General features: G+C 43.1%; 1 protein-coding gene and 2 long non-coding RNA genes across 5 annotated transcripts; all 3 read left to right on the top strand.

The window, feature by feature from the left end:
* The first annotated feature begins 4,874 nt into the window (after window positions 1-4,874).
* On the top strand, window positions 4,875-24,161 carry LOC149126321 (uncharacterized). The gene is made up of 3 exons (XR_016235903.1): window positions 4,875-5,215; window positions 8,946-9,020; window positions 23,976-24,161. It is a non-coding gene; the product is annotated as an uncharacterized LOC149126321 (long non-coding RNA).
* Window positions 24,162-27,971: 3,810 nt separating this feature from the next.
* EXT1 (exostosin glycosyltransferase 1) lies at window positions 27,972-337,058 on the top strand. Of its 3 annotated transcripts, none has more exons than XM_089335608.1 (11): window positions 27,972-28,093; window positions 298,564-298,657; window positions 300,121-300,228; window positions 305,204-305,323; window positions 313,297-313,429; window positions 316,376-316,494; window positions 318,125-318,220; window positions 322,781-322,870; window positions 329,838-329,998; window positions 331,991-332,162; window positions 336,530-337,058. In XM_089335608.1, the coding sequence occupies exons 1-11, from the start codon at window positions 27,987-27,989 to the stop codon at window positions 336,713-336,715; spliced, it is 1,386 nt and encodes a 461-aa protein (XP_089191734.1). In that variant the 5' UTR covers window positions 27,972-27,986; the 3' UTR covers window positions 336,716-337,058. The 3 variants fall into 3 exon arrangements, with proteins under 3 accessions (XP_089191734.1, XP_002710791.1, XP_089191733.1); XM_002710745.6 differs by lacking the exon at window positions 27,972-28,093 and adding an exon at window positions 28,939-29,900; XM_089335607.1 differs by lacking the exon at window positions 27,972-28,093 and adding an exon at window positions 37,695-37,804.
* A 75,317-nt stretch (window positions 337,059-412,375) lies between these two features.
* On the top strand, window positions 412,376-416,873 carry LOC149126320 (uncharacterized). Its single transcript, XR_016235896.1, has 2 exons — window positions 412,376-412,474; window positions 415,108-416,873. It is a non-coding gene; the product is annotated as an uncharacterized LOC149126320 (long non-coding RNA).
* Window positions 416,874-491,262: the final 74,389 nt, after the last annotated feature.

The following is a 491,262-nucleotide window of genomic DNA, read 5'->3' as shown; positions in this document are numbered from 1 at the left end:
ATACTTCTTCCATTGTCCATTTCCCAGAGTGTCAATGTTATTTGATAGAATGGGTTTGAGACCATCGTAGTAGCTCTGTGCTCCTCCCTGGGAGGCGAGATTTGCTTCTCTTGCTTCAGCTTTGTCTGCTGGTCATGAGGCTCAAAAGCCGCTGTGGTTTCAGCTGGGAGGAGGGCAAAAGGGGAGGAAGTTCAGTGCCTTCCAGCTGGACTTGTTTGGATTGGCCCTGTGTCTGTAAGCAATCGTGACTCCAGAGCTGCTGGTAAATGTGTTTATCACCCCAGGGGACTGAGTGGGAAGGAGAAGGTCCCAGCTGATAGTCTGAACGAGAATTCAAGGAACGTGGGCCTCTGGCTTTTGGCTGGTGAGCAGGAGGAAGATAGGGGTCCAGCTTCATAATGTGAACAAGCTATGATATTGTTTTCACTATCCTAGCCATATATAAGAGAAGCTCTGGTTAGTTTTCATTGGACAAATGGGAAAAATATGTAGTTATATGTTTTCTCCCTTGCCAGTTTCTAAGGACAATCCTTTCCCTCCACCATCAGGTCTTCCTTAAGTTTAAAGGAGGCCGCACCACAGCTCACTAGGCTAATCCTCCGCCTTGCAGCACCGGCACACCAGGTTCTAGTCCCGGTCGGGGCACCGAATTCTGTCCCGGTTGCCCCTCTTCCAGGCCAGCTCTCTGCTGTGGCCCGGGAAGGCAGTGGAGGATGGCCCAAGTGCTTGGGCCCTGCACCCACATGGGAGACCAGGAGAAGCACCTGGCTCCTGCCATCGGATCAGTGCGGTGCGCCGGCCGCAGCACGCCGGCCGCGCCAGCCATTGGAGGGTGAACCAACGGCAAAAGGAAGACCTTTCTCTCTGTCTCTCTCTCTCACTTTCCACTCTGCCTGTCAAAAAAAAAAAAAAAAAAAGTTTAAAGGAAAGATTTTTTTTTTCAGTGTTGCCAAAATGCTGACACCAAACTCTGGGCTGACTTCACCTAATGACTTGGTCTTCCAGTGAAAACTATCAATACTGGATTCTCTACACTACATTTATACTAGGTATTTTTAATATCCATTTCCACCACCTCTGTCTCTACTTTGCCTTTTTTTTTTTTTTGACAGGCAGAGTGGACAGTGGGAGAGAGAGACAGAGAGAAAGGTCTTCCTTTGCCGTTGGTTCACTCTCCAGTGGCCCCCGTGGCCGGCGCACTGCACTGATCAAATGGCAGGAGCCAGTACTTATCCTGGTCTCCCATGGGGTGCAGGGCCCAAGTACTTGAGCCATCCTCCACTGTACTCCCTGGCCACAGCAGAGAGCTGGCCTGGAAGAGGGGCAACCGGGACAGAATCCAGCGCCCCGACCGGGACTAGAACCCGGTGTGCCGGCGCCGAAAGGCGGAGGATTAGCCTAGTGAGCCATGGCACCGGCTTCTACTTTGCCTTTAAAAATCACATACCCAGGTCTCCCTTGCTGTTAAGCTGGGTATAACACAGGGTCCAACCCATGGAGCTGTACTCTCATGAGATTGAAAAGAGGAAGCGAGAAGGGCCATTCTTCCTGTGTTACTGTCTGCTGATGCACACTCCCATCAAACGTGAGCATTTGCAGTCATCAGAAAGCTGATCTGGGAACAAGGTCTGAGGCTGGAGGGGAGCTGTGATACTGCACATGGCTTCCTGAACCTGAGTAGCAGCTGCTAGAGAAGATTTGAAGCCTATTGGGTGCCCTGTGTCACCAGTTGCTGACAACTGACCTGCAAGTCCACAACCACTTACTTCCCATTTCAAACTCTTTTCTGTTTCAAATTCCATCTTAGTCTCTTTCAGCTGCCATAATAAAATAACGTAAACTGGATAACTTATAAACAACACAGTTACTTCTCAGTGTCCGGAGACTAAGAAGTTCAACATCAGGCACCAACAGATTCAGTGTCTGGTGAGGGCCTTTTTTGTTCATTGATTGCACCTTCTAGAAGTGTTCTCACGTGGTAGAAGGGCAGGGGTCTTTCTTGGGCCTCCTTGACAGTTGCATTTATCCCAACTCAGAAGAGCTCTGCTCTCACGAACACATCACCTTGCAAAGGTACGGCCACCTAATACTATCACCTTGAGGATGAGAATTTAAACATATGAACTAATGCAAATATTCAGACCACAGCAAATACCTAGAGCAATTGTTTTCTGCACGTATTTCTTAACTTACACTGTGCTTCTACATACAATCTCACTCAGTCATTGATTATACAGCCTGCTCAAAATCACCCACTAAGGATGGAATTAGGATGCATGTTCTAAGATCCATGTTCTTTTTTTTCAATACTTTTTATTTAAGGTATACAAACTTCATGCATTTCATATACGCAAATTTAGGAACATAGTGATTCTTCACACCCTACCCTCCCTCCCATCTGCACTCTGACTCTTCTTCCTCCATCTTCTCCTGTTCCCATTCTTATTTTTTTTACAGAGATCTATTTTCAATTAGCTTTATACATATAAGATTAACCCTACACTAAGTAAAGAGTTCAGTAAATAGTATGAAAAAAATCCGTTCCTCAACAGTCGAGATAAGGGTTGTTCAAAGGCATCACATCTCAAAGTGTCAATTTCACTTTTATAGATTACCTTTTAAGTACTCCATTAGTTACCACAGATCAGTGAGAACATATGGTATTTTTCTTTTTGGGACTGGATTATTCCATTAAGTATAATGGTTTTGAGTTGCATCCATTTTGTTGCAAACAGGATTCAGTTTTGTTTTTACAGCTGTGTAATATTCTATCTTGCACATATCCCATAATTTCTTCAGCCAGTCTCTTCTGTTGATGGACATTTGAGTTGATTCCATATCTTAGCTATTGTGAATTGAGCTGCAATAAACATGAGTACAGATTACTCTTTCATATTCTGATTTCATTTCCTCTGGGTAAATTCCCAGGAGTGGGATGGCTGGGTCATACAGTAGGTCTATATTCATATTTCTGGGCTAAGAACCATATTCTTGAAACTATTCCAGGGGAATGGAACTATGGTGTAGTAGGTTAATCCTCTGCCTGATCCACTGGCATCCCACATGGGCACTGGTTCTAGTCCCAGCTGTTCCTCTTCCTATCCAGCTCTCTGTTATGGCCTGGGAAAGTAGTAGAAAATGGCCCAAGTACTTGGGTCCCTGCACCTGTGTGGGAGACCTGGAAAAAGCTCCTGGCTCCTGGCTTTGGAAAGGCACAGCTCCGGCCATTGTAGCCATTTGGGTAGTGAACAGGGGATAGAAGACCTTTCTCTCTGTCCCTCCCTCTCACTGTCTGTAACTCCACCTCTCAGATAAATAAATATATATTTAAAAAAAACTATTCCATGATGCTTCCTTCATTATCCTTTAATACCCAAATCAAGTTTTTCCCTCCATTCTCATCTGACTCTGGTTCCTCTATTCCAAAGAGATGTCTGTTCCACACTTTGTATTGTCTCATTCTACCTACTATTGATATCTAATCCCTCCCCTCCAACCATAGTGCCACACACAAAAGAAAATGGGAAAGAAAAAGAGCTAGCTTTTATAAGCAAAAAATACCTCTTCTTCACATTTGTTGAATTGCAGTGTGCTAACCAGTAAAGCTTTAAGAAAGAGTCTAGAAGGAAAACAACTGATACTCCTCCTCCAAAACACATAATTCAATGACTACAGGGCAATTTCCAGCACCCTGGGTATATTGGGGATGCACATTCTTGTGGAAGAAGAACCTCTATTGTCAAAGAAATGGGGGAAGATGAGGAGGCAGAAAGAAGCTGTCCAGGAATTTGCCCACACAAAAAAACCCTAAGTTTTCTTCCCTGCTGACTGATCACAGTTCTGCCTTATTTTCCACATCTCCTCCAATCTCCTTCTGCCATTATTCCACGGCAGACATCACAGTGGCTCCCCCTCTGCAACGTACAGGTCTGCATCTGGGCTAGGGGAGCCAAATCCATAAGCAAACGCTGTGCATACAACTAGTTTTCCTCAAACGGAAACTGAGAAGCAATTTTCAAAGGTTAATGGAAACTTGCCAGCCCGGAAGCTGCTGGAAAAACCAGACACACACTTGACTTCTTTCCATTCTAAAGAAGCAAGGTTGGGTTGGCGCTGTGGCATAGCAGGTAAAACCACTGCCTGCAGTGCTGGCATCCCAGTCCCGTCTGCTTCACTTCCAATCCAGCTCCCCACTAATGCACCTGGGAAAGCAGTGCAAAATGGCCCAGGTGCTTGGGCCCCTGCACCCATGTAGGTGACCCATAAATTCCTGGGTCCCGGCTTCCAATCAGACTGGCCCAGCCTGGGCATTGCAGCCATTTGGGGAGTGAACCAGCACATGAAAGATTTCTCTCTCTGTGTCTGCCTCTCTCTCTCTCTTTCTCTTTCAAGTCAATCAATCTTAAAAAAAAAAAAAAAAAAAAGGTGGCAGAACTTAAAAAAAAAAAAAAAAAGGCAGCAAGCCCAAGGGTGGAGGTACTGCAGCCCATTGGATGGAGAATATCAGGGAAACCAGAATTCAGCACTGAGTATTTGGTTTGCAACTGCAACAAACTAATTTCAGTGGAAAAGTTAGATCTTAAATTCTATCTTAGGACTCCCATCAAACCCCTCAAAAATTTTGGAACTGTTTTGGCTTTTCATTGCACGGGAACTGATATAAGCACCAACACGATGCCTAACTAAGGCTTCAGGTTACAAGGATCAGGGAGGACGATGTGGGGGACAAAGTGGGACAGAAAGAAAGGGTGAAGGTGTTGTGTAGGAGCAGCTGGAGACAGAAGGGTGGGCAGTCCAAGGAACCGGGCGGCACAGTCTGCAGTGGAGAGACGCTCGTCCAAGCCCATCTTCAGGGCCCAACATCGTACACTCTTAATTTCTTTAAGATCTTTCATTTTGTACCAATCAATTGTTACGTCTCTTAAAATGTGTTGTTTTCTCCAAGGTGCACTTGCTTTCACATGTGCCAGCTCCTTGGTCATTTCTGTGTGGTCTCTGGATCACCAGCTGCAACACCTGTGAGCTTGTTGGAAAAGCAGACCCTCTAGGCCCTCTCTGGCTCTGCGAAGCCTGAAACTGTATTTCTCACCAGATCCCCATTAGATTCATGAGCACAGTAATGACTGGGAGGCCGTGCCCTTCAATCCCGGAAGTGAATGAGCAAATGCGTGATAACGAGCGAGGAGTGCGTCTGCATGAAGAAGCTGACACGAAGGTGAGTGTGTGCTTTGCTACGCGCTCTGTTCCTTGAGAGACTAATGAAGATTAGGTGAAAGACGAGTCAGCAGTAGACTGATGAGTATTGCCTGGCTGCACTCTAAACTCGTGCTTCTCCAAGTTTAGTGACAGCGCAATCGCCCAGAGAGCTCATTAAACCGTAGACTGCTGGACCCTCCTCGTGGTGGTGCTTCTGGTTCCATAGGTCTACTACAGTGGGCCTAAGAATCTGCGTGTCTAACCGTCCGGGGGATGCCGAGGGGGCTGGTGCCGGGAGGGTGCTTTGAAAACAGCTTTCTTCAGCAATAAAGATATCCACACTAAAGAATCTTGCTCCTCCAGATTATTTGGGATAATTACGGGCTCAAATCCCCTACTGAATTTGTCATTGGAGATCAGACCACTTTACAGCGACTTCGAGAAAGAGCGCCTCGTGGGAAAGCCCTGATGCGCTTCAGCCAGCTGCGTTGGGCTGAGAGCTAATTAGGAGGGAAGCTAGCATGGTCGTGCTTCCCCAGGCGTGTTACCTAGCAAATGCAGACAGCGAGCTGCTGACGAAAACGATACAGAGCGGGGCCAGACGCTGCCGTTTCACTGGGGAAGGTTTTACCTTTTCATTGCAAGAGAGAGCTAACATTTCCCATCTTTCCCGCCACCAGGAATAGGCAACCATAAAACCAAAGTCAATTTCTTACAAGTTAGCAACCTCAGTACCAACCAATTATATTCCAGGACATGAGAAACAGCTGTTGTAACATTAGAGCCCCCCCAACAGTTTCATCTCAGCTATTTAAGGGAATAAGAGAGCCAATATTTTCATTCCCCTGTGATATTATCAAGACATGATAAACAACCAAGACTATAGTATTAATTACATTAATTTGGAGAGGAGAGAGACCACTTTAATTGCTCCAAGCTGGAGAATAATTTTTTATGAGCAGACAATCATTCCATAAATTCACATTAGAAAGGGTACTTTGTCTTATTCTATTAGCAGCCAAATTTCTGGGAGGGAAAAAAAAAAAGAAAAACCACCATTTTTTTTTTAAGAGAGGAGGAGAGACAGAGAGAAGGAATATCTTCCATCTGCTGGTTTACTCCCCAAATGGCTGCAATGGTCACAGCTGGGCCAGGATCCAGGCGCTTCCTCTGGGTCTCCCAAGTGGATGCAGAGGCCCAAGTCCTTGGGCCACCCTCTGCTGCTTTCTCAGGGTGTTAGCAGGGATCTGGATCAGAAGTGTAGCAGCCGGGACTCAGAGTGGCCCCCATATGGATGCTAGTGGCACAGGCTGAGCTTCACATGCTGCACCACAATGCTGGCCCCAACCACCATTTTTTAAAGATGGATTTTAATAGAAAAAAAATCATCATTATTGCTGTATACCAGATATTGAATCCTGACATGTTGAATTATTTGGTAAAAAGAAATTTAAAGGAGACATTTGTTCTGAAAGAATTCACAATCTAAAATAGGAAACAGGATCAACACGGCTAAATATAAATATTTTCACATACACAAAATGAATGTAAAGACTGTGTTGGCTCTCTCTCAGGGTTAAGAAGACCAAATGAATGATGGATATCAGAATGCTTTCTAAACCACAGTACAGTACCAAAGCAGAAGAGAAGAGGGAAATGCCATTTATTGAGTGCCTTCGATACTGAGCTCCATGCTTGACTTACAGGATCATATTTCCATACTCATAAGAAACTTTAGAAAGAGAGATTAAAAAAAACATAAAAAGAAGTGAATGTAATAAATAGGTAATGAAATAGGTAATGTAATAAATAGGAAATGAAAATGCCAATTTTGTCAAGGTGGAAATTATTCAGATGTATTGTATGCTTCATCTGAGGAAATACATTGTAGGCTACACACTGTAAGTATCTCCTTTTCTCCCTAGAACACACAATAAATATTTGTTTACCTGATAGAGGGCCACATTGGGAAATCACCCAAGCATATGCTATACTTCTGAGTAATGAAAATATATGTAAGTAAATTTGCACTGCGGAGGCTCCTGGGATTAAAAACCACATTTGACTCCAGAGAGTAGGATGGAATGAGATGTGTGGAACTGCCCTGAGAATTCAGGGGGTTCCAGGAAGCAGTACCTAGGAACAGTTAAATGGAGCAAATTTGGGGCCCAGGAGACTCCATCCAGAAGTCCAGAAGTACTTGTTCAAGATACTCTCCATGAACAGCATCGTGTTTGCCAGGTTGCCCTGCGGACACCTCCAGAGTTACTATGGAGCAGTTGTGGGGAGTGTGTCCCCCGTCTCCTGAATGCTCTAGAAATCTGAGTTGAGGCTAACAGCAGTTCAGCAAAGAAATAATAGCAGGGGAGGAAGAAATTTGAAAATAATAGAACTCTCTAGGCCTGTGTATCCCCCAGTTTCTGGAATTAAAGGCATTGGAATATATGCAGAGCATTCATCAGAAAAACCCTAAGATGTGAAAAGTTCTGAGGCACTGCTTTCCTTTGTAGAAAGATGTTTGTAAATAAACGTCCAATAGGGGAAATGCTTGAGTGAAATGTGGAGCAACTCTATGAATGCCAAAAAAAAAAATCCTGCAGCAGAGGTGGGTACTGTGGCTCAGAGGGGTAACACACTGCTTGGAACACGAGCATTCCTCTTTTAAAGTGTCTGCAGTCAACTTGTATCTCCACTTCTGATCCAGCTTCTTGCTAATGTGCCTGGGAGGCAGCAAATGACTGCCCGAGTCCCTGGGTTCCTGCCATTCACATGGGAGACCCAGGAGATCCTGGTGTTTGGCTTTGGCCTGGCCCGGTCCTGACTGTTGTAGGCATTGAGGATCAGTGGACCAGTTCTCCCTGTTGCTTCCTCTCTCTGTCACTCTGTCTTTAAAAATAAATAAATAAATAAGTAAACTTTTAAAAAAATCATGCTATTGAGCTGTCTGTATGAATATGGAATAATGTATGAAATGTTTTTATGTGGCAGAGAAAGAATTTCAATTACAAAATAGTATTGTTTGATGCCTACTTTTTTCTAAAAAAATGTGTATATATGAAAGGAAAAGGTTTGGAAGTGTGTATGGGGAAATGTTACCATTGGTTATTACTTGATAATGGACACAGGTCATTTTTATCTTCTCTTTTATCTTCTATGTTGTCTGAATTTTCTATAGAACTATATAACTTGCAAAAATAGAATTTTGGAATAAGTGTTATTTTTCTTATAATTGGGATAATAACACATAGCATTACTGACAGTTTGTATTGCACAGAATGCTTTGATTTTGTGAGTTCACTGGACCTTCAATGACATTGTAAGTTGTTCTTTCATGGGAGGAGGTGTTATTCCAAGGTAGCAAACTAATAAACATAAATTGTAGGAGTCCACATGTTCTTTCTATTATTCATCATTTATCTGGAAATTCAGCTCTCTTGACTTCTGCTCATGGACTTCATTTTGGGAGCAGACAATAAACTTAGGAAGAATGTGTTGGGGAGGATTCTGGCATACAGAAGTCGGTAACTCTTCCTCTCAAATTATTTGAGATACAGAGTTACAGAGAGGGAGAGAGAGAGAGAGAGAGAGAGAGAGGGAAAGAGCGCTTCCATCAGCTGGTTCACTCCCCAAGTGGCCACCATGGCCAGGGTGAAGCCAGGGTGAAGCCAGGGTGAAGCCAGGAGCTTCATCTGGATCTCCCACATGGGTGTAGGCCCAAGCACTCAGGCCATCTTCTGCTGCCTTCCTAGGTGCATTAGCAGGGAACTGGATCGGAAATGGAGCAACTGGCATGCATCGGCTACGTCACAGCACCAACCCTGGTGGTATGATTGTCATTCAAATTTGTTAGCAGTTTGTTATTAACCCATTTTTTTAGCTTAATTGTCATAAATACTGAAATCAGTACAGAAGAAACACTCCATTGCCTATCCACTTTCCCAACTTTCTTCCTTGCTAACCCAATCCAAATTCTATGTGGGAAATGAGCAGCAGCATACTGGGGGAAGTAGATTCAGCTCTGACAGATGATTCTTAGTCTAAGCTAATAATGGTCATAGTATTCTCTTTTGCTGATGTTTCTATCCGTATAATCCACTTCTAGCCTATGAAATTTTAGGAGAATGCTGTAGGGGACAGGGATTGTGGGACAATTTTCCTTTAGAATAAGAAAGATTGCAGGGACAAGTGATGATCTTAACCTAGACTGGTGGTGAGGTTGCAACGCTCACATTCTGTATCTGAGCTCCCGGGTTTCATAGCCAGCTCTGATTCTGGCTGCTGACCCCAGCTCCCTGATAATACAGCTCCTGCAAGACAGCAGGTGATGGCACAAGTAGTTGGGTTCCTGTTACCCACATGGGAAACCTGGACTGAGTTCACAGCTCCTTATTTCAGCACCAGCTGGAGGCTGTTGTGGGTATTTGGGGAGTGAACCAGCAGATGGAATCTCCCTCTCCTTCCACCTACCTCCCCCTCTTCTCCTCCCTCTCCTCCCCCATCTCTGGATTCTTGATAGCGCTGGCCTGCTTCTCCAACAAATGCCAATCTCTAGGCCATGTGCTAGGTGAGAAGACCTTTTGTTGAAGCCACTAGTTTGACTATGCTGTCACTTGCATCAGAAATGAGCTACAGAAAGAAAAAATATACCTCCCCTTTATTATCATATTTTGTTAGTTAACCTGTTTCTTTTTTCAATTTGCTCATTTTAATAATTTCATTCACCAAATTAGCAACTTCAAAAAGTACATCACTTAGAGTGGACATTTTGGTGCTGCAGTTAAGCCATTGCTTTGGATACCCACATCCTATACCGGGGTGCCTGGGTATGAGTCCTGGCGCTGCTCTCCATTCCAGCTTCCTGCTAATGTGCACTGTGGAAGAAAGCAAATGGGGCTCAAGTTCTTGTGTCCCTGTCACCTGCCTGGTTGGCCTGGATTGAGTTCCTAGCTCTCAGCTTCGGCATAGCCCAGCCCCAGCTATTGCAGGGATTTGGGGAGTGAAACAATGGATGGGAGATCTCTATCTTTCTGTATCTCTCTCCCACTGTGTCTCTTACTTTCAATAATGTTTTTACTCAAGTTATAAAAACTGTATCATTTACTGTTAGCCCACAGGCTATGAAAGTCATCCCTGAAGGAGGCCAAGGCATCTGTCAACGTAGGTAGTTGTATTCATATTGTGCTTGGCTAGAAACCCACCAGGCTCTGGCAGAAGAAGAGGGAGGAGACTGCCTTTTTGCTGTTGGCCACAGGGGATACCAATGCAGCTGAATCACTAGGCTTTAAAGGTATTGGAGGATAAAATTCATTCCAGCTTCTATATGATAAACCTGGTTCTCTTCAAAGTATAGTTTTATAACAAATTCCATCTTATCATGTCTTCAAGAGAAACCTTTATTTTTGAAGGTTTAAAGTGGGAAACAATATATTGATGATATTGGCCATGAAGCCAGAGATGTGTGCACACGCAGCCTTGGGCATTGGCAGCTTGCCTCCAAGACTTGTCACTGCAGGAGGCCTGGCATGGGGCCAGGGAGGTGGCTGCGACGCAGGTCTTGAGCTTGGCTTCTTGGCCACAGGGCCATTTTGTTACCTCTGAGACACTCACCCTGGAAAAGTTAATGATCTCCCCCTAGAGTCAAATAAATCGTATACTGGGGTGAAGGATTTAGCCTGGAACCTGGAGCCCCAGCCAGTAGTAAACCTATTGAGAATAAGGCAAATTGGCATACAGAAATAATATAGCAATTCCAAATATGTGCCTCCCTTTAGTGATCACAAGCAGCACTGCAATGTAAATGAAAATCAATTTATTGTAAAGAAAATTCCATTTTCCTGTAGCCTGTGTATTTTGAAGATGATTTATCAGGATGATTAATTTTCCGGTGATATTTCTAAGCCTTTAACTTTAAAAATTGTCTTCTCCTCCAGAATGTCCCTTCACAAATTCACATATTATATTATATTATATTATATTATTAGAGGGGTTAACTCACTCCTTCCTTCATTCATTCAACACACACGTGACCAGCACTTACAGTGTGTCAGGTACTGTGCTAAGTGTCCAGGAAACAAAGATGAAAAATAGATCAGCCTAGTTCTCATGAAGTTAATAGTCCTTCTGAGACTTCTATTATGTTACCATTATTATATTATCTCACAATCACCATTTGAAGTGGGAAGGGAGAAGCATTATTACGGAGGCATGGATAAGGTACAGGGCTGAGCCACACCAGATGCACTGGTCAAGTTTACATGGCAACAAGTCAATAAAAGAAAGCCTTTCATTCAACACTGGTTCCTTCATAGCATCAATAACCATTGCCAACATCATCCAATTTTAGCCCGATTCCAGTAAGTCTTCTTGGGTTAGACATACACTGATCCTGTTTTATGTTAGTTAGTTGTTCTTCAGAACATGGCTTCATTCATTTAGCCATTCATTCAAAAAAAAAAAAAAATTGCATGCCATTAGTGTGGCAGATAGGAAGGGTGATTCTAGCTCTCAATGTGAGTACACAAAAGAGGAATCGAGGATGAGCTTGGAGGGAAGAGAGGGAGGCAACAGAGGTGGATCTAAATCAGTTCCATAGAGAGGGCTAAAAGAATACCTAGGAGCCTGGGCCTCATGAATTTGGAAATGATATACCATCCCAGGTGAAGAGATTACGTGGTGCTAGCCACTGTATTCTCAACCAAGGGACGAATGTCTGCTACATTCAAGTCAACGACTCAGTTTCTTGATGTACACATCCCAATCAACGTTTTACTGATCTGATTTAAGGCTGTACATTTGCACACATACACACTTAAGCTGCATGCACTCTCATAATAATGGGAGATTTCTGACCACTGATTTATAGTTAAAACAGAATCATCAGAAAGAACTAATGCTGGGATAATTTGTGCTCATTTCAGAGAGACACTTTTCTCTGGCCATCTCAAGCAAGCTATACCATGCACCACACAGGGAAAGGTTGGGCATGAAAATAAGCCTGGGAGGCTAACAGACTCAGAGACTCAAGGGTTATGTGCAGTGGGAGTGGTAGAATGTACTAGAAGCTGTCAGAATGTGACAAGAGGACATTTATTTTAAGGATATGAGAAGAAAAATAAATTGGGCTGCGATTGGATTCTTTAGTTAGGGGCCAGGAGTTGTGAGGTGCATTGAGGTTGAGCAGAGATTTTTTTTAAAACAACATCCAAGTGGAGAACAAGGAGATCTAATTTTTGCTGACACACCAATGCACAATAAGAACGTGTGTTAAGTAACATTTGTCTCCCTGTACTCTGAGCAGCTGCTCAGCTCCAGCAAACACTCCTTCCAGGCAGGGTAGGGGATGGGTAGGAGATGGGCTTGATTATCCCAATGCCTCACCTCCATCTGCTGTTGAGTCTCTTAAGTTGGCAGTGAGAGCTGGGACCAGAGTCCCAGTGTCTTCTCTCTACCAGGTAGCAGGGGTCAACTACAGCAGTGGTTAGGAAGCAAGGTCAGAGAAATTGTCCAGGGCCAGACCCACCAGCCAGTCCTGCTTATGTTAGGCAGGAAGAGCAAATCCACTTTCATTTAGCAGTCCCTCATTGGGTGGGACTCCTGTGAAAAATGAATCATCATTACACCTTCTTGAAAGACAAGGCAAGGAAAAGGAGTCCCTTGAAATTACTCCTGCCTGCTCTGAGCCTGTAACTCACTGGACAAAGTGTTCGGCTCTCATGAAAGGCTCTAAAGCTCCTAAGAGTGAGACTTGTGAGAAGTGGAAGACAGGATGTGTTCACTTCAGATCAGCCCAGTGTTTTCCAAGGAGTGACACAATGATCACCTGGTTTCCTAGGTACACAGTCTCCTTCTTGACCACTTTGACAGGAGGTTTTGGGGTGCAAGTGGTAGTAATGGCAGCCACAGTAGAAAAATGCCTTATATAAATGTCATGTATGATCCAGTCAAGAATAGGTGGTAGTTGGTGTGCTGGTTTATTTGTTCATTCATTCAGTCAGTCACCCACTCATTGATTTATTCAGTATGGTATGCTGGTGCTACTCAAAAATGTACTCTTTGGGCATTTCTGAGAGATTGCCAGAAATACAAATTCTTGGGCCCACCCCACATCAACTGTGGTAGGCAGTCTTTGAGCCTAGGCAAATGTGAAGGCAGTCCCCCTTGAGATGAAGTTCGCCTTGGCTGTACTGTCTCCTTTGCCTCCAGGGAAGCTGGCTGCTGTATTGTGAACAGCCCTTTGGGGAGGCCCATGTGGCAAGGACCTGATGTCTCCTGTGAGTGAGCGAGGAACTGGTCCTCCCCCAGTCAAGCCTCAAGAGGACTGCGGCCTCTGGCATCTAGTTTGGAGCCTTGTGAAGGGCTCTCAGCCAGAGAAGCAGGGCCAGGATTCGTGTCCCACAGAAACAGTGATACATGTCTGCTGTGGTAAATGTTTCAAGCCTCTAATTTGGGGTTAAGTTTTTAATACAGTGACATACAGCTACTCAATCAGAAACACTGCAAATAGGGCCCTGAAATGTATTGTAACATGGGCTCCAGGTGCCTCTCATGCACAGTTGTTTGAGAAGCACTACTGTAAGTCCAGAGCAAGGGCCTTCGAGCCAGACCACCTGGGTTCAAATCCTAGTTCAACTACTTCCCAACTGTAAGAGCCTCGGTGGTTACTAACCTCTCTGGGCCTTAATTTCGTCTGTAAAATATCACTGATAATAGTGCATGCCAGCGTGGGCATTTGGCACAATCTTAACGATGATTAAGATGCCACTTGTGATGCCTGCATCCCGCATTGGAGTACCTGAGTTGAGATTCTGGCTCACTCCTGATTCCAGCTTCCTGCTAACGCAGACCCAGGGAGGCTGCAGGTGATGGCCCAAGTAGTCGGGTCCCTGACACCCGTGCAGGAAACACAGACTGAGTTCCCAGTTCCTAGCTTCTGTCTGATTCAGTCCTGGTCATTGCAGGCATTTGGGAAATGAACCAGTGGAACCAGTAGAGATTCCCTTCTCTCTCGTCTCTCCTCTCTCTCTCTGTGTGTGTGTGTGTGTGTGTGTGATTCTCTGTATTTCAAATAAATAATAAAAAGAGACACTATATATTAATATAAAAAACAGTACATACTTCTAGCATTGTAGAAAGGATTAATCGGGTTAATATATTTAAAGCAGTTAGCATATTTCCTGGCAACAGTGAGCATAAGAAATGTAGTGGTGATTCTTTCATTCAACTAACATTTCTACAGCACCAGCTAAGGGTGGATATTGTGCTAAATGCTGGAGTTACAAAGATTCATTAGATATAATCTGCTTCTCCCAGCACTATTGTCCTATAGGGGTGATGGATGCATAAAAGAATAAACACAATAATGGATTAAAGCCGCTAGGACTGACTTCTGCACCAAGTGCAGTGGAATCCAGACGATGCCAGTTCTATCCTGGATGGAGCTGTTAAAGAAAGGCTTCATTGATGCAGTAGTTGGAGGTTTGAAAGGGATTAGAGGAGATGGGCTTGATTATCCCAATGCCTCACCTCCATATTTCAGAGTCTCCATAGTTTCCTTCTCATATGGGTGACAGATGGACATTGTCACAAACAGCCTCTTCAGACAGGAGCTGCTGGCCGGCAGGGCCAAGGCGCCTTGTTCAGTGAAGGCTCTAGTCACTTGCTTCTGTCTTCTGCCCCTAGGTCAGGCAGCCTGGCTTGTCCGGCCTCAGGTTGTTGGCATCTGCTCTTCCTTCCCTCTGATTCTTCCTCTGCTTCTCACAAGGTTGGCTCCTTTTTTCCCTTTGTGTCTGTGCTTAAATGCCTCCTCAGGGACTTCTTCCTGATCATGCTCTTTAAGAGCAGTTTTCTTTCCTGAGCAGTGCTAGCATTTATCAGTTCCTTAAGGTGTTAACTTGGTTGTTCCCCATGGTCTTCCTAAGCAGACTTCACAGTCTATAGGCTAACACGTGGCCAGGGTTGCTCACCAGGATATACACCATGGAACATAGTAGACATTCAGTAAGTATTTGGTATTGAGTGGATAAATGGATGAATGAGCATGTCCTTTCATAGTCATTGCAACACTTCTACATGATTTGCTGAAATGTCAATCTTTATTATGAAGGGCATTAATTCAAATTCTGGAAGACATAACTGCTGAAAAAACAGAATGTGAAACCAATGAGTTACTTTAAGGGGCTGCTAGAGAGACTGGGAAGGGGTGGGAGGCAATTACAGTATTTAACATTACTAGGTGCCTCCTCTTAAACACTGCTGTTGAGTGAGCCTTACATGAATAATCCCAAATGCATCTGAAGTAGTTAGCATCATTCTTTTTAGGGAGGAGCATTTGGGGAAACTGAGGGTTAGAACCCTTAGGTAACTTGCCTGAACCTGAGTCCATGGGGTGCAAAATGATGACTGAACTCCAGAGATCAGCTTCTGAAGCTCCTGCATTTAGCCACTATACTCTCCCTTGCTGCCAACATCATGCAACTCATGAAGTAAATATGCTGAACAAGTAGAAGTGTGCACAGCTGAGTGGTGACATGATGCTCCCACACCAGACCAGACAGAAAAATGGGAGAGAATGTAATGAACACAGGAACTGGGCTGTGGCCACTGGCAGCTTTTTCATGGTGGCCCCCACCTCCACTCATTGGTCCCATATGATTTGGGAGAAAGGTAATCCTAGTGTACCGTAGTGTCTTATCAGTTCCAGTTGATGAGCATGGCTGTCTCTTCCTAAACCCCCGGAGGATTCACAGTCTCCTTGTCAAGGCAACATGTGATTTACAGTAGTCAGCAGTTTCCATTGCAAGGAATTCCAAGATCAGACGAGCAAGGGGGTCAGTAGGTCAGAATAGAGCCTAGATGGAGAGGTTGTTGGGACAGGGGCTGAGGAAAGGGTCGAGAAATGTTTGTAGGGGAAGCTTCACAAAGCAGTAGGGCCTGTCTATCTTGTGCCTGGAGCATGCTTTGATTGAAGGTTCCTCTTACAAGTCTCCACAGGCCAAAAAAAAAAAAAAAAAAAAAGAAGAAGAAGAAGAAGAAAGAAAGAAAGAAAAAGAAAGGGACCAGGCTTATCTAGATCTAGTCGTAGTCTGCATTTTTCCCATGTCATGAGGAATTACTGCACCAGCAGGTTGGGTAGATTATTGTTGGCTACAGCCCTCAGTTGGACAGAACAATTAGGAAAGCCATGAGTTCTGCTCCTATCGACAGTGATCTTAAGGCTTACTTAAAGCCAGAATATATGTTTTCAGCTTGCTTGGCTGTGATTTAAATATTCAGATTCTCAGGGAAAGAAGCCCTATGCTGAAATTTACACGTAACCATATCAAGATAGATTTAAATATTGGAATCTTCATATCCTTTTACTCATAGCTCCTGTGTGGTCTGAACTTCCATCATGGGACTGATCTCTGGGAAACTAAGAAAATCTGTGTGTGAAGAGACAGGAGTTGAGGTAGAACAGCTAGGGAGTTGATAACTGAGATGGACCTCAAGTTATGTAGAATTTATAATCTGAGGAATGGTTTCATTGACGATTTCCAGAATTACGGCTTTCCTAGGCCAGAGAGGAGTCCCCAACCATGTGGGCTTTCGTAGCTATATGTGTGTATTTGTACCGATTTTAGAAGGCAACTGACATCAAGAAATGACCCAGAGACATGCCCTCCAGAACTCAAGAATACAGGACTCAGAGAAATAGAATAAAATCAATCAAAGAAACAATCTAGGAGCATCCAGGGATTGTTCTGATAGCTAGCTCTATGGTCCATCTTAACCAGCGTGCTAATCACAAGTCCATGGATCACCAACTATGAATGAATTGGACAATCATGAAACACACTTAGCTCACTCAAGTAGGGCTAAATGTCATTTAACTTCACTTGAGTGAGTTGGCAGGTACTTTAAGATCTCCCAGGGTCTCGTGGTTATCATCGTGAACACCAATAATTATTGGACCATAGTAATACAGAAGTGCAGATTATAAAACTTTCAGTCGACGGACTGTAAGATAAACTTGATTCCACTGAGTACCAGAAGTTAAAAAAGACAGAAGTAAAGTCAAGGCAGTGTTGACAGACTGTTGTATAATAAAGTGTTGGAGCTGCTGCTGTGGCATAGTAGGTTAAGCCTCTGCCAGCAGTGCCGACATCCCACATGGGCACCAGCTCTATTCCTGGCTGCCCCTCTTCCGATCCTGCTCTCTGCTTATGATTGAGAAAGCAATACAAGATGGCCCAAGTGCTTGGCCCCTGCACCCCTGTGGGAGGCCTGGAAGAAGCTCCTGGCTTCATCACTTTCAACACATGACATTTCCATTTCTCATTTTCTCTCATTTATCCATTAACAAATAGATCTACAAATGTTAATGGGACCCACACAAACGCAGCCACTTCCTCCCCTTGTAGAGTGTAACTCAGAGCCTGTTTCATCATGATTATTGATGATTATCAATTGATTGATATTTGATTATCATTGATTTTTATCATGATTATCAATTATCATTGATAATTGATTTCATTGATTTCCTTGATTTCAGTATCTGTTTCTCTTTCTGGAGGTAGGTCCCTAGAAATCAGGAATCAAGTGGCACATACATTTTTAAAAGAATGTGAGCCTTTAGAGAAAACAGAAGGTACCAAGACAAGCAAGCGGTGTAGAACTTTCGTACCTTCTGTCAGGGGTCAGTAAAACTTGCGTGGGACTCCTAGGATGGACGGCACGCTAACTTAGATAAGGCAACCTTCTTGTCACCGTTTCTTCTCAGAAAACACTTAGCAGCAAGAGGCTGTCCTATCGTGTGAAATAAGAGGCAATTCCAAGTTGTTAAACACAAGCAAAAGGCTCAACTAAATATGACTTAGACTAGTGAGGTGTCAGTATACCAAGCACAGAGTTAATACCACAGAATCTCAGCTTCAGTGTGCAGTTTTGACAAAGAGAAGGCAAGTTACCTTGCCCATTCAGCAATTGCTGGCTGATTGTCCAGTGACCAGGGCTGATTGTCTTGACTTTGCTTCTGTTTCCCTTCTTTTCTTGCCTTGCCATCTTTGTTTACAACAGTCCTTACGGAAAGGAAGATAGACTTTCTAATGTATCTACTGAATATATAAACTTGACTTCCTGCCTTACCAATAGCTAGAGTGAGTTGCTAAAAATGGAAATCAGATAATATCACTCTCCTGCTTAAAACTTTTTAAGCCTTCCCACTTGTAAAATAAAGTCTCAATAATTTGCCCCAGCAGCACCAGCAGGGGAGACAAAGGCTCCTGAAACAAAAGCCCTGTACTTACTCATTTCCTGCTCCTTGTTCCTGCACTGGCCACCCTTAGGCCACAGTAGCCCTCTGCTGATGCTCTCCACCTTAGTGATTCTCCAAGTGTGGTCCCAGGATCTGAAGCAACAGCCCTGCCTGGGAAGTTGTTGCAAATTCTAAGATCCCACCCCATATCTACTAGATCAGAAAATCTCGCGGTTGGACCCATAAGACTAGGTGGTTCTGATATCTGCTGAAGTTTGAAAACCACTGAGCTAATTCTTAGAGCTCATATCTACCCCAGGACCTTTGTTTGCACTGTCTAGACCCTTGGCCTGCTGCATTCTTTCCAAGTCTCTTTCCTCATCTCCTGTACATCTCTCATCCCAAATGTGAGCTCCTGAGAGATGCTTTTAATGTCCACCCTACTTGAAGTGAGCTTTCCTGCTCTTCCTCATCCCAGTCTGTCCTTTAAGTCAGGGGTAGGAGACATCTAGCCCACAGGCCACAAAATCATTTGGTCTGGCCCTTCAAAGCAACTGCAGGCAGGACTCGAATTCAATAAATCTGTAACAGGCTAATTTTTAAGTTGATAATTTTGTATGGCCCACAAAAGATGTATCCATATCCAAACAGACCTTGGCAAAAAAAGTTTCCCTGCCCTTGCAAATCGTCCTTTTAATTTCTTCAGAGACCTACATGAAATTAGCTTGCTTGTACAGTTACTTGTTATTGTGTTACCTAATCCCCCATTTGAATGAGGGCAGATTCATCTTACATATCTTTGATAGCACAGACTCCAGAGAAACTAAAATAGTGCTTTGCACATAGTAGGTTCTTCATACATTTCTTAAGTTAATGTCTTGAGAGTTTTTCATCATCTACCTGCCTTGAAGAAAGAAGATGAATTAGATTCTCTAAAGGAAGCTGCAGTCTTGTGGCAGAGCCCTGGCATAGAGCCAGAAGGCAAGGGTCAAGTTCTGAATTTTCCATTTGAAAATCAGCTGACCTGGGCATGTCACCTAACTGGATTAGTGGTCTCAGTGGGAAATGATTGTGCCCCCGGCGAGCATTTGGCAGCGTCTGGAGATCTTTTCTGGAGTCACAACTGTGGGGTACAGGTGGGAGTCGGGTGTGCTGTCGGAACTTGTGCATAGAGGCCAGGGCTGTGGCTAAACACCCTACAATGCACAGCCCTGTATGTGAAGCAGAGTGCCAATGCAGCCCAAGCTAAGAAACCCTGAACTGAAGCCGCTTGCTTCTCTCACAGGCAAAATCGGGGTAATGTTCTCGTCCTACTTCACAGGGTTCTAGGGACACTCAAGCAGCGTTCTCAGGCAAGCATTTGTGAGTGACAACAGGCTACAGGCAGATACCCCCGAGTCTGGCACCATGCCTGGTGCAGGGTAGCTGTTCAGTAAATCTGCACTCAAGGAACATGTGAACGGATGGCCTGGAGCCCTCTTCAGGATTAGGTTTCGCCTTCCTCATTTGTTACTGTGGATAAGGAAAATACCTGTGTCCTAGGAACCTTGCGAGGATCCAGAATGCCTGTTAAGTCCCTGGGTCAGGATTTGCACATCCAAGGTCAAATTTCCATCCTTTTGCCCTTGGTTGGCTTTCTTTGCTTGGCCAACCGGGAATGACCTGCTGGGGTCCCTCCTCTTCCCTTCTCAACAGAGCCCCTGCTTCCCCTCTCCTCTCCTCTACCTACGTGGTCTACACAGGGCATCCCTGGCTGTTTCAGCTCGAGAGGCCACAGAGCCCCACTTGCACTGTGGAGAGGATGCCCACCAGGCTGCATATGCAGAAACAATGCCCGGGCTTCCCCAAGTTCCAGGCAAAGAAGGAACAGGAAATCCGGGATGGGTTGAAGAGGGGTCTTGTTTCCTGCCTGGGAATCTCTCTACTTCTCCCTGATGCCTCATTGGTCTTCAACTTGCTTGCCTTTTTCTATCTCCTACAGCCGACTGTAGGGTATACCCTGCAGAGTTTCTAGTTTCTGTAGGAGCTGGGAGTGCTTTCAGAAACCTCAGCACATTGCACCAAAATATTAAACATGCCTACGTCAAATAAAATTGTCCATAACTTTATGAAGAACAATCACCTTACCAGTCAAAGTATGGTTACATTTTTAAAAATAAATTCGTCGGGGCCGGCGCCGCGGCTCACTTGGCTAATCCTCCGCCTTGCGGCACCAGCACACCGGGTTCTAGTCCCGGTCGGGGCACCGGATTCTGTCACGGCTGCCCCTCTTCCAGGCCAGCTCTCTGCTGTGGCCAGGGAGTGCAGTGGAGGATGGCCCAAGTGCTTGGGCCCTGCACCCCATGGGAGACCAGGAGAAGTACCTGGCTCCTGGCTTTGGATCAGCGTGCTGTGCCGGCCACAGCGCACCAGCCTCCGCGGCCATTGGAGGGTGAACCAACGGCAAAGGAAGACCTTTCTCTCTGTCTCTCTCTCTCACTGTCTATAACTCTCTCTCTCTGTCTCTCTCTCTCTCTTCCTGGCAAAAAAAAAAAAAAAAAATTGTTGGGACCAGAGTTGTGGGGCAGTGGGTAAAGCCACTGCCTGCAGCGCCAGTATCCCATATGGGCACTGGTTCTAGTCTTAGCTGCTCCTCTTCTGATCCAGCTCTCAGCTATGGCCTGGGAAAGCAGTACAAGACAGCCCAAGTCCTCGGGCCCCTGCACCCATGTGGGAGACCTGGAGGAAGCTCCTGACTCCTGGCTTCGGATTGGCACAGCTCCGGCCGTTGTGGCCAATTGGGGAGAGAACCAGTGGATGGAAGACTTCTCTCTCTCTCTCTGCCTCTGCCTCTCCTTCTCTCTCTCTCTGTAAATCTGACTTTCAAATAAATAAGTAAATCTTTAAAAAAAATTTTGTTTATTTGGGATACAGGGAGAGAGAGCGAGAGAGTGAGCTCTCATGAGCCAGTTCACTCCCCAGATACCTGCAGCATCTTGGGCTGGGCACTGCAGTCGCTTGAACCACCATCACTGCCTCCCAGGGCGCGCAGTACCCTGCAACAAGTTGCTAGAACCGGGGAGCAGGCACGCTGATGTGGAATGTAGGCACCTTGAGGGACTTCTTAACCACAAGGCCAAATACCCACATTTTAGAGAATTTGAACACATCACTTTCAATATGCAATGAATAATTTTTTTCTTATAGCTGCTAAAATTAGTAGTAGTAGCTATAGACCCTTGAAAAATAGACTTTTGAAAAGCATTTGTGCCTATGGCGCTTTATACAAAGGTCTCCTTTGTTTTTCTTCTATTATGAGTTTTCCTTCTTCCTGTTTCCTATTTATAATAGCCAATGACCATTCTAGAGTTCACAGAACATCTGGAAACGGTTGTATGTTTGCTGGGCAACACTCCCTAGATTTAATGCTGTTGACTTGCAAACATGATCCCATGTCCTTGTGTCGATATTTGTCCAAAAGTGTGCTGGTCAAATCTCATAGTCACCATGCGCACTGTGGACTGCACAGGACTTTCTCATATGCTATTCCTTTGCCCTCCATTGGTTCTCACGGTGATCCAGTGAGCTACGCATGATAGATATTATAACTGTTCCTGACTTTACCAGTGAGAAACTGAAGCTTAAGGAGGAGAAGTGACTCCCTCAAGGTTAGAGAGTGGCAGAAGTAAGACGAGAATTCACATCTTTTGGGTTCTCGTATGTCATACATTTTTTCCCCATGTATTTAGTCAGTCCTGAGGAAGAATTACTTCTGAAAGAGGAAATTAAACAGGGCTTGAATGAATGTTAGTGCTTAGGGATATAGACAAGAACCAAAACAAACAAATCAAAAAAGCCAGACCCCTGGAGTTCATGTCTTGATGCAATAGATAAATAATAAAGTAACAAGTCAATATATAGTATGGGAGGCATTGATTAATGATAAGGAGAAAAATAAAGCAAGGTGAGGGAATAGGAAAATGACCATCCTATTTTATTAAGGGGGCCAAAGAATGTCTTTTTTTTTTTTTCCAGTTTGAAAGGTAAAGTGACAGAGAAATACAGAGATAGACCTTCTATCCATTGGTTTTTTTTTTTTTTTTTTTTTTTTTTTTTTTTTTTTTTGACAGGCAGAGTGGACAGTGAGAGAGAGAGACAGAGAGAAAGGTCTTCCTTTGTCGTTGGTTCACCCTCCAATGGCCGCCGCGGCCGGCGCGCTGCGGCCGGCGCACCGCGCTGATCCGATGGCAGGAGCCAGGAGCCGGGTGCTTCTCCTGGTCTCCCATGGGGTGCAGGGCCCAAGCACCTGGGCCATCTCCACTGCACTCCCTGGTCACAGCAAAGAGCTGGCCTGGAAGAGGGGCAACCGGGACAGAATCCGGCACCCCGACCAGGACTAGAACCCAGTGTGCCGGCGCCGCTAGGCGGAGGATTAGCCCAGTGAGCCGCGGCGCCGGCCCAGAATGTCTTAATAGTAAGAAAGTATCTGAGGAGATTTGAAGGAAATGAGAGTGTGCCATGCAGATACTGAGAGCAGATTGGCAGAGAAAAGGATATGCAAAGGCCCTGAGGCGAGGACATGTTTGGCATTTATGAGAAAGACAAAAGTAATAAACCTGGGTGGAGAGAGGAAGTACATTGGGTTGCTGAGAGAGAGTTCCAGGTAGGACATGGTTTGATTAGTGTGGGGAGCAACTCGGACTATACTGTTACTGGAATTAAGACTTATTCTATGCATCTGCTCTCCCACTGTGGGGAGCAACTCGGACTATATTGTTACTGGAATTAAGACTTATTCTATGCCTCTGCTCTCCCACAATATGGCGCTGGGAGAGGAGAAAACAGCTTCTACGCAGCTGCCTCCAGTTCAACCAATAAACTGTAGGACCTGCTCCTGATTGGAGGAGAGCAGCGTACTCGGCGTGTGGGCAGCCGAGTTAGGATTGGCGGAGGAGGACTATAAAGGAGGAGAGAGACGGCATTCACCAGGAACATCTAAGAGGAACATCTAGCTGAAGGAACACCTGTGCAGCCCCCGAGAGAGCCGGCCGGTGGTGTGCCGCTCCCCTGCGGAAGTGGGGAATGTGGCCAGGGGGAACTGCCCTTCCACGGAGGTGGAAGGGATAGTAGCAAACCTGGGGAGGGCCGAGCAGATGAAAGAACAGCGCAGGGTCCTGTGTCATTCCTCCACGAAGAGGGGGAGCGACATAATGGTGCCGTGACTCGGATATGAAGCCTAGGCAGGGCTTAGTGTCGTTCCCCCATGAAGACGGGGAGCGACAGATTAGGTGGCCAGTTAGATAAGATCGTGTAGGACATTGAAGGGCATTGTAAAGAGTTTGGCTCTCAGTCTGAGAAATACTGAAATCCCCTGAGGAGTTTGACCAGAAGAGTTATACAATTTGACATTATGCTGTTAAAGGATTTTAATAGCTGAACTTGAACTCTGTTAAGATATCACTGGTTGGGGGGCTGGCGCTGTGGTGCAGAGGGTTAACGCCCTGGCCTGAAGCGCTGGCATCCCATACGGGCACTGGTTCGAGACCCGGCTGCTCCATTTCCTATCCAGCTCTCTGCTCTGGCCTGGGACAGCAGTAGAAGATGGCCCAAGTCCTTGGGTCCCTGCACCTGCATGGGAAATCCGGAAGACGCTCCTGGCTTTGGATCGGCGCAGCTCTCGCTGTTGCGGCCAGTTGGGGAGTGAACCATCAGATGGAAGACCTCTCTCTCTCTGCCTCTCCTCTCTCTGTGTAACTCTGACTCTCAAATAAATAAATATTAAAAAAAAAGATATTCCTGGTTAATGTCTCAAATGAGAGACTCAGTCCTGGTTTGAGGGACTACCCTGAGGTCTTTTTTTTTTTTTTTACTTTTACATCCCAGCCTTATTGGGGGTATAACTGACAAAAATTGTATACATTTAAAAATAGGTGTATAAAAATAAATAAATAAAAATAGATGTATAACATGATCATTCAATATATATGCACACCATGGGAAGATTACCATAATGAAGCTAATGAACACACCTGTCACCCAGTTACATTTTTTGGTTATGAGAAGACTTAAAGATCTACCTTCTTAGCAAATTCCAAGTCTGTGGCACAGCATCACCGGCTGCAATCACCAACTTACTCATCTCGGAACTGGAGTTTATACTCTTTGAACCGTGATTCCCCATTCCCAAGCCCTAGCCTCTGACAACCACCGCTCCACTCTCTGGCTCTGTTACATAGCTTGACTTTGTGAGAACCCACATAGAAGCGTGAGATTAGGTGGTGGTGTTTGTCTTTCTAAGCCTGGTTTATTTCATGTAACATAATAGTCTCCAGGTTTATCTGTCCGTCTCCAATGGCAGGACTTCATTTTCTGAGTGGCTGAATAACATTCCGTCATTTAAATGCCCCGCCTTTTATTTAGCCATCATCAATTGCCTATTGTACATGATGTTGCAGTGAACATGGGAGTGTGAACATCTCTTCAGCAAACTGATCTTATGAATTTGGGTATGTATGTAGAAGCAGGTTTTGCTGGATTGTATCATTGTTCTAGTTTTGATTGTTTGAGGAACCTCCATTTCCACAGTGGCTATACTAACTTACAGTCCCACCAATAGTGTTCCCTTTTCTCCATACCTCCCCAAGTGTTGTCTCTTGTCTTTTTGATCACAGCTATCCAAACAGCATTGAAGCAGTACCCCATTGTAGTTGTAACTTGCACTTCCCTGATGGTCAGTGATGTTGAGTATCATGTACCCATTGGACTTTGGTATGTCTTCTTTTAAAACATCTTTCTAGATCCTTTGCCCATTTTAAAAAAGACTTTATTTTTATTTATTTGAAAGAGCTACAGAGAGAGAGAGAGAGAGAGAGAGAGCAAGATCTTTCATCTACTGGTTTACTCTCCAAATGGCCACAATGGCTGAGACTAGGCCAAGCCGAAGCCAAGAGTCAGGAGCTTCTTCAGGGTCTCCAACCTGAGTGCACTTGGGTCATCTGCTGCTGCTTTCCCAGGTTCATTAGCAGACAGCTAGATTGGAAGTGGAGCCTCAGGAACAGGACCCAGAGCCCATATGGGATGCCAGCGCTGTGGACAGCAGCTTTACCTGGGCCACAGCACTGCCTTTGCCCATTTAAAAATCATATTATTGTTATTATTATGTGCTATTGAGTTGTATGAATATTTTGGATGTTAATTCCTTAACACATGTAGGGCTCACATCAATCTTCTCCCAGTCCATAGGTCGCCTTCTCATTTTGTTGGTGGTTTCCCTTCCCATGCAGAAGCTTTTTAGTTTGATTCAGTCCACTTGTTTGTTTTGCTTTTGGTGCCTGAACTTAGGGGGATCGTTCTTTTCTAGCCTGTTCAAAGTGCTGGGGTAAAGCTGAAATTTAGTAATTTGTCCATTCATTCAAATCAGCGATTGGACCGCACCCAAGTGCCAGGAACTGCCTGAGGCACTGGGGATCGGGAGGGCAGACTGCTCTCCCTCTCAGAGAGCTCTTCTCAGAGTGAAGAAACACAGGCAGGAAATGAGCAAATGAGAGCGATTTCAGCTAATGAGAAGGGCGAGGAAAAAAATAAAACAGAGGGAGATGCAATGATGATGCCATTGTAGGGGCTACTTTAGATTCCAGTTGGATCTTGAAATGAGGAATTGAGGCTAATGATGCTACACATGTGGAGCGATTTACAGTTTACAAATGCAAAGAGGCTGGCAGCAAAGGTCTTCTACTCTGACTTTTCAGATGAGAAACCAAGGTTCAGTGAGATTAAGACACATACTCAAGGCACCAGGAATGGCAGCTCCCAGTTCTGGCTCCATGCCTGCCTTCATTTCCAGGACCAAAGTTTTTCTCACACTGTGCAGTAATGTGGAATGTGGGGTGGGTGGGTGGGTGGTGGTGGTGGTAACAATGGTGCGTGGGATGGGAGAATCAGCCACAGCTAGGCGGGAAAGGCAAGAAACACGTGCCAACGCAGGAAGAGCCCACAAGGGGGCAAGGAGGGTGCCAGCTCCCCCTAAGGTCATGGGTAGGATCCAGAGGGCTGCAACTTCCCCAGGAACGCATCTGTCCGCACCCTGCTCTGCCTGCACCACTGTTCTCAGCCTCCTCCCCAGGCTCGGGGGAGCTGTGGGTCACATGTGGTTTCCATCACCGCATTTATCTGCCTCGTTGTCATCGCACTTGGAAGATGACCGAATCCTCTTTCCCATCCCAGGCCTCCCCAGACTGTGCAGGGTGCACAAGTCAAATCTGGACAGGCTGCCTCATCTCTCACAGGTTAGAAACAGGGAGAGGTTTCAGGAATGTACAGTGATGTACCACCCACACCCCTTCCCCCTTTATTAAAACAAATCTGAAACAACAGATGCGGAAATGTTTCCACTGTACCATTTCACCCTGCCTGGTTACAACCCTGCCTTCATTCACACCCAGCTGGGTGATCTTTTCTTTCTTTTTTTTTGTGGCCTCAGGCAAGTAGGGTTCTTCCCTCCCAGTCCCTCCCATAATAAACAATCACTAAACAGCTTGCTGCTCTAGGCAACTGTGTGTCCAGCTTGGCCAGGCCCCAGGACTTGAGGGTGGGAGGTGTTCTCAGCCTGTGAGGCCAGAGAGCTGGGCTTGGCCCACAGATTCTGCTAGGCACCTAGCACTTTGCGGGGGGAGGGGGGGGGGGTAGTGGCCTTTTAGAGGGGCTGGGACCTTGGAAGTCAACTTAATGAGGAACCCACCATCTCCTACTGACTGTAATTAGGATCATTCTCTGCTTCGAGTTTCCCGCCACAGCTGGGCTGGTTGGCAGTTCTACTGGTCACCCATCCTTAAGAGACATCTTTTTAAAACTACCATCACACCCATCACAAAGAGAGAAACAGCATCGCTCTTAGGGTAGGACAAGCTGAAGTTAACCAGTTTCCTCAGCTATCAGAAAATGTCTGTGGGCATTGTGACTGAATCTCTCAGCAGCTTTCCTGGGCTGCAGACAGGGGGGTGCTAGGAGTGGGGGGAGGACAGGTGTTCCCCACAGAGGCACGCAGGCAGCAGTGTAATCATTCTTTATTCCTGGGGACTGCGGTGTCGCCTTAGGAAAGAAGAAAAAAGAGAGATGGGCTACGTAGAGGAACAGGGATGCGGATTCCACGCTTTGTAAGAAATACTCAGATACTGGGCCTCGGCGGCTCGCAGGTGGGTTGGCTGTCTCCGAAGTCTTCCCCTCCTTCCCCGCCCCTCGGGCGCTCTCCCACTGCCCCATTTCCAAGGAACCTGCACCTTCTCCGCCTCCCCGCTCTGGGAGGCGTTCCAGGAGGCGCCGGGAGCGCCCGGGGCAGCCGAGCCGAGCGAGGCGAGCCGCGCGGGCCCCGGCCGGTCCCGCCTTCGCCGCGTCTCCGCGGGCACCTTCGGGCGGCGCCACTTCCCGGCTGGGCACCGCCGGGTCTCGGGGCCTGCGCGCGCCGAGGCGCCGCGGGGCGCTCGCCCGGGGCCGCCCCGCGCTCGGGACGCCCGGCTCTCCCCGCGAGGGGCACCCGCGCGGCCCCACGGTCGCCGGCGCCGCGGCCGCGGCCGGGGGGTTATGAATGGGCGCAGCGGAAGCACCGCCCCCCCCGGACGTGACGCTCGGCCAATGGCAGCGCGGTCTGCGTGGATGGATGAGGTCAGCGCTGTCGTGTCGGGAATGGAATGTGTAAGTGTAACATTCAGAACCGGGTAACACTCGGCGACCGAACGCGGCGGTCGGCGGCGATCGCGCGGGGGCCTGCGAAGCGCCGCTCGGGGCCGGCTCTGCCCGCGGGGAGGACGCGCCGCCGCCGTCGCCGCCGCCGTCGCCGCCGCCCAGCGCCGCCCGCAGCCGCCGCCCGCCCGCCCGCCGGGCCGCCGCGAGTGCCGGGGCCGGCCCCGCGAGCGCAGAGTAAACACCGGCGGAGTCGCTGCAGGAGGGAAGACAGAGAGATGCAGGGATTTGTGAGGTTACGGCGCCCCAGCTGCAGGATGCACTAGCCGGCCCGGGAGCCCCGGAGCGGCCGCCTTGTGGGGAGCGGAGCGCTGTGCACACGGGAGTGTGGATGAGTTGAAGTTGCTTTCCCGGGGGCTCGCCTTCCACGCCGCGGAGAGCGATCGGAGGGAGAGGCGAGGCGACCACTTCGGCTTGCCGCGGATCGGGCGCCGGGAGCGTTTGCTTTTTTTTTTTTTTTTTTTTCGCCCCTCGCTTTTCTTTTTTCCTCCGTCTTGTTGCATGCACGAGAATTGCAGTCCGCTGCTCGCCCGCCCTGGGTGCGAGGTATTCCGCCCCGCCGTCTCCCGTGCATTGTGCGACCCGAAGATGAAAGACCGAAGGGGAGAAAGTTAAGGAAATCGCCCACATGCGCTGGATCAGTCCACGGCTTGGGGAAAGGCATCCAGAGAAGGTGGGAGCGGAGAGTTTGAAGTCTTTACAGGCGGGAAGATGGCGGACTGGAGCTGAAAGTGTTGATTGGGAAACTTGGGTGATTCTTGTGTTTATTTACAATCCTCGTGACCCAGGCAGGACACATGCAGGCCAAAAAACGCTATTTCATCCTGCTCTCAGCTGGCTCTTGTCTCGCCCTTTTGTTTTATTTCGGAGGCTTGCAGTTTAGGGCATCGAGGAGCCACAGCCGGAGAGAGGAGCGCAGCGGTCGGAATGGCTTGCACCAGCCCGGTCCGGATCATTTCTGGCCCCGCTTTCCGGACGCGCTGCGCCCCTTCGTTCCCTGGGAGCAGTTGGAGAACGAGGATTCCAGCGTGCACCTCTCCCCCCGGCAGAAGCGAGACGCCAACTCGAGCATCTACAGAGGCAAGAAGTGCCGCATGGAGTCCTGCTTCGATTTCACCCTTTGCAAGAAAAACGGCTTCAAAGTGTACGTCTACCCGCAGCAGAAGGGGGAGAAAATCGCCGAAAGTTACCAAAACATCCTAGCGGCCATCGAGGGCTCCAGGTTCTACACCTCGGATCCCAGCCAGGCGTGCCTCTTTGTCCTGAGTCTGGATACTTTAGACAGAGACCAGTTGTCACCTCAGTATGTGCACAACCTGAGATCCAAAGTGCAGAGTCTCCACTTGTGGAACAATGGTAGGAATCACTTAATTTTTAATTTATATTCCGGCACTTGGCCCGACTACACCGAGGACGTGGGGTTTGACATCGGCCAGGCGATGCTGGCCAAGGCCAGCATCAGCACCGAAAACTTCCGACCCAACTTTGATGTCTCCATTCCCCTGTTTTCCAAGGATCACCCCAGGACAGGAGGGGAGAGGGGGTTTTTGAAGTTTAACACCATCCCTCCTCTCCGGAAGTACATGCTGGTCTTCAAGGGGAAGAGATACCTGACAGGGATAGGTTCAGACACCAGGAATGCCTTATATCACGTCCACAACGGGGAGGACGTCCTGCTCCTCACCACCTGCAAGCATGGCAAAGACTGGCAAAAGCACAAGGATTCTCGCTGTGACAGAGACAACACCGAGTATGAGAAGTAAGTGGCCCTGCCCAGGCTGGGCCAGGTGTGAGGTTGGGGGTGGGAGTGAGGACCCAGAGCCCCTCATGGGTTCTGTGCCTTCCCGCTCGGAGCCCGGGACCAAGCAGCCTGGTTCAGGTGTGGGTAGCTCGGAGATGAGCGCCGGGAGTTTGAGCTCCTGGGGCACGCTGCACAGCCTGGTTCCGGTGCCCAGGAGCTGACAGTTTTCCCCTCTTGTCTAGGAGGCCTGCGAGGCAGGGTCCTGTCTCCTGTGCCGGGTGGGGGTTTGCCCCAAGTTTGGAAACCATGCTTCCCCTGTGGCCCTGGGACGTGGGGTCTGGGGCGATGTCCAGATCCCAGCGAAGGCATGTGTCTACCCCCTGACCAAGACCCTCCCCCAGGTGGATGCTTTGTGTGTGTTTCTCAGGAGCGGGAGTGCCTGCTTCTCCTGGAGTTTCTCAGCCACACACTGTCCTCTTTCCATGAACCTCCAATGCCTGGTAGTGGTGGAAGGTGTTTTAATTTCAGCTCCCAAACTTGTGTGCCCATCTGCTTCCTCCCCCGTGGCCTTGACTTTCATGAAGGGGAACTGTGAGCTTGTTGGGGCCTGTGGCCTTGGATTCCTTGGGTTGTTGGTTCATTCATTCATTCATTCATTCATAGATGAATATCCAATGTCTTTCTTAGGAGAAACTGTTTTTTTAAAAAATTGGGGCTCTGTCCCACAGCTGTAAACTCTGGCTACTAATTTAGATTTCCTTTTCTCCTTTGTCTTTATCTATTTGCATATAAATCGCAGACTGCTACCCTTTGAATGGGTGTGAGATACCTCCTACCCTCTGTAGTGAGGCAAGTTTTGTCTAGTTGCTAAGTAACTGAGTTGGTTACTTTGTAGCCCTTTTGAGTCTTCCTCTTCCTTCCCGGTGACACCAACTGACACACTGGATTTGGGGTCAAAGCCAGAGTCTACAAATCAGCTTTAACCTGAGCTTGGTGGGTTAGTTTCCTGGTGGCTGGGGCTGGCACCCCAGACTCTCACTTAGATCTGGCTGGGAAAGAGTTAGTGAGCTCCTACAGTGCATTTCCACGTTACGCCAGCTAAAAACCAGAGCAGCCTTGTGCTGCCCAGGGAAGGCAGGGGAACCTCTCAGCTGAGCGTAAGAGGAACTGGCAGAGGTTGGCAGATTTTGCAATTGATTCATGAAATGCAGAATAGGGAAATACTCTACAAACCTGATTGGAACAGGAAGGGGCTACGGTGGGAAAGCGGTGCTGAACAGAAGGGTTTGATTGTTGGCTGTGGACTTCCTCAGACACCCTGGCCTCTGTGGGAGTGGCTGGAAGGGAAATTAAAGTCTTTCCATACTTGATTATAGAGAGGGCAGGAGAAAGTCCCCAATCCCCAACACCTTGTGCTTTTCAAGCTCAAGAAGAGCCCGAGGTGAGACTCTATTAGGAATCCATGTTTGACTCCTGTTCCCGGGCAGTTATGTGTGAATGTGGGGCGCAGTTGCAATGAATTTAATTTTCTTAACAAAAGAAACTTCAGCTACGCTTGGAAATGAACTGCTTTGTTTATGCAGCACTTACATTGACCTGTTCCTGTGGGGGCTTGTAAGAAAGAAATGCTAGTAGCCTTTCAGGAATTTCTTTGTCTGGTTTTTGGTGAAGGAACTGGAGAGGAAGTCTAGCCTTACTATGTCTTCCCAAGTGTCTCACTGAATTTTGTAGAAGGCTCCTGGTGTTCTTCTTCCTTGTCTAAAGGAGCTGCAGCCGACATTCCGCTTTAGGAAATTTGAATTTTTTATTTATTTGAGAAAAGCCCTCAGTCCAATCCAACAATTAAATCTTCTTTTCCCTCTTATTCCCAAAGTAAGTATGAAATCACATTTTCTGCTGAATGGAAGCTTTTTTTTTTTCCCCCTGAGATTAGCAATGAAGAAAGGTGGGGTTGATTTCCTTGAAACTTTAGTCACTGCAAATTAAATTTAACTAATTTTTGACTCCTTTGTGATTGGGTCAATAAATTGGGTACCCACACCATTGTTTTGATTTGTGTTTAAAGACCACATGCGGTCGGGACCCTGGGATTGAGTCTCATCTCAAAAGTGGCAGTGAGTAGGAGAGTTAGTTTGCTCTTTTTCCCAAGCTGGGGTTCCTGCAGCAGGGTCACGTCTGGGTTTTCTTTCTCTTCTCCTCCTGCATCCCTTGCAGCCCTACTGTTGCTCAATGAGACAGGATGCACAGTGGGTGTATTTGCTAGCTGGGTGTTCCTGCAGTTGTGACCTGTTACTCTCATTAGGGTGTCAGAGCTCTTTATGTTAGAGAAATGGTGCTTGCAAGCATCATCACCTTTGATTTTTGACTTTGGGACAAACGAAGTGCAGCCGAAACTCTGAAATGCGGAAGAAACACACTAGCAGAACCAGCAATGTGCACTGTGCTCTGGAGTAAGAGCTACAGCTGCACTGCTAATACTGTTGCTTCCTAGAAGATGATCTTACCTGTGGGAGATGCACAGCTTCTCCAATCAAATGCAGGTGTCTCCAAGGCTTATGAGGAAGGTGGCCCTGGGGTCAGGCATATAGAATGGTCTGTGTAGGTTTTCTCCACATACCGACGCATCACGTGACTTTAGCTTCATCAGCTTGGACGTTAGGTTAGGCTTGTGGAGAGGGCGACAGCTTCAGAGGTGTTCCAAGCGCTCGTTTGGTGACAGCTTGTAAAAACACAATCAGTTTTCTTCGACCTCTCTCCTTTATTAGCAAATGCCTATGAAGAGGCTGCAATTTAATTTGCTCCCCTAAGTAACCACATTTAAGTTTGCTTTGAATTTATGGGATCTGATAATTACATTGAAAATGTGTGCTATTATGGCCAAGTGAGGATACCACAGAATATATATATATAGATATAGATGTATCAATTAAGAACTTAGTTATTATTATTATTATTTTTTTTGACAGGCAGAGTGGATAGTGAGAGAGAGAGACAGAGAGAAAGGTCTTCCTTTTGCCATTGGTTCACCCTCCAGTGGCTGCCACGGCTGGCGCACTGCGCTGATCCAAAGGCAGGAGCCAGGTGCTTCTCCTGGTCTCCCATGGGGTGCAGGGCCCAAGCACTTGGGCCATCCTCCACTGCACTCCCTGGCCACAGCAGAGAGCTGGGCTGGAAGAGGGGCAACCAGGACAGAATCCGGCACCCCGACCGGGACTAGAACCCGGTGTGCCGGCGCCACTAGGTGGAGGATTAGCCTATTGAGCCGCGGCGCCGGCCAAGAACTTAGTTATTTTTAGTGACTGTAGCACTATTGCTGATGAAGACTTATTGCTAATTGGTCAACAAGAGCTACATAGAATGAACAGAAATACTTTTCTCTTGGAACAGAGAGAAAATGAATTTCTCTTGCACTTCTTGACCCAGACTTTCAGGATTATATTAAAACATCCATTTTTATGACACCCATAATTAATTTCCATCAGTAACATGTTTTAACAGATGTAGATGACACCAGCTAAAATGTCGCTGCAGTGATTAGATGATTTGTAACGAGGCTTTAGGGAAATTCTTCCTGTTTTTCATCTTCTGAGCTTCTTAGGCATCTTTACAGAATTGCTGTATTTTTGTATGAACTTCACAGTTCAAATCCCTCCAGAGGGCATGATTGCGAAACTTCAAATTTGACTATCTGAAACTAGACGAGAGAGAGGGAAACGAAAGGTGGTTTCTATCTTTGACCCCTCCAAGGAAAGCAGTGGTGAACATTTTAAGTAGCTTTGCTGGGAACAGGCAAGATTCTGTGCGGGTCTTTTTGACTTCTCCCTTTTCCTGTGTGTGCTGCCGCCGTACCTCACAGCCCTGGTATCTTTGAGAGTCTCGAAAGCAAGTGATCATTCAGCTTCCAGCATCCTTGTTTTACGGGAGTACAAACTGGGGGCCAGGATGTGTTTCTGCTGAAGGTCACAAAACTAGTCAGTGGGGCCGGCGCTGTGGCTCAGTGGGTTAATGCCTTGGCCTGAAGTGCCAGCATCTGATACGGGCGCTGGTTCTAGTCCCAGCTGCTCCTCTTCCGATCCCGCTCTCTGCTATGGCCTGGGAAAGCAGTGGAGGGTGGCCCAAGTCCTTGGGCCCCTGCACCCACGTGGGAAACCTGGAGGAAGCTCCTGGCTTTGGATCAGTGCAGCTTCGGCCGCTGCGGCCAATTGGGGAGTGAATCATCGGATGGAAGATCTCTCTCTGCCTCTCCTCTCTCTGTGTAACTCCGACTTTCAAATATATAAATAAATAAATATAAAAAAAAACAAAACTGGTCCGTGACAGGTTGCCCTAGAATACAGACCTCCCGAATTTTTCCTTGACCAACATTCTCCAGTTTCCAGCACTGTGCACCCTTGGAAGCTCTCTACCCTCTAGGCCATCGTCATGGGTGGCTTCTCAGGGGCTTTCTTGTGAAATCCTCTGGGAACCTGATGAAAACCTGGGGGGACTTTGTCAGTACAACACCACCACCAACTCATACACAATTTGCCCTGTGGTTTTGGGGCCTGATAGACATTTCCTGCCAAGGGCATCTTCAGCAGATTCGGGAACTCTTGTTCTGGGGCTTCCACTTTGCCTTGATTGCTGGCTGTGGTGGGTAGGACCCTGGAGCTGTTTAGTCTGAGAGGAGGTTCTGGAACTTTCTGTGTGACCCTAAGGGGTTTAGGGGATGGGCTGGGGTGAATCCACTGAACGGTAACTTGGATTCGGATGCATTCATAGCAGAAAGAAAATGTGCACAAGACAATAGGAATGTTAAGTGACTTTTTTTTTTTTTAACCCCCAGAATCCCAACTATTTTAACAGAAACCTCAGCAAGTCCATCTCCAGCAGTGAACCTTAGGTGCATATTTTCCTTTTCCATAATGACAGGTGGCAATTGAGATTCTTAGATTTTCAGTGTAAAACATTAATGGCTTTCTCCCACAGGTGTGCCACAGCACAAAAGCGTTTCTCAAATAAGCCATATGAGCATAGTCGAAAAATAAACGTTAAGGCCAGCCCTCCGCAAAATGGTGAAGTTGGCAAGTGCGTCTGTGACCCTAAGGTTCGAGTTTTCTCTGCGCTCCTCTTTCTCACCTCTATCTGAACCTGTTTTCTGAAGCACACCTGAGAGCCCCATTCACGAGGACTCCCTGAAGAAAGGCTGAGGTGTTTGTGCTACATCTGGGGACAGTTGTATTTTGACTGAGTCCAGTCTAGCAAATGATGATTTTCATTGGAATCTATGACCTAAGCTAGAGGCCTGCAGGATTTCATCCTACAGATCATGACTTTTTACTGTGGCTTGGCCAGGCCTGCTTGCCTGAGACAGCAGCTTCGGGCTGTACAGAACTGGCAGAAAGAGAGATGCCATACACTCAGGTGGTGATTGCTCTTTTGCCCAGAAAGCTTGAAGATGGGCCTTTCCAGAACACAGTGCTACACCCTGCTGGTAAAGACCTTGTGTATGCCAACCTCACACCACAGGATGTGCCTAGTAGGGCCTGGCTGCTTTGCTCATAACCATCTTCAAAGGCAGAGTTACAGAGAGAGGGAGAGACAGAGAGAGAGAGAGAGATCTTCCATCCTCTGGTTCACTCCCCAACTAGCTGCAATGACCAGGCTGCACTGGGCTGAACCCAGCAGCCAGAAGCTTTCTTTGGATCTCTCACAGGGGTACAGGGACCCAAGGATTTGGGCCATCCTCCACTGCTTTCCCAGGTGCATTAGCAGGAAGCTGGATTATAAGTGGAGCAGCTGGGACTCAAACCAGCAGCCACGTGGGATGCTAGCACTGCAGGTTGTGGCTTTAACCTGTGCCACAGCACCAACCCCAAGTCAGGCTTTTTGACCAGTGACTAAACTTAGGCCAATAGTGAGGTGGTTGGCCTGAGGCTACACAGCTTGTGAGTGGCTGAGCATGGGCCACAACTCAGGTTTCCAGGGTCCTAGTGCCCAGTTGATTCTACTGAGGTCTACTGCTCCTTTACTTAGTAGCCCAGAGAATTCAGAGTGAACCAGGCAAGGCAAAGTGGTCTTCAGATACTGCAGTCTCCTGAATTTGTTTCATATTCAAGTGTAAACTTGAAGTCTCATGTTTCCGAGAGCTACATGGCTTGCTGTATTGACTTTGAAGCTCCTCCACCTTGACCAAGGTCCTGTAATAAACAGGAACTCCCTGCCAACTGGGAGATTTATACAGTGCCTGTTATTTGCATTTACCCTACTAGCTCACCTAAGCCTTTCAACCACAGAATGAGGTGTGTTCATTTTACAGATGAGAATATAGGCCCTGGGAGGATCAGGTAACCAGCTCAACATCTAGTGAGTAAACTGCTCTAGCCAGAGGTCTCACATTCCAAACTCCCTCTTTTTCTTAAAGAATGAAACAAAATTTCGACCTATTTCCAAGACAGTTTTCAACAAGTTGAGGTGAGTCAGATGTTTGTGTATCAGATCTTTTATTTCTTAGTCCTTTCCTTTATCAGCGTGTTCCTACAGGAAAATACACAGCCCAGCAATGTGATAGAGATGACCTCTCATTCTGACATTTCAGCATTGAGCTCCTGAAACTCTTCCATCCTGGACGCCTTGTGACTTTGTCCGTGTGGATTCAACTTTCAACTTTCCCTTCTGTCCTAGAGCTCTTGTGGGTAAACTGAGGAAGCTCATGAGCAATCCTTGGGCGTCCCCTTTGCCCTCACCAATAGCACCCAGCAGGGTTTTCTCTCTGTGGTTGTAAATAAGCCTGTGGGACAGGGCAGAGGTGCTGTTGCCCCAGGACGAAGTGTGATCCCATAGACTGGAAAGGCCAGACCCACTGGAAGATTGTTTCTGGAACATTCATCACTGCTCCCAGGACCTCAGGCCCCTCAGAGAAAAAACAGATCATGGAAAACTCTAAACTTTGTGGGAAATTGGGAAAGTGCACGAGATAATGAAATGCAGTTGGGTTTCTTTTTTTTTTTTTTTTTAATTTTTTTGACAGGCAGAGTGGACAGTGAGAGAGACAGAGAGAAAGGTCTTCCTTTGCCGTTGGTTCACCCTCCAGTGGCCGCCGTGCCTATCCGAAGGCAGGAGCCAGGTGCTTCTCCTGGTCTCCCATGGGGTGCAGGACCCAAGCACTTAGGCCATCCTCCAATGCATTCCCTGGCCACAGCAGAGAATCTGGTGTCCCAACCGGGTCTAGAACCCGGTGTGCCGGCGCCGCAAGGCGGAGGATTAGCCTAATGAGCCGCAGCACCGGCCAGGGATTGTTTTCTGACTCTGCCTCCTGATTCTAATTTCCTGCTAATGCAGACCCTGGGAGGCAGTGCTGATGACTCAAATAGTAGGGATTCTGTCACTCATGTGGCGCCGGCCTTAGGTTTCTTTTCTAATGCTATCATGAGAGCTAACCATTGTTGTGAAACTCAGCACACCTCCCCCAGTGTTTCCATCATTCTGTCTTTACATCTCCTAGTAGCTTGTATGGATATGTTAATAATGATCATTAAATCAATACTACAGAATGAGTTCAACACATTTTTCTTAATTTCCTTGTTTGTGCCAGCTGCGTGTGCACTGGACCTGGAGCCCTTGCTTTGGTTTCATAAAATCCAAGTCAGATGTGTTTTTGGATGTTGTTTTCTTGTTAGCGTTACCTAAGAGCATTTTCCTGTCCTATTCAGTCATCTTTGAAGACAGGATTTTTAAGTGGATGATTTTTTCTAACAGTACTGTAGGTTAGCTAGTTTGTTTTTCTCAGGTATTGTCTTCCTATCTCTTTTTCCCATTAGAAATAAGTCTGAGATGAACTTCACTCAAGTGAGTGTTTTCTTGACTAGGATCCCTGTCTCCAAACCAGGACAATCCTTCCCCTTGCCCCCACCCAGTCCCGCTGGGGCAGTGGCTGTTCTAAGGTGAGGTTGAGTGCCCACTTCACAAAGTAGCCGGCACTAAATAACTGCTTAGATAAACATTGGTAGGTGTTAATTGGTCTTACCGGGGGTCTTTGAAGCTGCACGACTGGGTTTCCTTTGAAGTTTTGTTTTTGCCACAGCCAAAATCCTCCCTGCCTCTTCCTGAGCTGCAGCCCCAGCGTGCTCTCCGGGCGTCCTTCCTGGGCTGTCGGCCGCCCTCCTGTCCTCGCTGGGCGGATGTCGGTTCTTTCAGCTGCTGTTTCAGCTCATCGCCTCTTTGGTGCCTGTTTTCTCTTTGGTTGTTGACTCCTAGTTCACAGAAGGTGCTTCTGAGCATGCAAGTACGGGATTCCTGTGACTGGGGAAGGAAGCAAAGTGGACCCTAAGCTCATGCCTAGTTCTGTTCTTTGCAGTGTGTCTGCTTGTGATAGAAACGACAGATTTGCAGGGTTATTTTTTGTGAGGCCCCTTTTGCCTTTGTAAAAGCCCATTAGTACTCTTGACTCTGGACCAGCAAAGTAATTGACTCCCAAGGATTCCTGGATTTTTTTTTTTTTTTTTAATTTCCCAGCCTCAGTTTCTACAGGTAAAAATGGAGGCCTGAAACTGGACTCATTAAGAAGATCCCAGAAGGTAGGGTGAGTGTGTGAATGAGCCTTGTAAATGCTAATGTGCTCTGCTGGCTCTTGTCATTATGAAAACCCATTTTCTAATCCACCACATAGGTTCACTTAGTTTCCTAACTTGGCTCTTAACTAAGCCACAGAAATAACCCTACTCATTTCTTCCTTGATCCTTAATCCTGGGAAATTATGGTAGGTGCCCAGGAAGTTCAGCCATTGTTTCTTTATTATTATTATTACTTATTTGAAAGGAGGAGTTTCAGAGAGAGAGAGTGAGTGAGTGAGCAAGAGAGAGTGCATGTGAGTTTGCTTCCGTCCTCTGATTCACTCCTCAAATGGCTGCAACAGCCAGGACAGGGCCAGGCGGAAGTCAGGAGCTTCATCCAGGCCTCCCCACCATGGGTATAGAGGGTCTAAACTTGGGCCATCCTCTGTTGCTTTCTCAGGTCCATTAGCAGGGAGCTGGATCAGAAGTGGAGCAGCCAGGAGTTGAACCAGCACCCATATGGGCTGCCCGCGCAGTAGCCATTGTTTCTGTGGGTTGCGGAAGGACCTACATGAGGTCTTCAAGCTGGAATCTGCAGGCAGCCCAGGGTGGGCGTGGGAGCAGGTGGAATGTGGTATCTGGGGGGCCATGCACTTGCTTGATGTCATGTTCTCCTGGTTCCCAGGTTGACGTAAGAACACAGGTTTTCCCTTGGGCAGTTGACTTTTGCACAAGGGTGACATTTGGAGAAATGCCTTGTATGGGTGGAACTCAGCTCCTCAGGGTCTCTCTGAGCTGGTCAGCAAGGCCCCTCCATTGCAAAGAGAAGAAACTCACTCAGGTCACGCTTGGGCACAGGACTTAGAATGAGGGGACATGGTGCACAAATTGAACTGGAACTGCTCCAGTTGTCCCTGCCCTGCTCCTGCAGGTCTCTCTTGGGCAACCCCTCTGTCCCAGGTGTGTCTGCTAACCTCTGGCCATTTGTTCCTGAATTCTTTGATCCAGGCCCCTGCGTTCGACTTCATAGTGATGGTTGTTCCCTCTGGTGACCCGATGATTGAAGGGACTTCCCTGACACATAGCCACTCTTGATTTCATGGGTGGACATCCTTTTTTAACAAAAGCTTAAAGTTGTTTCCTGTGGCGGGGGCTGTGGTTAGGCGTTATGGAAGCCATCTCCTGTGGGTACTCACGTAGTTGAGCCCAGTTGATGTTGGTGATAGCAGCAGCAACCATTAACTTATTGAGAGTGTACTGTGGCTACTATCTTCTGTAATCTTTTGTCTCCTTAGCAGGAAGATCCCATTTTATAAACTGAGTCAGAGAGTCTTTTAAAGTCACTTGCCTGGAAGCACACATGGGATCCTATGGGCTGAGGCTGCCTGACTTCTGGCCCTGCCTTCGCACCTGTGGCACTGCCCTACCTTGGCCCAGCTGAGACGGGTGCCGTGAAAACCACCCTTAGTCACCGGTGCGGTGACTTACACAGCATCACGTGGGCTTCTCACTGCAGTGTGCTTCATCTCACTTTAGAGACATGGTTCTCACCTGTCTGGCTTTCCCACCCTACAGTAGATCAGAAGCAGTAAATGGAAAGCGGAGAACAGCATTCTTGCAGACAGATCTGAGAAGAAAGGACAGGGCCGGCGCCGTGGCTCACTTGGCTAAACCTCCGCCTGTAGCGCCAGCACCCCGGGTTCTAGTCCCGGTTGTGGTGCTGGATTCTGTCCCGGATGCTCCTCTTCCAGCCCAGCTCTCTGTTGTGGCCTGGGAGTGCAGTGGAGGATGGCCCAAGTGCTTGGGCCCGGCACCCGCATGGGAGACCAGGATAAGTACCTGGCTCCTGGCTTTGGATCAGTGCAGCGCACCGGCCGTGGCGGCCATTTGGGGGGTGAACCAAAGGAAAAAGGAAGACCTTTGTCTCTCTCTCTCACTGTCTAACTCTGCCTGTCACACACACACACACACAAAGAAGAAGAAGGGACAGACACTGGCAACCCAGACATAAAGAAGTGGGTCAGGAAGTTACACAGGGAATGCCCAGAATTAAAGCCGCATGCAGTTTAAACACAGCAGGCCCCATTCCCAGGAGTGAGGGTGTCTCCCAGGTCCCGGCACCCAGGATCGTGTGTGCCTGCCACCATCAAGAGCTTCTGTAAATACTTGGTGAACTGCAGTACCATTCAGATGACCTGTGACATCATTTGTGTTCACTGTCCTTTGAGAAAGTGGAAAAGCAAATCATGCATTTTATAACCTTTAAACACACTTGGTTAATACAAAGATACTTAAGAATGAGTTCTCCATCAGAAAACTTGTCTGTGGGCCCTTAGCAACTTCCCAGACGACTCAGGAGAGATGGGCCTCTTAGGGTAGCACTGGCTTTCTGGTATTTATTGCTAACTCTGATTTCATTTACTGATTCACCCAGAGTTCCTAATTATTGTCAAATGTAAAATTTCTTCTAATAAACCTTTTTTTCCCCCAAGTCTGCTCTTTTTTCTTTCTTTTTTTTTGTTTATTTTAGACCGCGAGAAATGGCAAGTGTTCTGATGGTGTGGTGTGGGCCTGTAGTGCCAGCTGCATTTGATCGACTAGCTCCCAGAATGACCTGGGCTCAGGTGGAGAGAGGGACCTTGGGCCAGGGTGGGCCTGCCTGTGGTGCGTGGAGGCTGCGGTTTTAAGGAGGGGGCGCAGGAGGAGATGAGGGGTCCCCCTGGCAGTTTTGCTGGGGCACATGTCATTAGGTTGCTTGGCTTTTTCTGCACTGCTCAGGGCACTGCGCATGGAAGTGATGGTTGGAAGTGTAGGATGGATGTCTTGCTTCCTAAATATGTTCCAGCACTGTGACAGATGGATACAAATTGTCCGTGGTACTGTCGGTAGAAAACATGAGTGAACCACTGCCGATACCACCCTGCATGGGCATGCCTCGGGGCTTCTCCCAGTTACCCTCATGTCATGTAGACGTGCTGACCCAGCGCTGCTCCCTTCCTCCCCGTCCACGTAGCAGAGCCGCATTCTTCCTCCTCCCTTCTCTCTCCACACACTCTCTCCTCTTTCTGGAAAGCTGCCACCCAGTTCCATTTCTCCCAGAGTCACTTCCTCGATGCCTCAAAGTAGGCCAGTTTCTCCTGGCGTGTGCTCTTACAGACGCTTCGTGCTTACCCACTGTGGCTTCCCATTTGTTTAACTTGTTGGCTTTCTGTCTCCCTCAGTAGGTTGTAGAGCCCCTGAGGGAAGGATTCATGCTGTTTTTTGATTGAGCACCTATAGTGTGCAGGTACTAGGTAGGGATTCAGCAGTGAGCAAAGCACCCATATCCTGCCCTCAAGATGCTCAGTCCAGCAGCTGGTGCCGTGCAAATCATGGCTCCTGTTAGAAGGTGGTGCATGCTGGGAGGACCAGCACCATATGGGAAGTGGGTAAGGCAGTGGGTCTCAACCTTGGCTTTACAACAAAATCTGGGGAGCTTCTGAAAGGGGGTCTCAGCCCAGTCCAGGCCAGACTCTCCAGGGCTGAGTCTTCTGGTTTTTGAATAGCTCACCAGGTGGTTTGGATGTACAGTGAAGAGTAGAGGTGAGGTGACGGGGTTGCAGATTTAAATATGGAGCTCGCATTATACCATTTTGCATCACTATAACAAAATACCCGAGGCAGGCTAATTTATGGAGAAAAAGGAGGTTTATTTAGCTCACACTTTTGGAAGTTCAAAGTCCAAGATTGTGTAGGCCCTGTTGGTGTGGCCTGTGCTGTGGGCTTCAGGCCAGATGGTGTCACATTGTGGAGGGAGTGCATGTAGGGGTGAGTGGTCACATCTCAAACCAGGACGTGGAGAGACCGGGCCAGGTTCATGGTTTTGTAGTTCCTCTTGTGGAAACTAGTAAGGGATCTGCCTTAATCCTTTTGGAGATCACACCCCAGTGGCCAGTGGGACTTCCTGGTGGGCTCCACCTCTGCAGCCAGTCCTGCCACCAAGGGAGCCATGCCTCCAACACAGGGAACCTTTGGGGAACAGTTAGATCAGAGGACAAGAAAGGTCTCCCTTGGGAAAATGACATTGAACTTGCTCTCGAGGTGTCTTGGAGTTGCAGCATCATGCCTGACAGACTCATAGTAGGCATTGAGTTTTGTAGCATCAATGAAAAAAAATTACATTTATTTAACCAATGGGTCTTTTACCACTGTTGACTGTAGATTAAAAATCAGTGTCAGTCTCTTTGGTTTATAGCACAAACCTTCTGTCCCCCCTGCAAGATTTGTTCATTTGGTTATGTACCCAGAGTTTGTATTTTCAAATGGGAAATTTCTTCCAATAAATCTGTCTCCCCACACCCTCCCCCAGGACCTTTCTTCTTTTTTTGCGTTGGGTAATGGTCTCGGTGAGGCAAAATTAAAGTGACCCTAGGGGCTTTGGTGGATAATATAAATCCAAAATGTTATTGCTACAGGAAAAGCCATTACAGTATGGTCTTTTAATCATTTAATTTTCATAATCTGTGTTAGTGGAACTCTCTGCCTATATGCTTAGTTGTAATTTTTCTCCCAAAAGATCTGTTGGATACAAAACAACAACAACAACACCAGCAACAGAAACTTTTGACTTTCATTCAGGTTCCATCCAAGTTCTGTGAATCGATAGAGGAGCATTATCGCAGAGCATGTAGTGACGCCAGGCTTTGTTGCGCTCCCACAAGTTCACATGGCGATTTATCGTTTCATTAAAAAACAAAGGGAAAAAGAAAATACAGAGTAAAAGTCTGCACTCATTGCTTCCACAGGCCTCCATTTCTACATTTCACATCTCCTGCTTGTTTGTGTTAGCTGGTGGAATTCTAGGGGACATTGGAAAATGCACTCAAGGTGTAGAGATAAAATGGAGGATGCACGGTCTTACGATCACTTGTATTAGGCCTTAAAAATGGATTCAAATCTTATGATCATCATATGCTACCTGATTAAGTATGAGTTAGGTTTTATGTTTTTATGGAGGTTGGGAAGGCCATTTTCCACAATTATTATTTCTAGGTTTATATATCTAGAGTAATCCAAAAATCCAATCAGAAGAAATCTAATACTGAATTCCTTTGCTTTACTGAGAGGCAGAGAATAAATTCTTCTTGCAAATGCCATTTCTTATATGCTACATGCTCTTTGCAAATTCACACTGCATTAACAAAGATACCTTTAAACCACACTTTTTATGATAACTGCATTTTAAGTATGCAGGTGTGATGTTGCAAACCTGTAAATGTAGGGCAGTCAGTCTTTTGTTGATTCAAAAAGCAGAAATGTATATATTCTGAATTTAGATTGTAGAGCTAACATTACATGTTTTTAGAAATATGGACAGTCTTTTACATTAAGATAAAATTTACCTCAATGTTTAGTACTGTTAAAAGAGTAGTATTTTCATGCACTTATTAGAGACTTAGCAGTGTCCAAGGAGAACCTCAAGTAGGGATAAAAGAGACCAAAAGGGTTAAATGTCAAAATAAATCCTAGATTTCTATAAGAATATACTAAGAAAGGAGTACCCTTAAATTCTAATTATGAAGTGATCGTCTTGAGAGTATTGGAATCTGCGTCTCTTTGGGTCTCAGTTTCTCTCATCTGGTTTTCCTGCATGGGGACCTGTGAGCCCACAGCTGATTGGGGCCATCACCTTGTACATGCGTGTGTATGTCTGCATATGTGTTGGATGTTTGCTCAGGAAGGGGAGTGTGGTGTTGAGCTGGCCCCAAATATTTGGAGACATAGTTTTGTCTGGTGAGAAGAGCACTCAGATTATCGAGGGAGTCTTAAGAAGCAGGCATGGAACTTTGGCACCATGTCGGTAGGGCCATAGAGATCCAGGGAGGTAGGGTGACTTGCCCAAGGTCATGGAGCTCCTATGGAACTCACATCTCTTCCCTTGCAGCTGGAGAGCACCTGGAGGTTGGACATATGGGTTCTGTGTATCAGAGGTTTGAATTCCATAGTGGCTATCATTACCTGGTGAGACTCTAGTGAAATGGGGTAATAGCAATTCCTGCTTCACAAGGTTGTTACTGTGAAGATTGAATGAGTAGTAATCCATGTAATATACTCAGAGCAGTGCTTGGTATATAGTAGACACTCAACGAAGAACCATCGCTGCTGTCACTATTGGTCTATCTAGCCCATTAAACCACCATAGACCTGTGTCATTTCAGCCTTCACATTTGCGTGTGTTTAATCATTGTTTTAATTTCATTTCTTTGATTTGACCTCTCTGTTTACAGCTCATTATAACTGTAGTGTGCAATATGATATTGTAACTTGCCAGTCATTTAGAAGCTCTTGGTGGTTTGGCAAGAGCCCAGAATTCCAACCACCTGTTGGAACTGTTGCCAAAATACGAAAGATTTTCATTTCCCACAAGTTGTTCCACGAAGAGCACAGATCATTAGTATGACTTTGTGTCTTTAAAGACAATTCTTCCTCCTTTTACAAAAGGATTATGTTTCCCATCACTTCTGTGAAGCTGAGTAGTTATGTAGGTCTTGTTCGTGCCTCTTGAAAAAACACTGGACTGCACGGCGGATGTGCCAGTGGCATCGCCTGAAATGACATTTGGAGATAAACCTGTGTGAGACGAAGCAGGTGAAGCCAGTGTTTGTTCTCTAACAATGCAAGTAGCCAAGCGAGCAGTCCCATCATGCAGGGGCACTTAGCAAACCAGGAAACGATAACAGCGAATCACTTTCTGCTCTGAACAATTTACGTGGCTGTTAACAATTGACAACTTTTCTTTTAGGAAGGGATTGTCGGCAGCAGCAGCACCAAGGCTGCTGTACGGCTTCTGCATGTTAACTTTAAGCAGTGTGTGCCTGTCCTTGATGATACACCTGGAAAAGCAGCCCAGGTAGCCACGAGGAAGCATCTTCTACTGTGATTGGAAGAAGACCTAGCAACATTCAGACACACCAGAACCTAGATTTTCATTCTTGACCACAGGAGACACAACTGTACTTATGAGCAAACACAGTAGACTTTTCTAGGATACCATTTTTCCCCCCACCAACCCTAAATGTGATCTGATTCCTGTTGGATTCCATAATGTAGCAGGTTTGCCATCATTGGGTCCACTGTGTCCCTTGGAACTTGACCCTGTCCCCCTATTAGAACGGGGTTATGTTGTCACCTCTCACAGACTCATGTGGCGTGTTCTTCACGTTGGCTTTTTATAAAGGGACTTTGGTGAATGCTTCATTAAGTATAAGTAAAGTGAGACCTTCCTGCTGTCAGCTCGGATTTGATACTGCTTGGCGCGAGATGAGAAGCAGGCTGTGTATTTTGGGCACAATGATGATTACAGGGCTGTATCTGTGTGTGGAGCATGTATTCAGAATCCAAACATTTTTTTCCCCCTTTCTGGCAATATGCAAAGGCAGGTGTTGGGTGTTGATTTTGGCCAAGAATCAAGGGGTTGTTTTAAAAAATACTGTTTTTTGGGGGCTGGTGCTGTGGTGTAGCAGGTAAAGCCACCACCTGCAGTGTCAGAATCTCAAGTGGGTGCTGGTTAGAGTGCTGGCTGCTCCACTTCCGGTCCGTCTCCCAGCTAAAGTGCCTGGGAAAGTAGCAGAGGATGGCCCGAGTGCTTGGGCCGCTGCACCCACACGGGAGACCCAGAAAAACCTCCTGGCTCCTGGCTTTAGACGAGTCCATCTGTGACCATTGCTGCCATTTGGGGAGTGAAACAACTGATGGAAGACCTCTCTGTCTCTCTCTCTCTCTCTGTAACTCTGCCTTTCAAATAAAACAAATCTTAAAAAGAGAAAACTTTTTTTCCCTCCCCTGTGGAGGTAGGGGATCCTTGATTTCCCTGTTCCGAGAAGTTCTCGTCTTCTCCACAAAGTAAAAACTGCCCCTCTTTCTTCCAGTAAACTGACTTGTAGATTCAGGCAACAGCATGCTGAAAAACAGAAACAGAAACAAAGCTGTCGTGTACTTTCAGTGAACTCATTTAATTAGAGGAGATGAATTGACTGGGTCTCTGAGAGCAGGCTTGCTCTTCTGCAGGACATGGTGTAAGAACTGTCATTTGAAACCTGTCATTTTGGTCACCCTCGGGGGTATAAAAATGGTCCAGTGATTTTTCAGATAACAGAGCATAAATCAGCAGGCCATTTGGCCTGCCCTTCAGCCCAGGGCATTACCTGCTTATCAGGCGCCCATCGTTAGAAGCCTCTATTAAGCACTTGGCTGTCCATACGGAGCAGGTGAGATGGTAATCTAAGAGTGTTTTCCACACATGCGCATGTGCTGGTGGAAGCTTCTCCTCCTCCTCTATTCTTTCACTCTGAGTAACTTCAGGGGTCCACACCCAGCAGACTTTGAGGGTCCTCCTTATCTGGTGTCATTCAGGACCCTGGGAGCATTCTGGAATTTGGACTGGGAGCTGTGGTCAAGGGGCTATATCTCTTGACTCTCTTTTGGAGGTTGTAGATTATTCTGTTTTGCACTCTTCTACTTAGTTTTTCTACACCTTCCTCCATATCTCAGAGGCCACCCCTACATGTGTAGTTCGCTTGCCAGGTGACTTGATTATTAATTTATAGCCCTTTCTTTTCTTTTTTCGTTTTTATTTAATGAATGCAGTTTTTCATAGCTACAACTTATAACTTTAGGAATATAGTGGTTCTTTGCCCCATACCCTCCCACCCCCCAGCTCCCATCCTACCTCCCCCTCCCTCTCCCTCTCCCATCTCCTTTTTCATTATGGTTCATTTTTAGTATGATTTCATATACAGAGGACCAACTCCATGCTAAGCATAGACTTCAACAATTTGCACCCACGCACACTCACAACATATACAGTATGGTTTGGGGAGAAAATTTGCAGTCAGTTCTCATAATTCATTAGGGACAGAGGAGCAAGTGCACAGTGACTACTGTTGTCCCTTTAACAATTAACACTCCTTTTTATGACATCAGTGATCATCCGAGGCTCTTGCCATGGGCTGCCAAGGCTATGGAAGCCTTTTGTGACCATAGACTCCATAGGTATTTGGACACGGCCATAAACAAAGTGGATGTTCTCTCCTCCCTTCAGAGAAGAGTGTATCTTATAGTCCTTTCTTTAGTCTAGAAATTCTAAAAAATGGAAGGTAAGCATATGGCATTTTCTGGAAGTTTTCATCTTTTTTTTTTTTCCTTTCTCCAGTATTTGTCCTGTTCTAGAGGGGACCAGATCAAGGGGACCAGACCAGAAAAAAGAAACGTTGGGGCCAAAGTACACAGCACCTCTTTTGGTGCTGGGAAAGTGTGCTTAAGAGACCCTGCTGTTTCCCTCCAGATAACTTTGAATCACAAAGTTATTTGGATGTTTCACACTTCTTGTTCTGCTTGGGCTCAAATTGGTAAGACTTGTATTGGTTGTAATCTTTTGACTGTCATTTGGCTCCATGAGAACAGGGGTTGGTATATGTTTGTCTTCAGTCTGTTTCCCTGGCACAGAGCACAGGCTATGCTTGTACTGGAGCCTCTAGAAATACTTGTTGAGTGAGTGTCTTTGGTCCTGGTGGCCTGCTAGTGCAGACAGGACGACTTTTGGGACTGAACTGTTAGAATTTTTTTTTTCTCCCTTGCCTTTGGAATAAACAACTCAAATGGAATGTTAAGAAAAAGTTTGGAAGAGTTTTTTTTTTTTTTAATTTAATTTTTTTTACCCCAATCCCCTTTAGGATTCAGGATAGTAGGAATGAAATTAAAGATTTACCAAAATGAGATGACAATTTGGAGCTTTGAAATACTTAAGCAAGCTTTTGCCATTTTAACTACTGATAAGTTTGTTTTTTTTTTTTTTTTTTTTTTTTTTGACAGGCAGAGTGGACAGTGAGAGAGAGAGACAGAGAGAAAGGTCTTCCTTTTGCCGTTGGTTCACCCTCCAATGGCCGCCGCGGCCAGCGCGCTGTGGCCAGCGCACCGCGCTAATCCGATGGCAGGAGCCAGGTACTTCTCCTGGTCTCCTATTGGGTACAGGGCCCAAGGACTTGGGCCATCTTCCACTGCACTCCCTGTCCACAGCAGAGAGCTGGCCTGGAAGAGGGGCAACCGGGACAGAATCCGGCACCCCGACCAGGACTAGAACCCGGTGTGCCGGTGCCAAAAGGTGGAGGATTAGCCTAGTGAGCCACGGAGCCGGCCCTGATAGGTTCTTGGTCATAACTCTCATGTTGCTGCCAGCCTGTTTATGGGACTTGAACTGCATTGTATTGTCTTGGCCAGGTACAGTTTATCTTGCTCCAAAAGCTGCTTCCTTTTGAGGGGGAGGCTGATAGATGGTGAACTCATTGCTGAGGCTTGTGGGGGGATTCTCCAGCAGTTCCCCGTGGAAGACTGTGCCCCTGGGGCCACCCTAATCTCAGTCCACACCGTCTGGTGCTGAAGGGGGCACCTGCATACCCTGCTCAGTCGACCACTCGGGAGCTCTCCTCACTTAGTGTATACCGTGCACAAGCGGGAGAGACATGGTATTTCACATGAAGGCCAGCCTCAGCTTCCATGGTTCATCCCTTGGCCAACTGCATTCCTTTTGGCAGGGCTTTGGTTGACACTCTGCAGAAGAGCGCCTGGCAGCTCCTACCTCCTGCGACCAGCATGGATTTTAGCTCCTGTTTCTCTGTAGGGACTCCAGTGGTATCAAGGGACCATCAGAGGCACTTTGCATCTGGTCACAAAGCCCTCCCTCATGTCTGCGTCGTGTCATTCTATTCTCTTTTTGGTCACCCTCCCTCCTTCCGCCGAATGCTGTTTCTGCACGCACACACACATGCATGCGGGTGTCCTTCCTGTCCCCTGGCTCTTCCTTCTTATCTCAGGCTACCCGCTGCACTCAAGACACGCTGTTCTTGCACGTAAGAGTTCTCATCTCTGAAGCGCCAGTTTATGTTTAGCTTTTAAGATAGAGCCACCCACGCGTTACAGCATGAACCACAATCCGGTAATGTTTTGGAAAAAAAAAAACCAACAACAACCCAGATTGCAGAAGTAATGTCTCAGCATTGTTAATAGTTCAAAGATCATGACAAGTGAGCGTTCTCCAAAATACATTTTCTTTGCCCACCTTTCAGAGTTTATATTCTTCGCTTTTCTAAGCATAATTTTTTTTATTTTTCTGAAAATAGGATCATTGCACATGTACTGTTTTGTATTGTTTCTGTTTGTCACTAAATAATGTATGAAACAGTGTGCCATGTCAGTTTATAGCTCTCTCCCTCATTCTAGGTTAATAGCTGTATGATACTCTGTTTTGAAAATAATGCTTTGGAGACGGTATTGTGGCATAGCAGATAAAGCTGCCGTGGCATTCCCGTATGGGCGTCAGTTTGAGTCCTGGCTGCTTCATTTCCTATCCAGCTCCCTGCTATGGCACCTGGGAAAGCAGTGGAGGATGGCCCAAGTGTTTGGACGCATACAACCCGTGTGGGACTCCGGGAAGAAGCTTGTGGCTTTGTCTGGCCCAGCCCTGGTTGTTGTGGCCATTTGGGGAATGAACCAGGTGATGGACAGTCTCTTTCTCTGTCTCTCCCTCTCTCTCTGTAACTGTGTCTTTCAAATAAATCAAATAAATTTTTAATAAATATATAAATTTGCTGGACCGGCAGCAGGAAATATGTTTTTTTTTTTTAAAGATAATGCTTTGATTGGATTATAATTAAGTGTAGCATATGGCATTTGACTCTTGATCAGAATCTTTCTGTATATTCACTCCAAATTCTTTGAATAAAAGGAGCACCTTAAATATTTTTTAGTAAAACGTTTTTTTGGGGGGTGTGTGGTTGGGGGATAATTAACTTTACCGCTTATTATTTCAGTTGCCTACTCCTGTTTAAAAATCTTTTATTTTCTTAAAATTTATTTTAAAGGATATAACAATCTTTTTTCAGTCTTTCCTCAAAACACCCAGTTCCCCTTTTTATTCAATTTATTTTAAAGGTTTATTTATTTAATGTGAAAGGCAGAGATAGAGAGAGAGAGAGAGACAGACAGACAGAGAAGGGTATCGGTCTTCCATCTATCTGCTGGTTCACTGCCCATATACCTGCAACATCCAGGCCAGCCGTCCAGGCTGAAGCCAGGAGACAGATGCTCCAGCCAGGTCTCCCATGTGGGTGGCAGGAACCCAAGTACTTGAGCCATCACCTGCTGTATCCCAGGCACTTTGGCAGGAAACCACATCAGAAGTGTGGAGTAGCCAGGACTCAACTGGCACTCCAATGTGGAATGCGAGTGTCCTAAGCAGTAGCTTAACCCGCTGCACAACAATGCCCGCCTCTAAAAATCTGTTGTAAAGGCTAAAATGCCTGAAGGCATGTTCATTTTCTTAATATAAAATGAAATACAGTTTATGTCTTGATTCATCCTGAAGAGCAAAGTGCACTAGCCAAAAGACCACCAGGCTCATGTAAAGGAACACATAAACGCTTCCCCGGACTCCACTGAGATTGACAGTTGCAAACAGTAGAAGTTGGAGCATGACCCATGAAGCAAGTGTGACTAGTTAGAGAGTTGTAGATATTTGTGGAGAGTGGGCTGCCAGACACTGTTGCAGGCTGTTTCACATTACTTCACACAGTGCTTTCCAAATGCCTCTGTTTTTACCCTGTTCGTGCTGATGGGCACCGATCATAGCCGGCTGGATGATACAAGACTAGGACCAGGGCAGTGAGTGGGTCTTACTATGATCTGAGCAAAAACAAGCAAGAAAATAGCAAAGGAAAAAAGAAACAGCAAGGACTCACAGTTTTCTAATGGAAGGCTTAATGGGGCATGCTGATGTTTCTCTTTCTTACTAGAACCAACAGTTGAACAGAGGTGATTTATTTCCTTGGGGTCAGGAAGAAACTGTCAAATTTGGGTTTCTCTGTTCTTCTGTAGCTCTTTCCCACTTCCTCTCCCTCCACGTGTCTTCTGTTGTAAGTGTCTGCAGCTCTAGGCTGAACCACTTGGTGTTTTTTGGCTGTAGCAGAAATGATCCTGGTTCATTCTGCCTCAGCAGCTGTCCCCAAAAGAGACGTACCGGCTTTCGTCCAGAAGAGCGCATGCCCACACTGCTTACGCAGCTCCCATTGAAACACCCTGCTGTCTTGTTCCCCTTCACCTCCAGGTGTTATGTTTCCATGAACATCGGTCTTCATTTCCCCCAAAGGCGTCTATGAATGACCTTGTTCAAGTATCCCTTGCTGCTTGCAGTTCCCAAAGCAATAAGCTTGGGAATGTTCTTAGTGCCAGCCAGGAGAAGAAGGGGTATCAACAGTTGCTGTTCAATACGTTTACTTTCTACCTGCTGGCTTCCAACTGTATTAATTTTTATGTGCTCATTGTGCATTTTGTTTAATTAAAAGCAGTTCTATTCGCAGAGGCACTTGTAGGATTTTTTTCCCCTGAAATGAATAAAACAAATAGGCATCTGGTATTTGTTTTGTATAACACAATCCCCATAAAATGAGGAGTAATAAAACATAATTATCTGAAAAGGCTTATTTTATAAGCCGGAGAATGGGCTTGTTTCTACCAGGTTTTTAAACTCTACTCACAGGATAAAGAATCTCTTTGTACACTAATAGGTAGCAACAGTATCAACAAATGCTTCCCAATGAGATGCAGGAATCCAACCTTTTATTAAACAGATGATTTGTTTCCTGTTACAGTGTTGATTATAAAAGTGTATCATCACATTCATTCTATATAGACAGGTTGAAGGAGACTATGTCTTGTCCCATATCCCGTTGAATTCATACGGTGTCTTTATGATTTTTTCCCCATCAGTGTAATTAAGAAACAACTTTTTAGTTGGTTGTTGAATTTTTTTAGGTCACAGATCACTGTGGATTCTAAAACCTCCTTTCCGAGAGTTCCACATCAAATTTTGATGTACATTTTTATAGGATTTGTAGACCTTTTGATACTTGGTAAAGACCCTGCCAGTGCCTGATAATGATTCTGAAAACAGTGTTTAGGATCTGAAGCTAACGTCATCACTTTCGTATGTGAATATCTGATGAAAGACAGTCATTCAGTGGTTTTGCAGTGTTAAAGTTGGACTGTTTTCTAGGAGTGGAGGAATACTGTCATCCGAGGCAAACAAATTAGAGTGTGGGATGCATAAAAATTACTAATTCAAAGGTACACTTGCTGTCAGATTGGATGACAGTGCCTGTATCCCTGGGGGCTCCTGTTCCCGAGATGGTTTCCATTGTTCCTGTCCAGCGCTAGGCGTGAGCCTTGAAGGGGTGAATTCATCCTCGGAAGTTGTGCACCCATTGCTGCAAGATGAAAAGAAGCAGTAACAGAATCATGCAGCACCGTATTTCATGGTGACAGCTTTATGTGGTTGTGTGATGTTGCAGGGTCTCGTATGTGATATCGAACCTTTTCTTCTGAATCCAAGCACAGGGTTTTATTGGAGAAGGGAGGCTTCATAAGTGGCTGAGTCTTACATAGCATTAGGGCCCTAAATAGTTATTCCACTCTGCCTGCTACAAAACTAATTGCTTAGAGGAAGTAAAAGTATGTATATCTTATATTTATGTCCTGTTTGAGTTGCATTATCTTTTTTTTTTTTGCACTGAGATTACACTGAAGTATTCATATTATTATGAATGCAAACTGAATTAAATAGACAAAGATACTTGGTTTCTCACTTCGTGTTGTCATCCACTGGAGAATGAGTCGTTTAAAATAGGTGCATGATTTCCTCATCCAAAGGGAAGCTGAACATTCCAGCTCTAGATCAGCAGTCACCCTGCGTGCTAATTTGAAATACCATTTTTGAACATACTTGGCAACTTAAAGTGCCCAATTAAGAAGCTCTGTGGAAACAGGGAGTCTGTGGAGGTGCAATTAGTCCTTAGGATTCACAGCATTTCCTGTATGTGTGCAAGGCCCTAATATGAAGTCACTGGACACTATAGCTTGATGCCAGGTGCTTAGAATAGGGATGTTTTCAGAATGGATTCCTTCTGTACTCTGACTCCAAAGTCGGTTTGCCTACAGAGGCTCCCAGCTCTACACTGGTTGTTGCAATGAAATTTCAGACATGTTCTTTGGTAAAATTCCAGACAGTCTGAAACCAGCCATACAGATGGTGGGTAGCACATATATAACCTTATGTCAGAAGAGGCCTTTGAGTTTATACTTGCTGTTTCATCTAACTGACAGTGTCTCTCCTTCGACTCCCCATTATTTCTTTTTAAGAGTTGAAGATTGGGTGTCAGAAAATTTGCCAGCAATGTGCTGTTCCTTGCTAAAACATGAAGCCTCCTTTCATGAAGCCAGATCACTGGTGTATGCTGAGATTATTTATGGTGTTTACAGTGGAGACACCAAAAACACTAAGTACCTACTAGCTTTCCTCATTTACAGGTCAGATTCATCTAATGGAGATCATTCCTATTCTTTTATTTTTCTGGTGCTTAAAATGTACCTTTAAATTAAATAGATTATCAGGGAGGATGCTCAGGACGCCAAGTTTGTTGCTTGTGAAAATGAAAAATGCAAAATCGTTTTCTCTTTCAGTGCTCTACATAAAAACAATCCCATTTTATTTCAGCAAAAACTTTTTTTTTTCCCGAATACACAATTAATCCAGGATGGGTAGGTGTACATGAACACATGACTTGTGTTTCTCAGTTGTATGGTAGGTAAATCCATTGAAGTTTTCAGTAAAGTAAAATGCCTGTTAAGTGAATTCTTTTTCCCCAGTGATTTCTGTAAAGATGACATTGTCTTCCACTGGGCTCTGAATGTAGTGTATCCCCACATAAGAGCACACACACAAAGCCCCAAACCAACCAACCCCCAAGCAAAACCCTTTTCAGTGCCATAAGCTTTCTGAACTAGCTTTCTGATAAAGCTCCTGATGATACTCAGAATATTGCCTGCCCCCGACCCTTAAGCTGTGGTAGATGACTTCAGTGACAAGTGACAGCACAGAGTGTCACTACACTGAAACCGCGACTCACTCCTCTCATCCGTCTTCCCATGGTCTCTGTAGAAGAGAGAACAGTCACCAAGGTTTTAGCAAATAGTTTAATAACCCCAGCATCCTTGTATCCATACAGTCTAAACCCATTGTCAAAGCATTATGTTTTGGGGCTGGCGTTGTGGTACAGCGGGTTAACGCCCTGGCCTGCAGTGCCTGCATCCCATATGGGCCGCCAGTTCTAGTCCTGGCTGCTCCTCTTCTGATCCAGCTCTCTTCTATGGCCTGGGAAAGCAATAGCACATGGCCCAAGTCCTTGGGCCCCTGCACCCACGTGGGAGACCTGGAAGAAGTTCCTGGCTCCTGGCTTTGGATCAGCGCAGCTCCGGCCAGAGTGGCCATCTGGGGAGTGAACCATTGATTGGAAGACCTTTCTCTCTCTCAGCCTCTCCTCTCTCTGTGTAACTCTGACTTTCAAATAAATAAATAAATAAATAAATCTTAAAAAAAAAAGCATTATGTTTTAAATACAAAAGTTGAATTTCCTCATCTCTTTCTGAAAATTTACCCCGACCCTTTATTGATTTGTTGTAATGTCTTCTGAAGAGTGGAAGCTAATGGTGCTTGCCCATGGGAACATCCACACCTTGTTAGCAACAAAGGCTCATCCCCGTTAACTTTCACTGTACATCTACTGTGCTGTAATATGGATTTTATAAGGCACCGCACTTTGGGTCCAGAGCTCAGATATATGTATACGTGCAATACTTATGTGTGTTGGGAATATATGAAATGTGTTATTTAATCCCTGCAGAAGCTCCAGGTGGTATACATTAGGATAACCTCTGTTTTACTGTTGAGGAAAGTGAGACTTAAGTTTACTCCCTGATTTGCCCAGAGTCACTCAAGGATTAAGAGGCAGAGTTAGGATTTGAACCCAGCTTGGATTGGGCCCTGGAACCAGAACACCTGATGTGGCACCGTGGGTCAGCCTAGGCCTTACTGTCAGAGGCAGCCGGTACTTTTCACACCACTTTCGTTTGTGCACCCAACATCTTGAGAAGCCATGCTGGGCGTCAGGGCTCTGCAGGCTTCTCAAGTGATTCCAGTGCCTGGACAGTGACTGCATTGTACAGTGTGCCCAGCTTAGTTTCTTGCATGGTTGTTGAGCTGCTGAGTGCAGCTGTGGTTGCTGCAGCCTTGGATCCTATGGTCCAGTGGCGGAGATGCGCGAGCAAGCTGCATCATGACTAATGCCCCAGTGGTGCAGACTTGGTGCCCTGTATTAACTCTGGAGAGGGGGCTGATCGTGGATCAGAGGAGGTAGCCCCTGGGACGTGGTCGCTTCAGCTAGTACTGTTCATCGGAGCTCACAAGAGTTTGCATCTCGACTCCGTAAACCCTACAGTTACCAGATAGTCTTGGTCCAGCTTCTGATGAAGGTCCCGACTGGGGATCTTGAGTTTCCCCCATTCACTCCGAGAGAGTGGGTGTGTGATTAGCCCAGTGGTTTGTGTAGTAGGGAGTGTTTATTATTAATTTAGTATTAATAATCCCATGGAGGTAAGCCCTTAGAAACATGTCTGTTCGTTTTAAAGAGCTTGGTGATTAGACCAATACATGACAAAGAACAGGGGTTAAACTTCATGGAGGATGATGAAGGCTGGTTGACGGTGTTCTCTTTCTCTCTTTTTGTATTGAGATCTATGGATCAAAAAGCTAATGCTTGGTTCTGGAATGTAGAAAACCTCTGTGGAGCTTCTGCCTGCATGTTGGGTACTGTGCAGGGCTGTGAGGGCACCAGGAGGAATGTAGCTTACTTCGGAGTCAATTAAACTGGCTCTGGGTCTGGAGAACAGGCAGAGAACCTGTCTGTCTAATCGTACTGGGCTTAGTTCTTGAATTCTTTATATTCAGAATATGGATTAGAGCCAAGCCGGCCTTGACGACCTGGGTCATTAAGCACTTAGAGTGACTGGCGAGCGATTTGACCACCTAACAGGAAGATATTTATAGCTGCTAATCGGAGCAGTGGAGACTAGATGGAGTAGCGTTTTCTATAAATGTTCTCTAATTGTGGAGAGTACTACTCTGTAGATTTGTTCATTCATGTGTTGAATGCACATTTATTAAGTACTATCTGTAGCCAATCTCATTCAAAAGTCTAAATTTCAAACTTGGTGCTCAGATTCCTCACGTTCAGAGTTTAGCTAAAAGCATTGTTATAAATGGAGAAGAAATTTTATCCAATTATATGCCTACATAAGAGGAAATGTCAGTCTCTCCACCCCTAACCCCACCTGTTCTACTATGGATTGGCCTTGTCAATCAGCAATGAGTTATAAAATGTCTTGAGCCATAAGTACGTGGTCGGCAGCAGATACTGATGACGCCCGTCGGGAAGCTGATTGGAAGAGAAGTTTAATCACTGGTGCTAGTCTCACTCTTCTGAAATGTCGATTTTCTTCCCCCTCACCATAAACTTAATTCTTCCTTCTCTATTTTCAATTTCAGAAGAACTTTAGAATGAGTGAGGGATATTAAAGTGAAGTTCTGAAGACCAGGGAAGATGTCATTTGGGCAGGTGGATAGGAGTGGTACAAACTTAGGAGAAAATGGAAGTTGGATTCCTAAAAAAATACGGTCAACTCCATGTGTAATTACAGTTAAGCTGATATGGGGTTTTGGGTTGCATTTTCTGTCAGTTTGAAACTTTTTGTTGTAGAAAAGATTGATACCCACATTTTCTTTCTTTCTTTCTTTCTTTTTTTTTTTTTAAAAGATTTATTTATTTGAAAGGCAGTTATAGAGAAAGAGAGAGAGAGAGACAGAGAGCGAGCGCTGATTCACTCTTTAGATGGCTGCAATGGACAGAGCGGGTCCAGTCCAAAGCCAGGAGCCAGGAACCCCATCCAGGTCTCACACGTAGGTTCAGGGGCCAAGTACTTGGGCCATCCTCCACTGCTTTGCCACGCTATCAGCAGGGAGCTGGATGGGAAGTGGAGCAGCTGGGACTTGACTTGAACTGGCGCCCATCTGGGATGCCAGCATTGCAGGCAGCAGCTTTACGTGCTATGCCACAATGCCAGCTCCAACCACACATTTTCTTAAATTGTCCACCTGCTTTTTGTTAAAAGCTGTAGGCACCTGTTAACGTATCCTTGTTTTAGTGTACTCAGTCGTACTATGACTTCATGGTGGTTTTGTTTCTGAGACGTTTAATTCACATTGGCATTATTGGAGAAGAGCAAACAGATCTTATTGGAAAATAATTTAGAGTTTTCAAATAATAAACTCGGAAGATTTCCAGGGGTCACATTATAATGTCCTTTCATGGTGTCTAGTTTTGGAAACACATTTTTTCCCCCAAATGGGAAGAACAGTGTTCCTTAGGACAGCGGTAAGCCTTAGCACACAAGATTGTCTTTTTTTTCATTGCATTATAACGCATGATGTAAAAGCTTAGAAATAAACACACCCCTGGATGCAACAGACCTCAGTTAAGACATTGACTATTTTTAATGCATTTTGCTATTTTGGGCCCAGCATTTTATCCTAGGGTGAGAAAACCCACCCCTGGACTTAGTTTGAGGTCATTTGTAGCCGTCAGTTCTCTATAATGGACTTGATGATGTTATGGTTTTAAAATAACTGGAAATTAACATTTCTTGTGTCCTTGATTGTGGCCGCAGCACTCTGTCATTTTTGTCCCGTTAATCACACTCCTCCTCTGCAAACAGGGCTCTCTGCAGCCCCTCCTGGAGTTAAAAGCTGTAATTTAATATACCTAAGTAATACCTGGCCAAAATCCTGCAATTTTTTTGTTTTGTTCTCCGCTTTCATGACAGCGTTAAGGGGCAGGCAAGTGGTGGAAGGGCTGGGTTGAAAGAGGAGGAAGTGGTGCAGTGGTGATTCCCCAGGGGCAGGGGCTGGTTAATCCATTAGTGGTAGGAGGGCCTCTGCAGAAGACTCCACAGTACAATTAAATGGGGTTTCTCAAAGCACGCCAGTGTCAATTCATTAAATGACAGTGTCCATTTCTGTGTGAGTCCCTTTCCTCTCTCCTCCTGGGACTTAGTAGAGGCATTGATGAAAGATGCGTGTCCGAAGGCCGGGGAGACTGCCAGGGAAGAGTCACAGTTGTTATTTGGATACCTGCTTGCCCACTGCCTTCCTTGGGGCTCATGCTCTCAGAAGGCTGAATGTGAAGACAGGACCTGGTAGCACACCCATTCTTGTGTGTTGACGTTGGGAATGAAAATGGGGCATCCCAGAAGATGTTTGGTGTGGCATTCCAGAATACTCATTGGACCTAATAAGCAGATATCCTTAATACATTTCTTTTTTAACTTAATTTTTTTTTTTTTTTTTTAAATATGTGAAGGGCAGAGAAAAAGAGGGAGAGACAGATCTTCCATCTGCTGGTGCACTCCCCAGATGGCTGCAACAGCTAGTGCTGGGCCAGGTGGAAGCCTGGAGTTCTGTTTTCATCTGTCATATATTATAACTCTGTTATACAGGCCAAGTGGCACAGCGGGTTAAGCTGCCACCTGCAGCACCGGCACCCTATGTGGGCCTGGGTTCCAGTTCTGGCTATTCCACTTCTGATGCAGCTTCCTGCTAACGGACTGGGGAAACAATGGAAGATGACCTGGTGCTTGCACCCACTTGGGAGTCCGGAAGAGACTCCTGGCTCCTGGCTTCGGCCTGGCCTACCATCAGCCATTGTAGCCATTTGGGGAGTGAACCAGTGGATAGATCTTTCTCTCTGTCTCTTTCTCAGTAATGCTGCTTTTCAAGTAAATGAGTAAAATCTTAAAAAAAAAATAATTTTAAGGGCCAGCTTTGTGGTGTAGTGGGTAAAACCACTGCCTACAATGCCAGCGCCTAGAATGGGCACTCCATCATGTCTAGGCTGCTCCGCTTCTGATCCAGCTCCCTGCTGATGACCTGGGAAGAGCAGTGGAAGATGGCCCAAGTATTTGGGATCCTGCCACCCAGGTGGGAGACCTGGAAGAAGCTCCTGGTTCCTGACTTCATCCTGGCCCAGCCCTGGTCATTGAGGCCATTTGGGGAGTGAACCAGCAAATGGAACATCTCTCTCTTTCTCTCTGTGTCTCTCCCTCTCCCTGTATTCTGACTTCCAAATAAAAACAAATAAATCTTAAAAAACACATTCTATCACAGTGCTTGTTTTTTTGATCTCTCCTAATCACAGCTTGAGCTCTTGGTACAGGGTTCTCTTTTGTCCTTTCTTCCAGTGCCTAGCAGGGTGCCTGGAGGCATTAGGGAATGTTCATTGAATAAATGAATGACTCACTTCCTGCCAAAACCTGGCTTTGGGTCTGTATGTGCTGGTACCTTTTTGTAAAAGAAACCATTTTTAAATGGTAGCCACTTCTGTTATTGCTACTGAACTAATTTTTTTTTTTAACATGCAAATCTTGTTGCGCCTCCTCCCGTCCTCCCCTGCACCCAGTATGTCTACTCGTTTTTTTTTTTTTCCTTTTTAATTTTTGGAGGAGTGTGAAGTACAAGGTAGAACATAATGCAGGGTGAATCCAGGGGCTTTTCAACTTTGATTAGACTCTTTGAGGCTTCCAGAATGTTGGGAAAGTAATTAGTGGGTGGGGTGGAGGGCAGTGTTAGAAGAAATGGCCAGGGTTCTTTGTATCCAAAAGAATGTTTCTCCTTGGTGATGAGGTAGGCATTGTCACCCTTGTGAATACATCCTGAAGCAAAGTACAAAAACACCAGCAGGCTAAACAATGCCTGGCCCGCCTGCGCTTTGGGCTTGCAATGCCTTGTATGGATCAGGTTAGAAATGAGTTTCCTGTTCAGGTTTCCACATGCCATAGTGTGGAGTGGCAGTCTAACCTTTGAACTTTCTGTGTTTTTGACATCAAAAGGAATTCCAAGCTTTATCAAAAATGCTGATTATTCAACTAGTTAATATTCTTAAATCCCAGAGAGAGCTTACTCTGGTGAAAAATGAGTGCTTTCCATTTGCTTGGCTTATTTGGCCTATAATTAATGTATCTCTTGATGTAGTCTCTCTCTATGTATATATAAATGTATATTTTTAAGGTGGAGAAATAAAATTTCTCTATTTTGATATATTATATACACTTTAAATTATTAAATTATCTTTTCCTTTGCAAAACTGATTGAAACTTTGATGACTTAAATATCTCCTAATTCAACAAATACCTAACTGTGTCTGCGTTACTCCTGAAAAATCTTGGCTACAAGGGAATCTTCATAAAGCATCTGACAATTTGTATGGCAAACCTTGAATCATAAGTGTATATATTTTTAGTGTAGCTTCTCTTAATGGAACTTAAGATCTTAACTCCTGTTTTGGCCAAATTGTTTTGCACTTAGTAGGGGCTTAGAATTGAATTGAATCCAGTTTGCTGGTTCTTTGAGTTCTCAATGTGCTTTCAGTTTGTCCTTCACTCAAGAGTTGTTTTTTCCTGTGTATATTTGCATGTACGATTCCTGGTTCTCCATCACTCAGCCTTTCCCAGTTTATAAATGTGAGACATTTAAGTCTTTCCAACATGATGTTATTGATGTATATTGCAAAACCAGGGGTGGCCTTTTGCTCACCCTTACTTTATTCATTTTTAGAAAGATGGCTTATATATTTATTGTGTAAAATGTCTTTATGATGACTTTTGGGTGATTTACTTTTTTATAAAATGACCTTGATGTGGGAAGGCTTATTAATAAAATTTTAAAATAAAAAATCTAGTTAGATACCCTTGTTCTTCAATAAATAAATAATAAGTGATATGAAGAGTGACTGAAAGAAGAACTTGTATATTTAAAGTTTCTTAAAGGATATAACATTTCACTTTAAAAATGAGCAGAACTCAATATAGCAGCTGAGGAAGCACAATTGAGTGATAAAGGTATAAAAGATGCAAAATATGATTACTATTAAAGCAGTCTATAAATATGCTGCCTGTAGTACACACAGTGCATACTGAACTATAACAGAGGCATTCCGGTATTCATAAATGTTCTTTCTGAATTTTTTAAGAAGTCACAAATGACAAGATAATATAGGCTATAAGTATTGATCTTAATTGTAGTTAATGTGAAAGTGATGAGTTGTTGATAAAAATACAAAGAATATTTTCTGAAGTGTGAACCTAGCCAAGAGTACTCTGTTGAGTACTCTTTTTTTAAAATTTAAACTCTGAAGGAAATGTATTATCCCATTGTTTGATATTTATACTAGAGCCCCATGTTAATTCTCATTTTATTGCTTTTCAGAATAATTAAGACCTGAGTCTTCTGCTGAATTCTGCTTGCTTTCGTTATTTCTTTTGACTTGTTCATTTCTTCCACAAATATCGTTAAGCATTTTCACTACCCAGCCTGTGCCAGGGCTTCGAGGATGAATATATGAGGCGATGCTGTCTTGAAGGATCTCTGGGGATGGGGTCTGATACAGCAGTACGGACCTCATTATTCTTGCTATAGAAGTTTATGGAGGGCCGTCTATGGTTCTATGGTGCAGTTACTGGGGAAATAAAGATGGTTCTTCTTTACTGCTTAGGTTCAAATATGCCTTTAGTCTCAAGTGGGAGCTTGCTGGGTGAATCCTGCACCATGTGGATGGCTCAACAAGCTGGCCCCCAGGGGATTGTGGGAAGCCGGGTGGTGTCCCTGAAGGGTCGAGAATGCTTGAAGCTGGAAGCTCATTGCTCACTGGTGACCTTTTCCTTGCACAGAAGAGCTCTTGGCATTCCTGGCATACTACCTTGAAAGGACAGTTTATTGCCTCCTAGGAATTCTGGGCTTTGTAGGGATCGTTTGTTTATGTTATATGTTTTTTTTTCTAATCTAAAATGCACTTTTTGGATGAAAAATGAACCTGTTTATTTAACAGCCATAGCTTGAACTTTTCTGTATGTTACTTTATTTGAAAAATTTGTCTGGAGATGTATTTTAATCCTTCTTTTTCTAATTTTAAAAAGGAGGAGATGGGACATTTGCTTTCCATGTATTTTAAAAAAGGGGAAAGTCTGTGTGGAATTATTATTATTCCTCTATTTTTCTTTTAATAATTCTTGATTTTATGCCTATATAAAATCTGATAGAATGTGTAATTTCCATTTGATTATACAGTCAATTCCATCAATACAAGGTAAAAATAATGGAAACAAATGACTGCTGTTTCTAAAGAAAGGCATCTCCATACTCTACACAGTCCATCAAACATTCCTTCATCAGACACTTGTAGCAGCTCACTTGGCCTGAGCACCTTGTGCCTGGGATTGGGCTTTCTAGGGAATCCACCAGGTGTCAGGGTTATTTTTGGGATGGAAATGAACACACAGCCCTGGGAGCCCTAGAGTTCCAAGTGGAGGGTGTGCCGTGGGCACAGGGACTGAGACCAGCGTAGTCCCGGAAGGAATAATTCCCGAGTGATGACTTTGAGCGTGACAGAGGTGAAGGGCCCACAGAAGACTTTTTTTTAATGTTCGCATTTGTTGTTAAAATCCATCCAGATCAGCCAACTGGATCTGCATTATCAGGACTGCAAGGACAAAATGATGGCAGTGGATGATGTGCAAAACCCTAACACTGACCCTGTGCTGCTAGTGTCCCGGAATGGAAATCTAATGGGGATACTGAAATTCATTGCAGAGAAAGCGAGAGAGAGAAAGAGAGAGAGAGAGAGAGACAGACAGACAGACAGACACACACACACACAAACCCCTTTGATCTGATGATTCGCTTCCCAAATGGCCACGACAACCTGGGCTGAGCCTGACTGAAGCCAGGAGCCTGGAACTCAATCCTAGTCTCCCACAGGAGTGCAGGGGCCCAGGTCCTTGAACTCTCTCTGCCTTCCCAGGCACACTAGCAGAGTGCTGGGTGGGAAGCCGAGCAGCCAGGACTCCATTGTGAGATGCTGGCATTGTGCATGGTGACTTACCCTGCTGTGCCACCACACAGTGCTGGCTCCTGAAATTCATTCTTGAAGGCGGCAGAGATGACAACTTGCATTTACGTTTCACAGCAGCCAAGAGTGTGTTCTGTGACCTCTGTGAACTCCTGTGTTAACTTGCACATTTTCTGTGAAGAGGTTTTGCACTCGCTTGGTGCATGGTTTCAGCCTTAGCCTCCTGTGCCCGAGTTGGAGCGGTGGCGACACACATGTAAATCTGCCCCCGTGTGAAAGGTAACCTTGCAGGCATTTGTTTTCTCTTGTCCCTACACAGTATAAAATGTAAAAACAAACAAAGGAACCCAAAGCAAACAAAAACGACCGCAGGCTCAGAAGGCTTCCTTCTGTTGAACAAACAGCAACTACTACTTCCAAAGGAACTTGCTTGTTTAAGTAAGGGGACATTTGCATTCTTAGTAACACTACTTGTGTGCAGCATTTCTCCATACAAGTATTTCTGTGCCCTGGAGGGCCCCCCTCTTTGTGCAGCTGAGGTGGGAGAGTGGGGACACTACCCAGTCAGGGTAGTGCCAGGCCTCCATGCGAGAATTTCTGGCCTTGTGCCTTGTCCGAGGAAAACACCTGTGCACAGCCTGGGCACAGGCCCCAGCGTTTGGGCTTTTTCTGAAAGATTCCTTTGCAGAGGCCGTTCATCAAAGGTGCTTGGGTCTGCATTTTCTTGGTCAAGATATATGATGTGTTTCACAAGTTCAGGCCTGAGTTTATGCCTGATTGCAAACAGTAGCCTGTCACAGGGAACCGTGGAGCTAGGGGACTTCAAAAAGTACGTGGGGAAATGGAATTAAAAGAAGTATTTTGGTGCACAGTTTTTTTTTTTTTAATAAATATCCTTTTTTTTCCATAATGAGCTTTTTTCCATGAACTTTTTGAAAGCCTTTGTATTTGGGAAGAACTTTTAGGAGCGTGGTACCTCCCTGGAAACACACTTTTTGGGCAATGTTTTTTTGGAGTGATGGGAAACGCATGGTCTTGGGCTGTACACCTCTCAGACTGGATCTAAATAAAATCCACAGCCTCTCCTCTTCCCTAGGCTTCCAGCCTCCTGGGGTCTATATTTTCATATTCCTCCCCACTGGCCCCAGAGCCTGCTGGGACCCTCATCCGTCTTCTTCTTCTTCTTTTTTTTTTAAAGCATTTAACAAAGTCGTAAAGGGGTTTATGCGCTTTCTGTTAGCCTGAGCAAAGCTGCTGTCATGAATATTTAATGGCTTGAACAGTTTGTTTTCTTTTACTTGCTTTCCCAACCTCCCCCCACCTCTGTCTGCCCCAGCCCGCTTGGAGGAATGTAAATATCTCAGCCCCTCACCCCCTGGCCCCCTCCCAAAGCCAGGCGCCCTCAGTTCTCGGAGTCCTAACTGCTCCCTGCCGCTGCAGGGGTGGCCCGCGGTGCGGGGATCCGTGCACGCGTGGGCTCCGCTGCACCGGGGTCCCCTCGCCCTCGGCTTCCTGCCGCAGCTCAGCCGCCACCGCCTGCACCACCGCTGCCTGCGATCCTTTCCTTTGAACTTCACAGGAGCACAATAGCTTCCCTGCAACTTAGCCGGAGCTCCCTTGGATGCATGCCTGAAGCTTCACGGGTCACTGGCCCCTTTCTCTGTGCAGCAGGGAAAAGGACGAATGTCTGGGACAGAAAATGACTTTCGAAGACACTGAAAGATTTACCGTGTCTTAGAGCAACCTCTGGACTTTTGTGGGAGTTAGCTCAGAAAAATGCACGCTTCCTGTTGGTAACTTAGACAATATCCCCTCCTCCCTCCCGGCCTCCCCCCTCTCATCTCAGCATTTATGGAATCTGTCTTTCTGGCTCGCACCTCCCCCCACCCCGCTTGCCCCCTTTCCTTTGTGCTTTGTCTCTTGGACTGTGGGAGTGCAAGGATCCTAAAGGGTGAGATGGCAGAGGGGAGGAGTCCAAGAGCCCCATGGTTCACTGAGAAGGAAGGTTCTGGCCAGAGGTCTGCACCCGCTCCCGCACCCCGCCTCTACCTCTTCCCCCCCACCAACCGCTCCTGCCAGGTGTACCTGCCTGAGAGAACTGGCTGAGAGATGGGAGGAGGCAGGCCATGCACAGTTCTTAGCACAGGATTTGGCCATAGTAAGCGTGCTCCCTACGTGTTTGTTGTTTTTCCTACTGGGCACATTTCCTCGATCTTCTGAAATTCCTCCGTGTGGTCTCCGACACGCATGTGGTCCGAAAGGCTCGCGCCTTTAGCTCACTGTAGAATGGAACCGCGGCCGAGCAGCCGAGCGGGCTTCTGAGTTGACTCACATGTCCAAACACAGCTTTCTCTTCGCAGTGTTGGCACACGGCTCTAAGGGGCATCAGCTCAGGTTTCTGTTTCACATCTTAGCTTTTCACTTTCTCCATGGGTCTCTCCTTTACTTCCTTTTTTCTACCAGTTGAATCAGACCTTATACTTAACTGCTGTTGGTGTCAGTTCTACCCACTTTGCACATTTTATAAAACCGCAGGATGCATCAGGCAGGGAATTCTGTTGACACTGAGGATCTCTCTACTTCTCTGTCGCTGCTTAACAGAGTAAAAACTCATCTGCTACCTTCGCACTGTGACATGGAAGCAAACACCCCCACTGATATCTTACCTCTTAGTCCTCCTGGTGAAGGTTATTCTTGTACGCCTGGCAGTGGTATCAGGCAAGGGTGTTGTCACCTTTCTTTGAAAACTTCAAGAAGTTACTTCTTTTTTTTTTTTTTTTTTGACAGGCAGAGTGGACAGTGAGAGAGAGACAGAGAGAAAGGTCTACCTTTTTGCCATTGGTTCACCCTCCAATGGCCGCCGCAGCCAGCACGCTGATCCGAAGGCAGGAACCAGGTGCTTCTCCTGGTCTCCCATGGGGTGCAGGGCCCAAGCACTTGGGCCATCCTCCACTGCACTCGCTGGCCACAGCAGAGAGCTGGCCTGGGAGAGGGGCAACCGGGACAGAATCCGGCGCCCTGACCGGGACTAGAACCCAGGGTGCAGGCGCCACAAGGTGGAGGATTAGCCTATTGAGCCGCGGCGCTGGCTCAAGAAGTTACTTCTTACTGAGTTAAAATGATTGCAGTTTAGAGAATGTCACCAAGCAAATTTTGTAGGAGCTTATGTTAATCTGAGCCTCTTCATCATTATTTGCCTTGCAGTAAGGAGCCTAGTGATAACTGGTTACCTGGTGAGGTCAGGGCAGTTGCCATAGACATGCACACAGCTGTTGAGGGAACTGAATGGGAACACAAACAGGAGTTTTCCAGAGCTTGCTTACTTGTGAAAGTTATGAAGACATACGCCAGGCCTGGGATGTGAGTGACTTCCTCTCTCCTAAATGAATTCTTTTTCGCTAGATCCTGCATAAGTGCTCATCTCTCTCTGATGAACGCCTACCACAGGAAACCTAATTAGTTGGGGGTGTTATTTCACTTATCTTTGGATAGTGTAACATTGAATTGGTTAACTTTTTTTTAAGATTTATTTATTTATTTGAAAGGTGGAGTTACAAAGAGACAGAGGCAAAGAGAGAGAGATAGGGAGAGAGAAGGAGAGAGAGAGAGAGATAGGGAGAGAGAAGGAGAGAGAGAGAAGAGAGAGAGAGATTTTCCATTCATTGGTTTGGGCAGAGCTGGGCCGACCTGAAGCCAGGAGTCAGGAGCTTTTTCTGGGTCTCCCACGTGGGTTTAGGGGCCGAGGGACATGGGCTATCTTCTGTTTTCCCAGACCATAGCAGAGAGCTGGATGGAAAGTAGAGCAGTCGGGGCTCAAACCGGCACCCACATGGGATGCTGGCACTGCAGGCTGAGGCTTTGCCTGCTACACCACAGTACTGGCCCCGAATTGGTTAACTTTTGTGTAACCTTATCTCACTAATTCACAGCATAGTTATCAGCAACGAAAAAATCTGTCAGATTAAGATTTCTGCATGGGCTATTGATTGAATACATCCTCCTCGCTCCTGTTTGGTGGATTTCACTACAACTTTTACATATTTCTATATTAAAATTCTTAATAGATCTAGTCTCAAATTCTAGCCTGCAGAGGTAACCACTGGATTTTGCCCTGAAATCCAGTAGTAGGTCACTTTGTTCAGCTTCTGGCTTCCCTCCAGTGTGGCGAATGTGCCCCTTGAGTCTCCAGTGGCTGTGTTGACAGAGCAATAGCTGGCCAGAGCCCTTCGTGCCTGGGGCGGTTTCCTTCCTCACTTGGGTTGACCTAGACCCATTGGTACTGTCTCTTTGGGATAAGTTCCAACCAGCATTGCTTCCTGGTCTTTTTTTTTTTTTTAAAGCGTGCCATGAAGCCAACTTGAAAGATGCTTTGCTAAAAACCTAGAACATCTGTGAACAGATGTTGCATGAACAGAAACAAATATACAGCTAGATTCATCCCTAGAATAAACCAATGTGCACATTGCTTTTGAGCTCATTCCATTATGTTTTCGGTGACTAAGACTTTCCCTGCAAATGTTAATTGATGTTAAGTCAACATGTACTGAGGGTCTGGTAAATGGGGTCCCGGGAAGAGGGAGAGAATTGAAAAGGGTCTCTCTCTGAGAATAAGCCCCAGTCTTCCTGGGTCAGACAATTAGGTAACAATGACAGGCCGCATATAATTAAGTGCTAAATGGTGTGGAGCCGATAACGGGTTATGGAATGGGAAAAATGGCTCATACAACACTTTTCATGTCCCTAATTGGATGCAGAACTGTTGTAGGCGATTCTTCGATTCTTCGCCTCTGCAACCCCTTCGCTGTCATTGAGTCTTTCCCGCGTTCTGGAAGCAATGATGATGGTTAACATTTTGTGAGTTCCTCATCTGTGCCCGGGGACAGGTGTCAGAACTTGACCCAGTATTGACTAACTAAACCCTGACTGCACACTTCAGAGATGGGGGTTCTTTTCTCTGTTTCGTGGGTGAGGAAACCAAGTCGGGGTGACTCATACCAGCCCAGAGTGAGCCGTGAGGAACTTCCCCATTTGATCTTGTGGACCTTTGCTGATGGTGCGGCAGTCTGGAAAGAGAACCTTGATTTTCATCCGGGCTTCTTCACACCTACTTACCTATATGCTTAAGACTTTGGGCTATTGCTCCACCTTTCAGAGTTTCTCAATTGTGACGTGGGGCAGAGTGGTTTTATATGCTTCCTCTGTAACAATGTTCAATAAATGAAAGCTGTTGTAGATTAAAAAAAAAAAATACTTCTCTACTCAAAGACAGAAAAGGAACATTTCTGTCTTGGTAAGTTTTTAAGCCTCAATATCAAGTGCAATACAAGTTGAGCATCCCTAATCTGAAAACGTAAAATCTAAAATATTCTGAAATCTGAAGCCTTTTGAGCACCTAATTTCAGAGCATTTTGAGTTTCAGATTTTCTGGTTAGTAATTCTCAGTGGGTAAAAGTCTATGCAGATATTCAAGAATCCAGAAAACTCAGAAGTCTGAAAAACTTCTCAAACCTCAAGTATTTCAGTTGAGGAATACTGTGTTTGTATTAGTGCTTTGTGGAGTATTTGTAGAATAGACGGATGGACAAGTATATGAGGAGAAGGATCAAAAGATTCCTTGTAGCAAATTGGAGAGCTTAAATCTTAAGGTGAGCTCTTCTTTGCCTTACTTATCATTGGTTAGTTTAAAAAATACTTGTTTTTCATTTTATTTCAAAGGTGGAAAAAGAGAGTGACACAGAGATCTTCCATCTGCTGGTTTACTCCCCAGATGCCTGCAACAGTCAGAGCTAGCAAGGCCAGGCCAAAGCCAGGAGTCCAGAACTCCATTCAAGTCTTCCATGGTGCATGACAGGGACTAAAGTCTTTGAGCTGTCACCTGCTGATTCCCATGGTAGGCATTAGTAGTAGCTGGATAAGAAATGGAGGGGCCAGTGCTGTAGTGTAACAGGTGAAGCTGCCGCCTGTAGTGCCGGCATTCCTTATGGGTGCCGGTTCAAGTCCGGCTGATCCACTTCGGTCCAGCTCTCTGCTATGCCCTGGGAAAGCAGTAGAAGATGGCCCAAATCCTTGGGCACCCGTACCTGTATGGTAGACCTAAAAGAAGCTCCTGGCTCCTGGCTTCAGATCGGCACAGTTCCAGCCGTTGTGGCCATCTGGGGAGTGAACCAGTAAATGGGAGACCTTTCTCTCTCTCTCTGCCTTTCAAATAAATAAATAAATCTTAAACAAAAAACAAAAAACATGGAGGAGCCAGGACTTGAACCAGGTGCTCAGGTATGGGATGCTGGCCTCCGAAGAGGTGTCTTAACTTCTGGCCAAATGCATGCCCCCATTTGTTAATTGCAATAATCCTTTTCTTAGCCTTACCCTCCGTTAATTTTGTGAAGTGTTAATGGTCAGTGCCTGACTTATTTTGTTTGGAAAATAGGAACAAAGCTGTCTCTTCCTGTCATGGGGATTTTAACAGTACAAACTCACCACATCATTACCCCTGCCTTGGATTCCAGATAATATGAAAGGAATTGTACCTTCGCAGTGTCAGTGCAAGCAAAGAACTGTGTATTTTCACCCCATATTAATACAGTGTCCCAGAGAAGGTTCTGTCAATAGATGGCAATCTATAAAAATGCCTCCTGAGACCAAGCACTGGCACAATTATTTATTCTTCAATTATTTATTTATTCCTAAGAATGGGAATGCTGACAGACACTGTGAAGTGCACTACCTACCAATTTGCAGAAATTGAATGACAGAATCATTTTCAGACCGAAGTGGCTTTTTATTGACACTATTTTTATTTATTTAAATTCTCACTTTCGCAGCTTAACCATGTTTATTACACCCACTTAGTTGACTGAAATGAGAGACTGTTTTGTTCGTAAAAGCTAGTTCAAAACAAATAAATTAGTATTTATTCTGAAAGGGTCAGATCACAAATGGAGGTTTTGAAACAGCCCCAGGAACATTCAAATTGCATCCTTAATATTTTATATGGCTTTATATTTGATTGGGTATTTTATGTAAAGTCCTTTTTCTCTTTTAGTGCTTGGATGTCTCCTAGATGGGGTGGGGAGAATGGTGTATGTGCAGGTTCCATTTACAGTAAGTAATGTAACTCAGTTTAAATCGGGGCAATTTCAAGACAATTCTTGTCCTTGTCTCTGTTTCTCCAACTTCATTGTATCGATCAATGCTGTTCTTGTGATTTCAGGATATTATTTGTATCTGATAAAACACAGTTCCCATTCATTTGCATTTGGCAGTTATTAAAAAAAATAGTCTGGTCTTAACTCCTGAAGGTTTAGAGATTACATATAGTTGTATTGATACTGGTTCCCCAGAATGGAATCTTTTTCCAGATGCTGTGGCATTCTTGGAGATTAATTTCAATTTCTCTTAAGTCAGTTATTTTCGGTTTTGATGTTTCAAACTTTTGGGTAAATCCCAGTTAATCTTACTTTTTGATATTTCTGAAGACAAATAATCTTAATTTACATTAACTTAAAAATATCCATAGGCCAGAACTTAGTTAAGAGGATTAAAACAAAAGTCATTAATAAAGAAAACTTTTAGTGTTTGGGGATATGATTTTTACAGTAGTTGTAAAGCTTTGTGTGTGTCTACATTCATTTATATGCATGCACACAAACACATGCAGAAATTTATGATCGCTTTTTTTTAAAAAGATTATTTATTTATTTGACAGAATTACAGACAGTGAGATAGAGAGAGAGAGTGAAAGGTCTTCCTTCCGTTGGTTCACTCCCCAAATGACTGCAATGGCCTGAGCTACGCCGATCCGAAGCCAGGAGCCAGGTGCTTCTTCCTGGTCTCCCATGTGGGTGCAGGGACCCAAGCACTTGGGCCATCTTCTGCTGCTTTCCCAGGCCACAGCAGAGAGCTGGATTGGAAGAGGAGCAACTGGGACTAGAACCAGCACTCACATGGGGTGCTGGCGCCGCAAGGCAGAGGATTAACCTAGTGTGCCACCGCGCCGGCCCAGATCGCTTTTAAGAAATGTGGAAGTATCAGTAGAAAAGTAAACAGAAAATTTCAAAAATATGCTGGAGTACATGTGTACCATCAATGTTGAATATTTTAAACTTGGTTATAAGCAGATACATCTACTATTGACAACAGTGACAATATAAGAATGATCATGTTTCTCTTAAAGTCCCATTCTTATGAGTAAAATGGGTATGTAAGAATATTAGCTAATTCACAGAGTTGTTGTGAAAATTATTGCAGTGGCCTGAATCATAGGTCGTTTTATGAAAATATCAGTGTAGTATTACATTATTACTAGAGGTAGGCTCTCATCCTGGTTCTTATCATAATCATTTTGTGTTCCTGTGCATGGTGCAGAGTAGAGATAAAAAGAAAAAAATAACCCACCCTAGCAAATGCCGGTGACATCGCATAAGTGTGTGTGTGTGTGTGTGTGTGTGTTTAAACAGGTAGAGTGGACAGTGAGAGAGAGAGACAGAGAGAAAGGTCTTCCTTTTGCCGTTGGTTCACCCTCCAATGGCTGCCACGGCTGGCGTGCTGCAGCCGGCGCACCATGCTGATCCGAAGGCAGGAGCCAGGTGCTTCTCCTGGTCTCCCATGGGGTGCAGGGCCCAAGCACTTGAGCCATCCTCCACTGCACTCCCTGGCCACAGCAGAGAGCTGGCCTGGAAGAGGGGCAACCGGGACAGAATCCGGCGCCCCGACCGGGACTAGAACCCGGTGTGCTGGCGCCGCTAGGTGGAGGATTAGCCTATTGAGCCGCGGCGCCGGCCACATAAGTGTGTTTTAACTCTTGTTCTGAAGTTATTTCTAGAGGTGAAATTTGCTCCAATATCTTTTCTTGATGCTGTGACATCTCTCTCCTTTCCAGATATGTACCCTATCACTTACACTTTGCTAAAAGTATCATTTTTGCTCCCTTACCTGCTCAATGGGAGAAGTTTATGAATGTTGTGATGTGCAGGTGGGAGGGGAGTTTTCAGATCTCCAGTCTAGGGAGGAGAAACTGGAATCTGAAGTGGAGCACTCAGTGGAGTGGAGCGGTATCGCTTTAGCTGGGTGCTATTAGTGATTTACATGTCAAGGGTAACAGGTATAAGAGTCTGCTTTTGGTTCTCGTGGAAGAAACTTGAAGCTAAAATAACAGGTTGTTGTGCATTTTGTGTAATGTGTGTACATGGTGAGTTAACTGCTATTACATAAGACTGATATGCTGGATTCTGTCCCGGTTGCCCCTCTTCCAGGCCAGCTCTCTGCTGTGGCCCGGGAAGGCAGTGGAGGATGGCCCAAGTGCTTGGGCCCTGCACCCCATGGGAGACCAGGAGAAGCACCTGGCTCCTGGCCGCAGCAGCCATTGGAGGGTGAACCAATGGCAAAGGAAGACCTTTCTCTCTGTTTCTCTCTCTCTCACTGTCCACTCTGCCTGTCCAAGAAAAAAAAAAAAAAAAGACTGATATGCTTAAGTCATGAGCAGGTGCAGAGAGCGAAGTGGTGTTCTTCCATACACTTTGTGTCCTTTCCTAGTCTCTCTTGTTATTTCACACTGCTTGCTGCTTATAATTAGTCCAGACTATGTCTGTCTAATTAAGAACTGCCATTTGTTGAGCACTTGCTGTGAGCCAGACCCTGTACTGGATCAGGGTGTAGTGCCCAGAGGGATAGCCTTTCTAGCAGGTTAGCTGGGACTTGTACACCTGGTGATAGTGTCCCAAAAGGACAGTAATGGAGGTCCCAAAGCTTGGGCTGACTGAACAAATAATGATAGTCACAAAACAACATGGTTCCAATTTTGATATATGTGTTGGCGAAGCGAGCACAAAATAACAATGGTAATAGTAATAGTCAAGAGCTCTTCTAGGTCATTTGAGACATATCCCTGTCCATTGAATGTCAAATATTAAAGATTATTTAAAAAATTGCTTTCAGTGTATTGGAATGTGGTTCTGTGACTTCAAAAGAAGGTGGTATTTAGCTAGATTCAGGTATTATGCAAGTTTATCAGTTCTGGTTTCTGTTTATCTTGGATGTTACTTCAGTGGCTAGACAGCGGCTAAAGAAAACAATGTGATCTTGCGTCAAGGCAAGAATTAAAACGCACATCTACATTTTTGAGCTTGCTTTCAAAATACCAAGAAGAGACTGACCACACTGATCAAAGGTTTGTTAAGAAGTTGGACTTTGGAGTTGGCCAAACCTGAATTCCAGGCCCAGCTCTGGCCCTGTAAGCTCTGTGGCCTCACAGTCTTGTGGAATCAGTCTGCTTATCTGCGTAATGGGAATGCAGTGTCTCCATAGAAAGATGCTGTGGCGATTAAGTGAGAACACATTTCTAAAACTCTGGCTGCACAGTGGGGCCCACCGAGGGCGTCGCAAAGCTGCTGTTGTAGTCATTGCTACGGCAGTCACTCTGAACACACACCTCTGCCGCTACTTCTTGTAGATGGTTTCTCAGGCTCACCTTTCACACTGGAAAAAGGAATGATTTTGTTTCCTTTAATAGTTGTCACTGGGCTGACCCAGCCCTGCAAAGCTTGTGGCACAGGGCGTATGAATCATGGATCCACACAGATGTCATCAAGCTAAATGGGACCGAGCAGAAGTAGCCTGCGTCAAGATAAGGTCTCTGATTTAGTACACAGTTTCTGAAAACCAACCAGCATTTAACTGACCTTATTCTCGCTCAGATAAGAGCTCTGGGTGGTTGCTTTGCAATTTTAGTAATTGGGAGAGGATCATTTCCATTATTTTCAATTAGCACTGGCCTGATGGTCTAGGATGAAACCCCTTTGTCTTGCTCTGATTTCCCTAGCTTGGTGTGTATACCTTGGTTAATGCTAGGCTCTGTTAGGCTGTTTCTTCCCTGGAGACTTCGTTGGGCAGAGAACAGAGAACAGTATTTCTTGCAGGCAAACAGTCAGGCGGTGAGCACGACAGAGCTTCTTCATCCTGCCTTTCTGTCCTTTCCCATTCTTCTTTGTTATTGCACACTGCTAGCTTCTTCCAGCTCGTCCATGCTGTGTCTCTAAATAAGAGCTGCCATTCATTGAATATTTGCTATGAGCAGACACTGTGCTAGAGGGGCGGGGATAGTCCTCAGGGGGAAAGCGCACTCCAGCAGGTTAGCTGGGACTTGGGCAAGTGGCAGTTGTGTCCCAAGAGGGCTTCTTACTATGTTGTTTCCATTACATTAAAAAAATGTGTTTATATGAGAGAGACGGGGGGGGGGGGAGAGAGAGAGAGAGAGAGGGAGGGAGAGATATTCCATCTACTGGCCTACTCCCCAAATGCTGACAATGTCCAGAGCTGAGCTGAGGCCAAAACCAGGAGCTAGGAATGTAATTCAGGTTTCCCACACGACTGGCAGGAACCCAGTTATCTGAGCCTTAACTGCTGTCCCCAGGTTCTTCACCGTAAGGAACCTCGCGTCAGAAGCCAGAGTCAGGAATCGAAGCTAGGCACTGCAGTTTGGGATATGGGTATCTTTTTTTTTTTTTTTTTTTTTTTTTTGACAGGCAGAGTGGACAGTGAGAGAGAGAGAGACAGAGAGAAAGGTCTTCCTTTGCCGTTGGTTCACCCTCCAATGGCCGCCGCGGCTGGTGTGCTGCAGCCGGCGCAGTGCGCTGATCCGAAGGCAGGAGCCAGGTACTTCTCCTGGTCTCCCATGGGGTGCAGGGCCCAAGCACTTAGGCCATCCTCCACTGCACTCCCGGGCCACAGCAGAGAGCTGGCCTGGAAGAGGGGCAACCTGGACAGAATCCGGCGCCCTGACCGGGACTAGAACCCGGTGTGCCGGCGCCGCAAGGCAGAGGATTAGCCTAGTGAGTCGCGGCGCCGGCGGGATATGGGTATCTTAACTGTTAGGCCAAATGACCACTCCCTACGGTACTCTTTTTTTTTTTTTTTTTTTTTTAAAGTCAACGTAAGTAAGTCACTTGGCCAAACCCACCAGACTACTCACTTATGTGCATTTAGGGAGAGAATTGTTCGGACCAGGTGTCAGCTATCTCCCAAGACTTGGAGATAGTAGCTGTTTTCCCCCTTTGTCTCATCATTGAGGAGCAAATATTTGTCAAGCACACATTGGGTGATAAAACATCTATAGCATTAAGTTTTCTTTCTTTGAAAAATGTTTCCTCCCAAACGGTTAGCTTTATCCGCCAAGTAGTTGATTATCAAACCCATACCTGTGAATGTACCTGCTTTTCAGACAGGTGTGATATCTAAGGGAAACAGTTTTTAAAACAGTTCTAGAGGGTCACATTATTAGAAGTAGGACCTTTAAATCCAGGTTCTTGTCACTTGTTTTGCATGAATTCTCTTTCTGTTCATATAGGGCAGCTGTGTCCAGCAGAGATTCCAGTCCACTGTCAAAGGTTAGGCAGATCCTTGGTGATACAGCAAGGACCCCAGCTCATCCCTGTAGCCCTGTTGTTTGGTAGGAAGATCTCTATCGAGTACAGTATTAAAAAAGGCTCCCCTACTACATTTTATCTTCCTAATTTTCTCTCCCTATGGGTATGCTCAGATTCTTAAAAACTTGTTGGTTGTGCTTAGTTTGCAATGCTAGTGGCTAAAACCAGCCTTTTCAGAGACACAAAGAAAAGAGCGCTTCCTGTTGCTGGGTTACCCCTCAAATGCCTGTAACATTGGAGGCTGGTCCAGGGGCCTCCCACTCAACCTGGGTCTTCCACATGGATGATAGGGACCCGAGTACTTGAGCCATCAGCTGCTGCCTCCCAGAGTGGGCATTAGCAAGAAGCTGGGATGCAAGAGGGGCTGGAACTCAAATCCAGACACTCTGACATGGGATGCAGGTGTCCCAAGTAGCATTTTAACTTATTGTGCCAAATCCCATCCCTAAAATGACCCCTTCTTCAGTGGATTTCCTGTCTAAGTTCACACGTAGAGGGATTTTTTCCTTCCTGAATCATGGCAGTACACAGTATGCAATTTTACAATTCATGCCAGATTCTTGGTGAAGCTTCTGAGTTAAAATACTTTACGATTCTCTGGCTTGAATTTAATATTTTCTTATTTGAATTAAGAGAGTGGACACTTTCTTCGGAGTAGGGGACACAACTTTGTGAATTCATGGAGTTCCTAGTTTTTCTGGTCTGCTTCTTGCTGCAATTTAGTTCCTCATGTGATCTGCCCCTGTATCCACTCCGGAGGCTCTGGAATGTGATCTGTTTGCTGGCTCCTGGGGGAACTGAGAGCCTTTTTAAAGACTCCATCTGGAGGCATCAAAGCTTATTTAAACGTGTGTAGCTGTGGACTTACTGAGCGTCTGATGTTTGTCTGTCTGTAACAGCAGTAACGTAAGAGCTGAGAGATGAAGACTTCTGTACAAGCTTCCAGCGGAAGGGGCCGCTGAAGGTGACCGGCGAGGCCAGTTGTAAACTGAAAAACTGGAGCCACAGGGGGAACTGTAGTGTAACTGCAAAGATTTTTCATTTGTCGCTGTTTGACACCCTGTTCCGTAAGGCAGTTCATTTTTCCAGACTACGCAAACTCAGGTGTGCCCAGGAGGCAGGCGCATCAGCCAGTGTCCTGAAGTTGGTGGTCACTTCAGTGGCCAGCCTTCAACTCTGTGCCAACTGTGAGTGTGAGATTAGCAGTTAGCATTTCAGGGAAGTTTAGGAAAATGCCTCATCTGCTTTTGTGGTGGAAGTAGCCAACTGGCTGTATTCAGAGCATATTATGAGCCTTGTTAAGGTGTGTACCTTTCATACGGAAACTCCTAGATGAACCGCAGTGGAAAATACCGGTGTGTGATAACTTTGAATGACGTGTGATTGCCTTGATTAGCACTATAGTAACGAAGCAGATACACACTGCTTTGTTTTCAAAGGGAACTTGAATTTTTTTTTCACTATTACTGCCATTTGCTTAATTTTTACTGCTTTCAGTCTGTTTTTTAAAAGAGCTAATTCCCAGCTAATCTCTGGTTGTCAGTGACAGCAAGTTTGCAAAAGTAACTCAAGTTAAAAAGTTCTACAGAAGCCATCCTGTGTCAAAAAGTTTACACTTAGTTTTTCCTTTCGGGTAAAGATTAGACAATTCCGACTTCATCTTTTAACTGGATTTGCACCCTTCATATTCCGGGAAGCTAGGTGTTAGTATTATTTTGAACTGAAGAATTTGTAGTGACCCAGGAAGAGTTAGGAAATATTTAGGGGGAAAGTAGAGAGGGGTACATAACAGAACAGGTTAAGCAGCATCAATTATGCATTTGTGTTTTTGGCAAATAGTTTAGCATACAGTTTCTCTGCCTCCTTCAAGTCACACAAAGAACTGCAGATCCAATTAGGCCAGTCTCCTGTGTGAAAGCTCTTTGTATCTGCCCCTTTCTTGTGGGCAAAATCCACTTTAAGGTAGGCTTCTTTCTGAATTAGCCCTAATCATTCCTCCAGGTCCTCTTTTTTTTTTTTTTTTTTTTTTAATTATTTCCCCCCCCTAAGAAACCTTTGATTTAAGGACTACAGACTTCATGCATTTCATAAGTACAACTTTAGGAATATAGTGATTCTTCCTACCATACCTGCCCTGCCATCTGCACTCCCACTCCTCCTCCTCCTCCTTCTCCCTGTCCCATTCTCCACTAAGATCCATTTTCGATTAACATTATACACAGAAGACCAACTCTATACTAAGTAAAGAGTTCAACAGTTTGCATGGTAAAAAAGCCCAGAAGTCAAACCAAAACAACAACTAAAATAACTGTTCCTCAATAGTTGAGATTCAGGCCATTCAAAGTCATTGCATCTTGAAGTTAATTTCACTTTTTTTTTTTTTTTTAGAAACTTAATTAACTTTAAGAAACACACATGAATGATACATCTTTTGGGAGCACTTTGACATAGTTGTAATACAACTCTTTGAGGACAGAGGTCCTGCATGGGAAGTTAGTGCACAGTGACTCCTGTAATTAACCATCTTATGTATGATGTCAGTGACCACCCGAGGCTCTTGACTTGAGCTGCCTAGGCTATGGAAGCCTTTTGAATCTACAAACTTTGTCAGTATTTAGACAAGGCCATAAGCAAAGTGGGAGTTCTCTCCTCCTTTCAGAGAAAAGTACCTCCTTCTTTGATGACGACTTCTTTCCACTGGGGTCTCACCCACCGAGATCCTTCATGTAGGACTTTTTTTCCTCAGTGTTTTGGCTTTCCACGGCCAGGTCCTCTTGAGCCCACTGCTAGTGGCGAGGAATGCCTCGCGTCTCTGGGCTGTGAACATGCTCTTACTTCTGCTTTGCATGCCCTGAAATCCCTTCCTTGGCCAGCTGGTAACATTCCGCTTGTTTATGCAGACTTAGAGCACATACACAACTTCTGGAGGCTTGGGGTTGTAACCTGGTTCGTTCCTCTGCCTCTTGAGCGGTTTCTGTGGCAAGAAGAGCCCTGCATGGGCAGTTCGGGGTCTGCAAGCCCATCTGACAGCTTACTCATCATCGCAACTCTAGGGTCTGACACCCAGTACGTCTTTCCCCAAGTCTTTGTTGATTGAGTTCTTGTATGACACCCAGTAGGTCTTTCCCCAAGTCTTTGTCGATTGAGTTCTTGTATGAGCACCCCCGTTTTAGCAGGCACCAGTGATCTTTTCATGAGTCTGTGTCAACTGGGGGAAGGATTTGTTGAGAGGCAGAGACCATGGTGGCCAGGAATCTAAGAAAAAAGTTATTGGACCTGTGTCCCTTCCGTTAATGTCTAGAAATGGAGGAACGTTCCTTGATAATTGGTGTCTTTTTGTTTGTTCTTTTAAATGAAGCTTTGCCATTACAAACCATTTCCTCTCTGAAAGTTCCCTGTGGAATTTCTTTCCTCATTAATAGAATACTGTAATACTGCATTGGTGTTTTTGGATTTTAAAATCCAATCACAGCATCCTGTTTTTTTTTTTTTTTTCCCTATTACTCAGTTTCTTAACCTGTAAAATGGCAATGATATTTTTGCTATAAATTTTGTCAAGAGAAACAGAATGGAAAATGATTTGGTGTACACATCTCTTGTACTGATGAGCCACTCTGTTTATTGGACTTTTGAAACCAGTTTGTGCATTTAAACTCTTGGCATGTCATTTGGCTGACCAGCCAAATATATTTTGCTTAGCGTGCTCCCGTTCAAATGCTTTGCTCCTGAACCTTGAGGGTCAAGTTGAATAGATTAACCCCAGGATCTAGCCATTCTTATTCCTTACCTCAGGGGATAAATTCTCCCATGCTGAGGCAGTCATGGGAGAATTTACTTTTTATGTTTGACATTTGGGTAAAAACCTTGGGATACTGAAAAAAAAATCAACATAATGAAATGGACTCAGGAGATTAACGAGTTACATTGTGATTGCACACAGATAGTTGTATTCATACATTTTTCTTTCAAGATTTACTTATTTATTTGAAAGGTAGTTACAGTGAGAGAAAAGAGAGAGAGGAAGAGAGAGGGAGAGAGAGAGAGAGTCTTTCCTCTACTGGTTCATTGTCCAAATGACTGTACTGGCTGGGGCTGGGCTGAGTGGAATTTAGGAGCCAGGAAGCTAGGAACCAGGAACTCCCTCCAGGTTTCCCACATGGATGGCAGCGGCCCAGGAACTTGGGCCTTCTTCTTCCAGGCTCATTGGCAGGGAGCTGGCATTGGAGTGAAGCTGGAACCTGAACCCACCAACTTTTACACTGGATGTGGGTGTCTTGACTGAAAGTCAAAAGGACCACAAATATTAGCACAGTTTTGATGGGATATATTTGCTGGTTACTTTATTTTTTTAAAAGATTTATTTTATTTTATTTTATTTGTGTTAACAAGAGAGAGACAGAGATATAGAGACAGAGAGAGATTGATATTCCATCCACTGGTTTAGTCCCCAAATGGATGCATTAGCTTGAACTGGGCCACAGACTGAAGTGACGAGTTTCTTCCTGGTCTCCCACATGGGTGCAGGGGCCCAAGGACTTGGGCCATCTTCCACTGCTTTCCCAGGCACATTAGCAAGGAGCTGGATTTGGAAGGGGAGCTGAGACAAGAACCGGTGCTTATATGGGATGCTGGTGCTGCAAGTGGTGGCTTAACCTGCTGTGTCACAGCATTGGCCCCTGCTGCTTTACTCTTGAACTAAACGTTATACAATCTCTAAGTTTTAAACATGCAACCCCCAACTTGGAAAATCTTGATTTACAAATGTCTTTATTTGATTAGAGTGACTATTAAAGGAATCCCCTCTCCTGTTTTAATTAAATGTGTTTTTAATTTGGGCATGAGATGTCTTTTGTTGATAATAATAAAAGAGGGACAATACTTTCAGCCTTTGTTGAAAGTGGGTGCCTGGGGCTGCTGCTGTGGCATAGTGGGTAAAAGCCGTCTCCTGCAGTGCTGGCATCCCATATGGGTGCTGGTTTGAATCCTGGCTGCTCCACTTCTGATCCAGCTCTCTGCTTTGGCCTGGGAACGCAGTAGAAGATGGCCCAAGTCTTTGTGCCCCTACACCCTCATGGAAGACCGGGAAGAAGCTCCTGACTCCTGGCTTTGGATTGGCATAGCTCTGGCCATTGTGGCCATCTGGGGAGTGCACCAGCAGATGGAAGACCTCTCTCTCCCTCTCTCTTTCTCTCTCTCTCTCTCTGCTTCTCTAACTCTCCCTTTCAAATAAATAAATAAATCTTTAAAAAAAGAAGTGATTGCCAGCCAGCCACCAGGCCATGTTTGGGTCTGCAGGGTTTAGCTCACGCTCACCACAGTGCTCTAACAAGGACAAGTTTTAGACGAGAAAACCAGGAAAGTAACTTGCCCAAGTGCCCTAGCCATAGTTTACAGAGGTGGACTTTCTGTGGCGTTTCTCACGTCTCTGGCGCTCCCTCACTTCGGGCTCTGGCACCTTGCTTGCAGATCACTTTCCCTTGAGAACTTCCATTGTGCAGCAACTTCTGTTTTTGCTTTCACTTTCTCACGACGTGAAGAAAGAGAAACTGACACCCCAGGCAGGGTCTTTGTAAGAGGAAAGCCAGGATCCGCTCCTTAAACAGCTGTCTTTGGTTCAGAATGCCCCTTGTGCGCCACAGACTGTGGCGTCGGCATCTTTGTGTTGAGCAGCTGTGCTGGTGGTGCTGTAGCTTGTTCCTGGATGTGTTGCTACAGTGCTTAATTACTGAAGATGCGTGCCTCCTGCTAATTGTCTTCCCATTCGCAGGAGAGCTGTGCTGCAGTATGACCTGGGAAACATAGGCATGGAAAGCTACCTCTAACCCTAGTGGCCCTCAGCGACAGGGACCACTCACAACTGCCAGTCAGCAGCTAAGGAAACTCAGACACTCCACAAAGGCACCCTCACAGGTCCTCCCGGGGCCCCTGAGGACCGGCTGAGAGACGACTTGCTGGTGTATTTTAAATGTTCTCAGGGCCAAGTAGGTTTGTGGGTGGTGTGCAGTGTGGGAACTGAGGTGATGGTTGTACCGGGAAATGCAGTGCTATGGGGGCCTCATATTTATTTAGGGCCTTTGGAAGTTGAGCATGTGGAATGTTAGGGAAGAAAATCTCCCAATTTCCAAAATTTGGACCCGGTTCAAACATGTGAAAAAGTCTGAGGACCAAACTGCATCCCAGTCAGAATCAGCTTCTAAGAGTCCAGTTTGTGACACATTGGTTTAAGAGGTGTTGATAAATGGAGCGCTTGGTGCTTGACTAAGTGGAATCCAGGAACGATTTATTTTATTTTGGGAAATGTGAACATAACTCATAAAAGAAGTCACATATTTATCATTATTGGAGGTGCTTGTTCTTTTTGCAAAAATGGGAACCTTAGCATCAGGCACTGAGTCCTCTGTAGGTGGCAGCCAGCCGTTTGCCATGATGGTGATGTTTCCTGCCAGGGCCTGTAGGGTTTGGTGTGTGCACTTGTCTGTCTCTAGAAACCTGCTTCCCAGAGCCTCCATCCAGTGGCATGAAATCACAGCTGTTTCATACATTGATCAGTGGCATACCTTGGAGCAGTGGATTGAGATCTTTCCTCTGTAGATCCTACTTTTCAACCAAAGGAAGAGAAATGTGGTGAGCATTATCGGATTAAAGGATATGTTATTCATTATAGAAGTTGGTCTTCCCTCAACCAAAAGAGGAGCTGAGAGGGAGAGAATTCAAGCAAGTTCCTCCTGGAGTCTAGTGTAGGGGTAGACACTGGAGCTCAGGAGGCTGCTGCAGGGGGACCACAGTGCAGGGAGGGGGTGCCTGAGAGGTTCCTAGGACCCATTGTATCTGTGTCTGCATGGTTCCCAGTTCTGCACACTGGCCTGTGTGCTGGAGTCACTGCATTCGTTGGGAAGATGTGGGAGTGAGAGCAGAAGGACTCAAGGAGAAGCAGGGACCCACCAGGCACTTCTCTGCGTTATCTTGCACCTTCCACTGTCCAGACCTTGCACAAGGTCTTTGTATGGGCAACTCTAACCTGGGTCCGTGTCTAGGTGGGGAGTGGGGAGGATCTGCTCCGTGGGAGTTCCCCCTGAACCAAGTGGACAGTGCACTTCTGCATCATTGTGAACAAGGAAGCCTACACCCTTAGAACCACGCTACTGAGGACTGCTGGGTTCTCTCCTTCTTTTCCCACCAGGACACATAGTGCTGAAATAAGAGGATTTGGGACTCCTGCCTTGGTCAGAGATCTTTTTTGTTTGTGATCCTTGCAGCATTTTGTCAGCCATTTATGTACTCTTATTAAGATTAATGATATAATGTGATTTTTCTCACTGGAAAATTTGGTCTAGTGAGTTGAAGGAGAGTGGGATACTTGGGACCATTATACAGAAAAGCAGAAAAGGAAAAAGAAACTTTTGAGGTTTCTGAATTCTATTTGCCTGGGGCTCAACACACATAAATCCTTTACCTTGTAATTTTATCTGCTTGCATATCTGATGACCCATCTATTCATCTATCAGTCATATATTGTATATGTATACCTTTTGTATATCCACATGATTATTTGAATTTACAATGTATTTAATCTATAGCATCTAATCATTATCATGCTATATACACATCACAAACTTTCTAGTTGGAAATTGGTGTTTTTTGGATCATCTTAAGTTAAAAACATTTTGTATCAGATAGATTAGTAATCCTCTCTTGAAAGAAATTTTAGGCCTAGAAATTCTCAGTTTTGAAAGTATGAAGTATGCTTTCTGACACAAAATAAAGCCCAAACAGTCTTAGATGTTGTCTTTTCAAAATCAACCATTTAGTGAAGTAATTGGTTTCTCTCCATGTAAGGAGAAACTAGGATAGATAAGAGCTCTTGCTGCTTAATTTGTCTACCATTATCTCACCACCGTGTTATCAGAGAGTTAAGTCTTTACAGAGACGAGAAACATATTTGTAAGCTTATGGTGGGGTTGGTGATTTTTGCCAAAGTATGAGCCTAAAAAGTGATGCTTCAACATTTATTCAAATACTGGCTACTTCTACTTCTGGAATGGTAGATAGTATGGCTGCTGAACAAGATAAGGCAAATCACTTTCAAACCCAAGAGCATTAATTTGGAAATCCTAGACCATAGAAACCAGGTTTTTCCTTCCTTATTTTGTAATACTAAACTCTTACCACCTACTCCCAATTTGGTAGACCCATGTTATCATAAGTTTTCCTTGCCATAAAAATGACTAAGATGTTTTGGGTAGAGTAGCAGTTTGCTAAGGTACAGATCATTTTAGATTTTTAAAAAGCAAACATTTATTGAACTCCTCAATATGATAAGCACTCATGTGGGTGCTGGATAATCCCAGGTGCTCAGAGGTGGAGATTGAGTTTTCAAGACCCTTAGGATACTGGTCCATGACCCAGATGCAGAACGGGAGTTCGGTGTTCATGAATTCAACCATTCACATTCGTTCACTCATTACATAGTTTTTGAGCACTTGTTATATATCTTGGGCATTGTCTGGATGCTGAGGGTATAGTTGAGAGCAAAAAGGCAGTTCTGTTGGAGCTTATAGTAAAGTGGGGAATAGGTAATAATCAAATGATTATACAGATAAACCTGATAATTACTGTGGTATGTGTTCTAAGGGAGTGCGAATTGGGAACCTAGTCCTGGGGGTTAGGAAAGGCTTCCTAGCGCAGGCTGGGATTCAAGGTAGTCATGGACTGGGAGGAGAGCTGTCCCGTGCTCCTCTTCAGCACTGAGCTTCCCTGCAGCCATCCAGGCTCTGTAATCAGCAGGAAAAACAAGCTTGAAGGGGTGTTGCTCTGCATCCCAGGCCTGGTTTTGGGAGACCAGTGGCGCCTCCACGGCGGTTGGATAATAGAGCATGGCTGGGGCCGGCGCCGCGGCTCACTAGGCTAATCCTCCGCCTGCGGCGCCGGCACACCGGGTTCTAGTCCCGGTTGCCCCTCTTCCAGGCCAGCTCTCTGCTGTGGCCAGGGAGTGCAGTGGAGGATGGCCCAAGTGCTTGGGCCCTGCACCCCATGGGAGACCAGGAGAAGCACCTGGCTCCTGCCATTGGATCAGTGCGTTGCGCCGGCTGCAGTGTACCGGCCGCGGCGGCCATTGGAGGGTGAACCAACAGCAAAGGAAGACCTTTCTCTCTCTCTCTCACTGTCCACTCTGCCTGTCAAAAAAAAAAAAAAAAAAAAAAAAAAAAAAAAAAAAGCACGGCTGGCTCTTCCTCTGCGAAGCTGCCCTCCTTGGGCTGACTGTGTCTTCTGTGCTCCCAAACTCTGGCTGCCAAGCCCACCAGGCACCAGCGCAGGCTGCAAGCTCACTAGCTCCCCCATGCAGGCTTGCACTCTAGAAGGGCTTGCCTACAGTCCTCCCTGGCTGTGGGTTCTTCCGATACTTCCGTGTCTAGTCCCCACCCCTGGCATCTCTGGGATGCTTTCTGTCTCCCTGGACCAGACTGCCTCGAGCAGGGACCCTTCATGCTTCTGTACAGCTGTCCCCCGGGCTCAAATGGCACAACCCGTATCTTCTTCACTTAGGGCCAATGACCTCTCTTTCTGGCCAACGTTGCCCACACGTGTGAAAGGACAAGGGACAGATTTAGGGGACTGATAGATGGGGAGGTGCCGCTAGCAAACGGGTATGCAGGAGTCTCTATCAGTCTTCCTGGAAACCAGCTGGTTTCACGGAGTCCTTTCGTTTCCTCCTTTCTGATGAATGAATAACCCAGTGATTCACACTGAACTGCTAGTTAGAGTTTGCAACATGTTCTCACTCGTTCTGTCCTATTAGATCTTGCGAAATGGGTTGTATTTGGTGTGGTTTTAGGCAAAAAAAAAGCCAATTCTTACTATATTTTCACTTATTTTTGGTGATTTTCTTTTATTTCTTGTTTTTCCCCAAAGAAGCATGGTTTAAAAATGGTTTGATAAGCACCACATCTGACCGTCTTATGTTCAGCATATGATTTTAAAGTGGTAGAGGGGGCATATGAGGCATAGTCAGTATACAGGAGTTCGGCAAAAATAATGGGATTTTGGCCGGCGCTGCGGCTCAATAGGCTAATCCTCCGCCTTGCGGCGCGGGCACACAGGGTTCTAGTCCTGGTTGGGGCACCGGATTCTGTCCCAGTTGCTCCTCTTCCAGGCCAGCTCTCTGCTGTGGCCCGGGAAGGCAGTGGAGGATGGCCCAAGTGCTTGGGCCCTGCACCCCATGGGAGACCAGGAGAAGCACCTGGCTCCTGCCTTTGGATCAGTGCGTTGCGCTGGCCACAGTGTGCCAGCCGTGGCAGCCATTGGAGGGTGAACCAATGGCAAAGGAAGACCTCTCTCTCTCTCTCTCTCTCTCACTGTCCACTCTGCCTATCAAAAAAAAAAAAAAGGGATTTTTAAAGTCAAAATGAGGCTTAGTCATTTTTCATAATGGATCTGACTATTAATAGTGAGCACATCCCATATTCATTGAGCACTCACCATATATTAGATGTAGGGTTATGATTTTGTGTAGATAGTCATTTTCATTTAGTCTTTATTCCAGCCTTGTGAAGGAAGTTCTATTATATTGATTTTATCCAAAGGAAAAGTAAAATTAGCTTAAATTATTATGAAAGGAAGGTTCCAAATGATGAGATAGGCCATCTGTCCTGGAAGAACACCCTCCCATGTTTTCAACAAGAGAGCAAGGTTTTCTTTCTCATCTGAATTTCTTTATGCTGGCAAAAGGGCTCAAAATTTAATACAATTTTATGATTTGGCAAATTTTGCTTTGCACAGAGATGAATTTCAAAGAGAATGGTGCCTTATCCACAAATATTCTTAGCTGTACTTGTAAATGGCCTCACAGTGGAAATAACACAAATGTCTATTCACACATGAATGCATGCATAGACTGTGGCGTATCCATATGATGGAATAATTATTACTCAGCAATAAAAGGGAATGAACTGTTGATATACTCTGACATGGATGAATCTTAAAACATGTGAAGAAAGTCAGAGCAAAAGAGTATATACATATATGCATATATATGCATATACCTGCTATATGATACCATTTAGATAAGATTCGAGAAGGTGCAAATGACTTTACAGTAGCAGAAGGCAGATTAGTGGTTGCTTGGTGTCACCTGGGGGTATTGTGGTGGTAGTAAGGATAGGACCATGAAGAAACTGAAAGGTGATGGGTATTTAATTAACTTAATTTTGGAGATATTTGTGTGAGTGGGTAGGTGTGTTAACATCATTAAAATGTACAGGTTAACTATGTGCAGTTTATTGCATGTCAATTATAGCTCTGTAATACTGTTGAAATATCAGTGCAATAAGGGAAAGCAAAGAGAGTATCATGATTATGCATGGGGGTAATAAAAGAGACATTTGTTCAGTGGTAGACTCAATCTTGGAGTGGCCTTTGAACCACAGAGGGGTTGTTTTCTGGTCAATCCATCAGCAGATATTGGTTGGACCCTCTGCCAGGCACTTTGGTAAGATTGGACATGTGAGTAAGACAGCACACCCCTCTCCTTGGCAGTGGATTCATTTGAAGAGAGTGAGATTCTTGGGTTGTTCTGATGTGGGTTTGAATCCTGGCTCTCCTCTTCCTTAGTTTAAAGCTTTTGACTCCTTTACCTTTTCTTAGCTTTAGCTTTGTTGTGGAAATGACAGTGTCCTTATTTCAGGGTTGTGCTAGGGAGTAATACATAGGAAATACTTGCCCAGGGTGAGGGTACATTGTAGGAAGGCACAGATAGCAGTCATCCTTTTTTTTTTTTGGTTGTTTTTTAAAGATTTATTTGAAAGAGTTACAGAGAGGCAGAGGAAAGAGAGAGAGGTCTTCACTCCCCAGATGGCCACAATGGCTGGAGCTGCGCTGATCTGAACCCAGAAGCCAGGAGCTTCTTCCTGGTCTCCTATGTGGATGCAGGGGCCCAAGAACTTGGGCCATCTTCTACTGCTCTCCCAGGTCATAGTAGAGAGCTGGATTGGAAGTGGAGTAGTTGGGACTAGAACCAGCACACACATGGGATGCCGGCACTGCAGGCAGTGGCTTTATCCACTACATACCACAGTGCTGGTCCCAGCAGTCATTCTTTTTTTTTTTTTAAGATCTATTTATTTATTTGAAAGTTGGAGTTACACAGAGAGAGGAGTGGCAGAGACAGAGAGAGAGAGGTCCTCCATCCGATGGTTCACTCCTCAATTGGCCGCAGTGGCTGGAGATGCTCCAGTCCAAAGCCAGGAGCCAGGAGCTTCTTCTGGATCTCCCACACGGGTTCAGGGACCCAAGGACTTGGGCCATCTTCTACTGCTTTCCCAGGCAATAGCAGAGAGCTGGATTGGAAGTGGAGCAGCTGAGTCTCAAACCGGCACCCATGTGGGATGCTGGTGCTTCAGGCCAGGGCATTAACCGTCTGTGCCACAGTGCCTCCCCACCCTGCTTGTTTTTTTTAAAGATTTATTTTATTTATTTGAAAGACAGAGTTAGAGAGAGAGAGGTAGAGACAGAGAGAGAGGTCTTCCATCCACTGGTTCACTCCCCAGATGGCCACAACAGACAGAGCTGCGCCAATCGGAAGCCAGGAGCCAGGAGGCTCCTCCGGGTCTCCCACGTGGGTGCAGGGGCCCAAGGACTTGGGCCATCTTCCACTGCTATCCCAGGCCACAGCAGAGAGCTGGATCGGAAGAGGAGCAGCCAGGACTAGAACTGGTGCCCATATGGGATGCCGGCACTTCAGGCCAGGGCTTTAACCCGCTGCGCCACAGCGCTGGCCCTCTCCCCCCAGCAGTTATTCTTAACCAGCAGTGCGAGGTGGTGGGTTTTTACTGTGAAACTGGACACAGGTATTTCAGGAGGAGGATGGAGTTGCTGTGGGTTGGGATTCTTCTTAGGTGAGACTTTGCTTGTGTATTCACTTTCGAAGACTGCGCAGGAATTAGGAGGACTGGAATGAGCTGAGTCCCAGTGCAGAAATGGGACTACTTAGAACATTTAGCTTTGTTTTGGACCATGGGTATGGGATCAAGTAGAGAAAGGGCAAGAAGCCTAGTGCTATCATTGGGATGTGGTTTGAATGTCCCTAAGGGTTCATGTGTAGACATTTAATCCTCATTGTGAACTGTCGAGAGAGGGCAAATTGAATCCAACAGTGGTGTTTAGGTATGCGACCTTTGAGGAGGATTAGGTACAGTCATCTCGATGGAGCCTCTGTGACTGAATCCTGGTGGCTTTATGAGATTGGGTAATGAGCCCAGTAGACACACATGCACACCCTCTGTCTCTTGCCACCTGATGCCCTGCACTACTTCTGGACTTTGCCGCAGGAAACTCCACCCTAGATGCTAAGCCTTTGAGCCTTCAGCACTGTGAGCTCAGTAAACCTCCTTTCTTCATAAAATTACTCAGCCTCCATTATTCATTATCGCAATGTAAACTGAACACGTGTATCTCTGCCTGCTTACTAAGAAAGACAGTTTCTTAGATAGTTTGGGGTGTGAATAGCCAGCCATCGTCAGTGCTGTGGGGGGAACTGGATGGACATCTGGAAACTACTTCTCTGATTCTTTGGCATTAATGACCTATTGATCTGGGTTATTTGTTGCTGTGGGACCTTCCCTGTATGTAGTCAACATCCCTGGCCTCCACTTGCTGCATGCCAGTAGCATGTCCCACCCCGTGTCCGCATGACAATCAGATGTATCTCCTAAGTGTCATGTGTCCCTGGGTGGTGGTGGTGGGGAGTCGTTGAGGACCGCTGCTCTAGTGATTATACCAAGTATCACTGATGATGAGATTTAAGAGTGGAGTTCATTTACAATAATGGACTGAACTGCTCTAATTGTAGAGGGTAGGCTGAAGTTGCATGGTTCAGAGCACTGACCAGGAGGAGGTCACTTACATGCTGTATGGCCTTTGATAAATTACCTATTTGTACTTCCATTCCCTTATCTGTAAAATGAGGTCAATAATATTATGCACCTAGGCTTGTTGTGAGGAATAAATTAGTTAAATTGTAACGGAACCCACTGATGATTTGCTTAAATAAAACGGCCTAGCATTTCTTTCTTTCTTCAAGAGACTTTGAAAGCAATCTCTTGGAGAAAAGTGAACCTTCCTGTGTCTGGCTCTCTCAAGTTGATTTTTAAAGTGCCCGTCTCTTGAAAAAAGACCTGTTAAAAAATTAGTGTGAAATGAGGGCATTGAAAGATAAATGTGGAAAAGTGGCACTTTGTCCTCGAGCTGATTTCCTCTTTCCTGGGCCCACTGAAAGATCCTCGTGTTATTAAGTCAGGACGGAATCTGCTTGAGCAGAGCAGGAAAATGCTGTTGAGGGCATGAAGTGGCTGTTACCGCCGTGAGTGGTGATGGGTTGCCGGGGAACTTCTGAGGGAGAGTCCCCTTCTGCAAGTGGATGATGGCCCTCCCAGACGCAAAGGGGCTCAGAGCAGGCTTGCATCCCGGCGGCATTTTTCAGGGACGCTGGGGAACCTCTCCTGACCATTTCCCACCCCAAGCCTCCTGCTGCTTCTGTAGCACACTTGTTTTAAAGGCTACTTAGGAGATACCATGAAGGATGTGTCAGGTTCAACAAATTATAAATTTCCTCTCCACTGCCCAGCGAAGGTGGCAGGTGCCCAGCGAAGGTGGCAGGTGATGGGTGGATGCGCTGGCTTGTCCAGGTAGTGAGTGGCAGCCAGCCCCACTGGGTCCCCACTTCAAAGAGGGATCCCCAGGACTGCACCAGGCCAGGGTTGTGTCCGAGATTCCTTGGATTCCAAACACGCAAAGGAGGGACCCTAGTCCTAGAGCCGCTGTGCCCTAGGGAAGGCAGACTATTTTTAAGCTTTTGTGTTGGTTTCACTACCAATGGATGGCTTCTCTGTTTTCAGCAGAGGCTACTTAATCAGATTTGCTTCTTCTGCTTCTTCTTCTTTTTTAAAGATTTATTTTATTTATTTGAAAGAGAGTTACAGGGAGAGGGAGACCAGAGAGAGAGAGAGGTCTTCCATTCCGCTGGTTCACTCCCCAAATGATTGAAATGGCCAGAGCTGAGCTGATGTGAAGCCGGGAACCAGGAGCCTCCCCTGGGTCTCCCACGAGAGTTGGGCCATCTTCTACTGCTTTCCCAGGTCACAGCAGAGAGCTAGATCAGAAGAGGAGCAGCCGGGACTCGAATTGGTGCCCATATGGGATGCTGGTGCTGCAGGCTGGGGCTTTAACCTGCTGTGCCACAGTGCTGCCCCCAGATTTGCTTCTCATTACTAACTTTTTTTCTTTACCTGATGTAATGAATCTGAACCTCTTTGGAGCACCCCTTGAAATACTCTAAAACAAAGTGAGAATCACTTGGCCCAGGACTTCTTTTGAAGAGATGAGTATTAAAGGGGTTTTAGGGTTTATGTTTTGTTTTAACTTCAAAGATTTGGAGCTTGTTCTGTGACTTGCACATGTCATTCTGTGAACATGATGCCAACATTATCCCATGTGTCTTAAAAATATGTACAGTATCCCAGCAATTCACTTTCATTTGACAGTGTTGCTGAATTTACTATGGGTTTGGACTGGAATGAGAAAAATGATAGAAATACAAGCAACCTTCCCCCAAAAACTAAAATGGCAGACAAAGAAATGGAGACAAAATATTTATTCATAGCTTGTTAACCAGACCAATTGATTGGAATAGAAGTTGCCAAAATTTTTAAAATATCCAACTGCATGTATTATGGAGAAATGCTCTGAGAATTTTTGGGGGTATTCTTTCATAAATAATTCTGTTTTTTAAAGATTTATTTATTTATTTGAAAGATTTACACAGAGAGCCAGATCAAAAGAGGGGCAGCCGGGTCTCGAACTGGCATCCATGTGGGCACCGGCCCCATTTCCTAAATAATTCAACCTGATAGATAAGGATAAGAATTTATCATTTTGCCTATTGTTTTTGTGGTACTTTAATGTTGAATTCCAGGAAGTAGTTTTAATTACACTGACTTATGAGTCTGCTTCCCTTTGTTAAAAGGTGGAAAATGGTTGACATGGTTCACATAGGATCTTAATGAAGGGAGACATTCAGGGGGCAAAGACTCCTAGCTTCTAAGTCTAGTTCCTCTGTTAGACCCAAAACTATCTGTGATGCTGGAAATAAGCTCACATCCTGCATACCTTTACTTTTTAGGAAGCCTGCAGTATGGTAACCCCCTTTCCAAAGGCCAAAAGCAAGGCCACGGCTGATTTCAAAATGTGGTTACACTTCTGCTGGGAATCTGTAGCAGAAAATAGTAGGCTGGCCATGTGGAGAAATAAAGCCAGAAGAGACAGTGTATTTTCAGGAGCAATTTAGTGCATGATTGATCTTACTGATACTGTTAGTGTCCTGTTTATAGCTGAGTGGTTTTACCTGCAGCAACTGGCCAGCACTGTGTGTTAGGGAAAAATCAAGGGAGAAAATACATTGATTAGTAGGCAACTCCACACTCTAAAATTAGGAAACCAGCCTCTCATTGCTAACTTGGAAAGACATTGATAATATCCTATATCTCATGATTTCTGGCCAGGGTCACTTTTACTTCACCTTGTGCAATCCTTGTCCAATCAGGTCCTCTCCTATTTTTTGTTTTAAGTTTTATTTATTTCAAAAAGTGCCAGGGTAGGGAGGGAGGAATATTCTCAGTCCATCAGTTATTTTCTCAAATGCCTGGAATAGCCAGGCTGAAGCCAGGAGCCAGGAGCTCAGTCTGAGTCTCCCATGTGGGTGGCAGGTACCCAAGCACCCTGGGAAGGAAGGTAGATGGGAAGCAGAAGTAACACTTGAACCTGGGTGCTTTGATACAGGCTGCAGGTGACCCAGGTGGCGGCTTCACTGCTGCAGAGCAATGTCTGCCCCCTTCCCTGTGTTTGTGATTTTTTTTTTTCAACAGTCTTTATTTGGACTTCGTTACTCTCAAGATGGACTGAGAAGCTATTGGGCCCAGGCTGTAAACTGTGTTTATAGGATGTTTGAGAGATGGGGGGGGAAAAGGTTTCAAAATTGTTTGTTAGTATGTGTCCTGAATTTATGGTAATTTGGATATCACTAGGTTTTTTTTTTTTTTTTTTTTTTTTTGTATTTTTGCCTTATCCTTTCTCTCCAATATTAATGACAGGAATTCTTTTCCCATTCATTCTGGATGGTGCAATGTGGGGAAATGAATATGGGGTTTCAAACAACATTAAAATCACACAGAACGCTGCCCCCACTCTCCCATCTATTTGTTAGGACATTATAATCTCCATTTTTCATTACCCCCTTAGAAAATCCATCAAAATGTTAGTGAGGAGCAGTGTACAGGTGGAGGGGCCAACTGTGACTTGTATTGTTTTATTTAATAAAAAGATTTATTTATTAAGTTGAAAGGCAGATTTACAGAGAGAGGGATGGAGAGAGATCTTCCATCTGCTGGTTGACTCCTCACATGGCTGCAATGTCCAGAGCTGGTTCAGGCTAAAGCCAGGAGCCTGGAACTCCACCTGGGTCTCCCACGTGCTGCCAGGGGCCCAAGGACTTGGGTCATCTTCTACTGCTTTTGCAGGTACATTAGCAAGAAAGTGGGGCAGCCCGGGCTCCTACTGGTGGTCATATGGGATGCCGGCCTCACATGCAGTAGCTTAGCCGGCTATGGTGCAACTCCGGCCCCATACTGTGACATCTCATCCACATGCTGCCCTCTATCAGTTTTTGTCTGGTCTGTGGGCTTAGAATGGCTTTCATATTCTTAAATGGTTAACAATCAAAGGAAGAATAATGATTTTGACATGTGAAAATGATGTGAGATTCAGATGGCCATGTTCGTAAATAAAGCTTTATTGGAATCCAGCCAGGCTTGTTGGTTTCCTTGTCTTCCCTGGCTGGTCTCCCACCTGCTCCAGTGGCAGAGTTGAGTCGTTGCAAACAGAGACCATATGGCAATAAAGCCTAAACTGTTTGCTCTTCGGCTCGTCACAGAAAAGTTTGCCGACCCACCCCTGGTGTGGAGACAAATTGGCGATGGATGGAGAACCGTCAGTCACAGAACGAGGGCAGCCCTTAGAGTAAGGCAGTACAGAGTCCACGTGAGGCCTCCGCTTCCTCGAAGGTGCAATGACTGCGGGTTACTCTACCTGGGTTACTCTACTCTCACTAGTCCTAGTGAGGATGAGCTGAAGCAACGGATGTGGGGCGTTTATCTATATGTGGTGTGCTGCCAGGAAGGCGCAGGCAGAGCTAGTATATTTGCTGTCATTTGCCTTAGCTCTCAGGTCACCTGTTCAAACAGAATTGGAGCAAAATCAGCCTTCCCCAAGTGAGAAAGTCGCCAGAGGGTTAGAAACCCGTCTCCCCCCTCTCTCCACCTTCCTTTACTCAGTGCAAGGTGGTGAAATGTCATTTTCTCTTGAGGTGAATGGTCATGTGGAATTGATCTTGACCTTGAATGAAAGAAGAGCAACAGGGAGTAGAACTTCAGAGAAACTGCTGTGTGAGAGTCGCACCGAGTGGAGCGCTGACTGCAGGTGGAGGGTTTCACATGTGACCTTCTCAGCCCCTTGCAGCTCAAGTCTCCCCGGCAGCCAGCGAGGGAGGCGCCTGCTTCAGAGACACTTCTCATTGCTACACTGTACATCCACAATGGCCAGAGATAAAGAGAAGCTTCCCTGCGTGAGGACGAAGGCTCATTGGCAATGTCATCTTCTGTCTCTTCACGGGGACAGCAAACAGAGACCTCCCTTCTTTCTGACTTAAGTTGCACATATTTTTTTTCTTTCCTAGCTGGCAGCCTCATAACAGTGGCATTCAAATGGTCTTTGCCAGGGATGCGGGTGTCGTGAATGGGGCATTTCTTGTCTTCCTCCTGGCCCTCTTTCCCTTTGTGTTGTCTCTTTTCCATGTATTATTAGCCACCTTGCAAAGTGGGAGTTTTGCCAGCAGCTTGCTTCTGGGTCCTGTAGGTTACTGCCTGAATGTGCCACTTGTCCTGTGGAGTGATTTTGTTTGCAGTGTTGCAGAAAGGATAACTAATCTGACTGTGTCAAACCCACTTAGGTTACTAGTACCAGGGTACTTCAAAATGTTCATGGAAAATGGAAAGAAAAGATTAGGATTTTTGGCACCATACTTTTTTGAAATCTATGCATAGGCTTTTCATAATACCTATGTTATAGTTTGAATAGATTTTGATATGCAGACGTTTGAACCCCAAAGTCTTATGTTCATGATGAGTGGATCAATGCTAATGGTTGATGGATTGGGGTGGAGGCATGCCTCAAGTATGGTGTCAGAACATGGGGCCTTTGGGCTGTGATGGGATTGGATTAGGTTACAAAGAGGAAGCCCCAGGATCAAATGATGAGGGCGTTGTAAGGGAGAGATCACAGGGAAGGTGGAAAAGAGTGTGCTCCCTGTGGCTCTCTGTCCTTTCTGGTCTGCATGTGAGCACCCCTCTGCCATCCTCAGGCCTCACCAAATGCCTGAACCAGTTGGGCCACCTGCTCTTGGACTGTACTCCAACTGTACACTGAAATGAACCCTCTACCCTGTAGTGAAAATAACAGAGTCACTAATACAACACAGCCTTTTGAAGACCCTTGTATGCCTAGATCTTAAAAAGTTTGCACCAAGATAAGCTTATCTTTTTATTCCATGAACTTTTTGCAGTACCATCATATATGCTATCGCTCAGCTCAGTAAACTGAGAGTAATGCTGATGCTATGTGCTCAGTGAATTTTAGGTTTTAATGTCAATTTGGCACAATTTGGCCTTTTACTTTTCTTGCTAACTTCTCCCTTACTGTCTCTTTCATTTTGAAAACATATTTTCATGTGGACTTGTGGTCCGAATTAGATGGCTATAATTGGGTAGGAGTTGTTACTGCAAACCTTTCACAGTAAGTAGTGCTGTGGTGGGGGGAGAAGTACGTAACAGAGCTTTAGTTCTTGTTATTAGCTTATGCTGATAGTCTCGAGTTATTTTATAGATTGTGTGTGGATGCCAGCATGGTGCTTGGGTGTGAATAATTTGTGCAGCTAGCCAGTGGACAAATAATTTTCATCCTTTGGATTCTCTTCAGAGGGATTAGTCAGGTGAACTGGAAGCTTTCTTTCCAGGAGAGCTTTCACTGCTTGTGATAATCAGTGAACAGCCTAGTGGCTGATTTAATTCAACTCTTACAGAACTAGCTGACTCATTGGCTCTTAATTCTTTCTTAACTTCTCTGTAATGTTTTTAATCTTCAGTTTCCTACACATATACCGATGTTATGGTAGATGTAGCTCTGAACTTAACATTTCCCCAGAGATCTTGCTCTGAGAATTCAAAATAAATACCTTGTGAAATGGGTTTCCAGAAAGCTGTTTTTCTGATAAGTTGTTTTCTGCCTTCCTGATAATGGAAAAAAAAGTGCTTTGAAAGGGCAGAATCAACTTTTTTGTGAAAAGGAGGGCTAAAACAAAGAATAAAAGAAAAATGGGACACATTGGAGCCCTACAAGGCATTAGGACTCTCAGTGCCTATGACATAGCTCTGGGTTTTGATATTGCATCATTTATAGGGGGTAAATAATGCATAGCTTTTGCCTTGTGGGATGACTGGAACGTGTTCCACCAAGAGGCGGGAGTTTCTGCTCAGATCTGCCATTTGTTTGATTTATGGATCAGATAAATGACTGTAAAAGGGAAAGGTGGATTTGGGAACGCTTTCTCCCTTCTTGACATGTTGCCTTTAACTTGTTTCCTCCTGGGTTTTGTCCATCGGAACAATTCATTGATTTGTCCCCGAGGGGGGAGCTGGCCAGGTCCTTAGGGACTGTGGTCCTGTGTCTTGTGGCTTCCAGAGAGAGAAGCCAGAGAAGTCCCAATGTGGTGCCTCCATGAACTAGATTCTGCTGCTCCCCTCAATTTTAGTCTAAATTTAAAGAACCTGAGTGTGTAGGGTTGCCAGATTTAGCAAAGAGGATACAGGGCACCCAGTTAAATTCAAGTTTCAGGCAAATATCAGATAATGTTTTAGTGTTAGGGATGCCTGGGGGTCTCATCCTACACCCCAAGGTGGGTGTCGGGGAACTGTGCTGCTCTTTCCTGAGGGCCCTCAGGTTTGGTCGGGTATTCAGAGATAACTGTGAGTGGGAAAGCAATTGCACAAATAGCATAATTGTACGAATGGGAAAAGAGACTGCTCTTTATTATGCACTTTCTGTATCAAGTGCTAGTGCTTTAGTGCTCAGCTTGAGAGGTAGATATTATAAATCCATCATACCTTTGATGATAAAAGTAGCTAACATTTATTGAGTGCTTTTCTCTGTGCTGGGCACTGTTCTAAGAACTCTGATGTGTCCTTATCCTGTGCTTGAAATAACTCTATGAGAGTTAAGTACCATTATGTTTGCCATTGTCCCAGGAAGGAAACTGAGCTGAGGTTAGGTAGCTGGGTTAGGAGTTGTTTTGGGATGAAGGGAAAGAATACCCGAGGTAGGGGTGCGGGGAGGAGAGGGGCATCTCTTGCCCAAGTCATACCATGAGCAGTGGAGCCAGGATTCAAAGACAGATGCCTTTCCTTCAACTCTTCTTAGCTTCCAGGGCTGCACAGTGGCACCACCTGGAGAACTTTACAAAGTACAGAGGTCTGGCACCACCTCAGAGAGATGGATTTAGTTGGTCTGAGGTTGGGCTTGGGCCTGGGAACTTGAAAAACTGCCCTCGGTAGTTCTGATGGGCAGTGGGGGCTGAGGACCCCTGCGTCACTCCACTTTTGGAGTAAGATGAATTTGACTCTCTTTAGGAAATCTGGTCACTTTCTGTGGCTCTTTCTTTGGTTCCTACCCCCTGAAACGCACCATTCCAAATCTGGCAGCTAATTTTTCACGGTCTTTGTTTCTTCATAATTATGTTCAGGAAGTTGTGGTGAATATATGTTGAGGCATAAACAAACCTCAAAGAAAGACCTCTTGGGGGCATTCTGTTGATGGATTTTCTGAGAGATCTTTGCTTTTTCTTTCTCCATTGTACCTCCCGGAGGAGGGGATATCCCTTTGTTTTTCATTTGGCTCCAGCTGGGTACCAGGCTGGGTATTTGAGGAGGTTTGCAGATTAATAAACCTGGGGCACTGCAATCCAGGAGTTTTCGATTTTGGAAGGGAAGTATATAAATGTCATTCGAGGTGTAATTGTCTAGCAGTCACTTCAGAGGAATATAAAATATTAAGGAATTCGAGGTGGCAGGAGCAGAAAGGAAGTGGTGTGGAGTGTGGCTGTAGCAGTGGCAGCTTTGGTTTGAGTTCCTGCCCTGCCATTCACTCCCTTTAGAACTGCGGCCAGTTCTTCTTGGTCTCCATGACCTTGTTGGCAGGCTGGAGGGATCAGTCCTTTGATGGGAGGCATAATGAGCTGTGCTTGTAGCATGCACTCAGCCAAGCTGGGTGAGCCAATGGCAAGCCAGGGAGGTCTGTGAATGGGATGCCAGACCTAATCCTACTAGATGGCTGTGGCTTGGTTGGGACTGGAGTGGGGAGCAGGGGTACTCTAAGACCCTGCTTAGGCTTAAAAAAAAAAAAAAAGTCCTGACCTCTGGGCCTGGACGGATAGGAGCCTTAGTGTAAGGGCAGTGGAAGTAGAAGCAGAAGAGGCATTTGGTGCAAGGCTTCAGAGTCATATGACATATGGTGGTTGGGGGAGGGTGGGTAACTGATTCTTCCAGCCTTAGTGGTGACATTCACAGATGCACGACACAAGAGGGGAGGCTGATTATTAAAGGGAAACAAATGATGAATTAAGTTCTAGGCAAAGTGGTAGCCCAGGCGCCTTTGTAAGCAGTGCAGTGCCCCATAGCGTGTTATTGTGCATATGTGGTGATTGCACACTGGGAGATAATGGGCAGCCTGGCTCCATCGAACTCCACTGAAGAAACCTTCACACCACTGCTGCCATCTCGGCTGCCATTGAGGTTGGACTTGTGCTTTTTTTTGTTTAGATCTAAGTATAATACTTTGCATAGGAAATCGATACATTTTCTATTGCTGTTTGACCAACAGAACTTTTTTTTCCTTACTACAAGATAGTTCTGCAAGCAATAAATACTTTTAATATTTTGAGTATATTTCTTTCTAAATTAGAGTTAGAAAAAATGAGGCGTTTATTAATGTCAGGCTCAACTTAGAATTCAGAAACAAGTGATGACTTATAGGGACTGTTCCCAACCTCAATTATTTTTTTTAAAATTTATTTATTTATATTTGAAAGGCAGAGTTACAGAGAGACAGAGGCAAAGGCAAAGAGAGAGAGAGAGAGAAAGAAAGTCTTCTATCCGCTGGTTCACTCCTCAAATGGCTGTAATGGCAAGAGCTGGGCTGATGAAGCCAGGAGCCAGGAGATTCTTCTGGGTCTCCCACGCAGGTGCAGGGGCCCAAGGACTTGGGCCATCTACTGCTTTCCCGGGCCATAGCAGGGATCGGAAGTGGAGCAGCTGGGGCTTGAACCAGCACCCATATGGGATGCGGATGCTGCAGGTGGTGGCTTTACCCGCTATGCCACAGCTCTGGCCACCTCCAACCTCGATTTTTAAGGTCATTAGAAGGCTTTTGTTTGTGTTGCAAGTTCTCCACTTCGTGTAAGGTCTTATTGAACTGTTTAGAAGGTTTCCAACACATTTCATTTTTGCCAGTATAACATGGCTGGCATACATACATTTTCTGTGAAGTGTCACATGGTAAATTAGATTTTGCACATCTGATCTCATAACTACAAGCAACAGAAAAGCAGCCATTGACAGTTTATATAAAAATGAGCTTTATTTTGTTCCAGTAAAACTGTGTTTAGAAAAACATGTAGTAGACTGGAGTTTGCTCTCAGTCTATGGTTTTCTGACCCCTTTCTTAGTACTTAGGTTACGGGCACAGAAGTTCTTGGTTTGCTCACCATCAGTGTTATGATTCACTCTCACCCTCACCCTCTGTGAGTTTCCGCTTTACCAACTATAAAATGGAATCAATTTGAGAAGTCTTCAAAAAGTTTATGGAAAATTTGTGTACTAAAAAAAGACACTCATGGATTCCAATATTTTTCTATTCGATGAAATAATTTTCAATTTATTATTATAATTTTTTTTCTCTCTCTCTTTCTCTCTCTCTCTCTCTTTAATTTGTGAGACAGGCAGGCAGACAGAGAGAGCTCCCATTCAATGATTTATTCCCCAAATGCCCACAGTGGCTGGGGCTGGCCCAGACCAACACCAAGACCTGATACATCAATCCAGGCCTCCCCTGTCAGTGGTAGGAACCCAGTTAGTTTCTTTAGCCATCACTGTCAGGAACTGAAACCAGGCAGTCCAATGTGTGAGTCTTCACCACTGGGTTAAATATTAAATGAGATCACACAAGTAGTTTTGCATAATGGCTAGAACACAAGAAGGATTCAGACAATGTTAGCTAAAGGGAAAAATAACCCATTTCAGTCTACATTATACAGTAGCTCTGAAGCTTAATTGCAGTCACCTTAAGGTATAATGGAGGCGATATTTTTGAAAGGACATTTTAGATCTTTGCTGTTAACAATGTGCAGTTGTATACAAGAAGAAGTTGATTACAAAAAGGTCTACATCACCAATATTGTTTATTGTTTGGATGATTTTTTTTTTTTTTATTTGACAGGTAGAGTTAGACGGTGAGAGAGAGAGAGACAGAGAGAAAGGTCTTCCTTCTGTTGGTTCACCCCCCAAATGGCTGCCACGGCTGGTGCGCCGCGCTGATCCGAAGCCAGGAGCCAGGTGCCTCTCCTGGTCTCCCATGGGGTGCAGGGCCCAAGCACTTGGGCCATCCTCCACTGCCTTCCCAGGCCAGAGCAGAGAGCTGGACTGGAAGAGGAGCAACCGAGACTAGAACCTGGCACCCACATGGGATTCCGGTGCTGTAGGCGGAGGATTAGCCAAGTGAGCCACGGCGCCAGCCTGGATGATTTCTCTTCTTGGAAATTTATTTCATTTTCTGGAAGTGAGATGGGCTTGTACTTCTTTGTCTTTTTTTTTTTTTTTTCTTTGCATACATTTGGGCTTCTCTCCCCTCATCTGCTAGGGTGTAAGGAGTAAAAACTTTTCTAGAAATGGAATGTAATGAGCACTTACTGAGCGCCTGCTGTGTGCCCACGTTGAGTGAGATGTGCCTGCAGAGGAAGTCTCAGTAATCATGGAACTTACAATGGAATTCAGTAGGAAGTACACACATATGTAAAACAACCACACACTGTGTTATGGCACCCTACAAATAAGCAAGCCCTAGGAGGGGGTGGGAACAATTCATTGTAAGAGTAAAGGGCTGGTGCCATGGCGCAGTAGGTTAATCCTCCGCCTGCAGTGCCTGCATCCCATGTGGGCGCTGGTTCTAGTCCCGGCTGCTCCTCTTCCAGTGCAGCCCTCTGCTGTGGCCTGGGAAAACAGTAGACGATGGCCCAAGTCCTTGGGCCCCTGCACCCACGTGGGAGACCCGGAGGAAACACCTGGCGCCTGGCTTCGGATCGGTGCACCTTTGGCTGTTGTGGCCACCTGGGAAGTGAACCAGTGGATGGAAGACCTTTCTTTCCATCTTTCCCTCTCACTGTCTGTAATTCTCTCTCTCAAATAAATAAATAAGAATCTTACAAAAAAAAGAGTAAAGTCCTATCAAATTGTGTCAGTATGTGGAAGCCTCATGGAGAAAGACCAGGCTAGGGGCTTTGTGAGTGTGAATTTGTCCTGGCCGGGTACTTCCCTTTCCCAAGAGATAATTTTGCTGTGTTCCCTATAGACATGACACTTGAGTTTTGGTCGATATACTGTCTCCCGTGAACAACAGAACACTGAATTGTGAAGGCAATGACAGAAGGTAGAACTGTGTGGTCCCTGTAATGGCTTTCGGCATCTGGTTTTGCTTCATGCTCCAAAGAACTGAAAAGTGAGGGTGATTTATTTATTCATGAGAACATGCCCCATACAACTGCTCTTTGCGACTGGAATCCCTGTTGCGGGTGACTGGGCTGATCTGATGAGAACAGGGATGGGACAGGAGAGGTGGGGAACAGTTCCCTCAGGGCGGAAGTTCCGCAGGGCCTGTAGGTTCATTGCCGTACACCCAGCGTCTTAGAACAGAGTGTGCTGTAGCGTTGGTGCTCAGTAGTTTCTAGGTAAGGGGGTGGGGAATATCGGAGGTGCATCCACTGTCCTAAATTTGGTGTTGAGCTCATCTGCAGGGTAGTCTAGTGACAGAATGGACATACAACAAGTGAGAGCAGTCGATTAGACAGGGTCTGTGTTGAGCATTCAGGTGGGCAGAGGAGAGGGAGCCCAGCTGTCCGTCTTGGAGCTCAGGAAGGATTCAGATGTGGTACCCTATGGACGTGGTCTCTAAGGATGAGTGGAACTAGACCAGGGGTGTGGGCCACGGGACGAGGCGAGGGCATGCCCAGCAAGAAGAGTAGTTAGGCAGAGGCAAGCTAGAATGAAAGAACAAGGCAGATTGAAGGAGAGTTTGTATGGCCTGTGTGATTGAGTTTCTTTGCTGGTGAATTCTTGGTGTTCTTTAGTGGTTGAGCCACGCATTGCTTGGAATCCCTCCCTGGGCTCTGAGTATTAAAATCCCTTCAGCAGGGCAAACAGCAGAGAAAGAGGAAGTAGGAGGATCCTCATCCACACAGCTAGCAGATCTCCCCCAGGCCTGGGGTTACTGAGGTGACAGGATTTTCACCCAATGCGTCTTTCCTTTTTATTTTCTTTTTAAATTCATTGTCATTTATTTGCAAGGAAGAGAGAAAACGCTTCCATCTGCTGTTTTACTTCCCAAATGCCTGCAATTAATCGGGGCTGGGCCAGACTTGAGGCAGGAGCCTTGATCTCAATCTGGATCTCCCATGTGGGTGACAGGGACCCAAGTTACTTGAGCCATCACTTGCTAGCTCCCAGGGTGTGCATTAGCAAAAGGCTGAACTCGGAATTGGAGCTAGAACTCAAGAACCAAGGCACTGCAGTACGAGATAGAGGAGTCCCAATCCAGGTCTTAATTGCTGCACCAAATGTGCACATGTGTCTTCCTTTTTAAACACACACACACACACACACACACACTCAACTTGCAGGAATTGATGTTCCCAGCTTTGAATGATAGCTACTATTAAGTGAGGATCATGAGTCATGTGCCTGACAGCGAATTCTTATATCTCTAAGAGATAGGTACTGCCATTGCTTCAGGACAGATTGTTTCAGAGCAAGGCCTTATCTGCTTTGTTTGCTGCTCTATCTCCCCAGCCTGGAAAGGTGCTTGGCACCTGTTAGGGGCTGGATTTTAAATGGGCAATCAAGTGCAGATATAATTTGAACAAGTCCTAATGGTTATATAAGGACTTAGAGAATTATATATAAGGGAGTTGGAGACCAGGACCGTATGGTATCACAGTAGAATGTCATCTTGCACCATGTCAACTTCCTAATGCCAGCTACAGGAGGAAATCTCAATCTTTTTGCAGACTTGAGGAAACCTTTTTTAGTGGTAAAGTTATAGAAATCCACACACTGACACAGGGCACTACCAAAAGGTCACAGAGAATGGAATTCAAAGATAATGTGCATTTTCCTGTGACTTTGTGAGGATCCCTCACACTGTGTTCATTCTCTAATTTGTTGTGGATAAATATTTTACAAAGACTTGGGTGATGTTTAAGTGGCTTTTATTTCACACATATGCAGAAATATATGCACCTCTCTGGATTCCATCTCCTGGGGAGGCTTGGTTTGTAGGAGGACCAGGTCCCGGAAGATAATCCCACTCTGAAGCTGTGAGATGGGGAGCTTGTGATTTAGAGCCTGAAACTGGGGAGCTTACTGTCTGCTGGAGGAGATCAAGCTCCTGGAACCTGGGGTAGAATGTGTGAAGTGTTTTAACGGGAGCTGTATGCTTTAGAGAAGGTCTCTGAATGGGGGTTGCCCGGAATTAACTGTGGATCAGAAAGGACAGTTCTCTTCTCTTACTCTGGTGGTAGTCTGGGTGTTCTTGAAGGAAGCACAGTGAGACCTAAGTCCATAGACTGGAACATGACCCTAGCCCAGTCAGTAAGTTTGCTCGCTAGATTTTTTTGACATAATCAAGACTCTATAAACAAATATGCTTAGAATCTCCTTCCACTCATCTCCCAAGGTAACCAAAATGGTTATGTGACGATTGTTTCTTACAACCTTCCTTACTTTAAACCTGGGATTCCTATTTCAAGAGAACAGATGTACTTGTAGGAAGAGAAAGCTGCAACGGGGTGAGCATGAAACTATTCTTTGAAGATGAGTAATTAGGGTACCACATTTTGAAGTACAGTGAAAATGAGTTTCTCACCATTATGAGAACAAAACTTCCAGAGGTCACACCTTGCAGCTCTCTACTTTTCATTTGAGATTTTTATAAGCCCAAGAGCTTCTTTGTTAATTTGCAATTTCATCATTGTGAGACTATATATATATATATATATTTAAAATATTTATTTATTTGAAAGTCAGAGTTACAGAGAGAGAGAGAGAGAGAGAGAGATAGGTCCTCCATCCGATGGTTCACTCCTCAATTGGCCGCAATGGCCGGAGCTGCTCCGATCCGAAGCCAGGAGCCAGGAGCTTCTTCTGGGTCTCCCTCGTGGGAGCAGGGGCCCAAGGACTTGGGCCATCTTCCCCTGCTTTCCCAGGCCATAGCAGAGAGCTGGATCAGAAGTGGAGCAGCCAGGTCTCAAACCCGCTGCCCATATGGGATGGGATGCTGGCACCTTCAGGCCGGGGCGTTACCCCACTGCGCCACAGCGCCTGTCCTGAGACTATATATTTTTTAAATTGTTACATGCTTTAAACTTTTGAAATGTAGCCACCCTTCAGAATGAAAATCCAAAATGAAAATGCTTAAATGGACTTAGTAGAAGTGCCGTCTGCCTTTCTACTTTAGTGATTTTTTTTTATTTGTGTGCTTATTTATTTGTTTTTAGAAGAAATCATCTGGCCTGCTCAGTCAGTCATCCATTTCAGCAGATCAAAGGAAAGTGAGTTCTACAGCCTTTCACCTGCACTCATAATTCATGGGAATTATTGGTGCCTGCTTGGGTGTTCAGTGAAAACAATTCATCAGCGTTTTCTTCAGAAATTCTCATTTTTCTGGCATTTTAGCTTGACATTACCAGTTGGTGGTCTTTCCATTGCACATTCTAGTTCTTCCTGTTGAACAGAATATAGGCTAACCTTGGAGAAAAACAGTCTGCAAATAAATTAAGCCTATCTAACTCTGCATACATTTTTCAAAGAATGTACTTTTACTTTTCAGAATTTGATGATGCCACAAAACTTGAGTTCAATTTTGAGTCTACAAATATGTATTGGGCTGAGTGGTCTAGGTGGTAGGATACAGGGGAGTGAACTGGGAATTCACAATCAGGGCCTTGAAGATGCCTCAGTTCTTATGGGGGTGGGGGTGTGTGTGCGCGTGTGAGAGAGAAGACATGTAACTTAAAACACCATCAGGATCCTTTCCAGCTGTAGTTAAGTTCTGTGATGAGATGTCTAGTTCCTATGAGAGTGAGGAGAAGGAAGGAAGCCACGGTATGTGTTCAGAGATTTTGTTTTTCTTGAAGTTGATGGGAGCAGATGTAATGAAGAGTTTGGCTTAAAATGAGACAGACTTAACTTCAAATCTCGGCTTCCTTCTTGGAGTTCCCTCAACAAATGGGGTCATTCATTTCTGCCCTGCCGAGTTTTTGCTAGGAGTAAAGTTAGCCCAGGGTGGGATAGTCCACAGTGGATGCTTGCTAGATAGTAAATGCTGTCATTAGTGGTAGTGTTCTACTCGTGGGTCCTCACCAAGTACAAGGGTAAATCTTTAAAAAGCTCCAGGAAAATGCATGTTATGAAAAACACTATGCTTAGACTTTAAATGTTTTTCCACCAAAATAAATTGACTTACTTCCATTTGCCATGAACTTTTAAAATTGCCCTCTGCAACTTTGGAAGCAGGCGATGTGACTGACCTAGCTGTTTAGAAATTACAGTAGCTCCCCTCCCTGCCATCTGTGTTCTCTTTACAACGTTCAGCTCCCTGAGATGAGCCACAGTATTAAAACATTAATTGGAAAGTTTCAGAAATAAGCGATTTGTAAGTTTTAAATTGCATGCCATTCTGAGTAGTTTGAGGGCATCTCTTGCCATCCACCAGCATATCCATACTGCATTTGCCACCTGTCTGTCACTTAGGGACCGTCTTGCTTACCAGACGGACTGTTGCAGTATCAACATGTTGTCATAATTGTTTTGTTTTATTATTATTGTTCTTAATCTCTTCCTGGATCCAATTTATGAATTACACTTTATCACAGACGTGTGTGTATAGGAGTGACATCGTACATTTAAGATCCATTCCTGTCTGTGGTTTCGGGCATCCACTGCGGACCTCGGAACACATCCTCCGCAGTTAAAGGGAGAAGTAGTGTAAAGTTAAAACCGTCAGGTCCCATAGGCTGCCAGCAGAAATGGTCTAGGGGCTGTGCCGAAACTGACGGGCAAACACCACGAGGTGGTGGGCTGGGTGGCCTCTGCAGTTTTATTCTGCCTGACAGACATGCCGATTCTGCCGCTGGCACCACACTTTGCACAGTCCTGGCACCGAGGAAGCGCTTCACAAATACAGAAATTCTCATTGATGTCAACTGAATTTATATTTTATCCATTAAAGGAGCAAAGAAGCTTTCAGTGTTAGTCCCTTTTATCATTGGCCATTGTACAGCATTTTATCTTTTCATATATTAAATATTTTAAATACCATTAGGATGTCTGCCCCATTCCTGCTTTAAAACAAAATGCTTTTGGGACCCAGAAGTTAAATTCTTTCTTTCTAGATTATTTTTATTTCCCTTTAAATGTCTCCCTGAAACAAGAATTGTTTCAAAGGGGGGAAAATTGAGAGGCTGACAACTAACTCATCCAAGGACATTAAACAAGTTAGTCACAGGGAAGAAAATATATTTTGAGTGTTTCTGCCTTCAGTGGAGAAATCATATTTGATTTTGCCTAATGTGTAAAACTGGAGGGCGCTCACTCAACAATCTGTGTGCGTGTGGCCCGGGAGCAGGCACATCATTAAAGTTAGTGTGGGTGTGCACAAGAAAACACACTCATTTCTCTGTCATAAGAGGGGCGTGCTGAAAGAATTTCGTCTGCGGACTGTTGGGTATTTTAGGCTGACATTGCTGTTTTTAGACAGGAGTGCACATGTGTGTTCATATGTTTATGTCATGTTTATTTCTGTGTAGGTTCATGCTCTGGTGCTTATAACATAATGTGCACCTGTAGATGCTGAGTGCTGACAAGGCCTATTCTGTTTCACAGCGGCATTTTGCTCTGGTTATTCTGATAAAGTAAACTGAAGATGCTCATAGACATTGATCATAACATAAGAGAGTTGACCTCTAAAGTGACACAGATACAGAAATTTAAGTTCCCTTTCCAACTTTCTCCTGAGAGATTTTGAGCTTAGTGTTTCTTTTTTAGAAGACATTTATTATTTTCACTTCTATTTGAAAAGCAGAAAGAGACAGAGAGATTACATCTACTGGTTCACTCCTCAAATGCCTGCTACAGCAGCCGGTGCTAGGCCAGGTCAAAGCTAGGAGCATGGAACCCGGTCTGGGTCTCCCGTATGGGTGCAGAGACCTAAGTATTTGGACCACCTGCTTCCTTCCAGGAACACATCAGCGAGAAGCTGGATTGGAAGTGGAATGGCCAGGGCTCACACTAGGCATTCAGCACAGGATGTAGGAGTCCCAAGCTGCAACTGAATAGCTTCTTACTCTAAATCCCAACAGAATCTTGTGCCTCTGGAATCTGGTGACTGTTATGGGACACATAGGAAGATGAGAAAGAGTAAATAAGATAAAGTGCTCTTGGAAAGATATTCCAGGAATAGGGAACAGAATTTGAAAAACCTTTGAAGTTCAAAGGAGCCTTAAAGAAAGGGCAGTGGTCCCTGGAACTTCAAGGATGTGGTTGGTGAGGGTAGAGAGGAGGAAGCCAGGGAAGTACTTGAGAGACATGATGAAGGACTTCCTCTTCAAAGTTGGAGTTGGAATTTCACTGTGAATAAAGTGCTATGACCTTATTCAATGGGTTTATTTTTTTTGTCTGTTGACGGTCATGGAAATAACATTTCCATTAAAAAATCAAAACATTGCTGGAATTAAATGACCGAAAGAGAGAAATCCTCCCATAATTCTACCTTGTTCAACTTAACTGAAATCACTGTGGTAAAATGTTTGACAGTGATTAAGATGGGATGTAGTGAGAAGAGGCTCAAACTTAGACATTAGATATCATGCAATTCACTGTCCCGTGCAGGAGATGAGGGAGGCTGCACACCAAGGCAGGGCTGAGCCTGGGAAGAGAGGCAGCTGAGAGCCTTTAGACTAGAAAGGATTACGGTGGAGGAAGTGGGTGATGTAGAGGGGAAAAGGAACCCTCTGAGATTTCGGGGTTGGTTAACTGCCTAGGTAATGCTGCCCTTAAGAAAGCTTAGAAATCTGGTGGGAGGAGAATGTGGTTGGGGATATGTCAACTCTGAAGTGCCTACGGGGATGGATATATGAAGATGTTTATTAGACAGTTGAAAATTTCAGAGTTCAAAGTGGAGCTTAGGAATGGGTTGAGATTCAGGCAGATAGACTCGGGAGCCTGGGTTACATGAAAAGAAGCTGCAGAGAAAGAGAGATGAGAGACAATAGGAAATGGCTCATTACCACTTAAGCGTTTTTGTTTGAAAGGCTTAATGAGATAACAGCCCACACTTTGGTTGGGATAGTGGAAGAAGATGAGTAAATTATCCACAGGTCACAGAGGTTACAGAATCTGTTCTCATATGAATTAATCAGATTTATTCTCATACTGAAAAGTATAAAATTCCTAAAGGAGCCATTTTACAACTAAAAAAAAAACTTGGAAGGAGTCCAAATACAGAATATTTACAGATTAAAGAAGTATTTAATTGAGATCTTTTTTTAAAGACATATTTTATTTATTTGAAAGGAAGAGTTGCAGAGAGAGAGAGAGAGAGAGAGAGAGAGAGAGAGAAAGAGATCTTCTACCTTCTGGTTCACTCCCCAAATGGCCCCAAAGGTGGGGCTGGACCATTCCAAAGCCAGGAGGTTCTTCCAAGTCTCCCACTTGGGTACAGGAGCCCAAACACTTGGGCCATCCTCCGCTGGTTTCCCAGGCCATAGCAGAGAGCTGGATTGGAAGTGGATCAGATGGGATTCCAACCTGTGCCCATATGGGATGTCGGCATTGCAGGACGTGGCTTAACCAGCTGTGGCACAATGGGGGCCCCAATTGAGATTGGGGTCATTTTCTTGGTTATTTGGTGAAAGAAATTGGGTTTCTGAAGAGGTTACCATTTTAAAACTATCTTAAACTATTAAGAATTTTTTTTTTAATATGGGTGGTGTGTATGTTTGAATGGTTCTAAAACCATTCACCTGACTTCTGAGAGAAATTTGGTTTTGAAATAAAAATATTATTCCTCTAACTACTCTAGATTAGAAAGACATGATGAGGATGACATCCCAGTTTTAGAATATTGAACTTTGGGAAGCATTGTGGTGCAGTGAGTTAAGCAGCTGCTTTGGGCACCTGTATCCCATATCAGAGTACCAGGTTAAGTCCCAGGCAGTCTACTTCTGATCCAGCTACTGCTGAGGTACCTGGGAGGCAGCAGGCAATGGCCCAAGCACTTGGGTCATTGCCACCCATGTGGAAAACCTGATTGGAGCTCCTGACCCTTGGCTTCAGCCTAGCCAAGCCTTGACCTTTATAGGTGTTTGGGGGAGTGAATCAGTGGATAGAAGATCTCTCTGTCTTTACCTTTCTCTGTCCCTTTGCCATGCTGCCTTTCAAATAAAAATACATCTTTTTCTTTTAATTAGTAGAAGGCAGTTTTTTAAAAAGATTATTTATTTATTTGAAAGTCGGAGTTACACAGAGAGAGAAGGAGAGGTAGAGGCAGAGAGAGAGAAGTCTTGCATCCACTGATTCACTCCCCAGTTGGCCACAATAGCCAGAGCTGCATCTATCCAAAGCCAGGAGCCAAGAGCTTCTAACGGGTCTCCCACATGGGTGCAGGGGCCCAAGGGCTTGGACCATCTCTGCTGCTTTCCCAGGCCACAGCAGAGAGCTGAATCGGAAGTGGAGCAGCCTGGAATTGAACCACCGCCCATGTGGGATGCCAGCACTGCAGGTAGAGGCTCCACCCACTATGCCACAGTGTCGGCCCCAAGAAGGCAATTTTTAAAAAAAGATTTATTTATTTATTTGAATGGCAGAGTCACAGAGAGAGGGAGAGACAGAGAAGTCTTCCATCTGCTGGTTCACTCTCCAGATGGTCACAAAGGCCAGAGCTGAGCTGATCCAAAGCCACGGGCCAGGAGCTTCTTCTGGTCTCCAATGCAGTGCAGGGACCCAAGGATTTGGGCCATCTTCCAGTGCTTTCCCAGGGCATTAACAGGGAGCTGAATCGGAAGTAGAGCAGCTGGGACTCAAACCAGTAGCCATATGGGATGCTGGCACTGCATGGGACGGCTTAACCTGCTACGCCACCGTGCCAGCCCCCAAATTCTTTTTAAGATTTAAGGTTTGGACATTTGACCTAGTTGTTAAGATGCTTGTGTTCCATCTGATTCTGCCCCTGACTCCAACTTCCTGCTAATTCACACCCTGGGAGACAGTGGTGATGGCTTAAGTGATTGGGTTCCTGCCACCCCCATGGGAAATCAGAATTGAGTTTCCAGCACCCAGCCTAGCTCTGGCGATTGCAGGCATCTGGGCAGTGAACCAGTGGATGAGAGTTCTGTTTTTCTGACTCGCAAATAAATAAAAATGTTTAAAAAAAAAAAAAAGCAAAGATTTTAAATAGCTGTGCTGTTTGTAAGTGGATTTGAGGCAGATTCCAGTGGTGTGGTTTTGGAAAGCACATTGGCGTCCAGTGGCTTCAGAACTGGATTTGAATTCCAGCTCTGCCTCTCACCTGCCCTGGAGAGCCACCTAAACCACCCAGGATGGTTTGAGGATTAAGTTACACTGAAGATGAAAAGCTCACTCACAGTTCTGACCGGCTCGGGTTTCCTGTTCAAAAAGTGTCCTTAGCTTCCCATTCTGTCTTTCCTTTCCCAAAACCTTACTGCTCTGTGTCTGCTAAGGTCTTTTTGTCACACTCTGCCTTAACATGAGACTTAATATGTTGTCAGAAACCGTTTCTCCATACATACAGTGCATTTCCGGTTTCTGTTTTAGCTTTTTAATTAAAAACACACCTTTTGCCACTGACACTTGTGAGAGGTTGGTTCCTAGCTCTACTTTTCCAGGCGGCAGCTGACTTCCTGTTCTGTCAGCAATGAGTTAAGCCTCCTATGTGCAAATAGCAACATCATGGCTGTTGTGCTTTGCCCATTGGTGTAATTGTTTTTCCTACCTCTGCAGCCCGGATAGAATCAGAGAGGTCCGTAGCCCCCAGTTGCCCTTTTGAATTACAAGTCACCATACAGGTCATAGCAGCTCAGGATCAGAGACCAGGTCATGAGAACAGCCAGGGAGGACGCTATTATGTGCTGATCCATTCCATTCCAAGATCCCGAGGTCATGAGGAGCTCTGTGGCTTCTGCTGTGTGGGTGAGACCAAGTCCCTGTCACCTTCATACCTGTGTGGCCCCAAAGCCATGGTGCTTTTCCATCATTGTTAGGAATGCTGCTGTTCTTGAGCCTAAAAACGTAGCTTCTAACACCACCCACATTCCTGAACTCTAAGAGGTGTTCTTGGCCTTTGTCAGTTTTCTTCCTGAAGACGATAGACTCTGCCCAGCTCCCAGGAACAGTTGTCTTAAGAGAGCTGGAAGGAAGTGTTTGAAATGGCACATATGCCTGGGATTCTGGTAACCAAGGAAACGTGTCCCCAGTGCAAACCTTCCTCTAAAAAATGATGGTACCTTTCTGGGATTGTCTCAGAATCACCCTCAGCAAGATTCCCAAGGGATGTGGAATTAAACTAGGTCACTTCCAGAAACTGTACCAAGAGTTGACTGCACATGAGAGTTTGCCTCTTTAAAAATGTACCTTGCAGAAGAGGAATCCAATGCATTGTGGATACAGTATGCTGAAGTTGGAATAATCTGAGTCTTGTATATAATGGGTGTTTAATCAGTCTTACCTGAATTTAACTTTCCTTTGCTCTTGCTTATTATTTGTGTTGTTTTTATTCTTAGTCTGCTTCCCATTTTCAATTAGCCTTTAGCTTCTTTGTATTCCCTTTTAACAATAAATTATTAGAATTACGTAATGACGATTTTACTCCTCAGCTACCTGTGTCTTGCATGTGGACTTTGCTAATACATCCATCATGGATAGAATAATAAAAAATGTTGTTGAGTTGAGGTGACTTGAAAGCCAATCCATTCAATAAATGAGAAAGTGAATCTTTAGGAATAGTTACTTAGAGGCAGAAGCCATGGCCTGAATCTGAGTATGTGCTTTTTAGTAACATTCTTGAACAAAGACTTGAGCATTGGTACAAATCGTGTGATATTACCAACACCATGTTATCATTTTCTTATGCTTCCCAAGAATTATGAGCAGTGGGCAACAGAAAAGACATACGGAATTCACAAACAACAGAAGACTAGGATGGCTCTTCTGAATGCAGGGGTCTCAACCTCAAATATAGTAGCCAGACAGACTGTGCAGACCGCAGACCGACCTGATTTAAGAGAACAGGGAGTGGGTGAGTATTTTGTGAGTTTCAGAGGCATAAATACCTAGACCTGCTTAGCCTGTGGAAGTACTTTTGACAGCCAGGTAGGTGGCAACCTCTTTCTTGGACGTTTTTGTGAAGATGCTGTGAGCTGAAGTCATGCTGCATTTTTCTAAGTGATGTATTTCATAATTAATGAGGTTGAAGTGGGGAGAAGTGTACATAGAATTTTTGCTTGAGGGCAGATTTTACACCTGATGCCTTATTATCTATTAATTGAATTATACGCCTGGGGATAAAAATTCAGTTTAGTTTTAAAGTTAAATTCTTTATTTCTGTGAAAGACCCCAGGAAGATTTTGTAGAATTTTATAGTACCAGATTACTAGAGACTCAAAAAATTAGTGCAGACCCTGAAACAGGTCTTTAAGGTCCAGAGGCAGTGATTCTCAAACGCGATCGCGTCTGCGCTCCGTGGAGGGCTTCGTGAACACACATTCCTGGGCCTTCCAATTCACCAGGCCTGGGGTGGGACCTGGGAATTTGCACTGTAGTAAGTTCCTGCTCCCCCTCCTGCTCAGGGACAACACACTTAGTATCAATCATTGCATTAAAGGAAACCCGACTGTTTACTTAATTAGCGAAGCCATACTTCAACCCACTTGCTCAGCCAGGCGGGGTCCCTGGCTCCTTACAGAACACATCATAATCAGTGTGTACCGGTAAACACTAACAAGTGGCTTTAGGGCTGGGGTGTAGGCCTGATTTATAGGCTTGCTTCTGTGGGGTGCACATGCTCCACCAGTTCAGTTTAGACAACTATTATGACAGCAGCCCACTTGTGAAATTCCTGAAGATTTGACAGTCATCTTTGGGACACCACTGAATCCAAGGAAATGTCAAGGGTAGTGCTGAGATTTACCCTTAGCTGAAACAGAGCCTTAGCACCCTGTAAGGGTTAGGTATGGAGGAGGTAAGAAAAGCAAACAACCCCAGCATGGAGATGAGTGCAGTCAGCAGGAAGTAGACACTATTGCTGATCAAAGATGGATTTTATTGGCTCAGAAGCCCTTTAGTTTTGAATGAGTTGCCATCTTGAACTGAGATGTTTCACATGGGAGAAAAATCTATATTTTTATCTTCTATGAATGAAAAATTAGAAGTTGTAGCAACTCCAGCCCTGATCAGATTCTCACTCAGCAGCAATTAGCTGGAGCTGGGTAGCAGCTGTTTCCCTCCCCCCACCTGCACCTCATTCACGCTGGGCTGGCCATTTCTAGTTCATCATTGTCCTGCTTCATTTATTCACACTCTTGACTGCCTTGCAGTTGCTGGCATGCCCTCACTGTCGCTGGAGGACTGGGGTCCAAGAGAATGTGCATCCCCCATCCTTGCATGCCCTTTTGGAGGGGAAGGAAGCGTGTATCCACCCTTAAGAATAAAAATGAGTCAGGGGTCCCTTTGTGTTCCTCTTCCTTGTTTTCATCTCTCCTTTCTTTTGAGAATAGGAGAGGAAGAAAGGCATTGCATTCTAGAAACAGAAACAAAGACCTGAAGAACCTTCTAATTTCTCTTTATAAACACTAGACCTGGTGTCTGGGTTAGGATATTCCTGATAAGAGAATCCATGCACCTAGGTGGTTTAATTATTGTTTATATGACATACTTTTCTTTTCAGAGATTCTGTTTTTGGTCACCCCAAGTCTCTCTCTTCCCATTTTGTCTTCTCTCAGCATCTTGTGTCTGCCCTGCACAGATCAACTTTTATATCCTTAGCTTTTGTTCTGAGTATGGGAAAACACAAAATTCTTGCCTCAACCATGCTGTGGTTACTGTATTTGAGGGTGGAGGAAGAAGGGAGATGTTTGAAGAGTCTCAGAGAGAAAAACTATGGTTTTAAATCTAATCATTATCAGATTGAGAGCTAAATACTTTAGCAACTTTCCTGAGGGAATAGCCCTGGGAATTTTCTGGATAAGTATCATTCTTACATTTTGGCAGGGTGCAGAATTGAGGCCACCCACTTTGGGGCAGAAAACTGTTTAGTACAGTTCAAATAATGTATTTCGAGAGTTTGGGTGAACTTGTAATTTAACCTGGGGGAAGAGCAAATGCTCGTGGGAAAATATTTGTGCTGAAAATGAATAAGGAATGTGCAAGTACTGTGCCCACACTCTGGGAGCTCTGGTTTGCAGTTGAAGCTGCTGCCAAGTGGTGTGGGTCAATAGCAAGTAGAAGAGAGCAAAGCATACAGGAGGTGACTCTTGGTTGGGTAGATTTTGCTTGCTGCTTAAGAACACTGCCATTGGCTACTTGGCTTGTGGCATTCCGATCAGGTTCACCTGCAGATGAATAATCAAATCACTGAGATTTCTTAAGCATGTACTTGGTGCCACATAGTACAACACAGGTGTTCATTCCTATCGATATCCTCACTTGCGAGTTTGGGAAACTGACTCTTGAAGTTTGTGACTTTGTGGTGATCTTGCAGCTGAGACCAGAATTTGGGTTTAGCTCTCCTTGATTCTACATTTTAAATCACACATGGTCTGGTCTGCTCTGTGGCGCAATAGGTTAATCCTCCGCCTGTGGTGCTGGTATCCCATGTGGGTGCCGGTTCTAGTCCCAGCTGCCCCTCTTCCAATCCAGCTCTCTGCTATGGCCTGGGAAAGCAGTAGAAGATGGCCCAAGTGCTCAGTCCCCTGTACCTGCATGGGAGACGAGGAGAAGCACCTGGCTCCTGGCTTCGGATTGGCGTAGCTCTGGCTGTTGCAGCCATCTAGGGAGTGAACCAACGGAAGGAAGACCTTTCTCTCTGTCTCTCCCTCTCACTGTCTGTAACTCTACCTCTCAAATAAATAAATAAAATCTTCTTTTGAAAAAAATTACACATGATCATGGGGCTGGCATTGTGGCATAATGGGTAAAGGTGTTGCCTGTAATGCCAGCATCCCATATGGGTGCCTATTCATGTCCCGGTTGCTCTACTTCTGATCCAGCTCCCTGCTAATGACCTAGGAAAAACAGCAGGATATGGCTCAAGTACTTGGGTCCCTGCTGCCCATGTGGGAGACCTGGAAGAAGTCTCCTGGCTTCTGCCTGACCCAGACCTGGCCATTGCAGCCAACTAGGGAGTGAACCAACAGATAGAAGATCTCTCTTTCCCTCTCTGTCTGTATCTCTGACTTTCAAATAAATAAATCTTTTTAAAACAATCACATGTGATCTTCATTTGCTGTGACTCTTAAAAAAGGATTACTTATACTCTTTACTTGTTAACTTTATAGATGTCCAGCCTACAGATTATCTCCAAAAGTTTCATATTTCAAGCCCCCTAAGATGGGTAACATGTCTTAATTATTGTCTGGTACGTACCCTCTATCCAACTATGCAGTGATCCTTTTTGACTTCTCACAGATATGGATATGTGTTGATGGTGAGTCTGTCCTATTTTATAACACATTGCTTTATGACTTGCCTTTCTTCTTATTTATGTATTTTTCTCTGCGTGTAACTGATTTATCCACCAACTAGCCATATATATATATGTAAACAAGGATAAATACATATATATATCTATATATAATTTCATTTGGACAAATTGGAGGACACCAGATTTTCAGGCACCCGTCTACTAAGGCAGGCAGATTCCTATACTCTGTAAGAAGTACAGCATCTGGTGAATGAAGCATGTTACAATTTCCATTGAGAATTCTCTCATGCATCAATTTTCTGGAGATAGCTGCTGCCCTCTCAATTAACCCGGAAGTAGGCTTTGATAAAGAATTTATTTTTCCTAGAGGCCAGCTGCGTCCCTGTCCTTTCTCTGACATGGCCCTGGGCCACCAGTGGAGTGTGAGTTGCTGTGGAAAGAGAGCGGCTGCTGCTGGGGCCTACGCCTGGGTGCCTTTGCCATCCGTCCAGTATTGCACGGTTTTATTGCTTTAGATGTTACTCTTACCACAAGGGCTTTTGGGGGTTAGGGCTCATGTCAGCCTCCTATACTCCCAGTACACCTGCATGCTTAGTTGGAAAACTTTCACTCATAGGTGAAACTCATTTCGGCAATCATTAATTCCGCTGTAATTCATTTAGAAACTGCACCGTTTCTATTAATGGAAAAGGAAGCTCAGGAATCAAACAGGGAGGCTCACCTGTGCTGATAACTGCATATGGCTGATAACTGTAAACTCTGTGATTGCACCAATAAAAGGTAATAATTCCCAAGACAACCAGGAAGGGGAGTGGGGAGCAGCTGCGTATTCAGCCCTTGCCATCGTGCCGGCGTTTAGTGGCATTTATGTTGGTGGGAACTAACGTGAGTGCTGATAATGCACTGGGAAATTTTCTCCTAGGCTACATAAGAGGGACTGGAGACGGAGCATTTGTGTCAGTGTGGGGACGTGGGATGTGACTGATGATGGAGCAGAGGATTTCTCCAGACAATTGCTAAGAGTGGCGCGTGCTTCCATGAAGGCTGCAGCACAGCACAATCCTTGTGTGGTCAAAAAGGAATCTGCTTGCCTTCCGGATCCACGGGCTGTGGAAACTGATACTCAGAACAGGCAACCACAGAGACGGCTGAGGCTGTTTGGAGGAGCTTGAGGCTGCCTCTATCATATAGAGGAATGCCCTTTAACCTGACCTGTTCAGTTCTTTCCAAGTCCAGTTCTTCGACATTTGCAGAATACAGCTATTCCTGTAAAGCTGTTGGGGGCATTAATGCCTACACAGTAGTCCCTTGGTATCAGTGGGACAGTGGCTCCAGGAACCCCTGAGCATATCAAAGCCTGCAGAGGCTCAAGTCCCTTGTACCGAGTGGTGCAGTATTTGCATAGCACCTGCATACATCCTCCCATGCACACTCAATCATCTCTACATTGCTTGCAATACAATGGACATGGCATGTAAGTAGTTGTTATAGTGCATTATTTACAGAATGATGACAAGAAAACAAGTCTGTACATGTTCCGTGCGGGTGCAGTTTTCTTTCAGTGTAAGGTTGGCTGGATGCAGGGATGGGGAACCTGTAGATATGGAGGGCTGACTGTGTAAGAAACTGCTTAGCAAACCTGAAGCCAAACATGAATAACCCAGGGATCTCCTGCCCTTTTAAAATTTTCATTTGAGACAAATAGGCCCTGGGGGTGCATCATTGTTAAACTCTTCTGTACACTTAGGGTTCTTGCAAAACTGCCAACCCTGAGTGGGTTCTACAGTTTCCCTCTTTAAAAAATTGTCATTAGAAAGCTCCATTTTCTGGTGCTGAAAGTGCTTTTTTTGGTAATCAGGATTCCCGTGGCTGTGCATTGTGTCATTATTTTGGTCTGAGAAGACCTCATTTTCTGTGTTTCCCAGCACACTCTGTAGGGCTTGGAGAAAGCACTGTCCCCATGTAGCTAATGGATGGATTGTGGGCGTGGTCCAAACCATGAGGTGGCTCAGTTACCCACTGTTGTGGATAGTACCTAACACCATATTTCTCCTCAAAAACGAAGGAAGCAAAAACCAATTAATTGGTTTACTCTAACTATAACAGCCTTAATGACTGAGATAGAAATCAAATGCAGATCAACTTGTTACTATTCCTGAAGGATTTTTTCCGCAGTAGTTTAGCATGGGTCATTTTCCTAAAGATGGCGGTGATGATGATGATGAAGGTAATTTCAACAGTTTTGACCTTTTGAAAATTTAAAGCTTATATTAAAAACCTGTCACTAAGGGGCAGGATTATTATGTTTAATAACATTAACAGGAACAAAAAGAATTGAAACGGAGAAATGTCCCAAGATTATTACCTTTTTATCTTTATCAGTCAGCAGCATATGGCAAACTTGGCTTAAATAAAACAACATAGACTTTCATCGTGCAATTCTAACCACATAAATGTGGCTTTGCTGTTTTCTCTCCCAGTCCTCCTCACCCTTGTCAGTGCTGAAGTTGTGGACAGGGAAGAGTGCATTATGTGTGAGCTGGAAGACTGGACTTTTCTCTGCAGGGCCTGTGCGGCTCCTGAGAACCTCTTAGGCCTTGGCGTTGGCCTTTGTGTCTCTATTGTCTTTTATGTTCTCCCCCTGGTGGCTGGGGTGGGTGGGGTCTCTTCTAACTTCTGCATCACTGGACTCGTGTCTCTGGGTCTCGGAGACACTCCTGTCAGTGGAGTGTGCCCCTCCCTTCCAGAGCATGGCACTGCTTCTCTTCCCTGCAGGAGCTTTGCCTTGCCTTTCTGCTGTTAGCAAAGCCTTCTCCAGCGAGAGATTGATGTGCCTGGATGATTTATGGCAGTGGTTGTCAGGGACTTTTGAAGCCCATCCAATTTCAGGATTCGGGTTCTCATTTCTTGTCATTTATGGCACAGTTGATGAATTCTCACTATCAGCCGACATGTTTCATAATTGTCAAAACTTTGATTGAAGTGGTATTTCTGAAAAAAAAAAAAATTATCAAAGAGGAAAAAAATCAAGGCTCCTTCACCACATTTTTACTTTCCTGTGCCCGTGCCCTAAACTGCTGTGACTGGAGTTTGCAGCCCCATCCTGTATCCTCCCGGCAGCTTGCTGACCTGCCAGTGCCATCTCCTTGTGCTGCTTTGCTTATCTGCGCCTTTTCTGGACCAGATGGTAAAAGCTGTTGACAGTGGCGCCTTGGAGAATGCTTCCCAGCTCTGCCTTCAGCAGTCTCTGGGGTGCATCCGAGTAGTGGGGCGGGAACAGATACAATCAAGCTCCTTCCCTTATCTTCACGGTGGTGTGCTTTGTGTGGTTTGTGCGTTCATTCCACAAGCCAACGGTTTTTTGGCTGCAATGTCAGCTCTCCAGGTCTTTGGCTACTTTGGCAACCTCGAAATCTGCTCTTGTGCCTTGAAGCATTCCTCCTGGTCAAGCCCAGGAAAGTCAGCCAGGGATGGATCTGATCTCTGTATTTGCAGGCTTGTTGTGGTTGTTGCCTGTGCCTGTGCTGCACCCCAGTCCTGTGTGTCTATTTCTTGCAGAGGAAATATCTTACCAACTGTCTCCTTTTCTCTCTACTCTGCCCCTCCCCTCCCCCCGGAAGGATGTGTCCTTCCTCACAAGCAGCCTCCACTCATAGTGCCTTTTGTATCTTCTTGAGATTTTGCCTGTGTAGATGAGGGCACTTCAAAAAGGTTGATGGGAAATCACGTTTAATGATCAATTTACTTTGGTGCAAGAAACTTTTGAAATACATACGTTCAAGGAGTCTTGAAAATGTTCATGAAGGATACACATTATGGAAAAAATACCCTTTAATTCCATTTTCCACAAATGTTTTGAAATGCCCTGCTATACTGTTCACTTTCATACATGCAACGAAACACACACAAGTATACACACACACACCCAGAGATATGGTTTGAACTCAGAAATCTTTACGTTACCACCTATTGAAGACTCACTGACATCTGCTGTCTCCGTTCTGCTGCTTGGATGAAGACATCCTCCTTATCACATTCTGCCAGGACCTGCCTTCTGTGATCAGAGTCTCTAACCCTCCAGCCCAGTGTAGCACCACTGTCTCCACTCTCTCGGTGCTCCACGCCTGCCCTTGCTCTTCCTCAATGGGAGTCTTCCCGGTTTCTTTCGCTACATCCAACACTGTGTTCTCTATTGTATGGGTTCCTAGACTGTTCATTTATAGCATTTATCGCAGTTTGTAAGTTCTTTTTTGTGTGGTTATTTGAATAACATCTTCTCCTCTCTACTAAACTGCAGGTTCCACAAAGAAAACTTGCTCCTTTTTATTTTAGAGGGCATTTTGTCCCGAGAGCTTGTGCATTGTTTGGGATATAGTAGAGTCTCCCGTCGATAATAGATAATACTGGAATGAATGAAACGCAAATGAGGGACTGGCTGGGTGAATGCAGTATAGGAGCTTCCTTGGGTAGGGAGGAAACACTACCTTTTGGACCTGGGAATTTTCTCCTTCTTGTTTCTAACCAGTTCTTAAGAAGCCAGCCACCCTGGAGATGTTGATCATGAAGCTTATATAGGAACTTAGCTTGCAGCATTTCCACTTGTTCACCTTTCTTAATTTGTTTTGTTTCTATGATGGCACATGGTTTTGAAAGATGAGTGTTCCCTGTTTTTATTTTAAAGTTTTGACATCTCTCAATGGAACGTTTAGAAGATAAGGATGTGGGGGTGGGCGGTTGAGAGGAGGGGGAGGTGAGCCACTGCCACTGTAGGCTTGCTGTCCGCTGAAGGTGAGATTCGTGTCCCTGATCATGCTCGTGTTCCCAGCATCTGGCACAGGGTGGGTGCTTAATATGCAGTGTGGGCCGAAATGTGGGGATGCGCAGATATGCAGGAAGAAAAGCCACTGCTAATTCTGGAGCTGACATTATCATTAATGAGCAGCCCTGAGTCTATGTTCAAGTCTTGCTCCTAATCAGCTGCCGGAGATCATGTATGTGTTACTTGCTGCGGCAGCCACTGTTCCAAGTTTGCCATCTCCATTCTCCCTTGAGTGTTAATCTTTGACTCCACAAAAGGAATTAAAAATAGAATTTGGAGTCAGGGCATCAAGATTAATTTTGAAGTATAGTTCTGCATTTGGATGTGGTCCTCATTCTCTTTAAAAATTTGTTTAAAAGGCAGAGAAAGAAGTATCTCCCATACCCTGGTTTGTTCCCCCAGTGTTTGTAGTGGGTAAGGCTGAACCAGGCTAAAGCGAGGAGCTGGAAACTCATCTGGATCGCCCATGTGGGTGTCAGGGACCCAACTCTCTGAGCCATCACCCGCTGCCTCTGAGGATTCACGTCAGTTGGAAGCTGAATCAGAAGCAGAGAAGCCAGGACTCAAACCAGGCTTTTCTTTTTCTTTTTAAAGAGAGAGAAAGAGAGAGAGAGGGAGAGAGAAGTCTTCCATCTGCTGGCTCACTCTTCAGATGGCTGCAGTGGTATGAGCTGAGCTGATCTGAAGCCAGCAGCCAGGAGCTTCTTCTGAGTCTCCCCCTGGATGCAGGGGCCCAAGGACTTAGGCCGTCTTCTGCAACTTTCTCAGGATGTAGCAGAGAGTTGGATTAAAAGTGGAGCAGCCGGGGCCAGTGCCGCGGCTCACTAGGCTAATCCTCCGCCTAGCGGCGCTGGCACACCGGGTTCTAGTCCTGGTTGGGGCGCCGGATTCTGTCCCGGCTGCCCCTCTTCCAGGCCAGCTCTCTGCTGTGGCCAGGGAGTGCAGTGGAGGATGGCCCAGGTGCTTGGGCTCTGCACCCCATGGGAGACCAGGAAAAGCACCTGGCTCCTGGCTCCTGCCATCGGATCAGCGCGGTGCGCCGGCCGCAGCGCCCCGGCCGCGGCGGCCATTGGAGGGTGAACCAACGGCAAAGGAAGACCTTTCTCTCTGTCTCTCTCTCTCACTGTCCACTCTGCCTGTCAAAAAAAAAAAAAAAAAAAAAAAAAAAGTGGAGCAGCCGGGACTTGAACCAGTTCCCATATGGGATGCCAATATTGCAGGCGGCAGCTTTCCCCGCTATGTCACAGCCCCGGCCCCCAAACCAGGCTTTCTGAATGGGCTGCTGGCATCCGAAGCGATAATGTCTTAATGGCTACACCAGTGGCCCATCTCATTCATTTCTGAAGACTGAGGGTTTTGGCTGTGTTTACCACATTGTCCCAGTAGCCTTGGAGCTGATTTACGTTGCCATAGGTCCTCTTTCTGCATCCAAAACATCTGAGGGAGACCAACCATTCCTATTGGAAGCTCCCTTTCTGTGCCAGTGCCCAAGACGGCTTATTTTTGGCTCTTACCCTTTGGTTTGAATGTAGTATCCCTGTACTTCATGACCAGTGGTCAGGAACATTGCTTCTTCCTAAGAATCCTTGAGTTATTTATAATTAGCCCATTGTTTGTATACCGGTGATGTTATTGTATTTGAATTGCTTGCAGATAGTTTAATCTCTTTCAAGTAAATGGTTTCTCCTTGTTTACCTTTTTGTCAGCAAACTTCCTTTTTCCTTAAATACTACAAAAGTAAACTTTACCCCATTTCGTCTTATGAAACGAAATGATTTTGCTCATTTGTGAAACATTTTGAATGCTTACATAACAATTGGTTACATTCCAGAAAATAACTGGGACTTGGCCTTGAAATGTTTTGTAGTGCATGAGTCCATTTATGAAACCAGACGGGAGCTACAGACAAGTACTGTAGCCACCTGTTCTTCTCTTACCTCATTTGTTTGACTTCTGATTTTGCATGAAGTTATCACATGTCAGACTATGCCTGGGTGCTAAAGACTATGCCTTGATGCTATGACTGTTCCAGGGTTCCCAATACTTGGCACTCCCTGCCTTTCCCAGGCCTTTTCTTCTATACACGGTAGGATATACTTCTTTGTGTCATGAGAAGCAGTTGGTTGTTTCCTTTACTCTGCCCAGTTGCATTCCTGAAAATAATAAATCACTGAAATTAATTAAAATACTGAGCAACAGTTAGAGACATTATTGGGTTAATCTTGGGAGTACATAGCTAATGAAGGCACATTAAGAATGCATGTTTGGCCGGAGCAGTGGCTCTGTAGGCTAATTCTCCGCCTTGCGGAGCCGGCACACCGGGTTCTAGTCCCGGTCGGGGCGCCAGATTCTGTCCCGGTTGCCCCTCTTCCAGGCCAGCTCTCTGTTATGGCCCGGGAGTGCAGTGGAGGATGGCCCAGGTCCTTGGGCCCTGCACCCGCATGGGAGACCAGGAGAAGCACCTGGCTCCTGGCTTCGGATCAGCGCGATGCGCCGGCTGCGGCGGCCATTGGAGGGTGAACCAACGACAAAAGGAAGACCTTTCTCTCTCTCACTGTCCACTCTGCCTGTAAAATATTAAAAAAAAAAAGGATGCATGCTTATTTTTATATTCCCCCAAACCTTGCATTATTTTTTCTTCTTGCTCTCCCAGTTATATATAGTGTCAACCTCACTTATACTAACTAGGTTGTTGGTCTTATGGAAGATAATTTGTACCCAATACAAAGGCAGTCACTGAGATTTCACTAATGGCTGTTTACTTGGAGTTTTATGCATCTGGAGGCTAACTGAAATTCTTGGTTTTCAGCCAAGTTTCTTTCTTATTTCATGTGGAAAACTTTTAGTTAAGACCTGGCTGTCTTGCTCTTTGCCTTTGCTAACACAGGTTGATCAGTGCAACTAAAATGATTAAGAGGATGCTGTGGATTTGGGTAAAGAGCAAAAGGATTAGGACTTCAGAGTGGAGAGATGAATGGAGACGTGTGAGATATAGTCCGGGGGAACTTGGACTTGCTCACCAAATCCCAGAACGCTGTAACAAAAGGGCACCTCTTTAAGCTCCTTAGTTCAAAGGAAATGGAATGTCTTTGCCCAGAGGAATAACAAGCAAATAGAACTCACTTTTCTCTGCACCTCTACAGTCTGGAGTCCCAGGCCGTGTGTACAGCAGTGATTTAAGCAGAATCTGATGATGGTTTTGCGAGGTTTCCACACATCCAGACACCAGCCCTAACCTTTGGGTGCGTCATCGCACAGTGACATGCCTCTGCTGCATAGAATGTCTTTTGATGCTCTTGTCAGACATAAAGTCTGATGGGAACTGGACTTCTTGTCTGACCTGGGGTGACAATTTTTATGTTTTTAAAATTGGCCATCTTCCAGAGTGTCCATTTTATAGTGCTTCTATCTCAGTACCTGAACTTGTGCAGAGAAGTTTTATTTGAGTCATAAATTTTTAATGTCAAAACCTTCCTGACAATTATTAGCTAAATGTTTAGCCCAGAAGAGAGATTAAATACATAGATCTTATAACTTAGCTACCAAATAACTTGACTCAGAAAAGATTTTCAAGTTGGAAGTAGTTTCATAAGATTTTGGGGCAAGACAGCTGAAGATCTTATATATTAGTAGTCAGAGCAAAACTGTAGTGTAACACATTATCATCTGCCTGCCATATGAAAAATACACTTGTAGGCACTTCTTACCAATTAAAGCCCTCTTCTAATTTTTTTAATAAATGTTCATATTTGCACAATAAATGATTTATAGAGAAATTTTAATGTGTATGTTTTCCACCAACTCTAAAATAACTGAAATTAGAAAGCTTTGAACTTATAAATATTGTTCTAACATATGAAGTGCCCTGGAAGCTCTAAAATGTACAGCAGTTTATCACTGAAAAGTTAAGCTACATTGAAGGATGTAGATTTGGCTTAACTCTGTCATCTCCACGTAGCTCAGTAGTCTGATGTTGAGTAATTTGCTAAATGATTTTTTACATATATCATTTTATTTGATCTGTGCCACTACCCATAAAGTCAGAAGGAGGCAGATATTATCGTCATTTTATAGCCTAGGAAGCTGTGGTTGAGAGAGGTTAAGTGACTTGTTGGAAGGTCGCTGAAATGGGAAAGGGCTGAAGATCACATGGACACGACGCACAAATTCAGATCTCTTCCCACTGAGCCATGGAAACCCTTGTTGTGATATCGTTTGGTCAGGCACCACCTGAAATAACCTTATACAGTGCTTAATGTTGAAGGGCATATGCTGTGTTTTAATCAAAGAAGACAAAGGCAGTGGGGATTAACTGTACTGGTGATCCCTTTGTTGAATGCTGGGAAGCCATATATTTTAAAAAGCTCTTAATATGTGTCTTTGATCAGATAATTCACTAAGCATTGTCTTATAGAGGATTATCATGGGATCTACAATTTTATTTTTGATACCACAACTCAGATAGTTCTGATTCTACTGGATGCTTTTAAAGCCACAATTATTTTGGACACATGTGAAGAGATTCCAAAAAATTTGTAAAATAATGGAACTAAAAGATGCTTATTTTGGTGCAAAAAAAATTTTTTTTAAACCCCTGATTGATTTTTCCATATTATGTGTTTTCCATGAACCTTTTGCAAACTTCTCATAGTAGGATTTGATTAAAATATAGCAAAAAAGCTAAAAGCAAGGGTGTATAGACAAAAGGCCATGAAGTATCTTTTTCCATACTGCTTATGGTTTATGTGAGTGTAGGAACCAGGCCAGATGGGTTTATGGCATCAGCTGATAATCTAGGTAAGAATTTTTAAATAGAGATTACTAGTAAAGTCTCAAATTCAGATACTTAGATTCTCTTATAAAACAAAGCAAGTCACTTCTGAAGCTACTGGAAGACCTTTAAAACAATACCTTTCAGTAAAAGTCAAAGAGATATAAGACTGTGAAGAACCCCAGAGGTGATAACCAGGGTTGCCCGACCTTGTTGGATACCTTTTCCGCACTGGCCTGGTCAGGTGTCTGACACCTGGAACTATAAAGCAGTGTTCTTCATGCACTGGATTTATTGCTTTTGGTTAGTCACTGCCTTCTTTAAGGCAGTGTTGCTGGGGCTGAAAAGGGCAGAGTCTGGATCCTGGGCGCTTGAGTTCTCATCCTGCCCCTGCCAGTTCTCCTGACTATGTGAAGGAGATGCATCCAGTATTTAATACATGGCAAGCATGTGAGATAGTGCCAGGCACACACAACTTCCTTCTGTTCAGATCATCCAGTTAGAATAGTCGGGCATGATGGGAAAAGAAGACACAAGGCCTTGGAGACTTTAAGGCTTGGTGGAAAGGATTCTGATGAAGATCTCGGCTCCTCTTTCTCGGTCCAGGTGGCGCATGATGAATAGTGACAGGAGATGCATCTTTCCCGCAGTAGAACCTGAACCCACCATTTACCTGTGGTTCTTCCCACAGGTTAATGCTGGGTTACTCATGTTAATGATTATTCCTGTTCTGACAAGCTGCTGTCTGAATCATATTCATTCTCTTTCTCATCTCCGCCCTCCTTTTCTCCTCTGCTTCTCTCTCTCTACTCATATACTTTTTGTTTGTTTGTTTGTTTGAGAACAGCCATTCAGGGCACTACTTAGAGAAATATGTGCTCAAGACTAAAGTCTTTCCTTTGAATCAATTTTTCTGATTCTCCCTCTCCCTGTTACTGCTATACCTTCCTACTACCTAAGTGAAAGAAAAAAGGAATCCATGGAAGTTAGGGATATCAAAGATTTCAGAAACAAAAACTGGGTTTCTAAAGCATTCATACTGTACCGAGTTATTTTGTGTCTATTTCTTTAAGACTTTTTCCTTCCTTTCTCTGCCTCTGGAGCCACCAAGAGCACATTGATCACGTTTTACAGCTTTGCCATGATAGGTGCAGTGGTTGCTTTTTTATTGAACCGTAGATTGCAGCATTATAAAACATACTCATTCAGAGGAGTAATGAAGGCCATTTTTAATTGCACTTGGGAAGCAGGGCCCTCTTATTAAATTATACCTGCATGTGTATTAGAAGGAAAAGAGAGAGAACCGGATTGTGTTCTCCTTGGCAGTCGAGGTTTCCTGGAGCTGCAGTGAATTCAGGGCTGCATGACAAAATTTGGGATTTCAGCCTTTTGGGATTGTGAGTCAGAATTGGCCCAAGTCCTGCGATTAGCCTAGTGCACTTCTAACTGTTGCAAATCAGGCAACCTAGGGGTTGGTAATAACCAGGGTTGTCCACTGGCAGGCACCTCTCTATGACTGAATGGTGCCCCAAGCTTTTGAGTTAAAAATTGTGTGGCTCTGTATTGTATTAGTTTGCTAGGGCTGCCATCACGGGGTCTACAAACATGATGGCTTCTACTGCACATATCTATTGGTGCTTAAGGATGGAAGTTCAAGATCAAGGTGTTGGAAGGGTTGCTTCCATCTGCAGGCTGTTAGAGTCTGTTCCTTTCCTCTCCCAAGCTTCTGGTGCTCAGTAGCGATCCTTAGTATTCCTTGGTTTGTAGAAGCATTACCCTCATCTCTGCCTTCATCTCATGTTTCTTTACCTCCTGTCTGTGTGTGTGTGGGTCCGAATTTCTTTGAAAGGGCACTGATCCTAACTTAACGAATTACATCGGCAGTGATCCTAGTTTCTAAAGAAGATCCATTCTGAGGTACTGATGTTTGGGGCTTCACCATATGAAGATGGGGGGCAAGGGACACAGCTCAACTCGTAACATAACCTCTAGATTTGTCCTTATTGTCATATGCACGGATGATAAGGTTCTGCTATACGTTGCTGAGAATTTCTCAGAAGTGTGGAAATTGGTCATAAAGAAAAAAAAATCCTTATGCAGCAAATAGCACTAATTTCCTTTTTGACATTTCAGGGAAGCTTTCCGCAGAGTGAGATGGCTCTGAGCTGGTGGATGCAAATCCTGTGCGAGAGCTCCTTCCTTTTGTTGCATTTTTCCGAAGATTCTTTTGGCAGCACTGGGCTGAGTCCAGATGCCTTCCGCGTCAGGTGGTTTAAGCATGTGTGTACACGATCGGGCACAGGGTTGTGCGAAGCCAATTACAGTTGGAAACAGTTGCTTAGCTGGCAATTAGCTTCCTCACAATCTCGAATTATGCTGCTTTAAATTAAGATTGTGCAGATTTGAGTTGCTTTGATAATTTGCAAAGGCCATTTTGGGGCAATCACTACAAATGTAATCTTCCAGTTAGGAGGTTTTCTACCTCATACCTGCTTTGTTCATCAGATTGCAAGCTCATCTTAAAGATTTATCCTATGCCTTCTAAACCGAAGGCAGAGTGCTTGCATTCCAACCAGGTGAGGGGCAACACAGAGGCAGAAGCCTGGCTCTTTGTCTACTTCTGACTGCAGCTTTCTTGAGGGCCCACTTCTGGCTTGGTTACTGTTTACTTTAGCGACTCAGGTGAAAACATGCAGCAGATAATCTTGCGTTTTGTAGAAAATCTGAGGTTTTGCAAGAGAATGAACCTCTCAAAAGTGAGTCCTGTTGTTTAAACATGAAGTAGTATTCTCTTATTAACCCAGGCCAGCTGAGACAAGCTTTTTAATTAGCCTACAAAACAGAGGAAAATGCATACGGAAAAGGAGGTAGGGTGTACACAGCAGTCTTGGATGTTTAAAAATCACTCTATGGCTATCAAGATTCAGATTCAAGCAGACAAATGGATAGCAGTATTGTCAGTTCCAGGTGATGGACCTCTTACCTTGATACATCATCACACCAGTGCATCTAGGGGAACAATGTTACACGTTCCCTCTTTTATTGGAAATTGCACAAATGTTCCATGCATATTGGGAGGCTCACAGGTGACCAGGATGCAATTGGATGGTTTTCCACAAAGTGAACACATGTATGTCACCAGCATCCAAATCAAGAAACAATAGTTGCAAGTGCTCAAAAGTTTGTGATTTTGTGATCGCAACTAAATCTTGGGCCTCACCGCTGCCTCCCAACCCCCATGCCTCTCTGCTAGCAGTAAACACATTAACATCGTGGTGTTGTTTATGTTGCACATTAACTTTGTGCGGTTTTCATGCTTCTCCTCTGTTCTGCTGGAGGGTGGGTTTAGCTCCCTTGAGCTGAGCCTTCTGGTTGTTGGTGGGACAGAGAGCAGACGTGGCCTTCAGTGCAGCCAAGCAAGGTCCTCCAGCTCCTGTCTACCTTCTCCCTCTTCCCACGGGCCAGAGCTTCTGTGCTACCTTGAGACCACCAGGGGCTGCTCCTTCACCTCCAGGTGTGTGCCTGTTGCTCACCCCTGGCAGACCCCAGCTCCTTTGGCTCATTGCTACTGTGCTGGTTTCCTGCAGCTGCTGTATGGAAGTGTCACAGATTGGGTGGCTTTAAACCACTGAAATCTCTTCTCTCACTGCCCTGCAGGCTGGAAGTCAGGATCTCGGTGGCAGCAGGGCGGAGCTGCCTTCCACGCCTCTTGCAGGTTCTGGCAGCCCTTGGTGTTCCTTGGCTTTGACAGTGGAACTCCGGCCTCCGCTGTGTACACCTTAACAAGGCGGGGCCGTCTACTCTCTCCATCTGTGCCTCTCTGTGTCTTTGCATGGTGTTTTCTTCTTCATAGGACACCATCATACTGGACTAAGGCTCACCCTACTCGAGGGTGGCATTACAGCACCAAAACTGTCTTCTTTTCCAAATAAGGCCCCACGTTGAGACCTTAGGAATTAGAATTCTGGAGAATCTTTTTGGGAGACTCAATCAGCTCATAACATGCATTCCCCCCTTTTTGGTTCAAACATCTCTCTGAAGTCTTCTGGTGATATTCCTACCCCCAGCATCTGGCTCTGGTGTGCCTCTGGACATTAGAACTCCTCCCATTATAACACTCCCCAGCATTTCCTATAACGATTTCTTTGTATTTACTGCTGGTCTCCTGGCAGAGAGATGTCACAGATAGTTCAGTGCATTTTACAGGCCCCCCCCCCCCAATTATCAGAAGCCTAACTTTACAGAAAAGTGGACATCTGTGCATTTTGATGTAACTTAAAATACTGCTACCTGAAGTGTTGTCATCATCATCATTTCTTTGGTGATGGGGGAGGACAAGATGCGATACTTCCTGGGTTATTGAGCTCTACCCCTGTCCAGTTTCTGGCATCATGGACACAGTTTCTGAATCCTTGGCTTGAACACCCATGATTGTTGAGCAGATGTGGCATCAGTGCCTTCCAGGAGCGTAAGGAGCTTACCGATGCAGCAGTTTAAAGACTGTTTACTGGCCGTGGTAACATTACTTCTGGATGCCTGTCTTAATTCATTTTAGATTAATCTGTCTTGTAGTTCGAGGGAAAATGAATTGAGTCAGTAGCTTCAAGACTTATGTAAAATCTGTACAGTGCTAAATAATTGAATGGGGTTTTATGTACGGTCTTGAAATTGGAATGTCAATTTGACACAAATGCTCCAAAACAGAGTGTTAGATGAGTTGATGTGTTCCTCACAGAAAAGCTGTGAAAATTCCAGTCCTAGATCACCATTCCCCTCCTTTGCGGACTGTCTCAGGCCTGTTTGTTTTCCTTGAGGGATGCTTCCTCTGGGGGAGGTGTGTCTGCAGGTGTCACTGTTAGGCTTGGGGCTGCAGTTTAAGGGTGCTGGTGACCAGAGTTGAGGGTATGAAGAAGTACCTGGTGAGTTTCTTGTTGCTTCCTGGGCCCCATTCCAGAGTCTCTGACTTGGGAGTTCTGCTGTGGGATGTCCTGCAGAAAAGTCCTTTGGAACTGACATCCTCAGACTACATTTTAAAGAAATATTGGTTGAGGGGATGCCAGGTTTTGTGTGTGTGTGTGTGTGTGAGAGAGAGAGAGAGAGAGAAAGAGAGAGAGAGAGAGAAAGGGGAAATTCAAGACTATTTCTCATGAAGTGCATTTATTGCAGCCACGAAGCTTGAAAATACTTTTGGGTGAGGGAAAGGGCATTTTGCCAATTCAAAGAAAAGAAATTCTTGAGATTTCCCCTAAGACCTGTTGTGGGCGGAAGGCTCTGATTGCTATCTGAAACTAAATTTGAATCTTATGACTAATTCCTATAAGCCCATTCTACAGATGGGAAATATTTGAGGCTCAAAGAGCTAACATTTGTTGAGCACTTAATACATTAAGTAGCATCAGTATTAATAGTTACTTTTATTGTCATCACTGTGTTTATTTCATTTAACCTGGAGAACAGCCCTGTAAAGTATTATCATTGCCTTTTTAGGTATGTAAAGAAAAGAGGTAATTCAAGCAATTCTCGGGGTGGCACATTCAGTTTGTGACCAGCTTTCAAGCATAGGTCTGTTTGATTCTATATCTATGATCTTTTCTAGGGTTGCCAAATAAAATATAGAATCCTCAGATAATTTTTAATTTCAGATAAACAGTATATTTTTAGGATAAACATATTCTATGAACTATTTGAATATGCCAAATAACTAGGGGATATTACTCATACTAAAACCTTCATTGTTTATCTGACATTCATCTTTTTTTATTTTTTATTTATTTATTATTTATTTTTGACATTCATCTTTAACTGGGTGTCCTGTATTTTCATTTGCTAAATCTAGCAGTCCCATACTGATGTGTGGGTCGTGGGTTTTTGAGTTGTAGGCATGTACCCTTCTCACTTCTGACTCCAAGTCCAGCCCTCTTTTCTTAAGCACCATGTCTTGCTCATACCTAACACCAGGTCTCTGCTGTGTTCTTTGGGGTGAGAGTGAGTGGCTTGTCTAACACACACACACACACACACACACACACCGTAGAGACAACACAGCCTAGGCCAGAATAGTGTCTGTTTCACATCAGTGAACACAGACATGGCACAGACTTTCGTACCTACAACATGGATATTTCCATCTGCTTAAAGAGCAAGAGCCTGGCAGTTTGCTTCTGAGTGATAGAAAGAATGAGAGTTCTGCTCTGCTGTGACAAATTTAGGAAAAGGCTTTCATTTTAGGTAAGACTAGTGTCAGAACAGTTAGAGGAAATTAACAAATGGAGCAGCAGAACACCCCACAGTAAAAGTTTTACAAGAAACACACTACTAATTTTTTTGATTAATTGTAAATTGATCACCCATTAGTGCTGGTACAACATACATCATTCTTTCAGGCTGCCCTGGGAGGGTAGTTAATATCATCCCATTATAAAGATGTAGAAGCTGGTAGAGAAGTGATAGATGCAGCCCGAGATCAAACAGCAGTGGTGTGCAGAGCTAGAATTTCAACCAGGTGTGTCTACACCAGAGCTCTGTTTCTGGCGCTCTGAGCTGCTCTTGAGTTTGGAGCCTTCTGCATATGCAATGCCCCTGCACACTGCCTTGTCAGACGATGTGCAGGCTTCAAGGGACCGCAGCCCAAAGGATGTTGTAAACTCTGACCCAGGGCCAGTGCGGAAATCAGGTCTCTACCACAGGTTCCAACAACTTCCTCTATTGAATTGTAAGAATAGCAGCTTCCTAGGAAAGGGGACACTCCTGCGGAGACTTTTGACACCTGTGGCAAACTAGGAAGCCCCAGTGACTTCCTCAGGTTTAGACCTTGACCCTGCAGGGGAAAAAATAAACAGATGACCATCTGTCGTCTTCTGTGTGCAGCAGAAAGCTGTCAGCAGCCTTCTTAACTCTTGATGGTTACAGAATAGCTTTGGGCTTAAAGTTGACATCTGGCATGCACGTCGCTGAAGATTCCTTACTTTGGGCGAGAGCTTGTCAAGACCTCCATCCATGTGCTCTCCTTATTAGTGAATGCCGGTGAAGCGCTTTAAAGGAAGGAAATGTGAGTGGGTAACTCTTGCTCTGTGAGGGGGAGCCCTGAGCTGGAGCGCAGGTCCTTGGAGGAGCCTCCCCTGGGGCTCCTGGACCACCCTCTGCCCTCGCCTCTCAGACCCTGGCGCCAGGGTCAGTGTGTCTCATAGTCTCCGTATTCTCTGTGGGACTCTTGGCTGCCACCATAGTACTCCCATCTAGAGCCAATATAAAAGCAAACTGTTCCTGTTTCCACGTGCTGAATCGGGTTCCTTGAATACAGTGAGATCCAAGGGCAGTGCGGAATTTGTCTCTGAGTGATTGTTGTTTGATGCCATAGAGCACGTCAGAGGGAACTTGATCTTAGGAAAGCCAAATGAAAGCCCTTAGGGGACAGAGAGTGGGAGGGCAGTGCAGGAAGAGAAAGATGTGTAGGACTTGGGAGTCAGACAAAGCAGTAACAATCACCTTCTACATATGTGGCTTTGGGTGAGTTGTCTTAGCTTCTCGGAACTTTGGTTTCCTTAATCTGACACAGCAGTGGTATTGCTAAGGTCAGAGAGTCCCAGGAATTAAGTCAAATATTGCATAAAAGATGCTAGGCCTGGTGACCCATACCCAGGCTTCATTTACTCAACACGGTTTTCCCTCCACATACTCTATTGCAAGGGATCTTCAAAAAGGTCTGGGGCCTTGGGGTTCTGATGCTTTCATCCCACATTCAAGTGCCTGGGTTTCATTTCTGCTTCTGGCGCCTGACTGTGGCTGCTTATCCATGTGGACCCTGGGAAACTGCAGCTGATGGCTCAAGTAGTTGCATTCTTGCCACTCACATGGAAGACCTGGCTCTGGTCCTGGGCTAGTACTGTCCATTTCAGGCATTTGGAGAGTAAATCAGAAGATAGGAGCTCTTGTCCTTCCCCTAACATCTGCATGGGAGACCTGGTTGGAGCTGTAGGCTCCTGGCTTCAGCCTAGCCTAGCCCTGGCCATTTTGACCATTTAGGATGTGAATCAGCAGATGAAAGATCTTTCCCTCTATGCCACTCTTTCAAATACATACAATTAATCCTTTAAAGAAATTAAAGGTTCTTGGGAAATGCATACTGTGAAAAAAACAATATGACTTTCAAAATATTTTAAAAGTTTTATTTATGGATTATTTCAGAAACAGAGAAATCTTCTATCTGCTGGTTCACTCCCCAAGGGCCCACGACAGCAGGCCTGAGCCTGGTTGAAACCAGCAGCCACTCAATCTATCTCCCATGCGGTGGCAGTTCCCAACTATTTGAACCATCACCTGCTGCTTCAGAGTGTGCGTTAGCAGGAAGCTGGATCTGAAGTGCAGTGAGGACTTGAACCCAGGCACTCCAGTATGGAATTTGGTCTTCCCAAGTACCGTCTTTTAATTAATTTATTTATTTTTTATTTATTATATGAAAGGCAGACTTATGCACAGGCAGGAAGAGACAGAGCAGAAAGAGAGCAAGAGAGAGATCTTTCATCCAGTGGCTCACTCCCCGGATGGCCGAAACAGCCAGGGCTGAGTCAGGCTGAAGCCAGGTCCCAGGAGCTTCATCTGGGTCTCCCATGTGGGTCCAGTGGCCAAAGCACTTGGGCCATCCTCTGCTGCTTTCCCAGGCACAAAATTAGCAGAGAGCTGGATCAGCAGTGGAGCACCCAGGACTTGAACTAGCACCCATATGGAATGCCGGCCCTGCAGGTAGCAGCGTTATTAACCCTGTGAACTACAGTGCCACCACCCCACGCCCCAAGTAGCATCTTAACCCCTGTGCCAAATGCCTGTCCCTCAAAAATTTTTGTAGCAAGATAAACTTATCTTTTAATCCCATTTTCCACAAACTTCTTGAATTACCCTTGTATGCTAGACGGAAATGGATTTTAATTCACAGATATTTGATTTCATAGACACATTGTAAAATTAATGCACAGCTATTGCCTGATTCTTGAAATTCATTCATTATTATTTTTTTTTTTTTTTGACAGGCAGAGTGGACAGTGAGAGAGAGACAGAGAGAAAGGTCTTCCTTTGCCATTGGTTCACCCTCCAATGGCCGCCGCGGCCAGCGCACCGCGCTGATCCGATGGCAGGAACCAGGAAATTCATTCATTATTATTCAGAGCAGAAACATTTAGTTGGCACCTACTATGTTCCAGCCACTGCTCAAGCCGTTGGGCATAGAGTATTAGCAAGACAGGCAGGATTCCTGTCACTGTACAGCATTGGTCCTAGGCAGGCACGTGGGTGACAGATAAGTGAACAGAGGGACTGTGCCTTTGATGTCGGGTGCAGTCCCAAAGCGGGCAAGGATCAGGAGTCCAAGGACACTTGGCTGTGGTAGCTGGTGAGGACCTCACTGAGGAGGTGACGTTTGAGCCCAACACTGTTTGTGTTGCACTGGCTTCCCAGCCATAACTGACAAGTATCCACAGCTGCCCAGAGACAGCCTCGCTTGCATGTGCCTTATTGGCCCTGGCTTTGGCTTACTCTGCTCTTCTCTCGCTCCACGGCTGTCCTCCCAGTGTCATCTTACTGAACGGAGTTGAGTTACCCCACCGAAAGCTGTCATTAATCTTGTCCTCCCGTTGGAGTGTTACTGTAAACCTTGGCACCCAGACAGCCTGTCGCAGACGTAGCTTCCAGCAGAAGGAGAAACCGAAGCCCGAGAGAGCGAGATGGGAGCCGAGAGGCCTTACACATTTCATGAGGTGCCTGGAGTCCCTGGCAGCACCGGGGGCCGCTCTGTTGCTGCTGAGAGGCGACGCCGTGGGCCCACGGTGCTGGAAGTGTCCCAGCCCAGTGTGCTGCACCATGTAGACATGCCCCCTGTGGACCTGAATGCTAACACGCCGTGGCATCGTGTCAACGCTTCTCCATCCAAACAGATGAGATGGATTTGGGGAGGCCAGGCAGACATGGTCAAGTGAAATTTACGTTGGATTACTTTGTAAACAGTCACAGTCGGAATTCTTCCCAGCTGGTGGTCGAACTGCTGCTTTTTTCACTTACTTGCTTTGATGCGATATGGGGAGAGGTGAAACGGAGGTTGGTGGGAGAGGGAGGTAAAAAATCTGAAAACATGCATACTTCCTGCTGGCCCTGCCTCCCAAGATCCATCTCCGATAAGCGTGAAAGACATTGGTAGACATGGATTGCTCGAAGTTTCCATCTGAGCTCGGGGATTTGGCTTCACTTGTTCTTCAGCCCCATCTGCAACTCTTGGCCACTTCCTAGAACACGGTTTCTCACCAGCCTCTTCCCTGCCTTGTTTTGCCCTAAATGTTTTTGCTCCAGGCAGGTGTAGACCCAATGTTGGCGGATGCAAATGTTGCACACCATTTTGGAGCCACGGAGTGCTGGCTGGTATCTGGTCTTTGCTGTGCTCCGATTCTTTTTCTCTGTCCTTTTGTTGGCTTTGTTTCTGTGAACTGGAGTCACCCATCTCCGATGGCCTCATTTTCCAGTAACGAAAATGGGAGTAGGTGACCTAGCAGTTCTATTTCTTTCTTCCAGGACTGAGGTAATCTGGGAAATGCAGTTTGGCTGCCAAGAATTTGGCATTTCCTAGACATTCTGGTGGTTGATGAGAACAAGAGAGGAGTGTGTTCAAATCTGAGAGGTGTGTGTTTTTTATTTATTTATTTATTTATTTATTTATTCCTCAAAGTAGCTCAGGAGGTGCTGTTTCCAGAAAGGACTGGCTTATTTCTGATGTCAGTATTGTGATGTGACCTCTGGGGCATCTCCATGGTGATCCATGGGCCACACTCTCTCACATATGTTGGTTTCCAAACCCACATCTTCTGGGATTTCCACATTAATCCTTGCTTCCTTCCCTATTCCCTTTTAAATGTCCTGGATGTCCCACTACTTGGAATTTTTCCTAATGGTATACTCCTATAGGTAAGAGATGACCTATATCATTAACAAAAATCAGAGGCAACACTTGCTTAGCATGTCTTGATTCTAGAAACTAAGGATTTTTATATATTTTCAACACATAGCATTCTTTTTTTTAAGATTTTATTTATTTATTTGAGAGAGGTTTACAGAGAGAGGGAGACAGAAAGGTCTTCCATCCGCTGGCTTACTCCTCAAATAGCTGGAACAGAAGGAGCTGGGTTGATCTGAAGCCAGGAGCCAGGAGCTTCCTGCAGGTCTCCCATGCAGGTGCAGGAGCCCAAGCACCCAGGCCATAGCAAAGAGCTGGATCAGAAGATGAGCAGCTGGGATATGAACTGCCGCCCATATGAGGTGCTGGTACTGCAGATGGAGGCTAAGACTACTATGCCACAGTGCTGCCCTCCCGCTTATCCCCCCCCCCCCCCATTTCTTCTAAAAAGAACAGTGTGAGATAAGACTAATAGTATCTCTATTTCCAGATAGGACCCTGTAAATAGTACGATGCTGTAAAATTTATGTGAAGTTAACTAAAGACAGTTCTTAAATTGCAGCTTTTTTTTAATTAATAAGAAAACACTGAAAAATAACCTAGTTGATGTGTCTAATTAAATACATAATGTTTTCGCTTCCATATTATGGGATATTGTGTGTAGCTTCAGAAAAACAGTATCAAAATTTTAACTTATTAATAAGAAAATTTCCATGTTATATGAAATGAAAGCAAGTGGATCTGTATACAGAGTATAGGAGGGTATTTCAAAAAGTTCATAGAAAGTGGTATTAAAGCATGTTTATTTTCTTGTAGCAATTTTTATGGTCTTTGCATAATTTTTCATAATGTTCATCGTCCATGAACTTTTTGAAGACCCTTCATACTATGCGACAACTGTGAAAGGGGTTAGAGGGAAGATGATTGTGTTTCATAATTTCTAGACCATTACCCAAGAGATTAATGATAGTGATTATCTGTGGTAGGGAGGAGCCATGCGGTAGATGAGAGAGGCAGGTAGAAGGGAGATTTCCTTTCTTTCCATTAATTTATATGTGCATATTTGTTGTGAATCATGTGAATGTACTGTCTATTCATGACTAACAAGATAAATTTAAAATAATAATAATGAACCTCACTGAAGCACTATTATGTGTGAAACATAAACAAACCGGCCCACATCATAGTTTCAGCAACCAGAAACGACAGCAGGCACACACGTTTGTTGATGCAGACACTTTGCACATATGAACTGATCCCAGCAGCCTTGATGTGATCCATGTTCCTAGCTCTCTTTCAGAGAAAGGAAACTGAGGACTGTTGAGCAACAGCACCAGCCTCGAGGTGAGGATGGCCAGCTCAAAAGCTCTCTGCCACTTTCTGCCTTGTCCCTGGATTCACTGTGCCCGTCATTGGGCAAATTAGATCCAATCAACCTGATCAAATTACAAATTATATTCTTACCTTATAAATTTGCCATGTTTTTTTTAAACAAATGTGTCTCTGTAGTTATGTTTTTCTTTGTTTCTTTGAAACTTTAATTTTAAACTACAACTGAAGGCTGGTGCTGCGGCTCAGTAGGCTAATCCTCTGCCTGTGGCGCCGGCACACTGGTTTCTAGTCCCAGTTGGGGCTCCAGATTCTGTCCCAGTTGCTCCTCTTCCAGTCCAGCTCTCTGCTGTGGCCCAGGAAGGCAGTGGAGGATGGCCCAAGTGCTTGGGCCCTGCACCCGCATGGGAGACCAGGAGAAGCACCTGGCTCTTGGCTTCGGATCAGTGTGGTGCGTCGGCCGCAGTGGCCATTGGGGGGTGAACCAATGGAAAAGGCAGGCCTTTCTCTCTCTCTCACTGTCTAACTCTGCCTGTCAAAAAAAATAAAAAATAAAAAATAAAAAAACAACTACAACTGAGGCACCCTTGGAGTAGATTTGTGCTCTAGACTTTTTGGGCAAGATTCAGAATCTTGGACAAAATTATATCCTAACCTGGGGTTGTACAGTGTCTTTTTTTTTTAAAAAAAAATTATTTATTTATTTTAAAGGCAGAGTTACAGAGAGTCTGAGACAGAGAGAGAGAGAGAGAGAGAGAGAGAGAGAGAGGTCTTCCATCCACTGGTTCACTCCCCAGATGGCCACAATGGCTAGAGCTTGTCAATCTGAAGCCAGGAGTCAGGAGATTCCTCTGGGTCTCCCATATGGGTGCAGGGGCCCAAGGACTTGGGCCATCTTCCACTGCCTCCTCAGGCCACAGTAGAGAGCTGGATTGGAAGTGGAGCAGCCGGGACTCGAACTAGTGCCCATATGGGATGCTGGCACTGCAGGCGGTGGCTTTACCTGCTACGCCACAGTGCCAGCCCCATACATTGGCTTTTCAAAGTTTGTGAAGCTCTAAGGAACTGTTGGCAGGCTTGTGTGTGTATTGATTTGCATGGGGTCATTTTGCTTGGATGGACGCCCCTGGTTTTCACAAAGATACCAGAAACTGAAGACCTCTTTTCTTCCTTAGAAGAGGTCATTGTCATCCTCACAAGGATGCAATAGTTCTTATGATAGACATGTTTTCCTTGACCATTACAATTTTTTTTAAGAAATTGAATTAATTGCCAATAATACAATTGGAAGGTTTCACATAAAAATCTAGATTCTGTAAGTAAGAAAGAAAAATTGAAAGATTTGTCAGCCCTTGGTTGTATTTCTACATGGTAGCTGTGTTTGGGAGAGAAGTGTGGGGCCAAGTCCCTTTAGGGTTTGTCTCAGGCCACTCAGCAGGAGTTGCCACATGCTGTAGTCTAAATGGCATTGGCTTAGGTTCAGAAGTGGGTTCTGGTCTCTTTTCTCCCTACAGCGACTCTGAACATGCATAAGTTTCACAGGTGACGAAAGTGAGACTCACAGGACGGCATCAGCTCAAGTTGTACGTTGAAGCGATTTAGAATAACATGAAAACTGAACTCCTGTTACCTGACTTCATTCTAATACCCTTTCCACTGTACTGCAGTTGTCTTCCACTTCATTTGAATTTCATAACATGACGAATGACAATCCAAGTATTATATCCGTTTTACAGATGAGCAAGCCAAGACTTGGGTTAACTCTGAAAATGGAGGTGACTTTACTAGAATCCCGAAAGGCCAGAGCTAGTAATATCTAGTCTTGGATTTTCTGACTCCAGACACTAAGCCCTTTCAGTTGTACTCAGAAACTTCAGAGACTTCCATGAATTCTGAGACTCTTTGTAGCTGTTAATGATTCTAACATGTTTGATTGCAACAGAAGCAGGAGAGGTGAAGGGGTCCCCGTTGTTGATGAGAATCGGTAGCAAGTTGCCGAGGTCAACCAGACAACTTGTAAAAGGAGACCTGCCTTGTACAGAGCCCTCCTGGTGTGAGCGCTGTGCAGTCTAAGCTACCAAGGAGTAGAGATGTTCTGAGGAATTACAAAAAACTCTCCAGAGTCCTGTAAACCTAGCTGGACATCCCTGAAAGGATTTAACCCCTGTGTACAGGCCACATACCTGTTACTATTACTTTGACTGTTGTTCCCTAGAGTGCGCTGTTGTATGCTGTGACTCACAGGTGGCTGCTTGATGGGACCTTTCGTATTCGGGGCCTACTGATGGGAGCCATATATTAGTGACCTAATTTGTAAGGTTGAATGTTGTCTATAGTGAATGAAGAAACATAAGGTGTGCTGTTTTCTTGGATGGCCTTTTCCTGTTGAAGAATTGGAAGCCATTCTACCATCTTCACTCACACGTGATGTAGGAGGAAATGTGCAGAGAGAGCCTGTGATCTTAAAAGACAGTTGGGTGGTGGTGAGAGCTCTGGGCTGCGAGCTAGTCCATCAGATTTAATTGTTGGCTTTATCCTTTCCAATTTGCATGACCTTAGATTATTTGCAGGTTGCCTCCCTTTCTCCCTCGATTAAAATGGGAAGAATAGAAAAAACTCAGGTTCCAGCGACAGTCAACATATGTCTTAGGACATACAAAACGGTGCCAGTGTGTTAGCTGCTGCTGTACTGCTGTTTTTATCATTGTTAAGATGCCCATTCTGTGTCAAATAGAGCTTGGTCCCGAGAGCTAAGGAACTGGGGACCCAGGCAGCAAAGCTGTAAGTATATATCCTTAGAGGTTAACAGTCATCACTACCAGTATCAGAGCTGCAGACACCCTGGGCTCCCCTTCAGTCACAAGGAGCATTGCTAACACTTGATGGTCTTGAAGTTGGCCCAGCCCCTTCACACAAACCCTCGCTGGCCAGGGTTAGGGGGAGGAACGGGAGCTTTGAGCCTCGAGTCCTGACCTCCGCTGCCAGCCTTCTTGGTCTCTGGGCTCTGTCTTCCCCACACCCATGTAAAAGTGGGTCGACAATATCTTCTCCCAAGATTGCTGGGAGGAGCAAATAGATATTGGCTTGTAAATGTTCTGCAGAATGTGGTGGCCCAGTGAGTGCTCAGTAAGTGTCCATGGCTCTCAGTACGCTTGGGAGTGAAAAAAGTCTAGCTTAAGATCCTGAACATGAATATCTTTCACGCTAGCTCCTTAAACAAAATTGTTGCCCAAGATCCTCAGCCTGTTTGAAGACCCATAATGCCATTTGTGTATTGTTTGAAGAATGTGGGTGAACTAATTGCATCCAGGCAGGGGTTGATTTGCTTGAGATTAAATCCAAAGGAATTTCCTGGGTTTGTGATGTAAGGGAAGCTTTCAAGTGCTGGTTAGAATTCTCAGGACACTAACCCCCAGATGCAGAGCCCAGACCACTGAGATGCAAGTGACAGACGGGGTTGGCAGTGGAAGTGAGCTTCCTCCCTGTTCAGTGTCCCCCTTTAATGACTGGAAGGTGTGGTGTGGCCCTGCTCTTCTCCCCAGCCATAAGGCTTCATTTTTTCCTATCTTCTGCCTACCCTCTCTTGCCTGCATTTGCCCTGTCATTCAGTAAGTATTTACCTGGCTCCTAAACATTTATCTAGGGGCTAAATGTGTCAGGTTCTGGAAATGCAGTGGTAAAACATGCATGCATACACATACACACTTGCACATGCACCCCCCCATGCACACACATACGCACTTGCACATGTTACCCCCCCCCCCCCATGCACACAGACGTGGACACACAAGTACGTGAGTCCCTGTCTTTGCAAAGTATACCTTATAGTTTGAGGAAGACAGGAAATTTACAAAGTAAGAAATAAAGCATGTTTAGTCTCTTTAGCATTGTTGTGGGTTTCCATATATTTTTTTTTTCTGACTGCTATTTGAGACTTGTGTATTCTGTTCCTATTCTTTGAGGGACTCCTAGCTTAATTGCTTAAACTTAAAAACCCCTTCAAATTATATTCAGACTGCCACTTACAAGGCCTTAGTTGTCCCATACTGTCACATTTAGGGATTATGGTTTCATCTGCCATTCACTACAAGTTTTGTAAATAGGAATGGACTTTTAGCCCACATTGTAGTTATCTGGATTTGATTCCCAGCTCTGGCACCTGACTCCAGGTTTTGCTAATGTGGACCATGGGAGGTAGCAGGCGGTGGCTCAGGAAATTGGCTTCTTGCCACCCACGTGGGAGACCTGCATTGAGTTTCTGGCTTTAGGTTTCCTGTCTGTCCCAGTCCTGTCCATTGCAGTCATTTGAAAAGTGAACCAGTAGATGGGATATCGCTCTTGGTCTCTCTCTTTCTCATCCTGTCTCTCAAATAATAATAATAATAATGATAATGATAATAATATATTTGTAAGCATTTTATAATTTGATGGTTATCTGGCTTTCTGTTAATTGTGCTTTTAAAGGGAAGAATATAGTTAATATAAGAAATGTGAAAAGTACCTAACTTAAGGTTTATACAAAATAAAGGGTGCTTTTTACTTCCACCAGTTGTCAAATAAGTCCTGTTATTCTGCAGGATTTTTCTTTAGAAATTAGGATATAGTGGGTTGGCGTGTTTGATATGGAGCAGTATTTATATTGTATCCAAAGTGGGCAAAATTTACATTTTGAACTAGAACATGTAGATCTGATTTTGGGGCAAATCAAATAGGCTGGCAATGAAATTTTAAGAAGTCTATAAAGTATTTTTAAGTTTATTGGAAAAATCTCTGACCTTGCTATACATCTTGCAGGCTTGTAAAGGGTGCTTTTCTTTCTTTTTTTTTTATTTTTCATTTTGAATTTTGACTAAAAGTCTAGATTCTTGTAAACATTGTGTAAGAGTTCTAATGGGACCTAGGAATTCTCAAAATCTTAATTCTTAGTGGCTTCATGCAACTTTAACAAACACTGGGAAACCTACACATTTTTTAAAAAAGATTTTCTTTATTTATTTGAGAGTTAGAGTTACAGACAGTGAGAGGGAGAGACAGAGAGAAAGGTCTTCCTTCTGTTGGTTCACTCCCCAAATGGCTGCAACGGCTGGAGCTGAACCAATCTGAAGCCAGGAGACAGGTGCTTCTCCTGGTCTCCCACGTGGGTGCAGGGGCCCAAGGACTTGGGCCACCTTCTACTGCTCTCCCAGGCCACAGCAGAGAGCTGGATTGGAAGAGGAGCAGCGGGGACTAGAACCAGTGGGCCTTCAGAGGCCAGTACCTGCCCATGCAGATACTGGGAGCCAGGAGCTCAATTCAGATTCCCCACAAGGATGGCAGCCACCCAACTGCTTGAGCCATCGCTGCTGCCTCTCAGGGTCTGCACTGGCAGGAACCTGGAACCTGGAGCTGAGAATGAAGCCCTGGCACACTGACACAGAACCTGGGGGTCTGAGCTGCTTGGCCAAGGACCCTGCCTATAAGCTGAGCTCTAAAATAGTTCAGCATGTCCCATCACTTTGCCTTCATTAAATTTTTCTTCTTTATTACTAACGTGATGAACATTATTTAGAAATATTATTACATCTTAGTTGTATTATTTTTATTTTGTATATATTTATAACGTACATTTTTATCTAGTAGAGTAGTGCATGTATATTACCTAAAACTAAGCCTGTATGTAGGAGCTGCGTGGTCGAACTCCATTTTTGAATGATGGGTGAGTGTACAGTGGAGAATTTAGAAGACCACAGAATGAGATATCTTCCTGTGACAAGGGCCTCCCAGGAACAGGCTCATTGTGTGTTTTATTTATTTATTTTAAGATTTATTTATCTGTTTGAAAGGCAGAGTTACAGAGAGAGCACAAGACACACACACACACACACACACACACACACACACACACATGCAGAGAGAGAGAGATCTCCTACGCACTGGTTCATTCCCCAAGTGGCCTCAATGGCCAGGGCTGAGCCAGGCCAAAGCCAGGAGCCTGGAGCCAGGAGCTTCTTCTAGATCTCCCACATGAGTGCAGGGGCCCTACTTGGGTCATCCTCTGCTGCTTTTCCAGGCCATTAGCAGGGAGCTGGATCGGAAATGGAGCAGCTCGGACTTGAATTGGCACCCTGTGGGATGCTGGTGCCACAGGCAAAGGCTTTACCCACTACACCACAATGCCGGCTCCTATTTTAGAAGTTTAACGAATTAAACACATTTGGATTACTAAATGAAGAAAACATGCAGGACAATGGGGAATTACTTCTCCTTAATCCACCCTTTCACTTCCTTGTCTCCAGGATGTGTTGGACCCCCAGTTTTAATTGTATAGGGACCTTCAAAAGGTCATAGACAGTATATATAATGAAAACACCAGCCGGCGCCATGGCTCACTAGGCTAATCCTCTGCCTGCGGTGCCGGCACCCCGGGTTCTAGTCCCGGTTGGGGTGCCAGATTCTGTCCCAGTTGCTCCTCTTCCAGTCCAGCTCTCTGCTGTGGCCTGGGAGTGCAGTAGAGGATGGCCCAGGTCCTTGGGCCCTGCACCCGCATGGGAGACCAGGAGGAAGCACCTGGCTCCTGGCTTCAGATCGGTGCAGTGTGCTAGCCGCGGCGCGCTGGCCATAGCAGCCACTTGGAGGGTGCACCAATGGAAAAAGAAAGACCTTTCTCTCTCTAACTTTGCCTGTCCAAAAAAAAAAAAAAAAAAAAAAAAAAGGATGGTTTTCAATTTTTTTTTTTTACTGAAATGGACTTATCTTTAGAGATTTTGCTACCTTTATAAGTACAGTCACTTTCTTTGTGTTTGTAGAACTGTGGTCTCTTTCCCTTCCTGTCTCTAAAAAGATAAGCATCTGACGGTGACATCCATGATGTGATGATTTGTCAAGTGTGCTATTTCCAGTTGCAGTTACTAGGAACTGCACGAAGGCATTGGAAAATGGCACTTGGCCTGTGCTCTGCTCTATTCAGATTGGCTGTTTTCCAAGGCCCCGTAAGATCAATGATGCATGGAGTGCTAAAGGGCAGCTGCAGGGTCAGGCATATTTACTGCTTGCTGGGGCATGTTATTGACCAATAAGAAGTTAAACAGTGCCTAGCTCTCCTAGCGAAGCCGGTGCCTCTTCGGCAGGAAGACGCGAGATCACCTCGGGCAACATCCGTTTACACAGACAGACGTGTACAGTGGAACCCAGGCTTGCAAGCTCCAGGCAGCTCGTGTGTCTCCAAGAATTCCACTCTATCTGGGGGCGGTCGCGAAGTTCTGCCGCACCTCCGTGGTGGCGTGTGTGGTTTGCCTCTGCCTTCAAGGCAGACAGGGATCATTTCATTTTGAAACCTCTGACCCAAGGTCACTGCAAGGTTTGTCTAGGTGACATGTACTGGCTCATGTTTCTCATGCTAATTGCCTCCATCTTTCCCTGTGTCCCTTCTCTCCTTCCTTCTTTAGGGCCATTAGGGTCTATCCTAAAGGCCCTTGTGGTTTAAAAACTAGGTCCCCACTCCCTATGAGATAGCCCTTTCATTTTTGTTTCTTGCATTGAGGATTACATTTGTGTGAGCTTCCTAAAAAGCAAGAATCATGTGTTTCTCTAACCTCTGCCTTGTAGTGGAAATTTTTGTCATGTTAGATGGTTTGTGTTTTGGGAAGGCGTAGATCTGAATATCCCTAGCACTTCAAAAGAGTGTCTAACGCTGAAGTGTATTTAGGAGTCCATTATTTCATCACATTTAATACAGCCACAAAGATGATAAATACAGCATGTGCCTGAGGTACAGTCTCCATGAAGCTTTGTACTTTCTGCTATTCCAGTCTCTATAGAATCAAAGTGTAGGAGTTAAATTGTGTGGTATCTCATATAGATTTATCCAGAATCATCTCTCTTTAAAATCTGATTCAAATATTGACTGTTACTTAGGCATTACTTAACTGCTTTTTACTGGTTTAGGCAGTGGGAAATGTTTTGTGCAGAATTTGGCTGTTTTCAGACCTAAGTAAGCTATTGCATTGTTTCTAAATGATTCTATTAAATACTAAATTAAATCAACCAGCATCATAAATGATGGTGCTGTGTAGTTATTGCTGGGTTTTCACATTCTCCTTTGAAACCCAGTTGGCTTTCGATATGCCAAACTCTCCAGAATTTCTGAAAGGAAGAGGAAGAGTGAATTAATGTCTCCCATGGCCTGCTCTGTCCCTGCCGTTGTGTTATACATAACTTATACTCCTTCTTTTCTTGGAACTCCTGTGTGTTCCTGGCATTACCTTCCTTTTATAAGGAGAGAAAGATGAGCTAGCTTGGGCGAGGCCACTCCTCTGTTAGGGAGTCTTTGAGCTAGAATTAGAATGTAGCGCTGACTTCTGTGCCTATAATTTTCCTGCTTCTGTTTCACTAAAGTGGACTCCTTCAGGTTCATTTGGTATTGCGAGTTTGCCTTTGGTAACAAGTACCCAGGAGCACCTGTAATACAGCTCTTGTATATTTGTATGATGGGCACAGAACTCTTTGATATTTACACTTTCTTGTCCTCAAGGTTAGCTTGAATCCACTGACGGAAACAATGTCCTCTTTAAAAATGCAGAGTTTTGGCCGGCGCCGCGGCTCAATAGGCTAATCCTCCGCCTTGCGGTGCCAGCACACTGGGTTCTAGTCCCGGTCGGGGTGCTGGATTCTGTCCCGGTTGCCCCTCTTCCAGGCCAGCTCTCTGCTGTGGCCAGGGAGTGCAGTGGAGGATGGCCCAAGTGCTTGGGCCCTGCACCCCACGGGAGACCAGGAGAAGCACCTGGCTCCTGCCTTCGGATCAGCGCGGTGCACCGGCCGCAGCATGCCTGCTGCGGCGGCCATTGGAGGGTGAACCAACGACAAAGGAAGACCTTTCTCTCAGTCTCTCTCTCTCTCTCTCACTGTCCACTCTGCCTGTCCCCCCCCCCCAAAAAAAAAAGAAAAAAGAAAAAAGAAAAAAGTCAGAGTTTCCCAAATGCAGGAATAGCAGGGGATTCCCTGTCTCACTGAAGACCCTTTGCAGAAGTATGAAACTGGTGATCACATGGGCAAGCATTTGGCGGTAATTGAAAAAGAAAAAAGGGTGCGTGTTCTTCCCTTCAATCATGTGAGGACCCAGCAAGCAGGTGCCATCTGTGAAACAGAGAGCGAGCCCTCACCAGAAACCAAATCTGTTGCTGCCTTGATCTTGACTTCCAAGTTTCCAGAACTGTGAGCTGTACATTTCTGTTGTTTATCAGTTACCTGGTCTGTGATATTTTGTTATAGCAGCCTGAATGGACTAAGACACCATCTAAGCAAATTGATTACCCTTCAATTAAAAAAAAATTTTTACTTTTTTAAAGGAAGATTTTAAAAGATTCTTTTTTATTTTGTTTATTTGAAAAGCAGGGCCGGCGCCTTTGCTCATTAGGCTAATCCTCCACCTGCGGCACCGGCACCCAGGTTCTAGTCCTGGTTGGGGTGCTGGATTCTGTCCCAGTTGCTCCTCTTCCACTCCAGCTCTCTGCTGTGGCCCGGGAAGGCAGTGGAGGATGGCCCAAGTGCTTGGGCCCCTGTACCAGCATGGGAGACCAGGAGGAAGCACCTGGCTCCTGGCTTTGGATCAGCTCGGTGCGCTGGCAGTGGCGGCCATTTGGGGGGTGAACCAACGGAAAAAGGAAGACCTTTCTCTCTGTCTCTCTCTCTCTCACTGTCTAATTCTGCCTGTTTAAAAAAAAAAAAAAAAAAAAAAGCATGTTCACTCTCTCAAATACCTGGAGTCACTGAGACTGTGGGCTGGGCTGAAGCCAGAAGCATGGAGTTCAGCCCAGATCTCCCACCTGGGTCACAGGGATCCAACCACTTGAGCTGTCACTTACTGCCCTCTAGGGTGTGCGTTAGCAAGAACCTGGAATGGAGAGTAGAGGCAGGACTTGAATGCAAACACTGCAGTGTGGTCAGCAGGCTTCCCAAGTGGTAGCTTAATCCCTGAGCCACACACCTGGCCATTTCCCTTTTTACTTAGGAATGGTCTTCAAAAAGTCCATAGAGCGTGTATATTATGGACAAATATGCATGGATTCCCCAAATAGTTTATACCAAAATAAGCTTATGTTTTAATTCTGTCTTCCACCACTTTTGAACTACCTTTATGTAAGTCAGTTTAACAGTTTGTTCATGTTTCTTCTTCCTTGATCTCCTCCCCAAAGCAGTTTCTATTTGACTTTGTGACATTAACTACTTGTTCTTTAGCCTATATTAAGAGCTGCCAAATTATGGCCCATGGGCTATATGTGACCCTTACAAAAAAAAAAAAAGAATTGTTAACTTTGGCCTATATTAATGATTTTGGCTTTATTGTGTGTATGCATTTATTTTAAGCAACTACCAATCCTTCCTGAAAGTAGGTGGGGGTAGAAATCTAAATCTGTATCTATCATTTTATCCCAGTTGGTCATGTTGAAAGTTTGGAATTATGCCCATCCTAGTTTTTATAGCAATTTGTGAAAAACAGACAGACATAGCATGATGACCATACCATACAGCAAAGGGCTAATTATTGCCCAGCTTCTGATGTCACCACTTACATCATACAGACGAGCAGACATGGACTCTCCCTCTCCCCTAATGAGTGAGCTTCATTGCAGTTGAGGATTTGGAGTGCGGTGCCCTTTCCTTCACGTGGCATTTGCTGCTTATTGATTGCCCAGGCACAAGGAGGTGCAAGTGTGACACAGAGGAATGACTGACAAGTTTGTGCAAGGACAGATAAGATCACAGAGAAGTTGTCTAGAATAAAAGTCGTGCTCTGTTGGCCTGCACCTGCAAAGGTACTGGTGGAAATTTTAGCTGCTTCTCCTATAAGATGTTAACTGCTTGGCCCATAATGAGCCAAGAGGCAGTGACATAGATGGAGTGTTCAATTGTGTTGTTATAGGCCTCTTTACCAGGCCTGTTTACCCTTTACCTGTTGCTTTTCTTTTCTTCTCTCCCGTCTTGCTTTAAGAAATACAAGAATAATATAGTTTTGCAAGAGGTCTAAGATATTCTAATATCAAAGATTTTTTTTTCCAGTTGCTGTGGATGCATCACAAATTACTCCAGAATTTACTGGCATAAACAGCAGCTTATTAAGCTGATGGATACTGGTCGGGGGTGTCAAGCTACGGAAAGGGCAGAGCACAAACGATTTGCCTTTGCTTCCTCGTGGATGGGGCCTCAGCTGAGGAGCTCAAAGACTGGGGCTTGAAATTATCTGAAACAGAGCTGTCTAATAGGACTTCCCGTGATGCTGAAAATATTCCAGAGTGGTGCCCCCTTATCCACATGGGGTACATTCCAAGACTCCCAGTGGATATCTGAAACCTAGAACCAAGCCATTTACTCCTATACTTAATAGTATATTATTTATTTATTTTTTAAAATTTTGTTTGGAAATCAGAGTTCCAGGGAGAAAGGAGAGACTGATAGATATTCCAATGGCTGGTTCACTCCCCAGGAGACAGGAGAGACAGAGAGATATTCCATTGGCTCGTTCACTCCCCAGATGGCTGCCTTGGCTGGGGCTGGGTCAGGCCAAAGCCAAGAGCTTCCCACGTGAGCTGCAGGGACCCAAACACTTGGGACATCTTCTGCTGCTTTTTCCAGGCATTAGCAAGGGAGCTGTATCGGAAGTGGACCAGAGGCTGGCGCTGTGGCATAGTGGGTAAAGCCACTGCCTGCAGTGCCAGCAATCCTGTATGGGTGCTGGTTTGAGTCCCGGCTGATCTACTTCCAATTTAGCTCTCTGCTATGGCCTGGGAAAGCAGTGAAAGATGGCCTAAGTCCTTGGGCCCCTGCACCCATGTGGGAGACCTGGAAGAAGCTCCTGACTCTTGGCTTCTGCTTGGCATAGCTTCCTTCAGCCATTGTGGCCAATTGGGGAGCGAACCAGCGGATGGAAGACCTCTCTCTCTCTGCCTCTCCTTCTTTCACTGTGTAACTCTGACTTTCAAATAAATAAATAAATCTTAAAAAAGAAAAAGAAGTGGACCAGCTGGGACTTGAACTGGCTTCCACATGCAATGCTGGTGTCTCAGGTCATGGTTTTACCTGTTGTGCCACAAGTATGCCACAATGCTGGCCCCACTGTGTTTTTTCTTATATGTATACACCTATGATAAAATTTAATATATACTAGGCAAAATAATAATAGATAAACAATAACTGATAACGTAGAACAGGTTACATGGGGAGGTACGGCAATTGGTGGTAAGGGTGGCTGTCTCCAAGACCTATAATATCTATCATGATAATAGGCTGGCAGTAGATAAGGGCCCGTTAGTTTAGACACATAGTCTCTGAAGAAACAACAGGACAACTGGATCTTAACTTTGCACAGGAGTGGCTAAGGTATTTACCAAAGAAAAGTTATTTAGGCAAAAAGTGAACATTTATGAAGGAACTTTAAAAAAGTCACATAAATTGCATATTATGAGAAGAACTGAGTGTGGATTTAAAAGTTTTTTGCATTAAGGTAAACTTGCCTTTTACAACCTTATAGAAGTACCTCCATACAAAGGCAGAAAAGGGGGAATAGCTAGGCTTTCACTGGACACGACTCAGCCCTGCGGTGTCAGGGGAAAAAAGAGTGTACAGCTGCCCCGTCAAAGCATAGCCTTCCTATGATTATATGTCCCACTGGCACCATGCGCCCTGAGAACCAGGCACATACTCGGCAGGTAGCCCATCCAGAAAAATCCATAGCCCAAGGGGGTATCATTGATAAATGACAGACAAGTTGCCTGTCAGCAGGAAGCGTGGATTGGATTAGAGGATCCTGGGACCACGCTGACTTTTCTAAAGAAGATCTGCCTCCAAGAGGACCAAAGATGCCTGAACACAGGATCAGCATTGAAAACAAATATTGATTGGACCCTGCTGGGGAGCTGAGCCAGAGTGGGTTAGAATCTGATATCAGACAGTGCTGGGTGTGGAAAACCATTAACTGTGTTGATTGACCAGAATGAAAGCTCCATTTATTTTTAAGATCTCAAAAATGAGCCTGAAATACTCGAGTGTGTAGAAGGACAGAATTGACGGTGAGAATTCAAGACTGGGCAAAGGCATCTGTCCCAGGTGGCTGCTGCTACTCTGGGCACTGGTCTTGGGAGAGTCTTCCATATCAGCTATTCTGCAAAGCGTTTTCCGGACCCATGACCGATTCTTAATGCTGTGCAAAATCCGCTTAATTGAAAGTGGATGTCCAAACAGCTGATGTTCTGTGGTTTTCAGATTTGGGATTCAGACCGTCTGCTGGGTGTTCTTATTACACTGGTAGAAAAATACTCTGGCTGAGTCTGATTGCATCTGACTGTTGACTGAGCTAGAAATATTTCTGTCACTGCCAGATGTGTAAGATACTGTAAAAGGAGCTTTTTCTCTAGCAAATGAGATTCGCTAGCTCTGTGGATCTAGATTGACTGAAGCAGCTCGCTGCTCCGTGGCTAAGGCTCGATTTGGTTCAGTCATTGCTTTGAAACACAGGCATTCAGGAATCTGATCTAGAGTCCTTTCAGGGAAGATTTTCAAAATCTGCCACTTTTATTTTTAAACCTATGATTTGTTTGTCCTTCGCTATCAGCACTTGGCAATAGAATTTTTTGGGATAATGAAATGCGCTCAATGTGCCTGGTAACCATGAACCAGATAGGAACGTTGAGTCCTTGAAATGTAGCTAGTGCAAATGAGGGCTGCATGTTTAACCTGACTCACACTGACATAGCCCTGTGTGACTGGTGCCTACCCCTTGGATCAGCACCGTTCCAGGAGCTGCTTTAGAGATGGTATTTGCTGAGAAGAGGGTAAGAACTGTGCTAACTCCCTAACTTTTCAGCAGTATCTTAACTTGGGGTTTCTTCGAGAACAAATCTCTGGAAAGAAGTAATGGCTGGAGGTGCAGAATAAGGATTGAGATGGAGCATTGAGAAAGGGTCCAGTTCAGCTATAAAATCTGGCTTTTTTTTTTTTTTTTTTTTTTGCTTTGTTCATTTTCCTAAAACATGTTCCACAAAACAACTAGGGCATTGCTAGTGGTCCCATAACCAGAGAAGTTTGGGGAAGGCCAAGTTACTTTCACTTAAGCAGATTTCCTTTCTGAAGCTTTTCCCAGACTTAAATATATTGCTGCAAGTTGTGAGTGTCCCTTAGGGGCTATTTGTGGTATCGGTGCTAAATATATTTTGTTTGATCAGAGCCCCTTTTCTTTTTCTGGTGTTATGTTATGATACATATGCAATGAGTCTCTCTGCCACGGTAAAAGAGAAACATGAGGTATATTATGGATGCTGTGTCCCTCTTCTGAGCTTATACTTGTGATTTGACTCTGATCATTCCATCACTGTGTTTGCCTTATTGGTTGACTCTTTGAGAAGCACATATCCACGTTGGCCTGGCTACGTTGCACATCCCTCTAGGCCGGGTATCGAAGTGGATTTGAAGAGTTTTAGTAGCCCTTTTAGCCCAGGCTGTAACGTCTGGCACCAAAGCCTGGACATAGCCATTTCTTCTTTCTCTCCTGGGACGAGGGAATACTTTGTACCTATACTACTGCTGTGCCACTGTGGTTGACTTTCTGAGAGGTTCAGTTTAGTTCTTGTAGTTGGAGAAATGCAATCCATCCATGATTGATTCTCTCCATCCTTCTCCCTCCCTTCCTTCTCTCCATCTCTCTCTCTCTCTCTCTCTCTCTCTCTCTCTGGGCCTCATTTAGATGTGAGTATGGATGTATGCCTATTTTTCCATTTTTAAATAACATGGTCAGCCAGCAAGAGACAGAGAGCCTCTCACAGCTCCCTGTCCCTGTAAATGAAGTGAGATGCAGTTAGTTACTAAAGGAAAAGAAAAGAAAGAAATGCAAAAGTGTGCGGAGAAGTGTTTCCTCTTCCTCTCTCTCAAAATTGTTCAAACTGAAACTCTGTCTTCCAAAGAATAAGTGTCATTCGGGTTCTGAACTGGGCCTGTTCTCTTTTTGGTTGGAAGGAAGTTTGTGCCACAGGACAGAAGTGAAACCAGCAAGGTGCTGTTGGTGCTGAGGGGTTGAGCTTTATGAAATGACAGCAAAGCAGAAATTGTTCTGATTGACAGTGTCCTCACTGAGGGGTGGTAGAGAATTCCTGGAACAGGAGGCATAGACAGGCTCTCCAGTTCTCAGCTCCCATGCCAGCCTCACGGTCACGGCCGTCCGACTGCCATGGAGGGAGAGCCATCTCTCCTTCCTCCCCTTAGTGGTGATCTGGCCTGTGCCCATTATCTTGTCGGGAGACAAAGGGTCTGCAGGCTGAGGGGAGCTCAGAGAGCCTGGGGAGAGAGTGCCTGGCTAATGTATGAGGCCTGGAAGCCTCTTATTTGTTAAGAAGATTCTTGAGTCTCTGAGGAATGTAGTAATCAGGGCTAGGGGAAGATTTGGGGCCAACCCTTTGTATCCTAAATCCATCTGCTTTAACTTTTTAAAAAAAATTAAAAAGTTTTTTTCTAGCTAGTGGAAAAGAGGAGGTCCCATAGAGGTTTATTTGAGCAAATATTTGCTCTCCCTAATTATGCACCCTGAGCAGCTCTCCTGAATGTTTAACGCAAACCTTAATATTTACAATAGCATAAGGAAGAGTTTATGATGTGTTTGGGAGGCTTCCGATGTTGGGGTAATAATTCTTCTTTGCGCTTATATAAGACTTTTCTTCCTAAGAGACCTGAGCCGTGTTTACCTTAGCCACTGTTCGCACTGAAATGAAGTAAGGGAGGTGAAAACTCTAGAGAAGGCAGGAGCCCCTGTGGGCAGCTGCAAACATGTTTTATAGGTGAGATGCTTGTCTTTGCCATAAGTTTTGAACTAGCTCCGACCAAAGCATTTAGGATTGCCTCCTGCTGTGCACATGGTGAACGCCCTGGGGGCCGTGCTTGGCTGTTGACCCTAATGGAGCTGTCTTCTGGCTCAGATTTCTCCTCTATGCCAGGCACAGTTTACCCCTTGTTCATTAAAGACCGTGGGGTCTGGAAGAAATGAATTAGAATCATTCTCCATCTTTCATATGGACCTTTGGAAGGTTGTTTGGGTGCTTCCTGTTTCTTACTTGTCCAGCACGTGTAATAAATGTCATTCCCATGTGGTTTTCGTGAAGATTAGACATAGTGCCTGGGTAAACTCTTGTGTTCAGGCAGTGGCTTTTACTCTCTCTGTCCTTGGAGAGCCTCTGGACATGTCAGGGCCACCTTCATTTTGCAGGTTGGGTAGCAATGGACTCCATCATGCTTTCCAAAGTGTTTTTGCCATGCCTGGTATCCAGCATCATACAAAGAGGGCAGTTATTCTGGGGTCCCATCTTGCCACAGAATTGCAGAGGAAGGAGTGATTCTGTCTTACTCAAGCAAGGTGATAAAGCATGTTATGTGCCCAAGACCTTAAGGTGAGCAGTGTAGACACAAGATGCATAGACTCAATGCTAATGTTCAGTAACCTTGTGAGTGGCTGCTTACTGCCAGAATGGGTGCAAATAGCTACAGAGCATTTTGCTGTTGGGAAAAGCATGTATTTAGGTGAATAAGATTAAACATTCCCTTTTTGGGTTGCTGGAATGTGCTATGATGTCTCTTTGGCTCAGGAGTCTGCTGCGTTATCCACTTTTTAGATGGTTTGATGGTTTGATGGAAGCTGTGTCTGGCTTTGGGTGGTCTTGGTTTCTTAGAATTTAACATGAAGTCACTTTCTTCTAGTCTGCAGTCACTAAACAAAATTCCTCTCCTTTCCTTAACTGTTGCTGTCTGCAAGGGTGGAAAACAATACATTTCTCTACAGAGAGAGACCCAATCTAACTTCCAAAGGTGAATTTGCTTTTGTCCATTTTTCACCAAGCAAACGCATTTGATTGGTAGCTTAGATGGTGTCACTTGAGCACAATTGATGGGGAATCTTCTGGTGGGCTGGCACCTGTTGTTCTAGGGCAGGCAGCAAATGCAAACAGATAACATCTCATGCAGATTGGTTCTCCTTAGTATGAATGTTGATGTGGGAAGTGGACTTCCTGTTCTAGACATTTCTTTTTTGAGGGGTTGAGTGAGTGACTGTTCTCAGACCCCAATATGTGACTTGGTAGGTGACAAATGACTACCAACAGGGCTTCCCCCAAGTGGAACTTCCATATGCAAGGAACCCTTACAAACAGAATGGACTTGGGGATTGGCCGAATAAGAAGAGCTATTGAGCCAATACTGCAGGCTCCATCGTGAGTCCTAGGAATGCCCCGAGGAGTCTGCTCTCAAGAAGAGCATGATCTGTTGTGGTACACAGACAACAGCCATGGGGGCAAAATTAAATAGATAAGTGTAGGGGAGTGGCGGTGGAGTAAAAGCAGGGAGATCCTGTAGTAGGGTTTCGATATACTCTGGACCAGAGCAGCATGGCTTAGAGCAGGGGGAAGCCAAGGGAGCTGGGGGAAAGAATTTGCCTTGTATTTTGGAAGTAGAGCCAGTGGGACTTGCCGGGTCTTGCTTCTGCTGTGGCTTGGCTGTGCTATTTCACTTCTCTTTAAAACCTCCATTTATTTTTCTCTGTAAAGGGGAGATACTCGGAAACCTCATGGAGCTGTTGTGGTTAAAACACAATAGGTTTTCAGTTCACAGTTGTTTTCTAAGTCCTCACACTCGTTTTCAGAGGCGAGTCCTCATCCTATCTCTGTGTGGCCACTGGGGGCCCAGAGTTGGTCTGACTCAGCACACAGAGACCACCTTGGCGTTTGGCAGCAGCTGGTTATCCCCCCACAAGCCACCTTCTGCTTGTTGGGGCAGAAGTCACCCAGGGCAGCTTGGGAAGAATCTCGTACAGGGGCTGTTCCTGACTCCGAGGGGCTGGAGGATGCTGGCGGTAGGGTAGCTGCGGGTAAATGGTGGAAGAGCCCACTGCAGGCCTGCCCTGGCTTGCGGCCTGGTTGGTCCTGTCTCCTCTTCCCCTAGCAACTACCATTGTCTGCCCATGCCTCGGTTTCTGTTTAGCACACTGGTTTGAAGACTGGGCTCTGAGCATCCTTTGCAGTCACCTAGACTGCTGTTAAACCTGCAGTCTCTTGGTCCTACCTCAGACCCACTGAATTAGAGTGAGTGACACTTCTCTATGAGTTCCCTAATGTAGTGAGCAGTATACTCCCTAAATTTTGGGCATCTCTCATTTAGGAAATTTGATTTTGCTTTTTAGAATAACAGCTAATATTTATTGATGGATAACTTTGGGATACTGCTTGGTGTCTTACATACAGTAACAGAATTAACCCTGAAAAAAATGACATAATAAATAAATAGATACTAATATTACCCTTGTATCACCGGTCAGGAAACTTAGTCATGGAGTATTTAAATAATTTGCTCCAATACTGATTGAAGAGCTAGTGTTACAACCCAAGTCCCAGGCTTGTTCTTGCCTGTTCTGCCCAGCCTCTGTTGAGGAGTGGGGTTTCATGAATGAGTTTTCCTAGTTTGAAGTGAGTGAGTGCTGGGTGACTTAACATTAAAGGGAGCAAGTCCAGCAACAGGTAATTTTGAATGAAGCCCAGAATTTGACTCGAGTGTCCCTTCTGCCCCCAGCCAGTTATTGTAAGGCACGATTCCCCTTCATTCCATTTGGTGAGTGGGACCCCACTGTACAGCCATGCTTTTCACATAGACCTTGCCCTGCTGGAGGGCTCTCTGTCCTGTGCTCTCCTGCATGATCAGCCCCTGCCTGTACAGGTGATGCCACTGCCTTCCCCACACTTACGCTTGATCTGTGTCTTGGAGGCTATAGAAGGAGACAAATCTGGGGATTTCCCAGTCTGGAGATTGTTGAATGGATTTTTGTTTCTTCTCAGTGCTTCCAGGTTAGTGTCTGAGAAAAGTTGGCTGTGAGAAGGGGACCAGCCCAAGCAGGTCTGAAGATAGAAATCAATCATTCCATTCCTAGTACTTTCCTACCTCTGTGTCTTATTGCTTCTTGCTCCCATGGGGAATTTGCTAAAGAACCAGCCTCACAAATAACCAAAGCTGGAGGAAGATTTTTGAGATATATATATATATATATATATATATATATATATAGATGGTAGGGTCCCTAGGAAATATTATTTAGAACAGAGTGGGTGGGGAGAGGTTTCAACAAGCGTTTTCTCCTTGCATCTCCGCTTCTGAACCTGTCAAAAAGTACTACTTGTACCCGAGACCAGTCCAAATTTGCATTTTTGAAAATAGTTTTGTTTGCCTTAGTTGCACTTGAGCTGTGATCACATGGAAAATCTGAAGTTTGATCTTTAGTGAAAGTAATTTTTAGAAAGATTTATTTCCTTGAAAAGCAGAGTTACAGGGTGAGAGGGCATCTTCCATCCACTGGTTTATACCCTAAACGTCTACAAAGGCCAGGGCTGGGTCAGGGTGAAGGCAGGAGCCTGGCACTCCATCTGGGTCTTCCACATCAGTGGCGGGGGCCCAAGTACTTGGGTCATCTTCCACGGCTTTCCCAGTCATATTAGCAGGTACCTGGATTGGAAGTGGAGCAGTCAGGACTCAGATCTGCACTGATACAGGAAGCCAGCGTTGCAAGTGGTGTCCTAACCTGCTGTGCCGTGACCTCAGCTCCAGTGCTGTTTTTTCTCGGTACTTTCTGCTTATATGGAGGATGCTTTGCTGTTGTTCTGGAGCGGAACAAAATGTCTACGTAGGAGAAAACATCTGTTCTGGTTACACCAGATAGTTTCCTAACTCCTTGTTCTCTACACACTGGATAGGAAAGTGTGGTGACCACATGAGTAGTTTATGGTGTTGCAAACAAGTATCCTCATGTACCTGAGGATATATCCTTATGTCCTGGAGATAGCTTTCCCAGTTACACACTTGAAAGGAATCGGTACAGTTGCTGGCTGGAGCCATCACAGAAGGGACAGACAGCCCGATGTGCAGGTCCGTGTGCCTGTCCCCAGGTGGTCAGCATCCCCGGGAATGCTGTGGGGGGTGGCAGTGACAGAGGAGTGTCATCACATTGTGTAGAGCAGGAGCAGGAGTGGCACAAGAGAAAGCAGGGAGAAGAGGGAACACAGGGAAAGAGAAAGGCCAGTCCTTGATACAAAGCAAGGCAGAAAGAGGGGGCTTTGGGCACAGCGTGTGTGTGCGTGCATGTGTGTGAATCTGTGCACGTATGCAGTTGTGGGGCTCATTTTACACATCACAGAAATAAGTACTTTGTGGGGAGCAACTCGGACTAGACTAAGTTACTGGAATTAAGACTTATTCTATGCATCTGCTCTCCCACAATATGGCGCTGGGAGAGGAGGAAACAGCTTCTACACAGCTGCCTCCAGTTCAGCCAATAAACAGCAGGACCTGCTCCTGATTGGAGGAGAGCAGCGTACTCGGCGTGTGGGCAGCCGAGTTGGGATTGGCGGAGGAGGACTATAAAGGAGGAGAGAGAGAACATGCACCAGGAACATCTAAGGGGAACATCTAAGGGGAACACCTGTGCAGCCGCCGAGAGAGCCGGCCGGCGGTGTGCCGCTCCCCTGCGGAAGTGGGGAAAGTGGCCAGGGGGAACTGCCCTTCCACGGAGGTGGAAGGGACAGCAGCCAACCCGGGAAGGACCAGCAGCAAACCCGGGGAGGGCCGAGCAGACAAAAGAACAGCGCAGGGTTTAGTGTCGTTCCTCCATGAAGAGGGGGAGTGACATAATGGTGCCGTGACTCGGATATGAAGCCTAGGCAGGGTTTAGTGTCGTTCCTCCATGAAGAGGGGGAGCGACATAATGGTGCCGTGACTCGGATAGGAAATCTAGGACGGATAGAAAACTTAGGAGGGAAGAAATGGGAAGAAATGGGAAAATACTGGAGAGAGAGAGACTAGCAAACAGCCTAGGGAAAAGCCGGACGAAAAAGGTGCCAGAAAAAGCTATTGAAAGCCTAGGCATAGACTCAGATACGGACTACAGGGGGAAGCTGGGAGAAATCTCTAAGGTCGAAAGCGAAAGTGAAAGCTAGAACAAACAGACTTGGATACGGACTGTGGGGAGAAGCCAGGAGAAATGAGGGAGGAATATTGTTGGAAGAAAGCTTGGGGAAACATACCGGGTAGAGAAAAATGTTAGGGAAATTGAAGCCGTGGGGGGCAGGCCGAGGCGGAGATGAAAGCCACTTTGGGATTCTCAAGTTAGCCCGGGAATGGGGGGCGAAGAGTTGAAACCAGAAGCGGAAACGTAAGCCAGATTGGGATCCGTCTGATTAGCCCGGGGAGCAGAGGACAGGAAGCCAGATCGTGGGGCGGAAACGTGAGCTGGGTTGAATTCGCCAGGCTAGCCCGGGGAACTTAGATTGAATACTAGTGGCGGAGACGTGAGCTGGGGCTGTGTGACTTGCGGAGGCTGCCGCGCGCAGAGAGAGCGTGCGGGGCACAAGTAGATAGGGAACGCTGGGCTAGTGCGAGACCGCGGAGTGTGCGCGCGAAGCCGAGCCGCGCAGAGCCGCGAAGCCGCGCAGATAAGAGAAGCGGGCTGAAGCGGCTCAGCCGGGAAGCCGCCGAGAAGCAGCCTCGGGGCGGGCACCGGGAAGCCGCAGGGATAAGAGAAACAGAAGTTTAGAAGTAAAATGAGAGAAATAGGAATGCTGGAAGATAGAAGCAAAATGGGAGAAATACGAATGCCCGGAGATAGAGAAGTAGAGAAATAGAAAGGCCTCCCCACAACATGGCAATGAGAGAGCTTGGATTCGGTCTGCCTGATTAGGAAGGCGGTGAGCACCTGCGGGCGCCTAGCAGCTTATGCGCCGCAGGTCACCGAAGACAGGCACGAATTAACATCAGTAAGGCCTCCCCACAACACAGCAATGAGAGAGCTTGGATTCGGTCTGCCTGATTAGTAAGGCGGTAAGCACCAGCAGGCGGCTCGACCAGAGTATGAGCCGCAGGTCACCGAAGATAGGCACGAATCAACACCAATAGGCCTCCCCACAATATGGCAATGAGAAGGCTTGGATTCGGTCTGCCTGATTAGTAAGGCGCTAAGCACCAGCAGGCGGCTCGACCAGAGTATGAGCCGCAGGTCACTGAAGACAGGCACGCATCAGCGCCTAAAAACCTCCTCACAACATGGCGAAGAGAGGACCCGGATTGGGTTTGCCTGATTGATAGGACTTGTAAGAACCTGTGGCAACTCTAGCAAGCAGAGCAGAGTGTGTGCCACGGGACACCGAAGACAGGCGCGTATGAACGCCAAAAAATAAAAAGAAAGGGGGATCTGTGGGGAGCAACTCGGACTAGACTAAGTTACTGGAATTAAGACTTATTCTATGCATCTGCTCTCCCACAATATGGCACTGGGAGAGAAGAAAACAGCTTCTACACAGCTGCCTCCAGTTCAGCCAATAAACAGCAGGACCTGCTCCTGATTGGAGGAGAGCAGCGTACTCGGCGTGTGGGCAGCCGAGTTGGGATTGGCGGAGGAGGACTATAAAGGAGGAGAGAGAGAACATGCACCAGGAACATCTAAGGGGAACATCTAAGGGGAACACCTGTGCAGCCGCTGAGAGAGCCGGCCGGCGGTGTGCCGCTCCCCTGCGGAAGTGGGGAAAGTGGCCAGGGGGAACCGCCCTTCCACGGAGGTGGAAGGGACAGTAGCCAACCCGGGAAGAACCAGCAGCAAACCCGGGGAGGGCCGAGCAGACAAAAGAACAGCGCAGGGTTTAGTGTCGTTCCTCCACGAAGAGGGGGAGCGACATACTTAAATGCCCTTTTGTTCCTGGGGTGGGTGTGGAGTGCTGAATCTCAACTGTTCATTGGTTCTTTTTCATTTTCACTCAGAACGTTAGAGTTACATATAGTAATTACACTTCTAGTACCTCTTCCAAGGGAATAGCCAAGCACTCAAGAGTCACCACTTCCGTTTTGCAAACAGGTGACAGTACAGTAGGTTTATGTCGAATTCTGTGTGCGAGCCGAGGAACTGCGGGCAGGGGAAGCAGTGAATGCTTAATCCAGATTTTTGGAAAAACGATTTGTGAATCAGTTTGTGCATTTTAGACTTGTTTAAATCATGCATATGAGAACTTAGTCAAAGAGACAGCAATTGACTTTGTCATGAGTTAGCATAAATATTGACTTAACTGCAACCAGTATAGCTCCTGTATGCTGCTGTGTCATAGTATCATTTAAAATGTTAGAAAAGCGGCTGAAATGGATAAAAATTATTTTCTCGGGTTTTCAGGTCAAGTCTTTCTAATGTCTTCTTTCTGATGATGTCTTGATTTCCCCCCAGTTCCTCATTTCTCACAGGCATGAATCTCTGTGGCTGTGTTGCCACACCAGGTGCTCTTTCTATTCCCAAGGGCCCGTTCTGGAGGTCTCGTGCCAATGTCGTCCTGTGTCTGTGCCCAGTGCTGCGGAATCTTCCTGTAAGGACTGAGCTACAAGGTGATAACAGGAAAGATCGGAGCTTGCTAGAGGCTTTCTCCCTGATGCTATCAGGGACAAAGAAAAACACTAATGGAAAGGGTGACTGTGTGCATAGCACAAGGGAAGTTGTCAGGAGAGATTGTGGCTTACGTCTGTGAGAGCTACAGTGTGAGTGAGCACGGGCTTGGTTAATATTGCAAGTTTATCAGAACCGACTCTGTCCCCCAGAGATTTGATTTAGTGTGCTTGGGTTCCTTTCACTAAGGGTTTGGAAAAAGCTAACGAAAAAATGTTATCATGAAAAAACCAGGCATACATTTCAAAATTTTTTTTGCACCCAAATAAACTTACCTTTATTTTGAAAATGAAGTTATTTATGTGAGAGGCAGAGAGACAGAGGAAGAGACAGAGAGCGCTCCCGTCTGCGGATTCAGTCCTCAGTTGCACATAATACCCAGGGGGCTGAAGCTGCGAGCTGGGAACTCAGTTCAGGTCTCCCATGTGGGTGACAGGGACCCAAGTACTTGAGCCATCGCCTGCTGCCCCTCGGATGCCGTATCACAGCCAGTTCTCGAATCTGTGCACTCAGATGGGGACCCCCAAGTGTTCTAACTGGTGACGTAAATGTTAGCTCAAATGCCCACTGTTAAGCTTATCTTTTAATTCCATTTTCCCCATGGACCTTTTGAAGTTCCCTCATATTAATTCAACAGCTAGTAGCCAAAAGTTCCAAAGAGCTGCTCAGAGTTTCTGGGTCATTTGTGGGGAGCCTGGCAGGTGGGCAACCCTTTGTCTTTCCCAGGCACCTTGAAGGCCTTTGTGATTGCACACAGAGCTGGAGCCGTGAGAACTGTTCGCGGCTGTCTTGGCTCCTCTGATGTATTCTGTGCTAGGGCTGGACTTTGCTGGCCTGAATCATTTTTGAGGTGGTAGAAGCAGTTAAAACAAACCTTGTTTTCCCATTTTGATTGTAGGAGACACTGGACCAGTCAGCTTCTTATCAGCTCCATGTCTCTTTTAGATTCTTTCCAGAGATGCTTTTAAATCCTGTCCACCTCTCCCCCACCCCCTTCAGCCAGCTGTTCTGCTGAACTGGCAGAAGGTCTTTTTCATGGCTTAAGCCAGACCATCCTGCCATTTGCTCAGAACCCATCCGTGGCTTCCCATCTCCACGGCGTGGCTCCAGCCACTGTGCCGGCCATCTCGCTTCACGACCCTTGCCTGGACCACTCTGCCCAAGGTATCAGCAGGGCTCCTTCTTCAACCCTGGTGCTCTGGCTCCAAGTTAATTGCATCAGAGGCCTCCTGGATTGCCATGCCCAAGGCACTGTCTGCAGTCCGCATTACCCTGTTTGTCGTAACCATTGTCATCGCCACCACCATGCAGGTTTCATAGCTACAGGGTGACTCCCTGTTTTGTTAACTCATCTCTCCAGAGCACTCGGAACAATGCCTGGCACAAGGGAAGGGCCTGGTAAATCTTTTGTTGGTGGTGAATAGCAGGTTGGAGAGTTTTCCATTTCTCGATTACATACTCTGATGATTCTAATAGGAGGGAGATGCTGGGAAGAATGCAAGGCCATAAGCAAATAAGGAATGATGGATACGTACAGAGATTGGAGGACTGGGCAGGATGCATAATCAAGGCTAAGCTTAAGTATTATGGTTAGCTTCGGAAACAATAACACATCGATTTCTGTAGCCCTTTACAACACACACACACACACACATTAACTCATTAGATTCTCTCTTAAAGTTCATATTAAAGCAGTGTCTAACCTTATAATGCATTTAATATTGATCTTATTTATAGTAGGGCTGTCTCCATTTTTTTCAGAGAAGGGATCATGCGTGTGACACATGCATCAATACTGCACTTGTATGTTGACATTTGTATTTTCTCATAAATATGCACTTGTAAAAAAAGATTTACTATTTATTCAAAAGTCAGAGTGACAGAAGAGAGACAGAAGACAAAGAGGTCTTCTATCCTCTGCTTCACACCCCCGTGGCCACAGTCGCTGTGGATGGGACCAGCTCAATGCCAGAAGCCCAGAACTCCATCTGGGTCGTCTGCATAGGTGGCAGAGGCCCAAGCACTTGGGCCGTCTTCTGCCTTCTCAGGTGCGCTAGCAGGGAGCTAGATTTGAAGTGGAGCAACTGGGACTCCAGCTGGCACTCCCATAGAGGATGCTGCTGGCACTGGCGGCAATTTAAGCTGCTGTGCCATGCCAGCAGCCACAGGTTTTCTCAAGTTGGTAATTCTGCTGTTTCAGGATGATGTTCCTGACTCTGGCTTTTCCCCTGCCCTGGCTGGCGTAGCTGCCATGGAGAACAGTGAAGATTTGCCAACCTCATTAGCTATCTTCTAGAAGACAGTGCGTTTATTTGGGGGTGGAAAGGAAATCTTAGAATGAAGCTATATTCTTAGCCTTGATGAAATGTCAAGAATATTTAAGTCAAGAGTAGGAGAATGGTGCTGGGGCGCAAACTTGTATTAGTTTTTCATGTGGAAAATACTAATTTTGAGTATGTGGGAGGATAGACAGAACTCTAAAGGGTCCCAAGGGTAACACCTTATTATATATACCTCCTATCTAGTTATCTAATTAAACATGAACGTTAGGGTGACTCTGAAGAGATCCCAGTAGAGGTAATCGTGGTTCTAAGTGATTGGCCATAAAATGGGGAAATTAAGAGTATCCTGGGCTGGGGCGATGGCTCACTAGGCTAATCCTCTGCCTGTGGCTCCGGCACTCCAGGTTCTAGTCCCAGTTGGGGTGCCGGTTCTGTCCCAGTTGCTCCTCTTCCAGTCCAGCTCTCTGCTGTGGGCCAGGAAGGCAGTGGAGGATGACCCAAGTGCTTGGGCCCTGCATCCGCATGGGAGGCCGGGAGGAAGCACCTGGCTTCGGATTGGCACTGGCTGAATTTGGGGGGTGAACTAACGGAAGGAAGACCGTTCTCTCTGTCTCTCTCTCTCCCTGTCTAACTCTGCCTGTCCAAAAAAAAAAGTATCCTGAATGGACCTGACTTACATGAGCCTTTCAAGGCGCTGGATACTGCCTCAACGTAGATGGGAGCTGTTGGGGAGATTGGGGCACATGGCAAGAAATACAAGTGTCCTCTGGTCACTGAGTGTCCGGCAGCTGATAATGCAGTGAGGAAGCAGAGATGCCAGCAGTGCAGCCACAAGGAGCTGACTTCTGCCACATCACTGTCCCAGGGCACCACATGCAATATAGACCGACTCACCCCCAGAGAGGTCCTGAGCCGACGAATCAGACTCTGCATGACTTACAGAACCGTGAGCTGAAAACTAGATGCTGTTTGAAGCTGCTGTGTCTGTGCTAACTTATTACAGCAGTAATGGAAAACTAATAGAGGAGGGAAATTTCATTTTACAAAAAATCTGGGGAAAACATACCCCTAAGGATTTAAACATGAAATGCAGTGTACTTTCTGGAGAAAAGTCTTTCTTTCAGGTATGTAGAGTCAGCGTAGCATCCGTGGGCAGTGGGATCCAGCTCAGTGCAGCTTGCTTTGCTCCGTAGAGACCTGGTTAAATGAATAGGAGAAATGTTTTTTTAATTAGTAGATCCACTGTTTATAAATTAATGGGTAGCTCCACTGTACTAGAGACCTAAAATAGTTTGTGCCAAGTGCTTTATCTATTCTTGGAACACCCTTATTCACGTATTATAATTTGCTTAGCAGTCCTTTCTTCATAGACAGCTCACGAAGATTAGTTACAGCCCTGCTCCTGTCTGAATAACTGTATTTCCCTTATTAGTAGAGTGAGAATTGATAGCCTTTAAAAAAAATGACAGTAAATAGGCATTTAAAATTCCCAGTGTTGCTGGTTTTATATAAAGAGAGAACCGTTTGTGAATGTTATGATGTCCCTAGAAGGTTTTCTGCAGAGGCATGTTTTCAAATGGGTTTGCGTAAAGAAGATCACTTTATTGGGACTTAGGCAAAGCATCTTTGTAGAAGGTGCACTCAATAAACTCTTGAAAGTGACACTTTGGGAAGGACATCGCAAATGCATCCGAGGGCTGGCTTGTGGATGAATGACAGCGCAGCACTGGGAGTGTAGAAGGCCAGGGGCTCTGCCATTGCAGGGGGGCCCCTGCCCCGCTGTGCAGGCCACTGCATGGGGCTGCCCTCCCAGCAGGAGTGTGTATTTGTCCTGGTGACTGAGGACTGTGGCTTGGCCTTTCTGTTTACAAGAGAGAGGATAGCAGCTTGTGTCCTCCAGCGGCTGTGAAAACAGTGCTGGAGAACCAGACCCGAGTTTCCACTTAAGAGCTCACCCTGGAAAAAAGCACCACCCGAGCAAACAGACCTTCCTAATGAAAGACCATCTGGGTTCAAATACAGACCACTGGGTTAGAACCAGATGACAGGAAAACGTAATGAGAATAGTTGTTCTTTAGCAGACTTTCCAAGTGGGATTTCCATATATTAAGCTGGAAGAGGGCCCAGCCGTGAAAAACAGGAAACTGACTGAAGCCAGTACGTTCAGTTTGTAAGCAAGATTTCAGCAGTGGAATCCACTGTGCATGCTGGGTAAAGCACGCCCATATCAGAAGGTCTCTGCAAAGTGAAATGGGTAGCCAGTATCTGGCTAAGTATGGATGTGGTGAGGTGGCTCTCAGCATCTACACGGGAAAGTGCCTAGAGTGACACTGTCACGTGCCAGGAACTGGACTGTGATGTCACGGAATACTTCTGAAAAACACCAAGAGTTCTCATTTTTCTGTTCCATTGGAGGAGATAGAAAATATCAGTTATTTGTTACTGGAATTGAAGCAATCATTAGAAATATTTCTGTGATACCAAAGAATCAGCCAGAGCAGGGGTGGGCATTGTGACGCAGTGAGTTAAGCTGCCACTCACGACACCCACATTGCATACCAGAATGCTGGTTCAAGTCCTGGATGCTCTGCCTCCAATCCAGCTTCGCTCTGGTGCATCCTGGGAGGCAGCAGATGATGGCCCAGGTTGCTTGGGCCCCTGCTACTCCTGTAGGAGACCTGGAAGAGGTTCTTGTCTTCTTGCCTTGGCCTGGCCCAGTCCTGGCCAGTGGATGGAATATCTTTTGCTCTCACTTCCACCCTGCCTTTTAAGTAGATGAAATAAACACACACACACACACACACACACACACACATAAAGAAACAGCCAACCCAGTGTTTCAGACTGTGCTGTGTGCTGGCAGGAGAAGATGCGCAGGGGCAGGAAGATAAGGCTCAGAGAAGGCCTCTGAGGAACAGTGTAGGCAGAGACAGGAATTGAGGGTGAACCAGCCCTGAGAAGAGCTGGAGAAGGAACATTCCAGACCGAGGAATGCATGTGGGAATACTGGGGTCACTGCAGCAGAGCAGCATGCTGGTGTGCACTGTAAAAATCTCTGCCTGCCGATATAGCGAATAGATTCTAGAGGAGGAGGAGCGAGCCGGGGAGGTGAGTGAGGGAGCTATATCGGCAGTCCAGGTGAGCAGCAGTGGTGACCTGAATTGCAAGGTGACAGTGGCGGTGGCAGATGGCGATGAATCGGAGCAGTGCACTGCAGGATTGCTATCTGGCCATGGGGACTGGGGAGAAGGGTGTGGCAAGGACAAGGGTGACTCCCCAGGCCGTTCTTTCCCTACTTCTCTATTACCCTGTCCTTTCATTTCCGCCATCACTCAGAGAAGGGTTGGAGTTCTGGATCTGAAATTCTGTGCTGAACACCAGGAAGTCTCTGGACACTGCTATGGAGCATGCGCACTCTGAGAATCAACACCCAGCTAAGCATACTGTAGGCAGGAACCACAGTATCCTTCACACCACACATCTCTTCATTACAACGTTACTACCTTGCCTGTAGTGTCTATATGCGTTGCCCTAAAGACTCTCGTCCTAGTTCATCATTGGTAACAATGGCATTCCCCTGTGGGGATGTGGGAGAAATCTTGGGAAGCTGACAGATCACTGAACAGTTTGCTTCAGCAGGAATTTATTTTCTAGACTCTGTAGGTCACCCACTAAGGGTCCAAATCACTGCTGGTTTGTATGTGTGTTTCAGTGTTCTATCACAGAGGTTTAGAAAGATGATTTCAGAGAGATAGATTAGAGGCCTAACTAGGGCATTTGTTGTATAGATTGTGTATCAGGTATAAACAGTGTGTTGCCTGGACTAGATAACTAAGATCTGGAGGGAAGCCCCCCCCCACCACCAAAGATTAATTAATTTAATTTATTTGAAAGTTAGAGTTACACAGAGAGAAGGAGAGGCGGGGGGGGTGGGGGGGAGGTATTCCATCTGCTGGTTCACTCCACAGTTTGCTGCAATGGCCAGAGTTGCACTGATCTGAAGCCAGGATCTTCTTCTTGGGCCATCTTCTACTGCTTTCCCAGACCATAGCAGAGAGCTGGATTTGGAAGCGGAGCAGCTGGGACTTGAACCAGCACCCATCTGGGATGCTGGCACTGCAGGCGGTGGCTTTACCTGCTACGCCACAGTGCCGGCCCTGTGTTTTTGTCATCTTTTCCTTTAGTATCCATCTATCATGATGTGCCAGGTTCTTTTATTTCCTGGAGTGTGTTTTTCTCTTTCCTGATATTTGGGATTACATTAGTCATCAGACACATTTCCAGAACTTTCACTACTTGCCTTTTCATAAACCCTCCTCCCCCCACAAATTATCATAAAAGTACATCCCTGTCATTAGTAATGGGGACAGAGATCATTGAGACCAAATGACCCCATTTGTTTTTTTGCTTAACACAGTAATATTTTCTTCTTGGCCAGGGCCCAGGACCTGCAGCATAGGATCGCAGGAGAGGCATGTCTCTTGGTGTCATTTCCACGGTATCCATGTGGGGCTCTGCTGGTTTCCCAGATGGACCCTGCGGTAGCTCTAGGTCTCTGACTTTGTCTCCTTGTATGTAACATGGTAATGACAATACCTGTTCGACCTCTATCACTGGTTGGAGGGAAAATCAAATTTCAGTGGCTTTGTCAATGGTGGAGCTCCCTGGTACCATCTGTGTTTGTTGGTGTTATTTCTGGACGAGTCATCGATGTGGTTGAGTATGCCCCAAACCAAACTTTGTCTTTCCAGTGTGTCTGTTTGCTGGTGATAATGACTACTTTAAAACAAACACCATTCGGTCAGCACTAAAAGTGTGAGTCATGTCGCTGTGACAAGTTTGTAGATAAACTTATCTGGGCTGTCCTGGGAATGTCTGGTTTATGATTCCTATATATGTCTTTCCACTCCACCCCATCACATCCTTGTACAAAAACGTAAGCCTGGTTTTCTTTCTTTTCTTTCTTTTTGATTTCATTAGTTGAGATAAGTTGTGATTTGTAGGGGAAAAATTTCAGATAAGAAGGACTTTTGCAGTTCGACCTCTGGATTCCTCTGTGTGTCCTAGCATTTGCATTAAAATTCCAAAGGGGTGATGTACTGGCTGAAAGCGACTGATGGAGTGGGGATGCGGAAGAAATCATTAACGCATTACTCAGTTTTTATCTTGCAGCCACTTAGCATAAGTGTATGTGTAAAATATGAGGGTAATAGTACCGCTTCAGTTACAACCAGAATGTGATTGTTCAGAAATAAGTAAGCAAGGGGTTGCCACACGTTCACCTTTGAGCGGGCATCCTGGATTTTTGGTAACCAGCTCTGGCCACCCTGCCCATGAAGCAGAGCATACAGTGGTCTCCCACTTACTGAACAGTGCCTACATGTTCATCAGCAACGAGGCTCCTACACCGTCTCGGGTTAGAGCAGACATGCATTCCATCACCTTCCTCCAACAGATTCTCTTGGCCAGGTCCTAGACACTGAGCCAAGATTACCTCTGTTGACTGTTGGGGTCGGGGGTTCTTTGTGTTGGAGTGAACCTCCTAGTGGCACTGTGCGTTTTCTTGTTTACTCTATTGGTTGATGCCTGGATTATGCATGGGTTCTCTAATTTTGGGGGAGAAGGAAAACCTGGTGGCTGATTTCAGGGCTTGGGGCCTCAAATTTAAATCCTTTGTTATGGAACTGCCAGGCCCCTGTTCTTGTGCAGTGGGTGAGGCGATATTTATCTGGATCTTTCTCACACCCTCTCATCTGAGGTTTAGATCAATAGGAAGACAATGATGGAGAGGCCCCCAAATCCAACTTTGGGATTGACCAATGATTCCTTTTATACAAAAGTTAATCTTCCCCTTCCGCCATCTGTGTTCGTTTCTCCCCTTGTATGTGCTTTTTGTATCTGGTTGACAGATTTAAAACTACTTGTGGTCTACTGTGAGCCCCACATCATCTTCTCAAATTACTGACTCATTCTAACTCTATCCCAGCATCTGGCAGTTTCTTTTCCTACTGACACCTTCTTTACTCTACTACCTGGTAGGTCCCTACATAAGGGGCAGTTTGGATATGTAGTTGATGATATGAAGAACCTTAGGATTTAAAGTCTTCACAAGACTTAACACATTGTCAAACAACTGGTGCATGAGTGATCAGTTCCAAATTCTATTCTCTGCATCTGGGAGTGCAAACATGAGAACCTCAAAGCCCAGGGCCTCTTTCCCTTGAGGGTTCAAACCTGGGGTACTGCTGCTCTTACATCTTTTGGGGGGAGGTATCTTTTGATGGGGATGCGAGAGGCGTGGTCCCTTTTTTTTTCTGACCCTAGTAAGTCTGTTCATCAACTCCCACTTGATCTCTAACTCCTCTTCTCCTGCTACAATGTTTTATGATTAAATCTCCCAGTGGAGATTTATTTCTAAACAAATTTGTGTTAACTTAGGATTTCTTAAAAGTATATTCTTACATGATGTGCCAACCCTTAAATGTGCAACCTGATGAATTTCTCTGTGTGTAGACACCCATGTAATTACCACTAGGTTCAAGATACCAGACATTCCCAGTCCCCTGTAATGCCCCTCATGCATTGTTCCTGCCAGGAATTTCTTCCACATGTTTGTAGATTTCACACTGTATCTATTCGTCTGTGTCTGGCTTCTGAAAGTCAGCATTGTATCTGGGAGGTTACTCCTCGAGATTGTGTTTCCCTGTGGTTCAGTCTTTGCCCGGCTGAGCAGTGTTCCATTGTCTGAATCTACTACAAGTGTGTTTACCCATTCTGTTGTGGGTGAGCATTCCAGTTGGCTCCAGTTTGGAACTGCTAATGAATAAAGCATCTATGAATATTCTTATACATATCTTTTGATGGAATCAAACATTTATTTCTGTTGGCTGGATAGCACCAAATAGAATTGCTGGGTGGTATGCTGTTTGCTTGGGATTTTTAATGGGAGGTAACAAAATATGATCTTGAGAATGACGTGTATCTGTAAGCTTGTTGGGAGTATGTTTTCTGTGCATTGACAAATAGCTCTAATATGGGTGTGGATACATTTTCATTTAGTCTAAGATAAACTGTTTCTCCAAATTGTCAATGTCACTTTGAGGACTAATTCATTTTTTTAAAGTCCCAGACCAGCTGAACTTGGTTTAGCTCATGTTAGTGCAGTCTATGCTAGCCTCCTTACTCTTCCAGCATTCAAATAATTGTTGAAGAAATAATAATATGTGGTCAGAATCTTTCTTATAAAACTACTCCTAGGTTGCCATTGAACTCCAGATGACAAGTTCGTCAAATTGTGAGAGGTAATATTAATATATAAGGAAGTTAATTTTTCAGATGGATTTATTTGGACAACAGGGATTTATGAAGCACCAGGTGACACCATCACTCTGTCAGGTACTGCAAAAATATAGCCATTATTTGCAAGGAACCAACAGTTCGGTATTAGGTGCAGGAAAAAAAAAACAAAAACAAAAAACAGTATTTACTGTGTCATTTAAAACCCTGCCCTGCGTGTTAGGAGGATGGGGTAGGTTGTGGAGGCGTGAAAATATGGATGAAAGCAGCAGCTTCAGGGACTCAGAGCTTCTTGAAGGAGTAGGTTATGAAGGAAAAGTTACTTACTTGGGAAGCTAAAGCGGGGGGATGAGGGCTTTGTACCCTAGGCGAAGGGACCAACTTACGTGTTTAAAGGAATGGAGGCATGAAATAGTATGATCTATCTAGTAGTCCATCTAAGTGAGAAAGCATTTTTTATTCCATTGATGGTATTCATATACATTTCTGGAATACCTCTTTTGGAATGACTTTCAGTCCTAATTTTCAAACCCCACTCGAAAAATCACTTGATACATTTTAGCTTTGAACCAAATGGTATTTCCCAGCTGGATGTTCACCAGATTTGTCTCCTAACACTGTTGGCTCATTCCAAAGAAATATAATCTGTCTTCAGAAGGTTTAAGGCCCACCACTATTGAGAACATTCAGAAGTGTGTGTGTGTGTGTGTGTGTGCGCGCGCGCATGTCCCAGAACTAAGGAATCAATTCTGAAAGATGAGTTGTGAGCAAAAAGCACTTATCATTGGAATAAGTCTATAACCTCTTAATATTAAGGCTTAGTTTCTCAAAGCCTGAACAGCCATCCAAGTTTCTGTTTTAGAGATTTTATGTCAAAATTGTCTCATTTTTGTATCAGAGGATGGGGGAAGTAGATGATGGGGAGAGAGTGGGTATGTTTTATACTAAATCCAAATTATTTTTGTAAAAAAATCCTCAGATTTGGTTAAATTGCATTATACACACAAGATTATCTGAGACAGAGCAATGAAAAGTAAAATCCAGGTAACAATCAATTCTGGTATCCACATGATTTGGACAAGTGAAAATACACATCTGTGTATCCATAGAACAGATGGGAAGAATGGGGAAGGTAAACAGAGTAGGGAAATGGGATTGAGGGGGCTGGCACTGTGGTGTAGTGGGTTAAGCCCCTGCCTGCAGTGCCGACATCTCATATGGATGCTGGTTCATATCCTGGCTACTCCTTTCCCATTCAGCTCTCTGCTATGGCCTGGGAAAGCAGTAGAAGATGGCCCAGTGCTTGGTCTCCTGTACCTGTATGGGAGACCTGGAGGAAGCTACTGGCTCCTGGTTTTGAATTGGCTCAGCTCTGGCCCTTGCAGCCATTTGCAGAATGAACCGGCAGATGCACGACCTTTCTCTCTGTTCCTGTCTCTCTCTATAACTCTGCCTCTCAAATAAATACATAAGTCTTAAAAAAAAAAGGGAAGGAGGGTTAGGGAAGGTAGAATGTGCATTGTGGAGGTCGAGGAAGCTAGCCCAGCTCAGACAACTGTTGGCTTCATCTCTGCTGTACATTTTGAGTTGACCTCTTCGTAGTTCAGTGAGTAGTAAGACTTATAAGCAGAAATACACCAAAAGCTCTCCTACTGTCAATGTGGATTTGTCTATTATTTCCTAGCTGTTTATCAACCTTAGTTATTTTTGAATATGGGGATACTTCTATGACCCAGTGGGATGTGAGGGTAGGGAAGAATTGCAGACTGTGCACTTTGTGTACTAACTTTATTGCTGAGAGATCAAATAGTGAGCTGGTCTACACTTCTCCAAAACTTACTTACACTTCTCTGGGGTCATTTATTTTCACTTTTCCAATAGTTTGTTGAATTACTTTCTTTATCTTGAGTTGAATAAAAAAATACTACACACCAGGTATTTCTGAGTAGTGTCTACACAGTTGTGCTACTGTCTTCTAGCTGTGTTTATAAGCTTTTTTTGCGGTGTAAAGGCCACAAATTAAGTTGCCATAACATTGGTTTACTTGTAAATATCCATCAATACCTTTAGCAGTGGAGATCCTGAAGGTTGCTAGAGTTTTCATCTGTTTGTCCACACAGATTACATAGCCCCATACAGAGCTGGTTAAAGCAATAGCATCAGTCAAAGCCCCCTGAGCCCAGAGAGTTTCCGTAGCTCTTGCAGTAGAAGTGGAGGGACTTACTGCAGTGTCCAGTCTCCTGTCACTCTAGCTAGTACCATGTGCTGCCTTCAGCTCAATGTTTAATGAGGTTGCCCATACTGAATCAAGGTAGGGCGTCCGGAGATGAGATTTCACTCTTACACATATAAGCACCGGCACTTAATTTCTCCCAGTATCGGATATTTTACAGTGGCTTATGCCCTACCACATAGTTTATTTCTGAGAAAGGTGGTTCAGCATTAAGGTAAGGTCAAAAGAGATCTGTTCTTGGTTTTCTGAACCTTCTTTGATGCGAGTGAAGCATAAATTTGCCACCATAAGTTAGATGTGTACGGGTGTGTGTGAATTGTGCAAAACTGTGCATTTTCCCCCTGAGTTGGAAAAAGAGGCACTTAGAAAATAATGAAGTTGCTCTTCTGACACTTATTTACCTCCTTCCAACATCCGAGCAAGAGTGATTCCATATATTGTCATCTGGCAGTTGACCTTTCTGTGTCTACCTATTACTTACTAATTTTCTTGTACCCAGCACCTTTGCTACACATTTGCTTTTCAAGTAGAAAGCAGTAAATATTTCTTGACGATGTTTACTGCTCTGAAAAATACATGGGCAGAGGTTATAAAATATTGAATGTCGCACAACAGATTCTTTAGCTGCTCTATGGAAATCCTGGACCCTCTCCTGGTGCCAGACTCCATTTTGTATTCCTCTTGTTCAAGTTGTCAGATGTTATGAATAGTCCCTCTGCTGATGCTGAACACATTGACCTAGACCTCAAGAATGTCTTTTTGGAAGAAATCAGGAAAGAGGGTACCATTTGCAAAGCGAGTTCACCCAAGTGATGAGTAAGCATCTCTAATTTTCGTGACCACATTCAAATCATGCAGTAGAGAGGCGGATGGCTGACCATTCTTTGTCTCTTTATCACTAATACTAAGTTGAAAAGTTTTTTGCTTCTTTGTGGTTGAATTATTAATGATCATGAAGAGTTTATAAACTGGATTTTATCTTCATTAATATATAAAACTCAAAGAGTAATGGTCTTTTCACTATAAATAGACTACTTCTCTAATTTACCCTCACATCTGCCTTTCTTTGTTCCTTTAGTTTTCATGGTGCTTGTAATTCCCAGAAGAATGATTTTGACTGGGGAACATACATTAGGAACTATTTTGGGAGTTTAGTCCCTGCTATATTTTATGACTTGGACAGAGTTTATTATCATTTTTCACTTGAGGAGTTTGCCATAGTTACTCAGGCCTTGGGAACAGAGCGGGTGGAATAGTGTTACAGGAGAGTTGTAATGGATGCATTTTCTTAGAATTTTTATTATGAGTGCAGTGGTATGGTTTGAAATGAGGCCAGGTGTTTGCAGGCTATTCTGTTTCCAAACACAAGAAAGGAAAATCATTTTGCTCTTTGTAGGAGCTGTGGGCAAGAGGCACTGGGGAGGACCTGAGAGGCAAGCTGGGTGGCCCAGTGCTCCCTTGCAGGCTGGATCCATGCAGTATGGTGCCTCTGTAGGGAAAGAGGCCAGGAGAAGACACAGCAGGGCTAGAGGACTCTCTCGGTTCCAAGAATCCTACAGAAGATTTCTCTGAGGTCCTCCATCCTCCTGAGAATTCTGAAAGATTTTATCATTACTGCCTTAATTTTTCCACCTGGAAAAAGCTGAGATTAACCAGCATTGCTTACACTGCTAGTAAGCAGCAGGAGGTAGCAGAATTGGAATCCTTGTGTCTGTGTTGTGATCCACTGCGTGCCCTCTGTTAGTGCATGTTCTCAGTTCGTTTCAGGGAGATTTGGAGTTCATCTCAGTCAGAGTTGCATTTGTGAATTCACAGTATGAGCATAGAGATCACCAAGAATTTATAGACAGTTTCTTTTTGTTCACTGAACCAAGTACCTTGGGATCAGTTAAGGGTCCTTCTTTTATTTATTTATTTATTTGTTTATTTGACAGGCAGAGTGGACAGTGAGAGAGAGAGAGACAGAGACAGAGAGACAGAGAGAAAGGTCTTCCTTTTCCATTGGTTCACCCCCCCAATGGATGCTGCAGCCGGCGCACCGTGCTGATCCAAAGCCAGGAGCCAGGTGCTTCTCCTGGTCTCCCATGTGGGTGCAGGGCCCAAGGACCTGGGCCACCTTCTACTGCACTCCTGGGCCACAGCAGAGAGCTAGACTGGAAGAGGAGTGACTGGGACAGAATCCAGTGCCCCAACCGGGACTAGAACCCGGTGTGTCGGCGCCGCAGGTGGTGGATTAGCCTATTGAGCCGCGGCGCCAGCCAAGGGTACTTCTTTTAAATACAGATTCCTGGGGCCAGCATTGTGGGGTAGCGAGTAAAGCTGCCACCTACAATGCCCACGTCCCATATGGGTGCCAGATCATGTCCCAGCTGTTCCACTTCTGATTCAGCTCCCTGCTAATGGGCCTGGGAAAGCAGTGGAAGATGGCCCAAATACCTGGGCCCCTGCCACCCATGTGGGAAACCTGGAAGGAGAGCCTGGCTGAGCACTGGGCATAGTGACTTCTTGGCGAGTGAACCAGCAGATGGCTGCCCTCTCTGTCTCTCCCTCTCTCTAACTCTGACATTCAAATACATAAATAAGTAAACAAACAAACAAATCTTTTGAAAGTACGCAGATTCGTGGGCCATTGCTCCCACCAGTTAGGTCAGATGTTCTGGAGGTGGGTCCATGTGGAGGCCTCCCTGGGAGATTCTACTGTGCCCTAAAATTGGAGAGCCAAGCAATAAAACCTCTTTATGGTGCTTCGGTATGAAAATGGTCTTTGGGATAGGGATGGCTCAACAGGGATCGCTGCAAGCTGCCAGTGTCTGAATTTTCCCTGGAAAGCATCAGGTTCAGCCCTCATTTTACGCAGAAGGAGACAATGGTTTAGAAGTTTTAGTCACTCATGAAAATTCTCTCGGCTCATTTGTGGTGGAGCAGAGACCAGAACCGGTCTGCTTCCTTCACACCATAGCTTGCTGCCTCCAGCTAATCAAGGTCACTTGGATCTGTTTCAGTTCTGTCAGTGATCGCTACACTCGACATAAAAAATGACTCCTGTGAGAACGACCTTTCTAATTCACACTCATTTGAATGTTGAAAAAAACAGTGCATTTCTTCAGAGTTCTCTGTAGGAGGTGGAAATATTCAATAAGGTTGCTAAAAAGTTTTCCATCACACACACACACACACACACATACACAAACACACACAACCAGACAGCCCAAGTCTGTCACATGACTGGCAGGCAGACATGCATAATTTATTCAGAATTTTCATTTTTTTTTTCAGTATTTGGAAGTGATTTCTTCAACCATCCGTTAAAACACTTCCATCAGATAAGAGGATTTGAAGCCGGTATTGTGGCGTGGAAGGTTAAGCCTCCGCCTGCAATGCCGACGTCCCATATGGGCACTGGTTTGAGTCCTAGCTGCTCTACTTCTGCTTATAGACTGGGAAGGTGGTGGAAGATGGCCCAAGTGCTTCAGCTCTGCACCCACGTGGGTGACCTGGAAGATGTTCATGGCTCCTGGCTTCAGCCCGTCCCAGCCATGGCCATTGCAGCCATTTGGGGAGTAAACCAGTAGATGGAAGATATCTGTCTGTCTGTCTGTGTCTCTCTCTGCCTTTCAGGTAAATAAATAAAAATCTTTAAAAAAATTGGAGAATTTTTGTTATTGGGATTGGTGTGCATATTTCTTTTTTTTTTTTTAAAGATTATTTATTTGAAAGGCAGAGTATTATAGAGAGAAGGAAAGACACAAAGAGAAAGAGATCTTCCATATACTCGTTAACTCCCTAAATCGCTGCAACAGCTGGGGCTGGACAAGGCTGAAGCCAGTATCCTGGAATTCCATCCAGGTCTTCCATGTGGGTGACAGGGGCCCACATGCCTGGGCCATCCTCCGCTGCTTTCCAAGGCGCATTAGCAGGAAGTGGGATTGGAAGTGGAGAAGTTGGGACTCGAACCTACCTCCTTTTTGATGTTAATTTTCAGTCTGCATGTGTCTTTGTCAATTGAGATGTGTTTCTTGTAGGCAGCAGATAGGTTTTGTTTTTTAATCCATTCAGCCAATCTGGAGAGTTGAGCCATTTACATTCAAGGTAACTATTGATAAGTAAGGACTTGGCCCTGCCATTTTTCCATAAATATTCCTATTGTTTACTTTGGATTTCCTTTGTACTTTCACTGGGAGATTTTCTGCCTTCACTTTCTTTTGTAGTGATAATCATGTTTCTGTGTTTCTGTGTTTTGCAGATACTTAAACATCTTTTATAAGGCTGGACAAGTAGTGACGAATTCTTTCAATTTCTGTTTTTTTGTGGAAGGTCTTTATTTCACCTTCATTCATAAATGAGAGCTTTGCAGGGTACAGTATTCTGGGTTGACAGTTTTTTTCTCTTAATTCTCAGAATGTCTCGCCATTCTTTCCTAGCCTGTAGGGTTTCTGATGAGAAGTATGCTGTGATTCTAATTGGAGATCCCCTGAATATAATCTGGCATTTCATGCACGTTTTAGAATCTGTTCTTTGTATTTTACTGTGGAGAGTTTGATAACAATGTGTCATGGTGAAGATCTTTTCTGTTCATGTCTGTTAGGAATTCTTTGTGCTTCTTGTACTAGTACATCCCTTTCTTTCTACAAATTAGGGACTTTTTCTGTAATTATTTCTCTAAAAGGGCTTCTCACACATTCTTTCCATGCTTTCAGGAATTCCTTGGACCCATATGTTGTGTCGTTTGATAGTATCTCATAAATCTCAGATATCGTTTTAATTTTCTTATTTATTTATCTATCTTTTTATTTATTTATTTTTGTTCTGACTGTAAATTTTCCAGAGATTTGTCTAACTTGGATATTCTTTCTTCTGTATTATTGAGTCTATTTCAAGGCTTTCCTCCATATTTTTTATTTGTTCTATTGAATTCTTCATTTCCAGTGTTTCATTTTGATTTCTTTTTAATATCTCAATGTGTGGGGAAAAATTTTCATTCATGTCATGTACTGATTTGTTTAGTTCATGAATTTGCTTCTGACTACTTCTAAGTAATCCTATTGTCAATTTTTTTAATTCTGTTGCTGGCATTTTGTCAGTCTCCTCAGCTTCACACTAGTGCTGAAGTGTGTTCTTTTGGGGTGTCATGTTGTCTTTCTTATTCTTGTTTCTTTTTTTTTTTTTTTTTTTTTTTGACAGGCAGAGTGGACAGTGAGAAAGAGAGACAGAGAGAGAAAGGCCTTCCCTTGCCGTTGGTTCACCCTCCAATGGCTGCCGCGGCCGGCGCGCTGCGGCCGGCGCACCGCGCCGATCCGATGGCAGGAGCCAGGAGCCAGGTGCTTTTCCTGGTCTCCCATGGGGTGCAGGGCCCAAGCACCTGGGCCATCCTCCACTGCACTCCCTGGCCACAGCAGAGGGCTGGCCTGGAAGAGGGGCAACCGGGACAGAATCCGGCACCCCGACCGGGACTAGAACCCGGTGTGCCGGCGCCGCTAGTCGGAGGATTAGCCTAGTGAGCCGCGGCGCCGGCTATATTCTTGTTTCTTGAATTGTTGTGTTTGTTATTAGGCATTTGTGGTGATACTTGTTGGTTTTTCCCCCCCCTGTGATGGCTTTTATCTTTGAACTGTGCCTTTGTGGCTTAGTGGAGTGTCCACTCCTTCAGTGAAATACCCAGAGGGGTGTGCTGGATATGGTCAGGGAGCTATGTTCAGTGCTCCAGGGTGAGGGGAGTGTCTAAGGTGGCACCAAGCTGGGCGTGGTAAAGCTCTCCTTTTTTTTCTTTTAAATTTCTTAGAAGGAAGGTTTGTTCAGTTCTGTTGGCAGTCTCACGCTCACCTCTTCTTGATGGAGACCAATGCCTGGTCTCTCTTCCCATACCCCTCCCTCTTCCCCCAGCCAAACTCAGGTGTCTCCTTTTGGCTGATTCCTTAGTATATGGGTACCAGCTGGCACAGCTGTTGCGTGTGTTCAAAATGGTGCCCATCCTCTCTGGGTTAATTACAGGATACTGGTGCTGGGTGGTCTGGGAGAGAGAAACGTTCCCACTTTTTTCCTCTAGTTTGGCAGGTACCCTGTCTCTCACAGGGCTCCAAGCTGTACTTATACCAGGCTCTTTTGGTAGCTTTATCGCCAGTGGCTTTGGCTGCTGCAGCCTCACTCCAAAGCTGGTGCTGAAGCTCTTGTCTGCCAGGGTCCTGAGTTGTGTGTGTTCACACCCTCCATATAGGTCCACTGTGTCCCGCTAATTTGTGTGGAGTTTCTTGTGCCATTTTATCCCTAACCCTTCCCTGAGACTGTGCTTTCTCTACTGTGTGTTTTTTCCCCCCCTTAACTGTCTTCCCCTAGTCTAGAACAGTAAACTCCTCCCTTATTCTACCCCCTTGGCTGCACTGTGTTATTTTATTTTTTTCGATTGGATGATAGCTTCTTTTGGTCTGAGGCATGGTTGGCATTTCCTTGGTCGTTGGCCAAAGCAGAAGCCTCACACAGGAATGGGAGCTGAACAGAAATACAGTTTGTCAGTGAAGGGATGGTCATAAACACAAACCTCCCTCCTGGGACATTCAGGTGTATTCTGGGAAAGCCAACTGATTCAAAACACTCACCTTGGCAGGGTCACCTTTAAGAGCTAGACACAAAACGATAATGAGCTTCCATTCTCATAATTCTTCTTTTCATGATTTTCTCAGCTGGATTCTTCAAAGGATTGTTTGTAAAGACCTTTATGGTGTGTTATGATTTAATCAGATGTAGCTCGAATTCTCCAAGATGTGTTAATTATCATCGCCACACAAGTGCAACAGAGGAAGCAAAATGTTTTTCATTTGGACAGGTTGAGGGTTTGTTTAAGATGTACTTAGGGCCATTAGGATCAAATCAAAATACAGTGCATGGTAATTATGCATGAAATAAAAGATTACCTACTGTTTAAGTGGCCAGTTTCCTGATAATATTGCAATAAAGTCTTGAGATAAAATTGGTTTCCTAATAAAAGTAGAATACCTTATTTAAGGGACAAAGTGAACTGTATTAGGTTGAAAAATAGATTTCATCATCAAAATTATCAATGATTTTATCCCCGGTCTTAAAATTCTTTTAATCTTTCCCTTGGTCAAAATAGAGAATGGTTTCTTGGCATTTCAATAATAATGGAGTGGTATGTTTCAGATGTCATGAAATTAAGACAAGAACAAATTCGCCATGCAAGAAAGGACGCACGTGTATAAGCCTGAATAAATGACAGGAGTCAGAAACCTGGCTTCAAAAGTCAAAGAAACTCCAGGTTGAAAGTCAGTCCCTCGGCTTAGCTGTTTAACCTCCTCCATTTTACATAACCTCTCTGACCCTCAATTTATTTTACTGCAGAATGGGATGTTAATAGAACAGACCCTGTTGTGCAGTTTAAGTGAGATAATGGGTTTAAAGTATTTAAGAAGACGTGTCTGTTGCATAGCAGTGCTAAATTAGTGTTAGATGTTGATATTATCCATTCAATAGGGACTATGTCTGGTTAAAAATGGTCCAGAAAGCAGGAAATAAAAGTTTTAAGCTTTGAAATCCTAAAGCCATAATATACTTTGCGGGGGGGGGGGGGGGCTCATCAAAATTCCAGATTCCTCCTTCTGGAACTGGGTGCTCCATGTGGAATGCAGTCATAGCAGGGAGCGGAAGTTACAGCTATGCAGGTGGTCTTTTTGAAGAATACAGGGATGATTTTCTGTGTTGTCCATTGGGTACTTTTGTTTTTGTTTCTGAAAAAAAAAATATTAGGACATACCTATTTTGATGATTTGGCCTATTTCAAAACAAAGTAAGTGATGTCTGTAAAGATTTTCCTGCTGAAGGTCTGCTCTTGATGAAAAAGACATCATTGCCTTGGTCACTGCTCCAGCAGCAGATTTGGACATTGCCCTTTGTTCAGGGTGGGGGAAGATTGAGTTACTGCATGTATCTGAAATATCGTGTAAATAGTTAACACATACTTAAGGTTAAAGATTAACTGGTTAAAGGAAACTCAATTTACCTCTAATTCTAGGGAAGCAGATTCATTTTGGGTATTAGAGAAAAAGCTCAAGAGATTGGCTGATGAATACATTTCAAGCCTATTGTGGGCGTGCTTTCACAACTTTTAACTTCATAAAAAGTAACTGGAAGATGGAGCCTGCATCTCCCATGGGCGCTGGTTTGTGCCCCTGCTACTCCACATTCCGATCAGCTCCCTGCTCATCTAGCTGGGCATATCAGCGGAGGACAGTCCAAGTGCTTGGGCCCCTGCCACCTTTGTGGGGACCCAGAAGAAGCTCTTGACTCCTGGAGCCTGCCTGGCCCAGCCCCGGCCATTGTGGTCATCTGGAGAGTGAACCAGAGGATGGAAAATCTTTTCTCTCTGTCTCTCCCCTTCTCTCTATAATTCTGACTTTCAAATAAATAAATCTTTTTAAAAAAATTGGAAGAGGAAGAGAAAAGTATTTTTATTCCCTATGTACTACGAAACTGCCCTTCAGGTTCTAAAGTCTGGGTATGATCTTCTGAATTTCACACTGTGTATCAGCAGGACCTAGAACCCTTTAACCAGAGAGGCCTCTGATCCCTCAAATGCTAGCATCATCTTTTTGGTGGTTTTTGGAGTTCGTTTTCCTTGTTGTTCATGTGTCCATCGAAGAACTAAGTTGAGACAGTTGGTATTCTGCCACTGAGAAGTCCTCCAATGGGTAGCACGGATTGCACTCCAAGTTGTTAACTGAGCGGTAACAGTCAGCCTGCCTGGTCTCTAATATCCTAATGCTGCTGACTGATGCCCAGACACCAGTTTGGTAGTTTAATACTGAATTGTTCTGTGGTCAAGAAAAAATCACATTGTTTATACCATGTTTTTTCATTCTCCTCAAATTCTAGTGGATATGTTGTTTGTATCTTTCCATGGTCAAGTTAACTTAAAAAAACTACAAAGAAAAACCGCTCCATATCTCAAGCCTAACATGAAAGGTTTTAAGAATAAATTACAGAGAAATTATTTATTGCTGACTAATCCATTTTCCTTGATTGATTCAACAATATTTATGAATGCTAGGATACATTACCTAGGTGCCTGGACTGTAATACTAAAGCAGATTTCTGTTTGTGTGAAATTTAGATTCCTCCCACATGGAGGTGGTTGGGAATAGTTTGAGGTGCCCTTTGTCTTCTGTGGTTGTGTGTGGAAAGAATTGAGCCAGAAGGTGAAATAGGACACAAAACGTATTTCAGATATTTAATTAAATTCTGTTCCCTACTCCTCCACATCACAATGAGTAAATACCATGTGCGCTCTCTCTTCTCTCTCTCTCTCTCTCTCTCTCTCTCTCTCTCACACACACACGCACACACACACATACACACACACACATTGGGGTGTGGAAAAAGAAAGACAAATAAAATGTTCAGTATTCCAGCCAATATGGTAGTTGACCTCAGGGGATCCTTATAAAACTTAGCAGACAAGAATTATAAGCACTTCCTTGGAATTCTACTAATTCTGGATTTTGGATCGGCTGAGAGGGTTGTCTAGACCTAAGCTTATCTTTGCTTTACATTGCTATCTTCAAAGATAATGTAAATTAAAATGTTGGAGGGGGAACTATTTAAAGTATATAAGTAAACAAATGATAAAAAGCAGGGTAATTCCCCAAAGCAGGTTCTTTGAGACTGCACAGTGGTTTGCACTTAAAATTAATATTTCATATTTTAGCCCTTTTACCAACTTTAATCAGCATAACCATTTAGTCAAAATTATTGAGACTTCCATGAAATGAACCTGACTCCAAAGAGCCTGGGAGGGGAGGTGGGTTGCATGTAATAAAGTCAATTTATGTTTGGGATAAATAGCCAGACACCTCACATTCTTGGGAATAAAGTGAACAGTAGCCAAATGTGATTTGGCACACTTTACAGCAGCATTATAAGCAGTTTCCACTTTTCATAGCATGCATTCCTGGATAGAAGAGTTTCCAGATGGAGGGTGGTTGACCATAGCCTCTGTGTAGCCTGCGGTTCATTCTTGTACCAAGAGACAGTGGTCCTGAGAGATCACCTGGCAACAGAAGGTGAAAGAAATTGGCAGCTCAAGCCGACAAATGAGCAGGTTGAATCGCATTATGTAAATGTACAGAATTTGAGCAGTAACAAAAAGGGAATTGATTGTCTTGCTAGGTTTTTTTTTTCCTTGCTCCGATCATTCTTTCCACTTTTTTTTGAAGATGTATTTCTTTATTTATTATTAGAAAGGTAGAGTTACAGAGAGGTAGAGGCGGGGCGGGGTGGGGGGACTTCTATCCACTGGTTCACTCCCCAAATGAACACAATGTCTGGAGCTGCACGGATCCGAAGCCAGGAGGCCAGGAGCCAGGAGCCAGGAGCTTCTTCTGGGTCTCCCATGTGGGTGTAGGGCCCCAAGGACGTGGGCCATCCTCCACCACCTTCCCGGGCCATAGCAGAGAGCTGGATTGGAAGTGGAGTGGCTGGGACTCAAACCGGCATCCATATGGAATGCCAGCACTGCAGGCAATGGCTTTATCCACAACACCAGGTGCCGGCCCCTGCTCATTCTTAATTAATATTTGCCCTCACCTTTACCAAAACAGATTATACATCAGCAGCTGATGGAGGATGCTGCTTGTATAGTTCAGCCCAAGAGTTGCACAATCTCTAAGACCCCCTTCAAGTATCAGATCTGTAGTTTTATGCAAGGCAATTGAGAAAGAAAAAGTAGTTAATGCTGTGTCCCCCCCCCCCGATATATTTTTTAAAGTTTTATTTGTTAACAATTTATGAAATTTAGCCATATTTACTTCATATGTAAGTATCACACACAAAACTTTTTTGTAAAAGCAGGTGTTGGGTATATTAATATCATATAATGTGAGATTTATGACAAAAGTCTTAAAATGAGCTAGGAAGGGTAAATTATTATGTAAGGAGAGTAATTCAGAGAAGATTATCTTTCTAAGTATCTGTATAGCAAATAATATAGCCTCCACACTTTTCTTTTTTGACACTGTGTTTTAAGATAGCAGCAGTGCAGCCTGCCAGGCAGGGGTTCTGTTCCGTGTGCTTCTTGTTGCAGATGCCTCCAGCTTTTCCTGAGGAAGTGCAGTCTTTGCAGGGGGCTAGAGCAATGTTTATTTGTTGCAAGAGAATTTGTCCTCAGTAGAATACAGCTGAATCTTACATCATGTTAACTCTTGAAATAAGTACATGCACTTTCCTTGTTTGAAAATAGCATCCAATTTGAAAAGCTTTTTTAGTGAACCCACAGGTATAGACTCTTAGAGTGGCAAGTCCCTAACGCATCTAGATTTCTGTGTGCTGAATTTTCATAAGGTCATTGTGAATCTTAATTGTAGAGTGTGGTCAATTGGTGATCAATGGCAAAGGAGACTTTCTTTAGACCCGTTTGTTCTGATTTCTTCCCCTTTCCATTCCATGTGGTCTTAGCATTTGCTTTAAAATCAGGCAAGGCTTTAGACAAGTGAGTGCTCTGAGCCTTGGTTGAAGTTGGCATCTCCTCAGTGCCAAAGTAAATGACTATTTGCTCGTTAAAAAAAAAAAAAAAGATGACTGGTGCAGGAATTGCACCTCCTTAGGTTTCCTTTGTTGCTGCTAGAACCATCAGGGTAGGGGAGTAGGCAGAACATTTTAGGCCTATTTCACTGCTGTGGAATTCTTCCCCGTTATTTGAAAAACAAAGGATTCCTTGTAGCTCTTTAGTGCACTAACACTCACAAAATTTGCCCCGGGCGGACTTCTTCTAGGTAGCAGTCTCAAATTAAATGTCTAATTTCACTGCTTAAACATCCTTTGCTGGCACATGTCCAGAATGTTCTTATCACTCTCCCAAGATGGCCGCCCTAGGCAGTTGATTCAGTCAAAACCAAATCATAATTAAGATTTTTTTAGTTTTACACACCTGCTGTCACATTTTTTTCTCCATTTTTTGGTACATGATGAGAGTTCCTTACTATGCAGATCCAGGTGGTTAGAATAACAAAAGAAGTGAAACTGTCTACTCTCTTAAGATTTATTTGTTTTTCTGATTTTCTCCTCTAATTTCAGCTGGTGACCTCTAAGAGGGAATGGTGCGGGTGGCAAATAATTTGTGTTTGGTTTATGTGGATAACAACTGGAAGAATCCATTAGGTTTGGGGGTTTTTGTAAGTTTCTGAAGCAAGTAAAGGTACACTGAAAGTAAAATGCTGGGAAATGTGCTTTTCTGATTACTTACAAAAATATGTTTTATTATGAAAATTGCAAATTATGTTACACTTCAGATAAATATGTAACTTTTCATATTTTACTGGGTATTTATGATGTGTACTCAGCGCTAGTTCTAATCTTCTGTTTGATACCATAACAACCTTGTAAGGTCACGTTGGAGCTCTGAGACGTTGAGAACTTCACTGTCTCTTGGAAAAAGAAAGTGGCTGCACTGGGCTTCTAGGAAAGAAATGAGATGTGAACTTGGGACATCAGCCTCCGCAGCCTGGGTTCCTTTAACAGCAGGCTCCAGTTTAGTTTGCACTTGTTACTGTGACCTACAGTGTCCTCTGTGAAATGGGAGGTCACATAAGATAATGGAGAGGGCTTGTCCAGCACCAGCATGAAGGAGGGGGTGGTGGTGAGTTAACCGCCTGGGTTACATTTCTCTCTCCCTAGGTGGTATGCCTCCCATAGTTATGCCTCCAGGGCGCTGTTAACAAAGACCTGTGCCCTGGCCAAGACCCAGAAGAATGAAGCAGCTCTGTTTGTGGGGAAGTTGAAGCTAAATGAAACTTGCACAGGGACTAGCCATTCTTTAGCGATCTTCCTTCCCTCACTGCATGCAGGACCTGTTGTGATTTCCCAGGTGCTTACTGGGAGAGGTGTCTAACATTAGACCTTCTCAGAGCTTAAACATGGGGCTGTTTAGTTGATGTGCCCCAGGCAGTTGTAGTTCGAACAAGACTGGTACAGGACAGAAATGAGGAAGCAGTTTAGATAATCCCATGCTGTAGCTTGTTCTCACTGGGTTCAGAAGAGAGCCTTGAACATGGGATGACAGGGAATGTTTATTAGAGATGGTAAGTGCAAGCCTTTGGGGGAACATTGTGTATATGGGGGAAGAAGATCATTGAATCTATTTTTAACTGAATAATTTAAACTTTACTAAATTACATTCTATAATACTTCTGTTTAAGTTAGTTGAAAAAAAAAAAAAACCAGCCCAATTCTAGTTGCAGGGACTATAACTGCTGCCCATGGATTATATAATAAATGTTCAATAAATATTTGTTAATGGATTTGAAACCGTGTTTCTCTAATAGGATAGTTTTGGAGTCTAGTTCATTTTTAGTATTATTACTGCTTTACTTAGGAAAGCAGGTCCATCACTTATTAGAGCAGTTTAAATAAAAGGAAAAATGAAGTCCATATTTGATTCTGACGGTATGCTGCTGACTTAGTTTCGTGGGGATCTATACGTGTACTCTGGCTGTAAGTTGTACCATTTCCTAATCGTTTTTGGAGTTAGGGTCAGGAAGTGATTCAAATGTGAGATAAGACAGTTTTGGTTATTTTTGGAAGTCAGCTTTTTGGGGGGAGGTTTAGGGTCATACATGGAACTGTGGTGACAGATCTGGAGATGTGATTTTTCTGGGCCCTCTCTATACATTCTGTTTTTTTCTCTCTCAACTCCAGCTCTCTTGAGTGTTTTCAATATCTGGATGCCATCCTATGGGATTGCAGTATTGCTCACAAAGAACTTTCTGCTTAGAAAGTCCTTGCGGGCATTCCTCTTTAGTCCTCGTTTATATAAACCTCCAAGGCTTTGAAAATAAAGTGCACTTTATTAAAGCAAAGATGTAACAGGTGCTCCTGAGGCAGCTCAGTTTGTGAAAGGCAGGAGTCTTTCCTTCCCTCCTTTTCCAAAGTAGTCATGGGGTTCCACAGTAACCAGAAGTCCTGTTAACCCCATTTTTATTGTGGGCCCATGGTAATAGCTAAGTAATGGTTAAATTAAGTAATGGCAAAGATAAGATCACTTTAATGTCTGCTGGTGATAACTTTATCTGACAGATCAAGTGTGCATTCTAAGGAAGTCCATTTCAACAGAAACAGAGTTAAGGATCTTGAGCTGTACAGATAGGCTTTCAACTTTAGCTGGAAATTAGCATTTTTATCTAATTTAGGGGCTGAGCAAAGAGAGAAGAAAATGTCCTTTTTTTCACTACCACAAATCCTCCTATTAAAGTTTTTTTTTTTTAATACAGAAATTCTCATATCCTTCAAAACTCCTCATGGGCCATTAAAATGTCTCAAAACATTTGTTTTGGGTGTGGAAGCAGGGCAGAGTTTTGGTGTTTGAAAAATGTGCTTGGGGGTACCTTGATGAATTTCCATCTTTATTGACTTGTTTGGAGTGTGCGCTCACACACGTGCACACACACCTGTCCCAGTCAAGCCCCTAATCCTCCTCAGAGAAGATTAGGAGTCTATTTGCAGGCACAATTTTACAGTAATGCCCAGTCCTGATTAAAACATTGCATGGTACCTATTAAGAATTCGCACCTTTCACCATTTCAGTAAGATGTTTCATTTTCTAGCTAATGTGGTCACTGATAATGGAGGGGTGAACAGAATTGCATGGCTTCTCGAATCTTCTAGGCCAGGACACAGAGGGAGTAGCCACGTCAGGCAGAGCTAGGCCTGTGTCCAGAGTTTCTGGTTTCCTGTGTCAGTATCGTTCCTGGTGCCCACGGTGCTAGACCTGACGAAGTTCAGTGCTTGTGTTGTGGGCAGGAGGCATTCCAAACTCATTACCACTCATGGGCATATTGGTTGTTTATTAGCTGCCCTGGCATAGACAATTCGATTCAGTGGCACTGTTTTGCTGGCTGAATAGTTTGCTGTTTATAGTCACAAGTATGCTTTTATCTGGAAGTTTAAAGTGTCTCTAAAAATGTTAGCAGTAACAAGATTAACAAGATGATGTAGAAAACCCTTAAAACTCACCCATGGGCTGTTCTGCTTTTAATATCTGCTGTGGTTTCTCTGCACTTCTGAGGCCCTTCCCCTGGAGTGTATATAATTCCCAGTGACTGCTAGCAACACAGTGTTGTCACCAAGACACAAAGCCGGGAGCGATTGTGCATGGACCGCCTCTCTGGAGCTCTGGGGTGGTTCCTGTTAAGAAGGAAATCGTGGCCTGTGTAGCTACAGCATAGTAAAGGTGAAACATGTTTCAGACTTGCCGCTTCATTTACCAGGGTGGAAGCTGCCTCAGTCATGGTCGTGGGATTGAATTCCTCGGCCCATTTTCCAGTTCCCAGCCTTCTGGAGGTGACAGGTATCGTGGGCCCACTCCAGTGTATTTCCACTCCCGCCCCCCCCCCCACCACCTGTGCGTGCACCCTCCTCTGACCCCCTTTGTGAGTATTTACCCAGGGAAGGAAACCCAGCTGGGGATGCCCCTTTGCTGCTTCACAGTCTTAAGGTAAGAAAGCAAGGAAGCCTGTTTCTCTGTTTGCAGGTGCTGCCCGAGACTCATTTTTGCATGCTCATAGGGTGACGTTTGGGGGGTCTTCCTATACTAGTCAGGAAATTCCATTTTTACTTCCCATTTTGCCTTAAAAAATCCATGGTTATAGCATTGTGACTTTTTTGTTGTATGATCACTCATTGATAATCATGCGCAGGAGTGGACATATTTATTTATCTGAAAGCAGAGAGAGGGAGAGGGGAAGGGAGAGAAAGAATATCTTCCACCTGCTGGTTTACTCCCCAGACGGCTGCAGTGGCTGAGGCTGGGTCAGGCTGATGTCAGGAGCCCAGAACTGTATCTGAGTCTTCCACATGTGTGGCTGAGACCCAAGTACTTGGACCATCTTCAGCAGCTTTCCCAGGTGGATTAGCAGGGCGCTGGATTGGAAGTGGAGCCCCCAGGACTCTGATACGGGATGCCTGCATTCCACATGGCAGTTTAACCTGCTGTGCCCCAGGGGCAGCCATTTGGTGCCATGGTTAAGATACCTATTAAGATGCCCACACCCCATATCACAGTGCCTGGGTTTGTTTTTTGGCTTCAGCATCTAATTGTAGTCTCTTGTCAATATGGCCCCTGGGAAGGCACAAGGTGATAATTGCAGTAGCTGGGTCCCTGCTATCCACATGAGAGACCTGTCTGTTGTGGGCATTTGGGGAGTGCACAGATTGGGAGCTCTCTCCGTCAGTTCGTCTCTATCTGTGTCTCTGTTTATTTCTCTGTGTCTCTTGAATAAGTTTTGAAGAATAACTACACTTCAAATGGATGCTGAAGTTTTAGGTTACCTATGAACAGTAGATACTCAGAAGTCATTACGATGTATCTTTAAACGACTGCTTTTTTTTTTTTTTTTTTAAGGAAAGCAGAACTCTTTGCGCCTAGGGTGCACTTGGGTGGGTCTCCTGTTCTAGGCAGAGGCTGAGCGGTTGGTGGCATGCTGTTGGTCGGTGTCCTGTGAAAAAGACTTTCTTTTTGGTCTCTTCTCCTGGTTTCTGACAAAGAGCCCCTGAAACCCTTGTAATCCCTGAGTGGTTGGAGGTTCCAAGAGTGTCTTAGCCGGCTCTCGTCAATCTTGTGGAATTTCCTGGGGAAAGTGTCTTTCCCTCTAATAGAGGAAGTGACTCCTTGGGGGATGCCTGGATAGCTTCAGGATGGGGAACTGCTGCTGTCCAGAAAGATCAAGCTGAGATTAGAGGCTGGGATTTTACCCACATTCCTCCACGGTGTTCTAGACAGGAGGGAGCGACAGGAAGTTGACTTGATAATTATCAGGTATGCCTCTCTGATGAGCCCCCTTTGAAAACCCCTCAGCTTCCAGACTGGTGGACTCATCCCCACACCAGGAGTATGGAGCTCCCAGCTCTACGGGGACAGAAGCTCCGGTGCCTGGGACCCTTCTGGCCTCACCCTATGGACTTCTTTATCCTTTATAATAAAATAGAAACAGAAAGGAATCTGTTCACCTGAGCTCTGTGACCTCTTCTGGTAAATTATTGAACACAGGGAAGGGGTTGTTGGGACCTTCAACTTAAATCTGGTGGGTCAGAAGTACAGGGCCTGGGCTTATCAATGATGTTTGAGGTGGGGGGCAGTCTTGGGAGATGGAGTCCCAATCTGTGGCATCCGTGCTAACCTTGGGTATCTGGTATCAGACCTGGACTGGCTCATTGTGGCAGTTGGTAGCCAGAGAGGTGGCGAATTGTTGGTGTGGGGGCATCCACACATGTGGTGTCAACAGTGCTCTGAGTGAAGAAGCAGTTCTTTGCTTTGCAGGTTGGATGGTGCTGTGCCATTAGGGCATTTGTTTTAAATAATTCACAGTTGCCTCGAGTGCGCAGAGACGGTAATGGAGTTGTGAATTATGACCCGGTTGAGCACTGGTGGGCTTAAAAATAAGGCTCCAAATTTAGCCTGGTTTGAACCTCAGTTGCGTTCACTGTTTGCATCATTTAGCAAGGACATATACTTGTGGACTGGCATAGTTAACAAGCGTCAGGGTTGGGTTGTGCCATGGCTCAGCCATATCCTAGGTCTTTAGCACTTTACACCTGTCTACATGGCCATCTTGGTCAGCAAGCCCATGTTGGTCACAGATGATTTCTTCTCACTGGGGCAGAACAGCTGTAGACAATACCATCAAGAAATGCCTGGTGGCCCTAGAGGCAGCCTCCTCTTTGGTCCTCCTTTGGAGCAAGGAGACCTTCATGGAACCCCTTGGTAGACTTTCTGTCCTGCATCTCTGCTTAGTTCATTCACTGGAGAGCAGAAGAGCAGCTCTGAGCTGCTCTACCAGCATGAGCCATTTCCTGTGGGCTGGTGGCTGGAGGAGTAGATACACAGTGGAGACCCATCTACAAAGGAGAAAGGAAGCCAGACTGGACATTGGAGTGGTAGTCAGATGCTCACCACAGCCTGTTTCCTCGGGTGTAAAATGGGGTGATAATAATAGCATTTAGGAGATTAATATGAGAACCGGATGAGTTCATGCATATAAAGCCCTTAAGATAGTGCCAGTCACATAGTAAGCATTCAGGAAATGAGAGTTATTACTATGATATCAAAAGCATTAAATCCATCAGTTTTATAATAAATGTTCAATGAAAAATCGAGATGATGAAAGAGTTGCAGGGGTGGCTCATTATACAGTGTAGTCTAAACTGAGAGCAAAGGTCCAGTCTTGATAATTTGGGGCTGGCCGTTGAGTACCTTGAAGCTTCCAGGATGGCACTGTCGCCAGAAGTGTGGGCCAGCAGACAGAGCGGAGGTAGTTGTAGAGAGCAGAGCAGTGCAGAGGAAGCTGGCAGAGTTGGTTGTACTGTGTGCTTTCTTGGGGTTCCCGGTAATCGGAGAGACCGTTTATAGAACTGTCGGAGCGAATAACCTTTTCTCCCATGGACTGGGGTCCCAGACCAGTTTCTATGCAGTGAAAGGCAACCTAGCACAGTTATGTTGGCTGAATAGTTTCTTGGGAAAGATGAAAGCGTGTGTGTGTGTGTGTGTGTGTGTGTGTATGTACGTGTGTTGTGGGTGGATGGATGGGTAGATACAGAGATGACAGCTGAGGAGCCAACTAGGTTAGAGCTCAAAATAAAAGACTAGTCTTCAAATCCCCAGGGGATTGCTATTTGGGGCAGAATAGGTAAAGTGGGTAAAAAGAAGGGAAATTAATTATTTCAATTAAAATACGTACCTCCTTGCCAATGTTAAGTGCTATTAAATATTTGGCTTTCTGACTCTTTTTCAATCATTTACCCCATATGCTTGTAATGTGTCAGACAATGAATAACCTTTACCTATTAAATTGATGAGCTGCTTTGGGACACACAAATCTATTTTCTCCTCTTCTCTGCTTAGCTCATTTAAGACAAGGTGGGAAAGAATATTGAAGCTTTGTTATGAAATGCCTTTTCACTCATATCTTTTGAAAGTTGATTTGTTTTCCTGCTAAATTATAGATTCCTTAGCGAATTATGTCATCCTCATCTGTCTGCACTGTTTAGCAGAGTAGCTGGAAGGCAGTACTTACTCTATAAATATTTGCTGAGTGAGTGTTGGACAAGTGAACCAATTGTATATTAAAAGTGATGTGACACTAATTTTGTGCTCAAATAACATTTTAATATTTCATAATTTATTACTTGTACAACTAATGTGTCTGTTATTTAATAAAAACAGAATGTAGTGATGTGTGTTTCTAGGTTATTGCCCTAGAAATCACCTAGAATAGTTACTGAATAAGCTCCACTGGAAGCTACTATGACCAGTGTTTTTATGTGTTCTGATACTAATGATTTTGGACATTGATTTAATTACTGTTATGTTGGATAAGGTCCAAACCATCTAGACCAGGGGTCAGTAAACTGCTTTCTTTAATATGCCACACATTGAATAGTTTTTGCTTTGTGAGCCGTATGATCTGTCACAACTGTGCATTTCTGCCATGGTGACTTAAACATAGCCGTGGATATCACACAAATGAACAAACATGACCATGTTCCAATGAAACCATTTATGATCATTGAAATTTGAGTTTCATATATTATTATTTTGATTTTGTTTCCCCAACAATTTAGAAATGTAAAAATTATTCTTAGCTTGCATGTCATACCAAGATAGGCGGAAGTCCAGATCTGGCCTTGGTCTGTGGTTTGTGGAGCTAATGTAGATCAAGTCATCTACTCAGGGGTGTTCAAGGGGTCTTCAAAAAGTTATTGGAAAATGTATATTATGAAAACAGCGTACACAGATTTCAAAATTTTTCACTAAAATATACTCATATTTCAATTCATTTTCTATAATTTTTTGAATCTCATATTCAAAGAGAGTATTAAACACTAAGGAGGAGTAGGCAGAAGAATGGCTTGTTGCATTTGCATTGGTTCTTGTTGGTATTTCCCATGAGCAGGAGGTAATCACCATGAAGGCAGAGTCGTGGCTTATTCTTCACTGTATTCCAAGGTTCTAATTCATCTGAATGAGTGAAAATGAATGAATCAATCAAACAATCAGATTTACATGCCACAATTGGTGTTTATAGTTACTGAATCACAAAGGATCAGAAACAAGCAAAACCAGGAATTCTCTGTGCTGTTTTCAGTTTTCTGTGACACCATGAACCTATTTCTTTACCTCCACTAATAAGCTGTGAGTAAGATCTGAAAGAGCAAGGAGTGAAGGAAGGCTGTTTATGTAGGGAAATGTTCAAGTCACATAAGAAAGTCTTCCATTCCTGCTGACTCCCAGTGGGCAAAGGGTTTTGATTCTTTCCTTAAAATAATCAGTCACAGGGCAGGTGCTGGTTGTCATGGTTAGGATGCACCACTTGGAATGCCTGCATTCGAGTCCTGGCAACACTCTTGATTTTAGTTTCCTGCTGCTGTGCACCCTGGAACACAGTAGTGATGGCTCAAACGATTGGGTCCCTGCCAGCCATGTGTGAGACCTGGGTTGAGTTCCTGGCTTCTGGCTTCTGCCTGTCCCAGCGCTAGCTGGGATTTGGGATATTTGCAGGCATGTGGGGGAGTGATTCAGCTGATGAGCACTCTTTCTGTCATTCTGTCTCTTTACCTTTCAAATACATTTAAAAAATGGTTCTCATAATATTCTAAAATGTTACCTCTTCTCCCACTTTCTGCTTTTACAGAGGTGCTGATTAATGCTCAGAAAAGATTTCCATAAGAAAATGATATCAAATAGAATTAGATTGAACCGGGAACCATCTTTTATGTGTTTTGATACTATTATTTTTGACATTCATTAAATTTATTCTGGTATTAAGGTCCAGAATTCAAGTTGCTCTTTTGTTTAAATGTATGGAAACCCCCATTTTCTTTTCTTTTATATTTTTGTATTTTCATGGATATAATGTAGCATGGTAAGCAGCTATGCTCAGAATATATAATGAAAGCTCTTGTGTGGATACCACTAAAGCAATCAAGTTGAACTTGGATAATTTCTTTGTACACAATTCAGTCATTTCTGTTTAATGTTCCAATGTGCCAGATTTCAGCCTCTTTCTCTGTCTTTTCAACTCACTTCTTCTCCCAATGTGTTCATCTCTAGTTCTATCAGGTTAAGCTGATATAAACCCCAAAGGGACAATTTGGACTTGATTGTGATACTGGCACAAGACAGCTTTTCTCCTCTCGGGGCCACTTTTCATTTAACTGTTGTATTCTCCTGTTTTGACAGAGTAAGGGTTTATTGTGCCAGGAGCTTAAATAAACAAGAATTGGACTCATACCTCATTTCTAGGAAAAAGGGGAACAGCAGGCTTTATCTGCTATGATTAAAGTGTGTTGAACCCTGAACAAAGTTCTACGTGTCATTCCCCATTTGGCCTTGACAGTCATTCTGGTTAGAATCGGTTGTGTGAAATACCCGCTGAGAGGAAGGTCTGCAGCCTCACTATGGACATGGAGATTTTTTTTATGGCAAGCCTACAAAAAATGCCCTCGTTAGTAATTTTAGAAGGAACCTTAGACGCCATCTAATCCTTGCTCTCTGAGCCCCAGTTACCTTGTCTTCAAAATGGGGGCATAATTTTATTTCCCATATGGGATTCATGTTGGACTTAAAAAATTGTACTTTAAGTAAAATACTTAGCACAGTTTCTCAGAGTTCCAGATCCTTAAAAATGAATGAATGATTCTTTTTTTTCCATCTCTAAATATTCCTAAAATTAGTGAAAAATCTCTTTATTACCAGGGTTTATATTCATATTGTTGGGAACTTGTTATCACGTCATTACTTATGAATCAAATAGGTGCAATTTAATTTCCATTTAGTTATTTTGTAATTGTTGCTACAAAAGATTGATAATTGGTCTGGTATTGAAGTGTAGTGGGTAAAGCTGCTGCCTGGGATACCGGCATCTCATATGGGCGCCAGTTTGAGTCCTGGCTGTCTATTTCCTATCCCACTCCCTGGTAATGGCCTGGGAAAGCAACGGATGATGGCCCAATTACCTGGGACCCTGCCACCCACATGGGAGATCTGGAAAAAGCTCCTGGCTCCTGGCTTTGGCCTGGCCAAATGTCTGGCCATTGCAGTAATCTGGGGAGTAAAACAGGATCTATCTCTCTCCCTCTCTCTCTCTCTTTCTCTCTCTCTGTAATTCTGACTTTTAAGATAAATAGATAAATCTTATAAGGCTGATAATAAAGCCTAAATGAATAACTTCCAAATGTTGTCGCTTTCTCTACCTTGATACTTGTGATATATATTTAATATATAGCAACATATATTTAATTTATAATTTAATATATGTAAACATATACATATATTTATAGTAAGAACTGACATCAGTTCCTTACATCAGCTTTCTCTTCAGTCCACTATGGTTTTTCTAATTCTCACAAATATTTCTAAAGCTGTAAGTTTTATATTAGACTCATAGACTTCAAAATGATTTTTGTTATTCAACCTAAATGCTATTCAATTCATTTTGACTGCCTTTTCTGTGTCCAGTTTAACATTTACAAATTATTTATTTAGGGAATAAAGATTAGAAAACTCATTGGGAATTTGTGGAATCATCTGGTTTTGAGGATGAGAATGAGATTCTGGAATATTTGTCTTCCAAGGATACATTGATCTTTTTCATAAGTATATTCAACAAAGAATATTAAAGTCATTAGACAACATTTAAAATTCAGGCCTATCCACCCTTCCAGTTCCAAGTTGGAATAGAACTGTCTTCCACTGGGGAATAATTTGTCACTATTAATTGAGAACAAATGTGCATGGGTGTTTTAATTACACAGTGAATTAAGAGAATTGAAGATGCAGAATATGTGAAAGCCAAGAATTCAAAACCGACAACACAAAAGCATAAGAAGATAAACAGGGAAAATATCTCAGCATAAGAATGAAAGCAGGTCCCAAGATAGAGAGGGGAAAAACAAGATTGAGAGAAATTACTCGGGTTTTGCTAAAGTTCCTTTCAAGCGGAATGATTCTGATTTATGGCTCTATGCCATTGTTGGCTGCACATGCAGAGGAAGGAACCAAATTCATGGGGTTTAACTAGTGGCCTTTAATGTATTCAGTAAAGAGCAAATATCAAGGGTTTCGTCTTTGAATATGAACTTTTTGGAAACTCCCATGGCAAATATTCAGTCTAGGTCTATGGAACCCTGATGGTATGTACAAAAGAGTTTATGTGGGAAATGGTCTAGAATCTTCCTTGGATTCTCATGGAATCCATGATCTTAAAATGCAAGTAGCTCAATGCTACTGCTTGAGCAATGTTGCAATTTTTTTGACTTTGTTCTTATCTGTTAATATTAACTCAAGCTGCCTTCTCATAAACTGCTGTTGTGTCTTTTATTAGGTGAAGAGGGTCAGAATGACTTTTTTTCCCTCCTCTCATCCCACTATGTGGTGCCAGAAGCTTTCAATCAGACTTGGCGCTTCCTGGGAAGATCAACCTGTTACTAGCTCGAAACATCCTTCTCTTTTCTCTTATCATCCATGTAGGCAGCTTTTTTATTCCTTTTTGTTAAATTGTCCTGGGCATTTGAATGTTTATTGTAAATTACCCTAAATCTTTTTAGAAGCAAGAAAGATACAAATAAAACACATGATTCTCCACGCACCCTGAGTGCTGATTTATGGATTACGGAGAGGGTGTGCAGGCATTCTCTCAGCTGTCACTTTGGACATAAAAATGACCTCCAAATCTTTGTTCTGCCTGTGGTGGTTGGGACAAGTCCCCTTCAAATGAGAGGTCCAGGAAGGGAAGAACAGGGACTCTGGCTGACCTCTTAAGTGAAACTAAGATAATTTCTGCCTTAAGCTAATTACACAGATACAATTACTTGTACTCTGGTTTTATGCTTCCAATAGGGTTGTGTCCTTGCTTTTGTTTGTCTTGTATCTCTTGTTAGACTTTAAACTCCTTAGGAATGAAGGCCATGCCTCCCTTTTTATTTCTCCTTTGTTCTCTGGGCCATGCTTTCCAGAGTAGGCAGGCATGTGATTTAAGTTAATGATCAAGACAGTAATCTGCCATTGTTGCAAGTCAGGCAACTTTTCGCTTTCCTGCCTGGAACCTGCCATAGTCCTCATTGTGTGGGATCCTGAAGTGATCCTCCTGATGGTGTTTGTGATCATAGTGTCATCAGTTTGGAACGTTTCAGAATTTGGGGGATGATTGGAGCTTTTCCAGAACAATTTGCTGTGCCAGCACTTAAGAGATAAACATCTCCTTTTAAATAGATGTGATAGAGTTTAATTCATAGTAGCTAATCCTTGAAAATTATAGGATGCAGTTGTATATTTTTTAATATAAACATCTCAACAGAAATTAAAGGAAGACAAGGATGATTTTGGATCCATGTCAAAGGTAATTTACATGTTTGAGCACTGAGTGCTAGGTCTCCAGCCCACAACTGGATATCCAGACAGTTTCACCCCGCTTTAAATGGGACGCAAATGCATTTACCCACAAGAGTGGTTTATGGGATTTCACACATCTGTGTATGATCATGTCTGCCTTCCCTCTCCTTCTACTACCCAGTGGAATTAATACCTTACTGTGGTCCCTTTTAACAAGACAGAACAGAACTCTGCCTCAGGCCTAGGAATTTCCTTTATAACAGTCTTCAGCTCAGGTAGCCCACGTGGATCTCAAGGGTACTCCTAGTAAATATCTTGAAATTGGTCTCGAGGTCATCCATGTTTTCTTCTGAGATGTTGGTGAAGCAGCCGGGGAGGAAGGAGGCCTATCAGGGAGCCAGATGCCAATTCTTTCCCGTTTCTGATTCTAAGTTTCACTTTCCCCAAAGAGGATGGTCAGAAATGGCTCGGAAGTGTGCCAGGTGGCAGCCAGCACTGATGGCGAATCCACACGGGAACAGGAGATGTTAATAATTAAGAAGCCATGGCCCTCCCCTGGATTGGCGCCTGTTGTTGTCTGAAAGCAGCTCTGAGCCCGTACGTGGTCCTCAGGCCAAGAACCAACCGCAGTTGATGATGCCTGTTGTCTGCTGTTCTTGCTACCCCCAGCTCTGCACCGGCCGTTGTTCAGCTTCCTGGTTGTGTCTCAGCAGGCTGTGGCTTGCCTGTACCTTCCATCTCTGTGGCCACCTCCAGGAACAGGCCCCCGATCATGCTGGGATTAAGCAGCACAGAGTATTTATGTGGGACTTCGGTGTGTACTGAGTGCTCCGTTGTCCCTTTCATTGGTTCTCCTTCAGAACATTGACATAAAGTAAAAGTCATTACTGAGGTGTTCCTGGCAAATGGGAAACGGACGTAGACACAGTAAAATTTGCCTCTCCAACAAATGCAGATTAAAATGGATGCCTTTGAAACTCCACTCATAGTTTTTTTCTTTAAAAGGCAAAAAGTAAGATTAGGGGAGAGAGACAGACAGCTCCCATCTGTTGATTCATTACCCACACATCTGCAGTGGTGCTGGGTCAGGCCAGACTGTAACCAGCAGCCAGGAACTCAATTTAGGTCCCAAGTGGGTGACAGGAATCCAATTACTTGAACTTTGACTCTGCCTCCCGGTGTCTGTATCAGCAGGGAGCTGGAATTGGAAGCTGGAGGCCAGAGCTCACCCCGGGTACTCCAGTGTAGATTGTGGGCTTCTTCCCTGGTATCTTAACTACTAGACTAAATGCCCATTTTCCTCCAATCATACCTTTGATATTAGATTATAGTTTACAAATCTATAATGTAGGAATTTGGAGAATGAATACTTTTCAAATGTTCTGTACATGTAGAATCTAATGGGAAAGTCCAACAGTAAAATAAATAGCCACAAAGCACCTCAATGAGAAGAGGACGGTGGGAACCCCCCCAAATGGTCCCCTCTGTCCAAATGGCCATTGAGAGGGCTCTATTTAAGCCAGCGTGAGAAAAGTTAGGCTGGAAAATTGTTGGACTCTCTTTTGCTAAAACAGAGCCTCAGGGAGCACAGCCTGGTGATTTAATTGAGGAAAGGTACAGTACAGGGACTAGGACCACTGGTGTCAACACCCAGCTGTGTGAACTTGGTTCTTAACCTCTCTGAGCTTCAGTAAAGTGGGCGTGGTCAATGTGGGCATCTGTTTCCTAGCTCTGTGCATTGGCCTATTCCATAGCATTCCCAGAACGTTATGACAGTATTATTGTTATTTCTATTGTTGGTAGGAAAGGAAGGTCAACTATAAATGTTTGTCGCTCCCCCTCTTCACGGAGGAACGACACAGGACCCTGCGCTGTTCTTTTGTCTGCTCGGCCCTTCCCGGGTTTGCTGCTGGTTCTTCCCGGGTTGGCTACTGACCCTTCCACCTCCGTGGAAGGGCGGTTCCCCCTGCCACTTTCCCCACTTCTGCGGGGGAGCAGCACACTGCCGGCCGGCTCTCTCGGGGGCTGCTCAGATGTTCCTCAGGTGTTCCTTCAGATAGATGTTCCTGGTGCATGTTGTCTCTCTCCTCCTTTATAGTCCTCTTCCACCAATCCCAACTCTGCTACCCACACGCTGAGTATGCTGCTCTCCTCCAATCAGGATCAGCTCCTGCAAGTTATTGGTTGAACTGGAGGCAGCTGTGTAGAAGCTGTTTCCTCCTCTCCCAGCGCCATATTGTGGGAGAGCAGATGCATAGAATAAGTCTTAATTCCAGTAACAGTCTAGTCCGAGTTGCTCCCCACATATGTTGAATTCAGGGGATTCATCTAAAGACAGCAGCATTATCAGTAATAGAAATTGTCTTTCCTTTTTTTTTTTAATAGATGTATTCTTCCTTAGAAAGCGTTTCAACTATCATCGGAATTTTCGCAATTTAAAAGTCATATAGTTGTTTTGTCTTAAACTCCATCCTTTCTGTTATTTATAAGCAGTTTTGTATATGCACAGGATGGCCATAGCAAGCAAAGCTATTAGTGAATTTTCATTTCTTCCAATACCAATCAACAGCTTTACAGGGTAGCAAGGGAATGATTAAAAGTAACTGAATGTTAGGACAACTGCTGCTGGGACATTAGATTCCCTGCTCCTGCTTCTTCATGGTAAACTGGGGGAGGAACAACAGATAAAAACCCCCACACCCTCTGAAATCTCTTTTATATTCATTATACACAAGTGCAGAGTTTCTGAGAAAGGCAGTTGGAGCTGAACCCTTAGTAGATAGCAGAGTAGTCACTCTGGGAGCTGGCAGTCAGGGTGAAGCCAAAAATCTTGGCAAGGTTTGCAGTGGTACTGCTTGGGGCCCTGCCATGAGTTACCCTGCATCCATAGTAGGGACAACCCGAGGTGTGTGAGCCGTGAAGAACTACCTCATTATCAAAGGAGGTGGCAGCGTCACATCCTAACTACCTGCTTCCTGGCCCGAGTAGGAGGTCATTTCACATGGCAAATTAGAAACAAATTGTATGTGTTATTGCACATGGAATAAAGAAAGTGATGAAAATAATAATCGTTGAAAATCCACCTCTCATATATTCCTGTTGATTGATCTGTGTTCTCTGCTAAAACACATACCACTTACACTCAGGCACAAATGCCCGGGTACCTGTAGGTATTTTCTTTACCCTCATCATGGCTTCCCAATGAGTTTCTTTGACCCAACAGTGTATCATTAGCAGTTTTGTATTCTAGTAAATACACTGTGTAAACAGTGTATTTGGTATGTGGCTATGCAATACTCCTTTGCATAGATGTGCTATAATTTATTACTTATTGTTGCCGTGTGGTTGTTTGTGATATGTTGTTATAATCGATGTTGTTATTAGGATGATCATAGCTATTTTTCTGCATGCCTGTAGGTGTTTCTATAGGGTAAATTGTCAAATTGCCCTCCACAGAAGACCTCCTAATTCACTTTATTCCCAGTAGTTTATAAAAATGTTTGTTTATCTGTACCTTACTAGTATTAGACAATATTTACACTAAACTTTTAAACAAAATCAGTTTTTAAAAATTGCCTAAATAAATGCTTCCTTAAAATATACTCCATGAAGGAGAAAGTCGTCAAGCTGTCTAGTTAAACTGCTTAGGTTTTCCACATGAAGATTTTCACAAATGTGCATTTAAAAGCACATTTAAAAGCTGCTAGAAAATTGTTTTAGCATAAATATGTATATTGACCAGATTCTTTGTGTATGTTGAGCTTCCAAAATGCTCCAGAATCTGAAAATTTTTAAATATGAATATGATAGTATATGTGGAAAATTCCAAACCTGACCTCATGTGATGGGTTGCAGTTGAAAAATAGGGTACACTAAAAATGCTGCGTAAAATCACCCTCAGTCTTTGTGTATAAGGTATATATGAACCATAAATGAATTTCATGTTTAGAATTGAGACATAGCTCCAAGATAGCTCATTGTATACAGGTTCTAAAATGTGAGACCCTGTTGAAAATCTGAAGCACTGTTGTACTTAGGCATTTCAGCTAAGGGAAACCGAACCAGAGCATACTACAACACATCCTTGGGAATTTCTAGGCCAACGCCCTCATGTACCAATAACCCATGAAAAGGGTCAGAGAAAAGAAATTCTGTGTTTTGCCAGGATCCCTTGACTCTTCCAGGGCTGGGAGTAGAACCCAGCCATCTGACCTTTTATGATTTAAGAATGCTGTGTAGGACAGGGTGGATTTTGGGTATAGGAATTTTCTTGTCACCTACACATAGCAGCCACTGTGCTGGGCTCTGGGGATATCAGAGACATGGGCCAGGTCTGCCTTTGTCCTGTGCCGTTCTAGTCTAAGAGCATCTTGAGAATTAGGATGCATACGTACCTCAAGTGTACGGGTGATCTATGGTATGTGCCAATGGGGTACAGAGAGAAGACAGAAAGGTGTGGTTCCTTGGGAACACAGACTTTTTTTTTTTTTTTTTTTTGACAGGCAGAGTGGACAGTGAGAGAGAGAGAGACAGAGAGAAAGGTCTTCCTTTTACCATTGGTTCACCCTCCAATGGCCGCCGCGGCCAGCGCACTGCGGCCAGCGCACCGCACTGATCCGATGGCAGGAGCCAGGTGCTTTTCCTGGTCTCCCATGGGGTGCAGGGCCCAAGCACTTGGGCCATCCTCAACTGCACTCCCTGGCCACAGCAGAGAGCTGGCCTGGAAGGGGGCAACCGGGACAGAATCTGGTGCCCCGACCGGGACTAGAACCCGGTGTGCCGGTGCCACAAGGCGGAGGATTAGCCTAGTGAGCCGCGGCGCCGGCTGGGAACACAGACTTAATAGGAAGGAACTTGCAGCTGAGTTCAGAGGTGAGATGTTGGGGTTTTATATGTCAGTGTGTCCTCCATGTTAAAATTAGTAAAATTGGACATAAGTGAGGCTAAGAAATCAGGATGAGGTGATGGAAAGATGATGGACTTTGGGGCCAGGTAGACCTATCTTTATGTCCCAGGCCTTTGAGTTGTTACTCTTTAAACCTCAGTTGTTCTGTCTGAAAATGGGATGAAATGTGTATTGAATATATGGAATTAGAACTGCAGGATTAGCGTGATGCCTGGCAGGGTAAACAGCAGGCAGAGCTAGTGGGTGATGGCAGTGGTGGCATTAGCAGTGTGCAGTGACACAGGGAGAGAGGTGAGTGCTGCTCATGCTTACGGTTGCCCAGATGTCATTAATTGGATGGCGTGAGGTTTGAAGTTGTGTTTTCTGCCTTGTGTTTTCATTATACAGTGAGTGGTCACTTGAAGGAGAGTGACAGGGGGTTTGTGTTTGAAGCTGTTTGAGGGATTCTTTTTGGAGTAACAGGTTTTGTAGGAGGGTTTGCAATGTATATGAACAGAGCCCCTCTGTGCCAGGTCCTTTTAGGAGGCCTTTATGGGTTTGGTGCTGAAAAAAGTTTTCCTTCAGAGCTATCCTTTTTGCACTGTCTCTGGAAGGACCTTGATGTGTTCCCTAATGACAAGTTTGCAAGGTGCGTTGCTGTTCCTGTCCCTTTGGAATCCAGGCGCTTGTCATATCTCATTGCCTCTACCCTGGTTGCACCCTGAATAGACTTTGCCCAGATCACCAACTTTCTAAATGGTGGGCCCAGCCAAAGGTCTTTGCACCCTTCCATAGGCAACAACTAAGCCTGCTTTACAATCTTGCAACTTGGAAACTCTTAATTTCCCATTGCTATCCTAAAACTGCCCAGTGGTTTTCATTGCCTATGTAATAAAATCCAAACTTCTTAGCCAGACATTTGGCAGACTGCCTGCATTCACGAGGTGTCCACGCCTGGATCCTCTGCACGTGACAGCCCCTTTACCTTGGTTGCTGTTCCCCCTCTTGCGTGCTGTCTTAGGTAAGGATTTCTAGAGGCAGGGCCTGAGATGCAGAGTCTTGGGCAGGTGGTTCAGAGAAACCAGTCAAGGAGTGAGGGAAGCAGGAAAAGGCTGAGCAAGAGTGTTACCAAGATGTGGGTTTAGTTGAAGTCTAAGCTCAGTCTGATGCTATGGGGAATTGCCACAGGAGTGGACCCATAGAGCAGTGCCACCCTGAGCCTAGAAAGCTGGCCTTTAGACCCTCAAAGAAATCAGTGTTGGCTCTAGGATGCTTCTGGGTTTGGGGAGCCAGTTCCCCTGGAAATGACAGCTTCAAGGGCATGAATACAAAGTCAGTTTTCTAGAGCTATTATTGGCAGCCAGCACAATAGCTTAGGGATGGTTGCACTGGCCTAGCAAAAGGGATGGGGCAACACAGTAGCAGCTTCCACTATCCCCAGTGATCAAACTCCTCTTGGTCCTTCAAGACCCAGGCAGATTCCAGTTTTGGGACATTTTCCCCAGACCAGAACTCCTCAGTCAGAATTAGTGATGTTGTCTTGGCTGGCTGCTTCTTTATGCTTCATTGTAGCATAAATCAAGCTCTACCTGGTGTCACTGGGGATTGGCTTAGTGTCTGGCTCCCTGCTAGACTAATGAGTTTCTTGAGGGCACAATATGCTTGCATTCACCTTTAAACAGCTACTCCCCAGACCCTCAGTACGTAGCTGTAGTAAAGGCTGTGTGGATTGAGATGAGCCATAACCTCCATCCTTGTAGGCTGGCTTAGTCCTTTGGTCCTCTGGGGAGTATTCCTGGGGACTCTCCCAGAAGTGCTTGCTCAGCTTGTTCCTCTTTTCACCTCCAGAATTCCATAGCCTTCGAGATTTTACAGTGGATTCTCGGGCTGGTTTTCTGGGCTAGCCCTTTCTTCCACTGCCTGTCTGAATGCTGCTTCTTACCTCTGAGCCAGGCAGGTATCCTGCGGTTATCCGCTGCCTGCATGGGCTGGGCCCTAGGAGAGATGGTGGAAACCAGTGTCAGTTCCCGGATGACACTCTGGCTGCCACTCAGGTGGCCAAACTTGGCTTGTGCCCCTGAAAGCCATGACGTGGTGTGACAGTGAAAATTGGTCAAAGGGAAACTGAGGCATTGTTGGAAGACCTAGGACTGATGTCTGGGGGTTGAAAAAGGCCATCACTTCCTAGTGTGTTGTAGAACTAAATTTTACAAGCCGTAGGCACATCCAGTAGCTAAATGGAATTCGTTTGGTTCATTCACTTGCCTTACAGTTTTTTTTTTCCTTTTCTATTTATTGTGTGCTGGGTGAGAGCAAAAATAAGTAAGATGTGATCTTTGTATTCAAGGAGTTTACAGTTAAGGAAAGGAAATGGGGTTGAGACAGTTGCATATGCAAGTTTCAATCATCAAGAGGAGTAATGGGATGTGAACCACAAGCAAGGACGTGTACAGACATAGGTGGAGAATTTAGTATCTGGTCTTAGAGGGCCTTAAGGTCATATTCCAGCTTTATTATGTACCAGTTGTGGGACTTTGGGCAAGGAGTTTAATTTTCTCACTTCACCTTTTTCATTTGTCAAATGGAAATAGCAATAGCTCCTACCTCACAGGGATATGAGGATTAAATAAATTATCTGTGTAAAATACAGATGGCCACAGATTGATAAATGAGAGCTATTATTATGAAGATTCCTATTGATGGCCTAGTGCTTTTGGGAGTTGAAAGCAGTCTCTACAATGGGTAGCAATTGAGTGTGGCCTTGAACTTCCAGGGGCCAGGGAGGCCTCCAATGGGAGGAAGCTGCTGGATGAGCTGGGAGGGGCATGAGATTGTATAACTTACCTGGGAAATAGCAGAGGACCTGGACTCCCTGGGGGGCCTGATGAGTTTCTTCTGGAGCTGAAACTGCAAAGACATCTTAGGGTAGACTTCCTCGTAGATGGCAAGTATTCAGTGCATATTTCCAGAATTTCTGTGGACTTGGGTGCCCTGGATTACTTTTTGACCTTGAGAGTTAACATTTATTTATGTTAAAGAGTGCCCAAATTTATCATATTGCAAGGTAAAACTAATCATGAATATTTAGTTATGTGTCATTTACAGATGGGGATATTTTCTGAGACCTGTGTCATTAGGTGATTTGGTCATGCCACACGTCATAGACTGAAGCTACACAAACCGAGATGTTTTAGGAAATCACTAGGTCATCTAATCTCTGGAACCTTGGTCATTCACGTGGTTTGTCCTTGATGGTTTTGTCATTATGCTGGGCATGGCTCTACTTCCTTTAGAGACTGACACATTCCTTTTGACCATTGTAAAGAAAAATGACTCCTATTTTTCTGATATTTTTGATTCTTCATTTCAAGACAGCACTATACTCTGGAGCTTTCTGTGATTCTGAAAATATCCTATAACAGTATTCTCCACACCAGTCATAAGCAATGTACATCACTTTAGTTTGACTAAGAAACTGACCTTTTCATTTTGTTTAGTTTCAGTTCATTTAAATGGAAGCAGGCCCGTATGGCTAAGGGCTGCCGTACTGGATAACACGGTGTTGTTGGCACTCTCTGTCCAGTCATAGAAGGAGTGTTCGCATGGGAAGCAGAGTTTGGACTGGTGTGGGTTGAGGGAGATGTTTCCTATTGAGGCTTCTGTTACAGAAGTGAAGGATTCCAGAACTCACTGTTTATCTTGATCAGTATTGCTTTGGAGGATATTAGGCGGTAGATAACCGGAGTTGAGCAGTGCTGCATTGGAGAAATAGCACACTGATTACAGAGCCAGAGGAAGCAACTGTCCTAAGCAGGCCCTGTTAGGAAACTATAGCTGGCAAGTCACTGTCTTCCTGCTCGCTCTTTCTTGCTGTCTCTCTCTTTTCCCTGTTTTTCTCACACTGATGCCAGCATTCTCTTTGGCACATAATGCAGAAGAGATATCTTCCTCCCCAGCTTCAGATTTTAAGCACACAGGCAAACTCTCTGGAGCACATTGGCTACAGGGGAAAGCCTTATAGCCTTTGCTATGCCTGAACAGCTCACGAGGAAACCCCTTGACAAGGCCTGGCTTCTGGCCTCCAGCCAATGTGTTTGCTTGCGGGGGCTGACCCATTCAGGCGGGCAGCATTGTGCAACAGGGAAGGGGCCCTGTGAAGAAACACAGACTTCATCAATCAGAGCGATTCAGCAAGATTCCATTTGAGTTGAATCTCGGCCAGGAGCAGGCACGTCATGGAGTGTCTGTGTAGAGGCTGACATTTTAATGATTTGATTAGTTTGGGAAGAATATTTTTATGGGTCGGACGGTCGATTAGGTGAAGTACTGAGTGGAGTTGTTACATGGTGATGAACTTCCATTACCTACCTTGGCCAGAAACAAGTACAGCGATTTCAGCCCAAGACCCTAAGGGTAATCTCGTGCAATCCTCTTAAAGAAATGCTGTTTAATGACTAAAGCTGTTAATCATATTATATACACACAGCTACTCTAGGAAAAAAAAAATGCCAAACAAGCAGGAATCTAACACAAGGCTCTTGAATGAGCTAAACAGGGTGTTTTGGGGGATGCTGGGCAGAGGAAGTTGTAGCGGGGGGAGGGAGTGGATGACGAGATGGACGAGGAGGGCACTGTCACTGATCCAGTGGCCTGCGCTGGGTGGAGGGCGTGTAGCAGGAAGCTCCAGGCCGCACATAGAAGACAGTCAACTGCGGTGGTTTAAAGACTAGGGGGATGTATCATCTCCACTTCAGAACTGAGCAGGCAGATGTGTCTACGGTGGTGCTTGGTGGTGCTTAAGGAAGTTGGGTTTTATTTGCAAATCCGCGGTCTGATGATTTCGGGGTTCCGAGCTGATTTCTCACTGATTCTCTCCCTGGTTGTCTCTAATGTGATCTTCTTTTAGTGGCAAATAAATTGTAAGATAAAAACGGCACTCTACCGACGCTTCTTGCTCAACGGGGGTTTATTTGATTTGTGAGATGCCTGTGATGGGTGAAACCCCAAGTAGGTTCCGGTGGTGTCAGTGACGGGGATTTGGGAGTTCCGGTTCTAAGAGCAGGGTCAGTCCCTCTCCTATTCAGAAACGTGGCAGGGAATCCTGGCCCTCAGAGTTTGTATTTATGAGGCGAGCGTGGATATGGAGGTACCCCCCTCTCCTACACGTGACCCATTTCCTTCACTCAAGTGTCAGTGGAGTCGTGTTGCCTAGTCAGACGAGTGTCCCTCTCGAGTAAATACCGGATGTCTCCCTTTTTCCAAGGACAGAGGTTTTGTGGGGAGATGGACCGAACTGAAGGATGACACCCTCATCTTCTTCCGTTCATTTCTCTCTGCCCAGTGTTCCTGCCAGGTCAGTCAGGAACAGGGAGCTTTAAACATGGATTCAACCGTAGAGTTTGGTTTTCATTAAATATTACACCTGCCCTTCACGTTTATAATCCATTGTATTGCCCACCCTGGCTCTTGCCGTACCTCTGAGTGTCTGTGTTAAGGGAGTGTTGCAGGGTCCCACTTCCCTAGCCCTGTAGAAATAAATATAAAGCTGTAACTGACAAATACATTTTCATGGGAACATTCTGGAACATCAAATTTGGATGACACAAGACCATAGTGTTATTCGGCAACTAAATAGGGTTTTCTGGAGAAAAAAGATTTGAATTTGGGGAATGAAGGAATGTGTGTGCTTGCATGTGGGTGTAGGAATGGGAAGTCTAGCCATGGAAATGACAGTAGGAGCTCCTGCCCCTCCAACTGCTCTGTTGTTTCAGGAGTGCTCACCCTGGGAGGTAGGGCTCCTAACCCCCACTGTTGTTCAGTTCTCACTGTAATCCTAGCGTGAGTGCAGCTCTTCATACAGAGATAAGGAAATCGAGGCGGAGAGTTGAGTAAGCAGAAGAGTGGATCTTAAAGGCCAGGTCTGTTTCGATAATGAAGCTCACATGCTTTCTCCCTTATGAGCCTCTCTGAGCCTGAGCCGTGTTCTGCTGATCCTGAAAACTATAGCCTGGGTGCACCTCTGGGATCAATTCGGGGAGAAAGGGCTGGCGCAGCAATCAGACGCCCAACCCTTGCTCTCAGCCAGTTTACGTCCTGAGTTTCTGCCTGCCATTTTTCTTGAGAGAGAAGGTTCTGTGCTTTAGGAAATTAGCAGATAAAGGAAGTATGCGTATTGCTGTCTGTGCCACAGGTACCCATTTGCATCACGGAGGGTGCCAGGAATGGGCAGCTGTTTGGGATTCTTCCGGCACACAGATGGCTGGCTCTCCGTGAACTCACTCCATGCCAGCCTTCATTCAGGAGCTAGAACTGAAACGCAGGTGCCTCGTGAAGAGATAGAGGGGAGACAAGGAGGGTCATACAGATGAGGAGGGAGGGAGTGGGATGCGACAGTTCCGTGGGGCTCATTTCCCCAGCGGGCACTGCCTCTAGAACTTCCATGCTATAACTTAATAGGAGCTCACGATCTGGTCTCTGCTGAAGTACTGGGCAGGCTCCCCAGACGCACCTGTCTCTGCCTAGTGTCTCACAGCCAGCCATGTTCCACTCTGTCCCTCTGCAGTCATATATCCCCCTTCCAGGCCATGCCTCAAGGCCAGCAGTGGTCGTCCCTTCCTTTCATTGAACATATTTGCTGCTGAGTGCAGTTGTACAACGGAAGGGGGAGGAGAAAACCCAACTAGCGCTCCCTGCTGCTGCCCTTCTTGTGCAGGGGCTTGGAGATGAGGAGGAGGGGGAAGTTCTGAGGATTTTCACGTGTGTCCCAGCCTGGAGCGTTGCCAGTCATGGTGCCCAAGCGGTGCCTGTTGAAGTAGAAATCGCAGAGAGCTCAGCTGGGGAACCTAACTTGTATCCAGAATTCGAGGTAGGAGATCGAGGTTTTGCTGGTGCGATGACGGTAGTAGTGCCCAGAGCTGGAGCTGGGAGTTCGAGTCCACGGCGAGAAGGGGCCACTGAGGTGTGAAGGAGGCAGCTGCAGATGGAGCAGGCCAGGCGACAGGGCCCTGTCTGGCCCATGAGCACGGGTCTTCACTCGATTGGTTGGAAAATAGCGAGAAGAGAAGCATCTGTGAGCCGTTCAGGATGGGGTAGTGAACAGAGGGGCAGGTGTATCGCGTTTCTATTCCCTGCGCCTCACCTTTCTTCCTTCTTTCATTTGTTCATTTAATAAATGTTTACTGATTATTTATAGTGGCCAGACTTTGCTTAGGCATACGAGACACCAGTAAATAGGATTTAGAAGATCTTGACGCCCATGGGGTTTATAGTGCAGTAGATAGAGAATAAAAATATTAGCCAACATACAGATTAAATTATTCAAGAGAGATGCTTGCCGAGGCAGAGAGTTTGAATAGCTTTTCTGTAGGTTAGAAAATGTCTGCGTCTGTGAAGACCAGGAGGCCTCTATAAGGGGTATTTTTGAGGCGAAAAATGGTTATAGAATGGAGCCATCTGATGAAGATTGAGAAAGAACTTACCATTTAGAAAGAACGGTCAGTACAAAGGCCCTGAGGCAGGCAACAGTTTGGGATGTTCAAGGGATAGCACTAGGGCAATATGACTGGATTTGAATGAGTATGGGGAAAGGTGTTAGTCACATGGATTTGCATCCCGATCCGTGTTCTTGACTAAGTTCTGTAGCCTCTCTGTACCCTTAAGGTGAAGCTTGGCCATCTATGGATGTGAATCCAACTTCTCTTTGATTTTATGCTTTCGTTTTTTTCAACTATCTATTTTTTTATTGTTTTTCAGATAACTTTTTAAAAATTTTATTTATTTATTTGAAAGAGTTACAGAGAGGCAGAGGCAGACAGAGACAGAGAGAGAGAGAGACAGAGAGACAAAGAGAGACAGAGAGAGAAATCTTCCATCCACTGGTTTACTCTCTAAATGGCCACAACTGCCAGAGCTGAGCTGATCCAAAGCCAGGAGCCAAGAGTTTCTTCCAGGTGCGCTATGTGGGTGCAGGGACTGAAGCACGTGGGCCATCCTCTACTGCTTTCCAGGTCATAGCAGAGAGCTGGATTAGAAGTGGAGGGCCAGGACTTGAACCGGTGCCCATATGGGATGCTGGCACTGCAAATAGTGACTTTACCCTCTATGCCACAGTGCCGGTCCCCAGATAAAAGTTTTAATTTGCATTGTAGTCAAAGGCTTAATGATCCACTAAATGAAGAGTTGAACAAATAAAAAGTAAGAAGACCATAGTTCCAAAGTAGGCTTTATTAGTTTTTGAAGATTTATTTATTCACTTGAAAATCAGAGTTACAGAGAGGTAGAGGCAGAGAGAAAGAGAGGTCTTCAATCCACTGGTTCACTTTCCAAATGGCTGCAATGGCCAGAGCTGGCCAATCCAAAGCCAGGAGCCAGGAGCTTCTTCTGGGTCTCATATGTGGGTGTGCAGGGGCCCAAGGACCTGGGCCATCTTCTGCTGCTTTCCCAGGCCATAGCAGAGAGCTGGATTGGAAGTGGAGCATCTGGGACTCGAACCCGTGCGCACATGGGATGCCTGCATTGCAGGTGGCGGCTTTACCCCCTATGCCACAGTGCTGGCCCCCCAGGCTTTCATTTTCACTGATACTAAGAACACTTCATAAAAGCATTTTCTGCATCACGTTGGTGATCCTAGGACCGAGCAAAGCTGTGGACTTCTTCACTTTGTGTGTGTGTTTACAAAGGGCATGTGCCCAAAAGAGAATTAGCAAGTCAGGGAGGTGTGAACCATCCCTGAAGAGTGAAGTGTGGGCTGCCAGACTCAAGAACCAACCGGTCCAGGCACTCAGTGCTGTGCCAGGCTTGTGTGGCACGTGGGATCCCATCTTTACCTGTCGGCTGGCCACACTTGTCAGAAGTAGACTTAGCAGTTATCTGCTGTCACTTTTCTCCCACTCCCAGATTCCATGCTTCAATTAGATACCATTTGATGTGACTTTCAGTGCCTCAAAACGAGTCTTGTCTTTTAGTGAATAAAACACCATACTAGACTTTCAGGTAAATGTAAAAAATCAGTAAAATCATCACGAGGAGATTTCCCGGCCAACGTTTGGTTACGTTGCAGTGTGTTTACCCTGAAATTGCAAATAATGCTTTGAATTTCCAAATAGCTTTTCTTTTCAGCATGCTTATATTATCAAACTCTGTCATGTTCTGAAGTTAAAATGTTAAATACAGAACTTGACCAGAGACTCTATTTGTCTACTGTCAACTTTATAGGAACTTATTGAGGCTTTTTTTAAAGGTTTATTTTATTTGAAAGGCAGAGTTACACACACACACACATACACACACAGAGAGAGAGAAGGAGAGAAAGAGAGAGAGAGAGAGAGAGAGAGAGAGAGAGAGAGGAAGGGAGGGACAGATTTTCTATACACTGGTTTACTCCCCAAATGGTTGTATCAGCTGAGGCTGGACCAGGCCAAAGTTGGGAATGTGGAACTCCATCAGGGTCTCTCATGTGGTTGGCAGGGGCCGAAGCACTTGGGCTATCTCCCTGCATTCTCAGGCACATTAGCAGAGAGCCAGATCAGAAGTAGAGGAGCTGGGACTCCAGCTGCCACTCATAAGGGATGCCTGCATTGCAAATGGCAGTTTAACCCACTGCACCACAATATTGGCCCCTCATGGAGTTGATTTCAAATTTAAATGTCTTTTGTTTTAAAAAATTAAAAAATTTGCCGGCGCCACGGCTCACTAGGCTAATCCTTCGCCTTGCGGCGTCGGCACACTGAGTTCTAGTCCCAGTCGGGGTGCCGGATTCTGTCCCGGTTGCTCCTCTTCCTGTCCAGCTCTCTGCTGTGGCCAGGGAGTGCAGTGGAGGATGGCCCAAGTGCTTGGGCCCTGCACCCCATGGGAGACCAGGAGAAGCACCTGGCTCCTGTCTTCGGATCAGCGCGGTGCGCCAGCCGCAGCAGCCATTGGGGGGTGAACCAATGGAAAAGGAAGACCTTTCTCTCTGTCTCTCTCTCTCACTGTCCACTCTGCCTGTCAAAAATTTAAAAAAAAAAAAAGTTTATAAAAAATTTAAAAATTTGTGTCTATAATGAGTGGCAGAATGATGAAAAACTGGTGATGTTGGTTAAAGTCCCACTATCTCAATATCCACTCCTAGATAACTGGTTTTCCCCTTTCTCTCTGCCTTTCTCCCATCTTTTCTAATTGTCATTCCTTTCCTTCTTTCTTCCCTTCCTTTCTTACACCAGTTTCCTGTCCAGCAAACACACATGCTCAAACATCCGTGTCCATGCACATGCATGATATATATACTTGTATAGCAGTGCTTGTAATTCATTAAGGTTTATCATTCCTGCTATCTCAGCCCACGTTGTCCTAAGCATGCCTCCTCTGTGGGCTTGGGAGTGTGGGGGTGTGTGTGGATTTGTACAGGAAGTGTATCCATTATCAGTCTGCTTGTCTGTTGGAAAGGACTTTGTCACCTTGTCACATTGCTTTTATAAATATAGAAATGCATCTTTAAAACTTGATAGACACTTTGCCATCACAATCTCTTCTTTGCTCCCACATCCATCTAGCCCTAATCCATTTTTAGAAATGATAGTTGGGGGTGAGGATCTACCAAATGTAGATATTCAGAGGTACGTCTCTGAATTATCCAGAGGAAGCCTGTATGATCTTGGATGTCTTGATTGTGTGTCTAAATGTCCTATTTGGGTATATGGGTAAGAAAATTAATTTGCATTCAGATGCCTAAATTGGTCTTGATAGCCTGAGGAGAGAGGATGGCTGTCACTCATCCTGTCTTCCCTCCCCTGCGTTTCGTTGGTGCTTCATGTTTTCCTTGCAGAGTGTGAACATCTCAAGAAGGATGTCACTGGTGGGGGTGACAGTGAGTGACAGGTCATCTTGCACGTCTTGGTCCATGACAAGATTGCCCATTTGACTAATACTGCCACTCTTCTCTGAAACACACAGATACCCATACAAAGATAGATACGCACACTGAGCAAACCAGATGCATATGGCTATGTAGGCTTCTCAGTTAGGAATTCCTGGGAAGATCTTCACTTTGACACACTGTTCCATCTCATTCCCCATGACCCTGATAGGAGCATGTCTGGGGAACATGGCATGATCCCATACCAGAAAAATCTATGAGTGCTTGAAACTCTTTGATTGGACAGAGGGTGTTCTTTCTCATCAGTTCATTCATTCAAAGAATAGTAAGCTCCTGATCACCGTTCCAGCTAGTCTGTGAGCATGACCATGGAAGGACAATGTCTGCTGTTGGTTATCAGGTCTCCCGGCCCTTCAGATGCGTAGTGTGGAGCAGATGCTTGTCTTCATATTTGTGAAGGAGTAATTGGGAGAAGCACTCAGAAAATACAGTGCTTCCTGTGTTTAGACAGTCTACCCCAGCCCAGGGCTACCAGGAGAGAAGAGGAGTGTTGTTGTTAATTGCCACTGGATATGAGATCTGAGCCAGTTTCCAGTGAGCTTTCTCTGCCGCCCCAAATTGTTGTCTCTAAAATAAATGATATTACTAGTGTTATCATCATAATTATAACTTTGTGATCCACGTGTGACTCTTTTATCAGAGGGCATTCTGTCCTTGAAAGTTTAAAAAACAATCTGAAGATTTTGAGAACATTGGAGGTTTGTTAAGAGAATTAATAAATGGGGAGCTAATGTTGTGGTGTAACAGGTATTGCCACTGGCATCCCATATGGGTACTGGTTCGTGTCCTTGCTGCTCCACTTCCCATCCATCTCCCTGCCAATGTGCCTGGGAAAGCAGTGGGAGATGACTCAAGTCCTTGGTCTCCTGAACTCATGTGGGAGACCCAGAAGAGGCTCCTGGCTTCAGCCTGCCACAGCCCTGGTTGTTGTGGTCATTTAGGGAGTGAACCAGCAGATGGAGGGCCTCTCTCTGTCTCTCTCTAACTCTGGTTTTTAAATAAATAAACTGATCGTTAAAAAGAAAAGAAAAAAATGAGCTGGTGTTGTGGTACCATGAGTTAAGCCACCATCTATAACATCGTCATCCCATATGAGCGCTGAATCTAGTCGCAGCTGCTCTACTTCCAGTTCAGATTGCTGCTAATGTGCCTGGGAAGTCAGTGGAAGATGGCCCAAGAGCTTGGATCCCTGCTACCCATGTGGGAAAGCCAGATCAAACTCCTGGCTCCTGATTCCTACCTTCAGGTTGGCTCCGCCTGAGCCATTGCAGCCATTTGGAGGAATGAACCAGTGGATGGAATCTCTCTCTCTCTCTCTCTCTCTCTCCCTCTCCTTCTCACTTTCTCCCTTCTTTGTAACTCTGCCATTCAAATAAGTAAATAAATCTGTAAAACAAAACAAAACAAGAATTATAGATTCTGTGCCTGGTGGGATATACTTGTTATTTTATTGCGCTTTAGTGTATGCATGTGAGCAGTCAGCCAGCTAGTTATTACATGCTGGGCCTTGTGCATAGGTGCTGCTTCATGTAATGAGCTGGACAGATAGATTCCCTCCTTGGATCATCAGGCTCGTCAATGAGAACCTAAAGTTACCAAAAGATCACTGGCCCTGGTTTTATCTTCCAGGCCAGGAACTAACTGTTCATTCTTCAGTGAGTACACAAATGGCCTGGCCCTTCACCTGTCAAATAGGCCATTGGCCTCGATGTTCTTGATCAGCTCCTAAGGTCTGAGATATGATCAGGGAAGTGCAGTCTGGTGAGGATCAGCAGCATGTTCATGACATAACCGTTCAGTAAGGAGGAAGTTGCCTTCTCCACCTGGGGGGATGCTGAACAGATAGCCATCTTATTCTGCCTCCAGGGTCTCTCATGTCACCCTGGTTGCCACCGTGAAAGGCAACAGGGCCCTAGCCAGTGAGACTAAGGTTTGCAGGTCTTAACCTGTGAGCAGGACTATTATAATTCACAGGATCTAGCACAAAGTACAATTACAGATCTCATATTCAAAGATTGTTAAGAATTTCAAGAGGAAACCAAGCATTAAAACAAGCCCAGGACCACTTGGATAGCACTGGGTACCTGTGTCACAGTAGGAGTCGCAGGCCCATGAAGCCAGCCTCCCTTGCTTGTAAATGAATCTGATTCAAGACAGAGCAGCATCCTATTTTTTATGCAGATTGAGTGGCAGGTTATTGTTTTACAAGATTTTTTTTTGTTACCATTAGTAAGGTTATTATCCTAAATGACAGTCCTCCTGTGCTCTTCTGCTCTTGTGAGGGCAGAAACTCCTTGAGGCAAGAACTACAACTTTAATTGTGATATCCCATGGCCCCCAGCCGGATAACTTGCGTAAAGTGTTTGTCCAGTAGAATACTTTTTTGTCACAACGAAAATTATGACTTTTTCTCAGAGATCACTTTTTCCCCCAGGGAAATGGGTTTTAACACTCCAACTTAGAGAAGTTAAAGTAACATGTAATAAAGTCAGTTTTTTTTTTTTTTTTAAGAATTATTCTATTTGTTGAATTACAGAGTTACAGAGAGGCAGAGAATGAGAGAGAGAGAGGGGTCTTCCACCCTCTGGTTCACTCCCCGGTTGGCCACAACAGCCGGAACTGTACCGATCCGAAGCTAGGAGCCAGGAGCTTCTTCCAGGTCTCCCATGTGGGTGCAGGGGCCCAAGGACTTGGGCCATCGTCCACTGCTTTCCCAGGCCATAGCAAAGAGCTGGATCAGAAGAGGAGCAGCTGTGACTAGAACCGGCACCCATATGGGATGCCAGCACTGCAGGTGGAGGATTAACCTGCTGCTCCACAGCACTGGCCCCAGTGATTCTTTTTTTTTCCTTTGGAACCATTTTGATGCAGCACAAATCAGTGTTTTTGTTGCTAGCAGGGACTTAGTGAAAGATGACATCCTGCCAAGTCAGAGCTAAGAAAGTCCATGAGTGGAGTTTGTAGGCTTGTAACTCAGCATTTATTCCATGTGATATTTTAAATACATAGTTTTCTTTTGTAGGAGATAAGCTATCACTGTACCTGACCCATGTTGCAGAACACCCCAAAGAGGTTACAGTGAAGGGGTTCTGAATTGCACATGCAAAAGCGGGCCCTATGAGTGTGGGGGAAGACTGAGGTGAGACTGATGAAATAGATACTGACATTCAGAGTTCTAGCTGCTAGTTTTCTTCTAAAATTTTTGGCATCTCTTTTAACCAGAAGACATCAACAATGCAGTTATTTTCAATAACTTGGACTCTCCAGGAAGTTTGTGAAATCTGCCCACATAGAAGGCAAATAAAGATGTTTATGGGCAAAGCCTTGTCTGTTGGCGTTTCTGTTGGGTATGGGTCTTCTAAGCTGAGGGGCTGATGTCTGCCTTCTGGCCTTGCCTTAGGCTGTTTGCCGACCTGGATGGTGGCATTGCCTTTAGGGAGCTGCCCTCATCCCAATTTCCTAGAAGCGGAGTGCCCCTTTCAGCAGGTGTGTTAAGTCATTTGAATGTACTCAGTGATTTTGGTAACCGATGGCGCTTGGTGGGTTCGTTTCTTGGGCACACCGCTGTTACTCTGCATCCAGCCATGATTCTCTATATCAGTGATTCAGCTTAAATCATGACATGGCTTCTACAAATGAAGTAGGAGGGACTTGACTGAGGAGCACTTAGTTAGATGGACTTTGAAGATGAGGCCCTCTTCAGTGTGGGTTTTGCCTGGTCCATGTTGAAAGTCACTTGAGTTCTAATTCCTTGGCTCTCAGGCTATACAATGGTCATCTGAAACCCATGGACAGCTGGTAGGCAGGAGGTGGGGAATGAATCTTTCTAAACAGGTTGGACATGAGAGGAGGAAAGGATAGAGAAGAAGTGCAGAAGTCTCACCACTCAGTTGATCTACAGGACAAATGGCACTGGACTTGTACTGAGAATGTTGATTGACTTGATGTCCTTGCAGTGCATGGTAGCTCCCTGGAACCAGTGGGTTGCCATGCTGGTACCAGAGCATTCTGTATTGAACTGTAGGAGCTGCTGGACTTTGGAGTCAGTGCAGGCTCTTCTGGGGACTTGAATTAGGCTAGAGGCAAGTTGTTTAACCCTTTGGGTGTCCGTTTCCTTAATGTTAAGAAGCTGAAAGGGATAATATGTGAAATGACTGTTTTTAGATACTAGGGATGAAAACATTTTCTAGTTCTGAAGTCAAAACCAGTCCATACGTATTCTTCTAGCCTTGGAATCCTATGCCTTCCATAACTGGAAAAGGCTTAGAGGTGCTTTGTGGTTAGGATATCGTTTCTCTGCAGGCTTTTGAAAGCAAGATAATTTTTTCCATGTACTTTTGTTTCAACTTGGGATTATATTGCCAGTTGCCAAGTTTCCCCCATAATAACTGGTGTTTTTAAAAAATTTTTTGGTTTATTGATCCATTCATTCTTTCAATATTTTTGTGCCAAAGACCATACTAACTGCTATGGAAAGGTAGTTGAATAAGACATGTACAGTGCCTGTTCTGATAGACCCTTGTACCCTTTTGTCACATGAGGAAAGTCCTAGAATGGAGCATGGGGTGAAGGAGAGTGATACTATATTCATTTAAGCACTTTAAAATGCTGTCATAAATGTCCGGTCTCAGGTTCTCAATGTGGCCCTGCAATAGCTTTCACATTCTCCTTCCCTACCCAAAAAAATAGGATTCTGCATTTTCAGACTTTTTTTTTCCCTTCATGGAACTATGTAAGTTTAGAATGAACGTAATTTTTAGATTTTTTACTTATATATTTGAGTGGCAGGGAGAGAGACAGGGAGACAGTCAGAGCTTCTATCTGTTGACTCACTTCCCAGTCAACTCATCACATATGAGAGTCTTCTAAAAGTTCATGGAAAATTCATGTTATAAAAGTAGTATCAGCCGGCGCCGCGGCTCACTAGGCTAATCCTCCGCCTAGCGGCGCCGGCACACCGGGTTCTAGTCCCGGTTGGGGCGCCGGATTCTGTCCCGGTTGCCCCTCTTCCAGGCCAGCTCTCTGCTGTGGCCAGGGAGTGCAGTGGAGGATGGCCCAGGTGCTTGGGCCCTGCACCCCATGGGAGACCAGGTAAAGCACCTGGCTCCTGGCTCCTGCCATCGGATCAGCGCAGTGCGCCGGCCGCGGCGGCCATTGGAGGGTGAACCAGCGGCAAAGGAAGACCTTTCTCTCTGTCTCTCTCTCTCACTGTCCACTCTGCCTGTCAAAAAAAAAAAAAAAAAAAAAAAAAGTAGTATCGATGGATTTCAAATATATTTTGTACCAAAATAAACCTATCTTTTAATTCCATTTTCCAGGAACTTTTGAAGTACTCTTGTATCAAAATTTATCATGCATGAATGTATTCCAAATGTTATTTACCTATATACCTTCTTGATAACTCTGATCTGTAATATGAAATCCTTTATGAATACAGGTAGAATAATTTTGCCTCATCTTCAGTAAAATTTGTGTTAAGTTTTATATTCTGTCGACTACGCTGAACCAGGCTTCTCCTTCCTCTGTGCCTTTCTCACATCCAAGGCGACTGTGGTGCAGAAGGCGCTGTCCTCTGCATTTCCTCCATTACCTGTTTTAGTGATAATGATTTCTCTCTGAAGTGCATGATGAAACCGAGGAGGCCAACGTGAGGTCAGTAGTGTCCACATGACACGGTAATTACTAGCAACTGCTGATTTTCTTTGTCCTCAGTAGATTTGGGAAACTTTAGCATAAAGGTGTAAATAGATCATTTCCTTTTAGGTTCTGTTAGCAATGCAATCCAGAGGGATTCCCACTCATTAGCATTGTTCCCGTTGGCTTTAATAGCAGCCAAAAATAAGCCCCTCCGAGTACTACTCTGGAAGGTAGCTGATGACATCGAAAGCAAATCTCTTAATTGTATGTGAACTGTAGATCAATGTGGTCCGTTCCTTGTCTATTCTAGTAGCCCTCGCTCAGTGACACACACTGAGCAGGCGTTCAGGAAATGTTTCACTGGCAGAGACAGAGAAAGGGAATTTTTTTGCCCCAAATCAGGCAATTTTATGGTTGACTTATACCAATCAGTTTTCTTAAACTCCAGGTTGTGATTTCAGTAGATCTAAAGCAACATCTAGGGGTTGCCGCTGTGGTGCAGTGGGTTAAGCCACTGTCTGCAGTGCTGGCGTCCCATACTGGCCCTGGTTTGACACCCTGGTTTTGACTTCTGATCCAGCTCCCTGCTAAGCACCAGGGAAAGCAGTGGGGTTGGGCCCCTGCATCCACATAGGAGACCGGGAAGGAGATCCTGGCTCCTGGTTTCAGTCTGTCCCAGCCCCAGCCATTACAGCCATTTGAGGAGAATCAGCAGATGAAAGATATTCTCTCTCTCTCTCTTTCTTTCTTTCTCTCTCTCTCTCTCCCTCCCTTCCCCTCCACCTCCTTCCCTCCCTCCCAACTTCCCTCCCTCCCCCTGTCTCTATAATTCTGAGTTTCAAATAAGTAAATAAATACATCTTTAAAGCAGCACCTAAAACCCTGTAATTCTAACACACTCCCATGTGATGCCACGTCCCATGGTCTAAGGATCTACTAGGACTAAGAAGAGCTGGCTGTCACCACTTGTTTTAATTCTTAAACTAAGAGTCCTTTGTCATGCATTGGTGGTGGTAAAACACGGCCCTGTGTTTTCCTTCTCCCTGTGTGTGACCCGTAACAGGGTTCATTAGTAAGCTTATGACCACCAAGTGAAGATGCAGCTTTAGATTCCTTCTCAATGTGCTACTTCATGCAGCGGCTTCCTATGGAGTTGACCATTACTCCAAATCATCCTTGTGGGATGAGATGAAAAAGGGATCATCTTACAGTCTCCTGTATCTTCATGAAATCAATCAAACATACTGAGAATCCACAGCCCGTTTCTTCTCTTTTTTTAAAGAATTATTTATTTATTTATTTATTTTTGAGAGGCAGTTACAGACACAGAGAGGGAGAGACAGAGAGGTTGGTCTTCCTTCTGCTGGTTCACTCCCAAAATGGCCTCAATGGCTAGAGATCTGAAGCCAGGATTCAGGAGCATCCTCCTAATCTCCCACGTGGGTGCAGGGGCCCAAGCACCTGGGCTGTCCTCTGCTGTTTTCCCAGACACATTAACAGGGAGCTAGATTGGAGGTTTAGCAGCCGGGACTCAAACCAGCACCCATATACAGAGGCTTAACCTACTACACCACAACCCCTTTCTTCTGACAGTATCCTGGGTACCTTCCCTTCTCTGGGTGACCTTTCATTTTTTTTTTTTTTTAATGTTTTCAACTTGGGATCAGGATCTTGCTAAATGACTTTGGACAAATCACTTTTCTCTTGCATTCTATAAAATGAGCTGTGGGTCCCATCCAGCATTAGCATTAAAAAGTGTTGCCTTCTTATCCTGTGATAAGTCTAGACAGGGTTCTTTGCAGCGGACAATGAACACTGACTAATGAAATTATCGAAGAACATTTGACCAGGATCATTACTGCTGGGCTGGAGCTGCTATCTGACTCCCACCCATGAATAGCACAGATAAACTGAATTTTGGGCGGTGCTACAACTGGACTTTGAAATGCCGCATTTGATTGCTAACTTAGTATGAAATGCTCTGTCTGGTTGGCTAACTTAGGTTCCATTTCTGACCCTCACTGGGCAAAGGGGACAAAGGATAACAGAAGCTGTCCTTTTTTGTCTCAACATTGAGGCTAAATGACCCTGCCTTTCTCAAAGCTCTCACAATGGAGAATTTCTCATAGAAAAGGAAGATCAATTATTGGGCAGGCAAAAGGATGACACGTGACCACCATAACTTCATACTTCTAGAAGCCAAAGGAAGCTACAACTGGTCTACCAGTCAGCTCTGGGAACATAATAATTTGTGCCCCCTCCCCCAAACCCCTCGTTCTTTGGTGTCCTGACTTGTTTTGTACTACATTGGTCACTTCTATAGGAAAGTGCTATGTATGTTTTAAAGCAAGTTGCCACGGTTCTTTGACATTACACTTTAGGAAATAGAATTAAGTGACCTCTGTAAGTTGATGGAGGTGCCCCTTTTCCACTTTCTGAAGGGAGACCCTTGGGAACTGCAGGATTTGGGAGTGGATGTAGCAAGGGCAGCGTGGTTCAGGTAGCCCATGATAGTTACAGGAAGCCTTTGGTCTCCTTTCCAAAAGCTGCCACCTTTGAACCAAAGTGGATTATCTCCTCTAGCAGCAAATCCAATTGGCAATTGAACATTTGCAGTTCTTACAGGGATTTACATGAAACTTTTTAAGCTGCAATTTTTGTAGCTGGAATAAAAAAGATAAATAAAAGAAAGCAAGTCTGAATAAGGCGAGATAATCCTTTAAGGAGTTTGAGCGTCCCGTTCTGTTTCCTCTATCATGAATGTTTTCCGGGCAGATGAAAAAATATTTTTGAATGTTGACTATATGCAAACATTACAATCAGGGATAATTGTGTCTGGATGCTCTGCCTCTCATTTTGCTTTCACTTCTTTCATCTCTTACACCCTATAGGCACGTGATCCTTAGACATAGAATTTGCATTTGTATAAATAACGGCCAAGCTGTTTGGTGAAATGGCTGCTGGTATAGGGACCAGTGCTTGGAGATGGCATTTTCATCTTCAAATCCTACCTAGGTTTGGTTAAGAAAATAGAGGTAATGCCTTTGATTTGTGTGGAGATCAGAGTTTACTTAGCACCTTAACATTGGCTGCTTCATTTGATCTTCACTCTAACCCCATAGAGTTGGCTGAATGAGGGTTGTTATTCTCATTTTGCCAGTGAGGGCATGATGCTCAGAGGAAAGCACATAGTTGAAGTATTTCTAGGTAATGTTCCTACTGATGTGTACCAGTAAAATTGCTGCCGCTTCATTAAGTATGTGAGCTGATTCCAGTTTTCTCCTTTAGGTGAATGACAGGATCCCTCTTAATGTCTTCCACTGGCTCTGTGTCTGAGAGGCCAGGGACTTAATGAGTGGTAGTTGTAAGGTGTACCAGAATCCGCAGATAAAAGGAGCACCTGTTAGTATTTATTATGAAAGTAGCAGGGCCTCTTGAAAAGCTGTGCCCCTGCTAATGATGCTGGCCTGAGGAGTTGCAGGCAGGACTTCCCCGGAAGCCTTTATTAGTCCCTGCTCTCAGGAAATGCATCCCCAGCAGGAGGTCCCTTGGTAAGCTGTAATTGCATTTTTAAAACAGAGAAAGGAAAATAAAATCACCTTTTTGCTGTAACATGTTAAAGGTTGGCTGGTTACCATGCTCATGGATTTTTCAAATTTGAAGATACAAACTTGTTCCAAAATTTACATCTTACGTATTTGTGCCTGTGGATAGATCCCTGCTGGGCGTGGAGTCCGATGTGATCTATTGAAGGAGCAAACTCTGAGAAGGAGAAGCCAGGGCTGTGTTCTGAATCTTGCATTTCTATTACTCTTGAGAGTTGTGGATAAATTGCCTTCATGCCCATGGGCCTGTTTCCTTCTCCCCGGAGTAATCCCTGAGATGATAACGCAGGCCAACTTGCCCCAGCATTTGGAGGGAGTAGCTAATAAGTGATTGTATGGCATGTCGGCTGTACAAAAGCATGCCCTCAACACTGACTGCCATCACTAATAAGAAAGCAGCAGCCCCTCTTCCTCCCCTGGAGATTTTGCATAACTATTATGTGTGGTGTTTTCCTTGCTAAGTGAAAAGGAACGCACAAGACTGGGCTTTATGAATGTGTTACTAATTGACGAATGCTTCTGACATTAAAATCTCACTACAGATGCTGACAAAAATTAAAATTAGTGGGCCAGTGTTGTGGCCCAGTGAGTTAAATCGCTACCTGTGACACTGGTATCCCATAAGGACACATTAGAGTCTAGGCTGCTCCACTTCTGATCTAGCTCCCTGCTAATGCACCTAGGAAAGCCTTGAAGAATGGCCTGAGTGCTTAGGGTCCATGTGGGAGACCCAGAAGGAGTTACAGGCTCCTGGCTTTGGCCGGCCCATCCCCACCCATTGTGACCATTTAGGGAACAAACCAGCAGAGGGAAGACACTGTGTGTGTGTGTGTGTGTGTGTAACTTTGCATTTCAAATAAGTAAATAATCTTTTATAAAATAAGGGATGGGCATTTGCCACAGTATTTAAAATGCCACTTGGAATGCCTGAGTTTGAGACCCAGCTACTCTGCTGCCAGTCTAGCTTCCTGCTAATATGCACTTTGGGAGGCAGCAGATGATGGCTCAGGTACTTGGGTATTTGGCCCCAGTGTGAGAGATTTGGATGGAGTTCTGGACTCCTGTCTTTGGCCTGGCCTAGACCAGGTTGTTGCAGGCATTTGGGGAGTGAACCAGTGGACAGAAGATCTCTCTTCTGTCTGTCTCTCTTGTCACGCTGCTTTCCTAATAAAGAGAAAATAAATGTTTCAAATTGAAAAATAGTCCCAAGTTTTACTTTTTCCTATTTCTGTTGTCTCTAACTTCTTTTCTTCACTTTTTTTTTAGCCTAACTCTTAATTCTTTCTCCTCCTCCTCCCTGCTCTTATCACCTCTAATATATCAACTGCCAACATTATATGGGATGATTTTGCCTTATAAGAAAAATAAATCAGAAGTTAACACTTTTCCTGGGCATGTAGTAAATAAGTAAAAGTTTTATTGTTTATAAAATAGATTATCTGACCTTCTAAATAGCATGTAATTGATTCCTTTAATATGATTTGGGATTTTTTTTTTTTAAGATTTATTTATTTATTTTAAAGGCAGAGTTACAGAGAGGCAGAGGCAGAGAGAGAGAGACAGAGGTCTTCCATCCCTGGTTCATTCCCCAGATGGCCGCAACAGCTGGAGCTGCCCAATCTGAAGCCAGGAGCCAGGAGCTTCTTATGGGTCTTCCACACGGGTGTAGGGACCCAAGGACTTGGGCCATCTTTTGCTGCTTTCCCAGGCCATAGCAGAGAGCTGGATCGGAAGTGGAGCAGCTGGGACATGAACCAGCATCCATATGGGATGCTGACACTTCAGGTGGCAGCTTTACCCCCTATGCCACAGCACCGAGATTTCAAATTAGATTATGAGGGTTCTTCCAAAAGTTCATAAAAATGAATTCTGAGAAAACTCTACATGAATTTCAAAAAAATGTGGAACCAAAATTAACTTATTTTTGAATTCTATTTTTCTATGCATGTTTTGAAGTGTCCGCATTTGTGTTAAATAATTAGCTCTTAAAAACAGATGTCTTCTTAATTAATTTTCACTTTAATGAGCCCTAAAGTAAGAAGTTCTCCTGTTCTATTGTTTTTCTATCCAGTTTCAGTATGTGAGACAAAAACAAGGGTCTCTGCCACAGTGGAAGGAAGACACATTGAATTCTGCTAACTGGAAGATTATTTTTTTACTCAATAATTTTAGATGGTTCACTTAGTGGAACTGATCCATGCATATTATTCTCATAGTTTACTCCTCTAGTGTGCTTGAATAATCAGAGATTATTGACATGTGTAATAAGGCACCCTTAAAAATAGTGGCTAAAGCCACATTTTAGAATTCCTTGGGACTCTGTCCATCGACTGGATTGTTCCTCTTTTTCCTATGGTGTCATCTCAGGTCACTGAGGACTGTATTCAGCTCCTGACTCAACCAGGATAGCCTTGGTTCATCCACATGCAGCCTCTCACTCCAACAGAAGAGCCTGACCTTCTTACAACATGGCGGCTCGGTCCAAGAAGTGGATTCCTAATGAGGAAAAGCAGAGGTGTCGGTGCCCCGAAGGGCTGCACTTAGACCCCGTGCCATGTCAGCTGCATTCTGCTGCTCACAGCAAGTCAGCACGCGGCCCAGATTCACGAAGAGGGGAACAAGACTTCTTCAGCAAGTGCATTCAGGGAAAGGAGGCATTGCTGAAGACTGTCTTTGTAGGCTATTACGGTATTTGTGAACTAGTGCAGTATTCCTGTGTGGTTTGGTTGCTCCTGCCTATATCAGGCTGTATTTCCTAGTGAATATCATCTGTGCTGTTCTTTCGGGGAAGGATCCATAGTGTTGTTGTTGTTGTTGTTGTTGTTGTTGTTGTTGTTGTTCTTCTTCTTCTTCTTCTTTTTTTTTTTTTTTTTAAGATTTATTTATTTGAAGGGCAGAGTTAGAGAAAGAGAGATGGAAAGGAAGAGAGAGAGAGGTCTTCCATCCGCTGGTTCATTCCCCAAATGACCACAACTTCCCCGGCTGGGCCAAGCCAAAGCCAGGAGCCAGGAACTTCATCCGGTTTTCCCATATGGGTGCAGGGCCATCTTCCACTGCTTTCCCCAGCACATTAGCAAGGGGCTGGATTGGAAGTGGAGCAGCCAAGACTCAAACCAGCACCCATATGGGATGCCAGCACTGCAGTCAACGGCTTAACGTGCTATGCCAAAATGCCAGCCCCTGTTAATGATACTCACAGGACCTGACATTGGGCTAGTTGCAGGACCCATACCCACTATGATTAATTGAAAGGTGCTGTGAAATTTAGAAAGCTTGTTAGGAAACTGGCACAATTTTAGCCAGGTGGCTGCATGGCCCAGCTACCTGAGCCAGGCTCCACCCCCATCCTGATGGGATTTGCTGCTCCTGCTTCCCTGCCCACCCTCAGGCAAAGTTTTAAAAGGGCCTGTTCCTGAACATGTGCTCTCTTGGCCCCTCTCTCATGCGCTCTCTCGGTTCCTCTCTCTAGCCTCCTCCTCTGGTCTCCTGACTCCTCTCTTGGTTCTGCTCTCTAGTCTCCTCCTCTGGTCTCTCTTCTCCCTCCTCTCTGTCTCTCTCTCTTACAGTCTCCTTCTCTTTTTCCTTCGCCGCCCCTTCACTCCGATCTGTTGGGTGTTCCCCAATAAACCCTTTCCCTTACTCCGGTGTCCGGTGTGTTTTGCGTCGGCTAACATTAATATATAACAAAGCTGATCGTTATATCAATTCTAAGAAGCAGCATTGCTGCAGGTAGGAAATGCCAGCTTCACATACCATGGAGTGATGTCTGCTTTACTACAGCGCCTCACACTGTTTAAAACGGTATTACAATAGGTTCTGAAGTTCACAAAGGAACTCATTTGACAGACAGCAGATGCCAGCTGGTGACATATGCAGCATCTCTGGGAAGGATAGCATTCATTTTAGCACATCCTTAATGACAGTGCCTCCATGGTGTGCTCACCAAGTTTTGTCATCCATGTATAAGAATGCTTTAAAATGTTGACTGAGGGGGCTGGCGCTGTGCCATTGCAGGTAAAGCTGCCGCCTGCATTGCTGGCATCCCAAATGAGCGCTGGTTCAAGTTCCCGCTGCTCCACTTCCCAGCCAGCTCCCTGCTAATATGCCTAGGAAAGCAGCAGAAGATGGCCCAAGTCTTGGGCCCCTGTACCCATATGGGGTACTGGGAGGAAGCTCCTAGCTCTTGGCTTTGGATCGCCCCAGCTCTGGTTGTTGTGGCCATTTTTGGGAGTGAACCAGTGGATGGAAGACCTCTCTCTCTGCCTCTGCCTCTCTGTAACTCTGCTTTTCAAATAAATAAATAAATAAATCTTTTTTTTTTTTTAAAAAGTTGATTGAAACTGGAATTAAAACAAATTCATTTTCATGCAAAAGATTTTTGAAATCCATGCATATTTTTTGAGTATTTGCTATGCATTTTTTGAAGATTTCCTCATACATGAGTTTCAAACTGTTTTGTCCCAAAATAAAAGTATCTTTTAAATTCAATTTCCCTGAACTTTGTGATGTGTCCTTAGATTGCTGGAACCTGGCACCCACAGGAGAGAGCACAAATCAGGCAACTCCGTAAGTGCTGGGTCAGTGAGTAACAGTGAGTGAGTGTATGAATGAGTGACAAAAAGTGAGGAAGATGTAGGTACAGTCTATTAACAGTATACTAACAGTTCCACCAGTGCAATTCCTGTGGGAGGGGATGTGTTGTTGCTTGTGCAAGCACACCCTCAACTCCTGTTGTCTGTCCCTCACGGTGGAGACCCTTCTGTTGACGGATACAAGAGGTATCAGTATTGTATACCCATTGGAAGGTGTGAATGTCCTAGTCATTCCATGTCCAGTCGGAGCTTTGTCTTTGTGCTACTCAACTACCTGTGTAGTGCACCATCTACCTCACAATTTCTGGGGAGAGCATTATGAGAGTATATTAGCAATGAAAATATTAAGGAAGTATACATGGGTTTTTAGACTTCTGTTAGGATGAAGGTGAGAAAGGCTGTAGCTACAGGAAGCTACTTATGAAAAAATCTTCACCTTGTGGTGAAGAGCCTTAAGGAAATCCCATTTCACTTCTCCTTCGGTTCTGTTCCTGTCGATATTGTTACCGTCTATTTTGCTAATATGCAGAAGAAGAGTTGACTTGGGGAGGGTTTCTTGAGTTGTTTGTACTCCTTCTTGTCTGTTATGTTTTGAAATAGTTATGTATTGTTACAATTTAAATAGAATCAGTATTATTTGTTAAGTGGCAATTTCTAACTTATTTTAATTATACATATTTATAGCATACAGTATAATTTGATACATGTTTATATTATGTAATGATCAAATCAGATTAGTTAGCTTTCCATCTCTGTAAACAATTTTTTCCGGTTTCCATCTTTAATAAATCCAGTCATTTGTAATTTCTTTCTACGTTTTCATGCCATTTTGAGGCTGTATATCTTGTAACTAACAACATTGGGTTGAAGAGTAAGTGCAGGCGTCTATCCTGAGAACTATAAATCTCTTGAAGACAGAAGTGGTTTTGCTGGGTTTCCTGAGTAATGCATGTGACTCGTGTGTGTGTGTGTGTGTGTGTGCGCGCGCACACATCTGTGCTGGTTACTTGGGGACTGGTATCAGAATTACTCTAACCTAAAAATGTACTCAAAATTTTAACACAGCTCCAGTAAATGAGAGGAGGAAACATTTGCAGCTTGGAATTATGGGTCCCATTTCCACCATTTCCCAGGTATCAAGGAAATGGAGCTTTTCTGTTGCAAGATCAAAGTGAATTACACAGGAGGATGACAGCCTTGTTAACATGGGTAAAGTTCCTGTAATTTATGTGTAAATAACTTTCCTGTGTTAAGACATAGCAGCATTCAGTCCCTGTAGAATAGCATCTTTTCCATGAAAGACAAGTGAAATGTCCAGACAGCAGTTTTGGCAGAGAAACAGAGCATGATGCCTACCTGCCACACGGCTGGCTTTGATCAGCCAAAAGCTTCCTGCTGTCATGCATCTTGGGAGACAGCACACAATGGCTCAGTTCCTTGGGCTCCTGCAACCCACATGGGTTTAGCCTATGTGTATGTGCAAATATGGTTTTTATGAAACCTAAATGAATTGGGTCCCATTGCATCCCCAAGATACCCATTGTGTATATGTAAATATTCTGACATTGTCAAAATCTAACATCTGAGGCATCTCAGATAAGAGATCCCCCACCTGTAAAAACATGTGGAAATAGCATCAGTCTCTTAGTGGAAGGTCCCTCTATGTGCCCGTGAACATCCGTGTAACTTCTCTGTTGCTGTCACCCTTAGTCCTTAGGCTGTAGCTCTGAATTAGCTGCCACCTATCTCGTGATTTCCACGTGATAACCAGCCCAGTGTTATTAGAAGTAGAGGGATTGGTTTCCAGATAATTTTTTATCAGCTCTGGGAAGGAGTTTTTCTAGAGATTGGTCTTGACTTTGGGACATTTTATGCTTTCTGGTGGTCGTGTTGTGTAACTGTGGGTGATTCACTCGTACAACTCAGGATGCAGCCTACCCAAAAGAGAGCCAGTAATACACTTACCTGCTTCTGCTTGGGTCTGTGTCCCGGGAGAGAGCCAGAGGAAGCAGGAAGAGCGCCCAAGCCAGGGGGCCTGCATCCCAGCCCTAGTATATTCTCTCTTAAGTCAGTTTTCTCTGTGATAAGTGGTCTCCAAGATCTCTTGTAGCTCTGAAAGGAGATCATTATTTTTAAGCAATGTTATTCTTACTCCGTGTAATAAATGAATAAAACAAAACAGAAAGTAAAAACTGGAAGTTGTCTGCCGCCTCCCTGGGTCACAAAGTAGGAATTTCTGCAGCAGAAACCTCAGCACTTGAAAAGGTCATCTTTCCTGTGGCAGGGGGTGGCCCACCCTGCACGCTTTTCTAAGCAGCAGAGCCACACACAGAGAGGAGATGGCAGTGTGGTCCATCTACTTGTCCTCAAGGCATCATTTTTCTTCATATAGAAATCAGCTTTCCCTCTCCCCTTCCCTTCCCTTTTCCTCCTCTTCTTTCTCCTTCTCATCATCTTCCTTTTTTTTTTTTTTCCTTCTGTCTAATTTTGCATTTCTACAGAGGTATCCTAAAAATAACTGAACAACTTCTGGCTCCGTGGGAGAAAGACAGTTGGTGTCTCAGATGAAATGTCAGTGTTTTTAAAAACCGAATAATCCTATTGGTGAAGTCAACAAATGTTTACTGAGTGTTGCTCTGAGGAAGTCATCAAGTGGAGCCCTAGGAGAAGGTGTCATAATGTGATTTTAAGACAATATTTGCGGCTGGCCAGATGGGTTCAAAGTGAAGTCTGAAGGAGGATCCTTGGTGGCCTGCAAACTGGCACTTTTTACTGAGTATAGCAGATACAGGCATTGAAGACAACGCGTTTTACAAGATCTCAGAAAATGTGTATGAGAAATTTAAAATCTGTATCCACCATTTGCCTTCTTCTCAAAGCCTGAACAGAGTTATCCATTTGCCCTCAGCTCTTGATTTTTCTTTTTTATATATTAAAAAAGTGCATTTATTTGAGAAGCAGAGAGACAAAGAGAGCTCCCATCTGCTGATTTAGTCCCCATATGTCAACAACAGCCAGGCCTGGGCTGCACTGAAGTCAGAAGGGAGCCAGGAAACCGAATCCAGGTCTGTCACGTGGGCGGCAGGGACCCAGTTATCCAAGCCTCCATCTGCTGCCTCCCAGGGTCTGCACTGGGGAGCCGGAATGGGGAGCCAGATCTGGAATGCCTGTGGAACTTAGGCATTCCAGTGTGGGATGTGGGCCTCTTGGCCACTAAGCCAGACGCCTGCCCACAGCGGCTTTTTGTTGGGGACCATGACTGCTCTCAGAACTTGAATGACCTGTGATGACTTGTCTTGTTTATGTGCTTGATGGGTGTTATTTAGACTCATTTGCTGCACAGATAGGGAACATTCCAGGTGAGTCAGATTGGGGGGAGATTCATCTCTCAGGCTATTGTGCTTGGAGTAATCGCTTCTCAGAGTCCTGCTTTCTTTGGATGAATGGTTTGTCCCTTCCTGCTGCCCTGTGGTCTGCAAGGAGAGAAAGTGACTTACGTCTGTCTGGCTCATCCAACCCGTGATCCTTTCCTGCCGTTGGTTTAGTTACACAAGAGAAGAAATGTAATCATGAAAGAACTTACTTAGTAACTTAAATAATTATAAATAACCTACTGTGGCTGGCGCCACGGCTCAATAGGCTAATCCTCCGCCTGTGGCGCCGGCACCCCAGTTTCTAGTCCTGGTTGGGGCGCCAAATTCTGTCCCGGTTGCTCCTCTTCCAGGCCAGCTCTCTGCTGTGGCCCGGGAATGCAGTGGAGGATGGCCCAAGTACTTGGTCCCTGCGCCCGCATGGGAGACCAAGAGGAAGCACCTGGCTCCTGGCTTCAGATCAGCGCAGCTCGCTGGCCGCAACGCACCGGCCATAGCGACCACTTGGGGGGTGAACCAACGGCAAAAGGAAGACCTTTCTCTCTCTCTCTCTCTCTCCCCCTCCCTCCCTCCCTGTCTAACTCTGTCAAAAAATAAAAAGAAAATAAAAAACCAACCAAAGAAACAAAAAGAACCTACTGTGTGCTGGGCACTGAGCTAAACACTCCTGAAACAAGTGCTGATATCATGTCCACTTAGAGCTACTGAGGCAGAAGTCTGGAGAGCACAAGTGACTGCCGAGGGTGACTTGGCCAGGGAGTTATGGAGACAGAGAATAGCCCTGGGCAGTGTGGTTCTAGAGTCCACGCAGCCTACAACACTGCAGCCCAGCAATTCCCAAGTTTCGGCTCCATGGGATGCTTGTGGTCCTCACAGGTACTGGCAGCCCTGAACAACAAAGCTGTTTCCCACACAGACACACAGGGTCTTATTCCATGACCCTATGGAGAGGATATTCATAGTAGGATGAAAACACATGGTCATATCTCTGTGTTTGTGCCTCTGTGAGCTGGTCTGTAACTGAGGACGGTGGTACTTGGTAAGATGCTGTGGTGTCTAAATTGGGGAATCTGGAAAGCAGAGCCAGACTCACACATCATTAGTTCTTTGTTCATTTGATTTCATTTTCCTCTTCTCTGTTGATGCTTCTGTTCGTTGTTGTACTTCGTGGCTTTCTCTCTGGCTGTCATAGTGGTCCTGTGCACCTCTTGCTGCGCTGTGGTTGCAGGTGGCAAGAAAGCAGAGAGCAGCTTTGCACTCAGGGAGAACTCTTGTGATGTTGGGAGGCTGAGGTCCGACCCTTCACTGGAGGACCTGTCCTCTGCGCCAAGGGTCTCTGAGATGTCCGACTGTGGCAAACGCTCTGGATATGAGTTCCATTTCTTCCATGAGTGATTCTTATCTTCATCAGCATCCATCTTGACCTCCCATTGCTTTTCTTGTGTGGTCTCACTGAGGCTATAAATGTGATGACTGCTGTGTGTGCATCTGGCTGAGGCGTTTAATGCGCTGTGGAGACACCCTTCTTAGGGGAAGCGGGATGCAGGTTATACTTATCGTGGGGTAACAGCTTAAGCCCCATTCTGGACATCTTGTCAACGGATCAATTTGCAAACTCTGTTCTGCCAGGACTCCCAGGGTAATGGTCTGAGCAAAGGTAACAATGAATGGCAGCAATGAATGAATGATAGCAAATACTTATAATATCCAAATGTGACTTTTTTCCAATTATTAGTAGCATAAAGTAAAAAAATAACATGAGAATAAGTTTCTTAAGAGCTGCACATCACCAGTAATTATGATTGCAAATCAGTCTTTAAAAAGCTTTTAACTTTTTGTTTTGAAATAATATACTTTGAGCAAAGTTGCAAAAATAGTATAGAGTTCCCTATACGCTTCCACTGAAGTTAGTGTGTTCATAACCATAGACTTAATTATTCAAATTAAGAAATCAACATTGGTGCAATGCCGTTAACGTAGCTACAGACTTTATCTGGAGTCTGCCTGATTTTTTACTCACTCTTCTGTTTCGTGGTCCAATCCAGGATCCCACATTGCATTTAGCCATCTTGTCTCCCTAGTCTCCTCCAGTTTATAACTTGTTTCATGATATTGACCCTAATTAATTTTGATGCTCCTTTCAGTCCTTACCTTTGTTTTATGGTCATCATTATCCTGCTGTAATTATTTTCACCTAGCATCCCATTACAAAAAGTTTTCAATGTGTGCTATATCCAGTGACTAGAATGTTCATTTGCAGTACGTGTCAGGGTTTGGTTAGTTTGGATAAAACCTTCATTAAAACCTGCGCAGTTTTCTCATTACATTTGACTTTGAATTCACTTACCTTGTCTTACTGTGGTCTAGAAGGGCTCCGGAGATCTAGCCACAGCCTTCTTCCACCACCACCTACTCCACCCTTCCCTTTGATAATAATAAAATATTTATTTATTTAGAAAGGCTGAATGACAGAGGAGAGAAGGAGGGAGATCTTCCATCCACTTGCTCACTCCCCAAATGGTGGTAACAGCCAGGACAGCCTTAGGCAGAAACCCAGAGCCAGGAGCTTCATCCAGTTCTCCCATGTGGATGGTAGGAACTCAAGTACTGGAGGCATCACCCACCACTTCTCAGGTGTATCTGTAGGAAATTAGAGGGGTAGGGGAAGCTAGGACTCGAACCAGGCACTCCCTTCAATATGGGGTGTCGATGTCGCAATCAACACCTTAACCCGCTGTGCCGCAACCTCAGCTGCTCCACCGTTTGCTGGTCCCTTGTTTCTGCCTGGCTGCACTGACCTCTTCTCCTCCGTCCATGTCCCAGGCTCAACTTTTCTCCGTCCTCACGGCCCTTGCTCTTGCTGCACTCTCCTCCTCCCTGCCCTTCACAGCACTGCTTCCCTCCTTCTAGCCATCTTGGTTCCAAGTAAAATTTTCAAGAATGATCTCTTTGGACAGGCCTTTCTGAGCCCTTGGATCTAGTATTCACGTTCAGGTGCTGCATCCTAATTTTCTTTGTTACCCTTGCTGGCTCATTACCTCTCCCTCCATAGAATATGAGCTTCCGTGAGAGAAGGGATGTCATCTGCTTGGTGACTGTAACCCTGTGGCCCAGAACCAAGCCTGGCTCTGGAGAAGTAACCCAGGAAGCACCTGTTGACTATGACCATGTTTTCTGAGAGGTGGTTATAGGAACAGGCAAGCTGCCCATGCCTTTCTTCCTAAACACTGGGGCAGAAACCTTCCACCTACTCAACAAGAATGTATTGGAGGTCTCTGTGGTCCTTGGCATCATAACAGCCTTTTGTTAAAGCAGCTTCTCTCCTTTTTCTTGTTGAGCTTGAATTGTAGAATGCACAGATAGCAAAAGGTATTTCAACTGTGTTAGCTGTGCCAGTAGGCTTTGGTGGGCCATCTTCATTGGAGAAATCACCCTTTCTTCCCTTAAAGGCATTCTAGTAAGACACTTCTTACCCAAACATTTGGAGCTCAAGTAGATTTGTAAAAGATAGTAAACTGCCATGCTTTAAACATTTTTCTATTACTTTTGTTCGCTCCATAGTTCTTCATTGTCATAGGAGTGGCCATTGAGGGGCTACGAAAGAGCCTTTCCCAGCATATCAAAACGAGGAAGTGCTGTAGGGCTCCTGGGCGCTAACCAGCCAGCAGCACAAGAGTGGCAGCTCCCTTTGCTGAATCACCGGCTCCTGCCCAGTGACACTCTGCACCGTGAGACCTGGACGATGCCCTGTTTTATGTGAGAGCTGGCCAGGCACGTATTTTTTTTTTTTTTTTTAAATGAAGTTTATTTAGTCAATACATTGGGTATGATTTACAGAGACTGCTATTGATAAATCTGCTGCCATGGCCAGAAAAGAATAAAACATATAATTGTTACATAGAGGCAGAAGCAGAGGGGGGGTGTGTTCCATCTGCTGGTTCACTCCCCAAATGGCCACAATGGCTGGAGCTGGGACAGTCTGAAGCCAGGAGCCAGGAGCTTCTTCAGGGTTTCCCATGCGGGTGCAGAGGACCAAGGACTTGGGTCATCCTCTGCTGCTTTCCCAGGCTGGAGCAGAGAGCTGGATCAGAAGTGGAGCAGCCAGGACTTGAACCAGTGGCCATATGGGATGCTGGCACTGCAGGAGGCAGCCTTACCCGCTGCACCACAGCACCAGCTGCACAAATCCATTTTATGGATGTGAACACAACATAGAGATTCATAGAGATAAGGTAGTGGGCAATACAAGGTGAGGCAAGCTTTTAAAAGATAACTCTGAAGATACTTGTTGCTGATCATGGACTGGTGGGAATTGTACTAATTTGGATTGAGTGAAATGTATGGATGGTGAGAAAATTCTAAAAAGACTTGGTTGTTTTTATTCCTGTTTTGTTTTGTGCTTACTTTTCTTCTAGTTCAGAAAACATCCAAACTTGGAGTGAACAAAGGTCCCTTGTAAAGGAAACTAGGTATAGCCTGCAACTCCTACTCTCAACAACTTACATTTGAGGTTCACAAATTCCATTCCCTAATTTTGTCATTCTTTGGCTCTATCATTAAATGAACTTTTAAATGACTAATCTGTAGGAGATACAAAGCACTTTTTAAGTTTTGTTTGTTTGTAACTCCAGTTTTGGAAAAAGATTCTCCTAATGGAACGTAAATCATTCCCCTTCATTCTCTATTATTGATAGCATTTCTTTGCATAAAATGCTTTTTTTTCCCCCAGTACCCAGTATTTAGGCTTATTGATGGAAATCAAGTACTTATACATGTTGCCTAAATTAGTAAAACTTTAATGGTTTAGGGTTTTGTTTTTGTTTTTATTTAGATCCTATTTGGGAAGGAGAAATATAATATCCATGTTAGTCAATTACTCTTCAGTGTTACAAATGATGAGGAAGTGGGCATTTGCCATCCTCCAAAATGTTTTGGAGCCAATGCTATCTTACTGTCCAAGTGTTAAAAAAAAAGTGCAGTAGATGTATTTTATAGGCTTATAAATATCTAAACTTCCTAATAGGCTGATTACTAACAGGTTTTAGAGGTAGCTTTGTAAAGTGAGTTTTCTAATAGTGGGTAAATACTTACCAGGTAATTTGTTTTAAACGTGAACTTAATCAGAAGACCTAGAGTTGATATTTTAATCAAGTAAACTGTGGTATGATGGCAAACCTCACAGCATATTTTATGAATTTATAGGTAATCCTGCAGAATCATTGGTCACTAGCAATAGCAAAATAAGAGTGTATCTCTCACTATGGGATGTCATTTTCCATGATTAATAATTAATAGAGCTTTTCATTTGTGCCACTCCTGAAAGTGCTTCAGCAAGTGGCAATTGAGTTCCCAGTGTTATCTTAAGGTAATGGTGTTCCTACTTGCAGAGAAAACCGAGACTGGGCAGGAAGCACACTTCCATCAGAAGGGGACATCGTCCTCCTCGGGGCAGACTCCTGGGAATGACTGATAGATTTCAAACGGTGGCAACTTGGATGGATTGGTTGTGACTCCCAGGACTACTGTGTTAGAATTCTGGGGGCTCCTGATTCAATGGGAATGAAATCTGTTACGTATATTTGGGCATTTGTCTTGTCTTTTTTTCCTCTCCCCAACTCCTGGCTTATATACTCCTCTTACATTAACTAGTTGAACAGAGACTAACTATAAATTAGTACAGTTGTATATTGCTCAACAATAGGGCTTTGTTCTGAGAAATATATAATTAAGTGACTTTGTCATTGTGAAAACATCGTAGCATGTACAAATGTAAGCTAGGATGGCTATGACATCACTATGCCATATAATCTTATGGAGCCACCATTGCATGTATGTTCTGTGGTTGGCCAAAACATTGTTATGTAGCACATGGTCTTAGTTGGATTTGGGACCAATGTTCCAAGTATTAAATCAATCAAAATTCATACTTGCAGAGTACTTACTATATACTAGATGCTGTGAAGGAAACAAATGTACAAAGTTAAATGGAAATGTTAAGTAAGATCTTGAAAGGTGAGGAATATTCAAACAACAAGTTCTATGAGAACAGGAGGGAGAGGATACCAGGCCATGAGAATCAGGGATACTACAAAATGGCAAAAAGCAGCTGCATTTATATAGACAAATGCAGCTGGTAGAAAGTATAGCCTTTACCTGTTGAGCAGTTGTGATTGGGAGAAAAATAGGAGCCACCAGCTAGTGAGGGTCTTGAAAAAGATGAATTCTTAAAATTTTTAAGATTATTTTTTATTTATTTAAAAAGGAGAAAGAGAGAGAAAGCTCCCATCTGCTTGTTCACCCCCAGATGCCTGAAACTGTTGGGACTGGGCCAGGCCAGAGCCAGGAATTCAGTGCAGGTCCCTCAAGGGGGTGGTAGGAGCCCAGCTATTTGAGATGTCACCACTGACTCCCAGGGTCTGCACTGACAGGAGGCTGGAGTCAGGAGCCAGAGCTGGAAAAACAACCCAGTTCCTGTGATTGTGGGATATAAAAGTCTGAGCCAATAGGCTAAATGCTTGCTCCCCCAAAAGGTGATCTTTCCTTATGGTCTTCTTGCTGCTTTGTTCTAGGTCTAGGACCTTAGTAGGTAAGAAACTGGTTGTCAGTAACCTTCTTTCATGTAGCAAAGATTTGTTAAGCTGCCATCCCATGCCAGGTACTGGGTTGAGAATACGAGTTTTTGTGTAGACTGATCTTGAGAATTTTTCCGAATACAGTAGGAATGAAGAAAGGAAATGATACCTACACGCTTGTGAAGAAACTCAGAGCAAATGAAGTGTCGGCCATGTTACCTTGCCCTCAGTCAGGCAGCAAAGCTGGCTGCTTTTCACCAAGTTCCGCTAAGCACACTTGGATCAAGTGGGATATTTATGGGCCCTTTTCACTTAATTTCCCCTTTGCCCTGTGCGGGAAATGACATGTACATGTTCTTTTAGCTCTTGTGAAAGATACACTTAAAGTCAGCTTTGTTCTTGAAGCACAATATATATAGCAAAGAAGCCCACAAATCATAATTGTCCAGCTTGGCCGGTTTTCACAAAGCAAGCATACCCTTTGGAACTACTTTTCAGAGGAACTCGCTTGAATTTCACATCCTTAAAGTACATGGATCCTTAATGATAGGGAGCTTTTCCTGCATACTTCTTGCTTTCTGTGATCTAAATATCTCCTTCTTTCTCTTTCTCCCCCAGTCTCTTTTTCCTTCCTCATTTGTCCTCATCTTCTCCAGGCTAATGTGTTTCCTTGGACTTTTTGATCACAGAACTTAGTCCCTAGCACTTCCAGGAAACCACCTATGAGGAGTGAGTCTCCCTCTTCTTGGGGTCACTTGGGCTATGGAGGGAAATGTGAGTGTGGCGGGAATCGGAAGTACTAATGTGATGCTACTTCAACTTAAATTTTACTATCATTTTTTGTAACCTAGAATGTACCAGTTCCTGTGATACTTTAAAGAATATACCTATTTCAGTTTTTACGAATATACCCATTATACATACAAAGAAACTAAGATTTCTTTATTTCACAGAGTTAGAAGTAACCTCTTCAAGGTTATGTACTCATACTGAGGTGGGTAGGGAGAGAGCTAGCAAAATGGAGCTAAGGATTGCCAGCGCCTACCCTGTCGCCACTCTGTGTACTGTGCACCCTTGCTGCACCACCCAAACCCCGCCTCATTTCATGAAGACTGCAGCAGCTGGGGTATTATTACCTAAGAACCAGTACCAGCTAGAAATGTCCAAGATAGCTGCAGGCTGTGTTCTCACATGACCTATATGTCATAATATGTCATAAAACTTTCCATGGCTGACACACCCACTCGCATCATGCACCTGATGCCATGATACTTCTGAGATTTCCTAAACTGGGCATGGAGTTGGGTGGGACTCAAGCCCTGTCCCAAACTCTGCCCTCTTTGGAATTCCAGTAAGCCCCGCCCCAGACTCCACTCCATGCCTCCACATTGTAAAGAAGGATAGTTGATGGCAGCTCCTTTCTTATGCTTGTCTGCACTTATTCCTTGAGTGTCTGTTTTTACTTTAAATCTTGCTTTCCTGATGACTTTTATCTATGTCTCTTTCTTGTTCTCCTTCTCTTATGGAGACAAGAACTTGACAAAGCTTAACCAAGGTCCCTGCTGCAGCAATACCAACAGATTTCCCTACCTTTACCCATTTTCCCTTAGCATTCACCATAGCTGACTGCTTTTACCTTCATTCTTAGCTAAATGTAAGTTTGCATATTCAGTAATAGAATATATTTAGCAAGAAGGCCATAGACACATCATGTTTGTTATAGGAACTGCTTTTCCCTTCCCTTTCTGTTTTAGAATAAAGCTATGATTCCAGATAATTGCAGTCCTAGAAATAGGACAAGGTCTCGTGTTTGAGAAGCTATTCTCATGTTTCCAGTTCTCCTTAAGAGTTGGTTTTTGCAGCCTTGTTTAGTATCACTATCCCAAATGTTGTTCTTAGGCTGAGCTAGAACTTCCTGAAGAGATTGAGAGATAAGTCAGATTTCTGTGTGTTCTAATTCAATGATAAATTTTAAGAACTTCAAGTTGTTACAGTTCCTTGAATAGCTCATGTTCCTAGGAAACAGTTTACATACCCTTGGAATTGGTGCAAATGAAGTTCAAGAGAAGTGCATCTAAGTATTTGACTGTTTGCAGCTTCTGTAATTACAACAACTTTTATAGTTTGAATATTTTGGCTGAGAACCTACATTATTTTTAGTTGCTTCTTATGCCTTTGCAAACCCAGAAATACCAACATGTTGGGATTGATCCTGTTCTTAGATTCCTGATTAAAGGTGCCATTTAATTTGATATTTTGATAAATACTTTCTATGTCAAGTTGTTCTAAGACTGATTTATCTGAGCAAGCAAGCATCTGAACAAAAAGGAGGAAATGGGGAGGGGGTCAAGTATAGGTCATTGGAGATTGAAAATAATTTTTAACACTGTCTGACGCCTTTCAGGAATGCCAGTTTGATTCATGTTTAGCTGAATCCATAATAAATCTTTAAATGTTTGTGTATTTTAAGAGTTCTAACTCAAGAGTGATCTGACACTCTGGGAAATTTATAAAATGCTTTAACACTTTGGGAAATTTATAAAATGCTTTAATGCTTGTTTATTATAATAAACAGAGTTTTTAAGTAGAAAATGCTATTATTTTGCTTCCTCCCATTACTCACTGGGAATTTGGGTTCACCAAGGGAGCATGTTCTGTAAATTTATGGGCAATCCATGGAGCTAAATTAGTGTTCAGGCAAGTAACACCCTTCCCTTTCCTGGTTACTTTCTTTGATAATCTGCAGGCATATGGAGACTTTTGCCTTGGCAATTTCCTATTTCCTTTTCTCTTTAGATTGAGCCTTGGAATAATAGCTGAATATAATAAAACACTCTTCAAATAGGTGAATTCCGGAAAGACAGATACATAGTCTTATGTTTGCTGGTGCTGGGCACAGATCTAGACAAACACAGCGTTGTGTGCATATTAAGAGCCTAATAAATAAAGATAGAATGAATGAATGATTTATGACCTTGAAGATTGTGTAGTGTGATCATTATATACACTGGTCCTAGACTCATGTCTCTGTGAAATAAAAAGCAAACAGTTTTGTAAGCATAGAGATTTGATGGGAAAGCTAAGGGGCTAAAGAAAGAAAATTCCTAGTTTTCAGATTGTTGAGTGTTTTTGCAACATCCCCCTTCCTGTCTGACAGTGACAATGATGATTCAGTTTAAAGACTGAAAAAAGAACCTGAGCTACTCATTGGTGCTAATAGGGGAGAAAGGGGGGAAAAATGAATGGGAGATGTCTAATGTGTTGTTTTACTAGTGAGTCCTTTCTCCTCTTTTCATGGAGTTACTGGAATCTGTAATAGGTCTTTGTTTTCCTGATGTTTTGCCATTTACCTTGTTTGAACAGGAAGCCTTATATGTGCATAACAGTATGTGCCCAAGGATTCTAAACATCAGTGCAGTTCCCTGGATCTCTCATTCTTTGCAGACCAGAATTCTGGCTTTGCTGTGACTTCTTAGAGGGTCCTGTTTCATCTGGGCACAGATCTGGACTAACAGGATACTGGGTGCATATGAAGATCTTAATAAATAAAGAGGATCTTTGCACTGGATTTGCAAAAGTGTCCACTTCACTAGGAGTCAAAACGTGCTTTTGGTGGCAGAGTTGGCTTTTGGGTCAGGCAGACCTGTTCTTGAACCCTAAGTGTACAGATTATTTGAGCAAAGAATGTGAAACAGTGCATTGTAAATACCGGTGGCCGTACCTAATTCGGCTTACTAATGTTAACTTTCCGTTTTCTTCTGTCTTATTCTTAGCTCTAGGAGCCACCAAATTTACAGTTGCTGCAAGTAAGTCAAACCAGGGTTGTGAGACCAGGGAACTTAGAGAAAGCTTACTGTGCTATGAAAGTTGGATCTCCAGCTGACCTTAGAAACTTACTGATTCCAAGCTGAAGGACTGCCTAGAGTTTACTCCACTTGGCAACTGGGATTTGGAAATATTTGGTTCATTTTCTCCATTTGTTGGTGATAAGATTGATTGCAGCTAAAATGGTTTCCTACCCTAGAACTAGGCTTTGGATGAATGACATTTCCCCACAATGAATTTATTTCATCTTATCAGCCATGATTCTCAGCTCTGTATCCAGTCATTCCTTTTTTTCTCCTAGAAACCTTTTATTTAAGGTATACAAACCTGATGCATTTCATAAATACAACCTTAGGAACATGGTGATTCTTCCCTCTGTAGCCTCCCTCCCACCCACACTGCCAGCTTTCCTCCTCCCTCTCCTATTTCTATTCTTATTTTTTACTAAGATCTATTTTCAATTAACTTTATACACATAAAATTAGCTCTGTACTAAGTAAAAAGCTCAACAATACTATGGAAAAAAATAATAAAACTGTACCTCAACAGTCAGACAGGTCCAGCCATTCCTAATCTTGAATCAGAATGAACTCTGTAAAGCAACCATACCCGGGTACTCTCTGCCTAACAATTATGGTAAAATAAAATTGTATTGAACTTGCTTTTAGGAGCCACGTGAGGAGCTGCTTCCTATGATTTTCACATGTGAGTCATTCAATAAATATAAAATCACAAGCCTTAGCAAACGGCCTTGTTCTGCTTAGCTGGGTGCCTCGAGACTGTCCCTCAGCATGGTTGTCATCTTTGGTCCTCTTCCCTGACCTCCAGGAAGGACCTACCTCTTGTTCCTCTGGGTTTCACAGAACCTTCTCTCTAAGCACTCACCATATTGTGTGGATATCAATTGCTTACACATTAGCTCATCTCCTAAAACTCGAGTGCTTTGACAGCAAGGACTTTCTGGTAGTCATTTAGACAAATCCATTACTTAGTTCAACACTTATCATGGACTGGGAGCTTGATCCATTTTGCTGCAGTTAAGCTAAACCTCACTAGTTCATCAGGGGCCTCTCCCGTTCATATTAATTCCGTGTTGAAGTTGCATCAATTCTTATGAGCACACATAACATATATTTTGACATGTAGTGTTCCATCCTCAGATTGTCATGAGGAGAATGCCATTTAATTTCTCAAACATGTATTTTCCTAACTCCCCAGCCCCAAAAAGTAACACCATCTAAAAAGCCCTGATAGCTGATAAGCTTTCATTTTATGTTGTCTGTATTTACATCTTGCTGCCGCTTTGAAACGCAGGCCTGGAGTACCTCTGAGACATAATCCTCATTCTCTCCCACTCTCCAGATTGGATTAATCGATTTATGTAGCTGTTGACTACAAGCTGCCTCAGAACACTTGTGTTTTAATCCAGTAGGAACCCAGCTGATCCTTTCCAAAGTAACTTATAAGAGAAGCTGATGTCCTGGGAACACGTTAGCAAGCTGTCATTGTGCCTTTGTCCTTGGCCTCATCTCGGGGCATCTGCCCACTCTTTTTGCTATTGTCTAATGATTTATACACACAGATTTCTCTCCAGTGATGAACTGAGACTTAGCTGCCTCTTAAGAACAGCAAGATATATAACAAATGCTTTGTCATTAAAATAGATCACTTTTCTATTATATTTTCCAAAAATCTTAAAGCTAGTATTAGAAAAAAATATACGCTTCTACCAGCTTCTAAAGTTGTAAAATCGTTCTTTAAAAACCTTGTTTCTAAGGTGTGCAAATGTATATACCTCTGTCATTTAAAATGTGCGTGTGTCTGTTTAGACAGAGAATGTAAATTTAATCCTAGTAAGTGCTTATGCTAATGACTGTCTTCTCCCCATATAAATGTGTGCTTATCAGTATGGAATAAATGCATTCAGAAAAAAATAGACGAGTAAATGGCCTTTTATTCAAATTGCTTTTTTCCCCCTCATTTTGGGGAGGAGTAATACTGAAAGTTTTATTTTCATTCACTTAATTTTTCCTCTGTCTTCAAATTTATAGGGTAGAAAAAGAAATCACGATGGGGAGGGGGTGCAGTTGTTTAAATGAAAACAAATTAAGAATTGGCAAAAATGTAGTTAACTGGCTCTTTTCTAGCCTGATAAGTATCATTCTCCTAGCCTGGGAGAGCTGTGTTCATTCATTTTTATTTTTCTTCTGCAGACCCAGTTTGTTAGGTAATGTGGAAACCATCTACCATAAAGAAGTAAATGCAAGATAACAAGCAGAATTGGAGTTGGTGCTTGCATTTGCCTGTGTTTAGTTTAGGTTTTTTTTTTTTTTCCTCCTTTTCCCCTTTATATCCAGTCCTGTCTGGAAAGGCCAGCAGCGTTCGTTTCTGAATGTTGCATGTCCTGATTTGCAAAGCCTCTCCTGGTCCATAGCCATTCACACAATTGAGAGAACGTAGAAGTAGGGAAGCAAATTAGGATCCAACTTGACTTGGAAGTACTGTGAAATAATGTCTGAATCAAAAAGATTTGAAAATAGGAGGAGGGACGATTCTGGCAAGCAGACTTCAATATTGAGTCACCTTTATCTAATCCAAGATTTCTGGACCTTTGAAGTCCCTCATCCTTTCTAGCCACTAAATTTGTAGAACTGAAACTAGAAGAAAGGGGAAAAGCACACAGCGCTGCCCAGATGGCTTTGTCTTGGACCGTGTGCCTGAGACTGAATGGGGAGGTGCTTCTCTCCCATTGCTGGCTCACTGTACATGGCTTCTGAGAGCAAGGGGATTAGAGACGAGACTCTGGTATGAGATCATGGAAACCCAGACATGTGCTTGATTAATTGGAAGCTTTGTTCATTAAGGAGCCCTGGTACCTCCACTCTTGAGCTGTTTTCAGATATTGCGGGTCCATGGAGAGAAAGTCATATGTCCTGGAAAGAGTACACACTTTGCAGCAAGACATCAGGGAGCTCGTTCCTGGATTTGTCTCCTCAATGAATAACTTTGCCTTTTATGGATACAGAGGGTATAAAAACAGGAATAAAAAGCAGTTCCTTCATGTGAACCGTGTGTTCTTACAACAGCCCTATGAGCTGAATGCTTGTGTTTAAAGGGCAGCAAACTTGAGTCTTTAAAATGCCAGGGGTCTGGTCACAAGGATGCTCTTGGAAAGTAACAGATCTGGGATTGGAATCCCGGCTTGCATAAATTCCAGAACTCAGGTTCTTAGTGCAGCCTTACAGACCGCCACAAGTGTGAATTGAAATAATACCCAAATAGTACCCAGCACAGATCCTGGTATTGAGTAGACTTGTGTAAGGATCAACTCACTTCGGTGCCTCCCCTCATTGGGGGAAGCAGTCGGGCCTTTAGTTCCCATGTTACGGACAACTGGCCACTTCTGAAATCTGCACTTGGGGTAAGGGCAGTGTGCATGCCCTGTGCTCTTCTGCTGGGTGTGGTTTCATATTCTCATTTTGAGAGAATGTAGATTACAGGTGAAAAAGTCATCTGCAACGACTATGGACAGAACAACTAATTCTGGTGGAATTGTTCCACTTTTAACAGTCTGTTGTGTTGGCCTCACAAAAACACAGCCTTCGCATTGCATTCTTTCCAGCTGGAAACACATTGTAGTTGTTCAGCAGGGACATTCTGTGGACCAGATAGCTGGGACACCCTTAGAGCAGGGAGGATGCCGAGCAAATGAGGGTGATGTGAAATAAGAGGTGTGATGGGGGCAAGAAATGGCGAGCTGGAGCCTGTAGACAGAAGAAGGTGAGCCCAGACGTCATCATTCTCCCTTAGGAATAAACCTATGGAAGTGAACCCTTCGGTTGAAGGGCAGTGAATTTAGAAGGCAGCTATTCTGTTTGTCCCCTGTCCTTTCTCTCAGTGTCATTAAGAAGCCTCTGAAGAAGGACTGTTGTGCTAAAACCTCAATAAGAACCTGATCTCCAACGGTCTCCCCCAATCCCTAAAGCCACATTGGATTTTTTTTTTTTTTTAAAGGCAGAGTGGATAGCGAGAGAGAGACAGAGAGAAAGGTCTTCCTTTTGCCATTGGTTCACCCTCCAATGGCCGCCACGGCCGGCGTGCTGCAGCCAGCACACCGCGCTGATCTGAAGCTAGGAGCCAGGTGCTTCTCCTGGTCTCCCATGGGGTGCAGGGCCCAAGGACTTGGGCCATCCTCCACTGCCTTCCCTGGCCACAGCAGAGAGCTGGCCTGGAAGAGGGGCAATCGGGAAAGAACCCGGCACCCCAACTGGGACTAGAACCCGGTGTGCCGGCGCCGCAAGGCGGAGGATTAGCCTAGTGAGCCATGGCGCCGGCCGCCACATTGGATTTTAATATTTTTCTTTTGGATTCTACTTTGCTGCTGTGAGAAGGGGCAGCAGGTACGGAGGGGCAGAAGGAGGAGTCCTGAGGAATCAGAATTCCTTATGGAGACCCATTTTTAATCTGGATGATGGCTTCGTAATGTAAGCCCCAAGAGTTGGCAAAGGAGTGAAAACTGTAGGATTAATGGCCTTGGGCGTAATTCCCTGATACCTTTTAAAAGGCCAGCTAACCAGCTGGCTTCCTCTTTTTGCTCCAGATGCACTCCCGCCCATATTCACATTGTTTTTTGGTTTGTTTTTTTGGCCAATTTTTAACTCCTCTAAATCTGAAATTTAGAACTGAAGTATGAAAGAGAGTTGTGTGTGTATGACCCTATGCATTACAGATGCTTAAGAGTTAATATACTTATAGGAAAATCTTGTAATAAAATACAAAGATGGTAAAGGAATCTGTTGAGGTTTTTGAGGGATAGATTATGTTGAAACTCCTTTTGATTTTTGTATGTGTGTGTGTCAGTGTGTACATGTACATAGGTGTATGAAAATGATTTTTCCAAGTTTGAACCTCTGGAATATCTATATTCCATGTAAAAAGATAAAACAATAATAAATGCTATCAATTCTCAAAACATAACACCTATCCCTCTAAAAGGTTTTAAAAGATTACTACTTCCCCCCACCAGGTGCACATTCATATGTCTTTTAGAAACACTTGTAACCTTAAAACAGGTAGGCCAGTATGGAAATACATGTGTGTGATGGGATGTGTGTGTAGGCTGCTGCAGGTTTGACTGTGCAGGCAATGAGAGTTACTTTGGATGTAAATGGAGAAACCTGGCAGGAAACACAAGGTTGTGACTTACTGCCGCAAAGGAGGACCTGACTAGAGATTCCAGCAGGAAACCTTTGAAGTGGGTCAGCAGGAAAGGAAGAAACGCAAAGCAGCCAAACATGATAGAAGTCAGAGAACAAGACTACTTCTCGTTGCCTGGGTTATTCTGGTAGATTCTGAAATGCCAGTCTCTGTTCGTTTGGTGGGTAAGCGGTCTCATTATATTCTGTAATCTGCAGTGTTCTTGAAAGGTAATTAATGACACTAACATTTTCATGTAGCACTCAGACCTGGATGGGTTTTAATGACTTCTCCCAGTCTTCCAGGAAGTTGTTTACTGTTTGGTTATTGACTGCTTGAAATTCCTTGGATTCCTGGTTGTGAGTGGACTCTGGTAGACCTGCTATGTTTTGTGATTTGGTTGCATTGACCATGTTGATAAGATTGTCTTTTAGGCCTAGGCTAATGCCTTGCCAGTGTGAATGGTAGCAGTGATTACATTTGTTATCCAGAACAATAAAGACTTTTGATAACTCTGTGGTCATGACTCATTAATGTCCATAGACAACATCTGATATTTCTGGATTATGGGATGCTTTCTCCACATTGTAGATAAATTCCACAGAAATCTGTTAGAGCCAAGTCCCAGTGAGCCCGGATGTTGTCAAGTCACTTTCTGTAGCTTCACAGCCTTCCTTAATTTATGGTTATTTTGATCATGTCATTTACAGTATCTCATTGCCAGTGGGTTAGTTCACCCATCACAGGCCTTGCCAATTGGTAAATCAAGCCCTTGAAGCTTATGCCCATTGGGATCACCCACAGCTCTTGATCCAATCAGCATGTTTATGTTAATTAAACTCTCACAGCCACACAGTCCCACATTTATTTTTAGCTCCTTTATCATTTCCTGTTGTTTTCCTTTGCATCCCTTCACCTTCTCAAATGAGGTGCAGGGATTACACTGGACGTGGTTGTGGTTAGAGTGTGTTTCTTACAATGCATTTAATTTGCCACAGCCAGCATCAGCTGAGGTCTCTCTAACTACAAGTGACAGCGGTGGCAGTTTGGGGAAGAGACATCCACACCGTCCATTCTCTGCATTTAAGCAGAGCCCTTGTCGTGGTAGGAAGGATGTGGCATAATTAATTCATAGTCACTTTAAATTTATTCCCAACAGACAGCAGTGGCTCCTGGATTACTTACAAAAGAATTAAGGGTGAAAGAAGAATACAAGTACAAGTAAGGCTGTTTTCTTTGCTTTCTCTTTGAATGGATGGTGTTAATTGTAATAGCATTGTGAAGCAGAGGTAGAATCAGGAACATTTCAATCAGTGGCCTTGCCTGCCTTATTGCCAACCTCATAAATAACACCCACAACACCTGCATGGAAGGAAATGTTCCAAGAGGCACACACTCTGCTGGTGTCAGAAAAAAACAAACCAGAGCTGGACAGTTGTAAAGGCAGATTATAGTGTCAGGGAGAGACCTCAGCATAGAAAAGGGTCCATTTCTGAGCATTCCATGAACAAGTAGGGATTTATAGCCCAAGAAATCAGGTCAGGGGGTCAATGGGTGGGAAACCTCAGTGTAAGGGAGAGACCTGCTCAGCAGACCCGACAGGGCCCTTTAGGAAGGCAAGTCGGGGTGATGAAGGAAGGAGATGACTAGTTGGACCAGATACTCAGGGTGAGGTTCTTTCTGAACGGACTCGGTAGGATGTACACTCTACAAGGATGGTCCCCAGTAGTCAAAGCCTAGAGGGCTTAGAGGAGTGGGACCGTGGTGCAGCCCAGGAGGGAGCCTTGTCGCAGGTCACCGTCCAGTCTCAATAAATGCGAGCCCGAAGTGCAGCAGCGCAAGCAAGTGTTTCACTGCTTCAAAACCTCGTGTTTTCCTGGCTGGGTGAGAAATGGAAAGCACTGGGGATTAGGAGCAAACTCTGATGGCAGGCCCCGCTAGGGGTTAGTTAGCAGCCCGCTCGAGTGCACATATCTTGAATTGATGTTGCTGTACCCCATGGAGGGCAGCCTGGGTACTTCTTGCCTGACTGCCCAAATTCCATTTTCACTCAGCAATCCTCAGAGGATCCCAGAGACCTTTTGTTTCTTCATGCCATTCCCCCGTAAGCTCCCCATATGGCCTTGGCATAGAACAGGTTTATCTAACCCTGTGGCATTAACAGTTCGGCTGTAGTTGCACTTAGAGACCTTTGCTTCTGTCCAAGTGGCTTTTCTGTGCCTCATCCCTTGATAGATTGGAAAATGTTCACGTGTTTTCCTTGATTTCATTATTCTTACACTCTTTTGCTTATTAGTTTATTTAGCAGAAAGTTCACTTGGAAGAGAAAGATGATGGCATTTGCTAGCCATTTTTGTTCTGAAAGAAATAACTGTTTCAAGGAGAGAAGAGTCCTATCTGCCCACTCCTGCATCCATCCATTCTCATTTGCAGTGCACATATCCACCCACATGTACAGAGATGTGTGCGTGTACATGTGCATCTACATATATGAGATGTGTGTGTATTACACATGTGGGTATATACGTAGAGCAGAGGACATATATCAGTATACCTATAGCTGTATATTATAATTATATAGCTGTACATTATAATGTGTCAGAGACTCTGTCAGGGATGTCCCAAAATGAGACATTGCACACAAATTTACATGTGGAAGACTGTGATGGTATTTTATAATAGCATGTTCACAGCCTAGCTCTTGATTTTTTTCCTCTTCACCCTCCAACAATGCTGCTACACAGTCTTCTCATCTCAATAAAAAGCAGTCCTTTGTCTTTTAGTTCCTTGGCCCAAAGCGATGGTCCTGTCCTTGACTCCTTCCTTTCTCTGGTACACCATGTCTACGTCAGTGCAGCCATGTGTGTGGCTTTAGCACATATCCAGATGTCAGCTTCTATTACACGTCTGATCTCAGCCATGGTTACTACTCCCTAGTCCATGGCCATAGCCTCACCATCTTCCCTACTTCCACCCTTCCCTCACGTAATTGTTCTGCACACAGCACCACCTGCTGCCGTCTCTCTCCTGTGCAAAATGCTCAGGGCCTTCCTCCCTCACTCACAGCCACAGGTCTTCCTCTGGTGATCTTGATGCTATCTCCCAGTACCCTTTTCTTCTCTAGTTTCCCAGCTGATGCATGTTATTCAAACGGTGGTGGCAGTGGAACTCGTGTTCTTAACACACTAAGCTGTTTTTTGCTGGCAGGAGTCATCCTATCAAAATTGCCCTCGTGATGTCATTTACCTTAGGAATTTTCCAAGTTGGGTGCATATGAGACCCTGCTGACAGGTTCCCATGCAAACTGTATTGTGGGGGTGGGATCTTCCTTTAGGTGTCATTGGGTACAAAGCTGAGGCAAGATGAGGCTGATTGGAATGTTTTACTTGGGTTTGCTCTTGTACACAAATAAATTGCATGCAGACAAGTGCCAAGGAACTGACAGTTCCCCGAGAAAGATGACAGAATTTATGGAATACTAGCAGAAGGGGCTGGTGGCCTGGGGCACAGGGTCAGGGGATGGCTAAATTGGAAACAAGCCCCTATCAGGCCGACAGCCTCTCTCATCTGTGAACTGGTGCTAAGTAAGTTTTTCTTGTCCCCTGTCCTGGTTAGGCCAGGGCCTTCGACCTTGGTTCCTAGGGTGGGGAAAGCCCTGCTGAGTGCCTTCTACACTGGGAAAAATCAACAGCTAAATAAACACTGTGATGGTTGGTGCTGCCCTTGCCTGCTATGGTCCTCAGTGACTTCTTTTCAGTTCATGTGTGTAACATACTGTGTGCATTGAATCCAGGGTGGTAACTTTACCCACATCTTCTCTATGTTCCTGACTTGGAGCCCTTTTTTTCACCCTCAAGGGTATCTCTGACAAAGGAATGTAGCTTTCAGATTTGTAATCAGCCACCTTATTATCCTATTAGTCCCTTACAGCCATGCAAGAGGAGGGTAAGTGACATTGTGGCAGATGACAGCAATTTGCTTGCAGTTCTCATAGCCTTGTTCAGCGTGTCACTGGGCTGGTGTTTAAATTTAATGAGAGGACTTTTACATGTTTGGAGCATCTAAAGTTGTAATCAGAATGTTTAGGTAAACCCCCTCTGACCTGCATAAATACTCCCTTCTGTGTTGCACTAAAGCCTTGTTTTAATCTTGATGAGCAAAACTGAGTCTGATTAGAAGTGACCCATGTTGAAATAAAGGAGGGCGGAGGGCCCACTGTGTACTTGCGTAATGTTTAAAAATTTTGTGAGCAAGTAAGCTGCATGAACAGAAGTGCCAAGGAAACTGTACATTTCCTGAGAAATATGATGGGGTTCATGGGAATGGAAGGGGTGCAGGCTCGAGGGCAGGGTGAGGTGCACTGCTTGGCATTGGGGATAGCTTGCAGGAAGGAGAGATGTGGATAAAAAAGGAGAAAAAAGCTTCCTTCTGTATGATTGGTTTTCTTTCAAGCTAATGGTTACTGTACTTTAGCTGCATTGAAATGAAAAGAAAATCTCTAAAAAGAAGTCAAGTGCTTTGGTAGATTCTTTTGATCTTGTAAGAGAGGATGAGATGTTGGAGAACCAGTTGCCTTGAACTTGTTCGCACCTTCAGCTTCGCTGATAGACGTGGTAACTCTGGTTATTAACTGAATCATCGAGATCCCCAAAGCTGGGAATACTAGGTTTATTCTAAGGTCCCCATTGCTGTCTTGTCTGCACTGACAATTATAAGCTTGTTTCATTTGATGGATCAATTGGAAAGTTAGCATTGCCCTACTTTTTATGAGTTTAATCCCAGAATACCCAGAACCTAAAGTCAGTGAAAGACCAGTGTTTCTCTACTTTGCCACTGTTGACACTGGAGCCTAAAGTTCTTTGGGGTGGGGGCTGTTCTGTGCAGTCAGTATGAGCTGTTAGGTAGCATCCCTGGACTCAGTAAACACCAGAAGTATCCACCTCTCCTCCAATCATGGCAACCAGAAACATCTCTGTCACAGTTCCCTTGGGAGGCAAAACTATCCCCTGATAATTGAGAAACATCACCAGTGAAAGGCTAAACCTTACATTATCACTAGAAATTACCTTTTGATGTTTTTCCAATGATTGTTTTTAAACATACAGACTTCTGATGTGGACTTAACAAATACTCGTATTTTTTATTTCCATTGTATTTAAGTCAATGCAGAAGATGCTAAAATGAGATCTTATTGTTTTGTGTCATCATTTAGTATGTATTGGTATAAAAGATGCATCCCAAATTTCATAGTAGATTTGATGGCAGAACTTTTTCCTACATTTTTATCATATCTTTTTTGAATGCTATTGTAAGTAGTTATGTAAGGAAAATCATTGTTTTGCTCATAAAAGACTGTATTTTGTGGCAGAACCCAGCTATAGGTTTTTCAGGGTTGGCAGAGCTTAGGCATTGTATGCCGTGAAGTGAAGCAGAACAGTGGGGAACGTTGACCTTTGCTGTGCAGGTAAACCTCATGATGATTTCACGACTTTGGCACATTGCTTTCTTTCCATAATATACAACCATTGAGTGCGAAGTAATTTTTGAATACTATCTATTCTTCCAGCACTATCCAAACAAACAAATGAGCCATCTTTCCATGGTGTTACAGATTAAAAGTGATGCCAACTTTGATGAACTTGCGTATCATGATGGACATTTACACTGTCTTCTCTATGCATCAGCAGATTGAACTCCCCTAAGCAAGGTTCTGTACAGGTTCCCCCAGGGTTACGAACTCCTATAAGAAACTACCCCAGCTATTTAAGGAAGTTATCTCCTAACAGAGCCCCTGAGCCCTGTCTGTTGTACACGTTTTGTGTAACTCACAGTGTGTATTTTAAAAACTCAAAATAGGTAAAAGGTTGACCTGGGTGATAAACAGCTAGAAATATCAGAAAAATGAAGGAAAGAATGGATCAAACAAAAATTCATATTTATTTCTCATTCATTTCAGTGTGGGTGCTCAGGGCTGCCAAGGAGGTCCCATGATCCTCAGGGACCCAGACTTAGGTTCTATTGTTCCATCATATTATCACGTAGTTTCTAGTGGGATTCCCAAGTGGTATCTCAACCAGCTATTACAGCTGCATTCTGTGTCATGGAAAAGAAATAAAGAGAGACCCCTCTCTTTAAGAAATCTCTTGGAAATTAAACTTTTGTACAACCTCTAGCATGCCTGCACCACCATTGGGACTAGGAATGTGTTTGAATTGACCACATATTCAACATCAGGGTTGTTTTTTGCCTTCAGGGAGAATATCAGGTCATTAAGAGCCTGGAAGGAGTCTGGGTTTGGGCAGACTGAGGTTTGAATACAGCATGCATTGCTTACCATTTAAGGGAGCAGAAGGTAAGTGCTAGATGGTAGGACTACCAGTTTAGATAAAGGGTAAAGTCAGGGTTTGCAGGTGGTCAGATACTGGAGGTAGTCAAGGAAAGTAAAGAGATGAGATACGAACAGGTCTTAAAAGAATGATAGGGATTGGTTGAGCACAGAAATCAGGAACTAAGACTTACTGCACTACACAGAGAAGCATCAGCTTCTGGCTTCCTTGGAAGCCATGTTTCAAGGGCATTTAGCTAAGACCTGAGATTAGCAAATGAGTAGTTGCCTAGGGGTCCAGCAGGCATTCACCATTTCCTGTAGGCCATCTATGGGACACTTAGCTAACCCATATTTATCCTTTCTAGGACCTAGAGTATTGTGTTGTGACTGTGTGTGGCAGTGGGCTTTGGGATTTTGCAGAATGAGAAATATCATATTACCTTATTCAGCATACTTCCCAAGCTTTGAAGTAACCAAATCTGAAGGTCTAAAATTTGTGCTGTCTCCATCTACAAAGATCATGAATCTCTATGGATGTAATTGTATTATTTAACCTATTATTATACCATTTATTATTTTTATTATCGCCATAATCTTGAGGCATTTTATTATAGCATAAAATGATAGCTTCCATGAAAATGACTTTGCATGTATCTCTAGTGACTTCATTTGTTTGTCCTGGTACTGCAGAGTTTTTAGTTTTGTATATTCTTAAAAGTAAGTATTTAGAGAAAAGATATTACATATAATTATAATACTCTTATTGTATTGCTATCAATCTTTTTGACAGTCCTTTAAATTGTGGGTATTTGATCAAGAAGAGAAGTGAAACCAGCAATAAAAAGAAAGAAACTGTTGAATAAGAAAATAACAAGGATCAGAGATAATGATGAAACCGTGTTTTGCTTGGTGCTAACTCCTTACAATATTTTTTGAAGATTAAGTACAATATGGCTTTCTTAACAGAAATGAGATAAAGAAATATCTCAGACAAACTGATAGACCTATTGAAAGAATAATTAGCCAGCAAATGCCTTAGAAAATTAAGATATGACCTCAAAAATAGCTACAATATTTGTTATTTAGCAAGCAGGAAGCCTGGTTGGATTATTAACCAAAGGTTGCATTATCCATGTCGTACTTCCTATGATTTATTATACTCTTATTGTATAGATGCATTGTTGAGGCACAGAAAGATTGATTTGTATATCCAAAGTCACACAACTAGAAAGTTGCAAAGCTTGAATTCGAACTCAGGCAAGCTGATTTTTTATTGTTTTTATATCATTACAACTTTTTTATGCCTAAGGGTTTAGCCTCTATCCTATATTATAGATTTTTTCAGCTAGGAGGTATGAAGTCCTTGAATAATTGTTTCCACTTAAGCACCACTTTGCGCAAGTAGAAAGTCTATCCTTTGAAATGGAATGAGCACACTGAATTGAATTGGTCAGTGTGAACGTTGAACAACCAAGATGAGATGGCAAAGAGCAAAGATCTGGAAGTTCCTGCAGGGTTTTGCCTGATGGAAACTGATGACTGTGTAAATGTCTGGTTTCCACCTCTCACTTGTTACTTTCGTTCTGGATTTGGTGTTTTTTGTGCTCAGCCACTTTACAGGTGAATCATTCACACAGGTTGAGTGGTACTGGCAGTTCAGTTTAGTCAATTTGTACTAAGTCAACAACCTCGCTGCTTTGTCTTTATAGGAAGGAACCACTTACGTGGTTGGTTTTTTTTTTAAGGTTTTTATATATATATATATATATATATATATATGATTTTATTTATTTATTTGAAAGGTGCAGTTACAGACAGCCAGAGGCAGAGAGAGAAAGAGAGAAAGAGAGAGAGAGAGAGAGAGAGAGAGAGGTCTTCCATCTTCTGGTTCACTTCCCAAATGGTTGCAACGGCAGGAACAGGACCCATCTGAAGCCAGGAGCTTCTTCCATGTCTCCCACGTGGGTATAGGGGCCCAAGGACTTGGGCTGTCTTCCACTGCTTTCCCAGGCCGTAGCAGAGAGCTGGATCGGAAGAGGAGCAGCCGGGACTAGAACATATAGGATGCTGGCATTGCAGGTGATGGCCTTACTTGCTACACCACAGTGCCAGCACCCATACTTATGTTTATATTAAGAACATAGTAGGTAGCCACCAAATTTTTGTGGAATCAAGTTACCCAACAAGTCATGTGTATTTCTGCTAACACTCCCACTGGGGTAGGAAGTAACTAACAAACTGCAACCCTAGTGAACAGCATTTTCCATGAGCCTGAATTCAGTGCAGTTTAAGGTGGTCTGTTTTGTTCTACACCCAGAGGACTCTATTCTGAGGCCAGCTCGGTTGCAAAGTCTAATTTTACATGGAATGTTGCCATCTTTTTCTCTGCATATTATGTGCTATGTATTGCACACTGGTATCATCACATTCATGGCTTATAACAACCTCATAAGGAGTTTATTATACTGAGATGCAGAGAGAAGTCACATAGTCAGTGTTGCACATAGTCATGTAACTTCTAACCTGTAAGTAAAGCAAGGTCTAATGGGCTCAAAATTCTAAACTCATTCCATCCATCCCTAATATCTCCATCCAGTCTTTGATGAAAGAACGAAAGGGCCAATGTGCACTAGAGGAGCACAGAAATTCTGGCTCTTCTGAAGCCAGGAGAATTGGGATGCTCCAAGTGTAGACTGGGGTGAAGTGAGTATGAGGAGGAACATTTTTTCATAGGGAAACCACTAAAGAGAAGCTGTCACTCCACAGAATATGTGAGCACTTATAAAAACACAGGTGCAGGACAGGAAGTCCTTCTTGACAGGGCAGGTTGGAAGGAGCCCTGTCAGAGACTCCAGCTCCACATCTTGGTCCAAGAAATGTATGGTTTTCCCTCCTGCTGGCATGTTATCACTTGTTACCTCTAGAAGGCACTGACATGTATCCCAGAGCTAATATTCTAGATTATTTTTCCTCTTTTGAAAAAAAAAAAATCTATTTTCAGGTTCCGTTCTCCTCCCCCGCCAATATTAATGTCAATATTGCCAGAACAACTTTAGACTTTAGATATTGAGAAACATTGACTTAATATAACACGTTGATATTGCAATAAATTTACATGTAAATCTCCAGGCAAGTTCCCATCTTTTAATATTTACTTAAAATATTTACTTTCACACATATACATGGTACTTGGTAGGAATGCATTTAAGATGAATGTTGACTTATTTGGTTTGTTCTTTAGTAGATAATGCTGTCTGTACTGAAATGAATTAGAAGAAGGTCTTTATATCAGCTAACCCTTTCATCCTGAAGAGTATATTGATGGGTAGGCTGTGCCTTGGTGCTATTTTCTCTACTTCAGTAGTGCATGGTAACTGGATATTTTTTAAGATAAACAACTATTTGTAGCTGCGTTTTTCTGATTCATCTCTAATGGAGCACTCAGAGTGGGGTAGGGAAATAAGCAGACTTGTATTAACTGGGAAACCACTTTGGTGTTGCATTTTGATCCATGTAAGCTAAAGCTGATTAGCACTTTTTGAAAAGTGAATCTAAATCCATGTGCTAATCAAGAGAAATTGAGCTATGTTGTTACTACAGAAGCTGGAGGGAAGAATGGATGTTATGGCGAGTTTCTTTTTTATTAATCAAGCAGCATAGAGCTTGGTTCCACATCCACCCCCTTCCCCAACAAACCGCTCTCCTAAGTGCTTGTTTAATAAAGCAGCCCAGCAGGTGAATATTTAAGCGTAGTGGGATTCAGGCAGTTTCATTTCAGTGCAGTAGACAGAATAGAAGAGAATTTGGGGGCGGGGGGCTATTTCCAGCATGCTGTTAAGAAAAGTGTAGAGGCTGTGGCACATTAATGACAAAACCATAATTTGAAGCGGGATGTGTTTGATGTACGTTTACTCTGCGTGTTTACTGTAATCAGGGACGGTGCAGCCTTGGGTGGTGTGCAGCTGGCTACCCACCTTGCACATTTGGTGCTGATGGTCCCTCATCCACCTCCACTCATCTACGGAGAAACATGGCCAGTAGCTGGCAGGCGGGGAGTAGACTTGTCGCTGATTCCTCTCTTCCAGGCACTGACACCAGCAGGGCTTTCATGGATAACTTTCCCCCTTCACTTTTCTTTGGGGGCTATGGGACATGTGAGACTTCCTTGTCTTCCTGCCGTCTGGTGTGGAGCAGCAAATGCCAAGAAATGGGGTGGAGGAAGGGATCCAGATATTTAGCTTTATTCTCTTCATGCCCAAACAGACTTAAGGAATTTGCAGTCAGATCGTGTTGTTTCACGTATATGGGCATTTTTTAATGAGAGTCACTTATTAGCCTCTTCTTACATAAGCAGCACCTCCCGAGTTTCTTTGAAGACACACATAGGAAAGATTCTTCCTCTCTCTGACCTTCTCAAAGTCCCAAAATGCCACTTGCTAGCTGGTGGAGAGGGTGAAAAGCTCACTGATGTGAAGGCAGCAGATTTGTACTTTTCTGGTGTGAAAACATTGAAGTCTTCTCACAGAGGAACTGCTTTGTAAGTAACTACTCTGTAATTCAGATTTTGAAATGTGCATTCACGTCTGACTGCAGTGTACCTGCTACTGCTCTTAGAGTGGCGTCTGCCTTAGATTCCACATGATCACACAACGCTGCTTGCAAAGCTCCCTGCCTTGCTGGAACACCTCTCCAGGTGACTCCACTGTAACCACTGCTTAGTCAGGGGGATGTTGCCAAGGATAGCTTGAGTTTGGGTTTGTCTGTTTGTCCAATCAGAAGGTGATGAGGGACCAGAAAAAGCCAGAAGGAGAGATGCTGTCACTAAGTGTGCCTTTAGGAGAGAGTCCAGGTGGGCTTGAGGATTAGTCCCAGCCTTTTTTTTTTTTTTGGACAGGCAGAGTGGACAGTGAGAGAGACAGAGAGAAAGGTCTTCCTTTGCCATTGGTTCACCCTCCAATGGCTGCTGCGGCCGGCACACTGCGCTGTTCTGATGGCAGGAGCCAGGTGCTTTTCCTGGTCTCCCATGGGGTGCAGGGCCCAAGCACTTGGGCCATCCTCCACTGCCTTCTTGGGCCACAGCAGAGAGCTGGCCTGGAAGAGGGGCAACCGGGACAGAATCTGGCGCCCCGACCGGGACTAGAACCCGGTGTGCCGGCGCCACAAGGCGGAGGATTAGCCTAGTGAGCCGTGGCGCCGGCAGTCCCAGCCTTTCAGTGGATGCTGCATGGCTATGATGATTTTGATGGGCTTTTATTGTTGCCTGTGCTGGCAGCACCATTGGGGCAGTAAGGAAAGCCTTGTGTGGGGAAGAGCAGCTCTCCAGATTACCTGGAAGTGGGTTGTAATCGCGAGTGTTGCAGTACAGAGACTAGAGAGAAATTTTAGTAGGAGGCTGAAGTTGACCCAGAGTTGGTGTCAAACAAATGGGACCTTAGAAAGTGATTCTTTTTCTCCAGAATCCTGGGTGCCCAGGGCCAGTTTTAAGTGCTTCAGTAATTAAAAGAAAATGTTATATCATGAACATGGACCTTTTCATGCGGTGACAGAGGACAAGAGATATGCCTCCGGTATGGGTGAACTGAGTTAGAACCCCTGACTGAACATTGATTATGCTATTTTAGTCCATTGTGATTTCTTTTCTTTCATTCTTTTTAGTTCTAGTTACTAAATGCATTTAGGCTTTTCCTTATCCCAAACAACAAAATCTATTTGAACAAAAGTAGAATACCATATGAAATAAAAAAAAAAATTTTATTTATTTGTTTGTTTATTTATTTATTTATTTATTTAAGAAAGAGATCTTCTACCTAGTGGTTCACGCCTCAAATGCTTGCAACAGCCAGGGCTGGGCCAGGCCAAATCAGAAGCCCAGAACTCAATTTAATCTCCTCTTTGGGTGGCAGGGGTCCAAATGCTTTAGCTATCAAGTACTGCCTCCTAGGGTGTGCATCAGCAGGAAGTTGGAATCGGAAGCAGAGCTAGACCTCAAACCTAGGCCCTGATATGGGATACAGGCATCCCAAACAATGTGTCAACCTTGGCACCACATGCTCACCTTGCCATACCATATTTTTATACTCAGAGCACCTACAAAGTGATAGTCCCCAGGATTAGTTGAGCAGCCCTGCCTTGGGGGAAAATAGGTGACTTAGGACACCAGTGGATTCCATAGTTATGATCTGTGTCTTTATTCTACAATGAGGATTTCACTGAGACTAATTGGGAATCAGTAGAAGTGAGAATGGGGCTGGCAATAGGAAATTCAATCTGAATGAGGCACCTCCCCAACCAACCAACCATCTGCTTACCTACCACTTGAAACTAAACAACAGAAATCTGGCTCACTTGGTTTTGTCTGGTTAAAGTCTTTATATTAGGCTTCTACCTTGAATGTGTTAAATGGAAAGAGAGTCTCATCAGATTTATTACCATTTGACTTCTTAGTGTTTCTCATCAGAACAGTGTATATGGAGCCCTTATGCTAGCTGGTTCCCAGCGGTCTTGGAAAGGAGATGTGTATTTTGTTGTGTGCATCGGCAGCTGTAGTTTGGGAGGAGCAATGGGAGTGGAGTTTGTGGTTTCCGTCTTACTTTGAGGATAGCTCATCACTACAACCACGAAACTATTGCCAGCCTTCAGAAGAGGGAAGAAATCCTGGCCAACCTACGTATTTTTTTTTTCACTAGGGACGGTGACTTGGGTTTTTAAAGACCAGCCAGCTGAGTTGTGTTTGGAGTTCCCTAATATAGTCTTTGCAGAAATGTGGGTTGGTTTCTACATTGCTACAAACCTATCGTCTGCAGTACAGCTGGCCTCTGTCCTAGAACCACAGAAGTGGTTTGCTTTACCAGTTGCATAACTTCCCTGTCACCATGAAGAACCAGCACCCTTCACCAGCCCTTGAGGTTGTGTGACGGGGAGCTTGAAGTGAATGGAGAGCACTGACCAGACCATGTTAGAAACTAATTATTCATTCATTCAGTCAGTCAGCTAGTATTGGTGGAGCTCCTCCAATTGCTCCAGGGGCTGTAGCTATGGTAATAAACTAGATCCCTAGTCACACACTTTTTCTTTAAAATGCCAGATAGTAAATATTTAGGCCTTGTAATCCGTAGCCATTTCTGCTTCAGGTGTTCAGCTCTGCCCCTTTTTGTACTTAGCATCAGCCATAGCTGTTAATAAAAGGAACACTGACTATGTCCAGTAACACTTGATGTCTAAACACAGGCAAAGCCTGAACTACAGTTTACCACACTTGAGCATACCTTCTAGTCACATGTACTTGATTTTAATAGATGGCTACATTGTATAAGGGAGATTGGTTCCTCAACAAAGTACCTCATTCAAAACTGAAGGAAACTTAGGTTCATAAGGTAAAAGAATCCCAAAGAGGTTAAAATGTCAATAAAACCACAAAAACACAGAGGGTAAAAACACAAAACCATGTATTTAAAATCTTCTCATGGATTCACTGGCTACTAATTATGGAATGCGATTTTCTAGACTATAAGCACAGGATACCTAAAGTATTAGTTTCTGGTGAATTGACTGTTCCTTTAATGCCATAAAGGTAATGCAAAAACTGTAAATAACTTTAGAAATCCTCCAAAGTTTTTAAGAATGTCCCATTTTCACCATATACAAACTACAGCAAACTCCAAAAATAATTTGAAGGCACAAATTCATCATGACTGTGATGAATTGAGCAAATCGGTCATCAGCAAGCTGTCTCTTTGGTGAACTGACTGTCTCATTGATGTGTTAGCTTGGCATGTTGATTTTGGGGAAATACATGTAGAAATGGAAGCTTAGCTCTAAGTACATATTGTGACTTAAAGTGCTTTTTGGATGAATGGTTAAATACACAGATGGGACCAGGCTTGCTCTTAGAGTGATGTCCACTGTTTAGATTATAGAAATTATAAAAAATACCAACTCGGGAAACAAATTTCATTTATGATTATGTATAGAGAACCTTGGCTCCTAGGATTCGAAGAAGGTTAGTACAGGTCTGAGCTAATCATTTTGCCCAAATATGTTATGTATATATTTCACATAGTTTTTTATTTATATATTTAGCATTGATTTTCAAGCACATAGAATAATTGGAAGAATTGTCCAGTGAACACCTATGTGACATATGCATTTTGAATAGTGTGTTAAGTTAAAACTCTTGAGACCAATGCTTCTCTGAAATGAAGTTGTTTACCAGGCCATCACAAACGCTAGCCAAAAAAAGACCAAGTCCTGAGACATGTTTTGCAACCATTACCGGAGTATATCTCAATTTTTATTCCAAGTTCTTGCTGCCATAGAGATGAAGATTGTATATAACCGCATACAGAGAGACACGGGTCATGAGTGGGCCAGAGAGTTGCCTATGAAAAGAGAAAGAGAGGAAGTCAGAGAAGGACCCAAAACCAAGGGCCAGAAGCCAAAAAGCACAGAGGACTGCTCCCAGTTGTATCGGGGACCCCTTCATGGGATAGAGGATAGTACCATGGAATTCGGGTGGGGTTTATTGTGTGTGAGGCTTTCGTGACACCTCCACCTGGAGTTGAACTTTCACACGGCCATCATGGCATCTTCTCCCTGGTGTAGGGCAAGCCGATGCATTGTGAGAAAGTAGGTGTACTGGGTTGACAGATGAAGGGTAGACTTACAATTCAGGGCTAGAAGCAGATATTGTGAGGAAAAAATCTTCCAGCTCAACTATTCCTTGCAAATCATCCTGCCTGTTTCCCCCATGTCACAACTCCCAGCAGTAAGGCTAGATAGTAGTTTAAAAAAAAACCGTTTCCTGGATCTGAGAGCTAAGAGCATTTTTATAATGAAAAGTTAGGAAGGGAAAGCATAAGTTGTTTATACTGAATTTACATTGAATATAGATAACAGGAGTGGAGCTGATATGGTCTGAAGGAGCTGGAAGTCCCTTGAAGTCCCAATATAATGTTGACCTTTTACCTGTCAGTCAAAATGCCCTCCTTCCTAGGATGCACCTGTTTCATCTGGGACTCAGAAGAAGAGACACCATGAAAATTAGGCTCCCTGTGGAATTTACAGAGCTATCATAAAATTCCCATGTAGCTTCATGCATGTAAATGCACCACGCTCCACCCCTTTAGGCAATCCTCTGGCCCACTCATGATGAGTAATTCTCTACCTGTGGCAGCCCATACTCAGGCATGAATATATGTTTCCCTGTCTGTTAACTGAATCTTCCTTTTTTGTGTGCCTACATAAATGTCTTCACTTGGAAATGTGACCATTGTGAGAGGAAGAACCTGGAATAATAGAGACTAAACTATACCCATGCCCACAACATAAGGATGCAAAACGGCGATGCTTTGGATGGTCCATAGAAAGAAGTACTTGTTTCTTGATCGGTTGGGGTTAACATCCCTGAAGAAAAGTTCATTACAAACTGGACGCTCTGGTTCCTGGGAATGCTGTGGGGCTGGGGGGTTAAGACAAGGCTTTCACATACATTCAGGCACAAGGAGTAGTCTTTTGTTGGTTTCACCCATAGGCATTAACTGATTAACTTCCCTTATCTCTTCCCCCTCTATCCTCTGGCCCTTGTAATTACATTTAAGACACCTCAGAATTTTTTTTTTAATCAGATGATGGGCCCCCTGCTTCCAAAATAGCTCAAAACATAGCAACTCCGATTGTTTTAGGACTACATCTTTCCAGGAATGACCACAGACTGCAACAGAACAATTTCTAGGTTTTTCTTCTGTTTCTTTGGAAATTTCACAAAATGCTCCTTGCATATTCTTGCACTTGCTCCCTCTCACCTTCAATGGAGTTGAAAAAAAAAAAAAAGTGGCAGTCTTGTGTCTGGTTTCTTTAGTGTCAGAATCCACAAGACCTTGCCTTACAGTAACTGAACTCAGCATCAGCATCCATAATGCTGGGTGTGTTCTGGTGTGGCTAAATATTGAAGTCTGTTTCTCAACATGTTGCTAACAAACAAAGGCCTGAGATGCCCTAGCAAACTGCTGAAGATGTCTCTCCTGTATTCTAATTCCATCTGATTGCCGCCTGACAAAAATTCAAGAGGTTTGTGTTACCGCAGTCTGCCTCCTTCCACCTGCCAGAGCCAAGTACAGTGTCGATCTCAGGAAGCATCTACTAGCTGCAGAATAAAAGTAGGCTTCTGTGCTGTAATTTCTTGAGTTCCTTTTTCTTCATGTGGAAAGGAATGATTGAAGGGGCAAAGAAATTGTTTGACATCTAACCACAGAAGGAAAAATTCGTCTTCTCAAACTTCTCTGAGCTCTGTTTTTTGTTCCATTCCATATCCTGTGTGCCTCTGGTCTGGTGAGGAATTACAATGGGGAAGGGAGTTATTTCTCTTCAGAAGATCTGGTCACAATTTAATAGTAATCACCAGTCTGGGAAAATAGAAGGGTTGGAAATATTTTCTGTATCTTCTTGGTAGTCGGCTCCGCTCTGGTAAATGCTACAACCTCCCTATCATTGATTGTTTTCTTTACCACTCCTGCCTGTGGGATACTAATGTATTCGTGCCCTCTTGACCCTTGGGTGTGTTATCTGCTTTGGCCAATGAAATGTGTGCCCAAGTCACCGTCCTGCTAAGGAGAAAAAGCTTGAAGAGCCATCGGATGGCTGCACCATTCTTTCTGTACCTTCTGCCATGAAAACTCTAATGTCCTAACGGCAAGGTGCTCTGAAGTGAAGATACATAGTCACAGCCAGCCCAGGGGATTCGTTATTTAAAGCCACTGGGCTCCTGTGCTTATTTGTTACAGCAGCATTGCTTAGCCCAAGCTGACTAACCAGCCGCCGTTCCCCTACTGTAGAGGCTGTTCCTGGGTTCTAGGATAGAGGCATGGAAAGATTGTAACCTGGACTTGGACTTGTGTGATAATGGGTATAAAAAGAGCATGGGATCAATTGCATTTAAAATGGTGGATTTTTCTGTCTGTGGTTATTGCTTGTTTTAAATCCTTCCCTCTTCCTCCTTTTCTTTAAGATGTATTTATTTGAATGGCAGAGTTACAGAGAGGGAAGAAGGGAGGGAGGGAGGAAGGTATGGGGAGAGAGAGAGAATTGATTGATCGATTGATTGATTGATTTCCCTTCTGCTGGTTCACTCCCTAAATGGACGCAACAGCCATACCTGAGCCTATCTATAGCTAGAGCTCCCACATGGGAGTCTCCCACATGGGTGCAGAGGCCCAAGGACTTGGGCCATCCTCCACTGCTTTCCCAGGTGCATTAGCAGGGAACTAGATTGGAAGTGGAGCAGCCAGGACTGGAACCAGCACCCGTATGGGATCCCAGCACCAAAGGGAGTGGCTTCACTCGCTGTGCCACAGTGCCAGCCCCTCCTCCCTCTTTTTTAACCTCCTCAAATTAAGACTTTAAAACTGAATCACAGGAGACCTGGCTATGCTTAGACCCGGATGCCTGATTTCTAGAACGTGGTTCGTTGTGTGCATGCTGCATTAGAATGAGGCTTTGTGCCTGGCACACAGTAGATGCTCACCAAATATTTGGTGAATGAATGAGCCATGTTGTTTCTTTCTAATGGTTTGCTTCTGATTTGGTTTTTAGTCAAGTGTATAGTCAGAGCAATCATAATTCCTTAATAGCCTGTTTATGCTTTTAATAGAAAAGTTGGCTCTGGAGAATAGGTTAAATATTTATTTCTCATAGATTAATTCATACCAGCGAATAAGTCCCTGAGAGATATGGCATTAGTTTATTATAACCAAGAGATCATCAATTGCTTGAAATATCACCTTTGACTCATTTAGGGGGGAAAAATAAAACCTGTAGTTTTAACAGAAAAAGTTGCTCATGTACTGTAACCCTCTCCAGATTGGAGATTCTGCTTGACTTCAGTATTCCAGAAACTGAATCGGATCAGAAGAACACAGCCCCCCCCCCCCCCCCCCCAAGGTCTGTCTGATTTAAGGAGGCAGAGCTGCCCTGCAGCCACACACCTCTCCCATTCATTCATTCCCTCTGCTTTGTCATTGCTGTAAAATTCCTACTGAGCAATGTCAATGTGAAGAGGTTTTCTGATCCCTTTAAAATGGTTAAAAATAGATCTTGTGGGAACAGTTTTCCACTTCAGGAACAAAACCCCGCAAAAATGTTTTAATGCAGTTTAGGACCTAATTTATTATTTTTTTCACCTCAACTTAGCTGTAGCTGTGCTACAATGGGAACAAGAAATCTCCGTTTTATGGAACCTGGCAAGCAAGTACTCTCCACTTCCCTCCAGGTTTTGTAGGGCGGGGGCTATCACAAGCCTCCTCTCCCTGAGTCTTTTTGGAAAAGCAGGTCTACGTACAAAGTCTTACGCTTGGTTCCTTGTTAATTCAGTGACCTTTGCTTCCGAGGCCAGGGCAGGCCCGGCTGTTCGGGCTGCCCTGGCCTCTGGTTATCGAACGCGCCGAGATCTGTGCTAGACAAAGGTGCACCAGCAAACGAGAGCAGCCAAGGAGAAGTCTGTAATTAGGATCCTGGGTCTTCAAGGCACTCCATCATTAGGGCTGCTTAGATCAAGCCTCAGACATGCCCGGAGTCCTGTTAGCTTTGAGGCACTTCCAGGGGCTCTATATTTAGAGACTCAGTCCCTTGCTACCCATCTCGTTTCCTTATTTCTATATCATCCTCTTTCCCACAGCCTGGGAGGCCAAATGTCTATGCATGTCTATCTGTGACATGTCCTTTGATAATTTATTGTTGTAGTTCTGATATATTACAAAAACGCCTTGGACTTAAGATACGCTCAACAAATACCTGTGGAATAAAGATGAGTGGCAAACAAATGACTTTGCAGTCCTCAGTGGCTACTAATTGTCTGATTTGCTGTCTGTTTGCAGTGCTTCCCTACTTATTGGGTATCTTCTATGGAAACCGCCCTGAGAGAAAGTCCAAATGTGAAGATCTTTTGCAATTAGACGCTATATTATGCCATATCTCCCATTATTATTATTATGATAATTAATTATTACTCTATGCTCTTGCTTCTGCTAGGGCTTAGAAAATTCTTTTTAAGAAATGGCAAATAACCTAAACCCTATTTCTTCAACAAAGAGTGGAATGCATTTCTTAAAATCCCCAATGAACCAGCCATTTTTCTTTTCTTTTTTTTTTTACCTTTTTGTAAACATTTTATTAAAATACAGCATTTTATTTTTCTCCCTTTATTTATTTGACAGTTACACATTTTCATTTTTTTAAACTTTTATTTAATGAATATAAATTTCCAAAGTACAGCTTATGGATTACAATGGCTTCCCCCCCATAACTTCCCTCCCACCCACAACCCTCCCCTTTCCTGCTCCCTCTCCCCTTCCATTCACATCAAGATTCATTTTCAATTCTCTTTATATACAGAAGATCAGTTTAGCATATATTAAGTAAAAATTTCAACAGTTTGCACCCACATAGACACACAAAGTGAAAAATACTGTTTGAGTACTAGTTATAGCATTAACTCACAATGTGCAGCACATTAAGGACAGAGATCCTACATGAGGAGTAAGTGCACAGTGACTCCTGTTGTTGACTTAACAAATTGACACTCTTGTTTATGGCATCAGTAATCACCCTAGGCTCTTGTCATGAGTTGCTAAGGCTATGGAAGCCTTTTGAGTTCACCAACTCTGATCATATTTAGACAAGGTCGTAAGCCATTTTTCAAAAGCAGTTTTGTAAGAATCCATTCTTCACCTCTGGTTCTGCAGTCTTGTATATTTTAAAATACATTTGAGTTTTCTGAAATAAATTGCTCTACGCTTCTTCCTGTTTCTGTTGCAGGATTCTCAATTTTCATGCGCTTTTTACATTCTCTCCTTCTGCTGGGTGCTCCTCCTTCCTCGGCCTCTAAACCCTATCATTCTTTAAAACCCATTTCAAGTGTCATTTCCTCTGGATCCACCCCTCGCAAATTAGATGCCTCTCTATGTCAGTACTCCTGGGTACACTCTGATACACTTCCAGCCCATAGTATTTATCACTGTATTGTTGCTGTTTGATTAATGGTTAGATGGTGAGACTCTTAGCGCCTGTAGCCCAAGGCCCGACTATTATGAGCATTTCGTGTAGTTTCTGGCACCAGTAGGTGTTCAAAATATTTGTTGCATGAATGCATTTGTTTCCTTCATGCCCTACAGAAATTTTGGTTGGGCTCTGGCATCTTTACGCCAGCCGGTTGCCCTCCACACTAGCTGGAAGGTTGAATTTAGGACCCAGTTCTGCTGGCTGCAGCAGCCCCCATGTCCACTGCACATTGCTAGCATGGGAAGAAGAACCAGATGGACACTTGCTGAGCTGAAAACCTTGAACCCCAGGTCCCAGTGCACATTTTCTCTGTTTTCCATTGCATTCTTCCCAGTCCTTTTTTTTTTTCTCCTCCCCATCAAATCCTCTTCCCCAAAGGTGTGTCTTGACAATGGATTATTTTGTCACTTTGAAACTAGAACATGGTGGAAATAGAGAAAATAGGAGTGACCCTCATATACCACTGGAATATGGTTTTTGCATGTGGAATTTGCTAGAACTCTGAAAGCCAAGCTGTTGTTTTAGAAACGATAGACTGGAAGGGACAGAGACTGAGGCTTCCTCCTCCTCCATCCTTCCACTTTTAGGTGATCCCCCTAGGCAGGTGATTCCCAACTCTCAAGTCAAAGCAGAGAAGAGCACAACCATGTCTGTTGACAGTCTCACCTGCAGGAAAGCTGACCAACATCTTGACAATATTTCTACCCTGAGCTTCAGTTTAACGTCTTTCCTCATTGTGCCCTGAAGCTGTAGAAGGAAGACTCACTGCCTGATCTAATGGATGGTTAAGATGAAGGAATTCAGGAAATAATAAAACAATGGTAACAACTGGGAAGCATTTAAATTCAGTCATTTGTATCTGTGATTCACACCAAGTGAGCTGGAGAAGGAATGCATTTCCTAGTTTCTGCTGGGATCACCTTTGGAATTCATTTGGATGAGAGGCCTTGAAGGTCATCCTGTCAGTAGAGGACTCTATATTTATGGGCACATCAGTTAGCAGACCAACTGGTAGGACTATATGATAGCCCATCTAGCTAATTATCCAGGATAATTGAGAGAGGGTTATTATTTTAAAGATATGGTAGGAAGTGCATGGAAAAACTAGATTGCTAAACAAACTTGTCTCTCTCTCTCTCTCTCTCTATATATATATATATATATTCATAATAACATTATGAAGGCATTATCTACCAAAGCCTTATTGTACTTCTCTGTTCATTTCTATGTTAAAAAGAAATGATTGTTTAAGATTCAAGAATTTCTCATTATTAGAGCATGCTGGACAAACCCACTGTACCCAAATTTACTCACCTACTAATTTACACTTAAACTAATACAGTGGTTAACAAGGATTGAAGTATCTGGGGCAAAGGATATTCCTAAGGGAATTTCTTAGGCCACCTGGTAACCTTACCTTTCCCACACTGCTTGTCACTGCAGATGGAGAAACATAGCCATGGTGTGTTACACTTTGGTAGCATTTTAAACAAACAAACCAGAAACGCAAATTGGAAATATCAAATAAATCTGTGGTGTATTGATAAAACTATTATTTATATGAATTGAAAAATCATGCCAATCCTGTTGGGTTGTATATCTTTAGATATCACTTTAGTTTCTTTCATACAAGTGAGGAATTGGTCCATATTGGTCTTAACTCTATTCAGTTAAGTTTTTCTCCAGGTCCTTCTCTCCACCCAGTTTCAGTGGAAATTACAATGTCATTGTCAGAAAGAATGTTGCAATAATAATAGGGAACTGTTTAGAACTGACAAACTCAAGTATTTACTGTAAGAACTCTAGTCTATTTGGGCTGCTATTGCAAAATACCATAGAGTGGGTGGAATGGAAGGAACAGGCATTTGTTTTCCACTGTTGTAATGAGTTCAGTGGAAGTCCACGAGCAAGGGGCCAGCATGGTCAGGCTTTGGTGAGGACCCTCCTGGGCTGCAAACTGAGAGTAAGGGTCCTCCTGGGGTCTCCTTTATGAAGGCATCAATTCTGTTGATGAGGGCTCTGTCCTCATAACTTTCTCGCCTCCCAAACACCTCACCTGCTAATGCTATCAACTCTTGGGATTAAGAATTCAGCATGTGGGGGCTGGCTCTGTGGCATAGCAGTTAAAGCCGCTGCCTGGGGTGCTGGCATCCCATATAGGTGCCGGTTCAAGTCCCAGCTGCTCCACTTCCAATCTAGCTCTCTGCTATGACCTGGGAAAGCAGTAGAAGATGGCCCAAGTCCTTGGGCCCCTGCACCTGTGTGGAGGACCTGGAGGAAGCTCCAGGCTCCTGGCTTCGGATTGGCTCAGTTCCGGCCGTTGCAGCCAGTTGGGGAGTGAACCAGCAGATGGAGGACCTCTCTGTGTGTGTCACTCTCTCTCTGCCTCTCCTCTCTATGTGTAACTCTGACCTTCAAATAAGTGAATAAATAAATCTTTAAAAAAAATCAGCATATGAATTCTGCAAGGATTAGAAACATTTAGACCATCTAACCTCTAAAACCCTTTCTCTTTAACCTCTCCCTAATGTGGAAGAAAATTCAAAATCTATCATATAAAATCCTGTGTTGGCTTCATCAACCCTCAACTAGACATGCATTTCCTTTTAGTTTAGTTTTTTGGTTTTTTTCCCCATTTGTTTATATGTGTTTGGAGATCTTAGAAATTGAATGGTAACAAAATTTATATTATAATGGTAAGATATCAAAACATATTGTGTAACATTGCTATTTCCTTTTCATTTTGCAAATAATAGTTTCTCTTTTGAATAAAATACAAATTTAAAAATCCCACATTTCCTTTAATGCTGCCCACTTAACAACTATTTAAACATGTCATGAAACACATATTAAAACCCACACTCCATGTTTTTAGGTAATGCAGTGTAGCACTGAGATACTCTTCATTTTGTAAATTAGATAATCCCTCTAACATTTGATAGTGTTATTCTCAGTTCTTTTCCATAGCTATGCAGTCATTGAGCTGGATAAAATGTTACATTATAGCAATTAAGAACCTCCAACTTTTTTTGTAAATTCTTCAAGTTCCATAAATTACAACTTGATTGAGTAAACAATGTTACCTGCTGTGGCTGCTTTGTTGTAGAACAGAGTTCAGCATGCAAGTTAATAGCAGTTTGTAATTCCCAGTATGACCAAACACATTGTCATCTCATCATTTTCTCCAGATACTTCTTCTAAGGCAACCATGGTAGACCCAGGCCTGCCCAAGGGGATGCTATGGAAACACTTTCAGGAAATGTACCTGAGCGTGCTTCTCAGCCCTCTAGTCTCACAAATGCATGTAACAATGTGTCACCAAAGCATATGCAACCTCATGATGATGGAGGAACTGCCAACTTGTTTTCCCATTGTGGGGCTGGAAATATATGTAGACTGTAGTGCATATAGCAATCTTGTGTGGAGGTAACCCGTGGTACTCAGTGTGGTCCTGCTCTTGTGTACTGCATATGGTTCACTGTCAGAAAATTTAACACCCAAGAAAATCTGCCTTGAATACATTAGAATATATTTGCAAATTAATTGGTTAATTAGATTTTAGACATCTCTAGGGGACTGAGCTGAAACAGATGTGTGCAAAAGCCCCTCACAGAGTTAGGGATGATGACTTCTTGTAAAGCCTTTTGACGAAAGACTTCTCCTGTCGCTTGACCCTGTTGTTGATACCAGAGCATCCCACGCTGTGCATTTGTGCAGAAAGCAGTAGATGTCCTTTCTGCCTTGGAGTTGATTGTTATAAGGACATGCTCAGAAGGTGCCATACTCCAAATAATTGTACTGTAACATAATCAAAGTGCTGTAGGGTTTTATTCTCCCTTATGTCAGGAAGCCATATGAAAATGCCGTTGGAACGTAAGAAGGGCAGATGAAGAGACACTGTTAACTGTTTGTGTAAGACAACAGTGAGGATAGATATTGCATTAAAAGCCAGTATTAGCTCTTCTGCTTTTCTCTCCTATGACTTTCCATTTCTGTACAATGGAAACTCAGTTGATATTGCTCCAAATGCTGCTTTGACTACTAAGGGATTTTACTAATTGGATTGTTAAAGTATTTCATCTTTTGTTTATGAACCATGTAGGGTGTGCCCACTGGGTCAGGATGTGGATGTGGGACATGCAGTAGAGGACGGTCCCTGCCTTCAACAGGCTCCTGAGTTTTTGTGCTTGTGGAATGGGGAAAACTGCTTTATATTTTTTAACACTTGTGATGGGAACAGACCTCCTACTCCGGAGCAAGTTGCACAATAAGAAAATAAACCTGGACCTCAGGACTGACTGTGAATGAACCATGGGTTCATGATTACAGACTGCTGTTAGCAGAGCTACTCTGCAGTAAATCATACTGACTATTGGACAACTTGCTAAAATTTGGAAACATCTGGTATACCCCATATCAAGGTTGGACTCCTGCTGTAGGCTCTTTCTCTTTGATGATGCCCTTTTTGCATTGTCTATAGCTCTCAGATCACCTTTGTGACCCCCCCATGCCTAGAAAAGTCCCTTGCAGATGACAGACTGGTGGCCAGTGTGGAATGAGAGTAGATGTCCAGATATAGCAATTCTCATGAGTTTAATGAAAAAGACCCACAACTTAAGATTGCAAGGGAAGATTAAAGTGGAGATGTGTTTTAATAAAGCCAATGTGCGTTCCATCTTACCCTGAGATTTGAGAGATGGGTTATTAGCACATTTAATTGCTTCACTTTTAATTTTGCTTAGGTGCTAAGAAAAATGAGCCATCACAGGAAGAACTGATGAATAGTTTGGTCATCCATAGATTATGTTTTTTGCATTTCCATAAATCTGATTTAAAAAAAAATAAGAATCAAAGCTTTGAAAGTCCAAAAAGGGCATTCTCATTTGTGCTTCAAGCTTGGAGCCCAATGCTTCTGGTGGTGACATTACCACATATGAGTTTCTTGCCTTTGGTAAAAGAGTTTTATTCTAAATCTTTAAAGTGATTCATGATCTAAAGGACTATATGTTTGATTTTTCTCAGCAGTCATGAAAAAGCACTACTCACCTTGTATAACCTTTTTTTTTAGAGAGGGAGGAACACATACCTGTACACACATACACACACTTGTACACACATGCACGCACACAGACTACCTCAAAAGGTTCACAGAAATGCATACTATGAAAAAACTACGTATGCATTTCCAAAATATTTTCACACCAAGGTTAAGTTTTCTTTTAACTGCACTTTTTATGAGAATTTTTGAAGTGTGTGTGTGTATTTGTGAGAAAAAAAGAATGGGAGAGACAGAAGAAATGAATATTCATGGCTAAACAATTTAAACTTTACCCTCCCTTTCCATACAGAATCCATTAAAATGTAGCTTAATCAAATAGGATTACTTTTAAATGGAATTTATATGCTGGTGGTTTTTATGTTTGACATTAAGGATGGATGCTATAAAGTGAAATATTATATTGAAAATGACTTTGTTCTTGCTACACCATCCTTTAGTACAAGCCAGTATTGCCAGAAAAAAATTTACTGTTTGTTTTATTTGAATTTCCAGGCTTGGTTTATGATAAAGAGGTACATGTTTTAGAGGATTTCAGATGTTTCTGGAAATGCACTGGAGACGAGAACATTCCCTGCACCATGTTCTTGGGGAATTGAACAGCCCACCAGCTCCTTCGCTAGTTCAGTGGGAGCTAAACCTGCAGTTCCTCCTTCACACCTAGGAACTGAAGAAGCAGACTGTGATGTATGGGCAAGGCTAAGCTGTCGGAACTCCTCTTCCACTACTACAGATTAGCGCATCACTTTCCTTTCATTAAATTCTTCTCATTCTGGCGGTGGAAGAAGACCTGGGCAAGTGAATTGGGGGGTCTCAGAGCAAAGAGGAGGGACGGGGTCTGGAGAGAAGCCTTACTGACCCACGGTGGTGGGACACACACTGATGGGGCCTATGGGTGTTGGCAAGTCTGGCCCACCAGATAGAAAGAAATCACGCAGCAGGGAACACACAGCTGTGAAACAGGGAGATTTTTGGCAGCACTCTTCTCTGGGTAGTCCTGAAGGCCCCCGGGCAGATGCGTAGAGGAAGCCCAGGAGGTGACCTACCTGAGCTGTAACTGGGTTTGATATCAGGCCCAACTTCCTGGGCTGGCATTTTGGCAGGACTTCAGAATTTGTTCTGAGACGTGTGTTTATTGTTACAGGCCACATGGTGGTGAGGATGTGTGGAAGGACATATTTAGCCCCTTCCTATCTCCACTGTAGAGACCACCAGCATTGGTGAAAAGAACTTGACCCGAGGAGCCCCTGTGCTGCAGAGTGACTATGTGCTTACACTCAGGTCTCATGCTGCTGGGGGTGGTGATAGGTCCCACTGCCCAGGGGCCAGGCAGCTGCCCATAAGGTAATGGCTGCCAGGAAAGAGTACAGCCCTCACCTACTGTAGGTAATGTAACTCCCAGGGAGGCCACAAAGGGCTGCTGAAAGCTAGCTTAGCCTGGTGTAGGGAGCAGTACCTTGAGGAAAAGTCGGGGGCAGATATGGTCTTTGCTACTGGGGATTCCTGGAGCCAAGTTCTCAAACCTGGAACATAAAGAAAAGACTTGGTGTGGCTTAGCAGGTTAAGCTGCAGCTTGAGACACCAGCATCTAATATGGGCACTTGTTCCAGGCCTGGCGGCTCTGCTTCTGATCTAGCTTCCTGCTAATGGGCCTGAGGAAGCAGCAGCAGATGACCCAGGTGCTTGGGCCCCTGCAAGCTACATGGGAGACCAGGATGGAGGTCCTGGCTCTTGGCTTCAGCCTGGCCCAGATCTAGCCTTTGTGGTCATCTGGGAAGTGAGCCAGCTAATTGAAAGATCAATCTCTTGTCTCTCTCTCTCTCTCTTTTTCTCTCTCTCTCTTTCTCTGTGTGTGTGTGTCACTGTCACTGTCACTATGCCTTTCAAACAAATAAATAAACTTTAACAAAGGAAAAGAAAGGACTTAGTGTCTGGAACAAGGAAAAATTCTAGTTGTAAGTTGATAGAAATAATTAAAAGGACTTGATGCATTGGCCATGTGCTGAATCTCTCAGTATTGAACCTAGGTTTCTCGGGACTTCTCTTTTAGAAATGGACCAGTTCTGGAAAGTGCGTTTTGAGATAAACTAGCAAATTTGGTGGTCATGAGTTTCCTCAAGGGACTTTAAAGACTGCAAGTGTGGGGGACCAAGGAGCTTATGTGCAAGAGTATAAAAATGGCATTAATGATGTCAGTGGGCCATCCCTGGTAACATGTATACATTTAGGATTTAACATATATACATTTAGGATCTGGGTTGGTTGGTTGCAAAGTATGTTTGTGTTCAGAAGAACATACTCTCTCCCAATTGACAAGAAAACTTTTTGAAGACAAAAGACACTGAAGGAAATAAAAAGATATGTTTGGGGGGAGCGGGCAGATCTGAAGGAGTCAAAATTTGTGCGAAGACAGGTGTGGGGGTCATCACAGCTTTCACCTCCAAGTCTCTATTCCAGCTAGGTTGTTGCTGACCGAAAATCATTTTCATATGACCATTTGCTGTTTGGTAGTACGCTGGGGATGAGTTAGTTAATCCCAGTCCAATTCATGATGGGCAGCTAGCCAATTCACACAAACCACCTTGACAGTCCACACTAATTGGTTTGTCTCCATGGAGCAGCAGGAAATGGAATTGCCCATGGACGTGAATGTCTCCTCCAGCTCCACCACTGCCCCTCCTCTCCCTACTCCCATCCCATCCTCTACCCCAGCACATACCCTCTGCTGGAGTGACTGTGCATTTCAGTAGCTCCCAGGTTTGTTTGCCGACCCATCTTCCTGGGCTTTAAATTTTCTCTAACTATTGATTGATTGATTGATTGTAGAGGAGGAGTGAATAGGAGGTAAGGAAAGTACACTAACTGTCCTTGGGACGTTTTCAGAGTCATTTGTATTTTCAGAGTTGGCTTTATTACCAAGAGTACCGAGAAGGGAAGCTATCTGTGAACAAAGCCAAATGCACTTTAGTTTTTGGAAGGTGAGGGAAACAAATTCCCAGACAAAGATTCATACAGCCTGGAAGTTGCTTCAAAAAGATCTACCAGCCCACAAAACCTTCACCAGCTCGCACAATCCTGTTCAAGAATGCCCGGGAGATACCCAAATAAGGGTACCAGTCTGGGTTTCTGTAACCTTGATGACAGCTGCTTCCTGCGTTCACAGTGGCCCTTCATACCTGCACAGTCATTTCGAGACCACCCCTGCCATCCCAGGCCTAGCTGATTCCCTGGGCAGTTCTGAAGTTCAGGTGTTTGCTGCACCTTAGAGTCTGGGCTGTCTGTTAAATGGGAAGACGTTTACACTTTGCAGCCGTAGCTGTCAAGTTTGTGCTTTGGAGCTGAGTCCTGGCTCTTCTCCTCACCAGCAATGTTACCTTGGGCAGCCACTTGATTCTCTGTGCCTTGCCTCATTTTTTTTTTTTTTATATGTTTGAGAGATAGAGTTACAGGCACAGAGAGGGAGAGGTGGAGAGAAATATGTCTTCCATCCACTGGTTCACTCCTCAAATGGCTACAACGGCTAGAGCTGGGCTTATCCGAAACCAGGAGCTTCTTCTGGGTCTCCCACGTGGCTACAGCGGACTAAGCACTTGGGCCATCCTCTGCTTTCCCAGGCCATAAGCAGAGAGCTGGATCGGAAGAGGAGCAGCCAGGACGTGAACTGGCGCCCAGATGAGATACCAGCACCGCAAGCAGAGGCTCAGCTTACTAAGCCGCAGAGCCAGCTCCTGTGCCTCAGTTTTTATTTTCCTTGAGACAGAAATCTTTGCTATTTTATAATTAAAAATTTTCTTTCTAATGATTTCCCATCTGTAATGGTTTAACACATATACGTTTAGGATCTGCATCAGGACGGAAAAACCCATAGAATGTTAAGCTGCCTTATATTCTTCCTTTGTTGATGTGACAGTGCTAACCTTTCCCCCACCCAACTGAGGCTACATTAAAGCAACATAACCCAGTAAAAAGATCTGTCCAAATCTGTCCAAATGCATTTCCAGGCAGGCAGTGTGTGCAGACACCCAGTTATTTCCATGGTTTGTGCAGTGAACGCCACCATCTCCTGATAGGTTGAATATTAAGTACAAGCAAGCAAACTTGGATGCGTCACCGTGGTCAGAGAGAAATCACATTACCAGTAGCTATCTGTGTCTGTAGAATGAGGGAGGAAGCAGTGGGTGCGACCTACTCGGCCCTCTGTGGTCCAAGAGGGGCAAAGGAAATAGGAGAAGTTTTCATAAGAGAAGAGAGAAAAGGAAGTTGTTTCTATGTAAACCCTAGAGTGGTTTTGGACTCCGTCATCGCAAGGCCTGGACTCGAAGGAAGGGAAGATGATCCTAGAGACTAAGGGGCAACTGCAGGGCCTCCACAGGACATCCAGGAAAGAGGGAAGTGAAGTTTACAAGGGAGATCAGCAAAGTGAACAAATACCCGCCTGGCTCAGCCGTGGCGCTGAGATCCCTCCCTGGCCTTCTGTCATGGAATTCATCTTTGATGCAGAGGACTGAGTGCTGGAGATGTGACCTGCATCAAAGAAACCACGGCTTCTACCCTTTTAAAAAGTGTGCTTTGCTTTGGAGAAGAGGTAGGAAAGTAGGGACTATCTAGACCGTCCTGCAAGATCCATGCAAGGTGAAGTGACCACTAGCTGTTGTCTGGGACTGAATCACTGGGTAAGGTCAAGGGCATTCTCAATTCAAGAGCAAAGAAAGGTTTGTGAACCTGTCCCTAGGGCTAGAAACATAAGAAATTACATTTTTTTTTCTTTCTGATTTGTGTGGTTTTCCAACACTTTACTAATTGTTTTTTGCTGAAACCCATTTTTCAGCAAGAGGGTGAATCGGTACAGAGCTGTCAGTGTGGTAAATTCTGAGCAACCTGTTGCCTGTGGAAGAGGTTGGAATAAATTGCGCAGGTGACGGGTTAACTGGCAGCAGAAACCTTTGTGCAACATGTAAAACAACTTCATCTTCGGGAAAATTGGATCCAGGTAGGCAAGGCTGGCAGTGATTTATGCCGACTGCGCTTAGGGCACCTTCTACGCGTACATGAAATATCGCAGAGCCCTCCACGCGGCTTCGCTCCGTGGGCCTTCCTCCTCGGCATGCCTCTCTGAAAGGCCTGAAGGGCCTGCAGGAGCAAGGAGCCAAGATGTGGAGCCATCTGGAGTAGGCACAGGGACACATCTGTTTGAAGCGTCTCAGAGGCACCTGGGTCCTGATTTACTGGCTTCTGCGGAGCCCCCGTCCGGAACCCAGACTCATGAGGAAGCTGGTGTCTGTGATTGATTTACCCACACCTAGGCTAGGTCTGTCTGGTCTCACACTCAGCGAAAAATTGTGGATTCTTATTGGAAGCACATCAAGTGTCTGCCACCAAAACCCCAAACTATACAAAAATATAACCAGAAAACTTCAGCATAGCAGTGGAAGACGCAGTGGAAAATGGAGATTTAGGGGTGCTTCTGAGAATGAAGCAGTTGAGAGCATGGACTTTGGAGTTGGGGTGTGCTGGGGTTCCAGTCTGGGCTCTGCAATACCGGGGCTGTGTGACAGAGACAAGTTACTGAACCGCTCTGTGTGCCTGGTTGTCTCACCTGTATAAAGAGGAGGATAGTAATACCCTTCCCTTTTAGGGTGGAGTTGATGAAGTTTGTATTCACACGTCTGGTCTGGGGAATTGTAAATAGAGCCCACAACATTAAGCGCTAAGCCATTGTGGATTTATTTTGTTCCTGTAGGCATCAAAGCCGTGGACACCCGGTGCCGTGTCAGACAAATGCCTTTGGCCTGTTGCTCCCTTCCCTGCCCTTCCTCTGCAACCCCTCTACCACCCCACACTGACTGGCTCATCTCTTACTCCTTGAGTGTGGGCAGTGGTAAGGAGGGTCCCCTGCTGATTGGTTCTCTAGCACCCTCTCTTGGAGGAGGCTCAGTTTCACGGATGCTTCTTCAGAGACAGCTTGCCTGACCACCTCCCACCCATAACCACAGTGATGCCCCCTCACCGTGTTTTGTAACTGCTTCAGCGTCTGTGTCCATAACAGATGCTGTGGGCCGGGGATCACGCCTTGTTTCTGTGCGAGTTCCCAGTGCAGATCTCGTGTCTCATTCCAGCATGCAGTGGGCACTCAGCACCTGCTGGCCCAAAGTTAACAATCAGTCATGACTGATGAATTCCAAGTGGCGTGGGAATGTGTTTCTCTCTCCTGAGCTGGTCAACTTCATGGCTCCTAACCACACTATCTCCACCCCTTTTATTTACATCACAGTAGGAGTGAAAGAGAAGTCAGGGAAATGCTCAAATGCCTCTTTCAGAGATGAGTGCACCCTCGCCATCTGTTATCCTTTTAACTGGTAGGAGCTGTGGAGGAGGAAGGCAGGCCTAGTCTCTTTCTTACCGGGTTGCTTCAGTGGGGACACTTGCCATGTGGAAGTGCCCCATCTACCGGTTGAATTGGGTAACTACATCCTTTAAAAGTTTTCATTGTGTGTAGAGGGGGCAGAGGGTGAGTGTACATGCTCCCATCTACTGGTTCACTCCCTGAAAGCCTGCAGCATTTAGTGGGAGGGGAGTCAGGAGCCAAAAACACAATCTAGCTCTCTCATGGCAGAGAACCAACTGCTTGAGTCATCACCACCTCTTCCCAAGGTTTGCGTTAGTAGGAAGCTGGAAGGTGGAGCCACAGCACAGAGTTGAACCCAGGCACTCCAGTGTGGGATGTGCGTATCGTAACTGCTAGACCAAATGTCTGTCCTGCACAGATAATGCTGGCTGTATAATGTCTCTTTAAAGACAGCTGAGACCGTGCTAGGGTTTGGATCATACTTTATTATCTTGCTGGCAACAAAGCCAACCTTGAAGCAGACTTTGCATACACAGCACGTGTTCTGGCATGGCTAGCACTTAAATTTGTTGCACAGATTCTGTCCTTGGACTTCGCAAATGTGAAGCAACACAATTTCGCAGTAGTGTCCGGGGGATAAGCTTGACAGTGTAACATCTGCATTCACCTTTGCTGTCCCTATATGCTGTACATTGACCAATGTACGGTATTTGCCGAATTCCTCTTTGTATCTCAGGGAGCCAGGAGCATCTCACCCACTTCTCAGTCTTTGCTTAGGGACCGTGGGTTCTTCAGGTAAAATTTCAGGGAGCAGATAGAATCTTCTTGTTTTCCTTTCTCTCTCTCTCTCTCTCTCTCTCTCTCTCTCTCTCTCTCACACACACACACACACACACCTCTAAAAATAGGTGCGTAAATTGCCTATAAGTTTAATAAGTAAGTTGGAGAGGACATAATTTGTCAGTTTACTTAAAGAAACATAATTATTTTTAAGTGACAGACTGGTCCCTCTGTAGATAAATGCTTTATGTCTTAGCTCCCATGCCTCCATCCCGGGTAACTTGTCAATTACCTGGTAGGCACACTTAGCACAGGGTGCCCAGCAGGGCCTGAGGGCTGAGTGGTAGCACTTGGGACATGGCACTGTTGTTTGGATGCTGCCGTGGTGGGGGTATAGATGTCTATAGGAGCTGTGTCTCTGTGAGGACTCGGCAAAGAGAGAGGCCAGGCCATTTGGAAAATAGCTCATAATGCCCTGTGTCGAGTTTGGAGAATGTTATAGCCCTCATCCAATAGCTCATGTTGTAGTGAAGTCATGAGTCCTTGTCTGAGAACAGAGCTGCTGCCGCAGGTCTTTGTCCAGCTGAGGTGAGTTCTTTGTGGCCTCCAGCTACTTCACCTGTGACCAGAGGCCACTGGCTCAGATGGGCCCAGACACCAGGTGAATGACCTAAGTGAGGCAATCTGCCCGCTCTGGTTTGCCATCAGGGAGCGCAGATCCAGTGTTGCCGGATCTCCCTGTTTTTCTTAAGAATCCTGGCATCTGGGTTTTGACCAGATGTCTCATGATTTGAAAGTGTTGGCAGTTGATTTAAGGCAAATGGCTTAGGTTCAGTATGAGCAAAATGAAACAACCCAGCAAGCAGGATACTGCTTGTAACTCTCCAATTTGTGGTCTCAGCTAGACTGTCCCAGGAAAAGATGAATCGATGTAATATATGTGCTTCCTTCCTTCACAGTGGGCACCATTGGATCACTGATTTATAATGTCGAAACTTGTGAAAAATTGTAAATGTGTGTAATCAAAATACATGCTCAGTAAAACCAGAAACTTCCAAAGTGAAAAAGGAGGTGCTAACAAGCACTTTAGAAGAATGAGCTTACTGGACACGTCTCATTGATGCGTATTTTTCTTCCTGTAGGATAGGTAGAAAAGTCTGGAGCAATTTATGCATATGAACCTGAATGTGAATTTAGGGAGACATTTCATATCTTTAACTTGTACTACTTTAGAAGGAGTCCGCTAACTTGGATCCATCCACTCACATGACATTGCCCTGGTACCAGGCCCTGTAGACGTCCACATCAGAAGTAGTGAGAAAAATGTGAAACCATCTGAATTTTGTATAAGCTCCAAGTTCACTCACTCCCGATTGTTGTTTATTTTTCTTTCTTTTTTTAAATATGTGTTTTAATTGTTTTTATTTATTTACTTGAGATGCAGGGAGAGAATGAGAGAAAGCAAGGGGGAGAGACAGAGTGCACTTCCATCTACTGATTCACTTCCCAAATGACTGCAATGGCTGGAGCTGGATAAGGCCAAAGAGGAAAGCCGGGAACTCAGTCCACAACTTACCATCCATCATCACTACTGGCCTTCTCTGATCTGTGTCAGTGGGAAGCTAGAGTCAAAAACTGGGATTTGAACCCAGATCCTCTCGTGTGGAGCATAGATATCTTAACCACCACGCTAAACCCCTGTCTTCCTCAGCCCCATTTTTTAAATTATTGTACAGTTGCTTGTCATGATCCTTTGCCGTCATTATTGCAGTCTCCACTCAGCTCCCGGGGGAAGATTTTGAGCTGGTAACTGTATTTTGTGCCTTTTTGCCTGATCACTGAACTGGCTGGACCTGCTGCTTACTTTGGGTTTTCTCAGTTCTGGGCAATTTCAGACGTTGAACATGTGCCTAGCATGTTATTTAGAGTGAGAACGAGGGGGAGAGATGCTATGAATGCATTATCCAGAAGACGACAATTAGAAACTTGGAAACACAGCATGTTAGTGTCAACATAGCTCTAAGTTCTGTGTTTGAAGGTTTTATCTTCCTGTACCTGAATCACCCATTGAAATGGGCACCAAAATATTTGGATTCCAGTGCTTTGAAATAAGTGATTGATACCTGTGTGTGCCTGTGACATCAAAACTGCATATATGAAATGCCAGTCAAGTCTTGCCGCATCTCACACTTGAGGGTCGGATGGACCGGGCTCATGTCCCCATTGCCCTTCCCTGGCTGTGTGACTGTGGGCACGTTATTGAACCTCCGTCAGCCTCAGCATTCAGTTGTAGAACGAGACTCATGCTATTAACCTCCTAGATCGAGACACTGAGACAGCGCCAGCTTGCGTGATGCGGGTAGCACACTCCTGAGCGTTGAGTGTGTCACCAGTTGTTCTGGCTGTTCAGTCGTTAGCATGATTATTTTTGCATGTTAAGATGTTTTGTAAACATGTTTTCTGTTGGTTATTGCAAGCCTTCTCTCAAACTCTTACTCGTGGCTTTCTGATTCTAGACAGAATTTTGATTTAAGCAACAGAAAATGTATTTTGTGATATAAATACATAGAGTTCCCCCCTTTTTCTTCCAGTTTTTTTCCTGAAGGATCCGCAGCCTTAATGATGCCGATGCTCATGGGCCTGCTCTGGCCTCATGCCCCCATCGTTATCTCGCTGCATCAGGAGTTCTTGGGGGAGGTCCTCTGATCCCAGAATTGCCCGCGAGGCAGACGGATGGGAACAGCATCTTTGTTGGGAGAAGCCCAGTTGTGGATTTTCTTTTCTTCCTGGCTCCACTCCGAGCTGATGCCTTAATAACTGAAATTCCCTCGTCCGCCCCTCTCACCTTCCCAGCCATTAGAGCCAGCAGGAAGCCCGGATCAGCTCAGCAGCAGGATGCCCTCTCTGCGCCCCTCTCGGCCTGCTCAGGCCCCGCAGCGGTCAGTACCGAGTGCAGGGCAGAAGCCAGTGCTCCCCTCCTGGCTTCTTTCCCTGGGCGGCCACCCCAGCACGAGCAGAGGTTTCCTTTCCCTCGGTCCGCTGCTACTTTGTCGTGAGGCCGCCTCCTCCTGCAATTAAGTCATTTTGGTATTTTCTATCGTGGTTTTCCCCCACCCAAGAGATGCTCAATATGAAGGCAAAATACAGGCGTTCAAGCTGCTCATACTGCTCATAGCATTTAGGGAGTTAGGGAATTTGCCTTTTAATTACTGTGAAAATATGATTATTTAGGGACTCAGCACCATCTCTGCAGAGCCTGTAGAACTTTGCGGCAAAGGAAGTTCAGAAATAAATGCTAAAATAGGCTGTTGGCAAGTCCCTGAGAGAAGAGCAGGTAGAATGACCTGGAGTGATCCTCAGTGTCTCTCGTTACCTCTAATCAGGTTGGGCAGACTCTTCTGCCACAGCTTTCCTATCTGTAATGTGGGTTATTGCCTGTTGCCCCTGAGTGATTGCCTAGCAGGTGCGTGGAAGCTGCACTGTTCTACCACGGTCCGTGTGTTTAACTGAACGTGCTTACCCTCCAGGCACTTAGTTTTCATCCCATTCTTTTTCCCAGACAGCAGGAAGTCCCAGCCTCTGTTCAACACAGCCTCCTGTAGATGTGCTCTGTGTCACAGCAAGAGGTCTGACTTGTTGAGAGGACCATTGTAGATGTGCAGTTTGCTTCCCCGAACGTGGTTAAAATCTCTTGATGGCTTTTGTGTCTCCGTCAACACTGCCCACAGGACTTCATGCCCAGCCTCAGTCCTGCCTGATACTTACTCTTTAGGGCACACATTAACTCTCCTCTGCTCACTGTCACATGCCTCTGCTGTGCCCCCTTAAAGAGCCATCAGTCTCTCCGTGGACCATTCATGGCATCTGTTGATTTTATGATATGGTTAATTATTTACTGCCAGTCTCCCCAAATAGGACAGTGAATCCCATGAGGTAAAATAACATAGGCTTCATGTTTATTTTACTCATCGTTGTATTCTGACAATAGAATGTCTGGTACTTACAAGATGTGCAATAAGAACTATTGTTGATGAACAGATGGATGAATGGGTGAAAAATCACATGAATGAATGGAATGTCATTGTCTCCTACAGTATTTGGTTTTGGTCTCTTCCCTGTTCTGTCCACATGGATTTGAGACCCTGCACACATACTGGGGACCCAGACCAGCTCACTGGGGAACTGAAAGGCATCTTGTGGGCCTTTGTGCAAAACCCCTGCAAGCAGGTTGGGAAAGTAAAACCATACAGTCTTAGGTAGAGGCTGTGAGGTTTCTTGTGTTCCAGGCATGGTCCTCTCTGGGATAAAATACAGTCAGTGAGCAGGCATGTGTTTCTCACCAGCTTTATGCACTCCTCAAGACCTGGGAGTGGTGTCTTCTCTAATTTAGAGCCATGTAAAAGCTCTAGCACAATTCTAGGCACATCGCTGGTTGGAAAATTAAATTAGTCTGGTTACGTAAATTAGCCCAGTAGATTGCGTTATGGTTCTTATGATGCCACTCAGAATAGGGTCATTAACTAGCCCGTGGGACAGGGGTGAGAGCCCTTTTTCTGCCAAGGGTCATGTGGATATTTGTCACATCATTTGCAAGCCATACAAAATTGTCGACTTGAAAACGAGCCTCCTATAGATCTATTGGATGTCTAGTCCAGCCTACAGTTGGCCTTGACATCGTGGACCTCACACATGGCCAGCAGGCCAGACATTCCCCACCCCTGTCGTAGTATCTCCAAGAAGTGTTACGGAAGGGAGAGCAGTATGCATTGGGCGTGGTACCTTGGCCCTGCAGTCTGGAAGTCCCAGTTCAAATTCCACCTGCCTGCTGAGTAAGTCAATTTAGATAAATCCTATACAATCCTCAGTTGCTCTTCTATAAAACGGTAGCCATAATCTGACCTGCCTCATTAGGCTGTTGGCCAAGTGGACATAAAGTACTGTGCCGAAGGCTGGGCATGTGATAATTTCTGACTACCTGCACCCATTTCATTCATTGCAGGAGTGTTCATTGTAGTCTCAAGGCAGCCTCCAGAGATGTGCTTTCCTCCCATCTCTTTCAGACTGTTTTAGACTCGTGTCTTCCTCTGCCCTGGCTGCCCACATGCGTTTTTGGCCTGAACATTCACCACCAGGACCCAAACACGGCGTCCGGGAAAGACACTCACTGCACTTGCTTTCGAATATCTTAGCCAGTGCTGTGAAGGGTAGCTTGAAGTTCCTAAAAACCCTCACTGTACCATGGCTTGGGGTATGTGCCTGCTGTGTACACAGACATGAAATTTAAATAATGCTGAGTGTGTGTGTGTGTGTGTGTGTGTGTGTCTGTGTGCGTGTCTGTGCTCAGCCGGATTGCCCTGCTTTCTTCCATCATGTAAGCACACTTAATCTAATGAAACGTGTCAGGACGTTAGCAGCTTCTGAATAAAAGTCGGAGGAGAAACAAGTCTGAAACGTGGCACCAGTGGCAGCCCCGCGCAGTGACTCATGTCGGCCTCAGCGTGCTCTGAGACGGGGCTCTGTTGAGGAAATAGCCACTCTTCAGAATGAAGCCTCACTTTCCACTTGTTTGCTTTAAAAAAAATCCTTCTTTTATTTTTAGACTCAGAGTGAGAGTGGAACCCTAAGTCTGTTTTCAAACTGGCTCTTCCTTTCTCTGCTCTCTCAGAATTCTCTTTTTTATCTCGCTTCTGCCCTTGGTGGTATCTTGGACAAGTTACTCGACCTCTCTTGGCTTGGCTGTTTTTCATCTGGGGTGTTTGGACTGGACAGGCTTTGTGGTGCTTCTAGCTGCTAGCATTTTTTTTTTTTATTTCATGATTTCCCTCCCTTGTTATTATAGAAAGCTTAAACGTTGTGCCTTAAGCATAAGATAGGAAAGTCTTCATTGATCAATTTGAAAAAAACTCTAGTTTCCACATTCCAGGACTGTTAGCCTGAGCTAAAGTTGAGTTATGGTTGTTTCCAGGCAGTTTTTGTTTGTCTCAATGTGAAGAGTGGTTTTGGTTTTATTTCTCTTTTCCCATGGGCCTTATTGGTTGTGTGGTCATCTGGGAGAGTACTATCTGGACACACACTAGTGTTCCTAGCATTGGCATGTTTGGGGGGCTGGTGGCAGGGTCCCGAGGACGCCTGCGTCATCGTTAATGAACCAAACTGCTGAAATGCTCCATTGGTTGCTTTTTGGCACTTGGCAGGCAAATCCTTTTCATGTTAGTTTCAAGGTTGTCAGATATCATTATCCCCAAGTATTAAAAATTTCAAAGAAAGGAGGCAGCGTGTTTGATTTATAGAATAATTATCTAGCTTTAGCTCTAACTTGGCTTTGGCAATGGTTTTGCAAGCACTCGAAAATTAAATCCATTTTTTATGGCACTACAAGGTATTATCTCACAGCAAATGATAATTAAACACCTGTGAAATCAATTAGCCCTTTAAGCAGGGAAAAAAAGTTTTCCAATTATGTTTTCGCACCTCCAAAACTTTTATAATTCCAAAACCAACACTTGTGGAGAGGGATACGGTTGATCGCCGTTGCTGGGTCAACTTTCCATAAAGATGATTTCCTAAATTTTGCTCAGACTTAATCCTGAGAAAGGCTGTTTGTGGTCCCGGCATCCTTTCAAAGAGGATGCAGTCTCCTCTGGAGCTGACTCTTAGCAGCTATCTATCTGACACACAGCCGAGCTGTCAGCTCCCCTACAAAGGGACTTACTCACTTGGTGTTTTGATGCCAAGTTTTACTTGACAGTTTATTTAAAAGCCAAGGTACCTTTATGGAAACCAGGCAACAGCACGTTCCCTGTGACAGAATTGCTCTCTCTTTAAGGGCCCCGAGGCTGGGCGTTTTCAGAACCATCTTCATCACAAACTCATAGGCCGAGAACAGACTGATTGGTTGAAAGCTGAGACCTAATGCAGTGGAAAACAGGGAATCATGGCCCGTGGCTCAGCCCCATACTATTATGTGTGTTTAATCATCGGCTTTGGTAACAAACTAGCTATTCCAGATGCTTCTTTTGGAAAATGATCTATACTCCTGAAACAGTGGATGCTTTTTGGGTAGATGCCATAACACTTTGAGATTCAAAAAAAGAGAAAAATGAAACACAAACAATGTCAGGCCTTTGACTTCTTCTACATGATACCTCCTATGTGCAATAAACATTCCAGAAAAGTTTGTTTTATTTTTCCTAATGCATGCAACTACTTTCATATGCATAGTGGTTTCCTGTGCACTGTCCTGTGGCATTCTCAGTAGACCTCGTTAGATGGACTAGTCTGTCCTGTTTTATAAAAGAGCGTGAATTCAGAACTGAAGTGATTGTTGCAAATTAAACAGTTAATGAAAGTCAAGGTCAGATATTAGTTTGTGCAAGTTTCATCTTACTGTTCTCCCTAAACTTCTTTAAAGGTGTTCTTTTTTATAAAAGAAATGTTTCTAAAGACATTTTTAATGGACTCTTGCTTTCAGGGCAGATGGCATTTGGAGAAGTTGACAGATCCTAACTAGAGCAATAAGGCTGGTATCAACATAGAATAATGGTGAAAGACACCCTCTGTATGTCTTATTGGAGATGAGTTGTATGAATTATCCTTGCAAAGGCCACTCGTAAGTTGGGCATCTTATGACCTTACAAGCATTGTAAACTCCCAGTGAACGGGGTAAGAGTTGAACAGTCTGCCAGTTGTTTAACAGGTATTTCTCTCTCTCTCTCTCTCTCTCTTTTCCTAAAGAATTACTTTATTTATTTGAAAAGAAGTGACAGAAAGGGAAAGAGAGAGATATTCCATTCATTGGGTTACTCCCCAAATGGCTGAACTGGTTGAGGCTGGGCCAGGCAGAAGCCAGGAGCCTGGAGCTTCATCCAGGTCTCCCATGTGGGTCATTCGGGCCATCTTCTGCTGCTTTCTCAGGCACATTAGCAGGGACCTAGATTAGAAGTAGAGTGTCTGAGACACAAACTGTCACTCTGATATGGTTTGCTGGTGTCGCAGGAGGCAGCTTAACAAGTACTGCACCACAGTGCTGGCCCCTAACAGGTATCTTTTAAAAGATGTGATGACACAGTGGTAGGGTCTAGAGTCCCAGTGGTGAATTAGAACAGGTAAACTCCTGCTCTCATGGGCGATGCATCATTTTGGGCAGAAAGTGAACCTGTGAAACAAGTGCAGGCAGTAAATGCCAGGACAGAGAGGAAACAGGGTGATGAGAAGTGAATGCTAAGGTCTGGGCTGGCCTGGGACAGCCTCTCTGAGCAAGCCCTGTTTGAACACTGATGGGCATATTGTAGATCCAGGAGAACCATGTTCTGGGCCAAGGGCACAGCAAGGACAAGTGCAGAGGTTGAGGGGAGAAGGCTACAGGCCATGGTAGCTGTGGATGGTGAGAAATAGAGGAGCCCTTGGAACCGTGGTCCAAGGCCAGTTCTCTTGGGGCCCATTGAACTGGACAAGGGGGGGGTGAGGATTATTCCAAGGTCCAAGAGGATCCTTAAGACAGTTTTAGGCTAGGATCTGACATTTAGAAGTAATCAATCAAATGGCTGTCCTGTGAAAAATGGGTTTTACTGGATAAGATCGAACCTTCTCTGTTGTAACAAGAGCCAGAGTCTGCTTCCTATTCCTAAAATTGCAGACACTACTAGTGTGCAGCTCCTGGAGGGAGGCCTTTCACATCTCTTCTTCCCCAGGGCTCAGAGCACTTCCTGGCTCCCAGGAGCTGCTGTGTACTTGGTTGTTCACTGAGCAAAAATTAGGGCATGAAGGTGTCCTTAGGGCCACCTGTGCCACAGCCTCTTCCCAGAATGAGGCCACGTGGGGTTCACTAGCTCCTTCACCGCTCCTCAAGGGGCCTGGGGGAGGCATGGCCAGCTGGAGGAGGAGGGAAAAGTGACTCAGCTCCACAGACTGTCTTGCTCAGGGCGCTCTTGGCGCTTCTGCCAAAGGAAGGGACTGGCTCTAGACTTCTGGGTCTCCTTAGCTCCTAGGGACCTGACCTTCATGTAAGGATGATCTGGTCAACCAACAACTGTAGCATCAGATCCTTTACCATAACACACATGTTTGTCCCATGGGCATGCCCATGCATCTGCATATGTTATGCAGTCACGTGTCCAGTGGGAAAGATGAGCATTCCCCTAGACGACTAACTCTGTGCAACTTTCATATTAAGTCGAGTGTTCTACAATTTTTGAGGATGAACCATCTCAGTCCGTACAGAGTTCTGGTGAGATCTTGTTTGCGTGTTTAGTGCAGAAGGCCCGGGAATGAGCTGGCCTTGACTTTGAAAGTCACAGGGTAGAGCTCAGAGAAGGCAAGAGTAGGAGAGGGGATGGGAAGGAGAGGTTACCAGGGCCTGCTCCATTTCATGAACTATCATTGGATTCTCAAGGTATTTCATAATCACTTAAGTGCAGGGACCAGAAAAAAGGCTTAAGCTCCAGCAAAGAATGCCGGACCCCAGGCAGCCAGTGAACAGAGCCTGTCCTGGTGATGAGACGAGCCCAGCAGGAACTGCAAGCATTCTCCTAATCCAGGGCTGAGTAAGGCTGCTGTGCAGGGGAGGGGATGTCTTGATCCAGAAGCGAAGTGGTCCAAACCATGGATTCAGCCTGGTGTTTCCTTCTGTGGTTAAACACCGCATTGCCTTTGGAGCAGGGCAGCATTTGTCCCTGGAGGAGCCATGAGGAGATTCTGCAGTTTTTTTCCTTTCAGCTCAGACAAGGAAGAAAGCCAGGGTAAGGTTCAGTGTGAGTAGCACTGTGCGTGCCTTGAACTTGATTTGCAAATAATGCTGCTTATCAGGGTTGATGAAACACAAATTTTCCTCCCTCACTGGCATGCAGAGAGAAGGTGAAATTTTTAACAAGCACCAGGCCTTTAGAAATAAAGACAAGAAGGGCCAGCATTGTGGCAGAGTGGGTAAATCTACCGCCTGCGAAGCTGGCATCCCATGTAGGCATGAGTTCGTGTCCTGTCTGCTCCACTTCCAGTGCAACTCCCTGTTAATGGCCAAGTTTTTGGGCCCCCATGTGATGAAGGACCTGGATGGAGGTCCTGGTTCCTGACTGTCTGTAACTCTTTCAAATTAATAAATCATTCTTTAAAAACAAAAAGAGAAGAAGGGACAGAAAAATGTACAAAAGGAAGATGAAATAAAACACACTACCTTCCATCCCCTAATTATGTAGGGCTCTGCCTAAAACACAGGAGTGCAGATCACACCAGGTAGGCCCCAGGTGTCAAGAGGTGGATACATGGTTATTAAGCTGAAGTGGAGATTGCTGGAGGCAAGAGCTGGCACCTTTCCTAGCTCTTTGTTTCCGTAGCCCCCATACAGCTAAGTGCACATTGGTGGACACTGAACCTTTTCATTCATTCCACAACTTTCTTTTTCAAATTATTATCACAACTCTTTTTTGAGTGGCTCTTACAGGCTAGGACCTGGGGTAGGCACCGGGTCAGCAGAGAGTAGGAACAAGGAGTCCAGGAGAAGGAAGATAAGAAAATAGACAACTTCATACCAAATGTCCAATATGAAAGGTATTGTATAAGTTCATAGAAATTATGTGTTATTTAAAAACTATGCAAAGATTTTGAAATCTTTTGCACCAAGTAAACTTTTTGAGAAAGATGTGTTTTATTTACATGAAAGGCAGAGTGGCAGAGGGAAAGACGAGAGAGAGAAAGAATCTTCAGGACCCTGGAACTTCACCCGGCTCTCCCACATGGGTACAGGGACTCAAGTACTTGGGCCATCTTCCTCTGCTTTCCCAGCTGCATTAGCAGGGAGCTGGATTGGAAGCCCAGCAGCCAGGACTAGAACTATGGGATGCGGGTGTCAACAGCAGTGGTTTAACCTACTGTGTCTAAACACCACAACACCAGCCCCCAAAGTAAACACCTTTTAGTTACATTTTTCCTGGAACTTTCTGAAGCTCTCTCATGGTCAGGATGTTGTCTCAAATGCCCAGGAATCAGGAAAGGTTATTTTTTGGCAACGGGAGTGGACTGCAGGCCAAGGAAGGGAAGTAGGGGGTGGTGGGGAGAAGTGTCCTGCCTCGCCAACTCCCCGGGACTCAGTCTGACTGGGGGAGGAGCTGCCATCCCAGGACAGATGCTCCTTGCTGCCTGCTCCTGTCTTGGTATTCTTGGGCTGCAGTCCATGCTTTCTGGCCCTCCTCCACTTGGCCGGTCCCCATGGCACAGAGCCTGGGGAAAGGTTAATGGTAAGATAATGACCTCGGGCTTCCCTGTGGCCGGCGGGCCTGCGTGTGCCTCTTCTGGGCCATTTATTCATCTGAAGTCGTCATTGCTGCTGGCTCGTTCATTGCTAATCCCTTCTCTGCTCCCAGGTAGCCGTTTATTTAGCATTTTTAGAAGTGCTTTCTTTCTAAAGCAGAGAACTTGGACCCGCACGTCTTGGAATAGCGTAGATCTCAGAATAGTTTTGAAATCTGGTATTGCTAGGTATGAAAGCAGGTGCTCGCTGAGTTTCCCCAGATTAATGGCTTGGCACACAGTGGATTAATAGCCTGTCACTTCCACCTTTGCTGGCACATGTGACTCTTTCCTCTTAGGTGGCTCTGGGGGACAAAGGTGCGTGTCCTGGCTTGTTCCCTCCTTAGACAGATCCCACCAGGCCTGTAACACTCAACTTCATCATCTGTGAAATGGAGTCAACAGCACCTGTAAGATAAAGTGAAGAAGAGAGGATTGTGCAGCAGTGCACCCTCCCCCGCCCCCCGCAGGAAATGTTCCAGCAGTGGGGCCATGAGTGCCGTAATTGTTATCACTAATGGCTGTCAGTTTCTCACTTGCCTTTATATATTGGCCATTGAGCTGGCGTTCGGTGAGCAGGATCTGAGATGTGCTACCCATTTTGGAGTACAAGATGCACCTGGTACGTGCTGCATTCACTGACATGGAGGCAGTGACTCCCACCTGGCCTAAGATTAAAGTGACGGTAGACATTTAGGGTCAGGATGGGTTGGGGCATTTAGAAATGATAAGGGATTAAGAAACAGTGTGTTCAGACAGGCTGTTTGATTCTGAGGATCCTTCCAACATTTGCTTCTTCTCTATGAAAAGTTAGGTAGGAAGGTGTTTTCCATGAGAGCCTCACACCCCAGACACAGCCCACAATGTATATTCCCTCTTCCCTATATTGAAGTGGACTTTAAAAAATGTATTTCTTTATTTAGAAGGCTGATCGAGAGAGAGATATCTTCCATCTGCTGGTTTACTTCCCATATGCCTACAACAGCCAGTGTGGACCAAGCCACAGCCAGGAGCCAGGAACTCAGTTCAGGTCTCGCAGCTGAATTTCAGGCATCCACGTATTTGGTCCATCATCTGCTGCCTCCCTGGGTACACATTAGCAAGACGCCAGAGTAAGGAGTGGAACCAGTACTGTAACACACATGCTCTGATACAGGACATGGGTGTCCCAAGCCATATTTTAACCACTACATCAAATGCCCACCCCTCAACTGGACTTTTAATTGGCATAAAAGGGAGACTCTTTTCCATGGAAAGAAGGCCAAGAAATCTGAACATAAATACTTCTCCATGATTTTAGCCAAGCATTGCCCTCTGCAGTGCACAGCTTAGCAGCGGAGTCTCATACTGAGGAGCATCACGAAGAGTTGAATTCCTAACCCTTGACATGACTGGGAGCCCCAGCAGATCTAGCAACAGGCGGTGCTTAAGGCTGGGAACCGTGTGTGTGAGGGATTGCGCCATCTCCAGGAGCAGGTGCCTTCCTGCTGGGGGAGGGTGGGAAAGAGCAAGGAGGGCTAAGTGTCCCTGAAGCTACTGCTAATCTGGTCAGCTGTGTTCAGAGCCTTGTCCTGCACATGGCTCAGTTACGCTCACCTGACCCCAGCATGGACTGTGGCTTCTTCATGTACACAGAGACTCTAAGTTGGTTGTTTGAAGGATCTGAGGCTCTGTGAGTCCCGTGAATTCTCAAAGACCACAAATGGCTGTTCTTCAGTGTACTGTATGTTTTCAGGACAACTCACAGAGCTGGTAGAGTGACCAGCTGGCTTCATTTTCCAGCTAAAAGAGATGGGCTCCCAAGCATGTGTTTTTCAGTTCAAATTTGTGCTATGGGCCAGTTTTGTATGACATGCTACCAGCTCTAAGGTTTTCTCGAAACTAATTGCAATTTTTAAATGTTAACTCTCCCAAGCCAAGAAGGGCACAAGGTAACATGATTAGTACACAACCAAGAGCCATGCAGCACTGGACTCCTTGCAGTGATCTGGGGTTAAATTCTGGGTCGGAGAGAAAGGGCCCCTTTAAATGATAGCTGTCTGTTGCCAACTCTTGAAACTAGGTGCACTGCTTAGGACTTGGCTTCCTGAGAAATACTATTTTCAGACTCTGTGTGTTGTGTGGGCTGATCACGGAGGCAGCGTGATGTAGTGGAAAGAAATGGCCTTTAGAATCAGAAAGCCTGGAGCTGGCACACGCCTGCTGCTGGTCCTAGGTGTGACCTGCGTGGCGGGGTTTTACAGTCTCTCAATCTAGCAGCTCCCCTGTGATGCTGGCTTATACAAATCCTGAGGATGCCAGTGGTAACAGTGACACAGGATTGCACCTGAGCTCCAGGAGATAATATACAAAGCAGCCTCTTTGCCCACCCCACACTGGGTACACCTCTCACCTTGGGGCTTTGTCCCTACTGTGCTATCCCTAACTCACCCCCACATCCCCTGCCCAAAATGCTCACTTCCTCCTCTCACCCCTTTTCCAGACTGACTCTTGTTCCTCTGTTAACACTTCCTTCAGAATCTCACGTCTTCCACGAGGCCCTGCCTTTCAATGCCAACCTGTGGCCATTGCTTCTCTTCTCTGTATAACCCCCAGCCCTTGCATTTCCTCCCCAGGAACTAATCATCTGATAATACAGTTGTCTTTTCACTAGACCATGAGCTCCCTGAATAGTGCTTGACACATGGTAGGTATCCAACTGATGTCTTGGGTGAATGAAGAAGCCTGGAGGAGTTGCCCAAAGGATGCTCATGTTATTCCCATCATCCCCATGCACGCTATGGATGTACAACAATCTTGAGTTGTTTCTGTTTCCTCTCCTTTTGTCCTAAGGGATGTGATTCTAATCTGGGTGTAAGAAAGATGAATTACTTATGAGGAAGGGGGCAGAGGGAACAAGCAGATGAGCTGTAGCTGTTGTTACTTTATAAATAAACACTTGAGACAAACTCTAACATCTTCATGGGGAGACCTGAGATTTGAGGCTGGACCACTTGCTTCTTCCCTGTCCTCCCTGGTTAGCAAAACGCAGCTTACTTATTAGCAAATGTGCGTGCCACAGAGGAGCTGTGCGAACCACAGGAAGACCTGTGACGCAGCGCAACAGCAATATCCTGGTCTGTGTAGCTTTTGAGGATAAGACAGAATCCCTTCAATGAGAAGCTGCTGTTCCACCCGAGCCACAGCTTCCATTTGCATTTTTCTTTACATGGTCTGCTCCACGAGGGTCTCCCGGCTCCGTCTTTGGGAATCTGGTTTGTTTGTTTTTTAATTGTTCCTAGTGAGTTTTGTTGCGTTTTTATTTCTCTCGTTCTGTTATAATTTACCATAGTAACTTGGAATTGCTCAGTGCTTCAAACGGCATGTACCTGATTTCATTTGGTCTTCACCACTTTGAGGCTCAGAGAAGTTAAATGGATTGTGTAGGATCACACGGGAAGTGGTAAATAGTAAACCCGAATTCTGCCACTTGGATTTTCTCTCTTTAAGTAGGCTGTGTGTTTCATTATGTTCTGTTGCTTCCCTTCAGTGATAATGATCCTAACTACCATTTATGGAATGCGTATTATGTGCCTGTGCTTTAGCTAAATGTATCATTTAATCCTCACCGCGGAAGAATTTTCTCTACTTTTCCAACCAGGAAATCAAGATTAAACAAATTAATTAACTTTCCGGAGATCACTGAACTTGTAAAGAACAAAGCTGGAATTCGAACCCAGGTTTGGCTGTGTCTAAAGCTGCTTAACCACTAAGCTCTGAATTACTGAGCTCCTCAAAACCATCCCAGTGGGGTTCAGGCTCATCATAATGACCTGGAGGACTTGTTGGAACACAGAACACTAGGCCCTGGCCCCAGAGTTTCTGAGTCAGCAGGTCTGGGTGAGGTGGAAGTTTTGCAGGTTCCCGATGATGCAAATACATTAGTGACTGGGAGGACTACACTGCCCCTGCCTTGCCAGGTGCCCTGCATCACTGACAGCAACAGTGAGTTTGTAATGGAGGGGAAGGACTTGTACGTGTTATTCCATAGGCCATTTTCAGTAGGGTGTATCCCATACATTATTCAAAATGACTTTAGGGAGAAAATTATTACCGTCATAAAGTGGTGCTGGTTTCTAGGTTAAATTCAGGGTCATGCCGCTGTGATTATGTTTTTCTTTGCAACTATTTATGAAAAGCCTTCTACCTGCTGTGTCCTTACCTCTACAGTGGGAGAACTTAATGTCCATCTGAAAATGGTAACAAAACCATTTATTAATTAAAGGTGAAAATTCTCCAGGATTAGTGTCTCCCTCATCCCTTTACCTTTTTGGTTGGGATGTCCTATGTTTAGCCTTTGGCTTCATAGCCTCTGATTATGATACGACTTACATTCTAAACATATGGAATAGGGAGAGTTAATCCATTTAGAGAGATTGCTCCTCCACTTGACCTGTCAATTCTCCTTGTCATTTTGTACCACCCAAACCAATAGTAACCACTAATCTATTCTCCATCCCCATAATTAAGTTACCTCATGAAAGTTTTGTGAATGGAATAGTGTGGTGTTTACTCTGTTGAGATTGGCTTAGACTCTGCTGATTTCCTTGAAACTACACGTATCAATAGTTTGTTCCGTTTATTCTCAGAGAAGTACTCTGGGCTTTGGAAGCACTGCAGTTGGTTGCATCATTCAGTTTATCTAGATGGTTTTCCATTTGGGGGCTATTACAGATAAAACTGGGAACATTTGTGGCCGAGTTCCTACACATAAATAAGTTTTCATTTCTCTGGAATAAATGCCTAGGAGTTCAATTTCTGGGTCATACGGTGAGTCCATTTTTGGTTTGAAAGGGAACTACCAAACTGTATTTCATAGTGGCTGTACCACTTCAGCTTCTATCAGCAATGTATGAAGGGTGCTAATTTCTTCCCATCAGCACTTGTTTTTATCTTTCCTTTTCTCCTAGCCATCCTAGTGGGTATAAAATGGTATCTCATTGTAGCTGGGATTTGCATTTCCCTAATGACTAATGATGTTAAGAATCCTTTTATGTGCTTATTGGCATTTTCTATATGTTCTTTGGAAAATGCCTATTCAAATTCTTAGTTTTTAATTTGGGTCATTTGTCTTTTTATTGTTGAGTCAGAAGAGTTCTTTATATATTCTAGATAAAATCCCTTATCAGATATAGGTGATATGACTTGCAAGTGCATTCTCTCCCTCTCCCCCTCTCCCTCCTCTCCCTCTCCCTCTCCCTCTCCCCCTCTCTCCCCTCCCTCTCTCCCTCCTCCCCCTCTCTCCCTCCCCCCTCTCTCCCTTTCTCCCTTCTCTCCCTCTCCCCCTCTCTCCCCTCCTCTCTCTCTCTCCCCTCCTCTCTCCCTCCCTCTCTCCCTCTCCTTCTGGGTTGCCTTTTCTGCTTTCTTGGTCCATGCTAGAGGGATGGGGTGCTCAGGCTTCCCAACTACAGGGTGGAGCTGGTAGGGACTGGTAATGGAACAGGATATGGCTCGATTATCACAGACTTTGTAGATGAACTTGATTGGACACTTCTCTGTTTGCTGTGATCCCCTCAGAACAAATTCTAAGGACTTTAAATAACTTTTATCAGCTAAATTATTGTTTTGCTAGGGAACATGACTGCAGAGTTCTGTATGTGTTGTTCTGGAAGACTGGTCTTCTAGAATCTCTTTGTATAATACAGGGTGTTTTACATACTGAATTCTTATCAGGTTTTGTAGTTGTCCTGTGACTTTCTGGTAGATGGAACAACTAAGGAAAACCTTCACTGCACTGCATCCATAGGAAAGGGTGTGTCTGAAAGAGCTGTTCTGGAAAGAGTCACTGACTAAATGAATGGGTTTGAACATTTGGAAGCAAGTAGAAGTGGGGTATGAGAGCCACAGTGGGTGGGGGAGAAGGCACCAAACACTTGACCAGCCAGAACCGTGATCTGCCCTGCTTGTGGGGCATCTTTGCCCCTTCCGTTCAGACACACCAGTCCTTCATAGGCTCGCTGTCCATAAAGCTCAGGAGAGACTGTTTCATTGATGGAGCACACTTAGAAATCTGAATGAAAATAATTGTTCTAAGTTCATGGAAAATGGAATCAAAAGAGAAGTGTACTTTGGTGCAGAAAAGGCTTGTAATCCATGCATAGTTTTTTTCATGGCATGCATTTCCCATGAACTTTTTGAGGACTATCCAAGCACCAATACATGTCATGGTCGTGGAGACCTTGAGAGCAGTGGATATTCTCAAAGGACATTCCTTTATCATACTAAAAGCAATCACATGAAGAATACTAGAATGTTACAAGTGAATCATCGGTCACATAACCCAGCTGGCTCGTGTTTGTGGAGGAAGACACTGAGGCTCGGGTAGCTCATGCTCTGTTCTGTCCCGTAACTGCCCGCCAGCATTGTGCCTCTTGCTGAGGTGCTCCTTCCCACAGCCCCCTTTTCCTATCCAGGAGGTGGATACAAGCTTCCATCACGTCCGCTCCATTGGCCACATCAGCAACTCATCCTTTTATACAAGCATTTGAAAGTCACCAGTCTAGTATAGCTGTTACCTGAATTTTTCTGTTTTTCTTCTTCCTCTCTCTCCACCTTTTCCCTAAAGTAATTCTGCAGCTGGCAACTTTGAGACTTGTTACAGTCCGGAACATTAATAGGGTCTTACATTTTTAGCAGCCTAATGATGAGCATGTAGGACCTTCTATGCTCGTCCCTCAGGGGTTTCTATTCTTGGTATTTATTAAACCTTGTGGTTTTGGTCTGAAGTATATTCAACCTTCCTACATTTAAAAAAATTCAGTTTAAACTTTATACATATGTTTGTGTTTGTGTGTGGGTGTTACACATTTCCTTCTTCTCCGGCCACTAGATTCAGACATTATCAATGTTGGAACTTGCAGATACTTATCAGTTATTTTCTGTGTTTGATGAGGAGAGAGAAGCCATTGTTATCATAATATAATATTTTTTATTTAGTTAAATGTGAGCCTTCTTAAAATCTATTCTTCTTTGAAGTCTGTTTTGCAGTTTAATTAATGCAGCAAGACTTTTTTTATTTTACTCTCAGTGGAGATAATCTTAATCTATTCACAGTGACCTTTTCTTGTGCAAATTAGTTGTACACGCTTGTTTAAGCAAATGGTCCTTTGCATGATGTCTCTTCTTAATGACGGGTTTATAATTGAAAATTGGCTTACTCCCATATGCCTAGTTTGTATGAGAATATAAAAATAGATGTGGACTTTAAAAATATAAATGTATATATCAATATCCCAAAAAGAGAAGGTAAGAATCCAGTGCCTCCAGGCAATGATTAAATTAGACTATTAGAGTCAGAAAATGCTGGTGACATATGCTACTGTCAAAGTCACACCTGTCTGCTCAGCATTGGAAGCTCTTGAAAAATGAGAATGATTTTATCTTGGCTCTGAGAACCGAGGCCTTCACAGCACAGGAGCCATCTTGAGTTTCCCAACTTTCCTGAAACTCTTAATGAACTTGAAACTGCATGTGCTTGTGATCATCACTTTTAATGTGACAGTCCTTAAGCAAAATGAAATGCTTTGTGTGTTTCCTAAGCCTCACCAGCATAAAAAGACCAATGACACCCTCATTATATTTTGTATTTTTTGAAAATGCGAAAAGAATGTAAGAACATTTAACAGCATTGCATGAAAGAAGTGACTGCCTATTCTAGAGCCCAGTTTCTATGCCCCCAGTATCTTTTTTTTTTTTTTTGGTCTTTTTATTCCTTTTTCACATTTCTTGTTTCTTGGCTAGCTTCCTTGTCTCTCACCTCCTCTTTCTCCTGGAAGTCATGTCAGCCATTCTTATCTGAAACCACTTGCTGAGGTAGCTGAATGTTCTTGGTTAAATGTAGAAACGCCAGCTTGAAGGAGAAAACATACTTTTGTGCTTGTGACAGAGGATCACCAAGTCATTTTGAATAGCATGGTTTAGAGGGTGGGGAACTGGAACAATTTTTGTTTTGCTGAATGGCACGGCCTTAAAGAAAAAAGGCGCCGGCGCTGCGGCTCACTAGGCTAATCCTCCGCCTAGCGGCGCCGGCACACCGGGTTCTAGTCCCGGTCGGGGCGCCGGATTCTGTGCCGGTTGCCCCTCTTCCAGGCCAGCTCTCTGCTGTGGCCAGGGAGTGCAGTGGAGGATGGCCCAGGTGCTTGGGCCCTACACCCCATGGAAGACCAGGAAAAGCACCTGGCTCCTGGCTCCTGGCTCCTGCCATCGGATCAGCGCGGTGCGCCGGCCGCAGCGCGCCGGCCGTGGCGGCCATTGGAGGGTGAACCAACGGCAAAGGAAGACCTTTCTCTCTGTCTTTCTCTCACTGTCCACTCTGCCTGTCAAAAAAAAAAAAAAAAAAATTAAAAAAAATTAAGAAAAAAGAGAGGCAACAGCAGCAGCCAGGACTTGTTTTTTCTTAAGTCAGGGGAGGGGAGAACAACCTATTTTATGTGGACCCAACAGTCTGGTTTTGGAAGGAAAAGGCTGGAAAAGTCAAATTGTGACCAGGACTATGAGACTTGTCTGTTGTGTACTGTGGGGATGAGAGAGCCCCAAGGCAGTGTCCACCATCACAGTTCACATTTGTTTTCCTTTGTACAACGGCACCCCGCCTCACCCCCATAAATGGAAAAGTGAAAATCCGTGCACATGTACACCCACCAGTGCTGAACCATGCCAACAGAGCTTCATCTGCTGACTCCTCCTCCTCTCTCCGCAGGTATGATTATCGGGAAATGCTGCACAATGCCACTTTCTGTCTGGTTCCTCGTGGCCGCAGGCTTGGGTCCTTCAGATTCCTGGAGGCTTTGCAGGTAAGAGACCCTGAGACCTCCCCAGAAGAGGGCTGAGGCTGGAAGTCAGACTTTCCCATCCCTCCTGGAGTGGTTTCCTTGGAGGTTCTGAGATTTTCCCCAAGACAATCTGAAATGTGCTCTAACTGTGGCGAGTGGAGGGAGGGGGCTTTACTCCTTGGCTTCACACATGAGAGTTGATGGTTTGGCCACCAGGGGCGGTGGGTTCTTTGGGGACATCTTTGCAAACAGAAGGCAGATCTGATTGCCATCCTGGCCTGCCAGACAGCCTAGCTGGGCTCCTGGAAGGGGCCCTGCCCTTTCCCTGGAAGCCAATCTCAAGGGCATTGGAATTGGTCTATTGTCAGCACTCCACCAAAGCAAAATTGTTTTATTCCTGTCTTGATCATCGCTTCCTTCCTCCAAGTTCTGAGAGTACTGCCCAGCAGGTCAGAGGTCCTGGATCCAGCCCAGAGCCTGTGTGGGAGCCTCTCTGCTCATCAGCCTCAGTCCACAGAAATGCCTTCCCCTGACCGAGAGAGGTGTCCATATTTCCCACTGGAAGTTGCGATCCCATGCCCTTGCTGCCTGTCCTCCTTCATTCTTTGTCCCTTGGCTGCTAAGTTCTTTCTTCCTCTCTGTTCCACCTTGCCTGAAGCTGTGCTTTTGCTGCAGTACTTTAAACTTCCCATCCCTGTCATCCTAAACACAGAGCATCCTGCCGTGTCCTCCCGTAGAACAGCTTCCCTCCTCTTGAAAGTCCTTCCCAGAGAGCTCCGTGCGTCCTACTAAGGAGGCCATCACCGATGTTCCTGTAGCTTCCTCAGACACTGCACAGACTGTTCTCTGGTTTGGGTGATTGGTTATTTGAAACCAATGTTTTGTCATTAGCCCGGGATCTCTTGGTTAGATTGCAGTGTGGATACTAAATTGATAGGACTGTGGCTCCAGCCAGTCCACACCAAAAGGGCCAAGGTCCTGCTTCAGGTGTTTGCACAGCAAGGGGAAGGTTAAGTCCACTAAATGCCTCCTGGGAATGCTGGGCCCCATTCTGCAGCTCAGGACATTGGGTACGCCGCTGTGCCTGTGGCGTGTGGCCGTTACCTTGACAAAACCGTTTACATTCAAGGTTGGTTTTATGCTCGGATTTTGTTGGTGAAAGCTTTTGTTACATCGATAAAACTTCTGCAGAGAGGCCGGTTGTTTCGATGGAAGTAAGGTCAGCCAAACCATGTACTAGAATAGAAATAGGGTCTTAGCATTCTAGGGCAAGACTTACAAATATTAAGATCTAGCTAGCCTGGATACATACAGCCGTCATGTGACTTAATAACTCCCAAATGCTTGCTTTCCTTCTGGCCTGAGCCGTCCAGTAACCATGCAGCGCCAGAAATGCCCATAATTGAATTCGTCCTGATTTCACTGCAATTGGAACAAATCCGCCGTTGCTTTCCGCTCACTCACGTGGTCCCTTCTTTGCTCAGGCCGCCTGCGTCCCTGTAATGCTCAGCAATGGATGGGAGCTGCCATTCTCTGAAGTGATTAATTGGAACCAAGCTGCCGTCATAGGCGACGAGAGATTGTTATTACAGGTAAGCAAGGTGCAGATATGGCCGCCCCGTCCACACTTGCGAAGAAGATGAATCCGAAAGGTCAGCTCTAGAAAAGAAACCTTATCGGGAGAAAATTGCCTGTGTCATGGGGAATATGAAGTCATTTAATAGGACATCGCTCACTTCCCACCACAAAATCTGCCCAGGTCTGTGGGATAGAGTCTGGAAAGGAGAATTCGCTGGTTGAGAACGTGAGCCTGGCTGGTGACAGGTGGTGAATCTCCATCCCATCCCTAACCAGAATTTTGTAGAAATGAAAGCAGAGAGACTTTACAGCACCCTGCAACTTCATGTTCCTTTTTCCTGTCGCCGCATTTGGCTTCAGATTGATTTTCAGAAAGAGAGAGCTTTCTAGGCTGGGTTTTTGTTGTTGGTGTTATCATTACTCAGATGATCCAGTCGGGGAGCCTGAGCAGGTGTTATCTTTAGGATGTACGTTATCAAGAGTATCCTCTAAGAGAGTCTGAATGGCCCAGGAGCTGTGTAGGGAGGGACATTAACAATAGTCACAAAGGACTCAGAGGGTGGGACTAGCCAGGAAGAAATTCTAAAGTCCCTTTGTCTGATAATGTTTTAGGCTCAACTAAAAGTCTACTCCTTCTTTCTAAAATTATGGAATATTTTAATGTTTTTCTTTCATGGTACTATATACTGTGTCTCCAAACCATCACAAATATTTGTAGAATGACTTCATTTATGTCCTTTTTTAAAAAAAGATGTCTAAAAAATGGCATTTCTTTGTCATGGGCTATCCTTCTGAACTGCTGGAGCGCTCTCCCTGAATTACAGGTGAAATGTGTAACTGAGAGGGCCAGGAGCTGACAAGCCCAGGTGTCCCCAGCTCCCGAAATGTTCCTTTTGTGTGGTCCTCACCACTTAGGTCTGGGACCTCAGGTACAAGAAGGAAATGTCATCTGCAGTATGGCAGATTGTGTTCATTTGGGATGGTTCTGCCCTAAATATAATGCAGTGTCTTAGGTGTTCATGAAAGAGCCTGGCATTTTGGGGCAAGGACTACATTGTTGGCAATGCTTCTCTATTCTGATTTCCTTGAGGAAATCCTTGCAGAAATTCTGAGGAAGAATTCACACACAGAAATCTTGCATGCCTAAATCATTCAGTAGGAAAAAACCAAATGAAAGTGATATATGCAGTGCTTTTTCATATGGCCTTTTTCTTCTTTTCTTTTTCTAAACCATACACACTCATGGAAGGAGGTTTTTAGAAGTAAAGGACATGAGGAATATTAGGCATGATCCCTCCATGTATGTGCCCACGTACCTGTGAATTTTTTTAAAGATTTATTTAATTATTTGAAAGGCAGAGTTACAGAGAGGCAGAGAGAGAGAGAGAGAGAGAGAGAGAGAGAGAGGTCTTCCACTGGCTCACTCCCCAGATGGCCACAATGGCCAGAGGTGGGCTGGAGCTGGGCCAATCCAATGCCAGGAGCCAGCAGCCCCCCTCCAGGTCTCTTTTGCGGGTACAAGGGCCCAAGGACTTGGGCCATTTTCTGCTGCCTTCCCAGGCCATAGCAGAGAACTGGATCGGAAGTAGAGCAGCCGGGACTTGAACCGGCACCCATATGGGATGCCAGCACTGTAGGCGGCAGATTTACCCACTACTCCACAGCTCCGGCCCTGTACCTGTGAATTTGGTTTGAAACAACTTAGGAGTTTGATCTTGAGAGAGAGATTCCAGGTGACATTTTGGTTTTCTGGTTGCTGCCATTTCACCAAAGTTGATGAGCATTTAGCCTCCTGAAGCAACTTTTTGGCTTGACTCTGAAGATTTTTGTTTTCATTCAACCCCCCTTGCACCCAAACTTGCTGGTATTTTTCTCCTCCCACATGCAGTCTGTCTTTGTACAGCTGCCTTCATATTGAACAGCAACCATACTGTCGTTAACAATGGTTTTAAGGAGTTGGCATTGAGCCCAAATGTCTGCTCTGGGAAATGTTTTTGTTATAGTACAAATTTTCATTTCCTGTTTTAGAACAGTTAAGATGTTTTTATTTGCATGTATTCTTGTCATCATGTCACCAAGAGAGCTCACTGTGGCTTTCCTGTATCTGTTTTGGTAGATTCCATTAGATCTGTAGCCATACCTGACCTTACTAAGGCTTCATTGAGTTCTGCAACTTCAGTTCAAACTGGCTAAACGGCAATGAGATTGTCACTTTGCCCTACCTTTCTCTTAAGTCAAGGAGATTAATAACCAATAGCAAAATGCCATGAGAACTTGGAACTCTGTCTTTCCAATCCATTGGAATTGTCTTCTGGTCCATTGGAATTGGAATTGCACTTTGCAGAGTGTCAGACACAAACCAGCAGAGTATCTTGCATGTGATGTAGCAAAGTCAAGATGCAGCTATATAAATATGAGAGAGGGCAGTGTATTCATGGGTGAATCTGTGATGTCCTTTTCTCCTTTTGTAAGCTCTGCAGACTTAATTTTATGGTGGCCACATAGTTTTAATAGCTTAATGCATTTTCCTAATGGATTGGTTCCTTATGGCCACGATGAAACAGTGATGCCAGTTCATATGACTCTTAGAAAATACAGTTGACATTTTGAAAAGGGTATGCTGATCATGTACAGGATAATTTTTTTCTAGTCTTTCTTTGGCAATGTAGGTGGTTTTCTCATAAGTAAATAAAAATAAAATTTCTTTGACTTACTAATGTGCATGGTTTCCGTACCTTCTCCAAGGATGTTTTATACCCATTTGACCTTGACCTCTGATTTCAGGTTCTTATTTGCCTGCTAGTGTTTTTTCATTGCTCTGAATCCAGATACAGAGTTTGGGGCCAAGGCTTAATATCTGGTTTTAGACCTTGCCTCAGCAACTGAGCTTTTCCTTCTGTTCTTACTGTGGGTCAGTCCCATTGCTCTTCCTGAGAGGAGTTCTGAATCAAATAATGTGCTGCCATACCCTTCACCCTTGTGGAAACTCAGTCACAGGCTTAGTCAAATGCCACAAGTAACTTTCCTATTAAAGCAGCAAACAGAGCCTTCCCCCTTTGGTCTGAGCTCTCTGATTAGTCATGCATTAGGGAGGTGAGCATGCAGAAAGAGGTGAGCACAAAAGGGCAGTTGCCAGTCACAAGGAATCTCCCCTAAGAATAGAGATTCCTCAGATGAAATAGACCTTGAACTATAGGTAAATATAGGGAGCAAGTCCAGAGCATTGCCAGGAACCCAGAAAGTACATTTCAGAGCTACAGATCCAAGCAAATTAACATGCAGACATTAAGCACTTGGTCCAACTTTGAATCGAATCAAGCAGTCCAACTTTGAGTATAATCCTAATGTCAGAAAGTCAGAGTTACACAGAGAGAGGAGAAGGAGAGAGAGAGAAAGAGAAAGAAGGAGAGAGAGAAAGAGAGAGAGAGAGAAAGAGGTCTTCTATCCAATGGTTCACTCCCCAATTGGCCACACGGCTGGAGCTGCACCGATCCGAAGCCAGGAACTAGGAGCTTCCTCCGGGTCTCCCATGTGGGTGTGGGGGCCCAAGGACTTGGGCTATCTTCTTACTGCTTTCCCAGGCCATAGCAGAGAGCTGGATTGGAAGTGGAGTTGCTGGGTCTCAAACCGGCACCCGTGTGGGGTGCCGGCGTTTTAGGCCAGGGTGTTAACCCACTGTGCCACAGCAACGGCCCCCATAATATATCTTAATTGAGCTTCCCATGATCAGGTTCTGTGCTAAATACTCACATAATCTACCTTACAACTTTATGATGTTAGAACTGTTTTTATCATCTTATAAATGAAGAAATGGAGTATTTGAAAGATCATCTAGGCCGGCGCCGCGGCTCACTAGGCTAATCCTCCGCCTAGCGGCGCCGGCACACCGGGTTCTAGTCCCGGTCGGGGCGCCGGATTCTGTCCCGGTTGCCCCTCTTCCAGGCCAGCTCTCTGCTGTGGCCAGGGAGTGCAGTGGAGGATGGCCCAGGTGCTTGGGCCCTGCACCCCATGGGAGACCAGGAAAAGCACCTGGCTCCTGGCTCCTGCCATCGGATCAGCGCGGTGCGCCGGCCGCAGCGCGCCGGCCGCGGCGGCCATTGGAGGGTGAACCAGCGGCAAAGGAAGACCTTTCTCTCTCTCTCTCTCTCTCTCACTGTCCACTCTGCCTGTCAAAAAAAAAAAAAAAAAAAAAAAAAAAAAAAAAATCATCTAACTTGTCCAAGGGAACCCAGCTAGTAAATGGTAGAGCCTAGAATCTCACTTTTGTCTTTTGTCTGACACCTGTGCCCTTATACTTACCCATTAAGTTATACTGCTATTAAAAATAATGATATCCCTATGATGGCCTCAAATGGTAATACTCTATCAACTCTTATTTCTTGAATAGGTACTACCTAAAAGCCACTCTACTAGGCTTAAAATATGTAGCAAAATGAAAAGACATAGATCCTTCCTATAAAATTATTTCGTAGAGAGTGGTGACGGTTAAAAATACATGACATTTGAGAGATTGAGTTAGATTATCTAAGAAGACCTTTTGCAGTTATTTTGTAATTCCTGGGGACAGATCTTAAACGTCCTTAGAGATGAAGTCTTTTGGGCTTCCCTTAAGGCTAAAACTACCTTTCTGCAAAACTCAGTTGCCCGTGTACAGGGTCAAGGATTTCTGGGACTCTAAAAGGAGGAAACAGCAATTGTGACTGCAGGAACAACCTGTGCAGTGATACGCTGCTGCGGAGCCTTAGAGCTGAGCTACGTTAATACATAATTTTCATGCATTGGAAGTCTTTGAGTCCGGTTCGCATTCAGGGTTCTTTGTACCTGACACTTCTTAAGGACATTTCAACTCAGAGGTTGGCAATATTTGGTAGGTCTGTGTGCCAGAAGTTGAATGCTGTGAATAAAAGCCTCTTGCAGTTGGGTTGTTTCAGTCACATGCATCTTTTTGTTTTACAGTTATAATTAGTGTGTGTTCACCTTGTGTTACAGATTCCTTCTACAATCAGGTCTATTCATCAGGATAAAATCCTAGCACTTAGACAGCAGACACAATTCTTGTGGGAGGCTTATTTTTCTTCAGTTGAGAAGATTGTATTAACTACACTAGAGGTAAGTGAGACTGCTTGGATCTTGAACTTGAAGAATGGGCCTTTATATATGTCTCTCAGCCTTTTGTTTTGTTATTAGTAATGTGTGATTGATCAGCTTCAATAAAACCACATTTCATGTACTTGGATATGTCAGTTAACCCTCTTTTACCTGCCTGACCATGCCCAAGTAAAACCCCTGTTTCTGAAAAACTCCAAGAGGAATATTGCCATAAGGAGAAATTATATTCCTTGACCCCAAGATTGTCTCTGTCTTACATCATTTCAAGAGCCCATGGATAATGACTCTCTTCCTGTCATTCACACTCAATGGCACCCTTTGAAAACATATTTCCGGAGCTCATTTAGAAAAAAAGATAGCGTAAAGGATAATCCTCTTCATTCCAAAAAATGTGAGCAGTTTACTGAGCCCCATAGTCTCATTGCACTGGAGAACAGCAAAATTAATCTTAAAGCATAAAACCCAGCTGACCAGGATCAATGTTGCAAGGTTTAATTAAGATCAAAATCGGTGTTGCACCCATCTGCTGCAGAAGGGGTTAAAATTTATGAGAGAAAATCTTACAGGCAGATGGGTGCCCATCTTCAAGTTGCCTTTTTTAACACAGGAGGAGAAAGAGAAAGGGAAGCCTTGAGATGATTAAAACCATTGGCAACAGAGCAGATAGGAATGGCCTGAGGCTATAGCAAAGTAATGCAAAGAGCTAAGAAAAGATTGAAGAACTGCACATCATGAATTACCGGCTTTTGGGCAGGAGAGTAGACGTCCTCTGGTGAGGTGGAGTGTTGAGGTGGTGCTGGGCTGTTCACAAATGAGCTGGGGGCATTTATGGCCTCACTTTTCAAGTATTTTCTTTGGAAAAGTATTTACTGCTCCAAAAGCTAATGTAATTGGGAGCATACACTGAGAAGTCAGATTAATACCCAGGAAATTAGAGTCTCCCTGTAGGTCTACGTCTCTGTTTTCATACCATCCCGAGTGTCAGAGCCAGAGTGGGCTGTGCCTCGGGCACACGGGGCCCTTCTCCACCTGTAGCCTCACCTGTGCTCCTGCTCTTACCTGCAGGTGAACCCCCATCAGTATCCTTTCAGGCACCATGTGCATTTTTTTCATCCTGGAACTAAGTGGAAGAGCTCTTTGGGACCCAGGCCCATCCCCATGAAGGGTCACAGTGGCTTCCAGGGGCTTCTTTGTTGCAAGCAGCCTTTGCTTTTTCCTCAATGAAAATCGGTTGAGTTTTCACTTCTGTTGAAAGCAGCAGTCTTGTTTTCTATGCAGGACCCTTCCTAGGACATTTCTTAAAAAACTGAAAATTGGGGGCATCCCATATGGGTGCCAGTTAGAGTCCCGGCTGCTCTGCTTCTGATACAGCTCCCTGCTAATGTGCCTGGGAAGACAGCGGATGATGGCTCTGAGAAGACTCAGAGGAAGCTCCTGGCTCTGGTCTGGTCCAGCCCTAGCCATTGTGGCCATTTGGGGAGTGAAGATCTGTTTCTCTCTCACTCTATCCTCCTCTCTGTAACTCCTTCAAATAAATAAATAAAAGTCTTAAATTACTAAAAAAAAAAAAAGCTGAATATTATTACATTTCTTTTTTTTTTAAAGATTTATATATTTATTTGAAAGTCAGAACTACACAGAGAGAGGAGAGGCAGAGAGAGAGAGCGAGCGAGAGGTCACCCATCCACTGATTCACTACCCAATTGGCTGCAACGGCTGGAGCTGCGCCAATTTGAAGCCAGGAGCCAGGAGCTTCTTCCGGGTCTCCCACGTGGGTACAGGGGCCCAAGGACTTGGGCCATCTTCCAATGCTTTCCCAGGCCACAGCAGAGAGCTGGATTGGAAGAAGGGACTAGAACTGGCATCCATATGGGATGCTGGCACTTCAGGCTAGGGTGTTAACCCGCTGTGCCACAGCGCAGCCCCACATTTCTTTTTGGAGTAGAGAGTGCTTCTTATGTAAATTTTGGAAAACAATGGAAAATATTTGAAGCATTAAAAATAAAATAATCTACTCATATAAAAAATGACTGACATAATACATATACAGGTAAATATTTATGCCTTCATTGTTATGTATAAACTTAAAATTTATTTTAATTTTAAATTTAAAAGGTCTTTCTATGGAGCAGGCATTTAGCCTAGTAACTAAGGTGTCTGTCGCATATCTGAATACCTGGGTTCAATGCCTGACTCAAGCTTCTAACTCCAGTTTCTTGCCAGCCCAGACACTGGGAGGGAGCAATGATGGCTCAAGAAATTGGGTTCTTGCTATTCATGTAGGAGATCTGGATTGAGTTCTCATCTCCCTGCTTTGGCTTGGCACAGCCCAGCTAATGCAGGCATTTGAGGAATAACCAATAAATGGGAGCTCTCCTTCTATCCCTGTCTCTGCCTCTCTGTCTTTCAAATAAATACATTTTTAAAAAAGTTTTTCTATACTGGCAATGTAAAATTTTTATGCTTAATTATATGTTGATATTTTGTTTTTATTATTTTAACAGCCATATGAAATGTCACCATTACATCACTTAATTTGTTGAATTAATCTCCAATTTGGGTATATTCAGTTGTTTTTGGTTTTCATCATTATACACATTATCAAACAAATAGTCTCAAAGCGAAATTGTCATACAGTTTTAAGATTACTTCCTTTGTTTAAATTCCTTGATTTTGAATTCCTGGTTCAACAAATAAGCTAAGATTTCTACTGCAATTTGTCAATTTTCCTGTGATTGAACTTAACTAATTTATATACCAAGCAGCATATATTAGAGAACCCATTTTGATTATCTTGGGTTTTTTGTTTTCACTTTCACTAATTTTGGACATTATATCTTTAAAAATGGCAAGTCATTTTCTTCATTTCATTTTTATTTTTTTTACTCAGGCAGCTCACAAAGAAAGAACTAGAAATGGCCATGATATTGTTGTTCTATTTTATTCTCATTAATTTTTAAGAGCTCATTATATTAAAAATATTAACATTTTGACTTTCTAATGCAAATTTTCTCCCCAATTTATGCCTTTTTGCTTTATGATGAGGCAATATTTTAATCTGTCGCTTCTCTACTTGCTGCTATTTAGAAAGAACTTTTCAATTCATAATTTTATATATATGTATGTGCACACAAATATGTTGTTTTTATATTTTTCCAGCACTTTCATGATTAATTTTTTTATGTAGCTAATTCATCTAGTTTACTTTTATGTAAGATATCTCTTGAATAATCTACCATTTTTTTAAAATTGTTATCTACTTGCCCTAACACATTTCTCAGGTTCTTCTCTTCCTTGGTATTTTATGCATCTGTGGATCTATGTCTGGCCTTTTAACTCTGTCCTATAAATTGTCCACATCTAATATACCCAGACCATATGTTTTTAGTTTTTTTCACTGTTAAATGCCATCCTATGGTGAACCCTTATTTACTTAAGCAGTCTGTTTAAGTAGTCTTCCTGCTAATGTTGTTTCTAACTATTACTGATTTAGAGATGTGTGGATAATGTCTTTATCCAAGAAATGACTTTCTACATGTTTCTTAGACTGCATTTCTTCCTGTCCACTTAGGATGGAGTTCCTGAAGTAAAATTACAGAGTCAGTATGATAGGCATTTCCTTTCCTTTTTTTTAAGATTATTTATTTGAAAGAGTGACAGAGATAGGCCAGGCTGAAGCCAGCAGCCAGGAACTCTATCTGGGTCTCTCATGTGGGTGGCAGGAACTAAAGTACTTGGGCCATCAACCACTGCTTTCCAGCACATTTGCAGGGAACTGGATGGAAGAACAGAGTAGCCAGGACTTGAAGCAGGCACTGAAATGACACGTGGGTATCCAAGCATTGGCTTAACTTAGGTGTACCACAGCACCCACCAAAATACAGACATCTGTTTCTAAGGCTCATAGTGTATTTTGCCAAATTATTCTTCATAAATCAACAGAGTCTTGCAAGCTGTCTTGGGGAGACCCTCTCTTTTTGCATTGTTTGTCAGTCTTAATGATTGTAATTAAAACACACACATATATAACCTTGCTAATTTGCCAGATAAAAGATGGTATCTCATTAATTACATTTCTTTTGAGTAAAGTTATATTGCATAGATCTGGTCTCTTGACTTTTAAGTCAGCAGTGCTCAATTATACTGTAATAACAGTAGATGTGTTGCATTCATCAGAATAAGATCTTAACTCAAGCTGTTGTCATCTCTGAACCTGGAAAAACCCTTCTTTACCTTGGATTTAAGTCATGTAATTCTTTAGTAACACAGTTGTTTTTTAAAACACCAAAAAACCATATACTTCATTCAAATGTATAACAGCTGTCAAATCTCTTTATATAGTTCCAAGAGTGGATTGTAATGATTTAACCTCTCAACCAAACTGCCTGTGAGATACCACTCAGCTTCTGTCTTAATTCAGAACTCAGATAACCACAGAATTCAGCATAAGCAGAAAAGCAGAGAAAATATCATCCACATATACAAATAAACAGAGCCAATGTGCTTTATAAAAACAAATTTTTAAGTATCACATATGAAAAATGCCCACTTGGAGTAGATTTTAGGTGATTTAAGTGTCTGGTCAAAGGTTGATTTCCCAAAGTATGAAGATAATGCAGAGTTACCCTTAGGCAACATGGGCTTCGGGATCCTTGACTGTTCTGTACTGAGACTCTGGATCTCCGGGTCCTTCTATGTTTCTTGCAGTGTTCTAGGCCGTGGGGATGAGATTACTGAGTTGTTGGAGATTATGAGCTCGAGCTGTAGGTAGTGCTTAAAATTGAAAACAGGACATCTCATCCTTCTCTCCAGTGACAGGGTCAAGTTTGTACATTTCATTGTGCAGCATACTGGGGGGTTCTGTATATTTTTCTCCTCTGATTAAAATTTCCTAATTCGGTATCTTGGAATAGGGAGTTGCTTACTCAGTGCCAGACTTTTTGGGGTTCAGTTTTGTGTTTGTGCAAATTGAGAAGTAACAATAGGACAATGATAAAATGCTGCGAAGAATGTTCTTTCATGACTGCCATTATTTGTCAGAATATTGCACAATAACCTGTCATAAAGGTTTGAACTATAGAAGCTCAGGTGAGCAAAGGAAAAGGCCATGAATTGAAATGATGTAAGAGAACAACTCAGGGTAACTTGGAAAGCACATATTTAGTGTATTTTCATAAGGTGCTGTCCATTTTCCTCTTCACTCTCTAGCCATGGATACTCAACCTGTTTTGTTGATACTCTTATACAAGATATTTAAAATCATTAAGATAATGAAAGTCAATGGGACAATGGAAATAGATGATTGGTTTGTTTTACAGGGAAGTAGCATATGGTGGCACTCTGTAAGTGAGGCAACATTGCTTTGGTCAAGAGACTGAGCCAGGGCCACATAGAAGGACAGTTACCTGTCACCAGTATTACATTGTTTTGTAAAACAGATGGCACATAAGAAAGGATACTAAGGAGCCTGTCATTCTTCCCCTTAAATTCACATTAATAAGAGATTCTGTCCTTATTGAGCATGTTATTTGGGACCTTAACACACGCACACAAATCTTCTATGTTGTGTGTGTTTATTTTCTGTATAGTCAAAGAAGGGTCAACTTCTAAATGTGAAGTCTTCTATTACAACAAACAATATGCTCTGGGTGCCAGAGAAAGATTCTGGGAGCTCTCTAGTGTAGCAAGAGGGAGACTGAACATCAGGAGAGGGGAAAAATGATCTTTCTGTTTCCATATTCTTGAGAAGGCAATTGATAACACACCTTTTAGAAATGTGCTTGACAGTAAGTATGAATGTCTTAAAAGTATTAACACTCTTTGACAAAATGCTAAAGAATCAATCCTAAATGTGAGGAAATTATTCATAAATATATTCATTGCTTTGTATGAGACAAAAAAGGTGCTTTGATGGGTCATTTAGGATAAGTAGACCAGGAATGCTATGAATAATATGGGAAATACCTAAAATCGATAACATCTACAATATTATAGCTGTGTAGAAATTTTTTAAACTATGCATAATAAAAGAAACACAGGAATGAGATTTTGTTTTATAAAAAAGCAAAAATCAAGTCTTAAGTATAAAAATGTAGGTAGTTCTTCAACTCTGAGAGCTTGTCGTAATGAATACAGCAGTCTATTATTATGAATGGGGAAAAGGGGCCCTGAAGGTAGAAGTTTGCCTGACTGAGGTTGGACTCAACATTGCCTATTACGCTCCTGTCTGAGCTGCTGCCTTCTGTATGGAAGAAGAGCACCATTTATGCTTAGCATATCCTTACATTCTAAAAGATAACAGCATGATTTTCCTGGACCAAAAAGCCTATGGCAATGAGGAACCCAGGGAACCAAAGTGCGTGACGACCTGCTTTGTGACAGCTCTGAGTGTCACGTCATTTGTTTGTAGGTTGGATTTACAGTACTGTCGTTTGTTAATCTATTCTGTGTCTTGATATCCAAACTTATTTAAATGACCACATGCCCAGAGGTACATAAATTTGGAAAGAAAAAAAACAAGGAAGATCTGAATGAACAACTATAAATGGAAATAAATAGATTGTGGGTTTGGATAGTACAAATAATAAAAAAACTGAAATAATTGATGTACAAAGTGAAATTGCTAACCATGTCAAAACCCTTTACAACCATGACAATTTTCCCATAAGTAATGCCTAGAAAACAACATTTTAACACATCCTTCTTGTATCACAAAGATTTTAACAAGGTTTCTAAAATTTCCACTAAATCAGAAGGCTCTATGCAGCCATAAAAGTTAGTATTTTCAATCAGAATAAAAGATAAAATGAAAAAAATCATTGAATTAAGATATTTGTATTCTTCTAAGTTTCTTCACTGCTTTCTTCAATCTTTGTCATTAGGAAAATAAATACAAGGTTTGCACAGAAAATATAGCTCATATTTGTTACTTATCTAGTCACCAGATGAGATGAAATGAAGGTTTAATAACCTGACCAAATAATAAAACTCCCGTTAAAATAGTCTGTATTTAAAATCACTGCATTAAATAAGACTCTGGAAAATGGTGATTTAGGTCTTAAATCTCTTAAGACTTATTTCAGGATTTTTCTCCCTTTTTTAAGTACAAAATATTGCTGAGAATATGAAATTCTGTATCAAGTTAATTAATTGACACATCATACCTTAATGAGTGGATAGTGTAATTACAAGAGTTAGAAAGTCACAGAGAGAAAACTGTAAAGTAGACTAATCACGATCACCTGACAAATGATTGCAGATGGGAGAATGCCTGAGTCTAAATGTAGAATTTAATGACCTGCGAGGTCCCAAACTCCAAAGAAACTAGTGAACTAGTTTGACTATTGCTAGTCTTTGAATGCTGTGATTCTTGTCCTTTTACATACAATGTTTTGAACAATTGTTAACTCACTGCTTTTTGAGGTGAAATATAGAAAAACTTCAATTAAGTTCAGTAGTCAAAATCCTGCAACTGACTTAGAAAGGAAAATGAAATATGACTCCCAAATGAATCTACCTCCTAAATTAATTAAAGGGACAAACCAAAGCCTCAACAGTCCTGAGATGTGCCATCCCTTTCCTACCCTTCCAGTTCATTCTCCACGTGGTCCACATTGACAGCTCTATGATTCCCTGATCGGCATCTGGAGCTGCTGTTAGATACTCAGCCAACAAGGAGAGAGTAACTGTTCTGCGTACTCTATCTTGAAACGAACCGTAGAAAGACAAGATAGAATTGACGGTGGAATGGAAGTTAAACAGCAAATCTGAATAGGCATCATTCATCTTTCCCCTCTTTTACATTACTCTGTCACTTCTCCTCTGACAGATATTTTTATCAGTGGAGAATTAGCAGCAGGGGACCGGGCAGGTAGGCATTGCTGTATACCATCAGCACTCGTCCCTCAAACTTGGTTAAGCCTGGTCCTCATCAGAATCTCATCCTCATGGTGTGTTACGCTTTTGTATTCTAGATTATTCAGGACAGAATATTCAAGCACATATCACGTAACAGTTTAATATGGAACAAACATCCTGGAGGATTGTTCGTGCTACCACAGTATTCATCTTATCTGGGAGATTTTCCTTACTACTATGCTAATTTAGGTAAGTGAAGTCCTTTAGGGAGCTGCCTTTCCTTACTCTCAAGACGTCATCCAGAACTAAAGCCTTGATGAACAGGCTGCATTGGAGCTTGCTTTCTGAGCCTTTGTAAATAGCATATCAAGGTCAAGAATTATAAATCCAGCACAGCATTGCAAAATGGGAGGGGGGGGGGGACTCATTTCTCATTTGAGCAGCTACCCTTTATTAAATATATTGAGTTATTTCTTTTTGAGAAATTGGATCCCCAAATTGTGGATCATTTTGAACATGACAATGGGTGAGCTATAATTTCAAGTTTGATAGAAAATAAAATAGTTACAAGAGTTCTCCCTAATTATTTTTCACAATTCTATACTTCTATCTTATGCCAAAGAAAAACTGAATAAGGAGAAATAAGCAATAGGCTCAATAGGCTAATCCTCTGCCTGCGGCGCCGGCACACCGGGTTCTAGTCCCGGTCGGGGCGCCGGGATTCTGTCCCGGTTGACCCTCTTCCAGGCCAGCTCTCTGCTGTGGCCAGGGAGTGCAGTGGAGGATGGCCCAAGTGCTTGGGCCCTGCACCCCGTGGGAGACCAGGAGAAGCGCCTGGTTCCTGGCTTTGGATCAGCGCGATGCGCTGGCCGCAGCATGCCAGCCATGGCGGCCAGTGGAGGGTGAACCAATGGCAAAAGGAAGACCTTTCTCTCTTTCTCTCTCTCTCTCTCACTGTCCACTCTGCCTGTCAAAAAAAAAAAAAAAAAAAAAAAAAAAAAAAAAAAAAAGAATATATTGAAAAGCAAATGTATTCATTCTTTTAACATTTATTATATGCTTCTTTTTTTTAAAAAAAAAGTTTTACTTATTTCTTTTGAAAGGCAGAGTTACAGAGAGAGAAAGACAGACAGACAGACATCTTCCATCGACTGGTTCATTCCCCAAATGGCTGCAATGGCCACAGCTGGACCAGGCCAAAACCAGGAGCCTGGAGTGTCATCCAGGTCTCCCATGAGAATGCACTTGAGCCACCTTCCACTATCTCAGGTGCATCAACAGGAGGCTTAATTGGAAGTAGAGCAACCAGGACTAGAACTGCATCTATATGGGCAGAAGCTTCACACAGTGTGTCAGAACACCAACCCCTATTATACTCCTGTTGTGTGCTATGATAGAGCTAGAGATAAAAAATCAAGTAAGGTTCAACCTCCGCTCTCAAGGAGCCTTAATCCAAGCGCAGTGGAGAGAAGAGAATGGGCAGAGATAAAGCTCTACAAAAGGCTCCTGTTACTCCCATGGACAAATGTGTTTGAAGCCCTAGTTGGTCTCCTGTTAGTGACATCTGGGACAACCCTCCTCAGTCACAGTTCCAAACATAAGACCCTGGGATAATAAAGCATCTTTCAGGATATGTAGCAAAATTGCTTATGGTTTTCCACCCAAACCTGTCCCACCCTTGTTTAAGTTACACATGTTTAGCTTGAAACCCTTAAGATAAGTAATTAATGACCTAAAAAGTCAGCCAATGACAAAGAGCCCTTTATTTCAAACCAAACATGTTATGGAGACTACATCAAATTAAGTGAATCATCACATTGGGTAATATATTTAGAATTCTGAGATTAAGGCAATAGTTGATAAGAATTTCTAAATATTTCTTGTAGAGCCTTGAGATCTTCATTAGGAGTTAGTATATTGAAAGTGTTTAAATGATAGCCCCTAAACTGTTATAGGAAAATCTACATATGACTTGTCACTGTGTTGCAAAGGTGGTTCCTCTGTTGTGTTTCTTCTCAGTTGACAAAACGTGGACTGTGTGTCTAGATAGTGGAAAAATCAGCTTTCAAATGTACAATTAAAGTGCTACTTGAGTGATTTTTTTTTTTTTTTTACAAAACACTTGCATACTCCTTTAACATGTGTAGTCTGGTTTTAACCTTTAGTCCATCAATAGCAAAGCTTAACGTGAATGTCCTTGCATGTTCTGATTCTCATTTCAACTGCTAAAGTGCCAACTTAGTGGATCTAAGCTAATCAGGTTTTAAAAGGCTCTTCACCTGTTTCTCACTTCATAGCAAGTTCTTCTGGAAAAGCTCACTGGGGAAAAGCCATCTCTCCTCTCTCCCTTGGGCGGCCGTGGTGGTTAAGCACATTTACGATCCTTCTGTGCCTTCACAGCTGGCAGATGTCTGCATCATGTAGTCTTTCTCTCAGCTGTGTCGCTACTGCACAAGGAAGAAACTCTTGGATTATGGAGGCTTCCTCCCCAAAAATGATGATGATGATGATGATGGTGGTGGTGGTGACAGTAGCAGCTAACACATATTGAGTACTTATTATTTGCTAAGTCCTACCCTAAGTGCTTTGTATCTATCAGCTAGTTTAATTCTAACAATAACCTTGTAAGTTTAATAGTTACTGTCAGCCCCATTTCACAGCTGTGCAAGCACAGAGTTAAGTCATCTTTCCATTAAGTAGTACAACTGGTATTCAAACCTAGTATTCTTTTAACCTGTCTTGCTAGTTATTGCATGAAATACTATTAAATTGGCAAAAAGGCTTAATTACATGATTAAGAATAAAACACAGGCAAGAGAGAGACAGCACATGTACATAATCCATCTTAAGATATAAGAGATTAGAACAAAACCTTTCTTGGGCGTGGTGAGCAGGCAGGGGTTGGATTCAGACTTTGGGTGCCTAAGAACCTAAAGGGAGATCAAGGAAACATCACCAGAGGAAGCTGATGGCACAGGAAGGGCAGACATTGATCTCTAATTCACTGAGCCCTGTAGATGCAGGCAGTAGTGCAGTAGCAGCTTTCTACCTGGTTTTCGTTCTGCCAGGGCGTGAGAAGGGAGAATGTGCTAGAAGGTACATTGGCTCCAGGGTGAGCAATGGAGCAAGAAGAAGCAATTTTCTAAGGCTGGTTTCTCAGTGCTTCATTAGGCTGCTCTCTCCTGTTCCTTTCAGGTATAAAGCCCCCGTCCAGATTCACTGCAGTCATCCATGCGGTGACCCCCCTGGTCTCTCAGTCCCAGCCAGTGTTGAAGCTCCTCGTGGCTGCAGCGAAGTCCCAGTACTGTGCTCAGGTGAGTGCCGTGCCCACCTCCACAGACCTCGCTCCCCACCTGTTACTCCCTCGGCTCCCCAGTCCTACCCTGCTACACCCCTTTCATTTGTCAAGCTTCGTTATGTCCTTCGCATCAATGTATTGGTTCTTGGGAATGCAATGTGCCACAAGTAAGGGATGTTACAGACAGACCTTTGCACTAATACAAGGTTAAGATACACAGACGGTAAGGTTCTTCAAAAGTTTGTGGACAGTTGAATTAAAAGATAAGTTTATTTTGGTGCAAAAAAAAAATGAGAAAGCCCTGAATACAATCGGTCTTCAAAATTGATGAAAAATATATATTATGGAAAGCTATGTGTACATTTAAAAAAATTTTAACGCCACAATCATCTAATTCTGTCTTCCACAAACTTTTTTTTCAAAAATGAACTTTTTTTTTTTATTTCACGCCTCTTTATCTTTAGTTACTTATTTTCATTTTATTTGAAAGACAGAGGGACAGATAGAAATCTTCCATCCACTGGTTCACTCCCCAAATGCCTGCAACAGCTGGGGCTGAGCCAGGCTAAAGCTGGGAGCCTGGAATTCAATCCGAGTTCCCCATGTGGGTGATAAGGATCCAGGTTCTTTAGCCATCACTTGCTGCTTATCAGGGTGCTCATTGCCAGGAAGCTGGATTGGAAGCCAAAGAGCCACAGCTCAGACCAGGTTCTCCAATATGGAATACAGGTATCCAAAGCAGCAATTTGACTGCTACTCCAGATGCACCCCCATTCCATGAACTTTTTGAAGTTCGCTGTAGTATGTATGCAGATACTTATGCACACCTGCTCACACGCATAAGCCAACACATTCTTCAAAGAATATGTAAGCATATTATTTTGCTTTTAAATGTGTAAATAGTAGGGTAACATCAGAGAAGTTACTGAAAGGACCCAGAAGACTTAAGTTCCAATCAAAGAGGCAAAATCATTGGTGTCCAGAGACATCAACTTTTCTTTCACAGCAACTGTGACTATTTATAAAATTGGGAGCAGAAGATTCTTTGAAAACAATATTTTCCAAATCAGTACCACTCCCGTACTCTAATGGTGATTTGCTGATTTGTGAATTGGTTTATATAAGATTTACAAGTAAGAAAAGAATTAAATCATGTTGAAGGACGCATTTTTGAACTAAATGCCTTTATTGGAAATTATAAAGTGACATAAAATCAGCAGGCATTCTGGAAAATCCAAAACAAGAGCTCTGCCTAGCTCTAGCTTGAATTCTTTTATTTCTCTCACATCGCCTGGTCTAGTGTGCACTCACAGCAAATGTTCAGATATTCCGTATACATTTTTTATTTAACTTGATCAGAATGTAGAGAACCACTTTATTAAGCTCCAGCACCCAGAAATTGCTTCTTTTCCTGCTTACCCTCCCCCCCCCCCCCCGTCCTGGTATACAAGTGTTTTAGGTTAATCTTTGTCCGTGTTGAAGTGACAAGGTTCTGCAGGTTGTGTAGGAGTGGACTCACTTTAAAATTCAATCTTCAAGTGTCCCTTGTTGCATTCTCCACCTTCACTGCCTGTGGGAAAAGTTGGATTGGAAGCCTACATAAAGGCAGCCTAACCCAGCTGTCTAATGATCCCCCTTCCTTTCAGATCATAGTTCTTTGGAATTGTGACAAGCCCCTACCGGCCAAACACCGCTGGCCTGCCACTGCTGTGCCTGTCATTGTCATTGAAGGAGAAAGCAAGGTAGGACTCGAAGGGGACCTAACTGGTGCACCACCATGGAATCTTCCCTTCTCCATGGGGCATCAGGTGTCTTCCTCCTGTTTGGGAGAGCTGCTTGCCCTGGATTATTTTCCCTACAATTGTACTCATCTGAGGATGTCCTTCGTTTCGATAGCCCAGGCTTTCCAACCCATCAAAGCACAGTCTTAATACTAACCTGTACCTGTTTTACAACCTTGTAAACATGATTAAGCTCTTGGAACCTCAGTTTCCTCCTTCACAAAGCGGAAATAATAATACATCCCACAAAGGATTGCTATTGGGACTAAGTGAATTCAGTGCCCACAATAGTGAACTTCCTGTAAGTGATGAGGGTGAAGATAAGGCTGATGGTGGTGGTGAGGCATGATGTCTGCTTTGCTGAATTATCTCCGGGAGCTGCGTCTTTCAGAATAGTAGTTCTTCCCCACATTTGCTTTGGAAAAGGCATCTTTAACTTTATTTTCTTTGCTGTCTCCATCCTAGCTGCTTTTCTGTTCTCTAGGTCACTCTGCCTAGAGGGAAAGGATCTTCCTTTTTGGCCCTTCACGGACTCCACTTACTGCTGTCATGCATTGACATGTGAGGATTGTGTCTTCTTGTCCTAGCCAGCCTCTCCAGACTTTCCTCTCATTGCTTTTCCCCTCAGATTCTATCGCCTACCAAATTTGATCATTTACAATTATTGTTGTCATTTGCAGTATTTCTTGACACTCCTCAACTCTGCTTGTCGGTATTTCCTTAAATCCTCTAAGCCCCTGTTCAATCAGTTGCTGCTAAGTGAAATTGAGACCGGTGACGCAGTGCCATCTGAGAGACTGTCCCTCTTAGTTTCCAAGGGGTCAGGGCGTGGGAGAGTGGCTCAGACCAAGTGAAATAACTTTGAACTGGAATGACAAAAATCTTAGTTGATTAGGCTGAAGCATTTAAAATTATCACTTGACTCATCAAAAGTGGCCCTTGATTCAGTATAAAGCAATGAGTCTGGGACTATCACATAACAAGATGGTCCAAGCATTAACTCTTCAGGTCCTGTATTCCGTGATATTGTGTGCTGGACATTGTGTCATAGGCTTGGAATGCCCGGAGTGGTATGACAGGTGTCATCCCAGCACTCATGGGCTGTAGTCAAGCAGTGTGGTTATCAGAAAGCTGCTTCATAGGCATTTAATGAGAGGAGGTGGGTGTGAGAACAATCACGTGCCTCCTGGCATCTGTATTCCTTACCCTTGTGAGTCTATGTCACCATGTGTGTGGCTGCATGAAAGGACCTTGCCTACAAAAATCTCCTGCTTACAACCACTTACATGTATGTCCCCAGCAGAGCAGCTTGTTGTAGGGAAGCCAGAGTTCTGATTCCAGTCCCTGAAGCCTTGCACAAGGCTCAAATGTGTGCTGTTAACTTTGAATGTTGGGATTCTTTTTTATTCGTTCACAGACCAGGTCTCCTAGTAGGTAATTCTTTTGTTTGGATATGTCAGGACATTCACCCAGGATCCAGTATTATTGACTGACTGGGAGCCATTCTGGCTCTTTATGTAGTATTACATTTTTATGCTCTGCACTCATTGATTTTATATGTCCACTGTCAGAGAGAAGAAATTCTGTTTCTTTATTTGTAAAATAGTGATGAGGATGAGGATGGTGATTGTAGTGCCTTTCTCGTGAGCTCTATCAGATGTCTCTTATTAGATGCATCAGATTCTCCCAGCCACATCTGTATGTGGGCTTCTGGCAATTTGTCCAGTCCCAGCTACTGCCTTGGCCCCTAATTCCAGTTGATGAGATGGTTCCTAAGCCTTTTTCCTCCCTATCAGTGCCCTGGTTGGCATCAAAGTGTTACTTCAGGCTCCGTATTCTAGGAAACATTGGCCCATTTTGAGAATTAAATGTGAGGCACTTAGCCAGCCCTGTGCCCATTATACATACATTGTCTGTTCTAATAAATGGCAGCTACTCTCTGGCAGACATCATCAAGTCATGACTTGTGTTATGGGGTCTAGTTCACTTTCATGTGAATTAAGATGTGTTACTTAATCTCTGTGCCTCCATCCCTCCTTCAGTAAATGGAAACAATCCTAATACCTAACTATAATAAGGTAGCTACAAGGACTCAGTAATGTGATACTCTCCTTATAAATGTACTGAGAAGTGTGGGCACATCAGAGGTGCTCAACAAATATCATGGATTCTTGTGCTTTGTGTGATCATTTATGTATATTTCTTGTCTTCCTCAGTAGAGTAGACTTCTTGAGTATTGACCATTTTCTCATCCTGTTAATTTCAAAAAAGTTGAGCTCCCTATTTATAGCTAAATGTTTCTTAAATGAATTAACAGGGAATATCCAGTTCACTCAGGATTGACTTTGTAAGCCTATCAGTTCTTCTTATGCTAAGTCATCCAGGAAGTTGGCTGAGGCAAGTTTTACAGCTTCTTCATGGGCATTTGGAATTGGCTGGCAGAGGTGCACTTAACCTCTGTTGATAATGCAAGTTCAGGAGAAAGGAAACAGACCTTGTCCAACTAGTGGTTGGACAGATGTTAGGGACTAAGACCTGTGTCTTTATCAATCTCTGTTTTAAAATCTCCACATCTAGCCTTGCACTTAAAATTGATGTGTTTGCTGCATTGTCTGCAAAATTCTGTTTTGAATTTATGGGCCTTGTCTTTGCAGCTTTCCCCTGTAGGCTTAACAAGGGAAAGGTCAGGGCATTGCTAAGCTGCCAGCTAATGGTTTCTGTGTTAGTCAGTGGACATGTAAACAAGAACAGAAGAATTGCTTCAGGCATAGATTTCTGAGCCTTGTGTACGTGGAGTTGCTGTGATGGCTTTGTATTTTATTTTGAAAGCCTGAGAAAGATTAAAAACAAAAACAAAACTGTGGCCCAGTTGGCAGCTGCATAGGCACAGTCCCTGAAACCATTTGTGTGGTAGAGACATCCTTGGAGCTCCTGAAGATGATTTAGGATGGGCACTTTCCATTCCTTCGCATCCCAGGCCCTCCAGTGGTGCCACAGGCATGCAACCCAAACGTGAGTTGAACCCTGTGGAGGAGCAAGCTTCTTGCTACAAATGGAGCTGGGAGCTCAGATTGGTAGAGAAGGTACCTGTGATGTTGCCTTTTCGCCTTTCCCTTTGTCCCTAGTGTCCATCCACTTCACCTCCTAGCCTTTCCGCCTTCAAGATAGACGGCAGGTATGTCCTTTCTCACCAAGTGTGAATTCAGAGAGGGTGTCATAACTGTTGATAGGACTTCCAGAGGAAGGTGGTGATGTACAATTGCTGTATCTGTCCATATGTCCATTTTTGAGGTCCTTTCCAAACCTGAGACAGGTATAGATAGCACCAAGATGTTGGTATAGGCCAAGATGTTCTATATGATGGCACCATTGTGATGTAATCCTGGTCCATTTTGGACAAAATGCTTATGCTTTCTGTGTGTCAGCTTCCTCCTCTATAACATGGGGTTGTTATAGCAATGGAGCAAGATGATGCATATCAAGGACTTGGAATATGTCCTGGCCCATAGTACATGTTCTAAACATGTTGGTAGTAGAGATCAGCATTATGGTTAGTTATTCTATGGTACATTCACCACAAAGGTTTACGCTGAGACGGTCACAAGGTAGTCATTCACATGTCACTTTTTCCAGCCAATATTTCTGTCTCACACAGCACCAAACACACACACATATACTCACACTCAGGCCCACCACACCCTACCCTGGAATTAGCCCAAACTTTATTCATATAGCACCTTCATAATAACTTCCTAAATTTGTGGATCATATATGTTACATATTTAAGATTTTTTTCTTTAAATCAGCTTATTTTACTATCAATGAAATTACATCTGAGTACTTATTTACTCCCCCGATTGCTACAGCTAAAAATCTAATTGTGTATGTAATTTTTTTTCCTCATCTGTGCTTAGAAAATCCACAATGACAGGGAATCTATCTTACTAGGCTGTGTACTCTGACCAGCCTGATACACCCACTGTAGTTGCTCAATAATTGAACAAATGAATATGTGCTGATGGGAGACGGACATCTTAACATTGAGGGCTGAGATAGGAGTAGAATATTCTTTTTAAAAAAGGCTTATTTATTTATTTGAAAAAGTTACTGAGAAACTGAGAAAGAGGTATACACACACACACACACACACAGAGATCTTCCATCCACTGGTTCACTCCCCAGGTGGCTACAACTGCCAGCTGAAGCCAGAAACCTAGAGCTTCTTCTGGGTCTCCCAGGTGGCCGGTAGGGACCCAAGCACTTGGGCCATCTTCTGATGCTTTTCCCATGCCCTGAGCAAGGAGCAGGCTCAGAAGTGGAGCAGCCAGGATGTGAGCTGACACCTACATGGGATGCTGGTGTCAGGTGCAGTTTTATCCGCTATGCCACAGTACCATCTCGGGAGTAGAATATTCTTTATGAAAGTGAGGATGCTGGAATTCTCCTGAAAACAAGACACTAAGGTTACCTCTTTCATCCCCTCCTTCCCTCCCTCCTGCCGCCTTTCCTCCTTGTCCCCAGGTGATGAGCAGCCGGTTTCTGCCCTATGACAACATCATCACAGATGCGGTGCTTAGCCTGGATGAGGACACTGTGCTTTCAACAACAGAGGTAAGAACGCCCACAGCGGGGTCCCCAGGTGCCAGTCTCCCTCTTGCCCCTGCCCTGGTAGAAGTCAGAAGTACTTTTCAAAGCTTCCCGCAGAATTGATTTTCATCAGCTGAGTTCCTGTTAGCACCTTGCTGCCACCTGGCACCCTGATGCGGGCATTGTCCGCTTTGTTTTCTCTGCTAATTGGCTCCTCATTTGCATGACTGTGCCTCACCTCTTCCTTCTTCCCTGCCCTCCTATTTTGTTTTTAAACAGCACAGCTGCAGGCTGGTGTGCAGAACCCAGGGGGAGAAGAACAGGACCCTGGATAACAGTCTTTTGAAACTCTGTAGTCCACAGCAAACAACTCCATCCTTCCCCAGTGACCCTAATATTGTGTGGCATGTGTGTTGCCTCTGCTTGGATACGCTATTCTGGGTTCTAAAGGCAGCTTTTTTCTCTTGATCTAAAGTGCTCCTATTTTTTTTCATCCACACCAAGAGCAAATGTGTGCTCTTTAGAATGTGAAGAGAGTTGTGCCAAAAATAAGATTGTCCAAAGAATGTGTGAGGAGGAGAGAGATGAGCAAGGGAAGGTGGATAGGGTAGAAAACCAATTTTTACAACTTGAATGAGTATTGATCTCTGAAATCTTACTTTAAACTGTAGATGAGATCAAAGATGGCCATATAAAAATGCAGTATATCAGAGATACATTATTAATGGTAGCAGCTAAAAAGCACAGAGACTTAACTACTTATGCATTTCCCTCAGCCTTCTTTTTCCCTTTTTATTCGTAATTATTTTCATTTCCTGTCAAACATGGGCAGTACTAGCACATGCTCTCTGGCATATCACGCGGATTCTAGTGACTGCTGCCTACATACCGGGCCTTGGTGCTGACCCAGGCTGGCGAACTCCCTGTTACTTTCTTAAAATTCCACGGATGCTTCCAGTTTCCGTCAGATGGAGTCTGATGTACAAAGGCAACCTAAATAATGACAGAACATAATGCCCTGGGCCACCCCTTGTTAAATGCTTTCTCTGTAACCAATGCTCTATAAATACTTGTTGAATGAAAGGTTGGGGGGATGTGTGTGCAGGGATTAAAGGGGAACACACAGTTGATTGTGTCCTGTGTCCTGTGGCCAGAGAAAGGGCTTGTTGGGGAAAAGATAGGCCTACCTTTCAAAGGAGAAGGTAGCTGTGGAATGCTGGCCCTGGGACACTCTAGCTTGCATTTTTCTGCTACTTCCTGCATGGGAAGATGGCATCCCAGGAACACATTGACTCAGCAGGTATTTATTGAGAGATGTCTTTGTTCTGGTCTCCATGCCAGGTTCTTTGGTTACACACTTCCTGCCTGTATCCGTTAGAGTCCTGGCAGCAAGCAGAATTCACAAGAGATTATTCAAGTTAAGGGACTTGGCATTACTTACAGAGGTGTGGAGGTGAAGTGAAAGGAACCCACAATAAATGGTGAAGCACCTGTAGAGGGTTAAGAGCAGGATGTGGCTCCTAACCCCTAGCCCTGAAGGAGTGAGAGAAGGAAATGGCACCTGTGTAGTCCCCGAGAGATGGAACTAGAAGGGAACAGCTATAATGAAGAAGAGCTATACTGATGGAAGTTTATGGCTGCCACCAGGACTGTGGTGCCAGAGTAGGAAGGGAGTGGAGAAAAGACCTGACCTCTCTGTCTGTCTACGTCCATTGTCCTGCTGATGACTCCCACTGCCCAGATGGAGTGGATAACAGCCAGCAAGGAAGACCAAGGTGGTGTGGTGCAAAGAGGGTCATCTTCCCAGAGCACAGAGCAGGGCAAGACGAGGAGGCAGTGGATCTCAATAGACAAGCCTAGGAATAGCTGCTCCTCGCTGTGATGGAATGAATAGTCAAGACAACAACAGTATAGACCGAAATCATTATCCTATGACTTGAAGTATTGATTTATCCTGTATGGTCCCCTGGGCACGAGGCAATTAACCTCACTGTGGGGTTTGTTTTCCCCTGTCCCATGGAGCAATAACTTTCCACTGCTGTGATGCATCCCTGTGCTGCTGAGTTTCTTTTCAAAGAATAGCATTTCCAGCCACTCAGTGCATGCTGGGAGGAACATGTGTCTGTGTCGTATGTGAAGTAATTAGAAGTCAACGTGGGCTGGAAATAATATGTAAATTCAAGAGGCTCACAGGCGGGTTGCCTTGCCTGCTGATCAGTCGAGTGGTTGTGATGCCTAAAATGGTTGTGGGCAAGGATTTCTCTTTTCTCTTTTTTTAGGTGAATATATGTTGGTTTGTCTCATTTCCTCTCTAAGGATTCTTAGCTTGTTTAAATGTCTTTCTGTAGCATTCAGGGTAGATTTTTAAACAGTATCCTATAAAGCATATTAGATATAGTTGGTTTATAGTTATTTACATTTATCTGGGTTACTGCAAAGCCTGGAAAGAAAACAGATGTTGGTTTTTAAGTGAAAAGCCCTTAAGTTGACCTTTGCTTTCTTTGATGTGTTAATGATCTGCTTGAAAGTAGAACTATCATAAGAACCATAGTTTTATCCGAATTTACTTTTGAATTCCTTTGAAATGACTTGAAACAGGTCTGAGAGTTAAGAAATTCATGTGATAAAAAAAAAAAAAAAAAAAAGAAAAACGTATTGGGTTCTATAGTAGCTGCCAGTGCATATGTTTCCTTTTCAAAGAATAATGGGAAACCCTAAAGAGTGCTGACAGCCGGCATGATTCTTTGACAACAGACCACGTAATATACTGGCCCAACAGTTGGCGCCATTAGTATTGAACGCCACTGACAATGTGTAGGTAATCACAACCTAATTTCAATTTTCTGGCAAAATCTGTCCACTCCCCTGCTGTCTTTTCACTTTGAGATGTCCCACTTCCCACTGAGATTTTTTTATGTTCCACCACTCTTCTTTTTCTCCCTGGATGTTATAGTTTTGGGAAGCAAGCCATATTGTAAAGTCTTTCTTATCTTGAGAGGGGGCAGTCTTTGAGCCAGGGTTGTGCAGAGAAACAAAGCCAATAGAGATTTATGGTGAGGAAATGCTCCCACAGTTTTGGAGGCTGAAATGTCCCACAATCTGTCATCTGCAAGCTGGAGACCTAGGAAAGTTGGTGGTGTAATTCCAATCAGAGGCTAAGGGTCTGAGAAGCTGATAATATAAATCCCAGTCTGAGGGCAGCAGAAGACAGACATCCCAGCTCCAGCTGGTAGGCAGGAAGGAAAAAGGAGCGAATTCTCCCTTCTGCCTTTTGGTCTAGTGCAGACCCCCAGCAGACTGTGTGGTGCCCATCCACACTGGGAAGGGCAGTCACCTTAACTGAGTCCTAACCTCACCCAGACATCCTTACCAGCACACTCAAAAATGGTCCGAGTGAAGTTGGCACACAAGATTAACCTTTAGATTTTCATAAAAAAAATTTAATTCTGGACTGTTACCTAAATAATTAGATCTAAGTCTAAAGAATTTGAAGATAAAGAAACTTGATAAGTGACCCAGGTTATGGATGGGTGGTTTGGCCTTGTGAGTTTAAGACACCAGTTAAAATGCCCATATTCCATATTGGAATGCATAGTTCAAGTTCCAGCTCTGTTCCCCACCTCCAGCTTCCTCCTAACGCTCACCCCTGGAGGCAGCAGGTGATGGCTCAAGTGGTTGGGTATCTGCCATTCACATGAGAGACTTGGATTGAATTGTCAACTTTCAGCATAAGCAAGGCCTGACCCTGGCCATTGAAGCCATTTGTGAAGTGAACTTGTAGATAGGATGATTTACGTTCTCTGTTTCTCTCTGCAAAATGAATGAATAAATAAATCAGATGGACTCAGGCTAATATTTCCAAAAGATGGTTTGTGTATATACCATGTAGTTTCATACGGTTCATTGCAAACATTTTTCAGTTTATGATTTTACTTTAATTTCTGTTAGAACACAAGACAACCAGCAATTAAACCTAAGATTTCATTGACCTTGTTACCTAGGGTGAAGCTACTGTTTCTTTTTTATTTAGTCAGCTTAGAGAAAAATGTCATTGAATATGTGGTGTGGGAAGATGACACAAAAGGAAATGATGATATGCGTATGGAAAAATGCTTGGGGAATACTCACATTGATCTAGACTTTTTTGGTTCCATCTCTGTATTACGCTGAGGCAAAACTCCTCTAACATAAAATAAACCATTTAAAATGTGTAATTCAATAGCATTTGGTCCGTTTACAACACATTGTGTTTGTCCCAAAGCCTTTTTGTTACCCACAGGGGAAACCTTGTACTCATTAGGTTGACTCTCCCCAGCCTTTGGCATCTGTCAGTCTATTTTCTGTCTCTGTGTATTTGCCTGTTCTGAACATTTCATATATCTAGACTCATACAATATGTGGCCTTTTAATTCTGGCTTTTTGTGCTTAACATAATGTTTTTGAGGTTCATCTGAATTGATGCCAGTATCAATACATCATTCTTTGTCACAGCTACATAATGTTCCATTGTAGACTATATCACACTTTGTTTATTCATCTATTGATGAAATTTGGGTTGGTTTCACCTTTTGACTGTTGCCTAGTGCTGGAACTGGCCTTGACAACATAACCACAGTCCCCCAGTCACTATCACTGTACCCAGACTTGAATTTTTTTGTGAAATACATGGTGTGTCTATTTGTATTCCTTATCAACAGGAGACAGGGCAAAGGTCTTAGGATGAAGTTACCAGACAGGTAGCACATAGGTTGCTGCTAGAAAAGCCTTGGCAACCAATGCTACAGCCAGCCTGTTGCAGCTGCTGTACCCAGAGCTTGGGAACGAATGCATAGGATCAATATTCACATTTTGGGGTGGGCATTTGGCCTAGCTGTTAAGACTCCCCCACCCCACAGGGGAGTACCCCAGACCTAGCACCTGATTCTAGCTTCCTGCTAATGCCCACCCTGGGAGACAGCAGTAATGACTCAAGAAACTCAGTTTGTGTGCCTAAGTAGGAGATCTGGATTGAATTCTCAGCGACTTTCATCAGCACCCGAGCCATTGTGAGCATTTGGAGAATGAACCAGAGGCCGGGAAAGTGCATGGGCACACTCTCTCTCTTCTCTCCCTCTCAAACAAATAAAAATGTTAAAAATATATTTTTTGAATAAGAATTCACATTGTAATGAACAGTAATCAGAAGGAAGAAGGATTGCTAAATTAGATGTGATTTTGGTCAATGGGATAATGTCACAATGCTGGTTCCTGGTGAAGGACCTCAAGAACGAATGGATTTTCTTGACTTATGCCAGATGCTGTTTTGTCTCAAAATGGCAATTACATCAAATTTTTCAAAATTTATTTATATATATATATTTATTTATTTATTTGAAAGACAGAGTGACAGGAAGGGAGAAAAGGAAAGAGAGAGAACAAGGGATTTTTCTCTCTGCTCATTCATTCACCAAATGCCTACAGCACCCCAGGGTTGAGCAGGGCCAAAGCCAGGAGGCTGGAACTCTATTCAAGTCTCCCACATGGGCGGCAGGGACCCAAGTACTTGGGCCATCATCTGCTGCCTTCCCTGGCACATTAGCAGAAAGCTGGATTGAAAGCAGAGCAAATAGATCTTGGAACCCTATACAAGAATCCCAAGCAATGGCTTAATGCTTTGCTCTGTGATGCCCAATCCTCAATAGTTTTTTAACATGTTAATGGGTCCTATAAATCTAAGATTTTCATTTAAGGGAAATACTTAGAAGATGTATTGTATGCCCATTTCTGTGAGTTAATTATGATTATCTTAGAGAAAGAAGATAAGATTTTGTTTTCTGAAGACTAAAAAAATAAAATTTATCTCTCTCTGGTTTAAGAGAGAGAGACAAATTGTTCCCAAACACTATAAGAACATAGACAAAAGAAGGTTGTGTTATAGTGTACATCAAAATTGCCTGAGTTCCGATCTGGGTTTTGCCACTTACTAGGTCAGGCCAATTACTGAACTCCAACTCCATGTATATTAGTTTCCCTTTCTGTAAATTGAAAGACATAAAAGTAGCCGCCTCCCAGGGTTATCATAAGTATAAAATGAGCTCATATGTATAAGCAGCCGTCACCATGCCGATCATGTAAACACTACATGATTACGAGTACTATAAGATTGTTTGCTGTTACTAGCTTTGTTATTTTCCTTTTTGCCTTATTAGTTTTTGTCATCATTAGATGATCTTAGGATGTCAGGATCAGCTTAGGCATCTGAAAGCAGACTCTGAACTAATTATAAATGCTGGTTTAAGACAGGTTCAGAAGTACTTGCGTTCGGTTATTAGAAGAACTCATTGAGCTGCATTTGTCTTACAAGAATCCCATGGCTTCACTTGGCCTCATCTCTGCCACGTAGTGATTTTCATTGCTTTTTCTAGAATTCCCCAGCTCTGCATCTTCAAACCTGAGAGGCCTGAAGTATTTTTCTTTGTGATACGTGTCCTTTATTCGTGTTAAAACTTGTACTCTTTTTAGAGACTCTTTTGCTGTTAGAGGATCTTTTATTTCCATTTCTTTGGCTTTTATAGATACTGGTTATGATGTGTGCTGTGTATTCAGTCTCTGGATGTACATAGGAAAGCTGCTCCTATTTATAACACATGCATTTGTACTTCATGTGAATCAGTAGTCACGTGCAGCTGGGAGGGAGGTGGGGGAGAAGCGACTGCTTTTTTGAATTGATTTTTAGCTTGAACAGCATGGATTTCTAAAGGACATATCAGCATTTTTTTTCGTTCCTTCATTTCTGTACTAATCTGAAGTTTCTTTACCAGAAAACATTAAAATGTGCATAATTATGGGGCAAAATGTCAAGCAGTCAGTTTAATTTGCTGATGAATACATAGAATTCATGTTTTGCAACAGTCCCAGGATTTCACATTAGGAATTAGCAAGGGGAAGGTAATGTTTTGTTGACATTTGTTAACACTGTTGATTGCTTGTTTGGCTTGTGTTTTGCCTGCAGGTGGATTTTGCCTTCACCGTGTGGCAGAGTTTCCCCGAGAGGATTGTGGGGTACCCTGCACGCAGCCATTTCTGGGATAACTCTAAGGAGCGGTGGGGATACACGTCCAAGTGGACGAATGACTACTCCATGGTGTTGACCGGAGCTGCTATTTACCACAAGTGAGGAATTCCAGCATCTCTTCTGCACATCTTTGTCACTTCTGATAGTAGTAGCTGCTGGCTTGCTGCCTCAGTAGGAACTGAGGCCAAATCTTGTTAACAACATTAACAAAAATTAGTCTGCCTCTCAGCTTAAGTTTTGGAGATGTGACAAGCATGTGTTTTTGAAACCAACAACACCTCTTGGCTTATAGCCATCATAAGAAATTAAGGCAGAGTGACATTTTCGGCTAGAAGTGTGAAGACACACTCAAGGGTGTGTTAGGTAACTGAGTGTTGTGAGGAACAATAGCAAAAGTAAATACTTAATTGAGTGGCTCCAGACAGGGTTCTAGGTGCTTGGGGGTTCACCATTGAGCAAAACAGAAAAAATTCCCCACCAATACGAGATGGTGATAATGCCAGTGGTTATAAAGGATATTGAGAGAAGTGATAGAGCAAGAAAACAAAGTAAAGACTAAAGTATCAGGAGTCGTGGAAATGGGGTGGATGGAGGAGGTGAGATTGGAGCAGAGACTTAAAGGAGAGGAGGGAGGTAACCAGGAGGATATCCGCAGCGAGCGGGGGCATTCATAGTAAATGCACTGAGGCCGGATGTTGGAGGAAGACCAACATTAGTAGAGTGGAGTAGGTGAGATCAGGTCAGAGAGGTCTCGGAGCCCTGCTGCAAGACACTGCTGGCCGTCAGTTGGACTTGACTTTTTGAGCTGAACAGTGATACCATCCTCTCTGGATGCTCTGTTGGGAAGAAGCTATAAAGGGACCAAGAAGCAGGGATTCCTTTTAGGAGATGATTGACAGTATTTGAACAAGAGATGATGGAGCCTAGCGAGGCACAGAAGCTGAACCCTGGAGGTGGCAAGTTGTGATCAGATTGTGGGCATATTTTGAGGTCCTGACACATTAGATGTGTAAAATTCAACGACTCCTGAGATTTTTCACCCGTAGAACTGGAAGGATTGAATAACCATCAACAAAGGGAATGCTACAGATAAAATAAGTAGTAGGAAAAATACAGGAGTTCAGCCTTGGGCTTGTTAAGAAAACCAAATTGATATATTTTAAAATGTCAAGAAGAGAGTTGTAAATTTGGGAGTTGTTGGCATCTGTTTGATCTTTAAAGCCAAGGCGCTAGAGTAAGATTGCCAACCTAGTGGGTATAGATAGCTGACACTCCCCTCTGTGAAATCTTGTGTTACTGTCAACACACCAATCCTACCTTACAGCTATTTAGTAAGGAATAGAGAACCTTGCCATTTCAGGTATGAGTATTTAGACTGACTGAATGTTGAGCACAAGGTTTCATCTCTTAAAAGTTTATTATTCCACTTCCTCCTGCCGCCACCATGCCAAAGAATCTGATTCATTCAAATGAATTTTTCCTGTCAGTATATTCTATGTATACATAAATATAGGTAAAAAATTAGGATGAGAAATAATTCAAATTAATTATGAATTTTAATATTAATTATTGACCACCAAATTAATTCAGATTTTACCCTAACAGGGTTGGGATATATATGTTTCATAGAACACAAAAACAGAGCAGTATATTGTTGAACTCAAAGGATACAGTTATGATTAAGCCAATAATTAAAATTAATGATACAAGGATCATGTATAAGTAATGTCTTGCCATCTAAGTATTCCACTTCTCTTTCTCACTGACTGACATGATGTTAAACTAAGCAGACTATATCTGCATCCATGTGTCACTCTGCTGTGTTTTTCTACATCTATAAAATAGGAGTAATAATCACACCTACCCCACGGGTTCCTTTTGAGGATTAGATCAGGCATTTCTTATAAAACAATTTAGAACATTATCTGACATAAAGCAAGCTTCATCCCAGTGATGGCTGCCATCTTCATTGTTACCATCCATGACATATTTAGGGGATATGCAGAATGGTTGTGTGTTTTTTGTCCAGAAGTCTACTTTGTCATTAAGTCACTATGGCCCCTGGTGAAACCTAGCTTTGGTTTTTACAGATATTATCACTACCTGTACTCCCATTATCTGCCAGCCAGCCTGAAAAACATGGTGGACCAACTGGCCAATTGTGAGGATATTCTCATGAATTTCCTGGTGTCTGCTGTGACAAAATTGCCTCCAATCAAAGTGACCCAGAAAAAGCAGTATAAGGAGACAATGATGGGTCAGGTAAGAGTAAGAATTCTCTTCCCTTGCTTCATTCAGGGGCGGCTCAGCCTGGACATATGAGGACTTGTATTCCTCCAAGTACTCCTCCAGAAACATAAGGAGGAGATGCTAGAAAGAAAGCTCTAAAGGAATTTAAGATTGGCACATGGATGATAGGAAGACCCAAGTCAAGAGGATCTTTATGCCAGGAATGTAAACTCTCATATGACCTATGGTGACATGAAAAACACATGTCCTTCAGAGTATGTCTTAGTCCTTTCTGGACAAAAGTGCCATTGACTATATGGCTTAAATAACAAACATTCATTTCTCAGAGTTTGGGCGGCTAGGGAGTCCAAAATCAAGATGCCAGCAGACTGGGTGTCTAGTGAGTGCCTGCTTCCTGGTTCAATGACTCCTGTGGGTTCACTGTTCTCACATGTCAGAATGAAGGGGCAGAGAGTTCTTTGGGGTCCCTTACATAAAGGCACTAATCCCATCCCCGAGGAACTCCATTCATGGCCTGATCAACTTCCAAAGGCCCTACTTACATATACTATCATGCTGGGGACGTCGTTTCAACATGCATATTCACTCCACAGCATAGTTAAAAATTACAAAGAGTTCAAGCAACTTTATCTGTAGGGGCGTTATTTAATGAGTCACAAGGAAAACTTCAACACCGCCTTCTGGTGTTGGTTCTTGAATTCAGTGTGCTTCCTGGTAACATACCCGGAGTCACAAGACTTGATTTTCAGTTCTAAGACCAGCATTTATAAGCTGTAGCCAAGTTGGTTATCTTCTAAAACTCAGTTTGCTCATCTTTAATACAGAAATAGTGCAGTCTGCCTCACAGAGTTGAGATAATATGTATGAAAGCTTTTATGAAACCACAGTAAAACATTTTGTTGAGTCTTAAAATTTTAATACTAAAGATACTTTCAAGGAAATGTAATCCAGCTTTTTCCTTTTACAAGTAAGAAAACTGGGACCTAGAGAATTTTAAGAATATTGCCTCAAGTCACTCAGTAAGTTAGAGACAGAACTGGGAGCTGAATCCCAGGCTCTGTCCATGTTATTGCTTGTGCTCCACGCCAGTGTCTTGGTATCAGGTTCATCTGGATATACTGAAGTTCATCTACCTTTATTTAACTTGGACAGAGTCCACACTATAAGTAAGAAATCGTGAGATCAAAAACCTTAAGCCAAGTCTATCCAAGATAAATCATGGATCATCAACAGATTGGAGTCAAGTTGACTAAGCATGCTTTACCATAGTTGTATCAGTTTAGTTGCTGGGGGTTCCCATGGGCTCATCCTAACAGGTACCGAAAATCGTATGCAAATCTGTTTCTTGGCCACGGAAATCTTAGCTGTGACTCCCTTACGGTAACACAATTGTTTTTCATTCACTAAATTTACTAAGAGCAAAGGCTTCATGGAATTTTCAAGTTTATAAAATTTAATCATTCAGTATTTACTGAACATTTGCACACTTTTGGGCTCCTTTCTATGTACTCGTTAGGACAAAAGAGCTGTTCTTAATGAGCAAAGAGGCTGGTGAAAAACTCTATTTCCCTCTAATTCTTGAAAGGACAGGCAAGAGGATTTGCTAGACCTTTCCATTTTGAAGGTTGGAAGACTATTGAAATTCAAACAAGATGTTTTGTCTACCGTGTGTCCTGATATTTTTTATTCTCATGGAAGGGCCACACCATGTCTTTAATGTTGCTTACTCAGAGAGTTCTTCAGATGCCCCTCAGATTATATGCTCATTAAGGGTGGAACTCTAATAAACACATAAGGGGTTGGTTTTGTGCCCTCTTCATAGATTTGCCTAAATCTGCCAGACTAAAACTTCTGATAACTTCAAGTGTTTTGGGGGGCAAATCTATATGTAACCTTAGATGTGACTACTTATGTCTCCAGATGTGACAACTTGGATACAAGGGATCTTCAAAATGACGTTGGAGAACCTACATTATCATTTACCTACATTTTCTATAAATGTTTTGAAATCCCTTGGTATTTGCCCCCTTCTCATCATAGACATTAGTGAGACTGGTGAAATAAATGGATATCATTAGATTGTGAATGCTTATGTTTCACAGGAAAATATATTTTCTAATACATGTCATTGGCACAATATACCATTAAAAATCTAGAGTCAAAAAGAAAAAAAAAAAACTTCAGTGATGCCACTTTCTTTCCCCTTTTTTTAGTTTGTGAGTGAAAATGAGAGGGAATTGAAACTCTTGACAGTATTTTCATTTCCATGAATGAATACTTTTGCTTCAGCATGAGAGTCTGGCACATATGGAAGAGTGAGTGAATCTGAAATGGCCCACAAACCCCTGTCACTTTAGGAAAACAATGAGGTACCTCTGGGACCATCTTCCCTGATACGAACTCAACTCATGGAAAGATTAATTTGTTACTGCTCTCTGATTTACCGAGTCTAGTTCTTTTAGTATAAATGGGAAAGAACAAAACCTGAGTTCTGCCCTCTTCTACCTTTGAATTAATAACTGTAACTACCTTAAACCTGCTCCTCATATATAAAATGGAGATGTTATTACTGGGTACATCCTTCACCAAGTTGCTGTTTGGCTCAAATGAACTTCATGAAAACACATGAAAGTATATTTCTAACAATATTTGAGGATACAAATGCATTGAACACACACACACACACATGCACACACACATTATACATGTATATCATTGAAGAGTTACCATTGACATAAATGAGTTCGTGGGGTTTTTACTCATTATCAGACATCCCATATTTTCCATGTTATATAAAAATATGGCTTTAAAGACAATATGCTTAGTCATACTATTTAAGTTTCAGCACACAAGTCACTTAAGATTTTCTTTTAAATTTACATGGTCTAAAAATATTTAGCCAACCTTGTGGGCAATGGACAGAGCTATAAAGATGGTTAGCTATCGTTTCTACTTACTCATAAATCTTCTTTTCTATTCTAGGTGAGCATTGACTCATTGTAGGGCTGATAGTCATATAAAAAAGTAATCTTTTGGCATTTTCATGGAATGGGAAACACAGCCACTCTCTTATATTAAGAGCAGAATTTTGAAATTTCAGTCTGTAAACAGTCTCATAAACAAATGCCCTATGGGTACTTCACAAAGAAAATGAAAAATGGAATTAAACAGAATGTATTTTGTTGCAAAATACATTCTGTCTTCAGAAAGTTCCTGGAAAATGTGTGAAAAACTGCATGGATTTCAGGTGTTTTTTTTGTTTGTTTGTTTTTTTGGTTGTTATTTCTTCTTGCACCAGAATAAACCCATTTACCCATTTTTTAATTCCATTTGTCCACAGACTTTTTGAAGTACCCTCACATATCACTAAATTGTCCCTTTGTACTTCCTGGAGTCATCTCAAAGAAGTCAGTAGAAGGGAAAACAAATCAAAAATAGCTTTGAATGATGGATACGCGTTTCATTTTGTTCTTCCTCAACTGTACATGTGATTTTGTAATAAATAATTCAATGGAGTTTTTTTAAAGGTAGAAAGAAAGTATGAGGGAGGAAGAGTGGGGTAGACGGGCCAGCATTGTAGCATAGTTGGTTGAGCGGCTGCCTGCAATGCTGACATGCCACATGGATGCTGGTTCCTGTCCTGGCTGCTCCACTTCCCAGCCGGCTCCCTGCCAGCGGCCTGGGAAAGCAACAGAAGATGAGACCCAAGTTTTCAGGTCTCTGCCACCCACGTGGGAAACCTAAAGAAGCTCTTGGCTCGTGGCTTTGGCCTGGCCCAACCCCAGCCACTGCAGCCGTTCGGGCCATGAGCCAACAATTGGAAGATCTCTCTCTCTCTGTCTCTCCCTCTCTGTGACTCTGCCCTTGAAATACATAAAACAAATCTTTTAAGAAAAATAAAAAGAGTGGGATAGACAGAAAGACTTGTAAAAGTTGGTTCTTGAGATCTCCAGATCAACCAAGTAATAAATAGGATTTAGAAAACCATTTTTGAAACTATAAATACTTTGTGGGTCATAGTAGTATTAGTCACCAGTGCAAAGACCAGTTTTCTATTCAGTGACTCTAGTAATTGAGGTTCAGTTGGCAAGTCATTGACTGAGCTGAGAACTGGCTATTCAGAAAATGGGGTAGTCAACATGGATCTTTGTTTATGTGTTTTGTTATTGAGGAACTTGGCATATCTTGGGGAAGCCTTATGCCCAGGCTAAAACCCAGGATCAGAACTTGGGATTGTACCAGGTGTGTAGACAGTGAAGCTTGCCGGCCTGCCCAGGCCCCGGGCTCTGCATCTTGCTCGTTTGCCTGGCACCAGTTTCTGCAATGTTCCCTTCTCACCGTGCAGTTCTCTCAGTGTCTGCTTTCTCTCCTTTCCCTAGACTTCCCGGGCCTCCCGTTGGGCTGACCCTGACCACTTTGCCCAGCGACAGAGCTGCATGAATACGTTTGCCAGCTGGTTTGGCTACATGCCGCTGATCCACTCGCAGATGAGGCTCGACCCCGTCCTCTTTAAAGACCAGGTCTCTATTCTGAGGAAGAAATACCGAGACATTGAACGACTCTGAGGAATCCAGCCGAGTGGGGGAGGGGAAGTGAGAGGGACGGGGTCAAGCTGCTCTCTCTTCCCCGTGCAGATCCGCTCATCTGCGGAGCCAGATTGTGCCAAGTCTCCAAAAACACTTAGATGAACAGAATGACAGAAAAGGCCAATGAGAACTCAACTCCTGGCTCCTGGGACTGCACCGGACTGCTCCAAATACACTCACTGGCTTCTTTGTCCCAAGACTAGGTTGTGTACAGTTTAATTATGGAACATTAAATAATTATTTTTGAAATGATTGCTATGCAGGTTTAAACTTTTTTAATGATCAAAACTATTAAAAACCAGAGTTCTTTCTTTAATCAAAATTGTGTTGGTTGTGACTATTTCAAAGCTGCTGCTCCTATTCCCACAGATGACATTGCCATTGGTCACGCAGAGTTTCCTGTGGTTACAAAAGCTCAGACTTCATGGAAAACACACTAAATCACTCTACCCGGTGTCAAGAAATAACTGAGCCTAGTTAAGACAAATTCATTATTTGACCTTGCCAGTATAGATTGTTTTCCACTTTGAATTTTGAAATCCACTTGAACTTTTATCTCTAAAATGTCTCCGCATGAGGGAAGCTATTACGACTTTCAGGTAGGCAGTTCCAACTGAAAACTGTATGTTTGAGATAGACAAGTATGTTAATCTTTTTTCCTGGGGGGTGGGTGGGGGGAGTTAGTACTAAGAAAATACTGGTATAATTAAGAAAGAACTTGCACAAGGAACCAGCTAAACCACCTGCCAACACGTTAGTGAGGTGGAAACATGGACCACAAAACTAACCCAGTGCTTTTCAGGGGTGTGGGCTAGATTATTGGCTCAACCATTGACATATGGCTGTGTAGAGCTGAGGAGAGGCTATGGGTTTGAGGGCAAGGAAGACTGAATATACTGGAGGAACAGTGTATTCATCAGGTGAGCTCTTGAATGTCTGGGGAAAACCTCAAGCTTCAGGAATTTCTCTGTTGAGAAAGAAGTCACAGTGTGTAGACGGATACCACTAAACGAGAGGATTGCTGTTCTGAAGTAAGTTTAGGGTGTGCCTCACCATTGAGACCCTAACCCAAGTTTTGGTTTAAAAACGTTGTTGTTTTGAGTAAGAATCTGGCAAACAAAATGATCAGAAACAAATGTGAGTATTGCTTAATTTTAATTTTTAAATCTGTCAAGAAGTTTCATTGTGCTTCTTGTTAAAAAGAACATTTCTATTCCTGTAAATGCAGTCTTGAGCATATGATAATTGTGACACTGCAAGTAAAAACTGGGGGAAAAAAAAAGCAACCCCATATCCCTCAACTCTGTCATAAAAGTTGGAGGCTTCTGATTTTAACTTCTTTCTTCTACTTGGAAAAATCAAGAAAGAACAGGGACAAAGACAGGATTGAGTCCTCCTGCCTATTATACAGAATAAACAATAAGCACTTTAAAGGTTTTCTTTTCCCTCTCCTATACTCTCATAGATTTCATGCAGTTATTTCCAGTTTTATTTTAGAAGAGAAGATCACAATTATGTTGGAATATCTTAAAGTGACTGGCTTAGATCAGTGGAAACCACAAGGTCAATAGACTTTCTAGATAGATGTCTGGGAGTGAAAGAACCAGCAGCCCTAGCTTGGGGATGGTTCTGTAGGCAGGAGTACAGAGCAAGGACCGGAGCCCACAGACCCATGTGCTGTGTTATGAGTGCTGTGTAGGCAGTGAAGTTCAAGTAAAGGGACTTTTCCTTTGTAGCCTCTTGCCTCAGTACAGTATTTGTTAAAAAAAAACAATTCTTAGGTCCATGGTTCTTGTACTTGTGTCTTTCTATAAAATGCCCAGCCTAATAGGTTTCATGCCATTTAAGCTACAGTTCTCAGTGAGTTAAAGAGTTAATAATTAATCCTTGTTTGTCTGGTCCTTGCAAATTTGTATTTAATTTTTTTTTTCAGGATTGGCAAATTATCCCTGCATCTTTCCAGAAAAAAAAAAAAAAGGCAATGTTTTGCTCAACAACCCTAAGCCCCTAAGCTTGTCATCTTGGCTTACAAAGCAGTGTCCCTAATTGTATGAGTCAGTCCCATGAGTGCCTTGCCAGATTTACCTGTCACAATGCTCACAAGGCAAATAGCCTGCACAAACAACATGTGTTGTGTGAAAAAAGATGGTAATTATAAATGAGACCAGGATCTGACACACTTTTCATCCGCTTTAAATCTCCACGGTTTCATTGTATGTCATTCTCTGAGCAAATCTCTTTGGGACGCTAGCAAGTGTGTTCTCTTCTCATAGGAAACATACAGCTGGGAAATGAACAATGCTTAACAAATCAGTGAGACCCAACACTAGGTATAATTTTAATTTGCTTAGGGAAAGGGTTGGAGTGCATTGCAGCAAGTTGACAAATTATAGCCATCTCTGTAGGATGTCAGAAGTTATCTTCAGCCAACTTTAATGATAACCAGGGGTCCCTAAGTAAGCCAACATGTGCTGTGTTGGTAAGAAGCCAAGGGCAGGAGGATAGTGCCAGCCACGTAATGAGTTACAGGCAGAATTTCATTGAGGACTCAGCCACTCATGATTTTCACACAACATCTTTTTCCAGTACTCCATTAGGACACGTGTTCTTAAAACTCTTTTTCAAAATAGCTGGCTATGTATGTATCTATATGAAAAGGCTTCGATATATAGTAAATATTAAACATATCAACTTTGTTGAAAACTACAAAATGCTCCAAAATTGAGACTGTAAAGAAAAATCCTTGGAATAATTACTGTAGCCCTGCCACAGCTAGATGGGCCCACATGGGCATATTGGCAAAGATCTGATGCTTCAGAATAAAAGGGATGTCGCGTACCTGGAAGCTTAGGTGCATTACGGTTTAAATTTCTTCTTGTTACAAATGGTGCTCAAAGAAGGATCAATCCCAGTTGCTTCCTTCAATTTCCCTTTTGGAATGATTTTTGTTTTTCATTACAGTAGGCTATGTTAGCCCTTATTTTGGTGATTCTCAAACTTGAAGGACTATTGTAACAGTGGCCTTTTATAAAGGTCACTGAACTGTAATTTAATCAGGAGTGAGATGACTGTGAGAAGATCTCCGCACTGTTTAATAGAAAAAACAAAACAGGGCACCTGATTCAAGAACTAATGGAACTTTTAATCAAACCTGTTTGAAGGGTGGGGAGAAGGCAGAGAGCCTCGCCAGGTCAGACTCTGAATGAGACTCTAGCTGGACAAGGCTGGATTAGGGATGTACAAACCAGATCTTGAAGTTTCTCATGTTTTCTCAGGTCCTTGACAAATCCAGTTGTAAAAGTACCAGTTACTGCCACCAACTTGCAAGAAGGTGTGAGCCTGCTTGTAGTGACGATAATGGCCGTACATCAGCAACCCCGCTGTCAGGTTCTTTACGTAGTTTCAGTTCACAGAAACTATGGACAAGCACCTTTCAGCTGGTTCTGTCACTCTTGGCCAGATGGAAGCCAGAAACTTCTTTTGCCGCCAGCCTCATTTTCTCAGGCACGCTGCATGAGGCAATGTTGTTTTGAGCTCTCAGTGGATAAGCATTAGTATCAGCCTGTGTCTGCTTAGTATAGGACCTTCGATATGTATAGATTAAATTATTCCTTGACTCCAAGTCTGTTTAAAAGACAGGGTTGGAGCATCCTAAGAGGGTTCTCTCCTATCAATTCAGCAATGCCTTCCAGAAGCTCTGAATAGAAAAGCTGCTCTTTATACTCTATCTTGATAATAAAGATGACTCCTGGAAACCATCTCCCCTTTTTGTCCTTTCAAAGGATTCTGTTTCCATGACTTGACTTAACAGGGATGAACGTTGTCTCTAATCTAGAGTTCCATAAAAGGATTCTGGATGAGCTACTCAAACTGGGCCTTCTGTGGTCCAATAAGCAAGTACAGGAGACAACTATTGAGAATACTAAGCCCTCAGACTAGTGTGGTCTCACCCTTTTTGAAAATCAAGTGCAGCCTGCCTTTTAGTCATTCTATTTTTGTAATTATTTGCCTTTTGGGCTTCAAAGGTCATTTGGTTTCTGCAGTAGTTTTCTGTTCTGTTCTCACAGGAGTACATCCTTTTCATTTTGGTTGTAATCTTTACTAAAATTAGGGCCATGCAAATGACCTGGTTACCTTATAATGAACCTTGTGTATTTATTTTGAGAAAAAAAAAAGATGTATAGGATATGTTGAGGGGTAGAAAGAAAGACAACTAAAACTGGAACTATTTTAGGTGGCAAATTGTAAAGCAAAAAAAAAGTATACCTTATTTTGTATACAATGTACATTTGGGACAGAATTTTCTAATATGTTGCCAATGTTTTTGTAGTGTCACCGTAGATCTTTTCTGAAGTGTGTTCCCCATTTGTTATAGACTATGACTAATTTAGTGCAATTAAACCCTAACGTTTGTGTGTGAGAGAGTATCTGCAAGAAAATCCAAAGCCATAGATCATTTACTCCCTTGACCTGTGTAACTTTATGTCTGAGTTTTGCCATCCAAGATAGATTGTTTATAGAGAGTGTCACCAAAGAATTTTTCCTTCCAATTTATAGAAGAAAAAAAGAAATTATTAATAAATGACATGACTTTTCATCTGCGTGGTTTTTCATTCCATCTTATCTGTTGACTACAGAAACACACCAGTTCTCAAGAGGATTCAAGGGTGCTGGGAAATACAGAGCTTGTGTGGAGACTCTGGGGGAGACAGGCAGCTGAGGGTGGAAAAGTGTGCAGCTACAGGTCCAGCTCTGGCAGCCCGGGTGCCGCCCAGCGCCCAAGCTCATGGGAAACTCGGGAATGCCAGCAATAGCCTTTTTCCAGGCCAGATGCAGCTGGTGCTGTTGGCAGCAGGCCAGGGTGAACGGTGGTGATGTGCCCAGTTCACAGCGTTCCTCCACATGGACACCGGGACAAAGTGGCAGGGCCGGGCCCCAGAGCATCTGGAGGCTGACAGCTGTGGCCATTACCCCCCTTGGTTTCAACTACTGCCTAGAGCTCATGAATCACTGCCTGGCGAGGCATTTATGAAGCTGGCATGGCTCAAAAGAATTTATAAATGGCTCCAGGTGTGTTGCAGCTCCATGATTCGTGGCCACTACAGAAAAGTTTTATGGCAGTAATGAATCCCTTTCTTGAACTTCTCTTTCCTCTCTTCCTTGCTCCCTCCTTCTATGCCAGTGACATCTTCTGCCTGTCTGCATTACTGTTCTATCATCATTTTTTTTTTCCAGAAAGGATATATGTCACCAACTTCATATATCTGCAGGAAGTCAAGTGCCAAATAGCTCTTGGAGGTGTTGACTTGTTTTGTGACATCGATCTAGTTTTTTATGTTCTATATTTTAGCCTGTCCATCTGTAAAATGCTAACAGGAAATAGCTATTTACAAGTATTTCCTAAATAGGTTCTGAGGCAGAAGTCAGAGTTACGTTGGAGAAGTTGAAGGTAAGACATGAGAGTATGCTCAGAAAGGATTATGCCAACTTGCAGCTTCCAAACTGGAACACTGCTGGGACAGAGCTACTTGAAATATCTAGCCCCACACTGCCACTAAGGATGGAATCCTTCCCAAGTTAGAGGAAAACAGAAAGGCTAGTTGGAGAAGTAACTTTTAAATTTTGTGCCAACCTACCTCACAGATGTTTCGATGACTGCTATAGCATGCAAAAATACCTTAAGCAAACCTACTTTACAAATTACAGATGGTACTGCTTTATGTGTAAGCATTTCCACCAAGTCCAGTCGTGAGAAGAGGAAGCTAGAAGTTATTTGTAGACACCTGAGTCACTTTTCCATGGCCTCCCTTGCCGTTGTAGTTCCTCTGCTTTGTAGGGAATCAGCATGTTGGGGGTGGTGGTGGTGGTGGGAGAATTAAGCTATGCAGCCTGCATGCATTGGAGAATGCAGTCCATGTGCCCATCTGCTGCATTAGACTTTTATCTCATGAAGATTAGCTGTCCAAGTGTGCAGGGTGGAACCCCATCTTTGGAACCTCACCACCTGGATCTGAAGTTTGATCCTTTTCTCCTGGGACTTTGTAGAGATGAGCCAACATCTCTGTGTCTCATTTCTTGGGTTAGTCTTTGTCTAAACCTCTTGGGATTCTCATGATGCTTAGAAGGGCTAATAAATAGAAAAGTCTGAAAGTAGCACCTGCTATGAGCAGTATGTGATGCTTACCTATTGTTAGTACTTAATATTTTGCCAAAATGATTTAAGAATATTTTGCTTAAACTGTTAAAGAGGAAACATTCTTGGGTGAATGTTTGGCTTCTTAATACTCATTCAAATTAAATTATGATCTTTCTTGTATAGCAGGCATCTCTTGTTTTCAGTTAGAATCGTGTTTTAATACCTATCAACATGAAATCATCACAGCATCCAAGAATGGGCAGCCCATGAGCATAAATTATGCTAAGTCACATTTCTATTTTCTGTCTGAACTTCTTTGAGGGATGGTCTGGTTTTCATTCTCATTTAATGGAATATATCTGAGGTAGCTCAGGACTAAAATGAAGTTTTGGTGCCTATTATTATTGTTTTTTTCTGATGGCTTAAATTATATAAAGAAAGAAAATGTGCTCTTGCCAAGATATAAATTATTTGCCAAGTTTGAATTTCTATTCCAAACTGAACTGCAAATAACCCGGTTTTCTTGGCCAATTCTACTTGTAAAATAGGCCTAAAATGTGTCTTTAATCAGACAGGATCAGATCATTCCATCTTAGAATAGAAAAAAAAGTTTATCTGTGAAGAGGGATATTTGAACGTTATTTTAAATGTTCTTTAAAGATCCACATATATGTGTTACTTTATAATGTACTTTTTAAAAATTAGTATATAGTAAACATTTCCATATCATTAAATCACACGATCAAATTTTAATGACTCCATAGGAATCCACTGCATGACTATTCTATACATTTCATAAGTTTTATTACTCAGCTCCTAACTATTGGGAAAGTAGATGTTTTCTAATTTTCTGCAATTATGTGGAAAATATTTTATCAACATTTGATCAATGCAATCAATGTGGTAAATATTCCTAAAGATAAATCTTCCCTCACATCTATAACCTTTATTTTACTATAAATCATAGACATAAAATTGTAGGTTTCTGCTGCATGCTTATGATACATTTTAATATATTAAATGTTTACTGGGAGAAAATTAAAATTAAAAAATATAATTTTTGAATAAGGGAATGAGAATGTTTATTCTTAGTTGGCAACAGGTCAACTGCTCAGTAGTTGAAAAGAAGAGGAAACACAAGGATACTTCAAAACATCCATGGAAAAATGAAATTCAAAGGTAAGTTTATTTTGTTGCAAAAAAATTGAGATCCAGGCATAGTTTTTTCATAACATGCATTTCCCATAAATTTTTGAAGACCCCTCATCATGGTGAGCTGTAATGACTAAAGAGTTCATGCTTTGGCATTTTTAGAAACTGTATAGGAAGTGTCAAAATTAGACAGCCAAAGTGTTTCAAAATGTGGGGTGCTTGGAGGGAAAGTTAACAAGAGTGGGCTGCAGTGGAAAAAAAAAGTTGGGTATTATTCCACTCTGGAGACTAATTCATTGATATCAACCTCTGGATTAATGTGTTCATCTTATTGGTGCTAGAAAATTCCGAGTACCATGTCCCTCATACGTACACTTATACGTTGTCTTTAGGTTAAAATAAAGAGTAAAAATTAATCTTCACTGTGAAATATTTCTTTTTTTTCCTCTGGCAGTAGGCACATTAATTAAGTTTTTGTACGAGCATTTTAAATATCATCCTCTTTGGCAGATAGTGCCTGTTCTGTACCATAAGCAGTCTGTTTGTTTTAGAGGAACTCACCCACCTCTTCCTCCTATGCTTATCCCATTTCTCGTCCTGATCCCAGGGGAACTGTGTAGCCTGTCAGATCATTGGGAACTCATTCTAGATCATCTGCCTGCAGTTTTTAAAAAGGAAGTCGGATCTTTTCCCTAACAAATGTGCATGATATAAAATGGTAAGGATTACGCTGACGGTATATAGAGGCTGTAAGAATTGTTGGGTGCATTTTGTACACCTTGGAGGAGAATCCATCGAAGGTATGCATATGAGTGAAAGCTTAAGGAATAACTAGGAATGTAGCAGAACAGGTAGCAAGGGTGCTGTTTACAAGGACACGTGGATGGGGTCCATATGTGCTATTGCAGATTAAGCCATAGCTTACAATACCAGCATCCCTTATTGAAGCATCAATTCAAGTCCCAGCTATCCCCCTTCCAACCCTGTTCTCTGCTAATTTGCCCAGGAAAGCAGTGGAAGATGGTCTAAGTGCGAAGGCCCCTGCCACCCACGTGGGGAACCCAGATGGAGTTCCAGGCTCTTGGTTTCAGTTTGGCCCATCCCCAGCAGCTTCAGTCATGGGAGAGTAGAAGTGGATGGAAGGTCAGTTAGTCTCAGTCTCTCTCTCTCTCTCTCTCTCTCCCTCTCTCTCTTTCTCCCTGCCTTTCAAATAAACAAGTCTTTTAAAGGTGGGGGGGGAGGGGAGGAGAAAGATTCAAACTTCCTTCTGAGAATTATGTAATGGGAAAGTGAGAGCCTAGATCTCTCTACAAGATATCATCATAATACAGAGATTTGGTTGGTTCAGTCTGACATGGCTCAGGATAACAGTTGGCCTAACAGGTACTCTAAGGAAAATGTACACAATACTAATAGTAGTGATAATAAAACAAGTTTCCTTAAACTCATTTTCCTTCCTACTTGTGCAAAGATTTCAGTGCCGAGCACTGGAACTGTGACAGGTCCTACTGATTCTACTGCACTTAACAAACAGAGCATGCAGAGGATTTAAAAAATGTTATTTCCAAAACTTTCAGCAAAGACCTGAAGACTTTTGAAGTGGAAGAATTGAGTTCCGTTTCTGGTTTGGCTGCAGAGAGTTGCAGGTCACCACTCTCATCCTTATAATGAGTAAAGTAAGCACAGCTCCAACAAACCACAATATAATGGTCACTACAGACTTAGCAGGCCACTGAAGATACACAGGAACTCATGAACACGTGAACTCAATCTGAGGAAGAGACATTTCATTCCCACAAGATTTCCCATGACTGTTACCTCTCGTGACTCCAGGACATAGTGAGATAAAGGAGAAACCAGGAGAACCTCTGATAAAGGTTGGTGGCCATGAATGGTTTGGCATGAAGATTAAGATTCCATATATTAGTCACATGTTGATCTGTGCCCACCTATCAACTCTTTCCCATGGAAACTTCAAGTATAAGCAGCAGGATACAGAGTAGCGGATGCAGAACAGGAGGGCTTGTAATGGGTCTTCACTAAAAGAAAGGTAATGGTCCATTGGTGTCTGAAAGCAGCACAGGAAAACAAAGAGGTCCCCTTTATCCTGAGATGCACAGGAGCATGCTAGTGCAAGGCAGTGGCCAACGAAAGGTCAGGGGAAGAGCGTGGAAGCTTCAAGAGAATCCCTTGAAGCACACAGGGAAGACCCACTCCTAGGTGCACTGAACTTTTCCACTGCTTACATGGCACTGGCCAATGTGGCATCAGCACAGGAAGACAAATCCCGCTGAGATTCCTGGGGCCTGCAAGTATAAATCTGTAGCTCCCCAAAGCCGGGGAGCAGGGCATGAAAGATGAAAGAGGTCCTTCAATTGCAGGACCTCCCCCAGGTACAAGGCAGTGGCATGCTGAGAGCTGGGAGCAGGGTAGAGTTGCTGAGGCAGATGTCCTGAGGTGTGTAGGAGCATCATCAAGTGCAAGGCAGTACCCTCTGAAGCCTGGGGGCAGGGCAACAACCTGGGGAGACATGAGAGAGCTCATGGAAAGTGGAATTAGAAGATAAGTTATTTTGGTGCAAAAACAAACAAGACACCCTGAAATCCATGCATGGTTTTTTCATAATATGCACTTTCCATGAACTTTTTGAAGACCCTTGTTGATCTCTCATGATGGAGAGACCTGCAGATAGAGAAGATAAAGGGAATCGCTACATTCCCTAAAAAGCTGGCAGTTAAGCTATAGTGTGCAGAGCAATTTCATGGAGCTTGGGCAGCTGGAAACTGGACTGTGAGCTATGGGGAGACGTTCAGTCTGGTGATATTGTTGCTCCTATTCAGGACTGAGTTCTCAAATATTTGAAGCCTGAATCTACCTAAAGCTGCAGTGAACCCAGACCCAGCTCTACCGCAGTTCAAACTAATGTAACACTCACACTAGCAGCCTAGCAGAAGAAACATGACATTTTCTGAGGACAATATTATTTACCTCTATCACACTATTATTTTATCCACAAAGGCTGGCATGCAATAAAAATGCAAGAATTGCAACAAAATAGAAAAATGTGTTCAAGATAAAGGGAAAAGGCCTCTTGGGGGGCACCCACATATAACCCAAGTGTTGGAATGAACAGAAGAGGATTCAAGATGATTGTGAAAATCTGTTAAGTTATCTATTGAGAAAGGAGCACAACATTTGTTAAAAGCTGTGGATGTTCACCAGAGATATAAAAACTATATGAGAGACCAAATGGAAATTCTAGAACTAACAATTAAAATATTAAGAATGTGCTAGATGATACCCAGATAGGCACAAGAAGTTCTGGGGTACTATTGCACAGTAGGATGAAGACAGAAAATGTCAATTTGTTGTCTATAAAAAAACTGAAAGATGAGATTTTTGAGTGTTTTCACTATAAAATGTTACATACTTTAAAGGATAACTATAGATACCTGATTTAGAATTACACAGAGTTACATAATAAAACATTACATGGTACTCTATAAATATGTAAAATTTTTATATATCTGTAAAATTTTAATTTAAAAATTTTAATGAAATAAAATCAGAAATGAAAGGCTTGTTTGATGGAATTGGCAACAGCCTGAATATAGCAGAATAAAGAATCAGTGAACTTGGGGCCTGCACTGTGGCATAGTGGGCTTAGCCTCTGCCTGCGGTGCTGGCATCCCATTTGGATGCCAATTCTAGTCCTGGCTGCTCCTCTTCCGATCCTACTCTCTGCGATGGCCTGGAAAAGCAAGAGAAGATGGCTCAAATGCTCGGGCCCCTTGGGTCCACACGGGAGACCTGGAAGAAGCTCTTGCCTCCTGGCTTCGGATTGGTCCTGCTCCAGCAATTGCTGCCATTTGGGGAGTGAGCCAGCAGTTGGAAGACTTTCTGTTTCTCTCTCTGTGTGTGTCTGTAAATCTACCTCTCAAATAAATAAGCAACATCTTTTGAAAAAATCAGTGAGCTTAAAGTCATATGAACAGAATTATCCAAACTGAAGCACAAAAGAAAAATAAACTAATTAAATAGCATTCACAAAAGCAGCAAAACATCCTAATATATAAGTAATTGGAGTCCCTCCCCTCAAAAAAAAAAAAAAAAGGAATAGGATAAACAGGAAGAAAATATTTGAAGAGATGTGGTTCAGAACTTTTCAAAAATAGATGGAAGGGGGCCCGGCACTGTGGCATAGCAAGTAAAGCCACTGCCTGTAGTGCTGGCATCCCATTTGGGCACCAGTTCGAGTCCTGGCTGCTCCACTTCCAATCCAGCTCTCTGCTATGGCCTGGGAAAGCAGCAGAAGATGGCCCAAGTCCTTCAGCCTCTGCACCCACATGGGAGACCTGGAAGAAGCTCCTGGCTTCTGGCTTTGGATGGGCACAACTCCAGCCATTGTGGCCATTTGAGGAGTGAATCAGTAGATAGAAGACTCTCTCTCTCTCTCTCTCTCTCTCTCTCACCTCTGCCTCTCTGTAACGCTGCCTTTCAAATAAATCTTAAAAAAAAAAAAAAAAGATGGAAGACATCAACCCACATTAGAAGAAACCCAAGGAACTCCAATCAGGATAATTATAGAGAAAAATATACCTGAGCACAAAATAGTCAAGCTATTGAAAACTAAAGATAAAGGGTATGTTCTAAACTATGGCAAAAATGTCTCAGAAAAAAAAAGATATTTCCTCTCGAGTAGATCTTAACTTCACAAGTTACTAATGTATAGGGCAAGAGAAAGTATCACTACAGATTCCCAGATAATAAAAGGCTAAAAAGTAAATACTGTTAAAAATTTATGCCAATAAATTTAATGAGCTATGTGAAATGCAAAACATTCTTGAAAAATACAATTTACCACAACTAATCCAGAAATAAAATTTGAATTGCATTATAGATTAAAATTCTGAATTTGCAGCAGAGACTATTCATTTTAAAAAATAACAAGTCATAACTGGCTCCTCAAGTGAATTACATAAAATATGAAGATATTCCAACAAGTTTGTGGAAATGTGGAATTAAAAATAACTTTTTATACAAAAATTTTAGAAATCCTTAGTGTATATTTCATAAATGCATTTTCCATGAACTTTTTGAAGTAGCCTTGTATTTGTAAAGGAGATAATATAAGTACTACACAAACTTTCAGACACTACAAAGTGAAAGAACAGTTTCTAGTAGTTTTTATGAAATTAGCTAAATGTTTTCCCAAAGGATGCATGGTTGATTTAATGTTAGAAAGTCAACGTTACTCACACCATTAACAAAGAGAATGAGAATATGACCATCTCAGTAGACACGGGAAAGCATCAACAAAGCTCAGCAACCCTTCATGATAAAAATCTTTGAGTAAAATAGAAACAGAAGGGAACTTCCTCAACCTGATTAAGGATATCCTTACAAACCCTACAGTTAACATCATTTTCAATGGTGAATCATTGAGTACTTTACTTTTAAGCTCAAGAATAATTCAGTCCATTCTCATCACTTCAGTATTATGTTAGCATCCCAGCCAGTGCAAAAATTAAAGATTGAAAAGCAGGAAGTAAAACTTTTAATTCTACTTAGACGTACTTAGAAAACCCAAATAATCTATCAAAAACACTAATAGGAATAAGAATATATATTCAGTATACAAGGTCAACAAGTCAAAATTAGCATTTAGGAAAAGTTCAGAGACAATCTTCCTGACCTTGAGATGAGCAAACATTTGCATAATAAGATGAGCAGACACACACACACACACCCCAAAAAACTAACAAAGGGAAAAAAGAATGAAGAGATAAAATTTTTTAAATAAACAAAATCGTTAAATTTTGTTGAAAATCGTTGAACTCTTTATTTAGTGTTGGGTTAGCCTTATGAGCATAAAATTAGCTAAAAATAGATGTTTGTAAAAATTAAGAATGGGATTACGAGAGGAAGGAGGAAGAAGGGTGGAAGCTTGGGTAGGAGAGCAGGTAGGATGGGAAGCATCACTACACTCCTGAATCTGTATATATGAAATACATGAAATTTGTATACCTTAAATAAAATTGGTTTAAAAAAAAAGAGATGCCATTAAAATAGCTTTATGAAGTTTTGAGATAGCAAATTAACTTATGGTGATAAAAATAAGAACAATGGTGTGGGTTGTGTTGGAAGTAAGAAGTAACTGGAAAGCCGTATGTGGAACTGCCTAAGGTGGTGGAAATCTGTATCTTTTTTCAGGGGAGTGGTTACCTCACTGTGTATAACTAACAAAACCCAAATAATTGCATACTTAACCTCTATGCATTAATGTTATTTACACTTCAATTTAAAATGTGTTGAGACTATGAAGATTCACTACTAATACAAGCAATACCGCTTTGAAAGTTGTAAAGATTCCACCTCTTGCTAATGTTAACCCTAAATAGTAGCCAATGAAACAACAAAACAGTACCTTTCCTAGAAGTCAGTTGAATACACTATAGTGAGATATTCAGAACTAGGATTGTAGGTTTTATGCTAGAGTGATTGGTTATCAAAATTTGATTCTCAGACTCATTTGAGAATCAATTAAAGCTATGTTGTGTGGCCAAGTATATACCTAAATACATGCACACAATGTTAACATACAATAAAATAATTTATGGGTTCCTGTGGGTTATTCATGGACTCCCAGAATTCTACTGATAATAGGGTAAGAAATCCGTTCCTAAATCCTTAAAGACATCCAGAGTTATAGCAGAAAGAACCTATCTTTCACTGAGTATAGCACTCATATTTCTTCAGTGGTATTTCCAAATATTGAATCTCAACATTGTAAGAACACTTCAAGCTCTTTATTTGACATTTCCACTAAATATAGCATGTCAAATCCCACCAAACCTTCTGTCACTTTCAGTTGTTCAATCTGGTTAATGAAAAGTTATCAACTACCTGTGGTTCTTAAGTGGGATTGAACTCATTGACCTGAGGATTCTCTCTGGGAAAATGGACCAACCTCTAAATTTGAGTCACCCTGAATCAAGGGATCAACATGTGTGTTAATGTTAACGAAAATATAATTCATGCTACAGAAAGCCACTTGGTAGAAACAATTGCCTCCATGGCCATGATATTTAAACTGCTTGTGAAGATGGGAGGGAAGGAAAAGGCTGAAAAATGGCAGACATTTCTCATTTTTGACACATGTGAAAATTATCTGTACAGAGTCACTAATTCACCATAATCATAAACTGTTGACCTAGCTCTGGCTCAACAGCATCTTTGTATAGATGTAATCTGACCCAGTTTTCCCAGTGAATGGGTATAACATTCCATCCCCTTCCTTAGGTAAGGAAGAGAACATTCAGATTTCTCACTGAATATCATATCTGTGGCCAATCTGTTTCCAACCTTTTTGAAGAAAGACATTTCTAAGCCAAGCATATCTGAGAAGCACTCTGTGTTAGTTTCTTCCTCTTCACCCCCCTAACTCCTTATTTATAGCTTCTAGATATTGGCAGGAACAAATTCCTCCAGCTATTTTTGCATAACATTGTCTGAAGACTTTACTGAGGCCCCCCTTTCTTTCGCTCATCAACTTGAATATCTTTAAAAACAAAGCCTCAAGCTGCTTTAAGGCAACAATTCTGTAGTATATCAATGAATCTTTAATTACAGCAACAACTGTCTCCCTTCATTTAGGTGAGTACTTTAGTCATTCTACATGGATGCTAAAACCACTCCCAAGATGACTACTGAAAAACTAAACACCAATTTGAATTAGCCCAAGTTAGAGATCATCTAAGAAAATTGTCCCACTTATTACTCAAGGTGGGCCATGGTTCTAACATGAAAACTGGGGATACTTTGTACAGTTATGATTTTCCTATGAACTGCAAAAGTAAGGTCACATTCTTCTATCTTTAAAAAAATATATTTAGTTTCAATTTATTTGAAAGGCAGAGAGAAGGACAGAGACAAAGAGATCCATTCACTGGTCCACTCCCCAAATGCCAGCAAGAGCCAGGGCTGCACCAGGTCAAAGCCAGAATCCTGGAATTAAACCTGCATCTCCCATGTGGGTGGCAGGCACTCGACCACTTGAGCCATCACTTGCTGCTTCCCAGGGTACACATTGAGGACTTTGGAGTCAGACGTGGATCTGAGACTTGAAGCCAGGCACTGATAAGGATGCAGGTGTCCCATGGTGCCTTAAACTTTACACCAAACTGCCTCACCCAAAGTCTACATTCTTATGTGATATGAGGACCTTACCTGAGGAATGAGATCATTTATTATGTGAGTAAACAAAAAGAGACAGAAAATGGGAGCTTTATGAATGAGTCCAGGGTAGGCAAGTATGAGCATCTAACCCTCTTGGTCCTGACAAATGGTCCCTAAATTTGTATGACTATTTGTATCATGAAAGGAGCTTTTAAAATTACATAGATTTCTAAACCTATGTATGTCTGAAAATCTGATTCAGTAAGCATGGGGGTGGCCTATCATCTGGGTATTTTAAAATAAGACCAGACATTTCTGACACAAGATCGTATTTAGAATTATTGTCCACACTAAGATCCATGATACTTTTGGGATCATTTTCAGAGTCTGGTAAAAACTATGGGCCAGTTTCTTGAAGGAATGCTGTCTTAGTCCACTTGGCTGCTTTAACAAAATATCTTGTGCTGAATCATCGTTAAACTACAAAAGTTTATTGCTCATAGTTCTGGAGTCCATGATCAAGATGTCAACAGATTTAGTGTCTAGTGAGGTTCTGTTTCTCAAAGATGGCTCTGTCTTTGTGCCCTAGCATAGCAGAAGGTGTAAACAGGCTCCCTCAACTTTGCCTAACTTATAAGTGCACTTATCCCCATTCATGAGAGTTTGTCTCTCAAATGCCTACCTATTAGTAGCATCACATTGGGGATTCAGTTTCAACATGAGGAATTTGGAATTAGTTATTATTCAGCCCACATCCAATACATATACATGTGGGAAAAGTATATTGAATGGAAATCTTAATATGGAGGCTGACCATATCACTCTGCTACATAAAAACACTCAGTGGTTCTCACTGCCAAGGAGATTGAGTTTAAAATCTTCTATAGTTTTCTAATCTCCCATGATCATACCCCTCATGCCTCTGCTGTTCACATTTCACTTTTTTTTTCAGTAACAGTGAACTGTTTATTATTAGCTGTGCATATTTTGCAGTTTTTTTAGCCTTCACACTTTGCTGTATCTACTGCCTAGAATCCTCTTTCTTCACTTCCCAATCCTAACTGAGGAAATATTCAACTAAATCTTCAAGAGTGGATTCAGCAAATACTTTCTCCCAAATTTCTGATCTATTCTCCCTGACCCCTTGCTCAGGCTGCCTTACCTGTGCTACCATGGAATCTTATGCATAGTTCTTCCACAGCATAAACAATATGATGCTTATCTTTCCCTGAAAATAGCCCTTAAACTACAAACATTAACAAAAATTCATCAGAAAATCCTTTCTCATCTATCAGACTATCGGTATGCACGTGCGTGCACACACACACACATTAACTGAAATCTGTCTGCAGGAGGTGTTGCAAAGGCGTGACATGCTCATATGAAGAACTAGTGCTTTCTGTTAATACAAAAGAAGTTCTGATCTTGCAATGAATGTTAGTTTTAGCAAAACCAGTCCTCAGGAAAGAATACTAACAGGTGAAACAGGAAGCTTTCCTGCTCGTACCACCAGATGGGTATTTCATCTGTTGATATATTTAGCAACCTGGAATAAAAGTCACTGTACCTGGAGAGGAGAAGTGGAAGCATGGATGGTATTATTTTAAAAACCTATTATTATTAGAGAGTTTTTTAAAAATGATTTATTTTGGAATTTGATATGCAAAGCAGAAATCCTAAAATGATGCACTGAATTATGAAATAGAGTGTGAGAACACAAAGAAGTCTTCTAGATAGGGCGAGGTCATGTTTCATTGTAGTCTTGAATCAATTTGGGATATGAATGGCACTGATAGTGGCTTACAACCTGATCCTGCTACAATATGGTGAATCAAAAGGATCTGCCTCTAGCCTAACTTAAGACTTGTCTGCTTGGATGTCTGCCAGCAAGGAAAGTCAAGAGAAGCATAGGTGGCACCACGGCTCAATAGGCTAATCCTCCACCTAGCAGCGCTGGCACACCGGGTTCTAGTCTTAGTCGGGGCACCGGATTCTTTCCCGGTTGCCCCTCTTCCAGGCCAGCTCTCTGCTGTGGCCCAGGAAGGCAGTGGAGGATGGCCCAAGTGCTTGGGCCCTGCACCCCATGGGAGACCAGGAGAAGCACCTGGCTCCTGGCTTCGGATCAGCGCGGTGCGCCAGCCGCAGCTCGCCAGCCGCAGCGGCCATTGGAGGGTGAACCAACGGCAAAAGGAAGACCTTTCTCTTTGTCTCTCTCTCTCACTGTCCACTCTGCCTGTCAAAAAAAAAAAAAAAAAAAAAAGAAGAAGAAAAGAAAAAAAAAAGAAATACTACAAGAGTCAGGAAATCCTTTAGGGCTTTTGGAAATGCCATAATGTTGAACAAAAATTAGGTTTTTAGAATGATGAAGGCAGCTGTGACTTGAGACATTAAGATTCTGAAGACTAGACTTTGGGCAGGGGAGAAATGGTCAAGTAACTGAATAAAAGTTACAGGATAGAAACTAACTGGAGTTTCATCACTTTTCTAGTACTGAGGGGACATGAGTTAAATCCAGGAACCACAAAGGAGGAGAGGCTGTGTTAAACACCCTAGACTTATAAGTGGGACTCCAAAGGACTGGACTCTAGGACAGGGGACAAATAGAATATGATAAAATTTTCAAAGTTTGAGAGCTGGCCTTGAATCTGTTCATTGGAGTGACACAATCTACTTCACCATTTTTTCCCATTCTTGATGTCCATTCCTCTTTCCTTACATTTTCCATGAATATGAATTTGCAATGAATATTCTTAGAAATGAACTTCTGTGATTTCTGAGGCTAAGGCAAAAATAAACGTTGCAGCTTCCACATGGCCTTCTGGAATGTTCTCTATTGACATGTCTACTCTTTGGGAAACCAGTTGCCATGAAGAATTCATACTACCTGAAGACTACAATGATTGGAAAGTGATTACAGCCAGCTCTCATCTGTTGCAGCCATCATAACCTTGGGAGAAAAATATCTGAAAAAAGAAGGCAGATCCCCAGCAGACACCGTGTGGAGAAGAACAGAGACCCCAGATATATGGGTCTATTTAAGTTCTCTCAATCATTTCCAGCCATTTGAATCACCCCAGCTATGACCTTAGATAGCATGGAATAGAGATGAGGTAGCTCTTGCTTTTTCCTGTCTGAAATCCTGAACCACAGAATCATGCATGTGATAAGTGCTTGTTTTTTTTTCTAATGCAAATAATTTTGGGGGTGGATTTGTTAGGCAGCAATGAATATAAACAAGTCCTTTTTTGCTATCTGCCATAGGTTGGGTGAATTCTTTCTGAAGGAAAATAACATCATCCAAAGTTCTTGCAACTTTCATGTATAATATTCAACACTCAATCAAAACTGTTATGTTCTATCAAAATAGGACAAAGAGGAAAATTAATTATAGGAATAGAATTATAGGTAACCCAAAATTTGGTTAGTCAGACATGGACACTAAACTAACTGTGACCAAAACGTTCGACAAAATAGATGAAAACATGGTTGCTTTTACCAAAAAAGTTGAGATTCATTTTTTGTAAAGAATAAAAATAGTAACTGCAATGGGTAAAGAAATTATTATAAACCAGAAAAATCTAAACCAGTAGAAAAATACAGATTAGGCGTGGAGAGAAACAAAAACAAAAAAATAAAAAGAATGGGGAAAAGCATAAAAATTATAGGAGAGAACAAAACACCAAACTAATGTACATTACAGGCTTACAAGAAAAGCAAGAGGAAAGGGACTAAGCAATATCAAAAGAGAAAATGGTTCAGAGTTTCCCAAAACTGATCAGTAATATCAAACCACTGATATAGGAATCTGTATGAACCCAAAGCAGAATACAAAGAAAAGTATACCTTGATAATTCAAAATAAGCCTGCTGAAAATCAAGACAGTCTGAAAAACAGCCAAGGTAAAAAGGGTCAAATGATACACTTTGATTTAGACAATCAGATGATTTCTTAACAGGAAACATGGAAATCAGAAGACAATAGAAGGAAGATTTAACTTTCTGTAAGCAAATGTGCCAGTGAAGAAAGCCTTAGACTGAAAAAAAAAAATCCTTACCAAGTAAAGATGAAATGAAAACATATCCAAACAAACAAAACCTGTGAAAGTTGTTTAACAGGATACTGCAAGAAAAGAAGTTACAAGAATTCTTAAGAAACCAAAAAGAGACTCCATTTATAAACATAAAACTGTAGAAATGCATAAAGGAAATTATTTAATAATTCAGCAGATATTATTGCATGTCTATGTTTTAGAAGATTCTACCCTAGGTGCATCTTTGATTTTTGCCTTCAAGTACCATCTTTGCATTTAGGGAAATTCTTTTACTCAGCGTATGTTCAATCCATTCAGATATTATCCCTGTTCTTTAAACATGGCAGCTTCCGCACCAAGGATTCACGTTTTCAGTTCCCTATGCCTTGAACACGGTTTCTCTGAGATATCTCTGTGGTTGGCTTCCTCACTTCTTTCAAAATTTCACTCAAGTCACATTTTCAAGGGGTGTTTTCCTATCCACTACACCTAAAATGTCAGACTCTTAATGCTAATACTTCCTAGCCCCTTCCCTACTTTCTCTTTCCTCTTTAACACTTTCCACTACCTAAATATTAAAGGCTTTTTTCTTTCTAATTATAATTTTTATCCTCAAATAAAATGTAAACTATAGCAAAGTAGGGGGTTTGGTCTGTTTTATCCACTAATGATTACTTCCCTAGTGTCTGTAGCAGTTATAACAATCTGATCCTTAAGTAGCAGTTGCATCAATGAATAAGTATGTTGAATACAGTGGGAAAGCTGTAACTTACACTTGTAAAATAGAGTTATTAATGAAATTGGAGAAGGGTAATACTTTCTGGATTTTTAGAAGATGGAGAGGTCACAACTGTATGTGTGACCTCAAAGACCATTAAGATGGAACTACTTCTAAGAAATGCATGGCATTTGGAAAGGGAGATTCTGGGTACATAGAAACTCTTGGGTAGACCAGAGAAGGCAATGTGAGTTTCACTTGGGGAACCATGAGATGCCCTTTATGAATGACTATGTAAAGGATGGAATTTGAAGATGAGGCTGGGAATGTCAAAACACCAGAGATCTTGGAGTATAGGACAGAGAATGGAATTTATTTTTATATGAAAAGTGGACTTACTGAAGTTTTTCAGTGAGCAGAAATGTGGCATAACTGGAGCTATGATTTGTGAAAGTCAATACAGGAATCAGTAGAGTGATTGTACAGTGGAGAGGTGGGAGATGTATAGATAAGTTACAGGCCATTTTAATAATCCATGTAAGAGTTAATGACAGTGTGACTAGGTTGGCAGCAAATATAGTGGAGAGGAAGAGCCACAGACAGAGGAGTAGTGGAGATAAGGCTGATACGTCTTGACAGCTGATGGGCATGGGGGATGTGAGAAAAGGAGTTAGATGCAACTGTGAGGGCTCACGCTGAGCAGCTGACAGATGGTGAAGACATTGGCAGAGCAGGAGAAACAACTCTGAGGACGGTGTTGGGATTTAGGATCTTGGTTGGATTTGAGATTACTCAGAGCTTCTTTTATCTTGTTGAGGGGCTTTGCCCCATCTCCTACCTAAGTCACAGTCCTCTGCCCCCCGGAAGCCTACACTTTGTCGTGTAAAATGATATATTAGGTACCCAATTGCTGTGATGTATATATTGGACTTTTCCCAGTGGGTCCATCTGGGCTGGGGCTCAAGACGTATTGAAACCTAAATATGATTCTAATTTCCTTATTTGGCTCAATTGTTCTTCTGCTGTAAAAACTAAAGAAGATAATGCTTCTCTGGGCCAAAGAATCAGGTTCAGTTTCCTGGAGGGCTGGGTTTAAATAGAGCAGTCGCCACTGCCAAGGCATCTGTAGGCAGGAGCTGTAGCATCCCAGGCACTCCCCACCTGGCTCCAGGGGATGTGCTGTAGCTAAAAGCTTGAGGTTGGCAACCATGATGTTTTTCTCCCAAGAGTGCTTGCTGATAACTTACTGAGCTTTCATTAAATGTAATAGATCCTCTTTAACAAGCACCAAAATACTGTTTATAATAAAATAGTGGCTTTTACCATTCCTGGAGTAGCCCTGGTTACATCTCCTGCAGTGAAAGGCGGGATGAGGGAGGGGATGGTTTTCATATAGGAAGACCATGCTTACTTACTGTTGAAAATCATAGGAAAAGCAACCTTTATGGCATAGACTCTTTTAACTACATGAGAAACTCATGATTTAAAGAAATCTTGTTGCCCTTTTGTAAGGAAAAAGTTGTTCAACAATGAGACTATTCTCTCATTTCCTTGTAAGTTTTAAAGATTCCTCAGATAAGAAAGAGTTTGGTAGACAGGAAAGACCCCCCTGGTTCATGTTCCAGATGAGCCACCGTAGTGGACACTGCTGATTGCTGATCTCACGTACATTCTGTCTTCCTCCAGAGAGCAACAGTTTTGTGATTCGGGAATGTGCCCAATAATCCTTTCTCCATTGGTTCAGGAATGCAGGTGTAAACCCAAATTGTCCCCTGAGAAGTCAAATAGGGTCAATGGGCTTTTCTGAGAAAGTGCTTACCCTTCAGGGACAGCTTCTTGCAAAGATCCTCTTTGTTAACTAAATGTGAAAGAAACTACCATCATGACCATGAAAGGAGTGGTCTCTGGGCAACAGTTAGACGGAGAATGTCAGTCAGAAGGGATTGAGTCCTTAAGAACTTTGTGGGGCTTCTAGCTAAGGGGGTGCTGAGTTACGAATCCCTTCTGGACTTGTGGTTATATAAGCCATGAACTTTCCTGATTGTTCATAGCTGGTTAAGTCATTACTGCAGTTACTTGCCCCTGAAAGTTGCTTAATTGATAGAGCCACTGACTAACTTGCAAGATTAGGCAGATTGCTTTACCACCGTACTGCCAGTATCCATACCAACAAAAGGGAAAAATAAAGAGGAAAGACAAGTTTTGGAAAAAGACAACAACCAGTAAGTTGAGTGGTAGTACATGGGGACCATCAAAGTCAACCTCCCAGATACTGCATTTTCACTGATGGCCAGGGCTACTTCTAAATAGGTTGACAGCTTTCTCTGTTGGGTAGGATTCAGTGACAGGGATGAGAGGCAGCTGCTTTTCTGCTACTGTTTTAATTCCTAAATGGTCCTGGTCCTGGCCCCTGCAGATATTAGGCAAATTCTACTGCTTGAATATTATTGCATTGGCCCAATGACCTTCAATGCATCTTCTGAGTTTTAAAAAGGGAAGGAGAGCTCAGATTCCACTGAGCTTCCAGATGTGCTTACATGACCATTTGTTGCCAGCAGTCACTGTCCAGTTATACACAGGATGTGTTCTGGGACCATCACTAAAACCTTGGTGCTGGCTGCTGACTGGTCCGTTTGTTCTTCTATTCATCCAGCAATTATTTCTCGAACACCTACTGGGTGCCAGCTACTTTTTGACCTTGAAGGGTATACTAGTTTGTTCACACTGCCATACAGAGTACCACAGTCTTAAACAACAGAAATTAATTTTCTGAGTTCTGATGTCTAGGAGTCCAAGATGAAGGGTGGAGGCAATGGGGAGGGAAGGGCTGGTCTCCCTGAGGCCTCCTCTTTCTTCACATGTCTTTCTTTCATTCATGTCTGTGTCCAGATTCCTCTTCTTAGAGCAACAGATTGGCTTAAGGACCTCATTTTAATGTAATCACCCTTTCAGAAAGGCTATCTCTAAATGGGATTACATTGTGAAGTACCCCAGGGGTTAGGGCTTAAACATCCAAGTTTTGAGTGAAGGAGATTCAGGGTTACAATAGGGCCCAAGCAGAACAAATTCTGGGAAGCAGCTTCACTTGAACACGAGCTATTTGCATGGAACTTCCTCTTGTGTCTCCTGAGCCACTTCTGAGGACTGTGATGGACAGAAGGGCAGCACAGAGACAAATTTTCAGCAACAAAGGAACACTTGTACATGGGACTCTGAATGCTTCCTCTCCCTTGCAGGAAATCCTGATCCTTTACAAATGTATGCCATTACTCACTGACAGTACACCCTATTATGGTTTTTGCTGATTCCATGCAAAGTGATAAATTTAGCCTAACTCTTTCTGAGTTTTAGAATTACAGAGGAAGAAACAGCAAGCTATCTGCAAAAATGTATACAGTGGCAGGATGACTATAACCTGTGGAGTTTATGTTCGGCTCCAGGTGTAGCAACATTTTGACTAGCCTTCATCTACTCATTGTTCTATTCAAGTTGTGCTAAATGCATTATGTCCATGACTTCATCAGTACACACACACACACACACACACAAACACATTGATATCACCATTCCCATTTTCCATATGAGAAAACTGAGACTCAGGTGAGCCACTCAGCTGAGGTTTGGGCACCAGTCTGCTTGGATCCAGATCCTGAGCTGTTGACTACGGAGTAGCATTGCTAAGGAGAGTTAGCATCAGTTCTCAGGAGGCAGACACAGAGTAGGAAATGATTATTAAGGAAGTTTTATCCAGTCCTTGCAGACTTGGAATTCTGACTTTCTGAATGGTATTTTTTAGCCTAGCCCCCTTTCATTCTTTATTTGCCAATTAATAGTGATTTTGACAATGAAAAATATCATAAATTATTTTTGCAATGCTTTTTAGATCTCAAAATATTTTCATGTCCTCAAATGAAAAAGAAAAAATCCATAAGAACAATGGGCTTTAATTAACTAAATAGGAAATGTCCTGGGTTCCTCCAGGCAAAGGGGAATTGAACCATGAGAAACAGGGAGTGTCTTAGAAACACAGTTTCTCACTAGTGTGGGTTGTTTTGAGCCTGGATTCCACTCATTCAGATCGACTAAAAGGAGCAGACTGTAATTCTTGGTCACCACCCCGAGGCAGAGCATAAAGCTCTCAGAACCTGGACACATAGTCCTGAATTCAAAGAGCAGAATCACAGCATGGAGGAAACACAGAGAAGCCATTGCCAGGGCAAAGCAAGAAATCAATGTGTTATTCAGATTGCCTGGTGGCAAGCAACAGAATCCTGTATCAGCCAATTTAGAGTTGGGGGAGGGGAGAAATGCTTTTTCCTCCTACTGGGTACTTCATAGCATGGAAAGGAAAGGCTGAAGAAACCAGGGTTGGAACAGAGAGGAACCAGGCAATGCCAACACTGCTAAGGTTTGGAGTAATGTGTGTGTCCCTTAAGAGTCCATTATGATTGAAGGCATGGTCTCAGGGTAGAGCTCCTGGGAGGTGGTGTGGATCTTTAAGAGGACCTTGTGGGAGGTCTTGGCTCCCTGGGCTGTGCCCCAGCAAGCCATTCTCCAGTGACCCTATGGAAGGGTTCTTACAAAAGGAGCAAGCCTAGCCCACCTTGGCCCTGCTGCTGGATGGAGATGGGATCACGCCATTGCTCTGCACAGGATTTTGCCACCGTTGTCAGTGTATGAGAGGATGCAGCTGAGATGCAGTCCTCAACACAGAGATGCGCCATGTCACTGGGACTTTGAACCTCCAAAACTGTGAGCTAAATGTACCTCTTCTTCTTCCGAAACACCCCATGTCCGATTGTTTTGTTGTGATAATGCAAAATTGACTGATAAAAAGCACAAACTCTATTTTCTGCCAGAGTTTCACTTTCACTTCATATGGGAACTAAAATTCTGGAAGAAAAGGTGCAGTTGGCCAAGTTCAGGGTATGGGCCTGCCTTCGACTATATGATGTGGGTAATGCAAGCACCTGTTGAGGTGGCCCCTGGGGTAGATTAAGCTGCCCCAGGTGGTGAGCAGGCACTTGGGTTTACCACTTCTCCTGTTAAGAACACAAAATAATATCAGAAGTGTTTTATACTTTAAACTATGGAGTACCACAAAGCCCTTTCTTTTATATAGGTATCCTATTAGAAATTAAAACTATGAATGCATCTAAAGAACAGTAAATTCATTTCAGATGAACATAACTGATACATTTAAAGAATGAAAATAATTGTGTTTTCCACAACCAAAAACTTCAGTAAGAAGTGGGGTGTTGTATTTTTGCAAATCTCTTAATGCCTGGCTTAATGAAAAACAACTAATTGCTCATACCTGTTTTTGCATTTACTCCGTTACATTTTATTTTGGTTGAATGAAAAGCTTGCCTCTACAGCTGTGTAGTAGGAAAATAGAGGAGTATTTTAATAGCCTTCCGGGTATTTATGAAGATTCTTTTTGATACAATTCCAAAATGTACTATGTAGTAGTTTCTTAAAATTTTGGAATATTGCTAATAAACTTCTCATACATAATTATATTAAAATCTATTCATATCTCTTGGACTTTGGGAGGGATGCTAATGGGTCTTACGTGATTGTGTATCATCATGCATTGGTCATTTACAATATATTGGCTGATTAGGAAGACCTAACAAATTTTGACATGTTGCTTTTACAATACACAAAATCATGTTATTCAATGTCACTGCCAATCTCATCAGCAAAATATTTAAGCATTGAGAAGCGTTATATTCATAGTGGCAGATACTAAGTTTTCTAATTTTTACATAGAATCTCAAATTGTGTTGCTAAGCAAAAAATATGGTTAATTGTTTTCCTTGATGTGACAGGTTCATTTCCTTCATTTTTGGGTATCTCCCTGACATTCAGGTCTGAATTACTGTAGTTTGTCAGTCATTGTTTCAAGTTAAAATGGAATTCCTTGGGGAAAGAGAACTAAGGCATCTCACCCATCAAGCACCAGCACCCAGCTGAATTCTGCACACAGAAGTAATTTATTTTACTTCTGATTCCAGCATTAATAGATTCTTAGTATTTTTTTTTTTACAGGCAGAGTGGACAGTGAGAGAGAGAGACAGAGAGAAAGGTCTTCCTTTGCCGTTGGTTCACCCTCCAATGGCCACCGAGGCCGGCGTGCTGCAGCCGGTGCACCGTGCTGATCCGATGGCAGGAACCAGGTGCTTCTCCTGGTCTCCCATGCGGGTACAGGGCCCAAGGACTTGGGCCATCTTCCACTGCACTCCCAGGCCACAGCAGAGAGCTGGCCTGGAAGAGGAGCAACCGGGACAGAATCCAGCACCCCGACTGGGACTAGAACCGGGGTGCCGGCGCTGCTAGGTAGAGGATTAGCCTACTGAGCTGTGGTGCCGGCCTAAAATATACTTAGTATTAAAATGTACCCACAGCTCAGGGATCAATGCTGTCAATATGTATTATGTAATCAGTGACATATTAAACTGACCCTGAATTGTTTTTAAAAACTGTGTGTGACAATGAAGAATACAACACAGTGCCCATCAGAACCATTTGGTGGTCTTGTCTCAATTTGTACAGAAGCATCTGCAGTTTTACCCACCATTGCTTTTCTCATTTTTAAGTTATTACTTGGAGAAAACTTTAAACTTTTTAAAAATTTCAAAAATAAAGATAGCACAAAGAACACCTGGGTACTCTCTAGTTTATTCCCCAGTTGTGACTTTTCATTCCATTTCACCATCACTTACACTTTCTACCAGCCTGCATTGTCTTTCTCTAAATCATTTAAGGTTAAGTCAGTCACACTGGGTCCTGTTACCTCTATTTGTGTTTATTTCCTAAAAAGAGGAGTTTTCTCTCCAATAACCACAGTACAGTGATGAACTTTCTTAGGTGACATTGATATCATGCTTTTCTATCTGTGGTCCAGTTTTCCCATATGATCTAATGAATTTAATTATAGGTGCAAGAGCAAATGTCAGGTAATGCATTGAGTTCTCTTTCACGTTCTTGAACCTGGACTATTTCCACAACCTATTTTTCTTTGATACAGACATTTTTCAGAAGTGAGGCAACTTGCCTCTATTAAAGAAAACAAATGGAACCTTGTTCTTCTGTGTCTGTCCAGTGTTTCCTTGGGATTAGCTTCAGATGATGCACACCAGCCGAGTACTGCATAGGTGTCCTTCTCAGGAGCTGCGGCTGGACACACAGGATTGCCACATGTCTTTCGTTAGCTGTGTTCATTGTGATCACCAGGCAAGATGTAGCCCCAGTTCTCCACTGAATAATTACCGGGTTTTATTTTTCTCTTTGGTGTCAGTAAGTGGTCTGTGGGGAGATGCTTTAAGACAAAGCAGATATCCTGCTTCCCATCTAAATGTCCTCCTACATCTAGCATCCACTGATGATTTTTGCCTGGTACAATCTTTGCTATGGCATCTGCCAGAATATGAGGTTTCAACATCAGCACTCCCTCCACATTTCCCAGTTGGCTTTGGCATCCTACTGAAAACAAGAACTCCTTTCTCTTCATTTGAATAATCTACCTATCCTGACCCATCCGACTATCTATCCATATATCTTCTATTGTTAGAAACTCATGAACTCCTTTTTAAAAATTGTTTATAATACACTCCTGTACTTCCCTGTTTTGGCTAAAATTGTTCCAGATACGGCCAGTGAGAGTCCTCCGATCTGTCTCCTGTGTTGTGGTAACACGCCCCAATCATGCTATTCCCTGAGCATTTTCTCACTTCCTGGCATAAGTTTCTTGCAGCTCACTTTGTTTCTACCTTGCACCAGCCCTTGACTCCATTATTGCTTTAGAGGCCTGAGGCCTGGTTTCCTTGAACTGCTATTGCTTTGTACCATTGGTGCAAATGCTGAGAGTGACAAATAAAATCTGAATTTTACTATGAAAATAGTTTTGACCGCTTAGATTTCCTAAAAATGTGTCAGAGACTCCTAGAAGTCTGTGGACACTCTGAGAATTGCTGCTGAAGTTGTATTATGCTTAAAAGGTAACTGCTTGGTAAGGTGTTTCTAATCTATTTTGCATAATGTGTGTTCAATTAGCTTTGTTGAGGAGGTAAAGACTTCTACTTGGTGGCTGTCAGATTTTGGCTACTTTGCCTTTCTGGGCCTTGTTTCCATCATCTGGAATTTGGGATAATATTATTTATTTCCCAGGACTGTTGAGGATTAAAGGAGAGAGTTCCCCTAACTGCCAGGTGCGGGCCTAATAGAGAAGGAATGTTCAATCAGTGATGTCGCTGAGGGGAGCAGACAATTTGTTGGTTTAGTTCACACATCTTCGGATAGACCAGTTCTCAAGGGCAGGCAGCCAAGGAGCCTCACCCACAGCTAAACTGTTTAGTTGATGAGATCCTGACTTTGAGTTGATGCTGTAATGGGATGATATTTGGTGGTCCCAGGAGAAAGTATTTTTGTGTGTGTGTGGGAAAGAGGTAAAATGTGTCCTGAGGGCAGACTTGGAAGAATGAGAGTCTCCAAGATGGGTCATGACAGGACTGTCATTGCACCTGCTCTTTTTAGCATGTGACTGACTCCCCCCCCCCATTCGTCAAGACACAGAGTCTGTGTTCACACTCCTTGAGCATTGGCAGGACTGTGAGTGTGGCAGTTATGCTGCCAGGCATCTAAGGCCAGGTCATGAAAGCTGATGCAGCATCTAGTAGGGCCTTTTGCAGTGCTTCTTTTGGAACCAGCCCCTGGTTGTAGGCTCTAGCCAAATGGAGAGATCACGTGCAAATGCTCTGGTGGACAACCTCAGGTGAGGTGATGATTGACAAGCACCAATGACCAGCTCAAAGACCAGCTAAGATATGGAATTAACCCAGATATCCATCAACTGATAAAGAAATTAGGGTATGTATACACTATGGAATACTACTCCACCATAAAAAAAGAATGAAATCCTGTCTTTGGTAACAAAATGGTTGCAACTGGAAACCATTATACTTAGTGAAATAAGTTAGTCCCCAAAAGACAAATGCCATATGTTTTCTCTGATCTATGGTAACTAATAGTGTACCAAAAATATAATATATAGGAGTGAAATTGTCATTTTGAGTTTTGATGATTGTTTATAGCCCTGATCAGTGTGTTTTTTTTTCTATTTGTTGAACTCTTTACTTAGTGTAGGGTTAATCTTATGAGTACAAAGTAAACTGAAAGAAGATCATTATAAAAATTAAGAGAGGGCTTGGGAAAGGGCGGAGGAGGAAGGGCAGGAGAGTGGGTGGGAGGGAGGGTCAGGTGGGAAGTATCACTATATTCCTAAATCTGTATACCTGAAAACTGTATATCTTAAATAAAAATCTTTAAAAGTATGCATGAATTTCAAAATATTTTACATCAAAATAAATCTATTTTTTAAAATTCAAAAAACAAAAAAACAAAAAAACCAGCACATGACTACTTCCTGGTCAAATAATAGACACCCTTTATATAGAATCTTTAAAGAAGTTTACTCTTCTTTAAAGAGTTTTCATTTTCAGCTGTTACACATGATTGAGGTTAGATTTGTGATCCAAATTCTGAACATTTCAAAAAATTGAAATATAGAATGATTTTGTTTACTAAATAGATCACAGGTAGTATATTTAAAATGAAATTTCAAACTTCCTAGTGAATAAAAGAGATTTTTTCTTACAATGCCAAAAATTTTGCATTTTTCTCCTATTTTTATATTAAAACAATAATTCATTAAGCAAAACAAAAAAATTAAAGGAAGCCTTGGAGAGGCCTTCAGTACTGGCACGTTTTTCTGACTCTGAAGGTCTATTTTGCATTATTCCTCAGAACCATGAGAGATAATAATAAAGTGATGTTGTTGCTGTAAACTACCCCATTTGGGGGAGACTGCTTTCCACAGTGATCCATAACAGTGACTAAATCTGTGTGGATAAGGCTGCAAATGTTAGGAATGGGTGAGCTGCACCTGAACCTGGGCTGTAAAGCAGGTCATAGGTGACATGAGGACAATTGCACACACTTGGCAAATGTCCCAGGAAGAGGCAGGATGACCACTCATAGGAATTATGTGTATAGGGACCATGTTGTGGTGCAGTGGGTTAAGCTGTCACCTGTGATGCTGGCATTCCATATGAGAGCTGGCTCAAGTCCCAGATGTTCCAATTTTTACCCAGCTCCATGCTATTGTGCCTGGGAAAGCAGCAGATGATGGCCCAAGTGCTTGGGCCCCTGCCACCCATGTGAGAGACCCAGATGGAGCTCTAGGCTCCTGGCTTTGACCTGGTCCAGCTCCAACTGTTGTGTCCATTTGAGGATAGATCTAGAGGGTGGGAGATTGATTCCCCTCTCTTTGCAACTCTGCCTTTCAAATAAATAAATAAATAAATCTTTTTTAAAAAAGTTACATGCATTGACCATGACTGTCCTGAAACCAAGTTGTCAAGTGAGAGGATGTGGGTTTGAGGACATACTCTGATGCTGCTTGTTGCAACAGTGAAATCCTTCTCCCTTCTGCACTTGTCCTCACATTCATTCATTCTTCTCTACCCACATCAGTTTATATAATATATATTTGTATTTTAAGAATCACAAATTTTGAAGTTAAATGGATCTGGAATTGATCTCACTTATTAGTTGCTTGACTGGGCAAGTTATATTTTGTTTTCTAATCCTCTGCCTTTCATGAAAGTTTTATTAGAATAAAGCTTTATAAAATAAATATAAATAAATAAATACTTTATTTAAAAATCAGATAAACAGAGATTGATCTTCCATCTGCTGGTTCACTCCCCAAATATCCACAACAGCCAGGGCTAGGTCAGGTTGAAGCCAGGAGCAGGAACTCATTCAGGTCTCCCACATGGGCAGCAGGGGCCCAAGTACTGGGCCCATCTTCTGCTGCCTCGCAAGGTGCACATTAGCAGGAAGCTGGAATTGGTAGCAGAGCTGGAACTCGATCCCAGGCAGTCTGATGTGAGATGCATGCATCTGAAGCAGCCTGTTAACCCTGTGCCCAGTGTCTGTCCCAATCTTGGTATTTCCTCTCTCAATTGAAACAAATACTACATGGAATTATTAGGACTATTCTACAGCATTCTTAACACCACTCAGTACAGTGCTAGGCACATAGTAGTTTCACAATCCAGGTTGCTTTGCTTTCAGTTCCCTAAGAACACAAGGCATTTTCTATGCTAACTCCACTGCTCCTTGGCCTCTGTCCCAGTGTTATCCCATGTCACAGATGCCGTTTTGTTTCTACTCATGGTCACCTATGCCAGTGAATGCATCATACCCACAAATTCCAGATGCTAAGAGAAAAGCTCTTGGTTCAGGATGAATGAGGCGATCATATTTGTCAAAATGCAGATGGCACATTTGGTACTTGTGGGAAGCTTGTGCATCCTATCGGAAATGGAGAAAAAAACCAAAATCTCCTGGTAAAAGTGGGCTCCTGGGGAGGGAAGACAGGAAGAACTCAAAACAAATAGAGGGCAATTGATTTGCAATGTTGACCTCCTGGAGCTGCAGTCACCTGACATTTCCCAACCTCAGCCCTGCTGTAAATGCTGTAGATGCCCCTGGGGAAGATGGCAGCATTTATCTGCATGCTATGAGGGCAGCCTCCCATGGAGAGCCAAAGTATTCAGAGCAGGGCATGCTGTATATCTTGGAGAACAAGTTGAAACCATAGAATGTTTAATAACCCACCTTTGTGTCAGATATGTGCACTGGTGTGTGTTAAATGTGTTCCAAGTCAATGGGGGTTTCCAGAGGAGGTCAAATGCACTACAGCTATGACCTTCTCCGTGAAACACAGGAAGATGCTGAGCCATGTGGTATGGTTGGGCACCACATACATAGAAATAGCTGCAAAAAAGAAGAGGGTCATCCAGGAGCTTGTGTTGCCGGTAGGCCATTGCAAGAACCACAAAGGCAGGCCCTGTGATTCCAGAGTGAAAGTATGAGCAGCTTGTATCCAAGGATCCCTTCTGAGAGACACTCTATTTCCACATTATCTTTTTCTCTTTTGGCACCTTTCTGTTTTCAAAACCCAATCTGATTGTTCCTATTATCCCACAGACTTTTTAGCATTAGCGGGAAACAGAGGTCACCTAGTGCTACCTGCCATTTCTTAGCTATGATAACTGACATCTAATGAATTCCTCAAGTTCTCATAGCTAATTTGGGGTGGGGCCAAGAATGGAAGCTTGTCTGCCTGACTCCCAGTCCAGTGCTCTCTTCCAAGCCTTCCTTTTTCTGTATCATCTCAATAATTAGGTCCTGCCTTTCTCTGGCCAACCTCTGCTCTTAGAAAATAGTTATTAAATGATTCATTTCTTCTCTAAGATCACTCCCCCTTTCATGTGGGCTCCTATTGATCTGAAAAACAGGCATACCCTTAAAAAACTATCACTCAGTAGAAACTAGTTTGAGGTTATTTATACATATATATATATATATAAATCTGTGGAATGAAATACATTTTATATATATATGTAATATATGTATGTGTGTATATATATATACATATACATATACATATATATATATATATATATATATATATATATATAAATCAGTCGTCAGTCATCCACTAGGTTCCAGGTACTGAATTACATGGTTATATGGTTTTGGTAAGAAAAATAAAACAGATGAACATGTACAGATACAATAGAAAGACACCTGCTGCTTGCCATTGACAATAATTCAATACATTGTGGGGTGGAGGATGTGGAAGGGAATGTGTTCGATGAGGGTTGGGATCTAGTTATTTTTGTCATGAATTAGTCAGATTTAATAATGTCATCTTTGGAAGATGGCGGAATAGTGAGGGCGCGCACCAATAGTCCGGGAAAATTTAGTTTAATAAAAGGGGAGTTACGGTAGCCTCAGAAAAAAGAACCAGGAAAATATTGCAGACAAAACTCTTCTGGATCCAGTGGGCGTGAATCGGAGGACCTACTGGGAGAACAAGGTCGCCCACCGCGCGCGAAAGCCGAACCGCAGGACCGAGCCGCGGGACGGAGCCGCGGAAGCCGAGCCTCGGGACTGAGCTGCGCAAGCTGCAGGGGCTGCGCGGAAGTGCTCGAAGGGGAGTGCAACAGCGGGGAGACTTGGGAAGTCCAGGGCTCCGAGTCCACACATTGGCGCTGGAAGGGGAGCAGACCTGCGTGGAGAGCGTGGGAGCCCACAGTTCGGGACATCAGCGGCAGACTCAACACACCAGCGCTGGAACGCGAGGTGAGCCGAACCTCAATAACCCGAGACACCGGCAGGCAAGCAGAGAGAGGAGACTAGAGGGAACGACCCCCGGGGCGGGGGGTACTTCACCAAGCTAACTGGAAGAGAGAGAGAGGGAAAAAAAAAAAGGTGACTGGTATGGACACGGGTTTCTCTCTCTCCGCTCACCTCTCAAGGGCGAGCAAGACAAAGAGCAGGCGCCATCTTGGACATACGTCATAAGCAGAGCGACCTCAGGTCTGCACCGGCCCTGAGCCTAGCAGTAAAACCTGACTCTGGGTGGGGCGAATTAACAGGAGATTAGGACTTAGTAAATTTATGGTGCTACTGAACTGAGACTGTGAAAAAAGAGACGGTGGGGGAGAGAACTCACGGAATTCACGCGAGCACTCTCCAGAGACGCTACAATTCCGTAACTTTGGCAACCCAGTGGGAGACTGAAGGAGAATTTGAGCCCACTCTAAGGGCCGAACAGATTCCCTGTGTGGTCCTTGGGAAAGAGCTTCTGATCTCTGGCTCCTGTGGGTATATCATTTGCCTGCTAACTACCTCCAACTTTGTTCAGCTGTGCAGAATAACTTCCCTGTTGAATCAAAAAAAAAGAGAGAGAGAGAGAGAGAGAGAGAGGTTTACCACGCCTAACCTGGGAGTGTCACCTTTGGCACACCAAACAGAGCTCTCAGGCCACACCCATCTCAAGCCCTAAGGCTCCATCAAAAACAGATAGTCCACTTAATCTAGAGTCATAGTATAACAAGAAAAAGCACCACAGTGAAGAAACCAAATATCTCCAATATGACAAATAACAAACGCAAAAACCAAGGTAATAAAAACAAGGAAGTCACCATGAAGCCCTCAAATGAAAAAGACACCCCAATTCAAGATTATGAGGATGATGACATAGAAGAAATGCAAGAAGCAGATCTCAAAAAATTGATAAGAACATTAAGAAGTTCTCAAAAACAAATTCTTGAACTACAGAAATCCTTAATGGACAAGATAGAAAATCTCTCTCGTGAAAATGAAATATTAAGGAGGAATCAAAATGAAACGAAACAACTAGTACAACAGGAAACTGGGATAGTGACTGAAGTGAAGAATTCAATAGATCAAATGAAAAACACAATAGAGAGCCTTACAAACAGAATGGGAGAAGCAGAAGAGAGAATATCGGACTTAGAAGACAGAGAACAGGAAAGGATACAGTCAGACCAAAGAAAAGAAGAGGAAATTAGGAATCTAAAACATATTGTCGGGAATCTTCAGGATACTATTAAAAAACCCAACATTCGGGTTCTAGGAGTTCCTGAAGGCATGGAGAGGGAGAAAGGATTAGAAGGCCTTTTTAGTGAGATATTAGCAGAAAATTTCCCAGGTTTGGAGAAGGACAGAGAAATCCTAGTACAGGAAGCTCACAGAACCCCTAATAAACACGACCAAAAGAGACCCTCACCACGGCACGTTGTAATTAAACTCTCCACAGTGAAACATAAAGAAAAGATCCTAAAATGTGCAAGAGAGAAACGTCAGATTACTCTCAGAGGATCTCCAATCAGACTCACAGCTGACTTCTCATCAGAAACTCTACAAGCTAGGAGGGAATGGCAAGATATAGCCCAGGTACTAAGAGAGAACAACTGCCAGCCCAGAATATTATATCCTGCAAAGCTATCATTTGTGAATGAAGGTGAAATAAAGACTTTTCATAACAAACAGAAATTGAAAGAATTTGTTGCCACTCGTCCAGCCCTGCAAAAGATGCTTAAAGATGTGTTACACACAGAAACAAAGAAACACGGTCATCAATATGAAAGAAGGTAAAGGAAGGAAACCAAGGAAGGAAACCTCACAGCAAAAGATCACAGGGAATTCAAAGCATATATTAGAACTTATCTTTGGCAAATGGCAGGGCAAAGTTACCACTTATCATTAGTCACATTGAACGTGAATGGCCTGAACTGTCCAGTTAAAAGACACCGTTTGGCTGATTGGGTTAAAAAACAAAACCCATCTATTTGCTGCTTACAAGAAACACATCTTTCCAACAAAGATCCATACAGACTGAAAGTGAAAGGCTGGAAAAAGATATACCATGCCAACAGAAATGAAAAAAGAGCAGGCGTAGCCATCTTAATATCAGACACCATAAACTTTACCACAAAAACCATTAAGAGAGACAAAGAGGGACACTACATAATGATTAAGGGATCAATTCAACAGGAAGAAATAACAATTATCAATGTATATGCACCTAACTACAGGGCACCGGTTTATCTAAAAGATTTGTTAACGGACTTAAAGGGAGACTTAGACCCCAATACAATAGTACTGGGGGACTTCAATACTCCACTCTCAGAAATAGACAGATCAATAGGACAGAAGATCAACAAGGATACAGTAGATTTAAATGACACTATAGCCCAAATGGATCTAACAGATATATACAGAACTTTCAATCCTACAGCTAAAGATTATACATTCTTCTCAGCAGTACATGGAACCTTCTCTAGGATTGACCACATACTAGGCCATAAAGCAAGTCTCAGCAAATTCAAAAGAATTAGAATCATACCATGCAGCTTCTCAGACCATAAAGGAATGAAGTTGGAAATGAACAACTCAGGAATCCCTAGAGCATACGCAAACACATGGAGATTGAACAACATGCTCCTGAATGAACAATGGGTCATAGAAGAAATCAAAAGAGAAATCAAAAACTTTCGGGAAGTAAATGAGGATAACAGCACAACATACCAAAACTTATGGGACGCAGCAAAAGCAGTGTTAAGAGGAAAGTTTATATCAATAGGTGCCTACATCAAGAAATTGGAAAGGCACCAAATAGATGAGCTTTCTATTCACCTCAAGGATCTAGAAAACCTACAGCAAACCAGACCCAAATCTAGTAGGAGAAGAGAAATAATTAAAATCAGAGAAGAAATCAACAGGATTGAATCAAGAAAAACATTACAAAAAATCAGCCAAACGAGGAGCTGGTTTTTTGAAAAAATAAACAAAATTGACACCCCATTGGCCCAACTAACTAAAAAAAGAAGAGAAAAGACCCAAATCAATAAAATCAGAGATGAAAAAGGAAATGTAACAACAGACACCACAGAAATAAAAAGAATCATCAGAAATTACTACAAGGACTTGTATGCCAGCAAACAGGGAAACCTATCAGAAATGGATAGATTCCTGGACACATGCAACCTACCTAAATTGAACCAGGAAGACATCGAAAACCTAAACAGACCCATAACTGAGACAGAAATTGAAACAGTAATAAAGGCCCTCCCAACAAAGAAAAGCCCAGGACCAGATGGATTCACTGCTGAATTCTACCAGACGTTTAAAGAAGAACTAACTCCAATTCTTCTCAAACTATTCAGAACAATCGAAGAAGAGGGAATCCTCCCAAATTCTTTCTATGAAGCCAGCATCACCTTAATTCCTAAGCCGGGAAAAGATGCAGCACTGAAAGAGAATTACAGACCAATATCCCTGATGAACATAGATGCAAAAATCCTCAATAAAATTCTCGCCAATAGAATGCAACAACACATCAGAAAGATCATCCACCCAGACCAAGTGGGATTTATCCCTGGTATGCAGGGATGGTTTAATGTGCGCAAGACAATCAATGTGATACACCACATTAACAGACTGCAGAAGAAAAACCATATGATTCTCTCAATAGATGCCGAGAAAGCATTTGATAAAATACAACACCCGTTCATGATGAAAACTCTAAGCAAACTGGGTTTGGAAGGAACATTCCTCAATACAATCAAAGCAATCTATGAAAAACCCACAGCCAACATCCTATTGAATGGGGAAAAGTTGGAAGCATTTCCACTGAGATCTGGGACCAGACAGGGATGTCCACTCTCACCACTGCTATTCAATATAGTTCTGGAGGTTCTAGCCAGAGCTATTAGGCAAGAAAAAGAAATTAAAGGGATACAAATTGGGAAGGAAGAACTCAAACTATCCCTCTTTGCAGATGACATGATTCTTTATTTAGGGGACCCAAAGAACTCTACCAAGAGACTATTGGAACTCATAGAAGAGTTTGGCAAAGTAGCAGGGTATAAAATCAATGCACAAAAATCAACAGCCTTTGTATACACAGACAATGCCATGGCTGAGGAAGAAATTCTAAGATCAATCCCATTCACAATAGCTACAAAAACAATCAAATACCTTGGAATAAACTTAACCAAGGACGTTAAGGATCTCTACGATGAAAATTACAAAACCTTAAAGAAAGAAATAGAAGAGGATACCAAGAAATGGAAAAATCTTCCATGCTCATGGATTGGAAGAATCAATATCATCAAAATGTCCATTCTCCCAAAAGCAATTTATAGATTCAATGCAATACCAATCAAGATACCGAAGACCTTCTTCTCAGATCTGGAAAAATTGGTGCTGAAATTTATATGGAGGCACAAGAGACCTCGAATAGCTAAAGCAATCTTGTACAACAAAAACAAAGCCGGAGGCATCACAATACCAGATTTCAGGACATACTACAGGGCAGTTGTAATCAAAACAGCATGGTACTGGTACAGAAACAGAAGGATAGACCAATGGAACAGAATTGAAATACCAGAAATCAACCCAAACATCTACAGCCAACTTATATTTGATCAAGGATCTAAAACTAATTCCTTGAGCAAGGACAGTCTATTCAATAAATGGTGCTGGGAAAATTGGATTTCCACGTGCAGAATCATGAAGCAACACCCCTACCTTACACCTTACACAAAAATCCACTCAACATGGATTAAAGACCTAAATCTACGACCTGACACCATCAAGTTACTAGAGAACATTGGAGAAACCCTTCAAGATATTGGCACAGGCAAAGAGTTTCTGGAAAAGACCCGGGAGGCACAGGCAGTCAAAGCCAAAATTAACTATTGGGATTGCATCAAATTGAGAAGTTTCTGTACTGCAAAAGAAACAGTCAGGAGAGTGAAGAGACAACCGACAGAATGGGAAAAAATATTTGCAAACTATGCAACAGATAAAGGGTTAATAACCAGAATCTACAAAGAGATCAAGAAACTCCACAAAAACAAAACCAACAACCCAATTAAGAGATGGGCCAAGGACCTCAATAGACATTTTTCAAAAGAGGAAATCCAAATGGCCAACAGGCACATGAAAAAATGTTCAAGGTCATTAGCAATCAGAGAAATGCAAATCAAAACCACAATGAGGTTCCACCTCACCCCGGTTAGAATGGCTCACATTCAGAAATCTACCAACAACAGATGCTGGCGAGGATGTGGGGAAAAAGGGACACTAACCCACTGTTGGTGGGAATGCAAACTGGTCAAGCCACTATGGAAATCAGTCTGGAGATTCCTCAGAAACCTGAAGATAACCCTACCGTTCGACCCAGCCATCCCACTCCTTGGAATTTACCCAAAGGAATTTAAATTGGCAAACAAAAAAGCGGTCTGCAGCCTAATGTTTATTGCAGCACAATTCACAATAGCTAAGACCTGGAACCAACCTAAATGCCCATCAACGGTAGACTGGATAAAGAAATTATGGGATATGTACTCTTTAGAATACTATACTGCAGTAAGAAACAACGAAATCCAGTCATTTGCAACAAAATGGAGGAATCTGGAACACATCATGCTGAGTGAAATAAGCCAGTCCCAAAGGGACAAATACCATATGTTCTCCCTGATCGGTGACAACTGACTGAACACCAAAAAGGAAACTTGTTGAAGTGAAAGGGACACTATGGGAAATGGTGACTTGATCAGCATAGCCCTGACTGTTAATGAACAACTTAATACATTATCCCTCTTAGTAGTTTTTTTGTCTGTTCTACTTAATATGACTGATTTAATTCTGTAATTAATACACAGTTATTCTTAAGTGTTGAAATTTAACTGAAATGTGATCCCTGTTAAACATAAGAGTAGGAATAAGAGAGGGAAGAGATATATAATTTGGGACATGCTCAAGCTGACTTGCCCCAAATGGTAGAGTTAGAAACATACCAGGGGACTCCAATTTAATCCCATCAAGGTGGCATGTACCAATGCCATCTCACTAGTCCAAGTGATCAATTTCAGTTCGCAATTGATCATAATGAAAGGACTAAGAGTCAAAGGGAGCACATAAGCAAGTCTAGTACCTGCTAACACTAACCGATAGAATAAATAAAGGGGAGAGTGATCCAACATGGGAAGTGAGATACTCAGCAGACTCATAGAATGGCAGATGCCCTAAATAGCACTCTGGCCTCAGAATCAGCCCTAAAGGCATTCAGATCTGGCTGAAAAGCCCATGAGAGTATTTCAGGCATGGAAAGCCAAGACACTCTGGCAAAAGATCTCTGTGAGTGAGATCTCAGTGGAAAGAACAGGTCTTCAAAGAAGGAGGTACCTTTCTCTGAAGGGAGGAGAGAACCTCCACTTTGACTATGACCTTGTCTAAACAAGATAAGAGTCGGAGAACTCAAGGGGCTTCCATAGCCTTGGAAACTCATGACTGGAGCATAGGGAGATTACTGATGCCATAGACAGGAGTGTCAATTGGTAAAGTCAACAACAGGAGTCACTGTGCACTTACTCCTCATGTAGGATCTCTGTCCTTAATGTGCTGTGCATTGAGATTTAATGCTATAACGAGTACTCAAATAATATATTTCACTTTGTGTTTCTATGGGGGTGCAAACTGTTGAAATCTTTACTTAATGCATACTAAACTGATCCTCTGTAAAAAAAAAAAAAAAAGAAATTATCAATTCCCAACTTGACTCTCACTGGGATTAAACATGACAATAGGTCTGATCTGATTTCATCATCATTTAAAAAAATCATCTATTATTTTTCACTTTATGTTTGTGTGGGAGCAAACTGTTGAAATCCTTACTTAATGTATACTAAGCTGATCTTCTGTATATTAAGATAATCGAAAATGAATCTTGATGTGAATGGAAGGGGAGAGGGAGTGGGAAAAGGGAGGGTTGTGGGTGGGAGGGACGGTATGGGGGGGAAGCCATAGTAATCCATTATTCGTACTTTGGAAACGTATATTCATTAAATAAAAGTTAAAAAAAAAAAATAATGTCATCTTTGGCTCAAAACCTGCAACAGAATCAGAAAACAAAAAAGGATTATTATTGGGAGTTGAAAAACTGCCTCCTATATTCCTACGAGGACAAAAATAAAACAGGGTGAGATACGAAGATCTGAACTTAGAAAGCTGAGATGACTTGAAACTGACAAATATGGGGAAATGTTGACTCTTTGTGATCTGTCTTCATAGAGAAGTTGGCCAAAGAAAGTGAGCTTAATGTCCAGTGAGGGAGATTATGGTATTTGACATAGACATAAGAAATATTCCTAGCATTCAGGGTGAAAAACCTTGGCATTGTGATCAAGGAAAACCTGTAGAGGAGTGGAAAGTGCCTTCTCTTTTTAGTCAGCTCTATTCCAAGTTAATGGTCAGAACTCTGATGGTGATCTTTCCAGTCTTTCTTTCATAAGATTTTATTTTTTTATTTGAGAAGTAGAGTTACAGATAGTCAGAGGGAGAGACAGAGAGAGAGAGGTCTTCCATCTGCTGGTTCACTCCCCAAATGGCTGCAACAGCCAAAACTGGGCTGATCTGAAGCCAGGAGCCAAGCGCTTCTTTCACCTCTCCCACATGGGTGCTGAGGCCCAAACACTTAGGCCATCTTCCACTGTTTTCCCAGGCTAAAGCAGAGAGCTGGACCAGAAGAAGAGCAGCTAGGACTATAACTGGCACTCATATGGTTTGCCGGCACCACAGGCCGAGGTTTAACCTGCACCACAGTGCTGATCTCTTTCCAATCTTTTTTTTTAAAGATTTATTTATTTATTTGAGAGGTAGAGTTACAGAGAGAAGAGACAGAGAAGGATCTTCCATCTGCTGGTTCACTTCCCAAATGGCTGCAAACCTCTAGGGCTGTGCCAGGCTGAAACCAGGAAAATTTTCCGGTTCTCCCACATGGGTACAAGGGCCCAAGGACTTGGGCTATCTTCTGCTGCTTTCCCAGGTACACCAGCAAGGAGCTAGATTGGAAGTGGAGCAAGCAGAACTCAAACTGGTACCTATATGGTGTGCCAGCACTGCTGGCCGCTGCTTAATCCGCTGCACCATAGGGCAGGTCCTGATCTTTCCACTCTTTCCCAGGGTTAATGCAAGGTCCTGAAACCCCTGAGGCCTTATATCCCTTGAGTCCCTGCTCTGTCTCTATCCCCAGACTTATGATGGCAAAGGCTAGCCCCCAAGAGCTGTGTCTGTGAGCCTTGACTGCAGCCATCCCCATCCACGTTCCATTAACCCTGAGCTTTGGCATCTTGCAGAGAACGTGGTCCTGGGCCCAGCAGGATCAGCATCAGACCTATCTACAGACCTATCTACATAGAAGCTACAGTGCCATACAATCCTCATTGATTCCTGTGCATGTTAAAATTTGAGAACACTGTCCTCAAACTTAGACAACCTTGACTTCAAATCTTGCTCCTGCTATTGGCTTAATGAATTTGGCTGAGTCATCTAAGCTATCTAAGATTCTGTTTTTTAACCTATCAAATGGGTAGAAGAATTCTTTCCTCTCAGACTCTCAGAACAACCTTTCCTGGCTACTTTATTTCGAATGGATATTTGCTACTTTATGTACTTCAGTCCTTCATTTTTTTTTCTTTGAGGATGCTTGTTATTATAATCTGGAATTATTTGTGTCCATTCTGTTTGAAGTTCACTTCCATGAAGACAGAGACCATGTCCATTTTGTTTATTCTAATATTATTGAGCTCAGCATAATGCCTGGTATACGATATGTGGCTCAGTATTTGTTGAAGAACTTAGTGTGTATCAAATAGGTTAAATTAGGTGATGCAAGGAGTGCAGCAGCTTAAGCTGTTACCTGCAATGTTGGCATCCCATGTCAGAGTGCTGGTTCAAGTCCCAGCTGCTAGGCTTCAAATCCAGCTCCCTGCTAATGAACCTGGGAAAGCCACAGAAGCTGGCCCAAATATTTGGCTCCCTGCCACCATGCGGGAGACCTGGATGGAGTTTCTGGCTCCTGGCTTTGGCCTGGCCTAACCCAAGCTGTTGTGGTCATTTGGGGAATTGAACCAGCAGATGGAAGATCTGCCTCTCCTTTTCTTTTTGTTATTCTACCTTTCAGATAGAATAGAATAGAAAATAAATTTTTCAAACAACTATTAAGAATTTCAAAATGTCAATAGCAGAGAGGTAAAACAAGCGCAGGGTATAGGAAGCTGGTGCTGGGTGTGGATAGTGTGACAGTAACTGTGGTGATTCTGCAGGAAAAGCTGCTGCCACCTGAGAATGGACCTTCTCACTCTTTTCCTGGAGGAATGAGGTCATGGGTGCATGCCCCAGAGATCACAGTTCCTCAGCTGGGCTCCCCCGCACTTGGATGAACCACACACTTGGATGAAGAGGTCTAGAAATAACTCAAAACTTGAGAAAGCATAAAATGGACCTGGTCATGCTGGCCAGGCCTAAAGTCTTCCCCACAGTAAAATGCTGATTTACACCTGATTAGTAAGTGTGGCATTCATCAAATCAGCAACATTTCTGCAAATGTGTGCTAAACAGAATTTTAAATGAGTTTCTATAATGCACATCTCCATAATGTATGGCTTTTAATTTACTTGATAATGTAAGAATATAGTTGAAGATGAGGAAGGAGGCAGAGTCACTCAATGCTCATGTAACAACTTTTTTATGAGCAACTGAAAATAATGGCAGGGTTCAGAATACAAAACAATCCTGAAGAGTTGAAGCTAAGAACCCGGAAAGATGAGTTCACTTGAAAAGGCCCTGCCTAGCCTAGGGCTGGGTCAGCATCAGCTGAGGTGGGGGACAGTGATTGCTAAGAGCAAAAGCTAGGGTGTTTGCAGGGTCCCAACTCTGCTGCTTGAGAATGTTATCATCAAAGCCTTGGTCCCTTTAGCTGTTAAGCAGGGAAGATCACCCAGCAGCATTATGGCATCCATGAAAAATGCAATATGTCCATAGAGCACATGAAGGTAAGAAACCTGGTTTCATTTTTCAGTGATTTATGTATGTATTTTAAAGATGGACTAACAGAGAGAGAGAGAGAGAGAGAGAGGGAGAGAATCCTCCATTCACTGATTCACTCCCCAAATGGCCACAATAGCTTTGTCTGGGCCAGTCTGAAGCCAGGAGCCAAAAACTCCATCCTAGTCCTCCACATAGGGTGTCTAACAGGAGGCTTAACCAGCTGTATCACAACACTGGCTCTGAGAAGCCTAGTTTCTGACATCAGTTTTGCCCCATCTTCAGTATTTTGGAGCTGGGGAAATAGAACTGAGCAAGGATTCCAAACCTGCCCCTCTGGTTGTATAACCTTGGATGGGTTCTTTATGCTCTAGAACTTCAGTTTTCTCATCTGTAAAATGGAGTTGGACTCAGTCCTGGGGAATATCCAATCCATCTGACACATAGCAAGTCCTCAACAAATCTTTCTCAGCCTCTCTATGTCAAAGCACTAACCAGCCACATATTACTGTGAGCTCAGTTCAAGCTACGGAAGGCATATTGTCTCTGCAGCTCTTTGTCCTCCTTCCTTTGGCCCCAAGTTCCTAGTTGTTTTCTGGTTCTGTTGCTGCAGGGTCCTTTTGTTGAAATGTATCTAATAATTCCTTCCAAGAATATAAACTTGTAATTACATCCTCCTTTATGGGCTTGTGCTTGATCTGTGGGATTTTGAAACAAAGAGAGCCTTTCAGAGGCAAAAGAGCAACAGGGAGGTGGAACTAACATTTTGGGACATCTGGGCCTACTGGAAGAACTTACAAACTCATACAGCTCAGGGACTATGGTTGCATTAGACTCAACTGCTCTGAGGTGTTCCACGCTTGTTTAGAAACCAAGTGTATCTTAGTAGGTCTGCTCAGCCTTAAGAATTGTGTGGTTTTGATGCTGCCCCCATTCCACCATCTGTTATTTTATTCTGCAAAGTTCTCAGCTATGTGCATTGTCTGTTTAGGAGATACAAATTGTGGAATCTGAATAGTTAGTGGTTTTCCCAGCAAATATGTGGTACTCCAGCTGCTAACCCACTCCAGCCAGCCTTGTTGACTTAGGACCTAAGCTGACTCAATCACCATAGCTTTATCCTGTCCACAATGAATGCATCAAAAGGTGGTCATATCTCAAGGCAGGCCAATTTTGTGTCATTCTCTAGATTTTTCCAACCAACTGGTGTACACAATGAAAAACGTGAGGCCAGAATGCTCTCTGGCCCAGTTTCCCCATTGGCACATACCCTGTAGAAATAAGGGACAGATGGACAGTCAGGGAGAGGATGCTGATGATGTGCTAGCCAGGGACATTACTGTCTTTTACAAGGTTTCAGAACATGAATCAGTCAACTAACCTTTCTTCTCTCTTTCTATTCTTGGGCAATGTGAGTCAGTTCTTGTCACTTATAAACAGAAGTCTCTACTGCACAATCTGATATAAACATCCATGTAGTTGGCCAGCAAGAAATTCATTCTCTGGGAGTCATGGTGACCAAGTTAATATAATAGTGGGTACTGGAGAGAGGGGTGGCAGTGAAGTAGAGGTTGATGGGTACCCATTACTCTTGCAAGAATGTTGGTGGGAGAGAAAATGAGATCAGGTGATACAGCTAGCAGGCTCAAATGAAGTAATGTTTTGCAGGCTAATGGAGAACATTAATTGCCAAGTCATCTCTTTTCTCTCTAAGAAATTGAGAAGATGAGCAATTATGTGATTTTCCAGGAAAGCACAAAATTGAGCCCCAGAATAATCTGGAGCATTGGTCAATGGTGAGATACTCCTCCCGTGGGAGCATAGTAACGGAAGAGAAATGATAATGGAGGGGATACTGAGAGATGGAGAGAGGTCAAGGAAGCTCATTGTAGGGTGGGCACAATTTTCTTAGTGCAAGAGAAGACATGGGGGATTAAATTTCCGTTTAGACAGAGATGAGATTCTCCAGCCCCCAGCTCTGCTCCCGTGTTCCCTGGAACCACTCAAAAGCCAAAGAAAGGAGAAGTTATGGCTGCAACAGACTTTGGGAATGACAAGGCCTCTATGCAGTAATTGATGGGTTGGCACTGACTGTCATATTGCAACCTCCCTCATGTGGGAAGAGCTTCTGTTGAAGCTGTGCAGGTGGCCCTGGGGAAGAGACAGATTCTGTTAAGTCAGTGAACCTAGCAGAGTGGAGGGAATCAATGGGCTGTGTGCCATGTAATCCTTCTTTCACCTCTTAGTTAACTGCTGGAACAAAATTTCCCAGGGGAAAATTTTCTGATATCCTGGTTCCATTGGAACTATGGAGAGTAATTGTCCTGCTTTGCCATGGCTCTTTGTTATTCGTTGGTCTCCAAGAGAGCAAACTGATACGAAGCATTTAAAGAACCACCACAGTCTCATCATCTCTGACATGACCGAAGAGTACAATCACTCCTCCTGATAAGCCCGTTGAAGGTTGAAAATGTACTGAATACAATAGTACTTCAAAAAGCATGGATAATAGGATTAAAAGGTGTCTGCGTGCAAAAAGCATTTGAAATCTATGCATATGAGAAGTCTTCAAAGAGCTCAAGGGAAATGTATATTATGAAAAAACTGCATGCATATATCTAGTTGGGATGGAATACAATGGAAAGGTTAAAGCCTCTGTAGAGTGGCCTTTGATGACCTTGATGGTTATTTAGCCCTTTAATATTCCATTTTTGTCTTCAAAAGGGATTAAAGAGATGCCTGATTTGTCATGAGTACTAAGTGAGGTAACATATGTAGGAGTCTTAGAATATGGCATGGTGCATAGTTGATGCTCACAATGATAAATTTTGTTAAGCGACTAGTAAAAGAATTCATGGATCCCTGTTTCTTCTCATATGATGAGGGTTTTGTAATTATTTTGTTGCTGTCTTTTTTTTTAACCTGTCACAAGATTCCAATTTATTTTGTCCATTTATACAATTAAACAGGGAGATAAGTTAAAACTTCCATTTTTATTTTTTTATTTCAATTACTTGTTGAAAGGCAAACCACTAGGCCTCATTATCAATAAGTTGTATTATGTGATAAATCTAATCCATTGATAGTGACCACTTGGGACCCAGGATTTTCCTGGTCAGATTCAAAGGAATGCTGTGATTGATTAGCGATGTATAACATGGACATGGTTAGGGTAATAACTTCACCTTCACTTCACCTGATTGCTGTATGTACTGAGTGTGCAATAGCTTCTGAGGTCATGGGTCACGGATGTCAGTCATAGTCCAAGGAGCCTTACGTAGCTTCCAGAATTGCTTGTGCTCCTGGAAAAGATACCTGCTAATTGGAAGAGCTATAGAAGTGGTTGTCATTAAACCCAAGGTCATGGAACAGTAGATAGCTATAAAGAAACAGAATCCTTGCACTCTGTAGACTTGTACTTGCAGAATGACAGAGCAATGTACATGCGTAAATCAAGAGCCTCCAGAATTGGCAGGTTTAAGACTGCGCAATTTCAGGGAAACTATTTGCAAAGTTTTTTTTTTTTTTAAGTGTGCCAATCAACTGATTGCTGATGTCAAGACTTACTTGATTTCTTGCTTCTCCTCTGTTCCTCCCCACATCTGGATCTACTTGAGTCCCACCTGCAACTCAGCTGGTACCACCCCATATCCTGAACCTAATCCTTCCTGCTTGTCAACAGGGATTTGCAGAACTCTAGTGGGTAACCAGCAACCACCTACCCTAGGATCTAAGCCAACTTTGCTCTGTTGCCTTATTCCCTTGAGTCTACAATGGTTGTCTTGAGTCCTTGAATCTACCTTGGGGTCTACCCTACTGGTGTTGCTGAACAGAGCCCTATCTGTTCAAATCACTGAAATTATTTTTTTCCCACTGGATTCTATCTACTCACCTTTCAGAATATGCTGTTTTTTCTTATTCTCAGTTGTTAAAATCTTTCTTAGATTTTAGTCTGTATCTTATTGATGAAGCTTTTCAGTTCCACAGTGGTGGTATATCAATGGAGATAAGGTGAGTTTTTTTTTTTTTAACTTTTATTTAATGAATATAAATTTCCAAAGTACGATTTATGATAAGGTGAGTTTTGAAATCAACCAGACCCAGTGTCTAATAGCAGCTCTGCTTTCTCTTTGCTGTATGGCATTGGCATATGGGTCAGTTTTCTTCTCTGTAAAATGAGGATGTTAATAATACATGGTAGGTTGTTATGTTCTGGAAGAAAAGAGACGATATATGTGGGTGACTTAGCACACAGTAATTTAACAACAAAATAACAAGAGCTATCACTTAGTGTGTACTTAAAATACACGAGACATTGAGCCCAGTGCTTTCTAATATTATCCTCCTCCATATAATGAAGTTAATGTGATGATGCTCATTTTGTAAACAAGCAAACTGACTCTTAGCAAGGTCAGTAACTTCCTAAATGTCATTACAGATTTGTGCCAAAATATGTTTGTCCAACACCAAATTTTGGCTACCTTTAATCGCTCTAAAATGTCAACAAATAGTGTAAGCATCTTCCATCCATTTGGGTGAAAATTTCTTATTCTTTTCCTAAATCTGAGTTTGTCCCAGGCATTTCCTTTGCCCCTCTGGACATAAGTGTTTACAATTTTCCCTTTCCCACTCCCTCCAGTCAGCCCCATTCTGTTCCCATGGAATATTTTATGACCAGCCATGTCACAAGACCTGACAGCCTCAAGTTTATTATGCCAAATGAATTTGAGTTCTAAAATATTGAATTGGTTTTAGATACAGACATGGGAGTAATTTTAAAATCTGGGCTCCCAACCAACAAAGTAATTTCCCTTTATTAATGGGAAAATAAACATCTCCAATAAAGAAGATTGCCTCTCTTTCATGGCCTTTGTCATCACAAATGCAGAGCTGGGTGGGCATCTCTTATGCCAGAGGATGACATTTGATTCTAGGTGGGCAAGTTACAGACCCACAGAAGACCTGATGTGTGTATGTATTTGGCCCTCTCTTATGAATTTGATTCCTGTTCCATCAGTTCCAAATTAATGTTGTTTCTGTCTTCACATTAAAGTTTGGGCTGAGTCACAGAGGGGCCCCTTTTATAGGGTGTCTGTAACATGGCAACACACTGTGATAGTTTTTAAGATTTGACCACTAGGAGATTCCCAGTGATCATCAGGGTGATCTAGAAATAGAGAATAGGAGAAACTGTGATTTATTGATCTACAAATATTTTAATGAGTACTTTGTATAACTTATCTTATTTAACTATCCAATAATGCTATCAAAGAATCGTTAATATGCCCATTTTTTCCAACCTTGTAACTCAGAGAGAAATTAAATAACTGTTTCAGATCAAACACTTACTAAATAATGGAACACCCAAAACATTTCATCATAAAGGCAATACCATTTGAACCCAAGGTTCAAATATTGAATTATGAGTGTTAACTTTCAAAACTGGTGTTGGAATTTCTCATTGATTCAATTCCTGTTATATCAGATGCATAATTAGAATCTAACCAAAACTGATGTGAGTTTACAGCTACACTCTGAAACTGAGAGCTGCCGTTCAGCCATTTGCATACAAATAGGCTACAATTATTATGAAGTATAGTCCATTACAGAATTCAGTTTAGTTTGCATTTTAGCTGAAACCATAAAAAAGCCCTCTAGGAAAGAGTTAGCTTTATCAATTACGTTTTCATGAACCCAGTTTTGTTTGTTAAATTTTCTGAATTGATGCGCTCAAAGAAAAAGGGAATACCAACGCACTAAACTTGTGCCATCAACAGTGTGTGAAATGAGGATCAAAGTTTTGAGAGTCTGATTCTCTTTCTGATGAATGTGCTGGAAACCTCAACCATCATTTTGATTTTGGTTCTGATCTCAATATTGGATCAGTGCTTGACTCTCAGTCCATGAGATGAATGTTAGGTAATATGAGCTTCCTGGATCATCAGAACATTCCTGGATTCTAGACTCACAGCTCTAGTTCTTTTCTTTTTCCTTCTGGACAAACATGGGAAGCCAATCTGCTCGGGATACCATGACAGATAATGTATGCAATTTAGAGTTCAGATATGGGCGTAAGAACTGACTATGCCAGGGGATTCCAATTCAATCCCATTGAGGTGGCATGTACCAATGCCATCTCACTGATCCAGGTGATCAATTTCAGTTCACAGTTGGTCATGGTGGAGGGACTGGGAGTCAAAGGGAGCACATAGACAAGTCTAGTACCTGCTAACGCTAACCGATGGAGTAAATAAAGGGGAGAGTGATCCAACATGGGAAGTGAGATACTCAGCAGACTCATAGAATGGCAGATGTCCTAAATAGCACTCTGGCCTCAGAATCAGCCCTAAAGGCATTCGGATCTGGCTGAAAAGCCCATGAGAGTATTTCAGGCATGGAAAGCCAAGACACTCTGGCAAAAGATCTCTGTGAGTGAGATCCCAGTGGAAAGAACAGGTCATCAAAGAAGGAGGTACCTTTCTCTGAAGGGAGGAGAGAACCTCCACTTTGACTATGACCTTGTCTAAACAAGATAAGAGTCGGAGAACTCAGAGGGCTTCCATAGCCTTGGAAACTCATGACTGGAGCATAGGGAGATTACTGATGCCATAGACAGGAGTGTCAATTGGTAAAGTCAACAACAGGAGTCACTGTGCACTTACTCCTCATGTAGGATCTCTATCCTTAATGTGGTGTACATTGAGATTTAATGCTATAATGAGTACTCAAACAATATATTTCACTTTGTGTTTCTATGGGGGTGCAAACTGTTGAAATCCTTACTTAATGCATACTAAACTGATCCTCTGTAAAAAAAAAAAAAAAGAAATTATCAATTCCCAACTTGACTCTCACTGGGATTAAACATGACAATAGGTCTGCTCTGATTTCATCATCATTTTAAAAAAATCATCTATTATTTTTCACTTTATGTTTCTGTGTGGGAGCAAACTGTTGAAATCCATACTTGATGTATACTAAGCTGATCTTCTGTATATTAAGATAATCGAAAATGAATCTTGATGTGAATGGAAGGAGAGAGGGAGTGGGAAAGGGGAGGGTTGTGGGTGGGAGGGACGGTATGGGGGGGAAGCCATTGTAATCCATAAATCGTACTTTGGAAATTTATATTCATTAAATAAAAGTTTTTTTTTTTAAAAAAAAGAACTGACTATGCCATTACTTAGCTTTGTATCTATAAACAATTTCTTTTACCTCCCTGTTTTACAGTCTCTTCATCTGAAAAATGGGTATTATAATAGTATGTACCTCAAAAGATTGCTGTAAAAATTTAATGAGATAGTAAATGCAAAGTCTTTAGTATAGGTTATGGCATACAGTAAAATCACTATGAATATATATATCATTGTTATAGAATTAATTTGTAATGTGTATATCTTTAAAATGCAGTGATTCATGTGGTTCCAATCACAAACTGGTATGTTATGTTTAAGGAAACATAGGACAACAGCTACAGGCAGTTAAAAGCTATTGAAACAACCTACTTGCGTTTCTTGGAGAACATCACAGAGAATCCCATTACTAAGCTACATTACTAAGCTACATGGCTTTCTATAATATCACTTTTCCTTTTAATCTCCAATTCCCTTGCGCTCTGCAGCTGCTCTGGTGTCTCCTTTTTATAAGCCTTGGCTTCAAAAGTATCAAAACAGGAGCATCAACAAAAAAATCACTCTTCCTTGATAATAAAGCTACAATGTTGTTGATCATTCTTCCCCTTACCCCATATTCTTTTTCTATTTTAAGCTTTTTCTTAAAACATTTCATTTTATTTGAAAGGAAGGGAGGGAGGGAGGAGGGGAGGAGGGGAGGAAGAGAGGAAGAGAGAGAGAGAGAAAGAGAGAGAGGAGAGAGAGAGATCTTGAGAGATCTTAAGAAATATTCCATCGGCTGGTTCAACAACCAGGGCTGGGCAAGGCTGAAGCCAGGAGCCCAGAATTCAATCGTTGTCTACCATATGGGTAGCAAGGATCCAATTACTTGAGTCACCGCCTGCTGCCTCCCAGGCTGTGCATTATTAGGAAGCTGAATAAGGAGAAGAGGAGCCTGTACTAGAACCAGGCACTTCCATATGGAATGTGGATGTACCAAGCAGTATTAACTGCTGCACCAAATGCCTGCCCACTCCCTTACCAGACTCTCTTTCTCTTATTATGTAGGTCCACCTATCCACCCCCTGTACCCGCTCAGTAAGCAAGAATTCTTTCTTAGTATGATTGGGGAGGAGTAGGAATTAAGCTGTCAATACAGGATTATTTTTAAAGGGCTGCGGGTGAGGTGGAAGTGGCTGGAGTATTCATATAGTGTAATAATTTTAGTTGCATCACATAAATATAACCACCAGAGCAAGGCAGGTTCTCCTTCTAAGCTGCTTATCCTATTCATGAAATTCTACAACATGAGGAATGATAATATACTCCACGATGCATGGAAGAGAGACCCGCAGGAAACTTCTCTTGTCTCTTGTCAGAGAAAGATCATTCCACGTGGAAAGTAATGGAAGGATCTGGAAAAGGAAAACTTAAGGATGATACAACAGCTCCCTTTAGGTACCCCAAAATGGCAAAAGTAAAATCAAGAGAATTTATAGGAGTGAACTTCAGCATACTGTAATGAAGAATGATTTTTATAATCAGAGCTGTTTAGAGACAGAATGACTTCCTTGGGAGTCATTGAGTTTAAATATCTTTAAAAGGATATTTAAAATAAGGTGGTGACTTCCAGGCTATGTATTGTAAATGGTGCAAAGCTTTTGAGTTGAGCAAATCATGGTGATGTCTTTCTAACCTAAGAGTCTGTAACCCTGTTAATCACAATATAATTCAACAGAAGCTTTCTAGTTCGGTAGCTCGTAGATCTTTTTTTGGCATCCCTTCCATTCATGGCAACTGAAGAGTGAGTTTTTTCTTTGGAAGGGTTCTGTTTCCTAGTGCTTTCTCTGCCCTTTTACCTTCTTTTTCTGGCTTTAGTAGAATATAGCTCATCCTCAACCTAGTCCCTGTCTAATTCCTTTGAAAATGGTTGGTGTGGTTTTTAAAATACATTGCTTTCTTCTTGCCAGTCTAGACATTCAGAGGAGGCATGGGTCTCACAGAACTGTATTATGGCAGGGATCATATAAGTAGCTCTTGTCCAGACCTTAGGAGCTTTGAGTTCTTATTCAAGCTTTGACTAATTCTGTAACTCTTCATCTCCTGGGTCTTTGTTCTCTGAACTTATGACTGACTCTAAGGGCAAAACTCCCCTCTTCAAGGAAGGGAAATGATTTGGGAAACTTATTAATAAACTGAAGCAGCATTTGGAATCTTAGTATTATGTTAATCAACAGATATTCATGATATTCATTCTGTGCCTACGATAAGCCATGTGCTCTTATAAGGCACAGGGAATGAGCAGCTGACATGCTAGTGAGTAGCTTCATCTCAGGAGTCATCCTAGGAAGCTATAGAAGCACAGGAAAGTTGGGGCTGATGTGGTAGTGCAGCAAGTTAAGCTGCTACCTGTCAAGCCAATATCTCATAGGATTGCTGGTTCACATTTTGGCTACTCTATTTCTGATCCAACTACCTTCCAATGTGCCTAGGAAAGTAGTGGAGGATGACCCAAGTATTTGGACCTGTGCCTCCCACGGGGGATACCCTGATGGAGTTCTAGGCTCCTGGATTCAGCCAGGCCCAGTATTGGCCATGGTGGCCATTTTGGAAGTAAAGTGGGTGGAAGATCTCTTTGACTCTCCCTTTCTCTATGTCACAACCCTTAAATAAATAAAACAAATCTTTTTTTAAAAAGGGAAAGTCAATAAGTAGAAAAACTCACCTTGTACTGTGAAGAAGATAAAACTAGAGTGTGATTTTGAGATTGACCATTGAAGTCAAGAGCAGTCTATCTAGGAAAATCCTTTGAGCTGGTTTTTGAATCTAGACCAGGGGCAGAAGGAATGCCAGAGTGGCTGAAGCACAGTGATATGGAGGGCACAAAGTGCTAGAATAAGAAGACAGCACCCACATCATTACGGAACAAAAGAAGAGTTTAGATGTATTTTGTGTGTTGTGAGTTTCCACTTGAGGATTTTTGACAAACCAATGACTTTATTTGTTTATTTTTAAAGATTTATTTTATTTATTTGATAGAGAGAGTGAGAGAGAGAGAGAGAGAGAGAGAATGAATGGCTGCAATGGCTACGGCTGGATCACACTGAAGCCAGGAACCAGGAACTTCTTCCAAGTCTCCAACATGGGTGCAAGGGCCCAAGCACTTGGGTCATCTTCCACTGCTTTTCCAAGTGCATTAGCAGAGAGCTGGATCAGAAATGGAGCAGCCGGGAATTGAACAGGTGCCCATATGTGCTGCTGGAATCACAGGTGGTGGCTTTACCCACTATGCCACAATGCCAGTCCCAAATCAGTGATTTTAATGGCATAAAAATAGTAACCAATATGTACACACTGGATGAAAAGAGAATCAATGGCCAGAATGGTCATAAGAAGTTCAAATACAGGGCTACATTTGGCATGACATGGCCTGCATAAGAGTGGAAGTGGAAAAGAAGATGCGGGGCTGGTGCTGTGGTATAGTGGGTAAAGCCACTGCCTGCAGTGCTGGCATCCTATATGGGTGCTGGTTCTAGTCCTGGATGCTCCATTTCTGATCCAGCTCTCTGCTATGGCCTAGGAAAGCAGTAAAAGATGACCCAAGTCCTTGGGCCCCTACACCCATGTGGGAGACCCAGAAGAAGCTCCAGGCTCCTGGCTTTCGATTGGCACAGCTCTGGCCGTTGCCACCTGGAGAGGGAACCAGAGGATGGAAGATCAGACCCTTCTCTCTCTGCCTCTCTAACTCTGCCTTTCAAATGAATAAATAAAACTTAAAAAAAAAGAAGATGCATTCTAAAATCAAGGCAGTGGGGCCCACAGACTTGGCATGGAATAGATATAGATGGGAAGCGTGAGACAATATAGGCTTTTGGGTGCATTCTTTGTTTTTTCCCTCTGAGTACTTGAGAATGAATGCATCATGGGAGAGGAACAGACATTATTAAAGATAATAATAGCAATGATTTACTGGGCTTTGTTACAGCTCTGTGGAGATACTTTTGTCTCCGTGATGTCTCCAGCTTGATAAATGTGTTGGAAGACAAGGACTGTCAGGCACTATTATAAGAGTCTTGGTTACATTATTTCGGTTAATCCTCAAAATAATCTTCAGTTGGTCTTATTTTATACAGTGAATAGAGGAGATGAACTCCTATAAAGTAAGATCAATAGTAAGCTGCTCATAGAACCAGGATGTGAAGTCAGTTTGATTCTAAAATCTTGATGCTAATTACTATAAATTTGTTTTCTAGCACACACCAGACACTCCCTTTAGTAACCAGTTCTGGGGGCTCTAAGATCTCCTGAGAGGTCTCCTCAGAATCTACCATCACAGAGACATTACTGCTAGTGTTTTGTTGTTGTTGTTGTTGTTGTTTTTTAAGTAAAAGCAGGAACAAGCTGGAAATTAGAGTAACCAAGTCAGGTAAAGGAAGCTTACTTACTAAGACACTTCCTAACAACAACCATATAAAGACTTCTCTGTGCTTCCCCAAATCTCGAATTGGAAATCTCCAATTGGAAATCTCCAATATTAGAGCCATACAATGAAACCCAAACTATGTGTAAAATACTGAAAGGTCTACTCAACAGGTATCTGGTTTTTGTTAAAAGGCAAAAGAAAAAAATTCTTTCTGTAGGGAAGGGTAGCTGAAAGTATATTTACAACCATCTAATGACATCAAACAGAATTCTGTTTTTCTTACATGTACCTAATTACCAAGACCTGTGCACACTAGGTAATGTGTTCTGATTTTCTATAATTCTCAGCAAGTCTCATCTTCAAGATAAAAATAACCTTAAAAGGGAAACTTCTAGGCTGAATCCAAGGACAATAATCAAGGCGAAGGAATATAGTTAGTACTTTAGCTTTTAATTCTAGAAAGATGTTCTTTCCCTCTCTTAAGATGTCAGGAAAAATAACTAAAATAGATAAAGAAAAAAATTACAATTTCTGTAGTGATTTGCTAGGGTGGTGCCAATTAGCCCCCCATTTGATATCAATCACTGACTGCCATTCAAGGATTAATTGAAGTTGTAGAGGTATTTTCCTCTGATATTTGCCAACTCCTTCTTCTGGTCTACCTTTATTCCTGGAATGTTATTCTATTATACTTAATTAATCAATTGTAATGCTATCTGATTACATTTTTGCTAATCCTAGTCCGTGAACGCCTTGCGGGTTGATTGTGTCTCATCTACTTTCGTAAGTTCTGTGAGTTAGCATGTCGATGGCTGTAAGTAAAGAAAAAAAAGGCAAAACTCCAATTTATGTAAACATGGAAATGTACTAGGGTGTATAACTGGAAGCCCAGAAGTAGAGTCCTATAAACAACTGATGTAAACTGGTAGTACTTTCTCTGCTTCCCTGTAGTTCTAGCCCTTGCTGCTTCTCTATTTTCAAGCAAGTGGAAAGATCTAAGCAGCAGTGGTAAAGGATTTCACACTGATGCATGGAAAAAAAAAAAAAGAGAGAGAGGAAAAGGTACATGACTTTTCTGTGAATGTCTTCAGACCAAGGAAGAACTTTCCAGAACCCCCAAGTCAGTGCTTATCAACCTCAATGACTATTTAGGAATCAGTCAATGGCAAGGTGAATCAGTTTGCCAAACTTGGCTTAGATGAGTCTATTCCTCTAGCTTCATGACTATTGGATTATCTAGGACTGTAGGGAAGAAAGCCTACAGTGTCTTCCACCGGAGGCTAGCACAGAAACTGACACTTAGCTGCAACTCAGTATGCGTGTGTTGAATGAATAAGTGAGGCACTATGACCCACTACCTGGTATGTCTTTTCAGAACCATTGTATTTATTATCAGTACCATTTACTTGACTCAGCAGTTAATTGTATACTTTTCGTTGTTCTTTACTAACTGCTCCTGTATCAGTCTTGTCTTAAGAACCAGGTATTAACTGTGACAAATAAATATTAGTTGGTTGAATGAATTATGCGTTCTTGGTGGCCCATCAATTGTGGAGACCAGAAATACACATGCAATTCATGTAATGGGTTATTTGTGAGATTTACTATCTTGTAAAGAACAAGGTAAATGTTTCTTTGGCAGAAAGCCTGTTTTAAAAGGGAAAAAATAGTTTGTGTTTAATTTAACTAAGGCCCTGTGGAGCTCCACTTAAAGAAGCCAGAGCCAACAAGGAATTAATCACTGGATAAGAATGTATTGGTGCTTATTACCATGTCTGGCTGTGTGTGAGACACTGTGTGTCTGCATAACAGAACTAAACGCTCCGACTGCTGGGGTGACCCTGACATGGGTTATCAGGGGTTAAGCACCTGGAAGTTAGTCTTCACCTGGCATTTTTTTCTGGGTGACTAAGCTGTCTATATTGTGATAGAGATGGCAGAACAATGTCTTAAAACTGCTAATATTTATTAATTCTATTCTAATTATTTTGCACATAGATCATTTAGTCTTTTCAACAGTTCAAGGAGGTTGATCCCATCATGAGTATCACTTTACTCTTGAGAAAAATCAAGGATTAGATAATTAAAATATTTTCCCAGGTTCATGCTATTAATAAATGGTTGTGGTAGGATTTGAATTCAGGTAGGTGGCCTCAGAGTCAGTTCTGTTACCCAGTACTGAGGCAGGTCCCAAGTTAAAGGCTAAATACAAGAAACAAGGACAGGTTATTTTCAAGAAGAGAAACTAGAAGGTTTAAAGCCAGGAAAAATAGTTCAGAAAGCAAGCAGTGAGATGAATTGGAATGGATGGTTCACGAGTAAGGCAGATGCAAGGATAAACACTGAAAAGAAGTCCTCTTAGGTGAATCCGAATGTGTGTTGTGTTTGTGGGGACAATGGAGTTAGTTCCAGCAGTTCAAAAGCATTATTTAAGGCTAGAAACCTCTGCTGTCATGCAATTTCAGATCTGGCTGAGGAGCTAAAAATTATATGTGGAAAAGATCAGTAAATTTTATGAGAAAGTAGACAGTCAAGGGCAGCTGAAGGAACATTGTGGACTATATAGAGATTGTATGAGAGGTCCCTTTCTCTGTTATCATCATTCTCTATTTCATAGAGATTGAGTTTACAGGCAAAATCTAACCACTGCCTTCCATAGTGTCAAAAGTTCTGAGTGCCAGGGACATCTGTCCCTGCAATCTATGGAATTTATTCACAGCACTTTGACCAAGCCTGGAACAGCATCTCCAGCTTGCCCAGCTGAAGCATGTCCGGTGGAGCTACATCAGAGATGCCTCCTTAGCCTGTATTCATTGTTAGGTGTCCCAGGCTGTTTGATGCTGTTCATGTGTGCCTTCTATAAGAAGACAGGCTTTTTTACTGTATTTGGCTAAGACAGCGGTCCTGTGGGTGGTTTCAGCATTAAGTTTGGAACAGCGGAAGTATTGCAACACATGCTGAGAATTGAATTTTATTTTTACAATCTGCTTTTTACAGAACCAAGTATTTTCAACCTCTCTGGTGACAGCAGATCCACGTGTGTTGATTGGTGAAGGGCAGGGGACTTGGGCATCCTTTAAGGAACCAGTGTATATTCTCTAAAGGGCTATTTTCGGGAAGCACCACTTCCTTTTGGGGGATCTTCGCGATCTCCCAAACTCTTCATTATGAATTTTGTCCCTGTCTTTTCTTCTGCCACTGTATTTTAGCATCATGACAAGTTTTGTGGCTGAGGCAGATTACTAGGCTTTAGGAAAAAGAAGATATATTTTGTTGCCTCGCATTCAAGTGTCCTGTTCCTCTTTGAGAACATGGGGTCAAATATTCAAACATAAATCCAGGAAATCAGGTGTTGAAGCAAATCAAGACCACCACAGGCTTGTCCTGTGGCCTTGAGAAAAGCATTCATTCTTATCTTCTGTTCCAAGGGTTCCTTGGTAGCCAGGATGAGGGCATTCTTCAAAAGATCTGCTGAGAGAAATGATGCACAGCCTATTAGAGACTGGAGATGTCTGGGTGGAAGAAAGTCTAGAAACTCCAATGGCATCATTATCTTTAGTCCCACCGATCTACAGTCTTCTCATTTAATTGCTTATGTGCAGTAGTGCCCTGACTTGGAGGATTGGAAGAGGCTGGTGACCTAGAAGTCAATGAGTAGAAATTCTAGATCTCAGAATTCATTGGCAAAGTTGATTCAGTAGGCATTGAGTAGAAAATAGATATTTGTTTCTTTAGCTGTAGTGTTGGGGTCTTGATCCTACTACATGAAAACAATAGGCAAGTGCCATGTGTTGGTGTTGGAGAGGTACTGGGGAAGTGTGAAGCAGTGTGATTGCTTGTGAGTGGTCTACTTTTTCCCCTTTCTCAGCTCTGGCTCCAGAAACTGGTGGCATCTCTCTCAATTGGGACTCTGCACTGTCAACCTGCCTGCTCAGAAAGACTTTGGCAGCATGACAGCATAGTGTCTTCATCAGAAATGCCAGGGCAAGCTTTGCTCAGGGTTGCTATCCAGTTGGCTGTGTCCTCCTTTGAAATGTGCTTTTAGTTAAGCGATTGATGTCTTTGATTTTGAATTTGCTTAATGTTGTGTATTAACTCATGCTCAGTCTTGTGAACTGTCATCCAGTGTTATGGATAAGGGAGATTGCCACCGCCTTGGAGGGAGGTCAGATTGCATCTCAGTGTTTCAGACATTTATCCTTACCCAAGTGATTAAAATGGGGAGAGAAATGAGGTGTGAGTGCAGGCCCCTCTGCCTCTTCCAAAACATTCAAGTGATATCAAAGATACTTTGAATTGATTTCAAACAAAAATGTGGAGCCCATGAAACAAATGTTCTCAGAGTTGAAAAATTGTGTTTATCAAGTGAAGGCAAAAGGATATGTTTAATTTTGGTTATATATGTATGTGTGTGTATATATATATGTGTGTGTGTGTGTGCATGTTTATATATATGTATATGAGTGTATATATTCATATATATATATATATTCACATTCTAGCAAGAAAAACATGAGAAAAAAGGAAGTTGACACATGAAGGGCTCAGAATTCACTGGAAAAAAGTCTTGTTCCCTTTCCCCAAAACCAGAAACACCAAGAATTTAGGGCTGAGAGATGGAGTGTGTACACCAAGAGTCAAAATTGAGACATATGGGACCAAAATGTGGTAGAAAAACAGGAAATACTAAAGCAAAATAAGGTAGCAGGTCTCAGGACAAACAACTCATCCATATTTATGGCTTCAGAGCCGCTCTAGTCTACATGTAGAGGAAGCGCCTCTCCTACCCCCAGCCACATGTTACTTTCAAGGATAAATGCTCATAAGGGATTAAGGTAGAGGGCATTTACTGTGCCAAATGTGAGAGATTTGAACAGCCTGTTAATAAGTAAAAGTGATAAACCCTGAGTCCCATGTGGCAGAAGTTTCTCTGGAGTTCTTTAGCATTTCTTGGGATTTTCTTCCTTCCTTATGTCAGGTACAAAAAAAGTCCTGATGCTGCACCTGCTTGACAGGTGCCCTTGCTCTAGGAATGCCCTGCAGCTGGTGACTAGATCTATGCTATCTTTCTGGCTTGCTTGGCCTGGGTGTGATTTTTCCATGACTTGATTTACCTTATTATGGCTGGAGATCCAGAGAGAATAAAAACATAGTACTGCTTATGCCTGCCTTTAGCCCAGACAGAGCCTTTCACAGCTTCCAGTTTTGGTCATTGGGGACTGGAGATGGAGACTGATGTTGGAACTAAATTCTGGTACAATAAATGCATGTACTTTACCATTCTCTGTATATATGTTAGCTTTCTTGAGGAGGAAGTTTGTGGGAGGGCAGGATTCAAGGATTCTGGATTCTGCATCTTGGCCAAGTATAATTTTCTCAACATCTTCCTGTCATATCATGATTTATGGCCCACAGAAGCTAAAGAGGTAGAACAAAGAGTTTGGACATGGGGCCAGGGTGCCAGCAGTTAGAACCATAGGCATTAAGAAAAATGATCCATTCATTCTCAATCACTCAAAAAAATGTATATGTCAGCACTGTATAAATGGAGTTGCAAACATACTTAAGGCAGGATCCCTTTTGTCAAAGATTTCACTATTTAGCAGAGCAAGTAGACTTACAAATGAATAATGATTATCAGGAGAAGTGCAGTACTGAAGTGGATCATTAGTGACAGATTGTAACCACGAGGCAGAGTTAAATCTTTCTCCCTCGTAAAACCCATCACCATTCTGCGTTTCTATCTTTCCCTCTTTTAATCTCCTTTGTAATTAGTACATTAATGTTTTTAAAAATATATAATGCATTTAAAGATAAGAAGAGTCTGCTGTTCAAGTTTCCCACCTTGAAAAGCCAGTGTGGGGGCCGGCGCTGTGGCACAGCAAGTTGAAGCCCTGGTCTGTAGCACTGGCATCCCATATGGGTGCTGGTTCAGGTCTGGCTGCTCCACTTCCCATTCAGCTCTCTGCTATGGCCTGGAAAGCAGTGGAAGATAGCCTGGTCTTTGGGTCCTTGTACTCGTGTGGGAGATCCAGAAGTTCCTGGCTCCTGGCTTCAGATTGGTGCAGCTCTGGAGGTTGCGGCCTAGGGAGTGAACCAGAGGATGGAAGACCTTTCTCTCTCTGCCTGTCTGTAACTTTGCCTTTCAAGTAAATAAATAAATCTTAAAAAAAAAAAAAAAAAAAAGAGGGGCCGGCGCCATTGCTCACTTGACTAATCCTCCACCTGGGGCGCCGGCATCCCATATGGGTGCTGATTCTAGTCCCAGCTGCTCCTCTTCCAGTCCAGCTCTCTGCTGTGGCCCGGGAAGACAGTGGAAGATGGCCCAAGTGCTTGGGCCCCTGCACACACATGGGATACCAGGAAGAAGCTCCTGGCTTCGGATTGGTGCAGCACTGGCCTTAGCGGCCATTTGTGGGGTGAACCAATGGAAGGAAGATCTTTCTCTCTGTCTATCTCACTGTCTATAACTCTACCTGTCAAATAAATTAAAAAAAAAAAAAGAAAAGTCAGTGTAGAAGTGGTAGACTCATAAATCCAATCCCATCTCTACTGCTCCTTTCTTAGGTCTCTTCTCCTTGGCTTCTCTCCCTTCAGAGCCATTGGGAAAACACAGAGTATCAGGAGCAGATGGGTGAGTCTAGGGGAAAAAGAGCAAAGGAGACTAAAAGAGGCTTTGATACCAACCCTGGGCGTGTTCCTAAAGACCAATATGATGTAACCCAGCTCATCACAAATGACTGTTGGAATCTGGGGCCCAATCTTCAACTTGTAACAAGACTTCCTTTTTTCTTGTCCTGTCCCCTGGATGCATATCTCCCAGGAGAACATCAGTGAGTGTGGCTATGAATGGATAGGACAGGGTGGATGTTTCTCCATTGAACATTCAAGCTCTTTCATGGAGCTGGAGTAGATGGTTGCTAGTTGGAGATAAGTCAGGGCTGAGAATGCCAGTGAATATGGGCTATTGAAGCAAGTCACTTATTTTTTCTTTCTCATCTGGAAGACACAGGTTGCCTGTTGTTTGACGTCTATATCTCAAATGAACAAAGAGCAAAAAGTAGGCTTAGAAAGCTAATGGCTAGAGAGTACAATAAGTTTAGAGTAATTCCTTTATCCCAGATGGTACAGAAATGCAAGGCCTGTGCAGTGGAAGTACTGGGTTAGCATTGCCTTCCTGGAAGCTGGCTTTAGTGGAAGAGGACTGGTCAGAATTCTAATTCTACTACTGGAACATTAGTTGAAACATCTTGGGCAAGTGATTTAACTTATCCAAGTCTCAGTTTCCTTATCTGTTATATATATTTCTTTCTTCACAACACCGTTACTGACAAAACAATGTTACACACCTTACATGTGGAGCACTTAGCTCACACTGTCCCTAGCACATAGAAAGAGCTGAATAAATGGTGCTTTTGCTGTGACTATCAAAAGATTGCAGTGTTAGGAATATCAGGGCATAAGTCAGCCTTCATAAACTCTTCGTGTAGGTCAGGGGCAGGCTTCTTTCCTCTTGATGTGGTGGTGGATCTTAGACTAGAAAACAGAATTTAGTTTGCATTTGTGTTTGGGGCTATGCTCAGACCACTATTTTGGTTCTCTGAAGCTCCAAAACATAACACCAAAAATGGTAGCTTAAAATTGACACTTATTTACAATCCATTCTGCAATTTGGACAGGGTTCAGCTGGGTCAGCTCCCCCCTGTTTCATTTAGTATTGGCTAATATGGCTCACTGGGGAGGCTCAGCAGGATCTATATATCTTCTTCCAAGTTGGCTCACTTGGCCAAGATGGCTGGCAGGTTGATATGTGCTGTTGGTGGAAGGTTCAGTTGGGGCTTCTCACAACATGATGACTGGGTTTTAAGAGCATATTCCCAAAGCAAGTATTCTAAGGACATAGGCTTCTGTTTTTATCATCCTTATAGATGTCCCATTGGCCAAATCCAGTCCGTGGCCAAGCCTAGATCAGTGGAGAAGATGGAGTGGGTAGGGAAACATTTACATTATGGATACTGGTGCACATGGTTTGCTAATGGCCACCAAAATATGGTTTACTACACCAAAATTCTATGAGAATGGAGCAAATTCTCAAGCCACCAGCTTCTAGTCTTCATAGTAATAGATACTTACTATTCTTTGAATCAATGCACAGGTGATCCTTAATTAGTTCCAGATGATGCCAAGAATGGTATTCCCCTCACTGTCCACTTTCCAGAATATAAATGTTTTAGGTTACTGTGCAAGGAGACCAAGGCTGGGTGGATCAATGATGTATGTCTAATAAATATATTAGATATAATTTTCTTAAATATAAGCTGATCTAAATATGTTTTTAGATATGCTCCCTCCCCATGTTCGCCCTGCATGAACACTTTTTTTTATTTATTGACAAGGAATGAATTTTCTGAAACCAGCAGCAGAACCATTGTATTATACTGATAGCTACACATTACCCACATAAGGGAATAAAAGGCCTTATTTGCAAAAGAAAAAAATCCATTTAGTGATTGAAATAGCATGCTCTTTTATAGTTTGTAATATTAATTAGCTTCCCCCCTCCCCTTTTAAAAAGAGCATGTTTTAATTGTTGTCTTTTCTATATTCCTTATTTTATAACTACAGTTTCCAAATTGGTACAGAGCCTGCTAGTTAGATCTTAATAGGGTTGTATTACTTCTGAGAAAGAAAATTTTCAATTAATTATAAATGATTTCATTTCAAAGCTCGGAATCCTACTGTGAATCCTGAACCTAATACTTATCTTCTTTAATTGCATGAAGGAGAATACAGAAATATATTTGGTTGAATATGTAATTAGCATGTTTGTATTGAGGCTACTGTTTTAGCCTATTTCAGCTTCCCAGGGAATATACTGAAGTCTAAACTTCTAGCAAAGGTTTTGAAATTCTTTGGCATCAAAGGATTTAGGGGTAAGAATGGGCAAATGAGAAGTGGACACCATCAGGTAGACTGAAGGGAGAGAAGGCTCTTCACCAGTATTCTCTCCAGATGTCTTTGTGCCGCTCAAGCTGTGTTTCCAAATACTCAGTATTGCCAGTTTGTCCTAGAGGTAGAAGCATGAAAACAACAACATTCCCATGTGATCATAATTGTGTTGCTGTCTCCTTTCCTCCTCCTTGCTCCAGTTGAATTTCCTTCTTTGTCCTGGATCTGCTTCAACACATCCCCCACAGAGTGGTGTTAGTGATATAGCTCTTACAATGTGCCAGGTGCTAGGCAACCCTAGTTACATGCAGTGTCTCTCAGCTCGAATGTCCCTGTCATTTTTCTTTCACAAATGAGAACACCAAGGTGTAGCCAGATTAAGTAATTTGTCTCAAGTTACACAGCTTGGTCCTGAACTTGAAGCCCGTTTTCTCAACCATTACTTGACTGCCTTCCATCAAAGTAAGAAAAAAGTTACTCTGGCACAAGAAGCTAACTTCCCTGTGATGCATGACTTTGCTGAGAAAATATATGCATTAGAAGCAATACAGTGGAATTTTGAAAGCATGGATTTGGGATCAACAGATGTTAGATCTGATTTTGGCTGTCTTGTGCTCTTGGGAAGTTTAGTTCATTTTGCTGAGCCTAAGATTTTTTCTTGTATGAAATGAAAATAATAATGCTTGCCTCACAGAAGAGCATGGTGTATTAGTTAGGATTGTGACCTATTTGGTAATAGAAAGAAATCGAGTACATGCTGTAAAATCTTGAAAATGATATGCTAAATAAAAGTTGGTCATAAAAGACATGTACTCTATGATCCTGTTAATAGAAAGTGTCCAGAAAAGGCAAATCTACATATAGAGAAAGTAGATTAGTGGTTGGCTAGGCCTAGGAGTAAAGAGATGTATGCAAATGATACTTATGGATATAGAGTTTCTTTTTGAGATTGACAAAACTGATATAAAATTGATTATGGTGATGGTTGGACATTTCTGAATATACTAAGTCACTGAAATTTTGGGTGAGTTGTAGGGTGGATGTTTTATTTCTCAATAAATCTGTTATTGAAAAAGAATAAAAGCATGACCTAGGAGATAGAATTATTGCCCAGATTCAAATCAAACTGCCTCCAGTCTAACTGTGTGATGGTGACACCATTAAAAAACAACAAGCCTCAACTTCCTCATAAGTAAAATTGGAATTATAATACCTATTCCACAGGGATCTTGAAGATTTAATACGTTATATATGTCAAGAGCATAGAACAATGTCTGATGCTCATAAGTCCTTAGCAAATGTCACTATGCTTCCTTTTGAGTTATTGTGAAGACTGAATGAGTAGAGCATTTGACCTGGGGGAATGCATAATAAATGGCAGCTATTGATATGAGTAACTGGAGTTGTTAGTGGCTCATAATTGAAGGAAGTTAAGTATGGATTTTAGAAATTCTGTGATAGGGTACCCACACTATAGTGTAGAAGGTAAAGCCACTGTGCAAGACACCATTCTATATGAGAGCCATTTATGACCCAACTGTTCTACTTCTGATCCAGCTCCCAGCTAATGGTCTGGGAGGAGCAACAGCAGATAACCCAAGTACTTAGGACCCTGCCACCCATGTGAAAGGCCCAGATGAATCTCCTGGCTCCTAGCTCCTGGATTTGGCCTGCCCCGGCCCCAGCCATTGTGGCCACTTGGAGAATGAAACAGCATATGGAAGATATTCTTTCTTCCTCTCTTTCTGTCTCCTGTCTCCCTGCTTCCCTCTCTCCCTCTCTTCCTCTCTCTCTCCCTCCATCTCTCTTCTCTCTCTCTCTCCCCCCTACACCTTATTTGACTTTCAAATAAATAAATGAATCTTAAAGAAAAAAATAAATCTTGTGATAGGACCTCTTTTAAAAATGTAGGCGTGAGTATCTAAAGAGCACATTGTTTATACTGCCTGGGCGGCTCTGATTTTGGGTTCTAGACCTTAGTTCTTGGGCTCACCTCATCACCTCTTCTGGACAGAAGTTCAGATATGTTGAGATTTGGGCAACATAGATTGCCCACTCCCAGGTGAAACCAGAGTGAGCTCCTGCAGCCATGATGCTCTCTCAGGAAAGAGATGCCAAAGCCTGTCTTCGTGCTTTTCAATATTCAGACTCCTCTGTGTTGACTTGCACACACTTGCAATCTGTTCTTTTTTTCTGGCTTGGCTTCAGGAAATCTTTATAAGCCAACATTTTGCTTAAGAATGATAATCAACTCAGTTGAGGCTAAGGAGAGCATGTATCCTTCTGTTTCCTTCAGATGAACTGTGTTCTGATTTGTTCTGAAATGGTTAGCATTGTTTCTCAAAGCCTATCAGGAGCAGATGGTAGTAGAAACCTTAACTGAATGAACACATAAACATACTAAGAAATACCAACTATTTAATACCTGGAAGTCACAATGATGTAAGTGCAGTTATTTTTCAAATTCCTAACTTGAAGGTCATCCAAAACCAACACAGATCATGTAAAACCTAAGAAAAAAGATGCAGATTAAATTCATGAACCCAGTTTCTCTACTCTGCTCATGGTACTTTTGAGAGACTTGCAAATCTGAGCCAAGGGAGAAAATGTGCTTCTTTGGCTACTTTAGAGCAGAGAGATGGAGAACCAACACTTACTTACCTTACTTTAGCCAGGGAGAGAAGTCAAGTACTGCATACGTGATTGACGGGGCTGGGCATTTTACTGGTTCCTTGTTTGAAGGGGCGAGTTTGTGTGAAAGTCTCTGTTCCTCACATGGCGGCTATGAATCATCCCTGGAGCCGAGGCCGTCATGGACCGCCAAATGTCTGATGCAGGCTGATGTGTTGCCTTGGCCAAGAAATCTGGGAAAACAGCATTGTGATAAAGTTGCTTCTTATTTGACTGCCTTTCTTTTAAAATAGAAACTTCTGTTACTCACAGGAAGGTGCCAGCGGCTGCTTGCCTCTACTTTTTCAGCACTAAAGTGCTTGATTTTTAAGCAGCCTATTTTTATCATCCTTTCCCACCATGACTTCATATTGTTTTGAGGGCGTTGGGGGATGTCTTCTGAACTTGAATGTTAGCAGTGGTCTGTGATACTGAAGGCAAAGGGATGGATGTTGTGGTTTCCTTGGCTTCTAACCTATTTGGAAGCAGGAAGAGAAAGGGCACATTTACTGTAAAAATTAAAGTAGCTGAATGCAGAACAACTGCCAGAACTAGATTTCCCCTTGATAATACATCTCAAACATATGTATTGAGTATCTACTAAAGGCCAGAGACTGTGCTTGGGATACTGAAAGTAATAAGACTTGGTGTTTGAGCACCAGTTAGTAGCTAATGGCAAGGCCATCAAGGAGGCAGGCATGTTACTAATAGTGGCAATGAAGTGTTATAGTTTCTGCGTGCGAATTCTGTATGGGTATAGTTGGGCTGCCAGGGAATAGGTGATTATTTCTTCCTGTGGATGTCAGAGAAGTCATCCTATTGGAAGGGAAACTTCTGAGTTTGAAGGCAGAATAGGTGTTTACCCATGGATGTAGAGGGTGTGCCTGGCTGAAGCAGGAACCTAAGAATTATTTTTGCTCCAGTGATTCATCCCAAAGTGACACCAGGAGGTTTATATAATGCAGTAAAGATTCTCCCCAATAAACAACAGCAAGGGAAGTGCTTATGCCATTGGTATAGCATTGGATGGGAATCAGGGAGAGATACTGGCGTTTATACATGGCAACCAGGCAGGACCCTGGCAATACTGACATTTTGGACAGGGTAATTCTCTATATGGGAGGCTGTTTTGTACATTATAGGATGGTTAGCAGCATTCCTGGTCTCTACCTGCTAGATGCTGGTAGCGCTTTATCCCTACCAGCCAAAAATGTATCCAGATATTGCCAAATGTACCCTGATAGGCAAAAGTACCCCGACTTGAGAAACTCTGGGGTAGAAAGAGAGGCAGTACAATTCTAGAGTTGTGTAATAGGGAGGGCAGGTAGCAGAACTTTAGAAATATTGGACACTCGCAGGCCTATGTGTAGTGGCTTGGGAGAATTGTTGGTTATCATTATATAACTCCCTGGAACTTCTCATCTGAAGACTTGCAGCTTACCTGGAGGATCATGTGGAGCTGATCATGTGAGAAGACGCTTGATGATACATCGACACCTGTGAATCAAAACATCTGTCCAAGCGACCTTCCAATTGGAACTCATTTGAAACCACTCTTGTTTGCCTCTATCCGTGGAGTCTTAATTCATGCAGAAGGTCTCTGCCAATTGGCAAACAAGCCACTTTGGACTGCATCTTCACATCAGCTTCTCTGAAAGATATGAGCCTTTCTTTGGAATGTAACCACAGAGTCTCAACAAATGAATTTCTCCTAAGGTATACCATCACAAACACATGGGGGTACTTCAAAAAAGTTAAAGAAAAAATGGAATTAAAAGATAAATTTCATTTTGGTACCAAAAAACTGAAATCCATACATGCAGGGTTTTTTCAAAAAGTTCCCAGAAAATGGGGGGTATGAAAAATCTATGTGTGGATTTCAAAATGTTTTTGTATCAAAATAATCTCATCTTTAATGCCATTTTTCCCACAAGTACCTTGTGAAGTATCCCGTACTTGCCAAAATGTACAAAATCAAATGGTCACCACTTCATGATTTGGTAAGATACATGCAGGGAGAAGTTCCATTTTTACTATATGGATGGATGAAGGTCTATTTCAGACACTGAGCTAGAAACCCTTTTTTAGAGTCTACCATTAGGGGGCCCACAAATCTGAAAGCCACATAATCCTTGTTATTCAAGAGCTCAGTCCATGGGGTGAAAACTAGTATTCATGGTAATGTTAAACAAATGATAACTTAATCTCTCTGTCATTTCTTTCCTCTGTGAAATGATATGTCTATTCTTACAGTGGTGGTGAGAAATGAAGGATCATCTGTGTAAACCGTCAACACAGTTCCTGTCATTTACATGTTAGTAGCTGTTTATTGTCACATATTTCAGCATCACTAGTATAGACCACACCTTAGGGCTAGCCCCATTCGACAGCAAAACGTTGGTTGTATTTTTCTACCAACTCTTGTTTCTCTGGATGAAAATGAAAGGGAAGAATAATGAGAAACTGATGGTTGTACTGTAACATTCAGTGCATTGACGTGGCATTTTTAGATAAATAATAATTCTGTGCCATGGAATGCTTTTCATAAGTACACACAAATTTGACTTACAAGGTAAAGTAACATTTTCAAAGCACAGAAGGAAAATTTAACCTTATCTTATTCTATTTTTTTCCTTGTGGGTGCCCTATGTCACCAGCTGTTGCATACTTCTCAGATTTGATACCTCTGTTTTTTGATCTATGATATGAGCTAAGTTTCATTTCCTAAGAATCATTGAACACAAAAAAGAGAAGGAAAGAGACATGTTGAAATACACACAAAAGTTGGCATACTTGAAACACAAGCAAAATGATGAAGGTCCACTGGCTCCTAGTTTGAAGTTTTAAGTGGATTTATGAAAAATTTCAGAAAACTTCATAAACCAAGAAGTCTTTGGAATGAAGATGTCAACCTAAGAACTCAAGTGGGAAGAATGCTGTTTAGTATTTGACTCTTCCTATTGTGGTCTACTCACTGAACTGATGAGAAGTGTCTGAATGGTAGTATTTGATAGCTCTTCTCTGGTTCCTCACATGGAGACTTCACTTGATGAACAGGGCTAGAGAGAACATTAACACTACAAATTTGTAGACAGTACCTCTGGGGAGAAAACCTAGTACCAGAAGTAAATAACAAACATCCAAGAAAATATTCTTTTACTCTGGTTCAAGAAGCCTTCCCACATCCCCTAGTGCCACACTTTTGCTGATCAATTTTCTGATTAAGAGAGGGAAAGAGAGGCCAATTACTGGGATGGCTTGGGAAAATCATGGGCAACCTTGGCATCCTAATACAGTAATTTTAATTGAAAGTAAATCTGTCCATTATTTTTTGTGGACTCAAAGACAAGCCTTCCCCAGCGACAGTTAACGGTTGTTAATTTTAACAGTAACCAGATTCCATTCTCTCAATCTCTTCCCAATTTTCATTCTCTCTTGGGGATCTCCCTGCTCACTGGGCTTTAAATACCATCTATACGTTGACAAATTCCAAATTTATATCTTTATCTCAGTCATCTTTTTTTGTGCTGCAGACCGACTGCCAGCAGCTTCTGTAAATATCTCTTAAAACTCAACTTGTCGAGAAGGGAGTTCCTGATCCCCCTCCTGTGCTCCTTTTTCAGAGTTTCCTGTCTCACAAAAGGGCACCTCCATTCATGCAGTTACTCAAGCCAGAAAATTGGAAATCATCCTTGTCAGTTCCTTTTACCTTGTCCTCAGTATCTCTTCAATTACATAGGGCTGTTAATTCTGCTGCCAAAATATATCTTGAATCCTCCCTTCTCCAGCCATTGTTCACACAACAGGCCAAGCCAACATCTCTGAACTGGCATCTGCAGCCTCTCTGCTATCCATCCAGTCCATGACTTTTGAAAACAGTGCTACTGATCATGTCTCTCGCCTGCTTAAAATTCAGTAATATTCTATTGCTTTCAGAATCAAATTAAAAAGATCTGAGATATCCTCTGTAACTATCCAGCTCATCTCCTGCTTCTTTCTCACTCAAATTCTTTCCTGACCTGAGTTCCTTATCTTTTATATCAAGAATGGGCAATTCATATCTCACTCCACATGTGACTTTTCCAAAAGAAATCTTCCTTAATCTTGTAGGTTAAATTTGTCCCACTCATGATCTATTGCTCACACAACTTGTTTTCACAGCAGGTATCAAGACTGCACTTAGAAATTATCATATAATTGTTTTTTTTAAATATTTATTTATGTATTTGAAAGAGTTACACAGAGAGAGGAGAGGCAGAGAGAGAGAGAGGTCTTCCATCTGCTGGTTCATTCCCCAACTGGCTTTAATGGCTGGAGCTGCGTCAATCCAAAACCAGGAGCCAGGAGCTTCTTCTGGGTCTCCCACGTGGGTGCAGGGGCCCAAGGACTCGAGTCATCTTCTACAGCTTTCCCAGGCCATAGCAGAGAGCTAGATCAGAAGTGGAGCAGCTGGGTCTTGAACTGGCGCCCATATGGGATGCGGGCACTTCAGGCCAGGGCGTTAACCCGCTGTGCCACAGTGCCAGGCCCCACATAATTGTTGATGGATCTATTGTCAAGGTTAGGCTGTAACTTCACAGGGACAAGTGTGTACCTGCATTTTTTTTTCTGTTGAACTCCTAAGATATTTTACAGAACTGGACATAAACTGAATACTCAAACATATGTTGAATGAATAGTGAGTAAATGAATGAATGATGTTGGCAGTAGTAAAATTCCAGTGTTAAAGGTACCAGGAGAATTGGAGAATCCAGGAAGTCTCAGGAGAAAAGACTGGCATGGTAAGACAGTGTGGGAGGTTGGGGATGAGAAGCTGGGACTCTTCCCTCTTACTGTACAGAAAAGACCTAAAGAAAACCAGCCAAAGATGACCAACACATCTACTCATTCTTGCTTAGCAACAGTCAATTATCATTCAGAATTCAGAGCTCGTGATAACCTTGTTGGAGAGAGTCACTCACCTAGAACATTGGTTAGAGCAAGTAAGAGAGGAAAAGAGGGAGAGATTCCTGCATGGTGGGGTGGCCTTTGCCATCCTAAGCCAAGAGACAGGGAAGAAGTAAGAACCCTTCCTCCCTAAGAGCCCAAGTGTCCAAGGGAGAAAGAGGCCACTTTTAGCAGGAGATGGAATGCTGCCAACATGCGTCATTTGCACTCATGGAGAGGCTCCTAAGAATTTTATCCTTTAATCTTTTAATATAGTGATTTTTTTTCACTACCCTTTATCTATATTCTTTATAATACTAGATTATTCTTATCTGCTAATAAACCTGTCTCAATAGTTTTTTTGAGTTTTGGAGGAACAAATATTTTGTATTGTTATAACTCTTAGGTCTTTGCGTACTTTGTCACATTTTAAATACCCAACAATGTTTGCTAAATAAATATGCAAGGAAGAGAAAAAAATAGTTTGGATCAGAAGCTGATGAGATACGAGCAACATTCCAGCTTTTCGGAGGCTCCCTGCCTTGGCAAGTACTTTTGTAACTCCCATATGCTCTGCATCACTAAAATTAGTCCATGAGCATTACAATCTGTAATTCTCTAAATAAGCCATGAGTATACATTGCAATATCTTTTTCTCCCTAAATAATCCAAAGAGAGACAACAGGAAATCATGATTCCAGACATGCAGAGTCCACATAGATTTGCAAGACCATTCTAAGCTCAAAAAAAAAAAATTCTCAGGGGCTTGTTGCATTATTTATAAATAATGAACCAAACTAACCTTCCCCACGAGTGTCTGAATGACAGTGTGCTTTCTGTTTTCCTACCAGGGTTTTGTATGTGAGGAGGGGAAGATATTTGGAAATTAGAATAACTAGCACTCTGCTTTTAATGAGGACCCAGAAATAATGAGATGGTGGAACCAGCATGAACTTGATGCTGAACAGCTAATTTAGTCCAAGATTTATTTATTTATTTTATTTTTTTGCTACTTACCAAAACAAAGGGTTTAAGCTCCATTGAGGTCGCCCTCTCCCCTTCTATCTCTAATGATAAATTCACCAAAACACAAAGCTGTTGTGGGACACAACAGCTCATGTGTTCAACTCAAAACTACATTTTTTTCTTTGCTGTCTGATCTGTGGAATGGGTCAGTTCCCAAGACATGACCAAACACTCTCCAAGCTAGTGAGGAAAAAGTGTGGATGTTCTGTACATATTATTTCTTGAAGTCACCAAAAGACTGTTAAGAAACCTGGGGCAAAATACTTCCGTAATGAGATTCCTAATAGAAAAATGCTAGTTACTATCAGAGTCACATACATGTGTTTAGAAAGTGAAGAATTGTTGGGTATAGAGGAAAGAGGAAAAAAACACATTAAGTTACTCAAAACACTCTTCTCAGCCTTAGTCACTTTTTAAAGATTGTTGTTTTAATATTATTTAGAAATCAAATAGAATTAGGAAGACACTTTTACACTGAGCTATATGAGTATTCTTCAAAAGATTTGTAGAAAATTGAATTAAAGTATGAGTTTATTTTGATGTAAAAATGTTTTAAATCAACGAGTAGTTTTTTATAATAAGTGTTTTCCATGAACTTTTTGAAGACCTCTCTTTGAGCCTGGTGTATGTATTCCTCACTGTAGGATGAAGATGGGCCTAAAAATAAATTCAGAATGTCTGGGTATATTTATGAAGTGATAGGGACAATCGTCTTCAGCCATCTATTTTAGGTCAGATTCAGAGACTTTTTTTTTTTTTTTTTTTTTTTTGACAGGCAGAGTGGACAGTGAGAGAGAGAGACAGAGAGAGAAAGGTCTTCCTTTGCCGTTGGTTCACCCTCCAATGGCCGCCACTGCAGCCGGCGCACCGCGCTGATCCTGGCAGGAGCCAGGAGCCAGGTGCTTTTCCTGGTCTCCCATGGGGTGCAGGGCCCAAGCACCTGGGCCATCCTCCACTGCACTCCCTGGCCATAGCAGAGAGCTGGCCTGGAAGAGGGGCAACCGGGACAGAATCCGGCGCCCCAACCGGGACTAGAACCCGGTGTGCCGGCACCGCAAGGTGGAGGATTAGCCTATTGAGCCACGGCGCCGGCTGAGATTCAGAGACTTCTTGTCAAAGGAGATTGATGCCTCAGTCCATGAGCTTGAAGAGGGTCAGGAGACATGAGGAGAACATCAGAGATCTAAACCCAGATGATCCTGGTGCCCTGGGGCAGGAGGGTATCTGGTTAGAGTTGGAGGACTCATTTCCAGGAGTGGGACTTGAGGACAAAGTAGTCCTGTTTGGGGAAAATATGTGATGGAGCCTTAAAAAGAAATACCCTCCTACTTCTGAATGACGCTGATTTGGCATCATAAGGATTTGTTTATGGATCACAAGGAATTCATTATTGGCATGGGAATTAGTTTTGAAATGACTTTGGACAACTTGTTAAAGCTGGAGAAAGGAGAAACTCAGTGAAGATCTTACATTCTAGGAATTCTATGACAAGTGAGTGTCTACTAGCCCAAACTCCAGCCCTGTAGCAAGACCTTGTGGACCAGGGCCCCCACTAAGGATACCACTTTGATCACACTTTATTCCATAGCAACTCTCAGTGTCTCATGAAATTCCTGATGCTCACGCTGAACATGACCACAATCAATGCAATTTAGGTTGGCTATTACTAGTGACACTGGCAGGAAAACACATCTATGTTCAGCCACCATTCTACACCAAATAATAGTATTGCAACATATTGGGAAGGATTGTTTCAGCATTCATAAGTTTGCTCCACATTCACCATTCTTTCCAAGAAGGTGAAGAGTTAAAAATTGTATATGTGTGGGTGTCAAAAGTTAAGCTTAAGCTTACAGGTTTAAACCTTCCTGGTACAGCTGTGAAAATAAGACAGAGTAAAGTAGCACCTTGACAGTAGGGACTCCATTTTGGAGCACTTGAGACTGCATTCTGGGAAAGCACCCCCCCCCTCGTGAGACTCTGGTCTGAAACTATGATCTCAAATAGTCGGACAATAGCAGTGCACTACACCACCCTTGGCAACGCACAAAACCCCCCTAGCATGATTGCTCAAGCTTAAAAGTAGAAAGGTTGCACCTGGGTTACCTGGGCTAATAATGAAGATGTGATTTGTCTATGTCTTAAAATCATAATTGCTGATTGTAAGATTTTAGCAACCGCTTAGCAACCGTGTATTCTCTCCCCCCTCCCGATTTTGCGGTTTTTGCCTTTATAAACCCTATGCTGTAGTTCCTCACTGCTCCTCTGTCCTTGTCAGAGGGCCCCAACATGTTGGATCAATAAATTTAACCCTTTGCTGGTTGCATGAGAGAAAAAGTCTCTTGGAGTCGTTCCTCGGGCGGTGGGCTTTTTTTAGACCCTAACATTTGGAGGTTCCACCGAGATCTGACTGCTGCCTGTGGACGCCTCCAACGGATATCTCTCGGGGTGAGTAAGGCGCCTATTGTTTTGATTAAACGTGTACACTTTAATTTGTTGTTTGGTAAGGTTTGTTATTTGTTTGTAATCGGCAGCGTGGTTGTCGGGCTCGAGCGAGAGCTCCACCCGACTGTGGCGGGCAGACGTGCTCCGGAGCCACAGACCACATCCCGGGGGACGCCCCGGGAGAAAGGGAGAACTGGGGACGCCCAGTGTTTCCTGTTTGGTGGGTTGCCTGCAGTAGGGAAATAGACTGCAGAGACTCACATTTTGTTTGTACTGCCGAAACTTTGGTATTTGATCGAGCTCGTTAGTCTTTTGTATTTGTTAAGCATTTTTGGGACGCCGTGATGGCTCCCGTTTGGTAGACATTTGTGTGGTCGTTGTATGCTGCTTCTCTATGCTGTTTATCTGTTTGTGTACATTGTGTTGTCTGCTAACATGGGCCAGACTGTGTCTACACCTTTGTCTCTAACTTTAAATCATTGGTCAGAGGTAAGCCACTAGGCACATAACCTTTCTTTGTCAGTCAAAAAGGTAAAGTGGCAGTCTTTCTGTGTCTCTAAATGACCTGCTCTCAGAGTGGATTGGCCCCCGGAAGGCTCATTCCATTTACCACTCATTAGCCGAGTGAAAGAGGCCGTTCTCCAGCCTGGCCGTCATGGGCACCCAGACGGGGATTTTAAGAAGACATCGAAGGTCAGTATTCCTTCCCTCAAGCGGGACCAGATCTGTGGAAGTGACCGTTGAGTGTCCGGCACCCCACAGCTCTCCGAGAACGTGGAGTCCCCCCGGCCACGGCTTAGCTACGGCCGAAACTCCAGAGGGATTGTAAGGAACGGGAGGGAAATTAGGAAGGGCAGTTGGCTGAGAGCCTGGAGACCCCCTGAGCTCGCTTTGGCTTCCCGGCGGCCGGACTGTGACCCGAGGATCAGGTCTCTCTCTCGGAGGGACGCCTGGTCACGCTGCCTACTGCTACGCGAGCAGGGCTTAGCTTCGGTCGAGGCTAATATTGGCCCTTCAGGTAAACTCAGACAACTAGGTAGTGGGTAACCTTGAGTGATAGGAGATTTCAAACCCCACTCAGCCCCCAGACTGAGGAGCTTTATTGCTTTCTGCCTTCCTCCTTCTCCCAGGGGCTCCCTCCTCCACTCTTTTGCTCTCCTCATCTCCATTCCTGTACCACTGGCCAGGAGAAAGGGAGAGGGAAATTCCACAGGTCTCTCCACCCCGGAAAAGCTGTTACCTGTTACCTGTTAACCCTTTCCAACCTGGTAAAAAGTCTTTGCAGCTTATGGTAGCTCTGGTGCGTCTTAAAGTTTTTTGTGAAGTATTACTGTTGCTAAGCTTTGATTGCCTGAGGACTAAATCTAAAAAAAAAGCTAAAGTTAACTATCTGTTGTAATTGACTGAGTGTCTGCAGTAGTCCTAATTGATCTGGCTTTGGTTAAATTATAAGAGGTTCCCAACACTCTTAGTAAAACGGCACACTTACCCAACCCCACGGTTAGTCCTGCCAGGCCACGGTGTGTGCAGTCTTCCCTGTAAATGGGGGACCACAGCCTTTCTCTGCACTGTATTCTAGTTCATGTGGCCTGCCGCACTCAGGCAGGCATAGCCAAATATCTCTAGGCAGAGCCCCCACCCCAGGGTTGCTTTTTCTCTCCTCTCCTGGAGGAATTTCCAATTCAATACTACTGCTGGTCTTACCTAAGGGAGCCAGAACCTTAAGCCATTAACCCTTACCAACCTGATGGGTTTTTCTCTTTGCAGCTAATAAAAACCTAAACAATGGGTTATTCATCTGAGAGCATTCACCTGTCTTGAAGGTTTCGTGTTTTTCTATTGCCATTAGAGTCTTAATTGGGAAAACTACAATGCAAAGTTGTTTACATTGTTTATCTGTTTTTAATGTCTGAGTGATTACCCAACTGATCAGAAATGTACTAATTTTGGCTAAATGGTTTGACTCTCTGACAGCTTAAATTCTAAACCGAGTCTTCCAACTTTGGGCTTCCAGCCGGATCCCTGAAACTCTCAAAGAATGAGACTCTAAATTTGTTAAAGTAACAGCTGCTTGGGTCAATTCAAATTATATAAAATATATTAAAATGTTATAAATGGTGTCAGACCTATGCTGTATTTATGTTTTTGCTTTCCAGCTAAAGTGGTCTTATAAAAATAAGAGTAAATTCTGTGTATACAAGCCTTTATGTTGTTAACTAAAGTAAGCCAATACAGATTGGTTCAAAAAATTGAGGTAATGCAAACACCCTTCGGTTTGCTCAGTGGCTTGCTTGCTCAGTTTTACATGTCTTTGATATGCTTTAAACTTGTTTCTCTTAATGAGGAAGATCTTTTCAAAGTTGTAAACATGCACTAGTGTTTGCTGTCCAGGAGGTGTTATCCTCATGTTACTTAAAAACATAAAAATGTAATTTTAACTTTTATTTCAGATAATGGTGTGGTATTCATTAATAACTCAGTGTCTTAAGTCATCTTGACATCAGTGCTAAGTAAAACTTGAAAAAATATATTATATATACTTTTAACATCTCAAATTCGATAAAAAAAACTGTTTGAGTTTGTTAACATGTATTCTCATAGGTTGTCCATACAAGACAATTCAAGGCTATGTAAAAGAAACTACGGGTATAAAGTTTCAAAAGGTGTAAACAAGTCATAAAAAGTTTTAAAATGTTTACAATTTTAAAATATTGTTTACAGAGTTGAGTGCTAATGCCAAAATTACACTAACCTAAAGTTAAAGTCTGATCTTCTGTTATAACAATGGGGTTTAAAAAAAAAAAAAGGGTGTACTAATGTTAGTAAATATCTAAAAATGGTCTAAATCATAAATCTTGGAATCTGTTTCTGCAAAAACTGTAACGTCTATTTTAACAGTGTTTGCTTATTCGGTTACTCTGCCATTTCTAGAGTTAGGTCCTGTAAGCTCTTTTTTTGACTCTGTTAAATAATCCTAAATTATGTAAACTCTTATATACAAGGTTTTTTTTTATATCTGGTTTATTCGACAACAAGAGACATAAAATTCATGTTAATCCATTGTGTACTCTACTGTCTCTGTTAAGTTATGGTTATGCGGAAGATGCTAAAAAACTGGGTTCCAGAAACCCAAGAAAGCACTAGTGTCCACAGGCTACACGGTAAATACCCGGAAGCCAAAGAATGGCAGAGACCTCTGCCACAATTTCTCCTCTAAGTCAGGCTACACAGTAAACACTGGTTAAACTGCCAGTTAAATCTAAAAGCCCAAAAAGTCAGGCTAGAGACCCAACTCGCTGCCTCACTTCTCCTCTTTTCTCTTCCAGAAGGGAAGTTACTACTGTTCTGCAGGACTCTCCACTGTGATGTACGGTTTGATCCCCAGACCTTATGTAAGGGATGACTGACCTTTTCTGTAATAATGCCTGGCCACAGTATAGGGCCCCAAACAACAACAACAACAACAAAAAAGGTTAAAGTGTAAAATAATATGACAACTAGATCAATTTTTCGGTGTAAAAAGTTACACTGATGACCTCAAAGTATGCAAGCAGGTCACCACAGTGATCTTACCTAAAGGGTCATAGTTCTCCTCATGGGCATGGTCTTAACTCGCAGGAAAATACTAAGTGTCAGAATTTGCCCATGACCATAGTTTTTCTAGCTCACCCTGATATTTAAAAAAAATCTCCAAAAATCAGGATTGGGTTGAGCACCCCCTTGACTAACATCATAGAGGCTGCCTCCTTGGTCTACTTTATTAGAGACCAGGAAAACGAGGAGCAAGCTAGCAGCAGAGGATAGGAAACAGACCAATCAATGGCTGCTTTTCACGGTGATTGCCATCAAGGAGACCCAGCAAGGCCAGTGCACCCCAAATGGCACCTGTTGCTAATATAAGGAGCCAGGGCACTGGGCAAGCAGCTGTCATGACAGCAAATGCCTTCTGTCAGCCCTGCCAAGAGCACAGCCACTGGACACGGAACTGCCCTGGGTGTCGAAGGACTCCTGGTTCAGAACTACAGACCCTGTGGCCCCGAGCTAAAAAGCCTTTGGCTCTGCCTAGCCTCTGCCCAGCTTCCAGCTCCAGCCACTGCTACTGAGGGGATGGCCTAGGGTCAGTGAAACGCAAGTTGCCTATTTCTATCAGCCTCCTATTCAGCTCTCCTCCTAGTCCAGCCATGTAATGCAAGTCAACAGGGTGCCTCCCTTAAAGGAGATTTGCATCTCTTTCAATTCTCTTCCAGCACCCCATGGATAGGTCTGGGCCTCACACACCCAGCCAGGCCTTAAAAGTCTATCCAGTAACATTAAGCTTAGAAAGCCCTCCCTGCCAGTTCCTAAAAACAGGGCTTTCAATAACAGCTAACTCAGATAGCCCTACACCTATTTGAACAGGTCCTCACTGAGGACTTAAAGGGCCTATCTCTTGAGGGGGGTGCACAATAATCCATAATATAAATGGTTAAATGTAAATAATTCATTAGTCTGTCTTTTTCCCAGCCTGAGACTCTAGTCTTGTACATTGGCTTAACTTCCTAGCAAAACTGACTACTAAATATCCAAAAAATATATATATATATTGTCTCTGGGTCAATCAGACTAGACAGGCACAAACCCAAATTTGTACTTTTCCTGGAAAAAGCCAAACAGCTCCAGGACCAGGCCAAGCAGGGCTGGGATTTCTGACCTGACATCTGGTCCCGGAAATCCTGGCTATTTCCTCTCCTTGGCCCACTAACTTCTGTAATCTTGATGCTTCTCTTTGCACCGTGTGTTTTTAATGCCCTTGTTCGTTTTGTCTCTAACAGACTAAAAGCTGTTAAACTCCAAATGGTCATCAAGCAAGGCTTCCAGCCCATTCCACTGGACGACCTGAGCAGCCCTCTGGACCGAGCAACACAGTTTTTCCAAGGCCACTGTTGCACACCATAAGACAGGTAGCAAGAGGAAATACCCAAATCCCCCTCGACGCCCACATGCCAGCTTCGAAGAAGTTACAGAAAACGGAACTCCATCCATAATCCCAAAGAAGAATTTTGGGTATTACCTCTTGAGGGGAAAATATTAGGCAGAAAGTCAGTTATGAGCTTATGTGTGTGTGACATAAAGGCCTAATGTGTCCAGCATATGCATCTACATCTCAGTCATCCTGACAATGTTTCACGGGCAGCCTGGCCTTCGCATCCTGCCCTGCCCCCTTCTACCTGATAACCTGCCAGGTGGAGATGCCCGCCCCTTCTGCCTGACAGATCTTCCACAATCTCCCAGATGCAGCCCAGTATCTGCATTTCAGTATTACAGAACAGGCGGGGGTTAAATCTCATTTTCATGGGGGTGGGTTATGCGCGGCCCTGAAAAAAAAAAAAATATATTGTTTTTATGTCAACTAAACTGGGGTGGTTAGAAACTCCATGGCCAAACTCAAAAAAAACAACTGGAAAAATGGCAACGGGAAAGGAAAACTCAACAGGGATGGTTTGAGTCATGGTTCTGCCGGTCCCCATGGCTTACTACTCTACTGTCAGCCCTAACAGGACCCTTAATTGTTCTACTCCTAATTGTAACCATAGGACCTTGTGTGTTAAATAGACTCATCACCTTCATGTGGGAACAAGTTAAAAATGTTAAACTCATGGTTGTAAGACAACAATATGTCACATTAAAAGAGACAAAAACGAATAATCTCTAAGATTAGAGATCCTCACAACAAGGAGTGGGGAATGAAGAGTTAAAAATTGTATATGTGTGGGTGTCAAAAGTTAAGCTTAAGCTTACAGGTTTAAACCTTCCTGGTACAGCTGTGAAAATAAGACAGAGTAAAGTAGCACCTTGACAGTAGGGACTCCATTTTGGAGCACTTGAGACTGCATTCTGGGAAAGCACCCCCCCCCCCGTGAGACTCTGGTCTGAAACTATGATCTCAAATAGTCGGACAATAGCAGTGCACTACACCACCCTTGGCAACGCACAAAACCCCCCTAGCATGATTGCTCAAGCTTAAAAGTAGAAAGGTTGCACCTGGGTTACCTGGGCTAATAATGAAGATGTGATTTGTCTATGTCTTAAAATCATAATTGCTGATTGTAAGATTTTAGCAACCGCTTAGCAACCGTGTATTCTCTCCCCCCTCCCGATTTTGCGGTTTTTGCCTTTATAAACCCTATGCTGTAGTTCCTCACTGCTCCTCTGTCCTTGTCAGAGGGCCCCAACATGTTGGATCAATAAATTTAACCCTTTGCTGGTTGCATGAGAGAAAAAGTCTCTTGGAGTCGTTCCTCGGGCGGTGGGCTTTTTTTAGACCCTAACAAAGGAAGATGTTCATGTGAATATCAAAGTGGAAGCTAACTAGTAGCCATGGTGCTGGGCACATGGTCTTCCCTTCCTTAAGATTTCTTTCCCTTTCACATGCAACATTTCTGAAACAGGTAACATGTCTAGTCACTGCTACTGAGAACCTAGGAAGACATACAGAAATAACTAGTTCCAACTGAGGAAGAAAAGAAGATACAATGAATCAAACATGTCACTGGTACTACAAGTTTTTATAGGGCTGACTTTGCTCAGAACCATCTTTTGTTTTCAGTGTGCTTCATTCACCTTTGGCATTCCCTCCTAAAAATGTATTTTTGCCTTCTCTGACCTTATGAATTCACAGGAAAAATATTTCTGCAAAAACATGAAACCCATCCATTACAACACAATATGGGTTTCACAACATGCTCAATGCTGAGTTTGTGCTGGCCATGATACCAGATCTTTCATCCTAGCATGACAAGGTGCTTTGTACCCCATCTATATTCTCCTCTACCTTTGGCAATTAATGCGAAGAAAAGTAAAGAGATAGTTGGCTGGCTTGAATATAGAGACAGAGCCAGATATAGAATTTAGAAGTCTAACTCGTTTCTTTCACACACTCTAAAATTATAGGATTGTTTCATTCCTCCTCCTTGTCCCATGGCTCTTCCCACTTATGACTGCTGTTCACACCAGTGCTTCACGGAAATGACTTCCTGGAAGTTAAAAAAAAAAGAATTGTGAAAGCAAAGTCCTGAATTTTCAACAGCCTATATTTCCCTGAACTCCAGAGTAGACCATTTCTTGTCATTTAGAGAGATACAGAGAAACCCAGAAATCATTGTGAAACTATTAACAGGAGGTTTATTCTCACATCTAAGTTAGATATCATTAGACTTTGCTTTTGTATATTTAATCTTGGTGTTGTAATAATCTGTTACATGGATATAATAATATATCTGTGGTGAGATTGTATGAGGATTAAATTAGATAATTTTATAAAATGCTTAATAAGCTTTCCTTTTATGAATGTAAAGGGGAAAGGGTACCATGTTATAGCTTTCAATTTAATTCCAATAAGTTCAGTTTCAAACTATTTTCCATGTGCTTATTTCATGTGAGGAAATGCTCTGTCCCTTTGGAAAGAGAGGGTGATGACTGTGTTGCATCAAGGGCTTGTTCTGTGTCATGGCTGCCATTTTGGTTGCACTGTTGTCTAACATAGTGGCTCTGAGGATGGATTCTAGAACTAAAGCTGCCATGAACTGCTTTGCACCAAATGCTGCCCCTGGTCTTTTCTGGCTGTGTGGCTGGGGCAATTTTTTTTTAGCTTAAAATATCTTAATTTTTTCATAGAGTTATTATAGGTGTTTAGAATGTTTAACTCTTGTAAGGTGATAACTGATCTTTCTTTTAGCTTGTATATTTTCTTGCTTTAATTTTCTCACCATATCCTGTGATCTAGAAGTGTTGGCTCACGATTCATTGCAGCCTCACAGGAGTAAGGGCCTCAGTGGTGGGTCGCTGTGTCCTGGAATGTAGCCCTCTCTTTACATATTTTAACTTACAGGCTTGTAAATACTTTGAAATGTACAAATCTGAAGTGCAAATTTATTAACTTGCCTCAATGAATACAATTACTGTAGGTTTTAGGGGTTAAAGTGGGGACTCCAGGGAAGTGTTCTAACAATGTTTCGGCTTAGATATAGCTGACTTTTCTTGGGCGAGTTACTTACCCAACTTGAACTTTGGAGTTCTCATCTCTAAGTTTAGGCTACTACGAGGATAGTACTTTAAATATGTATGTATGTATTTATTTGACAGGCAGAGTTATAGAGGGTGGGGGAGAGACAGAGAGGGAGACCTTCCATCAGCTGGCTCACTCCCCAGATGGCTGCAATGGCCAGGCTAAAGCCAGGAGCTAGGAAGTTCAGGTCTCCCACTTGGATACAGGGACCCAAGTACTTTGGCCATCCTCCCCTGCTTTCCCAGGAGCATTAACAGGCAACTGGATCAGAAGTGGAGCAGTTGGGACATGAACTGGCACCCATCTGGATGCTGGCATTGCAGACTTAACTTGCTATGCCACAATACCAGCCCAGGGGATAGTTCTTCTTCTTTTTTAAGATTTATTTACTTATTTGAAAGGCAGAAAGAGAACGAGAAGCTGGAGAGCTAGATATCTTCCACTGGGACACTCCCCAAATGGCTACAACAGCCAGATCTGGGATAGGCAAAGCCAGGAGCCAGGAACCCCAACCAGATCTACTACATGAGTTGCAGGGGCCTAAGCACTTAGGCTATTTTTCTCTGTCTTCCTGGGAAACTGGATTAGTAGGAAACAGGATCAGAAGCAGAATAGCTAGGACTCAAACTGGCATTCCTGTATGGGATGCTGGCATCCCAAGTGGCATCTCAACCTGCTGAGCCACAATGCTGGCCCCAGAGGGTAGCACATTTAAGAAATACAACGAGGGTTAAATGGTATAAATACTATAAGGCATTTGGCACACAGGGAAGAGATTGTTAAGAAATGAGCATTTCTAGGCTCTCCTTTCTGACTACGGAGGAAGTGTTTCTCAGCTTTCCCTGCAGTTATCAGTGTTGTACATTAGAGTGCGATTGCCAGGGAGGGCTTCAATTCAGACTGACTCAGCAAACTTCCCACAGGCAAACCTTGCTCTCTTTCCTCTATCCACCAAATGAATTAGAGATCTCTGAGAACCTGGGGATGATTCAGTCAGTGATGGAAAAGGCATAATCCTGAGTGAGCTTCCCTGCCCTTTCCCACCAAAAAAACCACTCTTGACCATATGTGAGGGAAACATTTAAAAACTTTTATTAGGGTAACTTATGGAGGTTTAAGATTTTTAAAAAAGATTTGTTTATTTGAAAGGCAGGGTTACAGAGAGGAGGAGGAGGAAGAGGAGGAGGAGAAGGAGAGAGAGAGGTCTTCCATGCGCTGGTGCACTCCCCAGATGGCCACAATGGACAGAGCTGTGTTGATCTGAAGCCAGAAGCCAGGAACCAGGAGCTTCTTCTGGGTCTCCCACATGGGTATAGGGGCCCAAGGACTTGGGCCATCTTCCACTGCTTTCCAAGGTCATAGCAGAGAGATGGATTGGAAGTGGAGCAGCTGAGACTGGAACCGGTGCCCATAATGGCATTGCAGGCAGTGGCATTACTCACTATGCCAAAGCGCCAGCATGGAGGTTTAGGATTTTTAAGACAACACTATTGGCCGGCGCCACAGCTCACTAGGCTAATCCTCCGCCTAGCGGCGCCGGCACATCGGGTTCTAGTCCTGGTCGGGGCTCTGGATTCTATCCCGGTTGCCCCTCTTCCAGGCCAGCTCTCTGCTGTGGCCAGGGAGTGCAGTGGAGGATGGCCCGAGTACTTGGGCCCTGCACCCCATGGGAGACCAGGATAAGTACCTGGCTCCTGCCATCGGATCAGCGCGGTTCGCCGGCCGCAGCGTGCCGGCCATTGGAGGGTGAACCAACGGCAAAGGAAGACCTTTCTCTCTCTCTCTCTCTCACTGTCCACTCTGCCTGTCAAACAAAAACAAAAACAAAAAAAAAAAAAACCAAAAAAAAAAACCAAAAAAAAACACTATTAACCTATCCTAAGGAAAATAATCCAGTAGCTGGCTGCTCAAATTGATGAACCAGTTTTAGTTAATGACCATTATCAGCAATGAGACCATGATGCTCACAGTCTCAGTTTCTATTGATTTAAGGCTCTTCATGGGAAATTGAGTGAGTCCTCTGTACCCTTCTCAGAACATTTCTTAGTAAAGGAATCAGTAAACGAAGGTGGTTTGATGTCCACATCAATGGCAGTGAGGCAAGAAACACTTGACTTGTCCCTCAGAAGTGAACGCCTCTCTGTGAACCATCATTTCTATTTTCAAGACAGGGCTGCAAAAACACTGATACGTTTGTTCCCTTTTACAGATTGCTGGTACAGCCAGTGTACCCATTGTGCTTTTTTACATGCTTTCTTTAAACAAGATTCAGTGAGGTTGATGAGGAACCAACTCTGGCCAAGTTACCAAGAATTAATTTGCTTCTTTCTGTTAAGTTGGCCAACACTGATGAGACAAGCTGATGCCATGTGTATGAAATTTGAAGTATGCTAGTAAACCTTGTGCTTCCTTGAGGCTGTTTTCTAATTATCTTCATTAGAGTTTTGTGCATTTCTCCAAACTCCTAAGAACTGATTGGTCAACACTGACGGATAGCTAAGGTTATATTTAGGGACAGGTTTTAGTAGTTTTAGAGAGTAACTTAAATATTGAGTTCTTGAAGTCACCTCATTTTGTGTAAACTATTGCTCACTAAGGCCACCTGACATTACTAGATATTTTAAAAATTTTATATATATATATATTTTTAAACTTTTATTTAATGAATATAAATTTCCAAAGTACGACTTATGGATTACAATGGCTTCCCCCCCATACCGTCCTTCCCACCCACAACCCTCCCCTTTCCCACTCCCTCTCCCCTTCCATTCACATCAAGATTCATTTTCGATTATCTTAATATACAGAAGATCAGCTTAGTATACATTAAGTATGTATTTCAACAGTTTGCTCCCACACAGAAACATAAAGTGAAAAATAATAGATGATTTTTTTAAAATGATGATGAAATCAGAGCAGACCTATTGTCATGTTTAATCCCAGTGAGAGTCAAGTTGGGAATTGATAATTTCTTTTTTTTTTTTTTTTTACAGAGGATCAGTTTAGTATGCATTAAGTAAAGATTTCAACAGTTTGCACCCCCATAGAAACACAAAGTGAAATATATTGTTTGAGTACTCATTATAGCATTAAATCTCAATGTACTGCACATTAAGGACAGAGATCCTACGTGAGGAGTAAGTGCACAGTGACTCCTGTTGTTGACTTTACCAATTGACACTCCTGTCTATGGCATCAGTAATCTCCCTATGCTCCAGTCATGAGTTTCCAAGGCTATGGAAGCCCTCTGAGTTCTCCGACTCTTATCTTGTTTAGACAAGGTCATAGTCAAAGTGGAGGTTCTCTCCTCCCTTCAGAGAAAGGTACCTCCTTCTTTGATGACCTGTTCTTTCCACTGGGATCTCACTCACAGAGATCTTTTGCCAGAGTGTCTTGGCTTTCCATGCCTGAAATACTCTCATGAGCTTTTCAGCCAGCTCCGAATGCCTTTAGGGCTGATTCTGAGGCCAGAGTGCTATTTAGGACATCTGCCATTCTGTGAGTCTGCTGAGTATCTCACTTCCCATGTTGGATCACTCTCCCCTTTATTTACTCCATCAGTTAGCGTTAGCAGGTACTAGACTTGTCTATGTGCTCCCTTTGACTCCCAGTCCCTCCACCATGACCAACTGTGAACTGAAATTGATCACCTGGATCAGTGAGATGGCATTGGTACATGCCACCTCGATGGGATTGAATTGGAATCCCCTGGTATGCTTCCATCCACCACTTGGGGCAAGTCAGCCTGAGCATGTCCCAAATTATACATCTCTTCCCTCTCCCATTCCCACTCCCATGTTCAACAGGGATCACATTTCAGTTAATTTTCAACACTTAAGAATTTTAAGGACAGACAAAGAGACAGAGACAGACAGACAAGGATCTTTCATCCTTTTCCCCAAATGCCCACAATAGTTGGGGCTGGACCAGGCTGAAGTCGACAGCTTAGAAATCAATCTGGGTCTCTCACATGGGTGGCAGGGACCCAATCACTTGATCCATTACCACTATATCTAAGGGTACATGTTAGCAGAAAGCTGGAATTAGAAGTGGAGCTGAGTCTTGAACTATGCTCTCCAATATGGAATATGGGTGTCCGACGTGGCATCTTAACTGCTGTGCCAAACGCCTGCCCCTATTGAGCATTCTGTTACACATTAGAATCCTCAAGTATCTTCCAGCTCCAGGGCCTCTTTGATGTCGGTACTTTCAGAAGCTTAAACCTCTCCATGTGGTAGCTGGCATGATTTATTAGCCCAACATAGTGGAAACAATAGAATCCTAGAGGTTTTATTGTCTGTTCTGTACCAACAGATGGATCAGAGCACTGTAATAGAAGAAACATGATAAACTTATGCTCTCCCATTATTACATATATGTATGTTGATATATATATATTATATATATATATAAATATATATATAACACCCACTAGTCACCAAGAAGAAAGAGCACCATTATGAATCAGTTGTAATGTGCTGGGGGAGCCTATAGGCTTGTGGAAGGGAAATAGGAATATTATGACTATGGATCTTATGTGACTGTTGTTTTCAATGGCCAGCTTTTTGTTTGTTCAAGGAATGTTTAAGTAATACATAACTTTTGTGCCTTTTACCTGAGCTGTAATAAATTTATAGTAAAACGCGGAGACCTTAAACCTTAGTTATATACTTAGGGGATCACTCAGATCAAGATTTTTTGTTCTACTTAATACCATTGGTTGAACTCTTCAATCAACACACAATTATTCTTAGGTCTTTAAATTTAATTGAAAAGTGACCCCTGTTAAATATAAGAGTGAGAATAAGAGAGGGAGGAGATGTACAGTTCAGCACATGCTCAATTGAACTTACCCCTAATGGGAGAGTTAGAAATGTGTCAGGGGATTCCAATTCAATCCCATCAAGGTGGCATGTACCAATGCCATCTCCCTAGTCCAAGTGATCAATTTCAGTTCATAATTGATCATAATGATAAGATTAAGAATCAAAGGAATCACATAAACAAGACTAGCGTCTGCTAATACTAACTAATAGAATTAAAAAGGAGAGAATGATCCAAAATGGGAAGTGGCATACACAGCAGACTCATAGAATGGCAGATGTCCTAAATGGCACTCTGGCCTCAGAATCAGCCCTTAAGGCATTCGGATCTGGATAAAAAGACCATGAGAGTATTTCAGGCATGGAAAGCCAAGACGCTCTGGCAAAAAAAAAAAAAAAAGACCTAAATGAAGTATTTCTGCGCATGAGATCCCAGTGGAAGGAATGGGTCATCAAAGAAGGAGGTACCTTTCTCTGAAGGCAGGAGAGAACTTCCACTTTGACTATGGCGTTGTCTAAATATGATCAGAGTTGGCTAATTCAAAAGACTTCCATAGCATTGGCAGCTCATGACAAGAGCCTTGGGTGATTATTGGCGTCATAAATAAGAGTGTCAATTGTTAAATCAACAACAGGAGTCACTGTGCACTTACTCCCCAGGTAGAATCTCTGTCCTTAATGTGTTGTACTATGTGAATTAACGGCATAACTAGTGCTCAAACAATACTTTATACTTTGTGTTTCTGTGTGGGTGCAAACTGTTGAAATCTTTACTTAGTATATATTAAATTTATCTTCTGTGTATAACGATAAAGATAATTGAAAACGAATCTTGATGTGAATGGAATGGGAGAGGGCGTGGGAGATGGGATGGTTGCAGGTGGGTGGGAGGTTATGGGGGGAAAAGACAACTATAATTCAAAAGTTGTACTTTGGAAATTTAAATTTATTAAATAAAAGTTAAAAAATAAAATTAAAAAAAGATATAGAACATTTCTAGCACCTAGAAACCTTTTTCATGCTTTCTATTAGCCAATACGCATTGTCCAAAAGGATACCCCTGACACTATAGGTTTGTTCTTGAAAATTAACTCTTTTTTTTTTTTTTTAAATTTTTTTCCTTTTTTTTTTTTTTTTGACAGGCAGAGTGGACAGTGAGAGAGAGAGACAGAGAGAGAAAGGTCTTCCTTTGCCGTTGGTTCACCCTCCAATGGCCGCCGCTGCAGCCGGCGCACCGCGCTGATCCGATGGCAGGAGCCAGGAGCCAGGTGCTTTTCCTGGTCTCCCATGGGGTGCAGGGCCCAAGCACCTGGGCCATCCTCCACTGCACTCCCTGGCCATAGCAGAGAGCTGGCCTGGAAGAGGGGCAACCGGGACAGAATCCGGCGCCCTGACCGGGACTAGAACCCGGTGTGCTGGCGCCACAAGGTGGAGGATTAGCCTATTGAGCCACGGCACCGGCCCTTGAAAATTAACTCTTACAATATGAAGCTATGTCTAGCCTAATACTATCTGTAACATTAATAACATTGAGTATGGCTGTAGATGCATTGAGTCCTCCTCTTGGATATTTTGGCTACTTCTACTTTGGGGCTCTTAGAGCTGTTATGAACGTTCTTATACATGCACTGATTGGGCTTACATTTTGGATGACAATATACCCAGGAATGGAATTGATAGCCCATAGAGACACATAATTTTTTGAAAATAGACTGACAGTTTTCCAAATGATCTCAGTTTATACTTCATCCAGCTGTGTTTACAAATTCCAGTTATTTTCCATTCTTAGCAAAACTAGGTTTTGCTAGTTATCTCTATTGATTTTAGCCATCTTTACACAGGTGCAGTCTTATATTATTGTGGCTTGAATTTGATTTTATTGGTGACTAATACATTTATTTGATTATTGACAGTTTATAAATTGACTTTTAGGATTTTTGTCTTTTAAAATGTTGGATTGTTTGTTTCTTTTTAAATTTAATAAAGAATTCTTTACCTAGTATAGCTAAGAACATTTTGTGGAATATAAGTATTATTATATTATTATAGTTTACAGAAATATACTGATGGCTTTAATTTTTATGATAATATTGTGCCTTCTATTTTTTCTTATTCAACATTGTTTGAGGCTTATCAGTTCTGTCAATGCTTTAAAAAACACTTTTTTAAAGCTGGCGCCGTGGCTCAATAGGCTAATCCTCCGCCTTGCGGCGCCGGCACACCGGGTTCTAGTCCCGGTTGGGGCGCCGGATTCTGTCCCGGTTGCCCCTCTTCCAGGCCAGCTCTCTGCTATGGCCAGGGAGTGCAGTGGAGGATGGCCCAGGTGCTTGGGCCCTGCACCCCATGGGAGACCAGGAAAAGCACCTGGCTCCTGGCTCCTGCCATCGGATCAGCACGGTGTGCCGGCTGCAGCGGCGGCCATTGGAGGGTGAACCAACGGCAAAGGAAGACCTTTCTCTCTCTCTCTCTCTCTCTCTCTCTCTCACTGTCCACTCTGCCTGTCAAAAATTTAAAAAAAAAACAAAACACTTTTTTAGGCTTTTGTTGATTTTTTTTCAATAACATTTCTGTTTGCAGGAAAATCTATTTTTATCATTTTTCTACTTGCTTTGGGTTTCATTTTTTTCTTTATTTTTAAGCCCTTATTTTAAGAATGTAAGCTTAGAGAACTAATTGAAAACTTTTTTCCACTCTGTATATTGTTTTTGCTTTATGTCTCTATTTTTGATATATGGCATTTTCATTGCCACGTAGTTAAGAATGATTTTTAAGTTTCCTTGTGACTTTTTGACTCTTGATTGTGACTGTAGTTTAGTTTATTGCTCCTGCTAGTTCTGTCAACTTTATGTATTTTGAGACTCCATTGTGAATTGCATGAAAATTTCAGATCATGATATATATATATGGTAGTCCTTTTTATTATAAAATGTTCTTGTCTTACTCTTGTTTTTTTTTTTTTTTTCCCACAGGCAGAGTGGACAATGTGAGAGAGAGAGAGAGAGAGAAAGAGAGAAAGTTCTTCCTTTTGCCATTGGTTCACCCTCCAATGGCCATCCCCGGTTGGCGCACTGCACTGATCCGATGGCAGGAGCCAGGTACTTCTCCTGGTCTCCCATGGGGTGCAGGGCCCAAGCACTTGGGCCATCCTCCACTGCACTCCCGGGCCACAGCAGAGAGCTGGCCTGGAAGAGGGGCAACCGGGACAGAATCTGGCGCCCTGACCAGGACTAGAACCTGGTGTGCCGGCGCCGCTAGGCGGAGGATTAGCCTAGTGAGCCACGGCACCAGCCGTCTTACTCTTGTTTTAAAGTTTACTTCAGGAGAGGGAGGCAAGATGGCGGAATAGGAAGGGAGCACACTGATAGTCCGGGGAGAGATAGTTTAATAAAAGTGGAGATACTGCAGGTTCAAGGAAGAGTAGAGGAGGAAACAGCAGAAGAAACTCTTCCGGAATGCGTGATTCACAGTGGACCTGCATGGAGAGCGTGGGAGCCCACAGTTCGGGACACCAGCGGCAGACTCAACACACCAGCGCTGGAACGTGAGGTTAGCCGAACCTCAATAGCCCGAGACACCAGCAGGCAAGCGGAGAGAGGAGACTAGAGGGAACGACCCCCGGGGGGGGGGGAGTTCACCAGGCTAACTGGAAGAGAGAGAGAGAGGGAAAAAAAAGGTGACTGGTACGGACATGGGTTTCTCTCTCTCTGCTCACCTCTCAAGGGCGAGCAAGACAAAGAGCAGGCACCATCTTGGACATACGTCATAAGCAGAGCGACCTCAGGTCTACACCGGCCCTGAGCCTAGCAGAAAAACCTGACTCTGGGTGGGGCGAGTTAACAGGAGATTAGGACCTAGTAAATTTGTGGTGCTACTGAACTGAGACTGTGAAAAAAGAGACGGTGGGGGAGAGAACTCACGGAATTCACGTGAGCACTCTCCAGAGACGCTACAATTCCGTAACTTTGGCAACCCAGTGGGAGACTGAAGGAGAATCTGAGCCCACTCTGAGGGCCGAACAGATTCCCTGTGTGGTCCTTGGGAAAGAGCTTCTGATCTCTGGCTCCTGTGGGTATATCATTTGCCTGCTAACTACCTCCAACTTCGTTCAGCTGTGCGGAATTACTTCTCTTTTGAATCAAAAAAAAAAAGAAAGAGAGAGAGAGAGAGATTTACCACGCCTAACCTGGGAGTGTCACCTTTGGCACACCAAACAGAGCTCTCAGGCCACACCCATCTCAAGCCCTAAGGCTCCATCAAAAACAGATAGTCCACTTAATGTAGAGTCATAATATAACAAGAAAAAGCACCACAGTGAAGAAACCAAATATCTCCAATATGCCAAATAACAAACGCAAAAACCAAGGTAATAAAAACAAGGAAGTCACCATGACACCCTCAAATGAAAAAGACACCCCAATTCAAGATTATGAAGATGATGACATAGAAGAAATGCAAGAAGCAGATCTCAAAAAATTGATAAGAACATTAAGAAGTTCTCAAAAACAAATTCTGGAACTACAGAAATCCTTAATGGACAAGATAGAAAATCTCTCTCGTGAAAATGAAATATTAAGGAGGAATCAAAATGAAACAAAACAATTAGTACAACAGGAAACTGTGATAGTGACTGAAGTGAAGAATTCAATAGATCAAATGAAAAACACAATAGAGAGCCTTACAAACAGAATGGGTGAAGCAGAAGAGAGAATATTGGACTTAGAAGAGAGAGAACAGGAAAGGATACAGTCAGACCAAAGAAAAGACGAGGAAATTAGAAATCTAAAACATATTGTCGGGAATCTTCAGGATACTATTAAAAAACCCAACATTCGGGTTCTAGGAGTTCCTGAAGGCATGGAGAGGGAGAAAGGATTAGAAGGCCTTTTTAGTGAGATATTAGCAGAAAATTTCCCAGGTTTGGAGGACAGAGAAATCCTAGTACAGGAAGCTCATAGAACCCCTAATAAACACGACCAAAAGAGATCCTCACCACGACACGTTGTAATTAAACTCTCCACAGTGAAACATAAAGAAAAGATCCTAAAATGTGCAAGAGAGAAACGTCAGATTACTCTCAGAGGATCTCCAATCAGACTCACAGCTGACTTCTCATCAGAAACTCTAAAAGCTAGGAGGGAATGGCGAGATATAGCCCAGGTACTAAGAGAGAACAACTGCCAGCCCAGAATATTATATCCTGCAAAGCTATCATTTGTGAATGAAGGTGAAATAAAGACCTTTCATAGCAAACAGAAATTGAAAGAATTTGTTGCCACTCGTCCAGCCCTGCAAAAGATGCTTAAAGATGTGTTACACACAGAAACACAGAAACATGGTCATCAATATGAAAGAAGGTAAAGGAAGGAAACCAAGGAAGGAAACCTCACAGCAAAAGATCACAGGGAATTCAAAGCATATATTAGAACTTATCTTTGGCAAATGGCAGGGCAAAGTTACCACTTTTCATTAGTCACATTGAACGTGAATGGCCTGAACTGTCCAGTCAAAAGACACCGTTTGGCTGATTGGGTTAAGGAACAAAACCCATCTATTTGCTGCTTATAAGAAACACATCTTTCCAACAAAGATCCATACAGACTGAAAGTGAAAGGCTGGAAAAAGATATACCATGCCAACAGAAATGAAAAAAGAGCGGGCGTAGCCATCTTAATATCGGACAACATAAACTTTACCACAAAAACTGCTAAGAGAGACAAAGTTTATATCAATAGGTGCCTACATCAAGAAATTGGAAAGGCACCAAATAGATGAGCTTTCAATTCACCTCAAGGATCTAGAAAACCTACAGCAAACCAGACCCAAATCTAGTAGGAGAAGAGAAATAATTAAAATCAGAGAAGAAATCAACAGGATTGAATCAAGAAAAACATTACAAAAAATCAGCCAAACGAGGAGCTGGTTTTTTGAAAAAATAAACAAAATTGACACCCCATTGGCCCAACTAACTAAAAAAAGAAGAGAAAAGACCCAAATCAATAAAATCAGAGATGAAAAAGGAAATGTAACAACAGACACCATAGAAATAAAAAGAATCATCAGAAATTACTACAAGGACTTGTATGCCAGCAAACAGGGAAACCTATCAGAAATGGATAGATTCCTGGACACATGCAATCTACCTAAATTGAACCAGGAAGACATCGAAAACCTAAACAGACCCATAACTGAGACAGAAATTGAAACAGTAATAAAGGCCCTCCCAACAAAGAAAAGCCCAGGACCAGATGGATTCACTGCTGAATTCTACCAGACATTTCAAGAAGAACTAACTCCAATTCTTCTCAAACTATTCAGAACAATCGAAGAAGAGGGAATCCTCCCAAATTCTTTCTATGAAGCCAGCATCACCTTAATTCCTAAGCCGGAAAAAGATGCAGCACTGAAAGAGAATTACAGACCAATATCCCTGATGAACATAGATGCAAAAATCCTCAATAAAATTCTCGCCAAGAGAATGCAACAACACATCAGAAAGATCATCCACCCAGACCAAGTGGGATTTATCCCTGGTATGCAGGGATGGTTTAATGTGCGCAAGACAATCAATGTGATACACCACATTAACAGACTGCAGAAGAAAAACCATATGATTATCTCAATAGATGCCGAGAAAGCATTTGATAAAATACAACACCCGTTCATGATGAAAACTCTAAGCAAACTGGGTTTGGAAGGAACATTCCTCAATACAATCAAAGCAATCTATGAAAAACCCACAGCCAACATCCTATTGAATGGGGAAAAGTTGGAAGCATTTCCACTGAGATCTGGGACCAGACAGGGATGTCCACTCTCACCACTGCTATTCAATATAGTTCTGGAGGTTCTAGCCAGAGCTATTAGGCAAGAAAAAGAAATTAAAGGGATACAAATTGGGAAGGAAGAACTCAAACTATCCCTCTTTGCAGATGACATGATTCTTTATTTAGGGGACCCAAAGAACTCTACTAAGAGACTATTGGAACTCATAGAAGAGTTTGGCAAAGTAGCAGGGTATGAAATCAATGCACAAAAATCAACAGCCTTTGTATACACAGACAATGCCATGGCTGAGGAAGAACTTCTAAGATCAATCCCGTTCACAATAGCTACAAAAACAATCAAATACCTTGGAATAAACTTAACCAAGGACGTTAAAGATCTCTACGATGAAAATTACAAAACCTTAAAGAAAGAAATAGAAGAGGATACCAAGAAATGGAAAAATCTTCCATGCTCATGGATTGGAAGAATCAATATCATCAAAATGTCCATTCTCCCAAAAGCAATTTATAAATTCAATGCAATACCAATCAAGATACCGAAGACCTTCTTCTCAGATCTGGAAAAAATGGTGCTGAAATTTATATGGAGGCACAAGAGACCTCGAATAGCTAAAGCAATCTTGTACAACAAAAACAAAGCCGGAGGCATCACAATACCAGATTTCAGGACATACTACAGGGCAGTTGTAATCAAAACAGCATGGTACTGGTACAGAAACAGATGGATAGACCAATGGAACAGAATGGAAACACCAGAAATCAACCCAAACATCTACAGCCAACTTATATTTGATCAAGGATCTAAAACTAATTCCTGGAGCAAGGACAGTCTATTCAATAAATGGTGCTGGGAAAATTGGATTTCCACATGCAGAATCATGACGCAAGACCCCTACCTTACACCTTACACAAAAATCCACTCAACATGGATTAAAGACCTAAATCTACGACCTGACACCATCAAGTTACTAGAGAACATTGGCGAAACCCTTCAAGATATTGGCACAGGCAAAGAATTTCTGGAAAAGACCCGGGAGGCACAGGGAGTCAAAGCCAAAATCAACTATTGGGATTGCATCAAATTGAGAAGTTTCTGTACTGCAAAAGAAACAGTCAGGAGAGTGAAGAGACAACCGACAGAATGGGAAAAAATATTTGCAAACTATGCAACAGATAAAGGGTTAATAACCAGAATCTACAAAGAGATCAAGAAACTCCACAAAAACAAAACCAACAACCCACTTAAGAGATGGGCTAAGGACCTCAATAGACATTTTCAAAAGAGGAAATCCAAATGGCCAACAGGCACATGAAAAAATGTTCAAGGTCATTAGCAATCAGGGAAATGCAAATCAAAACCACAATGAGGTTTCACCTCACCCCGGTTAGAATGGCTCACATGCAGAAATCTACCAACAACAGATGCTGGCGAGGATGTGGGGAAAAAGGGACACTAACCCACTGTTGGTGGGAATGCAAACTGGTCAAGCCACTATGGAGGTCAGTCTGGAGATTCCTCAGAAACCTGAAGATAACCCTACCGTTCGACCCAGCCATCCCACTCCTTGGAATTTACCCAAAGGAATTTAAATTGGCAAACAAAAAAGCGGTCTGCACCCTAATGTTTATTGCAGCTCAATTCACAATAGCTAAGACCTGGAACCAACCTAAATGCCCATCAACGGTAGACTGGATAAAGAAATTATGGGATATGTACTCTTTAGAATACTATACCGCAGTAAGAAACAACGAAATCCAGCCATTTGCAACAAGATGGAGGAATCTGGAACACATCATGCTGAGTGAAATAAGCCAGTCCCAAAGGGACAAATACCATATGTTCTCCCTGATCGGTGACAACTGACTGAACACCAAAAAGGAAACCTGTTGAAGTGAAATGGACTCTATGGGAAATGGTGACTTGATCAGCATAGCCCTGACTGTTAATGAACAACTTAATTCATTATCCCTCTTAGTAGTTTTTTTTGTCTGTTCTACTTAATATGACTGCTTTAATTCTGTAATTAATACACAGTTATTCTTAAGTGTTGAAATTTAACTGAAATGTGATCCCTGTTACGCATGAGTGGGAATAAGAGAGGGAAGAGATGTATAATTTGGGACATGCTCAAGCTGACTTACCCCAAATGGTAGAGTTAGAAACATACCAGGGAATTCCAATTCAATCCCATCAAGGTGACACATACCAATGCCATCTCACTATTCCAGGTGATCAATTTCTGTTCACAATTGATCATAATGAAAGGACTAAGAGTCAAAGGGAGCACATAAACAAGTCTAGTACCTGCTAACACTAACCGATAGAATAAATAAAGGGGAGAGTGATCCAGCATGGGAAGCGAGATACTCAGCAGACTCATAGAATGGCAGATGTCCTAAATAGCACTCTGGCCTCAGAATCAGCCCTAAAGGCATTCGGAGCTGGCTGAAAAGCCCATGAGAGTATTTCAGGCATGGAAAGCCAAGACACTCTGGCAAAAGATCTCTGTGAGTGAGATCCCAGTGGAAAGAAGGAGGTACCTTTCTCTGAAGGGAGGAGAGAACCTCCACTTTGACTACGACCTTGTCTAAACAAGATAAGAGTTGGAGAACTCAGAGGGCTTCCATAGCCTTGGAAACTCATGACTGGAGCATAGGGAGATTCAAGATAAGAGTCGGAGAACTCAGAGGGCTTCCATAGCCTTGGAAACTCATGACTGGAGCATAGGGAGATTACTGATGCCATAGACAGGAGTGTCAATTGGTAAAGTCAACAACAGGAGTCACTTTGCACTTACTCCTCATGTAGGATCTCTGTCCTTAATGTGCTGTGCATTGAGATTTAATGCTATAATGAGTACTGAAACAATATATTTCACTTTGTGTTTCTATGGGGGTGCAAACTGTTGAAATCTTTACTTAATGCATACTAAACTGATCTTCTGTAAAAAAAAAAAAAAAGAAATTATCAATTCCCAACTTGACTCTTACTGGGATTAAACATGTCAATAGGTCTGATCTGATTTCATCATCATTTTAAAAAAATCATCTATTATTTTTCACTATGTTTCTGTGTGGGAGCAAACTGTTGAAATCCTTACTTAATGTATACTAAGCTGATCTTCTGTATATTAAGATAATCGAAAATGAATCTTGATGTGAATGGAAGGGGAGAGGGAGTGGGAAAGGGGAGGGTTGTGGGTGGGAGGGACGGTATGGGGGGGAAGCCATTGTAATCCATAAGTCGTACTTTGGAAATTTATATTCATTAAATAAAAGGTAAAAAAAAAGTTTACTTCAACACAGGAAGAAAGAACAAAGGGAAAGAGGAAAAATCTTTGATGTTAACCTCAGAAATTAATGTTTCAATATTAACTTTCTTTTCATAATGTTTGCATTGCATAGCTTTTTTCATTCATTCACTTTTTCAGTGAATGTATGTTTAACTGCTGTCTTGTATAGAGATGTAATAGGTTTTTCTTTTTTTTAAACTTTTATTTAGTAAATATAAATTTCCAAAGTACAGTTTATGGATTACAATTTCTACAGGAAACCAGTTTGTATAAAAGAATAGTGATGTAAATCTGTCTTCATTTTAAAACCAGATTCACTGAACCAGGCTGCACTGAGGGCTTACTACATTCCAGACTCTACCAATCTGGACATGGGATAGAGTTGATTGACTGGCTGTGGGGAGCAGACTGATTGTAGTGCAGAGCATAGACTCAAGTCAGAAGTACTTGAAATCTTGGCTCCACTACTTCCAAGGTGTGCGAAGTTGGGCAAGTTCATTTTCTTTGTGCCTTAGTTTTCTCATTCATCAACAGCTTGCAGAGAGTACACTTAAGAAAACATATGTTGAGCATTTTGCCCAGTGCCTTGCATGTGATTTAATGTCAGCTACCAGTACTTCTTCCATGTTGCTAATTTGGTATAAATGAGTGCATATTACATGTATGTGTGTGCAATATAATAATGTTTTTGTAAGAACTGACAGGCCTTTTTGTGAATTATTATGGAGCAAGCGTGAAGGCTTTCCAGACTCCTCTCCTGGGAGCAGGGGAGGGGCTATGATTCTTAATTTCATTCCATTGGTTATGATGAGTTTTCACACAAAGGCAGCATGAATTTCCCTCTCTCCTAGGGAGGAGGGGGAGTCACTGGGTGGCTACATCTGCACCCCAGCATTTCTGGGTAAACTCGCCACTCCCTACTGATCTGTTATCATGCTAAATGTGTCTCCTCCCTTCCTTTCTGGAGCTTTTACAGCTGTTCCTGGAAGGAGACCCAGTTGCAAGGGATTGTAACAGACCAGAAACAGCTGGGATCTTTAATGATCTGTCAGCGGCTCACAGCACAGTTCCAACACCCTGAGGTAATGATGGAGATGGAGGCAGTCTCGGAGGACAAGCTGATTATGCAGTGAGCTGGAAGCCCCTTGGACATCTGGTGACACAGCTATTAAGAGGCCAGCAGCCTCAACAAGGACATGGAGAAGGCTGATGAGCAAGTTCCTCTCTAGATGATTTGAGGGCAAGCAAATGAAATCCTGTGAGAGACTTCTAATATAGGAAGTAGGGGATACATTTTAGGGCCCAGGAAATTACAGGCTCCTAATTATCCAGTCAGAGCAATCAATAGTCATGTGGATCATCATTTGCTTGCAAATTGCACACCTGATGTCCCTCAGAACTTGGCCACAAGACTTACACTGCTGCTTCTAAAGGTTATGAACAATAACTGCTCTCCATCACCCATCGTAGTATCTACTCCAAGACCCTTGGTTTCTGGATTCCAACACATGGTACAAAGAATCCAGCAAGCTAGTATGGGAAGGCTGTAGGCAGAGGGCCATTTTTGTTGGCCCCCTTTGTTCAATTTTCAGGAAGACTAATCATGAGCTAAGAGATTCAAGGCCCTGGGGATAAGTCTGTCAGGGTGTTGATTTTTGTTCTTTTCCATAACCGAAGATGACTACCCCATGTTTTTCAGATTTTGTTTGTTTTGGTTACAAGTGAGAATAACCCAATTCTAATTAATAAAAGGAAAATGTTTATGTCAGTGGAAATTTCAGCTAAAAGAGATTTTGTTTATTATAAAATTCAGGGGTGACAAGCTTTGGGAATGGCCCAGCCTCATAGCTCATGGTACCTTCAGGACTCAGCATGTCGAAATGCCATCTCTTAGTTTTACAGTTTTCTGTGTTGATTCATTATGTGCTAGATTTCCCTCAGAATGTGGCAGAGAAAAGCACAAGTGGTTCTAAACCTTTATTTTACTAACTGCACAAGCCTAACAGAAAGAGAAAACCCCTTTGCTGAAGATTTCACTGTAAGCTCATGGACAGACTCTCATCAAATGAATGGCACCATGAATCAACCATGTTGCCCCTTATTAGCAAAGCCTGTCATAAGTGCATCTATCCTTGAATGGGCTAAGAGGGACATCTCCATATGGACCACATGAATGAAAAATGAGGCAGTAGAGGTTCCATAATGGCAAATTGGGGTATAGCCAGAAAAGCACAAATGATTTTATGCTGGCAAGGTAAATTACAATTGTTTCACTAAGTTTCAAATTTGGATTGCTCTTCCAATCATGAGACTTCATAGAAGAAGAGGGAAAGTTAAGTTCAACTCAATTTAATCTATTCACTGTACACGAAGATCTGTGGGAGTCTCTGGGAAAGCAAAGATGAATGAAATACAAACTCTGTTGTCAGAGATCTCCTCTTCTGGTGACTAAGACTATAATAGTGTGTATTAGGTTTTGTTGTGGTGGGATGGACAAATTCCATGAAAAATATGGAAATGGAAAGGTTTAAGTCTGTCTGGGCACAAAGAACACTCCTCAGGATAAACTTAGTCTTGAAGTATGAGGAGGATTTTGTTGGGGGAAAAAGAACCAGGAGACGTTTTACAAGGGTACATGATTGTGTCATATGATTAATTATGGATGAGCAGAACAGGGAAGGGACACTTGCTAGGTTGTGTCAAAAACCCAAGAAAAGTCCGGATGGAAGTGGTGTGGAAAGCAGATATTCAGATGACCCCCAATGATCTATGCCCCTTTGCAATCTCCTCTTTGAGTACTGGTGGAACCTGTGACTATGAAGATGGAGCAGTCAGCGATTAGGTTACATTACAGGGAGAGGCTGCCTGGAAGAAAGGTAGACTCTCCTTGTGGGCCTAGCATAATGACGTGAACCCTTTACTAGTGGAATTTTCTCTAATCACTAGCAAAAGTGGAAGTAAGATTTAGAGATCAAGGTGGCCACCTGGAAAAGACATGAGAGTAGCCTGTCAGAACTGAGAGAAACTACCAGCTTCTAGCCAAGAAAACAGAAATCTCAAGCCTCTAGCACAAGGATCTAGATTCTACCTACAAACAGAATGACTGTTGAGGTTGAATCTTCTTCAGAGTGTCCAGATAAGGACCCTGCCTGGATGACACTTTTATTTTGGTCTCTTGAGACCTTCAGCAGAGAACTCAACTGAGTCTACCCAGAAATACAGAACCACATGTTCATCCATGGGTGGTGTTTTAGGCTGTGCAGTTTGTGATAGTTTCTTATGCACCAATATAAAAGGAATACAAATGAGAACCATGAAGCATTCGTCATTGGATTGTACCCATTAGATTCTAAGACTCCAACAGAAGTGGAACCTCTTTAGGGTTTGGATGTGCTGTGTTTTGAACAAGGTTTGGCTGCTGAACTCATGCAGATGTTTAAACTGTATAAATTATAAGTTATAAATCAATGGTAATAAAAGGAGGGGACAATCCAATTATACTGTTTAGAAGGTAGGTCTAGTAATAGGTCCTCAGGGCATTGATGAGCCCCAGCCACTCTCTCTCTGCTTCCTGGCTTGCCATGTGGTTGTTCCTCTACACACACCCTGACAATGCCATCTTGTGTCCCCACCAGATAACTGAATCAATGGGGCCCTCTCCATCTTGAACTATGAACCTCTAAAACTGAACTGAAGTAAACTACTTTATAAGTAGTTTGTCTTAGGTAGTTGACTATAGTCATGAACAACTGATTAATACAGGATGTTTCTGTTTAATTTTCCAGTGGATAACCAGCACCTCTCATTCTGCCTGGTACATGGAAATTAATGAAAACTATTAGTTGAATCATTGGGTTTGTGAATGATCAGCTAGCTCTAACTACTACTTGATAAATTGTTATTTTGCAAATCTTCTAGATGCTTATGAGTATAGCTCCTCCTTTGTTTAGAGTTGACTTTAAGCCCCTGCCTATAAGGCTGAATTCACAAGATGACCCAGATCACTAGAGGCACAGCAGCCACATGCCAATTCCTTCAGTCAACAGGTTATTTAGGAATACCAGTCCTACCCACAGAGCTGTTCAGGACTTTGTACACTAGAACACAGAAGCAAAAAGGTCCATCTCCTAAACTCAAGTTTGCAGAATTTTGGGGGTATCAAGATCATCAAATGGGATGTAGATCACAAGGAAATACTTATAGTGATCTTCGGAAACTCACACTAATGCTTGTGGAAAGTGATTTGCAAACTATAAAGTTCTAAGTACATATCAGTAACTAAATGAGATCATGGGAGTATCAAACATACACTAGAAATTGCCATAGAGAAAAGCAGAGGAAGACAGCAAGCCCAGGGAAGGCTAAGGCAGGACAAAATGCTTCAAGATGTCTTGTCTGAAGTCCAGCTTGAGATGAGATTTCAAAGAAATCATGGGTGTGGTTTGGTAGAAGAAGGCAGGGACATGGGGTGAGGTAGGGTGGCTCTTTCTTTGGTATATCATTTTTCTGTTTTTAGAATTAAGGTTACTTGTGGCTGATAGAAGGAGTTTGGGAGGATTCCTTCCCTTTTATTTTTTAAATAGTTTGGAAAGAACTGGAATTAGTTCTTCTTCATTAATTTGGTAGAATTCACTGGTGGGGCCTTCTGGTACTGGGTTTTTCTCTGTTGGGTGGGTTTTTATTACTGATTCAATCTCTATCTTGGTTATTGTTCTAGTTAGGTTTCTATATCTTTATGACTCTATTTTGGTAGATTTTATCTCTGCAGAAATTGTTCCATTTCTTCTAGATTTTCCAATTTGTTGGCATAAAGCTGCTGGTAGTAATTCCTGATCATTATTTTTATTTCTGTGTTATCTTTTGTTACATCTCTTTTTTTCAATCTCTGATTCTTTTCTATGTGGGTCTTCTTCCTCTTTTTTTTTTTTTTTTGGTTAGTTGCACCAATGTCATATAAATATTGTTTGTTTATTCAAAAACCATTTCTAAATTTCACTGATCTTTTGTATCTTTTTTGTTTCAGTTTTGTTTATTTCTTTTCTAAGTTTAATGAGGTCTTCTAATTTTGGGTTTGTTTTGTATTTCTAGAACCTTGAGATGCATTGATAGATCATTTATTTGATTCCTTTCCAATTTCCTGATATAGGCACTAATTGCTATAAATTTTCCTCTTAACTCTGCTTTTGCTGTATCCCATAGTTTTAATGTGATGCATTGTCATCTTCATATGTTTCTAAGAATTTTTTGATTTCTCATGAGATTTATTCTATGACCCACTGTTCATTCAGGAGTATATTGTTCAGTCCCCATGTATATGCAAATTTTCTAGAATTCCTTACGTTGCTTATTATTTATTCCTTTGTACTCAGAAAACATACATATTGTGATTTCAATTTTTTTTGAGTTTGGTGAGACTTGATTTATGACCTAGAATGTGGTCTGCTCTAGAGAAAGCTCCACACACTGGTATAAAGAATGCACATTTTGCAACTGTGGAATGGAATGTTCTGTAGATATCAATTAGATCCTTATGCTCCATAGTGTAGATTAGCTTTGCTGTTTCTTTGCTGATTTTCTGTCTAGTTGATCTGTCCTTTGATGAAAGTGGAGTGTTGACGTCCCCCCATTATTTTTGTATTAGAGTCTATGTCTTCCTTTATATCCATTAATATTTGTTTTGAATATCCAGGAACCCTGAGATTGCATGGATATACATTTAACATAGTCACATCTTCCTGTTGAATTGATCCCTTAATTATTACAAACTGCCTTTCTTTGCCTCTTCTCTTTTTTTGTGTGTTAAAGTATTTTTTGTCTGATATTAGGATGGCTATACTTGCTCATTTTTGCTTTCTGTTAACATGGAATATCTTTTTTCCACCCTTTCACTTTCAGTCTGTTTGTATCTTTGTTGGTGAGGCATGTTTCTTGTAAGCAGCAAATAGATGGTTCCTGTTCTTTAATCCATTCAGCAAGTATGTATCTTTTAATTGGAGATTTTAGGCCATTTACATTCAAGGTGACTATTGATAAGTAATGACTTGTTCCTACTATTTCACATAATTATTGCTAGTGTTTGCTTTTGTTGCCTTTGTACATTTACTATATTTTCTGCCTTCACATTCTTTCATAATCATGACTGTCATTCTCTGTTTCTGTGTATAGCACATCTTTAAGAATCATGGCTGGACAAGTGATAAAAAATTCTTTCAATTTCTGTGATGGAAGGTCTTTATTTCACTATCATTTATAAATGAGAGCTTTGTTTGGTATTGTATTCTGGGTTGATAGTTTCCTTTGGGGCTTGGACACTGTAACTCCATCCTATACCAGACTTATAGCTGCTGGTGAGAAATCAGTTGTTAGTCTAATTGAGGATGCTCTGAATGGAATTGGTATTTTTCTTGTGTATGCTTTAGAGTCTTTTCTTTTATGCTTTACTCTTGAAAGTTCAACTATAGTGTGTCATTGTAAAGATGTTATCTGATCATGTCTGCTAGGAGTTCTATATGCTTGTATTGGATGTTTCCTTCTCTAAATTAGAGAACTATATTTTCTTTTCCTTTTTTTCTGAATAGACATTCTAATTCATTCTATTTACATGCTTTAGGAAGTCCTAAGACAGGTATGTTGGGTCACTTGATATTATCCCATAAATCTTGAACATTTTTCAGTTTTGCTAATTTTTCTTCTTTTTTTGTTTGAGATATTTCCAAAGATTTGTCTTCTAGCTTGGATATTCTTTCTTCTTTCTAACCTGTCGCTCCCTGTCTTCATGGAGGAATGACACAGGACCCTGCGCTGTTCTTTCGTCTGCTCGGCCCTCCCCGGGTTTGCTGCTGGTTCTTCCCGGGTTGGCTACCGACCCTTCCACCTCCGTGGAAGGGCAGTTCCCCCTGCCACTTTCCCCACTTCCACAGGGGAGCGGCACACCGCCGGCCGGCTCTCTCGGGGGCTGCACAGGTGTTCCTTCAGATAGATGTTCCCCTTAGATGTTCCTGGTGCATGTTGTCTCTCTCCTCCTTTATAGTCCTCTTCCACCAATCCCAACTCTGCTACCCACACGCTGAGTACGCTGCTCTCCTCCAATCAGGAGCAGGTCCTACAGTTTATTGGTTGAACTGGAGGCAGCTGTGTAGAAGCTGTTTCGTCCTCTCCCAGCGCCATATTGTGGGAGAGCAGATGCATAGAATAAGTCTTAATTCCAGTAACTTAGTCTAGTCCGAGTTGCTCCCCACATAACCAAGTCTGCTAAGGATTCCCACTGTATTTTCTATTTGAAGTATTGAATTCTTCATTTGTAATATTTCAGTTTGATTTCCCTTCAATATCTGTATCTGTTGACAAAATTTTTTATCTGTATTATGTATGGATTTATTTCTTATGAATTTGTTTAGTTGTATCTTTGGGTATTCTAAAGATCATTCTTTTGAATTCATTTTCATGCATTTCATTAATTTCTTTGTCTTTGCATTCTAATATTGAAATGTTGTTTTGTTCCTTTTGTGGAGTCATACTGTCTTCCTTGTTCTTGTTTCATATATTTCTGTATTTATTTTTAGGTATTTGTGGAACCACTTGTTGGTTTTCTCCTCTGATGGCTTTTATCTTTGGACTACACTTCCGTGACTTAGTGAAGTGTCTATTCTTTCCGTGGATATCCAGAATTGTGTGATGGTTGGGTCCAGGGAACTCTGGTCAGTGCTCAAGGGTGGGGCAAGAGTCCGGGGCAACACCTAAATTGGGAATGTTAGATCTCCTCTATTGTCAGCAATGGGGAGGTTATGGTCATATCTGCTGGCATAATCACAGCCTCAACTCCTCTCTTCCAAGGTGATCTATTCCCTAGGTTAGCCCACAGTGGCTACAACCTCTATCCATACAGGCACATAAATCACAAAAAGATTGGTACAGTTCTCAGTGTGAGAACAGAACCCTATGCTAGGACCCACCCCATGCAATTGGGTATCTCTGAGCCTCCAACACCAGACACTATGATTACCCAGAGACTGAGCTACATACTACTCACTATCATGCAATCACAGAATCATAGCACAATCACAGCACACAAGGCTCCCAGTCACAGGGTATAAGGGATCCACTCTCATCCTGTGAGAGGTGTTCTTAGAGCCAGCTGCCTGTGGGTACTCTGTCTTGACAGTTTGAGCCCCATGGCCTGTGACAGGGTTGGGGGATGGGAGCACCTAATGGTCCTCAGTGGGTGCCCAGGTTCCTGGCAACCCTCCAGGCCTGACTCAACATCAGTGGGGAATGCGGATTTATCCTTCTGATAAAATCTCTCAGTTGTGTGAGTGTGAGAGCTGCTGTAGCCTCTACTGCTGTCAAGATATTGCTTTCTCTCTGCTGGTTGCTGGGTGCCCTTGTTGGGGAATGGGGAGAAAGATATGTGCTTTCCTTTCACAGGATTTTGTGGATACCCTGCCCCAATTAGGGCTCCAGGCCAGACTCAAAATCAGTATGGTCTGCAGTTCCTCAGGCAAGATCACCAGGGACATGGGGTGCTGCAGTCTGTTGTCACCTCTCTCTCAGAAGCTGACATCTCCTCCAACTGAAGGAGTTGTGGGTGGCATCCCCACTCAGCTGTGTGTTTGTATTGTCCATGCTGTTCTATGGCATATTTCTTCCTTCTGTAGAATTTCCCTGCAAACTTCTCTATAATTCTCCCTTGGGAATGTGCTTCTTCTGCTTTTCTTCAGTTATCTTCCCCTGGTCAAAATCGGCACATCTTATTCAGCCCTCTTGGAATCTCTCAACCTCCATAACTTTAAGTAATAAATTTCTGATGTTTATAAATTACCCAGTTTAAGGTACTTTGCTTTAGTGGCAGGAATGGACTGAGTAGCTATTATCTTGAGGTCTGCATCCAGAGAACAGTGTCCTTGTCTACATTATCCCACATGGCTCACCATTATGCCTGTGTCTCAAATAGAGTGGGGAAAACAAAGGGAGAGACATATATCCTTCCCCTCTATAAACAGCTTTCTCAGGGAGTGGATGGAATGTTAAAGACTAAGGAACGCATTCCCTGAAACACTTAACAAAGACTACTACACTTCTTTCATTTAGTCTCTCCCATTAGCCTCCTAATGAAATTGGGAAAGCTCTAAGGAGAAGAGAGATAATATGCAGATACCTCAAAGTTCATGGAAAGTGGAATTATGCTTTAAACTTTTTTGAAATCCGTGCTTACTCATATTTGTTGAGTAGGGTACCAGGAGTTTATTGCAACAATTTAACATTCACAACACTATGATGAAGCAGCAGTATTATAGTTATTTTAAAGGTGAAAAACTGAGGTTCAGAACCAGGACATAGGATGATACCATTACTTTTTCACAACAAAAAAAGTCACTTCATATTTGTTAAATATACCAAGCATTTCTTGTTCATTAACTCATTAAATCCTCAAGCTTCACTCACATAAGCATTATTTTCTATATGAGTCACCAAAATAAGGAAGATAAACTTGGAATCTGGATGAAACTTCAAAACCCAGAATATTCCCATTGTTGGGGCCAGTGTTGTGCAGCTGGTTAAGCTGCTACCTGTGATGCTGGTGTCTCATATTGGGGTGTCAGTTCCAGTCCTGGCTGCTCTGCTTTTAATTCAGCTCTCAACTATTGTGCCTGGTAAGTAGCAGAAGATGATCCAGATACTTGGATCCCTGCCACTCATGTGGAAAGCCTGGTTGGAGTTCCTGGATCATGGTTCAGCCCAGTCCAGCCCCATTCATTGTAAATATTTAGGTACTGAACCAGTAGATGGAAACTCACTCTCTCCCTGTCTCTCCTTCTCCCTGTTTTTCTCTCCCTCTCTCCCTCTCTCTCTGTGTCTCTGCCTGTTAAATAAACAAATCCTTAAAAAAAAAGTTCCATTGTAAAAACTACTCACCATTGCCAATTATGTCTTTGGTGAGATTTAATTGCTTTGTTGATACACTAATTAATACATTAATTTCAACCAAGAATTAAGTACAGGAGGTGTCTGGCTTAAGTTCCTGACCACTTAGGCTCACATTCTAGGTGGAAAAACATTCATCCACTAAAAAAAAAAAATACTAACTGGATACTTATTGTGACCAAGACTTTTATTATTACAAAGACTAATAAGTATAATGCCTGGCACATATTAGTACTCAATAAATATGGAGTTAATTAAAGATAGAGCTCTCAGGGATATCACAGTCTATTAGATTCCAAAAATTTTGAACTTGGGGGAGTAAGGGCTAAACATTGAGCTATCTTGGCCACAGTTCCAAATCAAAATGTTGTCTTTGGATGAGCTTAGTGTGGAGGAGCTGTTGGACTCTGTTCTCTTTTCTCAGTGTCTTACAAGTGCAGGCATTCTCATTCTCTGAGCACCCTGTGAGTGGGCTCTGCTCTGAAAAACAGAAATATGCAGATCCCAGGCAGGAAGCTAGATCTGAACTTGGAGCCAATGCCTAGCAGATGAGTTCATTCTTTAGCCAGGCATGCTTTAGAGGTTGCTTTTTTCTACTAAAAAACATGGTCATGATTTCAGGTTGACTAAGAGAAAATCGAGAATGAGATAAAAAGGGAAGAATCTTTAAAAACATCTGTATCAAATAAACTCTGGATTTATTCATGAGTACAAGGCATTCCTGACTCAGATGAGACCAATGTGGTAAAATGTTGCTGAATCCTTTGTTTATTACACTCTCCATTTTCCCAGCACCACCCATTTCCCTCAAGGGCACTTCTGACTACACGTCTGAGACTTATCCATGCTGGAGCCAGAGTAATGATTGCTTTGTGATGGAGACTTCTAAAAGGAAGGTATGAATTTTAATGTCTGAATGGGTGCTCACAGGGAACAAAGTATAAAAAGGAAGAGAGAGCATTGACTAGAATATTTCTAGAATTGAAAATGACCAGGAGGATGCATGGAATTCTCTGCATTCCAGGCTTCCCTACTGGGCTGCTGTGCTTAGTTGTGAGTTGGTTGATTACCCAACACCATTCCTATTGGGTGATTGGTTAAGAGAATCTCTGATTCTGAAAGAGGAAACATGGAGAGTGTTGACAACCTTTTTTTTGAACTTGAGTCCATCTATTAATATGTGTTCTAATGGGATTGTGTTTTAGTCCAAGAGAATGTCTGAACATCATTTCTTGAAATGGAAGGACTTTTTTGTCACAACATGGGTGGCATATCTTCTTAATGCAGCAAGTTTGGAAGACCTGTAGAGGAGGGAGACAAAAAGATTTAAATGAAGAAATGTAAATTAATCAATTAATGTTTATATTCAAAATCAATGTTATCATTAACTTGGTCATATCAGAAAGCCATAGTGATTTCTGTGACATTATTTATTTGTGAATTTCCTCCTCATTTATTTTCCAAAATGCTTTAAGAGTCATGAACTCTGCCCTCAATACAGTAATTCCCATTGTTTTCTGCTTCTGCTTTGTTTTTAAAAATATATTTGCATATTGTGGTAAAAGAGCTAGAAAAATAGAAACATAGTTGATATCTTAGAAAAGAATTTTCTTAATTTATAGTATACTTTTTGGAGGAAATTTAGGAAATAATTATGACACCAAAGGAGAAAATAAGAATTTTCCTGTTAAACCATCACTCAAATTAAAAATGCTAGTAACATATTTTAAGCTTTTTAATGCATATGTATGTGGGAGGTATGGTAACTTGTTCCTACTTGTTGGGAAGAGAGAGAATAAAAATCTATTAATTTCCACAGTTCTCTCAATCTACCCCTATTTCTATTCTCATCTCTCAACACACACACACACACACACAGACACACACATACTTCTGGAAAAGGCAATCCCCCAAAAAATAAATAAAAGCCCAGTGCAGGAATGTATGCATTTGTGGGTTGCATGTGTGCGATACAAACTGAAGTTTATTTGGAACTCAGGTATCATTGAATAAATAATAAATCACAGTTTTGGAAGGTTAGTCTTGTCACAGAATTAAGGTTGCATTCCCCCACTAAGGGAAGAGAGAAATAAACTGGATCTTACATATAGAGGGCAGAGTGGCCCTGAAAGATAGTTGTACAACCTCTCAGTAAGAAGTTGAGAAGAGAGAATGAGACAGGTATTCCTCTTTCCACCCACTGGCAGTGTCAGAACTTCTGGTGATGCATCCTTAGAGGCAGAACCCCAACCTTACCTCTGCTTTGAGGAAGGTGCCAGGAGCTTCCTAAAGGCAACCCTCCAGGGCTCAAGAGGCGCTTTTACTCTTGTCAATGTCACGGTGTATTTCGAGGAGTTACCAACAGCAGAGGCAATGACCATGACCTGGAGACCAGTGCCTCTTTCATTTCTTGGAACCACATAGATTCTGGGTAATAGTACGATGCAGAGGAATTGTGTAAGTATGTAGGGGGTGTTGTGGGGAGAGGGAAACTTGATTGTCTCTGGCATGGCTCTTCCTTTCATCCATGCAGAATAGGGTTCTAAGCCACATTTCATCTGAGTTAGAAAAATAAAAAATGTGATAGTTCTTGCACCTGCACAGAAAGAGCAAATTCATGCTAGTTATAGATGTCTTTTTAAAAACACAATAAGAGTGGAATCACACTGTATAATGTATCATGATCATTCCATGGTGCTAAAAATTCTTTTGCAGTATAATTTAAAATAGCTTCATAGTAACTCACTGTGTAGCCAAAGTATAATTTTCCCACTTTCCTGTTACTGGTTAAGTGCTTTCTACTAGTCTATATTATAAAACTTTCTGAGATAAATAGTACTATCGCTATATATCTACTCCCATTATTTCTTAAGATAGTTTCCAAAGAATTCCTGGGACAAAAGTTTTACAAAACTCTAAAGTTCTTGAATTCTTCATTCATATTGATAAATTGTCCCATGTAAAGATAGCATTTTCACCAGAAGTATATGAGATCGCCCATTTCTTGGCATATTTTTTCCATTCTGGGAGGTAACATTTTATAAAAGTTGGCAGTTGAATTGGTGAAGAATGGTACAGCCATCTTTTAACCTTTTTCAAATTAAAAATGAATTATTTCTGCCCCTCTCTGACCTTAGTTTCTGACCTTTATAGACCTGATTCTGCTCCAGAGATTAACATTTGCCTGTTAAGAATTCATCACAGAACATGCTTTCTTGTGAGGTGGCTCCACCTGTTGCAGGGGACAGGAGGGCAAGGGAGAAGACAGCACTGGGAAATGTCCTTGGCCAGGAGCTAGTTCTGAGCAAAAATTCTGCACTATAGAAGAGGAGGCATGGATGTTTCGCACAACTTACCATTCTTGTGATAACTATTTCCTACCTGTATGAATTGGATGGGTGACTTCATCTCTCTAGGTGTGTAATTTAAACATTTTATCAGTTAAATTAGAAAAAGAGAATCATTTCTGCCTTCCAGGTTCACTGGAGTACTAAATGGAACAGTTCTTGTAAAGCACTGAGCATGACTGGCACGTAGTAAGATTCTACCAAGTATCAGCTGTTAATATCTAGGTCTTTCTCTTTTTTGAGATTCCTATGTTGGAAGTTACCTTTTCAAAATTGCAGCCATTGCCTGTATTTAACTTAGCCATATCATTTGAATGTCTGATTTTCTTGAATAAAATTTTAGAGTCTTAAGAAATATATTAATAAGAGATGGCAGAATAGTGAGGGCATGCACTGATAGTCCGGGAAAAGATAGTTTAATAAAAATGGAGTTACTGTAGTCCCAGGGAAAGGCTCAGGAAAAAAATTGCAGAGGAAACTCTTCCAGATCTAGTGGATGTGACACGCAGGACCTACAGGGAGAGCAAGGATGCCCGCGGCTCGGAAGCGCAGCTATGGAGTCTGCGCACCAGCGCTGGAAGGGGAGGTGAGACGAAAACCTCAGTAGCCCGAGACATTGGCAGGGAAATGTTAGAAAGAGCCTAGAGGGAATGAGGCATGAAGCCCCCTGGGGAAAGTTCACCAGGCTGACTGGGGGAGAGAAAAAAATGAATAAATAAGGGGAAATGGCATGGACACGAGCCTCCCTCTCCACTCACCTTACAAAGCTGAGCAAGACAAAGAGCAGGTGGACATACGTAAAGCAGCGCCCACCATCAGCCAAGCAGAAAAACCTGACTCTGGTAGGGAGAAATAACTGGAGGTTAGGACCTAGTGAAAGTGTGGAGCTAACGAACTGAGACTGTGAAAATCTGAGGGTGGGCGAGAGGATTCATGGAGTACACAAACTAGTACTCAAACAGTACTTTATACTTTGTGTTTCTGTGTGGGTGCAAACTGTTGAAATCTTTACTTAGTATATACTAGATTGATCTTCTGTGTATAAAGAAAATTGAAAATGAATCTTTTTGTGAATGGAGGGAAGAGGGAGTGGGAGAGGGGAGGGTTGCAGGTGGGAGGAAAGTTATGGGTGGGTGAAAGCCATTGTAATCCATAAGTTGTGCTTTTGGAAATTTATATTCATTAAATAAAAGTTAAAAAAAGAAATATATTAATAAGAAAGTTAGATAGTTTGAAATAGATGATAAGGATAAAAAATTTACCACCATGATTTCTGCATTCACTCTAGTCTTTATTTCCATGTTTAGCATAGCTGTAACTATTAGGTATATGAAATTTTACATCCTAATTTGTATATTTATATGAATTTTTATTTTGGTATTAGGTCTTTAAATTCACCATTTTTGGTGTTCCCATATTTCTCCCTGAGGGAATGTCTTGAAATTTATCTGATGATTCCTTTATCATTGGACATTAGGGTTGCTTCTAATTTTTTGTTATCGTAAGAAGCATAATTTTAGACCTTGTCTTTCATGTGGTGTTTTCTACAGTTTTTACTTACTTCTTAAGTTTTGGCTGGAAATGCATTCCCAAATTGTATTTACCAACTGACAATGCCACCAGCAAACTGAAAATAATTGTATTACACACAAGGGAGCCAAAACCCTCTAGCTTTTGGCTATATGTATTATGCAATTTTGCAAAAAGTAAGCCTTTTCATTTTCACTTCTTTCTTTACTTGTGATGAAATTTTCCTTTTACTCATTAGAACTAGATGTTCTTCCTCTTTTGTGATTTTTCAGAACCCCTATGGCAGGTTTTTGAATTGAATTATCTCAAAAATGGCTTTCTATCCACATCAGAACACTGTTAGATTGTCACTGATGATTATTTAGTGCCTGCCTGTGCACAGAATTGCCTGGACATTTTGTGTGGGCACAATAATGGGAAGAGTTGGGTTGGACATTAAGGTGTAGGGAAATGGTAAGCAGAGAGGGTTTGGTTAGTAGAACAGATGTAGCCTAAAAGAAGGATATTATGAACATTTCAGACATTTATTAGCATTTGATGTATTCTATGAATTTCCTATTTAAGTCATTTGTTCATTTTTTTCTTTTTTTTCCTTGAACACTTATGGGTATTCTTTGTGTATTTTGTGTTTTTTCAAGATTTTTTGACATGTGTGTGGGTGTGTGGGTGTGTGTTAGGGGGATAGAGAGAAAGATCCATGTATTTATTTATTTACTTATTTATTAATGATTTATTTTATTGATCTGAAAGACAGAGTGACAGAGAGAGGTGGAGACGGAGAGGTCTTCCATCCGCTGTTTCACTTTCCAAATGGCCGCAACAGTTGGAGCTGTGCCGATCCAGAGCCAGGAGCTTCTTCCAGGTCCTGCAGGGTACAGAGACCCAAGGACTTGGGCCATTTTCTACTGCTTTCCCAGGCCACAGCAGCCTGGACTAGAACCGGTGCCCATTTGGGATGCTGGCACTTCATACCAGGGCTTTCATCTGCTGCGCCACAGTGCCAGCCCTGAGTCCATGTATTTATGTATATATTGTTTCAGTTTGCTAGGCTTGTCCTAATAAATATTCAAGATTGGATGTCTTAGACATCAGAAATGTGCTTTCGCACACTTCTGGAGGTTAGAAATCAAGATCAAGGAAACAGGTTTCTCGTTGAGTCTATCTCCTCCCCACTGTGTCTTCCTATGCTTGTTTCTGTATGTGTGCATGTGCACTCGGATCTCTCTCTGTCCGATTTCTTCTTCTTATAAGCTCATAAACCATTCAGATGTGATTAGGAACTACCCTCATGACCTTATTTTAACTTAATTATCTTTTTAAGGTTTTATCTCCTCAGTCACATTTTAAAGTATTGGGATTTAGATCTCAACATATGAATTTTGAGAAGGACAGAACATTGATAGAGATCTACATACACACACACACACACACACACACAGGCATTTCAAAAACTTCATAGAAAATGGGATTAAAAGACAATTTTATTTTCGTGCAAAACATTTTGAATTCTATGTATAATTTTTTATAATGAACATTTCCAATGAACTTGGTGAAGTATTATTGTAGGTATGTATAGATATATGTTTTAAATTTTGTGATATAGTCCCACATAATAGTTTATATATTTTTTTTTAACTTTTATTTAATGAATATAAATTTCCAAAGTACAGCTTATGGATTACAATGGCTTGCCCCCCATAACGTCCCTCCCACCCGCAACCCTCCCCTTTCCCACTCCCTTTCCCCTTCCGTTCACATCAAGATTCATTTTCGATTCTCTTTATATACAGAAGATCAGTTTAGCATACATTAAGTAAAGATTTCAACAGTTTGCTCCCACACAGAAACATAAAGTGAAAAATACTATTTGAGTACTAGTTATAGCATTAAATCTCAATGTACAGCCCACTAAGGACAAAGATCCTACATGAGGAGTAAGTACACAGTGACTCCTGTTGTTGACTTAACAAATTGACACTCTTGTTTATGGCATCAGTAATCACCCTAGGCTCTTGTCATGAGTTTCCAAGGCTATGGAAGCCCCCTGAGTTCACTGACTCTGATAATATTTAGACAAGGCCATGGTCAAAGTGGAAGTTCTCTCCTCCCTTCAGAGAAAGGTACCTCCTTCTTTGATGACCCGTTCTTTCCAATGGGATCTCACTCGTGGAGATCTTTCATTTTTTTTTTCCCCAGAGTGTCTTGGCTTTCCATGCCTGAAATACTCTCATGGGCTTTTCAGCTGGATCCGCATGCCTTAAGGGCTGATTCTGAGGCCAGAGTGCTGTTTAGGACATCTGCCATTCTATGGGTCTGCTGTTTATCTCACTTCCCATGTTGGATCATTCTCTCCCTTTTTGATTCTATCAGCTAGTATTTGCAGACACTATTCTTGTTTATGTGATACCTTTGGTTCTTAGTCCTATCATTATGATCAATTGTGCACAGAAATTGATCACTGGGACTAGTGAGATGGCATTGGTACATGCCACCTTGATGGGATTGAATTGGAATCCCCTGGTATGTTTCTAACTCTACCGTTTGAGGTAAGTCAGCTTGAGCATGTCCCGAATTGCACATCTCTTCTAATGAAGAACTGGATTAAGGATTCCTCTGGGTTGCCTTTAGAAATCTCTCTTTTTTTAAAATAATAGGTAAAATCCAACAATTTTATGTAGTACAAGCAAGTGGTATTTATCCCACGTAAGCAAGGCTGTCAGCATTTTAAAAAATCAATAAATTGGACATACTACACAAACTGCAAATATGTTAAATGGTTACATCAACTTTTGTAAAAGATATTTGGCATAAAAAAACTGAGCAAACAAGAAACAGAAGAGAAATTCCTCATCTAGATAAAGAATATCTACCAAAACCAACTTTAATAGTGAAATTGGACAGTTTTCCCTTAAGTTGGGGAAAGGGGGAAGTGTCTTTTTCTCACCACTACTTTTCAATATTATGGTGGAATTACTAGACAGTGCAGTAACACAAAGAAAGGATACAAAATGCATACATATTGGGAAGGAAGACATAAAACTGCTAGCAAATGTCATTATTGCATGTATAGAAAATTCAAAAGTACATCATAAGTACCCCTGGAACAATGTTAGTGTAGCAAAGTGGCGAATTACATGTACAATTTAATTGTTGTTCCATGTATGGGTAAGAGCTAGGATTTGAAATTTAAAAACAAAATTAAGCATCATTTAAAATTGCATCAGGTTAAAAAGCAAATCCCAATCGGTGTCTTTTAACTGGACAGTTCAGGCCATTAACGTTCAATGTGACTAATGAAAAGTGGTAACTTTGCCCTGCCATTTGCCAAAGATAAGTTCTAATATATGCTTTGAGTTCCCTGTGATCTTTTGCTGTGAGGTTTCCTTCCTTTATCTTCTTTCATACTGATGACCGTGTTTCTGTGTTTCTGTGTGTAACACATCTTTAAGCATCTGTTGCAGGGCTGGACGAGTGGCGACAAATTCTTTCAATTTCTGTTTGTTATGAAACGTCTTTATTTCACCTTCATTCACAAATGATAGCTTTGCAGGATATAATATTCTGGGCTGGCAGTTTTTCTCTCTTAGTACCTGGGCTATATCTCGCCATTCCCTTCTAGCTTGTAGAGTTTCTGATGAGAAGTCAGCAGTGAGTCTGATTGGCGATCCTCTGAAAGTAATCTGACGTTTCTCTCTTGCACATTTTAGGATCTTTTCTTTATGTTTCACTGTGGAGAGTTTAATTACAACGTGTCGTGGTGAGGATCTCTTTTGGTCGTGTTTATTAGGGGTTCTGTGAGCTTCCTGTACTAGGATTTCTCTGTCCTTCTCCAAACCTGGGAAATTTTCTGCTAATATCTCACTAAAAAGGCCTTCTAATCCTTTCTCCCTCTCCATGCCTTCAGGAACTCCTAGAACCCGAATGTTGGTTTTTTTAATAGTATCCTGAAGATTCCTGACAATATGTTTTAGATTTCTAATTTCCTCTTCTTTTCTTTGATCTGACTGTATCCTTTCCTGTTCTCTCTCTTCTAAGTCCAATATTCTCTCTTCTGCTTCACCCATTCTGTTTGTAAGGCTCTCTATTGTGTTTTTCATTTGATCTATTGAATTCTTCACTTCAGTCACTATCACAGTTTCCTGTTGTACTAATTGTTTCATTTCATTTTGATTCCTCCTTAATATTTCATTTTCACGAGAGAGATTTTCTATCTTGTCCATTAAGGCTTTATGTAGTTCAAGAATTTGTTTTTGAGAACTTCTTAATGTTCTTATCAATTTTTTGAGATCTGCTTCTTGCATTTCTTCTATGTCATCATCTTCATAATCTTGAATTGGGGTGTCTTTTTCATTTGAGGGCGTCATGGTGACTTCATTGTTTTTATTACCTCGGTTTTTGCATTTGTTATTTGGCATATTGGAGATATTTGGTTTCTTCACTGTGGTGCTTTTTCTTGTTATACTATGACTCTAGATTAAGTGGACTATCTGTTTTTATTTAGTTAAGTTGGTATTACAGTTGTGTTTCCTAGGATACAGAATAAAGTACAAATTTGTATTATTTTTATTTTTTCTTGTTTTATTTTTAAATTTTTAAATTATTAACCAATTCAATATAATTTATAAATACAATTTTAAAAATTTCTCTCCTTTTCCCTCTCCCTCCCTCTACCTTTCTTTATTTTCTTTATTTGAGATAACCTCTTTTTAAAAAAGGTTTATTTATTTGAAAGTCAGAGTTACATAGAGAGAGAAGAAGAGGCAGAGAGAGAGAGAGAGAGAGAGATGTTTTCCATCCCCTGGTTCACTCTCAAATTAGCTGCAATGGCCAGAGCTGCATCAATCCGAAGCTAGGAGCCAGGAGCTTCATCCAGGTCTCCCATGTGGATGCAGGGTCTCAAGGACTTGGGCATTCTTTTACTGCTTTCCCAGGCCATGGCAGAGAGCTAGATCAGAAATGGAGCATCTGGGATTTGAACCAGAGTCCATATGGGGTGCCAGCACTGTAGGCAGCAGCTTTACCCACTATGGCAACAGTGCCAGCCCAAAATAATATCTATAAACTTTATATTACAGTTAAAAGGCTTAATGCTTCACCAATAAGAAGTTTAACCAGTGAAAAAAAGATTCTAGTTTAGTGGGAATATAGATAATGTGACAATGTTTATAAACCATACTTGAAAGGAAAAAATGACCATTTCATGAATATACAGTAAATTTTAAAGTAATCACATATTATTAATAATATAGTAGTGTAACATTATTAACCCTTGGTTTGCCAAAAGTATACAACAAAGTTTAATAAAACTGTATTTTCCACAATACTGATACATGCTGGCATTTATAACTTTTCTGTTTTTTGTTTTTTAAAATATTTGCTTTTTTAAGTTTAGCTCCCAAATATAAGGGAAAACATTCAAGTTTTTCTTTTTGTTTCTGGTATACTTCAGTCAACTTGATGTCCTATAATTGCATCCATTTTGATGCATGTGGTAAAATTTCATTTTTTAAGTGAAAAGATGTCTATTTCACTCATATACAATAGATTTTAAAATTGTCATAGATCATAAAAACTATAGTAGTATATCATTCTTAATCTAGCAAAAATTTAAAATTAAGTTTGATAAAACACAATATTTATAGGTAAACTATTACCTATAGATATTTCCTTTTTTTCACTCTGTTTCTTGATTTTTATTGTATTTTAGAAAAAATTATATTAGTATAAAGAAATCAGATTTTGGTCGGCGCTGAGGCTCACTTGGCTAATCCTCCACCTGTGGTGCTGGCACCCCGGGTGCTAGTCCTGGTTGGGGCACCGGATTCTGTCCTGGCTGCTCCTCTTCCAGTCCAGCTCTCTGTTGTGGCCCGGGAAGGCAGTGGAGCATGGCCCATGTGCTTGGGCCCTGCACCCGCATGGGAAACCAGGAGGAAGAACCTGGCTCCTGACTTTGGATCTACGCAGCGCACTGGCCATAACAGCCATTTGGAGGGTGAACCAACGAAGGAAGACCTCTCTCTCTCTCTCTCTCTCACTGTCTAACTCTGCCTGTCAAAAAAAAAAAAAAAAAAAAAAAAAAAGAAGTCAGATGTCATGCATATCATGGGTATATTTCTAAGAAGATAACCCTGTTTTTCCCTCCCCCTCTCTTACTCAATCCCCCTCCTTTCTTCCTTTTTTTAAAAAATTTTTGCAAAACCATAATTATACTCCACTCTGTAATCACAAGCTTAATGTAACACTAACCATAATACTCAACAATTAAAAAGTAGAAAGACCACAGTTTCACAGGAGCATAAACAAGAGCTAATGCAACAGTCAAAAAACAAGATGTCCATTTCATCCCTATACACTTTTTTTTGACAGGCAGAGTGGACAGTGAGAGAGAGAGACAGAGAGAAAGGTCTTCCTTTGCCGTTGGTTCACCCTCCAATGGCCGCCACGGCTGGTGCACTGCGGCCGGCGCACCGCGCTGATCCGATGGCAGGAGCCAGGTACTTATCCTGGTCTCCCATGGGGTGCAGGGCCCAAGTACTTGGGCCATCCTCCACTGCACTCCCTGGCCACAGGAGAGAGCTGGCCTGGAAGAGGGGCAACCGGGACAGAATCTGGCGCCCCGACCAGGACTAGAACCTGGTGTGCCAGCACTGCAAGGTGGAGGATTAGCCTAGTGAGCCACAGCACCAGTCCCCTATACACTTTTTTATTCCATATTATCTAACACATATTAAAGAAAATACATGCCATTTGTCTTTTTGGGACTGAATTAGTTACAAAGGCTAATGGTTTCCAGGTGCATCCATTTTGCTGCAAAAGACAAGATTTCATTCTTTTTGATGGCCGAATAGTATTCCATAGTTTGTTTATGTTTATATGTGTGTGTGTATTTATCACATTTTCTTTATCTGGTCATCAGTTGGTGGAAATCTGGGTTGATTCCATACCTTACATATTGTGAATTGAGTTCCAGGAAGAATGAGAGTACAAATAACTAACTCAAATGATGATTTCATTTTGTTAGGGTAAATTTCCAGGAATGGTCATATGGTAGATCTATTTTCAGATCTCTGAGGAATTTCCATACTGTCTTCCATGATGGTTATACTAGTTTACATTCCCACCAACAGTGGTTTAGGGTATCTTTTTTCCTGTATCCTCACTAGCATTTATTATTTTTTTATTTATGGATGATAGTCATGCTAACTGGGATGAAGTGAAATCTCATTGTGGTTTTTATTTGCATTTTCCTGATGACTTATGATCCTGAAAATTTTTTCCTGTGTCTTTTGGCCATTTGAATTTTCTCTTTTGAAAAATGCCTGTTCAAGTCCTTTGCCCATTTCTTAACTGGATTGTTTGTTTTATTTTTGTTGAGTTTGTTGAGCTCTTTATAGATTTTGGATACTAATCCTTTATCAATTGAATAGTTTAAATATTTTCTCCCATTCCGTCAGTTGCCACTTCGCTTTGTTGAGTGTTTCTTTCATAGTACAGAAGCTTCTTAGCTTGATGTAATCCCATTTGCCTATTTTTGCTTTGATTGTCTGTGTTTTGGTCTTCCAGGAAATACTTGCTTCTACAAGTATTTTTCAGAGTTTACCAATAGTTTTCCTCTACTAATTTGATGGTATGAAGTTGTGGATTTAGATCCTTGATTCATTTTGAGTTAATTTCTGTTTGAGGTGTAAGGTAGAGATGTTGTTTCACATTTCTGCCTGTGTAGATCCAATTTTCCCAGCACCATTTGTTCAAGAGACTATCCTTTCTCCATGGATTGATTTCAGCTCCTTGGCCAAAGATTAGTTTATTGTATCTGCCTGTATCAATTTCTGAGGTTTTAATTTTGTTCCATTGTTCTAAATGTTAATTTTTGTGCCAGTACCAGACTGTTTTGATTATAAGTGCCCTGTAGTATCTCTTGATGTCTGGTATTGTGATGTTTCTGTCTTTGTTTTTGTTGTTTAAGATTGCTTTAGCTCTTTGAGTCTTTTGTGTTTCTGAATGAATTTTAGAATTGCTTATTCTAGAGTTGAAAATATTTTATTTTTATTTTGATTGAGATTCCATTGAACTAAAAATTGCTTTGGATATTATGGGCATTTTGATGATATTAATTTTTCCAATTCAAGAATATGCAAGATTTTTCCATTCTTTTGTGTCTTCTTATATTTCTTTCTGAAAAGTTTTTAAATTTCATTATAGATATCTTTCACATCCTTGGTTAAATGTATTCTAAAATATTGAAGTTTTTGTAGATATTATGAACTTGATCTTACAAGTTCTTTCTCAGCCATGGCAATGTTTGTGTATACAAAGGCTATTTTTTGTGTGCTTCTTTTGTAATTGCAACTTACCAGACTCTCATGAGTTCCATTAGTCTCTTAGTGGATTATTTCATTTCCTCTAAAGAATCACATCATCTGCAAATATGGATAATGTAACTTCCTCCTTTCCAACTTGTATCCCTTTGATTTCTTTTTCTTATCTAATGGCTTTCACTAAAACTTACAGAAATATTGAATAGCAATGGTAAAATTGGGCTGCCTTGTGTGGTTTTGGATCTTTGGAGTAATGCTTTTAACTTTTCCACATTCAGTAAGATGCTGGCTGTGGGTATGTACATTGCCTGGGTTGTGTTGTGTAATGTTCCTTGTATACCCAGTTTGCTTAAAGTTTTTATTCATGAAAGTATGTTGTATTTTATCAAATGCTTTCTATGCATCTATTAAGATAATCAGATGGTTTTTATTCTTTAATTTGTTAATGTAAAGCATCACGTTGAAGTTTTTTTTATGGTGAATCATGCCTAGATACCAAGGATAAATTCCACTTGGTCTTATTCAATTATCTGTCTAATGTGTTGTTGAATTCAATTGGCTGGTTTTTATTGAAGAGTTTTGCATTCATGTTCATCAGTGATGTTGGTCTCTTTCTTTGGTGTATCTTTTTCTGGGTTTCAAATTAAGGTATTGCTGGCTTCCTTAAAGGAGTTTGGGAGGATTTCCTGCCTTTCAGTCATTTTGAATAGCTTGAGAAGAACTGAAATTAGTACTTTTAAAGTCTGGTATAATTCAGCAGTGAAGCCATCCAGTCCTAGGCTTTTCTTTGTTGGAAAGGTCTTTATTACTGATTCAATTTCAGTCTTTGTTATTGGTCTATTTATATCTTCTATATATTCATTACAGTTTTTGTAGGTTGTATGAATCCAGACATCTTCCTATTTCTTCTAGATTTTCCAATGTGTTGGCATATAGCTGTGTATAGTAATTCCTGATTTTTTTTAAATTTCTGTGGTATGTATTTTAACATCTACTTTTCACCTCTGATTTTATTGATTTGGGTCTTCTCACCTTTTCACTTGGTTAGTTGTACCAATGGTGTATCAAATTTATTTTTTTAAAGAAACAGCTCTTCATTTCACTGATCATTTGTGTCTATTTTTGTTTGTTTCAATGTTGTTTATTTCTTCCCTCCTACTAATTTTGGGTTTGATTTGTTGTTTCCTAGGACCTTGAGGTGCTCATTTATTTGATGACCTTCCAATTTCTTGATGTAGGCACTAATTGCCATCAACTTTCCATTAATATTGTTTTTACTGTATACTGTAAGTTTTGTTGTAATCCTCATTCATTTCTATGATTTTTTTATCCTCTTTTGATTTCCTCTGGCCCACTGTTCATGAGGAGCATATTGTTCAGTCTCCATGTGTTTGCATATTTTCTAAAGTTTCTTAAGTTTTTTATTTCCATTCCATTTCATTTCATTCCATTATGCTCAGAAAAGAAAGATGGTATGATTTCAATTTTTTTGAACTTACTGAGACCTGCTTTATGGACTAGCATATAGTCTATCCAAGAGAAAGTTCCATGCACTGATGGAAAGAATGTGTATTTTGCAATTGTGGGATGATAAGTTCTGTAGATATCAGTTAGGTCCACTTGGCCTATAGAGTAGATTAACTCTGTTTTTTTTCTCTATTGATTTTTCTGTCTAATTGATTAGTCCATTGATAATAGTGGGCTGATGTAGTCCCTTGATACTATTGTGTAGGAGTCTATGTCTCCATTCAGATCCATTAATACTTGTTTTAAATAGCCAAGAATCCTGGCATTGGATGTATATACATTTACTATAGTCACATCTTCCTATTGAATCAATATCTTTATAATTATGCAAAGTCCCACTTTGTCTCTTAACAGTTTTTTTGTTAAAGTATTTTTTTGTCTGATATTAGGATGCCTACCTCTCCTCATTTTTGCTTTCTGCTTGCATTCAGTATCTTTTTCCATTCTTTCCCTTTCTGTCTGTGTGTATCTTTGTTGGTGAGATGTGTTTCTTTTAGACAATATTTATGTGGATCTTGTTTTTTAACCCATTCAGCCAACATGTATCTTTTAATTGGAGAATCTAGGTCATTTACATTCAAGTTATTGTTATAAGTAATGACTTGGTCCTATCATTTTTTCTATAATTATTCCCAATATTTCCTTTATACTTTTACTGAGAGATTTTCTGCTTTCACATTCTTATGTAATGGTGACTATCATTCTCTGTTTCTGTGGATAATACATTATTTGTAAGACTGATTGGGGTGTTGACAAATTCTTTGAATTTCTATTTGTTGTGGAAGGTCTTTATTTCATCTTCATTTGTGAATGAGAGCTTTTCTGAGTACAGTATTCTGGGCTGACAGGTTTTTTTTTTTTTTTACTTTAAAGACTTGGACTGTATCTCTTTATTCTCTTCTTGCCTGTTGGTTTCTGATGTAAAAATCTGTTGTTAAACTAATTAAAGTCATTTAATGGTAATCTAGCATTTCTTTCTTCCACATTTTAAGATCATTTTTTTATAATTTACTTTTAAAAGTTGAAAAATAATGTGTCAGGGTGAAGTTCTCTGATTGTGTCTATTTGGGGTTCTATTTGCTTCTGTACTTGGATATCCATATCTTTGTCCAAATTCAGGAATTTTTCTCTTATTATTTCACTGAATAATTTTTCCATGTCATTCTGCTTTTCTACTTCTTCACACCTAAGACACACATTTTTTTTTTCATTTGATGGTATCCTATAGATGCTGAGCAATGTTTTCATTTTTTTTCTTATTTTTTCTTTTTTTTTTTTTTTTTGCTTAACTATAATGTTTCAAAACTTTGTTTTCTAGCTCAGATATTCAAGCTTTGGGTTTCCAAGTCTGGTCAGGTTTCCAATGTATTTTTATTTGACATATTGAATTATTTATTTGTAATATTTAAATTTTGTTGTTCTTCAACATTTCGATTTCCTGGCATAATTCCTTATCCATGTCATTCATATATCTGTTAACTCATGTAATTGCTTCTCTGTGTTTTTGAGTAATCTTACAATCAATCTTTGAATTCCTTTTTAGGTATTTCATCAATATCCTAATCTTCACAGTCTAATATTGAAGTATTATTATATTCCTCTTGGGGATTCATGTTGTCTTCCTTGTTCATATTTTTTTCATTTTTAAAAAGATTTGTTTATTTCAAAGGCAGAGTTATGGGGGTGATGGAGAGAGAGGGAGAAAGAGAGAGAGAGATCGTCCATCTGCTGGTTCATTCCATAAGTGGCTGCAATGGCCAAGGCTGGGCCAGCCTGAAGCCAGGAGCCAGGAACTTTATCCAGGAATCCCACATAGGCGCAGTGTCCTAAGCACTTGGGCTATCTTCTGCTGCTCTCCCAGGCACATTAGCAGGGAGCTGGATCAGAAGTAGAGCAGCAAATGGTATTAAGCAGAACAACAACAACAAAATACTAAAAGGAATAAAGTACTAAGTTGTTCCTCGACAGTCAGGATGAGGGCTGATCAAGTCATTGTTTCTTCTTCTTCTTCTTTTTTTTTTTTTTTTTGACAAGCAGAGTGGATGGTGAGAGAGAGACAGAGAGAAAGGTCTTCCTTTTGTCATTGGTTCACCCTCCAATGGTCGCCATGGCTGGCGTGATGCCGCTGGCGCACCGCGCTGATCCGAAGGCAGGAGCCAGGTGTTTCTCCTGGTCTCCCATGGGGTGCAGGGCCCAAGCACTTGGGCCATCCTCCACTGCACTCCCTGGCCACAGCAGAGAGCTGGCCTGGAAGAGGGGCAACCGGTATAGAATCCAGCGCCCCGACTGGGACTAGAACCCGGTGTGCCAGCCTGATTAGCCTATTGAGCTGTGGCACCGGCCAAGACTTTGTTTCTCATAGTGTCCATTTCACTTCAACAGGTTTCCTTTTAGGCACTCAGTTAGTTGTCACCAATCAGGGAGTACATATGATGTTTGTCCCTTTGTGACTGGCTTATTTCACTCAGCATGATGTAATTATCTTTAGGTGTTTAAATTTAACTGAAAAGTGATCCCTGTTAAATATGAGTGGAAATATTTGTCTATTGCTAAAAGTGGCATATTAAAGCCCCTAATTACTATTGTATTGGAGTCTATGTCTCCCTCAAGTCCATTAACATTTCTTTTAATAGTCAGATACCCTGTAATTAGGTACATATACATTTTTATAGTCATGTCTTCCTGTTGAATTGATACCTTCATCATTACATAGTGCCCTTCTCCATATTTTTTAACTGTTTTTATGGTAAAATCTATTTTACTTCATATTAGGGTGGCTACATCAGCTCTATTTTGCTTTCTGTTAGCATGGAATATCATTTTCCACCCTTTCATTTTTGATCTACATTCATCGTTGTTGGTGAGATGTGTTTCTTGTAGGCAACAAATAAATAGGTCTTATTTTTTAATGCACTCAACCAGTCTGTATCTTTTAACTGGAGAGTTGAGGCCATTTATGTTAAAGGTGACTATTGATTAGATCGAAGTTGGCGAACTCAAAAGGCTTCCATAGCCTTGGCAACTCATGACTACAGCCTAGGGAGATTACTGACGCCATAAACAAGAGTGTCAAATTGTTAAGTCAACAACAGGAGTCACTGTGTACTTACTTCTCATGTGGGATCTGTCCTTAGTGTGTTGTCCAATGTGAAGTAATGCTATAACTAGTACTGAAACAGTATTTTTACACTTTGTGTTTCTGTGTGGATGCAAACTGATGAAATCTTTACTTAATATATACTGAATTGATCTTCTGTATATAAAGATAATTGAAAATGAATCTTGATGTGAATGGAATGGGAGAGGGAGCAGGAGATGGGAGGGGTGTGAGTGGGAGGGAAATTATGGGGGGGGGAAGCCATTGTAATCCAGTAACTGTACTTTGAAAATTTATATTTACTAAATAAAAATAAATAAAATAAAGAAAAAAAGATAAGTATCAACTTGGCCCTTCAACATTTCTATATATATTCCTATTGTTTACTTTGGATTTCTTTGTACTTCTACTGAGGGATTTTCAGCCTTCTATTCTTTCATAATGATGGCTATCTTTCTGTGTGTAGCACATCCTTAAGCATCTTTTATAAGGCTGAACAAGTGATGATCAATCCTTTCAATTTCTGTTTGTTATGAAAGGTCTTTATTTCACCTTCATTCATAAATGAAAGCTTTGCAGGTTACAGTATTCTGGGTTGACAGTTTTTTTTTTTTTTCCTAAGGACTTGGAATATATCTCACCATTACCTTCTAGCCTGTGGGGTTTCTGTTGAGAAGTCACCTGTGAATCTAATAGGAGATCCTCTGAAATTAATTTGGAGATTGTCTTATGAACATTTTAGAATCTTTTCCTTGTTTTACGTGGAGAGATTCACTACAATGTGTCATGTTGAAGATCTTTTCTGGTTATGTCTATTAGGAGTTCTACTTGGATGTCCCTTTTTTCTTGAAATTGGGGAAATTTTCAGTAATTATTTCACTAAACAGGCCTTCTAGTCCATTCTCTCTTTCCACACCTTCAGGAACTCCAAAGACATGTATCTTGGGTTTTTTGATAGGATCCCATAGATCTCTAACACCATTTTTAAGTTTTTTATTTTCTTCTTGGGTTTTTGGTCTGACTGTAAGATTTCCAAAGACTTGTCTTTTAGTTGGGATATTCTTTCTTCTGTCTTGCCAAGTCTGCTGTTAAGCTTTTCATTGCATTTTTAATTTGATGTACTGAATTATTCATTTCTGATATTTTATTTTGATTTCTCTCTAAAAATCTCAATTTCATAGGAAAAATTTTCAATTACATCATATGTGATTTTCTTTTGTTCATGGACTTGCTTCTTATTGCTTTTGAGTAATCCTATGATTAATTTTTGAATTCTGGGGCTGGCACTGTGGCATAGTTGGTTAAGCCACCACCTGTAGTGCTGGCACCCCATATGGGTGCTGGTTTGAGACCCAGCTGCTCCACTTCCAATCCAGCTCTCTGCTATGGCCTGGAAAAGCAGTAGAAGATGGCCCAAGTCCTTGGGCCCCTGCACCCACATGGGAGACCCTGAAGAAACTCCTGGCTTCTGGCTTTGGATCGGCACAGCTCTGGCTGTTGCAGCCTACTAGGGAGTGAACCAGTGGATGGAAGATCTCTCTCTCTCTCTGCCTCTCCTTCTCTCTGTGTAACTCCGACTTTCAAATAAATAAATAAATCTTTAGAAAAAATTTTCAAATTCCACTTCTGGCATTTCCCCAATCTCTTCATCTCCACATTCTAATATTGAAATGTTGTGTTCCTTTGGTGGGGGGGGTCATAGTGTCTTCCTTATTCTTGTTTCTTGAATTTCATTTGTGGAGTTGATTTTTGTTTTTTTCCTTCTGATGACTCTTATCTTTGAGCTATACCTCTGTGGCTTAGTGAAATGCCTGCTTGTTCAGTGAATACCAAGAGGTGTGTGATGGGTGAGGCCAGGGAGCTCTGGTCAATGTTCCAGGTGAGACGAGCATCCAAGGTAACGCCCAAGTTGGACTCAATACCCAGCTACACCCTACATCTTCTCGTGTAACAACTGAGACTCAACAATCTCAGCACAGAAGGCTCCCACAGTCACTGGGTCCAGAGATTTATCTCCACCCTGCCAGCCTTGCTGTAGTTTCTGAGAGGCTGCTTTTGTTTTAATCTGTGTCAGTTATGTCTATAAGTGACACAGTGGTCTAGTCTGCTGTTTGTAGGGATAGAAGCGTGGCTTTGAGATAAATATGGGTATCTTCCATCTTCAGAGAGTTTGGTGTTAGTTTCTCTGGTGATTGTGATAGCCAGGGCCATATTCTTGTTTCTGATGGAGGCAAAGGGGGCTGACGTCTTTCCCCCTGGCAAGCCTGAGATATGCCAAGACTTGATGCACCAATGTCTGTAATTCTAGGACTGTTTGATGTGAACAGACTCTTTGGGTCTGCTAGGAAAGTCCAAATTGTATGTGCTTTACAACACCACAGCCCTAGTCCTATACTAGGAGTTGTGAACTGGACCCTGCTCCAGTCTTACAGGGTGTCTATAAGGTATACAGGAGATTTTGCTCCAGAGGGTATGACTTCAGAGGTGTGGAATGCAGGTACTTTCTTCTATAGGTGCACTTGATAGATTCCAGTGGCATTGAGAAATTTAAAATGAATCATTACACTCTTGATGCTGCAGGATATAGTGGGATCAATATCCAGATCTTCAAGAGTGAGCATGGATTGTTTTTTTTTTTTTTTTTTATGGGCTACATTTGGTGCTAGCCCTCAGAAGCTAAAGGGAGTCTTCCTGACTCATGTAGACTGAGCGCAGCTCTGGGGCTAATGTCCAAAAGCTCTCACAGTTACCGGGTGCATGGGTTCCATCCTTTGCCCCAGAAGTTGCCCCATATCTGACTCTAATTGATTCTGGTAGGAGTGGAACATAGGCCTGCTGTGTTCTTTGATGTTGATTTTGGAGCTCTGTGTGGGTAGGGGAAGGGAGGGAAGCAATGCAGCCTTCCTACTCCAAGCCTGACAGTTTTTCAGACCCCAGTCTACTCCCTTGGCTGAAATAAAAGTCAATGGGTGACCGTGGAATTTCCTCTCAGCTAAATCTGTGAGCTATGGGGCATGGCAATTTCTTCCTATGGTGACTTGGTAAGATGGTGGCTCACAGCTGGAAGCTGGCTATGCCTTGTGACTGGCTGCACGAGTGTTTCTATCTTCTCTTGTCCCACAGAGTCTTTATTGTTTTTTTTACTTCTTTGCAAATAATTTCCATCAGCCAGACTGCTAGAAACATAGTCCTTCTTTTGTTCTTTTCGTATCCCAAAGCAGCTGAGTTAGCATGCCTACACTCTATTAAGCCATCTTAAATCCATTGTTAGTCTAAAAATATTTATTTATTTATTTGAAGGTAGAATTACTGAAAGAGGAGAAGAGACAAAGAGATCTTCCATCCACTAGTTCACTCCTTAAATACCCATACTAGCCAGGGTTAGGCCAGGCTGAAGCCAGGAATCAAGAGCTCCATTGGGGTCTCCAACATGGGTGGCAACAACACAAGTACTTAGGTCATCACTTGCTGCCTTGCAGGTACATTAGCAGGAACATGTATCAGAAGTGGAGAGTGGCCAAGATTTAAACCAGGCACTCTGATTTGGAATATGGTTGTCCTACGAGGAAGCTTAACTCACTGTACTGCAATGTCCCCTCCAAGTTATTTATCATAGAAGTATCCTTCAGAGATACCTACAAGTGCAGTGAGGGAATTAGGATAGGGAAGGGAAAGAAATGAGGATGTAGTTTTTGGTTAGGTCAAGCCTCAGCCTCAGGAAGTGAGGGGGAAGAGTACTCTGTACCTTCCAGCCCAGGAGGCTTAAACTGTGAATGGAATTCTCCAGAGAACCTTCTGAAGCAGTAGCTGCAGAAACTGGTGTATTGCACTCTCAAGAGAACAAAGATCTCAACGACAGGGTTCAGGTACACATAATGTCTACAGCTTCACTCTTCATTCTCTCTGAGCTCTTATGAAAATATTCTTCAATATTTGCTTACATTCTCTTTATACCTTTATAGTTTTAAAAGTCTACTTGGAATTTATTTTTCTATATGGTGTGAAGTAGAGTTATAATATGATCTCTTTCTAATGGCTAGTGAATTTTCTCAATACCAGTCACTGAGTATTGGGATCTAGTAGGGGCAGAGAAAACAGGAAATTGCTGTTTAATGCTAACCTGGGTATAGAAGCTGAAAACATAGGCTTTTTGGCAAAATGTCTAATCCAGTTTCCTGACTAGTTTACTTTGGTCTAAATGTTGGTCTAAAAGGGAAGCATTTGGGTGGCAGGCCTGTTAATGGCTGCTCTGTACAGTGATCTGCCCTCAAGGAGACCCAACAGGCCAGTCCACTGCAGTGGCTTTCAATGTGGTAAGCCTGGGCTTCAGCAGAAGTCAGCTTGTGAAGAGCCCTGGTAGCTCTGCCAAGAGTTGGATCACTGGAAATGGACCTGCCCTGGAGTCGAAGGATGCCCAAGTCAGAGCCACAGATCTTATTGGCTCTAAGCTGAAAAGCCCTTCACTCGGCCCAGCTTTCAAAGTGACCACTGCAACTGAGGAAATGGCCAAGTAGGGTCAGTAACACTGCATACAGAGCTGTATATTTCCTGTTGGAGTTGCCACTTGCCTTTACCTGGACAGCTCTCCTCCCAGACCAGCTAGGTAAAGGAAGTCAACAGGGTGCCTTCCCCAAGGAGGTTCACACCTCCTGTAGGATGTACCCTATAAAGAGATAGATAAGTCTGGGCCTCATAATTTACAAGGCTTTAAAGCCCACCTGATTATTATCAAGCCCCTTCTGTCAGGTTCTATTTGCCTCTCAATCAGAAAACTTATTTGTAGCTTAGACAGCACCTTTCTTAGTTCCTCTAATAACAACTCTGTCCTCTGTATCTAGCCCACTTGAGCCTCATTCCTTTGTAACCATAGCCTCTACTCTACCACCAATGGCTCTACTCCCAACCTGTGTGTACTGATGGTCCTCTTCCCCACTTAATGTTGTATGATTGTTCAGAATTTCTCTACAGACAAACTCCACTACCTGCAAAAGTTAGTGGCCTTTCTCCCAGTCTTGGCTGGAATCAGCTTTAAGTTACATCCATCAAACTGTCCCCACAAGGGTCCAGAGACTCCCTCCATTTCCTCTCTATAAAATCCTCTTATTACCTGGTTAATGCTACTCTTACGATCATTGGTTACTATTCTCACCCTGTCTTCTATACTTCAGTGTCTAAGTGTTTACATCAGGTGATAATGAAACAAACGAAGGCCTTCAGCAACCAGGCAGTCAACCAAATGCTGCTACAGGGATATCCTCGGCTCCCCACCCAGGAGACAGCAGCCTGAGACATCGCCCCATGCCAGCGAAGAGTACATCATCGCCCCATGTCAGCAGGAAGTAGCTCTAAAGACAGATCATCGTCCCTCTACCCCTCCTGGACTTTTGGGGACTAATAGAGTCCCATACAAACCCTGCTTTATAAAAAACAAAAGGGGGGAATGTTAGGAAACTGGCGGAGTTGTAGCCAGGTGGCCGAATGGCCCAGCTACCTGAGCCAGGCTCCACCCCCATCCTAATGGGATTCGCTGCTCCTGCTTCCCTGCCTGCCCTCAGGCAAAATTTTAAAAGGGCCTGTTCCTGCACACATGCTCTCTTGGCCTCTCTTGCCTTCTCTCCTCCTCTCATCTCTCTTCTCCCTCCTCTGTCTCTCTCTTACAGTCTCCTTCTCTCTTTTTCCTTCACTGCCCCTTCACTCCGGTCTGTAGGGTGTTCCCCAATAAACGCTTTCCCTTAAAAAAGGGGGGGGGGCATTGTGGCGTAGCTGGTAAAGCCTCTGCTGACAACACTGACATCCCATATGAGTGACACAGGTTTGATTCCTGACCACTTCACTTCCAATCCAGCTCCCAGCTAATGGCCTGGGAAAACCCAAGGAAGTGGGAGATCTGGATGAAGCTCCTGGCTCCTGGGTTCATCCTGGCTCAGCCATGGCCATTGTGGTCACTTGGGGAGTGAACCAGTAGATGGAAGACCTCTCTCTGTCTCTCCCTCTTTTTCTGTAAGACTTTCACATACATAAATCTTTTTTTAAAAATGTTGGACTAAGACTAACTGTTCATTCTAACTCTACTCCTGGGATGAGCATGTAATAGAGAGAGGACTAATGAAAGTTGGTGATAAAGAAAGAAATATATGTCTAGCTTTGGCCTTTGGTGAGGGGGCCTTTGATAGTACCACCAGTACTATCATTGAGGACCTGTCCTGTTATGAGAAGGTTTATTTTCATGGACAGTGCCTTGTTCCTGACCTCCTGGAATTCAGACTCAAGGATGATGGAGATTTTTCTTATTGATATTTGTGCTCAAACTGTTCCTCTTCGTGGGAGCACTGGGACTTCCCAACTTCATAATTTCCAAAGGGACCTCCAGAGTCCCTTCCTCCTAGAGATGTTCCTGCCACAGTGGTTGTACTATTGTTTTCTGCCTTAAAGAAATCACCTCTGCCTTGGCTCAGGTTGCCTTTTCCTCCATCGTGAATACTACAAAGACACATCCATCCATCCTTCTGTAATGTCCAACTCCTCTGGTAAATGACTTTCTTTCATATCTTGGCCAAACTCTGCTAAGTCCTTAGTTGACCTCTTCTATTCCTTTTATAGAAGAAAAAGAGTTGCTCCATTATTTATCTTCCCATAAAATCTTCATTTCATTCTAGTTCACTTTTCTTATCAGTTTGGTGTGCTACCTTCACCTTGCATTGAACTTCCCTTTCCTCCTGGGTAGAATACCTGCTGCGTATATTTTTATAACATTGTGGCTTTTTCTTATCTCTGATTACTTCATGTTAAATTAGCTCAGTCTGGCTGGGGGCACTCTCACACATGATTGCTTTAGTGGCATAGTGACCTTGCTGGAGAGGTTTCCTACTAATGCTGATGAACTATTAGAAAAATGCTGACTTTATTTCAGTGGGTGACCCATGTCAGTGATGGGAGTGGAAAATATCTGTGACTTCAGACCTGTGATTTCTTTGCTTGGTTGAGTCTCTTAGAGTGGAAGGCAACAGGAAATAAGGTCTCCTGGATGTAGTAAAGAAGGAAGTGGAGTACATTTCCATGGTAAATTATAGCGTGCAATCATTAAGTAGGATAGTGGTCAGAGAGGCTGGTGAATTTCCAGGTTGACGCAATGGTTCCTTTGAGTCAGCCTGCATGTGACTTTGTCAAGGTCACTGTCAATGATCTTTGGGTCCAGCTGAATGTCAGTGGAGCATATACTGTGCGCCCAGCACTCTTCCTTGAGCTGCCAGTCATATTTGGAAGGTGAGATCAGTGTAGCCTGTTTGATTTCATCCCAAACCATTTAGATTAGTTTTGCTCTCATTCATTCACTTGTATAGAATGGCCTGATGCTAACCCCAGGCAAAACTTGCACAGTAGGTAGTTAATTTTCCTTGAAGCCTGCACCTCCCCTTCAGCTGAGGCACTGTGTTTCTCCCCTCTGTCCTCAGGTGCTATGGCCATCAGATTTATTCTCTCCCTCCCTAGACTGCCCTCCCCAGCCTTAGATAGTATTGCTTCTCTTCTGTCTTGCTATTTTTTCAAAACATACTTCTCCATGGTTCTGTTCTCGGAGTCCTGATGAGTGACTAGCTGTTAGAACAGCAGAACTCCAAGCCAGTACAGAATGGGCAGACCTTGTCAGGAATCTGTTAGCCTAATTAAGATAGGGAAGCCATTTTAAAAAGGTCTCATGGAGACAAAAGCCTCCGTGATGTGAGGAAGCTTTGGCAGGTGCATGTTATTGGTTGCAAGGGAAGCGAGATTGCTGGAGTGAGTTTATGGGTTCTTTCCCTCAGCTTAGTAGAACAAAAACCTGGGAAGCAATTTGCAAAGAAGCAGAAACTTTTAATTGATTGGCAAGCAACAGAAAAGCATCTGGTCAGAGAGGAGACCAAACAGAGTGCCCAACTGGGACACTACTTTCAGGATGTGCTCAGGGTTTTCAAGGCATTACTATCGTATCGGGTCATTCTATAGGGGTGCCCATTGGATGGGGGGGTTTCCATATACGGTATGTTGATTAGCTTAGGGCTCATGGAGATAGTGAGAGTCTCTTAGAGACAGCCCAATTCTCCTTAGGGACTCAACCCCCTCATCTAATAGCTCTAGGTAGAAGATTGCAACCAACTTGAAAACATGACTTAAAACTGCAAGGTCACACATGCAGCACAAAAAGCTATAGTGGGGGAGATGCAAGTAGGTCTGGAAACAATCTTTCCAGCCACAGCTGGCAGCCAGCTTGTGAAGGATATTATATCCACGTCTAAGGGGCTCACAGACCCCTACCCCCACTGGACCACCTCAAATCTCCCCTCTTTTAATTCACACCCTACTACTGTAGGGACCTGGGGCATTGATGTCATTTTGGATATTTCCTGCTGAGAGGGAGTCATCGTCCTAGGGGTCCTTAGGGTGTGTAAGGTTGAGGGTGGTGGTGATAGTCATCCAGGTTGCTCTAGTACCATGCGGTCTCCATACAGGGCTCCAGCTGAAGAACCATTTGCATCTTGATGCACTCTAACCTTTGAGAGAGAAATTTGACAAGGCGGTTAAGGATATGTGAGTGTCAAACATTAGAGTAAGAAGTAGCATACAGAATGGGCCCAGCAGAGAAAGTACCCATGCCGTGGATGGTAGCCAGAATTTCATTTGTTCCCAAACTTGACCTGTCAGATGGGTTTTAACTGACAGGCTTTTTAACCACACCAGCTTTTGTAGGATGTGATTTTTGTTTGTGTGTCTACAGCTCCTGAGGTGTTTGCTACTGCACACACTCCTCCCTGCTGAGCTAGCATATAGTCCAAAGCAAGTCTATGGTCTAGGACCATCTGCTCTAGTAAGTTTAGACTTTTGTAAATCGGACATTGAAGCTAATTTCTTGGGCTATGTCACCTACAGCAGTGGTGATGTTTGAAACCTGCAGGTGAGTACTAACCACTCCACATGAAGCCCAGCCAAGGATGCCACCAGGGCCATAACACCTAGTGCAATCAAGATCATTGTTTCTCTCTTGACTCTGATTTTAGAGTTATTTGTTGAGAGGGCCTGGTAAGTCTCTTTAATCACTGTTGGATTCATAAAGAAGACTCCCTCTGAATCTGGCACCGATTTGCCTAATGCCCAACATCCTTGAGTTTTTCCTGGGTGTAGACATTTTACACCCCATGCCTTTTAGACTGGTTATTGTAACCCACAAAGAGCCTTCCCCGTCTCACTGGTTTCCCATGTGTCCACAATGCAGGATCAATGTCTACCTCAATTAAAGGAAAACAGCCATAGACCTCAGGGAAAGAACTAGGACCATGTATGCCTTGACTAATATCCCTCCCCAAGAGAAGGGCTAGGGTCTCAGGGTATTCAGAAAGGAATGGTGGAAGTAGAAGTCGCCCCAGGAGCAATCTCAAAGCTGAGTAAAATGCAGTTCAAGAGGCTGGCCCGCTATGCCCCAAATGGCTACCTTTTGTGTGGACTCAGGTTCAGCAGAAAAGGGCAAGGCTGAAAACCTAGTGCCAGTGTCAAGCAGAACCTGACTGCTTGTGAGCCTACTGTCAGAGACCCAGGGCTCCTCTTTATGAATCCAGGTGGTGGGAGCCTGAAGAGGCCCTGGGACCTGTCACTGGGAGGCCTGGTCCAGTGGCCCCTGCTCCCTTCAAAGCCTGCGACTCTTGGGTTTCTAGTGCTCTCCCTTATGGATCAGACAGGGTATAGGAGGTGGTCTCTTTTTCCCAGGCTTGGAACAATCCTGAAAGTGTCCCAACTTCTCACAGTTGAAGCAGGCTTATGATTTATGGGCCTTGCCTGATGGGGCCACACCCATCACAGCCAAGATTTCCCCATGGTTCCTGTTTTCCTGTTTCTCCTTTTACAGGTCCCTGTTGTAGTAGGCATTTTAGCCACCTGAAGTAATTGGTCCAAAGAAGACATTTCAAGATCTGCCATCAATGTTTAGAGCTTTCTCCTTATGTCTGAGGCAGACTGAGTCAGAAATTTATCCTTAAAATGGCTTCTCCCTCCACCATTCTGGTGTCCAAGTTAGTGAACTTAATCATTGCCCCCTGGAGTTTTTCTAAGGTCATAGGAGGCTCAGATTCCCCCTGGAACATGGCTGCTAGCTGCCCATAGTGCAAATGTTTCATTTTTTCTCTTTTTAGCCCTTCAAAGATGCAGTAAATATAATGTTTTCATTCCTACTCATCTCTCACATCCTCGGGATCCCAATCAAATTTTTAATGGGGACTGCCTCAGGCATGATTGTGATTTTCAGATGGTCTCTGTTTTGTACTTTGGGAGTTATCATAGTCATTGCCTGCCTCTCGTGCCTTTGCTAGCACTCTCTTCCTCTCTCTATGGAAGTTAGAGTCTGATGAAGGAATAAGGTGACAACTTTCCATGTCAGATCATATAATGATTTAAGTTGTTCAAAAGTCTGCACATACTGGTCTGTATTGTCTAATTTTCCACATCTTTTTTTTTTAATTTCTTTTAATTCAGCCAGAGAAAAAGGCACAATGTCAACCTCAGGGCAGATTCACCTACCCCTATTACCTGGTAAAGGAAGCATACCATCCCCTTGCATGCTTGGATAAGGCCGAGGTGCTTTCTTCTGTCTGGGAGTTGGCCCAAGATAAGGGGGATGGAGGTGACCTTGGGACTCTGGGGATAAGGGGACTGTAGGGGGGACCTTGGAGATGCCTGGATTGGTTTCTTTTTCTTCCAGACCCAGCTCGCCTTCTACCACCTGTCCCAGTACTTTTTCTACTTTACAATTTTGGGACAAATTTGGATGTTCTCTATAAGAGAATAGCTGGAATTTCTCCCCACTTACCTTCATGCCTACAGAAAAGATCTAGTTGGAGTATATTGTTATAATTGAGACTTCTCGATGGCCCAAGTCCTTGGGCCCCTTCACCTGTGTGGGAGACCTGGAAGAAGCTCCTGGCTCCTGGCTTCGGATTGGTACAGCTCCGGCTGTTGTGACCATCTGGGGAGTGAACCATCGGATGGAAGACCTCTCTCTCTCTGCCTCTCCTCTCTCTGTGTAACTCTGATTTTCAAATAAATAAATAAATCTTTAAAAAAAATTGAGACTTTTCTGTGGAGACCAGGTTTCCCCATCATTAAGGGGGCATTTGGGCCAGGCCTCAGTGCAGAAGATCAGTTTGTTCTTCCTGAAGATCCTGGGTTCTAAGTGGTCTCAACTCTAGAAGATGTGTCCAAGAGGTGTCTGGGAATACACTTGTGAGGATGGTGATCCCATCGAAGTAATAAAGGAGAGAGAATGGGGGTTGTCAAGAAAGGTGGCCTTCTCTCTCTATATAACCCTAACATGGGGACTGAGCTTGGCGGGAACTTGGAGGCAAACCCAGCCTGGCCCTGGTGGTTCAGTCCTACATGGGTGGTCATTGCAAGGGTGGCCGTGCTGTCCACCAGGATGGACCTTAGAAGTATGGGGATTGCTGCTCCTACCCCTTTCTCGGTTGTCCCACCCCTGGTCTCCACTCTTTTTTCTTTCAGGATGAGGGCTCTGATAAAGTAACTTATTTCCCAGGTAATGCTGATACCTCCAACTCTCAAAGCAGTCTAACTCTCAGACTAACCTATAAGAATGTCAGAGTCAGTCCTGACTGTTGACGTCTCAAACACCCTTAAAGTCCATGCCTCCCATGGATTGTCTGTTCTTTGAGGGCTTCAGCAAGTGAAAAAAAACCTATTATGGCCCGAGAACAGCCTCATGTTTTTCTCCCAGGCTCTTTACAAACATCCGTCTCAGCACCTCTTGTGAGGACACAGAGAATATGTACAATGACCTGACAGAGGGGTAGAAATCTTTGGGGACTTATCCAAGCGATCTAGGCATAGTGTCCTTTTACATCCCCACCAAAATGACTGCCACTAGTGTCTGGGACAGAATCTCCTATTGCTCATGCCCTGGATAGAATCTCCCACTATCTAGTTGTCCGAGTTTACCTGGAGAGCCAATATTAGCCTAAGTTAAGGCTAAGTCCTGCTCACATAGCAGTAGGTGGCATGACCAGGCATCTCTCCAAGAGAGGCAAGGTCCTCAGGTTGCAGTCTGGCCATTGTAAAGCCAAAGTGAACTCAGGGTGGGTCAGGGGGAGGTCTCCAGGCTCTCTTCCAACTGCCTTTCCTGGTTTCCCTCCATGCCTCTCACGATCCCTCTGGAGTTTCGGTCATAGCTAAGCTATGCCCAGGGGGATGCTGCAATCTCGGAGAGCGGTGAGGTGCCAGTGATCAATGGTCACTCCCACAGATTTGGTTCCACTTGAGGGAAGGAATTCTATTGAGTCTGAAGTCTTCTATTGAACCCCACATTGGGTACCAAAGATATTACTGGTCATGGAGGTGAGGGCAGTTGCACTGGGATGAGTTTCATGGGTTCTTTTGGTATAGAAATAAAAAGCTGTGAAGCAATTTGTAAAGAAGCAGAAACTTTTATTTGATTGGCAAGTGACAGGAAATAGTCTGGTCCAAAAGGAGACCAGTCAGAGTGTCTGAACAGGACACTGGCTTTCAGGAAGTACCCAGAGTTTTTAAACCATTACTGTCTGTTCATTGGATTATTCTATGTTGGTGCCCATTGGACAGGACAGGGGAGTTCACATACAGTATGTTGATCAGCTTGGGGCTCATGGAGATGACGGGGGAGACACCCTGATTTTCTTTAAGGGCTCAGTCCTCTCATCTGCTAGCTCTGGGTGGAAGATTGCAATAGACCTGAAGATGTGATTTAAAACTGCAAGGCCACACTTGCAGCACAAGAAGCTATAGTGGGGGAGATGCTGGCAGGTCTGGAAACATGCTTTACAGCCACAGCTGGAAGCCTGCCTATGAAGGACATCCTGCCTATGTCTGAGGGTCCATAGGCCCCTAGCCCCACCAGATGGCCTCAGTGCTGCCCGTAGCTTAGCAAGTGTCAGACTTCCTGGGTGCTCAGCCACACAGGCACGGAAGCCTCCATTGCAACTGCATGTTTCCTTAAGGGAAAGTCTGAGTTTTCCTCTTCAGAGACTTCTGAAGATTTCTGCCTTAATTTCTTTCTTCTGCAGTGTCATCACTAAGGAAGTTTTTTTTCAACTCCCCAGTACACCTTCCTCCTTTTTATTTTTATTTTGTTTCTCCATCCCTGGTTAATGTTCTTCAAGGTCTTTATCCCTGCTTGCTGTTGGATAGGCTCCTATAGCTTTTCTTTTTCACATCCCTTCATCCCCATGCAAGGTGGAGGTTGTCAGAAACAGCAAGAGACTGGGGTCCCAGTCTAAGGCAGGGGACCTGAGAGCTTGGCCCTGCTTCCCTGGTTCACACATTTGGCCCTAGATGGGGGTTAATTGTCAAAGCCTTCCCTGGGGAGTTGGAACCATACCTGGTGCTAGCTCAGGACTAGGGGAGGTGGCCAAGCCATGAGCCAGCTGGCTCCTCTTCACCAGAGCACCTGCATTGGGTGCCTTGATATCCTGGGTAAAGTTCCATTCCCAGAAACAACTCATCTGCCAGAAAAGTTAACCCTCCAGCAGCCTCTTTAGCAATGGTCCTCTGTTTTCCAACATTTTGTGAACTTTAGTGTATGCTAGGCTGTGATAAGGTACCTTTTAAGATCAGCTGTTGGCCAGGCTGAATAGCAGACTTGCTTCTGGAAATGTGGGATCAGGAAAGGGGAGCTGTCAGGGTTCTGAAATACTGGCCACCACCTAAGCCCCTGGAGGTGCAGGGCTCTACCACCAAGCCCTCCCCAGAGAGCAGCGCCTGGGACAGATCGGCTAAATGGAGGTGGGAGGGTGCCTCCACTGTGAACCATATGGACTTTGCAGCATATTCTAACCTTCCTATTGGCCGCTCAAAAATCTTACCTACTCTGATTATCCCTATACTCCAACTACTCTCCATTACTTGCTCATGGGACAGTTTCTTTAAGGTCTTGACAAAGTCCAAGAGTACTTTTATAACTACATCTGTGATCATAGGAGCAGGAAGTAGAGTTGAGAAGTAGAGCAGCCTCAGTAAAAATTAGTGCTTGTGCCACACGTGATTCCCAGTGCTCTTACAGCAGTTGTGTTTGGTAGTTAGTATTATCCTGTTCTAACCAGCGTTGAGCCTGAGGCTGAGGAGTTAAGTTGTCCAATGTTGCACCATCAGTAAATGACAGAACCCTGTGCTGGAGCACCTACTGTGGTTGGAACAGGATTTGGCCTCTAATCTTATGCAGACAGTTAAACACCAGGGGCATAAATTAATGGTACAAACAGAGTGGAAATGTAACCAATTAGAGTGATTAAAGTGGTGCCTAGGGGAAGTCCTTAGACCATTGGTGGCATGCCCTTGAAAGATCACTTGCGAGTGAAGTTTAGTTATAAAGTCTGCATGGGGCCATCTCCTCCCTCTCTCCCCACCTTTCTCACTGGCTTACTGTGAGATCCTTCTCCTGCCTATGTTCTACACTCCACCCCTGCCTGCCTCATTGGAGACTAAAGCAATGTGGCCATCCGATCTTGGACTTGAACCTTCAAAGCAAGCTATGATCTAAGTAATCTGTTTTTCTTTATCAAGTTAGCTTGTCTCAGGTATTTTATTATCATCAAAAGCTGACTAGTACAATATCCTTAATGAATAGTCACAAAAGCATTGAAATATAGGCCTGAGAGAAAGTACGTTTGAGCATTTCTGAGATCTAGGAGAAAGCACTAAATACAGAGGGAAATAGGCAGGATAATAGAAATTCATAAATTAACAGGAATATTACTTGGTATTCAAAGATCATAGTAAGGACTACAGTAAGTAAGTAACTAAATTGCATTGCAATATTTTTTAACCAAACACAAATAAATAGCATATTATAATCATTGGCCTTTAGATGTTAGGCTAAAGTAAAGAAAATGTTGAACCCTTGAAAGGGACCCCTGTCTCAACCACTGTCAGGTGGCTGTCCATCGCTAAAGAAGGCACTAAACATGTTTCACTGCCGTTTCCATTCCTCATTCTCATGGGGAAGGTAGGAGTCTTGCCCAAAAATTTCTTAGAAATGCGTGTAAGCCAGTAATCATTTCCTATGAGTAGTGCATGTTTTTGTTTGTGTGTGTGTGTGTGTGTGTGTGTTTGTATCCTGTTAGTGGTATTGACCTTGCTCTACATTGTGGGATCATAGTGCTTTGCTGGAGTGATAATCATTGCCATTTGCAGGGTTAGCTGTCTCAAATATCCTCTGGGTAGCAGGTTTTCAGTATAACTTTTGTGGCAGGATTATCATTTGTGTTGGTCACACTGTATTGATGGCCACTGCTGCCTAGCTAATTGGTATGTGGGTCCTTCTTGCCTCCCTGCTTTGAAGGCTGTAGTTTGAGCTTTATTCAATGCAATCCTTTGCTTGTGCCTGCACTGGCAGAACATGTGATTTCCTGCATGTGGAGCTGTGAGCTCCAATCTAGCCAGGCTATGTGCCCATAAAGTAATTGGAGCCAGACCCTATGCAAGATTCTCACTGCCATGCTGACTGGGAGGTTAAGAGGCACAACTGCTAATAGGCACTGAAAGCATTGGTGTCTCCCTGGAGGCACAAAGAGGCTCTTGCAGGAAATCGATATGGCAGGGATTACCCTGCTTCTGCGATTGTCCCTTTTCACCAAGACTAGATAAAGGGAGGGAAGTCCCCAGAGTACACTATTAATTTTACATGGAGAACTGGAGGTGAGATAAGAGGAAGCAATGTCACTCTTTCAAAGAGCATTCTGCTTTGGACTTTTGATTATGGGACTATTGACTGGCCTATTCTTCTAGACACGATATCTCTTTAAAGAAAAGAATCTTACATGGAGATTCAATCTATAAAGCAGAGTGGAGTGCAGCCTATGTATAGGCTTTCAGAGTAGTATGGAATTCAGGGACTTTGGGTACTCCAGTGACCACCCTCAACCAGAGTCTCACTCTAGCTTCCTGTCCCTCTGTGGGAAACATCTGAGATGAGCCTTGCCCAGATTGCCAAAGGCTTCCCAACAGATCATGCCCCTTCTGTCTGTAGAGTGATGTACTCAGGATTGCACTTTGCCTGGCTCTTCCTTTTCCATTTCTGCTGTTCCCACTTGTTTTTTCAGGATTATTTTTCAATGTAACACTTGCATCTCAGTTCTTCAGTTGGGACCACATGCATGCTACATTTTAAACTCTTCCTTATTCTTCTTCCCTCACTTGCTAACTTTCCTATTTTTTTCTAGAGAGTAGCCTATCAGTAAATCCTAGGTATAAGTCTCTCTGTCTCAGCTTCCAGGAAGCTCAACCTAAGAATCTCCAAGAACCAGACTACAGGGACATATTAGGAGAATGCTAGCTACAAGGCTCACAGGCTCCAACTATTTAGAGCAATGCCAGACATCACTTGCTTCAAGCCTTCTTTTGAGGGCTGAGTTCCCCACATTTCCATTTTGCTGCTCTTTTCCCAAACTTCCTCCTTTTCCCTGGCCCTTTAGGATCAACAGCACTGTTGGGCCATAAAATTGCGTTACAAATTATTTTGTGCACATTTACAAGGAGGATATTGGTCTGCAGTTTCATTTTCTTGAAATATCTTTGGTGTTGGTATTAGAATAGTGCTGGCCTCATGGAATGAGTTGGTAACCAATGTAGAATTGGTTTAAATTCCTTCTTAGACTTTAATTTGGTGTAATTCGCCAGTAAAGCCATTTGGGCCTGAAATTTCCTTCCTTTACCTCCTTCTTCTCCTCTCTCCAGCCACTCAGTAGTCATGGGCAAGTCCTGCCTACTCTCAACTCTGTGTAGTGTGGGCTTAAGATCATTGAATTTTCTGAACCCCTAGGTTCCCAGGGATATTGCTAGGGACATCTCTTCCACTTGTGCAATACTCCATTCATGGGCTATCCCCCAAGGGCTGTGGAGTTGGCGGTGCTGTCAATGAGAACACTCTGCATTTAGAACTTTCTGCTCCGGATTCTAAGCTCCTCTTACAGTGCAGTACTAAGGCTTTCCTCAGCCAGCTTGGAGATGACAATGGGGTATTAAAGCTGCTGTTCATATCTCACGGCTGACTTGAGTTTGAAATCTGGGCTCAGGAAATTCAGGGCTACCAGCACCCCTGTAGGGAGAAACTCACCAGAGAACACATCTCCCTGTCCCTTTCTGGTATCGGGAAATACTCAGATCTAATTCTCAGCTTGTGTTTCATTCTTGATCTTGATGGAGAACACAGAGGGGTGGTGATGACCTTCTTGTGAGGGCTATCTGTGAGTTTGGGGAGAGATGAGAAACATTTGGGTACCTATTATATAGGAGATGCTAAACAATTCAATCACCAGGAAGGAGGAAGGATGAGTGAACTTTGGGAAGGTTATTCATGTTCTCTAACTCTCAATTTCTTCATTTAAAAATGCAGGAAATAATTACTACAGCGAATAAATGTTTTATGGATTAATTAAGATAACACACATACATTGTAGCTGTCCAATGCTGCGTCTGTACATCTTTCGAATTTATGGAGTTACTCTGTCCTTTAATGTTCAAATAAAACAACGTTCCAACCTGTTGTTGCATGCAGGAAGAGACGTCGAAGGCTTCACTGTCCCCTCTACCTGCTGGATCTCCGAGGATAGATGTGTCTCCTGGTTGCCCCTTGCTCAGATTTGATGTCATGCCAAATGTTTTACCCCACCTAAATCAGGGTTCATTTGATTTGTGTTTTCTCTCAATTCCGCTTCTCATTTATATAGTCTCTCTAGGCTTCCTTGAATATAAGGCATTTGCAGGCAGCAGTCCTTTAAACAATAAAGATATTGTGACAGCAGGTGTCTCAAAACTGAGAGTCTATTGAGACAACTTCTGCACTGGGAAGCATGTCTTCTGTTCTCTCGAACTCTAACCTAGGTTGGAGAAGCACACAGTGCTCCTGCTGCTTCCTGCCAAGCAATGGCTTAACTGTCTCCCCGCTTCCCCCAGCACAATTGTTAAGTGGATGTCCTGAAGCCCAGGGCCATTGGTCATGAAGTACAACACACAAGACAACTTATACATGGCCCCTAAATAAGGGTCCCTAACTAAGGGTCCCTAAGTAAGGGTACCTGAGTAAGGGTCCCTAAATAAGCCTTATTCCTTGCCTGCTCCTATGAGGCCTTGTAGCTTCTCTTGAAGGGAGATTTAGATATCTTCAGTTCTTGGAGTACAGACAAAACTGGCTCTTCATGCCAGAATTGGGCAGAAGGCTTTCCCTTTGTTTGGATTGAGAACTGTCACATTTCTTTCCTGGAGTGAAACACTTTCATAGGATGAACTATAGTGGCAATATCTACTTCCCTCTGAAGAAATAACACCCTCTCTCATAGCAGGCTGATCTAGTCCTATGGTCAGATGAGACATCACACAGTTATCCAACACTGGCACCACTCTGAAAGCATGGGCTCTTCAGTTATATGCAGTCTAACCCAGAATTATCTTTCTATTTAAACGTAAAGCACTTTGCTCAGTGCCAAGATCATTGTTAACAAATTGTAGCCATTATTACTGACTGTGCTGATGATGGAGAAGACTGTTGCACAATATCTTGGATTTTAGCTACTATATTACTGTCTTTACTACCCCTATCTTTTTTCCTTCCCAGCACCCAACTTTTGAATTTTTGAATGCTCCAAGCCTGCCATGGCCATGCTATTATACTCTGTATAATTTGTAAAATGAGAGTATTAAAATATATATATATATATATTTTACTGTCCCTTGCTCTGTTAGCATTCTGTATCTCCAAGGTTGATCTGCAGGCCCCTTAAATCTTTACCAATTTAAGGAGGAGAATTTTCCACTCACCTCTGGTGACTGAGAATCTTGTTATTTCCTTGATTGATATTAAAGACACTGCAGACACACTACAAGTATATAAATATCAAACAAATATATATTTCCATTTCTAATGGCTTATTTACATTGTGCATAAGCATTAGCACAAATGGCTTTGTTGAAATGGAATTACAAGTCAAAATTCAGTGTTTGATGGGGGGGGGGCGATCTTTTTGACTTCCTGTCAGTAGGAGGCAAAGATTGCTTGGAAAAGTGGAGATTTTAAGGTCTTCTGTAGGAAGGGAGGGAAGAAGGTCTGATGGCTTTTTGGCAAACAGAGATAAAGAAAAGCTTCCAGATACAGGGTGTGGAATAAGAGAAAACTTAAATGGGGGAGAAAGACTGGCCAGGCATCAAAAAAGGCAGAATACTACAAGCCCCCTCGTCTCACCACCATGTTGAATTTTTATTAATGCCGAAGAGTATTACATGCTTCATTAAGGGACTGAGCAGGGGATATTGTGAAATGATAATACCAGTGAGATGGGTGTAGCCTGTATTTGCAGAGTGCTGACTACACCCCAGATCTTATTTCAACATCCCAACAGGTGCATACAAAAGGTAACATAATTTCCCTTTCACACCCGAAGAGATGGATGTATACAGTTGTTACCAATTGGCCCAAGGTTATGCCAGTATGAAATGTTAGAGGTGGGACTCAAATGAATGTCTGTATATCTCCAAAGTGCAACACTGATTCTGAGATGAATACTTACGTGAATAAATAATGTACATAATCATAAACAATCTCGGCTCTGAGAATATGTTGGGTTAACCAAGCTCTTCGGTTGGGGTGACCTGGGCTCATAACCTGAAAATGCTCCCCCCTCTGAAAGTGAAGTATTATTTAAACTTTTCAGAGTTTCTAGAGAGTTAAGGCATTCATTTTCTCAGAAATTGAAAACGTTTCCTTTCTTGGCTGAGAATGATAACTGGGATAACTCCATCACTGGTAGCTGAATCTTTTGGGCTAGATGAGTTTAAAGAAATGTTGGCATGGTCTTCAGAAGGAAACGATTATTTCTTAATCATCCCCCACACTAGTCTGTCTTTCTTCCCTTCTCTCTCTCCTTCTCTCCCACTTTTTCCTCTCATCCACACTGATCTCTTTATTTCCTCTTCTTTCCTACGAATCTGAATAAAACCTGTCATGTATCTTTATTTTCCAAACAATGTTATCTTTCAGAAGAAATCATGCCTGTGGCTGGCGCCATGGCTCACTAGGCTAATCCTCTGCCTGTGGTGCAGGTACTCCGGGTTCTAGTCCCAGCTGGGGCACTGGATCTGTCTGGGTTGCTCCTCTTCCAGTCCAGCTCTCTGCTGTGGCCTGGGAAGGCAGTGGAGGATGGCCCAAGTGCTTGGGTCCTGCACCTGCATGGGAGACCAGGAGAAGCACCTGGCTCCTGGCTTCGGATCAGCGCAGCGCAGGCTGTAGTGGCCATTTGGAGGGTGAACCAATGGAAAGAAGACCTTTCTCTCTGTCTCTCTCTCTCACTGTCTAACTCTGCCTGTCAAGAAGAAGAAGAAGAAGAAGAAGAAGAAGAAGAAGAAGAAGAAGAAGAAGAAGAAGAAATCATGTCTGCAAAGTTCTACCCAAGTTGGAAGCCAAGTTTCACACACATGAATTTGAAATCATTTCTTAAAAAATAATGGCCATTAATTAAGATGTTTCTATGTATTGAACACTGGGTTTAACATGTGCATTATCGGTGGCCTCGGGACACCCACCCTAGGCTTCCTGGCTTAGATGCTCCACCAAGTGGCTGGTTTCTGGTGCTTGGTATGAACCCAGATTTGCCTCTCTCTCTTTTGGATAAAGCTCTCACTCTCCTATGCATCTTTCTCACTAAATAAAAGCTTAAAATGTACAAAAAATGTGCATTATCTCACAAGATCTTTGGAGGTAGGTGCTGTTATTACCCACAGTTTAAGTCCTGTTATTATTTGTAGTTATAAAAAGAACACAGTGAAGTTAGAGGCAATAAGTCTTTTGCCCTTGATTACCCAGCTGGTGAGAGGTGGCAACAGAATTGAACCTGAAATTCCACTTAAATGTAACACCATACTGCATGCCACTGGTGGGAAAGTCAGTCTGACCAAATCCAAAAGAGACATGGACAGTGGTTTACTATCAGACTTTTACCAATTTTTTGGTCCTTTTGTCCATCCACCATCCATCCTCCCATCCATTCATCCACCCAATAAGTATCTTATGTGCAATCAATTTACTTATAAGCCAAACAAGTAGGAATATAACTTACTTGGAGTTCCATATTCTTTTAAAATTTGATGTTACTAAAAAAGATGAAACTAGAGAAAAGAACGAACTGAAAGAGAAAAATTGAGAACAATTGGAAGTTTTTTCCTTCAAATTATTAAGATAACATGTGGTTCCACCCAGACACAGATGTTAGGGGCTGCAGAAGGCATTGAGCAAAGGGTCAAAGTGAGGTATCTCTTACTCTCTGATTCTTGACACTTTCTTTTAATGAGGACAGGAAACATAGTATGAGACTCTGTTTGCCCTACTTTATTCCTGATACAGCAAGCCCAGTAGATTTCCCTGAGCAAACCCTAGCTGCGAAGGACTCCTTCTGAACAGCCTTCTGTATCTACAATGTGCTGGCACCGAGTAGTAAAATAGTCCCTACACTTAAGCAGTGCTCAGAACATGATAATTTTTTATATTTTGCACCACAGTGGTTTCTAAGTACTGATCTCACGACTGGGTTCATCAGAGACACCCAGTGAACTTCATAATAATCATTTTCTTGTGATCTTAAGAGTGCAAGCTGACTACCCAAGTTCAGATTCCAGGACTGCATATCCTGAGCCATGATACCTAGCCTTTCTGGGTATGGGGCTCCATATCACTCAAGATGATAGTAACAGTTCCCAACTCCTATGTTTAAAGAAAGCATTTACAGAATTACTATTATATTGTACATGAAACATTGAGAAGACAGGGCTGTCACATAGTCACGGCTGTAAACTATTAGCTGCCATAATTGCATTCAATCACAAAACTCTAATTGGATGAACTGGATGAGAATCTTTGGTATTGGGGGCTAGAATCCTTATATATTTTTTTGTTTTCCTGGTGATTATGCTCCTGGGTCTGGGCCTAGAGCTCTTACGTAGAGTGGTCAGCAAGATGCTCTGTTTGTTTGTTTCTGAGGTCTCATTCTCTCTTGCTTTATGACTAGTTTTTCTTGACTCCTTTACGTCTTACTGGCAATCTCACTTCCTGCAACATATTTTTGTTATCTAGATTCTATTGATGCCCCCTCTGCAGATGTGAGACTAGCAACTGATTAAGTCTTTCCCATACATGTGATCCATCTTCGCTGTTTGTTCCTGGTTTGGCTGGCCCTGTGAGGTTATAAATCCTATAGCATAGACCCATGCTTATGGGGTTGCACACAGTCAGAGCTCAGTCAGTGTCAAGTCTGTTAATGATCAAGACATGTAATTCTAGCAGGTATTCTGATTGTACTTCCTGCAATCATTGACTAGGGCTCTGTTCAGTTGATGGGAGTGCTTGCCTGAATATATGCCATGGTAAAGAAGTAGCTACTCTATGTTTATGAATCTTAAAAACATAAAACCATGGGGAAAATCACATGGTGAATAAAATATGAAATATTCTAAGTTACTTGCCTCTTAGATATCTGGGACTCACTGCCTATGTGACATTGACATAGCCTAAGTAAGATTCACAGAATCAGGAGTGGGTCCTATGAAAAATGAATGTGAATAAAGTGATTAGTCATGTTTGTGTATAACTACATTCCCAATGACTCCAGAGTGAGAGACAACTTCGGGAGATAGAATTTGGAGTGGATTCCTGATTAGCAGCAACCCTTCTAAGGCCATCTAGGAGTTCTTCTTTTCCTGATCCAACCACACTTTCTGATGTGGGCTCTCACCCTGAATGTCAAAGGTGTGGATATGAGGTCCATGTAGGGAGAAGTGGAGAACCCACTGAGAATTCCTAAGCTGAAACTGCACATGAAGATCATCTATATTTTTCATGGCCAAGGCCAAGGCCAGGCTTATAAGGAGAGGGTGGCTTAGAGAACAGTGTAGCAGGCAGAGAGGTGCCTTGAAGGGAGTTGGTGAAAGGCAGAGGGTATTACAGCAGCATTTGGGGCCCTGGTTTTTGTTTTCCCAGCATCATTTCAACTCTACCATCTCTACAGTGCTGTGCATGAGCTGATTGCTTCCTCTTTTATGCTTCTGTTAATATAAGTTGGCTTCATTTGAATATCAAAGTATTCTGACTTGGTAAAGTAGAATTGGTGTTAGGATTGAGACTCTTCAGAATATTTTCATCTATTTGTTTTAAGATCTTTATTTATTTAAAGGCAGAGACACAGAAAAAAGAGGAGATCTCTGATGGCTCACTTCCAAATGCCACAACAATTGAGGTGAGGCCAGGCCAAAGCCAGGAGTTTAGAGCTTAATCCAGGTTTCCTACATGGGTGGCAGGGACTCAAGTAGTCGTGCCATCATCCAATATCTCCCAGGGCACATGTGTAAATTTGATTACAAGTAGAGCCAGGATTCAAACCAGACACTTCAGTATGGGATGTGTGCATCCTGGGCAACCCTTTTCTCTTCTCTTCAACTAACTGTGTAAGTATACATTTTTGGGAACTAAACTGTCACACAATTTGCTCAGAGGAGAGTAGGTATTAATGAATATAGCAGACGTTTTTCAAATGAAGTTTTGCCAAGTTAGAGCTCTGCTTTTTTTTTTTTTGCAGTGAACATTTAATTCCTTCAATTAAGTGCAAGATTTTGTTTTTCTTAAATTTTTCTACCTTGCTAGTTATGTTATAGTATTATCCCTTTGAAAAATTTGAATGCTGATTTTTTTGTCAACCTAATGTCACCTCTCTTTTCAGAGTTTGTCTCATTTGCAAATTTGTTATCTATATGTTTTACATGTTCATATATGCATAAAAATTATACATGTTGAAAAATGGAATTTTTTGACCTTGCGATTTCTCTTCCAGGCATATGTTTTCTCATGTTTAGATAAGAAGACATGCTAAAGGATGTCACTTTTAGAATTTCTATAGAGAAAAATGAGAATAACCATAATATTTAGTGATATGTAAATGTAAATAGTAATATGTAAATAGATAAATAACATGTAGTAGATTTAGAAAGTGAATTTCTGTACTGTGATGAAAAATGAACTAGAATGCTAAATATGAATACCGAATATTCCTTATTTTATTTATTTGAAAGGTAGAATGACAAAGGGAGAAACACACACATACACACACACAGCTTCCATCACCTGGTTCAATACTCAAATGCTTACAACAACTAAGACTTGGACAGGCTGAAGCCAGGAGATAGGAACTTCCCACGTGTCTCTCACATGGATGGCAGGAATTGAGCCATCATCTACTACCTCCCTGCTACATTAATATGAATTTGATCAAAAGTGGAGGCAGGACTTGATCCTACACACTCCAGCATGGGATGCAGGCATCCCAAGTGGCAACTTAACATGCTGTGTCACAGTATGTGAACATTAGTTATTCTTAAAATACATTAATGACAAAAGCAATATGAAGAATATGCATGCACACTGTCAATCAATGATAAAACAGAGCATCATAAACTTATAAATAGAACATATATTAAAAATGGCCAATTCTGGTTGAATTCGGTAATTAATACACAGTTATTCTTAAGTGTTGAAACTTAACTGAAAAGTGATCCCTGTTAAATATAAGAGTGGGAATAAGAGAGGGAAGAGATGTACAGTTCAGCACATGCTCAATCTGACTTACCCCAAACGGTAGAGTTAGAAACATACCAGGGGATTCCAATTCAATCCCATCAAGGTGGCATGTACCAATGCCATCTCACTAGTCCCAGTGATCAATTTCTGTTCACAATTGATCATAATGATAGGACTAAGAGCCAAAGGGATCACATAAACAAGATTAGTGTCTTCAAATACTAACTGATAAAATCAAAAAGGGAGAGAACAATCCAACATGGGAAGCGAGATACACAGCAGACTCACAGAATGGTGGATGTCCTAAACAGCACTCTGGCCTCAGAATCAGCCCTTAAGGCATGCGGATCTGGCTGAAATGCCCATGAGAGTATTTCATGCATGGAAAGCCAAGACACTCTGGCAAAAACAAACAAACAAACAAACAAACAAAACACCTAAATGAAAGATCTCTGTGAGTGAGATCCCAGTGGAAAGAACAGGTCATCAAAGAAGGAGGTACCTTTCTCTGAAGGGAGGAAAGAACTTCCACTTTGACCATGGCCTTGTCTAAAATTATCAGAGTCAGTGAACTCAGGGGGCTTCCATAGCCTTGGCAACTCATGACTAGAGCCTAGGGAGATTTCTGACGCCATAAACAAGAGTGTCAATTTGTTAAGTCAACAACAGGAGTCACTGTGCACTTACTCCTCATGTAGGATCTCTGTCCTTAATATGCTGTACATTGAGATTTAATGCTATAACTAGTACTCAAACAGTATATTTCACTTTGTGTTTCTATGTGGGTGCAAACTGTTGAAATCTTTACTTAATATATGCTAAACTGATCTTCTGTATATAAAGAGAATTGAAAATGAATCTTGATGTGAATGGAAGGGGAGAGGGAGCGGGAAAGGGGAGGGTTGCAGGTGGGAGGGATGTTATGGGGAGGGAAGCCATTGTAATCCATAAGCTGTACTTTGGAAATTTATATTCATTAAATAAAAGTTTAAGAAAATGGCGAATTCTAAGTGGTAGGAAGAGAGATAATTATTATACTTTGGAGTTTTTGTATTTTTAGTGTATTATTTGCACTAGCAAAAAATTATAGTGTAAACTAGGAGTGATATACAGGGATTTTTTAAACTACACTTATATTTTATTGTAGTGAGAACTACAGGTAATCTACCCTCCTTAATACCCCTTAAGTGTATAGTAAAATATTGTTGAGTCTCAGAAAGATGCACAACACATCTTTAGAACTTACTCATCATGTGTAACTGAATCTTTATACCTGCTGAACAATAAATCCTCATTTCCCCATCATTCAAGCTCCTGAAAAAATACCATTCTACTTTCTAGTTGTATGTGCTTCACTGTTTTAGGCCCTTCATATAGTTAGTATCATGCAGTATTTGTCATTTTTGGACTGGCTGATTTCATTTAGTCTAAGATCCTTGAGGTTCAACTATGTTGTCACAGTGGCAGGCATTCCCCCCCACCCCCTTTAAAGCTAAATGGTATTTTACTACATGTGTAGAGAGATACAGTATTTCACTACATATGTAGAAAGACATATATATATTATATGTAGAATTGTAGATATGTTTATATATAGATTTGCATATGAAGAAAAATGTATATATGTAACATTTTTAATAAATTCATCTGTTTGATGAAAAATTGTTTCTACCTCTTGGCTATTGTGAATTCTGCTACAATGAACATGGGACTACAAATACTCAAGATTCTGGTTTCACTTTTTTTGGATAAGTATTCAGAAATGGGATTACTAGAACAAACGGTAGTTCTATTTTAAACTATTTGAGACACTCTATAATGATTTCCCTAATTGCTGTACTGTTCTACATTCCTTGCAAAGATAGAGAATTCCAGTTTCTCCACATCCTTGTCAACATTTGTTATCATCTGATTTTTTAAAATGGCTATCCTAACAAGTGTGAGGGAAAATTTTTTTGTGGCTTTGAGATCATTGCCCTGAAAATTGTGATACTGAGACTGCTCTCATCTACTGTTCATCTTTTTTTCCCTCAAAATTTAGTACTTGGTGGCACTGCAGTAGCAACATCCACCAGTCTGGTTAACCTGCTTGGTAAACTTATCCAGAAAGCAAATGAGTTGCATCAACAGGGAAAATTCATCAGAGCCTGGCCAGATGCTCCCTAATGCCATCCTGTTGGTCATCGAGAATGATCCCATTTTTCAACATCCCTTTTATCCAGTTGGGTCTGGGTCCTGTGCCTGGATTCTAGTCAATAGAATGAAGACAGAGATGACATAAATCACTTCTGTACTTGGTCTTCAGACTCCCTGCATGAGCCTCCCTGCTCGTACTCCTTTCCAGGGTGACTGTAAATGTTGAGTGACGACAAGAATCTTCGCTCAGAAGGCAGTGCACTATACTGTGATGTGATTGACTGATGAACTGCAGTTGTGTTGAGTCTCTGAGGACCTGGGGATAATTTTTCAGTGGTTAATGCTGCTTACCCTTCTGCTGCACCTGCTCCTCTACAAAGATTTATTTATTGAATAGCATTAAAATATTAAAATAAAACAGATAACATTCTACTATTCTAAATCCACTTTTAACATTATTCCGTTTTCACTTTTCATTGTAGTCTGCAGATACATTTTAAAGGAGTTATAATAATTAACTAGTTGCAAAATAATTTAGAATAATTATTCCCTATGGGTTGGAATTTTTTAAATAAATCTCTTTTTCTTCTTTAGAGAGTTATTTTAGAATATTTTCTTTAGGTAGAAACCTGTTTAACATTTTCCAAAATAATTATGTCAATTTATAATATAATTTAGCTTCCCTGCAGTATTATATATACTAACTTTAATAATTTTTTTATTTTTTTGGCAGGCAGAGTGGACAGTGAGAGAGGTAGAGACAGAGAGAAAGGTCTTCCTTTACCGTTGGTTCACCCTCCAATGGCTGCTGCAGCTGGCGCGCTGCGGCCGGCGCACCACACTGATCTGAAGCCAGGAGCCAGGTGCTTCTCCTGGTCTCCCATGGGGTGCAGGGCCCAAGGACTTGTGCCATCCTCCACAGCACTCCCGGGCCACAGCAGAGAGCTGGACAGGAAGAGGAGTGACCAGGACAGAATCCGATGCCCCGACTGGGATTAGAACCCGGTGTACTGGCGCCGCAGATGGAGGATTAGCCTAGTGAGGTGCAGCGCCGGCCAATAATTTTATCTTTAATAAAAAATAGCTGTACATAATATTAACGTCTCATCTGAAAACTTCAGACAATACAGAACATTTTATTTTTATGTTTTTAAAGATTTATTTATTTATTTAAAGTCAGAGTTACAGAGTTAGAGAGGCAGAGACAAAAAGAGAGGTCTTCCATTCACTGGTTCACTTTCACTCCCCATATGGCCACAATAATCAGAGCTGTGCCAATCCAAAGCCAGGAGCCATGAGCTGACATGCAGCCCAAGGACATGGGCCATCTACTGCTTTCCCAGGCCATAGCAGAGAGAAGTGGAAGAATCAGGACTAGAACTGGCACCCATATGGGATGCCAGCACTGCAGACGGCGACTTTATCTGCTATGCTATGGTGCTGGCCCCAGAGCATGTTTTCTTTTTTTAAAAAAATATTTATTTATTTATTTCAAAGTCAGAGTTACACAGAAAGAGAGGAGAGGCAGAGAGAGAGAGAGAGAGAGAGAGAGAGAGAGAGAGAGGTGTCTTCCACCCACTGGTTCACTCTACAATTGGCCGGGGCTATGCCTGTCCAAAGCCAAGAGCCAGGAGCTTCTTCTGAGTCCACCACATGGTTGCAGGAGCCCAAGAACTAGTGCCATCTTCCACTGCTTTCCCAGGCCATAGCAGAGTCTTTGGGCCACCAACCCTCATGGGAGACTGTGAAGAAGCTCCCGGCTTCTGGCTTCAGATTGGCATAGTTCCGGCTATTGTGGCCAACTGTGGAGTGAACCAGCAGATGGATGACCTCTCACTCTCTTGCTCTTGTTCTCTCTCCTTCTCCCAATTGGCCACAACAGCCGAAGCTGAGCCAATCTGAAGTCTGGAGCCAGGAGCTTCTTCCAGGTCTCCCATGCAGGTGCAGGGGCTCAAGGAGTTGGGCCATCTTCAACTGCTTTTCCAGGCCACAGCAGAGAACTGGATCTGAAGTGGAGCAGCCTGGACTCGAACTGGCACCCATATGGGAT

The sequence above is a fragment of the Oryctolagus cuniculus genome, chromosome 6 (genome assembly GCF_051225735.1).
Source record: "Oryctolagus cuniculus isolate XC-2025 breed Fujian yellow rabbit chromosome 6, ASM5122573v1, whole genome shotgun sequence".
Lineage (NCBI taxonomy): Eukaryota > Metazoa > Chordata > Mammalia > Lagomorpha > Leporidae > Oryctolagus > Oryctolagus cuniculus.
Note: the sequence above shows the minus strand (reverse complement) of the source record. Positions and strands in the feature narration are given on the sequence as shown.

Excerpts from the sequence above, each read along its gene's own strand:
- EXT1 (XM_002710745.6), top strand. The coding sequence starts at position 28,939 with ATGCAGGCCAAAAAACGCTATTTCATCCTGCTCTCAGCTGGCTCTTGT. Across the intron at positions 305,324-313,296 it reads TTGTATTAACTACACTAGAG|ATTATTCAGGACAGAATATT; the intron begins GTAAGTGAGACT and ends TTTGTATTCTAG. Across the intron at positions 332,163-336,529 it reads AGGAGACAATGATGGGTCAG|ACTTCCCGGGCCTCCCGTTG; the intron begins GTAAGAGTAAGA and ends TCCTTTCCCTAG.